Source organism: Oncorhynchus nerka, linkage group LG10 (genome assembly GCF_034236695.1).
Source record: "Oncorhynchus nerka isolate Pitt River linkage group LG10, Oner_Uvic_2.0, whole genome shotgun sequence".
Taxonomy (NCBI): domain Eukaryota; kingdom Metazoa; phylum Chordata; class Actinopteri; order Salmoniformes; family Salmonidae; genus Oncorhynchus; species Oncorhynchus nerka.
Genome location: NC_088405.1, coordinates 24,394,231 through 24,942,637, shown reverse-complemented (window position 1 = coordinate 24,942,637; position 548,407 = coordinate 24,394,231). Strand labels below are relative to the sequence as shown.

At 42.8% G+C, this 548,407-nt stretch overlaps 11 protein-coding genes and 3 long non-coding RNA genes across 33 annotated transcripts; 7 read left to right on the top strand and 7 right to left on the bottom strand.

Moving 5' to 3' along the window:
- Nucleotides 1–68,208: 68,208 nt before the first annotated feature.
- Nucleotides 68,209–184,051, top strand: LOC115135048 (muscarinic acetylcholine receptor M3-like). The gene is made up of 3 exons (XM_029669268.2): nucleotides 68,209–68,441; nucleotides 121,364–121,492; nucleotides 178,557–184,051. The coding sequence occupies exon 3, from the start codon at nucleotides 178,573–178,575 to the stop codon at nucleotides 180,445–180,447; it is 1,875 nt and encodes a 624-aa protein (XP_029525128.1). The 5' UTR covers nucleotides 68,209–68,441; nucleotides 121,364–121,492; nucleotides 178,557–178,572; the 3' UTR covers nucleotides 180,448–184,051.
- Nucleotides 184,052–187,082: 3,031 nt separating this feature from the next.
- Nucleotides 187,083–256,333, top strand: LOC115135047 (formin-2-like). The gene is given in 20 exon segments (XM_029669267.2): nucleotides 187,083–187,174; nucleotides 187,310–188,993; nucleotides 190,652–192,669; nucleotides 195,448–195,620; nucleotides 198,420–198,536; nucleotides 200,093–200,728; nucleotides 200,731–200,882; nucleotides 201,986–202,130; nucleotides 212,957–213,044; nucleotides 219,326–219,387; nucleotides 223,287–223,378; nucleotides 223,474–223,603; nucleotides 223,970–224,116; nucleotides 224,497–224,556; nucleotides 225,088–225,208; nucleotides 226,845–226,937; nucleotides 233,228–233,279; nucleotides 251,502–251,651; nucleotides 254,811–254,892; nucleotides 255,302–256,333. Coding segments are annotated over 18 exon segments (4,314 nt in total). The 5' UTR covers nucleotides 187,083–187,174; nucleotides 187,310–188,993; nucleotides 190,652–190,682; the 3' UTR covers nucleotides 255,329–256,333.
- Nucleotides 256,318–264,666, bottom strand: LOC115135051 (gremlin-2-like). Its single transcript, XM_029669271.2, has 2 exons — nucleotides 264,131–264,666; nucleotides 256,318–257,685 (listed from the first exon to the last, which is right to left on the bottom strand). The coding sequence occupies exon 2, from the start codon at nucleotides 257,682–257,684 to the stop codon at nucleotides 257,130–257,132; it is 555 nt and encodes a 184-aa protein (XP_029525131.1). The 5' UTR covers nucleotide 257,685; nucleotides 264,131–264,666; the 3' UTR covers nucleotides 256,318–257,129.
- On the top strand, nucleotides 258,887–260,143 carry LOC135573694 (uncharacterized). Its single transcript, XM_065023283.1, has 2 exons — nucleotides 258,887–258,897; nucleotides 259,138–260,143. Exons 1-2 carry the CDS (start codon nucleotides 258,887–258,889, stop codon nucleotides 260,141–260,143), a joined length of 1,017 nt encoding a protein of 338 aa, XP_064879355.1.
- A 243-nt stretch (nucleotides 264,667–264,909) lies between the features above and the next one.
- Nucleotides 264,910–315,663, bottom strand: LOC115135050 (regulator of G-protein signaling 7). The gene is made up of 18 exons (XM_029669270.2): nucleotides 315,499–315,663; nucleotides 314,402–314,511; nucleotides 285,921–286,017; nucleotides 281,607–281,657; nucleotides 278,893–278,999; nucleotides 278,155–278,206; nucleotides 277,624–277,688; nucleotides 276,702–276,778; nucleotides 276,384–276,465; nucleotides 274,455–274,529; nucleotides 274,250–274,348; nucleotides 274,014–274,075; nucleotides 273,511–273,621; nucleotides 273,140–273,265; nucleotides 271,793–271,979; nucleotides 271,522–271,611; nucleotides 267,237–267,273; nucleotides 264,910–266,813 (listed from the first exon to the last, which is right to left on the bottom strand). Exons 2-17 carry the CDS (start codon nucleotides 314,471–314,473, stop codon nucleotides 267,253–267,255), a joined length of 1,374 nt encoding a protein of 457 aa, XP_029525130.1. The 5' UTR covers nucleotides 314,474–314,511; nucleotides 315,499–315,663; the 3' UTR covers nucleotides 264,910–266,813; nucleotides 267,237–267,252.
- LOC115135052 (uncharacterized) lies at nucleotides 291,843–293,295 on the top strand. Its single transcript, XR_003864441.2, has 2 exons — nucleotides 291,843–291,925; nucleotides 292,207–293,295. It is a non-coding gene; the product is annotated as an uncharacterized LOC115135052 (long non-coding RNA).
- Nucleotides 297,066–298,483, bottom strand: LOC135573666 (uncharacterized). The gene is made up of 2 exons (XR_010464824.1): nucleotides 298,211–298,483; nucleotides 297,066–298,063 (listed from the first exon to the last, which is right to left on the bottom strand). It is a non-coding gene; the product is annotated as an uncharacterized LOC135573666 (long non-coding RNA).
- A 3,974-nt stretch (nucleotides 315,664–319,637) lies between the features above and the next one.
- Nucleotides 319,638–322,824, top strand: LOC115135046 (ubiquitin-conjugating enzyme E2 D4-like). Its single transcript, XM_029669266.2, has 7 exons — nucleotides 319,638–319,782; nucleotides 320,889–320,952; nucleotides 321,134–321,165; nucleotides 321,521–321,598; nucleotides 321,720–321,825; nucleotides 322,040–322,133; nucleotides 322,399–322,824. The coding sequence occupies exons 1-7, from the start codon at nucleotides 319,759–319,761 to the stop codon at nucleotides 322,442–322,444; spliced, it is 444 nt and encodes a 147-aa protein (XP_029525126.1). The 5' UTR covers nucleotides 319,638–319,758; the 3' UTR covers nucleotides 322,445–322,824.
- A 5,828-nt stretch (nucleotides 322,825–328,652) lies between these two features.
- LOC115135044 (protein bicaudal C homolog 1-like) lies at nucleotides 328,653–407,827 on the top strand. 11 transcript variants are annotated; one of them, XM_065023151.1, is made up of 21 exons: nucleotides 328,653–329,080; nucleotides 358,629–358,675; nucleotides 368,654–368,723; nucleotides 376,132–376,211; nucleotides 382,122–382,283; nucleotides 385,304–385,357; nucleotides 387,814–387,996; nucleotides 391,034–391,285; nucleotides 392,075–392,206; nucleotides 393,318–393,507; nucleotides 394,685–394,834; nucleotides 394,974–395,161; nucleotides 395,280–395,421; nucleotides 396,366–396,537; nucleotides 396,806–397,001; nucleotides 397,125–397,164; nucleotides 397,271–397,425; nucleotides 397,664–397,826; nucleotides 398,924–399,087; nucleotides 403,294–403,393; nucleotides 404,723–407,827. In XM_065023151.1, exons 1-21 carry the CDS (start codon nucleotides 328,888–328,890, stop codon nucleotides 404,848–404,850), a joined length of 2,961 nt encoding a protein of 986 aa, XP_064879223.1. In that variant the 5' UTR covers nucleotides 328,653–328,887; the 3' UTR covers nucleotides 404,851–407,827. The 11 variants fall into 11 exon arrangements, with proteins under 11 accessions (XP_064879223.1, XP_029525125.1, XP_064879221.1 ...); XM_029669265.2 differs by having other exon boundaries at nucleotides 328,654–329,080; nucleotides 382,125–382,283; XM_065023149.1 differs by having other exon boundaries at nucleotides 328,654–329,080; nucleotides 403,294–403,408.
- Nucleotides 407,828–419,417: 11,590 nt separating this feature from the next.
- On the top strand, nucleotides 419,418–440,599 carry LOC115135042 (phytanoyl-CoA hydroxylase-interacting protein-like). Of its 5 annotated transcripts, none has more exons than XR_003864434.2 (6): nucleotides 419,418–419,782; nucleotides 433,737–433,933; nucleotides 435,651–435,825; nucleotides 435,966–436,083; nucleotides 437,706–438,580; nucleotides 438,858–440,599. XR_003864434.2 is itself a non-coding variant. In XM_029669252.2 (6 exons), the coding sequence occupies exons 2-6, from the start codon at nucleotides 430,609–430,611 to the stop codon at nucleotides 438,250–438,252; spliced, it is 1,083 nt and encodes a 360-aa protein (XP_029525112.1). In that variant the 5' UTR covers nucleotides 419,697–419,782; nucleotides 430,528–430,608; the 3' UTR covers nucleotides 438,253–440,599. The 5 variants fall into 5 exon arrangements, 4 of the variants coding, with proteins under 4 accessions (XP_029525111.1, XP_029525112.1, XP_029525113.1 ...); XM_029669252.2 differs by adding an exon at nucleotides 430,528–430,654 and having other exon boundaries at nucleotides 419,697–419,782; nucleotides 437,706–440,599; XM_029669251.2 differs by having other exon boundaries at nucleotides 437,706–440,599.
- LOC115135043 (uncharacterized) lies at nucleotides 428,686–430,590 on the bottom strand. Its single transcript, XR_010464823.1, has 3 exons — nucleotides 430,505–430,590; nucleotides 430,356–430,412; nucleotides 428,686–430,268 (listed from the first exon to the last, which is right to left on the bottom strand). It is a non-coding gene; the product is annotated as an uncharacterized LOC115135043 (long non-coding RNA).
- LOC115135041 (protein FAM13A-like) lies at nucleotides 439,283–512,073 on the bottom strand. 2 transcript variants are annotated; one of them, XM_029669249.2, is made up of 20 exons: nucleotides 511,839–512,073; nucleotides 509,519–509,702; nucleotides 505,039–505,245; nucleotides 503,002–503,182; nucleotides 475,885–476,059; nucleotides 474,782–474,939; nucleotides 455,030–455,587; nucleotides 454,610–454,742; nucleotides 453,590–453,681; nucleotides 450,159–450,210; nucleotides 448,908–449,079; nucleotides 445,547–445,760; nucleotides 445,290–445,431; nucleotides 444,197–444,278; nucleotides 443,766–443,974; nucleotides 441,328–441,411; nucleotides 441,131–441,238; nucleotides 440,852–441,054; nucleotides 440,623–440,724; nucleotides 439,283–440,235 (listed from the first exon to the last, which is right to left on the bottom strand). In XM_029669249.2, the coding sequence occupies exons 1-20, from the start codon at nucleotides 511,866–511,868 to the stop codon at nucleotides 440,112–440,114; spliced, it is 3,210 nt and encodes a 1,069-aa protein (XP_029525109.1). In that variant the 5' UTR covers nucleotides 511,869–512,073; the 3' UTR covers nucleotides 439,283–440,111. The 2 variants fall into 2 exon arrangements, with proteins under 2 accessions (XP_029525109.1, XP_029525110.1); XM_029669250.2 differs by lacking the exons at nucleotides 503,002–503,182; nucleotides 505,039–505,245; nucleotides 511,839–512,073 and having other exon boundaries at nucleotides 509,519–509,597.
- Nucleotides 512,074–513,130: 1,057 nt separating this feature from the next.
- Nucleotides 513,131–523,298, bottom strand: LOC115135040 (monocarboxylate transporter 9-like). 5 transcript variants are annotated; one of them, XM_029669244.2, is made up of 7 exons: nucleotides 522,903–523,298; nucleotides 520,940–521,172; nucleotides 520,526–520,750; nucleotides 518,406–518,549; nucleotides 516,010–516,105; nucleotides 514,761–515,612; nucleotides 513,131–514,473 (listed from the first exon to the last, which is right to left on the bottom strand). In XM_029669244.2, exons 2-7 carry the CDS (start codon nucleotides 521,073–521,075, stop codon nucleotides 514,289–514,291), a joined length of 1,638 nt encoding a protein of 545 aa, XP_029525104.1. In that variant the 5' UTR covers nucleotides 521,076–521,172; nucleotides 522,903–523,298; the 3' UTR covers nucleotides 513,131–514,288. The 5 variants fall into 5 exon arrangements, with proteins under 5 accessions (XP_029525104.1, XP_029525105.1, XP_029525106.1 ...); XM_029669245.2 differs by having other exon boundaries at nucleotides 520,940–520,985; nucleotides 522,903–523,297; XM_029669246.2 differs by lacking the exon at nucleotides 522,903–523,298 and having other exon boundaries at nucleotides 520,940–520,985; nucleotides 521,089–522,892.
- Nucleotides 523,299–531,256: 7,958 nt separating this feature from the next.
- On the bottom strand, nucleotides 531,257–546,455 carry LOC115135039 (coiled-coil domain-containing protein 6-like). Its single transcript, XM_029669242.2, has 9 exons — nucleotides 546,121–546,455; nucleotides 544,916–545,065; nucleotides 543,461–543,589; nucleotides 540,943–541,046; nucleotides 540,550–540,710; nucleotides 538,645–538,801; nucleotides 538,313–538,413; nucleotides 535,645–535,766; nucleotides 531,257–532,225 (listed from the first exon to the last, which is right to left on the bottom strand). Exons 1-9 carry the CDS (start codon nucleotides 546,367–546,369, stop codon nucleotides 532,037–532,039), a joined length of 1,362 nt encoding a protein of 453 aa, XP_029525102.1. The 5' UTR covers nucleotides 546,370–546,455; the 3' UTR covers nucleotides 531,257–532,036.
- Nucleotides 546,456–548,407: the final 1,952 nt, after the last annotated feature.

The window sequence follows — 548,407 nt, the reverse complement described above, 5'->3', positions numbered from 1 at the left end:
CACTGACCATCTCGAATCCCACCGTACCTTCTCCGCTGTGCAATCCGGTTTCCGAGCCGGTCACGGGTGCACCTCAGCCACGCTCAAGGTACTAAACGATATCATAACCGCCATCGATAAAAGACAGTACTGTGCAGCCGTCTTCATCGACCTGGCCAAGACTTTCGACTCTGTCAATCACCACATTCTTATCGGCAGACTCAGGAGCCTCGGTTTTGACTGCCTTGCCTGATTCACCAACTACTTTGCAGACAGAGTTCAGTGCGTCAAATCGGAGGGCATGTTGTCCGGTCCTCTGGCAGTCTCTATGGGGGTACCACAGGGTGAAATTCTCGGGCCGACTCTTTTCTCTGTATATATCAATGATGTTGCTCTTGCTGCGGGCGATTCCCTGATCCACCTCTACGCAGACGACACCATTCTGTATACTTCTGGCCTTTCCTTGGACACTGTGCTATCTAACCTCCAAACGAGCTTCAATGCCATACAACACTCCTTCCGTGGCCTCCAACTGCTCTTAAACGCTAGTAAAACCAAATGCATGCTTTTCAACCGTTCGCTGCCTGCACCCGCACGCCCGACTAGCATCACCACCCTAGATGGTTCCAACCTAGAATATGTGGACATCTATAAGTACCTACGTAGGTGTCTGGCTAGACTGCAAACTCTCTTTCCAGACTCATATCAAACATCTCCAATCCAAAATCAAATCTAGAGTCAGCTTTCTATTTCGCAACAAAGCCTCCTTCACTCACGCCGCCAAACTTACCCTAGTAAAACTGACTGTCCTACCAATCCTCGACTTCGGCGATGTCATCTTCAAAATAGCTTCCAATACTCTACTCAGCAAACTGGATGCAGTTTATCACAGTGCCATCCGTTTTGTTACTAAAGCACCTTATACCACCCACCACTGCAACCTGTATGCTCTAGTCGGCTGGCCCTCGCTACATGTTCGTCGACAGACCCACTGGCTCCGGGTCATCTACAAGTCTATGCTAGGTAAAGCTCCGCCTTATCTCAGTTCACTGGTCACGATGGCAACACCCATCCGTAGCACGCGCTCCAGTAGGTGTATCTCACTGCTCATCCCTAAAGCCAAAACCTCATTTGACCGCCTTTCCTTCCAGTTCTCTGCTGCCTGCGACTGGAACGAATTGCAAAAATCTCTGAAGTTGGAGACTTTTATCTCCCTCAACAACTTTAAACATCTGTTATCTGAGCAGCTAACCGATCGCTGCATCTGTACATAGTCCATCGGTATATAGCCCACCCAATTTACCTACCTCATCCCCATACTGTTTTTATTTTATTTACTTTTCTGCTCTTTTGCACACCAGTATCTCTACCTGCACATGTTCATCTGATCAGTTATCACTCCAGTGTTAATCTACTAAATTGTAATTATTCACTCCTATGGCCTATTTATTGCCTACCTCCTCATGCCTTTTGCACACAATGTATATAGATTCTTATTTTTCTACTATGTTATTGACTTATTTATTGTTTACTCCATGTGTAACTCTGTGTTGTTGTCTGTTCACACTGCTATGCTTTATCTTGGCCAGGTCACAGTTGCAAATGATAACTTGTTCTCAACTAGCCTACCTGGTTAAATAAAGGTGAAATAAAATAAATTAAAATTAAGCTAGTTAGCTTGCACTTGCTAGCTAATTTGTCCTATTTAGCTAGCTTGCTGTTGCTAGCTAATTTGTCCTGGGATATAAACATTGAGTTGTTATTTTACCTGAAATGCACAAGGTCCTCTACTCCGACAATTAATCCACACATAAAACAGCTAACCGAATCGTTTCTAGTCATCTCTCCTCCTTCCAGGCTTTTTCATCTTTGAATTTATATGGTGATCCATTTAAACTTTCATAGTATTACCATGACAACCGGCAAAACAGTTTGTCTTTCAATCACCCACGTGGGTATAACCAATGAGGAGATGGCACATGGGTACCTGCTTCTATAAACCAATGGGGAGATGGGAGAGACAGGACTTGCAGCGCAATCTGCGTCAGAAATAGAAAGGAGTTCTATTTTATCCCTTGGCATTGCAGACGCTCATTGGCGTGCGCGAGCAGTGTGGGTGTAATAATTGAATAACATGGATTTCTACATTTATTTTGCGACGCTCGCACACGGGACGTGTCCGGTCTGGTCAGCATGTTAGGGTCGCTGATATCGCGGATCTTATAAAGTATGGGAATATGTTCACTGTGTGCATAATCATCTTATAAAGCCAATGGTGAAAACCGTGTTCCATCAAAAGTTATAGTTGTTTCTCCCTGTAGAATTGCCAAAATTATGGAACAAAAAAACGGAGGCGCAAGATTTAAAAAATATATATATATATATATATATAAAGTGGTAGCTAACTGAGAAAAAAGCTTCTCAGAAACAACACAATTTGTAGCAAAAGCTTCGTGACAAACATGGGATTCGTTGTAAGTCATCAAACTATAGCCTATATATGTAGGCTATTTTGTTGTTAAATTGTGTGTAAATACAATCATTGGAAAGCAATCGGAAAGCAATATTTATAATCAATTAGAACGAATAGGCCTATAACAAGCAGCTGTAATTCACCTCAAGTATTTTCCTCATTTTATTTGTAACCTACTATTCACCTCTACCCAAATGCGCATGACATATAGGCTAACAACATTGACGTAAAATAGCTATCCATTTTGATAGCTTATAGTATTTTCATATTTTGATGTACGCTTTCATATTCAATGTTAAATACCTGTCCCTTTTCGATATTTCCCACAAAAATCAGCGTACAGTAGTTTTACGAAATCTCAACGGAGCTTCAAGCATAGCCTACACGAGACTTTACAATTCAAAGCTCTTGTCATCCTAATTGTACTTTTTGCGACCCGCAGAACTACAACATCAAATCTCCAATAGTTGATGCGAGGAGGCGGCACTGCTGTCAATAACGAACAGTGATTTGTTGTAGGATGTATTAGGTTACCAAATCCGATTTTGGATATAAGCCTAATGTTAATGATTTGTTCAAGAAATAGCGCACTGGACGACTCAGAAACGAAAAAGTCGTATTTTGCCGGGGAAATGTGTTTTTATACTAGAAGGAAGTGAACTTTCCTCACTGAATTGGCGTTTCCCTCACTATGAACCTGTGCCTAGGTGTACACCCAATACACATAAATACATTGTGGAACGGATACGCAAACATGGTTGTTTGAACCAGTTAAGACAACGATGTGCACATTCCAATGCGACAGTCTGTACGCAATGAATGGGACAGTAGGAAACCGTATTTCTGTAGGCTATTAGAATGACATTTGGAGCGTTGTTCATTACCCCTGCCACTGTCGTGTCTTCCCACGTTGTGACAATACCATTGTAAAAATAGATCTACTGTATAAAATATATGGTAGGCTGACAACATTAAGTTAAAGCAATCATAACCAATAATTGTTGGATGAGCTGCCGCTAGTTTTTAGGCTAATCTACAGTATAGCCTACAATGTGTAATATATTCTCCCATTTAAATGTATACCCTATTAAAGACATGAACGGCTGCATGATTTCAATAGTAACAGTAATTGGCACCGAGAGTGGAGGCTATCGATGTATGCTACATTGCTAATTCAGTGTTTTGGGGAATATCTTACTGTTTACATAATTTAGTAATTTAATGATATAATACACTAGGTCTGCTTCCACAAATTGTTTTTAAAGTATAACTTTTGAATGTATATAAATGTAACCGATGTGAAATGGCTAGCTAGTTAGCGGGGTGCTCGCTAATAGCGTTTAAATTGGTGACATCACTCGCTCTAAGACCTTGAAGTAGTTGTTCCCCTTGCTCTGCAAGGGCCGTGGCTTTTGTGGAACGATGCTTCATGGGTGTCAGGTGTAGATGTGTGCGGAGGGTGCCTGGGTCGAGGAGAGGGACGGGATCTATACTGTTACGTAAACAAAGTGCATATAAATCTAACCATTCAAAACGAATACAATCTGAACCGCATAATATAATATTGCACCATATCAAAGAAAAATACATTACAATTTGCAAAACTGCCGCATCCCACAAATTGAAAGGATGCTATTACACATGTGCATTTAAAGAATACATTTTTTTAATGTATACAAACAAAGTGCATATAAATGTAACAATTCAAAACTAATACAATCTGAACAACATAATAATAGAATATTGCACCATCAAAGAAAAATAAATAACAATGTGCAAAACTGCAGCACCCAACTTAAAACATTAAACAGGTCCCTCTTTTCTCTCTCTTCTTTATTGCCATGTTATAACCAGCAGCACACAGAAATGCTGACCATATTTTGCTTTTATGAGAGATTTTCATTCAGAAATGCAAGCTGCCTCACTTGAGGGGCTGATGCGGTTTCTTTTCTCAGTAATTATTTGTCACGTTTTCGAGAAGACCCTCTCAGAGGGAACGGATGTGGCCACTATGCAGAGTATTCCTGTCATGACTTTAGTAAGACGTGGGTAGACAGAGGCCTTGTTCTTCCAACAGCTCAGAGGATCTGCAGATCTTTGGAGGATCGGACCTCCATTATGGCATCAGCTGAGGGATTCCATCATGCTGCATCCCTAGTTGCTCTCTTGTCAAACAGCAGACGTTTGTGTCTTCTTCCACTTGCCCTGGTTCCTGAGCCAGCTGACTGCTGGGGCTGTCCAACCCTGCTGCTGAGGTTATTCTTTGAAGTGCCTCATCAATTGCTCTGGCATCACTGAAGGCTAACTTCTTAAACCTGGGGTCAAGTGCAGGGGCTTCTGATAGCACGTGATTATATTTCATTCTGTGGAACTTTATGTCCATTGATGAACATAGGGTGTCCAACTCTGTCACATGTCCTGTGGTTAAATTTGCTTCTCTCTGGTGGCTGGCTGTGATTCACTGCAGACCCTTACACAGAGTATCATTTTTTAGGCTGCCACATTGAATTCCACCTGGTAGTGCAGTCTTGTTTAGGCCTCAGATCAGGCATCTCCATCTGGCGTTGTGTAGACTTTAGTTTTTCAGCACCTACAGTGCTCCTGTGGATGTATTCCAACGCTGCTTTCACTTTGTCCACAGTGGGCTTCATCACCTTCAGAGCATCTCTTACAATCAGGTTGATTGTGTGGGCAAGACATGGATGATGGGTCCATTGTAACATTTTTATTGCTTTGGTTATGTTAGCTGCATTGTCGCTTTTCCATCTACTTGCCATTCTCTGGCCACTCCCAACAGTTCCTCTGCCAAGTTCTCTGAGGTATGTCTGTCGCTGAACTCTAAGCAGTCCAGAAGACAGCTAGACATCAAAAAATCTTCAATGAAGTGACATGTAACCGACATGTAAGAAGTGAGGCAAACTGCAGTAGCTTTTTGGACTCTTTCCCGCACTGAAGCCTGTATGCTCTCGTACAGTTGTGGAATAAGTGATTTTGAAAGGGTTTTCCTGCTTGGAATTGTGTACATTGGATTTAGACCAATAATTCCTAAAAACCGCAGTGGCAATAATTTTAGCCAATGCAATATAATTTTGGCCTTGTTTTGCTCCAGACATAGACTTTGGCATAAACTTGTCCATAGAAGACTACATTGATGTGGGTCGCAGAGTAGGCCTACTTGACTGAGTGGATACATCTCCACGTGTGGAGGTGCTGGTTCCACCACTATCACTAGCGGGCCCAGCTAGCTTCACAGTTGGGTGCACAGTTCGCATATGCTGGTGTAGGTTGGGCGTAGAACCGGCTTTATATGAGATTTTGTTTTGGCAAATTCTACACTGTGCTCTAAAATTGTCTGCATTACTAAAATGCATCCAAATGCTACTGTGCTTCTGACTCATTTTCCAGCTGTTGTCCTCGCTCTCCTCGGCTGCTAAGTGTGTGACTGTGAGTGAGTTGGCTCCGCCCTCCCTCACGCATCTTTGGTTCATTGGTTGACACCGCGTGTCTTATTGACAGGAACAACAGTTGAGGCTGTTAGTCTGAGCAGACAGTCAGAACGAATGAGCTTGAGCATTTAGGCCTATATTATTTTATTTATTTTTTCGTTCTTTGAATTAGTTAAATCTTTTGATTATTTATATCTACATTTTTTATATTTTTATAAATAGCTGGCTCCCAATGTTCACCTACAAGAGCCGGCTCTAAGAGCCGACAGGTTCGCGAACAACCCATCACTACCTTGGAATTACCTTGATTTCAGCATAAATTGGTCAGAAAATTTGATCTGTTCTTCATCTAAGTCACAACAATAGACAAACATAGTGTGCTTTAACTAATAACACAGACATTATTGTATTTTTCTTGTCTATATTGAATACATCATGTAAACATTCACAGTGTAGGTTGGAAAAAGTATGTGAACCCCTAAGCTAATGACTTCTCCAAAAGCTAATTGGAGTCAGGAGTCAGCTAACTTGGAGTCCAATCAATGAGACACGATTGGAGATGTTGGTTAGAGTTGCCCTGCGCTATAAAAAAACACTCAAAATGCTATTCACAAGCAACATTGCCTGATGTGAACCATGCCTCAAACAAAAGAGATCTCAGAACACCTAACAATTCTTTGCAGGATGGCCACTCCTAGGGAGTGTAGCAACAGTGCTGAACTTTCTCCATTTATAGACAATTTGTCTTACTGTGGACTGATGAACATCAAGCTTTTAGAGTTACTTTTGTAACCCTTTCCAGCATTATGCAAGTCAACAATTCTTATTAGAATGCTCAATGAGGTTAAGAAGAATCCTAGAGTGTCAGCTAAAGACTTACAGAAATCTCTGGGACATGCTAACATGTCTGTTGACAAGTCTATGATACGTAAAACACTAAACAAGAATGATGTTTATGGGAGGACACCACGGAAGAAGCCACTGCTGTCCAGAAAAAACATTGCTGCACATCTGAAGTTCGCAAAAGAGCACCTGGATGTTCCACAGTGCTACTGGCAAAATATTCTGTGGACAGACGAAACTGCAGTTGAGTTGGTTGGAAGGAACACACAACACTGGAGAAAAAAAGGCACAGCACACCAACATCAAAACCTCATCCCCACTGTAAAGGATGGTGGAGGGAGTATCATGGTTTGGGGCTGCTTAGGGCCTTGACAGCTTGCTATCATCAATGGAAAAATGAATTCCCAAGTTTATCAAGACATTTTGCAGGTGAATGTAAGGCTATGTGTCTGCAAATTGAAGCTCAACAGAATTTTGGTGATGCGGGCCTCCCGAGTGGCGCAGTTGTCTAAGGCACTGCATCGCAGTGCTAGCTGTGCCACTAGAGATTCTGGGTTCGAGCCCAGGCTCTGTCGCAGCCGGCCACGACCGGGAGGCTCATGGGGCGGTGCACAATTGGCCCAGCGTTGTCCGGGTTAGGAAGGGTTTGGCCGGTAGGGATATCCTTGTCTCATTGCACACTAGCGACTCCTGTGGCAGGCCAGGTGCAGTGCACGCTGACACGGTCGCCAGGTGTACAGTGTTTCCTCCGACACATTGGTGTGGCTGGCTTCCGGGTTGGATGGGCATTGTGTCAAGAAGCAGGTGTGGCTTGGTTGGGTTGAGGACGCATGGCTCTCGACCTTTGCCTCTCCCATACAGAGGCAAAGGTGCAGAGATGAGAAAAGACTGTAACTACTAAATAGTTATATATTCCTAACTACAGTGCATTCGGAAAGTATTCAGACCCCTTGACTTTTTACACATGTTACATTACAGCCTTATTCTAAAATAGATTACATTTAAAAAATCTTTATCAATCTACACACAATACCTTATAATGACAAAGCGAAAAAATGTTTTTAGAAATGTTTGCAAATTTATTTAAAAACTAAACAAAAATCAGACACATTGCTATGAGAATCTAATTTGAGTTCAGGTGCATCCTGTTTCAATTGCTCATCCTTGAGATGTTTCGACAACTTGATTGGAATCCACCTGTGGTACATTTAATTGATTGGACATGATTTGGAAAGGCACACACCTGTCTATATTTTTATTTTTTATTTTTTATTTCACCTTTATTTAACCAGGTAGGCTAGTTGAGAACAAGTTCTCATTTGCAACTGCGACCTGGCCAAGATAAAGCATAGCAGTGTGAACAGACAACACAGAGTTACACATGGAGTAAGCAATTAACAAGTCAATAACACAGTAGAAAAAAAAATGGGCAGTCTATATACAATGTGTGCAAAAGGCATGAGGTAGGCGAATAATACAATTTTGCAGATTAACACTGGGGTGATAAATGATCAGATGGTCATGTACAGGTAGAGATATTGGTGTGCAAAAGAGCAGAAAGGTAAATAAATAAATAAAATAAAAAAACAGTATAAAAACAGTATGGGGATGAGGTAGGTGAAAATGGGTGGGCTATTTACCAATAGACTATGTACAGCTGCAGCGATCGGTTAGCTGCTCGGATAGCTGATGTTTGAAGTTGGTGAGGGAGATAAAAGTCTCCAACTTTAGCGATTTTTGCAGTTCATTCCAGTCATAGGCAGCAGAGTACTGGAACGAAAGGCGGCCAAATGAGGTGTTGGCTTTAGGGATGATCAGTGAGATACACCTGCTGGAGCGTGTGCTACGGATGGGTGTTGCCATCGTGACCAGTGAACTGAGATAAGGCGGAGCTTTACCTAGCATGGACTTGTAGATGACCTGGAGCCAGTGGGTCTGGCGACGAATATGTAGCGAGGGCCAGCCGACTAGAGCATACAAGTCGCAGTGGTGGGTGGTATAAGGTGCTTTGGTGACAAAACGGATGGCACTATGATAGACTGCATCCAGTTTGCTGAGTAGAGTGTTGAAGCCATTTTGTAGATGACATCGCCGAAATCGAGGATCGGTAGGATAGTCAGTTTTACTAGGGTAAGCTTGGCGCGTGAGTGAAGGAGGCTTTGTTGCGGAATAGAAAGCCGACTCTTGATTTGATTTTCGATTGGAGATGTTTGATGTGAGTCTGGAAGGAGAGTTTGCAGTCTAGCCAGACACCTAGGTACTTATAGATGTCCACATATTCAAGGTCGGAACCATCCAGGGTGGTGATGCTAGTCGGGCATGCGGGTGCAGGCAGCGATCGGTTGAAAAGCATGCATTTGGTTTTACTCGCGTTTAAGAGCAGTTGGAGGCCACGGAAGGAGTGCTGTATGGCATTGAAGCTCGTTTGGAGGTTAGATAGCACAGTGTCCAATGACGGGCCGAAAGTATATAGAATGGTGTCGTCTGCGAGAGGTGGATCAGGGAATCGCCCGCAGCAAGAGCAACATCATTGATATATACAGAGAAAAGAGTCGGCTCGAGAATTGAACCCTGTGGCACCCCATAGAGACTGCCAGAGGACCGGACAGCATGCCCTCCGATTTGACACACTGAACTCTGTCTGCAAAGTAATTGGTGAACCAGGCAAGGCAGTCATCCGAGAAACCGAGGCTATTGAGTCTGCCGATAAGAATATGGTGATTGACAGAGTCGAAAGCCTTGGCGAGGTCGATGAAGACGGCTGCACAGTACTGTCTTTTATCGATGGCGGTTATGATATTGTTTAGTACCTTGAGCGTGGCTGAGGTGCACCCGTGACCGGCTCGGAAACCAGATTGCACAGCGGAGAAGGTACGGTGGGATTCGAGATGGTCAGTGACCTGTTTGTTGACTTGGCTTTCGAAGACCTTAGATAGGCAGGGCAGGATGGATATAGGTCTATAGCAGTTTGGGTCCAGGGTGTCTCCCCCTTTGAAGAGGGGGATGACTGCGGCAGCTTTCAATCCTTGGGGATCTCAGACGATATGAAAGAGAGGTTGAACAGGCTGGTAATAGGGGTTGCGACAATGGCGGCAGATAGTTTCAGAAATAGAGGGTCCAGATTGTCAAGCCCAGCTGATTTGTACGGGTCTAGGTTTTGCAGCTCTTTCAGAACATCTGCTATCTGGATTTGGGTAAAGGAGAACCTGGAGAGGCTTGGGCGAGGAGCTGCGGGGGGCGGAGCTGTTGGCCGAGGTTGGAGTAGCCAGGCGGAAGGCATGGCCAGCCGTTGAGAAGTGCTTATTGAAGCTTTCGATAATCGTGGATTTATCGGTGGAGACCGTGTTACCTAGCCTCAGTGCAGTGGGCAGCTGGGAGGAGGTACTCTTGTTCTCCATGGACTTCACAGTGTCCCAGAACTTTTTGGAGTTGGAGCTACAGGATGCAAACTTCTGCCTGAAGAAGCTGGCCTTAGCTTTCCTGACTGACTGCGTGTATTGGTTCCTGACTTCCCTGAACAGTTGCATATCACGGGGCTATTCGATGCTATTGCAGTCCGCCACAGGATGTTTTTGTGCTGGTCGAGGGCAGTCAGGTCTGGAGTGAACCAAGGGCTGTATCTGTTCTTGGTTCTGCATTTTTTGAACGGAGCATGCTTATCTAAAATGGTGAGGAAGTTACTTTTAAAGAATGACCAGGCATCCTCAACTGACGGGATGAGGTCAATGTCCTTCCAGGATACCCGGGCCAGGTCGATTAGAAAGGCCTGCTCACAGAAGTGTTTTAGGGAGCGTTTGACAGTGATGAGGGGTGGTCGTTTGACTGCGGCTCCGTGGCGGATACAGGCAATGAGGCAATGATCGCTGAGATCCTGGTTGAAGACAGCGGAGGTGTATTTGGAGGGCCAGTTGGTCAGGATGACGTCTATGAGGGTGCCCTTGTTTACAGAGTTAGGGTTGTACCTGGTGGGTTCCTTGATGATTTGAGTGAGATTGAGGGCATCTAGCTTACATTGTAGGACTGCCGGGGTGTTAAGCATATCCCAGTTTAGGTCACCTAACAGAACAAACTCTGAAGCTAGATGGGGGCGATCAATTCACAAATGGTGTCCAGGGCACAGCTGGGAGCTGAGGGTGGCGGTAGCAGGCGGCAACAGTGAGAGACTTATTTCTGGAGAGGGTAATTTTCAAAATTAGTAGTTCGAACTGTTTGGGTATGGACCTGGAAAGTATGACATTACTTTGCAGGCTATCTCTGCAGTAGACTGCAACTCCGCCCCTTTGGTAGTTCTATCTTGACGGAAGATGTTATAGTTGGGTATGGAAATCTCTGAATTTTTGGTGGCCTTCCTGAGCCAGGATTCAGACACGGCAAGGACATCAGGGTTAGCAGAGTGTGCTAAAGCAGTGAGTAAAACAAACTTAGGGAGGAGGCTTCTGATGTTGACATGCATAAAACCAAGGCTTTTTCGATCACAGAAGTCAACAAATGAGGGTACCTGGGGACATGCAGGGCCTGGGTTTACCTCCACATCACCCGCGGAACAGAGAAGGAGTAGTATGAGGGTGCGGCTAAAGGCTATCAAAACTGGTCGCCTAGAGCGTTGGGGGCAGAGGATAAGAGGAGCAGGTTTCTGGGCATGGTAGAATATATTCAGGGCATAATGCACAGACAGGGGTATGGTGGGGTGCGGGTACAGCGGAGGTAAGCCCAGGCACTGGGTGATGATGAGACAGGTTGTATCTCTGGACATGCTGGTTGTAATGGGTGAGGTCACCGCATGTGTGGGAGGTGGGACAAAGGAGGTAACAGGGGTATGCAGAGTGGGTCTAGGGGCTCCATTGTGAACTAAAACAATTATAACTAACCTGAACAACAGTATACAAGGCATATTGACATCTGAGAGAGACATACAGCGAGGCATACAGTAATCACAGGTGTTGAATTTGGAAAGCTAGCTAAAAACAGTAGGCGAGGCTAATCCGCTAGCACAACAAACAGCAGGTAAAATGGCGTTGACTAGGCAACGGGGCCGACAGGTAAGACAAACAAGCAGAAAGGAGTACCGTGATTAATGGACAGTCCAGCGTGCGTCAGCTATGTAGCCAAGAGATCAGTGTCCAGGGGGCAGCGGTGGATGGGCAGGGGGCTGGCGAGTGTTATCCAGGTTTTTTTTTTTTTTAACTAACAATGACTAACTAGCTTGTAGCTAGCTGGTTAGCGTCTGGAGGTTCTTGAGTGTGTCATAAAAATAAAAATAAGAGTAAAAGTAAAAGCGATTCCGTATCACATTGGGTGAGGCAGGTTTCCGGAAGGTATAAACAAATTAAAAATCAAAAAGAGATAGAAAGTAAATGGGGTCAGAGAGTGATTGGGACGCGGTGGTACAGACGGTTAGCAGGCCTGTGCTAACAAGCTAACAGTTCGTAGGCCCGAGCTAGACAAGGTAGCAGTTAGCGGACCGGAGCTTGACAAGCTAGCCGTTAGCAGGCCGAATTAGCAAGCAGGGAGATAGCGAGGGCTAGAGAGTTAACCTTTGGGGACGTCGCGATGGGGTGAGTCTGTTTATTTATTCCTCTTCATGCGGTGAGCTGGAGATACAGCGATTCAGAAAGCTCGCGGGCCTTGGCCAGCAGATGGATCTTTGGCGATGTCGCAGCGGAGAAGCCTGTTGAAACCCCCTCGGACGATTATGTCGGCGGACCAGTCGTGATGGATCGGCGGGGCTCCGTGTCGGCAGTAGAGGGTCAGTCGAGGTTCAGGCCAATTGGCAAATTAGGTATTTTTGGACCTCTTCGGGTAGTCGGGAGATGGGCTTAGCTCGAGGCTAGCTCCAGGCTAACTGGTGCTTGCTCTGGGACAGAGACGTTAGCCAGGAGTAGCCACTGATTGCAGCTAGCTATTTACGATGATCCGGTATAAAGCTTCAGAGCTTGCGGTAGGAATCCGGAGATGTGGTAGAGAAAAAGCAGTCTGATATGCTTTGGGTAGATGTCGCGCTGGTGTCCTAGTTAGCGTTGAAGACCGCTAGCAGTGGCTAGCTAGTAGCTAGTTAGCGGCTAGCTTCTGATGAGGGTTCCGATTCTAAAGCATAGAAAAAGCAGATCCGTACCACATTGGGTGATGCGGGTTGCAGGAGAGTATATTCAGCCTGTGGTTGGGAAGTGAGATTAAAATATGTACGAAATATATACGGAAAAAAAGAGGAAAAAAACTATATTTACACTATACAGGACGGGACAAGACAAAACACACGTCCGACTGCTACGCCATCTTGGATGAGAACAGGTCCCACAGTTGACAGTGCATGTCAGAGCAAAAGCCATGAGGGTTAAAATAATTTTCGTAGAGCTCCAAGAAAGGATTGTGTCAAGGCACAGATCTGGGGAAGGGTACCAAAACATTTCTGCAGCAATGGAGTTCCCCAAGAACACAGTGGCCTCCATCATTCTTAAGTGGAAGAAGTTTAGAACCACCAAGACTCTTCCTAGAGCTGGCCACCCAGCTAAACTGAGCAATCGGGGGAGAAGGGCCTTGGCCAAGAACCCGCCGAGTTTCTCTGTGGAGATTGTAGAACCTTCCAGAAGGACAATCATCTCTGCAGCACTCCATCAATCAGGCCTTTATGGCAGAGTGACCAGATGGAAGCAACTCCTCAGTAAAAGGCACATGACAGCCCGCTTGGTGTTTGCCAAAATGCACAAAAAGGACTCCCATACCATGAGAAACAAGATTATCTAATGAATGAAACCAATATTGAACTCTTTGGCCTGAATGCCAAGTGTCACATCTGGAGGAAACCTAGCACCATCCCTGCGATGAAGCATGGTGGTGGCAGCATCCTACTGTGGGGATGTTTTTCAGCGGCAGGGACTGGGACACTAGCCAGGATAGAAGGAAAGATGAAGGAAAGATGAACGGAGCAAAGTACAGAGAGATTCTTGATGAAAACCTGCGAAAAGACTGCGATGTAAGTGCACCTTCCAACAGGACAACGACCCTAAGCACACAGCCAAGACAATGCAGGAGTGGCTTCGGGACAAGTCTCTGAATGTCCTTGATTGGCCCAGCCAGAGCCCGGACTTGAACTTGACATCTCTGAAGAGAACTGAAAATAGCTGTGCAGCGACACTCCCCATCCAATCTGACAGAGCTTGAGAGGATCTGCAGAGAAGAATGGGAGAAACTCCCCAAATACAGGTGTGCCAAGCTTGTAGCATCATATACCCAAGAAGACTTGAGGCTGTAATCACTGCCAAAGGAGCTTCAACAAAGTGCTGAATAAAGGGTGATATTTCAGTTTTTTGCAAGCATTTCTAAAAACCTGTTTTTGCTCTGTCATTACGGGGTATTGTGTGTAGATTGATGAGGGACAGAACAATATAATCAATTTTAGAATAAGGCTGTAATGTAACAAATTGTGGAAACAGTCAAGGGGTCTGAATACTTTCCGAATGCACTCTATCTCACTATGTAAACTTCTTCCACTTCCATTAATAGTAATACTTTTAGTCAGTTGAGCAAACACACAACATTTCTTCTGAAACTTCTTTTTCTAGTTAATTTCTACCCTTCGTGTCAGCATGTGTTTGCAGTCGTTGAAGGACATGTCATTTAAGTGTGTTGACTCAAAGGTCAAGAGGTGGCTGTTTGTTGAGCCGTGTCTCATCCACATATCCTTAGACAGAAATGTCAACGAGTGTTTTCTTACTTTCTCAAACTTTCTCTAGTCTGTCAGAATCACTTGAGGTGTGCTTACTGGACTGAAGTGGAGATGTAAGATATAGAGATTCATCCCCTGATGCTCCTGGAGAGGCAGAGGCAGGCTCAATATCATGCATCCACAATGAGGCAAGTTCTCACTGTAGTCAGCCAGGTGTTTCTCTATACACTTGGGAGCTCATCACAGAAGTAGAGGAAGAAATATACAGTACTGTCAGCTAAAATGTGAGCTAGAATTCCAGATAAAAAATAATCTTAGTTGAAATATACCTGTACTTATCTTCCTTGGTTTGATTCCCATAAGGCATTACGTTGTGCTCCATCTGTTGGAAATGTCTAGCAAACTTTATCACAATGATTCAAGCACTCTTGCTGGTTTGTTAACACATTTTTAAATCTTACTTTTCAATTATGGTTTTAGGATACATCAACTACATATGTCAGAATAAAATAACCTTATAATGCATAATTTTCATTTAGGGATGCTTTATGGCAGCAATCGTAGGGTATACAAAGGAATTCAAGAATGTGGCTAAAGAAAAATGGTAAGTCTTTACCATCAAACTAATGTTCAGACATTTTCAGAAAGGTCAGAAACCTTTCACTGCACTACTCGAGGCTTCAAAGAGCCAATCTGGTTTTATTCTAGTACCGGACCCAGCTGGAAACCTTCATCTTTAATAACTGCAGGAAATCAAACATGTCATTTCTTATCAGAAGTTCAAAGACTACAGCATTAATACTTCAATTGCACAAGGAGATGAAAAGATGGAATTCATAGGTACAGTATCAAACATTTCGGAGTAATTAACATTTTGGTGTAGTTACATATTAAGAAGAGACATGCAGGTTTTATGAGGCAGTTTAAATATATACAGTAGCACCAAAATATAAAAGTTGGTGCAGGTTACAATTTGTGCAGAAAGCAAAGTTCAACTTATAATGCACCCTGTCTGCACCTTGACTTCCAATGCACCTTGAAATTATAGGTAATATTGTCTCGCTAAGTTCTTTGTTGCTGTCTCTGGGGAGATTTGGGAACATTTTGCATAGGGAATAGAATAGTTTCATATCAGTGTTGTCAGTGTTTGACACAGTTCACTCTGACATACAGTACCAGTCAAAAGTTTGGACACACCTACTCATTCCAGAGTTTTTCTTTATTTTGACTATTTTCTACATTGTAGAATAGTGAAGACATCAAAGCTATGAAATAACACATATGGAATAATGTAGTAACCAAAAAAGTGTTAATAGGCGTGCCTTGTTAAAAGTTAATTTGTGGAATTTCTTTCCTTCATAATGCGTTTGAGCCAATCAGTTGTGATGCGACAAGGTAGGGGTGGTATACAGAAGATAGCCCTATTTGGTAAAAGACCAAGTCCATATTATTGCAAGAACAGTTCAAAAAAGCTAAGAGAAATGGCATCATTACATTAAGACATGAAGGTCAGTCAATCTGGAAAATCTGAAGAACTTTTAAAGTTTCTTCAAGTGCAGTCACAAAAACCAATAAGCGCTATGATGAAACTAGCTCTCATGAGGACTTTGACTGGTACTGTACAAAATCACAACTTTCTGATATCAGCTCTAATTTTCACTGCAGCAGAGCTAGAGTTTCTTGTAATGCTTCTCAGTAAACATGTATTACCATATGTGAGCAAGGGAGTCAGAGGGCTCCCCACATTAGCATTTAGATTGGAGACCTCCATGCCAAGAGAAAGCCAATTATCAAGGAGGGTTTAGTAGGGAGGAAACAAAGCTAAAATGGCAAAGACCACAGAGGCGAGTTATCACCTCAACCTAGATTATCTATGAACCTCCCCTTCTGATAGAAACCCTATGTCCAACCCCCGCTCTATTCAGGTTGGTGACCACTGTCCCCCCCGTAGAACACCTTTGCCGAAGAGATGCAGAGGGTGGCAGTTGCTGGCATTAATAATTCAAATGTAAATGAGCTCACTCAAAGGTGGGCTGAAACAGTTTGGAAAATAATCTACTTTCCAGCTGCATCTGTGTTTTACATTGTCCCTGTTTTTCATGGAACTCTGTGTTTCTGGTTTATCTTTGGGTCTGATTGCGAGACCAATGAATTATATATGATACCTTAATCAATCTTTTGAAATGTAATATATTGGTTTACACTGAAGGAATAAATGTGAATATTGTACATCTCAATCGTATTGTTATTATTCATTAGTGCATGGAGCTAGACCTGATAGTGTTGTTTATGGATTTTCTTGTGATCCATTCACAAATGTCAGGGTATCCGACAGATGTTACTGCTCAGTTTTTCTGTCTGACAAACATTCGGGGGTGCGTAGAGGGGAAAAGCTGAGGGAGAAAGAGCTGAGGGATTGAATATGTGTTGAGAGAATATAGGGAGGAAAAGATTGTTGGATTTAGTCAAAAAGGTGCAAAGTGCAGTAAATATGAATCACTTCATTTGTCAGTTGCGTTAATTTATAAAATAACTACTTTTGCCAAACAACTCTCAAAATTGACCGGATGGCCTTTATTTCCAAATATAACTTTTCCCAAGAATAACTGTAGTTCAAAACATGATCACTTGTGGTAGAATATAGCCTAGGCTACTAAGCACAAACTGGTAACATACTACAAGGTAAATGTTACGTTATATTATGTTACTAGTTTGTGCTTAGGTTATATGCTACCACAAGTGCTCCCGTTTTGAACACATAGAATGCTATTCTGTTCTTTTGAAATACATTTTCTTAGGTTTCTAATGTTTCTAGAGACCTGACAAATGAAATAATAATGGATTTCTTTGTGATAGATTTAACACTTACTTACTTGAATTGTGGTGTTTTTTGTTTTTTACATAGAGTCTACAGTTACATAAAGTAATACAATGCTATTCAGTTACATAAAGTAATAAATGTATTATTTGAAATATTACCTAATGTTACCTATAACCTTCTTAAACACAACCAAAGTTGTATGAAATGTATTAGATTGTTAGAAGGTTGACGTCAGAATTACAGGTCATTGGCTCAGAACGGCATGGCACGAAGCCCGGCTTTTCTAGTGTTACATTTTGAAGTGACAAAGGCTTTTTATGTTCACCTGCAATATAAAGCACTCTCGTTGCACCAAACATCCAGGCAGCCAATGTACTGTGTGCCTGAGTGGCTCTGGCATTTGCAGACTAGCAGATCCTCAATCACTGTCCAAATATATTGAGATCGGGAGGAGGTCGCAACACAGCAAGAATGCAGTAACTTTGGCCAGACTAATGGCCTGAATGATGAGCAAGACATCTCTACTTCTTTCTTTCTTCCTCTCCCCACTATCTCTCTCTCTCACAATCTCTTTCTCTGTGTCTTTCTGCCTCTCCCTCTGTCTCTCATAAATTTGAATTTTAATCTAAATACAGTCCTCTAGTCCGTGTGAAGGTTTTAGCTCAAACCTACAAACCTAAAATGATAGACCTTTCTGATTGTCCACTCAGTTTGAAAAGCACCTTAATCCCAACACAATTTTACAAAATTAATTTACCAACATAAATTAATTCTCTACACATTTCTCGGAGAAACTGACTGCAGTAAAAATCCCTTCGATGGGCAGTAGATTGCAAAACGATACAGGTATTAAAGTATTAAGGTCCAATCGATAGAGCTATAACAAATATCAGTGGGATAAGCCGAGATCATCAGCCAACCATCAAAGCTTCCTGAGAGTGAGAGAGACAGAATGAGTGACAGGAGAGACCTGGATGTAATGTAATAATATGTCTGCTGCTGCTAGCCTACAGTTAAGCTGTTAGGTCTCTGCTCTCTCCAATTTTGTCACATTTTCCAGTTGAAGCCTTGTGTGTACAGTTGCTTTAGATTTATATAGATTAGCACAGGGAGGCAGAGGTCCTGAGAACTGGTCGAGCCTGATCTGGACTACGTTGTTTCACCAGGCCTGTGAGCATGTGATTAACCTACATCGATACATGGCACCGGTCACTCTAGCCTGCCTGTGCTTGGATCTGCTTGGCTTGGGAGGCCAGGAGGGAGAATGCCTGGGTGAGGATGGAGGTGTGATTTTGACTGGATGAATGGTGACAGCCAATATACTGCATGCTTGTAACTGGCTGTTAGATATTACCTGATTTAACCCAGTGATTGTAAGGAAAGCGGCCGTTCATCACCTTATCTTGTTCCCTCAGGTGAGCCACTGAGACAGTGCACACTCTTAGAAAAAAAGGGTTCCAACAGGGTTCTTCAGATGTCCCCATATGAGAACCATTTTTGGTTCCAGGTAGAACCCTTTGAGGTTCCATATAGAACCCTCTGTAGAAAGGGTCCTCCTATGAGGACAGCAGAAGAACCCTTTACGTTTATTTTATTATTTTCTATGAGTGTAGGCTGGTCTTTTTGGTGCATTTCATGTTTCAAAATCCAGTGAAACTGAGTAGAACAAACTTCGCTGCTTGATTCTGAACAGTTGTACAAAGAGCTCCAGACTCAAACCAACAAACCTAAACCCAGCAGGAGACTCTATACTTCAGCAACTGTATTTTTTGATAAATCCTTTATACTGAAATATGAAATACCAAGCTCTATTGACATAAAAAAAACTGCACATCTTTCAATTCTGCTACCTTTTATCCTGTAGCCATTGGCTCTAAATACCTGATATGCTTGAGAACAGAAAATCAAAGGGTAAACAAGCTTCAATATGTTCCCTCATAAAAGACGGAAATTATGACTGGAATTTGTTTTGCCACTGTCAATGCCATGAAGGCCTCTCAGACCCAAGGGAAGTTCATGCTGGAGGTTATCCTGAATAATCTGATCGGCCATGGATCGGCCGGCCGCTAGCCACAGATACTAATCCTCTACATTCTCCTCAGGTGTCAGAGTTCAGTCAACCTGACAGTATCAGTCAACATGACAGAGTTCAGTCAAAAGGACGTTGTGACATTTGGGATTACTCCTTGGCACTCAGTCTTTGATCTAAAATGTCATTGCCATCCACAGCCTGGCCCTCTATCCACAACCTGGCCCTCTATCCACAACCTGGCCCTCTATCCACAACCTGGCCCTCTATCCACAACCTGGCCCTCTATCCACAACCTGGCCCTCTATCCACAACCTGGCTCTCTATCCACAACCTGGCTCTCTATCCACAGCCTGGCCCTCTATCCACAGCCTGGCCCTCTATCCACAGCCTGGCCCTCTATCCACAGCCTGGCCCTCTATCCACAGCCTGGCCCTCTATCCACAGCCTGGCCCTCTATCCACAGCCTGGCCCTCTATCCACAGCCTGGCCCTCTAGCCACAGCCTGGCCCTCTATCCACAGCCTGGCCTTCTATCCACAGCCTGGCCCTCTATCCACAGCCTGGCCTTCTAACCATTCCCTGCCTATCTGCCTCTCCTTTCATCTCTAGCACTTGGCTCCTGGTTTTTGAATCAGTCCTTTATTGTATTACATTTCAAGCTGACTGTAAAAAGTACCTACAGTTGAAGTCGGACTTTATATACACTTAGGTTGGAGTCATTAAAACTAGTTTTTCAACCACTCCACAAATTTCAAATTTTAACAAACTATAAATTTGGCAAGTCGGTTAGGACATCTACTTTGTGCATGACACAAGTAATTTTTCAAACAATTGTTTACAGACAGATGATTTCACTTATAATTCACTGTTTCACAATTCCAGTGCGTCAGACGTTTACATACACTAAGTTGACTGTGCCAGCTTGGAAAATTTCCGAAAATGGCTAAAGCCATGGCTTTAGAAGCTTCTGATAGGCTAACTTGACATAATTTGAGTCAATTGGAGGTGTACCTGTGGATGTATTTCAAGGCCTACCTTCAAACTCAGTGCCTCTTTGCTTGACATCATGAGAAAATCAAAAGAAATCAGCCAAGACTTCAGAAAATAATTGTAGACCTCCACAAGTCTGGTTCATCCTTGGGAGCAATTTCCAAACGCCTGAAGGTACCACGTTCATCTCCCGCACAGACAGCTGTGTGTTATGTGTTAGGCTAGGAGGTGGTTGTGTTGTACTGACCAGTACCCGGTGTTCGCGGGGTCCGACATGTCAATCAACCTGCTATCTGCCAATCACGGGAATGCCTGGAATGTTCTGATGCCGGGCATCCTGGTGGTTGGCGGAGTGGCGTGGAGGGGGGTTGGGCAGGGGGGTGGAGCATTGGAAGTTAAGACCAGGTTCAGCTTTTGTTCTCTCTCTTACGTCTGGGCTTCACAAGAGAAGGTCACGATTGGCTTGTGGGTTATCTGTCATCTTTTTGGCGTGTGCTACGGCCCAAACAGTAGCCTGTGTAAAGTTGGTTTAATAAACCGTCAATTCGCAAACTCAAGCCTCTGCCTGGACAATTGTTCATTTATGATCTAGTCAGGTCATTACATTGGTGTCAGAAGTAAAAACGTTAATACAAGTTAGCCAGCTAGCTAGCTGACTTATGTGGCTAGCTACCGTAGGTGAGAACGGGATTGAAAATGCTTCGAGGAATCCGAAAGTGAAGGTGGAGGTAGGGGACGATTATGGCCAAGGAGGTGCGTGTGAATGGACGTCGGGGTTCTGTCTGAGGAGATCGCCAGGGCGTCGGAGCGCAGAGGCCGCTTGAGGGAGGACGTTAGAGCGATGGCGGATGAAGCGGGCATGAGTGCTTCGTCGACTGTATTTCGCGCGGATTCTGGTGGGCGGACCGAAGTGGTGACGCGTCGACGCAGGCGTGACGAGGAATCTGGGGCTCAAGATGTAAACAAACATGGCGGCGCCCAGTTCCCGGCTGCGTCCGTATCTGTTAAGACCCAAGTATTCGGTAAGGCTGATTGGGAAGCTTTTCATGCTCAGTTTGAACTGTTAGCTCATTTTAGGGGTGGTCGGATGAAGAAAGGGCACTGCAGTTGGCTTTATGCCTCACGGATGAAGCTCTGGCCTGTTTGATATTGATTAGCCCGAGGACAGGCATGATTATGGTGCTTTAGTGGGAGCACTGAGGAGGCGCTATGGACAGTGTGTACAGCCCGGGCTACTGCGCTCCGAACTGAGTAATAGACGCAGGCAGCCTGGAGAGCCTCTACGGGTGCTAGCTAATGACATTGAGAGCCTCTCTCGCGGGCATATGCTCACATGCCCCCTCCGTGCAGAGCGAGCTAGCACGGGACCAGTTCATACAGGCGCTCTCTCCTACGGAGCTGCGCATACAGACCCAGCTGGCTCATCCTGAGTCATTGCAGACAGCCTTGGAGATGGCTTTGGAGAGGGAGCTGGTGTGGGCTTGGGCTTCAGCTGGGGCTTTGGTGGGGTGCAGGGAGACACACCCTCTGTGCGAGCTGGGGGGCAGAGCAGCCCGGAGCCGGAAAAGCCTGCTTGGGTGGCCGAAATGACAAAACTCATTCGTGCTGTGTCGCTACAGGCGGAACAAAACACACGCCCTGGTCCCAGGGTCTGCTGGGGTTGTGGCCAGCCAGGCCATCTGCGCCGAGATTGCCCCATGTCCCCCAGAGCTCAGGGAAACGGCTCGGGGTCCGCATAGACCGGGTAGTGCGGACCCCTGGCTTTCTATCCCAACCACCATCATCTTCAGGAGGAGCCCACCGGCACAGACGGGGAAGCAAGGCTCCACTTCCCCCAGAAGCAGACTAGGCAAGCGGATGGAGCCTGTTGTTGTGGTGGGCCGGACCTGTGTTGGGGACTTTTGTCATGTCCCTGTCACTGTGGAGGGGGTGCCCTGCTCCGCCCTGGTGGACACTGGGTCCACAGTAACCCTGGTGAGGCCAGATATTGTGCCAGGTTGGACTCAGTGTGAGCCTACAACTGTGCAGCTCCGCACAGTCACAGGTGAGCTGGCACCCATGAAAGGGAAGGGAATAATGACTCTGACAGTAGGGGCAGGACTGTGCGTCATCCTGTGTGGGTGGCGGCTGTGCAGGACCCTTGTATCCTGGGGTTGGACTTTCTTAGGAGCACAGGCTGCCAGTTAGACCTAAATAGGGGCACACTGAGCTTCCAGGGAGGGACGGAAGTCACCATGGCCCCCTAATGTCACATTCACTCAACCCAACAAACCCTTTACTCCAACAGTTAAAGCAGCAGAGACTCATGGCTGCGCCCCCTCCCCCACAGCTGTGTGTGACTTTTCCCCAGTCCCCTGTCACCTACGGCGGTGTGTTACATTCCCCCAGCTACCTCCATGACACAGCCCTCTGTGAGCCCGGGCCGCACCCCCCCAGCCCAGCTACCCCAGATGGGAGAGGAGAGGACACTGTCTGCAGTGAGGGAAATATGGGGGAGGAACTGTGTTGGTCTTGACCCCGAGCAGCAGGAACGGTTGTGGCAGTTGCTGTTTGAATTCAGAGACAGCTTTGCGTTGAGTGAGGAAGAGGTGGGTCAGACTCATCTGGTGCAGCATGAGATCGACACAGGTGATGCTCGACCCATCAAGATGCGTCCCCGCCGTATCCCGCTGGCACGCCAGGAGGCGGCAGATAAGGCTGTGTTGGAGATGCAGCGGGCAGACTTCATTGAGCCCTCAGACAGCCCCTGGGCGGCGCCAGTCGTCATGGTTCCGAAGAAGGGGGGCAAGCTGAGGTTCTGTGCGGACTACAGGCGGCTGAATGAGGTAACCAGGAAGGACTCATACCCCATACCACGTATCGATGAGTCGCTGGACCTGGTTAGGGGGTCCTCCTGGTTCTCCTCACTAGACCTCCGCAGTGGCTACTGGCAGGTGCCCCTCTCCCCAGAGGCCAGAGCCAAAACTGCGTTCTCCACTAACAGAGGACACTGGCAGTTCAAGGTCCTGTGCTTTGGCCTGTGCAACACTCCAGCTACTTTTGAGCGTTTGATGGACAGGGTGCTGGATGGCATCCCCCGACAGCAGTGTCTGGTATACCTCGATGACATCCTGGCCCATGGCAGCTCCTTCCAGTCAGCCCTGGGGCGCTACGGCGTGTGCTGGAGAGGGTGGCTGCCGCAGGTCTGAAGCTCCACCCCGAGAAGTGCCACTTCATGAGAGAGAGGTGTCCTTCTTGGGCCACCGAGTGGGGAAGGAGGGGATCAGCACCATGGAGGACAAGGTAGGGGCTGTCAGAGACTGGCCCACCCCCACCGACCAGCGTCAGCTGAAGAGCTTCCTGGGCCTGGCCTCGTACTACAGGAGGTTTGTACGGGGCTTCTCAAGCGTTGCTGCTCCACTGAACCGCCTGCTGCCGAAGGACAAGGCTTTCACTTGGACAGTGGAGTGTGAGGAGGCGTTCAACACCCTCAAACGTGCACTGATCGAGGCCCCGTGCTCGCCCCCTGACCTCACCTTGCCCTTTATCCTGGACACAGACGCGAGCAATGTGGGCATGGGTGGGGTGCTGGCCCAGGTGGGGCCAGAGGGGGAGAGAGTGGTGGCGTACTTCAGCAAAACATTTGACAAACATGAGCGCCGCTACTGTGTCACCCAGCGGGAGCTCTTGGCTGTTGTGGCTTCCGTCAAACACTTCAAGTACTACCTGGGTGGTCTGCCCTTTACTGTAAGGACTGACCACTCTGCTCTCCAGTGGCTCATGTCTTTCAGAGAGCCAGAGGGGCAGGTGGCACGCTGGTTGGAGGAGCTTCAGCCGTATGACTTCACGGTGGTGCACAGGGCAGGGGCACGCCACTCCAACGCCGACGCCATGTCCCGTCGGCCCTGTACTGCAGACGGCTGCCGCCACTGTGAACGGAGAGAGGGACGGGAGAGAGAGCTGCGGGCAGAGGAGGGTGTCTGTGCCACAGTGTGTCGGGCGGCGGGCCTGTCTGCTGTGAGCTGCAGACTGTCGGCGTGGCTGAATGGCGGCAGCAGCAGGGACGGGACACAGACCTACAGCCAGTGCTACAGTGGGTAGAGGCGCAGGTGAGGCCACCATGGGAAGAGGTGACAGCGCTCTCACTCGCGACCAAGGGTTGTGGTCAAAGTTTGAGAGACTGCGGCTGGCTGATGGCGTGCTACAGCGGGCATGGAAGGAGTCAGCTACGGGAGAGGAGAGGTGGCAGGTGGTGGTCCCAAAAGCATTGCGGGAGGCTGTGCTCCAGAGTACTCATGGGGGGGTGGGGACTGGACACTTTGGGGTCACAAAAACACTGCGCCGTCTCCGTCAGGGCTTCTACTGGGGGCAGCACAAGAGGGATGTGGAGGACTTTTGTCGCCGCTGTGACAACTGCACAGCGAGAAAGGGCCCCCCAGGCCGCTCTCATGCTCAGCTCCAACAGTTCCCAGTGGGGGCTCCCATGGAGAGGGTGGGAGTGGATGTAGTTGGGCCGTTCCCCACCACAGACAAGGAAACCACCCAGGAAACCGCTGGGTGCTCACGGCCATGGACTATTTCACAAAATGGCCCGAGGCCTATGCTCTGCCTGACCAGGAGGCAGAGACCATCGTCGACGCCCTGACAGCGGGGATGTTCAGCAGGTTTGGAGCTGCAGAGTCCATCCACAGCGACCAAGGCAGAAACTTTGAGTCCCGTGTGTTCGCCACCATGTGTGAGAGGCTGGGTATGCAGAAGACCCGCACTACTCCTCTCCATCCTCAAAGTGATGGCCTTGTGGAGCGCTTCAACAAAACGCTTGGACAGCAGCTGGCCATCGTCTCTTCCAAACACCAGCGTGACTGGGACAAGCACCTGCCTATGGTCCTCATGGCATGCCGCTCCGCCGTCCAAGACTCCACCTCCTGCACGCCTGCCCTCCTCATGCTGGGGAGAGATCCGCACCCCTGCGGAGATGGCGTTGGTCGGCCCCTGGATAGCCCTCATGTTCCTCCGGGGCCGGAGTATGCCCGGAGACTCCAGGACCGCCTGGAGACAGCCCACACCTTCGCCAGAGAGCAGCTGGTGAATGCAGGTGTGAGGCAGAAAGGAACTATGACGTGCACACCCGGGAAGGCACTTTGTGGCTGGGGAGCTGGTCTGGGTCTACAGCCCCTAAGGAAAAAGGCAGATGCCCCAAGTTGGACAGTCACTGGGTGGGACCCTGCAGTGTCCTGGAGAGGGTAGGGGAGGTTGTGTACCGGGTGCAGCTTCCTCCCAGGGGGAAAAAGGTGGCACTGCACCGGGACAGGTTAGCCCCATACAGAGGGGCCTCTTCTCCCCAAACCCCAGGAACCCCACAATTCCCCTCTCTGGCAATGACATTCTCCAGGCACCCACCCTCAGGTGCCGCAGAAAAGGCTCCAGACAGCCCACTCCCCCCGTCTCCCCCCGTGTCACCGCGTGGTTCCCCAGAGCCACGGACTGTATTACCCGTTCCCGCTTCCTTGTCCCCCATATCCCTGCCTTCATCCCCTGGTTCCCAGAGGGGCACTCTGCGACCATCACGGCCACGCAGGCAAAGGAGACCTCTGGGTCGCTTCAGAGACTTTGTTTGTTCCCTCGGGGACGAGGGACTTTGTGGTGGGGGGGCTGTGTAGTGACCCGCACAGACAGCTGTGTGTTATGTGTTAGGCTAGGAGGTGGTTGTGTTGTACTGACCAGTACCCGGTGTTCGCGGGGTCCGACATGTCAATCAACCTGCTATCTGCCAATCACGGGAATGCCTGGAATGTTCTGATGCCGGGCATCCTGGTGGTTGGCGGAGTGGCGTGGAGGGGGGTTGGGCAGGGGGGTGGAGCATTGGAAGTTAAGACCAGGTTCAGCTTTTGTTCTCTCTCTTACGTCTGGGCTTCACAAGAGAAGGTCACGATTGGCTTGTGGGTTATCTGTCATCTTTTTGGCGTGTGCTACGGCCCAAACAGTAGCCTGTGTAAAGTTGGTTTAATAAACCGTCAATTCGCAAACTCAAGCCTCTGCCTGGACAATTGTTCATTTATGATCTAGTCAGGTCATTACAATACATAAGTATAAACACCATGGGACCACACAGCCTTCATACCACTCAGGAAGGAGCGGTATGGAGCATTCCCTCCACTATTATTCTGACATTTCACATTCTTAAAATAAAGTGGTGATCCTAACTGACCTAAGACAGGGAACTTTTACTGCGATTAAATGTCAGGAATTGTGAAAAACTGAGTTTAAATGTATTTGGCTAAGGTGTATGTAAACTTCCGACTTCAACTGTATATTGACAAATGCAATTCTTTGAAGGGTACACATCCCATATATTTTGTAACCACCCTCTGGCAGCTACTTGCTTACCTTCAAAAGAAATACTCTAGTTCCTCACATTGAGCACAAAGTCACTGTCACACTTGACTTACATTTTTGGCACAGAGCAACAACTCTTCTTTGCAGAAAGCCTGCAAATGAAATTTACCACCTGATTACATTGACTACGCCTGGCTCATGATTTCCTTTTTGATTATATTTAGTTCATCATTCTACCGGCCGTCTACCAGAGCAATTATGCCTCCATGTTTATTATCCTGGTGTGTTTTCACTGTGATTATCTTGTAATCACTGTTACATCGACAACTATGGGGTCAATACAGAGGAAATTAGACACACCTTAATTTGACCTTTCAGAGAAAATGTATGTGTTTATTTTTTGTTAACTCTAGACACTCCTCCATCCCTCCTTACTTCCTTATCGTTCTTATCCTCACCTCACACAACCTCTCAGGCCATGGTCTGATTACTGCAGTCTGTCAACTTACTAATGGTTGAAATTCCAGCAGTTCTATACCACTGCTGTGTCCTTGAGAATGAAGAAAGCCCACTGTCTGTTTTGTTAGGCATCCCGCTGTAAAGCTGGGTAATGTCATCAATGTACACCATGTATGGTCTGCAGCATGTCTTTTCCAATACTCTTTAGTTTTTCGAAGAAAACAAGCAGGATACATACCACAGAGGTGAGAGAGCAGATAAACATCAAAGTCTATCCCCTCTCAGCTCATCTCATATAATCCTCCAAGGATATAATTTTAGTCTATAGGTTAGAGGTCGCCTGTTTTAAGCCAGGGGTTGGTCCCTACCTCCCACACATCGCTGATATAATCTTTAGAGTCTTTTGCAGTTGGAAGGAGCAACTGGGATCATCCCTAACATTTTTTTATTCATGTTAACGACCTTCTTCTTCAATGACCATGGTCCAATATCCATAACGCCAAACGTCTTTCACTTAACAGCAAAGGAAATGACTACTAGTGAGTTAATGGATGTATTCCTGAAACAGTATGTGTACAAGATATTTGATTAAACGGTTAAATACGTAACATTACAGTGTGATAAAGACTCGCTCTACATGTTTGAAATCATTTGCAGAGATTGACTACACTATAGAAATTGCTGCTAATTACAAGACTGCGATACTCATAATTCTGTGTTTACCAAATGTAATTTATCAATTACAGCAGAAACGATCCAGCAAGCAGTTTTAATCACTTACCATGAGAACAACCTTTAAGTATGATACGCATGTGTTTAGTCAGATTCCCCCGCAAAAACACTGCTGAGCATTACTGTTCCTTTCCCTTTCATCCAACAGTGAGGAGTCTGAAGAGTCCTCTAGCAACAGCTGGATGCAGGTAGGACCAGATAAGGGGAGCAATTGTAACATTCCTTTAGATAAGAATGTGTTTAGTCAGATTAATGTTCGCAAGAAATGAAAACCTGCTGAACATGACTGTACATTCCCTCCAACAGTGAGGAGTCAGAAGAGTCCTCTAGCCACAGTTGGCCTCAGGCAGGGCCAGACAAGGGGAGAGACTGTGAATATCTGATGGTAGGGTTCTGGGACACTGCTCCTGCTGAATTCCCTTGGCTCTAGAGATTAGGGGGTGTTTGGAGGAGCCCACATTTGGTATTCTGGTCACATCTCTGCCCCCATCTAGAAGAGTCTTACCCACCCGCGGATGCTCAAGGGCCAGTATTGCCTGTCACCCCGGTGCAGATCTGTGAGATTCTAGATGAAGGACTAAAGACTGTATCTACCCGTCAAATATCCACTTCATTTCATTAATGCAGCTGCTGGAGTACTCTAGTACTGTATAAAAGGTTGAATAGATGGATAAAGCGGTGGATGGATGGATGGAGTGTTATTAGTAGTGAGTGATGTAGCAGTGGTGACTACAGTAGTAGTGTTAGTACTGACTGCAGTACAGTAGTAGTATTAGTACTGGCTGCAGTACAGTAGTAGCAGTAGTAGTAGTATTAACTGCATTACAGTAGTAGTATTAGTACTGACTGCAGTACAGTAGTAGTAGTAGTAGTATTAACTACATTACAGTAGTAGTATTGGTACTGACTGAAGTACATTAGTAGTATTGGCACTGACTGCAGTACAGTAGTAGTATTCGTACTGACTGCAGTACAGTAGTAGCATTAGTATTGACTACAGTACAGTAGTAGGCTAGTAGTATTTGAAGGACAATGGAAGTATGGTTAAAAAACAATCTTGTTAAAAAACAATAAAAATACACGTTGTTAGGTCCATCATCATTCATCGTTGTGTGTTTTCAGCAGTTGTCCTCGTTCTAGAGCCAGATGCCCTCGTCCAGCTGCAGGAGTATTCTTAAACTTTATTCCAGTTTGGATAGATGGATGGAGGTATTAAATGATAAAAGGAATGAACAAATATATTTTTTATGATGGAATAAAATCTTTTAATGTTTTTACAAACACACATTTATAAATTGTGAGGTGAAGATAATTGTTCACCTAACAGGATTGTCTTTCTTGTGTGGTTTCACCAGTTGTCATCGTTCTGGAGCCAGGTGCCCTCGTCCAGCACATTTTCGTGCTCTCCGGTAATGAACCACCTGGCCTTGTAGCGTTGGTCTGCTCTGTCTTCCCCAAGGTCCCACACCTCCATAAACAGTATATCTTCAGGCTCTTCCAAGCAGTCAGAAGTCAGGCCAAGTTTCTGGAGATCGATAATCAACAGAGTGGGGTTGGAGTCTAGGTACTGGGCCAGGCCGGGGCTGAGGTGATTGGTTTGTGAATTCGGCTGAGGCTGGTATTGCCTATTGAGGCCTGTCAGGTTATTCATAACCCCCAGACAATGGCACACAAAGAATACATTTCATCCCCTTGCTTTCTTCATTGTCAAAAAGAAAAGAAGAATTATTGTTTCCAAAATGTAGAATTGGAACTAACAAACACGTTTGCATGGTAAAGGTCAACATTCCAAGTCAGGTATCCTTTGTGACATCGATATGATGAGAATTAGATGATCACATCAACGTTCTAAAGTAATAATTCTCATAATCTCTCAGTTTCGATTTATTGGTTTATTCGGATCCCCATCCGCTTTTGCAGAGGCAGCAGCTACTTTTCCTGAGGTCCACAAAAACACAAAACATGACAAGTAACAAGACACTGATACACAAAACAGTGACACACATGTAAAATACAACGATATACAAACAAAACAACACAAAAGAGTACAAACATTACAACAAAAATTATGTGTGTGTCTGATATTGTTCCCCTAAAGCTGATACCCCACATCTGATGTGGTGACATAATTGAATAGACATCATGTTATTGCTCTTGTATAACTTTAGAGGAGAGTATACTCTTTAATCTCCCCTCTATCTCTCTCACACACACTATTATAAGTCGTGGGGTGAAGATATTCTGGATTTATACCAGTGGCGATCAGTGCCGTTTCAGATGAGACAGGACGATTTGTTTTTCATGAGCATGGACTTATTTCTATTACAGCATATCAGATGACTGTCATTCATATTCCATTCACCCAGTTAAATGTAACAGCAATAGGTTTAGGGTATTAAATGATACTCACATTTTCCCTATACCCATTATGAGGTTGCTATAACCTAGCCTACTGTATGAATGAAAGTTTACAATGTAGGTGCATGCAGGTTGAGAGACAAATTTGATATGACAGACATGGACAGACATTGACAATCAATACTGCCTTGCACACTCTTGCCTGCATCTAGCTGACAGTGGATGTAATCATTAGTAATCAAGGTTTTCTCTTGGACCAATTCAGGTATGTTTATCCCCGTTTTGTTCCATTTGCTTCCGTTTAAGATACATTTTTCAACAGAATCGGCAGAATGAATACACCCCTGATCATACATAGACAGAGTTCACTCTCATAACAACAGTTGTATTCCTTCTCGCATCTACGTTATGCGCTCTCCTCCACTCACCTCTGCCCTTCACTTGTGGACTTCAATGCACAACACCTCAGCTGTATGTGACCAGGCGAAAAAAACTTTCCAAGCCAAACCGCTACACACAGCCTACATTGTTGTCCACATATTAGCTAAAGTAACGTCATAGTCAGCATAGCTAATGGAACTAACGCATTAGTAAAACCGCTACAATCATGCAGTAGCGTTAGTGTACAGTCAGTAAGCAGTAACACCAGCGGGCCCCGGTGGCAATACATTTGTAAAACAAAAAGCTAACCTTGACTTGGAAGAGTTCCAGTGTTGTGTTGGATAGTCCTAGCCAGCTAGCTAACATAGCATCCCACTCTTTGAGCAGGGTGTTAGGATAAACTAGCTAGCTGCATTTTCTAGCTAAGTAAGTGAAAAAAAAGATGAAATCTCTCTATTTCACTCTTGCTTCTCCTTCATTTAGGAATAAATTAATTTGTTCAACTATTTTCTTTCTGTCACTGAGTCGATCACTCACAACATGCAATGCAGTGCTAGCTAGCTGTAGCTTATGCTTTCAGTAATAGATTCATACTCTGATCCTTTGATTGGGTGGACAACATGTCAGTTCATGCTGCAAGAGCTCTGATAGGTTGGAGGATCTGATCCTTCAACTAAATTGACCTTTGCCCCTTGGCTCCAGCAGTCTACCAGTCTAACAACTCCAGTATCAAATTGGGATGAAGTGTTCCAGGCTCTCTATCAGCTTACCTGAATTCTGTTGGAAGACATTAAAGGAGTGAAGTAGAGGTTTATTTTATGTCTTACCGAGGACATCGTATTGACATGCTGTCTGTTACTTAACTGAGGGAATACCAAAATGAATGCAGAGATTTTGCTGGTTTAATTGTCCCAGTAAATTGGACTTAATTTCTGAGCCACAACTGCATTATTGTGATTGGCACAGTAGAAGATGAGAATTCAAACCCTCTGCTTCTCTAATTGGGTCCCCAACAAAAACCAATTTCGATAGTGTGGTGCACGTCTCACAGATGAAGCCGGCTTATAGGTCTAACACGCCTGTCTGTTTTCTTAATGTTGTATATTTCATGTTAACAAAATACAACACCCTCTGAGTATACCCCAGCTTAGCTGTTTGATTTTGATATCAACACTTGCCAGGAACTTTATAATTGTTTTTTTATTTTTTTATTTCCCTTCAACCAACCTTCCCACTCAAAGCATGTTGAGAAAATGTTCATTTAAACCAAAATACATCATTAGGATCTCACACTGCAACCGCATAGGTGTAAACAACACCACTGAACAGTTTCAGAACAAAGCTCAGAATTCAAAACTAATTATTTTTTATTTAACTAGGCAAGTCAGTTAAGAACAAATTCTTATTTGCAATGACGGCCTACCCCAGCCAAACCCTAACAATGCTGGGCCAATTGTGCGCCGCTCAATGGGACTCCCAATCATGGCCGGGTTGTGATACAGCCTGGAATCAAACCAGGGTCTGTAGTGACGCCTCTAGCACTGAGATGCAGTGCCTTAGACCGCGGCGCCACTCGAGAGCCCTTAACCAATAAGTTAAACTCTGTGACTGATCTGTGATTTTCTAAACCTTATTAGGGTGACTCATAAACAAGTACTCTGAGTGTACAAAACACTAGGAACACCTGCTCTTTCCATGGCAGACTCTGAAGTGATATTAACACAAGTAAGAAAGTGATTGAAGAACAGAGGAAGCTGGAGACACCCTAAGACCATTATCTAAAACCTTATCTGTGTGGGTTCCCAACAAATCTGTATATATGGCTGACCATTTTCTATCAATACTCTGGGATGTCGATGCAAGTTCCTCCTAGCATGGCTTGAGTGGCTAATTGTGTCCTTGTCCAATCAGCAAGCTGACCTGACCTTCCGTACACTCTCCTCTCAGTATGTGGCTAATGAAAAATGTGTGAATATGTGAACATATCTGACAGAAAGGAATGTCCCTCATGATCCAATGTGGTGTGTGGTGTGTGTGTGTGTGTGTGTGTTCATGCATGCTTCCTGTTGGCAGTCTCTGTCCCAGATGTAATTTTCACCTGAGATGGCTGCCAATCTTAGCCCTGTAGTGTTGGCACCACCTTAGCAGAGCACTGTGTGCCAGACCTAATGAAGACACACAGATGTGCTGGTAAACAAATCATCCCCTGGCACAATGGCACTGCCACACACATCTACCACCATTCAGGAAGACAGCCAAGGGACTTAAAAAAGTACACAACTTTGCTCAGAGAGGGGGGGGGGGGGGGGGGGGTCATGAGCAGATGAGCTTCTGCATTTTTCTGCAGTTCTTAAAAAAATATAGATTTAGAGTTAGATAAACTTGGATTTTTCAGCAAGGACATATACAGGATACAACCCAACACAACATAACCTTCACTCCAAATCGAAACTCAAAACCTACAACCTGATTTTGGACAGAATTACAGAATTACCTGGAAGGCTTACAACTACCAAAGATTATTATTCCCAAGCTATACAGCAAATGCTCTGTCAAACAAACAGAGGGGGTGTTACCTATGGGTGGAAACTCAGGATACTAGACAACAAGGACTCTGAGTCAGCTAATATACATCTCTATAAGTCTGGAACAGTATTGGTACAGGGCAACTGCAAACAGTTTCACCTGGACTTTCACCTAATCAAAGAAATAGCTCAGCAGGAGAAGCTCTCCCTTGAGAAAAATACCCCCACCCTGAACGGGTCAGATCAGACCTCTTCATTAGAAGGAAGGAACTTCTGAAATCAGCTCAATGTAATTGAAGAATCCATAGACTCTTAACCACTTCTGGGAAAATTGGAAACCACTAAACAAACAACAACACAAAGAATTAAATCATAACCGCCAACGATAAAAGGCAGCCGTCTTCATCGACCTGGCCAAGGCTTTCGACTCTGTCAATCACCGTATTCTTATCGGCAGACTCAACAGCCTTGGTTTCTCAAATGACTGCCTCGCCTGGTTAACTATCTATTTCTCAGATAGAGTTCAGTGTGTCAAATCAGAGGGCCTGTTGTCCGGACCTCTGGCAGTCTCTATGGGGGTGTCACAGGGTTCAATTTTCGGGCCAACTATTTTCTCTGTATATATCAATGATGTTGTTCTTGCTGCGAGTCATTATTTGATCCACCTCTACGCAGACAACACCATTCTGTATACATCTGGCCCATCTTTGGACACTATTAACAAACCTCCAAATGAGCTTCAATGCAATAAAACACTCCTTCAGTGGCCTCCAACTGCTCTTAAATGCAAGTAAAACTAAATGCATGCTATTCAACCGATCGCTGCCCGTTCCTGCCAACCCGACTAGCATCACTACTCTGGACGGTTCTGACTTAGAAAATGTGGACAACTATAAATACCTAGTTGTCTGGCTAGACTGTAAGCTCTCCTTCCAGACTCACATTAAGCATCTCCAATCCAAAGTTAAATCTAGAATCGGCTTCCTATTTCGCAACAAAGCCTCCTTCACTCATGCTGCCAAATATACCCTTGTAAAACTGACAATCCTACCGATCCTTGACTTCGGCGGTGTCATTTACAAAATAGCCTCCAACACTCTACTCAAACTGGATGCAGTCTATCACAGTGCCATCCGTTTTGTCACCAAAGCCCCATATACTACCCACCACTGGGACCTGTATGCTCTCATTGGCTCGTCCTTGCTACATATTTGTCGCCAAACCCACTGGCTCCAGGTCATCTATAAGTCTTTGCTAGGTAAAGATCTGCCTTATCTCAGCTCACTGGTCACCAAAGCAACACCCACCTGTAGTACGTGCTCCAGCAGGGATGTTTCACTGGTCATCCCCAAAGCCAATACCTACTTTGGCCGCCTTTCCTTCAAGTTCTCTGCTGCCAATGAGTGGAACGAATTGCAAAAATCACTGAAGTTGGAGACTTATAAAGGTGAAATAAATCAAATTAAAATAAATTAATTAAAATCTATCCAAAATGGATAAAAAACTTCTCCAATCTTTTTGGCTCTATAACAAAGAACAAACAGCAAACACATATACATGATACAAATACAAATCTTAGAATCAACTATTAAAGACCCACTGGATTATCCAATTACCTTGCACGAACTACATGACAAAATAAAAACCCTCCAACCCAAAAAGGCCTGTTGATGGTATGCTCAATGAAATTATAAAATATACAGATAACAAATTCCAATTGGCTATACTTAAACTCTTTAACAACATCCTTAGCTCTGGCATATTTCCCAATATTTGGAATCAAGGACTGATCACCCCAATCCAAAAAAGTGGAGACAAATTTGACCCCAATAAATACCGTAGGATATGTGTCAACAGCAACCTTGGGAAAATCCTCTGCATTATCATTAACAGTAGACTTGTACATTTTCTCAGTGAAAAAAATGTACTGAGCAAATGTCAAATTGGCTTTTTACCAAATGATCATACGACAGACCACGCATTCGCCCTGCACACCCTAATTGACAAACAAACAAACCAAAACAAAGGCAAAGTCTTTGACTCAATTTGGCATGAGGGTCTGCTATACAAATTGATGGAAAGTGGTGTTGGGACATTATAAAATCCATGTACACAAACAACAAGTGTGAGGTTCAAATTGGCAAAAAACACACACATTTCTTCTCACAGGGTCGTGGGGTGAGACAGGGATGCAGCTTAAGCCCCACCCTCTTCACCATATATATCAACGAGTTGGCGAGGGCACTAGAACAGTCTGCAGCACCCAGCCTCACCCCACTAGAATCTGAAGTCAAATGTCTACTGTTTGCTGATGATCTGGTACTTCTGTCACCAACCAAGGGCCTACAATAGCACCTAGATCTTCTGCACAGATTATGCCAGACCTGGGCCCTGACAGTAAATCTCACTAAGACCAAAACAAGGGTGTTCCAAAAAAGGTCCAGTTGCCAGGACCAAAAATACAAATTCCATCTAGACACCGTTGCCCTAGAGGGCACAAAAAAACAATACATACCTTGACCTAAACATCAGCGACACAGGTAACTTCTACAAATCTGTGAACAATTCTGAGAGACAAGGCAAGAAGGGCCTTCAATGCCATCAAAAGAAACACAATATTTGACATACCAATTAGGATCTGGCTAAAAATACTTGAATCAGTTATAGAACCCATTGCCCTTTATGGTTGTGAGGTTTGGGGTCCGCTCACTAACCAAGAATTCACAAAATGGGACAAACACCTAATTGAGACTGCATGCAGAATTTTGCAAAAATATCCTCTGTGTACAACATAAAACACCAAATAATGCATGCAGAGCAGAATTAGGCCGATACGCGCAAATGACAAAATCCAGAAAAGAGCTACTAAATTCTACAACCACGTAAAAGGAAGCGATTTCCAAACCTTTCATTTAAAAAAGCCATCACCTACAGAGATTAACCTGGAGAAGAGTCCCCTAAGCAAGCTGGTCCTGGGACTCTGTTCACAAACACAAACACACCCCACAGAGCCCCAGGACAGCAGCACAATTAGACCCAACCAAATCATGAGAAAACAAAAAGATAATTACTAGACACATTGGAAATAATTTACAAAAAGAGCAAACTAGAATGCTATTTGGCCCTAAACAGAGAGTACACAGTGGCAGAATACCTGACCACTGTGACTGACCCAAATTTAAATAAAGCTTTGACTATGTACAGACTCAGTGAGCATAGCCTTGCTATTGAGAAAGGCCGCCGTAGGCATAACTGGCTCTCAAGAGAAGACAGGCTATGTGCACACTGCCCACAAATGAGGTGGAAACTAAGCTGCACTTCCTAACTTCCGGCCAAATGTATGACCATATTAGAGACACCTATTTCCCTCAGATTACACAGACCCACAAAGAATTCGAAAACAAACCCGGTTTTGATAAACTCCCATAACTACTGGGTGAAATACCACAGTGTGCCATCACATCAGCAAGATATGTGACCTGTTGCCACAAGAAAAGGGCAACCAATGAAGAACAAACACCATTGTAAATACAACCCATATTTATGTTTATTTATTTTCCCTTTTGTACTTTAACCAGTTGCACATCGTTACAACACGGTATATATACATAATATGACATTTGAAATGTCTTTATTCTTTTGGAAATTCTGTGAGTGTAATGTTTACTGTTCATTTTTATAGTTTATTTCACTTTTGTATATTATCTACTTGCAATGTTAACATATAGTATGTTTCCCATGCCAATAAAGCGCCTTGAATTGAATTGAAAGAGAGAGAGAGAGACATAGGGTGGTGTTTAAGACTCACTACTCTGAAAATGGATTTTTCCCTACAGCTATCTGTACAAACAGGTAACATATTGGTTTTTCTTAAATCGTTTGGTCAGAGCTCTATTCCACCTGAGGTTTTCCCAAAACCATTGTGGGCTAAAACACAGTATACTAATAACAAACTTGTTTTGAGGAAAGCCCAGCTACTCCCAACATGCGGGAAAATGTTTTGCTGCTGTGTTTTAGGCTGCCACACTGTAACCAATCATCAGATTTGGAATCCCATTTACTTTCTTAATTAAGCTTAGCGAAAGCTTTTTTATTTTCAAATGAGCTTGCCTTCTTTTACTTCATGCATTGTTCAGGCTAACAATTCAATTATTCTTCATTGTGCTTCACAAAGAGCATGACCTCAATAAAAATGTTTCCTCTTCCAAGCTATTAAAACATGTAGGGATTTGACACAGTGGCATTCCCTCTAATGGAGTCCTACTGCATATCTGGGAAGTGAACGCTTTATGGAGAGGGATAAAACCAGGTGGTGAAGCCGCAATGTTTATCCACCTCACCTCAGGTATTGTTCTCATCCAATGTCAAGCCAATGGCAGCTGTATGGCTGTGCTGCGCTTGGTAGTTATCCACTTGAGAAAAGCAAATATTTAAGGTTGAGAAATTAGTTTCACAACGTGTCCCATCTTTTTACAGTGTAGCACTCTGTATTACTGTGCCAACGTCATTCACGCCCGTCTCATTGACTTTGGCCCTGTGGAGTGGAGTGAGTAACAGAATGTTCCCTAAGGAGGTTATCATTGTCACAGAGAGGCTAAATGGTCAAAGGCAGAGAGCCTCTCTCTGTTTCCTACTCCGGTATTAGCCAGCTGTCATCTACTGCAATCACACCATAATCAAGGACTTCTGTTATGCTGCGGTTACGTACATTACTTTTATCTCACAGATTGATGCCCTTGGATATGATCAGGACTCAGGCCATGTTATATGAAAGTAGGCCTACTATAGAAGCATTCATGCAGTGGCGTCATGTATACAGAGAAAACATGAATTTCAACCTTAGCATGAACTGTATAGAGTTAAATTAGATATTTGTATTTTTTATTTTTTATTCACTCCCATTTAAAATGGAACATCAAAGTTGATAGTTGTTTTACTCCAGTTAAGTCCTTTAGGACTATACTTCCATATGTATATACTGTATACTATTTTTGTTTTTCATCTGTTTGTTGTAATTGTAATCTCATTCATAATATTGTATTTTGTACAACTCCTGAGGCTCAACAGAAACGGCAGACACTAAACATGCAGGATCCCACTTAGAGGTAATGCTATCTTATGTGTTATTGCCAGAGGCCTCCTCTGTGTCCATTAAAGATGTTTTATCCAGCATTAAGCTCTGTGCTTGGCTGAAATGATTGTGTGATTTTACCTGCATGGACTAGTGATATAAGTTTAAATACCAGCTCCAGATGTGTATCATATCCTCTAGAAGTATAATGGAGGGTTAGACTGGCTATTGGCAGTTAGCTACTGTGTATCCCCTTCCCTGTTATCATTTCTCTCCCTACAATACACACACACATGCAAGATTGCATCCATGAATGTACGTTTACACACACACGTGCATACACACACACACACACATACACACTTACCAAACACCCCCTTACTTGCCGCTCTTGATTATCCCTCCAATCCCTCAGATCTTTTTGGCCCATATGAAAAGATACTATATTATTCTATGATGTAAATACTATAGTATTCATTGTAGTGTTTTTGCTGACTTTACTGTAGTATACTGTAGTATTTATAGATAACTACAGTATAAATACTGTACAGTTGAAGTCAGAAGTTTACATACACCTTATCCAAATACATTTAAACTCAGTTTTTCACAATTCCTGACATTTAATCCAAGTAAACATTCCCTGTTTTAGGCCAGTTAGGATCAACACTTTATTTTAAGAATGTGAAATATCAGAATAATAGTAGAGGGAATGAATCACATTCCCAGTGATTCAGAAGTTTACATTCACTCAATTAGTATTTGGTAGAATTGCCTTTAAATTGTCTAACTTGGGTCAAACGTTTCGGGTAGCCTTCCACAAGTTTCCTACAATAAGTTGGGTGAATTTTGGCCCATTCCTCCTGACAGAGCTGGTGTAACCGAGTCAGGCTTGTACGCCTCCTTGCTCGAATACGGTTTTTCAGTTCTGCCCACACATTTTCTATAGGATTGTGGTCAGGGCTTTGTCATGGCCACTCCAATACCTTGACTTTGTTGTCCTTAAGCCATTTTGCCACAACTTTGGAAGTATGCTTGGGGTCATTGTCCATTTGAAAGACCCATTTGCGACCAAGCTTTACTTCCTGACTGATGTCTTTAGATGATGCTTCAATATATCAACATAATTTCCCCACCTCATGATGCCATCTATTTTATGAAGTGCACCAATCCCTCCTGCAGCAAATCACCCCCACAACATGATGATGCCACCCCCGTGCTTCACGGTTGGGATGGTGTTCTTCAGCTTGCAAGCATTCCCCTTTTTCCTCCAAACATAATGATGGTCATTATGGCCAAACAATTCTATTTTTGTTTCATCAGACCAGAGGACATTTCTCAAAAAAGTACGATCTTTGTCCCCATGTGCAGTTGCAAACCGTAGTCTGGCTTTTTCATGGCGGTTTTGGAGCAGTGGCATCTTCCTTGCTGAGCGGCCTTTCAGGTTATGTCGAGATACTTTTGAACCTGTTTCCTCCAGCATCTTCACAAGGGCCTTTGCTGTTGTTCTGGGATTGATTTGCACTTCTCACACCAAAGTATGTTCATCTCTAGGAGACAGAACGCGTCTCCTTCCTGAGCGGTATGACGGCTGCGTGGTCCCATGGTGTTTATACTTGCGTACTATTGTTTGTACAGATGAACGTGGTACATTCAGGAGTTTGGAAATTGTTCCCAAGGGTGAACCAGACTTGTGGAGGTCTACAATTATTTTCTGAAGTCTTGGCTGATTTCTTTTGATTTTCCCATGATGTCAATCAAAGAGGCAGTGAGTTTGAAGGTAGGCTTTGAAATACATCCACAGGTACACCTCCAATTGACTCAAATTATGTCAATTAGCCTATCAGAAACTTCTAAAGCCATGACCGTTTTCTGGAATTGTCCAAGATGTTTAAAGGCACAGTCAACTTAGTGTATGTAAACTTCTGACCCACTGGAATTATAAGTGAAATCATCTGTCTGTAAACAATTGTTTGAAAAATTACTTGTGTCATTCACAAAGTAGATGTCCTAACCGACTTACCAAAGCTAAAGTTTGTTAACAAGATATTTGTTGAGTTTTATTGACTCCAACCTAAGTGCATGTAAACTTCCGACTTCAACTTTATACTATAGTAATTCATATGGTGTTTTTGCAGATTGTAGTATACTGTAGTATTTACTGTAGTGTTTTGGCAGACTGTAGTATACAGTAGTGTTTTTGTGGACATTGCTGTAGTATCTACTGTAGTTTTTAATTATATTGGATATAGAAACCTACTGGAGAAATAGTAAAAAAGCTAATGTTCCATAACCTGTAGGTAGGTATGACTGGGGTCTGAATGGATTGTTCAGAGCTTCTGCTTTTTTTTCTATAACCTGTAAGCAAAACAACATACTTTATGGTCTATACTTGGCATGTAGGTTTCTCACCTATGGGTGCCACAAATTGCAATGTGGGGGAGGGGAACGGGCAGGGTATATGCAAAATAAGATACTGTGGTATTTACTACAGTTTTTTTTTAAAGTGTGGTGTTCTTGCGGACTGTAGTGTTTTTGCGGACATTATTATTGTATTTACTACAGTGTTTTTTGTTTACTATAGATTCTACAGTATACTGCAACATTCTGTAGTAAGTACTACACATGATCGAGGGATAGTACAGTGTGTAGTATAGTATTCTACAATAGTTTACTATAGAATTTTACAGTACGTATTCTACAGTAAACTGTAGTATTTTTTATGTGGGAGTATCAACAACATCTGCCCACTCCTCATCTTCCTGTCTGGATGTCCAATTCAGAATTAATCAAGAATCCAAGATTCTGTTCTGGAGACAGAACGGATGAGAATCCATGTCTTTGGCCTTTGAAGGTAAACCATCTTTCAGATACAGCGAAGAAAAATAAATAAGAAATTGTCCTTATTAGGCATACACTTCTATCTAATCTATCTCTGTCTCTCTGTCTCACACACACTTTACCCCTTCTGAACAGTTGTCTTTTGAAGTGCGCCCAATGAAGAGCCTCTGACTTTCTCCCTTGTTTAGTAGCTAATCAGCTGAAGCTGTGTGTATAATCAGGAAGGGGAATAGTCTATGTGAGGGATTCTGGGGTTGGAGAAGGTAGGAGCGAGCCAATGAACATCTGGTGAACAGGTGTTACGGTAAGACACACTGAGTCACATAAGGCAGCGCATTTCAAAAGACGTGTTCAGAAGGGGTAAGGTGTGTGTGAGACAGAGAAACAGAGATAGATCTTCCTGTCTGGATTGGCACCCCCCTCGGGTTCGTTCTGTGGGGGAGATCTTCGTGGGCTATACTCTGCCTTGTCTCAGGGTAGTAAGTTGGTGGTTGAAGATATCCCTCTAGTGGTGTGGGGGCTGTGCTTTGGCAAAGTGGGTGGGGTTATATCCTGCCTGGTTGGCCCTGTCCGGGGGCATAGTCGGAAGGGGCCACAGTGTCTCCCGACCCCTCCTGTCTCAGCCTCCAGTAATTATGCTGCAATAGTTTTTGTCAGAGGGCTAGGGTCTGTCTGTTATATCCGGAGTATGAGTTACACATGGAGTAAAACAAACATACAGTCAATAATACAGTATAAACAAGTCTATATACGATGTGAGCAAATGAGGTGAGATAAGGGAGGTAAAGGCAAAAAAAGGCCATGGTGACAAAGTAAATACAATATAGCAAGTAAAACATTGGAATGGTAGATTTGCAGTGGAAGAATGTGCAAAGTAGAAATAAAAATAATAATAAATAACTAAATAAAATAAATACAGTAGGGAAAGAGGTAGTTGTTTTGGCGGCCAAAGAAAGAATTGGTTTTGGGGGTGACCAAAAATATATACCTGCTGGAGCGCGTGCTACAGGTGGGTGATGCTATGGTGACCAGCGAGCTGAGATAAGGGGGGACTTTACCTAGCAGGGTCTTGTAGATGACATGGAGTCAGTGGGTTTGGCGACGAGTATGAAGCGAGGGCCAGCCAACGAGAGCGTACAGGTCGCAATGGTGGGTAGTATATGGGGCTTTGGTGACAAAACGGATTGCACTGTGGTAGACTGCATCCAATTTGTTGAGTAGGGTATTGGAGGCTATTTTGTAAATGACATCGCCAAAGTCGAGGATTGGTAGGATGGTCAGTTTTACAAGGGTATGTTTGGCAGCATGAGTGAAGGATGCTTTGTTTGCAAAATAGGAAGCCAATTCTAGATTTAACTTTGGATTGGAGATGTTTGATGTGGGTCTGGAAGGAGAGTTTACAGTCTAATCAGACACCTAGGTATTTGTAATTGTCCACGTATTCTAAGTCAAAGCCGGCCAGAGTAGTGATGTTGGACAGGCGGGCAGGTGCAGGCAGCGATCGGTTGAAGAGCATGCATTTAGTTTTACTTGTATTTAAGAGCAATTGGAGGCCACGGAAGGAGAGTTGTATGGCATTGAAGCTTGCCTGGAGGGTTGTTAACACAGTGTCCAAAGAAGGGCCGGAAGTATACAGAATGGTGTCGTCTGCGTAGAGGTGGATCAGAGACTCACCAGCAGCAAGAGCGACATCACTGATATATACAGAGAAGAGAGTCGGTCCAAGAATTGAACCCTGTGGCACCCCCATAAAGACTGCCAGAGGTCCGGACAGCAGACCCTCTGATTTGACACACTGAACTCTATCAGAGAAGTAGTTGGTGAACCAGGCGAGGCAATCATTTGAGAAACCAAGGCTGTCGAGTCTGCCGATGAGGTTGTGGTGAGTCGAAAGCCTTGGCCAGATCAATGAATACGGCTGCACAGTAATGTTTCTTATCGATGGCGGTTAAGATATCGTTTAGGACCTTGAGCGTGGCTGAGGGGCACCCATTACCAGCTCTGAAACCAGATTGCATAGCAGAGAAGGTATGGTGAGATTCGAAATGGTCGGTAATCTGTTTTTTGACTTGGCTTTCGAAGACCCTAGAAAGGCAGGGTAGGATAGATATAGGTCTGTAGCAGTTTGGGTCAATAGTGTCCCTCTTTGAAGAGGGGGATGACCGCAGCTGCTTTCCAATCTTTGGGAATCTCAGACGACACGAAAGAGAGGTTGAACAGGCTAGTAATAGGGTTGGCAACAATTTCGGCAGATCATTTTAGAAAGAAAGGGTCCAGATTGTCTAGCCCGGCTGATTTGTAGTGGTCCAGATTTTGCAGCTCTTTCAGAACATCAGCTGACTGGATTTGGGAGAAGGAGAAAGGGTGAAGGCTTGCGCGAGTTGCTGTGGGGGGTGCAATGCTGTTGACCAGGGTAGGAGTAGCCAGGCGGAAAGCATGGCCAGCCGTTGAAAAATGCCTCTTGAAATTCTCAATTATAGTGGATTTATCAGTGGTGACAGTGTTTCCTATCTTCAGTGCAGTGGGCAGCTGGGAGGAGGTGTTCTTATTCTCCATGGACTTTACAGTGTCCCAGAACTTTTTTGAGTTAGTATTGCAGGAAGCAAATATCTGCTTGAAAAAGCTAGCCTTGGCTTTTCTAACTGCCTGTGTATAATGGTTTCTAGCTTGCCTGAACAGCTGCATATCACGGGGGCTGTTCGATGCTAATGCAGAACGCCATATGATATTTTTGTGTTGGTTAAGGGCAGTCAGGTCTGGGGAGAACCAAGGGCTATATCTGTTCCTGGTTCTAAATTTCTTGAATGGGGCATGCTTATTTAAGATGGTTAGGAAGGCATTTAAAAAATAATAATAATAATAATCTGGCATCGTCTACTGACGGGATGAGATCAATATCCTTCCAGGATACCCCGGCCAGGTCGATTGGAAAGGCCTGCTCGCTGAAGTGTTTCAGTGTAGAGTGGAGGTCCGTTTGACAGTGATGAGTGGAGGTCGTTTGACCGCTGACCATTACGGATGCAGGCAATGAGGCAGTGATCGCTGAGATCTTGGTTGAAGACAGCAGAGGTGTATTTAGAGGGCAAGTTGGTTAGGATGATATCTATGAGGGTGCCCGTGTTTAAGGCTTTGGGGAGGTACCTGGTAGGTTCATTGATAATTTGTGTGAGATTGAGGGCATCAAGCTTAGATTGTAGGATGGCTGGGGTGTTAAGCATGTTCCAGTTTAGGTCGCCTAGCAGCATGAGCTCTGAAGATAGATGGGGGGCAATCAGTTCACATATGGTGTCCAGAGCACAGCTGGGGGCAGAGGGTGGTCTATAGCAGGCGGCAACGGTGAGAGACTTGTTTTTAGAGAGGTGGATTTTTAAAAGTAGAAGTTCAAATTGTTTGGGTACAGACCTGGATAGTAGGACAGAACTCTGCAGGCTATCTTTGCAGTAGATTGCAACACCGCCCCCTTTGGCAGTTCTATCTTGTCTGAAAATGTTGTAGTTTGGGATGACATTTTTTAAATTTTTGGTGGTGTTCCTAAGCCAGGATTCAGACACAGCTAGAACATCCGGGTTGGCAGAGTGTGCTAAAGCAGTGAAATAAACAAACTTAGGGAGAAGGCTTCTAATGTTAACATGCATGAAACCAAGGCTATTACGGTTACAGAAGTCGTCAAAAAAGAGCGCCTGCGGAATAGGAGTGGAGATAGGCACTGCAGGGCCTGGATTCACCTCTACATCGCCAGAGGAACAGAGGAGGAGTAGGATAAGGGTACGGCTAAAAGCAATAAGAATTGGTTGTCTAGAACGTCTGGAACAGAGATTAAAAGGAGGTTTCTGGGGGCAATAAAATAGCTTCAAGGTATAATGTACAGACAAAGGTATGGTAGGATGTGAATACAGTGGAGGTAAACCTAGGTATTGAGTGATGATGAGAGAGATATTGTCTCTAGAAACATCATTGAAACCAGGAGATGTCATCGCATGTGTGGGTGGTGGAACTAATAGGTTGGATATGGTATAGTGAGCAGGACTAGAGGCTCTACAGTGAAATAAGCCAATAAACACTAACCAGAACAGCAATGGACAAGGCATCATGTAGCAACTCTACCACTATGGGTGACAGGTACTAAATCAAAGATGGCGTAGCAGTCGAACGTCTTGTCGTGTCGTGTCCCTTGTACGTATATATCGGTTTAAAAAATTTTGTAACATATTTTTCTTCGCATATCTTTTAAAACATTTTGTTAAACCTCAACTTCTAAATACTCTCCTGCAACCCGCCTCACCCAATGTAGCTATTTTTTCTAAAGTATTTATATCTACTTTGGATCCGGAACCCCTCAACTGAAGCTAGCCAGCTAGCTACCAGCTAGCTACCAGCTATCAGTCAGCAAACCATTGCTAGCGGTCTTCAGCTAACCGGTCATCAGCTAACCTTTAGCTCGGAAAGCTCTCGCCAGTTCGAACAACGCGACTCTAACCAGAGCATAACGGACCTATTATTTTTTATCCCCGGATTCCCACCGGATTCCCACCGCAAACGGAACATTTTCAGCTGGATTCTTCACAACTAGCTATCTAGCTAACCGCAACCCCGGATGATTACTCCTGGCTAGCGTTTCCACCCACTTAGCTTGAAGCTAGCCCGGCCAGAGCTCCTGTGCTACCACCGAAGCATACTCCTGGGCTACATTGTCCGGACCCACGACCGGTCTATCGATGTCACCGCATGAAGAGGAATAAACAGACTCACCCCATCGCGACGTCCCCCAAAGGCTAACTTTCTAGCCCTTGCTATCTCCTTGCTTGCTAATTCGGCCTGCTAACTGCTAGCTTGTTTAGCCCCGGTCCGCTAACTGCTACCTTGTTTAGCCCTGGCCTACTAACTGTTAGCTTGTTAGCACAGGCCTGCTAACCGTCTGAATCGCTGCGTCCCAAACACTCACTGGACCCATATTTACTTTCTATCTCTTTCGATTTTTAATTTGTTTATACCTTCCGGTAACCTGCCTCACCCAATGTGATACGGAATCGCCATTATTTTTAATTTTTAGAACACACTCAAGAACCTCCAGAAGCTAACCAGCTAACTAGCTACAAGCTATTTAGTCATTGTTAGCCACTGCTAGCGGCTTTTACCTTTTGCACAGCCAGACAGTTTTTTTAACCTGGATAACACTCGCCAGTCCAGCTTCCCTGCCCCATCCACCACTGCCCCCCTGGACACTGATCACTTGGCTACATAGCTGATGCATGCTAGACTGTCCATTAATCACGGCACTCCATTCTGCTTGTTTATGTTTTATCTGTCGGCCCCAGCCGCACTCAGGCTCTGTGTGTAGTTAATCCGACCCTCCCTGCCTAGCCAACGCCATTTTACCTGCTGTTGTTGTGCTAGCTGATTAGCCGTTGTTGTCTCACCTACTGTTTTAGCTACTGTTTTAGCTAGCTCTCCCAATTCAACACCTGTGATTACTGTATGTCTCTCTCAAATGTCAATATGCCTTGTATACTGTTGTTCAGGTTAGTTATCATTGTTTTAGTTTACAATGGAGCCCCTAGTTCCACTCTTCATACCCCTGATACCTCCTTTGCCCCACCTCCCACACATGCGGTGACCTCACCCATTACAACCAGCATGTCCAGAGATACAACCTCTCTCATCATCACCCAGTGCCTGGGCTTACCTCCGCTGTACCCGCACCCCACCATACCCCTGTCTGCGCATTATGCCCTGAATATATTCTACCATGCCCAGAAATCTGCTCCTTTCATTCTCTGTCCCCAACGCTCTAGGCGACCAGTTTTGATAGCCTTTAGCCGCACCCTCATACTACTCCTCCTCTGTTCCGCGGGTGATGTGGAGGTAAACCCAGGCCCTGCATGTCCCCAGGCACCCTCATTTGTTGACTTCTGTGATCGAAAAAGCCTTGGTTTCATGCATGTCAACATCAGAAGCCTCCTCCCTAAGTTTGTTTTACTCACTGCTTTAGCACACTCTGCTAACCCTGATGTCCTTGCCGTGTCTGAATCCTGGCTCAGGAAGGCCACCAAAAATTCTGAGATTTCCATACCCAACTATAACATCTTCCGTCAAGATAGAACTGCCAAAGGGGGAGGAGTTGCAGTCTACTGCAGAGATAGCCTGCAAAGTAATGTCATACTTTCCAGGTCCATACCCAAACAGTTCGAACTACTAATCTTGAAAATTACTCTCTCCAGAAATAAGTCTCTCACTGTTGCCGCTGTAATATTTGTGTTGTGGAGAAATGACCAGGCAGGAGACGGGAGTACAGTTAGTTGTCGTTTAGTCAAAAACCCCTCGTGCTCTACAGTTCCCGGCATTCCAGTGCGCATGTGCATTTCCTATTAGGTGTAGTAACGTAACACTGCCGTAATGCATTACTGCTTAGTAACAGCACAGTAACTAATATAAACAGATGTAGATCCCAGATACTACACTCCTCCCCCATAGTGTTTAACTCCCAGAGAACAAGGTAAATATGTTAGGTAACTACTAATGCAATATCTGAACAATGCATTCTTAAACATTTTTCAACTACTGGGTTGAAGCAGACTTTTCAGAGCCCAGCACAAATCCAGGGGATTATTCTGCCCCGAAGATGGAGTTTGTGTCCTAATAACTAACCCAGGTAATGTCCTTTTTCTTCCCTTTTATCTAGGACATATTAAAGTGTTTGTTTTACTGTCCGTTACCTCCTTAACCAGCTCAACTCACAGGTCAAGCCTTTGAGGTGCCCTTCGCTGTCGAATAGGATATCTCCGCTCCTCCTGGGCTTCCTGTGGTGGGCCAGGTTCGGGTGGAAGGTCAGGCTCTGTCTCTCCCGTACGTCCACAGTCAGGAGAATAGTCCTGGGGGTCGTTATTGTTCTTGTTCTCTCGGTATGTCTCTGCTGGGGCGTTGGACCGTAGCAGATGATCCACATGAACGTTGACCTGGCGATGACCAATTTGGACTTGGTAAGTCAAAGGTCCTCTGCGTTGCAAGATCACACCTGAGTTCCACAGGCGCTTGGGGTGTCTTAAATCACGTACCATCACCCTCTCTCCCTCTTTGAATTCTCTGACAGTCTTTGAGTGTCTGTCATGAGCTTTATTCTGCTGTAGCTGGTGCTTTGCCACAGTGCTTGACAAGTCTGGTTTCAACAATGTCAGGCGGGTACGTGGTTGGCGTTTCAGAAACAGTTCAGCTGGTGTACATTCCGTTACTGTGTGTGGGGTGTTACGGTAAGTAAACAGGAACCGGGGAAGCCTTTGGTGGATGGGCACAGACTGAACCTCGAGTCTAGTCCAGGCCTTCTTAAAGGTTTGCACGGCTCTCTCCGCTGCTCCGTTTGATGCCGGATGGTAAGGTGGTGACAGGATGTGCCTTACCCCATTGTTCTTGAGAAACATTTCAAAATCGTTTGACGTGAACGGAGGGCCATTGTCCGATACGAGCTCCTTGACTAGTCCAAAGGATGCAAACAGGTGTCTGAGAAGATTGATGGTCTTCTCAGCTGTGGTCAGTTGAGTAGGGAACACTTCCATCCACTTGGAATGGACATCGACGACAACAAGGAAGTGTTGCTTGTCAATTTCGGCGTAATCCACATGGATGCGTTCCCAAGGTGTAGCAGCCCAGGACCATGGATGAAGAGGTGCAGCAGCAGGCTTGTTGCGAACAGCTTCACAAGGTGAGCAGTGGCCTACATGCTGTTGAATGTCCTGATCCAGTCCAGGCCACCACAGATAACTGCGAGTGAGTGCTTTCATTCGAGTGATCCCTGGATGTCCCTCATGCAGGTCAGATAGCAGTCTCCTCTGGAATTTGTGAGGTACCACCACCCTTGATCCCCACAGAACACACCCTTGATCAGTGGACAACTGGTCTTTCTTGTCGGTGAATGGACGAAGGTTATCGTCATTTATGAAGGTTGGCCAACCGCCTAATGTTAAGTCCAAGACTTTGGAAAGCACTGGGTCTTTCCTTGTTTCCTCTGCTATGTCAGAAGCAGATATGGGCAGTTCATCAATGAGAGAGATCTGGAAGACTGCTCTATCATCTTCACTGTCGGAGTCACTATTGCACGGTAGTCTCGATAGTGCATCGGCATTTGCGTGATCACTGGATCGTCTGTACTCAATCTCGTAGTCGTAGGCTAACAATATCAGAGCCCAACGTTGCATTCGAAGTGCCGCAAGGGTTGGTATAGCTGATTTTGGTCCAAGGATGGCCAACAGAGGCTTGTGATCTGTCAGCAGTTGGAACTTCCTTCCGTAGAGGTATTTGTGAAACTTCTTCACTTCGAATATTATGCTCAGGGCTTCCTTCTCAATTTGAGCATAATTTTTCTCACTTGGTGACAGAGTCCGTGATGCAAATGCATCACAAAAATGACCTCAGCTCTGAGATATTTGTGGGTGCTGGAGCGTTTACGATTGCTTCCACCTTGCTGTTGGTTGGGTGCAGGCCGTGTGCATCAATCTTGTATCCGAGATACTCCACTGAGTCCTGGAGGAACTCACACTTGCTGCGTTTCATTCTCACTCCGTATTTCTCCAGTCTTGACATCACTTTGTCCAGCACTACAAGGTGCTCTCCAATGGTTGGTGCTGACACGAGGATGTCGTCCATGAAGCACACAACATGGTCTATACCGTCCAAGATCTGATCCATTGTTTGTTGGAATATCGCTGGAGCTGTCGAGATTCCATAGGCCAAGCGATTGAATCTGAATAGCCCCTTGTGTGTATTGATGGTCAGATACTGTTCTGACTCCGGATCCAGCTTCAGTAGCTGATAAGCGAATGCCAGGTCCAGTTTACTGAAAACCTTCCCACCAGCTAGAGTGGCAAACAGATCTTCAGCGTTTGGTAGTGGATATTCCTCTGGTAGTATGCAGCGATTTACTGTGACCTTGTAGTCACCGCACATTCTGACGGTCTTGTCTTTCTTTGGGACTACAACAATCGGAGCGGCCCAGTCGCTCCTCGCTACTTTCGTTATTATGTTATTCTTCTGTAGGCGGTCCAGTTCCTTCTCTACTGCTTCCTTAAGAGCATAGGGAACTGGACGTGGTTTGTGAAAGATAGGGTTGGTTCCTTCTTGCACTCTGACTTTTGCTGTGAAGTCTTGCTTCTCCAGCATGTTAGTGAGTGTAGCCTGACTCACTGGTTTGTCATTTCTCAGACTGAAGATTTCTCCCCAGTTCAACTTGATCTTTTGTAGCCAGTTTCTGCCTAGCAAGGCTGATTTTTCTCCTTTAACAATGACAAGCGGTAGCGTTCACTCCTTCCCCTCATACCGGACTGGTACCTGGATCTGCCCTAACACAGGAATAGTGTCACCAGTGTATGAAGAAAGGCGGATGGACGCGGGCTGAAGAGGGCACTCTTTCAGTTTTTCTTTGTAGAGTCTCTCTGGAACCAGGGATACAGACGCTCCGGTGTCCAGCTGCATTTTAACTGGTTTTCCTGCTAACTCCATGTTGAGATAGATTCCATCTTTTAGTTGTTGAGCTGTGTACACTGTGAACAGTTCCACTACTGTTTCAGTTGTACCTTCCTCTTCTTGTGCTGCGTCTGACACTTTGTGCGCTCTTGCCGTGCGTTTCGAGGCTTTACACACTCTCTGCAAATGTCCAACCTTTCCACAATTGTGGCACTTTTCCTTTTGGAATCGACATTCACTGTGCTGATGATTATCTCCCCCACATCTGTAGCAACTTGGCTTAGACCTTTGAGATGTGGGCTGCTTTGTTCTTGTGTAACCTTGAGGACGGGACTGAAAAAAGTGTGACTTTTGTGAGCTTTTTTCACCACGTGCATCACTGACCTTGTGAACACAATTCTGACGTTCTGCCTGTCCCGATAGCTCAATAGTATCCCTGTGGGCAAGCTCGAGTCCAAGTGCTATATCACAGGCTTTCTTAAAGGTCAGGTCCTTCTCTGACAGGAGCCTTCTGTGATATGCTTCACCTGTGAGACCACATACAAACTTGTCTCGGAGAGCATCATCAAGAAATCGTGCAAACTCACATGTACTTGCCAGCCTTTTCAAAGCAAGGATGTAGTCAGCCACGGTTTCCCCTTGACTCTGGTGACGTTGGTAAAATCTGAAACGTTCTGCAATGAGAATTGGCTTAGGCTTGAAATACCTTGAAAGAGTTTCAGTCAGTTCTGCATAGTTCAACTCCACTGCTTTCATTGGTTCAATGAGACCTTTCAGCAATCCATACTCAGTTGGACCCAAAACACTGAGAAATACGTCTGCTTTCTTTCCATCTTTGATTTCATTTGCAGCCAGCCAACGCTCAAAACGCTCCAAATAGGAATCAAAATCCTCTTTTGTAGCCTCAAACTCTGGTACTCGACCAATGGTTGCCATTTTCACAGTTAATTGTTCAGTTTCCTTATATTCCTTAATTTTCTGAATATTCATCTACTTCTTCACTTCAGAAGTTTCTGCAATTACTTCATTCACTGCACTCATTTGTATTAATGTACACACCGTGTTACGTCCCTTCTTCCTTTTTTTCTTCCTTCCTTGACAATATTTCTCCACTGAGATCGCCTAATTTCAATGGGTTCAATGACAGTTTCTTTTATTTAACCACCAGAGGGCAGTGTCGCTATTCTGGACTCCAATAGTCTTGCTACTTGGCAGCTCCTGAATACTGTACTAGCAGTGCTAGCCTACTCTACTGGCGAAAGAAAATAAAAAATAACTGACGAATTACATACTTTTTTTGAGTTTCATTACTCACGCAACATTCTTCCCTTCAAGCAATGTCCGTTTATGTAGTTTAATCACCTCGTCGCCACTGTAATATTTGTGTTGTGGAGAAATGACCAGGCAGGAGACGGGAGTACAGTTAGTTGTCGTTTAGTCAAAAACCCCTCGTGCTCTACAGTTCCCGGCATTCCAGTGCGCATGTGCATTTCCTATTAGGTGTAGTAACGTAACACTGCCGTAATGCATTACTGCTTAGTAACAGCACAGTAACTAATATAAACAGATGTAGATCCCAGATACTACAGCCGCCTGCTACCGACCCCCCTCAGCCCCCAGCTGTGCCCTGGACACCATTTGTGAATTGATTGCCCCCCATCTAGCTTCAGAGTTTGTTCTGTTAGGTGACCTAAACTGGGATATGCTTAACACCCCGGCAGTCCTACAATCTAAGCTAGATGCCCTCAATCTCACACAAATCATCAAGGAACCCACCAGGTACAACCCTAAATCTGTAAACAAGGGCACCCTCATAGACGTCATCCTGACCAACTGGCCCTCCAAATACACCTCTGCTGTCTTCAACCAGGATCTCAGCGATCACTGCCTCATTGCCTGTATCCGCTACGGAGCCGCAGTCAAACGACCACCCCTCATCACTGTCAAACGCTCTCTAAAACACTTCTGTGAGCAGGCCTTTCAAATTGACCTGGCCCGGGTATCCTGGAAGGACATTGACCTCATCCCGTCAGTTGAGGATGCCTGGTCATTCTTTAAAAGTAACTTCCTCACCATTTTAGATAAGCATGCTCCGTTCAAAAAATGCAGAACTAAGAACAGATATAGCCCATGGTTCACTCCAGACCTGACTGCCCTCGACCAGCATAAAAACATCCTGTGGCGGACTGCAATAGCATCGAATATTCCCCGCGATATGCAACTGTTCAGGGAAGTCAGGAACCAATACACGCAGTCAGTCAGGAAAGCTAAGGCCAGCTTCTTCAGGCAGAAGTTTGCATCCTGTAGCTCCAACTCCAAAAAGTTCTGGGACACTGTGAAGTCCATGGAGAACAAGAGCACCTCCTCCCAGCTGCCCACTGCACTGAGGCTAGGTAACACGGTCACCACCGAAAAATCCATGATTATCGAAAACTTCAACAAGCATTTCTCAACGGCTGGCCATGCCTTCCGCCTGGCTACTCCAACCTCGGCCAACAGCTCCGCCCCCCCGCAGCTACTCGCCCAAGCCTCTCCAGGTTCTCCTTTACCCAAATCCAGATAGCAGATGTTCTGAAAGAGCTGCAAAACCTGGACCCGTACAAATCAGCTGGGCTTGACAATCTGGACCCTCTATTTCTAAAACTATCCGCCGCCATTGTCGCAACCCCTATTACCAGCCTGTTCAACCTCTCTCTCATATCGTCTGAGATCCCCAAGGATTGGAAAGCTGCCGCAGTCATCCCCCTCTTCAAAGGGGGAGACACCCTGGACCCAAACTGTTATAGACCTATATCCATCCTGCCCTGCCTATCTAAGGTCTTCGAATGCCAAGTCAACAAACAGGTCACTGACCATCTCGAATCCCACCGTACCTTCTCCGCTGTGCAATCTGGTTTCCGAGCCGGTCACGGGTGCACCTCAGCCACGCTCAAGGTACTAAACGATATCATAACCGCCATCGATAAAAGACAGTACTGTGCAGCCGTCTTCATCGACCTTGCCAAGGCTTTCGACTCGGTCAATCACCATATTCTTATCGGCAGACTCAGTAGCCTCGGTTTTTCGGATGACTGCCTTGCCTGGTTCACCAATTACTTTGCAGACAGAGTTCAGTGTGTCAAATCGGAGGGCATGCTGTCCGGTCCTCTGGAAGTCTCTGTGGGGGTGCCACAGGGTTCAATCCTCGGGCCGACTCTTTTTTCTGTATATATCAATGATGTTGCTCTTGCTGCGGGCGATTCCCTGATCCACCTCTACGCAGATGACACCATTCTATATACTTTCGGCCCGTCCTTGGACAGTGTGCTATCTAACCTCCAAACGAGCTTCAATGCCATACAACACTCCTTCCGTGGCCTCCAACTGCTCTTAAACGCTAGTAAAACCAAATGCATGCTTTTCAACCGTTCGCTGCCTGCACCCGCACGCCTGACCAGCATCACCACCCTGGATGGTTCCAACCTTGAATATGTGGACATCTATAAGTACCTAGGTGTCTGGCTAGACTGTAAACTCTCCTTCCAGACTCATATCAAACATCTCCAATCGAAAATCAAATCAAGAGTCGGCTTTCTATTCCGCAACAAAGCCTCCTTCACTCGCCGCCAAACTTACCCTAGTAAAACTGACTATCCTACCAATCCTCGACTTCGGCGATGTCATCAACAAAATTGCTTCCAACACTCTACTCAGCAAACTGGATGCAGTTTATCACAGTGCCATCCGTTTTGTCACTAAAGCACCTTATACCACCCACCACTGCTACTTGTATGCTCTAGTCGGCTGGCCCTCGCTACATATTCGTCGCCAGACCCACTGGCTCCAGGTCATCTACAAGTCCATGCTAGGTAAAGCTCCGCCTTATCTCAGTTCACTGATCACGATGGCAACACCCATCCGTAGCACGCGCTCCAGCAGGTGTATCTCACTGATCATCCCTAAAGCCAACACCTCATTTGGCCGCCTTTCGTTCCAGTTCTCTGCTGCCTGTGACTGGAACGAATTGCAAAAATTGCTGAAGTTGGAGACTTTTATCTCCCTCACCAACTTCAAACATCTGCTATCTGAGCAGCTAACCGATCGCTGCAGCTGTACATAGTCTAATCGGCAAATAGCCCACCCATTTTCACCTACCTCATCCCCATACTGTTTTTATTTATTTACTTTTCTGCTCTTTTGCACACCAATATCTCTACCTGTACATGACCATCTGATCATTTATCACTCCAGTGTTAATCTGCAACATTTTAATTATTCGCCTACCTCATGCCTTTTGCACACAATGTATATAGACTCCCCTTTTTTTCTACTGTGTTATTGACTTGTTAATTGTTTACTCCATGTGTAACTCTGTGTTGTCTGTTCACACTGCTATGCTTTATCTTGGCCAGGTCGCAGTTGCAAATGATAACTTGTTCTCAACTAGCCTACCTGGTTAAATAAAGGGTGAAATAAAAAAATAAAATAAAAATATTGACATTAAGGAGAGGCATGCTTAGTCGAGTGATCAAAAGGGTCCAGTGAGTAGTGAGGTTGGTTGGGGTCACGGTGATTCAGACAGCTAGCCGGGCCATCGGTAGCAAGCCAGCATAGGATGGAGGTCTGTTTTTAGCCACCTCGTGCGTTTCTGTTGGTAGGATTAGTGGGGTTCCGTGTGGTAGAGGGGATCAATCCAATTCGCAAAAAAAACTATAGATATAGTTATAGAGGCCCCAAAATAAAAAAATAAAAAAATAAAATTCTATTCAGATAGCAGCCGATAAGACAGCTAACGATTAGCGGACCGCAGATGAGCGTTCAGGTAACGTTGCGACGGAGGAGCCAGCCGGATAACTCCCTCGGGTAGATAACGTCGGTAGTCCAGTTGTGAAGGCCCGGTGTGGCTCCGCGTTGGCAGTAAAACGGGTCCGGATAGGTGATTGTAGCCCAGGAGTGACTGATGGAACTCTTCAGCTGGCTAGCTCCGGAATAATTGATGTGTGCTCCGGAATCGACGTAAGCCGATAGTCACACGCATAGCAGCTAGCTAGCTGCGAGATCCAGGTATAAATGTCCAGAGTTAGCGGTTGAAATCCGGGGACATAGAGAGAAAAATAGGTCCGGTATGTTCCGGTACGATTCGCGCCGTACAAAACTGGCGATAGATGTTCGAGCTAAAGGATAGCTGATGACCACAAAGCGTGGTTAGCTGAATACTAACGATTAGCCAGTAAAGAAGCTAACTAGCTTCTCATTAGCTTCTGGTTAGCTTCAGGCTAGCTTCTGGATTAGCTTCTGGCTAGCTTCTATGGAGGATTACAGATTTGAGGTAAATAATACTTTATTTTTTTTAAATATAAATTGGTGAGTGTTTCGAAGATGAGTGTATGGGAAATAAAAAATATATATAAAAATGTATGCGAGGAAAGTTGTAAATATATATATATACGGGACACGACAAGACGAGGACGAGAGAGAGAGAATCATTTAATTCAGTAGTATTATCTTTAGATATGTTCTATACGACTGATGGTGCTAATTAATTAGCTAATTGTATTAGTATAATTAAAATGCTATGTTATTTGTACATTGAGTCAGCGCAGAAACGTTAAGCCATAGGGGGCACAGGGGCACGTGCACCTTCAGATTTGTCCTGTTTAAAAAATTACCCTCCCCAACATTTTTTGGGGGGAGGGTAATACCACTAGCCACCTAACCATTTTCTGAAGTTGTCTTTAGCTGGCGCAGATAGGTTCCCAATCTCCCTACCCAATTTCAGGCTATCAATCAAGTTATATTAGGTTGCTGGCAAGGTTTGTAGACTTTAGAAAAGCAAGCAATTACTACATTTACTGAATAAGACTCACATTCATTTTCATCCTTTACCCAGATTTGAGTGGAAATGCAGAGAAGCATATTTATTTATTTTTATTTTTATAACCATCAGTCAGGAGGATTATAGACATCTCAAGAGGAATGCTGAGATATTCAGAAAAATATTAATATTATTTACATAGAATTAAGCATAATGATTATGGCTCTAGATACTCCCAGTCGATATTCACGTCATAAAAAGGAATTATCCTCGATCACGTCCACAAATTGGGGAAAACAAACATTCTTTCCCATTGACCTCCATTGTAAAAGAGCCAACTTCATTGTCCATTTTTAGTTATACAGAAATTACAACACATGCCGAAAAGCTGCTGTGTTGTTCAATGTACATGTTACCAGGTCAAAATTCCTGACCTACGGTTTGCAATGCTCCCACGTAGGTACATAGAGACTGCGAAAGAGCCCTGTTGCTTCAGGCTATTCGGCGAATGGAAAATTGAAAATTTAGGGGACACGGTGTCCAAGTATGCTACACGTAACTGTGTGTGGAAATTCTTTAATCACAGGTGATACATTTAACTTGTTTACTACAGTCAGTTTGTAACCCCGTTCACTACTTGTAGCTGGATAGTCCATTTGTTTGTGTTGTTGGTCTTGGCCAGCTTAATGTTCTGGTCGGTAACTAGCTAGCACTCACGTGGCTGCTATCACCATCATGAACAGGGGCAAAGCCCTACAATATAATGTTTCCTACGTAGTGAGAACGCTTCGGAGCAGGCAATATTGAAAAGTCATCTTTAGACATGTTGTACTTTTTAAAATAGTTATTTAATGACTAAAATAAGCAGACAACAAGAAACTTGCATTTGAAAAAGGTCACTTTTTTGCTGTGAGGCAATGGGGTAACCTACCGAAGGTAAACACAGGTTGTTAACCCCACAGGTGGGTAAGGCCTTCAACGTTCTATCTAATATTGACTGGGACTATTGCAGGTGTTTGAAAAATGTACAATTCTCCAACTAGTCCCCCTCCAGACCAACCCCCAGTCACACTCATGTACTTTGTGTCCCCTCAGATATTTGGGGTTTATGACGTCCCTGTGGTAAGTGGTTGGTGTTATGACGGTGACCATTACAGCTGGGTTTTAGATGATAAGAGGCAACAGTGTGGAACTGGGCTACAACAGCCTGTTCTGAGAGCTTCATGTTGAGCTCAACATGGCATGGTGGGACACATAATTGAGTACTGCTACTGTTTGTATTATTTTAAAGATGCATTTAGCACTACCAAGCTATAGTTGGAATGAACCTACAGTATTAAATCTTAAATAAATATGTTTTGCTTTGGGCTGTGCTATAGTGTAGGGAGACACTCTGTCCAAGGTTGAGGTTGCTTCCTCCAATTATCCTCATGTTGTTCTTTATTTGTCCACTAACTTGCATTGATGGATTAGGCTTAGGGATTTCATATGACATTCTATGGTCTCACCTTGATTTTCAAAGTGAAAATATGCTTTCAAATGTGCTTTCAAACCATACACAAATGTTTTGCGGCAGCCATTTGAAGGAAGGTAAAGTAATCTGGCCCTCAAACCATCACGGTCACCTAATAATCCCCAGTTTACAATTGGCTCATTCATCCCCCTCCTCTCCCCTGTAACTATTCCCCAGGTCGTTGCTGCAAATGAGAAAGTGTTCTCAGTCAATTTACCTGGTAAAATGACAGATAAATAAAAAATAATCCACTTTCTAATACGATTAAAGGGGAGAGAACGTGACAAAAATAAGTATGATTCAGGTGAACCCACTCGCTCTCTATAGTCATTAAAATATTTCGAATGTTGAAGGGCCATAGGTTTCATAGACTTTCTTGACACTGTGAGTGATGGTGATTGTATCCATGTCCGACATTGTAAGGGTCACATGCTATAGGCTTCCTGAACAAGCTAAGTAGAACTGTGGATTATAATTCCCACTACACCTTTCCAACAAATGAAAATCGTTGAGTCAATTCTTATTGATTTACCAATTTGGCTTCATGTTGATTCCATTATGTCTTATTGTGAGGTTTTGCTCCTTCCACTTTTAAAATCAGTGCATGGTTTACAGCTTGCTGAATGAAAATGTAGGAAATTGATTAGATGTTCACAGATCAATAAGATGTGAATTGTGAATCAAGAAAATGTGCTGAATACCATTTATGACGGATGGGACCACTGAAAAGGGGAACAATGCTCTGTGATTATGCACATGCAGACTAAAGTGTCTGCTAGGATGTGACAAGCAGAATGAGTGGACTGAAAATCATGTCAATTCATACGATTATTCCATCAAGCACCGAACAAAGATCAAACACTATATAGCCTCAACACATGGTTAAAGCTATCATTTTATATTGTGAATGATCAGTCCATGCATAGCTCTGTTTTTTAATTTGAGAGTGTTTCCATTTCTCCAGCTCGGTTCCTCATATTTCTACCAAAACAGTGGCGGGGAGTTCGCTTTGTTATTGTTTCAACAGATAATTCCCCCTTTATAGTTTTTTGTGAGCACAATGTATAATGCACCCATTGAGAAAGTGTGCCTGACAGTCAGTCAGTATTCAGACATGAATCATACCGACTTGTGATCAGTGTTTGAATGGGACTCCCATCCCATAGTAGCGCTCTAATAGTGCCCTAGACTGTATGTCTGGGTGTGTTCCCAGCTCTGCTTCATGTCACACATTATTATTAACCCCCGGGCAGTCCTTTGATAGCTGGGGCTACTGTCCTATAGAAGGCCCTTATAATCAGAGCCCCCATAGAAAACAGAGAGGTCCTGCAGAAAGGGAACTCTCTGAAGCTCACGAAAGCTGCTTGTATGCTAACGGGGATGACATGGAAAAGGATCAGAGAGAGAGAGAGAGAGAGAGAGAGAGAGAGAGAGAGAGAGAGAGAGAGAGAGAGAGAGAGAGGGATGAGAAGTAGAGGGGGAAAACAGTAGTGAGTGAAAGAGAAAGTATGGTAAGTAGAGATGGAGAGGAGGAGAAGTGTCGGAGAGAGACTGAGTCAGTAGGGCACTGTCACTATGATGGAAAGGGAGAGGGCACTGTCGCTATAATGGAAAGCGAGAGGGCACTGTCGCTATGATGGAAAGCGAGAGAGCACTGTCGCTATGATGGAAAGTGAGAGAGCACTGTCGCTATGATGGAAAGCGAGAGAGCACTGTCGCTATGATGGAAAGCGAGAGGGCACTGTCGCTATGATGGAAAGCAGGAGGGCACTGTCGCTATGATGGAAAGCGAGAGGTCACTGTCGCTATGATGGAAAGCGAGAGAGTACTGTCGCTATGATGGAAAGCGAGAGGGCACTGTCGCTATGATGGAAAGCGAGAGGGCACTGTCGCTATGATGGAAAGCGGGAGAGCTCAGACAGAAAGGAGAGGAAAGGATATGTACGGAGAGAGGTTGGAGAGAGAAACAAAGACAGACACAGAGATGGATCAGAGCAGCTTTGGTTTAGTATTCTGGTCCAACAGTGAAATTCAATAACTCATATCTCATATTTACAAATTATGCCAAGGACATACAGCAGCTATCCCTTGCCTATGAAGGAATAATTATTTTTCTAAAAATACATGCCTACCAAATTGGATGCCCTCCACAAAATGAATGCACTGCTCAGCGAGCATTCTGAAAGGGACTTTCATTGTCACAATAAGGTGATGTTATTAATATTTTGTATACCCTGTATACTTTAGAAAGTTAGATACATGCTTTTTCTTTTTAATCTACAGTAACATACAGAGTTTGAGTCAGAAGTTTACATAGACTTAGGTTGGAGTCATTAAAACTCGTTTTTCAACCACTCCACACATTTCTTGTTAACAAACTATAGTTTTGGCAAGTCGGTTAGGACATCTACTTTGTGCATGACACAAGTAATTTTTCCAACAATTGTTTACAGACAGACTATTTCACTTATAATTCATTGTATCACAATTCCAGTGGGTCAGAAGTTTACATACACTAAGTTGACTGTACCTTTAAACAGCTTGGACAATTCCAGAAAATTATGTCATGGCTTATGATAGGCTAATTGACATATATTGAGTCAATTGGAGGTGTACCTGTGGATGTATTTCAAGGCCTACCTTCGAACTCAGTGCCTCTTCACTTGACATCATGGGAAAATCAAAAGAAATCAGCCAAGACCTCAGAAAAGAAATGTGTAGACCTCCACAAGTCTGGTTCATCCTTGGGAGCAATTTACAAATACCTGAAGGTACCACGTTCATCTGTACAAACAATAATACACAAGTATAAACACCATGGGACCACGCAGCTGTCCTACCGCTCAGGAAGGAGACACAAGGAGACAGGGAAATTTTGTCGATATATTGAAGCAGCATCTCAAGACATCAGTCAGGAAGTTAAAGCTTGGTCGCAAATGGGTCTTCCAAATGGACAATGACCCCAAGCATACTTCCAAAGTTGTGGCAAAATTGTTTGAAGACAACAAAGTCAAGGTACTGGAGTGGCCATCACAAAGCCCTGCCCTCAATCCTATAGAAAATGTGTGGGCAGAACTGAAAAAGTATGTGCAAGCAAGGAGGTATACAAACCTTACTCAGTTACACCAGCTCTGTTAAGAGCAATGGGCCAAAATTCACCCAACTTATTGTGGGAAGCTTGTGGAAGGCTACCCAAAACGTTTGACCCAAGTTAAGCAATTTAAAGGCAATGCTACCAAATACTAGTTGAGTGTATGTAAACTTCTGACTCACTGGGAATGTGATGAAAGAAATAAAATCTAAAATAAATCATTCTCTCTACTATTATTCTGACATTTCACATTCTTAAAATAAAGTGGTGATCCTAACTGACCTAAGACAGAGAATTTTTACTAGGATTAAATGTCAGGAATTGTGAAAAACTGAGTTTAAATGTATTTGGCTAAGGTGTATGTAAACTTCCGACTTCAACTATACAGAAGGATGCAACTGGCATACATATTCTCTCTCAGCCACAGACGGAAATATTTAGCGGCACACAACTTTTATGATTGTATACCATAGTAAACTAGGATGACATATGATAGGGATTTGACCTCATAAATATAATATATGCTAATTATGTGATCGTATGCACTGATTGACAATGAACATATACTGCTTTGCTTCACTATACTCTGATGATTCTATGAAGAGTGTGTTCTCGTGCCTAGATGTGAGTAGTGCTGAGCATATTCTCATCACAACCAAAGTTCAAACATGGCTAACATGCTGACCACACCGGTTGCATCGTGTGCTGGAGCATTGCAAAATAAATGTACACATACATGTTATTCAATCATTGCACCCACAGTGCTTGCGTGCGCCAACGAGCGTCTGCATTGCCAGGCGTTAAAATAGATGTCAGTTCTTTTTGTGATGCTGAACGCAGTGCAAGTCCTGCTTCTCCCATCTCCTCATTGGTTTATAGAAGCAGATACCCACGTGCCATCTCCTCATTGGTTGTCCCCACGTGGGTGATTAAAATATATGAACTGAGGTCGGTCAATCGTGGTAATACATCTATGAAAGTTGATGCCAATCGCCATATAAAATCCAAAGAAGACAAAGCCTGGAAGGAGGAGAGATGACTAGAAACGATTCGGTTGGCCGTTTTATGTGTGGATTAATTGTCGGAGTAGAGGACCTTGTGCATTTCAGGTAAAATAACAACTCAACGTTTATATCCCAGGACAAATTAGCTAACAACAGCAAGCTAGCTAAATAGGACACATTAGCTAGCAACTGCAAGCTAGCTAGCTAAATTGCCATACATGTTTAATGCTTTTCGATCTGTCCCCAAATGAATATAATTGGTTCAGAGTTTGTTTTGATATTTCAACCTGATTGTCGTGATCGCGTTTGGTGTGGGGGGACAAAATCTATATGAGCACGATGGCGCATGCGCTCGTACGGTTTGGGTATGGTGTTAGAGGAAATTATGTTTACCATTACAGTGGCAATGCCGTATTACCCTCTATTTTACAGATGAATGAGTATCATGAAAGCCACCAGGATGACACTATAAAAGAGTATTGAAGGAGGGTAAGCTCCTGACCTTTGTTGTGAGGTTACAGACAGTGGGTCATATTTGTGTCCATACAAAAACACAATACTCCACAACCCCGAAAGAAAGCCTGGACTCCGTTGCACAATGACAAGAGTGTGTGGAAGGCCACTGGTCCAACACTTTTACCTCTGACCAAATGACCTGCCGTAGCAATGGTGGGCATGGGTGTAAAATTGGAAAAGTGTGAAATTGAAGGATGATGGGCTCACAACCTAATTTTCAACTCTAGAGTGGGAAGGGGGGATGGTCAATTATCTTTCTTAAGGCAAGGGGAACCTCAATTTAAAGACTAAGTACTTTCTACCATATAATCTGATAGAGAATAACTAATGATTATTATGATAAACCTATTATTTATTACAAATGCAGCTGCAGCAATCGATATCTTTTTTGCATCTTTTTTGGGGTGTAGTTTTTTATAAATTAGTTTAATATTTGTCCCTGTTCTATTGTACTGTAATGACCTGACTAGATCATAAATGAACAATTGTCCAGACAGAGGCTTGAGTTTGCGAATTGACGGTTTATTGAACCAACTTTACACAGGCTACTGTTTGGGCCGTAGCACACGCCAAATAGATGACAGATAACCCACAAGCCAATCGTGACCTTCTCTTGTGAAGCCCAGACGTAAGAGAGAGAGAACAAAGGCTGAACCTGGTCTTAACTTCCAATGCCCAACCCCCCTCCACGCCACTCCGCCAACCACCAGGATGCCCGGCATCAGAACATTCCAGGGATTCCCGTGATTGGCAGATAGCAGGTTGATTGACATGTCGGACCCCGCGAACACCGGGTACTGGTCAGTACAACACAACCACCTCCTAGCCTAGCACATAACACACAGCTGTCTGTGCGGGTCGCTACACAGCCCCCCACCACAAAGTCCCTCGTCCCCGAGGAACAAACAAAGTCTCTGAAGCGACCCGGAGGTCTCCTTTGCCTGCGTGGCCGTGATGGTCGCAGAGTGCCCCTCTGGGAACCAGGGGATGAAGGCAGGGATATGGGGGACAAGGAAGCGGGAACGGGTAATACAGTCCGTGGTTCTGGGGAACCACGCGGTGACACAGGGGGAGACAGGGGAGTGGGCTGTCTGGAGCCTTGTCTGCGGCACCTGAGGGTGGGTGCCTGGAGAATGTCATTGCCAGAGAGGGGAATTGTGGGGGTTCCTGGGGTTTGGGGAAAAGAGGCCCCTCTGTATGGGGCTAACCTGTCCCGGTGCAGTGCCACCTTTCTCCCCCTGGGAGGAAGCTGCACCCGGTACACAACCTCCCCTACCCTCTCCAGGACACTGCAGGGTCCCACCCAGTGACTGTCAAACTTGGGGCATCTGCCTTTTTTCCTTAGGGGGCTGTAGACCCAGACCAGCTCCCCAGCCACAAAGTGCCTTCCCCGGGTGTGCACGTCATAGTTCCTTTTCTGCCTCACACCTGCATTCACCAGCTGCTCTCTGGCGAAGGTGTGGGCTGTCAAGCAGCAACGCTTGAGAAGCCCCGTACAAACCTCCTGTAGTACGAGGCCAGGCCCAGGAAGCTCTTCAGCTGACGCTGGTCGGTGGGGGTGGGCCAGTCTCTGACAGCCCCTACCTTGTCCTCCATGGTGCTGATCCCCTCCTTCCCCACTCGGTGGCCCAAGAAGGACACCTCTCTCCTCATGAAGTGGCACTTCTCGGGGTGGAGCTTCAGACCTGCGGCAGCCACCCTCTCCAGCACACGCCGTAGCGCCCCCAGGGCTGACTGGAAGGAGCTGCCATGGGCCAGGATGTCATCGAGGTATACCAGACACTGCTGTCGGGGGATGCCATCCAGCACCCTGTCCATCAAACGCTCAAAAGTAGCTGGAGCGTTGCACAGGCCAAAGCACAGGACCTTGAACTGCCAGTGTCCTCTGTTAGTGGAGAACGCAGTTTTGGCTCTGGCCTCTGGGGAGAGGGGCACCTGCCAGTAGCCACTGCGGAGGTCTAGTGAGGAGAACCAGGAGGACCCCTAACCAGGTCCAGCGACTCATCGATACGTGGTATGGGGTATGAGTCCTTCCTGGTTACCTCATTCAGCCGCCTGTAGTCCGCACAGAACCTCAGCTTGCCCCCTTCTTCGGAACCATGACGACTGGCGCCGCCCAGGGGCTGTCTGAGGGCTCAATGAAGTCTGCCCGCTGCATCTCCAACACAGCCTTGTCTGCCGCCTCCTGGCGTGCCAGCGGGATACGGCGGGGACGCATCTTGATGGGTCGAGCATCACCTGTGTCGATCTCATGCTGCACCAGAAGAGTCTGACCCACCTCTTCCTCACTCAACGCAAAGCTGTCTCTGAATTCAAACAGCAACTGCCACAACCGTTCCTGCTGCTCAGGGTCAAGACCAACACAGTTCCTCCCCCATATCTCCCTCACTGCAGACAGTGTCCTCTCCTCTCCCATCTGGGGTAGCTGGGCTGGGGGGTGCGGCCCGGGCTCACAGAGGGCTGTGTCATGGAGGTAGCTGGGGAATGTAACACACCGCCGTAGGTGACAGGGGGACTGGGGAAAAGTCACACACAGCTGTGGGGGAGGGGCGCAGCCATGAGTCTCTGCTGCTTTAACTGTTGGAGTAAAGGGTTTGTTGGGTTGAGTGAATGTGACATTAGGGGGGGCCATGGTGACTTCCGTCCCTCCCTGGAAGCTCAGTGTGCCCCTATTTAGGTCTAACTGGCAGCCTGTGCTCCTAAGAAAGTCCAACCCCAGGATACAAGGGTCCTGCACAGCCGCCACCCACACAGGATGACGCACAGTCCTGCCCCCTACTGTCAGAGTCATTATTCCCTTCCCTTTCATAGGTGCCAGCTCACCTGTGACTGTGCGGAGCTGCACAGTTGTAGGCTCACACTGAGTCCAACCTGGCACAGTATCTGGCCTCACCAGGGTTACTGTGGACCCAGTGTCCACCAGGGCGGAGCAGGGCACCCCCTCCACAGTGACAGGGACATGACAAAAGTCCCCAACACAGGTCCGGCCCACCACAACAACAGGCTCCATCCGCTTGCCCTCGTCTGCTTCTGGGGGAAGTGGAGCCTTGCTTCCCGTCTGTGCCGGTGGGCTCCTCCTGAAGATGATGGTGGTTGGGATAGAAAGCCAGGGGTCCGCACTACCCGGTCTATGCGGACCCCGAGCCGTTTCCCTGAGCTCTGGGGGACATGGGGCAATCTCGGCGCAGATGGCCTGGCTGGCCACAACCCCAGCAGACCCTGGGACCAGGGCTTGTGTTTCGTGCCGCCTGTAGCGACACAGCCCGAATGAGTTCTGTCATTTCGGCCACCCAAGCAGGCTTTTCCGGCTCCGGGCTGCTCTGCCCCCAGCTCGCACAGAGGGTGTGTCTCCCTGCACCCCCACCAAAGCCCCAGCTGAAGCCCCAGCCCACACCAGCTCCCTCTCCAAAGCCATCTCCAAGGCTGTCTGCAATGACTCAGGATGAGCCAGCTGGGTCTGTATGCGCAGCTCCGTAGGGGAGAGCGCCTGTATGAACTGGTCCCGTGCTAGCTCGCTCTGCACGGAGGGGGCATGTGAGCATATGCCCGCCGAGAGAGGCTCTCAATGTCATTAGCTAGCACCCGTAGAGGCTCTCCAGGCTGCCTGCGTCTATTCCTCAGTTCGGAGCGCAGTAGCCCGGGCTGTACACACTGTCCATAGCGCCTCCTCAGTGCTCCCACTAGAGCACCATAATCATGCCTGTCCTCGGGGCTAATCAATATCAAACAGGCCAGAGCTTCATCCGTGAGGCATAAAGCCAACTGCAGTGCCCTTTCTTCATCCGACCACCCCTAAAATGAGCTAACAGTTCAAACTGAGCATGAAAAGCTTCCCAATCCGCCTTACCGGAATACTTCGGGGTCTTAACAGATACGGACGCAGCCGGGAACTGGGCGCCGCCATGTTTGTTTACATCCTGAGCCCCAGATTCCTCGTCACGCCGCGTCGACGTCGCCACGCCGGTCCGCCCACCAGAATCCGCGCGAAATACACTCGACGAAGCACTCCTGCCCGCTTCAGCCGCCATCACTCTAACGTCCTCCCTCAAGCGGCCTCTGCGCTCCGACGCCCTGGCGATCTCCTCAGACAGAACCCCGACGTCCATTCACACGCACCTCCTTGGCCATAATCGTCCCCTACCTCCACCTTCACTTTCGGATTCCCTCGAAGCATTTTCAATCCCGTTCTCACCTACGGTAGCTAGCCACATAAGTCAGCTAGCTAGCTGGCTAACTTGTATCAACGTTTTTACTTCTGACACCAATGTAATGACCTGACTAGATCATAAATGAACAATTGTCCAGACAGAGGCTTGAGTTTGCGAATTGACGGTTTATTGAACCAACTTTACACAGGCTACTGTTTGGGCCGTAGCACACGCCAAATAGATGACAGATAACCCACAAGCCAATCGTGACCTTCTCTTGTGAAGCCCAGACGTAAGAGAGAGAGAACAAAGGCTGAACCTGGTCTTAACTTCCAATGCTCAACCCCCCTCCACGCCACTCCGCCAACCACCAGGATGCCCGGCATCAGAACATTCCAGGCATTCCCGTGATTGGCAGATAGCAGGTTGATTGACATGTCGGACCCCGCGAACACCGGGTACTGGTCAGTACAACACAACCACCTCCTAGCCTAGCACATAACACACAGCTGTCTGTGCGGGTCGCTACAGTACTTTCTTTCTTTGTTTTTGTGTTTGTTTCTTTCTGGTATTGCTTTCTTAAATCTCTACAAGCATACCCACAGAATTTACCTAAAATCTAGGGACTATCTGAGCACATGGTGAAGTGCTCACTCCAAAGGGCTCAGACACACCAATAGCGTTTTCTGGCCACTTAGCACCTCTGAAAGTAATTTGTGAACCGAGTGCACACCGATTATCACCAATGTCCGTTTCACCATCATGTTGCTGATTAATGTTGCAGTTTACCATTGTCATATTCTCTGAAATTACAGAAAATGTGATAATTATAATATTTGGAAATTGTTTAGTTGTGTCATTTACTGTTACACACCATACGTCTACAGCGGCTGGTCCCTAAAACACAGCGCGCTGAACTATTGGCAGATGAACGCTAACGTTAGACCGTGTTTGTTGCAATGTGTGCGAGCCTTTAAATATACATCGCTCAATGACCTGAAGAGTCAGCCCACATACAGCACTGCACTGTCTCAACATGTCACACCCGCGCACGCGCACGCGCACGCATGATGATGACGATGATGATGATACGGTGTTTATCATAAATTATATTTAGATTATATAATTTAACCATGGCTATACATTAATTTTGTCTGATTGTCAAAGGAATATAGAAGTTCTGAATTTAAATATGGCGGTGGGGCTGGGCAACAGTCTACGCTGGATAAATAAGTAGGGCGAGAGAGCCCATTCCCCAAGTCTCTGACAGTATTTATAATTGGTTTACACATTCCACTGCGGATTAACATTCACTTCTTGTTTGTGTTTTAATCAATCATTTAAAACATTTGGTTTGGCTTCCTGTCTTGCACATGCTCGTGTCAAACCACACAATCATATCTACTGTAAATAGATCGTTTTATTTCAACGGATTCATGTACTAAACACTAAATTATTAGAAACAAGGTTGTGAGTGCCTTGGACACTGCAGCTTTGTTATTATGTTCACAAAAAAAATACATTTGAAAATATGAATAGGATGGTAATTACAGGATAGTAATTCAACGCACAATACGTGTCATTCCTCGCATAATTTAATCACTGTATCAAATGTTTCATCCACTAGAAATCCTTGCATTCCACACAGAGCTCCTGGAATGATCAATGAATTCTCGATAAAACAACGGTTGTGCCACCTGCTGGCACGTCATTGTCCTCCTGGCCAATCACACTAATGTACCCGGAGAGACACTTCCCGTGCGCTCCTGGAGATTCCACAGCCTTCCGTAATTAGTGCCCGGTCCTTGGCGGGTACGCTGACCCGCGAACAGACTACAGTTAAGCAAGGCGCGAGCGGCAAGGCTGGGCACACTGTCGGAGGGCTTCAACGACTTTGTTTGGACTGACCTATGAAACTGTGGCGAACTGTGGACTGCGTCCTTATGCCAAATATATCGTCCTCGGCTTTATCCGTCAATTAATACCGTTGTTTGAAAGAGGTAAGTACACATGTGTGAGTAATATTACAACGTGTGTTTTGTAAAAATATTTTATTTAATTAGGTTATATACTTTTTTTCTTGGTCACGGTTTCTTGAATTTCTTTCTAGTAACGTTATATGCATAACGTTAGTTGTACGTAGTTTCACCATTATGTTGCTGATTAATGTTGCAGTGTACCATTGTCATATTCTCTGAAATTACAGAAAATGTGATAATTATAATATTTGGAAATTGTTTAGTTGTGTAATTTGCTGTTACACACCTTTTCTATAGTGTCTACATTCGAATATCGCTCTTTTCTAAGTTCGAGGAAGCAAGTGCTAGCGCATATAGCTATAGCTTTTATTTTAATGTGCTGACGTTTACACCCCAGCATCCTCTACTGCAAACTGGCCCCTGAAAATAAATGAAAAAATGTTGCTGCCTCGCTTCATCATTTAATTTCCTTGTATTCGTTCATGATAGTTATGTGCATTGTTAGAGAAATGGAATTGAATTGTGCCCTTACATGGCATGTGGCAGCTTTCATGTATTGTGGTTACTGTTTATTTACAATGTCCAAAAATGGAAAGGCAAAGGAATGTTCCTTTTTTACTTGAGGGTACTTTGACGTAGTGTCAGATAATGTCAAGCTTTATAGCATTGGTAACAAACTATGTAATCTACAGCCACCGCAGTGGTATAACTATCTTATTCAAGCTTTATATAGGTTGTTTAAATATATTTTTACATTATTCCAAGCCAGATGTTTCACTCATATGTTTAGAGGCTTAAATCATATCTGCTTGCCATTATTTGGGAATTGTTGCATGATATACAAACTGTCAGCTATACCTGGAATGTGTTTGAGAAAATATGTATTTACATGCAGAGACTGAGCCAGTTGACTGAATATTAGAGGTACAGGTTTTGTGGTTTGGTATTTGTTACAGTTGCTATACTGTAGGTAAAGTGGCTTTGGCCAATAGATGGAAGGTGCCATGGGAATGTTGCGACAGCCTGAGATGATCATTGTTGACTAGATACAGATTCTACCCCAGATAATGTGATATAACCAAAGATTTTTGGTGTCCATTACTGGCCGTTACAGGAAAGCCCAACATTTTTTGTTCTCGATTTGGCCAAAGTGGTATCTTATAAATGTCCATGTCCAGTTGCAGGTGGTTCGTTTGAATTTAGTCACCCACCTATCTCCATCAATAAGATATAAGATTTAAGATATAAGATTTGAAATAGGCAAGATGGTGGCGTATACATTGTTGGATTACTTCATGGAGCATTTTCAAAAATTCAAATGACCGCCTGCAACTGGACACAGACATATATTTACAAGGTAGTTCTTTTGGGGTGGCAGGTAGCCTAGTGGTTAGAGTGTTGGGCCAGTAACCGAAAGATTGCTGGATTGAATCCCCGAGCTGACAAGGTAAAAATCTGTTGTTCTGCCACTGAACAAGGCAGTTAACCCACTGTTCCCCTGTAGGCCGTCATTGTAAATGAGAATTTGTTCTAAACTGACCTGCCTAGTTAAATAAAGGTTAAATAAATAAGAAAGTATCACAAAATATCTATAGCGGCGGTTTGTATGGGGCTTTCCTGTAACGTCCAGTAATAGACACCAACAATCTTTGGTTATACACTCTAAAAAGAAAAGGTTCCTGGAGTATCCTTTAGGGGTTCTTCAAATTGAAACTGTTGGGGAATCCCTATAGTTCTTCAAAGAACCCTTTAAAAGGGTTGTTCAAAGAACCTTTTGTAATGGATCCTCGAAGAACCTTTTGGGGTTAATTATGGACATACCGTGTTCATAATGTAAAGGCCTATGCGATATTAATTGAAGAGCTAAGGGAGGAGGATGGTAAATGTGATCTACATAACATACCAATACCAATTCACATACCTTTGTATGCCTCCTTGTCTGTATACCTGCAGAGAGACACAAAGGTGAGCAGTTCAATCATCCAATACAGCTAGCCTTCAACATATTCTTATAGCCTACATATTCTTACCTCTATGTTAATTGATTGAATTGTGTCCATTCTATGTTTTAGAAAGTTTTGCATAAATATGAAAAGATAGATGCTATCATCATAAAACAATGTCAATTTAGATCTTACAAGGGACTAACAAACCTTACCTTAAATTGAGGAGATCTTTACATTTTTCAGTTAAGTGCCTTCACCTGCTGTCCTTTCAAATTCAAATCGAAATATTTCAGTTGGGCAGTTAGGTTCCTGCAAGAACCCCCACCAACTAAGGAATTTCCTCGATAAACCCCACCTCCTATGGGGTTCTTGGAAGAACCTTTTGGGTGCCATTTTCAGTGCCAAGAACCCTAAGGTTTTTCAAAGAAATTTGAGGATTTTAGAAGAACCCTTGTTGAACCCCTCATTTTTAGTGTATCACATTATCTGGTTTACAATGTGTAGCTAATTTCCGACATGTTTTCATGGTGTGGTACTGAAGGATATACTGTACAACGGGTGGGTTTAATCCTGGATGCTGATTGGTTAAAACCATGTTCCAGCCAGTGTCTATTCCAGAAGACAGCACCGGCTAAGGCAATGAGGTTGAAATGATTACTTACTGTTCCATCTCATTGCGTAATCCACGGTCTCATCATCCCAACCAGGCAATTTATAAACTTGATCTCCACTGTAAGAAAGCATATAGACATTCTCTTCTTTCTTTTGGTTTTCAACAGCAGAGATTTGTATAAACCTCGCTATCTGTCTCTCCAACATTTGCAACATTGTTTCAATATTGAAATCTCCAGCTGGCCCATAGTAATAAACATGTCGGGAGTTGGGATGAGACAGACAGGCAACTTCTTTCAGCCAGTTGAAATCATGAATCAGCTTCATTTTTATGTATATAGACAAGGAAATGTCAATAGAAATACAGGTCAAACAAAACAAAATGCAGATAGTTTGCTGTTTTTCCAGCAAACTGGGAGGGGGGGGGCTAGTGGTGGCTATTCAGCAGCCTGATGGTCTGGGGGTAGAAGCTATTGGCCAGTCTGAAAGCTTTTGCTATGATGCTTCTATGCTGCCTTTGTCTGAGTGATGGAAGTGGGGAGAACAGGGCGTGGCTCGGGTGGCTGAGGTCCTTGATCTTCTTGGCCGTCCTGCGACACCTGGTGTTTAGGCAGGCAGTGTGCACCCAATGGTGCGTCCGGCTGAGCGTACCACCCTCTGTAGAGCCTTGCGGTCAGCAACCAGGTTGTGTAGAACACTATGAGGGCCCTCGGGGACAAGCAGGATAATGCCCTCGAAGCCCGTGTTTGGAGGATATATTGGCATGTTTTGGTCATTATCACTTAAATAATACACCCTTTGATGGCCTTAGTGGGGCTGGGTAGCCAATTGTTGCTCAGACAAAACTGCATTGCTGTTCTTGCTGTAATGGTGAACTTTTCAGTGCATTATAGTGAAAATATTTCAGTCCTTGACCTACTTCATTGTAACCATACAGGTTCATTGTACTGTATATTGGCACAATTGTTGCATTTATTTGTGTTTTCCTGAGGAAATATGAGGGAGTGTGAAGGTCTCAAACTACTTTCCTTCACAATTGCATTTTTGTTACAACTCCTAAACCACACAGGCGTATCTTGAGGAAAGGTCTCATTCATGTTCCAATTATTTTATGGTACATTGCAGTAGGAAGCTCTGTCTACTTTTAGAGCAGCAGTTATGGGCTTACTGCAGTCAGATGGCCAGACGCATCATCTATTTCACTCATTGAGCTTAATTAGTCTTCATCTTTATGTTAAATCCACTGTAATCCACTTTCCCAGGACTTCAGGACAGAGTGGCTATATTTAGACAGGCCACCACTCATTCCATGCCACTGCTTTTGTTTGTGACATCTCTTTTCAGATAGAAAATCTAAGGGCAATCTTGCTTTGTTGGAAAACTCCTCAGCTATTGGGGATATTGCTTTTGAGCACTTTGATACAATTTCCAGGTAAGGGCAAAAGCATTCTGGGAAATTTAGATTTAATGGTTCAATGGGAATAGAACTCTGCAAAGCGGCGGTTAGGTTGAAATACCTGTGAAGTATTGGAGAAGGTGTTGAAAGTCTCTGCAGATCATTCCTTTATTGTAAACACATGTATCAAGTATGAAGGTAAGATCCAGATGCAGACAACGTCGAATTAACCTCTTTGGGGCCACCTGGCCAACATCCAGGGAAATTGCAGAGCGCGAAATTCAAAATACAAAATACGTAATATTAAACATTAATGAAAATACGAGTGTTATACATCACTTAAAACCTCAACTTCTTGTTCATCCAGCCGCTTTGTCAGATTTCAAAAAGGCTTTACGGCGAAAGCATACCATGCGATTATCTGAGGACAGCACCCCGCATACAAAAGCATTAAAAACATTTTCCAAACAAGCAGAGGCGACACGAAAGTCAGAAAAAGCGATAAAATAAATAATTTACCTTTGAAGATCTTCCTCTGTTTGCAATCCAAAGGGTCCCAGCTACATCACAAATGGTAGTTTTGTTCGATAAGGTCCTTCTTTATATCCCCAAAAGGTCAGTTTAGTTGGCGCGCTTGACTTAGTAATCCACCGGTTTCCCTCATTCAAAATGCATACAAATGAATCCCGAAAGTTACCAATAAACTTTGTACAAACAAGTCAAACAACATTTCTAATCAACCTGAGGTAGACTAATATGTAAATAAAATATGAAATTTAAGACGGAGAATAGTATGTTCATTACTGGAAATAAATAACGAAGTGCGCACCCTCACCGACGCGCGCCACAATACTACAGCCAAAATGGGAGACACCTAGAAAAACTACAAATTCTAGCTAACTTTTCAAAAAAACAAGCCTGAAACTCTATCTAAAGTCTGTTGACATGTACTGGAAGTCCTAGGAACTGCAATCTGGGAGGTATTCCTTTGATATTCCCATAGACAGCCATTATAATGAGTGGTGACCTAAAAAAGAAAATCCCGGATTGATTCTCCTCGGATTTTCGCCTGCTATATCAGTTCTGTTATACTCACAGAAATTCTTTTAACAGTTTTGGAAACTTGTGTTTTCTATCCAATACTACCAACTATATGCATATCCTAGCTTCTGGGCCTGAGCAACAGGCAGTTTACTTTGGGCACCTCAGTCATCCAAACTTCTGAATACTGCCCCCTACCCCGAAGAAGTTAACAATGGTTTAATAATCCAACAGGGGCAGGCAATAGACAGGTCAAGTCAGGCAGAGGTCAGTAAACCAGAGGAGGGGCAATGGTACCGGACGGCAGGCAGGCTCAGTGTCAGGGTAGACAGAATGGCCAGGCAGGCGGGCTCAGAGTCAGGACATGCAAGGGTCAAAACAAGGAGGGTGAGAAAAAGAGAGACTGGGAAAAGCAGGAGCTCAGACACAAAAACACTAGTCGACATGACAAACAAGATAAACTGGCAACAGACAAACTGAGAACACATGTATAAATACACAGGGGATAATGGGGAAGATGGGCGACACCTGGAGGGGGGAGACAATCACAATGACAGGTGAAACAGATCAGGGTGTGACAGTACCCCCCTCCCCTCCTCAAGGGGCGCCACCTGGTGTCCTACCTGGGCGCATACCTGGTTGACCGGGGTGCTGGCGGTGGAAGTCGGCGATGAGGGCTGGGTCCAGGATGTCTCTAGCAGGGATCCAGCACCTCTCCTCCGGGCCATAACCTTCCCCAGTCAACCAGGTACTGGAACCCCCTGCCCCGACTCCACCCGGAGGTGCAGGTTTCGGGTGGAGAGCCATACACTCTGCGTGGAGCAGGGGTCCGGTGGCAATCCGCTTGTCGCCTATACCTGGAAGTGGTCTTCAGAGTGGCCCGGGCTCTCTTCCAGGTACGGCGATAGTGGTGGATGAACATCTGGGCAGAGGGATTGCTGACTTCCTCCTCTTGCTCGGGGGAGAGCGGACGCTGATATCCCAAGGAACACTCGAATGGCGAGAGACCCGTGACAGAGCAAGGAAGGGTGTTGCTGACGCCAGGCAGTAGGGTTGGCGGAGACTAGGCAGTAAAGAGTCGTCTCTAAGTCCTGGTTAGCTCGCTCCGACTGGCCATTGGACTGGGGGTGGAATCCGGAGGACATGCTGGCCGACAACCCATTGAGCAAGCAGAACGCCTACCAGAACCGGGACGAGAACCGGAAGACCTCCTTGGCCGAGGGTACTTTGGGGAGAGGAATGAAGTGGCGGCTTTGAAAAACAGGTCGACCACAGTCAGGATGGCAGTGTTGCCCTCAGACGGGTGGAGACCCGTGACGATATCCAGGGATATATGGGACCAGGGATGTTGAGGGACAGGCAGTGGTTGGAGAAGACCAGCCGGAGTTTGCCGAGGAGTCTTGTTCTGTGCGCAGACAATGCAGGCGGCGACAAATGCGAGAACATCCCGAACCATAGTGGGACACCAAAACAAACGTTTGTCGCACGAAGGCCAGGGTCCGACGAGAGCCCGGTTGACAGGCAAGCCTGGAGGAATGGGCCCACTCCAGGATCACGGAGCGGACAGCATCAGGCACAAACATCCGGTTATCGCCCCCCCCCAGGGTTCGGCTGGGATCGCTGCACCTCTCGGACCTGTTTCCCTATATCCCAGCTGAGTGCCGTCGCCAGGCACGAGGTGGGAAGCATAGTCTCGGGCTCTGGGGTGGTAACCGTGGGGTTATAGCGGCGAGACAGGGCATCCGGCTTGACGTTCTTGGACCCTGGCTGGTAGGAGAGGGAAAGCTGAACCAGGTAAAAAGCAGGGCCCATCTCTCTTGCCTGGAGTTGAGGCGCTTGGCGGTGCGGAGATACTCCAGGTTTTTGTGGTCGGTCCACACAATGAACGGATGTTCCACCCCTTCCTAGCTGGGGCCTCCATATCCTCCAACACCATCTTCACCGCGAGATGCTCCCAATTCCCCACATCGTAGTTCCTCTCAGTGGCGTTGAGGTGGTGGGAATAGAAGGCGCAGGGATGCAGCTTAAGATCCAGGGCAGAACGTTGGGACAGAACACCCACCATTCCAACATTTCCGAAGCATCGGCCTCCACCACGACCTGAGGGGAAGGGTCAGGATGAACCAGGATAGGAGCAGTGGTGAAGCGGTGTTTAAGGTCAGCGGCAGAGGACCACGTGAATGGAACCTTGGTATAGTAGAGGTGAGTGCAGACAGGGGAAGGCAAGGGTCCTGTAACCCCGGATAAAGTGCGATATAAGTTGACTAACCACAGGAAGCATTGCAGCTGCTACCTGGATGTAGGCTGAGGCCAATCCACCACCGCTCTCACCTTCTCGGGATCCATCTGGACACTTCCAGCAGAGATGGTGTAGCCCAGAAAGGGAATGGTAGAACGAAGGAACTGGCACTTTTCCGGCTGGAGAACCTGTCGGACGTGGAGCACTTGTTCTTGGTGGGAGCGGGAGAAGACAAGAATGTCAATGTAGATGAAGACGAACCGGTTCAGCATGTCACAGAAAATATCATTCACCAGAGCTTGGAACATGGCAGGGGTGTCGGTGAGGCCAAAGGGTGTTGATCAGATATTCGTAGTGGCCGCTTGCCGTGTTGAAGGCAGTCTTCCACTTGTCCCCCTCTAGTATCCGCACCAGGTGGTAGGTGTTTCGTAGAAAACAGTGGCCCCCGGGAGCGGCCCGAAGACCGAGGAAATGTGTGGTAGAAGATAACAGTTCTTCACAGTAATGTGATTGAGTCCCCGGTAGTCAATGCATGGCGCAGGGTCTTGTCCTTTTTCTCCACGAAGAAGAAACTTGCACCAGCGGGAGAGGAAGCGGAGCGGATAAATCCTGTTTCTAGGGATTCCGCAATGTAGGTCTTCATAGCCTTGGTCTCTGGTCCTAACAGAGAGTACAGACATCCCCGGGGCGGCGTGGTGCTAGGGAGAAGGTCAATCCTGCAGTCATAGGGGCGGTGCGGCGGAAGGGAAGTGGCCCGGGACTTGCTGAACACCTCCCGGAGGTCCTGGTACTCTGCGGGACTGGCGGAGAGGTTCGGAGCAACTTCCGGACACCCAGGAAGACGTCCCGGGGCAGGTTGCGCCGACTTCAGACAATGGGCGTGGCAGAATGGGTGTGGACCATGATAGCACCCGTAGACCAGTTGAGGAGGGGATTGTGTTGCTGGAGCCAGGAGAATCCCAAGACCACGAGAATCTGGGGGGACTTGATGAGCAGGAATTGAATGGTCTCACTGTGATTCCCTGACACACGCAGGTTGATGGGAGTGGTGATATGGGTGACCCGACCTATAGAGCGTCCAACCAGCACTCTAACATTCATGGGAATGGAGAGGGGCTGAGTGGGGATGTTCAGCTCGGAAGCCAGTGTGGCGTCCAAAAAGCTCTCATCGCCCCCAGAGTCAATGAGGACCCAGAGAGATGTTGACTGGTTTCCCCACAACAGAATGACATGAAAAGGGGTGCGAGTAAGGGAAGCAGAAAAGTTCTCCATATGGCCCACCAGAGTTCTCACTCCTACCGGTGAGCCTGGTCTTTTACCGGGCAAGAGGACACAAAATGACCAAAAGTTCCGCAATACAGACAGCTCCTTGTGTTGATCCTGCGTTGCTGTTCCGCTGGCGAGAGCCCAGGAAACCTTGGGTGCTCTCAGCAACGGGACCATTGGGGACTTCCGGGATGACTCGGGGGCGAGGTGGAATCCCTGGACGCAAAATCGAATTTTCTCTTCATCCGTCGTTCCCACAATCGGCCATCGATGCAGATGGTCAGAGTGATGAGGGAGTCGAGATCAGTGGGTAACTCCCGAGCAGCAAGCTCGTCCTTAACCTCCTCCGAGACGCCGTGCAGACTCACGCACATGGCCGGCTGTTGCTCCCATATAGGAGGGCTGAAGCTCGAAAATTAGGACACACTAAGCTAAAAACGCCTAACAGGTGCTCGGCTCTCCATTAAAGCGTTCCGGGGGAGGTAAATGGGGTTCCCAGGAATGTGGAGTGGCCGGTGGAGCGGCGCTGCTAACCGCAGAGTTACTGAGTGGCGGTGGGGGTACCACTGTGGCAGGCTGCCCCCCAGACAGCAGCATGTCCAACGCCCGGTCATGGCGCTCAGCCCATGTTTGGACCCCCTCCATAAGACATTGAAGCAATTCCTTGTGCCAACCAATGGATGCTCCTTGGGAGGAGATGACATTGCGCAGCTGGCCCAGGTCTGCTGGGTCAGTCATGGCCAGTTCGTACTATCAGGTATGAAGGTAAGACCCAGATGCAGACAACGTCGAATTAACAATGGTTTAATAATCTAAGAGGGGCAGGCAATAGACAGATCAAGGCAGGCAGGGGATCAGTAAACCAGAGGTGGGGCAATGGTACCGGACGACAGGTAGGCTCAGGGTAGGTAGAGGTCAATAATCCAGAGGTGGGGCAAAGGTACAGGTCAACATGCAGGCTCAGGGGAAGGCAGAGTGTTCAGGCAGGCGAGCTCAGAGTCAGGACAGACAAGGGTCAAAACCAGGACGAGAAAAAGAGAGACTGGGAAAAGCAGGAGCTGAGACACAAAAATGCTGGTTGACTTTACAAACAAGACGAACTGGCAACAGACCAACAGAGAACACAGGTATAAATACAAAGGGGATAATGGGGAAGATGGGCGACACCTGGAGGGGGGTGGATACAATCACAATGACAGGTGAAACAGATCAGGGTGTGACAACATGGTTGGTGGTTCATCAACGTAGTAGCAAAATGCTCAAGGATCCACCCATGCAATCGATATGAAAGATCCGGCAGATAGCATAGTATTGTGGCAGGTATCCTAGCAGTTATAGTGTTGGGCCTTTAAGCCTTTAACCGAATGGTCGCTAGTTTGAATCCCAGAGCTGACATGGTGAAACAGCTTTTGATGTTCCCTGAACAAGACATTTAACCCAAATCGTGCCATGGTTGCCGTTGATAATGGCTGACCCTGGCTGTGACCCCACTCTCGGGAGTTGGAATATGCAAAAAATAAATGTAAAATATAATCACCCACCTAAATATTATTCCATGAAAGTCTATAAAAATATCATCTGTTGGCATAGTGGATGAAATCAGTATTAACTGACTGACTAGCAAATATCCCTGTTTTTAAAAAACTGGTCTATGGTATATTGCCTGTTGTAAAACAATGATCAATCTGGTGTACAGTATACCCATTTCTTTACAGAGTCTCAGTAGTGTACTTAGACCCCGAGGGCATGATTGTAGCGAGGCCTTGTGAGGTGACTGGCTGCTGTCTGTGCTGTCTCTGCTCATGCTCTCACAAGGTCTGCTTAGCTTCACAGAAACTGGGAAAATAGACATTGCATCCAGTAGCATGTTGTTCCCCTCCCATATCCCAAACACATTTCAAAATACACAGCCTAGCTACGTCTGCAGCCGATGTATGGGCTGCATTTAAAAAGAGCAATGATTACAATGGAGTCATTAACAACTTCAGACATTAACAACTTCATCATTAACAACTTCAGACAATGAAAGGCCTCCTATAGTCAGGGGCATTCAGTGTAGGCTATAGTTGATTGGACTATTGATTAGTTAATTAAATTGTTTTAGTAGTTGCAAAGTGCTCATAATTCATTGACCTTTACCTCCAGGATGTGACTTGGTGTGAAGTGTACCCTGGGCTTATAGATAAGTGTTTTTATGAGAGCTGTTAAAGGAGCTTATTTTTTGTATTGGCATATTGTACTGTATCTACAGTTGGCTACTTAGAGATCCCTGACCAAAGTCAGATAATGAAAAGTGTTCAATGGGCAGATTTTTGGTCAAATGGGAAAATGCATTATGGTAAGAGAGTGGACATCATCAATCAGGACATTTTATAGCCAATGTTTTCCTTCAGTTGAAATCCCCACATTTCTTTGAGAACAGCACATCCAAAACAGCACATTGGATGTGCTGTTTTAACTGTAATGGAGACACTCCACTGTGCTAGTATTCATATTTCTATATTTATCAAATGTAAGTGTTGAGGACTGGTCCCTTCAGGCAGCTCTTCTGTGCTGATGCCTTTCTCTTTCTCTGATAGTGCGAGTCGAGGGAATGTTGATTCATGGTTAATATACTGTATGGAGCCCTTTTTTGTGCCTGCTCTGTCTCTTCTATGTACATAAATCAATAAGGCCTAGCTGTCCATCATTTTGTGAGGAAGAGAGCAAGAGAGGTGTAGAAGGAAAGAGATAGAAAGGGAGAGAGGGAAAGAGAGAGGGAGTAAAAATAAGTGAGAGAGGGGGAGGGATAAACAGACAGACCTGCTGTACCCTGGCCTTATATGACAGCCTGTTAATCCAAGGCAGCCTCCACTCCAGTCAAGGCGATTCTAGGGCCAGGCAGCTCCACTCCAGGCATGGCGAGTCCAGGGCCAGGCAGCTGTGTGTGGAGGGACAGGGTACAGTGAGAGAATGGAAATTAAAGGGATAGAGTTAGTGGAACAGACAGAGAAGGAGCGCGAGGTGGTGAGAGCTGCAGAGGGACAAAGCAAAAACACTGACAAACTCTCAATTACAGTGATTTGCTACTGTGTTTTCATCAAACAAGCAGCTGACTGTATTAGATGGTTTGTTTATTATTCCGAGCTAATGTACTGGCTCACAATACTGATATGATAAAATATTACTTTCCAAATGAAACTTCAATAGGTTGTTTCTTTTACTTCTTTGTGGCATACTAGTCAGTCATATTGTTTTGGCTTTTTTTACTCCAAACAGTTGTTGCATACAATTCTTTTCTCTGGGTATATTTCCAAGTAGGAATAGCAAAGTTTATTTTCTGAACGTCTCTTCAATATTTCCTTTGTGAGATGTACTGTAGCGTAAGCAACTAATTTGATCAAAATGTGCGGAAGATAAAACGGTGAAAAACCATGTTGTGTGTCAAACCATGGGTTTCCCATTTGGGTTGTCTTTTCTCCTTGATTAAATAAACACCCAGTGTTAATCAGGCTGCCCACACACCCTCGTGTCTCACACAATAGAACCATCTAGAACACACATCTACTGCTTTGTGAGTCATCAGCTTAGAGGGAGTCAAGCTACAAAGGAAACCAGTGACAAATGGAATTCTAAGATAATGAGCTTTAAATTTATTGAATTGTTCCCCACAATGAAATCGGGGCAGGGACTGTGGGTCTGTCTCCGTCTGTTCGTTCGTACGTTAGTCACACGCGATATCTCAGACAATACTGGCCCGATTTTCACAAAACTTGGGTGAATGATGTGTCTTTCCATAGAGATCCGGCATTTTACACTGATTACACTGATTGGTCAAATGGTGGTGCTATAACAAGAGATGAAAATCAAACTTTGAAAGGTCATGCTCCTTACCCCATTTGACCTAAAGTCATGGCATTCGGTACATAGGTCCCTCTTCTCACAAGGAACAAATTTGCCTCAGGGACCCAGAAGGTCCGCCATGATGGATTTACCGCCATTTTGAATTTTGTGAAAACACTTCTGGCACTGAATGACTATGTGGCATTTATGGACAAAGGTCTCAGCGAAATATTTTCCAGACTAGTACCTAAAACAACATGGCCACTATTGACCAATAAATATTCACATGGGTGTGGTCTGGCACATAAATAAATATAAATTAGTCAAGGATATTGGTATTGCAACACAATTTGGTACACATGTTGCAAACACTGTCAAGACTGTCAAGAACATTCATATTGACCAAACAGTGGCACTATAACGGGCACATGTTTATATCTTTTGATCTGTTTGACTGAGTGTGAAACTTGGCACACATGCTGAGGGATGTGAGTCTAGCTAACCCACGCGATATCTCAGAGATAACTGGCACAAATTTGACGAAACTTGGGTGAATGATGCATCTGGCCATAGAAATCCGTCATTTACAAAATGACATTGATTGGCCCAAAGGGTCGCTGTATTATTCGTAGGGGACAACATGTTTACTGTTGTCTTGTATGTTATTTTGAGTAACGTTTAAAAAAAATGAAAATGAACTGTATCTTATAATTCAGAGTTTTCAGTTTATTAGATATTGAATTATTCCACAAGACTACATTAAATGTAAAATCATTAGGTTTTTGTCAAACGAATCCAGGAGAATCTGTAGCAGAGTTTCTTTCAATTAAGCTGTGGCATATTCAATTTGAAACATGTCTCCTGCTTGTTTTCCTTGTTGCCTAGCTGTGTTTGTTTCTCTTCACCTCTCTGGTTCTTTGATGACACAACTCATCAACCACATCTTCAGCATGTCAAACATCATTTCAGACTGCTAGAATGCATACCTGAATTACATTTTCTTCACAAGTTTTCGCATTCAATTTTTAAAAAATTGTCTAGTGAGGTGAAGTGTTTTGTTGATAGACACTGATTCATTTATGCACCTTCTGCACCAGACATGTCCTAATATCTGTCTTGTCATGTTTTTTTGTGGAGGAAGAAAGTAAATGTCCAGAGAAGGAAAGATGCACAATATTGGATTAGTCCACAGAGCATTTGATCATTACTAGGGTTGCAAAGGGAGGGTATATTACTGGAAACTTTCTAAGGTTACCAGTAAACTACCAGAATTTGGGTATCTTTCCGGGATTTTAAGCAATTTATCTCAAGACATCTAGTGCCACTTTTGCGTATTTCAGATTATCACAGGTGTATGTAATTATCTCTGGCCTTCTCTCTGGCCTTGTCACATGCAAAACACATAAAATAGACAAAAAATAGAATGAAAAGGCTGTAAAACATTATCCTAAATATAAACCATTCAACTAAGTGAATACCATTGGTGTTTAATATGCGGTTTTAACCATGAAATATATTTAATTTTAATTTTATACACTTTTATTTATTTTAATATAGCTGTATGTATTTGTTGTTAAACTGGTGGCAGTTGTGAACAAATCAGTAGTTGGATGAGTTGCAGAGGTAACTGAAAATAATGCTTGTTAAATAGATGCTTTTTTCATTAATTAGACTGTTTTCTCTTGAACCGTATTGTCTGTCTATTAGAAACTCATGGATAATATGAATACAGATATAAAAACATGAATACTATGTATGAATCAAACATTTTATACAAGTTATTTAAGTATAAATAAGCAAAATTACGATAGATGGCCGTATATTTTCTGTTAATTACCCAAATTACTGAAGATTCCAGTAACTTTGGTAAATTACCAGTAGCTTTGCAACCCTAATCATTACTATTCCTCTCAAAGGCTGCACAGTTTGTCTTGTCAAAGCCTCCATCGTACCTACCAGTAAGAGATAAGAGATATAGACAGTCTGTAATATGCTCTCACTCCTTATGTCATGACGTCAGTGATATTCAGTTCGGAAAGTTGTAGTTCTAGAAAGATGCGTGAGTTTTCAACTTGGAATTTTGATTTGGATGACTGTTCAAAACGATTTTCCCAGTCAGAGCGAATTTTTTTATTTTTTGAATTCCCATTTGTTTTGAACACTGCAGTTTGTATTGTTCTCCCGTTCTGTTCTCTCTGGGAGCACAAACCAACACCTGTTTAGAAACGTCACCGTGGCTATGAGTGGCTATACATGCATGTCTATCAGTGCTACCAGGAGAGAGAGAGAGAGCCCTCTGGCCAACTCCTGGGAAGCACATTAAACAGGGAGAACTGTACCAACTAGCCTGGGGGCTTGGAGGATACGTTCACTTTTCACAAAGAAACAGCCATAATGGGAGCATTGCACATGAACATATGGAACTAGTTTCCTTCTCGTCATTGTAGCTAGCTATAAAGAAACCACTGGGGTTAAATGTTCTATTGTTAGATAGACAACCTACTATGTAAAGACGGAATGTATGTATCCAGGATATATGATGACACATTGTACAGCAGACGGCCACCTATGATTTCTATGACATTTTACAGCTACAAATCAATAGAACAGGATTAGGAGAATGCAAATGTATTATCCACTTGTATTGGGAGACAAACAGTGGAGCTCAGTCTCTGTGTACATTCCCACGGTTGCCCCTGGTTATTCCAATACAAGCCGGTCGATGAGTGGCCAATGATAAATCAATTGGCTTTCCCTGAATTACTGCAAGATTAGATGTTCTTTTTACAACCCCCATCAGATGTTACAAATGCAAAATTATCCTGATTTGGGAGAATCTATTGGTATCAGTCTGTCTTGTGCATAGGGTTGCAAAGCAGTTATTTTGATAATTAACAGAAAATCTAAGGCAATTTATCATCATTTTGGTAACTCATACTTGAATAACTTAATACAAAAAAAAAATATATATATATAGTATTCATTTTTAAATCTGTGTCCATATTTTCCATGAGTTTCTAGTAGATAGATCATATGGTTCAAGAGAAAATAGCCTAATTAATGAAAAAAGCATCTGCAACTTGTCCAACTATTGACTGTTTTACAACTGCCACCACATTGATGCCAAAACATTGACAACAAATACATAGACATGGTCAAATAAATACAACTGTATAAAATACATATAAAATATATTTCATGCTGAAACCCTCATATTAAACACCAATGGTATTCACTAAATTGATGGTTTATATTTAGGATAATGTTTTACAACTTTGTCATTCTATTTTTTATTAGAACATCATTATTGAATTATTTCTTATATTTTACATGTGATAAGGTCAGAGAGCGGGCCAGGGATAATTACAGACACCTGTGATAATCTGAAAAACCCAAAAGGGCCACGAGATGTCCTGAGATAGATTACATAAAAACCTTGAAAGATACAAAAATTCTGGTATTTACTGGTACATTTTGAAAGTTTCCAGTAATACACCCTTCCTTTGCAACCCTCCTTGTGCACAATCACATTTCCTTTTCATTATTCTTTCACCTCTTGACTGCCAGATCATAAAAACATTTAACACACCTAGGGAATTGTCAGCGCTCCACAAGTGATAGTTATCTGGAGCTCATGGTCATTCCTGGAATGTCGACATTTGACGTGACATGAAAGTGCTCTGATGGAAGTGTGAAGATATTGATTTTGACGTAAACTTTCCATATGGCTAATCTGTTTTAGTTCACAGTATTATCTCTGTCATAGAAAATGGCCTCAAGGCAAAAAGCGTAACATCTTATTCCATAAACAGTGTAATTTAGTGAAACAAATTGTTATTTTCCTTTTAGTGTAACTATATCAAATTGTGAATTTGGGAAATATTGCGATCCTACGATGCTGAAGGAAATTCTGAGCAAAAATTCTGAGCAATAATTAGGATCTGAAGTTGCTGAAGTGGAATCTTTGGATTGGACACAGTCCCTGAACAAGAAGGAATTAAATGGTTTGGCAAGGCTCCAGCCAATGTATTTATGGCAGACATTCACTGGCAGACAGAAGTAAATAGTTTATTGCTTTGATGCTCTCTTGTTTTTAAAAGTAATCATAATCTGAGCTCACTGCATTTCTTTATACAACATGGACACACACTGAATGGAGTAAGTGCAAATTACTATCATTCAGCCAAAACATAGAGCATACACATAAATACCACATTTAATTTGAAGCAACTTTCACCACCCTACATAAAAGCTGACAGTATTAGAATCTACAAAAATATCATTGCTTAATTTCTTGTGTCATAAAGGTAACATAGAAACACAGTTTTGAATATGAACTGTAGCTGACCTACAGTAGTTTGCCATGTAGATCAAGTTAATTGTAAAGAGCTTGTTTACAGCAAGCTTATACTTCAGAGTTTTTGTCAAAAGAACCCAGAAGAATCCGTTGCGGTTTCCCTCGCTTAGTCATTGCTTAGCTTTGTTTGTTTCTCTTCACATCCCCGGTTCTTTGATGACACACCTCATCAACCACATCTTCAGCATGTCAAACATAATTTCAGGCACTGCTAGAATGCATGCCTAAATTACATTTCCTTCAGAAGTTTTCAACTTCAGATGTTGTTTTAGGGTGAAGTGTTTTGTTGATCGACACTAATTAATTTATGCACCTTCTGCACCACACATTCTCATTTCTTGTTCATGTTTTTTTGTGGATGAAGAAAATAAATGTCCCCGGGAGGAAAGATGCACGATATTGGAATTGTCCGTACGACGGCTGCACAGTTTGTCTTGCCAGAGCCTCCACAGTCTATACCATTCAGGGATAGGAGTTATAGACACTGTGATGGTTACTCCTTGTGTCCCTATGTCACCAACCTACATAACAGCTGGCAGTATTAGAATCTACAAAAATATAATTGCTTAATTTCTTATGTCCAATGTTGTTTATAGGATTAGTTTGTCTTCCAAGAACTAGCTCTTGATAATTTGGCCCAGATCTGCATTGCCCTACTGCTCCTCACAGGCTTCATCTTTAGTGCTTCAATGTCTGCCTTCCAGGATGCAATCATCTGGCCTATGTAAGTACTTACAGTACATCAGTCAATCCCTTAACTGCTGCAAAGTGTCAGGGGAGTCGGACGTCTTTGTGACCCTGTTGCTGCTCCTCTGACGTTTATTATTTACTTATAAAGATATCATGATATTATGTGATGTAATTAATAAATAACGAAAGCCTATTTAGAGCTTGAGGGAGCAGCTACGAGTCTGAGTCATTTCCCTGTCTTCTCCGTAAAGACTCATTGAGCCCAGGCAGGTCTGTTTCTAATAACCGAGAACTCCAGCCTTACATCATAATCAGGAGATATCTGGCTTTATTTACATAGTTCCTAATCAAGTGTTGGGACCACCTTTTTTTGGGTGTGTTTCATGGCTTTAGTATTGTTAATGTGAAAAATAAAAGGCCCAGATGCATGTGGTTAGGGTTCAGTCAGGTGTTTAATTGTCTGCTCGCCTCGGATGGAAAATCCTTAACTATTAAATGGTACACTTAATCAGTGCCAAGAAGACAGAACTTACAGTTGGCTTTCAAGAGCCAGCCATTAACCAAATTCCTCGATTAACCCTCGCCTTCACACCTATTGTGTTTGGTCATTTAGCAGATGAAGCCAATCCATTTCCCCGTGTCAAAAAAACATGTAATGAAAAGAGAAATCTTTCACAATGCCCAACACTTGGCAGTGTGTTTCTGGTAGCATTCTGAGTAGTGCATAACCAAAATACTGTCCTCTGAAAAAGAAGTCACTTCAAAATGTTGTTTGTGTCTTGGTACACTGGCCAGGTAGCCGGAATGGGCCTTCTTTTTTGTTTCCTTTGATTAATATACAGTGGCAAGAAAAATTATGTAAACCTTTGGAATTACCTAGATTTCTGCATAAATTGGTCACAACAATAGACAAACGTAGTGTGCTTAAACTAATAACACACACATTATTGTATTTTTCTTGTCTATATTGAATACATACATTAAACATTCACAGTGTAGGTTGGAAAAAGTATGTGAACCCCTAGGCTAATGACTTCTCCAAAAGCTAATTGGAGTCAGGAGTCAGCTAACCTGGAGTCCAATCAATGAGACAAAATTTGAGATGTTGGTTAGAGCTGCCTTGCCCTATAAAAAACACTCACAAAATGTTAGTTTGCTATTCACAAGAATCATTGCCTGATGTGAACCATGCCTCTGTAACGCTTCTCGTTGGTGGAAGGAGAGGAGGACCAAAATGCAGCGTCGTAAGTGTTCGTCATGTTTTTAATAGAACAAACTGAACACTACACAAATTAATAACGAAGAGAAAACGAAACAGTTCTGCCAGGTGAACAGACACTAAACTGAAATTAACCACCCACAAAACACAATGGAAAACAGGCTACCTAAATAGGGTTCTCAATCAGGGACAACGATTGACAGCTGCCTCTGATTGAGAACCATACCAGGCCAAACACAGAAATAGAAAATCATAGACAAACTAACATAGACAACCCACCCAACTCACGCCCTGACCATACTAAAACAAAAGACAAAACAATGGAACTAAGGTCAGAATGTGACAGCCTCGAACAAAATAGATCTCAGAAGTCCTAAGATTAAGAATTGTTGACTTCCATAAAGCTGGAAAGGGTTACAAAAGTATCTCTAAAAACCTTGATGTTCATCAGTCCACGGTAAAACAAATGGTCTATAAATGGAGAAAGTTCAGCACTGTTGATACTCTGCCTAGGAGTGGCCGTCCTGCAAAGATGACTGCAAGAGCACAGCGCAGAATGCTCAATGAGGTTAAGAAGAATCCTAGAGTGTCAGCTAGACTTATAGATATCTCTGGAACATGCTAACATCTCTGTTTGCAAGTCTACAACACGTTAAACACTAAGCAAGAATGGTGTTCATGGGAGGACACCACGGAAGAAGCCACTGCTGTCCAAAAAAAAGATTGCTGCACGTCTGTTTTCAAAAGTGCACCTGGATGTTCTACAGTGCTACTGGCAAAATATTCTGTGGACAGATTAAACTACAGTTAAGTTGTTTGGAAGGAACACAAAACAATATCTGAGGAGAAAAAAAGTTACAGCACACCAACATCAAAACCTCATCCCAACTGTAAAGTATTGTGGAGGGAGCATCATGGTTTAGAGCTACTTTGCTGCCTCAGGGCCCGTTTAGCTTGATATCATCGACAGAAAAAATGAAGTCCCAAGTTTATCAAGACATTTTGTGTAAGAATGTTAGGCAATCTTTCCGCGAATTGAAGCTCAACAGAAGTTGGGTGATGCAACAGGATAACGACCCTAAACACAGAAGTAAATCAACAACAGAATGGCTTCAACAGAAGAAACACCTTCTGGAGTGGCCCAGTCAGAGTCCTGACCTCAAGCCGATTGAGATGCTGTGGCAGGACCTCAAGAGATGAGTTCACACCAGACATCCCAAGAATATTGCTGATCTGAAACAGTTTTGAAAAGAGGAATGGTCCAAAATTCCTCCTGACTATTGTGCAGGTCTGATCCGCAACTACAGAAAACATTTGGTTGAGGTTATTGCTGCTAAAGGAGGGTCAACCAGTTATTTAATCCAAAGGTTCATATACTTTTCCCACCCTGCATTTTGAATGTTTACACGGTGTGTTCATTAAAGACATGAAAACGTATAATTGTTTGTGTGTTATTAGTTTAAGCAAACTGTGTTTTTATGTTGTTGTGACCTAGATGAAGATCAGAGTAAATTTTATGACCAATTTATGCAGAAATCCAGGTATTTCCAAAGGGTTCACATACTTTTTCTTGCCACTGCAGAACAAATATAAACATGGTTTGTATTGATTGCTTTTCTGAAAATAGCCAACTCGTTCATGTATGTTATTGGACCCTGTCATCGTGTTTAAGTGATGGTTAAGTCTTTGTGCTCACACTCAATGAGTCCATCAGTCAGTGGGTGTGACTTGCAAAACGTAAACATGACACAGGCCGTGTCTGAACAGCGGGCTCGGTTGATTGCTGCACCAAACACATCCATCATGAAGACATATGCAAATGATCCTAGCGTACTGGGTCTGACATCGGTACCCTTCCTTTAGCCTGTTCATAAGTCTTGTCAGAACACAAGCTGAATAAAACAAGCAAGCATACACTTCTTTAGACAGTTTTCTTCATCAGCATTAAATGTTATAAATTGTCCCCAAACATGATAATAAGCTTAATCATGAAAGGTTGATTTTCAGTTTACAACCATCATCATCATTATGGCTCTTAAAAAGCCAGAGAACTGTAGCGTAACCTTTCACAGTTCTATCAACTCAAGTGCTAAAGAGCCCTGGTCTAGGTCAATGTAACTTCAATGCAACAAAATGGAAAGTTAATTTAGAGTCGGTCCTGTGACGGCTTAGCAAACAACAGAGATCATATTCATGAGCAATGACCAAACTTAGATTTTTAAGCTCTTGGTAAACTTTAAGTTCCCATTTTTTTCTGCAAAGCAAAGTTTGTTCAATACATTTTGGTGGATTCATACAGTCAACACATTCAATATTTATTTTATTTTATGCACCCTATGGTTATACAAGTAAACGCTTCTTTACACTTTTCCTGCATGCATAGCTGGGGGCTTTTCTAATTTTCGGACTGATGTTATGTCTGGCATGGATGGGACAAAATTAATTTTCCTCCATCACAGGCTCTCTGTTTGCTTACATTGGGCATAATGAACCATTAATTCACTGCTGTCGCCTGCAGACCGCAGTCATTTTGAGAAGAATTAGCTCTTGGAGAGACAGGGCAGATAAAGAAAAACTAAAGAGTCAAGGCATATAAGAGTTTCCATATACCCTGTGCCACAAGACACTGGTCATTTTAGTTAAGATGGGCATTTGTCTTAATGTGGGAGACATACAGTGGGGCAAAAAAGTATTTAGTCAGCCACCAATTGTGCAAGTTCTCCAACTTAAAAATATGAGAGTGGCCTGTAATTTTCATCATAGGTACACTTCAACTATGACAGACAAAATGAGAAAAAAAAATCCTGAAAATCACATTGTAGGATTTTTAATTAATTAATTTGCAAATTATGGTGGAAAATAAGTATTTGGTCACCTACAAACATGCAAGATTTCTGGCTCTCACAGACCTTTAACTTCTTCTTTAAGAGGCTCCTTTGTCCTCCACTCGTTACCTGTATTAATGGCACCTGTTTGAACTTGTTATCAGTATAAAATACACCTGTCCACAACCTCAAACAGTCACACTCCAAACTCCACTATGGCCAAGACCAAAGAGCTGTCAAAGGACACCAGAAACAAAATTGTAGACCTGCACCAGGCTGGGAAGACTGAATCTGCAATAGGTAAGCAGCTTGGTTTGAAGAAATCAACTGTGGGAGCAATTATTAGGAAATGGAAGACATACAAGACCACTGATAATCTCCCTCGATCTGGGGCTCCACGCAAGATCTCACCCCGTGGGGTCAAAATGATCTCAAGAACGGTGAGCAAAAATCCCAGAACCACACGGGGGGACCTAGTGAATGACCTGGAGAGAGCTGGGACCAAAGTAACAAAGCCTACCATGAGTAACACACTACGCCGCCAGGGACTCAAATCCTGCAGTGCTAGATGTGTCCCCCTGCTTAAGCCAGTACATGTCCAGGCCCATCTGAAGTTTGCTAGAGAGCATTTGGATGATCCAGAAGAAGATAGGGAGAATGTCATATGGTCAGATGAAACCAAAATAGAACTTTTTGGTAAAAACTCAACTCGTCGTTTTTGCAGGACAAAGAATGCTGAGTTGCATCCAAAGAACACCATACCTACTGTGAAGCATGGGGGTGGAAACATCATGCTTTGGGGCTGTTTTTCTGCAAAGGGACCAGGACGACTGATCCGTGTAAAGGAAAGAATGAATGGGGCCATGTATCATGAGATTTTGAGTGAAAACCTCCTTCCATCAGCAAGGGCATTGAAGATGAAACGTGGCTGGGTCTTTCAGCATGACAATGATCCCAAACACACCGCCCGGGCAACGAAGGAGTGGCTTCGGAAGAAGCATTTCAAGGTCCTGGACTGGCCTAGCCAGTCTCCAGATCTCAACCCCATAGAAAATCTTTGGAGGGAGTTGAAAGTCCGTGTTGCCCAGCAACAGCCCCAAAACATCACTGCTCTAGAGGAGATCTGCATGGAGGAATGGGCCAAAATACCAGCAACAGTGTGTGAAAACCTTGTGAAGACTTACAGAAAACATTTGACCTCTGTCATTGCCAACAAAGGGTATATAACAAAGTATTGAGATAAACTTTTGTTATTGACCAAATACTTATTTTCCACCATAATTTGCAAATAAATTCATTAAAAATCCTACAATGTGATTCTGTGTTTTTTTTCTCATTTTGTCTGTCATAGTTGAAGTGTACCTATGATGAAAATTACAGGCCTCTCTCATCTTTTTAATTGGGAGAACTTGCACAATTGGTGGCTGACTAAATACTTTTTTGCCCCACTGCATATTCATTTATGCCTGTTTATTCACAGTGTAGTATACTTGCCAGTGATTGTAAGGGGGGCATTATTTGCAGACCCTAACCAGTAGGTCATACACCTTAGTAGTGATTGCCATATTTGGTCTCTTTCTCACTATGTTATACTTTGTTGGTTATACAAGTGGATGAAAGTGAGGGGGCCCATTCCAACCAGCTTGAAAGAGCTTGCCCCTGACCAGAACAACACAATATTAGAGCTAGTCTTAAAGCCCTCTCTCCCTGTAGGGCCCAGTCTGTCTCTGTTCCCTCTGTGAATTCTCTTTATTAAGTCCTCATCACTGCTGACTCTCCCATCTCCAGTGGACAGGGTTCAGCTGTTCTTTCCCTCTCTGTCGACCCATTGAAAACAGCCTGCTTAATTAGTATTAGAAGGGCCTCAACTATCTGTCACATCTGATAGTCAATGCTGTTGGTTTAAGGTGTTAGTTTAAGGATCTGTGAGTATCTATATACTTGCGTGTCACTGAATGTGACATTGAAAAAAATAAGACTTCCAAAGGGTTTTAGTTAGGAGTGTTGTAAAGGAAACATTCTTATCTTTCTCAGTCAGATAAGTTTGAAATGTTTAAATAGATGCCGTTCTTGATTGAAGGCGGTACCACTTGCTGCTAATCCCTTGTACAGTACAGTATATCCTTCTGTACTTTTTTTACTTAGTAAGCGTTTACGTAGCCACTGTTGCCACAGGTCTTCAATAATGTTTTTTAGGATCTAACAGTCTTTGACATATTCTTTGACGAAGACTTTGTAAAGACAACCAACAAAACCTTTAATATTTCTGTTGTCTTTTCATCTTCTCTCAGTTTATACAATTTGTGTTGTTTGATGTTAAATGTCTGGGAGCATAAGAAAGATATTGCATTGGAACATCAACTTTTTGTTCTTGTCAACACTGCATGGCTAAATAAAATACAAATACACTTTTAAAAGCAAAATAAAAAGCCCTAATATGCTGTTCCCATGATATCAGAATATTGACTTTGAATCCTACATGGCAATAATGATATGTGCGAAAGTCTCAGCAGAGATGATTTGAAAACACAAACACTTCCCACTAGTGAATGTGCCTTACTATGGAAAACGTATATGGGAAGGAGTTAACTAATAAGTCCTTCGGATGCCGTGAGAAAATATTGCTTGAGGATGGTTTGGTAGTGAAGTGTTTGTTTTAGTGACACACTATTTAAAGGGCCCCAAATGTCATCCTTAGACTGTCCTCCATGCTGTTTGATTCCTCTCTCAACCTCTGACCTTTTTTCCCCAGTTTTACATTCCACAAGAAAACCTTCACAGCGTCTTACACAGCCTTTAAAGATCTGCAGTAGAAATAGTATGTCTCTGAGTCTTTTGATTGACTCTGCTAAAATACTTAAAGGGCAACTGCACTGCCTGATTTGGCATCATTTTAGATTTGGTTCATTAAGAAAAGCCAGCGGCCATTACTGAATTCAAACATGAGTTGGTTTCGGGGTGTGGTTTGATGTGGGTGTCTCTTGTGTGTGTTCACAGGTGGGAAGAGTTAGTCTAATTATTTAGCCAATTAGCTTCAGCCGGCTGGTGTGCCACCGTAGCAAAATTTGTTTGACTTTGGATAGCCTATCTCTGGGGATAGTTCAAGGCCGTCAATAAATTACACAATGTAAATGGAACAATATTTTAATGTTGCACATCTTTCAGTTGTCTCATTAAATTCCTTCAATATTTGCATATGAATTTCTATTTTTTGGGGGGAGGTTTCTGGTTTTTAAGTCATTGAAATTGGAGCTATTGACCTTTTAAAATATTGTCTCATGTACATTGTGTAATTTACTGATGGTCCCTAACTAGCCCCGTAGGGATATGGAATGTCAAACTAAATTGACCATGGGCATTACGAACGAGTTGTGTGCAGCTGCGCCCCGAATTGATGGTTTCTTTGGTATTGCCAGCTGTGGGCAGGTTTGAAATGAACCCAAACCACAGAAAACAGTTAGGATATCCTTCATTCCGTGATATACCATTTTGTCCTATCATCTCACAAACCTCCGTTTTGGACGAGACTGACTTTATGATCAAAGTTATCCTATTTACACTTGGTGGTCAATTTTTACACTAGCATAAATGTTTCTTGTGGATATACAGTGCATTCAGAAAAGTATTCTGACTCCTTTTTCCACATTTTGTTGTTACAGCCTTATTCTAAAAAAAGAAAATCATTAATCTACACACAGTACCCCATAATAACAAAGCGAAATCAGGTTTTTAGAAATATATATATATAAATGAGGTATTTACGTAAGTATTCAGACCACTTGCTATGAGACTCGAAATTGAGCTCAGGTGCAGCCTGTTTCTATTTATCATCCTTGAGATGTTCCCATCCATTTGATTGGAGTCCACCTGTGGTAAATTCAATTGATTGGACATGATTTGGAAAGGCACACACCTGTCAATATGAGATCCCACTGTTGACAGTGCATGTCAGAACAAAAACCAAGCCACGAGGTTGAAGGAATTGTCAGTAGAGCTCCGAGACAGGATTGTGTCGAGGTATAGAAGGGTACCATTTTTTTTTTTGCAGCATTGAAGGTCCCCAAGAACACAGTGGTCTCCATCATTCTTAGACTCTTCCTAGAGCTGGCTGCCCGTCCAAACTGAGCAATCGGGGGAGAAGGGCCTTGGTCAGGGAAGTGACCAAGAACCCAATGGTCACTCTGACAGAGCTCCAAAGTTCCTCTGTGGAGATGGGAGAGACTTGCAGAAGGACAACAATCTCTGCAGCACTCCACCGATCAGACTTTTATGGTAGAGTGGCCAGACGGAAGCCACTCCTCAGTAAAAGCCACATGACAGGCCGCTTGGAGTTTGCCAAAAGGCACATAAAGACTCTCAGACCATGAGAAACAAGATTCTCTAGCCTAATGAAATCAAAATGCAATTCTTTGGCCTGAATGCCAAGCATCACGTCTGGAGGAAACCTGGCACCATCCCTATGGTGAAGCATGGTGGTGGCAGCATCATGCTGTGGGGATGTTTTTCAGCGGCAGGGACTTGGAGAGTAGTCAGAATCGAAGGAAAGATGAACGGAGCAAAGTTCAGAGAGATCCTTGAAGAAAATCTGCTCTAGATTGCTCAAGACCCAGACTGGGGCAAAGGTTCACCTTCCAACAAGACAATGACCCTAAGCTAACAGCCAAGAGAACGCAGGAGTGGCTTTGGGACAAGTCTCTGAATGTCCTTGAGTGGCTGAGCTAGAGCCGGGACTTGAACCTGATCGAACATCTCTGGAGAGAACTGAAAATAGCTCTGCACCAACACTCCCCATCCACCTGAGAGAGCTTGAAAGGATCTGCAAGGAAGACTGTGAGAAACTCCCCAAATTCTGGTGTGCCAAGCTCATGGTGTCATACCCAAGAAGACTAAAGGCTGTAATTGCTGCCAAATGTGCTTCAACAAAGTACTGAGTAAAGAGTCTGAATACTGATATTTCTGTTTTTATTTTTTATAGATTATTTGTATATTTTCCCCAAAATACGTTTTTTGCTTTCTCATTATGAGGTATTATGTATAGACTGATGAGGGGGGGGAAACTATTTAATACATTTTAGAATAAGGCTGTAACGTAACAAAATGTCAAAAAAGTAAAGGGGTCTGAATACTTTCCGAATGCACTGTACATAGACTATTTTCAATACAGGAAGTTGCATTTTAGGGGTAGTTGGTCTTTAAACTTAATAATAATACGCTTAATTATCTTTGAGAATTTAGAACAGGTTCTGTCTCCGTTGGGTCATGGATATTGGCATGTGGGACATGAATATGACATTTTTAAGAGTTCTATTCAACCCTTGAAATAACTGAAATTGGAGTAGAAATGACCCATGCTCTGATATTCAATATTATTCATTTTATTTGCTGCATGGTGCTGAGATGAAAGGATTGATGTAAAAAAAAAAGCAATATCCCCCTCACCCCTGCCCTCCCCTGCACCCCACCCTATATCACCTCTGCTGTAGCTTCCCCTCAGACAGTCACATATGGATGAGAGAGCATGGATCTCTGCACACACACACACACACACACACACACACACACAGTGATTCAGCTAGGAACTCTGTTGGAATGTTGGGTGCTGTGAAGCAGTGATGATGAACGCCTTGATGACAGTTGGCTCAATGGAGCATGCCGTCAGGATTATTAATTAAGTGTCAAAGGAGCTCGACTGAGCTGTGTTCAATTACCCACCACAGATATCATATTATAAGCTACATCAGTTATCACGTATTACTTTTCATTTTATCCATCCCTTTGTAGGATGTGTTGGTATAAGTGTGAGGTAGTAACTCCAAATACCAGAGCAAAATCAATGGTCTGTCTGGTCTATTTTACTTGAATAATTTTATGCACCCTAGCCAGTGCTTGGATTTCATTGGAGCAAAGAAAGTGTGGTTGTTCAGTCAAAATCTCAAAAGCGTAAATAGTTATTGCTTTTATCTCTTTTTATTGCCACCTTGATCATTCACCTGTATTTCCCTGAGCTCCCGGCTCTCACAACAGGATATAGTCTGTTTCTTTTTAAACTTAGCCTCACAAATGGCTTGTGTAAGATTTTAAAAAAGGCTAAAACGCAACAGTACCTCAAAGCGTCTCGGTCCTGTGCCGTGTCTATATGCCCCCCTCCTTTCATGGTATGATCTAATAATGACCAGTAGGTCAATGTAGCACGGCAAGGTTAATGCGGGCTTCCGGGTTGGAGCGAGCGGTCGCATCTGCACTCGGTCCGCAGGTAGTATTACATTTCATTACATTTCATTATACATTATACATTTCATTATAGTACAACGGTTTGATTTGTCTAATCTTAGCAATTTCTTCTTAGCTAGCTACATAGCCGTCTTTCTATCATAGATAATTGCGTAATTATCGTATTTCGTCGTCCTAACGCAGTCTACACTGCCCTGCAGCTAGCCAGCTAGCTAACGTCCACCGTTAGCTAGTCCACCGTCTACCGATTAGCAACGGTTTGATTTGTCTAATCTTAGCAATTTCTTCTTAGCTAGCTACATAGCCGTCTTTGTATCATAGATAATTGCGTAATTATCGTATTTCGTCGTCCTAACGCAGTCTACACTGCCCTGCAGCTAGCCAGCTAGCTAACGTCCACCGTTAGCTAGTCCACCGTCTACCGATTAGCAGCACAACTATTACACTCAACTGAACGACTTGATTAGTGTAGTGTTAGCTAGCTACATAGTTGTCTTTGCTGTCTTCGTATCCAAGATAATTGTGTAGTTAGAGTGTGTAGTTTTAGAGTGATTATCTTAATTTACCGAGGTTAGCTAGCCAGCTATTTGTCGTCCTTAACGTAGGAGACACTCCTAGCTAGCCAACAGCTAGCCAACGTCTACCGAACAGAACTTCCGCACTCAACAATCCGGTCGCATTTCGCTTCGCTCCACAGGTAGTATCACATTTTTCATTTAATTTCATTACAGTACAACGGCTTGATTTGTTTGATCGTAGCTAGCTACATAGCTAGCTACATAGCCGTCTGTGTATCAAAGATAATTGTGTAGTCTTGAGCGATTTCCTAGGTTAGCTAGCCAGCTATTGTCGTTCTTTTAACGCAACGTAACGTAATCAACACTGCTAGCTAGCCAGCTAGCCCCGAATAGCAGCACAGTAGCACAGTAGGAACTATTACACTCAACGGAACGACTTGATTAGTGTAGTGTCAACAACGCAGACACTGCCAGCTAGCCTACATAGTCAACAACACAGCCTCTGCCAGCTAGCCTACTTCAGCAGTACTGTATCATTTTAATCATTTTAGTCAATAAGATTCTTGCTACGTAAGCTTAACTTTCTGAACACTCGAGACGTGTAGTCCACTTGTCATTCCAATCCCCTTTGCATTAGCGTAGCCTCTTGTGTAGCCGGTCAACTATGTGTCTGTCTATCCCTGTTCTCTCCTCTCTGCACAGACCATACAAACGCTCCACACCGCGTGGTCGCGGCCACCCTAATCTGGTGGTCCCAGCGCGCACGACCCACGTGGAGTTCCAGGTCTCCGGTAGCCTCTGGAACTGCCGATCTGCGGCCAACAAGGCAGAGTTCATCTCAGCCTATGCCTCCCTCCAGTCCCTCGACTTCTTGGCACTGACGGAAACATGGATCACCACAGACAACACTGCTACTCCTACTGCTCTCTCTTCGTCTGCCCACGTGTTCTCGCACACCCGAGAGCTTCTGGTCAGCGGGGTGGTGGCACCGGGATCCTCATCTCTCCCAAGTGGTCATTCTCTCTTTCTCCCCTTACCCATCTGTCTATCGCATCCTTTGAATTCCATGCTGTCACAGTTACCAGCCCTTTCAAGCTTAACATCCTTATCATTTATCGCCCTCCAGGTTCCCTCGGAGAGTTCATCAATGAGCTTGATGCCTTGATAAGCTCCTTTCCTGAGGACGGCTCACCTCTCACAGTTCTGGGCGACTTTAACCTCCCCACGTCTACCTTTGACTCATTCCTCTCTGCCTCCTTCTTTCCACTCCTCTCCTCTTTTGACCTCACCCTCTCACCTTCCCCCCTACTCACAAGGCAGGAAATACGCTCGACCTCATCTTTACTAGATGCTGTTCTTCCACTAACCTCATTGCAACTCCCCTCCAAGTCTCCGACCACTACCTTGTATCCTTTTCCCTCTCGCTCTCATCCAACACCTCCCACACTGCCCCTACTCGGATGGTATCGCGCCGTCCCAACCTTCGCTCTCTCTCCCCCCTACTCTCTCCTCTTCCATCCTATCATCTCTTCCCTCTGCTCAAACCTTCTCCAACCTATCTCCTGATTCTGCCTCCTCAACCCTCCTCTCCTCCCTTTCTGCATCCTTGACTCTCTATGTCCCCTATTCTCCAGGCCGGCTCGGTCCTCCCCTCCCGCTCCGTGGCTCGACGACTCATTGCGAGCTCACAAAACAGGGCTCCGGGCAGCCGAGCGGAAATGGAGGAAAACTCGCCTCCCCTGCGGACCTGACATCCTTTCCTCCCTCCTCTCTACATTTTCCTCTTCTCTCTCTGCTGCTAAAGCCACTTTCTACCACTCTAAATTCCAAGCATCTGCCTCTAACCCTAGGAAGCTCTTTGCAACCTTCTCCTCCCTCCTGAATCCTCCTCCCCCCTCCTCCCTCTCTGCAGATGACTTCGTCAACCATTTTGAAAAGAAGGTCGACGACATCCGATCCTCGTTTGCTAAGTCAAACGACACCGCTGGTTCTGCTCACACTGCCCTACCCTGTGCTCTGACCTCTTTCTCCCCTCTCTCTCCAGATGAAATCTCGCGTCTTGTGACGGCCGGCCGCCCAACAACCTGCCCGCTTGACCCTATCCCCTCCTCTCTTCTCCAGACCATTTCCGGTGACCTTCTCCTTACCTCACCTCGCTCATCAACTCATCCCTGACCGCTGGCTACGTCCCTTCCGTCTTCAAGAGAGCGAGAGTTGCACCCCTTCTGAAAAAACCTACACTCGATCCCTCCGATGTCAACAACTACAGACCAGTATCCCTTCTTTCTTTTCTCTCCAAAACTCTTGAACGTGCCGTCCTTGGCCAGCTCTCCCGCTATCTCTCTCAGAATGACCTTCTTGATCCAAATCAGTCAGGTTTCAAGACTAGTCATTCAACTTAGACTGCTCTTCTCTGTATCACGGAGGCGCTCCGCACTGCTAAAGCTAACTCTCTCTCCTCTGCTCTCATCCTTCTAGACCTATCGGCTGCCTTCGATACTGTGAACCATCAGATCCTCCTCTCCACCCTCTCCGAGTTGGGCATCTCCGGCGCGGCCCATGCTTGGATTGCGTCCTACCAGGTGGCGTGGCGAGAATCTGTCTCCTCACCACGCGCTCTCACCACTGGTGTCCCCCAGGGCTCTGTTCTAGGCCCTCTCCTATTCTCGCTATACACCAAGTCACTTGGCTCTGTCATAACCTCACATGGTCTCTCCTATCATTGCTATGCAGACGACACACAATTAATCTTCTCCTTTCCCCCCTCTGATGACCAGGTGGCGAATTGCATCTCTGCATGTCTGGCAGACATATCAGTGTGGATGACGGATCACCACCTCAAGCTGAACCTCGGCAAGACGGAGTTGCTCTTCCTCCCGGGGAAGGACTGCCCGTTCCATGATCTCGCCATCACGGTTGACAACTCCATCGTGTCCTCCTCCCAGAGCGCTAAGAACCTTGGCGTGATCCTGGACAACACCCTGTTGTTCTCAACTAACATCAAGGCGGTGGCCCGTTCCTGTAGGTTCATGCTCTACAACATCCGCAGAGTACGACCCTGCCTCACACAGGAAGCGGCGCAGGTCCTAATCCAGGCACTTGTCATCTCCCGTCTGGATTACTGCAACTCGCTGTTGGCTGGGCTCCCTGCCTGTGCCATTAAACCCCTACAACTCATCCAGAACGCCGCAGCCCGTCTGGTGTTCAACCTTCCCAAGTTCTCTCACGTCACCCCGCTCCTCCGCTCTCTCCACTGGCTTCCAGTTGAAGCTCGCATCCGCTACAAGACCATGGTGCTTGCCTACGGAGCTGTGAGGGGAACGGCACCTCAGTACCTCCAGGCTCTGATCAGGCCCTACACCCAAACAAGGGCACTGCGTTCATCCACCTCTGGCCTGCTCGCCTCCCTACCACTGAGGAAGTACAGTTCCCGCTCAGCCCAGTCAAAACTGTTCGCTGCTCTGTCCCCCCAATGGTGGAACAAACTCCCTCACGACGCCAGGACAGCGGAGTCAATCACCACCTTCCGGAGACACCTGAAACCCCACCTCTTTAAGGAATACCTAGGATAGGATAAAGTAATCCTTCTCACCCCCCTTAAAAGACTTAGATGCACTATTGTAAAGTGGCTGTTCCACTGGATGTCATAAGGTGAAAGCACCAATTTGTAAGTCGCTCTGGATAAGAGCGTCTGCTAAATGACTTAAATGTAATGTAAATGTAATGAGATACTGTAGACTACATGTTCTGCTTAGTTATTCATGGATACAGTAACACAAAACTTGACACCCAGTGTCATATCACTTTATGACACAGTCATAACTATGTCATAATATAAAAGCCAACACTAAAAGCTGACATAACTTGTCATAACCTCATATAATCATAATATGGTCATAACACTGTCATGACTCATATATTTACACTTGTTGTGGCATATATTGCATTATTTTATGGCTGGTTATGACACCTACAGTGGGGCAAAAAAGTATTTAGTCAGCCACCAATTGTGCACGTTCTCCCACTTAAAAAGATGAGAGAGGCCTGTAATTTTCATCATAGGTACACTATGACAGACAAAATGAGAAAAAAAATCCAGAAAATCACATTGTAGGATTTTTTATGCATTTAATTTACAAATTATGGTGGAAAATAAGTGTTTGGTCAATAACAAAAGTTTATCTCAATACTTATATACCCTTTGTTGGCAATGACAGAGGTCAAACGTTTTCTGTAAGTCTTCACAAATCAAATCAAATCAAATGTATTTATATAGCCCTTTGTACATCAGCTGATATCTCAAAGTGCTGTACAGAAACCCAGCCTAAAACCCCAAACAGCAAGCAATGCAGGTGTAGAAGCACGGTGGCTAGGAAAAACTCCCTAGAAAGGCCAAAACCTAGGAAGAAACCTAGAGAGGAACCAGGCTATGTGGTGTGGCCAGTCCTCTTCTGGCTGTGCCGGGTGGAGATTATAACAGAACAAGGCCAAGATGTTCAAATGTTCATAAAATGACCAGCATGGTCCAATAATAATAAGGCAGAACAGTTGAAACTGGAGCAGCAGCACGGCCAGGTGGACTGGGGACAGCAAGGAGTCATCATGTCAGATAGTCCTGAGGCATGGTCCTAGGGCTCAGGTCCTCCGAGAGAGAGAAAGAAAGAGAGAATTAGAGAGAGCACACTTAAATTCACACAGGACACCGAATAAGACAGGAGAAGTACTCCAGATATAACAAACTGACCCTAGCCCCCCCGACACATAAACTACTGCAGCATAAATACTGGAGGCTGAGACAGGAGGGGTCAGGAGACACTGTGGCCCCATCCGAGGACACCCCCAGACAGGGCCAAACAGGAAGGATATAACCCCACCCACTTTGCCAAAGCACAGCCCCCACACCACTAGAGGGATATTTTCAACCACCAACTTACCATCCTGAGACAAGGCTGAGTATAGATCTCCGCCACGGCACAACCCAAGGGCGCCAACCCAGACAGGATGACCACATCAGTGACTCAACCCACTCAGGTGACGCACCCCTCTCAGGGACGGTATGAGAGAGCCCCAGTAAGCCAGTGACTCAGCCCCTGCAATAGGGTTAGAGGCAGAGAATCCCAGTGGAAAGAGGGGAACCGGCCAGGCAGAGACAGCAAGGGCGGTTCGTTGCTCCAGAGCCTTTCCGTTCACCTTCCCACTCCTGGGCCAGACTACACTCAATCATATGACACACTGAAGAGAGATAGGTAGGAGCAAGCCAATGTAATGCTTTTTAGGTTAGCATTAAAACCTTGAAATCAGCCCTTGCTTTGACAGGAAACCAGTGTAGGGAGGCTAGCACTGGAGTAATATGATCACATTTTTGGGTTCTAGTCAGGATTCTAGCAGCCGTATTTAGCACTAACTGAAGTTTATTTAGGGGTTTATCCGGGTACCCGGAAAGTAGAGCATTGCAGTAGTCTAACCTAGAAGAGACAAAAGCATGGATGAATTTTTCTGCATAATTTTTGGACAGAAAGTTTCTGATTTTTGCAATGTTACGTAGATGGAAAAAAGCTGTCCTTGAAATGGTCTTGATATGTTCTTCAAAAGAGAGATCAGGGTCCAGAGTAACGCCGAGGTCCTTCACAGTTTTATTTGAGACGACTGTACAACCATTAAGATTAATTGTCAGATTCAACAGAAGATCTCTTTGTTTCTTGGGACCTAGAACAAGCATCTCTGTTTTGTCCGAGTTTAAAAGTAGAACGTTTGCAGCCATCCACTTCCTTATGTCTGAAACACATGCTTCTAGCGAGGGCAAATTTGGGGCTTCACCATATTTCATTGAAATGTACAGCTGTGTGTCATCCGCATAGCAGTGAAAGTTAACATTATGTTTTCGAATGACATCCCCAAGAGGTCAAATATATAGTGAAAACAATAGTGGTCCTAAAACGGAACCTTGAGGAACACCGAAATTTACAGTTGATTTGTCAGAGGACAAACCATTCACAGAGACAAACTGATATCTTTCCGACAGATAAGATCTAAACCAGGCCAGAACTTGTCCGTGTAGACCAATTTGGGTTTCCAATCTCTCCAAAAGAATGTGGTGATTGATGGTATCAAAAGCAGCACTAAGGTCTAGGAGCACGAGGACAGATGCAGAGCCTCGATCTGATGCCATTAAAAGGTCATTTACCACCTTCACAAGTGCAGTCTCAGTGCTATGATGGGGTCTAAAACCAGACTGAAGCATTTCGTATACATTGTGTGTCTTCAGAAAGGCAGTGAGTTGCTGCGCAACAGCCTTTTCTAACATTTTTGAGAGGAATGGAAGATTCGATATAGGCCAATAGTTTTTTATATTTTCTGGGTCAAGGTTTGGCTTTTTCAAGAGAGGCTTTTGGATAGAGAGCCGTTTATTATGTTCAACATAGGAGGGCCAAGCACAGGAAGCAGTTCTTTAAGTAGTTTAGTTGGAATAGGGTCCAGTATGCAGCTTGAAGGTTTAGAGGCCATGATTATTTTCATCATTGTGTCAAGAGATATAGTACTAAAACACCTGAGCGTCTCTCTTGATCCTAGGTCCTGGCAGAGTTGTGTACACAAGGTTTTCACACACTGTTGCTGGTATTTTGGCCCATTCCTCCATGCAGATCTCCTCTAGAGCAGTGATGTTTTGGGGCTGTTGCTGGGCAACACAGACTTTCAACTCCCTCCAAAGATTTTCTATGGGGTTGAGATCTGGAGACTGGCTAGGCCACACCAGGACCTTGAAATGCTTCTTCCGAAGCCACTCCTTCATTGCCCGGGCGGTGTGTTTGGGATCATTGTCATGCTGAAAGACCCAGCCACGTTTCATCTTCAATGCTTTTGCTGATGGAAGGAGGTTTTCACTCAAAATCACACGATACATGGCCCCATTCATTCTTTCCTTTACACGGATCAGTCGTCCTGGTCCCTTTGCAGAAAAACAGCCCCAAAGCATGATGTTTCCACCCCCATGCTTCACAGTAGGTATGGTGTTCTTTGGATGCAACTCAGCATTCTTTGTCCTCCAAACACGACGAGTTGAGTTTTTACCAAAAAGTTATATTTTGGTTTCATCTGACCATATGACATTCTCCCAATTTTCTTCTGGATCCTCCAAATGCTCTCTAGTAAACTTCAGGCGGGCCTGGACATGTACTGGCTTAAGCAGGGGGACACGTCTGGCACTGCAGGATTTGAGTCCCTGGCGGCGTAGTGTGTTACTGATGGTAGGCTTTGTTACTTTGGTCCCAGCTCTCTGCAGGTCATTCACTAGGTCCCCCCGTGTGGTTCTGGGATTTTTGCTCACCGTTCTTGTGATCATTTTGACCCCACGGGGTGAGATCTTGCGTGGAACCCCAGATCGAGGGAGATTATCAGTGGTCTTGTATGTCTTCCATTTCCTAATAATTGCTCCCACAGTTGATTTCTTCAAACCAAGCTACTTACCTATTGCAGATTCAGTCTTCCCAGCCTGGTGCAGGTCTGCAATTTTGTTTCTGGTGTCCTTTGACAGCTCTTTGGTCTTGGCCATAGTGGAGTTTGGAGTGTGACTGTTTAAGGTTGTGGACAGGTGTATTTTATACTGATAACAAGTTCAAACAGGTGCCATTAATACAGGTAACGAGTGGAGGACAGAGGAGCCTCTTAAAGAAGAAATTACAGGTCTGTGAAAGCCAGAAATCTTGCTTGTTTGTAGGTGACCAAATACTTATTTTCCACCATAATTTGCAAATAAATTCATTAAAAATCCTACAATGTGATTTGCTGGATTTTTTCTCTCTAATTTTGTCTGTCGTAGTTGAAGTGTACCTATGATGAAAATTACAGGCCTCTCTCATCTTTTTAAGTAGGAGAACTTGCACAATTGGTGGCTGACTAAATACTGTTTTGCCCCACTGTACATAAGAGTGCACAAACATTGTCTGATCTGTTTATTTGGCCTACAAAAATGGGAGACACAAATATAATATGATGTCCATCTAACCTGGAGAAGGAAATTACTGTTGAAATACATAAAAAGTGGCACTGACCCAATGATAAAGACAGTGAATATGCACAATATGGCCGATGTTCTCCACTAGAGCTAATAATACTTTTTGCTGAAGTTGAGAATTTTGATAACTAAAAGACAGATTGGAGTCTTTTCATTGTCTACTCCTTACAGCAATAGCCATTTGTTTTCCAAACTGTTTTTCAGCAATTGTATTTTTAAATATTGCGATATGCCTGGCTGGGTCTCTTAATTTTTAAATTTTTTATTTAACCTTTATTTAACTAGGCAAATCAGTTAAGAACAAATTCTTATTTACAATGACAGCCTACCAAAAGGCAAAAGGCCTCCTGCGGGGATGGGGGCAGGGATTTAAAAAATAAAATAAAAATAAAAAAATAGGACAAAACACTCTGCTTATCACAAGCAGTCGCAACCTAACCATAATCTATTTGGTATTTGCCACGTTTTCTGCCCAAATTGTGGGCCCTTCCGACTGTGGCCAAATCATGCTTTCTGGTGTAGTAGCCTATTTGTAATAATTTGTTTATATTTCTGTATAGACAGGATATCCCTGTTTCGAATGGAACAAATCATAATAAATTGTTTTACATAGGCCCGCCCCAGCCTTTTTCCGCTTCTTCCAGCCAGCCAGCCCTTCCGGGTTAAGAAACACAGCTAGCTAGTTAGCTAACACACAACGAAGTTCCCTAAACATCATCATAGGATGGCCCAAAAAGATCAGCAAGTATGACCAACAAAACCAAAAAAGATATGAATCCTCTTTCATTAAGTCATCCTACAATTTCTATCTAATGTAACATTTACTAATGTAAAGATAAAGAAAGGAGAGGGCATGTAAAAAGTAATTTTTCTCAGCATGATATAAGGCATGAAGCAAACGTAGAGGTGTAGACTCAGTGAAGATCTAAAGTGAAGTTGTCTTTTATCTCTCGCTGTACCCTGGTGCAGGGAAAAATTCCTGTTCAGCCTCAGAGAAGCATGATTCTGGTTCTTATTCTGGATAGCTCAACTCCTGTAAATAGTGAAAGGACATTTGGATGTCTATGGGACTGTTTTCCAATCATAACATTGTAAAACACTCACAGTGGGATATGAGTTTTCCCAACTTGAGACTCTAGGGAGGATGAATGACCTGTCGAACTAGGGTGCCCCTTAATTAAAATGTTATTCACACAGTATGTCATCGCTAAGTTGATATGTTCATTTCAGTTAATGATTTGGAATGAAAAGGTCTACTTGCCAGCCAGTGCATATGTGACATGCCTCGTATATCTGTGGTTGACGGCTGGCTTGGGTCTCTCTGAGCTGTTCTGTTGTCTATCTTCTTCATCCTCTCTGCATCCTACAGTAGGAGAAGTGGAGAGAAGAGAGAGAGAGGGGAAAAAGAGGTACCTGTCATGCTAGGGGTCATGATGTATGCGCTGAAAGGCAAGTGGGCAGGCATCGACCACAGACACCCACACGGGCTTAAGTTAAACCACCTCTGCCACCTCTTGCAGTACATAAGTTTCCATTTACCATTCCATAGACATTAACTTCCTAAACCAGACTATACATGTATAGTCTTGAGTCTCTCTCGCTCTCTCGCACTCTCTATCTCTCAATTCAATTCAATTTAAGGGCTTTATTGGCATGGGAAACATATGTTTAAATTGCCAACTCAAGTGAAATAGATAATAAACAAAAGTGAAGTAAACAATAAAAAATGAACTGTAAACATTACACTTACAAAAGTTCCAAAATAATAAAGACATTTCAAATGTCATATTATGTCAATATACCGCGTTGTAATGATGTGCAAATAGTTAAAGTATAAAAGGGAAAATAAATAAACATAAATATACAGTGGCTTGCGAAAGTATTCACCCCCCTTGGCATTTTTCTTATTTTGTGGGGGTTTGTATAATTTGATTTACACAACATGCCTACCACTTTGAAGATGATAAATATTTTATTTTGTGAAACAAACAAGAAATAAGACAAAAAAACAGAAAACTTGAGCGTGCATAAAAATCCCCTGGGTCGTGGTGTAATCATAACAACATTCAGGAACTCAAGTCCTTTTGTTCACCTGACCTAGAATTCCTTACGATCAAATGCCGACCGCATTACCTACCAAGAGAATTATCTTCGATTATAATCACAGCTGTGTATATCTCCCCCCAAGTAGACACCTTGACGGCCCTGAAAGAACTTCACTGGACTCTATGTAAAACTGGAAACCATACTGTATATCCTGAGGCTGCATTTATTGTAGCTGGGGATTTTAACAAAGCTAATCTGAAAACAAGGCTCCCTAAATTTTATCAGCATATCGAATGCGCGACTCGAGCTGGCAGCATTCTGGATCATTGCTACTCTAACTTCCGCGACGCATACAAAGCCCTCCACCACCCTCCTTTCAGAAAATCTGACCACGACTCCATTTTTTTGCTCCTAGCTTATAGACAGACACTAAAACAGGAAACGCCCGTGCTTAGGTCTTTTCAACGCTGGTCAGACCAATCAGATTCCATGCTTCAAGATTGCTTCGAATCACGTGGACTGGGATATGTTCCGGATAGCCTCAGACAACAACATTGCTGACTCGGTGAGTGAGTTTATTAGCAAGTGCATTGGTGATGTTGTGACTAATAAAACCTTCCCCAACCAGAAACCGTATATTGATGGCAGCATTTTCGCAAAACTGAAAGTGCGAACCACTGCTTTTAATCATGGCAAGGCTACCGGAAACATGACCGAATACAAACAGTGTAGCTATTCCCGCCGCAAGGCAATCAAACAAGCTAAGCGTCAGTAGAGGGACAAAGTAGAGTCGCAATTCAACGGCTCAGACACGAGACGTATGTGGCAGGGTCTACAGTCAATCACGGATTACAAAGAGGAAGCCAGCCCTGTTGCGGACACCGTGTCTTGCTCCCAGACAAATGAAACAACTTCTTTGCTCACTGTGAGGACAATACAGTGCCACTGTTTACACACCCTCCTGTCCAGACCAGTGAGTCACAGCTCTTCTTCACTGTGTAGTCACTAGTCACGTGGGTTGTGCCAGCCAGGCTAATTCTTTACAAACATTCTGCCTATGGACCTTCCTCATTAGAATTCGTATAGTGGTTGAAATTAGGCCTGTCAAACAAATAAAATAATTAATCAAGTTAATGGCATGAGTTCATTGTGATTAATCACAATTTTTGAATTTGCTCACATTTGGCCCTAAATATGAAAAAAATCTCAAAAGCAGTGCATTGAGTTATAGGCATACTATGTTTTGATTGTAAGGGAAAGAAACACAAAATAATCTGTATCAGAATGTTTTTAATGGAATTTTCACCATAAACAACACAACAGTCGTCACTATAAGGGATAGTGTAGGGCATTTATTATTGTAAAGGAATAATTCCTAGTTGTCTTGTTATGGGATGCTATGTCTATCCTCCAATGGTCAGCACTGTCATACTAAGGATCTTGGCTAGGCAGCAACCACATTCAAGTTCTTCATTTTACAGCCCAGTCCTACAGTTCTATATTAAAAGTGTAATGAGAAAAGGTTCCGGTTGGTTTTTGAATTGAAAAATCATATCCCCTGCACTCTGTCTCACTCGGTCTCTTTCTCCATTTTCTGAATTAAAGTAGAGTATTTTGGGACTGCAGGACCCAATATCAAGATTTATACTTAGCTTTCATTCCCTGCCAAGGAGATAATTTGTAATCTATTGACCTGAGCTTAGTGAGGCCAGCCAGATAAACATTAGGAGCGTGTGTAACTTCAGCATTATACTTATGAGTTATTTCCCATTCTTCCCTTGCCTGGCTACCCATCCACATCTCTCCTCAACTGATGTTTATTCTCCACCATGATGCTGGATTTGCCTCATTCCACTACAATTTCTAGAATGCGAACACATTCTAAATGTTCCAATTGGTCCCTGAAACCGATGGGTTGGGCCAGAGCCGGCCTACACATTGACGTTATCAACTTTGATACTCTGATTGTTTGTACTTGTTAAAGATTATCCAATCGCTGATGAATTTGTTTTTGTGCAAACAATGCCTCTCATTTTGAAGTCACACAAACAACTTTTAGTCTTTCAGTTTCAGACCAAATGTATGTAGCGATCGAAAGAGCAGCGGAATGAAGTTCAGAGTGAGTCGTTAGGCATCCTCTTCCTTCAGATGATGTGAAGGTTGAAGTCGTGAAGTCTGATATGATGGTTGCATTTTTATCTCAGTGGCTGGTGACTATTGCTGACTGTCATATCCACCTCCTGGCAGTTTATACCACTATGATACTTGACTTTTATACACTGTCAATTATTCCTTCAGTGTCAGTTTCATACAGGGCAAGGTCAGTAAACACACCTACGAACATGCTTTAAGCCCACTCCACGGTTACTGCCTTAGCCAGAAGGGAGGATTTCACCTTTGGAACACCCAGTAGAATTCAAGTGTAAATGAATCCTCTTTAAAGATTTGGAAATGCAGTTAACATTTGACATCCAATCCATGAAGAACAACACACTGGGCACACACTGGTTGAATCAATGTTGTTTCCTCATCATTTAAATAACATTTTGTTGAACCAAAGTGGAATAGACATTGAATTGATGTCTGTGCCCAGTAGGAAGTTGAAAGTGTAGGAGCTCTACATCGTGCCGTCTAACCAAGCACTTTCAAATCCTTCAGTGCATCAACCAAGCAGTGCTCCTAACTGCATTTTGTATTGTAAATGTTTATGTACAGTGTTAGGCTTTGAGAACATGTATTATATCCCTGTCCATCTGTGGAACCTGCATTTACATTTACATTTACATTTAAGTCATTTAGCAGACGCTCTTATCCAGAGCGACTTACAAATTGGTGCATTCACCTTATGACCTCCAGTGGAACAGTAGTGCATCTAAATCTTTTCAGGGGGAGGGGGGGTGAGAGGGATTACTTTATCCTATCCTAGGTATTCCTTAAAGAGGTGGGGTTTCAGGTGTCTCCGGAAGGTGGTGATTGACTCCGCTGTCCTGGCGTCGTGAGGGAGTTTGTTCCACCATTGGGGGGCCAGAGCAGCGAACAGTTTTGACTGGGCTGAGCGGGAACTGTACTTCCTCAGTGGTAGGGAGGCGAGCAGGCCAGAGGTGGATGAACGCAGTGCCCTTGTTTGGGTGTAGGGCCTGATCAGAGCCTGGAGGTACTGAGGTGCCGTTCCCCTCACAGCTCCGTAGGCAAGCACCATGGTCTTGTAGCGGATGCGAGCTTCAACTGGAAGCCAGTGGAGGGAGCGGAGGAGCGGGTGACGTGAGAGAACTTGGGAAGGTTGAACACCAGACGGGCTGCGGCGTTCTGGATGAGTTGTAGGGGTTTAATGGCACAGGCAGGGAGCCCAGCCAACAGCGAGTTGCAGTAATCCAGACGGGAGATGACAAGTGCCTGGATTAGGACCTGCGCCGCTTCCTGTGTGAGGCAGGGGTACTCTGCGGATGTTGTAGAGCATGAACCTACAGGAACGGGCCACCGCCTTGATGTTAGTTGAGAACGACAGGGTGTTGTCCAGGATCGCGCCAAGGTTCTTAGCGCTCTGGGAGGAGGACACAATGGAGTTGTCAACCGTGATGGCGAGATCATGGAACGGGCAGTCCTTCCCCGGGAGGAAGAGCAGCTCCGTCTTGCCGAGGTTCAGCTTGAGGTGGTGATCCGTCATCCACACGGATATGTCTGCCAGACATGCAGAGATGCGATTCGCCACCTGGTCATCAGAAGGGGGAAAGGAGAAGATTAATTGTGTGTCGTCTGCATAGCAATGATAGGAGAGACCATGTGAGGTTATGACAGAGCCAAGTGACTTGGTGTATAGCGAGAATGGGAGAGGGCCTAGAACAGAGCCCTGGGGGACACCAGTGGTGAGAGCACGTGGTGTGGAGACGGATTCTCGCCACGCCACCTGGTAGGAGCGACCTGTCAGGTAGGACGCAATCCAAGCGTGGGCCGCGCCGGAGATGCCCAACTCGGAGAGGGTGGAGAGGAGGATCTGATGGTTCACAGTATCGAAGGCAGCCGATAGGTCTAGAAGGATGAGAGCACTGCCATCCTTCCTTCAAATAGCCTCCAAGTAATCCCTAAGGATAGGTTCATTTTCTTTTAACATTCAACATTTGGCCCTAAATTGACTGTGACAGTGGAGACAGTGGGTTTGTTTGACCTTCCTCAAGATAAAGAGCTTTAGAAAACAGAATAAAGGTGTATGCCCCAGTTTGGCTAACACTCAAAGTATCTATCTCCTTAGCTCTCTTGGAAGGATTATGTAAAGTAACACTTTCAAGGATTATATTAGATTATTAAAGGTATTCACTCAGATATTAGCATGCTCTCAATTAAGGGGTAAATAGGATTTTGCTAGAGTTCTGATTATTCATGTTGTTTATGAAGTTCATCATGAGGGCATCAGAGAGTAAATTAAGTTTATTAACATGGACTGACAGCAACATCATTTACAGGATTTTCACTACAAATGTTATATTTCAGTAACATCATTCATTTTTATCATTCATGAATATGCCAGGACTCAGTATGTCTCTGTGGCTAAGGAAAGAAGGAGCCTATCTTCCTTGGAAAATTATCCTGACATGTCTCAGGTCAGCTGGAGAACCATTGCACCTGCATTTCAATGGAAGCCCAGTACAATTTCAGCAGAGGGTGGGACTTGACTGACACAGGTTCAAATATCCAACATTGATATTCCCTTCTCAGTTAAAAGCAGTCTAATTAAACTGCATGCCAAACAGTAAGGGTGGCCTGGTCAATATCATAGTGCTTATTTGCTGTCACAAAGCCATTGATAAAAGCTCTCTGATTCTTGCCCACACAATTCAGAGACAGGCTTATGAGTGGATGGCTAGTTTTAAATTCATGTCTGTTGTGTTTATGTTACATTATGAAACATGGCTGTGACTTCAAGACCGCTGGCACCACTTTCTCTGTCATGAGGTTTATATAGTCGCTCCTTGAAGTAAACAGAAGAGGAGACTGATGTGGGATGCTACACATGGCCGAGTGTTGTATATGGGTTTTCCGTATGGCTGTTGTATCCTTATGTGGGGACCATTACTCATGGAATTAACATCTAAGTGATGAAAACATTTACTCATAGGATGTACTGTAGCCTACATTATAACATGTTATTTTCAGAGATGTGACTTAACTCATCTTCCAATTGTCCACCTAACCTCGCGACTTTCCCCACTCCTGATAGAGCAGGGATCGTCAACTAGATTCAGCCGCGGGCTGATTTTTTCTTGAGCGGATCATTTGTAGTCTGCAAATTGACTGCAATAAGCCCAAAACAAAAATAATATTTGACTAAAACAATCATTTCAAACCTTGCTTACGATCACATATACAATATCTCTCTATTATGCTTGGGAATACTTTGGAACAGATTTCCAAAATTAAAATCCCTTGGAGCTGGTTGGCTTGTGGTTTTACAGTCTTTATGTCTTTTAATAATAATAATACAATTGCTTCTGGGCCACCAGTTGGGGAACCCTATTATAGAGTAGAATAGCTTTTGGTCAGTGAGACTGACAGTTATGTAATTTGGATTAGAGAAAGTGATTCAATTCACACAATCATTCAAGGTGAGTGATCAAACATAATTGGATTGTAACTGATTCTAAATTCCCTTACAGGACACAGAAGGGTCTGTGGCATGCTAAGTAGGTCTTATCTGTGCAAACAGATCGGTTTATCCCACTGAGTTCCAGGCAGTCCGTGTCATGACTATAGAGATGACCATGGGTTTCTCTGGAGACAGTGGTCTTCATTCCCCACCATCAGCCACACTCTCATCCCTGACTCACCCCCTCTCACACATTCCCCTATGCGGTAGCACAGCTGGATAGAATATACACCTCAGTACGCCATCACTTCACCATACTGAGGTATTTATTAGACTTTCACTAAGCCCTGACTTACCTTGGTTATTACCTATCAACGAATCAAGTAAGCATCGTTGTAGGTGGTTTAACACATATGTAAAATGTGGGTGTTATCTTGTCTTAAAAGCTTTTAGTTAGGAGATATCCAATACCATGTGTGCCCTTGTTGTTGTCATGACGCAAGGTTTCAGGTTTGAGGCCCTTTTTTATGTTGTCACATTGGACCTCAGACCTCTTAAAGTGGAACAGTCAACGTTTTAACTACTTTGCAGATACGAACAAACAGACAATCATAATATCAGTCAAAAATATCAAATTCTCAGTTTATGCTTCAAAACCAACTTTATAAGAGGTTTTAAAAATAGGTTCTATTTGATGCAAAATTCCATGGTGTGCAGTAAGGCAATAGATGGATGCAGTTCAATGCATGATTCATATAATTTACCAATACATTTCTTGGTAGTCCCAAAAAAATATTGCAGGTTGTAAATCACAGCTGGCCTGGTACATTGTTTGCTTCCTGCATTCAGGATGCACTGTTTCAGTTTCAATGACTCAATACTTTGAACAAAAACGGACAACTGTAACTAAGGCTGGAAATGTCAATACAATCAAATTAGCAAGGGCAATGATCACAAGTCAGTCATAACATGGCTAATAGGCTAGCGCACGTGTCAAATACAAGACCCGCGGGTCGAATAGGACACACAAGCGATTATAAAAGTGTCAGCAGTTGAGTCATCTACTTTATGAAATTGCAGCCTGATGCCCTGGCATCAGTGCATTCAACATCAATTGTGCCACTTTTGTGTGTCCCCTTTACAGCAAGCAGAGGAAGGGAAGTGTACAGACAGACACATGCCACAGTCCTAGCTAGGCTACTAAAATGTTGTAGACTGGCTTTGGTTTTTAAAGCTTGACCATGAATAACCAAAAAACTAAACCTGCAACAAAACGCAAAGGAGAAACATGTAGTCCTATTACAGCAACATCTGAGCAATAGCCTTGCCTGGCTACTTGCTACTCAACTACAAAGGCTGGACAAGTATTATTTAGCTCTTTTCTGTTTTAATATGTTAAAATGCTATATATGTACATACTGTAAGTGGACATTATAAAGGGTCATATTTAAAAAAAAAAAAAAAAAAAATTTTTTTTTAAATGGCACGTTTGGGTAGCAGTTGCATGTAAAAAATAAATAAATATGCTATATCTGGCCCGGCGAATTAATTGTTTTTTCAGTGCACTGATTGAGTTTGACACCCCTGGGCTAGCGTTTCTATTGATGTAACTAGCTATTTATTTAGCAAGCTAAAAACACAGAGCCTAACGTTAGCTAACTAGCTGCTGACCGACTTTTCCCCCTCATATCATTTTTCTTTGGCTACAGCTAGAGATGCTGCAGGTGTCATTTAGCTAGCTAGTAATAAATGTGAATCGCTAACATATCTCTTAGTTGTCAATCAAATGCATCCATCAAATGAGCAGGCAGGCAAGTTCCCATTCAGTTGTCAAAACGTGGTTTGGGACGAGCATGCATTGGCACAATTTGGCAGGCAAACTGCAGAAGGACGATGTGCATAGACAACTGAGGGAGAGAGTGATTACCTTTTTTATGGTTGTTTGATCAATTGGATTGTGAAGTTCCAAAATGTCAGAGGACTCCCGTGGTGTTTGCATATTTGCAGAAAATTCAGGTGAATTTTGTGGAATTTTTCTACTGCATGTTAACACACAGTGCAGTTTAAAGTTAATTATTACAGGCCCATGTGGCAAATGGCTTATTTGCAAATAGGCCTACTGTAGCTCTGATTGGCTATGGTGCACCGGTCTGTGTAGACTCCAGTCCTGGACAGGACAGATGTTTTTATTTGGTTTTATTTACTGCAATGTCTATTAATTGTCCAAATGCACAGCCGTTTCCCACTCTATATTTCTATTGAGTTTTCACAAATGCCTTGCTATACGTCATTCCCAAACATTCTATGAATTGCTGAAAATGTGAAAATTAACATATCTAGGTGCTTGCTTGTACTCGCTTGTATATGAAAATATTTTAATAAGATTGAATGTTGCTAAAATGCTGTCAGTTCCACTTTAAATCACTGTGAGACCATTGTTTGACACTGAAAATGGTAGGTCCCAAAACATGTGGTTCCATACAGTTTTTCTCCCTCCAGGGTAAGATGAAGACAAACAGTCAGTGAAATGGGTTATCAATGTGGTATCAGCCAGTATATGTGCAGAGCAGATTGAAGTTATACCCTAGTTGGGCAAGATAAGACTACTCTTTAAAAAAGGAATGCCTGAGCTTACATAAATACGACCCAGCTTGTGAATTCTCCTCTAGCTGTGTGCTGAGAGAGAGGAATATGGGCTCGCTGAAGCTTAATTAAAACCAAGGTTGTGTCCTGTAGATGTTACGCTCCCCCGAACTGTCAACTGAATTCGACAGGCCGTTTGGCTAGAGCACAGACAGACAGCCACTGTAGCTTATATTTTGAGCAAGGGTAGCTGTGTGTTACATATGTTATGAAAATAATGAATGAAACTAATGAGATAATGTCAAGAGGACTATGGACATGTCCCGTTTAGTTCATTTAATGTTAATGACCAATACTCCCTGAGAACCCTTTCGATGATAATTCTGACCAATTATAAATACTTAAACTTAAATAAGTTATTCTTATAACCTTACTATGACCTTATTATGACGTGAATTCACCCACCCACGCGCACACACACACACACACTCACAGGCACTTACACACAAACACATGCTCACATGGACACACCTCACACACACATGCACACTTAGATTAGCAATGGCCTATTGTGTTAGAAAGTCTCATGTCAGATGATTTCCATTTCTCATTATGGAGGAAAAGTCATCCTATTCATGCTTCACGCATATTAAGAGTCACATTAGCCTTTCTCTTCAGATTAAGGAAGGAAGCTGGGAACATGTTCATTGTCTCATTTTAACTCCATATCCTTTTTATGGCAATCATATGAATGTCTTTGAATACTCAGCCAAAAGCTGCCTATAATTAGCTAAGTGAGGTCACTGATCTTAAAATGAAATACCATGTCTTGTTGGAATGCACTAACTGTAAAAGGACTGTTTTTGGGGAGAATGAGAATTGGTCATACAGTATGCCAATAGACAACCAATTAATGGTTACAAAGTAAGTGGAAAATATTTAGCTACATACAGAATTTGTGTTGATGATGATGGTTGTCAATACAGAAGCTATTCCTTTTTATTATCACTAATATGCAGCAATATTGATCTAGCCCATCGTTCAAGTGCAACATGCGATGAAAGGACCTTCCAATACAATCAGCACAGGAAATTAATTGTTTTACATCTGCTGTAGTACTGTTACTATAATACTGTAGTCAGCTACCTGTATAGAAATCCTATCTGTGCTTCTAATAAGGTCCCATCCAGCTTGTCAATGGCCCATTCTCATTGAGTGTCTCCCTCAACAGACCCTTTCTTTAGCAAAGATGTTTTAGTCTTGGAACTCATTCATGACCAGTGCTATTTTTTTATGGGTTGATAGGGGGTTCATATTTTCTCTTAACTAGAAGACTTATTTAATCAGATGTCATAAATTCTCCTTTGTTTGCATATCAGGCAATGCAGAGCAAGTATCAGTAGGTGTCATTGGATTCAGGCACAGGAATTCGTAATAGGGGGGAGGGGGGAGGGGGGGGGACGAAGCCCTAAGGGGGGACGAAGCCCAAAACAAACACCTATACAAAAACACAGGAATGTAACCCCAACATAATGAGCGAGATAAAATACACGGGACGAGACCTGCAATACACTACACGGTGCGAGATCCGTAATAGAAAATGCACAACAATACACAGGACATGACCCGTAATAACAAGGGCACAATACACGCAGCACGAAAGCCGAAAACACAAAGCACAGGTACTCACAGACCAGCTGACATGGGTACAATAACCAACAAGACAATGGTGAACAGAGGGCACATATATACAATTACTAATCAGGGGAATTGGAATCAGGTGTGTGTAATGAGACAGTTCAGGGATGCCTAGGGTCCGGTGACGTAGACCCCCGGAACTGGTGCACGGGAGTCAGTGACAGTAGGTCTATGAAGAGACTGTTTGTTTGACATATGCAACCCAGTGGGCAATGGAAGCCATTTGAAGTGAGCTTCTCGTGGATCTGTGAAAGGTTCAACGAATTGTGTGAGGGGTAGAAATGTGCGGATTTCTCCGTTCCCTCCGGCCATTGCGTTCAGCAGTTCAATGACGAGACATGTCTCAGCCCCTGGAGCAAAAACTTTGTGCTATACAGGATCACAAGTACAGGACATCAATAAGCTGCTCCCAAACATTTTAAACCAGCATCAGGAAATTGAGTCTATCATAGTTCATGTGGGATTCAATTACATTATGAAGGGCAGCTCAGCACAGCTCAAGATGGATTTTAAAGAACTGATTGGGTCACTGCTTGACACCAACAAACACCCTATAATATCTGTCCCTCTACCCTCCCTAAATCGTGGCATTGAACGTTTCAGCAGACTTTTAGCCCTCCATAACTGGTTACGAGACTACTGCAGGTATAACATTTATTGACAATTTTGCTTCCTTCTGGAGACAAAGCTCGTTTTATAATTACGATGGTATCCACCCAAATCATTTGGGTTCCTGGATCCTTTCACAGCGACAATGATTTATATAATGGCCTTAAGCCCAGCTCAGTTAATCCCTTCCATTGTGTTGATCAGTTGTCATAATGTTTCAGCAAATGTACATTATCCCAGGGGTGTTGGAAGACACAATGTAAGTAACCTCATTTTTGTCCCTCTAAATGCCCTGAATGTCTCTGCTGACCCCACTGCTATTGTATACAGTAATCATGTGCCTATAAACAAGAGTTATACTGTTAGCACTCAGGTGGTGTGTCATAGTAGGAAGTCCACTGTGTGCAGCTCATCCTGCACTAACATAAATAACATCAGCATGTCTACTTCTGCTAAGCTTCCCAGTAAAGCAATGCCAACAATCAAGCATCCCAGAAAAGTGCTAAAAATAGCCCACATTGACATTTGTAGCCTAAGAAACAAGGTTCATGAGTCAATAACTTGCTAGTAACAGATGATATTCATATTCTGACTATCTCTGATACAGTGGTAGCAATACATGGTAATTGTCAGAGATATGTGTATAGGTGGCAGGGAAGTCAGGTGCAGGAGAGTCAAACGGAGTGTAAAATGGAGTCTTTTAATATATGTCCAAGTAACATGCTCCATAACACTAAATAGAAAAATTCATATAAACAAATATGGGTTCGAAGACCCGTCGCGCACCTATACAAACAACACTACACTGACAATAAACAATCTCTGACAAAGACATGAGGAAACAGAGGGTTAAATACACAACAGGTAATGAATGGGATTGAAAACAGGTGTGTGGGAAGACAAGACAAAACCAATGGAAAATGAAAAATGGATCAATGATGGCTAGAAGACCGGTGATGTCGAACGCCGAGCACCGCCCGAACAAGGAGAGGCAACGACTTCGGCAGAAGTCGTGACAGTAATAACATCTACAGAAAATACAGAAATGCCAATGAGGGCGGTGTTGCGGTCTATATTAAAAACCACATTTCTGCAAATGTTATAGAGAATCTCATGTTAAATACTGTTGAAGTAATATGGCTAGGTTCATCTGCCTCACCTAAATCCATTCTTGTGGGAAGCTGCTATAAACCACCAAGTGCTAACAGTCTGTATCTGGATAATATGTGTGAAATGCTTGATAATGTACAGTATGTGATATTAACAGAGAGGTATATTTTCTGTAACCAGTGCCTGCAACCTGGTTCAGGTTATCAGTCAACCTATCAGGGTAGTTACAAACAGCACAGGAATTAAATCATCAACATGTATTGATCACATCTTTCCTAATGTGGCAGAAATTTGCTTTAAAGCAGTATCCAACGCTGGACTTGACAAATTTATAAAATTGCTTATTCCAGTTACTAATAAGCATGCACCCATTAAGAAAATGACTGTAAAAACTGTTAAATTCCATTGGATTGATGAGGAATTGAAAAATTGTATGGTTGAGAGGTATGAGGAAAAAAGGTATAGCAATATGTCTGGCAGCACAATCGATTGGCAAACGTAGATTGAGAAATCATGTGACTAAATCTAATAACTATACTATATACTATACTATGAAACAAAGATAAATTATATATAGAATGATAGTTAAAGGCTTTGGAGCACCTTAAATGACATTTTGGGCACAAAGGCAAACTCAGCTCCATCATTCATTGAATCAGATTGCTCATTTATCACAAAACCCACTGATATTGCCAACTACTTTAATTACTTTTAATTGGCAAGATTTGGCAACAAACGCTGACATTACACATCGAAGTATAACTGACCAAATTATGAAAAACAATCATTGTAACGTAATGTGAGTGTGGAAGAGGTGAAAAAATTATTGTTGTCTGTCAACAATGACAAGCCAACTTGGATGAAAAATTATTGAGGATAGTAGCGTACGATATTGCCACTCCTATTTGCCATATCTTCAATTTAAGCCTACTAGAAAGTGTGTGCCCTCATGCCTTGAGCGAAGCAAAAGTCATTCCGCTACCGAAGAATAGTAAAGCCCCCTTTAGGGGCTCAAATAGCAGAGCCAACTTTTTGAAAAAAATTGTGTTTGACCAGATACAATTCTATTTTACAGTAAACAAATTGACAACAGACTTTCAACACGCTTATAGTGAAGTACATTCAACAAGCACTTACACAAATGACTGATTATTGGCAGAGAGAAATTGATGATAAAAAGATTTTGGGGGCTGTTTTGTTAGACTTCAGTGCGGCTTTTGACATTATCGATCATAGTCTGCTGCTGGAAAAACGTATATGTGTTATACACCCCCTGCTATATTGTGGATAAAGAGTGACCTGTATAACAGAACACAGAGGGTGTTCTTTAATGGAAGCCTCTCCAACATAATCCAGGTAGAATAAGGAATTCCCCAGGGCAGCTGTCTAGGCCCCGTACTTTTTTCAATCTTTACTAACGACATGCTTGAGTAAAGCCAGTGTGTCTATGTATGCAGATGACTCAACACTATACAAGTCAGCTACTACAGCGACTGAAATGACTGCAACACTCAACAAAGAGCTGTAGTTAGTTTCAGAATGGGTGGCAAGGAATAAGTTAGTCCGAAATATTAGTCCTATGCTAAAAGCAGTGTATTTGGGACAAATCATTCACTAAACCCTAAACTTCAACTAACTATTGTAATGAATCATGTGGAAATTATTGCTTGGAGTAACCCTGGATTGTAAACTGTCATGGTCAAAACATATTGATACAACAGTAGCTAAGATGGGGAGAATCCATAATCTATCCATAATATAGCGCTTCTCTGCCTTATCACCATTATCAACAAGGCAAGTCCTACAGGCCCTAGTTTTGTCGCGCCTGGACTACTGTTCAGTTGTGTGGTCAGATGCCACAAAGAGGGACTTAGGAAAATTGCAATTGGCTCAGAACAGGGCAGCACGGTTGGCCCTTGGATGTACTCAGAGAGCTAACATGATTATTTTGCATGTCAATCTCTGCTGTCTCAAAGTGGAGGAGAGATTGACTTCATCACTACAATGTATTTGTGAGAAGTGTTGACATATTGAATGTACCAAGCTGTCTTTTTGAACTACTAGCACACAGCTTGGACAGTCTCTTCACAGTCCCCAAGTCCAGAACAGACTACACATTACTACATAGAGCCATGACTACATGGAACTCTGTTCCACATCGAGTAACTCATGCAAGCAGTAATATTAGATTTAAAAAACGGATCAAAATATAACTTATGGAATAGAGACACAAACCCAGGCACAGACACACAATACATATACACACACGATAACATATGCACTATACACACATTTACACATGGATTTTGTGTTGTAGATATGTGGTAGTAGAGTTATGGCCTGAGGGCACACACTTAATGTGTTGGGAAATCTGTTGTGAATGTATTGTAATGTTTTTAAAATTGTATAACTATCTTAATTTTGCTTCCTTGGCAGCAGCTTATGGGGATCCATAACAAATACAAATACAGATAGGCGTGATGTAATCAGATGAATTGAGTCTTCTGAGAGCTGATTTACGTAGTGACCCAAAGAATGGTGTTAAGTCTACAGTCACTACTGAGCCTGTATCTAAGCTTTAACGGCAAATCAACTCCAGCACATATCTGAAAGGCATCAAAGATGAGTTTGAACTTTTTTGCCTTCTAAAGGTGACGGAGAAACATTTTTCTGTAGGTCCAGTCCTTTTTTAGGGACTTTTATTATTGTATTTCAACACAGTATTCCAAGGTTCTCTGTTCAGTTCATGAGGTGTATTGTTATTGGGTTATTTTTAGCTCAGTGTATCATGGTACCTATAATTTAGGCCGATGTTGAGAATGCAATATCAATACATTCTTAGAAAAAAGGGTTCCTAATGGGTTCTTCGGCTGTCACCATAGGAACCTAAATGGGTTCTACCTGGAACCAAAAAAGGTTATCCTATGGGGACAGCCAAATAACCCTTTTAGGTTCTATATAGCCTCTTTTTTCTATGAGTGTACAGTAGTTTCAACAAGGACTGATCCAAACTTCAATTTCGTCTCTCTCTCTTTCTCTCTCTCTCTCTCTCTCTCTCGCTCTCTCTCTTGCTATCTCTCTTGCTATCTTTCTCCTTTCCTCCCCCTCTCCCTCCCTCCTGTCCCCCCCCCCCTCCTCTCCTCCAGACACCATGACCCAGTCGGAGGATAAGCACTCACAAGTGGACGGCACAGATACTGAAATGGACGTCATAGACGCTGAAATGCACTCCACTGAAAGGTGACTTCCGGCCACTTCACCTTCCCAAACTTTTGGTAAGTAAACTGAATCCTTCACAGGTCTGTGGACGGATAAGAGACACATGCTCCTTCCCCCTGCCTGTCGCTGTCTACTTGCTTTCTCATAAAGACCTTACTGTATATAATGGTAATCGTAGAAAGACTTTATGCTCCAACTGAGGAGAGCTGTCTTCAGCTGAATCAATAATCTTTTTCATGTTTTTGTCGTTGTTTTCTGCCGGCCCACACTCTGAAATGGCAGTCAGCTGACTGGGCCTAAACTTCTCTTGCTTTAAACTTGCAGTATTGATTGGCTGGCCCCAGTAGAATTGTGTTTTCATATGGGTGAGAAACATGCCTGGGAAAAATCTTAATTTCTTAATTAAGAGGCAGTCTCATTGATGGGGCCACCGTTTCATTCCCTTTTTTAGAATGACTAAAAATATACATCATCATCAATTTGAGATTGCTCCATCTGGAGAATAGGCCTTTATGACCTGTTGTGTGTGAGTGTGTCAGACGAAGGGGATACACACCCCTACTGTGTGTCAGACAAGGGGCATGTGGTGCTGGATACTGATCGGTGATCAGATGCATTAATGTGGACTGTTTATTGTTTCTCACACTGGGTCGATGTGGGATTGTGCGTGAATGTGCATGTGTGTTCATGCTTGTGGGTGTGCGTGGGGGGGGGTCTGTAAGTGTGATTGTACTTTTCACTTGCTCCCCTCAAAAATCAATTCATGGAGAATGGAGAGATTCCAGACCATGTGTCAGTCAGATTTGTAATTTTTTAAAATTATTTGACCCCCTTTTTCGTGATATCCAATTGCTGGTAGTTACTGTCTTGTCTCATCGCTACAACTCCCGCATGGACTCGGGAGAGGCGAAGGTCGAGAGCCAAGCGTCCTCCGAAACACAACCCAACCAAGCCGCAATACTTCATAACACAGCACGCATCCAACCCGGAAACCAGCCGCACCAATGTGTCAGAGGACACACCGTACACCTAGCGACCTGGCCAGTGTGCCCGGCCCACCACAGGAGTAGCTAGTGCGCGATGAGACAAGGATATCCCTGCCGGCCAAACCCTCCCTAACCCGGACGATGCTAGGCCAATTGTGTGCCGCTCCATGGGCCTCTCAGTCGCGGCCGGCTGCAACAGAGCCTGGGCTTGAACCCAGAGTCTCTGGTGGCACAGCTGGCACTGCGATGCAGTGCCTTAGACCACTGCGCCACCCGGGAGGCTTAAAGTCAGATTTTTAAGGATTGCGACCTACGTAGAAAGGCTAGTTACGTGACTCATGTTCAACATTGTTCAATCAACTGGTGTCCTTCAAAATAGCCTCCGGATATAGTTTATTTATGATTATGCATAGGCTCAGATTTGTGTAGTTAATACACTGACCTATGGGTTGATATAAGTGCAACCCCCTACCACACAATATCATTCGGACTTGATTGACATTGGCAATATACTCCCAAATATTTTGTGCTTACCTAACCACTCAAATGGTGGCCTAAATTGATGATGGACGTCTGTCAGTTCAATGAAAACAAAAAGAGAAGGGCCATTCAGTTTTGTATGAACACTTTTCCATCCATACTGACAGAGATGAGTTTCAATTGTATTTCAACAGAGGCTTGCAGGGCCAGATTGACTATTTGAGGCAATGTTCTGTACGCTAAACAAGATTGACTTCATGATCGATAGAACAGGCCTTACGTCAGGCCAAAATAATTGTTTCAAGCTCTGCTGGGGTATACATGGGCTCTCCAATCTGCCTGGTTATAAATCCGATAGAACTGTGTCAACATCCGTTTGTGAAACTGAGGTAGCAATATTCACCAAGTGATGTAATTAAACAGTTTTTGTCATTTCATTTTTGTGAATATAATTACTTGTCCAGAATAATGCCTGGAGTCCACTCATTGTTTGGATCTCAGCGGTGACTCCTATTAAAGTAACTGTTTCCATATTTCTATGAAATATGACCTAAAATGAATTGCAATATGAGTGAAATAGTTTTCCTTCCAAAAATAGGTATTTCAAGTATTTTAAAAAGCAGCTTTCCTGTGTTAGAATGGTGTGGGCATTCCCCAACAACAGAATGGTGTGGACATATACTGGTCATTAAAAATATTCATGCATTTTGACCACTAATTGGCCAGCTCAGCCAATGAGCCAACATAACATCATGTTCTATGAGGAAATAGCAAGCATTTTTGAAACGGTCTGTTTGAGATACATGTTTTGGGTGGGGGTTTTGAAGTGTTTTTCTCCAATTTATGCTTTGGCCACAAATACGAGTATAGGACGAGTCAACAACATTATTTGGGTATGAGTTAACGGAATATTAACGTTTAACCGTTAGATTTTCACTGGACAGTTACTAACAGCTCTTGGGGAAAGTTACTTATACAGTAACTCAGCGGCGTTGTATACTGTATGGATATAGTATCTCATGTCAACCCATGTTATATTCTTCATTTTAGTCTGTAGTAACCAGTAGAAACCGGGTCTCATTCCCGATAATAAGGTTGGGGACAAACAGGGGCTGTATGAAAGGTTAATATGAGGACTCAGTGTTGAGATAATTGGAACCGCTGAGACATCATTAAAATGGATCTTGCATATTAGAAATGATGAAGGTTAGGTTAGGTGACTTTGTTTTGATCTGGTTCTGGAAACTGATAAAGCTGTTTTATACCGTCGTTTTTCATACAAACAGAATAAACGAGTCATGATTATTTTATAAATGTTGTGTTCTTTGCTGGGTTGTTGGTCATGGGTCTGTACGTGTGTGCTTTTGGTATTCAGATGCAGTCTTGAACCGCATTCATTTGCAACTCTTAAATATTCACTATGCTGCCTACAGTAGATTTTGGTTCAATGATGTTTTCCAATGTGATTCTTTTTTATACACCAATTAAGTATGCAATGATGAGTGACAGGGCAGATTATTGGGGAACAACAAAGCCACAAGGCTGTAGACATGTCTGTCGATCAGAACACAGATTTTTCTAAACCTATTTTTTAATTATTGTAATGGACTCAGTGTTTTGCTGTGTACTGCATTATGAGTTACTGTTAAAATTGCAGGCATTGATTGTCTGTTTATATCCTAAAAAACATCCCCTCCTCCTCCTCGAAGGAACACTTATTACGATCCTTCCTCGCAGCCCAGGAGGGGTATTTTTTCATGCATGACAAGACTGCAAAAGTACTCACCTCAAGGAATGTTGCCATCCTCTTGGTAAAATCTTAAGGTGGCATTAGTTCTTATGGAGGCACAAATTAAAACTTAGCCATACTGTTGTATTCCAAGCGTTCCTGTCTCTCTTCCCTTCAGGGCATCTATGAACTCTGTCATGATCTATAGATGTATAATTTGAGCCAGTTTGCTATATCAGGAAACATTTTCCTGCAGCAACTAGACATGTGAATTATTATGTGGCCTATAATTAATGGACATTTTTGTAAGGGTTGATACATTTTTCATATGGGAAAATCAAGTCTGAAATTTTAATGTGGAAATGACAAACTTCAGAAAACTTTTTTAACCTCAAATACACTATAATGTTCTAAATGTCCCGCATTGCATGAAAGTTCTCCTGCAACAGGGTGATCAAATGAAGATCCTACATCTGTATATCATGACTGCCATTAATTAAGACCAATGGGTAGAGGATGGCAGAACATGACAATGAGAGATGAAGGGTATAGAGGAGTAAGGGAGCCAGAAGCCCACGGTGTGACTCTACCCTTGATTACTTTTTAATTGGCTACTTGTAAAGGCCCCAGGGCTGTTGTCACCAGACAAAGTAGCTGGCAAGGCAAAGTGATCTGAATTCCATGTCAGTCTTGAGGAGTGGATAAGGGAACTGTCAGGTATACAGAAGTGGGTGAAGACACATTCTGTCAATCCCCTAGTCAGCGGAGCTGCTATGTTCTGAATAACTCAATCTGGGACCTTTTAAAAAGACAGATAGTGGCGCTATCATTTCCCTTCAGTTATTCAGTTCATCTGCCCAATCAAATAGGGATTTCAAAAATACTATTAGCCCTACAGCCATGATTTATTATGTTCCTCACAAATGAAAACTTATCGTCGTACTACAGAGCATTCGGAAAGTACTTAGACCCCTTGACTGTTCCACATTTTGTTAATTAAGTTACAGCCTTATTCTAAAATAAATTAAATTGTTTTTTTTTCTCCCTCATCAATCTACACAAAACACCCTATAATGGCGAAACAAAAACCTTTAAAAAATGTTTTTAGCAAATGTATAAAAAAACGGAAATATCACATTTAAGGATTCTGTTACAGTTTTCTTCCTGGGAAGGAGAGGAGGACCAAAATGCAGCGTGGTTATGGTTGAACATCTTTAATAAAGATGATAACGTGAACAATATACATATACAAAACAAGAAAACATGGACAAACCAAAACAGTCCTAACTGGTACAAAACACAGAGACAGGAAACAATCACCCACGAAATACCCAAAGAATATGGCTGCCTAAATATGGTTCCCAATCAGAGACAACAATAAACACCTGCCTCTGATTGAGAACCACTCTAAGCAACCATAGACTTACCTAGAATACTACACTGAACACAACCCCATCAATCTACAAAACCCCTAGACAAGACAAACACATAATCACCCATGTCACACCCTGGCCTAACCAAAATAATAAAGAAAACACAGAATACTAAGGCCAGGGCGTGACAGATTCAGACCCTTTGCTCTGTATTTTATTGAAAAACCGTTGGCAGCATTTACAGTCTTGAGTCTTCTTGGGTATGACGCTACAAGCTTGGCACACATGTATTTGGAGAGTTTCGCCAATTCCAATTCTTCTCTGCAGATTCTGTCAAGCTCTCTCAGGTTGCATGGGGAGACTAGGCTATTTTCAGGTCTCTCCAGCGATGTTTGATAGGGTTCAAGTCCGTTATTTGGCTGGGCCACTCAAGGACATTCAGAGACTTGTCCCGAAGCCACTCCTGCCTTGTCTTGGCTGTGTGCTTAGGGTAGTTGTCTTGGCTGTGTGCTTAGGGTAGAGGTCCTGAGCGCTCTGGAGCAGGTTTTCATCAAGGATCTCTCTGTACTTAGCTCCGTTCATCTGTCCTTTGATCCTGACTAGTGTCCCAGTCCCTGCTGCTGAAAAACATCCCCACAGCATGATGCTGCCACCACCATGCTTCACTGTAGGGATGATGCCAGGTTTCCTCCAGACGTGACGCTTGGCATTCAGGCTGAAGAGTTCAATCTTGGTTTTATCAGACCAGAGGATCTTGTTTCTCATGGTCTGAGAGTCCTTTAGGTGCCTTTTGGCAAACTCCAAGAGGAGTTGCTTCCGACTAGCCACTCAAATCAAATCAAATTGTATTTGTCACATACACATGGTTAGCAGATGTTAATGCGAGTGTAGCGAAATGCTTGTGCTTCTAGTTCCGACAATGCAGTAATAACCAACAAGTAATCTAACTAACAATTCCAAAACTACTGTCTTATACACAGTGTAAGGGGATAAAGAATATGTACATAAGGATATATGAATGAGTGATGGTACAGGGCAGCATACAGTAGATGGTATCGAGTACAGTATATACATATGAGATGAGTATGTAAACAAAGTAAACAAAGTGGCATAGTTAAAGTGGCTAGTGATACATGTATTACATAAGGATGCAGTCGATGATATAGAGTACAGTATATACGTATGCATATGAGATGAATAATGTAGGGTAAGTAACATTATATAAGGTAGCATTGTTTAAAGTGGCTAGTGATATATTTACATAATTTCCCATCAATTCCCATTATTAAAGTGGCTGGAGTTGAGTCAGTGTCAATGTCAGTGTGTTGGCAGCAGCCACTCAATGTTAGGGATGGCTGTTTAACAGTCTGATGGCCTTGAGATAGAAGCTGTTTTTCAGTCTCTCGGTCCCAGCTTTGATGCACCTGTACTGACCTCACCTTCTGGATGATAGCGGGGTGAACAGGCAGTGGCTCGGGTGGTTGATGTCCTTGATGATCTTTATGGCCTTCCTGTAACATCGGGTGGTGTAGGTGTCCTGGAGGGCAGGTAGTTTGCCCCCGGTGATGCGTTGTGCAGACCTCACTACCCTCTGGAGAGCCTTACGGTTGAGGGCGGAGCAGTTGCCGTACCAGGCGGTGATACAGCCCGCCAGGATGCTCTCGATTGTGCATCTGTAGAAGTTTGTGAGTGCTTTTGGTGACAAGCCGAATTTCTTCAGCCTCCTGAGGTTGAAGAGGCGCTGCTGCGCCTTCTTCACGATGCTGTCTGTGTGAGTGGACCAATTCAGTTTGTCTGTGATGTGTATGCCATGAAGGCCTGATTGGTGGAGGGTTGCAGAGATGGTTGTCCTTCTGGAAGGTTCTCCCACCTCCACAGAGGAACTCTGGAGCTATGTCAGAGTGACCGTCAGGTTCTTGGTCACCTTCTTGACCAAGGCCCTTCTTCCCCTATTGCTCAGTTTGGATGGGCGGCCAGCTGTAGGAAGAGTTTTGGTGGTTCCAAACTTCTTCCATTTAAGAATGAAGGACGTCACTGTGTTCTTGGGGACCTTCAATGCTGCAGGCATTTTTTGGTATCCTTCCCCTGATCTGTTCCTCGACACTATCCTGTCTCAGACCTCTACGGACAATTCCTTAGACCTCATGGCTTGGTTTTTGCTCTGACATGCACTGTCAACTGTGGGACCTTGTATAGACAGGTGTGTGCCTTTCCAATTAATTTCCAATTAATATAATATACCACAGGTGTACTCCAATCAAGTTCTAGAAACATCTTAACGGTTCTCGCCTCGTCTTGTCGTGTCCTGTATATATATATATTTACAACTTTTTTCACATACATTTTATTTTTATTTTCCATCAACTCATCTTCAAAACCCTCTCCTGCAACCCGCCTCACCAATTTATATTTATAAATAAGTATTATTTACCTCAAATCTGCAATCCTCCAAGAAGCTAGCCAGAAGCTAGCCAGAAACTCCAAGAAGCTAGCCAGAAACTAGCCAGAAGCTAGCCAGGAGCTAGCCAGGAGCTAGCCCAGAAGCTAATCAGAAGCTAGTTCAGAAGCTAGTTAGCTTCTTTACTGGCAAATCGTTAGTATTCAGCTAACCACGGTTTGTGGTCATCAGCTATCCTTTAGCTCGAAAATCTATCGCCAGTTTTGTACGGCGCAGCGCGGCTCGGAACGGAACATACCGGACCAATTTTTCACTCCATGTCCCTGGATTTCGACTGCTTTCTGGACATTCATACCCGGATCTCACAGCTAGCTAGCTGCAATCTTTGTGACTATCTGCTTTCGTCGATTCCGGAGCAAACATCAATTACTCCGGAGCTAGCCAGCTCCGTCAATCACTCCTAAGTTCCATCAATCACTCCTGGGCTGCAGTCACCTATCCGGACCCGTTTTACTGCCTACGCGGAGCCCCACCGGGCCTTCACAACTGGACTGCCGACGTTATCTACCCGAAGGAGATCCGGCTGGCTCCTCCGTCGCGACGTTACCTGAACGCCCATCTGCGGCCTGCTAACCGTTAGCTGTCTTACCGGCTGCTCTCAGAATAGACAATCGGACAATTTATTTATTTTTTATTATTATTATTACATTTACATTTAACATTTATGTTTCTTCTTGGGCCTCTATAACTATATCTATTGTTTTTATTTTTTGTTGTTGTGTGATTTGGATTAATCCCCTCTACCACACGGAACCCCACTACTCTACTGACGGAACGCAAGAACAACAGACCTCCATCCTATGCTAGCTTGCTACCGATGGCCTGGCTAGCTGTCTAAATCGCCGTGACCCCCAACCAACCTCTCCACTCACTGGACCCTTTTGATCACTCGACTAAGGATGCCTCTCCTTAATGTCAATATGTCTTGTCCATTGCTGTTCTGGTTAGTGTTTATTGGCTTATTTCACTGTAGAGCCTCTAGTCCTGCTCACTATACCTTATCCAACTTATTAGTTCCACCACCCACACATGCAATGACATCTCCAGGTTTCAATGATGTTTCTAGAGACAATATCTCTCTCTTCATCACTCAATACCTAGGTTTACCTCCACTGTATTCACATCCTACCATACCTTTGTCTGTACATTATACCTTGATGCTATTTTATCGCCCCCAGAAACCTCCTTTTACTCTCTGTTCCAGACGTTCTAGACGACCAATTCTTATTGCTTTTAGCCGCACCCTTATTCTTCTCCTCCTATGTTCCTCTGGCGATGTAGAGGTGAATCCAGGCCCTGCAGTGCCTAGCTCCACTCCTATTCCCCAGGCGCTCTCTTTTGATGACTTCTGTAACCGTAATAGCCTTGGTTTCATGCATGTTAACATTAGAAGCCTCCTCCCTAAGTTTGTTCTATTCACTGCTTTAGCACACTCTGCCAACCCAGATGTTCTAGCTGTGTCTGAATCCTGGCTTAGGAAGACCACCACAAATTCAGAAATGTTAATTCCAAACTACAACATTTTCAGACAAGATAGAACTGCCAAAGGGGGCGGTGTTGCAATCTACTGCAAAGATAGCCTGCAGAGTTCTGTCCTACTATCCAGGTCTGTACCCAAACAATTTGAACTTCTACTTTAAAAAATCCACCTCTCTAAAAACAAGTCTCTCACCGTTGCCGCCTGCTATAGACCACCCTCTGCCCCCAGCTGTGCTCTGGACACCATATGTGAACTGATTGCCCCCCATCTATCTTCAGAGCTCATGCTGCTAGGCGACCTAAACTGGAACATGCTTAACACCCCAGCCATCCTACAATCTAAACTTGATGCCCTCAATCTCACACAAATTATCAATGAACCTACCAGGTACCCCCCCAAAGCCTTAAACATGGGCACCCTCATAGATATCATCCTAACCAACTTCCCCTCTAAATACACCTCTGCTGTCTTCAACCAAGATCTCAGCGATCACTGCCTCATTGCCTGCATCCGTAATGGGTCAGCGGTCAAACGACCTCCACTCATCACTGTAAAACGCTCCCTGAAACACTTCAGCGAGCAGGCCTTTCTAATCGACCTGGCCGGGGTATCCTGGAAGGATATTGATCTCATCCCGTCAGTAGAGGATGCCTGGATATTTTTTTTAAATGCCTTCCTAACCATCTTAAATAAACATGCCCCATTCAAGAAATTTTGAACCAGGAACAGATATAGCCCATGGTTCTCCCCAGACCTGACTGCCCTTAAACAACACAAAAACATCCTATGGCGTTCTGCATTAGCATCGAACAGCCCCCGTGATATGCAGCTGTTCAGGGAAGCTAGAAACCGTTATACACAGGCAGTTAGAAAAGCCAAGGCTAGCTTTTTCAAGCAGAAATTTGCTTCCTGCAACACTAACTCAAAAAAGTTCTGGGACACTGTAAAGTCCATGGAGAATAAGAACACCTCCTCCCAGCTGCCCACTGCACTGAAGATAGGAAACACTGTCACCACTGATAAATCCACCATAATTGAGAATTTCAATAAGCATTTTTCTACGGCTGGCCATGCTTTCCACCTGGCTACTCCTACCCCGGTCAACAGCACTGCACCCCCAACAGCAACTCGCCCAAGCCTTCCCCATTTCTCCTTCTCCCAAATCCATTCAGCTGATGTTCTGAAAGAGCTGAAAAATCTGGACCCCTACAAATCAGCCGGCCTAGACAATCTGGACCCTTTCTTTCTAAAATTATCTGCCGAAATTGTTGCCACCCCTATTACTAGCCTGTTCAACCTCTCTTCCGTGTCGTCTGAGATTCCCAAAGATTGAAAGCAGCTGCGGTCATCCCCCCTCTTCAAAGGGGGGACACTCTTGACCCAAACTGCTACAGACCTATATCTATCCTACCATGCCTTTCTAAGGTCTTCGAAAGCCAAGTCAACAAACAGATTACCGACCATTTCGAATCTCACCATACCTTCTCTGCTATGCAATCTGGTTTCAGAGCTGGTCATGGGTGCACCTCAGCCACGCTCAAGGTCCTACACGATATCTTAACCGCCATCGATAAGAAACATTACTGTGCAGCCGTATTCATTGATCTGGCCAAGGCTTTCGACTCTGTCAATCACCACATCCTCATCGGCAGACTCGACCGCCTTGGTTTCTCAAATGATTGCCTCGCCTGGTTCACCAACTACTTCTCTGATAGAGTTCAGCGTGTCAAATCGGAGGGTCTGCTGTCCGGACCTCTGGCAGTCTCTATGGGGGTGCCACAGGATTCAATTCTTGGACCGACTCTCTTCTCTGTATACATCAATGAGGTCGCTCTTGCTGCTGGTGAGTCTCTGATCTACCTCTACGCAGACGACACCATTCTGTATACTTCCGGCCCTTCTTTGGACACTGTGTTAACAACCCTCCAGGCAAGCTTCAATGCCATACAACTCTCCTTCCGTGGCCTCCAATTGCTCTTAAATACAAGTAAAACTAAATGCATGCTCTTCAACCGATCGCTACCTGCACCTACCCGCCTGTCCAACATCACTACTCTGGACGGCTCTGACTTAGAATACGTGGACAACTACAAATACTTAGGTGTCTGGTTAGACTGTAAACTCTCCTTCCAGACCCATATCAAACATCTCCAATCCAAAGTTAAATCTAGAATTGGCTTCCTATTTCGCAACAAAGCATCCTTCACTCATGCTGCCAAACATACCCTTATAAAACTGACCATCCTACCAATCCTCGACTTTGGCGATGTCATTTACAAAATAGCCTCCAATACCGTACTCAACAAATTGGATGCAGTCTATCACAGTGCAATCCGTTTTGTCACCAAAGCCCCATATACTACCCACCATTGCGACCTGTACGCTCTCGTTGGCTGGCCCTCGCTTCATACTCGTCGCCAAACCCACTGGCTCCATGTCATCTACAAGACCCTGCTAGGTAAAGTCCCCCCTTATCTCAGCTCGCTGGTCACCATAGCATCTCCCACCTGTAGCACACGTTCCAGCAGGTATATCTCTCTAGTCACCCCCAAAACCAATTCTTTCTTTGGCCGCCTCTCCTTCCAGTTCTCTGCTGCCAATGACTGGAACGAATTACAAAAATCTCTGAAACTGGAAACACTTATCTCCCTCACTAGCTTTAAGCACCAACTGTCAGAGCATCTTACAGATTACTGCACCTGTACATAGCCCACCTATAATTTAACCCAAACAACTACCTCTTTCCCAACTGTATTTAATTAATTAATTTATTTTGCTCCTTTGCACCCCATTATTTTTATTTCTACTTTGCACATTCTTCCATTGCAAAACTACAATTCCAGTGTTTTACTTGCTATATTGTATTTACTTTGCCACCATGGCCTTTTTTGCCTTTACCTCCCTTCTCACCTCATTTGCTCACATTGTATATAGACTTGTTTATACTGTATTATTGACTGTATGTTTGTTTTACTCTGTGTCGTTGTATCTGTCGAACTGCTTTGCTTTATCTTGGCCAGGTCGCAATTGTAAATGAGAACTTGTTCTCAACTTGCCTACCTGGTTAAATAAAGGTGAAATTAAAAAAATTAAAAAACGGTGGTCATTGGAAACAGTGTGCACCTGAGCTCAATTTCGAGTCTCGTAGCAAAGGGTCTGAATACTCATCTACACTACCGTTGAAAAGTTTGGGGTCACTTAGAAATGTCCTTGTTTTTGAATGAAAAAAAATCACATTTTTTTGTCCATTAAAATAACATCAAATTGATCAGAAATACATTGTAGACATTGTTAATGTTGTAATTGACTGTTGTAGCTGGAAACAGCTGATTTTTATTGAAATATCTACATAGGCGTACAGAGGCCCATTATCAGCAACCATCACTCACTGTGTTCCAATGGCACGTTGTGTTAGCTAATCGAAGTTTATCATTTTAAAGGCTAATTGATCATTAGAAAACCCTTTTGCAATTATGTTAGCAGAGCTGAAAACGGTTGTGCTGATTAAATGAGCAATTAAACTGGCCTTCTTTAGACTAGTTGAGTATCTAGACACTAATGTACTTGTCGTCTTCCTCAGTTGCGCAGCGGGGCCTCCCACTCCTCTTTCTATTCTGATTAGAGCCAGTTTGCGCTGTTCTGTGAAGGGAGTAGTACTCAGTGTTGAACGAGATCTTCTGTTTCTTGGCAATTTCTCGCATGGAATAGCCTTCATTTCTCAGAACAAGAATAGACTGAAGAGTTACAAGCATCATGAAACCACTGGTGAAAATCAGTTTTTTGGACCTAACTTGTTTAACACTTTTTTCATGTGGTTTCATCTTTCACAGACTCCATGAAATGATGATCTCGTCCTAAATATTTGGTCGAATTATTTGTTTTGTGTGTAGTTATCTAGAAACAAGGGTAGCTCAACTTACCCCTTTGGCTCAACTTACCCCTCTCTCCACCTATTTGTTCTACCCAGTCTTCAGTACAAGATTGAATTTGAACTTTTTTATTTCAGGGCAACTAGGTTTTGTTTCATGTGCTCTATTTCAAGAACGCACAGTTCCCTTCGTGCTTGCGACCGTGTCCAAGTGATCTGTGTCTCTAGAAGTGGATTTTTTGGTGGGTTTCTTTAAATTCATAAATCCCTTTCACCTTCCAGCAAAAGTAGCACCAAGAAATTCCTCATTGTGAAACCACTTCATTACTGTAACGGCTTTCCTCTTCTGAGGAGGAGTAGCAAGGATCGGACCAATACGCAGCGTGGTAAGTGTTCATCCTGGTTTTTAATAAGAATAATGAACACTGAACAAAACAATAAATGACAACTTGAAAAACCGAAACAGTTCCGTGTGGAACAAAACACTGACACGGAAAATAAGCACCCACAACTCAAAAGTGAAACCAGGCTACCTAAGTATGGTTCTCACTCAGGGACAACGATTGACAGCTGCCTCTGATTGAGAACCATACCAGGCCAAACACAGAAATCCCAAATCATAGAAAAAAGAACATAGACAACCCACCCAACTCACACCCTGACTATACTTAAAACAAAGACATAACAAAAGAACTAAGGTCAGAACGTGACAAATACTGAAATATGAAAGCTTTTCTATGATCTCTTTCAGGACTACTCTTCTTAGAATGTTAATATGTAGCCTACATTAACCTTTTCTGACATCACTCTTTTATTGACCAGAACGTTAAAATATGTAATCTTATATTTTCCCAATTTACATGTACGTATGCGTACATTCATGAGGATTATCGTAAAGTCTCCTGTGATCTACTATTCATATTACATGCATTATGCAACTTCAAGGTGACTGATCTGAGACAATACCATGAATGACATGGCAAGGTCATTACCAGAGGATTAACAGACATTACTTTGACGAAAACCCAACCACTGTGGTAGCTTACTAAAAATAGGGTGTATCTATTATCGCGTGTCACAAATGTAGGCCTACTTGCTCGTTGTCTTTTACTTTGAAGAAAATTACAATTGGAACATTGAGAGAAGGCTTCAGTGTCTGTGGCAGGCCATCAATTTACTGTCTCAAAGGAAAACAAAAGAGCTGTCATAGTTCACACACACAATGGAAATCTTGTTTGGCCCTCAACATAAATAACCCCCAGTGTTCTTTAAAGAGTTGTTTGAAAGGGTTGAATCTATTTCAGAAGATTGGCTTCCGATACCATCTTCTCTGTGTCATCTCTTGACTGAGTCATTTTAGGGCGGTCATTTTCTTCATCCCAATAGAGTATCCATGGGAAAACCTGCCAATAAATGCTGGATCTTAAAGTGATGAATGATGATACATTACATGTACAAGCCCATTGACTGTAAAGGGATTTTTATCAAATCAAAAGGGTTTTCTTGAGTGCTATAAACTTTGCAGCGCTTGATTCCGTTAAAGCATGTTTTATTCCAAAAGCCACCCAGACAGACATGCCCAAATACTTTGAAGCACTATGCAAATGTTGAGTCCTAACTCTTTGGTAATTAATACTGTCTGGTTCTGTTGAGTGTTTGGCAGTGTGATTAATACAGGGAACTTCATGTTTCTACTCTTGGCTTCAGATGGACAGCATTCTGGTAAATTGTACATCTCCGCTCCTGACACCGTTCATCTCTTTTGTCATCTCTCTCTCTGTCTGTCTGTCTCTCTCTCTCTCTCTCTCTCTCTCTCTCTCTGTCTCTCTCACTCGCTCTCTCTTTCTCATTCCCTCTCCCTCTCTCTCATTAATTTTGTGTGGTATGTCATTTAGAAGACATAGGTTGCAGCTGGTATGTGTGTGGTATAATTCACTGATATGACGCCTGGCGGTGAGATAAAGATTGTTTGAGGAGAGGACAGAAACAGAACAGGACATTTCTCATCCTGACTACTGAGTCTGTACTGTTCTGTACTCAGCTGAACGGTATGTCTCAGTAATTGCTACAGAGAAAATAATGATAAAGATACTAAAGCAAGACACAGGAAGTTGCACGTTCCGTGGTGAATATGAATGTTATTTTATCCAACTATATCATACTGTAGATACATTTGTAGACTTACTAGACTATCACCAGATAAACTACAAGATTAGAGGAGAGGTTAACATCTGTCATCTATTGCCATCCAACCATCCTATGATGCTAACTGACACAACATTTCTCATTTTGCAGTGTCTCTGTCCAAGTGAATGTTTTTCCATTTGGGGGCTGAAATCTGAAGATCTTGAATTGATGATTCTGGCTTTAATTAGTATAGCCTGTTTTAGTGATCTCAATAATTCTTTACATGTTATGCTAATCTGGGCCAGAACCAGCAATGCTTTGGGATGGACAAATTCACCAGACTCTTTACGATGTGCCTGCAATGTTTTCATTTTGTAAATTCAGTTTTTTTATGGCTAAATGCTCAAATACGAATGACTGGATAGATAAACGTCCACCTGCTAACCTCTGCTTTTGGTTTTGTAAGGTAAAGATATCACTTAAAAATCTGTGGGTAAACTCCCTATATTTTCTATACATGATTTATGCGATAGGTGGGTAAACACCTATCCATTACACCACTAATAGGTGGGAAAACGCCTATCCAATACACCACTGATAGGTGGGTAAACGCCTATCCACTACACCACTGATAGGTGGGTAAACGCCTATCCAATACACCACTGATAGGTGGGTAAACTCCTATCCACTACACCACTGATTGTATCGTTATTGATTTGTTACAGATAGCACCATGTAATGTGTGAAACTATCAGTGTGTCATTCAGGACAAACATGTGGCTACTGTGGGGGGCTGCTTTGGCATCAACTACATGGTCAGTGTAAATTTCGGTATCCTCATCACTATCTACCGTTACCAGTTATGGCAGGAGTCATTTTCTCCCCTAACTTTCTCGATTCGCTTTTGTCTCTGTGAGGGCGACAACGGCAAGTAAAAGTATTGATGACTAAATCTAGACTCTCCACTAGTGGAGGCTGGTGGGAGGAGCTATAGGAGGATGGGCTCATTAAAACATATATATATTTCACCTTTATTTAGCCAGGTAGGCAAGATGAGAACAAGTTCTCATTTACAACTGTGACCTGGCCAAGAATACAGCAAAGCAGTTTTACACATACAACAACACAGAGTTACACATGGAATAAACAAAACATACAGTCAATAATACAGTTGAAGAAAATCTATATACAGTGTGTGCAAAAGAGGTAAGAAAAGGGAGGTAAGGCAATAAATAGGCCATGGTGGCGAAGTAATTACAATATATCAATTAGACACTCGAGTGATTGATGTGCAGAAGATGAATGTGCAAGTAGAGATACAGTAATGGCTGGAATGTTATAAATGGGAGGGAGTCAAACATGTGTTTTCCATATGTTTGATGTGTTTGATACCGTTCCATTAATTCTATTCCAGCCATTACAATGAGCCGTCCTCCTATAGCTGCACCCACCAGCCTACTCTGCTCCCCACTATAGTGCATTCTCGATTAACCCAGAGGTCACAGAGCGGTGTGGATCCTTTGGACAGGTAATTTAACAGTATGCCTCCCCTTTAACAAAGTCATTATCTCCTTTAAGATCCTCTGACCTTGAGGGGTGAAATAGTGAGCACAACTCATGATATAGTGTTTTCCTTACAGTGTATAATTAAAACCATTCAGGGTGCTGAGCACAGAACATGGTGTGATCAACATGCTACATTCTATTCTAGAGGTATTCACAGCAGTTTCTCATGTGTTGTGTTTGGAGATCTATTGCTGCACAGGATCCTGTGTTCCCTGCAAGACAACGCCATTTGTACTGTATCAGCTCGTGCCAATGGCGATTCCCTTCCATCATGTCAATGATGTGTTGATATTGATGCATACTGTTTGTTGAACTCTTTGACAGTATCCTTTCTTTTTTAAACTCTAGCCAAGTTTTGTTTTGGTCAGTCTGTGTTGCTGTTGCTACAGTATATCCATGCATGATACTGTCCATATGTAATGCGGGTTCTCTGATAATCCTGAACTTCAACCTTTAAAGCTCCTGTAGTGTTGCAGACTGGAGCCTCTCAGCTATATTCATGAGGCACAGTGTGTTCAGTCACTGGGGACTGGCTTTCTGGCTTGGCCCTTAAGTGGCAGGGGAGTAAACGGCAGAGGTGTCTGACTCTGCAGACGTTTGGCTCGAACCTCTCAACCTCCTCCCACCCTCTTATCTCTCTGGCGTAGGCAAAGGATATCAAAGGAACTGTATGGTGCCTTAGGCTGTATGTTTATCCCATGCAGAAGGGAATGGGGATAGTTACATAATCGCTACTGCCAGTGAAATAATGTAATGATAGTGCACATTCATTACCTTTGAGGTTATTAGTTCTGGTGTTTTTCTATTCTAATCTAGTGTAGTGTATAGAGTGAAATATCAGTGTGATAATACACACAACTTTGATATAGCGTTTATAAACTCAACAAAAAAAGAAACGTCCTCTCACTGTCAACTGCATTTATTTTCAGCCAACTTAACATGTGTAAATATTTGTATGAACATAACAAGATTCAACAACTGAGACAGAAACTGATGTGCTCAATGGGATTGAGATTTGGGCTCTTCGCTGGCCATAGCAGAACACTGACATTCCTGTCTTGCAGGCAATCACGCACAGAACGAGCAGTATGGCTGGTGGTATTGTCATGCTGGAGGGTCATGTCAGGATGAGCCTGCAGGAAGGGTACCACATGAGGGAGGAGGATGTCTTCCCTGTAACGCACAGCGTTGAGATTGCCTGCAATGACAACAAGCTCAGTCCAATGATGCCTTGACACACCGCCCCAGACCATGACGGACCCTCCACCTCCAAATCGATCCCGCTCCAGAGTACAGGCCTCGGTGTAACTCTCATTCCTTTGACGATAAACGTGAATCCGATCATCACCCCTGGTGAGACAAAAACGCGACTCGTCAGTGAAGACCACTTTTTGCCAGTCCTGTCTGGTCCAGCGACGGTGGGTTTGTGCCCATAAGCGACGTTGTTGTCGGTGATGTCTGGTGAGGACCTGCCTTACAACAGGCCTACAAGCCCTCAGTCCAGCCTCTCTCAGCCTATTGCGGACAGTCTGAGGACTGATGGAGGATTGTGCGTTCCTGGTGTAACTCAGGCAGTTGTTGTTGCCATCCTGTACCTGTCCTGCAGGTGTGATATCTGGATGTACCGATCCTGTGCAGGTGTTGTTACACGTGGTCTGCCACTGCGAGGACGATCAGCTTTCCGTCCTATCTCCCAGTAGCGCTGTCTTAGGCGTCTCACAGTACGGACATTGAAATGTATTGCCCTGGCCAAATCTGCAGTCCTCATGCCTCCTGGGAGCATGCCTAATGCACGTTCACGCAGATGAGCAGGGACCCTAGGCGTTTTTCAGAGTCAGTAGAAAGGCCTCTTTAGTGTCCTAAGTTTTCATATCTGTTACCTTAATTGCCTACCGTCTGTAAGCTGTTAGTGTCTTAACCTGTTGCGACGAGCAATCCTGTATCCGGGAGTGTAATTATAGCCTCAAGCTCATTAGCATAACGCAACGTTAACTATTCATGAAAATCGCAAATGAAATGAAATAAATATATTGGCTCTCAAGCTTAGCCTTTTGTTGACAACACTGTCATCTCAGATTTTAAAAATATGCTTTTCAACCATAGCAAAACAAGCATTTGTGTAAGAGTATTGATAGCTAGCATAGCATTAAGCCTAGCATTCAACATGCAACATTTTCACAAAAACAAGAAAAGCATTCAAATAAAATAATTTACCTTTGAAGAACTTCGGATGTTTTCAATGAGGAGACTCTCAGTTAGATAGCAAATGTTCAGTTTTTCCAAAAAGATTATTTGTGTAGGAGAAATCGCTCCATTTTGTTCATCACGTTTGGCTGAGCAAAACCCCCGAAAATTCAGTCATTAAAACGCAAACTTTTTTCCAAATTAACTCCATAATATCGACAGAAACATGGCAAACGTGGTTTAGAATCAATCCTCAAGGTGTTTTTCACATATCTATTCGATGATAAGTCACTCGTGGCAGTTTAGTTTCTCCTCTCTTCAAAATGGAAACATGCACGCGCCTGGACATTACGCAATAGTTTCGACGGAGGACACCGAGCGGACACCTGGTAAATGTAGTCTCTTATGGTCAATCTTCCAATGATATGCCTACAAATACGTCACAATGCTGCAGACACCTTGGGGAAACGACAGAAAGTGTAGGCCCATTCCTTGCGCATTCACAGCCATATAAGGAGACATTGGAACAAAGCGCCTCCAAAATCTGGGGCATTTCCTGTTTGAAATTTAATCTTGGTTTCGCCTGTAGCATCAGTTCTGTGGCACTCACAGATAATATCTTTGCAGATTTGGAAACGTCAGAGTGTTTTCTTTCCAAAGCCGTCATAGCTTGCATAGTCAAGCATCTTTTCGTGACAAAATATCTTGTTTAAAACGTTTTTCATCCCAAAAATGTAATAGCGCCCCCTAATGCATAACTGGTTAACGACCATTCCACAGGTGCATGTTCATTAATTGTTTATGGTTCATTGAACAAGCATGGGAAACAGTGTTTAAACCCTTTACAATGAAGATCTGTGAAGTTATTTGGATTTTTATGAATTATCTTTGAAAGACAGGGTCATGAAAAGGGGATGTTTCTTTTTTTGCTGAGTTTAGTATTATTTGTTGATGAATGTTTCTGCCTTTGCAGCTGACCATAATTAACTTGCCTGTTTAATATGATATTCATCTTCTTCAACTGTGTTCAAATGCTTAATACGGTCTATTAGAGGGGGAGCTTTGCTCTACAGAAGGCTATTGATTCCATTACTGCGCTCCCCGTACATCAGCTTTGTCCTAATAAAGTTAACGCTCTCAATTATCTCTCTCCGCTGAGGCTTTGTTCTGTCTTGATCTTGTCTCTACTCAATCACCCCGTCAATGAAAATGATGTCCAATTATGTCAGGTAATTACATTCGCTTGTCTTGGGGAGAAATCAAATTATGTTCACTTTTTCCTCCTGCTGTCCATTGCTTATGTTACCTCTGCATGTGTTTATGACATGCCATTGTAAGTATTCTTTCTTACTTTGGCAAGTCTTTTTATGTTTGGCACTTTGTAATACTGCATCTGTGCCCTATCCAAATTCCGCCAACCTTTGTGACCTAATTTAACCTTGAGGAAAGTGCACTCGGATGCATGTTGTTAACCAACATAACAAATCTCATAGCTATGGCGGAGGGAGCTAGGCGAGCAAGGCGTCCTAAGGTCACCTTATCACATTGTTATATCCCAGAGCACCAGACTTCTCTCATTTAGCTCAATTACTGATTACAGTATGGGGAAAGTGATATGGCTGCTCTGCTGTGTGGTCATGCTTTATAAGGAGGTGTGTAGCTCTCTCTCACCATGCACTGATAAGCACAGGGTTTGAATTTCTCTGTTTTGCAACATTGCCAGAAGCAGAATAAATAAACGAACAAATGTAGGTTTTCGCATTTCATTTGGACAAATTCAAGACTGACCACAGTCCATGAGAGCTCATTTGGAGTCTCACTCATTTGTTAGCATGTCAAGAAAAATAAACGCAGAATATCAGTTACTAAAGGCAGAATTTTTGTTTAACCCTTACTGCGTACGCTATGTGTGTAATTGTAATGAAAGTCTTGTGTGCTTTGCAGTTAAATGCTGTTGGAAAATATTTGTCTTTTGAAGTTATATCTCTTGCATTTTTTTTGCTGGAGGTGTGTGTGTGTGTGTGTGTGTGTGTGTGTGTGTGTGTGTGTGTGTGTGTGTGTGTGTGTGTGTGTGTGTGTGTGTGTGTGTGTGTGTGTGTGTGTGTGTGTATGTGTGTGCGTGCGTACATGCGCGTGTGTGTACGTGTATGAGTGTGTGCGTGCAGGAGTACATTGTTGGAGCAGAATATCCAGCCAAGTAAACCAATCTGATTTGAATGAGTCCTAACATTACAGGGTGTTTTCTTGTTCATTTCTCAGCAAATTCAGACTTTGTTGCCTCGTGTTCGTCAGCTAACTATTGGAGTGATTTGTGAGGTGCAATAACACTAACAGCCATTTTCTCTGTGACTTATTGAAGCCAAGAATACGACCCTGTGCTGCAATTCATGACAGTCCATTGATTTGGCTCTTTTTTATTTGGATAAAAAAAGGTATTCAGAAGTATGTTTTATTCCCCATGGGATCCTTTTCAATCCCATTTTTTACTGCACACTTTTTACATTTGTGTCTCTGAGCACTTAGCAAAATGCAAAGACTAGACCCAGCTACATCTCCCAGACCCAGACAGTAGTCAAGACCAGCTCCCCAGTGAAAATACTATTTCTTTAGATATATTCTGCAGACTGATGCCTGTGCCGGCCCTCTTGCTGCAGTCAATGATGTGCTAAACAGGGATTATGTGCATCATCAAACATGGCTCCTATTTTGCATATATTTAACATTTATTTTTATACGAACTACAGACAAAGCTATCTCAATGATAGATAGAAGAGATTATGCAGGCAGACCTGAATATTTATCCATCCTAAGTAATGTCATTGGGACAAAAGATAACCATCCTTTTTACCCTTGAATTTCAGTTCACACAGAGTCAATGAATGCACATATTTAGAAAATGCTACTCAGATTGTTGGGATTATTTCTTATCACATTGGATTTCATGATAGTTGCTAAAATCCCTGTCTTTCAGACATCTTTTATGGTGCATCTATGGCGAGTTGTATTTTTTCTCTTCTCTCCATTACCTTGAGGAATGACAGGGAGTTTAAAAAAGGAAGGATCATTATCACACACCTATCCCTGTCCTTCATCCTCTTTCTCTCTCTCTCTGTGCCCTCTGTCATGGTATGTTTTATAGGGGCAAGAATAACCCCTACACACAGTTGGCAGCCTACCATCAGCATTATGGTGGAGGTATATTTGCTATTGGTCAGCATAAAATCCTGTTGAGTCTAGTGTCCCACTGTATGTCATTGGTCAAGGCTATGGGTGTGTAAAGGCACTCATGTGTATTGGGAATGTGTAATGAGAGTGGTTAGAGATGGTGGTTTGTGACTTATGCAGGTTGGCTATGGGGACAAGGTTACTGTAATGTAAGGAGAGAAATGTATCCCTGGACTTCAAAATAGACCTTGGTCACCTTTTCCTTAGTTATCCTGGGGAAATGCTTTTACTATTGGAATGTGAGACTGTGTATTATTGATATCTAGGCCTATGACATTGAACTGTATCATCCCTGCAAACCACTAATTTGAACTCGTTATTTCTTGAAATATTTTCACATGAAAACAAGATTCCACTTGGAAATGTGTTTCTGTATGAATAATAGAAAATAATTAATAAACTTAATCACACACAACAGCAATTGCTGCTCCGTGCACATAGTAATTACCCCAACCTCCCGTCAATGAAACGACCCCGTGGCTAAAAATAATGTATCTTCTCCACAATTCTAGTATTGGTCTGTTTATTTTTTATCTTCAAAATATTTCCTTCACTAGCTACGTTTCCATCCAATTGGCAACAGACTTTCATGAATACTCTAAAATCTACATAAAAACAGTCTCACTAGAGATGTGTTTCCATCAAATTGACTTGTTGGTGATGAAAGGCTGTGCGTGATGAGGTAGTGCACATGAAATTACCTTTTACAGTTACATTCGTACCAAATAAAAAATACAAGTTAAATGGGTTTCTGTAGCATTTTCAACTCTACTGATGGTTTCCTCACACAAAAAAAGCATTATATAGCGAGTGTGCCCAGTCTGGTATTGGCACATGCGCTCTAGCCAACAGCTCACAGATACAGTGTGGGTATAGCCTACATTGTGAGATTATTATGGACTTTTTTCCCCAATTTCGTGATTATGATATTGTCTCTTTGCTGCAACTCCCCAACAAGCTTGGGAGAGGCAAAGGTCAAGTTATGCGTCCCCCGAAACATGACCCGCCAAGGCGCGCTTCTTAACACCTGCCCACTTAATCCGGAAGCCAGCTGCACCAATGTGTCAGAGGAAACACTGTTCAACTGACGACCGAAGTCAGCTTGCAGGCGCCTGGCCCACCACAAGGATTCGCTAGAGCACGATGAGCCAAGTAAGGCCCTCCCCTAACCGGGACTACGCTGGGCCAATTGTGCACTGCTTTATGGGACTCCCGGTCACAATCCTGTCTCGGAGCTCTACGGACAATTCCCTCGACCTCATAGCTTGGTTTTTGCTCTGACATTCACTATCAACTGTGGGACCTTATATAGACAGGTGTGTGCCTTTCCAACTCATGTCCAATCAATTAAATATACCACAGGTGGACTCCAATCAAGTTGTAGAACCTCTCAAGGATGATCAACGGAAACAGGATGCACCTGAGCTCAATTTCAAGTCTCATAGCAAAGGTCTGAATACTTATGTAAATAAGGTATTTCTGTTTTTGCTTCTTCATTATGGGCAATTGTGTGTAGATTGATCAGGATTGTCTTTTAAATAAGGCTGTAACGTAAACAAAATGGGGGAAAAATTAAGGGTTCTGATTACTTTCCGAAGGCACCGTACTTTGATCTGATTACAGCATTGCATGTTGAAAGGCATGAACACTGTTGTGATGTTAATTAGTTTAATTGCCTAACATTGTACCCATGTTGATCTACAGCACATGGTGGTGTGCTTGTCCCTGTGAAGATACAAAAGGTGATATGAATGACACATTTATCACATTAAATCGATGCATATGAACATAGTCGTTATACACATTAGTCTCCAGCTGACCTAATCAAATGCTCAGCATGAGATAAATCCAATATTCACAGTTGGTCCTCAATCTAATGGTTGGAACAACTTCTGAAATGTTTTTCCTCCAACCAGCCTCAGCCCATGCAGTAAATTATTACTAAATGCAAAATCATGTTGCTGTAAGTGTGAAATTAACATGTTCATTACCATATGCAATATCTAGTACATTACTGTAGCAAATCATGGGGTTAGTCATGGGTAACAGTCTAATCATGCAGGGGCTTTGCACATGCTGAACCCCAATACACTACTGGCTACACCAAAATAGCGTGTTGGTGTTGGTAAAGTTACACAGTGCCAAGTGAAGAGATGTGGCCGCTACACTGATAGTGTTACTGGTTTGCTAATCATAATGAATAAAACAACCCTTTAAGTTAAATACTTACCCAGTATCCCTGCCGCTCTCTCTCCTCTCTCTCTCTCTCTCTCGCTCTCTCTTTCCCGTTGGTATTTGGTATTTTATTAGGATCCCTATTAGCTGTTGCGATAGCAGTGGCTACTCTTCCTGGGGTACGCACACAACATGAAACATGACATAATACAGAACCTTAACAGACAAGAACAGCTCAAGGACAGAACCTCTCTCGCGCGCTCTCTCTCTCTGGGTGAATGAGGAGTCTGAAAAACTCCTGTGTCAGCATCTCTGAAGAAGAAACAACAACGTGCTGTTTTTTTTAACGCCATGCAGGATAGAGCAGAGAGGCAAAGGAAGCGTAGATGCTGTTTGTCAGACTTCCTGGTTTGGAAGCAGACTGATCAAAATGCATAGTTGTTGGGTCCTGTAGCACAGCGGGTAGCCAGGCCTACACCCCATATTAGTTATAGGTGCTGCTTGTACATAATTTGATCCCATATAGTACATGACGTGCTAACAAAGCCATAATACCAGCCTGGGCCAAAAATAGCCAATCATTTGTTTGTTCCCAAACCACACGTGTCACGTGCAATAGGCCTAATCATTAAATTCACGTTGAGGATGTGGAAAGGTGGAGCAGCTGAACAGCCGTAAAATGTGTCCTTAGAAAGCATCTCCAGGTCAGGAATCTGACTTCCCTAGGGTTGCATGGGTAATTTAAGGTCCACAACAGTAAATGTCGAACACGACCGTATTTCAATAGGCGAGGAGAGCGGTGATAAATTGCTTACTGTTGCCTCACCTCCCACAGTTTGAGACATATTTCACCCTTACATGAAACACTATCTGAGGCTCTCATCAACAGCTTAAATCCATGTTCAGTTCACCCTGATTTACTCATGAAACAACATGGAGAAGGGCCATGGTAACCAATAACACAGTAAATCCATTGTTGTTGTTTCCATCTCTGAACATTGTAGAAAATCAGAGGTATTTGGCACTGTGATATCACAGTTTTTTTCCTACATTTGTCATTTGCTGTTTTAGAGATTAGGATGATCTCTTTTGAGAGTATTAGCTACCTTTATAGATTTTCGCTTTAATAAAATGGCTTTCAAAGGTAATATAATTATTTAAGTCTGGTCCCCAGAAATGGTGTGTTGTCTGTTATTTAAATGAGACTATTGAGTCTATTTTATCTACATTCTTTGTAATGGTCTCACATTTCTAGAATATTATGTGTGTTGAAACTGTCACAGAGTCACAATGATAGCCACTGAACTTAGGATCATTCACAATGTTTCAGAGAAACATAGTTTCTCGGAAAACCAGAACAAAAATGATGCGTAATTGCGTCAGATGCTAGATTAAGCTCTCAGACAAGATGTAAAGAGAAAGATACTTATGCGACTTGCAAAGTCTCCACCAGTGTAGGCTCCTCAGAGGAGAAAGGGGAGACGATCCTCCTCAGTGAAAAAAAAAAGTAAAAAAGTGAAACATTTAAAAAGTTATAATTTTTTGAAAAAACTACTAAATATAATGACGTCACTAAATAATTGATTACAACATTATTTTGCAATGAAGGTCGACAGTAGGCTCAACAGCACTCTGTAGGGCAGCACCATTGTGTAGCCGGAAGACAGCTAGTTTCCGTCCTCCTCTGAGTACAGTGACTTCAAAACAAAACCTAGGAGGCTCGTGGTTCTCACCCCCCTCCATAGATTTACACAGTAATTATGGCAACTTCCAGAGGACATCCTCCTACCTATCAGAACTCTTGCAGCATGAACATACATGTCCACCCAATCAAAGGATTAGAGAATGAATCTATACTGTTAAAGTTCATATTAGCAAATCAGTCAATTTAGATAAATTCAATAGGTCCTAATCTATGGATTTCACATGACTGGGCAGGGGCCTGGGAGGGCATAGGCCCACCCACTGGGAGCCAGGACCTACCAATCAGAATGTGTTTTTCCCCACAAAAGGGCTTTATTACTGACAGAAATACTTCTGAGTTCCATCAGTTGCCCGGGTGGCTGGTCTCAGACGATCCTGCAGGTGAAGAAGCCAGATGTGGAGGTCCTAGGTTGGCATGGTTACATGTGGTCTGTGGTTGTGAGGTCGGTTGGACGTACAGCCAAATTCTCTTAAACGATGTTGGAGGTGGCTCATGGTAGAGAAATGAACATTATATTCTCTGGCAACAGCTCTGGAGGACATTCCTGCAGTCAGCATTCCAATTGCACGCTCCCTCAAAACCTGAGACATCTGTGGCATTGTGTTGTGTGACAAAACTGCACATTTTACAGTGGCCTTTAATTGTCCCCAGCGAAAGGTGTAATGATCATGCTGTTTAATCAGCTTCTTGATATGCCACACCAGTCAGGTATATGGATTGTCTTAGCAAAGGATAAATGCTCACTGACAGGGCTGTAATGAAATTTGTGCACAACATTTGAGAGAAATAATATTTTTGTGGTGAGTAGTTGACTCAAAGAGAGAGAAAGACAATAGTTTAACCGTTTTGAACAAATTGTTTTCTTCAAAAATTAAGGAAGAGAGAGAGAGAGAGAGAGAGAGAGAGAGAGAGCCTACTCAAACATCCGGACCTGCCTTGTTGATAGTGCTGTTAAGAAGGTAGAACAGCACTTTATTATGGACATACTTCTCCCCATCTAGCTCCTGTTGTGTCAATATGTTTTGACCATGACAGTTTACAATTCAGGGTTACTCCAAGCAGTTTAGACACCTCAACTTGCTCAATTTCCACATTATTTATTACAAGATTTAGTTGAGGTTCAGGGTTTAGTGAGTGATTTGTCCCAAATGCTATGCTTTTAGTTTTATAAATATTTAGGACTAACTTATTCCTTGCCACCCACTATGAAACTAACTGAAACTCTTTATTAAGTGGTTAGTTGTTAGAGCATTGGGCCAGTAACCGAAAGGCTCGAATCAACGAGCTGATAAGGTCGTTCTGCTCCTGAACAAGGCAGTTTACCCACTGTTCCCCGGTAGGCCGTCATTGTAAATAGGAATTGGTTCTTAACTGACTTGCCTCGTAAAATTAAAAGTGTTGCAGTAGTTTCAGTCGCTGTAGTAGCTGACATGTATTGTGTTGAGTCATCTGCATACACAGACACTGGCTTTACTCAAGTTGTTAGTAAAGATAGAATGTTTCAATGTCTGTCACCTTGATCACTCAAATGTCTCTTGACCTGTGTACACCAACTTTGTAAACGTTCATTCATAGGCTAGGCTGTAGCAACCTCATGATGGTTATATGGTAAATGTTTGTATCATGTAGTAGCCTAAACCTATCAGTGTTACATTGAACTGGGTGAATGGAATATGAATGAGATTCATCCAATATACTGTAATGGAAATAAGGCCATGCTCATAGAAACAAATATTATCCTCCCTCATCTTAAACGCACTGACCACCACCTCCTAAATGGAAACTTTCTGCAAGTTTCAGGAAAGTATATGGGCCAAATGTCCCCTCCCCTTCCAAAATTCAAAAGATTTGAGCACCTGTGAAATTGTGATTTGTCCAAATGATCAATGAAAAGAAAATCTGCATACCAGAGCTAAGTTCCTTGTTAGTCATCACATTCCACAGTCCGTTGACAGATGCTACTACCATGTATGTTATGTACGTATGTCCAGAGAGATTAATAGTGTCACAGTGTCAAGGAGGTGTGACTGCTGCTCGCAATGGTTGTTACTTAGTTATTCTAAGACAGTCACACTGCTTAATCATATGGAAGCCCTGTGCAACCCCAGCATTACTAGAACAGTAGTGTTGCTGTCATTGTTATTGGCATGAATCTTCTGGTAGATTGCTGTAGTAATTACAATTGAAAAGCTTCGGTCCCACTGATGTCACCCTGCATTTATATCCTCTAACCTGCCCCAACAGATTTTCTTTAAATTAGATCTTTATTTTTCTTATTTGTAACTTCTGATAATAATCTGATAATTAATATCATGGTATTAAGAACACACTCTTAGTTTGGCTGGCTATTTTAGTCTTTTGCTTTCTTGCATTATTTGCATAAAAGTCCAAAACAATGAGCTAAATGGATAACTTTTACACAATGTTTGGCTATTATTTACACCGATGAGTGCTGGACTGTGTCCTCTTGTTTTGAGGAATTACAAATAACAGTGATGGTCTACCTAGCCATGTCTATCTATGTCTACTTATGTCTACCTATGTCTATCTATGTCTACTTATGTCTACCTATGTCTACCGATGTCTACCTATGTCTACCTATGTATCATTATGTCTACCTATGTATAATTATGTCTACCTATGTATAATTATGTCTACCTATGTATAATTATGTCTACCGATGTCTACCTATGTCTACCTATGTATAATTATGTCTACCTATGTATAAGTATGTCTACCTATGTCTACCTATGTATAATTATGTCTACCTATGTATAATTATGTCTACCTATGTCTATCTATGTCTACTTATGTCTACCTATGTCTGCTTATGTCTACCTATGTTTACCTATGTCAAATCAAATCAAATTGTATTTGTCACATACACATGGTTAGCAGATGTTAACTTATCATTTATATTGCTCACTGGAGTCATATGTTAGCATCATTTTCGACTGAGGAGGACAGTGCATTCAGTCAGCTGGAACTACCTGTAATGAGATAATTGAGAGAAATGATGGTAAAGCAGAGCAGGATGCCAGGCAGTCACAGCCAATTTAACCAGGATTTAACCAGCACCCAGGCTGCATTCCCTGGGTTTCTCCCCCTCTCTATCCTACACCACTCCCCTACTCTCTATTCTGTACTTTTCATTTCTACACTTTGACTGTGTAGTGTTGTACCCCCTTTACCTCTTATCTCTCTTTTTTTCTAACACTACTCCCCTCAAACTATTGACTCTATTTTCTCTCTCTCTCTCTCTCTCTCTCTCTCTCTCTCTCTCTCTCTCTCTCTCTCTCTCACACACATGCTTTACTTGATATGTGTTTGGACTCATTCCCTATTTCCAACCTCACCTATCGACTTATATAACACAAGTCATGTTCTATCTAGACTTTTTTCTACTGTATGCCTACTGCTAAATTAGTACAATGTTGCCACGTGCCTTCAAATTCCTTTTGAAAAGTCTGTTTGGAGAAAATGGAACTTTGGTCCTCTGGGAGGTTTAGAGAACGCATGACTGAGTGAAAGTGATGATCTGGATTTTGTAACGGTTATATGGCATGAGATTGGTATGCTTCCACATCTTTTCAATGACAGACACTTCTGTTTAACCCATTGAGATTCACAGCACTGACTCATCAATAATGTAGGTCGGCTGTGCATAGGACCATTCTTAGTAGCAGCACAACAAAAGTGCAATGCCAAGCTGTTGAAGATATCTTAGGACATTTCTTCTATGGTTTTGTGTCACAGAAATGTTCCATCCATGTCATCATTTATGTGATGCATGATGATCAACTTTAGCTCCTTAAGTGCAAAGAGGCCTTAAGTATTTAACTGCAGTACAGTATTTCATTTCTCCAAAAACAGTCTTGCTATTCATCACACAAGAAGGTAGAAATGATTTATTATCACTCTAGAAATTACACTACATGATCAAAGGTATATGGACATCTGCTCGTCGAACATCTCATTCCAAAATCATGGGCATTAATATGGAGTTGGGCCCCCCTTTGCTGCTATAACAGCCTGCTATAACCGTGGCCCTTCAGTCCGTTCGGGTTGAGCGACACTGTGTCTCTTACTTAAGTTCTTTAAATGTACACTACCGTTCAAAAGTTTTGGGTCACTTCAAAATGTCCTCTGTTTTTGAAAGAAAAGCAAATGTTTTGTCCATTAAAATAACATCAAATTGATCAGAAATACAGTGTAGACAGTGTTAATGTTGTAAATGACTATTGTAGCTGGAAAAGGCAGATTTTTAATGGAATATATACATAGGCGAACAGTGGCCCATTATCAGCAACCATCACTGTTCCAATGGCACATTGTGTTAGCTAATCCAAGATTATCATTCTAAAAGGCTAATTGATGATCAGAAAATTATTTTGCATTTATGTTAGCACTGCAGAAAACTGTTGTGCTGATTTAAGGAGCAATAATACTGGCCTTCTTTAGACTAGTTGAGTATCTGGAGTATCAGCATTTGTGGGTTCGATTACAGGCTCAAAATGCCCAGAAACAAATAACTTTCTTTTGAAACTCATCAGTCTATTCTTGTTCTGAGAAATTAAGGCTATTCCATGTGAGAAATTTCCAAGAAACTGAAGATCTCGTACAACGCTGTCTACTACTCCCTTCACAGAACAGTGCAAACTGGCCATAACCAGAATAGAACGAGGAGTGGGAGGCCCCGGTGCACAACTGAGCAAGAGGACAAGTACATTAGAGTGTCTAGTTTGAGAAACAGACGCCTCACAAGTCCTCAACTGGCAAATTCACTAAATAGTACCCGCAAAACACCAGTCTAAACGTCATCAGTGAAGATGCGCCTTCTAGGCAGAGTTGCAAAGAAAAAGCCATATCTCAGACTGGCCAATAAAAATAAAAGATTAAGATGGGCAAAAGAACACACTGGACTGAGGAAGATTGGAAAAAAGAGTTATGGGCAGACAAATCTAAGTTTTAGGTGTTCATATCACAAAAGAAGAACATTTGAAAAGATGCTGGAGGAGTGCTTGACGCCATCTGTCAAAAATGGTGGAGGCAATGTGATGGTCTGGGGGTGCTTTGATGGTGGTAAAGTGGGAGATTTGTACAGGGTTAAAGGGATCTTGAAGAAGGAAGGCTATCACTCAATTTTGCAACGCCATGCCATACCCTGTGGACGGTGCTTAATTGGAGCCCATTTCCTCCTACAACAGGACAATGACGCAAAGCATAGCTCCAAACAATGCATTAACTATTTAGGGAAGAAGCAATCAGCTGGTATTCTGTCTATAATGGAGTGGCCAGCACAGTCACCGGATCTCAACCCTATTGCGCTGTTGTGGGAGCAGCTTGACCGTATGGTACGTAAGAAGTGCCCATCAAGCCAATCCAACTTGTGGGAGGTGCTTCAGGAAGCATAGGGTGAAATCTCTTCAGATTACCTCAACAAATTGACAACTAGAATGCTAAAGGTCTGCAAGGCTGTAATTGCTGCAAATGAAGGATTCTTTGACGAAAGAAAAGTTTGAAGGACATAATTATTATTTAAATTAAAAATCATTATTTATAACCTTGTCAACGTCTGGACTATGTTTTCTATTCATTTTGCAACTTAATTTCATGTATGTTTTCATGGAAAACAAGGACATTTCTGAGTGACCCCAAACTTTTGATTGGAAGAGTATATCATTCATTTAAAAGACCAAAAATGGATGTAGCAACTAAGGATTTTACCCACTATGCAAAAACTGGTTGAATCAAATCAAATCTTAATTCAAATCAAATCTAAATGTATTAGTCACATGCGCCGAATACAACAGCCTTACAGTGAAATGCTTGCCTACGAGCCGCTAACCAACAATGCAGTTTAAAAAAATACAGATAAGAATAAGAAATAAAAGTAACAAGTAATTAAAGAGCAGCAGTAAAATAACAATAGCGAGACTATATACAGGGGGTACCGGTACAGAGTCAATGTGCGGGGCCACTGGTTAGTTGAGGTAATATGTACATGTAGGTAGAGTTATTAAAGTGATTATGCATAGATAATAACAACAGAGAGTAGCAGCAGTGTAAGGGGGGGGGGTAATGCAAAAAGTCTGGGTAGCCATTTGTTTAGATGTTCAGGAGTCTTATGGCTTGGGGGTAGAAGCTGTTTAGAAGCCTCTTGGACCTAGACTTAGCGCTCTGGTACCGCTAGCCATGCGGTAGCAGAGATAACAGTCAATGACTAGGGTGGCTGGATTCTTTGACAATTTTTAGGGCCTACCTCTGACACCGCCTGGTATAGAGGTCCTGGATAGCGGGAAGCTTGGCCCCAGTGACGTACTGGGTCGTTTGCACTACCCGCTGTAGTGCCTTGCGGTTGGAGGCCGAGCAGTTGCCATACCAGGCAGTAATGCATCCAGTCAGGATGTTCTCGATGGTGCAGCTATAGAACCTTTTGAGGATTTGTGGACCCATGCCAAATCTTTTCAGTCTCCTGAGGGGGAACAGGTTTTGCCATGCTCTCTTCATGACTGTCTTGGTGAGCTTGGACCTTGATAGTTTGTTGGTGATTATAACAGTCTTCTTCCTCCTCTGACGAGGAGTAGTAGGAAGGATCGGAAGACCAATGCGCAGCGTGGTAAGTGCTCATGGTACTTTTAATAGAACACAGAAAAATACAAAATAACAACGTGAAAAAACAAAAACCGAAACAGTTCCGTGTGGAACACACAGACACAGAAAATAATCACCCACAAATCAAGGGTGAAAACAGGCTGCCTAAGTATGGTTCTCAATTTGGGACAACGATTGACAGCTGCCTCTGATTGAGAACCATACCAGGCCAAACACAGAAATACCAACTCATAGAAAAACAAACATAGACAACCCACCCAACTCACACCCTGACCATACTAAAACAAAGACATAACAAAAGAACTAAGGTCAGAACGTGACAGTGATGTGGACAACAAGGAACTTGAAGCTCTCAACCTGCTCCACTGCAGCCCCGTGGATGATAATGGAGGTGTGCTCTGTCCTCCTTTTCCCATAGCCCACAATCATCTCTTTTGTCTTGATCACATTGAGGGAGAGTTTGTTGTCCTGGCACCACACGGCCAGGTCTCTGACCTCCTCCCTATAGGCTGTCTCGTCGTTGTCGGTAATCAGGACTACAATTGTTGTGTCATCGGCAAACTCAATAATGGTGTTTGAGTCGTGCCTGGCCGTGCAGTCATGAGTGAACAGAGAGTACAGGAGGGGGCTGATCACACCCCTGAGGGTCCCCTAGGTTGAGGATCAGCATGGCAGATGTGTTGTTACCTACCCTTACCACCTGGGGGCGGCCCATCAGGAAGTCCAGGATCCAGTTGCAGGGGGAAGTGTTGAGTCCCAGGGTCCTTAGCTTATTGATGAGCTTTGAGGGCACTATTGTGTTGAACGCTGAGCTGTAGTCAATGAATAGCATTCTCACATAGGTGTTCCCTTCGTCCAGGTGGGAACGGGCAGTGTGGAGTGTAATAGCGATTGCATCATCTGTGGATCTGTTGGGGAGGTATGCAAATTGGAGTGGGTCTAGGGTTACTGGGATAATGGTGTGATGTGAGCCATGACCAGCCTTTCATAGCACTTCATGGCTACAGACGTGAGTGCTACCAGTCAGTAGTAATTTAGGCAGGTTACCTTAGTGTTCTTGGGCACAGGCACTATGGTGGTCTGTTTAAAACATGTTGGTATTACAGACTCGGACAGGGAGAGGTTGAAAATGTCAGTGAAGACACTTGCCAGTTGGTCAGTGCATGCTCGCAGTATATACGTCCTGGCAATCCATCTGGCCCTGCGACCTTGTGAATGTTGACCTGTTTAACCTGTTGCGACGAGCAATCCCGTATCTGGGATCCTATTTATAGCCTCAAGCTCATTACCATAACGCAACGTTAACTATCCATGAAAATCGCAAATGAAATGAAATAAATATATTTGCTCTCAAGCTTAGCCTTTTGTTAATAACACTGTCATCTCAGATTTTCAAAATATGCTTTTCAACCATAGCTAAACAAGCATTTGTGTAAGAGTATTGATAGCCTAGCATAGCATTAAGCATAGCATTCAGCATGCAACATTTTCACAAAAACAAGAAAAGCATTCAAATAAAATCATTTACCTATGAAGAACTTCAGATGTTTTCAATGAGGAGACTCTCAGTTAGATAGCAAATGTTCAGTTTTTCCAAAAATATGATTTGTGTAGGACAAATCGCTCCGTTTTGTTCATCACGTTTGGGGAAAAAAAAAACGAAAATTAAGTCATTACAACGCAAACTTTTTTCCAAATTAACTCCATAATATCGACAGAAACATGGCAAACGTTGTTTAGAATCAATCCTCAAGGTGTTTTTCACATATCTACCGATGATAAATCATTCGTGGCAGTTTGGTTTCTCCTCTGAAGAAAATGGAACGCTCATGGACCTGGAGATTACGCAATAATTTCGACGGAGGACACCGGGCGGACACCTGGTAAATGTAGTCTCTTATGGTCAATCTTCCAATGATATGCCTACAAATACGTCACAATGCTGCAGACACCTTGGGGAAACGACAGAAAGTGCAGGCTCATTCCTGGCGCATTCACAGCCATATAAGGAGACATTGGAACACAGGGCATTCAAAATAATTTCCTGTATGAAATTTCATCTTGGTTTCGCCTGTAGCATTTGTTCTGGGGCACTCACAGATAATATCTTTGCAGTTTTGGAAACGTCAGAGTTTTTTCTTTCCAAAGCTGTCAATTACATGCATAGTCGAGCATCTTTTCGTGACAAAATATCTTGTTTAAAACGGGAACATTTTTTATGCAAAAATTAAAAGAGCGCCCCCTATCTCGAAGAAGTTAAAGGTCTTACTCACATCGGTTACAGAGAGCGTGATCACACAGTCTTCCGAAACAGCTGCTCACATGCATGTTTCAGTGTTATTTGCCTCGAAGCGAGCATAGAAGTAGTTTAGCTCGTCTGGTAGGCTCGTGTAACTGGGCAGCTCTCGGCTGTGCTTCCCTTTGTAGTCTGTAATGGTTTGCAAGCCTCCAACATCCGACGAGTGTCAGAGCCGGTGTACGATTTGATCTTAGTCCTGTATTGACGCTTTGCCTGTTTGATGGTTCGTCGGAGGGCATAGCGGGATTTCTTCTAAGCTTCCGGGTTAGAGTCCCGCTCCTTGAAAGCTATGAAAAATACCTATGAAAACTTTAGGTAGATAGTGTGGTCTACAGCTTATCATGAGATACTCTACCTCAGGCGAGTAATAGCTCGAGACTTCCTTAGATATAGTGCACCAGCTGATATTTACAAAAATACATCGTCCGCCGCAACTTGTCTTAACAGACGCCGCTGAGGTAACCTGCCGGTACAGCATATAACCAACCAGCTGTATGTTAAAAGTGTCGTCGTTCAGCCACGACTCCGTGAAGCATACGATATTACAGTTTTGAATGTCCCATTGGTAGTTTAATCTTCCGTGTGGGTCATCAATTTTATTATCCAAAGATTGCGTGTTTTATAGCAGAATGGAGGGGAGTGGGGGTTTATTCGATCGCTTATGAATTCTCAGAATCCTCTTCATGCAAATCACGGGGATCTGGGCCTCTTCCCGAGAAAGCAGTATATCATTCGCTTCGGGCTCGTCAGACTAGTTAAAGGAAAAAAAGGATTCTGCCAGTCCGTGGTGAGTAATTGCTGTCCTGATATCTAGTTTTTTCATAAGACATGGTAGCGGAAACATTATGTACAAAATAAGTTTAATAACAAGTTACAAACAACGCAAATAAACAATCAAAAAAACACAATCGGTTGGGGACACGTAAAACGTCAGCCTTCTCCTCTGGCTCCATTGTTATATTGTTTCCACGTCATTTCAACAACAAAAAATCTATGTGATGATGAATCAACGTGGAAAACTGAATGAATTTTTGAAAAGTAATCAACATATAGGCATTTCTTCTTTACCTAAATCCAATGACATGGTTACGTGTTTTGTAGATTTCATGTTGAATTCCGGTTAGTTGACAACTCAACCAAATGTATATCAAAGGTAGACGTTGATCTGACGTCTGTGCCCAGTGGCTGTAATGAGGCCTGTGTAATTCAGATCTGCCTCCTGAATGTTAGGAGGAGACACTCTGTCTCATGCAATTTGGCTAATTTAATCTTTTTCCCAGTTGTTATTTTTGGTCTAATGTGGCCTCTTCAGGATATTGCATCATTGTTGTGTCATATGCAGGTAGCTTGGAGGGAACCGAAAGGTTGCTGGATCCAATCCCCAAGTTGACAAGGTAAAAATGTGTTATTCTGCCCCCGAGCAAGGCAATTAACCCACTGTTCCCCGGGTGCCGTGGATGTCGATTAAGGCAGCCTTCCGCACATCTCTGATTCAGAGGGGTTGCGTTAAATGCGGAAGACACATTTCAGTTGAATGCATTCAGTTGTACAATAGACTACGTATCCCCCTTTTCCATATGAAAGCATCATTTTGCTTCTGATCAGTTTAGAGAATCTTTTGACCAGTCATCATGATAATTAAAAAACAGAAGGTCATGCAGAAATGTCCAGATATGTGGGCCTCAGCTAAGTTCAAAGTCCATGTGAAATCTAAGCAAACAGCATGATCACTATTTTTTCACAGACCTCAAAGCAGTCAGAACCTCACAAACGAGAGACATGCGTGGAGGGTGACTTATTGGATTGCAAAGAGAAGAAGTCAATTTCACAATATAATGAGGTAATTTCGAGTGAGCATTGAGAGGGCAGCTATACATTTGATCCAGAATTGAGTAGAATTGAGATCCAACTCCTTCAGGATGTTTATGGTTCAATTTCAGATTGCGTTGGAGCTTTAGATATGAAGCTGGTATGGATTGTTCTGCATTATTTCAACCAAGTGTTCAACCATACTGACTTGTTGATATTGATTGATTTATAAAAGTCATTTTAATGGACTGCCTGGTGGTTGAGTTTCCTCTCCTCTCTTTCTCTCTAGATACTTACATTATTGGAGCATAACATATAAACTTAATGTCACAATATTGCTTCTCTGACAGGGTCGTAATTTGAAATTGATTGCAAGTGAACATAGACAGACTAATGGGTGTTTTAGAATGTCCAAGGCTGAAATAGCATGAATGACAATAAAGGTGAAAGGGTCAATTTTAAGAAAACATGTCAGCTCAGTAAATTGCTTTTATTGCACGTGAAGGACAGTTCACAGGAGGACAGTTAAGTAAGATCAATGAAAGAAAAAATCTATTTTAACTGGTGCTTCATGCTCTCTCTTTTTCTGAAACGATTTTCTGAATGGATAAAAGGACAAATTGCATCTATTATTACAGAGTTATGAGTCTTTGTGAAACCAGGCCAAAATGCCACTCTGGCACTTCACAGTACCATTTGTGAGAAACAAGGAACAATATGTTTTTGAACAAGCCCAAGTAACACAATTACAACACTTGGACCTATTAAAGTGATTATTGACACTGCTGAATGCTTGATGAGTAACATTAGATTGTGTTTGATGATTAATCTAGCGTTAGATTCCAGGTGTACAGTTGTCAGTGACTCAAGAGATTCTCCCTTGGGCTGTTTAAGCCACATTCACCTATTAAAAACAATACAAAGCAAGTAGTGGGGAACCTATAAGTAGGGCCTGACATGGTATTTTTATTTTCAGACAAACTGCATCTCTGCATGTTATCATCTCCTCTGTTAGCCAGGTCCTGGCTGCATGAAGAGTTGACTGTGTACATTTTTCATATAGCTTATGCTGTGATTGGCACAAAATAGTGTGGGGTAACAAAATGATCCCTCAAGTCCCCAAAGCCTGAAGGCTCGTCCATCAAGTAGTGTTCACTGAAGCCCAATCTGTGTGTGCAGTGCTGTGCCAAGCATAGCAAGGGCATTTCACATTACTGTTACCTTGGCCTTAAGATTTACACATGAGACATAACTGTGACCTCACAAGGGGGGAAGACCCCCAACACGGCCAGAACTTCTTGATGATTACAGTTTATGATGCACAAAGGCCATTTAAGCCATTTTGTACTCACGAGTGGTGCAGCAGTCTAAGGCACTGCATCTCAGTGCAAGAGGCGTCACTGTAGTCCATGGTTCAAATCCAGGCTGCATCACATCCGGCCGTGATTGGGAGTCCCGTAGGGCGGCACACAATTGGCCCAGCGTCATCCAGGTTTGGCCGGGGTAGGCCGTCACTGTAAATAAGAATTTGTTCTTAATTGACTTGCCTAGAGGTTAAATTAATAAATAAAAAATTAAAAAGTATAGTAACTTATAGCCCATAGGTGAGCCTGACTCATCAATAGGTATGAGCTGGATGAGGATGATGCTCATTAATTTAAATTAGAATGTATAAGCGGAATGTAATGTTTTGGACTGAGTGAGGGTTGATTTTCCCAGTGGGATTAATTTAATGCTAACTTTCTGTTTTGGGTTGTTTTCCCATGGTGTATATTTATTTTTGCTGCCATTGCAAAAACTCAGCTGATCAGTATGTTGTCTGGCACAGCGAGTGTTGCAGTAAAAATTCAGTGAGTTGATGAGCCGAGATGAAAGTTGTGTTTAATACTGACCATCAAAAAGCAGGATGGAATAGTGCTGTACTCTATGTAATTTTGTTTTAGGATGGAATAATTAATTTGAAAGGTTTTAATTCCTTTCAAATGACTCACTGTAACCCCCAATGATTGCAGTGTACAGTAGCAGGAAGCCAAGTCAAGGGCGTGAGCAACCTTTCGAAAGACATTTTGGCTATATTTTTCCTCATGAGTTTCTTCCCCATCCTATTCTAGTTGTCGCACCTTAGGGTACATTTATAAAGGAAGTTAAGGCTGAATTATTCATTTGCTGCTATGAATAGACAAGAACACTGCCATTGAAAAAGACAGCAGCAAACTATTTTAACTTCCTAAGTGGTCTTCTCGCTATTTCTCTGTCTCACCCTCTCTCACTGTCTTATTCTGTCCCTTGCTCCCTTAGAAACTCTCTCTGTCTCACCCTCTCTCACTGTCTTATTCTGTCCCTTGCTCCCTTAAAATCTCTCTCTGTCTCACCCTCTCTCACTGTCTTATTCTGTCCCTTGCTCCCTTAGAATCTCTCTCTGTCTCACCCTCTCTCACTGTCTTATTCTGTCCCTTGCTCCCTTAGAATCTCTCTCTGTCTCACCCTCTCTCACTGTCTTATTCTGTCCCTTGCTCCCTTAGAATCTCTCTCTGTCTCACCCTCTCTCACTGTCTTATTCTGTCCCTTGCTCCCTTAGAATCTCTCTCTGTCTCACCCTCTCTCACTGTCTTATTCTGTCCCTTGCTCCCTTAGAATCTCTCTCTGTCTCACCCTCTCTCACTGTCTTATTCTGTCCCTTGCTCCCTTAGAATCTCTCTCTGTCTCACCCTCTCTCACTGTCTTATTCTGTCCCTTGCTCCCTTAGAATCTCTCTCTGTCTCACCCTCTCTCACTGTCTTATTCTGTCCCTTGCTCCCTTAGAATCTCTCTCTGTCTCACCCTCTCTCACTGTCTTATTCTGTCCCTTGCTCCCTTAGAATCTCTCTCTGTCTCACCCTCTCTCACTGTCTTATTCTGTCCCTTGCTCCCTTAGAATCTCTCTCTGTCTCACCCTCTCTCACTGTCTTATTCTGTCCCTTGCTCCCTTAGAATCTCTCTCTGTTTCTCTCTTTATAAGTTTCCCCTTTCCTTTGATATTAAACAAAGACACTGAATATAGGTTTCAAACATCTCTGATATTACTGTGGAGACTGATTCGGGTCGCATGCTGTCTGTTAGGGGAAAGAAGGGCTGGCTGTGTAAAGTAGCATTGATTAGATGTGACTGACCAGTGATTAATTTAATCATGCCTCTGATCCAGCTGTAGGTTATGCCCAGTTCAAACTGTCCCCTCACTGTACCACAGCTGTAGGTTATGCCCAGTTCAATATGTCCCCTCTCTGTACCACAGCTGTAGGTCATGCCCAGTTCAAACTGTCCCCTCACTGTACCACAGCTGTAGGTTATGCCCAGTTCAATCTGTCCCCTCTCTGTACCACAGCTGTAGGTTATGCCCAGTTCAATATGTCCCCTCTCTGTACCACAGCTGTAGGTTATGCCCAGTACAATCTGTCCCCTCTCTGTACCACAGCTGTAGGTTATGCCCAGTTCAATATGTCCCCTCACTGTACCACAGCTGTAGGTTATGCCCAGTTCAATCTGTCCCCTCTCTGTACCACAGCTGTAGGTTATGCCCAGTACAATCTGTCCCCTCTCTGTACCACAGCTGTAGGTTATGCCCAGTTCAATCTGTCCCCTCTCTGTACCACAGCTGTAGGTTATGCCCAGTTCAATATGTCCCCTCACTGTACCACAGCTGTAGGTTATGCCCAGTACAATCTGTCCCCTCTCTGTACCACAGCTGTAGGTTATGCCCAGTTCAATATGTCCCCTCTCTGTACCACAGCTGTAGGTCATGCCCAGTACAATCTGTCCCCTCACTGTACCACAACTGTAGGTTATGCCCAGTTCAATATGTCCCCTCACTGTACCACAGCTGTAGGTTATGCCCAGTACAATCTGTCCCCTCTCTGTACCACAGCTGTAGGTTATGCCCAGTTCAATCTGTCCCCTCTCTGTACCACAGCTGTAGGTTATGCCCAGTTCAATCTGTCCCCTCTCTGTACCACAGCTGTAGGTTATGCCCAGTTCAATCTGTCCCCTCTCTGTACCACAGCTGTAGGTTATGCCCAGTTCAATCTGTCCCCTCTCTGTACCACAGTTGTAGGTTATGCCCAGTTCAATCTGTCCCCTCACTGTACCACATTCTTTATTTGTTGTCCATTGGCTCCTCAGTACTCCAATATTATGACTGTCCTCCTTACCTCACTCCTTAAACAACCCGTCAGGACAAGACCGATAAAGAGGGATAGTAGTGTTCTCTCACAGCTTTGTATATACAATGTATCTGGACGTAGCAGGGTTTATCATTTGGGGAGGGTGTTTAGTTTACATTCCCCAACTGCTGTTTCTCTGGGCTTTTTTATAGTACTGAGGACAACCTTGGTGTCACGCTGTCACTTTTCCTGACTGTCTGGCTGTTATAAATATCAGGTTCCATCTGAGGGATGAGCAATGAGTCTGAAAGCTATTAAGTGTAAAGAACATGGAGGGTAAGGTCACCTTCATAAAGCTGGCCTCAGTAGACACACCAGACATGATCTGCCTAGCTAGGAGATATGGTGATAAAACATATGCATTCTTAATTTGACTTGATTTACCCTATGCTGTTGATTTTGAGCAGCTGTTGAAGTGAATTGGGTGATTCTTGATACATTTATGTTGTGCTTTCAGTATTTCAAAAACAGGAGGTGCATATTATGCAGTCCTAGTTATGACCTTGGACATTTTTCATGATCACCTAGCAGATCCTGTGTCCGCAAGAAGTTATGTCTCCTAGCAGTCCAAACGAGAATCATATTTCTCAAGGGGACAAAGATCAAGAATGCTCATGATGCCATGAATCTAAAACAGCTTCTTTTACATAGTCATTTCCATCATTTAGGGTGGTTATTGGACAGCCCTGATAGAATAGGGCAGTTGGGTATGAAACGTGTATGACTGGTAACTTTGAAATGGAATCCACTTGAATGTAACATCTCCTTACATGAGCCATTATGGTGGCCCTTGCGGACCCTTGGAGATGGTGTCTATTAGAGTACATTGTGGGCATTACATAAAAAACACAATGACTGAAGTATTTATGGTTTTATCTCTCCTGGGATTCATTGGGTATTACATCTAGTCCCTCCCAGGAAATGAAAAGAGAAAGACGGAGGAAAAACTCAGAGTAGTAATGTCTGATGTTTGCTCGGTGTTCACTCACTAGTCTCAGCACTGGATTGTTTACCTGACAGATCGATACAGATTGGTGCTTTTTACAGAGGACCCTGGCATGATTGACAGGACCTTTCCGATGAACCTGCCCCTCATCCACGACGGACTTGAGAGGAAACACAGGTTCCTCCCAGTTAGTTCTGGGACAGGTGCAATGGAAGTGCGTCAGATTCTCTCTGAAATGTAAAGGTTGATTTGACATAAGGTGAAGGAACTTTACAACTCAGAACTTCAAAACTCAGAAAGCCTACAGCTATTGTCTAATTTTAATTCCAGAGAAGAGAGGACAAAAACAAGCATCTCACCTGATTTTTTTACTATAATGCTTAAAATTGAAGGGAGATTGTTGTGACAAGTTGACGACCTTGAGGCTTTTCATAAATGTTCCTTTTCTAAACTCAGCGAGATGATGATTGTGATATGCATTGTGGAACTTGCTACCCACACCATTGTCACCATTGGCCTGGTCATATTTCTAGCTAAACAACTCACAGCTAATTAACATTTACCTCATTCAGAGTGGCAGTCACAACAAATCATTGAAATATATCACATAAACTATGCAAACAGGGGAGGGAACATTTATGTACTTTTCTGACAGATCCCGGATGTGGGTTTAAAATAAATTCTAAGTACATAAAACACCTAAGGTCAAGTGAATAGCCATGTCTCTTCTTAGATCAGCTGAGTGTTTCAATGGCCACTGTAAAGGGGTTACTGATTAACTAAATACCTTTAGCTCTGTTTAGAATAATGTAATCTCGCTAGCACTGTCGCCGCTGTGCACACATCAAGAAAAACATATGCTGGCTGCTCATTGATATGTGTCAGTTCCATGGTAATACAGATTTTATTTGTCAAGTGTGTTTCCCGGACTCGCTGGTGATGCTGGATTAAATGTGACTTCTACCTCTGTCCGCCCAGATGTTTAGCTTTAGCACTTTGATGTCAGTTGGGTAAGAAACAGAAGGTACAAGGGCAGTATTCATGAAGGTGAATGGGGACATTATTTGAAAGCACTGATGTCATTTAACCTAGTTATGATAAGGTGCTACATAGAAATTCCAGTATTTTCTAATAATTTAAATGCCCTCAGGTAAAAAGGCATCATTGTTATTTTTTTAAACTGCAATAATTGCTGAATTGTTTGCCCATTTAAACAAATACCTAGACGGATCTTTGAAGTGATCTGCATACTAAAGAGTTCAGGAAGAAAGGAATGATGTTTTCCTGTGTATTTGGTTTCTCTGAGAGGCCACTCGCCCTCGCTTTGTTTGCCACCCCAGCAGTTTGGTCCAAAGCAGGGGAAACTAATTGACTTGTTTTAACTCAGATGTTTGTATGTGCCTTTGGGATAGACCTGAGGAGAGAAGTAGAACTTATTATCAGTGACTTTAGAAATAATTTAAAGAAACAGTGTGTGTGGGTGGTGATGAATTAGAGGAATTATGATAGATAAAGAAAATCCAAAACACATGAAGTGTGCAATTATATATTTATTTTTTTGTCTACAAAATTATCACAATTAAATCTTATGTTTATTGATTGATGTTATTCAAGCAGCAAAGTAGTGTTATTTTCCTAGGTAACCTTATTTTCTCTGAAGATATCCCAAATCACTGGAAGCAATCTGTTGCTTTGGTAATCTGATCAAAGATCCTGGAGGTTGAATCAATTTGCCACAACACCAATTTAACTTTTATCTTGACGATTGTTGTGTTGAAACACTTCTGTCTTTGATTTGGTATGACGAGTTTCATCAAAGCTAAAGTCTAATTATAGGGACTCTGAGTAATTGTCGACCTCATTACCAAAATGTTATTGTTTGTTGCTTATTTTAAGTTGCTGTGTTTATTCCAATTACGACCTCCATGCAAGACTTGATATGCCATCATCATGCTTCGTGTCCTCCTGTTTGTGTGAGAAATTATTCGTCACACTTGATTCACTAACATCTTGGAGCTTTCCACGCCCCTGTTGACATTGGAGCTAGATTAGAAGATATACAAAGGACTGTTGTTGCCCTCAGTACATCATAGTGTTGGTTCTTGGGCGTGTCCAATATCTGTACAAACACTTCACAAAACAAGCATTTGGAATAAATGAACCCAATACAAATACTGTGGAGTAGAGCTCATCTTAAACACTCATATTTCACAGTCTGTGTGTCCACTAGGAGATCATATCAGTGTGGTCATGGATGACGAATTGGTGCAAGGAACTTTCATTCCAGGCGGAGGTCACTCTGGGACATGGGTGGGGAAGCAGAGAATAACCGTATAATGGCTTTGGTCTTCCCGCCAGGGGATTTAGTGTTTCTCCCACACTCTCCAGACACTTATCAGTACATAATGTATGAGACAGAGATAAACACGGAGAAGTAAAAGATAAGTCATAATCAGACTTTTATTTTTATTTTGGGAGGAGGTACCAAATGGCTACTGCTCTCGACTCCTTGGTGCTGCAGGGATTGCCAAACCGCCTGAGCATTTACAGTCTACCATGTTTACCTACTGATCTCGTCATTGAGTAATACACTCACTCTGAAGGCTGTTTAAATAAGTTTAAGGGCCACCTTGATCGGTTGTGACGTCTGAAAACATTGACTCAAGAGGGGCTCTTAAGGAGAAAACGGTGCTGTTGATAAAGAGGGAAGCGGTTTAGGGCAGACTTCCAGAGAACCTTCAACCTGTGCCAGACTGCTGGGGGCATACAAGTCATTTATTTTACTAGGGTTGGAGACCAACTTTTACGCTTTTGGATCAACTACCGTGAAGGGAAAAATACACATTGGGTACAGTATGAGGGGTCTGGCAGGCCACTGGCTATGTGGTTGTGGTGTTGTAGCCTACAGCAATTCTGAAATTGGTATTTAACCCTTAGAAAATTGTCACAGTGGTGAGTGTAACACATATGACACAGTGTTAAATAAATAAAGGGTGTTAAAAAGTTATGACTACAAGCTCAACCTGCGGGCTTCCTGGCTAAACTGTATGTTTTTATAGATGGCTGAGAGCCGCCTCATTTTACATACAGTACCTCTGACCAGACACTACGTTACTATAAGCACCAAGATGAAAATACATAGATTCAACACTTACAGAACATGTCTCTGGGTTCTGGTCTGCTGTGTGGTTCTCCTCACACTATGTGGCTATGTATTAGGCTACTACTCATATTGTATATTAGCAGTACCACTGACCCAGTAGAGATTAAGACTTTTCCCTCTCATCATGGCGCCATGCTGTGACAACAGTCAAGAGGAGTCATTACTCTCCATCCTCGTAATGTCTTCATAGCAGGACCGTACGGTCTCTATTCCACCACTTATACTCCCCGCACGCCAAGGCACCAACAAACTCTTATTGTTCTGTACGCTAGTAATGAGAGTTGCTAAATGGAAAATGAGCTCAGGCCTTGTTTCTGATGCTAACTAACAAGAGACTCTCTACTGGCTATTCCCATATCGCTGCCGGGAACAGTGACAGACAGAACACGCAACACTGTGTCTGGCAGCTCTGGCAGGGTAGCAATCGGTAAGCATGGTTAATCTATCACTCGCCTGTCCCCATTGGCATTCAAGGCCCATTAGCTTGTGAGCACCCAATGAAACATACAGTTGTAAGTGATAAAACAACTTGCTGTGCTGTAGGACTGCTAGGCAATTGGATGTGAATACATTTTAACGCTTTTGTTCGGGTTTCAACTGTAGGTTTGGAGAAAGGCATGAAATAGAATTTTGAAATAAGTCTTTACCCTGGGTGGTAATCTATAAGAAATGTTCTCTCTCACCCACAGACCTTTCTATTTGGCTTCTAATCCTTTGTTTTTAGTGATTTTGTAATGTATAGCCTCTTATGCTGTTTCCTTCAAAGCCTCTTAGCAATCTGTGACTTCTGTGTGAGCTCATGGTGTCACTGCATGCATTCATACTTTATTTGTTTTGAACATTAAATTAAAGAACAGCTACTATAAATAAGATCACACCCATATCAAAACATCTAAAGAGCGCATATTAATATTGTAAGAGGTAAACAAACAAACAAACAAACAAAAGTGAAAGCAGCAGTGTTGACTATGTACTCAAAGTAAGAGAGAAGCAAGTAATTCAAGGACACTAAGCTGTCTCGCTGTGTGATTCACAGTAAAATGCAGGGATCCTGCAAGCCAAGTCTCTGCCAATACAGAGATGACTTTCACCTGTTTTTTTCTACTATGAGGCCTTACTGAGTGTCCAATACATAGTCTGTTACATCTGGACATAATTGTACCTCAGAGTTAGTACTCTTCCCAAGTGGTCCCAAGTGGTTCCTTTGTATACTTGGCATGTGTGAATAGGATTGGAATGCGACAGACCGTCTGGTACACTGCATGCATGCTTGTGTGTGTGCAGGTGGAGGGTATAAACTATTATAAGCTGGGACCTCACGATACGATACTATCACGATACTTAGGGGCCGATGCGATATGTATTGCGATTCTCACAATATGTTTGGAACATCGAATCGCAATAAAGTCACAGTATCGAATCAAAATACATATAGATACATATGATTTTGATTCGATACTGTGATTTTATTGCGTTTCGATGTTCCAAACATATTGCTCACCATATGTCTACTGCAGAGGGACAAGAGAGACCCATGAGAAAATGAGTTTTGATCAGTCATGGAAATAAAAGTGTTGAAACAAATGTGCTCCCTATTTAAAAAGAAGATGGAGAACAAGCTATGAAGGAAAATACTGGAGTTTTGGTGCAGGTACAGCCAACTAGCGCAAAAATAATATTGCGATTTTGTCAAAACGATACAATACGATATAGATTTTTTTCCCCCATCACTACTAGAAGCATACTTTTTGTGTGGCAATGTGACAAAATTGGGGCCATGCTCATTATGAAAAGGTCAACTGAAAATAAGAGATTGATTCATGGGTAGACAGATGTGACCAGCAGGCACCTTTACAGAAGGTAATCATATAGGGCTATATTTGGCTGTTCAGGAGGAAGCAGTGACTGAGATGATACAACAGGATACACCCTGGCCAACTGCAGCCGTGTGTGTGTAGATGACAAAATGTATCTTAGTTACATTTTACGACTTTAAAGGTTAGGTTCACACTTATTTTAAGCATAACCCTGTTATAACAGCTGACATAACTCATCATAACCTGTCATAACATTGTCATAACACTGTTATGACACTTATTTAGACACGTTGTGACATATTGTGATATTTTATTTCCTCGGTATGACACCTACAAAACCCACTTAATCTGGTTTGTCCATTCCGTTGAAGATAGTTTATTAAATACTATACATTTAACCCTAACATAGGCCAAATTATAAAAAATCTTTATCCATTTTTTTGGTCTAAAAAAAGTAACTGGCTTCAGCATGGAAATATTATCCTACACATTGAATTCGCATTTCAAATTGCATTGCATGTCCAAGCCATGGACATTGTCTACCAAATAAGATTAGCCTACCTTTTAGCTGCTGATATGGCCTGTATAGGGAATTTGCCACATACAATAATATTAATAATAATATTTATTCATATTTGGGGGTTGCTTATATTTGTCCTATTTTGTGAATAATTGTAAACGTAAACAAACAGGCAAATATCAGTAACGGATTTAGCTCCACGGCCAACAGAGGAAAGTGGTCAAATAAAAACAATAATCAGTCTTATATAACAACATGGTGTTTCTCAACTAGCTTCCTACGGTCACTGGCGTCTTTATTTTCATGGGAATCGCACATAATGAGTCCAAACTTTTCATCGAATCTGGAGAAAATATATGTAAACAGTTTTGCTGCTCCCAAAGGTGATATATATTGTTTTATAAAACATTGGTGATAGGATACTGATGAATTAGGCTACTGTGCACCTCCTCTGGCAAAATGTATGTCATAACCAACTTCCTTACCGCGAAGGCCAGCTTTTGGCGGGTCTAAAATATCCGAAGACGAGGCTAAACTTCTCTGCTGTTTTGATCCCTTATCTACCACATTGTGGCAGCGTGAAGCGCACCCGTGCACATGCACAGATACTCCATGTGACTGTGTGAGGGAAAAGTGTTGCGTCGCACTCATCTAAATATCTACGTGATGTTTGTTGCAACGTCATCTCGCTGAGTCTACCTTTAGCGTCAGCCTAAAATAGATCCCCATACAGTAAGTCCTAAAAACAACAACTATTGTAGTCCAAAAGCCATCTCTTAACATTCTGTATGAGCCTTACTCCAGCCAAGTTGCCACGGACTACTCCCTCTGGTCAATCGAGCTATGATAGATTAATTCTTTTTGCCAGGACTCTCTCTGTGTCCTCTGCTGTGTTTGAGCGAGGGTGAACAATGGTGCGTGGTAGAGGGAGAGATGGGGGAGAGAGATAAAGTATACAGGAAAGCACTTGTAGACATGGTGTCCATCCCGTCACAGAGAAAAGGGGTGGCTGTCCTAGCCCCTAAAGAGGGATCCGTACCTCTCTTTGCACATAAACACAACAAGGTGTTGTTGAGATGAGTTACACTCTCTGTTCAAGGAGGTGATCACTCGTGAGTTTCTCGAGCAAATTCCAAGCTCATATTTAAAGAAACCTTTCCCTGTGCTAAGGGGTGTTTACATTGGAGGGAGTGTGTTTTTTCCCCTCCTTCGAGTGCCTGTTCAATATGCGACTGGCCACACTGCCTTTTAAGGATGGATCGTGATAGTGTATAGTTGGAATTGAAACGTGTATAGAATCTCACGCTTTATTGTGAGAGGGGTATGACTGTACACTTTGAGATAATATCTTAACAAATGATTATCTTTAGTAATTGATAGTGCACAGAGAGCATTTCAGAAATGAGTTAGAACACGCATCAAGAGGTAGGCTATAATCTAGATAGACCATACTATACTTTACACTCAAAAGGGTTATTCGGTTGTCCCCATAGGAGAACTCTTTTTGGTTCCAGATAGAATCTTTTTGGGTTCCATGTAGAACCCTCTGTGGAATGGGTTTTACATGGAACCCATAACTGTTCAACTTGGAACCAAAAGGTTCTACCTGGAACCATCAAGGGTTCTTCAAAGGGTTTTCTTATAGGGACATAATATTGATTGATATAATTAATAGTTGTTTTTTCCTCCCCTCCATACGTAGATAGCAAGCTTAAAGGGATACTTCGCGATTTGGACAATGAGGGACCTTTATCTTCCCCGAGTCAGATTAACTCGTGGATACAATTTTTGTCTCCGTGTGCAGTTTGAAGGAAGTTGCTAACTAGCACTAGCGCAATTGCTAACTATCGTTAGCGCAATGACTGGAAGTATACGGGTATCGGCTAACATGCTATAGACCCATAGACCTATCAGATACCCATAGACCTATGGCTCGCAAAACTACCTCTAACTTCCTTCATTTTGGATACAGAGACATAAAAATGACATCCATGAGTTCATCTGACTCTGTGGTAGTAGATAAATGATGATCCCTTTAAGGTCTGGTCTAGAAGACTATGTGTGCTGTACTGTCAGAGTGAAGGTCCTAGCCTTGTGTTTGATAGATCCCTGACTGAGCCTGGAGCGGGAGGCTTTGTGGATTCCACCAGACTCTTTAGGGAGGCTGTCAGGAACTGTGAAAATCCCATGATCCTTTGGCAGCTGCTAGAAATGGGACAACATCCTTTTCGTTTTTTCTTCTCATTGAGCTCTAGTCGACTCAAATGTTCCTGTTTATAAGTAATGATTCCAATGTAAGCATTCCAGAGGGAGACATTGTTGTAGTACTTTGAGTCTCTACTAAAGATGCCACAATAAAAAGTCCTTTCCTTACTGCCTATCATAATAAAAGAGCACAAACAAAGTTAGCCAGACTTTATAGTGGACTGTTTCTTGGTATCAAGGACCTGCAAGGGTACAGGTAACTGCCAAAATAATGGGAACATTTAAGTCAATGAGGGATACAAAGTATATTGAAAGCAGGTACTTCCACACAAGTGTGGTTTCTGAGTTATTTAAGCAATTAGCATCCCATGTTTAGGGTCATGTATGAAATGTTGGCACCTATGGCTAGAAGAAGAGATCTCAGTGACTTTGAAAGAGGGGTCTCAAAGGGAGTTTAAAGGGGTGTGTGTGTGTGTGTGTGTGTGTGTGTGTGTGTGTGTGTGTGTGTGTGTGTGTGTGTGTCTCAGTCACCAGATCTCAACCCAACTGAACACTTATGGGAGATTCCGGAGCGGCGCCTAAGACAGCGTTTTCCACCATCGTGAACAAAACATCCAATTATGGAATTTCTCCAGTTACAGACACTTGTAGAATCTATGCCAAGGTGCATTGAAGCTGTTCTGTCTTCTCGTTGTGGCCCAACACCCTATTAAGAAAATTCATGTTGGTGTTTCCTTAAAGACCTGCCCTGATGCTAAACTGGAACTGTAGACTTCTGGATTCTCCTAAAATAAACGTATTCTGCTTGGGTTTATCACAAGAAACAGCACAGATAAAGTCATCCTATCGTATTTTGGGAAAAAGTGTGTTTAGTCTTACGAACTCAAATACCTTTGTATACAGTATGTTTTGAATATATTGTTAATCAGCCAATTTAACAGCTAATCTCAGTGAATGTGTTGACTGTTCCAAGAACGAATCGGCTCACACTTTCTAGACCATCCAGTAATTGGTATTGTATGTGCATATGTGGGCATGGTATAGTCATGGTTGAAATTCAAGGCAATTTCAATCAAGGTTTATTAAATAAACTGCTATGTACTTTAGTGCAATTGTATGTCCGGTTCATGGTTTGAAATGGTGCCATATTTTCTCTCTGCAGCACACTGTAACAGTGTTTCCCTTATATTCATTTAGCAAAAAATATTATGCATTTTTATTATATATATATATATATATATATATATATATATATATGTGTGTGTGTATTTCTGCCAAGATGCGCTTTTAAATGGATAGTCGTTGGCCACTGACTGGAAGTATGGGAACAGCTAGAAAAGGGGCTGCTGTAAATCACCCATGCACGCAGGTGTTATGCATTGGTGGTGCAAGGTGAATCCCCCCCAAAGTGATTTAGTCATTATCATATCTCTTTTATTTTTTTCATATTTCTGCAGGTTTCTTTTACTGTGTTGATGAAATGGTCCAGATTTGTCCATTCGGCCGTCAAGATGGATTCCTGACTTTTGACATACAGTATGGGATTGATGTGTCTCACCATGCAGTGATAAATGCTTCAAAATGTCAAAGAACAGGTCGTGTAAGGACGGGGAAAACGAGTATCGATCACCTATGTCTCCAAAAAGACCTGGAGACAGTTTTTATAAAGCAGCTCGAAGCTAGGCCTATATATTTAAAGGGGCAATCTCCAATTGGTACATCAATTTTGGACTTTTAAATAATACCCATTGATTATTGAAGATTATAAACTTTGTGGTTTGAGCCCTGAATGCTGATTGGTTGACAGCCATGGTATATCAGACCGTATACCACGAATATGACAAAACATTTATTTGAACTGCTCTAATTACATTGGTAACCAGTTTATAATAGCAATAAGGCACCTCTGGGGTTTCTGGTATATGGCCAATATACCATGGCTAAGGGCTGTGTCCAGGCACTCAGCTTTACATCGTGCCTAAGCACAGCCCTTAGCCATAGTATATTGGCCATATACCACACCTCCTTGGGCCTTATTGCTTAAATATAACTTACAAATGCCTCATGAGCTTAGTTCAACTGTTGTTCTCCAACAGAACCCCAAAACATAAGCTTGTTTTACTCCACACTGTATAGCGTCAAGAAATTGTAAAACTATCATTTTGATCTCATGGATGGTCAGATATTGTATCCATAGCTCTGTCTATGAATTTGACAGTGGTTACATTTCTCCAGTCCCATCCCTCAGCTATTCACCAAAAACAGTGGTGGGGTGTGCAGAACTGCATATTGCCCCTTTAATGAGTCAAAAATAGCCATCCTGCTTGAGCACTTCACCACAGCTGAGATATAGCAGAATTCTAACTGACCATGACAGAAAACAAGGTAATTGTTTGCCTCTAGTGCTTGTCTGCCAAATGCTCGATAAAGTACATTTCAGTGGAAAATACTGTATTCTCCTCTCCCCAGCCATTTTGTTGAGTAAAGATTTGTTGTGTGACAGAAAGACGACAGTGTTTCTCATCACTGTTATTGAGTGTCCCTGTGTTGAATCGCACTTAATTCAAATTTTGGAATGTGAGGTCCTGTATCTCTGACCCCATGGGGTAATTCTTTGGTGTGGTGGTTGTCACGTGTCAGGTTAAACTAGGAGTAACCTGGTATTCTGGCATTTTGGCTTATTCCCTCTGGATTTAGAATAGCCACATCCTGTGGGCCTGGTACAGTAGCCCCAGGGAGTCATAATCCTCTCTCTCTCTCTTTCTCTCTCTCTCTCTTTAATGAGAAGTTGACGATGAAAGCACATTTCCTTATGTTCAATCAGTAATCCTTACAGAGATGCATTTTCGCTTTCAGGTATTTTGCCAATTTAAAGATGTTTAGCCCTCATTAGTGACACCTTTATATTCAGTGGAATTTAGTTCATAAAGAATTCTGTGCGTTGTGAAGGCTTTCTTTGTTTTTTTATCATAAAGAGGAGGATCTTGGTGTGTGTGTGAATGAGAGAGTGTGTGACGTGAGTGTGACGTGAGTGTGTGGGTGTAAGAGTGGGGGGCAGGTATGGTTTCTTTTCAAATCTGTTTCAATGTAGGCCCACTGGGCACAAACATCTATTTTACGTTGGTTCAATGTAATTTTTTTGAAATGACATAGAAACAATGTTGATTCAACCAGTGTGAGCCCAGTGGGTGCCTACATTTGTATGTGTGTGTGTGTTTCTGAACATGTTACTCTTCTTTCCCTTGCCACAGATGGCTGAGTGCAGCTTGGGGCACATGGGGTAAAGCAGCAGTGCATTGTGGGGCGGTGGGGGTACTGTCAGGGCACAGGTGTGAGGCATCAAACGAGGTGCTCTAGGGGGATGTGGCTGAGGGTGGCAGGTGTGCCCACTGGTGCCAGGTCAACTCTGGTGTCCCACACCTAGTCTGGCCCAGGGTAGCAGCTGAGGCCAACAAAGCCTTCAACAGAAACATCAGATAAGGTTATATACAGAATTTAACAAACTCAAACTGAGATTTAGAATTGTAATGGGTACCATTTTAGTATGGCATGAAAATAGTTTATATTTAAACATGTGAACTATTTCCATCACTCACCCAGAAAATATAATTGGACCATTTCTTAATGAAATTGCATTCATCAGGTTGTCTGCCTGCCAAAGGAAGAACTCTCCTCAATGGTTTCATATCCAGTGGGCCATCACAGCAGCAGAATCCAATAACTAATTAGCAAACATCCTGGGGAAAACAAACCGCTCTCTGAGCTTTCAGACAGTGAGACGGGGAGATTCAGAGCCAAAGAACTGGGAGTGGGAATGCTCCCTCCATCCGTTTTCCCCTCTTCAAGCCCGTACTTGGTTTGCCCAAGAGATCCAGATGTAGACATTGTTGTGTGAGTGTGAGCACATAATGTGATGGAGTGCAGAGTGCTCTAGCTAGCTTATAACTTCATTCTCACTCGGATTCAGTCCTTGGCGTTGTGTTCTGTGGCGTTGTTAGCCTCTTCTCTGCTCTTCTCCTCTCTCCCCTCCAGCACACTTGTCTCAGCTCACTTTCTTTCCAAAAATGACAGCAGGCAAAACGTTTGTTGTAGTCAACTTTAGTTTGGAGGCTGGAGGCTCCATTTTGCTCTAAATATAGTAAGATGGCGCCGGAGAGAATGGCTGCCGTTTCATGGGCTCTTAACCTACCATGCTATTTTGTTAGTTTTTTTGCATTTTTTAAATCATATTTTGTATATAATGTTGTTGCTACCGTCTCTAATGACCGAAAAGAGCTTCTGGAAATCAGAACAGTGATTTCTCACCTTGAACTGGACGAAGAATTTCTCTTTAATGAGTCGGACGAGAGGGATTTACTCCAGACACCCGAACATGCCCTCATCTCTATCGTTCGCAGGAGAAAGAGATGGAAAAGATATCGTGGAAAGAGATCGAGGTGCCTTGTGAGGATCCGTCGACGAGTGACTAATCTGCCCTTGCCATCCAAACTACTGGCCAACGTACAGTCGCTGGAAAATAAATTGGACGAGCTAAAATTATGTATATCCTACCAACGAAACATTAAAAACTAATATTTTACCGAGTTGTGGCTGAACGACGACATGAATAACATACAGCTGGCGGGTTACACACTGCATCAGCAGGATAGAACAGCAGCCTCTGGTAAGACAAGGGGTGGCGGTCTATGTATATTTGTAAACAACAGCTGGTGCACGATATCTAAGGAAGTCTCAAGGTTTTGCTCGACTGAGGTAGAGTATCTCATGATAAGCTATAACCACACTATCTACCTAGAGAGTTTTCATCTGTATTTTTGCGTACATACCCCCACAGACCGATGCTGGCACTAAGACTACACTAATTAGCTGTATACGGCCATAAGCAAACAGGAAAACGCTCATCCAGAGGCGGCGCTCCTAGTGGCCGGGAACTTTAATGCAGGGAAACTTAAATTTTACATCATCTCTATCAGCATGTTAAATGGGAAAAAAGGGGAAGAAACTAGACCACCTTCACTCCACACACAGAGCTCTCCCTCGCCCTCCATTTGGCAAATCTGTCTATAAATCTATCCTCCTGATTCTTGCTTACAAGCAAAAATTAAAGCAGGAAGCATCAGTGATCAGATGAAGCAGATGCTAAACTGCAGGACTGTTTTGCTAGCACAGACTGGAATATGTTCCGGGATTCTTCTGATGGCATTGAGGAGTATACCACATTAGTCACTGGCTTCATCAATAAGTGCATCAATGACGTTGTCCCCACAGTGACTGTATGTACATACCCCAACCAGAAGCCATGGATTACAGGCAACATGCTCACAGAGCTAAAGGGTAGAGCTGCCGCTTTCAAGAAGCGGGACTCTAACCCGGAAGCTTAGAAGAAATCCCACTATGCCCTCCGACGAACCATCAAACAGGTAAAGCTTCAATACGGGACTAAGATCGAATTGTACTACACCAGCTCGTCAGATGTGGCAGGGCTTGCAAACTATTACAGACTACAAAGGGAAGCACAGCCGAGAGCTGCCCAGTGACACGAGCCTACCAGACGAGCTAATTTACTTCTCTGCTCGCTTCGAGGCAAGTAGCACTGAAACATGCATGAGAGCACCAGCTGTTCCGGAAGACTGTGTGATCACGCTCTCCGCAGCCAATGTGAGTAAGACCTTTAAACAGGTCAACATTCACAAGGCCACAGGGCCAGATGGATTACCAGGACGTGTACTCTAAGCATGCGCTGACCAACTGGCAAGTGTCTTCACTGACATTTTCAACATCTCCCTGTCTGAGTCTAATACCAACATGTTTCAAGCAGACCACCATAGACCATGTGCCCAAGAACACTAAGGTAACCTGCTAAATTACTACTGACCCGTAGCACTCACGTCTGTAGACATGAAGTGCTTTGAAAGGCTTGTCATGGCCCACATCAACACCATTATCCCAGAAACCTTAGACCTACTTCAATTTGCATACCGCCCCAACAGATCCACAGATGATGCAATCTCTATTGCATTCCACACTGCCCTTTCACACCTGGACGAAAGCAACACCTATGTGAGAATGCTATTCATTGACTACAGCTCAGCGTTTAACACCATAGTGCCCTCAAAGCTCATCAATTAACTAAGGACCCTGGGACTCAACATTTCCCACTGCATCTGGATCCTGGACTTCCTGACGGGCCGCCCTCAGGTGGTAAGGGTAGGTAACAACACATCCGCCATGCTGATCCTTAACATGGAGGCCCCTTAGTGGTGTGTGCTCAATCCACTCCTGTACTCCCTGTTCACTCATGACTGCACAGCCAGGCACGACTCCAACACCATCATTAAGTTTGCCGATGACACAACAGTGGTAGGACTGATAACCAACAACGATGAGACAGCCTATAAGGAGAAGGTCAGAGACCTAGCCGTGTGGTGCCAGGACAACAACCTCTCCCTCAACGTGATCAAGACTAAGGATATGATTGTGGACTACAGGAAAGGAGGACCGATCATGCCTCCATTCTCATCGACGAGGCTGTAGAGGAGCAGGTTGAGAGCCTCAAGTTCCTTGGTGTCCACATCACCAACAAACTAACATGGTCCAAGCACACCAAGACAGTCGTGAAGAGGTCAAGACTAAACCTATTCCCCCTCAGGAGAGTGAAAAGATTTGTTTCAAGATTTTATCCTCAGATCCTCAAAAGTTTCTATAGCTGCACCATCGAGAGCATCCTGACTGGTTGCATCACTGCCTGGTATAGCAACTGCTCGGCATCCGACCGCAAGACACTACAAAGGGTAGTGCATACGGCCCAGTACATCACTGGGGCCAAACTTCCTGCCATCCAAGACCTCTATACCAGGCGGTGTCAGAGGAAGACCCTAAAAATGGTCAAAGACTCCAGCCACCCTAGTTATAGACTGTTCTCTCTGCTACCGCACGGCAAGTTGTACCGGAGCTCCAAGTCTAAGCCCAAGAGGCATCTTAACAGCTTCTACCCCCAATCCATAAGACTACTGAACATCTAATCAAATGGCTACCCAGACTACTTGCATTGCCCCCCCCCCCCTCTTTTACCCTGCTGTTACTCTCTGTTATTATCTATACATAAGTCACTTTAATAACTCTACCTACATGTATATATTACCTCAACTACCTCGACTAAATGGTGCCCCTGCACATTGACTCTGTACAGGTACCCCCTGTATATAGCCTTGCTATTGTTATTTTACTGCTGCTCTTTAATTGTTTGTTACTTTATTTCTTTTTTTTTAAGGTATTTTTCTTTAAACTGCATTGTTTGTTAAGGGCTTGTAAGTAAGCATTTACTTACATTTACTTACATTTGTCTACACCTGTTGTGTTCGGTGCATGTGACAAATAAAATTTGAGTTGACTTAAAATTGTTTTGTTTTTTCATTATCCCTGGAAAGGTCAAGTTAGAATCATCTTTTCATATCTCTTGAAATAGAGTTTCAATATTTCCCTCTATAATTCTGTAGTGTTTATCTGTATTATGCGTGCGCGTTGGTGTGTGTATTTGTGTGCACATATTTGTGTTATTCTGGGCAGGGGAGGTACCTCTTCTAACACTCACTGGCCGTGGCTGTCCTTGGGCGAGAGAGCCTGTAATGTTCTGTTCTCTATCCTATCAGTGAGATTAACAGACAGGCCATGAATGGTGGTCGGAAAGGACTGTGATGTATTTTACTGAGACACAGGAGGTGAATTGAAATAAAGGCTACCACCTGTATGCTAAGTCACACCAGCAGTCTGACAGGAGATGTGTCCAAGCCTTGGTGTTGTTTACAGCGTTACTGTAATTGTATTTTTAAAGATGCTCCTTGCAATCAGATTGAGGCTGTGGATGTATCACATGATGGCATGTTGTGCTGCGCTACTGTTCTGGCAATTTGCAAGATCAGAGGACTGTTTTTGTAATGGACACTCCTACAAAAAACTTCACGTGACTTTAATCTTCAAAAGCTAAATTGCTTGTGTAGCGTAACTGGGGAAAAAATTGCAACGGTTAAACACAAAACGTATGACTAGAAATTATTTACAAACAATCTCGTTTGTCTAGAAAACAGCCAGTCCACCTACAGTAAATGTGAAAAACTGTTCTGTTAGCCTCACCTGCTGTATATTGTACTGTTCTCAGTATATTGTAGTAATCTATCTCTCTCTGTGTTCTCCCCAGAATATGCCAGGACTTCATGATGAGCTCCAACAGCACAGACCATGGCCTCTACCTGACCATCAGCTCCCCAGGAATGGGCATCATCTACCCAGACACCAACACTCTCCACAGGGACCCCTGGCCAGAGCTAACCAGCCCGGATGACAAGGACTCCTTCCTCAGTGGCCTCTTCAACCTCACAGGCTCGCTCAATGAGACGGTGACCTCTCTGACCTACGACCCTCTGGGGGGTCACACAGTGTGGCAGGTGGTCCTCATTGTCTTCCTCACTGGCCTCCTGTCCCTGGTCACCATCATTGGCAACATCCTGGTGGTGGTATCCTTCAAGGTCAACCGCCAGCTCAAGACTGTCAACAACTACTTCCTGCTCAGCTTGGCTGTGGCTGACCTCATCATCGGGGTCATCTCCATGAACCTTTACACCACCTACATCATCATGGGCCAGTGGGCCCTGGGCAACTGGGCCTGTGACCTGTGGCTGGCTATTGACTATGTGGCCAGTAACGCATCCGTCATGAACCTGCTGGTCATCAGCTTTGACCGTTACTTCTCCATCACCCGGCCCCTCACCTACCGCGCCAAGCGGACCACACGGCGGGCTGTCCTAATGATTGGCCTGGCCTGGTTCGTGTCCCTGGTCCTTTGGGCCCCAGCCATCCTGTTCTGGCAGTACTTTGTGGGGGAGCGCACAGTGCCCTCTGATAAGTGCTACATCCAGTTCCTCTCAGAGCCTATCATTACATTCTGCACGGCCATGGCTGCCTTCTACCTGCCTGTCACTATTATGAGTGTGCTCTACTGGCGTATCTACAGGGAGACACAGAACCGTGCGCAGGAGCTGGCTGGCCTGCAGGGCTCAGGGAGCCGAGGCAGGGGAGGGGAGAGGGCTCACTTCGTCCACCACCAGGCTGGTAGTGCCAGGAGCTGCAGCAGCTACGAGCTGACCCAGTCCTCCCAGAGAAAGAGCCCTGGCCGGGCGCTGGCTGCACGCTTCCACTGCTGGCCCATGATGCGCTCCTGGAGGCCTGGCAGCACCCGGCCTGGGGAAGGGGACGCTGACCACAGCAGCAGCGACAGCTGGAACAACAACAATGCCAGGCTGTCAGTGGACCACTCAGGCTCGTCTGAGGACGAGGAGGGAAACGGTAGAGGGATGATGCCTCAGGACCACGCCATCTTCTCCATAGTCCTCAACCTGCCGGGGATGAAGGCAGCCGTCAACTCCCACCTCACCTCCTGCGAGGACCTGGACCTAGCCTCAGAAGAGGACCCCCTAAGGGGGGAGGAGGACAGCCGGGATGGCCTCTCTACCACCACCACTACTACCACCCCTGATGGGGCCAACACAGACAACAGCAGCTACCACCAACGCTTCCCCTCCCGGATATCCAAAGTCCAGTCCATGCCTGCCCTCCAGGCCACCAGAGTGGGGCCGCTCTCTGGCTCCTCTGCCACCACCACCAAATCTCCCTCGGCGCCCATCTCCTTCAAAGACGCAGCTCTAGCCAAGAGATTCGCCTCCAGGGCAAGGACGCAGATCACCAAGCGCAAGCGCATGTCTCTGGTGAAGGAGAAGAAGGCGGCACAGACCCTCAGCGCCATCCTGTTTGCCTTCATCATCACATGGACACCCTACAACATCATGGTGCTAGTCAACACCTTCTGTAATGGCTGCATCCCTGAGGCTCTGTGGGCGCTGGGCTACTGGCTGTGCTACGTCAACAGCACCGTCAACCCCATGTGCTACGCTCTGTGCAACAAGACCTTCCGCACCACCTTCAAGATGATACTGCTCTGTCGCTGGGACCAGCGCAAGCGGCGGAGGAAGCAGCAGTTCCAGGAACGGCAGTCCGTAGTGTTCCACAGGAGAATTCCTAAAGACTCAACGTAGCGGGATATAGACCCAGTGGGCATCTGGTGATGATGATGATGATAATGATGTTAATGATGATGAGTCTGGGATCTAACAGGACAGTGGATGGATGAGGCATCCTAAAGGTTCTGTCTGTGGTTTTTAACTGCACAGAGATTCCCAGGGAGGCGGCCATATTGTTGCTGTGTTGTCTGATGTTCTCTGTGGAGCCACGACCTACACAGTGACATATTCCTCTGTTTCTTAAAGAGAGCTCCCGTGGTGATAGCTTCCTCTAGATTTTTCCAGTTCTCAGCATTTCAGAGAAGTGCAGCTGAAAGGACTGACAGTGAAAACCAATAGAACAAGGGCTTAAAATGCAATGAGGGGACAATTCAAAGTGCAATTGATACCTACGGAGATAATATGATATAATATGTGTTATGGATTTGGGGTTTTCCATTTCTTACCATTTTCTTCTCGGTAGAGCTGTATCGTACAGAGCAGTTGGGGTTTTCTAAGTAAACTGTACATCTGTTATATCACATTGAAAGACAAGTCCAAAACATTGTGCGTCAATAGACTGCATCGTATTGATTTTGAGCTCCCTTTTGGCTGAGCTAGATGTTTTTGTTCTTTTTTACTCTGACTTCTGTACATTGCCTTCAACTTGGTTATAGCTTTCTTGTGTCTTATAAAATGAGAGAATTTAAAACAAAACGGTGTCCTATTTGTGACATCCGGTGTTTCAAAGTTGATGGTTATTTTTGTGTAATAAATTGGTCTATAGATTTTCGTCTATAGATTGTGAGCCAGTGTGAAAATATTTCTGAGTACCTCAGTGAGCTGGTATTGTGTTCAATGTGAGTTGTGGTTTACATGCTGGAGACAGTAAGTGCATCAATTTATTCAATTGTTGTTAATGTACGCAAGGTTTTTGAGTAATGGTAATATGATATTTCTAACTTGATACCTAATGATTAATTGTACGCTAAAGAGATTGGTCATTATGAATTGTAATGTTTTGATTATATTTGAAATAATATTTGAAAAGGTTTCTCCATTTCTTCTCACTGGCTGTCCAAATGTAATTCCCTAAGTAAAAGATTGGTCTGTGTTCTCTAGATGAAGTCTCTAGCTCCTAGAGGATTTAGCAGTGCCAGAGCAGCATCTGCTGGATGAATAGAATTCTACACTCTAGTAACTTCCAGCTTACTTCCATCAGGGAAATGCTGTTGTGGGTCCATAAGACAGTGGGAGATTCCGTTTTGGATCAAAGTCTGTCCTCCAGTCCTCCGCCCTCCTCTCCTCGGTGACACGGAAACCGAAAAGTGGTAGGAGAGTTTCAATTCAGAGGATGCTCAGCTGCATCCTTACACGGAAGAGTTTTGAAATCTGCCACACACCCTTTGAAACAGCAGTTGTTTTCTCAGAGTAGAAAAGCACACATTTAATAAAGGATGTGTTACTTATCCTTTCATCTATAAAATGTCTAGTTCAACTCGCTACATGTTTAACACTTATGTTTAACACACTGGTATTTTGGGATTCCACCTCTGTAAACATAATTTGCATGATGATGCATTAGAGAGAGGAGAGTCTCATTTCATTTCATATCAGCGTCATGTTTCCATATTCTCATCTTGCCTCCTCGCCTCAATTCTCTATGAGCTTTTTCTAAAGGAGGTGAGGGGAGGACAGAAGAGAGGAATCTAGGAAATCCAACAGAGATTCTCCCATAGCTGAGAATAGGTAAGAAACTTAAAAGAAAATGGTTAGACTAGTTTAGGCCTGCTACATATGGCATATGGATGGTTAGACAAGCTTAGGGCTGCTACATATGGCATATGGATGGTTAGACCAGCTTAGCCCTGCTACATATGGCATATGGATGGTTAGACCAGCTTAGCCCTGCTACATATGGCATATGGATGGTTAGACCAGCTTAGCCCTGCTACATATGGCATATGGATGGTTAGACCAGCTTAGCCCTGCTACATATGGCATATGGATGGTTAGACTAGCTTAGGCCTGCTACATATGGCATATGGATGGTTAGACCAGCTTAGCCCTGCTACATATGGCATATGGATGGTTAGACTAGCTTAGGCCTGCTACATATGGCATATGGATGGTTAGACCAGCTTAGCCCTGCTACATATGGCATATGGATGGTTAGACCAGCTTAGCCCTGCTACATATGGCATATGGATGGTTAGACTAGTTTAGGCCTGCTACATATGGCATATGGATGGTTAGACTAGCTTAGGCCTGCTACATATGGCATATGGATGTTTAGACCAGCTTAGCCCTGCTACATATGGCATATGGATGGTTAGACCAGCTTAGCCCTGCTACATATGGCATATGGATGGTTAGACCAGCTTAGCCCTGCTACATATGGCATATGGATGGTTAGACTAGCTTAGGCCTGCTACATATGGCATATGGATGGTTAGACCAGCTTAGCTCTGCTACATATGGCATATGGATGGTTAGACTAGCTTAGGCCTGCTACATATGGCATATGGATGGTTAGACCAGCTTAGCCCTGCTACATATGGCATATGGATGGTTAGACCAGCTTAGCCCTGCTACATATGGCATATGGATGGTTAGACCAGCTTAGCCCTGCTACATATGGCATATGGATGGTTAGACCAGCTTAGCCTTGCTACATATGGCATATGGATGGTTAGACCAGCTTAGCCCTGCTACATATGGCATATGGATGGTTAAACCAGCTTAGCCCTGCTACATATGGCATATGGATGGTTAGACCAGCTTAGCCCTGCTACATATGGCATATGGATGGTTAGACTAGCTTAGGCCTGCTACATATGGCATATGGATGGTTAGACCAGCTTAGCCCTGCTACATATGGCATATGGATGGTTAGACCAGCTTAGCCCTGCTACATATGGCATATGGAGCTGAAAAGTGGTGCTCTTTTCATCTTACGTCACAAAGCCAGTGATTTCCATCAAGTTATTTGACCGTGCAAACAGTGTGATTTAAGGTGATTTGTCTACATGTTTTTAATATTACCCAGTGCTAAAACAATGGAATAGCTCCATTTTAAAATGTATTGTCATACTATGTGATGCACCATGCTTCAGGCCTGAACCGGATGAATACCGTTCTAAAAGGAAAATATTAACAACCCGGCTTCTTTTTGTGTATGGATTTTGCTGTTTAAGTGTATGTATTACACTTAGGTTTGTAAATGGATAGTGAAAGCAAATAACATACATGTACCACAGGCATGTTGAGTGATGACTATGTGATATTGAGAAGAATGTCAGAATGCTACCGTGTGGGGTAACACTTTATAATAATGTTCAGACAGGAACATTATTATAAAGTGTTACCCAGTGGGGTATGTAAGCCAGATAAAGATGAAAAATGAGAGAAATTATTCAGTGTCTGAACTGCCAATGGATATTTCTTCTACTTTCAACATGTGATACAGTGTTACTATATTCCTGATACAGTGAGGTGTTTGTTTGGAATGTGAACTACAGTACCTGAAGTAAGATCAAATTAATAGCAAACTATAACTTTTATTGTTTTTTGTTACATTTCAAGTATGCTAATCGTACCCATGTTATAAGTGAATAAACAAAAAATATTTTTATTGACAGATATGGTGTGTATCATATTTACAGCTCAAAAACATTTTCATTTGAATGTTTATGAAATCATTGTATTCCTCCAGTATCTAAGTGAAATTTGCAATCACACAATAATGAAGAAGACGCCAATGCAGTGCAGCACCGTAGGCCTACTGTACAATTTACAGTATAAGGACCACTTTAAACAGATGATGATGGATTTCTTTCGGGAACAAGTATATCTTAATGTCTTAGCAGATTAGTAGGAGCATACCAGTTAATACACTGTAGATTGTCATCAATAGTATCTCCAGTAACAATATGCATCAGCACGTTAGTGGGAGAAGCAGCTAACATATTCACTTTCAGACAGGAACACTTTCCACGTTGTCAAAATGTAACACTTTCCATAGGCCATAGGACTCAACAAACAGTTAGATGTAGTTTAATAAGTATGCATAATGTGTTTTGCTTCTGAACATCCTTGCATTGCATTTTGTTATGTTGAAATTCTTCATTGGTCTTCATGGCAACCATGCATGCTCCTCCGTAGCGCAAATCTTTTGTGAACGCTTCCACCATAATCGTCTGCAGGAGGCTGAGGAAACTGTTGAGGCAGTGAACTCAAAGTGGGCCTCTCTGGGGAAGACCAAGCAGAGGCTGCAGGGAGAGGTGGAGGACCTCATGATTGATGTGCAGAGGGCCAACGCCTAGTCCGCCAACCTGGACAAGAAGCAGAGAAACGTTGATAAGATCTGGCAGAGTGGAAGCAAAATGTTGAGGAGTGCCAAGCTGAGCTGGAAGGAGCTCAGAAGGATTATTGATCTCTCAACACTCAGCTCTTCAAGATGAAGAACTCCTATGAGGAGGATCAGCTGGAGACCCTGAAAAGGGAGAAAGAAAAATAATATGCAACATGAGCAAACTACAACAATACTGTGTATCAACCATGTATGTCTCCTGAAAATCTCCTTATTATAAACCAATGTTGTGTTTGTGTGTGCAGAGGAGATCGCTGACTTGACTGAACAGATCGGAGAGACCCGGCAAGAGCATCCGTGAGCTGGAGAAAGCAAATAAAACTGTGTAGACAGAGAAGTGAGATCCAGACCGCTCTGGAAGAGGCTGAAGTAGAGCCCACTGCTGTTCCATAAGTATAAACACATTACATGTTGAAAATGCTGTATAAACACATTTAAACAACTACTTTGCTTTGTCCATTCAGGGTAAACTAGAGTATGAGGAGTCCAATATCCTGCACCTGGAGCTGAACCACATCAAAAGAGAGGTGGACAGGAAGCTGGCGGAGAAGGACGAGGATATGGAGAAGATAAAGAGTGAGGTGGACAGGAAGCTGGCGGAGAAGGACGAGGATATGGAGAAGATAAAGAGTGAGGTGGACAGGAAGCTGGCGGAGAAGGACGAGGAGATGGAGAAGGTAAAGAGGTGGACAGGAAGCTGGCGGAGAAGGACTAGGAGATGGAGAAGGTAAAGAGGTGGACAGGAAGCTGGCGGAGAAGGACGAGGAGATGGAGAAGATAAAACGAAAGAGCCAGAGGTTGGCAGAGTCCATGCAGAGCATTTTGGACTCTGAGGTCCACAGCAGAAACGACGCCATGAGAGTGAAGAAGAAGATGGAGGGAGACCTGAACAAGATAGATATCCAGCTGAGGCACTCCAACAGGAAGACCACCAAGGCCCAAAAACAGAAATGTCTATTGACAGCTCAAGGTACAAAAGCCATGACATCAGGTTAAAAAAACTGAAAAATAGTGAGGGAATTGTCTTGATCAGTAGCAAATAATGACTTTCTTGACTTAAATAATTTATTATGCGAGTAGCATACAGTGTAAGTCCACAAATTATGGTTTGGCCAGTTGCTCGAGGGTCTTCCTTGAGTGCTGTGAGTTTTCTAGAATGCGCTGTGATCCCTATATGTCGTTGTCCCAGCATGCCACTGAAGACATGAAGGAGCAGGCCGCCATGGTTGACCGCAGGAACTCTCTGATGGTGGCTGAGATTGAGGAGTTGTTCTGGAGCAGACAGAGTGGGCGAGCACAAGCTGGTAGACACCAACAAGCGTGTGGGACCTCGGCACTCCCAGCTAACACTAGTGAAAAGCCATTTCCAGTTCCCATCATTTTATTTTATTTTTTATTTTATCTTTATTTTACTAGGCAAGTCCGTTAAGAACAAATTCTTATTTTCAATGGCGGCCTAGGAACAGTGGGTTAACTGCCTGTTCAGGGGCAGAACGACAGATTTGTACCTTGTCAGCTCGGGGTTTGAACTTGCAACCTTCAGGTTACTAGTCCAACGCTCTAACCACTAGGCTACCCTGCCGCTCCCATCATGTGACTTGTACATTATGTTCTCTTGAGATTATCTTGAGGTTTAACTCATCATTAATAAATGATTATTCCTCCAGTACACCAGACTTCTGAACACCAAGAAGAAGTTGCAGACTGACCTGGTGACAGTGCAAGGTGAGGTGGACGACATCATCCAGGAGGCCAGGAACGTAGAGGAGAAGACCAAGAAGCATATCACTGATGTGAATCCTCATAATGTGGCTTGTATGGTAGTCTACAACCCCAGGCAAACATCTGAGAGGACTCCCTTCTAGAGAATGCAGGTATGATGACACACTATACAATCTGATTGTCCAATTCAGAGTTTTATGTTCAATTGTAGCACATTATATCGAAGAATATAGCATTTCTCTGGCCGGTACAGATACCAAATAATATCTTGGTGATAATGATGGTTATGATGCCAAGTATAAAAGCCAGTATATATAATTTGATTGAGTATTGATTACACCTTCTCAAACATTGTGTCCATGTCCCCTGTGCTACAGGTGGATGATCTTGAGACTGAGGTGGAGACCGAGCAGAGAGGAGGTGTGGATGCTGTCAAGAGAGTCTGCAAGTATGAGCGCAGAGTCAAGGAGCTCACCTATAAGGTAAGAGAAACACCTGCACACACTCGCTCACACACACACTCACACAAACACACACACATGACTTGTGAGCTTTGACTATTATCTCACACAGACTGAGAAAGATAAGAAAATTGTCAGCAGACTGCAGGACCTGGTGGACAAGTTGCAGTTGAAAGTGAAGACCTACAGGAGGCAGGCTAAGGAAGCAGTGAGTCACAGTAGACTTGCAGTCAAATACTCACTGTATAAGGAGAATCATTACATTGTTATTATCTGGTTTTCTCCCTCCTTACCTGTTCTTGTATCCTCTTCCTCTCTCCCTCTCACTTTCTCCCCCTCCAAGGAGGAACCATCCAACTCCCACATGTCTAAGTTCAGGAAGGTGCAGCATAAGCTGGATGAGGCAGAGGAGCGTTGTGACATTACTGAGACCCAGGTCAACAAGCTCATGGCCAAGGGCCGCTATGCCGAACACGAACACATTACAGATCTGCTGTTACACCTAGGCTGCATCGGAAATGGCACCCTATACCCTGTATAGTGCACTCCCTTTGACCAGGACTATAGGGAATGCGGTGCTATTTCAGACGCAGACCCAACACACATGTCCATATATATCCTCATCATCCTCACCACTTGATGGTTCAGTGTATACAGGTCGATATTGACCTAATAACTTTATTGGAGCATAATGACTTAGAGGTCTCTGAGGAACCTATACTTAGAGAATATTGATGCAGTTTCTAATGTTAAAGAATATAAGACAACTCCTACTAAATGTATAAATGAAATTGAAAGCAAAGCTGAGCACAGAGGCTTACAAAGGAGTACCTTATCACATCCATTGTATTATTTCAAGTGTTCATGTGTGGATTATGGATGAAAAGGATGATGTTGATCCCTTCTTTTCTCTTGTCACAGGCAGCTGGAGCTGAATAAACAAGACTATCTCATTTTGTTTGTTTAATAAAAAGAAGATGTTTTTTTATTCAGAGCCAACATTAAACATGTGTGGCCACACTAGTCTCCCTGGTTACACATGACACAGTACTATACCCAGAGCTTGAAACAAATCACACCTCTCAACTAACTGAGTATACTGGAGTTGAACTATTACATTTAGGGTTGTGCAAAACATCCAAAATGATCTGAACAATGAAGATCGCAAATTGTCCATCAATTAGTAATTGTATAATTATAAACAAGAGATCTCATCACTCATGAAAGTGGTCCTCTGTAGTTAGTAGAGCATGCTGCTTGTAATGCCAGAAGAGTGGTTTCGATTCCCAGGACCACCCATGCATGACATGCATGACTGTAAGTCGCTTTGGATAAAAGCAGCTGCTAAATGGCATATATTATTATATTATATATTATATTCTCTGTACAAGTTAAACGTTTTTATTCATTACGTTCCAGAGAGCAAACACTCTGAAATACTTCCCATGTACAGATTAAAAGACTCCAGCTTTCTGACCTCACCTTGCAATTATATGACAAATAAGTACATGTATATTACATGTTTCACCCCCATTAAAACATCAAGAGATATTGGATACAGAGTCATCTAAACTATACTAAAATATTTTACCGGCTGACTGACTGTATGTCCGCTGCATTCCGTTTTTTGGGGGGGGCCCTTTATAATACAATTATATGTATACATTCAGTGCATTGCTGTGGTACGACCACATGGTTTGTATTGGAAAATGTGTTAGGCATTAGCATTAGTGCTAATCATATCATAATGAAATAGTTTTCCTGTCAGCAGGCTGTGTTCCTAGTAACAGCAGGATGTTGTTGTGTGTTGTGAAGGAGGAGCAGAGTGAGGTTGAGTATGACCAGGATCAGGACATGTGATGATAAGTACCACTTCTTCATGTGACCGAGGAAGAGGAGCAGCCCAGTGGAGATTACAAACACTTGATTGTGTTCCACTCAAAACTGGAGAAAAAACACTCAGGAAAGGACTTGCTCTTCTCTCCTGTGGGTGTAGAGTGACTGCTATTATATATATTGAACTGAAGGTATGTATAACTTGTATCTTATTCATGTAAACCGTTTAGCAGATTTTCCTTTTGGCCCAATGTGATAATGTATTTTGTTCTATGTTGGAAGATAAACAGTAGCCTTCCGTCTTTGTGCAGACAGTTGTTAGTGATAAATTGCTTAAACAGTTTACTGGGCAAGTATTTAATTGGTTGGACTATACTGTATCACAGTGTACGGTAGGCCTAATCTAGTCGTTCTGTTCTATTACTACACAGATAATAATTCATATTAATAATCAAGAAAGTAAATCTTAAAGTAGTGAAGTTGCATACATTTAATATGATAATTAAGTTGAAAAGTATTATTCTCAGGAAAACATATATGCATTGCACATCTGAGTTCAAATGCTGATCATTGATAGATGTACCGTGGTGGCCATTTTCTTGCCAAGCATTCTCCAGAAATGATCTACCAATGAGCCACACCCAATGTTCAACTAGTAATCACTGTTTGAATTAGATGTATTGATTACAGTGTCTAAATGATAAGAATCAACAGAATACCCTGGAATAAATATTTAGCTACATGGACCTACTGTACAGTACTGAAGATGTCACTGTGGAAGATGTGTTAGTTCAGGGTCATAGTAATATACTGAATAAAAATATAAATGCAACATGTAACAATATACCCCCCCCCCCCGGTTGGACATTCTGGACATGAGGCCGGTTGGACATTCTGCCAAATTCTCTAAAACAAAGTTTTAGGCTGTTTATGGTCGAGAAATTAACATTTGATTATCTGGCTACAGCTCTGGTAAACATTCCTGCAGTCAGCGACATTCCTGCACGGCCCTCAAAACATGAGAGACATTTGTGGCATTGTGTTGTGTGACAAAACTGCACATTTTAGAGTGGCCTTTTGTCCCCAGCACAAGGTACAGCTGTGTAATGATCATGCTGTTTAATCACTTCTTGATATACCACACCTGTCAGGTGGATGGATTATCTTGGCAAAGGAGAAATACTCACTAACAGGGAAATTTGTGTACAAACTTTGAAGGAAATTAGATTTTTGTGCCTATGGAACATTTCTGGGAAATAAAAATTCAGCTCATGAAACATGGGACCAACACTTTACATGTTGTGTTTATATTTTTGTTCAGTGTACTAAAACACAGACTAAACACACAGCTATTCATAGATATGTAGGCTGTAGAGATTGGAACTGATTACTTGAATCATATTCCCACTGGGACTATAGACATGACGCAAACAACTGCTGACATATGTGTAACAGTACAGGGAATACCCAGGAGAATAAAACATGAGAAAAAACAAGGCAGTGTTAAATACTAGGTTTATAACGGGTAAACACCACAATGGATATGAAATGATTATAATGCTGTTGTAGCACAAACCAGAGAGCTATTATTATATTATATTTTTCCTCCAGATGATGGATTAATGATAATGGCATTAGCAGACACTTTGAAAGCATAGATTAGGGTCTAACTATATTACATGACAAAACGTGATTTGAATAGGAATTTTGCCTGGATTTCTTTTTTCAGTCTTCCCTATAGGCTCCATTGAAAACAAAGTGCTTCTGATCTTACTGTAAAGAATTATGTTTCAATATAAACTGACTGAATGGCTACTGAATACTTCCACTCTCTCTGTTGTTAATTTAGACTGTCCAGCTTGTACCCTCCTGCAGTCAGGATGCAGACCATTCAGACTGTAGAGACCCAGGTACCTTTCCTGAAGGAGAGCTTCTTCACCACAGCGTTTAAAGACAGGAGGAAGAGTAGTGTGACTAACCTGCTCCGCCGACAGCAACAACAACAACATCATACTCACCATCCGCTTCCGCCTTCTCTGGACGGGGAGGAGCCTCGCATTGAGCATGCTCGACTGGGTCGCTCATCCAGCAGCCCGTTATGCAACAAAGCAGAGCGAGCAGATAGGAGCAGGGAGGGGGAGGGAGACAGTGAGTCTGTCAGCCTCCTCTCAGCAGCAGCAGCATCCTCACAGCTGCTCCTGACACCGACGAGCAGGCAGGGATTAGTGCTGAGCTCCCGGAGAACCAGTTCAGCAAACCATGAGAAACAGCCCCAGCAGCATGGCCTGATCGCCAAGGGGGTCCGCCTGTTTAGGAACATGGGGAACCAGGAGGCCAAGCAGAGGAAGGTGGTAGGGGGAGACGCCCCCTGTGATAGGGGAGCCGAGGACAGAGAACCGGAGTGCTCTAATAAAGGCAATAAATCCAAAGGGGGAGATGCCGGCAAGAAGAAATTCAAATCGGAATCCAAAAGCTCTGTGTTTTCCAGTATGCGGCTCAGGAAGAGTCTGTCGAAGGCGAAGGGGTTGTCCAAGGAGGATATCCTGGACAGCAAGGGATCCCAGCTGGAGGAGACTGGTGGGGTCAACAGCAGCCTCTCGGCAGATGAGCTGGGAATGATGTCGGATGGTGAGCCAGAACAAGGCCACTTGACAACATCGGGGCCGGAGGACGAGGGCCAGAGGATTAGTTCAGGATCAGACGGGGACCTCTACAGCTTCCACTCTGCTGCGGCTGATCATGAAGATCTGCTGTCGGACATCCAGCAGGCTATTAGGGAGCAGCATGGGACCTCTGACGGGGTCCTGGATAGGGTCACTGTCCCTTTGGCTGAGGAGGTCACCTCCCCCATCTCTGATGGTGATGTTGAACCCCTAGCCCCTGACCCCACTGACCCACAAGAGGTAGCCTCCACTCAGGGGCCAGACCTGGACAAGGGACAGGTGGATGAGACACCTGTTGTTACTGATACTGTAGGACCAGACCAAAGTGCTGAGCTTGGACAGTCAGAGGCAGAGGGAGGTGTTGCATCTGGAGAGGAGTCAGATTTAGGTTCACCAAGTGACAGTGGCCCCTCCTCGGCTGCCTTCGACACCGAGAGGAGCAGTGGAAGCCCCCTGCCCAAAACCACCAGCACCTACAGCTTCCCAGACACCACCGCCACCACCACATCCTATGAGAGCGCAGAGGAGCCCCAGGACGACCTGGAGAGTCCGGTGGTGACCTCCCAGCTGACTCAGAGCCAGAGCTTTGATGAGGGGGGTAGCACCATCGAGGGGGTCAGGTGCATCAGGTTGGGAACGACCTCAGGGTCACCCAGAAGTGTCAGTAACATGGACCTGACTGTGGAGAGGGAGGAGGGGGACAGGGGGGGAGACTTCCGGTCTATGAGCAGGAGGAAGAGTAGCTATTCTGTCTCTCTGCTGACGGCTGACAGTTCTAAAAGAGCCCTTTCCAGAAGGACGTCCTCCACTACCTCCACTGTCAAGCCCTATCCTCCCATCCACCCTTCCTACGTGAAGACCACCACCAGGCAGTTGACATCCCCCATAGGCTCCCCCAGCCAAAGCCCCCTTATCCCCCGTAGGATGGGGCCAGGCTCTGGGGCAGGGTATGGGGGCCACAAGGCCCAGCTGTGGAGGACCACCAGGCAAAGGTCCTGCAGTATCGCCGGGCCTCTCAGTCATTCTGCAGACTGGACCAAGGATCTGGAAGGCCTCAGAGCTAGGCATGAGGATGCCGCTGACCTCCAGGAGCATGGGGGGTCAGAGAGAGGCATCCCAGGGGCTAGTCTGACCCTAGGCACCAGACTACGCCTCTCAGGTGTCCAGAAAAGCACCACAGGGCCAAATCAAGATGTCTTCTCTGGTAAGTGACTGAGCATATAGGTGCTAAATGAGTTACAGGGTAACATTGGCATAAATGGGGTAAATATGTTGGTTAGATAATAATTTAGGCCTATTATGGCTGGGAATCCATGGAAGGCTGGTTGTAGTAAGCCATCATTTTGGGCTTTGAGCCTTTTTGCCAAACAGGGATTATGTGAGTGTGTAATGATAATGTGTGTCATGTGAGTGTGTAATGATAATTATAATCATGTAAAATTACAATAACCATTGTGTATTTATAAATATAGGACCAATAGATGTGAATGTATTTCTGTAATTATACTGTTATATTGAATTTGAATATCAACCCCTGTAAGAACATACTGTGCTGTACCTTACGGAGCAATATGTTGACATGGATATCCTCCTCAGAATTATTAGACTACAGAAGGCTGAGCTGTTTCAGCTCTCTGCTCCCGCAGCAGTGCTGATTGTGAAAATGATCACTCACCCATGGCAATGCCGTTCTTTGCCCAACTGTCTTGAGAGGGCTACACACCCCCACACTCACACCCCCCCACACACACACACACACACACACACACACACACACACACACACACACACACACACCACACACACACTCACAGAATGTTTGTATTACTTTTTAACGCTGCATTGTTGGGAAAGGGCTCATAAGTAAGCATTTCACGGTAAAGTCTGTGATAAATCAAATGTGATTGAACCTCTTCACATTTGCACAGCTGAACTGTAGCTAGATATTCAGATCATTCCTTGATACAGTGGTAGGTTGCTGTCTTGCCCAGGATTGAGCTGTCAAACTTGATTATCAGTTTATCATTTTATCAACCAGACCATCTTGTTATCCAGTCTGGCCCTCGTTTGCCTCAGCTATTGGAGCACTCAGTCATGTGACATGGATCTGTTTTAGAGAATATCAATAGGGACAGGGGTCACTAGCCTTTACACTGAGGGGATTCTTTGCTGGTGCTGTTGTTGTTTGTGTTCATCTTTGTCACACTTTAAAGGCAACAAAAATACAGTTTCTTTGGATAAGGTTGTTCATCATCATACTGTCTGTGTATCTAAAAGAGGGTTGGCTATTGAACAGACAGCAACGTCGGATTTTAACAAACATTTTGATTTCTTCATGTTCTTTAATCACACTGCTTAGATAAGCCTAAAATAGCTTTGAACTATCCTTGCCTGATCATAATCTAAAAAACATCCATTGCAAGGACAAGAAGAAGTTTTGTATCACAGCGTTGAAAAACACTACTTTGCAGCGTCGTGCAGCGTTGATTTAGATTTCTTTGTTATTAGTCCTAAGTAATTGATATTTGGCGTTATTTGCAGTTGGCTCACGTGTTCTAGCTAATTTAAGTCATAACACGCATATAATAGCATTATAGATGATTAGTTTGACTGTTTTAATTGAATCTCCTGCCAGTAGAACATGGATCAGTAGAGGAGTAGGCCTACGTCTCCCCACCAAAGCTCCTCTGGTCACATTGCCATGACTTGTGACCTCTCTGGATTAGAAATCCAGGCCTTCCCTTGCTCTGTCTAGGCCATCCCTTTCGTAACATACACAGCTGAGCAATGTGGTAGGATTATTCCTCCCCACCTCCTATGACTCAATGACCAGGATGGTTCTGATAAATATCGTTATTTTGATGGTAGCCTAGAGTACTGTTTAAATGCCAGCTGTTAATGTGAAGGTTAAGCCATGGCATTTGCAGAAAGCATCTTCCATCATGTGATTTCTAAGAAGGTGCCCTCTTTTGGCCACCTCAGGACCAATAGATGTTGCACAGAGAAGTTGAAAACACAGTATTTATAAAATAATAGTAGTAACACAATACTGTTTTGCAGTACTACATCTAGCTAACGTATCAATGTATAATGTTTGTTTTTAAAAACTGGGTGGTTCAAGCCCTGAATGCTGATTGGCTGAAAGCTGTGGCATATGAGACCATGTACCACGAGTATGACAAAACATGTATTTTTACTGTTCTACTTGTGTTTGCAACATAAGGGGGTGGGATATATGGCCAATATACCATGGCTAAGGGCTCTTCATAGCCACAACACAGAGCAGAATGCCTGGATACAGCCCATAGCCGTGGTCTATTGGCCATATACAACAAACCCTCAAGATACATTCAGGGCTCGAACCACCCAGTTTATAAAAACAAACATTATACAGTGATACGTTAGCTACTTAGTGATAACTAATATAAGGCATATACACTTTTGCTCCAGCATTTTCTATAATGATGTAGATTAGAAGTTTGAAACTGCTTGCACTTGTAGGTGCCAAATATCGAAACTGTTTTTCACTCATATGAGTCAATTATTGAAGCTGCTTGCACATGTAGATGTAGGTGTTAATTATCTTGTCTGAATCTGTGATCTACCATCTCACTCTCTATCTGTAGATCTTTGAATGTTAAATGTTTCTCTCTTCATTTTACATCTGTGTGTATCTCTATCAATTACAAAAATCCCTCTGCTGTCGCATCAATAGCCTCTGCAGTATCTGTTTCTTCATAACGGTGTGTCTTCCCCAGATCTATTTTATGAATGTCTCTTTCTTTCTTTCTCTCTCTCTCTCTCTTTTTTTCTTTCTTTCTTTCTTTCTTTCTTTCTTTCTTTCTGTCACTGTCTCTGTCTCTGTCTCTATGTCTCTGTTGCTGCCCCCCCCCCCCTCTCTCTCTCTCTCGCTCTCTCTCCCTCTTCCTCTCTGTGTCTCCCTCTCTGTCTCTCTCTCGCTCTCTCTCTTTCTCTTCCTTAGGACACACCTTGTTGGACCGTCTATGTCTGCAGCAGCAGAGGAAGGGAGTGACGGAGGAGGAGGCGGAGAGGTTGTGTTGTCGTATGTTGGGCCTGGGGCTGCTGCAGCCCCTCAGTGACTGTTTCAGAGAGCAGCATGAAGACATTGTCACTCCAGCCACAGTCACCTTTAATGTGAGAACCAACCCTTTACTTACTAACATTGTTTCACTGCTGCCGTTTCAACAAATATCACACTGATCAAAGGCTGATCGCCTGAACTGGCTAGTATCACTCACTGGATGATAGTTTATTATGAACAAATTTATTCAAACAAATGTATTCTGGATTATGTATCAAATATCCACCATCTCCATATCTGGATGTTTTTATATTTGAGCGTTTCCTCATGTTGACAACAGTTCTCATGGTCAGCCTAACCATATGAAACTGATTTCATAAATGTTTAAATCCTTTTCCCAGTAACGCTTCACTCGGACGTAATCTCATGTTTGTGTGGTTATAATTTTCCAAGCAAAGTTCGTTGAGCGCTGTCAGTGCCATTTTTATCACATGCCCCTTGCAGCTGAATCCACTCAGCTGTAAGGTTCTTAGTCTGAGGATTTAAATATAGATTTCACGGCTTAGTAATTTTTCGTAACTAGAAAAAAATTATATTGCGTGTGTACATGCAATCGTGTGTGTGTGTGTGTGTGTGTGGGTGGGGGGGGGGCCTTCCTGTTGCATTATCTCCATAGGGACTGAACATTGTGTTGTGAGGCAATGGGTTGTCATGTTTCCTTTCTTGATGTGCCATGTGATCAGAGCTGCTTTTCTTTTGCTCAGCCATCAAAGCAGATTTGTGTCTGTACAGATGAGCGTTTGTCTCTGGCTGCGCTGTGCACCTCCCCCCTTAGATACACTCACACACATAAACACACTGTCACAAACACTCAGTCATAACATGCACACAAAATCACATATAAATACAGTATGCACACACACACGCATGCCTTACAAACAGTCACTCTGTGACACACATACATCTGCTTGCGTAGACCATCTGCTGACTGCGTTGCATAAGAGCCCCACGTGCCCAGGGCTCAGGCTGCTCTTGAGAAGGCTCACTGTGGCTGGGTTGGTTCGCGCATGTCATCCCCTTTCACTGTCTCTACCTGGGGTTGGACCCGCAACCCTGCATTATTCAGCTTGACCAGAGTCAACCTCTAACCGTGTCTATTGACAACGCTGCTCTCCTCCCTCACCTACTCTCCTCCCTCACCCGCTGTCCTCCCTCACCCTTTTCTCTCTCTCTCACTCAATCTCTTGCCCTGTTTTATTTTCCTCTCTTCCATTTTTGTAATGCTACTCTTTCATATTCACTCTCATTCCTCTCTCTCTCTCTCCCTCTCTCTCTCTCTCTCTCTCTCTCACTCTGTCTCTCTCTTTCATATTCACTCTCATTCCTCTCTCTCTCTCTGTCTCTCTTTCATCTTCACTCTCATTCCCCTCTCTCTCTCTCTCTCTCTCTCTCTCTCTCTCTCTCTCTCTCTCTCTCTCTCTCTCTCTCACTCTGTCTCTCTTTCATCTTCACTCTCATTCCTATCGCTCTCTCACACTCTTTCTCTCTCTTTCAACTCCACTCTCATTCCTATCTCTCTCTCACACTCTTTCAACTCCACTCTCATTCCTGTCTCTCTCTCTTCCTCCATCCCTCTCTTTCTCTGTCCTCACTGTCCTCTCCCCTGTAAAAGTAAAAGTAGACAGCCTTTTTTGATTCCCTGAGATCTAATCACTCACTATAGTGCCACTATAATGAATCAGCATTGTCTCTATGGGGAAAATATTGTTGATGTGATAGAGTAGGGGGCTATGACAGGTTCTGACCATGTTGTTGCCTCTGTCTGTACTGTAGTTGTGATTCTGTCTCCAGTTCAAATGGGAGTTCTGGTTAAGGTTTTGTTCTGGCATTGACTTCACAGAGAAAACAACGCCCCAGGCAAGCTCACAGACTGGAACAGAATGAATATGTGCTACGTAAAGTGTAGACACCCACTCATACACACGCATACAGTACACACAAACACACACACACACACACACACACACACACACACACACACACACACACACACACTCATACACACGCATACAGTACACACACACACACACACTTGACATGCACAGTGTTGGAATGGCTTGATATTCTTACATAGATGGATAGCTATTATGTAGAGGTCTGTAAATTATCCGATTGATTTACAATATATTTAGATTCAGACTAAATTGGGCCCTTAGAATAGCCCAATTGCATGTATTAAATATCATATTACCGTGCCGTGCTGGAACTGCTTGCTGCAATGGAATCATTCACAGCCATTTCCCAGGAAGAAAATGTGCTCAGTTGATAAGTAATAAGCTCTCATGCATTACGCTGAACTAATGGAATATACACGGTAACAAGCTGAGTTTTCATATCTCAAATGAATGAGATTGGCTTTCTTTTAGCTTCTCGCAATGTTCTACATGTTCGACTGTACAATAGGGAGTCTTGTGCTAAGCAAACACTGTACCTTAGATCACTTAGGAAAAGTGGATGTTTTTATTGGTTCGATTAGTACAGTGAAAGCCCTCTCTGTTTAGCCAATGTTGGTTGATGTCCTCTGAATCAACAGAGGGCTTTACATAGGTTGCTTTATTGATTTATTCCTTGGAGTAAAATGTGATTAAATATGAAGGGAGTTCCTGTTTCTCTGTCTGTATGTTAAATAGCTGCCTGCCTTTTTTTGCACTTCCCTGTTTTGGCCTTGATTTGTGTGTATAAGTAAATGCCAAAACAGGGCAGTGCAAAAAATAAAAAATAAACTGAAAATGATGTAGGTCTAATGTCCCAGTTATATTCGCCTGGTTATTATATGGTGTTAATATATCATGTGAATAAAATTCTGTAAAAATACATACTAACATGATCATCGTTTGTTTTCCCTCCCCCAGGAGGACCAGCTGTATACGTGGGCCACCTTCGGCCTGCCTTCCCACCGCTGGGAACCCCATGAAGGCCGTACCCCAGGCCGCATCCAGGACCTGTGGCCCCCTCCACAACCAGCTCAGGTATGTTTTCAGCACTGTGTGTTTTATGTAGTGTACCACACCAAGCAGATGAGATCCAGAGGAGAACATTTATTAAAATAGTGTGACATTGAAAATGTTGCGTCAACTTCAAACGATGACTGTGTGCCTCAGAAGGACAACAGATCTTTGTAATCTTCTGTTTGCTATTACAACTGGAAGTGAATGAATGCCCAGACATGTTTTGTTACAATACTGTCCTCTTGTGGTTATATTTTGTATATTTTGTACAATGACAGCGCATGAGGATATTACTCCTGCTCTTCCAACAGAGGTCAGGCTTGGCTTGAATTCTTACGATAACTTTCATAGGTCATTGTCAGAAGCAGGTTAACTTCATATTCTGTCAAGCTCCTAACCTTGTAATGGTCTCCTGAACGTCACTCAGAAAGACTCGGACTGTAAAGTCAACACGAACTGTAGTATGCATAGACATGGGTGTTGTGATGTGCATCTAACTCTGGGCTCTGCACTCTACACATGGCCTCTTTGAAGATCATGGAGACTTTGATCATCTCGTGGGTCAAGTCTTTGAAGTCTCGCCATCAATGTTCTAACTACCCAGGTGCTGGAAGCCTGGCGTCTAGACATGTGGTCTTCCCTGACCTGACCCTGACCATGACCCTGACCCTCACTTTACCCTGACCTATAACCCTGGAACCAAACACCCTCAGTTGTGGGTGTTTGTTTACCCTTATTCACTCAGGTTGTGGCATCTACTAGGTTTGAAGTCTGAGGAATTGTTCAAAATATTGCTTTTTTGTAAGCATGTATTTTTTAGTAAAATGGGCTTCTTCTATAGAAATAAGTCCTACCACTCGCTAGATAGTAGAAACCAGATTATCTAGTCAACGTTCCTGTCAGTCCTAGACTATGGTGACATCATCAATATGAATGCAGCTGCCACTTCATTAAAGCAGTTAGATGCAGTTTATCATAGCCCACTGTGCTTTATTAAGGGAGACAGTTTTAGCACTCATCACTGCATTATCTAGCAGAAAGTTGGTTGGCCCTCTTTGATGTCACATACTGAAGGTTGATACATCGCTATGTTTTCATTTATTAAGCCCTTTTACAAAAAGTCCCACGGTACCTAACATCTTTTCTAAACTTTAGACATACGAGTTACCACACCCGCTCACTTTGGTCTCTACTGCGTTAGGTAAATCAGCTTTTAGTTTTGTTGTACTTTATTTGTGCAACAGTCTTCAAAATGTTCTTAAATGTGATGTTCTGGTACCTCTAGGGCAATTCAGAAAGTTGATGAATGTGTTCGTTTTTTATGACAGTTTTTTTCTTTCTGCTTGCATGTTGTATTTGGATGTGGGTAATGGTCTCGGTATGACTCCCTGATAAAATAAAGGTATAATAAATAGTCAACTTAAAAAGCACATTCCTTGAAAAGTGTTAATGGCTTGACTGTTTACGTCCATCAAAAAGGGCTTCAAACATGCCTTTATGTAATATTCAAATGTACAACGTTCTGTATTTTATTGCTTCTGCTTGAAAGGTGGTCTGAAATCCTTTTTTCGTGACAGATTTCGTCAAAGTCCGGGAATCTGTCACAAGAGGACAATGGCAGTGATATTCCAGGGCTGGAGAAGACCATTAATGACTTGAGGATAAAGATGGCAGCACTGGAAATCCAGCATGCATCTCTGGAGATGGAGATCAACTCGAAGAAGAGAGGAGATGGGGACAATACTGTGGCCTTAGGGGGTATCAGCCTCGCAGGAAAGAAGAGGATTGAGGTTTCCGTACAGACATCCCCTTTGGAGGAGGCCTTTAGATTTGAAGTGCCTTTCAGGGGAGGGTCAATCCCCTCCTCAGCCTCTCTCCCAGCAATCTCCTCCTCCTCCCTCCACAAACCTGAGTTTGTCTGTACCTGCCAACAGCAGCAGCAGAGTGGTACCCAGCCCCCACCTTCTCCCACCCCAGGTATACCCCCTCCTCCTCCTCCCCTTCCTCCTCTACCTCAGCTCTCTGGAGGGCCCCCACCACCACCACCCCCTCTCCCTGGTGGGGCTGGTCCTCCTCCTCCACCCCCTCTTCCTCCTTTACCAGGTATGGGCGGATCCTGTCCCCCACCTCCACCCCCTCCCCTGCCAGGCTTTGGACCTCCACCTCCCCCCACCAGGTATTGGCCCCCTCCTCCGCCCCCACCCCCGGCGGTGGACCTCCACCTCCCCCAGGATTTGGCCCTCCTCCCCCTCCCGGTGGATTCATGGCCCCCATGGCCCAGGAGGCTGGCCCTCAGAAGGCACCCATTGAGCCCCCCAAGCCCATGAAGCCTCTCTACTGGACCAGGATCCAGCTGCATGCTAAAAAGTAATTACTAGTCCACTTTAGTCCAATGACTGTTCGTACATATACAGTATGTTTATCCAAAGCTTCCTGTTTAACTACAGTATATGAGATATCCATAAACATAACGCATGAAAGACAACGTATGCAAAAGATAGAGATAGATCATTGACATTCATGGAGGCTATAGAATGGGTTTTCTGAAGATTAAGATCAGCCTTGTAAACCAATGCTACACAGATGGTAACCCAGTCTAAAATCTGAGAAAGATGTGGGGAAAGAGTTTGGTGAGATGTTGTTTGAGTTGAAACAGATGTTGAGATGTGCTTTGCAGTGTTGGGGAAGCTTCTCTGAAATCATAGTTTCCCAAACTACCAACACTGGAAGAAGTTAAGCTACACTAAAGCTACCTTAAGAAAAATATAGTTCCCTGAACTAAAACTAACTCGAAGTAGCTTGGATGTCCAAAAAAAATTGTCATATCTAAATCTGAAATGTCATAGACTACAAATTGCAAAAGCAGATCACACTGGGGTCAGGTGTTAACAGAATGTGTCATTTAGCCTATTAAACACAAAAACTATGTTTCAACTGTGATTTACGCAGGTCTGGTGCCGAAAAACAAAGGAAATTCTTCCCTACTTCACAAATATTTTCTTTTCTTTTTGCAATAAAAGTAGTGTGTAAAACTGAAAACACTACCTAGATTTGAATTTAGTTCAACTACCACCAAGCTACTGCAAAATGAAGATACATTTCTAGTTAAACTACATGTATGTTCACTTCTCCCTAACATTGGCGGTTTGGTACTGATGCACTTGGTCAGACTCCACACACGTAAATGTGTCTTATAATAGCCTTCAAATTGTACTGTGAAGTATAAATAAGTCCATCTTATGATAATCAGTGGGCATGATACATAGTGGTGTTTTTATTTATAGTTATTGGAAATGTAATGTACTGTACAGTTGTCTGAAGAGGTGCTATAGTGCTGGTCTTCCTGCTTTCTGTGGCTCGGTAAAGAATAACATGCCATACATTTTCAGTTGTAGGTTTGAGGTATACATCACCAGGATAAAGATGAAATGAAAGCGATGTAATGCAGATCTTTCTCTCTTCTACCTGAGGGATGCGAGTGGTTCTCTGGTTTGGGAGAAGATCGAGGAACCGTCAGTGGATTTTGATGAGTTTGTCAACTTGTTTTCCAAAAGTGCTGTGAAGGAGAAAAAAAAGCCAATATCAGACACCATCACCAAGTCCAAGGCCAAACAGGTACTGTACATTGTATGAGCTTGTGTCTGCCTGTCTGCCCTTGACTCTCTTTGGTGCCATCCCTGTCTCTTCCTCCCCTTGACGCTCTTTGGTCCCATCTCTTTCTCTTCCTGCCCTTGACGCTCTTTGGTGCCATCCCTGTCTCTTCCTCCCCTTGACGCTCTTTGGTCCCATCTCTTTCTCTTCCTGCCCTTGACGCTCTTTGGTCCCATCTCTCTCTCTTCCTCCCTGTGACGCTCTTTGGTCCCATCTCTGTCTCTTCCTGCCCTTGACGCTCTTTGTTCCCATCTCTTTCTCTTCCTGTCCTTGACTCTCTTTGGTTCCATCTCTCTCTCTCTTCCTCCCCGTGATGCTCTTTGGTCCCATCTCTTTCTCTTCCTGTCCTTGACTCTCTTTGGTTCCATCTCTCTCTCTTCCTCCCCGTGACACTCTTTGGTCCCATCTCTTTCTCTTCCTGCCCTTGACGCTCTTTGGTCCCATCTTTTTCTCTTCCTCCCCGTGACGCTCTTTGGTCCCATCTCTTTCTCTTCCTGCCCTTGACGCTCTTTGGTCCCATCTCTTTCTCTTCCTCCCCGTGACGCTCTTTGGTCCCATCTCTTTCTCTTCCTGCCCTTGACGCTCTTTGGTCCCATCTCTTTCTCTTCCCCCCCGTGACACTCTTTGGTCCCATCTCTTTCTCTTCCTGCCCTTGACGCTCTTTGGTCCCATCTCTTTCTCTTCCTCCCCGTGACGCTCTTTGGTCCCATCTCTTTCTCTTCCTGCCCTTGACTCTCTTTGGTTCCATCTCTGTCTCTTCCTCCCGTGACGCTCTTTGGTCCCATCTCTTTCTCTTCCTGCCCTTGACGCTCTTTGGTCCCATCTCTTTCTTTTCCTCCCCGTGATGCTCTTTGGTCCCATCTCTTTCTCTTCCTGTCCTTGACTCTCTTTGGTTCCATCTCTCTCTCTTCCTCCCCGTGACGCTCTTTGGTCCCATCTCTTTCTCTTCCTGCCCTTGACGCTCTTTGGTCCCATCTCTTTCTCTTCCTGCCCTTGACTCTCTTTGGTTCCATCTCTTTCTCTTCCTGCCCTTGACGCTCTTTGGTCCCATCTCTTTCTCTTCCTGACCTTGACGCTCTTTGGTCCCATCTCTTTCTCTTCCTGCCCTTGACTCTCTTTGGTTCCATCTCTGTCTCTTCCTGCACTTCTCTCCGTCACATTAATCCCCTGACTGTAAATGACATGAGGAAGTGATGTAGCCAGAGACTGATTATGTGGTGTGAGGTCTGGCTGCCCCAGGATTCCAGGCCCAGCGAAACTCGGAGCCAGTGTGTGGCGTGTGGTTCGCAAACCCACACTGATGACTGGGAGACACTGTGGCAGCCTCGTCTGTCCTGTGATTCCTCCCCTGAGACCGCTGCTCTGTGGCTCAGATCCAATAGTCTAGCATAGCTTCCCTTTCAAACTTTGTACTGTACTTTTCTGTCACAGCCACTGATCTGATGGATTTAAGTGCCATGGTGGAGAACTAGCTAGCCAAGCACTTCCACTCTAAGTGGTCACAGGGGAAATTAGGATAAAAAATAGGGTTTAGTAGAGTATTGGGACAGAGCCTTTCGTGTGCTCTTCCCTCTTGTGTGAGAGGGACTTCCTCTGTGTATTCAGTACAGACAGACTTGATGATTGATGAAGAGCAGAAAGCTAGGCTGAGTCACTTTTTATACTCACTCTCAGTCAGACCTCATTATGTCTGGATTCAATCAACCTACCGACCATACAACATTCATTCATCACTTGGATATGAAGAATACCTTTTTTAAAGTAATAATGGAATAGCGTTTACAAAGCATTTTTTATGCGTTATGTCGAAAGTGTTAGATATTTGGATATACCTTGTTATCATCTTTCTTCCCTCTCACACCTTCTGTCTTTGTTATGACTGGATTTGTGTCTTCATATCAGAGTGGACTGGCTACTTCACACTGTACTAGCCCACTTTGTTATATTCAATGTTAAATGGGAAACTGTAGAGAAAGAATACTGTACTCGGGCCTTTAGTTTTAGTCACATTAACAGACGTCTGCGTTTCTCTTCTGCCTCTGAGTACTTTTTCCACATCAACAAATGTTGTTTTGTGTTAATTTATTCTCTTTTATGGTCTAATGAAGAACAAATTTTCCCTCAGGGTTTATTTCTGGCATGTGATGCAGGGCTTTGTGGGTTTCGTAGAAATATGTGTAGGCCAACATTGAAAACACAGTATTACTGGAATGATTGACTCATGACAGGGAGGAGACAAATAAAACATCAAACGGTGATTGACGGGAATTAAAGATCTTTTAAAACCTAGGATTCAATTTCTGCACATGGTTTGTATGTAATATTTTCATTGAAACCATGTTCCCATCAGGAAAACGTTTTTGAATGGATAATGAACTGTACATTAATAAACAGGTTATGATAAACTAGTTATGATATACTGCAGGAGAATAGTTATTCTGTAGACCCTGTCAAAAGGATATCAAATGTGGTAGAATGATCTTCAAAAAGGATATCCAATGTGGTAGAATGATCATCACTATGAACACATCAGACAATATTATACTGCAGTGTAATACCACCATTATGCACCTGCAATAGGAGCTTGGCCAACTGATATATTACTACTTTTATCATTGAAAATGACATTCTATGACATCTACAGTGTGTTGGAGGCAGGAGGGCAGTGATGTAACTGTGTCCATGTTCTATGTTGTGGTTTGTGTGATCTGGAGCACATGAACTTGGTCTGTTTGAGTCTGGGGTTTACTAGCTACCCTCCCCACACCACTTTATTACCCAGAAGCCACTTTGCTTTCTCAGTCTGACTGTGGTCACCTGGAGTGGCTACTCCACAGGAGGTTGGTGGCACCTTAATTGGGGAGGACAGGCTTGTGGTAATGACTGGAGCAGAATCAGTGGAATGGTATCAAATACATCAAACACATGGTTTGATGCCATTCCATTTTCTCCGTTCTGGCCATAATTATGAGCCGTCTTCCCTTCAGCAGCCTCCACTGGTCGACTCTACTGTGAACCGTACATGATACATTCCATGGTTTCACCAAGGCTGTTGGCTGTTGGTTTATCCATATACAGTGGCTTGCGAAAGTATTCACCCCCCTTGGCATATTTCCTATTTTGTTGCCTTACAACCTGGAATTAAAATAGATTTTTGGGGGGTTTGTATTATTTGATTTACACAACATGCCTACCACTTTGAAGATGCAAAATATGTTTTATTGTGAAACAAACAAGAAACAAGATTTAAAAAACAGAAAACTTGAGCGTGCATAACTATTCACCTTCCAAAGTCAATACTTTGTAGAGACACATTTTGCAGCAATTACAGCTGCAAGTCTCTTGGTGTATGTCTCTATAAGCTTGGCACATCTTGCCAAGGATTTGGGATTTTTGGGCAATTCTTCAAGGCAAAACTGCTCCAGCTCCTTCAAGTTGGATGGGTTCCGCTGGTGTACAGCAATCTTTAAGTCATACCACAGATTCTCAATGTGGAGTGTTCAGCTTAAAGTGGTCCTATGGACAGATACTCCAATCTCCGCTTTGCAGCTTATCTTTTGTCTCTTTGTTGCCCATCTGATTAATGCCCCCCTTGCCTGGTCCGTGAGTTTTGGTGGGCGGCCCTCTCTTGGCAGGTTTGTTGTGGTGCCATATTCTTTCCATTTTTAATAATGGATTTAATGGGTGCTCCATGGGATATTTTTTTATCACCCAACCCTGAGCTGTATTTCTCCACAACTTTGTCCCTGACCTGTTTGGAGAGCTCCTCGGTCTTCATGCTGCCGCTTGCTTGGTGGTGCCCCTTGCTTAGTGGTGTTGCAGACTCTGGGGTCTTTCAGAACAGGTGTATATACAGTGGGGCAAAAAAGTGTTTAGTCAGCCACCAATTGTGCATGTTCTCCCACTTAAAAAGATGAGAGAGGCCTGTAATTTTCATCATAGGTGCACTTAAACTATGACAGACAAAATGAGAGAAAAAAAATCCAGAAAATCACCGTTTTTACCAAAAAGTTCTATTTTGGTTTCATCTGACCATATGACATTCTCCCAATCTTCTTCTGGATCATCCAAATGCTCTCTAGAAAACTTCATACGGGCCTGGACATGTACTGACTTAAGCAGGGGGACACGTCTGGCACTGCAGGATTTGAGTCCCTGGCGGCGTAGTGTGTTACCTATGGTAGGCTTTGTTACTTTGGTCCCAGCTCTCTGCAGGTCATTCACTAGGTCCCCCCGTATGGTTCTGGGATTTTTGCTCACCGTTCTTGTGATCATTTTGACCCCACGGGGTGAGATCTTGCGTGGAGCCCCAGATCGAGGGAGATTATCAGTGGTCTTGTATGTCTTCCATTTCCTAATAATTGCTCTCACAGTTGATTTCTTCAAACCAAGCTGCTTACCTCTAGACAGGTATTGTACTTACGCTACCTTTGAAAAGTTTGGGGTCACTTAGAAATGTCCTTCTTTTTTAAAGTAAAGCTCATTTTTTTGTCCATTAAAATAACATCAAATTGATCAGAAATACAGTGTAGACATTGTTAACGTTGTAAATGACTATTGTAGCTGGAAACGGCTGATTTTTTATGGAATATCTACAGTGGGGCAAAAAAGTATTTAGTCAGTCACCAATTGTGCAAGTTCTCCCACTTAAAAAGATGAGAGAGGCCTGTTATTTTCATCATAGGTACACTTCAACTATGACAGACAAAATGAGAAAAAAAATCCAGAAAATCACATTGTAGGATTTTTAATGAATTTATTTGCAGATTATGGTGGAAAATAAGTATTTGGTCTCCTACAAACAAGCAAGATTTCTTTTTTGCCCCACTCTATACTGAGATCATGTGACACTTAGATTGCACACAGGTGGACTTTATTTAATTAATTATGTGACTTCTGAAGGTAATTGGTTGCACCAGATCTTATTTAGGGGCTTCATAACAAAGGGGGTGAATACATATGCACTCACCACTATTCCGGAGTTTAAAAAAAAAAAAAAAAAAAATTGAAACAAGTTCTTTTTTTTATTTCACTTCACCAATTTGGATTATTTTGTGTATGTCCATTACATGAAATCCAAATAAAAATCCATTTAAATTACAGGTTGTAATGCAACGAAATAAGAAAAACGGGGGTGAATACTTTTGCAAGGCACTGTATTTCAACTTGATCAGCAGTTGTAAATGTAGGTATGATTTACTTGGCACAATATAGTGGCATATAGTAAAAGATATTGATGATGATGGATATTTCTTGTACAGATGTGGGATCTTAATTTGATGGCCTTGTTGCAGGAGAACTTTCTTGCAATGCAGAAAATGTGAAACCTGTAGTCTATTTGAGGTTTAAAAAGGCTTCTGAATTTGTCATTTACACTTTGAAATTTCAGACTTGATACCAACCCCTAGAAAAATGTCCATTAATTATAATCCACATAATAATTAAAATGTCCTGTTGCTGCATGATTATTTTCCTGCTTTAGCAAACTTAATCAAATTAAGATTTTTCATCTGTCCAAGAACCGATATTTAGAGACTCCACAATCTAAAGCAGGTAATTTAAAACCTCTAGTGACTCCCCATCACGGATCCGGGAGCGTAATCATCGACTGACAATAATTAGCATAACGCAACGGACATGAATATTAGTAGAAAATGTTCCTATTCATGAAAATCACAAGTGAAATATACTGAGACACAGCTTAGCCTTTTGTTAATCATCCTGTCATCTCAGATTTTCAAAATATGCTTTACAGCCAAAGCTAGACAAGCATTTGTGTAAGTTTATCGATAGCCTAGCATAGCATTTTGTCCAGCTAGCAGCAGGTAACTTGGTCACGGAAATCAGAAAAGCAATCAAATTAAATCGTTTACCTTTGATGAGCTTCGGATGTTTTCACTCACGAGACGCCCAGTTAGATAGCCAATGTTCATTTTTTTCCAAAAATATTATTTTTGTAGGCGAAATAGCTCCGTTTGTCCTTCACGTTTGGCTGAGAAATAGACCGGAAATTACGGTCACGAAAACACAGAAAAATATTCCAAATTAGCTTCATAATATCGACAGAAACATGGCAAACGTTGTTTATAATCAATCTTCAAGGTGTTTTTCAAATATCTATTCAATAATATATCCACTGGGACAATTGGTTTTTCAGTAGGACCGATTGGAAAAATGGCTACCTCTGTATTTTACGCGAGAGTCACTCTGAGAGCCATCAGGTGACCACTTACACAATGTAGCCGCTTACGGGTATTCTTCAACATAAATGCGTAAAACTACGTCACAATGCTGTAGACACCTTGGGGAATACGTAGAAATCTGGTTGATAGCCCATTCACTGCTCAATAGGGACGCATTGGAACGCAAAGCTTTCATAACACAAAGCATTTCCGGATTGGATTTTTCCCAGGCTTTCGCCTGCAATATCAGTTCTGTTATACTCACAGACAATATTTTTACAGTTTTGGAAACTTTAGAGGGTTTTCTATCCTAAGCTGTCAATTATATGCATATTCTAGCATCTTGTCCTAACAAAATATCCCGTTTACTTTGGGTACGTTATTTTTCCAAAAATGAAAATAGTGCCCCCTAGTCACAACAGGTTTTAAAGGCCCAGTGCAGTCAAAAATGGGATTTCCTGTGTTATATGAAAATATATTTCCATAACAGCCTAGTGTGAAATTTAGAAATGGGTGATAATGCCCTTTTATTGTAAAAGCTATTTGAAAAGACTGCCTGAATAAGAAAGAGAGGTCCAAACCTCTCTGCCGATTACAGCTAGTTTTGCGTTTTTCCCTCCCCACTCAGACCACTCACAGACAGTCCCAGCAAAATTCTTCCTTGAGAAATTGCTCTTTGTTAAGAAGCTATTTTTGTTCGTTTTTGACCATTTTAATTGAAAACAATCACAGTAAGGTACATTGGGTAAGACTTTAATTGGATAGTCCATCTATAGATGCTCTACAGACTCTGTACAGACTATCAGTAATATTTAAACTAACTATCTACTAACCCTAGCCCTAGCCCTAACCTTAACCCTTATCCTAACCCTAACCTTAACCCTTACCCTAACCCTTATTCTAACCCTAACTGTAACCTTAGCATGCAGTTGCTTTAAAAAGATAAATAGTTGTTGATAGTATGACCATCTTTAGAGCATCTACAGACCAACTTTCTGGATTATCCAAATAAAGTGTGACCCTTACTTATTACCCAGAAATGATTTGATATTGACATAAAAACATCTTTAATATACAGTACCAGTCAAAGGTTTGGACACACCTACAGTACTCATTCAAGGGTTTTTCTTTATTTTTACTATTTTCTACAATGTAGAATAATTGTGAATACATCAAAACTATGAAATAATACACATGGATTCATGTAGTAACCAAAAAAGGATTAAACAAATACAAACTAGATTTGAGATTTGAGATTCTTCCAAGTAGCCATCCTTTGCCTTGATGACAGCTTCGCGCATTCTTGGCATTCTCTCAACCAGCTTCATGGAGTGCATTTCAAGTAACAGGTGTGCCTTCTTAAAAGTTAATTTGTGGAATGTATTTCCTTCTTAATGTGTTTGAGCCAATCAGTTGTGTGGTGAAAAGGTAGGGGTGGTATACAGAAGACAGCCCTATTTGGTAAATGACAAAGTCCATATTATGGCAAGAACAGCTCAAATAAGCAAAGAGAAACAACAGTCCATCATTACTTTAAAAACAGGAAGATCAGTCAATCTAGAAACTTTCAAGAACTTTGAAACTGCACTTTCTTCAAGTGCAGTCGCAAAAACCATCAAGCGCTATGATGAAACTAGCTCTTATGAGGACCGCCACAACAAAGGAAGTCCCAGAGTTACCTCTGCTGCAGAGGATAAATTAATTAGAGTTACCAGCCTCAGAAATTGCAACCTAAATAAATGCTTCACAGAGTTCAATTAACAGACACATCTCAACATCAACTGTTCAGAGGAGACTGTGTGAATCAGGCCTTCATGGTCCAATTGCTGCAAGAAACCACTACTAAAGGACATCAATAATAAGAAGAGACTTGCTTGTGCCAAGAAACATGAGCAATGGACATTAGACCGGTGGAAATCTGGTCCGATGAGTCCAAATATGAGATTTTTGGTTCCAAACAAGAACCAGAGTACGTGAATGGATGATCTGCTCATGTGTGGTTCCCACCATGAAGCTTGGAGGAGGAGGTGTGATGGCGTGGGGGTGCTTTGCTGGTGACACTGTCTGTGATTCATTTCGAGTTCAAGGCACACTTAATTCTTGATACTACCCATCCCGCATGCGGGAGCGTAATCATAGCCTCAAACTAATTAGCATAACGCAGCGGACATAAATCTTCCTAGAAAATGTTCCTATTCATGAAAATCACAAATGAAATATATTGAGACACAGCTTAGCCTTTTGTTAATCACACTGTCATCTCAGATTTTCAAAATATGCTTTACAGCCAACGCTAGACAAGCATTTGTGTAAGTTTATCATGGCATTATACTATCCTAGGCTCTGCTACCAGCAGGCAACATTTTCACGAAAATAAGAAAAGCAATCAAATTAAATCATTTACCTCTGAAGAACTTTGGATGTTTTCCCTCAGGAGACACCCAGTTAGATAGCAAATGTTCCTTTTTTCCCCAAAAAATATTTTTGTAGGCGAAATAGCTCCGTTTGTTCTTCACGTTTGGCTGAGAAATCGACCGGAAAATGCAGTTACTACAACTCCGAGCTTTTTTCCAAATTAGCTTCATAATATCGACAGAAACATGGCAAACGTTGTTTAGAATCAATCCTCAAGGTGTTTTTCACATATCTATTCGATAAAATATCCACCGGGACAATTGGTTTCTCATAAGAAGCGATTGGAAAAATGGCTACTTGTGTACTTTACGCAAGATTTTCTGCGGGAGCCATCATGTGACCACTTGCTAAATGTGGTCCCTTACGGCTATTCTTCAACATAAATGTGTAAAAAGACGTCACAATGCTGTAGACACCTTGGGGAATACGTAGAAAGCGTAAGCTCATTCGTAGCTCATTCACAGCCATATAAGGAGTCATTGGCATGCAGGGCTTTAAAAAAAATGGGGCACTTCCTGGTTGGATTTTTATCTGGGTTTCGCCTGTAATGTCAGTTCTGTTGCACTCACAGACAATATCTGTTTTTTTTCTATCCAAAGCTGTCAATTATATGCATAGTCGAGCATCTTGTCGTGACAAAATATCCCGTTTATTAAAACGGGAACGTTTTTTATCCAAAAATGAAAATACTGCCCCCTAGTTATAAAAGGTTAACCAGCATGGCCACCACAGCATTCTGCAGCAATACACCATCACATCTGGTTTGCGCTTAGTGGGACTATCATTTGTTTTTCAGCAATTCAATGACCCAATACACCTCCAGGCTGTGTAAGGGCTATTTGACCAAGAAGGAGAGGGATGGAGTGTTGCATCAGATGACCTGGCTTCCACAATCACCCGACCTCAACCCAATTGAGATGGTTTGGGATGAGTTGGACCACGGATTGAGGGAAGAGCAGAAAACAACTGCTCAGCATATGTGGGAACTCCTTCAAGACTGTTGGAAAAGCATTCCAGGTGAAGCTGGTTGAGAGAATGCCAAGAGTGTGCAAAGTCTCCACTTTTATTCTACAATGTAGAAAATAGTCCAAATAAAGAAAAACCCTTGAATGAGTAGGTATGTCCTAACCTTTGACTGGTACTGTATTTGTGATGTGCCAATCTATTCTCACATTGTTGTTGTGACATTTTACTTTTAAATAGTGAAGTCTCGCCATTGATACGCACAGGCCTTTAATGCATTTTGTGGTTTGTGAAAAACTTCATTTGATAAACAAACAATTACAGAGAAAAGAGCACAGTGGGCGTACACTATTGTACACTTAGTGGGCCTTCCCTACTGATCTCCATATGAACTCTATTATCACTGTAACGGGTTGAAGTGATAAGTCGAGATCTAAGATCTATGCATTCTGGATCCTCCCATTGAAAATATGATGGATGTGGAGAACTGAACTAGAAGGGGAAATGTTCAATCACTTTAATCCGGTTTATTATTTGCATAATGTTTGTGGGTGAATTGGCAACAGTGCTCTTCCCATAAAAGGAAATGATAACGGGACATTGAGCCTCAGTTCTGGCCTGTTTTGGACTTATTTTATATAGAGCCACAACTACAGGGAACTCTCTTCCACCTCAACTCAAGCTAGCAGTAAAATCAGATAAAAAAAACACACAGATAAAACAGTACCTCACGGAACATCACGGACTGTGAAGAGACACACTCTAACACACACACACACATACTACACACACCCACACATTGTAATATTGTACATTTTATATTGTAAATGTGTCATATCTGAGCATTGTTACTTTTAATGGATCTTGATGTATTGTTGTATTTATGATGTAATCTGTTGTTTTACTATGATGTATTAATGTATTTCTGTTTGGACCCCAGGAAGAGTAATAAATACTAAATACTAAATTCAAAAGTTCTCTGTTCTCTGTTCTCTCTCTCTCTCTCTCCCCCTCTCTCCCTCTCGCTCTCCCTCTCGCTCTCGCTCTCTCACTCTCGCTCTCTCCCTCTCGCTCTCTCGCTCTCTCTCTCGCTCCTTCGCTCTCTCTCCCTCTCACTCTCTCGCTCTCTCTCTCGCTCCTTCGCTCTCTCTCCCTCTCGCTCTCTCGCTCTCTCTCTCGCTCCTTCGCTCTCTCTCCCTCTCGCTCTCTCGCTCTCTTTCTCTCTCTCAGGTGGTGAAGCTTTTGAACACCAAGCGATCTCAGAATGTGGGGATCCTCATGTCCAGCATCCACTTGGACATGAAGGACATTCAGAATGGTGAGTGGTGATGTTCCACCTCAACACAGCATAATGATGTTATTGCAACCGGCTACGCCCGCTCTGTAGTTACCTAAATTCAAGTTTGTTCGGACAAAGCATTGAACTCGCTAGACTTCTGATGGATCTAGTCATAATTCACATGTGTTATTGCCTCAAGTGAGATGCCTCATTATTGAGTTATCACTAGACTTTCAAGTAGAAAGGATGTGGTATTCTGTTTCTCTCTGTGTGTTTCCACCTTTCATTTGGTTTACTATATTCTATTTTATCCCACTTTCTCTCGTTCTCTAATCTATTGTCAGTCTGTGTCCTAGTCTAAATTGCCTTTTTAAAGGGGAACTACTCCAGACTTAACTGAGAATGGAATCTCCTCCTGTTATAGTCCTCTGATTGCCTCGCCATTCATCCCTCATCCGTGTGTCTAAACACGCCTTATAAGATGTACGCTGGGGAGGGTCTGTCTATCCTATAAGTTCTCTTCATAGGCTTATCTCAACGGGAGGAGGTGGGCCATACTCATCAGTCGCCAGTGTTAGGACTTTCTTTCAGCATACAGCATTAGTGTTGATTAGAGGGTACAGTATATCATGAGGTGATGAGATAGGGAAAGAGAAATACAGTGCTTCACATGTTCAGAATGATCTGGGAACCATCCACGTAATGTTAATCATAGTTTTGATGTTCTTTTTTATGACTGTGGCATTGTTTTATAGAGAGTCATGATAGCTCACCATTGGTGGTTATTTAAGCAATAAGGCACGATTGGGTGTGGTATATGGCCAATATACCACGGCTAAGGGCTGTTCTTATCCCTGACGCATCGCGAAGTGCCTGGACACAGCCCTTAGCCGTGGTATATAGGCCATATACCACAAACCCCCAGGTGCCTTATTGCTATTATAAACCAGTTACCAACATAATTAGAGCAGTAAAAACAAATATTTTGTTATACCTGTGGTATACGATCTGATATACAACGGCTGTCAGCCAATCAGCATTCAGGGCTCGAACCACCCAGTTTAGAATTAGTCTTCTATTTGGCTGACACTTCCATAAGACACCTCCGTGCGATGTGGGCTTCCTGTAGGCTTTTAGAGGGCTAGTCATCGTGCTAGGTGCCAGGGTTGGAACCTGGCTCATTGCGGTATGGAGGATGCTGGAAGTTGCTGCTGGGTTTGGTCATGGATGGGAGAGATGATACAGGCTTTTCCTCTCTGTCAGATACTCAACCCTGTTTGAGTCAGTAACTTAAACCAAATGAGTGAGAGTGAGAGAGCAGGCAGAGAGAGGGAGAGCAGGCAGAGAGAGGGAGAGCAGGCAGAGGAAGGGAGAGGCTGGCCCTGTGGTGACTGTGGAGGGAAAGAGAGTGTGAAAGGGTTTAGGGTGAAAGCTAAATAAAGAGAGAGAGAGAGAGAAACTGGCAGACAGAGGGTAGGGTGTGAGAGAGATCGAAATGGAGTATGTGATGGAGTCACTTGGGGATTGAAGAAGAGATAGAGGGATTCATATTATAGAAGAAGAAAGCTGTTTGAGGATTGTTCATTTTCTCTCACAGCAATTTTCCATTGACAGACATGGGATAACAAAATAAAATAAAGATCTGACAGTTTTGCTTGTTTGGCCAGACTGACCACAGTACAGAAACACCAAAAGGCCTTTACAGAGCAATTTCCAAATCCCCAATGATTTCCTACAGATCAAGGCCAGCAATATGAATGATTGGAAGAAGATCACAACTGGGTTTACTTGTTTTCAGATCCCCATTAGCTATTGCAAAGGCAGCAGCTATTCTTCCTGGGATCCACAAAAACACAAAACATGACAAGTAATGAAACACGGGCCTCCCGAGTGGCGCAGTGTTCTAAGACACTGCATGGCAGTGCTAGAGGCGTCACTACAAACCCTGGTTCGATCCCAGGCTGTGTCGCAGCCGGCCTCGACCGGGAGACCCATGAGGCGGCGCACAATTGGCCCAGCGTCATCCGGGTTAGGGGAGGTTTTGGCCGACTTGTCCCATCGCACTCTTGCGACTCCTTGTGGCGGGCGCATGCATGCTGACTTCGGTCGCCAGCTGTACGGTGTTTCCTCTGACACATTGGTGCAGCTGGCTTCTGGGTTAAGCGAGCAGTGTGTCAAGAAGCAGTGCGGCTTGGCGGGTCGTGTTTCGGAGGACGCATGGCTCTCGACCTTCGCCTTTCATATTGGTGTTGCAGCGATGGGACAAGATCGCAACTACCAATTGGATCTCATGAAAAAGGGGTAAAAAGTACAACAACAATAACAAAATTACAAAACACTAGTTCACTGATAGACAGGTCGGCAAAAATACCAATTGTTTACACATAGATTTATGTGTTAGGTCAGTGGTGAATAGTAACTACAAAGGTTTTCATAGAACACTCATTCAACTGATTTATCTACACTTATATTCCAGGTAGGGTTACATTCGGCTTCTATTAAAAAGGAGATTGTGTGCAAAAGTTTCAGCTAGGAATGCATGTGTCATGCAAGTTCATTAACCTTTCGTAATCAGACGTACTGCAGGAAAGCCTGAATATGTCATGTTTATTTTATCCTGTTTCTTTTTAGATGAGCTTTGTGACAGTACTTCAACATAGATCAGATGATATACGTATGTGGTCTCTCTGTGCTCAATGCATACCTCAACACGTCAGGTTAAACAAGCTAGACCCCCAGGCTCTGTTTATCTTTAACATTTACTTTCAAAGGATTACACTCACAGGTGCGAGGTCCTTGCGTTGAGACAAAAAGGTGACATCATACACTGAAATTCAAACACAGCGCTTTTTACCTTGACAGATTTTTCAAGAACCCACATTTATGTTTTAGTTTATGACTTCCAGTGTTAAAGGGGAGGGATGACAACTTGGATACTCAGTTCCAGTAGTACCTGTGGTGTGAGAAAGCAGTCTGTACTGCAGTGTGTGAGATGTGCCACCAGCTCATCAGATGGCCAGCAAGAACAGCCCTTGTACCAACAACCTAGAAACCAAGTGTAATGTAGATTATTTATGTTTTCACCTTTATTTAACCAGGTAAGCTAGTTGAGAACACCTTTATTTAACCAGGTAAGCTAGTTGAGAACACCTTTATTTAACCAGGTAAGCTAGTTGAGAACAAGTTCTCATTTGCAACTGCGACCTGGCCAAGATAAAGCATAGCAATTCGACACATACAACAACACAGAGTTAAACATGGAATAAACAAACATACAGTCAATAATACTGTAGAACAAAAGAAAACAAAAAGTCTATATACAGTGAGTGCAAATGAGGTAAGATAAGGGAGTTAAGGCAATAAATAGACCATGGTGGCGAAGTAATTACAATATAGCAATTAAACACTGGAATGGTAGATGTGCAGAAGATGAATGTGCATGTAGAGATACTGGGGTGCAAAGGAGCAAGATAAATAAATAAATACAGTATGGGGATGAGGTAGGTAGATAGATGGGATGTTTACAGATGGGCTATGTCCAGGTGCAGTGATCTGTGAGCTGCTCTGACAGCTGGTTCTTAAAGCTAGTGAGGGAGATATGAGTGACCAGCTTCAGAGATTTTTGCAGTTCGTTCCAGTCATGGGCAGCAGAGAACTGGAAGGAAAGACGACAAAAGGAGGAATTGGCTTTGGGGGTGACCAGTGAGAAATACCTGCTGGAGCGTGTGCTACGAGTGGGTGCTGCTATAGTGACCAGTGAGCTGAGATAAGGCTGGGCTTTACCTAGCAGAGACTTGTAGATAACCTGTAGCCAGTGGGTTTGGCGACGAGTATGAAGCGAGGGCCAATCAACGAGAGCGTACAGGTCGCAATGGTGGGTAGTGTATGGGGCTTTGGTGACAAAACGGATGGCACTGTGATAGACTGCATCCAGTTTGTTGAGTAGAGTGTTGGAGGTTATTTTATAGATGACATCACCAAAGTCGAGGATCGGTAGGATGGTCAGTTTTACGAGGGTATGTTTGGCAGCATGAGTGAAGGATGCTTTGTTGCGATATAGGAAGATGATTCTAGATTTAATTTTGGATTGGAGATGCTTAATGTGAGTCTGGAAGGAGAGTTTACAGTCTAACCAGACACCTAGGTATTTGTAGTTGTCAGAGCCGTCCAGAGTAGTGATGCTGGATGGGCGAGCAGATGCGGGCAGTGATCGGTTGAATAGCATGCATTTCGTTTTATTTGCGTTTAAGAGCAATTGGAGGCCACGGAAGGAGAGTTGTATCGCATTGAAGGTCGTCTGGAGGTTAGTTAACACAGTGTCCAAAGATGGGCCAGAAGTATACAGAACGGTGTCGTCTGTGTAGAGGTGTATCAGAGAATCACCAGCAGCAAGAGCAACATCATTGATGTATACAGAGAAGAGAGTCAGCCCAAGGATTGAACCCTGTGGCACCCCCATAGAGACTGCCAGAGGTCTGGACAACAGGCCCTCCGATTTGACACACTGAACTCTGTCTGAGAAGTAGTTGGTAAACAAGGCGAGGCAATCATTTGAGAAACCAAGCCTGTCGATAAGAATGTGGTTTGACAGAGTCAAAAGCCTTGGCCAGGTTGTAGAATACGGCTGCACAGTAATGTCTCTTATCAATGGCGGTTATGATGTCGTTTAGAACCTTAAGCGTGGCTGAGGTGCACCCATGACCAGCTCTGAAACCAGATTGCATAGCGGAGAAGATACGGTGGGATTCAAAATGGTCGGTAATCTGTTTGTTGACTTGGCTTTCGAAGACCTTAGAAAGACAGTGTAGGATAGATATAGGTCTAGAGTGGGTCTAGAGTTTGGGTCTAGAGTGTCACCCCCTTTGAAGAGGGGGATGACCGCGGCAGCTTTCTAATCTTTGGGAATCTCAGATGATACGAAAGAGAGGTTAAACAGGCTTGGAATAGGGGTTGCAACAATTTCGGCGGATCATTTTAGAAAGAGAGGGTCCAGATTGTCTAGCCCAGCTGATTTGTAGGGGTCCAGATTTTGCAGCTCTTTCAGAACATCAGCTATCTGGATTTGGGTGAAGGAGAAATGGTGGGGGCTTTGGCGGATTGCTGTGGAGGGTGCCGGGCAGTTGACCGGGGTAGGGGTAGCCAGGTGAAAAGCATGGCCAGCCATAGAGAAATGCTTATTGAAATTCTCAATTATAGTGGATTTATCGGTGGTGACAGTGTTTCCTAGCCTCAGTGCAGTGGGCAGCTGGGAGGAGGTGCTCTTATTCTCCATGGACTTTACAGTGTCCCAGAACTTTTTTGAGTTAGTACTACAGGATGCAAATTTCTGTTTGAAAAAGCTAGCCTTAGCTTTCCTAACTGCCTGTGTATATCTGTTCCTAACTTCCCAGAAAAGTTGCATATCACGGGGGCTATTCGATGCTAATGCAGAACGCCACAGGATGTTTTTGTGCTGGACAAGGGCAGAAAGGTCTGGAGTGAACCAAGGACTATATCTATTCCTAGTTCTACATTTTTTGAATGGGGCGTGCTTATTTAAGATGGTGAGGAAGGCACTTTAAAGAATAGCCAGGCATCATCTACTGACGGGATGAGGTCAATGTCATTCCAGGATATCCCGGCCAGGTCGATTAGAAAGGCCTGCTCGCAGAAGTGTTTTAGGGAGCGTTTGACAGTGATGAGGGGTGATCGTTTGGTCGCAGGGACATTATGGATACAGGCAATGAGGCAGTGATCGCTGAGATATCGATTGAAAACAGCAGAGGTGTATTTGGAGGGTGAGTTAGTTAGGATGACATCTATGAGGGTGCCCGTGTTTACGGATTTGGAGTTGTACCTGGTAGGTTCATTGATAATTTGTGTGAGATTGAGGGCATCAAGCTTGAATTGTAGGATAGCCGGGGTGTTAAGCATGTCCCAGTTTAGGTCACCTAGTAGCACGAGCTCAGAAGATAGATGGTATTTTGTACTGTAGATTATGCATGTATTGAAGTCCCTGTGCGCTTACCAGCAACAGGCCAAAATATGTTTCTCATATTTCTCATGGATCAAATTAATTTAGTAGGGAAATGGGACTGTAATCAGTCTAGATATCTTGACATTAGTTATCTTTTAGTCCGAAATTAATGATAACTCAGTCGGGGGGCTAAATGTACTGTATGAGTGTATTGGCAGATCTGCCAAGGCTGAACACATGCTGTTGTTGTTCTTGTCATGACTGGTTAAGATTTCTTTGTAAGATGGGACCAAAATCTTTTATCAAATAGGAACTCGGCAGATATTATCATTAAATGCTACAAATTCTTTTCCTTCCTTTCAAGCCATTCTGAACATGGACAACACTGTGGTGGACCTTGAGACCTTGCAATCCCTGTATGACAATGTAAGTTGTTTGAAATATATTAATGATTATACACTACGCTTTTTCATTGGTAAACGTTTGATGACACAAACTGTCACTGAAGGAAAAAACAAACATGTTTTGGGCAGTGTTTCTCAACCTCCGGTCCGTGGACCTGTAGCGGTCCTGAGGATTTTGCTGGCTGCTGGTCCCTGAGCTGGTTAACTGACACTAATTTAGTCAGCACTACAGTGAAAAAACATAACTTGCCGGTCCCTGACAGAGGAGGGACAATGGCTTGCCGGTCCCTGACAGAGGAGGGACAATGGCTTGCCGGTCCCTCACAGAGGAGGGACAATGGCTTGCCGGTCCCTGACAGAGGAGGGACCATGGCTTGCCGGTCCCTGACAGAGGAGGGACAATGGCTTGCCGGTCCCTGACAGAGGAGGGACCATGGCTTGCCTGTCCCTGGTATCAAAAATGTTGAGAAACACAGGGCATGTGGAATATGAAAGGTTAATCAATGGACAGGCAAACGTGTCTACATTACCACAAGTCATGTAAGATTCACCAACTCACACAAGTTCCATGTAGAGGTTGTTGAACAACAATATCATCTAGATTTGAAGCTTTTAGACTCCAAATGTAGTGGTTTACAACGAAACCATCGTTGTTTAAGTTTCATGTCATATAGTTACAGAAAGCTACAGTACTAATGTAGTCAAGCCACAGTATTAGCAACTAGTTGTAAATCAGTCAACGGTTATTCATTTTGTTTTATTTTGACTACTAAACAAAAACTACAATTCCCATCAATTATGTGCACCTTCCTTGGAACATGTGGGAAGGCAGGCTTTTCATAAACAGTCTTTGAATCTTTAGTCATTACCTAAGTCTTTATAGTGTTTCCAGAATAGTTGAATGATTTTGCTGTGGATGTCAGTTCCACAGCGTCTGCTCTGAACATGCCTCTGTATCTGGAGTTCATGTTCCATCTGGTCCACTTGAAAGGCCAACTAAAGGAAATGTGTTTTAAATACCAAAACAAACATGGAAGCCACAATCCCTATTGGTATGTGTGGTGTTTGGCCACAGAGTCAGCCCTGTGTACTGTATGTATGCTGGAAGGGGATAGACTTTTCTCTAGGAAACATCTATTGTCATTTAAAGAAGTTGGCTCCTCTCTTGTAAGACATGCATTATCATATAATCATACATATTATCTCTATTGGATTTTAATGTATTTCTCTACACTGGTATAATAGGCACTGTTTTATTAAAGTACAATGGGATAATGTAATAAAGTGTGTTGTTATTTAATTACAATAGCCACATCATTAGCACTGCAAGACTGTAACCGGCCAGTGGATGGCTCATAATAATGGCCGGAACGGAGCCAATGGAATGGCATCAAACACATGGAAACCATGTATTTGATGTATTTGATACCGTTCCACTGATTACCACGAGCTCGTCCTCCCCAATTAAAGTTCCCCTAACCTCCTGTGGTTTAACCTGTCTATTTTAGCTGAACATTTGGATCGTTATGTCAACAAAGAGAGAAGCATGAAAAGGAACATGTTTTTTCAATTTCAACCTTGATACAGGTTTAAGATACTATGACATTCCTGAGAAGCTTTTGGCTGGGCAACACAAGAGGCCCGTCCTTTGACTTCTAGAGCCACATTAATAATATTGAAAATGACTGTGGCTTAAGACATGGTGTAGTTTTGAGGAAATGTGTCATAACCCATAAGAGTCTAAGTTCTGTCTAAACCGGAGTTGGGGGGGAAGTACTACTAAGCTATATGGAATTGTTTTAACAAGGTCATACCAAGGATCATTTTCCTATTTCATTTAGAATTTTAAGACCACTTGAAGAATCCAAAAAATATATTCAAAAATGATTTGATGAACATTGTTAATTGGCCTTACTGCTATTAGCCCATACAAACGCATTTAATAACAGATTCACTACATGGAACAACAGACATAACTCTCAGGTATAGGATAGACACTTCAGAACAAACTTTCTTTAGATTTGTTTTGGGGGGGGCTAAGTAAGATCAGGAAACATTTATAAATATTTAACCCCTTATTTTTGTCACTAAACGGTCTCCATATATACTTCCATACATTTTTTCAACTGGTACCTTTACACAGACTGATCTTATTAGTGTGTAGCCCAAACTGTTCAGATGCTACAGACAGAAGTTGACAGATCAACTGTACCGATTTCAGACGAGTCCCAAGACGCTTGTGTGGGTTGGAGAACACCATTGTGTTCTTGAGAGTCTCATCTTTCCATAGAGGGGTCTTAATAGTTTGTAAGCCAAACCGTTCGGTAGCTACAAACGATTCTGTGAGAAGAGCGATTTTCGGGATGTCTCATGGTCATTCAAACACCGCCCTAGCTCTGTCACCTCTCACCGCAGATGCGGAAGTGTTACATCGGCAGATGTGGTGGATTGAGACTGCAATATCTGTAGCTTAAACTGGCAGATTTTATGGGTATTTTTTAATTACGCTAATTAGATTTCCGCGGGGGCGTGGACATCGACCTTAATAACAGAGGGTCTGCTCAACCCAGGAGTCAAATTGAGGAGCCAAATTGTTTCTCTTTTGTATTGCAACTCCATCCTGTCTCCCAGTCTCCAACCCCTAACCACAGTTGGCAGTGTAGCCACCCTGACTTCGGAATAAGGGGTTCTAATGGTTACACCCTCACAGTTCTAGAACACACTCACAAACACAGAGCCTTGGAGAAGGTCACTCCTCACTTCACAGTAAGACGTGGAGTCACCCTGTCTGTGGGCTCTGAAAATATAACCACTACTGCTCTCACAACACAATCCCACAGGAAGGAAGAGGTCACTGTGAGGTACCCCTCCCCACAAATATCAGGAGTCATAATCATCTGACAGGGAACCCCTCCCAACACCACATTACTGTGCACGTGATAAGCATCAGCATGACAAACCCCAACACTTGCGCTCATGACATCTACTCAGAGGCTGAGACTGCCGGGGTTGAGGAACATTATAACAACACTGTCACCTTGTATGAAAAACACAGGATTGGTGACAGTGACATGGGTCAATACGATAATAGCACCTCAGGCTAGGTTCTCGGTCATCAGGAAACAATCTTGACTTGAAGTTTAATGCCATACATGGGAGGTTTAGAAAAACACAGTTGACCAGAAATAAAGGATTGGTCACACAGCAGTTGCCTTTCTCTGGAATGTTGCATGCAACTTTCTCTCATACTATCACAGCCAAAGAGAAATGTACCAATTCATAGATCTGACCATCATATCGTCTTGTCCACAAATTACTCCTCACGTTGGTACACCCAGAAGTTAAAAAAGGACCTGTTTCATGTTAAATGTATTTACACTTTAAAACATATCGTTAACCAGAACCAGAGCTTACCCTGGCAGACCCAAGGCAGAGTGTGTTGAATACTAATTTGCCCTGTGTTTGATCTGCTGCTGCTGAGTTATTCCTGGGCCAGACTGGAGTCAACGTCAGCTCCCCTAACCTGCTTCCTCAGACAAGCCTGAAGTCATGAGAGACTTAAAGAGTTTACATTTCTCTGTGTCGGCCGTTTTATGGTTTTGCCATTTTGCATCAGGCCTGTCAACCTCTATTGTCTTCTTGCTTTTGTTAAATGATATGCCATCTCTGGCCTGGTTTATTTTTATTCGATCACCTTGTACTAAACTGTGGTTTTGTGTCGGAGAATGTGAAAATATCTCATAAATCGAAACCATACTATAGTGTTCATAAAGTATCTACAAAGGGTGTATTTGACCACATTCAGTTCCCTTCTATGTGCAAGAACAGGGTATGTGTGCATGTACGGTATATCTCAAGCACAAGGTACACTTTTGTGTTTCACTTACAGTTACCAAATATCACTCTCTTTACCTATTTCAGAGAGCCCAGCAAGATGAGATGGAGAAGATTGAGAAGCACATCAAGTCATCCAAAGATAAAGACGACGCAAAGCCATTGGACAAGCCTGAACAGTGAGAGCAAATGTAGGCCAAGAAAATCACCATTTCAAAATGATGTCTGCCTTTTATCCCTATCATCTTGTTCTTGTACTTTCCTCTTCCCTAAGGTTTCTCTTCCAGCTGTCCCAAATCCCCAATTTCTCAGGAAGGGTGTTTTGTATCCTCTTTCAATCAACCTTTGATGAATGTATCTCCTCCATCCTCCGGAAAGTTGAAATCCTTCAGAGAGTGTGTACGGTGAGTCTCCTCTACATTCTGTCTGAAAACAGCCTGTGGTGTTAGCGGACAATGTAATGTACAGCCATGCATGGAGAGTGTTCAGTACATAAGGAATGGAAGCCAGAATCTCTGGCGAGGGATAATATACAGTATGCCTCCTAGATACCAGATGCACTGAACTGAACTATCTCTTGCTCTTCTTCAGTTTGTCTATTTCCCCTCCTCGATCTTCTGTTTCTCTATCCTCTTTTCTTTGTTCTTCTTCTTGTCACTTTGCTTCCCACTTCTCTACCTCTCTCTTATATATTTCCCTTTCTCCTTCTCGTCCCTTCTCCACCCCTTCCTCAACTCCTTGTCTCTATCTTTCCCCATGCTGCGTATCAGACTCTGCAGAGAGGTCAGTGTGTGATGCAGGTGCTAGGTCTTGTCTTAGCTTTTGGGAACTTCATGAACGGAGGGAACCGATCGCGCGGGCAGGCTGATGGCTTCACTCTGGACATCCTGCCCAAACTCAAGGACGTCAAGAGCAGTGTGAGTGTATGTTAAGCTCTGACCGTAACTGCATTATTACGGTGCTTAGGGAATGTCTTTGTCCCCAAATGAGTGAGTGACTGACTGCTTGTTAGATGTTTGGTGTACCGCCAGTGCTGTCTTGTAAGAACATAGTGGTCAGTGTTTTCAGTATTGGAATCGCAGAGAGGTGCCCATAAAGAATATAAGACAAGTTACCAGCGTTAAGTTATGACACTCTCCCCAGCAGAGGTTTCCTTGTGTTTGATGCATTGCTTCTAAGTCCTCTTTAGATGTTTTCTCCATACAAATTAGAACATTCTGCTCTAAAATGATTAGATTAATGACAAAAAGGATTTACAGTTTATTTATTTGGATCTTTTCAACTGTCTCTCTTTCAGGATAACTCTCAGAGTCTTTTGTCATTCATCGTTGCTTACTATCTGAGGCACTTTGATGAGGTATGTTCTAGTTCCTGTTTATTTGAATCACTTTCTGATTTACTCTGATTTGCTGGGATATCTTTCCAGAGCCCTTTTCATCTTCCCTCTCGCCAGAGGATAGCGTGGCTTATTTTTTTAATCAAATTATTTATTTTCCTTTCCTTTTCTCAGTTCAACTCGACCTGTAGCACGTTAGCTGGCACAGGATCCAAAGGGGGCCTATTGTAAATAATTAGGTTAGCCAGATGAGATGAACTCAGGCGAGAGTATGTTGCCAAAATCAACCTACACGACACTGTTCTGGGCTCCTAATGGCTCCCTGGTAACACTGATTGACAGGATAAACGTATTCTTTGATTACAATGGCTCCTCTCTAGCTGACAACTATAACCACTACCACCATTGCAACCTTATCTTACTGGGAATGTTTGGACTACTGATAAGAATGGTCGAGACATCCAGCCCAATGTTAACTGAGATGTATGCTGGAGAGGGTTGTTCTGGTCTTTGATGATGATTGACTTTGACTGTGTGTCTGTATGTTGTCAGGACGCAGGTAGAGAGACCTGTGTCTACCCTCTCCCTGAACCCCAGGATCTCTTCCAGGCCTCTCAGATGAAGTTTGAGGACTTTCAGAGAGATCTACGCAAGCTAAGGAAAGACCTCAAAGGTGAGACTGGATCCCACAAATATATTATCTCCATTTGGAGCTCCACTGACAAACCTTGGACTGTATATCACCAACACCAGGTAGTAAACCTGAGTCAATGTTGATTATGACAGGTGTCACATCATGTTTATGACCCATTGTGTAGGATTTATGAAAGTATAACTCAGGTGAAATGCATCCCTGTATCTCTATCATGGGAAATTCTTCCAAGTGTGCCCAGCCATAGTGATGTTTTGATCACAGAACAGGGCCAACAGATAGCATCTGTTTGTCGTACAGACCACCAAACCAGATGGAGAGTCAGGAGCAGACTCCTGTAGAATCACAACACAGAGAGCCAAACAAGCCAGGTTCAAGGGGCTTCTCCTACCTGTGTGCCCCAGCTCAGGCCCCTTAGAGTGGGTCAAGGACCTGGAGTGGCCGCCTTATTTATGCTACCCCCTGCATACTCACATTACAAACCATAAGATCTGAAGGTCCCATAATTAAAACCTTCAAAACTATCAGTGTACTGGGTGGGTAGCAATACTGTTTGACAGTCATCCAGTTGAGCAAGAACAGAATATAGTCTGTGTATCCTTTTCATAATAGTTCAACCTAAATACTAGGTCACTTCGCATAAAATACAAGTCCAGGTAGCACTTACAAAAATGTTTTAGAGGTTTGCAGGGAATTACTGACTAAGGCTGAAGTCTGTCAAGTCTTTTCCCAACAAAAAGCCCTGATGAAGTGTGGAAATCAGATTACACACTTAAAGCCAAGCTCATTGGTTGAAAACAAAATCCCTGTGCGACCGAATGAATGACTGAATGGGGAAATACTTATTATATTCATTAGTCAGTCCTGACTCATTCAACACTTACAGCACATTATAGGGGTCTACAGGTGGGGAAACATTAACGCTAACAGAGTGCATCTATTTTATATGTGTCAATCAAGAATAATCACCCAAATCTCCTCTCTTCTCTTTCATGTTTTATGTATCTTACTGTTAAACCAAGGCTCCTATTGTTTTTACTGCACTGCAATCAATCTTGTGAAGCTTCCGATTATCAGGTTTCCAAGGTCCACTGGGAGACTGACTCACGTCCTCATTCCCAATGGCAGAGTACCATGATGGTGTACATAAATGCTTCATCACATACTGTAGGTTCTCTTTACTTTAGAGGGAACAGCTGAGTGTTGCAACAGATGTGGGCTTCGATGACAGTTGCCTGGGGATTAGGTTAATTAGTAGGCATCCCACAGCAGTGGGCTTGGATGGCCCTCAGGACAACAGCTAGCTCCACAGAGGGGGCCATATGGTCAACCAATTAACTCTGAGAACTCTGGCAGGCAAGTTTTGGATTCATCATGGGCGCTGATGGACCGTGACTCTGGGGTGCGCCAAGGGACGTTTAAGGAGTCTGCAGGTTCCATGGGTATCACTCATTGTTTGGAGAAAAGTATTAGGGTGAATGGGAATGCATCATTACTGGTTAGTTTGCCTTTGCCCAATCCACATCAGTTATACACATTATGTACAGTAATTAGCCCCAATTACACAAACAGGTAGAGTGTAATACTGCAATGTCAAAAATAGTCTTTACAAGCTGTCTCGTTCTTTTTCTTCCTTCTTTGTCCTCCTCCACTCCAGCATGCTCGGCCGAGACAGAGAAGGTCTGTCAGGTCTCTTCTGAAGAGCACCTGCAACCCTTTAAAGAGAAGATGGAGGGGTTTCTGAGCCAAGGTGAGTTTGCGAACACAGAGTACAGACAGGCAAGAAGTGAAGGTGCCCCAGTTGTAGTTACTTCACAAATGACTCAACCATCACTGAGGCCATTTTGGGTTGTGGCTGAGACAAATAGACCATTGATCAATGACAAAGGAAGCCATTTTGGTTCTTCAAGTAGTGAGAGTCAAGCTTCGAGACGGATCATTGATACCCCTTATCCTTGGTGCAACTAAAGTGTAGCTGCCCCAAAGATGAAGGCGAATGCCTCAGATATTTCACTGGGTTATGTTCAGTGTCAGAATACCTGACATGAGGAAGCCATCTTGGATCTGTGTTAGAGAATAGAGTGTAGAGATGGGCAGTTGATCATCATGCTAACCTTTGGTTAGACTGCACTGCATCTGTCCTGCCAAGACTGATGTCTCAGTTGCTCCTCTGGTTAATATACAGTGTTTGGAAGAAAGATGTGCAGAGATCATCATTCTACCTTCTCAGACCTGCACCTTGTGACTATTTGCACTGACTCTCTGCACATCAAACCCTTACACACAAGCACACAAGCACATGCGCACACACACATACACATACACACACAAGCACATAGACATAGACATATACACACACACACTTACACACAGACACACACACAAGCACACACACACACACAGACACACACAAGCACACGCACGCACGCACACACACACACACACACACACACACACACACATACACACACAAGCACATAGACATAGACATATACACACACACACTCACACACATACAAGCACACACACAGACACACACAAGCACATGCACGCACACACAGACACACACACGCACACACAGACACACACACACACACACAGACACACAAACACACACACACGCACACACAGTCAATGCTGCTGTTCTATTATATACTATTTATTCAACTGAACGACCAAGTCACTTCCCACTTTATATTGTAAATACAGTCATAATTGACATAGCACACTCATAATCTTTGCTGTATATTGTATACTGTATACATGTATATTGTATACATATCAGGCTATTGCAATGCAATTACCTTCTTATAACTTATTTTATTATTGTACTGCAATGTTGAGGGAGCTAGCATTTCACTGCACATTTTATACCTGATATAAACTGTGTACGTGACAAATACAGTTTGATTAGATTTTTATTTGAATCAACGCAGTTTCCATGGAGACCTTTGCTTACACCAGACTGCATTGAATAACTCAAGGCTATTGTTTCAGCTTTGTGCCTGTTGTGATGAGCTGCAGCAGCACCTGTTAGCTGAGCCTTTGACCTCTGTCTGAAAGACATTTCAAGAGCAGACGTACTTCCAGGCCAAACATGAACACATAATGTGGGCTATAGGCAGGATTGGACCCTGACAGGTTAGATAGTGTAACTGTAATAGCAATCTGGTTTGTCCTTGTCTTCCTCCTGTTCATTCTTCACCTCTTTTCTTTCTCGTTTTACTTTATGGCCTCTGGAAGAGCCTCCTCTCTCAACCTCACTCGTTTACTCTCTCGTTCTCTCCATTCCTCCCTCTGTCATATCAGGAAATCAAATAAACACTTGGAGGAAGCTGTTTACCCTGGGAACAGTTAAAACAGGGATAATGAATTAGCAGTGGAACGAGCACTGATGATGAATCCACCTAGCGCCTTCCCTTTGTGATCGACCATGTTTGTTTTCATTTGACCACAGTGTGTTTGTTTATCACCCTCCCTCCCAGACCCTTTCAACAACCTCCTGTAAAAGAGTACCTTCACCCCTGCATCTCAGTCCTTTTAACTTACTTAACACTGAGGTAAAGCGTAGAAAAATCTGTTTAAAAGAATGGAACTATGCTCATCATAACAGAGAAAATTAGGTTTGGTTTTCATGTCTATTAAAACATGTAGGATATCATTCTAGGCAGTTTTACATAGCAGGCTATTTCTAGCTAACTGTTCCCATTCTTCTTGTAATTCTGAGCTCACTGGCCCCTTCTCAAGTGATGTTGTATTCAAATGAGAGTTGGTAATCTATAACACATGCTCTTCTGCTATGTTGCTCACTGTCCTTGAGTCCAACTTTAAAGGAAGCCTGGATGAAAGCGTCTCTCTGAAATAAATATTGGGTTTTCCCTTTGATGCAAATGACGAGGTTGTCCTCAGAGAGAGGAATGTTCGGTGTAACACTGACATGTGACTTGGAAGGCTCCAGACTAAATTCGCTGGTTGCCTCCACTGTGGCAAAAAAAAAGCAACAACAGCAATGTCTTATTTGTGTTATTTCTATAATTTCAGACCCTGGAGTTAAACAGTTTCTGGCTCCACAGTTTCCACCACTCTTGTTTATTTTCTGACCATGAAACTAACCACAGAATAACAGTGAAAGGGGACTCGTAGGAACGGCACTGTTTGGTCTAGCTCGATTTTCCCCGCTTGTTTCACAGATTCTCATGCATGCGATGCCTTTGATGGAGTCTCTGTGCCTCCGAACAGAACATTGGCCATGTGATTATCTGTTTCTGATGGAAATATTAAGATTACTAATATTGTCTGCGTGCTCTCTTTAGGGGACTGATTACTGCCTTGGTTACAAGGGTTGCCTACTCATACCATGTCAGATAAGATTTATTCGGTGTTGTCCAGAATCTATTTTTAAACCTCTAGACAGGTACTTACGCTACCGTTTAAAAGTTTGGGGTCACTTAGAAATGTCCTTCTTTTTGAAAGTAAAGCTCATTTTTAAGTCCATTAAAATAACATCAAATTGATCAGAAATACAGTGTAGACATTGTGTTAACGTTGTAAATGACTATTGTAGCTGGAAACGGCTGATTTTTAATGGAATATCTACATAGGCGTACAGAGGCCCACTATCAGCAACTATCACTCCTGTGTTCCAATTGCATGTTGTGTTAGCTAATCCAAGTTTATAATTTTAAAAGGCTAATTGATCATCAGAAAACCCTTTTGAAATTATGTTAGCACAGCTGAAAACTGTTTTTCTGATTAAAGAAACAATTAAACTGGCCTTCTTTACACTAGTTGAGTATCTGGAGCATATTTGTGGGTTCGATTACAGGCTCAAAATGTCCAGAAACAAATAACTTTCTTCTGAAACTCGTCAGTCTATTCTTGTTCTGTGAAATGAAAGCTATTCCATGCGAGAAATTGCCAAGAAACTGAAGATCTCGTTCAACGCTGTGTACTACTCCCTTCTCGGAACAGCACAAACTGGCTCTAACCAGAATAGAAAGAGGAGTGGGAGGCCCCGGTGCACAACTGAGCAAGAGGACAAGTAGATTCGAGAGTCTAGTTTGAGAAACAGATGCCTCACAAGTAGTCAACTGGCAGCTTCATTAAGCAGTACCCGCAAAACACCAGTCTCAACGTCAACAGTGAAGAGGTGACTCCGGGATGCTGGCCTTCTAGGCTGAGTTGCAAAGAAAAAGCCACATCTCAGACTGGCCAATAAAAATAAAAGATTAAGATGGGCAAAAGAACACAGACATTGGACAGAGGAAGGACATTTCTAAGTGACCCCAAACTTTTGAACGGTAGTGTACATATGTATAGAAGGCCTGTATTAACTCACCACATACAGTCCATGTTGTATGACATTTTGGATGGATTTAAAATGGATTCCATACTTCTTTGCTGATTGTTATTCTGTTGCATTGATCTGATGACGTCCATCCTGTTCAGATTTCTGATTGGTTATTGATGAGCAATAGGAAGCAGATGTAGAAGAGAGGATCAGTATTAGAATGATTTAGTACAGGGAGCCGTGGACAAAAGTGATCGTCCCATTGGACATGTCAAGGTTTCTTAGATGTCGCTCTGGCTTCAATTACACGCAGTGATTTGATGTTCCCTCGATAAAGACAGGCCGAAGATCCATGCCAAGAAAGATTCCTACCCGTCTACTTTAGTGGATGTCTTGGAAGGCTATGAAGAGGCTATAGGTTTTAGGTTGCTATGGATTTGGAAGCTGCCCTTGAAGGCTACTAACAACATGTCGTATATGGTATCTATCTACCATATAGGATTGTGTGTGAAAGCAATATAGCTGGAGAAACACGCAGATGAGATTGGCTAGGTTTGAACCTGGGTCGCATGCATGCCACAAGACTGTTGTCAGTCCAAGAGCAAGCGTGGTTCACCAAACCAACTAAGGTACCTTTCACCTTCGCTTTGACATCCTCGTCTGCATACTACAAGACTGTGTTAGCCCACTCAGCTAAAACGTTGGCCTATAGGCATTTTCTCAGAGAGCTAATGCAAGTCAGGTCTCAGACAAAGACTGGTTCACCAGAACACCTTGGTTACAGTATCACAGACTTCCTCAATATCTCAATGAAAATGAACTGCACTGTACATAAAAAAAATTTTATAAGATGTTGATTCGTTGTACATTTGTAAGGCAACCAGCTGCGATAGAATTGTGAGTTTGCTTAACACCATTTTTTTTGCAAACTCACTATCCTATTGCAGCTGGTTGCCTTACAATTGTACGTCGAATCAACATCTTTGTTTATACAGGGTGGAAGAGAGAATTAGAGAGAGAATTATGAAAAAATCCTCCTAAGGCTAAGGATATCTTCTAGAATTCCTCTGAGTTTGAGGATATTTCACAATAATTCCCTGAACTCATTAATACTAAATGTACACAAAGAACACTTGCCTTGAAAACCATGGTGTTCATTTGTCAGTGGTGCCACCGCAGTCAGTTCAACACTCAATTACATGAACTAACCCTGAAAATGACAGCAAGTGTTATTAATGTTGATGTGTGAAATCCTGTGTAAACTGTCTATACAGGGGAAACCCAGTCATTCTGCCTATATGAGAAATTGTATAAGCTACACTAGAATGGACAAAAGTATGTGGACATCGAACATCTCTTTCCAAAATCATGGGCATTAATATGGAGTTGCTATAACTGCTATAACAACCTCCACTCTTCTGGGAAGGATTTCCACTAGATGCTTGAACATTGCTTCCATTCAGCCACAACAGCATTAGTGAGGTCGGGCACTGAAGTTGGGAAATTAGGCCTGGCTCGCAGTTGGTGTTCCAATTCATCCCAAAGGTGTTCGATGGGGTTGAGGTCAGAGCTCTGTGCAGGCCAGTCAAGTTCTTCTACACCGACAAAACATTTATGTACGGACCTCCCTTCGTGCACGGGGGCATTGTCATGCTGAAACAGGAAAGGGCTTATCCCAAACTGTTGCAACAAAGTTGGAAGCACAGAATCGTCTAGAAAGTCATTGTATGCTGTAGCGTTAAGATTTCCCTTCACTGGAACTAAGCATACAAACAGGCCCAGACCATTATTCCTCCTCCACCAAACTTTACAGTTGGTACTATGCATTGGGGTAGGTAGCGTTCTCCTGGCATCCGCCAAACTCAGATTCATCCATCGGACTGCCAGATGGTGAAGCGTAATTTATCACTCCAGAGAACTGCTTCCACTGCTCCAGAGTCCAATGGCGGCGAGCGTTACACCACTCCAGCCGACGCTTTGCATTGCTCATGGTGATCTTGTGTGTGGCTGCTTTGCTATGGAAACCCATGAAGCTTCCAATGAACGGTTCTTGTGGTGATGTTGCTTCCAGAGGCAGTTTAGAACTCTGTAGTGAGTGTTGCACCTGAGGACAGACGATGTTTATGCACTACATGGTTCAGCATTTGGCAATTCCGTTCTGTGAGCTTGTGTGGCCTACCACTTCGCGGCTGAGACGTTGTTGATCCTAGACGTTTCAACTTTACAATAACAGCACTTACAGTTCACCAGCGGCTCTAGAAGGGCAGAAATTTGACAAACTGACTTGTTGGAAAGGTGGCATCCTATGACGTTGCCACGTTGAAAGTCACTGAGCTCACTCACTAGCTCTTCAGTACAGGTCATTCTACTGCCAATGTTTGTCTATGGAGATTGCATGGCTGTGTGCTCAATTGTATACACCTGTCAGCAATGAGTGTGACTGAAATAGCAGAATCCACTAATTTGAATCCAGAATCCACTAATTTGTCCACATACTTTTGTAGCGTATTTATCAATACTAATAATTGAACCTTGTTTATGGCTTATGTGTAACCGGCCACATTGTTATCATCATCGCATTGTATCTTCATGTTGTCCATAGTAACTGAACTGGTAACTACAGTAGCTCATGGGATGGAGTGCCACATGTTTCTATAATGATCCATTACTGCTGAACTTTGCCTACTGTATGATGTTGTACTGTTGAGTGGCTTATTATGCCTATATTCTGACTATTTTTTCTCTCACAGCAAAAACTGATCTGAAGGCACAAGAAACACAACTAGAGAACACTCATAAGATGTAAGAATACACCTGATTATATTTTTTCAGCTGTTAGAGCTTCAGTATGATAACATTGTGACAATGATCATTTTGTAAGTACAGCTTACAAAATTATCAGCTAAGTTCACTCTTTACTGTCCTTCATCAATGTTTAGATCCCCAGGCTACATGGAACATGTACCTCTACCTATAGATGGCCTTTACTGCGGCTCCTGTGATAGACTGAAGACATCCAGTGTCTGGGTTGTTTATCCAAGCAGAGACAGAGTAGACAGCGTTGGCTCCAGGCTTCTGTTAACACTAGGCAGGAATGTGTTCCCTCCAAACTCCCGGGTATTGATCAAGCACAAAACCAGGGCATTTGTCACTTTCATGTGTGCTCTCTCTTCCACCTATTTATCTTTCTCTCCTGTTTGTCTCTCTCTTTCTCCCTTTCTTTATGTGTTTGTCTCTCTCTCACTCTTTCTTTAAGTGTTTGTCTCTCTCTCTCTCCCTTTATGTGTTTGTCTCTCTCTCCCTTTCTTTAAGTGTTTGTCTCTCTCTCTCCCTTTATGTGTTTGTCTCTCTCTCTCCCTTTCTTTGTGTGTCTTTCTCTCCCTTTATGTGTTTGTCTCTCTCTCCCTTTATGTGTTTGTCTCTCTCTCCCCCTTTCTTTATGTGTTTACCTCTCTCTCTCGCTTTCTTTATGTGTTTGTCTCTCTCTCTCCCTTTCTTTATGTGTTTGTCTCTCTCTCTCTCCCTTTGTGTTTGTCTCTCTCTCTCCCTTTGTGTTTGTCTCTCTCTCTCCCTTTCTTTATGTGTTTGTCTCTCTCTCTCCCTTTCTTTAAGTGTTTGTCTCTCTCTCTCTCCCTTTCTTTAAGTGTTTGTCTCTCTCTCCCTTTATGTGTTTGTCTCTCTCTCCCTTTCTTTGTGTTTGTCTCTCTCTCTCCCTTTCTTTATGTGTGTGTCTCTCTCTCCCTTTCTTTATGTGTTTGTCTCTCTCTCCCTCCCTTTATGTGTTTGTCTCTCTCTCTCCCTTTATGTGTTTGTCTCTCTCTCCCTTTCTTTGTGTTTGTCTCTCTCTCTCCCTTTCTTTGTGTTTGTCTCTCTCTCTCCCTTTGTGTGTTCGTCTCTCTCTCTCTCTCCCTTTGTGTTTGTCTCTCTCTCCCTTTCTTTGTGTTTGTCTCTCTCTCTCCCTTTCTTTGTGTTTGTCTCTCTCTCTCCCTTTATGTGTTTGTCTCTCTCTCTCCCTTTCTTTGTGTTTGTCTCTCTCTCCCTTTCTTTGTGTTTGTCTCTCTCTCTCTCCCTTTCTTTGTGTTTGTCTCTCTCTCTCCCTTTATGTGTCTGTCTCTCTCTCCCTTTATGTGTTTGTCTCTCTCTCTCTCCCTTTATGTGTTTGTCTCTCTCTCTCCCTTTGTGTTTGTCTCTCTCTCCCTTTCTTTGTGTTTGTCTCTCTCTCCCTTTCTTTGTGTTTGTCTCTCTCTCTCCCTTTATGTGTTTGTCTCTCTCTCTCCCTTTCTTTATGTATTTGTCTCTCTCTCTCCCCCTTTCTCTCTCTCTCTCTCTCTCTCTCTCTCTCCCTTTATGTGTTTGTCTCTCTCTCTCCCTTTCTTTGTGTTTGTCTCTCTCTCCCTTTATGTGTTTGTCTCTCTCTCCCTTTATGTGTTTGTCTCTCTCTCTCTCCCTTTCTTTATGTGTTTGTCTGTCTCTCTCTCCCTTTATGTGTTTGTCTCTCTCTCTCTCCCTTTCTTTATGTGTTTGTCTGTCTCTCTCTCCCTTTATGTGTTTGTCTCTCTCTCTCCCTTTCTTTGTGTTTGTCTCTCTCCCCCTTTCTTTGTGTGTTTGTCTCTCTCTCTCCCTTTCTTTGTGTTTGTCTCTCTCTCTCCCTTTGTGTGTTTGTCTCTCTCTCTCCCTTTGTGTTTGTCTCTCTCTCCCTTTCTTTATGTGTTTGTCTCTCTCCCTTTCTTTGTGTTTGTCTCTCTCTCTCCCTTTATGTGTTTGTCTCTCTCTCTCCCTTTCTTTATGTGTTTGTCTCTCTCTCTCCCTTTCTTTATGTGTTTGTCTATCTCTCTCTCCCTTTATGTGTTTGTCTCTCTCTCTCCCTTTCTTTATGTGTTTGTCTCTCTCTCCCTTTCTTTAAGTGTTTGTCTCTCTCTCTCCCTTTATGTGTTTGTCTCTCTCTCTCTCCCTTTCTTTGTGTTTGTCTCTCTCTCCCTTTATGTGTTTGTCTCTCTCTCCCTTTATGTGTTTCTCTCTCTCCCTTTCTTTGTATTTGTCTCTCTCTCTCCCTTTGTGTTTGTCTCTCTCTCTCCCTTTCTTTATGTGTTTGTCTCTCTCTCTCTCCCTTTGTGTTTGTCTCTCTCTCCCTTTCTTTATGTGTTTGTCTCTCTCTCTCCCTTTGTGTTTGTCTCTCTCTCTCCCTTTCTCTATGTGTTTGTCTCTCTCTCTCTCCCTTTATGTGTTTGTCTCTCTCTCTCCCTTTCTTTATGTATTTGTCTCTCTCTCTCCCCCTTTCTTTGTGTTTGTCTCTCTCTCTCTCTCACTTTGTGTTTGTCTCTCTCTCTCCCTTTCTTTATGTTTGTCTCTCTCTCCCTTTATGTGTTTGTCTCTCTCTCTCTCCCTTTCTTTATGTGTTTGTCTGTCTCTCTCTCCCTTTATGTGTTTGTCTCTCTCTCTCTCCCTTTCTTTATGTGTTTGTCTGTCTCTCTCTCCCTTTATGTGTTTGTCTCTCTCTCTCCCTTTCTTTGTGTTTGTCTCTCTCCCCCTTTCTTTGTGTGTTTGTCTCTCTCTCTCCCTTTCTTTGTGTTTGTCTCTCTCTCCCTTTATGTGTTTGTCTCTCTCTCCCTTTATGTGTTTGTCTCTCTCTCTCTCCCTTTCTTTATGTGTTTGTCTGTCTCTCTCTCCCTTTATGTGTTTGTCTCTCTCTCTCTCCCTTTCTTTATGTGTTTGTCTGTCTCTCTCTCCTTTATGTGTTTGTCTCTCTCTCTCCCTTTCTTTGTGTTTGTCTCTCTCCCCTTTCTTTGTGTGTTTGTCTCTCTCTCTCCCTTTCTTTGTGTTTGTCTCTCTCTCTCCCTTTGTGTGTTTGTCTCTCTCTCTCCCTTTGTGTTTGTCTCTCTCTCCCTTTCTTTATGTGTTTGTCTCTCTCCCTTTCTTTGTGTTTGTCTCTCTCTCTCCCTTTATGTGTTTGTCTCTCTCTCTCCCTTTCTTTATGTGTTTGTCTCTCTCTCTCCCTTTCTTTATGTGTTTGTCTATCTCTCTCTCCCTTTATGTGTTTGTCTCTCTCTCTCCCTTTCTTTATGTGTTTGTCTCTCTCTCCCTTTCTTTAAGTGTTTGTCTCTCTCTCTCCCTTTATGTGTTTGTCTCTCTCTCTCCTTTCTTTGTGTTTGTCTCTCTCTCCTTTATGTGTTTGTCTCTCTCTCCCTTTATGTGTTTCTCTCTCTCCCTTTCTTTGTATTTGTCTCTCTCTCTCCCTTTGTGTTTGTCTCTCTCTCTCCCTTTCTTTATGTGTTTGTCTCTCTCTCTCTCCCTTTGTGTTTGTCTCTCTCTCCCTTTCTTTATGTGTTTGTCTCTCTCTCCCTTTGTGTTTGTCTCTCTCTCTCCCTTTCTCTATGTGTTTGTCTCTCTCTCTCCCTTTATGTGTTTGTCTCTCTCTCTCCCTTTCTTTATGTATTTGTCTCTCTCTCTCCCCTTTCTTTGTGTTTGTCTCTCTCTCTCTCTCACTTTGTGTTTGTCTCTCTCTCTCCCTTTCTTTATGTTTGTCTCTCTCCTTTATGTGTTTGTCTCTCTCTCTCCCTTTCTTTATGTGTTTGTCTGTCTCTCTCTCCCTTTATGTGTTTGTCTCTCTCTCTCCCTTTCTTTATGTGTTTGTCTGTCTCTCTCTCCCTTTATGTGTTTGTCTCTCTCTCTCCCTTTCTTTGTGTTTGTCTCTCTCCCCCTTTCTTTGTGTGTTTGTCTCTCTCTCTCCCTTTCTTTGTGTTTGTCTCTCTCTCTCCCTTTGTGTTTGTCTCTCTCTCCCTTTGTGTTTGTCTCTCTCCCTTTCTTTGTGTTTGTCTCTCTCTCTCCCTTTAAGTGTTTGTCTCTCTCTCTCCTTTTATGTGTTTGTCTCTCTCTCTCCCTTTCTTTATGTGTTTGTCTCTCTCTCTCCCTTTCTTTATGTGTTTGTCTCTCTCTCTCCCTTTATGTGTTTGTCTCTCTCTCTCCCTTTGTGTTTGTCTCTCTCTCCCTTTCTTTGTGTTTGTCTCTCTCTCCCTTTCTTTGTGTTTGTCTCTCTCTCTCCCTTTATGTGTTTGTCTCTCTCTCCCTTTATGTGTTTGTCTCTCTCTCTCCCTTTCTTTATGTATTTGTCTCTCTCTCTCCCCCTTTCTTTGTGTTTGTCTCTCTCTCTCTCTCCCTTTATGTGTTTGTCTCTCTCTCTCCCTTTCTTTATGTGTTTGTCTCTCTCTCTCCCTTACTTCATGGGTTTCTCTCTCTCTCTCTCTCTCTCTCTCTCTCTCTCTCTCCCTTTATGTGTTTGTCTCTCTCTCTCCCTTTCTTTGTGTTTGTCTCTCTCTCCCTTTATGTGTTTGTCTCTCTCTCCCTTTATGTGTTTGTCTCTCTCTCTCTCCCTTTCTTTATGTGTTTGTCTGTCTCTCTCTCCCTTTATGTGTTTGTCTCTCTCTCTCTCCCTTTCTTTATGTGTTTGTCTGTCTCTCTCTCCCTTTATGTGTTTGTCTCTCTCTCCCTTTCTTTGTGTTTGTCTCTCTCCCCCTTTCTTTGTGTTTGTCTCTCTCTCTCCCTTTGTGTGTTTGTCTCTCTCTCTCTCCCTTTGTGTTTGTCTCTCTCTCCCTTTCTTTATGTGTTTGTCTCTCTCCCTTTCTTTGTGTTTGTCTCTCTCTCTCCCTTTATGTGTTTGTCTCTCTCTCTCCTTTTATGTGTTTGTCTCTCTCTCTCCCTTTCTTTATGTGTTTGTCTCTCTCTCTCCCTTTCTTTATGTGTTTGTCTATCTCTCTCTCCCTTTATGTGTTTGTCTCTCTCTCTCCCTTTCTTTATGTGTTTGTCTCTCTCTCCCTTTCTTTAAGTGTTTGTCTCTCTCTCTCCCTTTATGTGTTTGTCTCTCTCTCTCTCCCTTTCTTTGTGTTTGTCTCTCTCTCCCTTTATGTGTTTGTCTCTCTCTCCCTTTATGTGTTTCTCTCTCTCTCCCTTTCTTTGTATTTGTCTCTCTCTCTCCCTTTGTGTTTGTCTCTCTCTCTCCCTTTCTTTATGTGTTTGTCTCTCTCTCTCTCCCTTTGTGTTTGTCTCTCTCTCTCCCTTTGTGTTTGTCTCTCTCTCTCCCTTTCTCTATGTGTTTGTCTCTCTCTCTCTCCCTTTATGTGTTTGTCTCTCTCTCTCCCTTTCTTTATGTATTTGTCTCTCTCTCTCCCCCTTTCTTTGTGTTTGTCTCTCTCTCTCTCTCACTTTGTGTTTGTCTCTCTCTCTCCCTTTCTTCATGTTTGTCTCTCTCCCTTTATGTGTTTGTCTCTCTCTCTCTCCCTTTCTTTATGTGTTTGTCTGTCTCTCTCTCCCTTTATGTGTTTGTCTCTCTCTCTCTCCCTTTCTTTATGTGTTTGTCTGTCTCTCTCTCCCTTTATGTGTTTGTCTCTCTCTCTCCCTTTCTTTGTGTTTGTCTCTCTCCCCCTTTCTTTGTGTGTTTGTCTCTCTCTCTCCCTTTCTTTGTGTTTGTCTCTCTCTCTCCCTTTGTGTGTTTGTCTCTCTCTCTCTCCCTTTGTGTTTGTCTCTCTCTCCCTTTGTGTTTGTCTCTCTCCCTTTCTTTGTGTTTGTCTCTCTCTCTCCCTTTATGTGTTTGTCTCTCTCTCTCCTTTTATGTGTTTGTCTCTCTCTCTCCCTTTCTTTATGTGTTTGTCTATCTCTCTCTCCCTTTATGTGTTTGTCTCTCTCTCTCCCTTTCTTTATGTGTTTGTCTCTCTCTCTCCCTTTCTTTAAGTGTTTGTCTCTCTCTCTCCCTTTATGTGTTTGTCTCTCTCTCTCTCCCTTTCTTTGTGTTTGTCTCTCTCTCCCTTTATGTGTTTGTCTCTCTCTCCCTTTATGTGTTTCTCTCTCTCTCCCTTTCTTTGTATTTGTCTCTCTCTCTCCCTTTGTGTTTGTCTCTCTCTCTCCCTTTCTTTATGTGTTTGTCTCTCTCTCTCTCCCTTTGTGTTTGTCTCTCTCTCCCTTTCTTTATGTGTTTGTCTCTCTCTCTCCCTTTGTGTTTGTCTCTCTCTCTCCCTTTCTTTATGTATTTGTCTCTCTCTCTCCCCCTTTCTTTGTGTTTGTCTCTCTCTCTCTCTCCCTTTATGTGTTTGTCTCTCTCTCTCCCTTTCTTTATGTGTTTGTCTCTCTCTCCCTTTATGTGTTTGTCTCTCTCTCCCTTTATGTGTTTGTCTCTCTCTCTCTCCCTTTCTTTATGTGTTTGTCTGTCTCTCTCTCCCTTTATGTGTTTGTCTCTCTCTCTCCCTTTCTTTATGTATTTGTCTCTCTCTCTCCCCCTTTCTTTGTGTTTGTCTCTCTCTCTCTCTCTCCCTTTATGTGTTTGTCTCTCTCTCTCCCTTTCTTTATGTGTTTGTCTCTCTCTCCCTTTATGTGTTTGTCTCTCTCTCCCTTTATGTGTTTGTCTCTCTCTCTCCCTTTCTTTGTGTTTGTCTCTCTCCCCCTTTCTTTGTGTGTTTGTCTCTCTCTCTCCCTTTCTTTGTGTTTGTCTCTCTCTCTCCCTTTGTGTGTTTGTCTCTCTCTCTCTCCCTTTGTGTTTGTCTCTCTCTCCCTTTCTTTATGTGTTTGTCTCTCTCCCTTTCTTTGTGTTTGTCTCTCTCTCTCCCTTTATGTGTTTGTCTCTCTCCTTTTATGTGTTTGTCTCTCTCTCTCCCTTTCTTTATGTGTTTGTCTCTCTCTCTCCTTTCTTTATGTGTTTGTCTATCTCTCTCTCCCTTTATGTGTTTGTCTCTCTCTCTCCCTTTCTTTATGTGTTTGTCTCTCTCTCTCCCTTTCTTTAAGTGTTTGTCTCTCTCTCTCCCTTTATCTGTTTGTCTCTCTCTCTCTCCCTTTCTTTGTGTTTGTCTCTCTCTCCTTTATGTGTTTGTCTCTCTCTCCCTTTATGTGTTTCTCTCTCTCTCCCTTTCTTTGTGTTTGTCTCTCTCTCCCTTTGTGTTTGTCTCTCTCTCTCCCTTTCTTTATGTGTTTGTCTCTCTCTCTCCCTTTGTGTTTGTCTCTCTCTCCCTTTCTTTATGTGTTTGTCTCTCTCTCTCCCTTTCTTTATGTGTTTGTCTCTCTCTCTCCCTTTCTTTAAGTGTTTGTCTCTCTCTCTCCCTTCATGTGTTTGTCTCTCTCTCTCCCTTTCTTTTAGTGTTTGTCTCTCTCTCTCTCCCTTTATGTGTTTGTCTCTCTCTCTCCCTTTCTTTGTGTTTGTCTCTCTCTCTCCCTTTATGTGTTTGTCTCTATCTCTCCCTTTCTTTATGTGTTTGTCTCTCTCTCTCCCTTTCTTTGTGTGTGTCTCTCTCTCTCTCCCTTTGTGTGTGTCTCTCTCTCTCTCCCTTTGTGTTTGTCTCTCTCTTTCTTTGTGTTTGTCTCTCTCTCTCCCTTTCTTTATGTGTTTGTCTCTCTCTCTCCCTTTCTTTATGTGTTTGTCTCTCCCCCTTTCTTTATGTGTTTGTCTCTCTCTCTCCCTTTCTTTGTGTTTGTCTCTCTCTCTCCCTTTATGTGTGTGTCTCTCTCTCTCCCTTTCTTTATGTGTGTGTCTCTCTCTCTCCCTTTATGTGTTTGTCTCTCTCTCTCCCTTTCTTTATGTGTTTGTCTCTCTCTCTCTCCCTTTATGTGTTTGTCTCTCTCTCCCTTTATGTGTTTGTCTCTCTCTCTCCCTTTCTTTGTGTTTGTCTCTCTCTCTCCCTTTCTTTGTGTTTGTCTCTCTCTCTCCCTGTCTTTGTGTTTGTCTCTCTCTCTCCCTTTATGTGTTTGTCTCTCTCTCTCTCCCTTTGTGTTTGTCTCTCTCTCCCTTTCTTTATGTGTTTGTCTCTCTCTCCCTTTCTTTATGTGTTTGTCTCTCTCTCTCTCCCTTTCTTTGTGTTTGTCTCTCTCTCTCCCTTTATGTGTTTGTCTCTATCTCTCCCTTTCTTTATGTGTTTGTCTCTCTCTCTCCCTTTCTTTGTGTGTGTCTCTCTCTCTCTCCCTTTATGTGTGTCTCTCTCTCTCTCCCTTTATGTGTTTGTCTCTCTCTCCCTTTATGTGTTTCTCTCTCTCTCCCTTTCTTTGTATTTGTCTCTCTCTCTCCCTTTGTGTTTGTCTCTCTCTCTCCCTTTCTTTATGTGTTTGTCTCTCTCTCTCTCCCTTTGTGTTTGTCTCTCTCTCCCTTTCTTTATGTGTTTGTCTCTCTCTCTCCCTTTGTGTTTGTCTCTCTCTCTCCCTTTCTTTATGTATTTGTCTCTCTCTCTCCCCCTTTCTTTGTGTTTGTCTCTCTCTCTCTCTCCCTTTATGTGTTTGTCTCTCTCTCTCCCTTTCTTTATGTGTTTGTCTCTCTCTCCCTTTATGTGTTTGTCTCTCTCTCCCTTTATGTGTTTGTCTCTCTCTCTCTCCCTTTCTTTATGTGTTTGTCTGTCTCTCTCTCCCTTTATGTGTTTGTCTCTCTCTCTCCCTTTCTTTATGGGTTTGTCTGTCTCTCTCTCCCTTTATGTGTTTGTCTCTCTCTCTCCCTTTCTTTGTGTTTGTCTCTCTCCCCCTTTCTTTGTGTGTTTGTCTCTCTCTCTCCCTTTCTTTGTGTTTGTCTCTCTCTCTCCCTTTGTGTGTTTGTCTCTCTCTCTCTCCTTTGTGTTTGTCTCTCTCTCCCTTTCTTTATGTGTTTGTCTCTCTCCTTTCTTTGTGTTTGTCTCTCTCTCTCCTTTATGTGTTTGTCTCTCTCCTTTTATGTGTTTGTCTCTCTCTCTCCCTTTCTTTATGTGTTTGTCTCTCTCTCTCCCTTTCTTTATGTGTTTGTCTATCTCTCTCTCCTTTATGTGTTTGTCTCTCTCTCTCCCTTTCTTTATGTGTTTGTCTCTCTCTCTCCCTTTCTTTAAGTGTTTGTCTCTCTCTCCCTTTATCTGTTTGTCTCTCTCTCTCTCCCTTTCTTTGTGTTTGTCTCTCTCTCCCTTTATGTGTTTGTCTCTCTCTCCTTTATGTGTTTCTCTCTCTCTCCTTTCTTTGTGTTTGTCTCTCTCTCTCCTTTGTGTTTGTCTCTCTCTCTCCTTTCTTTATGTGTTTGTCTCTCTTCTCCTTTGTGTTTGTCTCTCTCTCCCTTTCTTTATGTGTTTGTCTCTCTCTCTCCCCTTCTTTATGTGTTTGTCTCTCTCTCTCCCTTTCTTTAAGTGTTTGTCTCTCACTCTCCCTTTCTTTTAGTGTTTGTCTCTCTCTCCCTTTATGTGTTTGTCTCTCTCTCTCCCTTTCTTTGTGTTTGTCTCTCTCTCTCCCTTTATGTGTTTGTCTCTATCTCTCCCTTTCTTTGTGTGTGTCTCTCTCTCTCCCTTTGTGTGTGTCTCTCTCTCTCTCCCTTTGTTTTTCTCTCTCCCTTTCTTTGTGTTTGTCTCTCTCTCTCCCTTTCTTTATGTGTTTGTCTCTCTCTCTCCCTTTCTTTATGTGTTTGTCTCTCCCCCTTTCTTTATGTGTTTGTCTCTCTCTCTCCCTTTCTTTGTGTTTGTCTCTCTCTCCCTTTATGTGTGTGTCTCTCTCTCTCCCTTTCTTTATGTGTGTGTCTCTCTCTCTCCCTTTATGTGTTTGTCTCTCTCTCTCCCTTTCTTTATGTGTTTGTCTCTCTCTCTCTCCCTTTATGTGTTTGTCTCTCTCTCCCTTTATGTGTTTGTCTCTCTCTCTCTCCCTTTCTTTGTGTTTGTCTCTCTCTCTCCCTTTCTTTGTGTTTGTCTCTCTCTCTCCCTTTCTTTGTGTTTGTCTCTCTCTCTCCCTTTATGTGTTTGTCTCTATCTCTCCCTTTCTTTATGTGTTTGTCTCTCTCTCTCCCTTTCTTTGTGTGTGTCTCTCTCTCTCTCCCTTTGTGTGTGTCTCTCTCTCTCTCCCTTTATGTGTTTGTCTCTCTCTCTCCCTTTCTTTATGTGTTTGTCTCTCTCTCTCCCTTTATGTGTTTGTCTCTCTCTCCCTTTATGTGTTTGTCTCTCTCTCTCCCTTTCTTTGTGTTTGTCTGTCTCTCTCCCTTTCTTTGTGTTTGTCTCTCTCTCTCCCTTTCTTTGTGTTTGTCTCTCTCTCTCCCTTTATGTGTTTGTCTCTCTCTCTCTCCCTTTGTGTTTGTCTCTCTCTCCCTTTCTTTATGTGTTTGTCTCTCTCTCCCTTTCTTTATGTGTTTGTCTCTCTCTCTCTCCCTTTATGTGTTTGTCTCTCTCTCTCCCTTTCTTTGTGTTTGTCTCTCTCTCTCCCTTTCTTTGTGTTTGTCTCCCTCTCTCCCTTTGTGTTTGTCTCTCTCTCTCCCTTTCTCTATGTGTTTGTCTCTCTCTCTCTCCCTTTGTGTTTGTCTCTCTCCCTTTCTTTATGTGTTTGTCTCTCTCTCTCCCTTTCTTTATGTGTTTCTCTCTCTCTCCCTTTCTTTGTGTTTGTCTCTCTATCTCTCCCTTTCTTTTAGTGTTTGTCTCTCTCTCTCTCCCTTTGTGTTTGTCTCTCTCTCTCCCTTTCTTTATGTGTTTGTCTCTCTCCCTTTCTTCATGTGTGTGTCTCTCTCTCTCCCTTTCTTTATGTGTTTGTCTCTCTCTCTCCCTTTCTTTGTGTTTGTCTCTCTCTCTCCCTTTGTGTTTGTCTCTCTCTCTCCCTTTCTTTATGTGTTTGTCTCTCTCTCTCCCTTTGTGTTTGTCTCTCTCTCCCTTTCTTTATGTGTTTGTCTCTCTCTCTCCCTTTCTTTATGTGTTTGTCTCTCTCTCTCCCTTTCTTTAAGTGTTTGTCTCTCTCTCTCCCTTCATGTGTTTGTCTCTCTCTCTCCCTTTCTTTTAGTGTTTGTCTCTCTCTCTCTCCCTTTATGTGTTTGTCTCTCTCTCTCCCTTTCTTTGTGTTTGTCTCTATCTCTCCCTTTCTTTATGTGTTTGTCTCTATCTCTCCCTTTCTTTATGTGTTTGTCTCTCTCTCTCCCTTTCTTTGTGTGTGTCTCTCTCTCTCCCTTTGTGTGTGTCTCTCTCTCTCTCCCTTTGTGTTTGTCTCTCCCTTTCTTTGTGTTTGTCTCTCTCTCTCCCTTTCTTTATGTGTTTGTCTCTCTCTCTCCCTTTGTGTGTGTCTCTCTCTCTCCCTTTCTTTATGTGTGTGTCTCTCTCTCTCTCCCTTTGTGTTTGTCTCTCTCTCTCCCTTTCTTTATGTGTTTGTCTCTCTCTCTCTCCCTTTATGTGTTTGTCTCTCTCTCCCTTTATGTGTTTGTCTCTCTCTCTCCCTTTCTTTGTGTTTGTCTCTCTCTCTCCCTTTCTTTGTGTTTGTCTCTCTCTCTCCCTTTATGTGTTTGTCTCTCTCTCTCTCCCTTTGTGTTTGTCTCTCTCTCCCTTTCTTTATGTGTTTGTCTCTCTCTCCCTTTCTTTATGTGTTTGTCTCTCTCTCTCTCCCTTTCTTTGTGTTTGTCTCTCTCTCTCCCTTTATGTGTTTGTCTCTATCTCTCCCTTTCTTTATGTGTTTGTCTCTCTCTCTCCCTTTCTTTGTGTGTGTCTCTCTCTCTCCCTTTGTGTGTCTCTCTCTCTCTCCCTTTATGTGTTTGTCTCTCTCTCGCCCTTTCTTTATGTGTTTGTCTCTCTCTCTCCCTTTATGTGTTTGTCTCTCTCTCCCTTTATGTGTTTGTCTCTCTCTCCCTTTATGTGTTTGTCTCTCTCTCCCTTTATGTGTTTGTCTCTCTCTCCCTTTATGTGTTTGTCTCTCTCTCTCCCTTTCTTTATGTGTTTGTCTGTCTCTCTCTCCCTTTATGTGTTTGTCTCTCTCTCTCCCTTTCTTTATGGGTTTGTCTGTCTCTCTCTCCTTTATGTGTTTGTCTCTCTCTCTCCCTTTCTTTGTGTTTGTCTCTCTCCCCCTTTCTTTGTGTGTTTGTCTCTCTCTCTCCCTTTCTTTGTGTTTGTCTCTCTCTCTCCCTTTGTGTGTTTGTCTCTCTCTCTCCCTTTGTGTTTGTCTCTCTCTCCCTTTCTTTATGTGTTTGTCTCTCTCCCTTTCTTTGTGTTTGTCTCTCTCTCCCTTTATGTGTTTGTCTCTCTCCTTTTATGTGTTTGTCTCTCTCTCTCCCTTTCTTTATGTGTTTGTCTCTCTCTCTCCCTTTCTTTATGTGTTTGTCTATCTCTCTCTCCCTTTATGTGTTTGTCTCTCTCTCTCCCTTTCTTTATGTGTTTGTCTCTCTCTCTCCCTTTCTTTAAGTGTTTGTCTCTCTCTCTCCCTTTATCTGTTTGTCTCTCTCTCTCTCCCTTTCTTTGTGTTTGTCTCTCTCTCCCTTTATGTGTTTGTCTCTCTCTCCCTTTATGTGTTTCTCTCTCTCTCCCTTTCTTTGTGTTTGTCTCTCTCTCTCCCTTTGTGTTTGTCTCTCTCTCTCCCTTTCTTTATGTGTTTGTCTCTCTTCTCCCTTTGTGTTTGTCTCTCTCTCCCTTTCTTTATGTGTTTGTCTCTCTCTCTCCCCTTCTTTATGTGTTTGTCTCTCTCTCTCCCTTTCTTTAAGTGTTTGTCTCTCACTCTCCCTTTCTTTTAGTGTTTGTCTCTCTCTCTCTCCCTTTATGTGTTTGTCTCTCTCTCTCCCTTTCTTTGTGTTTGTCTCTCTCTCTCCCTTTATGTGTTTGTCTCTATCTCTCCCTTTCTTTGTGTGTGTCTCTCTCTCTCCCTTTGTGTGTGTCTCTCTCTCTCTCCCTTTGTGTTTGTCTCTCCCTTTCTTTGTGTTTGTCTCTCTCTCTCCCTTTCTTTATGTGTTTGTCTCTCTCTCTCCCTTTCTTTATGTGTTTGTCTCTCCCCCTTTCTTTATGTGTTTGTCTCTCTCTCTCCCTTTCTTTGTGTTTGTCTCTCTCTCTCCCTTTATGTGTGTGTCTCTCTCTCTCCCTTTCTTTATGTGTGTGTCTCTCTCTCTCCCTTTATGTGTTTGTCTCTCTCTCTCCCTTTCTTTATGTGTTTGTCTCTCTCTCTCTCCCTTTATGTGTTTGTCTCTCTCTCCCTTTATGTGTTTGTCTCTCTCTCTCCCTTTCTTTGTGTTTGTCTCTCTCTCTCCTTTCTTTGTGTTTGTCTCTCTCTCCCTTTATTTGTGTTTGTCTCTCTCTCTCCCTTTATGTGTTTGTCTCTATCTCTCCCTTTCTTTATGTGTTTGTCTCTCTCTCCCTTTCTTTGTGTGTGTCTCTCTCTCTCTCCCTTTGTGTGTGTCTCTCTCTCTCCCTTTATGTGTTTGTCTCTCTCTCTCCCTTTCTTTATGTGTTTGTCTCTCTCTCCCTTTATGTGTTTGTCTCTCTCTCCCTTTATGTGTTTGTCTCTCTCTCTCCCTTTCTTTGTGTTTGTCTCTCTCTCTCCCTTTCTTTGTGTTTGTCTCTCTCTCTCCCTTTATGTGTTTGTCTCTCTCTCTCTCCCTTTGTGTTTGTCTCTCTCTCCCTTTCTTTATGTGTTTGTCTCTCTCTCCCTTTCTTTATGTGTTTGTCTCTCTCTCTCTCCCTTTCTTTGTGTTTGTCTCTCTCTCTCCCTTTATGTGTTTGTCTCTATCTCTCCCTTTCTTTATGTGTTTGTCTCTCTCTCTCCCTTTCTTTGTGTGTGTCTCTCTCTCTCTCCCTTTGTGTGTGTCTCTCTCTCTCTCCCTTTATGTGTTTGTCTCTCTCTCGCCCTTTCTTTATGTGTTTGTCTCTCTCTCTCCCTTTATGTGTTTGTCTCTCTCTCCCTTTATGTGTTTGTCTCTCTCTCCCTTTATGTGTTTGTCTCTCTCTCCCTTTATGTGTTTGTCTCTCTCTCTCTCCCTTTCTTTATGTGTTTGTCTGTCTCTCTCTCCCTTTATGTGTTTGTCTCTCTCTCTCTCCCTTTCTTTATGGGTTTGTCTGTCTCTCTCTCCCTTTATGTGTTTGTCTCTCTCTCTCCCTTTCTTTGTGTTTGTCTCTCTCCCCCTTTCTTTGTGTGTTTGTCTCTCTCTCTCCCTTTCTTTGTGTTTGTCTCTCTCTCTCCCTTTGTGTGTTTGTCTCTCTCTCTCTCCCTTTGTGTTTGTCTCTCTCTCCCTTTCTTTATGTGTTTGTCTCTCTCCCTTTCTTTGTGTTTGTCTCTCTCTCTCCCTTTATGTGTTTGTCTCTCTCCTTTTATGTGTTTGTCTCTCTCTCTCCCTTTCTTTATGTGTTTGTCTCTCTCTCTCCCTTTCTTTATGTGTTTGTCTATCTCTCTCTCCCTTTATGTGTTTGTCTCTCTCTCTCCCTTTCTTTATGTGTTTGTCTCTCTCTCTCCCTTTCTTTAAGTGTTTGTCTCTCTCTCTCCCTTTATCTGTTTGTCTCTCTCTCTCTCCCTTTCTTTGTGTTTGTCTCTCTCTCCCTTTATGTGTTTGTCTCTCTCTCCCTTTATGTGTTTCTCTCTCTCTCCCTTTCTTTGTGTTTGTCTCTCTCTCTCCTTTGTGTTTGTCTCTCTCTCTCCCTTTCTTTATGTGTTTGTCTCTCTTCTCCCTTTGTGTTTGTCTCTCTCTCTCCCTTTCTTTATGTGTTTGTCTCTCTCTCTCCCTTCTTTATGTGTTTGTCTCTCTCTCTCCCTTTCTTTAAGTGTTTGTCTCTCACTCTCCCTTTCTTTTAGTGTTTGTCTCTCTCTCTCTCCCTTTATGTGTTTGTCTCTCTCTCTCCCTTTCTTTGTGTTTGTCTCTCTCTCCCTTTATGTGTTTGTCTCTATCTCTCCCTTTCTTTGTGTGTGTCTCTCTCTCTCCCTTTGTGTGTGTCTCTCTCTCCCTTTGTGTTTGTCTCTCCCTTTCTTTGTGTTTGTCTCTCTCTCTCCCTTTCTTTATGTGTTTGTCTCTCTCTCTCCCTTTCTTTATGTGTTTGTCTCTCCCCCTTTCTTTATGTGTTTGTCTCTCTCTCTCCCTTTCTTTGTGTTTGTCTCTCTCTCTCCCTTTATGTGTGTGTCTCTCTCTCCCTTTCTTTATGTGTGTGTCTCTCTCTCTCCCTTTATGTGTTTGTCTCTCTCTCTCCCTTTCTTTATGTGTTTGTCTCTCTCTCTCTCCCTTTATGTGTTTGTCTCTCTCTCCTTTATGTGTTTGTCTCTCTCTCTCTCCCTTTCTTTGTGTTTGTCTCTCTCTCTCCCTTTCTTTGTGTTTGTCTCTCTCTCTCCCTTTCTTTGTGTTTGTCTCTCTCTCTCCCTTTATGTGTTTGTCTCTATCTCTCCCTTTCTTTATGTGTTTGTCTCTCTCTCTCCCTTTCTTTGTGTGTGTCTCTCTCTCTCTCCCTTTGTGTGTGTCTCTCTCTCTCCCTTTCTTTATGTGTTTGTCTCTCTCTCTCCCTTTCTTTGTGTTTGTCTCTCTCTCTCCCTTTGTGTTTGTCTCTCTCTCTCCCTTTCTTTATGTGTTTGTCTCTCTCTCTCCCTTTGTGTTTGTCTCTCTCTCCCTTTCTTTATGTGTTTGTCTCTCTCTCTCCCTTTCTTTATGTGTTTGTCTCTCTCTCTCCCTTTCTTTAAGTGTTTGTCTCTCTCTCTCCCTTCATGTGTTTGTCTCTCTCTCTCCCTTTCTTTTAGTGTTTGTCTCTCTCTCTCTCCCTTTATGTGTTTGTCTCTCTCTCTCCCTTTCTTTGTGTTTGTCTCTATCTCTCCCTTTCTTTATGTGTTTGTCTCTATCTCTCCCTTTCTTTATGTGTTTGTCTCTCTCTCTCCCTTTCTTTGTGTGTGTCTCTCTCTCTCCCTTTGTGTGTGTCTCTCTCTCTCTCCCTTTGTGTTTGTCTCTCCCTTTCTTTGTGTTTGTCTCTCTCTCTCCCTTTCTTTATGTGTTTGTCTCTCTCTCTCCCTTTATGTGTGTGTCTCTCTCTCTCCCTTTCTTTATGTGTGTGTCTCTCTCTCTCTCCCTTTGTGTTTGTCTCTCTCTCTCCCTTTCTTTATGTGTTTGTCTCTCTCTCTCTCCCTTTATGTGTTTGTCTCTCTCTCCCTTTATGTGTTTGTCTCTCTCTCTCCCTTTCTTTGTGTTTGTCTCTCTCTCTCCCTTTCTTTGTGTTTGTCTCTCTCTCTCCCTTTATGTGTTTGTCTCTCTCTCTCTCCCTTTGTGTTTGTCTCTCTCTCCCTTTCTTTATGTGTTTGTCTCTCTCTCCCTTTCTTTATGTGTTTGTCTCTCTCTCTCTCCCTTTCTTTGTGTTTGTCTCTCTCTCTCCCTTTATGTGTTTGTCTCTATCTCTCCCTTTCTTTATGTGTTTGTCTCTCTCTCTCCCTTTCTTTGTGTGTGTCTCTCTCTCTCTCCCTTTGTGTGTGTCTCTCTCTCTCTCCCTTTATGTGTTTGTCTCTCTCTCGCCCTTTCTTTATGTGTTTGTCTCTCTCTCTCCCTTTATGTGTTTGTCTCTCTCTCCCTTTATGTGTTTGTCTCTCTCTCTCCCTTTCTTTGTGTTTGTCTCTCTCTCTCCCTTTCTTTGTGTTTGTCTCTCTCTCTCCCTTTCTTTGTGTTTGTCTCTCTCTCTCCCTTTATGTGTTTGTCTCTCTCTCTCTCCCTTTGTGTTTGTCTCTCTCTCCCTTTCTTTATGTGTTTGTCTCTCTCTCCCTTTCTTTGTGTTTGTCTCTCTCTCTCTCCCTTTATGTGTTTGTCTCTCTCTCTCCCTTTCTTTATGTGTTTGTCTCTCTCTCTCCCTTTCTTTGTGTTTGTCTCCCTCTCTCCCTTTGTGTTTGTCTCTCTCTCTCCCTTTCTCTATGTGTTTGTCTCTCTCTCTCTCCCTTTGTGTTTGTCTCTCTCTCCCTTTCTTTATGTGTTGTCTCTCTCTCTCCCTTTCTTTATGTGTTTCTCTCTCTCTCTCCCTTTGTGTTTGTCTCTCTCTCTCCCTTTCTTTATGTGTTTGTCTCTCTCCCTTTCTTCATGTGTGTGTCTCTCTCTCTCCCTTTCTTTATGTGTTTGTCTCTCTCTCTCCCTTTCTTTGTGTTTGTCTCTCTCTCTCCCTTTCTTTGTGTTTGTCTCTCTCTCTCCCTTTATGTGTTTGTCTCTCTCTCTCCCTTTCTTTGTGTTTGTCTCTCTCTCCCTTCTTTGTGTTTGTCTCTCTCTCTCCCTTTCTTTGTGTTTGTCTCTCTCTCTCTCCCTTTCTTTATGTGTTCTCTCTCTCTCTCTCCCTTTCTTTACGTGTTGTCTCTCTCCCTTTCTTCATGTGTGTGTCTCTCTCTCTCCCTTTCTTTATGTGTTTGTCTCTCTCTCTCTCCCTTTCTTTATGTGTTTGTCTCTCTCTCTCCCTTTGTGTTTGTCTCTCTCTCTTCCTTTCTTTGTGTTTGTCTCTCTCCCCCTTTCTTTGTGTTTGTCTCTCTCTCTCCCTTTCTTTGTGTTTGTCTCTCTCTCTCTCCCTTTATGTGTTTGTCTCTCTCTCCCTTTCTTTGTGTTTGTCTCTCTCTCTCCCTTTCTTTGTGTTTGTCGCTCTCTCTCCCTTTGTGTGTTTGTCTCTCTCTCTCTCCCTTTGTGTTTGTCTCTCTCTCCCTTTCTTTATATGTGTTTGTCTCTCTCTCTCCCTTTCTTTATGTTTGTCTCTCTCTCTCCCTTTGTGTTTGTCTCTCTCCTTTTATGTGTTTGTCTCTCTCTCCCTTTCTTTGTGTTTGTCTCTCTCTCTCCCTTTCTTTGTGTTTGTCTCTCTCTCTCCCTTTCTTTGTGTTTGTCTCTCTCTCTCTCCCTGTATGTGTCTGTCTCTCTCTCTCTCTCCCTTTATGTGTTTGTCTCTCTCTCCCTTTGTGTTTGTCTCTGTCTCCCTTTCTTTGTGTTTGTCTCTCTCTCCCTTTCTTTGTGTTTGTCTCTCTCCCTTTATGTGTTTGTCTCTGTCTCCCTTTCTTTATGTGTTTGTCTCTCTCTCTCCCTTTCTTTATGTGTTTGTCTCTCTCTCTCCCTTTCTTTGGAATGTTATGTGTAGAGGGATAATATCACTTTATGTTATTGAGTTAGGAAATAATGTGATTGTGCCAGCTAATACATTCTAGTATTTCTTTGTGTTCTGAAATGCCCAGTCACCTTTACTTAGCATACTTCCATATCAAGTGTTTTTCTGAAATGCTCTTATTTTTTCAAGATTAACTTTCACATTTCACATATTTATTATAAGCCTACAGGTTTCACAATAACTTAGTGTTTCTGTAATCTACTATTGTAATTTGTGTATTTTGGGTTTGATGTAATGTTTTTGTTCTCTCTATCCTCAGTTTTTTGGAGCTGAGCATGTTCTTTTCAGTCAAGGCCAAGGCGGGCGAGAAGGAAGTCTCTCCCAACACGCTGTTTTCTGTGTGGCATGAGTTCTCCACTGATTTCAAAGATCTTTGGAAGAAGGAAAACAAACTGAGGTTACAGGAACGGTAAGGATTGGTGCAAGCGGTGTTTTGCAGTTCTTTTATGTGTGTTGAGTCCATCCTATTCAATGAATGCCACTCTTTGCTGGGTCTTACTTTGGGGAGGGTTGTACAATATATGTTCTGAACTTCTACAGACCTACCACAGGTCGACTGTACGGTACATGTCAAATCTACATGTCTACTTTTACTACTATAGTGCCTTCAGAAAGTATTCAGAGCTTTGACGTTTTCCACATTTTATTACGTTACAGCCTTATTCTAAAATGGATTAGAGAAAAAGAGCAATCTACACACAATACACCATAATGACAAAGCAAAAACTGGCTTTTAGAAATGTTTGCACATTTATTAAAATATATATATATATTTACCCTTTGCTATTAGACTCGAAATTGAGCTCAGGTGCATCCTGTTTCCATTGAGATGTTTCTACAACTTGATGGGAGTCCACCTGTGGTAAATTCAATTGATTGGACATGATTTGGAAAGAGACCGACCTGTCTATATAAGGTCCCACAGTTGACAGTGCATGTCAGAGCAAAAACCAAGCCATGAGGTCAATGGAATTGTCCATAGAGCGCCGAGACAGGATTGTGTATTTGTATTGTATTTATTATGGATGCTACAAGCTTAGCACACCTGTATTTCAGGAGTTTCTCCCATTATTCTCTGCAGATTCTCTCAAGTTCTGTCAGGTTGGATGGGGGCATGTCTGCAACATTGAAGGTCACCAAGAACACAGCGGCCTCCATCATTCTTAAATGTAAGACGTTTGGAACCACCAAGGCTCTTCCTAGAGCTGGCCACCCGGTCAAACTCATAAATCGAGGAGAAGGGCTTTGGTCAGGGAGATGATCAAGAACCCAATGGTCACTCTGACAGAGCTCTAGAGTTCCTCTTTGGAGATGGGAGAACCTTCCCGAAGGACAACCATCTCTGCAGCACTCCACCAATCAGGCCTTTATGGTAGAGTGGCCAGATGGAAGCCACTCCTCAGTAAAAGGCACATAACAGCCCGCTTGGAGAATGCCAAAAGGCACCTAAAGACTCTCAGACCATGAGATGACAAGATTCTCTGGTTTGATGAAACCAAGATTGAACTCTTTGGCCTGAATGCCAAGCGTCACATCTCGAGGAAACCTGGCACCATCCCTACAGTGAAGCATGGTGGTAGCAGCATCATGCTGTTGGGATGTTTTTCAGCGGCAGGGACAGGGAGACTAGTCAAGATCGAGGGAAATATACAGAGAGATCCTTGATGAAAACCTGCTCCAAAGTGCTCAGGACATCAGACTGGGCGAAGGTTCACATTCCAAAAGGACAACGACCCCAAGCACACAGACAAGACAATTCAGGAGTGACTTCTCGACAAGTTTCTGAATGTCCTTGAGTGGCCCAACCAGAGCATAGGCTTGAACCCGATCGAACATCTGAGGAAAAACCTGACAATAGCTGTGAAGCAACGCTCCCCGTCCAACCTGACAGAGCTTGAGAGGATCTGCAGAGAATAATGGGAGAACTCCTAGTGGTTAGAGCGTTGGACTAGTAACCGGAAGGTTGCGAGTTCAAACCCCCGAGCTGACAAGGTACAAATCTGTCGTTCTGCCCCTGAACAGGCAGTTAACCCAATGTTCCCAGGCCGTCATTGAAAATAAGAATGTGTTCTTAACTGACTTGCCTGGTTAAATAAAGGTTAAATTTTTTTTTTTTTTTTTAAACTCCCCAAATACAGGTGTGCCAAGCTTGTAGCATCATACCCAAGAAGAATCGATTCTATAATCGCTGCCAAAGGTGCTTCAACAATGTACTGAGTAAAGGGTCTGAAAACTTATAACTTATGCCATATTTCAGTTTTTCACTTTTAATAAATTAGCAAACATTTCTAAAAACCTATTTTTGCTTTGACATTATGGGGTATTGTGTGTAGATTAATGACAAAAAACGATTTCATCAATTTTAGAAAAGGTCTGAATACTTTTCCCGAAGGCACTGTATATCTCCCTGGAACACAAGGAACCTACTGTTTCACATTCACCTTCAAGCACACCAAGCACATTACCTTGACAAGCCATGTGAAGCCATCTGTTGGCTTAATGTGAGAATAAAGCACCTTGACTGAGGTCAAATGTCGTGCACCTTGAGCTCTTCGACTCCCCTTGAAACAATAGAGAATGCTGTGTGTTGTAACAACCAAGGATGCTGAAGCAACCGAACACCATTAATCCCAGAATGCAGTACATGTTTTATGTAATAATCTCGTAGAAGGGAAATGTATCAGACAAACCTACATTTTGATTCATATAGATATACTCATATTTCTATTGAACCTACCATGTGAGGTAAATATCAAGCAGAAAGTCAGGATTTGCCATAGATGAGTGTTGAATCTTCAGTGTTGAAATGAATGATCCCCAAACATGAGTTTTCAATAGCATGCATCACATGTTCACTATTAGATCCTATCAGAGTCATTCAAATTCATAGACAAGATAAGAAAGAGAAGAGTTGAAACGACCCAGATCGGTTTCATAACCCCAATAATGAAAAGAACACATGAGCGATTCTGTTAGCTTCCAGTGGTTTGATGGTTTTGGAGATAACATTTGAAAAGTCAACAAATGCTAATTATTTCGTTCTGCTGGATGTAGATTACATTGTGATATGTACTTGTAAAAATAAAAAGTAATGTCTTGTGTTTTGTTAATTTGCGGGAAATGATTAAAACAAAGTTGTAATCATTACCTATTTGGCCTACCACCATCTAGACAATTGGGAAATGTAGAGCCCCCCCGCCCAACCTGACTTACTACAAAGGCATACCAAATTTGGACAAACACGCACACATGTGAATGTACTGGTCTAGAATGTTTTTTTTACCGTGTGCAGTGTTGAGAGTCAGGCCACTGAATGGTTTAAACCTGTCTCTATCATCACAGTGGATCAGAAATGGGCTTCTTAAAACATTGGAACTGGTCACCCATAACTTTCTCCTGTATAAACAGCAGAGACCCAAACCTTGCCTGGAAAACCTCACTGCTGAGTTGCCTGACCTTTTACTACTGCAAACATACCTTATCTCCATTTCTAGGAGAAGGTACATTTCAAATGCAAGCGTGTGTGTATATTACAAATGCATGGCTGAAACTAGTGGTGTCTTTTCAGACTGAAAACGGCAGAGGAGGTTTTCAAACAAGCCAGAGAGAAGGTCTCGTACAGCGTCAAACCCAAACAGTCCTCTGGAATAGTGAGTTTTCTTTAAGTCTCTTTTTCCTTCTTCCTAAACCATTTTCTCCTAACCGCTTTCTGTATATCATCTGTCGCTTTATTCCCCATAAAATACAGATGTAGGAACTTAATTTTACCTTTACTGTCACAGAAAATAATCATGCAGCAATAGGATTTTAATGAATAGTCGATTTATGTAAATCACGAAGCTCATCTGCATGGAAAATTCTCAACAACAAAGGAGTGATCAAATTAAGATCCTACAACTGTATTTTCCCCCTTCTCACTCCTAGTTTTTAAAATCTCTGTAGAAATTCCCCCTCCACCCCCGTTACCACTTTATTTTAGTGTCAAAATGCGGGGGTGAATTCATTTATGTGCCCCATTGTAATGTCTGAAACTCACTTCCATCTGTTTTTATTCCACAGAAAGCCAAACTCGGTCAGAAGATCTGAGCCAATGGACTGGAGAAGTCTTACCCAGGAAAAGTTTGCACAAGTGATATGTCTTTTTAGCTATTGTATTTTAAAATATGTTATGTTCTTTTCTTTTTTTAATAGTTTATTTCTGTCATCCAACTGGTTATACATGTAAGTATGCCCAACATACTTGTTGGAAAGTTTGATATAAACCCTGTACCATGCTTTGGCACTATCTGTCAATGAGAGATTTCTCCCAAGTCCAAAGTAAGTATTGTAGAATTAATTAAACAGTTAATTATTTTGTGGCAGATGCCATTTTAATGAGAAATGCATCGTTTTACAGTGCGACACACATGTTCTGGTATCCAGCCTATCCCCTGTAGCATTTGATAGAAGACACCAGTTAAGACAATCATGTTTCAATAAGCCATTTCTATCCATCCCTGCACTGCCTTCCAGTATAAGAAGGAGAACAAGAGTGAGCTTGTGTATATATATTTGCTTACCAGACAGCAAGTCAAGTGCCTTTATAGCACACTGAGCTAGTTAATGACAAATGAGCCAATTCAATTAATCTACATTACAACCTGTATGGATACCAGACCTGCTTAGTGAAAACTTACATTGTGACAATAATCAGTTTATCATACACTGTAGTTTCATAGAAGGATGATACGTGATGTACAGTTGTAGTTTATGCAATAAATCATGAACTTAACCATGACTTGAGTTTAGCTGCTAAGGTATTTAGTACCAAGGTATTTAGTAGGTCATGAGGATTTCACATCATCCTCTATTGTTTTTTATTATGGAACCATAGCTACATATTGAAATAATATTACAACTTAAAAAAATAACCTTATCCACATTACATGTAAAATGATATGCAATCTGTATGTGACATATCCTGTATGATTTGTATGTTTGAATTGTTTTCCTGTTCTATGTTCTGTATGAGCCTTGTAGAGCTGTTGGTGACTGTGTCCCCATTTGCGATAACGCCTTTGTTCCTGATAAAATACTATTTATTGAAATGAATCATCCTGAAAGTCTTTATCTGAATAGTTGTTGCACCTATTCTTCTCAAACATCATTAGTCAACTATATCCTTTATTGCCACAACATTTGCATTCAGACCACACAGATGTTTCACATGAAATAGATTTTATATATATTTATAGCTACTTATCCTTTGACATATACATATATATTTATAGTACAACAGTTATACATAAAATAGTAATATAATTTCTTTACTGGCTAGCTTGATATTTGTGTAAATTATTTCACAGATGGCTCTTAAATCCACAGGCAGATACTTAGACAGACTAGGTTATTTTTTCTCAGTCTGAAGCCCTATTGCCTGGACAGTTCCCCCAGGTAAGCCCAGTCCACAGCATGCCATAGGCAGCTTAAGAGCTCCACTTTCAGTCTAGAACTTGGTGCTGTGCTTATGATTTTATATGTTCCAAATGTCCAAGGACCCAGTTGTTTAATATGACTGACTGTGTTGAACTGAAACATGTCTGTGCTTCAGTTGGTGTTGTGCAATGCATCCATTTATGTCTGCAATTTGTAGTTTTTACCATAGCTGTCCATATAGTCAAAGGGCTAATAGATGGGCCACTCTGTACTACCAGTACCTGTAGGGTTCATTTTGTGTGATCAGTAGACCTGTGTACAAAGTGATAATGCAGCATAGTCCAATATAGGGGAGAGGTACTACTAGCTTGTCCCCTGTCATGTCTACGGTATTCATGTTCATGTTAACGTTCACTTTCACAGTCACATTAGTGTCCATGGTGACTGTCATGGTCTGGTTCCAAAGAATTCTTCACAGTTTTCCATTACCACTCACATCCACCGACATACAGCGACACTGTTTGACACGCTGCACCTTGCGATGGCGGAAGGCTGGTTGCAGCCCTGGACAGTCCAGCTGCACAGTGAGTTGGGTGATGCGGTGCGGCCTGCAGAAGGAACAGGACTGGAAGGGCTCTTGGGCCTTGTTGTGGTTCTTCCGGCCGGACCCCAGGCCTCGATTTGAGCTAGGGCTCATGTGGCGGGGGATGTAAAAGGAGTTACACTGGCCATAGCAGAAGCGGTTGACCACCGTACGACTCCGACAGCCCTCCTCGCTCACTGTCTGGCGGAGGGGTTGTGTCTTGCACCAGTCACGTCGGAGGTACCGGCGCTCCGTGACCACCAGGGCCTCCCGACTTGACGTAAGGACTTCGGGTTTCCGCGGCAGCAGGCGCTGACGCTCCGACAGGTTGCCTTTGGTCTTGAAAAGTGAGGGGATGGAGCCCTGGGGGCGGGGCTTCCTGGTGTCTGTGGCAATGCAGAGCACCCCAGCCAGTAGGACCGGGAGAGTGATTCTCCAAAACATGCTGGGGAAAATTAGACAGAAAGGTTAGTTTCAGTGCTACAAAACTAAGATTGAGCCTTGTACATAAACAGTGACTATACTGTGACTAGAATGTATTGGTTTAAGCGAGGTTGAGTCTACTGGGTATGTCTCAATCTACTGGGTATGTCTCAATCCTGAAGTTATTCCAGTGTAACAGCATTCCGTCTGTGTGTGTATGCTTTGGTGTTTAGCCTATGTATGTGTGTGAATGTTCACATGTCACATTGAACTTCCCCCTCCTCTTCACTCTGCCCTTTAAGGCATCATTGAGTTAATCAATCGATCATCTTGTCAACGTCTGTGTCAATACTTATATTTGCTTTCTTCTCAGCTACAGAACTCTTCCAAAAATAAACATGTCTTGCCATCAAAGGAAACCCTTAAACACCCATAACGAGAAAAGGAAGTTGATTTTATTGGTCTCGTCGGCGGGTAAAATAATTAGGGCTTTGCTTACTCTAGTCATGAACTATGCCGCAGATATGTAAACATGCATTAGCAGGCCCATCTGAATGTTATTAGGGGAGGAGAAGAGTACCCTGTGGGTCTCCATTCCCACTCTGTGACCAGGCCCTAAGCCCTATGAGCACTATAAACTGCTCTGTCTGTGTCTCTCTCCACACAGATGTGAGACCGAGATGAAACTCTCCATAAACACACATAAATACATGCCTAAACGCTCACACACACATACAATTCACAATGTAATCCAAAAATAAAGTTATTTAGAATTTGTCTTTCTGATTTTTACTGGAAAAAGGAAGTATGATTTAAGTTGAATACCTTTGTTGGGAAAGAAAATGACTGGTATGTATCTGTATTAATGCCAGTACAATTTGTCAGTCACTCAAAAATCTTTGCAACAGATGTTGTTCTTGAATTGCATATACAGTATAAAGTAAGAATTCTGAATGCGGACCAAAAGCCCTCCAAAGCCATTGGCTGCTCCAATTCCCTGAAAGACGTCTTTGCTGTGCAAATTGTGCATCCCTTCTCCATTTCCTGGACGTGGGACAACACAATTGGACGTGGGACAATGACTTTATCATGATCTACTTTGGGTTTCTGCCTCTGTTTAGTTTCTGCTCTTGACCCTGGGTCATGGCGCTCTGCCCTGTTAACCTCTCTGTCTCAATGAAACTGTCCCAATGTTCACAGTAATCTATTGGGCAGCTGTGTCTATGACCAGAAGGTAATGAAGTATAGAACAGCCGAGCCAGGAACCATGAGGATGGTGGAGAGCTAGGTACTGGTATACCCAGGAACCATGAGGATGGTGGAGGGCTAGGTACTGGTATACCCAGGAACCATGAGGATGGTGGAGAGCTAGGTACTGGTATACCCAGGAACCATGAGGATGGTGGAGAGCTAGGTACTGGTATACCGAGGAACCATGAGGATTGTGGAGAGCTAGGTACTGGTATATACCCAGGAACCATGAGGATGGTGGAGGGCTAGGTACTGGTATACCCAGGAACCATGAGGATGGTGGAGAGCTAGGTATTAGTATACCCAGGAACCATGAGGATGGTGGAGAGCTAGGTACTGGTATACCCAGAAACCATGAGGATGGTGGAGAGCTAGGTACTGGTATACCCAGGAACCATGAGGATGGTGGAGAGCTAGGTACTGGTATACCCAGGAACCATGAGGATGGTGGAGGGCTAGGTACTGGTATACCCAGGAACCATGAGGATGGTGGAGAGCTAGGTACTGGTATACCCAGGACCCATGGGGATGGTGGAGGGCTAGGTACTGGTATACCCAGGAACCATGAGGATGGTGGAGGGCTAGGTACTGGTATACCCAGGAACCATGAGGATGGTGGAGGGCTAGGTACTGGTATACCCAGGAACCATGAGGATGGTGGAGGGCTAGGTACTGGTATACCCAGGAACCATGAGGATGGTGGAGAGCTAGGTACTGGTATACCCAGAAACCATGAGGATGGTGGAGAGCTAGGTACTGGTATACCCAAGAACCATGAGGATGGTGGAGGGCTAGGTACTGGTATACCCAGGAACCATGAGGATGGTGGAGGGCTAGGTACTGGTATACCCAGGAACCATGAGGATGGTGGAGGGCTAGGTACTGGTATACCCAGGAACCATGGGGATGGTGGAGGGCTAGGTACTGGTATACCCAGGAACCATGAGGATGGTGGAGGGCTAGGTACTGGTATACCCAGGAACCATGAGGATGGTGGAGGGCTAGGTACTGGTATACCCAGGAACCATGGGGATGGTGGAGGGCTAGGTACTGGTATACCCAGGAACCATGAGGATTGTGGAGGGCTAGGTACTGGTATACCCAGGAACCATGAGGATGGTGGAGGGCTAGGTACTGGTATACCCAGGAACCATCAGGATGGTGGAGAGCTAGGTACTAGTATACCCAGGAACCATGGGGATGGTGGAGGGTTTAGAGAAGAGGACTGAATGGATGGTGGATGATGGTGGTCATGAGAAGGACAAGGGGGAGTTAAACGTCACCTCTTCAGTGTCTTCCAGAGCAACTGATGTGTGATAAGAATGTTTACATAATTCATGCATTGATGTCAGTAGGAGATTTCTGTGAAAGTTCAAGTTACGCACGACTAAGTCTGGCTCAACTCTATCATAAGGACACATCTCTTACACACACACACACACACTTGACCACACGGGGTCAAATGTAATGATGATGTTTCCTTCTGTCCCCACTGCATCTCAATGTCATGACCCTCCTCCATCATTCAATGATCTACTCACCAGTTAAACAAATGCTTTTGTCCCTAAAAACATCCAGTGACTACTGATCAGAATGGATGCACTCAATCCAACACAGTGGGCTTCCTGCAAAGTTTTTCCTCTTCATTAGTTAAGACGACTAGCCCAGGTCTGGTGAGTTTAAAGGCCCTAGGGTTTGGAGGGATATCCTGACTGTGTACACAGCAGATGACAGATATGTTATACAGTCAGTGCTTCAGTCCTTCTCCACTTCCAAACTTTGCCTAAGTATGATACAGACGACCCTGCCAGCTATCGTCATCAATCTCACAGCAAGACAAATTGCGGTTTGGAGGTTGGGTGGGGAAGTGGGGGGATAATGATAGTGTACAGAGAGACTGTTGGAAAACAAAACAAACTCTTTAGCCCTGACTTTACTGCTTGCAGCCCCCCTCATCCACCCCCCTGACTCTCTCTCTCACCAATCATCATGGAGTCTGAGCCGGAGGGAGACTGTGGTTTTTGTATTATCGGTGAGACAGAGCTGAACTGGACCATGCTATCTGTCCACTTACAGGGCCACTGCATGTTATATCACAACCACAAATACCAGGCTCTATACGCTTGAATGAACCGTCTCAGACCTCAGGTCTACAAATAATGGACTCCAAAAACAGAACTGGGATAGCCATCTCCCAGAGTAAGAATTGCCAATGGCAACTTGAGCTTTACTGACCGCAGTGGGCGGCTACACTTGGATGAACTTTCCGTCTGCACCAAAGTACCAGCGCCTCTATCGTAGCAGATCAACCATTTTAGGTCAAGGGTTCTTCAATAATGCAATCTGCTAATTATTCAGTCAATAAGCTCAAAGCAGTACCTTCCACATAGGCCCTGAGATAAAGTGTTAGCAATGACAAGAACAGGATAACTGACGTCAATTATTGTATTCAATTCAACAGGCCAAAGCTCACACACAGAAAACAAAACTCTGTGTTTTTACATGAAGGCAATTACATTGGACTTCATTATCTCCATGTGTGGCTTGCATTTCCCCAAACTGGCCTCTTCTGGCTCATTAACTGTGAAAATGTGCATTTTGAGGAGCTTGGGTTGAATGTGTTCAATGCCAACATGCCCCTGAGCTGTTTGGACAGCCATTTGTCACCACAATCCATTTTCATAATTACTGCCAGCTGAGAGATGCTCTACTGGTCTCCAAGTCTCCAGCAGTTAGGAGAGGCACTTTGCTCTCCATCCCCCTCGGTATTATTAGTAGAGATATTTACCCCGCACTTAACAGTAGACACACAGAGTGAGAGCAACACATTGTAGAGAATGACCAGGCAGGGAAGTAAACCCGGCTTGCTGGCCTGAAAGACTAACTCCCTACACATCGCACCAATAGGGTTAACTCACATGGTGGGAATTGTAACATGGCTCATATAGGACCCGATTCTAATTAAGGAAATTACGCCTTTCTTACGCACGCCTTTCCTACCCACTTCTCACCAGCTGGTATTACCTTATGAAGTTGAGTAACGGGTTTTGCAGGCGTTGTTCCCTTGCGCGCAAATGTAATTCAACGGCTGAAAACACTCCCAAGTGCTTGCCAACACATTTTCTCTAGGAGTTTTCATTCAATAGGGTTTTCATTACATTTATCGTAATCCATTCCTTTAAATACTGTGTATGTTTAATTAGGTACACAGCATTTCTGCCACCTCTGGTATCTTGGCCCTCCCAACCCTACGGGAGGGCAGCTTCTGCTCAGCCCAGTCCAAGCTCTTCTCTGTCCTGGTACCTCAATGGTGGAAATAGCTTCCCGGTTAAACTAGGACAGCAGAGTCCATGCCCATCTTCCGAAAGCACCTGACCCCCCAATAGGGGTTGAACAATAATCCTATAAATCTACCCTAATCCTCACTAATCATGGAACTGTATATCAACCGTCCAGTCGTTGTGAACTGTGCGTCAGGCTCCAGGTTGAACCTGCTACAGTAGGTGTGTTCTGAGTTCCATAATGATTCAAACAGGCTACATGTTCCAAATTACTGCATAACGTCATCCTAACAGTATGCACTAATAGCGACCCTCAGGAACAACTTGGACATGACAGAGAAAGGTCAACGGAATGGAAGGATGCAAAATGTAAACTACAAATTGAAGAAAACGAACACTAAAGTGACAGCTATAAATGTATGTGGGTATTACTGATGTTGGCTCCCGATAATGGCTAATATTTAATATGATACAAATTGTATAATAAAAATGAGAAATTCAAAAAATCAACTCGGCAGATTCAGGTCTAAAAGAAACATACAGCTTGGGTGTACTCATACTCATTTAGCTCTTAACAATAGCTCTTAAACACTTATAAATTCCATTGCAACGAGAATGTTGTTATTTCAATCGCAAATTAAATGCTTTTTCCACTTGGAACTGTCAGGTTCGCCTGACGTTATTCATGGTTTCCTTTGCTTGTAAAGGCGGTGGAATTATGAAGGAATGAAATATAAATATGGTTAATCTGTAGACACACCTTCATGTCTTAGATTTCCACCCTGAACGAATAGCAGGTGAATAGCATGCTAAATGCATTGTTCCAATATTACAAACATACAGTGTTCGGAAATTTAAATCTAATATTAATTAACAAAAAGCTCTTTGGATTAAACTGGAAATAATAGAGTGGGGAAGGGTTTATATCAAAGGGTTTATATTAGGACAAAGATGTGTCCTGCCTAAATCCTCTTTGGAATCAGAGCTATCAGTCCAAGGTGGAGCCGTCACCGGAGCGGGGAATCGGATCAGAAGCCAAGCTCACTACTCACACAACGCTTACACACGCAAACTCTCACCCACACATGTAATTCATCTGTCTCTCACATATTCACAAGTCCCGTTAATACCTGCTTCTAACTTGCATAATTACTCCTGATATTTTCCACGTTCTGATTGTGCCCACATTATTAGACAGGTGTAGACAATCAAAAGACACATCGTGATCTGATTGTGATCAGATCATCCTGTCCACCTCCAGAGGTAGTCAGACATGCATGGTGTCTGGATATCTTACTTATCTTAAGTGTAGACAGATCTGGACAGAGACACCATTTCAATCATTATTATTCCACTCTCTGAAAGCATTGACAGGTGGCACTATTGACTGACTACATCAATATATATCTTACAATAAATAAATACATATTATTTTGAAAGATTATCTGTGAAATGTGCTTAAAAGAAGGGACCAGGAAATCTGGTCACAATGCAGACACGTTGGACGGATAACACACATTTTAATACCATGTGTAGACACATTTCTGGAAACGTGGGCACAATCAGAATTTAGACAAGATCAGGACAAATGACCCATGTTAGCACCAGGTATAAACAAGGCTACAGTCTCTCTTACACACTGATGGATTTACACTGTGACTAAAAGTTACATTCTTACATTAATGCTATAGCTTCTCCCACACCTACACAAGCCAAATCATTTATCACTAATAGTCTTTCATTCATTAGCCAAATCAACAATCACCCACACACCCATTAACTCACTGAAAGCACTCACTTCCATAAACATTCAGGAAAATTCTTCTTCTTCCTGTGATTGAATCTCACCCTCTATATCTGTTGCTCTCCAGCCTGAATAACTGATCAGCCACCAAGACTACTGTATGAACAGAAGGAGGAAGACAGTGACTGTACCTCTTGCCACAGTGTCCCAGGACAGTGGGGTGATCCTGTCTCAGTTAGGGGTAGCTGTCCACCCTTACTGGTCCTGTAGAGGGAATCCTGGTGTTGGTTTCCATTGGAACAGCAGGGGTACCCGAGGTGGACTTTCAGCTGAGTGTCCCAAGGTCTGTGGTCCTGTTTCCACTGAGTCTGTATCTTTGAGTTTATTAATAATCCATATTTATCTCAAAATATGTATATATCTTTTTCTCCTCTCTTTGTAATCTGTCTTTCTATGCCATTGGGTTTCTGTGTCTCAGTATTCTAGTTCGGTGTCTCTGTGTTTCCAGCTGGGTTTGGAGTCGCACTTCTGCTTCCCCCTAGACATAGATGGGGGCTTTCTATTGGCTCTGACCACAACATGAATCAAACCAAGCCTCACCTCTCTCCCATACCCTCTCTGTTTCTCTGCATACTTATCCTCCCTCCTGTTTCCACAAACATACTCACTGCTGACTCTCCACTCTTGGAATCCCCTGTCAGTCTTGCTCATTCCCTCTTCCCTTCTTCACTCTATCAATCCCTCTAGTACTCTGAAACCCCAAATCCATCTTGCTCTCCCACTATCGCCCCCTTCACGCAATTTCCTCCCTCACTTTCCCTGTCTCTCCTTCACTTTCATACTAATATCTCTCTCTCACTCTCTTTCCACCTATCCACCTTTCTTCTCCCTTGGCCATGAGGTGGGTTCAATGATTAAGTGTTCCAGTACCACTGAAAGCCTTCAACACACACCACCAAAGAAACAAAGACCGGTTCAAGGAAACTTTTATCTGACACATCCATCTCAGCTCTCTCTGAGACTCTCATAAGACCACAACACATTGTTCCTTTTTCCCAAACATGGGTGTGTGAAATCACATAATCCATAAATCATTCTTACTCCTGCCTACTCACATGTCAACAGAACCCTTTGAAATTGCCATTCCCATTATTTTGGTTTAGGTATAAAGAAGAAAGACAATGATGTACTGGGAACTGGAACTGAGACAAAAAACACTGGCTGTCATTCACCGTCAAAGATCTGAAACATCCGCAAAAAAACCTTCACTGTCTAAACAATTACTATCTGATCCTACCAGTAGAGAATAGCAGGAAACTATAGCAGCTGAATTCAAGCCTCAGTCTTTGTCCATACTATGACTAATATCTTAAGTCATGGTTTCTCATGGCTTTAATATACTGACTGACCTGAACTGACAAGGTTATGTTTTGTAAAACTCTGTTAGTGATATTAGCCATTAAGCCTTAGGGCTCAATTCACTTCGTAGGGCAGAACACCCACGCTCTGGTGCGATATAGTGCGACATAGGCAATGTTCCTGCCTTTCGCGGAAATTGCATTCACGGTAAATGCTGCATATGTCGGCTCAATCGGAAATGACCTTTCAATTTCAATCGCGCTATAAAGCAGATCTTCAGCGCTACTGATTGAATCGAGCCCACAGGGCTCTAGAAATGTAAAGGTCATTTCTGATTGAGCAGACATACGCATTGTTTACAGTGAATGCAGTCTCCGCTAAAGCGGGAAAATTGCCTTTGAATGTCCATCACACTAACGCTGAACTTCCTCGATACGGATTGAATAGAGCCCTTACTTTTTGTGGTAGCATATTTTGTACAGTATAATAAAATGTCTAAATTGCTAACAAATAACACATTTGAACAAAATCAACAAACAAACATTCTTTTTTTTGCAAATGTACAACTTATTCCCTTAAATTATAGTCAAATAAGCGAAGACCAGTTCTAATCTAACGGATACCCAAAACTACTGTATGTTATGCTCTGTTAAATCTACCACCATCTAGTGGCAACACCTAAACTGCAGATGACAGTCTGTGCCCTTAGCAGACAGATCAGTGAGAATAATCATAACAATGACTCCAGATCAGTATGTTCATCTACTCCTTGTTAGTCATTACAAAATGTATTGATTCATTACCAGGACAGTGAAAACAGATAAAGGGACAACTTGAATACATTTTTAAGTGTCTTTAAATATGGTATAAAAATAAATGCAGAGGAGAGAGTAACAAAGAAGTGCGTTCTACAGAAGACAACAGACAGCAGCTTGAATGAGACTTTACACATGTAATGAAAACTGTGCCAATTACTGTAGTGCAATAAAAGCAATGCAAAATAAACATAATCATTTATATATATGCATACTGCACAACACTTCCCTTAGCGTGACAAAAGTAGGTGTGATTACAGATCGTGAACTGTATAGTAATAATGTTTTTTATTAGATTTTACTGTTAAGCTGTCGTTTCTTCATTTTTTACATTTCTGACATCATTAGCTCAGCTGGAGAGGAACACGCGTGTCCATCAGATATGGTGGAAGTAACTGGACACTGACTTTCTGGAAAGGCATTATCCGGTCTCAATGTCTGTCCTAAAATGCCTACCTGCCCCAAAATGAATGTCCTCACCAATAGTAGATATAGATCAAGTAAAATAAATAACAAGCCTTCTCCTTGGACATGCAACATCTGATGTACTGCCCTGCTCATCGTCTGAGTGGAAAGCAGACGGCGATGATGTAGAAATGACGTAGAAATGACGTAGAAATGGTCCTCTATATTGCAGAGTGGCTGTATTTTAGCATGATGGCACAAGGTTGGTCAGCCTCTTTGATGTAAGGGATTTCCCCTGGGAGAAGAAGAGGGATGGAGAAAGAAAAAGAAGGAGAATAAGATCAATTGTCTACTGTAATCTAAGATCCACTCTAATATCCTCCTGTAATCTAGCGTGTGGAAATGTCTGTGCAGAGTGAGAGTTCTACCTGGTCGGAATATGAAAGTGTGTAATGTCTGGATTATACTGACATCCTATGGGCATCAAGTGTACAACATGATTTTGCATCATACTGTGTTATACCGTATGTCAGACATGCTGTAGGTTCCTTCATCTGAGTAAAGTTCATTCATTGAATACAGTTTACATCAAGAGCTGTCAAAAGAGCTGTCTCCATGCAAAAATGTGAGGGAGAACACAGAGAGGATGAAAGTCAGTGAGATGAGCAACCACATGCAATTTACTGTAACACTCTGCACTGAGTTTTGGAATTATTACCTGGATGTAAAATCCTTCAAAACAAGTTCTTACTTTTCTGTGGGGACAAGGAGAGAACACAGAATGAGGTAGGACATTCTGGCAGGTTGGTTTCAGGGACCAAAATGTGAGACATGCAGGAGAGGTCACATGCCTCTGTCCTCTAACAGCTCAGCTGACTCCTCTAAAGGCTGGATTAAATATGCATTGCAGAAGCATCACAAAAGATCCACGTTATAGCTTGACAAAAATTTAAAGGCAATGTTCCCACGTTCGCGGAGACTGTGTTCACAGTAAACGCTGCATACAGCTGAAGTCGGAAGTTAACATACACTTAGGTTGTCATTAAAACTCGTTTTTCAACCACTCCACAAATTTCTTGTTAACAAACTATAGTTTTGGCAAGTCGGTTAGGACATCTACTTTGTACATGACACAAGTAATTTTCCCAACAATTATTTACATATTATTTCACGTATAATTCACTGTATCACAATTCCAGAGGGTCAGAAGTTTACATACACTAAGTTGACAATGCCTTTAAACAGCTTGGACAATTCCAAAAAATGATGTCAAGGCTTTAGAAGCTTATGATAGGCTAATTGACATCATTTGAGTCTATTGGAGACCTGTACCTATGGATGTATTTCAAGGCCTACCTTCAAACTCAGTGCCTCTTTGCTTGACATCATGGAAAATCAAAATAAATCAGCCAAGACCTCGGACAAAATACATTGCAGACCTCCACAAGTCTGGTTTATCCTTGGGAGCAATTTACAAATGCCTGAAGGTACCACATTCATCTGTACAGACAATAGTACGCAAGTATGAACACCATGAGCCCACGCAGTCGTCATACCGCCCAGGAAGGAGACGCCTTCTGTCTCCTAGAGATGAGCGTACTTTGGTGCGAAAAGTGCAAATCAATCCCCGAACAACAACAAAGGACCTTGTGAAGACGCTGAGGAAACAGGTACAAAAGTATCTTTATTCAGAGTAAAACGAGTCCTATATTGAGATAACATGAAAGGCCGCTCAGCAAGGAAGAAGCCATTGCTCCAAAACCGCTATAAAAAAGCCAAAGCCAGGTTTGCAACTGCACATTGGGAGAAATATCGTACTTTTTGGATAAATGTCCTCTGGTCTGATGAAACAAAATAGAACTGTTTGGCCATAATGACCATCGTTATGTTTGGAGAAAAAAGGGGGAGGGTTGCAAGCCGAGGAACACTATCCCAACCGTGAAGCACGGGGGTGGTAGCATCATGTTGTGGGGGTGCATTGCTGCAGGAGGGACTGGTGCACTTCACAAAATAGATGGCATCATGAGGGTGGGGAATTATGTGAATATATTGAAGCAACATCTCAAGACCTCAGTCAGGAAGTTAAAGCTTGGTCGCAAATAGGTCTTCCAAATGGACAATGACCCCAAGCATACTTCCAAAGTTGTGGCAAAATGGCTTAAGGACAACAAAGTCAAGGTATTGGAGTGGCCATCACAAAGCCCTGACCTCAATCCTATAGAAAATGTGTGGGCAGAACTGAAAAAGCGTGTGCGAGCAAGGAGGCCTACAAACCTGACTCAGTTACACCAGTTCTGTCAGGAGAAATGGGTCAAAATTCACCCAACTTATTGTGGGAAGCTTGGAAGGCTACCCGAAACGTTTGACTCAAGTTAAACCATTTAAAGGTAATGCTACCAAATACTAATTGAGTCGATGTAAACTTCTGACCCACTGGGAATGTGATGAACGAAATAAAAGCTGAAATAAATCATTCTCTCTACTACTATTATTCTGACATTTCACATTCTTAAAATCAAGTGGTGAGCCTAACTGACCTAAAACAGGGAATTTGTACAAGGATTAAATGTCAGGAATTGTGAAAAACAGAGTTTAAATGTATTTGGCTGAGGTGTATGTAAACTTCAGACTTCAACTGTATGTGGGCTCAAGGAAATTACCTACATTTTACCGCGGATCTTCTGCTATACGGATTAAATCCAGCCTTAAATTTCAGAGGAGTTAACAAATGCAACATTGTGTATCAAACTACACAAAAACATGATTTCACAAGAATAATAAACCAATATGTATAGGTTATATCCAGATATACTTATGCTCCTATTGCATCTAAGTCTTGAAATGGAATGATGAATGTCTAACTACCATTGATGAATAAATATGTTTTTTATTAATTAGCATCTGATTAATCAGTTAATCATGAAATATACAGTGCCGTTCATGAAGTATTCACACCCATTGACTTTTTCCACATTTTGTTGTGCTACAGCATTTGGCAAGCCTAAATAAATTCTGGAGTAAAAATGTCATTAACAAGTCACATAATAAGTTGCATTGACTCACTCTGTGTGCAGTAATAGTGTTTAACATGATTTTTGAATGACTACCTCATCTCTGTTCCCTACACATACAATTATCTGTAAGCTCCCTCAGTCGAGCAGTGAAATTCAAACACAGATTCAACCACAAAGACCAGGGAGGTTTTTCAATGCCTTTCGGAAAAGGGCACCTATTGGTAGATAGGTAAAACAAATAAAAAAAGCAGACATTGAATATCCCTTTGAGCAGGGTGAAGTTATTAATGGTGTCTCAAGACACCCAGTCACTGCAAAGATACAGGCGTCCTTCCTAACTCAGTTGCCGGAGAGAAAGGAAACTACTCAGGGATTTCACCAATGGTGACTTTAAAACAGTTACAGAGTTTAATGGCTGCGATAGGAGAAAACTGAGGATGGATCAGCAACATTGTAGTTATCTACAATACTTACCTAATTGACAGAACAGAATAAAAATATTCCAAAACATGCATTCTGTTTGCAACAATTCAAGGAGTATGAATACTTTCTGAAGACACTGTATAGGCTAATTTCTCAAATGAAACACAATAATTCCTTTAACAAAACTCTTAGAAAAGCTTACTTGGTGCTATAACTGCAACATACAAGTCAAAAGGGAAGGAAAGGAGAGGCACAGTACATGTTGACAAGGCCCTGAAAAAGATGGTCATGAAACACCACCATGCCCTTGTCCAGGGGAAGTGACGGAGGGAAGGAGAGAGTGATAAAGCAGTGGATACGCTTTATCTGAACAGGCCCGTTGGTCAACCAGAAAAATCCATGTCCTCTTACCACATTTCGAGTGAATTTCTCAAATGAAGTTCTGCGGTCCTGAATGCCTCCATACTTAACAACAAAAAAAAGACGAAAAAGAAAGGGAAAGCCAGAAAAGGACAGAGCTGAAACCAAAAAGTGAAGTAATGGGAAACAAACTGAACTGTGAGGAGAGGCCCTTTGAAGAATAATAGCAAAGATAAGGATATGCTGATGTGATTATGATGAGAATTATACAGTGATATGTGACATAACACAAAACATAAGCCAAATCATAGAAAATCATGAATGAACTATCATTTTAATTATAAACTGGGTGGTTTGATCCCTGAATGCTGATTGGCTGACAGCCCTGGTATATCAGACAGTATACCACGGGTAAGACAAAACATTTACTTTAACTGCTCTAATTACGTTGGTAACCAGTTTATAATGGCAATAAGGCACCCCGAGGGTTTGTGGTATATGGCCAATATACCACGGCAAAGGAGTGTATCCAGGCACTCCGCTTTGTGTCGTGCATAAGAACAGCCCTTAGCCGTGGTATAATGGACATATACCACACCCCCTCAGGCTTTATTGCTTAATTACCCCATTATCACAACCATCGTTACAGGTCAGACACCTTATGAGGCATTTTCTTTGCATGTGAAAATGCTGCTACAATAGTTATTCCTTCACTGCTGGAGGCACCAATGTCATTGTTGGACGGCACCTCAGTACCTCCAGGCTCTGATCAGGCCCTACACCCAAACAAGGGCACTGCGTTCATCCACCTCTGGCCTGCTCGCCTCCCTACCACTGAGGAAGTACAGTTCCCGCTCAGCCCAGTCAAAACTGTTCGCTGCTCTGGCCCCCCAATGGTGGAACAAACTCCCTCACGACGCCAGGACAGCGGAGTCAATCACCACCTTCCGGAGACACCTGAAACCCCACCTCTTTAAGGAATACCTAGGATAGGATAAAGTAATCCCTCTCACCCCCCCTCCCCCTGAAAAGATTTAGATGCACTACTGTTCCACTGGAGGTCATAAGGTGAATGCACCAATTTGTAAGTCGCTCTGGATAAGAGCGTCTGCTAAATGACTTAAATGTTAATTGTTCCATGTCCTAGGCAGGGCAGGTCAGAGAACAGCAGTGTACACAGCCATGTTTATTCTTTGAAGACCTTACCTTTTTCTTGGCCTGTAGCAGCTCCTGATAGGCACTGGAACGGATGAAGCGGCTGTAGGAGTCACTCTTCATCAGCTTGAAGATGTGATCCTGTCAACCACAAGGAAATGGTTCAACCACAGTGATGGTCATGTTGTAACTGTCTGTGGAGATAAATGTACTCAACGGTACAGTAGCTTATCCAGCTGATATCCCAAACACACGACAGGCATAAGTCAGTAACCTGCCTATAATTACCCTACAGTTCACTAGCATATTACTACAGTGTTACCTGTGCGTCCTCAAAGGCATAGCGTCCAGGGTCCTTGACGTTCTGGGTGGTCTTGTCATAGCTCTTTGAGTCAACATTGATGGCACTGGGAGCTCCAGAGGCCAGGAACTCCTGCCAGATCTCCTGAACCCGGGTCGGGACCTCCCGGATGGGCCTCTTCTTTACCTCCTGGACCGCTAGCCAGAACCTGCAAGACACAACATGGGGGCAGGGAATAACACAGTTGTATTTGGCATCATCATCATCATCATGATGAGGCCGGTGACACTTTGCTTCTTGAAAGTCCAATATCTTGAAAACTTGACTGCTGACATTGTCACGCCCTGATCTGTTTCACCTGTTCTGTGATTGTCTCCACCCCCTCCAGGTGTTGCCTATTTTCCCCAGTGTATTTATCCCTGTGTTTCCTGTCTCTCTGTGCCAGTTCATCTTGTATGTTTAGTCAAGTCAACCAGTGTGTTTTTCCCCGTACTCCTTTTCTATTCTCTTTTGCCAGTCTTCCAGGTTTTGACCACTGCCTGACTCTGGACTACTTTCCCACCTGCCTGATCCGCCTGCCTGCCCTGACCTTGAATCTGCCTGCCCTTCGGTACCTATTGGACTCTGAACTGGTTTTGACCGTTTGCCTGTACACAACCATTCTCTTGCCTACCCCTTTTTGGATTAATAAGCATTGTAAGACTCCAACCGTCTGCCTCCTGTGTCTGCATCTGGGTCTCGCCTTGTGCCTTGATAGACATGCAAAACATTTTGGGACTGTATCAACAGTGGACTAATTACAAAATAACAAAATATAATTTTGAGTGGATTTTCCCTTTAACTATAAACATGATCACTTGAACCCTTCTATTTTTGTCTTTCTCTATCACTATTTAGGCTAATATAGGACAAGCAACATATTGTACATTTGAATGCTTGTGCATGTCTTGTCCAGGATAAGCCGTTTTCCCACCATGGTTTCTTATGGAATTTCTGGATATGTACTGCACAGATTTTGTCTGAAAATATTTGTCTGAAATATAAATTCAGTGCTCAGTTATGTCCTCTAATGGTGATAACATCACATCTAATTTTAGGGTAATTAATGTGACCAATTAGGTGTTAAATTCCACCTCTGACTTTGTTAGATAATAACAACACTCACTTAGTTACATTACCAGATTGACCTGAAGATTAGCTCTGGGCAAAACAGTTCAGACGAGTACCAGACGAGGAAGTACAGGAAGCGTGAATGAAGTGCAAGGATAGGTTGTGTGGGAGAGAAAAGAAGTGAGAGCGTGCATAGTGGGGTGTATGTGCGTTAAATGTGTGTGCGTGTGTGTGTGGTGTGTGTACTGTATCCCCTACCTCAGGTTCTCTGAGCTGAACTCAGACTCCAGGAACTTGAGGAACTGCTCCCTCCCCACCTGATCCTTGAGAACCTCGTTGATGCCGAACGCCCACCTCTTCACCCTCTGCTGACCTGGCTCCTTACTAGGGAGAGACACACACAGTCAGACATCACAGTGTACAGAGGGAAAACCTCAGTGAACAGTTAACAGTACACAGTCCACACTACACAGCTACCAATACTTTGATTACTACCTGACATCCCTCAAGAGATGGTCTGATCCAGAGCAACTCACAAATCATTTACTGGTATCACTTACTACTTGTACCAGTGTAAATCAACACAGAATAACCACAGAGATTTAATAATAAACTTGAAAAAGACACACCTAGCCTCCAGCTCCCATACTGTGGTGTCATCTGAGATCCAGGGGTTGGAGGGGTCGGTCGACGTGATGAAGGGGTCATATTCCACATACTGCTCTGTATAGGCCAACAAACTGGGAAGAAAGACACCTTACTCTTCAGTTCAGGCAGGTAGAGTCTACAGAAAATGTGACAATGTATTGTGCGCCCTGGGGAACTCAGGATATGACTAACATCAATGCTACACAGTATTTGACCTTGAAGATAGCAGGAAGTGATGCAGTATCTTTGCTTTAACACAATAGTGTGTAACCCAGGCAGCTGAGAATGGGAATCTCTGTTTAGTGTTACATAACAGCACAAGAAATGACAATTAGGCTTAGTGCTGATGATACACAGCAGGTATTGTTTGGGCTAAACACTTTTCAAGGTTGTCTAAGCTCTTAATTACTGGCTACATTAAGTTTTAGAGAGTTCATGAAGGGATTAATGGGGGGAGAATGAAGAGACGGAGAACTTCGCTCACCTCTCAGCCACTTTGGACATTTTCAGTCGATGTCTGTCTAATTGCCCTCCCCAATAATTGATCTGGAACAACATGGGGAAAAAATATTTTGTGAATTTCCGGAAACTGGTCGAACTGACAAGACAGTAACAGTGTTGCCATCTTAAATGTACATTTGGAAAGAACAGTTCCCTTCCAAACATACATTGTGCAATGCAAGAGAAACTACCCTGGAAGTCCAGCAGCTTCTACATTACCTGGTCCTGTAGCTGCTCCTCTGTCGCTGGCTTGGCCTCTGGGGCAGGGGTGTGGGTGGGGCTGTGGGTTCGCACATCATTCTGAGGCCCATATACTGACTGAGACAGAGAGACAATCAGAACCCACCCAAAATCAAATATTTTAAAATAACAGTGTTTCAGTTGACCTGTTATTCAGAATTAATGGATTTATAGAAAAAGTCACCTTTCTTGTCTTTTGGGGATTTTTCATTCTGGAGGACTTCTTTATGTCGACTTCTGTTGTGTTTACACATCCGGGCTGGAGAGCAACAGAAATTAACAGAAGAAAAACAAGCCCTTCAGGGAGCATTCTCTGCTTCTTCCTATTGATTCACTAGCAGCTCAGGTAGGACTGTTTAGGGAACCCAGAAAAACAGCTTCTTCTATTGCACTTTGCGACACGCTCAGTCAAACATGATCTAGTAAAATATTAATGTAAAACATATTGTCTGTACGTCCTGCATGATCAAACAAGGGGCACAATTAAGGTATCCTCCAGGACCACGGTGGCTAATTGGTTTGACGAGGCTGCTGTGAAATCAGAAAGGAACCTGATTATAATGTTCCAAGCATGCATGAATTGATCCTGTTATTTTCCAATTAAGCTCATGGAGCTGGATTTTTCCAGGGAAGCGGCTCCATTCCCTAGTGGAAGATATTACTAAGAAGGAAGTGTGTCTGAATGGATGATGAGGTCATAAAGACCACTGGAGAGCTGCAGGTGAATACATCATTTTTTTAGGAATTGACAGTACCTCAATAATAACATTTTGATATTATGGCAGGCAAAGAGGAAAGACAAAAAGCTCTGCCTTTACCAGGCAAAAAAAATTCCGATCATCAAACCCCTCACATTATTCATATTAAACATTATTCACATTGAATAGAGAAATAAATTACTTTGTAGACTGAAGAAAGCACAGGTTGTTATTTAACATTTACAAAAAACATCTAATTTAAAAAAAATCCATTACATGTATTTTCAATTTCTAAGATAAGATCAATGTAGGTTTTTGACAATGTATATTTCTAAGCATGGTATGCATGACAATACACAACAATATCCACAAACAGAAATACTAAGTTAGGGGCTCGATTCAATCCGTATTGCGGAAGTTCAGCGCTATAGCGCGATTGAAATTTAAAGGCAATGTTCTGCGTTCGCGGAGACTGCAATCGCGGTAAATGCTACATATGTCCACTCAATCGGAAATTAACTTAACTGCAACGCAATAGCGCGATTGAAATGTTAAGTGATACAGATTGAATCAATCCCTTACATGCTGACCACACCGCTCACGTCGCGTCAGCGAGCGTCTGCATGGCCAGGCGCTAAAATAGAAACTGGTTCTATTTGTGACGATCAACGCGCTGCAATTCCGGCCTCTCCCATCTCCTCATTGTTTTTTAGGAGCATATACCCACGTGGGTGATTGAAAGTTTAACTGAGGTCCGCACTGAAGTCGGTTGTAGTAATGCACCATAAAATTGGTTGCCAACCGTCATATAAAGTCCAAAGAAGAAAAAGAAGCCTGAAGGAAGGAGGAGAGATGATGAGAAATTAATTTGGTTTACTGTTTTATCTGTGGATTAATTGTCAGAGTAGTGGACCTTGTGCATTTCAGGTAAAATAACAACCCAATGTTTATACACCAGGACAAATGAGCTAGCAACGGCAAGCTAGCTAGCTAAATTGCCATAAATGTTTCATGCTTTTTGACATGTCCCCAAATTATTATAATTGGTTTAGAGTTTGTTTTGATGTCCTGATCGCTTCTGGTGTGGGTGAACAAACAAAAGAGTGAGGATCATCGGCACAATCCATAATGGCACGAAAGCCAAAATACACAGCACAGGTACTCACATGCACCAACGGACATTGTAACAATAATCGACAGCCCAATGGAAACCAAAGGGCACACTTATACAAGTACTAATCAGCGGGAACAGGGGACAGGTGTGCCTAATGAAAGTTCCGGTTTGGACAGCATGTTAGGCTCCAGTTAGCTGTATTCTCCAGTGGAAAATTTGGCCAAACCTTGTAGCTAGGTTTTATGTTATGGAGATAGTGTAACTCTTGTAGCATTACATTTTAAAAGCTCAATAAACTCACCACTGGTCTGTGCACATCCCAAAACGCTCTTTCTTGACTATCGAGAATTTTCCTCTCAATCTTATCTCTTTTCTTGTCAACTCTGAGGACAAAGGATACACAGTACAAGCAATTACTTTTTAGGTCTTTTCACAAAACCATATGTAATATTCATGTTTTTTCTTTGACACTTCCCCTGCCTAAAATGTGGTGTTGTTAGGAAACTGCTGAGAAATGGTAGTTAAGAGATGATGGCACATCCGTTATAATGAGTAGGAGTGTGGTGATCAACTTAACACTCATCAACACATAGTAGATTTGTTTCATTTGGAAACTTACTTTGCTTGTGCTTCTGCTTGCATAAATATGAACTCCCATTTTCTGGCAAATGCTCTCTGTAGCCTCGCTAAGCTCTCCTGAAACAACAAGGACCATAAAAAATCCAAATAGTAAATCTAGCCAAATAATGATTTGTCTTATCTCATGACATGATATAATAACACAATAATAGCAACAGAAAAAAGGTTTTCACTTTGAAGATACAGGCTGATATCAGTGTTAAGGATGCTAGTGCTAACATAATAAAGATATGAAGATACAGGCTGATATCAGTGTTAAGGATGCTAGTGCTAACATACTAAAAGATATGAAGATACAGGCTGATATCAGTGTTAAGGATGCTAGTGCTAACATACTAAAGATATGAAGATACAGGCTGATATCAGTGTTAAGGATGCTAGTGCTAACCTACTAAAGATATGAAGATACAGGCTGATATCAGTGTTAAGGATGCTAGTGCTAACATACTAAAGATATGAAGATACAGGCTGATATCAGTGTTAAGGATGCTAGTGCTAACATACTAAAGATATGAAGATACAGGCTGATATCAGTGTTAAGGATGCTAGTGCTAACATACTAATGATATGAAGATACATGCTGATATCAATGCTAAGGATGCTAGTGCTAACATATTTACTTGCCTACTTAAATAAAAGTTAAATAAAAAAATACAAAATATTGATATCAGCCTGTATCTTCATCTCTTTAGTATGTTAGCACTAGCATCCTTAACATTGATATCAGCCTGTATCTTCAACTCTTTAGTATGTTAGCACTAGCATCCTTAACACTAAACTAGGCAAGTTACAGATGCTAGTGCTAACATACTAAAGAGATGAAGATACAGGCTGATATCAGTGTTAAGGATGCTAGTGCTAACACACTACAGAGACAATGACAATGAAGAGAGAAGACCTACCGCCTCGTAATCTGCCAGCTCCAGACGAGCTTTGTTTTGCATTGTTCTTTTGCAGAGGTAAACGGCTGGGGCACAGAACACAGAGGAAGAACAAATCAATCAGAAAACAGAGAAAACTACTGTTGACCAGATGCTGTTTTACAGATAACATTTTTACTTTGCCAAACCCCTTCTGCATCAGCTGCAGTCTAGGCCACAACATTGATGTCATTCCATAACCAGAGTACCATGTGGCATGTAAAATGGTCTTAACAACATCCATCGCTGCTTTGAGGATGCAAACGGCTATCTATATGGCTAGAGGGGTTGTAGCAACTTACATACAAATACATATATTCACACATTGAAATGAACAAACCACCATTGATGGTTCTGTTTTCTTCTGCAAAGCCATTTGGGCCACAATGTACTGCATGTCAGATGCTACACAAATAAAATCCATTTTGATATTATCATGTTGATGGTTACATTCAATGCTCTGTACAGCCTTCCATTGTGTAAAACTATTCACTACTGCTAAGACACACTTACCATAGTCTGTATTCTCTGGTTCCCAGCAGTTTGACGGCCAGAAGTAGGGGGTCTGGGAACAACGATTGTGAGGAGGAAATAGTGAGGGACAAGGCAGCTAAAGAACTGAGACACCTTGATCTAAGAACTGATCTAAGAACTGAGACACCTGGATCTAATAACTGATCTAAGAACTGAGACACCTGGGTCTAATTGATCTAAGAACTGAGACACCTTGATCTAATAACTGATCTAAGAACTGAGACACCTTGATCTAAGAACTGATCTAAGAACTGAGACACCTTGATCTAAGAACTGATATGAGAACTGAGACACCTTGAGCTAACAACTGATCAAATAACAGAGACACCTGGATTTAATAACTGATCTAAGAACTGAGACACCTGGATCTAATTGATCTAAGAACTGAGACACCTTAATCTAATAACTGATCTAAGAACTGAGACACCTGGATCTAAGAAAAGAGACACCTTGATCTAAAAACAGAGACACCTGACTAAAATCCCTGTTATTTCTCTAGAGCGAGGCACTTTAATTTCCTCAGTAAAACATCCAGCAATATAACTGGATTAGTTGTAAAATATAAAGCCCATAAGTCCCTGTGGATAAGCGCTCAATAAAGACATATGAATCCTAGTCCTCCATGTATGGTCTGATATGGATTGGATCAGATACGGTAGACAGTAGGAGTACATTATAGTACACATAAGAGCTATGCAGCCTATGAATTCACTGTACCTGAAACCTGTAGAAAGTGCCATCGTCTTTCAGTGTGAGTACATGGTCTGATATGGGGAAGAAGTAGCCGTGGGCAGCCATCAGGGTCCCCAGGTGAAGGGCCTCCACTGGACAACACAAATAAAATCCTATAATTTTCCACCACAACACCCCTAATATTCCCACTGTCCCCTTTGACACACCTCACTTCCCCCCTTCACCGGGGTATGGTAAATGAGGTCAGTATAGAACCGATGGGGATGTTTACCTCATATGCTAAACCCTTGTCACCTCTCCTAATGTAAAATTAAACCCATTCTATTTTTATCACTATTTCTCTGTATCTAGAATGTATGTAAGACCCAGCTATGCATCAATAAATTATCACTCATTCATGTTTAAAGACATGTTTACTGATAAATGTGAGTGCCCTTCAAGTGTATTTGCGTCTTTGCATGTGGATTTGTGTGTGTTTATGCATTTTGTGCTTGTGTGAGATTGTTAGTCTGCATGTTAGATGCAATGTTTTGAAGCGAAACAGCAACATACTGTAGAGATATAGCAATTACAGAAAGAGCCAGATAGCTTCCCTTCAGAAGACTACACACAGATTGCATATATTCAAGCATTCTGAGAGTGGATTTGCACATTCATCTAAATGAATGTCTGGTTAGAGCTTCACACACTGTGGATATCAAACAGGATTAAAGACAAATCTACTCACCCACCCAAAATAACTTAAGTCTACTCAATGTTTATATTTCTTTACTTTTAACAACTTTCTGGATTGTTAGCACATAGCCCTAAATCATGCATTTATTACCACAAATTGTGGTATACCCAGAAGTATACAGCTGCTCCGTAGGATGAAACAGGAAAATAAAAAATATTATTTCTTAACCTGGAATAGAAATTAGTGTCTGGCTTGGGAAGAGTATCCTCAAATTGTTATTCCCTACTTAAAGTACAGCTGTCTGACTTTATGACCCCGACTCTACTCGTATGCCCTGTAATAGTCTTTAAAATGGCTGAGCCATTCAAATGTACACTTCCTCCTAAATACCCTGCAGACTGGAGATCATAATTCATTTGAGGTCATTTCTGTACTAGTATGTGGCTATGGGTGTATTGGTACCGTCCATTTGTGTTCTATAACATTTGTAACCAAATGTAAACTTTCCTCACAGGACCATTGCGGCCTCCAACAAGATTCTCTCAGGCTGAAACTGTGTTTCAGTGCAATTTCCTGCTCTTGTGAGACCTTGTCAGTGACGACACAGTAAAGTGCGATTCCTCAATCAAACCCCTTGAAGTCAAGCAATCAAAAGGTTTCACTCAGAGCTCTACCCTTTTCAGTCTGAACCTGTTTCCTGCTGAGGTATGGGAGCAGGTATTTCACCCTGGCTCCAGTCCTTTTGAGAGTTCTCCAGTGCTCCAGAGTCCATGCGTGGTTTATGAAGTACTATTGAGTCAGCTTTGTGTTAGAAAGTGATAAATGTGTCACTAATGCGGGGGAATCGACCCATCCATACCAACACATGCAACAGAATGTACACACACACGAGCTCTCCTCTAAATCAGTGATAGGGGTTATGCCTATTGCCTCCCTTTGTCCGCCATTGAAAAGCTTCCCTCTGAGTGACCTGACCTAAAGTGGCAGCATCTACTAGGTTACAGTATATACATGTCTTAAAAATCTATTGCTTTAGAAAAGCCTGCTACTGTACACTGAGGTTTTAGAGAAACAAAGTTCTCCACTATGTTACAATGATTCTAATTAGCCATTGACATGTTAAATTGATACAACATAAAAGGAACTTCTCCAGAATAAGGGTGGAATCGAGACCTTGGGACTATAATGTTTTTGTCAAAAATGTGTTAGTCACATATAATTGATCTTTAGATGGTTCTTCATATGTCTATGAAGTACATTTTAAGTGATTTTATTTTTAACTTGGTGCTATTAGGTTCTATCTATCTGCGATCCAATCACAAGCCTGAACAAATATAGAGGGACCAATCAGAACACGTCTTTGCCATCTCCCTCTAAGTATGGTGTAGGCTAGCCTAGCCAGAAATAACGGCACTTAAGCAAAAAAAACAACACTGTCAGAAATCTTCAATTTGAGGACTTTAATGGGTTATGAGAGAAGAATTCACTACAGAACAATTCTGAGATCTGGGATGTGAAAACTTTGATTTTCAGTATCTCAGGACTATGATTTGCACATATAGAACCTTATAGTCCCAAGGTTTTTGATATGTCACATAGACTACCTTTCAAAAGTTTGGGATCACTTAGAAATGTTTAATTGTTTCTTTAATCAGCACAACAGTTTAAGCTGTGCTAACATAATTTCAAAAGGGTTTTCTAATGATCAATTAGCCTTTTAAAACGATAAACTTGGATTAGCTAACACAACGTGCCATTGGAACACAGGAGTGATGGTTGCTGATAATGGGCCTCTGTACTCTTATGTAGATATTCTATTAATAAATCTGCCATTTCCAGCTACAATAGTCATTTACAACATTAACAATGTCTACACTGTATTTCTGATCAATTTGATGTTATTTTAATGGACAAAAAAAAAGTGCTTTTCTTTCAAAAACAAGGACATTTCTAAGTGACCCCAAACGTTTGAACGGTAGTTTAACTGTGAATGATTCACTGTTTCACATATCTAGTGTCACATAATAGGAGACATAATAGGACACTAATAAGCATGCATTACCTTGATCTTCAATATTCAGGTTTTTGATCATCCACTGTACAATGTCAGAACCTGGAATGGAAAACCACACACATAAATACACCCAAAGCATACTGTATACAGCACCTAGATTGCTATATCTATTTGTGGACTTATATATCAATGATATGTACCCACTAATTCTTGAAGAATATAACGTATAAATGCCTCATAAGCTTAGTTCAACTGTCATACCCCATCACAACCCAAAATATAAGCTTGTTTTGCTCCATTGTTTGTAAACAATGTTATTTTAAATAAACATTGCATACTCTCACAACATAGTTAAAACTATAATTTGGATAGTATTGACGGACAGTCCTTGCATCCAAAGCTGTATCTATGGATTTAAGAGTGGTTACATTTCTCCAGCCCCCTCCCTAATTTGTTTGCAAAACATTGGTGTTGTAACGGTCTTCTTCCTCCTCTGACGAGGAGTAGTAGGAAGGATCGGAGGACCAATGCACAGCGTGGTAAGTGCTCATGATACTTTTAATAGACCACAGAAAAATACAAAATAACAATGTGAAATAACAAAAACCGAAACAGTTCCGTGTGGAACACACAGACACAGAAAATAATCACCCACAAATCAAGGGTGAAAACAAGTATGTATTCAATCGGGACAACGATTGACAGCTGCCTCTGATTGAGAACCATACCAGGCCAAACACAGAAATACCAACTCATAGAAAAACAAACATAGACAACCCACCCAACTCACGCCCTGACCATACTAAAACAAAGACAAAACAAAAGAACTAAGGTCAGAACGTGACAGGTGTTATGTTTGTTTTTGTTATTGTTTGAACTGCAGATTGCCCCTTTAATACACCAGAGTCGGCCCATTAATTACATGCAAATTCCTAGCATGTGGGTGGGTAATTGGCAGTCCAACACACTATGCTTTTATTACCATTAGAAACCACCTACCTCTGTTCTCATTCATACAAATTACACCCCTGATAGTGGCTGGAACAGTCATGGCAGAACCTGTCTAACTAATGCTAAGGACAACATGGCTAGTACATATCAGAGCCATATATTTAGAATGGATTTAAAGCCATCATTAGTGCACGTAAATAAAAATGATCTTACAAGTAAATCTTAACAGCCCACAATATTGAGTGCAACATCTGGCCTCAAGCCATCTTCACACCCCAGCTCAACCACTGGTTTTCACATGGCTTAGATAGAAAAGTTATTATCACTGTGTCTCTCTCTCCATCTCTCCTCTCTAGGTGTGGTGTAAGAGATGGACAGAATGTATTAAGTGAAGAAAAGGGATCAGCGGGGTCACCAAGAGATGGAGTGACTCTCCACACCTGTCTCTTTCTTCCCCTGTCTCTGAGATGAGCTCCTGAGGACTCGACACGTCTTACCACAACTTCAGAAAAATAGGTGGATTAAAAACTGTGGATAAACTAACGCAAAGCAGAACAATAATGATCAAACGCTTAAATACATCTTCGGAATGTCTGATCCTTTTCTTGGTGTTGTACATGGATTGCATTTCTTAGACCCACTTTTGCACAACTTGAAATACAATTGTCATCAATGAATACAAAATTCCCTGTAAAGTGTTTGTTCAAAGAATATCAACACGTTGTTTTCATCAGAAGAGAAAATATTGTGACCTATGTTGGTCTTGTAGTCTTAGCTGCTGCCACTAGACCACATATAATGCTGCAGCATGGGTTTGAATCCGGCCCACTACTATTTCAGCAATCCTCTTATTATTTAAAAAAAATATAGGTCCAGTATCTTTTCTACATACTTTATATTTGCTTTTGTGTTGTTTATGTTTACAAGTGTGTATAGGTACATTTTTTGTGTTGTAATGCACAAATCATTTAACCCTGCCGCGACCCACAGTTTGGGAAGCACTGTTTGAATTAACGCTGTGTTTCTGCTTGCTGATGGAAAGTCAAAGAACCTATGAGTAGACCAGCCTATGTATTGAATACACGAACATGTGTTGTGATGAGAATTGGATCCTGTACACTGTGCTTACTTTCCATTTTCTTTTTTGAACATGAATGATATTTGGTTTGATGTGTATGAAATTGTTGGGTGAATTATGCATAAAAGGAGAGTATTTGGCCATAATTCTGCATGTGATCATTGATCAATAAAATGTATTGATCAACTGGGATTTATTTTAAGACAGGGTTACTTTCTGTTTTGTCAGGTTAGACTCAAGAGAAATGTTTGTGTTAATCTTTTTTTCATCAAAAGAGCATCTGTTGTGTTCATTTGATGAATGTGTTTATCAAATGCATTTACTGTTTTGCAAAAGGCCACAAAGTTCGGTGTCTTGAGTCCACTGTTTTGAAAATTGATAGCATTTACAGAAAACTGTAAGATAACAGCCAATTATCATTAGCATATCCAGATAAGATTGATCATGGATTACCATCATTAATACACCCAGTAAAATTCACACCTTCAGCAATTACTCACTTTCTAGGAGGTTAAAATGGTGAGATGTGTGAGGTAATCCGCTACAAGGCTATTCTGAAAATAGTGTAATATTATGACAGCATGTATGCCTTCGGGAAAGTATTTAGACACATTAACTTTTACCACATTTTGTTATGTTACAGCCTTATTCTAAAATGGATTAAATAGTTTTTTTTAAATCCTCGTCAATATACACACAATAACCCATAACGACTGAACAAAAACAGTTTTTTATACATTTTTGCAAATAAATTTTTTTAAATCATAAAAGAAATATCACATTTACATAAATATTCAGACCCTTTACTCAGTACTTTGTTGAAGCACCTTTGGCAGCGATTACAGCATTGAGTTTTCTTGGTGCTACAAGCTTGGCACACCTGTATTTGGTGAGTTTTTCCCATTCTTCTCTGCAGATCCTCTCAAGCTCTGTCAGGTTGGATGGGGAATGTCACTGCGCAGCTATTTTCAGGTCTCTCCAGAAATGTTCAATCTGGTTCATGTCCAGGCTCTGGCTGGACCAAAGACATTCAGAGACTTTTCCTGAAGTCATTCCTGCGATGTCTTGGCTGTGTGCTTAGGGTCGTTATTCTGTTGGAAGGTGAACCTTGGCCCTAGTCTGAGGTCCTGAGTGCTCTGGAGCAGGTTTTCATAAAGGATGTCTCTGTACTTTGCTTTGTTCATCTTTACATTGATCCTGACTAGTCTCCCAGTCCCTGCCGCTGAAAAACATCCCCACAGTATGATGCTGCCACCACCATGCTTCACTGTAGGGATGGTGCCAGGTTTCCTCCAGAGGTGACGCTTGGCATTCAGGCCAAAGGGTTCAATCTTGGTGTTATCAGTCAGAGAATCTTGTTTCTCATGGTCTGAGACACTTTAGGGGCCTTTTGGCAAACTCCAAGCGGGCTGGCATTTGTATGTATGTATGTATGTATGTATGTATGTATGTATGTATGTATGTATGTATGTATGTATGTATGTATGTATGTATGTATGTATGTATGTATGTATGTATGTATGTATGTATGCATGCATGTATGTATGTATGTATGTATGCATGTATGTATGAAAATACCCTAAATAAAAGGTGACATTCTGTATTGTCGCTTCATACAAACATTTTATCTTACATTCCGAACGCTTGAGTGTAGAGTTGTATTTAAAATATGTAGCTTCACTGTCTAAATAAATATGGAGGGGAGTGTATACGTGACTCAATTAACAAACTATTGTACTGCAGCTACTACTAAATAGGGGGCATTTCATTTTAACTGAATGCTGAGCAGCACTGAATAAGACTGAACAAAACAGTTCCTCCATTCATCCTGTGGCTGTGCTGTTCATTTAGTTTTTCTATGGACTTCATCTTGGCTCCAGAGTACTTTACTGTTCCAGGATCACCACTCACATTACATCAACTGTTCTGCTTGTATACGTATTCTAGGGAAGGTCACTAGTGACTTCCTGAATAATGGCAACTCATATCTGTTGTTTGCTATCCTGCAAAAGGAATACGCATGCTCCACTTTTGCATAAGGTATTAAAGAGAACAAGACACATTTACAAGGCTATCTAGCCTTCAAGTTTCCATTGTGTTCAGTTTTGAGTGTCATTTCTCAACTCTAGGTTCTCTTTTCAGAACTCTGCACAGCTCCCTGCAACATTATGATTCATTTTGGTATTCTGTTTCATCTCTGGTTTAGGTGTATGGGTTTCACAACCACGGACAGCTCTCCCAAGTTAGTCAGAAGCCAGAAGACTTTATTAGCTGGCATTACCATTTCACTGTTTACAATATATTACAACACAAGCTTTAGGTAAGTTGTTTACCTGAAAAAACACTTGGAATCTTGGATAAAAAACTTTTCACAGTGCGGATAGGAATTCCATTCTTCTCATCCTGCATGCGGGCTATTACGTCCTCCATCTGGAAGAAAAGAGAGAAGACATAATGTTAGAAATGATCAGTGGAAATACAGTCAGGAGACTGGGGAAAGTGGCCGGAAAAGGCTGCTGTTGTGAATGGCCTCTGTGACACAGCTCTGCCTCTGTGACCCACTGGGCACAGACGGCAATTCAAGGTCTATTCCACGTTGGTTAAACGTCCCTTCGTTGAAATGACATGGAAACAGCGTTGATTCAACCAGACACTTCTCATATCAATGTCAGTTTATGTTACTGGATTAGTGATCATTTAGTTTATCAACCCTAATAGCAAAGTGTCTGCCTAATATTTCCCCATCCTATGCGTCTTAAAAAAACTGGACAAAACAAGATGTCACAAAAAAGACATCAGAGAAATATAAAAGGACATTGTGATGACTGAATCACACCTTCAAGCTAAAACCTAAAAGAAATGTGACATGACAACCTGGATAAAAACAGACCTGCCACAGAAAGGCAGATCTGCATCGCAACTCTCCAGGATTGGAGCATTGCTATGGCTCAGCTGCCCTGGCGGAAGGCCCTAATTCCAGAAACAGACAGGACAGAGTGAAGTGATGCGTGGCCCGGATCCGTCAGCCTTCACGGATGGATGCCAAAAGATATCCCAAAGTAGCCCTCTGGCATAAATAAATACAATGTAACAATGTGACACACACACACATATACACACACGTAAACACACACACACACAGACACAATGCAATGCCTGCTGTTCTATTTCTACTCTATAGACTTCAATGTACTTCCCATATACTGTATCATATAGGATAACTAATTGGTAACCATTAGGGTTTGTTGGTTAGTGTTGATTACAAAAGCTAATTTTCAACCCTCGTTGATTGCATTTGGTTAATTTGACTGGCTGCCCTGTGCCTCGTCGACTTTCCCCATCAGTCTGTACAGTATCTTGACAACTACACTCCGTAAATATTTTCTTCTGGCAGCTGTCCTCTGGAAGGGATTTTCATAAACTGTATCTATGAAAGGAATCGCAGGACCACATTGTCTGATGCAACATTTGAGGGATATTTATTACAAATACATGGCCCTCAGACTGAAAATAACAAACACAATAAGAAGGCCTCCTTGCAGAGACACCTTCACTCATGTTCTCCCAGGCCCAGAACCCAGGAGACCTGCAAGCCCCACTCCATAGCACTCTACTATAAACCATTCCCACTGGTCACAGGTACAGCTCGTCACCTGTGAAGAGGGAGGAGAGAGAGGGAACAAAGACAGAACAAATGATAGCACAACATAATAACATTACATCTCCTATTCATTCACATACTTAGGAATAATGGATCAAGGTGTAATGATGAAAGTATGCATATATGTCACAACCTGATCTGTTTCACCTGTCTTTGTGATTGCTTCCACCCCCCTCCAGGTGTTGCCCATCTTCCCCATTATTCCCTGTGTATTTATACATGTGTTCTCTGTTTGTCTGTTGCCAGGTCGTCTTGTTTGTGACGTCAACCAGCGTTTTTGTATTCAGCGCCTGCTTTTCCCGTCTCTCTTTTCTCGTCCTCCTGGTTTTTGACCCCTGCCTCTCCCGACCCTGTACCCGCCCGCCTGACCACTCTGCCTGCCCCTGACCATGAGCCTGCCTGCCGTCCTGTACCTTTGCCCCACCTCTGGATTACTGACCTCTGCCTGACCTGACCCTGAGCCTACCTGCCTTCCTGTACCTTTGCCCCACCTCTGGATTACTGACCTCTGCCTGACCTGACCCTGAGCCTACCTGCCTTCCTGTACCTTTGCCCCTGTTGCTGTAATAAACATTGTTACTTCGATACGGTCTGCACCTGGGTCTTACCTTGATTCCTGATACAAAAAACTGTCAATTTATGAAATATGGATTATGATACTGATTTATCTACTGACCAATAGAATAAAGGGTAAACACATAACAATAAATATTCATACCTCCACTCTGTCATATTCAGCCCCCCTTCTAGATATAGATGGCAGGCACCCCCTGAAGGCCTCCCTTCACAGCAACATTACCATAATGTTATTCTTACAGTGGACATTTGCAAAAATGCTGTGGCTGAGTAGCTGAGACTGCCATGTTAGTCTCAGTTACCATTACCTAAGCACTGGATCTTTGTACAATAGTCTAAAATAGAGGTACTTACTGAGAAATGGTGTTCAATCTTCAGATACGTCCAATGGCAGTCAGTGCAGTTTAAGATGAGGGAGGACGGCCTTATTTCTATTACAGCATATTGGATGGCTTTCATTCATATTCCATTCACCCAGTTCAATGTAACAGCGATTTTCTACCGGACAAATGTATACCCGTTTTGTTCCATTTGCTTCCGTTTAAGATACATTTTTCAACAGAATCGGCAGAATGAATACACCCCTGATCACGCATAAACACAGTTCACAGTTTCATAACAGCCACGTTGTATTCCTTCTCGCATCTACATTATGCGCTCTCCTCCACTCACCTCTTCCCTTCACTTGTGGACTTCAATGCACAACACCTCAGCTGTATGTGACCAGGCGAAAAAAACTTTCCAAGCCAAACCGCTACACACAGCCTACATTGTTGTCCACATATTAGCTAAAGTAACGTCATAGTCAGCATAGCTAATGGAACTAACGCATTAGTAAAACCGCTACAATCATGCAGTAGCGTTAGTGTACAGTCAGTAAGCAGTAACACCAGCGGGCCCCGGTGGCAATAAATTAGTAATACCAAAAGCTTTCCTTGACTTGAAAGAGTTCCAGTGTTGTGTTGGATAGTCCTAGCCAGCTAGCTAACATAGCATCCCCTCTGTTTGAGCAGGGTGTTACAGTAGGATAAACTAGCTATCTGCACTTTTTAAATGTTTTACCGCCTCCACTGAAGGCGATTATTTCATTTGAAGTCACAATGGACTGTTTTGTTGTCCTAAGTATTTGATGACAATAACACATAATTGCAATTGCTGGACACAGTAGCACAGCAACCTAGGATGTACCAATGTCTCAACTGAAATAGAATATGGAACAGAGTAGAGCAGACACCTCTGTAATCAAGAATAGTAAATACAACTGCATCAAATATAGATATGTAAACACACAAGTCCTTATTAAAATCAATTCACCAGGGCAACCAAGACATGCACGTCACAACTCTTTTGAGAAAATGGAGAATCTTACAAAAAGTGCTTGCCTTATTTCAAGTTCCCTGAAGCCAAAACCTATTGAGTAATTGGCTTGTAATGGACTGAAAGAACACAGGTATAGAGTATAAAGAGTATGGGGTAACAGAGATGCCTATCTAACGTGTATGTCCTCCCTCCTCAACGGGTGCAACTGCTGCCAGACAGACAGAGGATCGAACGCTTTGCTGAACAGCTCTCATCAGATCATTCTGAGCAAGTCTCTAACAAAGCACTGTCACTATGACAACAGAGATCCTTAGGTAAAAGACAGCTGCTACCAGTATTCACAATGCCAATAGATTATCCATACAGTAGCTAAATGACAGCAGGCACATTGAGAAACATCCTGACACCTTTTTAGAACTTAGTTACATGATTCACTGAGCTAATCGGCAGGATAACAGAGTGATGATCGATACTTCACACAATCTCTCCCTCCCACTGAATTTTTTTTTCTGAGTACATATCATGAAAAAGAGTGTTTCTCTCTTGTACTGAATGCCTAGAACTACACCTTGCTGCCTTTCTACAGCGAATTGCCTGTTTTCTGAACACAAGTATGTAAATATGGAATGACTAACAAAAGCTCCAAATATAATAAAGGCTACCACTTTGCTATTCCAACCACAGATGTGGAATCTTAATTTGATCACTCATTTGTTGCTTAGAAATGCAAACTTGTTGTATTTGAGTTTTAAAAAGTTTGTCATTTCCACTTTGACATTTCAGACTTGATTTGCCCTAATGAAAAATGTATTCATCCACTACACAAAAATTCCCCTTAATTATAATCCACATAATAATTTACATTTCCTGTTGTTACAGTATCATTTTCCTGTTGTAGCAAACTGGCTCATATGAAGATCCTACATCTGTAGTGCATAATGTGTCTCAGAATTGTCAAGGAGCGCCAATGAGCATTTGAGACAAAAGAACAAACATTCACTTTTTAATGAAGCACTAAACTTTTTACTCTGCTTCATACATCTACTCACTTGAACTGCTCGCTACCAGGAAAAGAGAGAGAAAGGAAAGAGTGAGTTTCTTTTACAGCATCACCAGCATGGAAGTGGGACAATCATCCATCACAGAGGAGAATAATGGAGGAGCTTTTCATTTCCTTACAGTGGGCCTGCTGCTCCTGTAGGGCTTTACAGAAGCTTCATGAATTGCCCATTTAACGACAATGGCCTATTGTGGCAGGTTTGTGTTATCTTGTAAACATTTACGTTTTATACTGCAGCACCATGATTGCAGATTTTGAATGAAAGCTGTGCATTTAGTGTATTATGGGGCTTTAAGAACTGCTTATCCTGAGGGGAATGGAATTATCCAGCTAGTGTTATCTGAGGAGGACACAAGTGTAGATTTTTACACGGTTATAGTTACCCTACACACTTCTATCACAGTGTTCTAGAAAGGCAACACTGTTGCATGTCACACATACAGCACAATAAATACACCACACATTATGGAGCATACAGGCAGATTTAATGCAGATTTGAGTGAGAATTGGTCATGGACACTTCCTCTTCCCGTTCCATTTTTAAATCATCCACTACACAGAGAATTGCTCACAGTCCTCGGGCATGATTTGTGGCATTTTGAGTGAAAACACAGTTATGTCGACAAGCAAATAAGAAACACAGTGTTGAACAGTGTGATGCGTTTGCATAATATGGACTCATTCCAAAAACACAATGTTCTCCTCATGCCTTAGGCAAAAACAGAATATAGGCTTGTTTGAGATCCTCATTCAAATGTACATGCCATATATGAACAGATCTAGAGAATAGAGTCAAATGTGAATAGATCAATTCTCTGACTCGGTGGCTTTATCAGCTAAATCCATCCATGCCCTTGTTAATGAAAAAAATGTACATTCAACCTCATATAGTGTAAATTATATGGAGAAATATATTATTAATTTAATAGCCAATGTTATAAAGGTGTGCTGAACTAAGATATTAAAATGGTCTTTATTCATAAGATATCTTTCTAGATTCAATCCCCCACATTTTAGTAACCATTTTCACCTCATTTCAACAGGATAATTAACTTGGAAACATATCAGGCTTAAAACTCATCCTTCTTGCAGAGAACCGTCAAACATAGTGATATGAGCTTACTGTTTGAGAGAGAGGCATCATCAAAAAACACAAATGATAAATTATTGAAAAATAGAAAACCAATCAACTACTTTGATCATCATATTTGCATACCCTGCATGTGTCACAATAATATTCTGTATGTCTATCAATCGACCGATGAGCTTCATTCAGCATATTCCATAATGCCACTCAGTGTCCAACTTTTCCAAATATGAAGTAAATAGAAATATATGACATGTTATAATGTCCCAATGCTATAACGGACATCTTCAGATTTAATATCAATTACATTTACACATGAAGCTGTCATCATAAAATATTCGCTCTGCATTGCCATAGCCTACTGTTTCATCATCTAAACTGGGTATTCTGAGTGAAGTATCTGGTTACACAGATATTGATATTGCTCTGCCTCTGCAACTAATAAAGATAGAAAAGCAATGATGCCAAGTGCCAAAAATACACTACTGCCTCTCCAAGAAACCCTCCCCTCCCACCCCCAATCCCCCTCCCCCATAAACTGGCACAGTGTAATATTAACACATGGCAGACAGACATTGAAATGGCCAGTACCTTCAGGTCAGGAGGGAGAAGTTATTGACCTCCTAGAGACAAGGTTAGTGCAAGAATGACGTGAATTTTAAGTACCACTCTCCGTCTATGTCTCTTTGTTACTAAGGCAACATCGGAAGACGTAGTACTGCAACGACATCACAGTTTGCCCGTCGTTAACAGGAGACAGAGAGGGAGTGGGAGGATACTTAGGTCCTGTGAAGGAGAGCCCCTGTACCGGGAAAACTGGGAGGAGAAGGGAGTTTGGTTTTGTAACTGGAACTGTAAATACAGTCATACACATGACTGGCAGTATTTGGTTCTCTCTCTTCCTCCCTTTTGTAGGTACTAGTAAACCTGGAGCACAGTCATGCTGAAGAGGCTGCATTCTGGCTCACAGCAGGACGGGGCTAAAGAACATGAAGAGCAGATGCCTGAGTACAAATGGTGCCCGGATAAGAGACGCTTAGCCATGCAAATGAGAGGCTCACTTCCAGAGGCTTCTGTTTTGTCACACCAATTCAGGGAACTATCCATTTGTAGAAGAGTTATGCCACAACAAACATGAGGAAGAACAAGCAACATTCGCCCACATCAGTAAACGATATCATTATCATAACGTCATTGTCATTGTATTTTCCCTTTGAAGACACTGTAATGGACCATAAAATGAATAGTACATTCTAACCCAGTGGGCACAACAATTCATCTAACCCAGTGGACACAGCAATTCAACTCTTCTTTTCTTCTTTTGTCTCCTTTTGTAACTCTCCCTCATTCGACACAGCGTTTCCCCTCTGGCCCCTAAAAAGTGCCATTTGAATTGACAACATGAACTTACACAACATCCTGAAGTGGACAGACAATGAGTGAAAGAGCGACATGTCTTGAACGTTCTACCCCAGTTCACAGTTAATAATATACAGGTGTGATTTCTAAGAGGGTTTTGACGATAGCGTTCTCACTCTGTATTCAATTTAGATTGTGTTCCAGATGGTTGCCGACGGAGACACCAACGTTCCTATTCTGCTTCGAATAATTATTTTCAGCTCAGATGCTCATACATACCCCACAAGCCATGCCACCATGGGTTTCTTCACAGTCCCCAAGTCTAGAACAGACTCTAGGAATTGCACAGTACTACATAGAGCCATGACTACATGGAACTCAAGCTAGCAGTAAAATCTGATTTTGCACACGCACACATTGTAATGTTGTTGTATTGTAGTATTATCCATTTTATATCGTACGTTTGTAATAAGAGAGCAATAATATAATGAAGTAGTGTATGATGTATTGTTTTATTGATGATGTGGGCTGTTGTGTTTTTGTTGTGATATAATTGTTTTAATCCTGTTTGTACCCCAGGAAGAGTGCCTTGACAGCAGCTAATAGGGATCCTAATAAATACAAATAAAAAAATATACCAAGGCCTATACTATTCTACAGTCAATCACCCATCCCTTTGAATTTTCAAACCAGTGAATTTTCATCAAAGGCAAGCGTTTGGAACATGCTGCCCCCATTTATCCTACGTGTGAGCTTTCAGGGAGGGGAGAGAGAAGAGAGAGAGAGAGAGAGAGAGAGAGAGAGAGAGAGAGAGAGAGAGGGAGAGAGAGAAGAGAGAGAGAGAGAGAGAGAGAGAGAGAGAGAGAGAGAGAGAGAGAGAGAGAGAGAGAGAGAGAGAGAGAGAAAAAGAGAGAGAGCAAGAGAGAGAAAAAGAGAGGATTGTGACTCCCTGGGGCTACTGTACCAGGCTCACAGGATGTGGTTGATCGAAGCTGGAGTCCAGAGGGAATAAGCCAAATGTCAGGATACCTACAGGGGATTGTTGAATTCTCTCTCCCCCTCACCCCTCCCCAGGGAGAATCCTGCCATTCCCTATCCCTGTATTGGAAGCTGAGCTGTGAATCGTGGATGTGAGGTAGGCCTGCTGCCTGGAAAAACGGCAGCATTTATCCTCGTTTGACATTTTGTCTGATTAACAGGCGAGATATTCCTGGCAGGAGTTTTATGCCAGGTCGCTTTCTCATTTCTTTGCTGGTTTCTCCCCCCTCCCCCACCACCATTATAATACACCTCCCTGTATTTCTGCCTGTGTGAATGGAAAGATCTCAGATAGACATGAAAACATGAAATGACCCCGGGATTCGACAGAACATCGCACAGGGATGCACAAATACAATACAACATTCAAAGTGGGTGAATATTTCCTTTAAACGGCACTTCATTGAATATAACAGGCTTATTGGTGCATAATTTGAAGAGTTCATTTCCAAAACGCTACATCCACCAATTTGTCACATTTGTGTTTTTTCACCAGAAATGATTTCTCACCTTCATGTGTGTGTGTGTAGAATATTACTGTTTTCAGATTTTTTTATTCAACTATTTTAGTTCTGTATTAAAATGTATTTTTTTGCTGAACTATATTTCCAAAGATTTTTTTCATTATTTGTCATTTTTATTTATTATTTTTACTTTTTTTTGTATATATATATATATATATATATATTTTTTTAAATTATACCCCTTTTTCTCTCCAATTTCGCGGTATCCTCAATTTGCTGATCCTCAACACTGGGGCCCTACAAGGATGCATTCTCAGCCCTCTCATGTACTCCCTGTTCACCCACGACTGCATGGCCATGCACGCTTCCAACTCAATCATCAAGTTTGCAGACGACACTACAGTGGTAGGCTTGATTACCAACAACGACGAGACAGCCTACAGGGAGGAGGTGAGGGCCCTCGGAGTGTGGTGGAAAATAACCTCTCACTTAATGTCAGCAAAACAAAGGAGATAATTGTGTACTTCAGGAAACAGCAGAGGGAACACCCCCCTATCCACATCGACGGGACAGTAGTGGAGAAGGTGGAAAGTTCTAAGTTCCTCAGCGTACACATCAAGGGCAAACTGAAATGGTTCACCCACACAGACAGCGTGGGGAAGAAGGTCCTCAAAAACCTCTACAGATGCAAAATCAAGAGTATCCTGTCGGGCTGTATCACCGCGTGGTATGGCAACTGCACCGCCCTCAACTGCAAGGCTCTCTAGAGGGTAGTGCGGTCTGCACAACACATCATCGGGGGCAAAGTACCTGCCCTCCAGGACACCTACAGCACCCGATGCCACAGGAAGGCCAAAAAGATCATCAAGGACAACAACCAACCGAGCCACTGCCTGTTCACCACGCTATCATCCAGAAAGCGAGGTCAGTACAGGTGCATCAAAGCTGGGACCGAGAGACTGAAAAACAGCTTCTATCTCAAGGCCATCATACTGTTATACAGCCATCACTAACATAGAGAGGCTGCTGCCAATATACAGACTCAAATCACTGGCCACTTTAATAAATGGATTAAATAATGGTATCACTAGTCACTATAAATAATGCCACTTTAATAATGTTTACATATCCTACATTACTCATCTCATATGTATATACTGTATTTTAAACCATCTATTGCATCTTGACTATGCCGCACGGCCATCGAGCATCCATATACAGTATTTATATGTACATATTCTTATTCCATCCCCTTACATTGTTAGTCGTTGTGAATTTTTAGACTACTTGTTAGATAATACTGCATTGCTGGACTGGAAGCACAAGCATTTCGCTACACTCGCATTAACATCTGCGTATGTGTATGTGACCAATAAACATGTATTTGCTTTGATTTGATGCAACTCCCATATGGACTCCGGAGAGGCGAAGGTCGAGAGCCGTGCGTCCACTGAAACTCAATCCAGCACTGCTTCTTGACACAACACCCACTTAACCCGGAAGCTAGCTGCACCAATGTGTCGGAGGAAGCACCATAAACCTGGCGATAGAGCCAGCGTGCAATGCACCCGGCCCGCCACAAGAGTCGCTAGTGTGCGATTGGACAGGAACGTTCCTGCCGGCCAAAACCTCCACTAACCCGGACAGTGCTGTGCCAATTGTACGTCGCCCCATGGGTCTCCCGGTCGCTGCCGGCTGCGACAGAGTCTGGACTTGAACCTGGTTCACTAGTGGCACAGCTAGCACTGCGATGCAGTGCCTTAGACCACTGCACCACTCGGGAGGCATATTTCCATTGTTTAGCTGGAATGAAATGTTCGTATCCGGTATATTTGACTGTGATATGTGGTTGTCTGTCCTAGCTATCTTAAGATCAATGCACTAATTGTAAATTACTAAAATGTCAAATGTAAATGTTTTACATACAGTACAGATCTCATATTACTCTATTGATTCATTTAAAAAAAATGTTTTTAAATATTAATGTCACAAATGTATCATTTGAACAGTTCTTTATGAAAAATGTAGTTATTTAGTTATTTAGATATATAGCGTTTTGCAAACAATTATCATTATTTGTCTCTCTGAAATGAAACCATCAAGTGATAGATTTCAAACAAATACATGTCTATAACTGAACCACCCGATGCCATTGTTAGATACTGAAAAAAACATACCAGTCTCTTTCAGAAGTTCTTTAAACAATAAAAGCTCAATTACCAACATTTCTGAAAATGGATATATAGCGTTTTGGAAATAAACTCTTAATTTCTACTTAAAATATCAAAGGGATGCAAAAGGCCCTCATTTGGTGGAACGACCCTGATACTGCTGTTTCAGTTACTCTCCCAATAATCCATTTTGATGTTTCTAATGCTGGCTTTGCAGCCATTGATCCATTGTAACTGTTTCTATTGCTAAGTCTGCCTTTACAGCCACTGTTTATACCGGTATGTCCAATGCTGTCTCTGTTGTATCTGTATGTTGTTCTTTCTGTTTCTATTCCTTTGCTGTCTCTAAGGTGTCTGTTGATGGGTCTATGGTTTCTAATGTTCAGTCTAGGGTCTCTGTTGTTGTTTCTGCTGTTTGGACGGCTGTCTCTCTGGCTGATAGTGGGATAGAGATCCTGGGGCAAGGCCTCTCTCTCTCGCTGTGTCTCTCAGTGGGCGGACGGTGGGCGAAATGACTAAGCCAAGGTTGGTCGTGTGCTGGAACAAATTCCACTGAGAGCGTATAACGCTGCCCACCTACTGTGGTTTCATCACTCAAACAGCCTGCTGAAAATTAATAAATAAAGTAAAAAATAAAAGATGCATAATCGTTTTCTGCAGTGTCTAACTGAGCTGGCTGAGCTGCACTGATGACAATTCAGCCACAGGAGATACTGATGAGAAAGAAACCAGAGAATATAACTACATGACATGACCATGTTTATGAGGGTATTCACAAAACAAATACAAACAGTTAACCCTGGCCTGTAAATGTATTTTCTACTTATTGATACTACTGTATGCGTTCATCTCTCTTGTATTCTATGAGAGCGCAATCTATTCATCAAATCCAGTTTTATAATGATGTGATGTAGCAGCACGGGGCATTACGTCCATATACACCAACCACGGTGCATCCTGGGGGTTAGCATCTGCTGATTAGCTATGACACAGCGGGGGGAGTTCATCAAACTTTAACCCAGTTTAAAGATTCAGAGATGGATGCATTTTAACAGTTACTGATCATGTGAAACAAGGAAATGTACCACAGCAGTAAGTTTTAATAAGTATGGCTCCACCCAAATTGGGGCAAGTACTGTATGTAACTACAATCTAAATAGTCAGGGTTCACATCTAGAGCTTGGGACTATAAGGTTCTATCTGCAAAAAGATGATTCTGAGATAATTGGCTTTAACGTTCTGAATCCTCGTTGGTTTGAATGGTGTCAGCAATTTTTATCTTGTATTCTTTTGAACTTAACAACATGAATTGGGGTATATCGGTAGAGAACATTGAACAGAACAAGGCTAGGTCAAAAACTCCTTTTTGACATGAATGCAGATAGAACCTTATAGTCCAAAGTTCTCAACATGTGAAGAGTCTCATCTGTGGACAAAAAAAGACAAGGAAGGAGAAGGAGGGAGGTTGTGGAGGAAAACACAGATGCATTGGGAGTGGAGGGAGAGGGGGGATGGCTTCTATTTTTAGGTCCTGATAACATGAGAGAGAGAGAGAGCGAGAGAGAGAGAGAGAGAGAGAGAGAGAGAGAGAGAGAGAGAGAGAGAGAGAAGAGCATCTCTAGCCCAGCCAAGCCCCTCCTTTGCACGTGCAACAGACGCTCGGGAACGCTCTGTCTCCCAAATACCAATGAGTTGGAAGCAGCTGGATCCTAACGGGCATTCCAGGCCACATCCCTGTCTCTGGAGCAGAGAGGGACTGAGAGTCAGATGGGACAGACACACAGCCAATAACCATAGACTGACAGGCAAAATAATGCTAAAATTGTATGGAGATCATAAGCGTTTTGATACACACTATTGATACATCTATACTGAACATTCACATACTTGCTAGAGGGCTTGTGATGGTCTGTTGATGCAGGTTGCATCAATAACATCCTTCCAGTTATTCATTCGACACACTCATGAAAGGACAAAGGAGAAGCAAGATAGCTGAAAGAATCCAAATCAATCTACAAATGCTGTATCTTAATTAAGATCCTCAAATTAAGATCCTACATTTGTATAGTAAGGCACAAAAAAATAGCTTACCATCTCCTAATGCACTGCTTAAGAATTAACCTTGTTTTTACTCTGCAAGGTTTGCATGCTTCCATCAGCTCCCGCTGGCACTGTACTGAGAGGATAATACATGATCTACCGGTTATCTCTGGCACAGGGGGAAATAGAGATGTAGGATCTTAATTTGAGCCAGTTTGATAATAATTCTGCACCAACAGGAAATGTGAATTATGTGGATTATAATTAATTAACATTTTTGTAGAGGTTGATACATTTTTCATAAGGGAAAATCAAGCCTTTTTAAAACTCAAATACACGTTGATGTTTAGAAAGTTCTCCTGGAACAGGGTGATCAAATTAAGATCCTACATCTGTATAGGCTTTGTTAAGTCTGGGGCATCTGTAGAGGCTTAACAAGACGATGGAGAAGCCTGTTAGCCACGTCCAACAGGAGGACACAAAGTCGACCTGAGACACACAGGAAGCCCAGACAGAGGATTGTACATCTGATTTATATGGCATTGTACAAGGCAGCTCGGTAAGACGCGGCCCCTTGTCTCAAACTGAAGGATTGCTGACAGGGTTCTGTCTTTCTCTTCTCCTCTATCTTGGAGAACTGTTTAATTGGTTGTTCATCAGCTTGGTTACAGCTTGGTTGTTATTTTTAAGTGTTTATGTGGGAAACTGGGAAATCATTGCATGCACTTCTGGGCGCAGGCAAGCACACACACACACATACACACATACTGTACACACACACACAAACCCTGACACATTCCTCACACCCTCAGTTAGCCAGAGATCTGTTGAACACCCTGTTGAAGTGTTGGAGATAATAGCGTTTGACTGAGTGCTGGTTGTCATGGGAATGCAACCATCAGTAATCCCAGTGGAGAGTGGGGAAGAGTGAAAAAGCACAACTTTTCCAGACACTGGTATTGTCCACAGGAATGTCACTTTCCAATTAGTAGATAACCAAAGCAGGGAGACTGAAACACTCTGTGAGAAAAATAATGACAAGAAGAATGACTTGCGTTTTCCTATGGCGGGTACGTCTTGAAAACATCCTGGAGCATTTCTGCAACTGTTTAACCATCCTGAATGTAGTCTCTTTCATAGCTTCAGGAGAATTTCTAGGGATTTGGACAGAGTTGCACACTACCAATTAATTTAACTAGGGAGGCTTTAATTAATTGCACCATGTTAAATTAATGAAAGTAAGAAAAGTAATTTTGATACCAATTATAAGGGTTCATTTTTAACAGAGCTGGAAGATGAATTTATCAAATGAATACATAGACTGGAGAATGAAAATCCCAATATAAGTACAAGTTTATCAAAGTAGTTGGCTTTTGTAGTAGTAGTAAAGTAGTTGGCTTTTGTAATACTAGTATTGTCATCATTATTAATATCAAAATCATGGTACATGTACGGACAGAAAAACACGCAAATACTATTACAGCAAGACGTTCTATGGGTGAACAGAGACAACGCAGAGGCACAGAGAGCCAAGATGGAGACTGGTGAGGTGAGCTCGGGCTATGGCTGCCAAGCTGAACTAATGGCATGAAGCAGTGAGCTGGGTTGCAGGTGGAGACAACTCGATGAGCTGTGACCGCTGGTCTATGACTAATGTGACTCCATATTGAGGTCACAAATAAGCACTGAAATATGTAGGGTAATTAGTAATGTAATTGTCATAGGCATGATGCAATACAGTATTTATTTTAATTTGACTGTTAGTTATTACAAACCTTGTTTGGTTGGAGGACTGACTTATTCCAAAAATACATCATCATAGAACAGAATCAAGACAATCCCCTCGAATAACAGAGAGTTTTGATGTGACTGCAACATAACATGCTTATTTAGAGTGTTCCTACCAAAAAAGCTGTGAATCATGGGTGAATCAACATTTCATATGGGAGGAAAAATAATTATGCTACGCAGCACCTCAATACGTTCTCTCTCTCGTTCTCTCTTTCGCTCTCTTTCTCTGTCTCGCTCCCTATTTGTCTCTCTCTCTCTCTCTGGACTTCAAAGGAGAGAGAGAGAGGGATGGTTTGCTGGTAGGACTCCATACTGGGTTTGGGGGGGTAGAGAGAGAGTGAAAGAGAGAGTGGAAGAGAGAGAGTAGAGAGAGAGAGAGAGAGAGAGAGAGAGAGAGAGAGAGGGAGAGAGAAAGGAGAGAAAGGAGAGAGAAGACGTGAGGTGGTAGCAAACAGAGGAGAGCGAGTGAAATAAATAAAAGGAAGAACATTGCGAGAGAGAAGAAGCAGGATGGACACACCGACACATCTGAGATCTAAGGGGAAAGCAGAGAGACACAGTTAAGCCAATCCGTCAGTTTTTCTCCCTGCAGTCGTTAAGAGCTGACCATCTCTGAGCTCATTAAGCTCATCAGTGGTGTGGCCAGACCCTGCTAATCTGCCATTAGATGGAGAGTTGTAATTAAATGAATCAGACAGACAGACAGACAAGGCCTACGAGACCCTGAGTCAGCTATCCCTTTAATACCTAGACGTCCTCAGCCCCTTGTATAATAAAGAAGAAAATACAGTGTAGTATGATTATAGTGCTAGCCAACAACGGTTAGGCTTTTCACAGGAGAGAGAGGAGAGATGGCCAAATGTGTGGACACTCCCACTGCCATACCATGCCAGCAAGGGAAGTAATCTAGATGTACAGGCCATTCTGTATTTGGTGCGTCAGTAATATGCAACAGTCTGCCAAGGAATAATGATACATATTTTACCAATACTTTCATAATCTACTGATAGTGGTCTGTAATGTCCTACTTTTGGAGTAACATTTGGCATAGACTATAAAGACAAACTCAAGCTGTTCCATTTTCATAGACAGCAAGAGATATAATTTCTAGGATTGATGTCATACAGACATAGCATCTTCATTAGAGCCAGTTTGCCACAGCATAAAAATAATCCTCCAGCAACAGAATATGTGAACTATTATGTGGATTATAATTAATGGACATTTTTGTAGGGGTTGATACATTTTTCATAAGGGAAAATCAAGTCTGAAATTTCAAAGTGGAAATTACAAAAACTTAAGAAGCCTTTTTAAACCTTAAATACACTTTGATGTTTAGAAAGTTCTCCAGCAACGGGTTGATCAAATAAGATCCGAATAAGATCTTACATCTGTATAGGCTTTGTAAAGTCTGGGGCCTCTGTAGAAGCTTAACAAGAGGATGGAGACGCCTGTCAGACACGTCCAACAGGAAGACACAGAGTCGACCTAAGACACACAGGAAGGCCAGACATTGCAGGAAAGTTCTCTTGCAACAGGGTGATCAAATTAAGATCTTACATCTGTATGAGTCCTAGCCTTATATGCAATAGTGGAAAAACACCAAGACAGAAATGCCTACGCAATCCAGCAATCCAACATCAAAATCACTATTTCCTTGTGAAATATATTTTCAGCCCTTTTGAACTAGAGGTTGTATGTTTTCATATACACCCACATGAAAACATACCACAGTTTACTATAAAATACTACTACAAAAGCCAACTACTTTGATAAACTAAAATACTACTTACTTAATAATTCATACTGTTGAATACTATACTAGACTCTGTAGTATACCTCAATCATGTGTAGTACTTACTATAGAATGGTGTAATATACTGTAAAATACTATAATAAATACTACAGTATACTAAAAACCGCAAAAACACTACAGTATACAGTAGATCATATATTGTGTTCCCTACAGGTTATAGAAAAGAGCAGAAGCTCTGACATATCCGTTCAAACCTCAGTCCTATCTACCTACAGGTTATAGAAAATGTGCTCTTTTAGTATTTTGTCCAGTAGGCTTCCTCAAGGCCAAAGCCTCCACTGCTATGTCAAAGATAATAAAACAAAAACGCTGTAATAAATACTACAGTGATGTCCGCAAAAACACTACAGTAATTACTATAGTACAGTTGAAGATGGGAGTTTACATACACCTTAACCAAATACATTTAAACTCAGTTTTTCACAATTCCTGACATTTAATCCTAGTAAACATTCTCTGTCTTAGGTCAGTTAGGATCACCACTTTATTTTAAGAATGTGAAATGTCAGAATAATAGTTGAGAGAATTATTTATTTCAGCTTTTATTTCCCAGTGCATCAAAAGTTTACATACACTCAATTAGTATTTGGTAGCATTGCCTTTAAATTGTTTAACTTCGGTCAAATGTTTTGGATAGCCTTTCACAAGCCTCCCACAATAAGTTGGGTGCATTTTGGCCCATTCCTCCTGAAAGACCTGGTGTAACTGAGTCAGGTTTGTAGGCCTCCTTGCTTGCAAATGCTTTTTCAGTTCTGCCCACAAATGTTCTATGGGATTCAGGTCAGGGCTTTGTGATGGCCACTCCAATATCTTGACTTTGTTGTCCTTAAGCCATTTTGCCACAACTTTGGAAGTATGCTTGGGGTCATTGTCCATTTGGAAGACCCATCTGCGACCAAGCTTTAACTTCCTGACTGATGTCTTGAGATGTTGCTTCAATATATCCACATAATTTTCCACCCTCATGATGCCATCTATTCTGTGAAGTGCACCACTCCCTCCTGCAGCAATGCACCCCCACAACATGATGCTACCACCCCCAAGCTTCACGGTTGGGATGATGTTCTTTGGCTTGCAAGCCTCCCCTTTTCCTCCAAACATAACGATGGTCATTATGGCCAAACAGTTAAATTTTTGTTTCATCAGACCAGAGGACATTTCTCCAAAAAGTACGATCTTTGTCCCCATGCGCAGTTGCAAAGCTGGCTTTGGCTTTTTTATGGCGGATTTGGAGCAGTGGCTTCTTCTTTGCTGAGCGGCCTTTCAGGTTATGTCGATATAGGACTCATTTAACTGTGGATATAGATACTTTTGTACCTGTTTCCTCCAGCACCTTCACAAGGTCCTTTGCTGTTGTTCTGGGATTGATTTGCACTTTTCGCACCAAAGTACGTTCATCTCTAGGAGACAGAATGCATCTTCATCCTCAGCTGTATGGCTGTGTGGTCCTATGGTGTTTATACTTGCGTACTATTGGTTTTACCGATGAACGTGGTACCTTCAGGTGTTTGGAAATTGCTCCCAAGGATGAACCAGACTTGTGGAGGTCTACAAAAGTGGAGTTCTTCACTGATTTCTTTTGATTTTCATATGATGTCAAGCAAAGAGTCACTGAGATTGAAGGTAGGCATTGAAATACATCCACAGGTACACCTCCAATTGACTCAAATGATGTCAATTAGCCTATCAGAAGCTTCTAAAGCCATGACATAATTTTCCAAGCTGTTTAAAGGCACAGTCCACTTAGTGTATGTAAACTTGTGATACTGTGAATTAAGTGAAATAATCTGTCTGTAAATAATTGTTGGAAAAATGACTTGTGTCATGCACAAAGTAGATGTCCTAACTGACTTGCCAAAACTATAGTTTGTTAATAAGAAATGTATGGAGTGGTTGAAAAACGAGTTTTAATGACTCCAACCTAAGAGTATGTAAACTTCCGATTTCAACTGTATATACTAGTTTTTTACCACAGTATTTATACTATAGTAAACTATAAATAATACAGTATAGTACAGTCATGTCCGCAACACTACAGTTAATAGTACAGTATTCACTGAAGTGTTTATGCAGACTTTAGTCCGCAAAAACAGTACATTGATTACTACAGTTAAGTCCACAAAAACAATACAGTGAATACTATAGTATTTAACCATAGTATACTATAGCATTTTTTCATGTGGGCAGTAGTCATTTCCGCTGGCCTACATAGCACACAAAGAGCTTCACACAAAGATTCCTCGGATCTGCCAATTAATGAGCCTCTCACTGAATGAATTTGAATGCTGCTTGGGGGAGCTTGGCACTTCACAGCTCTTCACTCCGTTTCATATGATGTACAATTGCAAGGGTCTGAATAGACCTGATATCCAGCTGATGATTCACTGTAATATCTGTAGACAAGATTTGTTTTACACAGCTGTGTTACCATGGCAGAGGCAAAACTATAGGCTTGTTCCTACATAATGCCCTGCGTGTTCACCACAGTATGCTCTCATCAATCAACAAATCAATAATCAATAGTGCAATTCATTCACACATGCTGTATATGGTTTGTAAGCACAATAATATAAATGAGACCAATATTAAGTAAGAATAACAATAACGGAATCATACAATAACATTTGCTCAGCTGTGTGTTTAATGGTCATACACGTACTCTAGAGAGTGGAGAGAAGAACTCACCATTCCACTCACTGGCTGCCAAGACATGAAAAACAAAGGCCTGAACTGCCATACACACAACACAAGATCAGGCCGCTTGAAAAACCTTTTCTGCAGATTCGAGCTTCTGGCTAAAGAGACTGAAAAATGCAAATCAAAAGAAACACAGTCACTCACACCCTCAAACAGGCTCTCACACCCTCAAACAGTCACACCCTCAGTCACTCACACCCTCAAACAGTCATTCACACTGTCAAACAATCACTCACACCCTCAAACAGTCACTGACACCCTCACACCCTCAAACAGCTATTCACACCCTCAAACAGGCTCTCACACCCTCAAACAGTCACACCCTCAGTCACTCACACCCTCAAACAGTCATTCACACTGTCAAACAATCACTCACACCCTCAAACAGTCACTGACACCCTCACACCCTCAAACAGCTATTCACACCCTCAAACAGGCTCTCACACCCTCAAACAGTCACACCCTCAGTCACTCACACCCCCAAACAGTCATTCACACCGTCAAACAGTCACTCACACCCTCAAAGAGACACTCACACAGCTGAAGCAGACCTTGGGAACCATTTGAGAGAGACAATTTAACAAATATTGAGACGTAAATACACAAAGTTTTAAAACCTGGTAACTAAAGATCCAGCCATTATATAGAGCTATAAAAGCTTACCTAAAATCCTGGCATGGACGGGCTTATAAAGTGATTAAGTGGGTACTCAAATAATTGACATACAGGTTAAAATAATGGATATGCATGACCAATAATATCAAAGGTGTTTCAAATGTTATGAAAGAGCCCCAACCTTTCATCTGTTGTTCATCCTTTCCAAAGCCATTTTGGTGACAGGCACCCGTTGTATTCAATGAAAGCACTGTGATGTTTCAGATCAATCCAAGCATCTATAAGCATCTAGAGTAGACACATGCACGCCCGCACGCACGCACGCACACACGCACACACACGCACACACACACACACACACACACACACACACACACACACACACACACACACACACAAACACACAAACACACACACACACACACACACACCTACTGGAGGAGGATGTTGTTCTATCCTCTGTGTGACTATGAGCGCCTCACCGGGGCTGCTTTTGTCCCACATACAGAACGCAGCAGAGCATTATTCATCATAGCACATGACCAAACTCAGAGAACCACACTCACAACCGCGATATTGACAGATGCTTTATACTGTATGTGACTGGAAAGAGTACATTACAGGGAGTAGGCAATGATTTGGTTGTGCCTGAAAACACCACGAATTGAAGTATGTGCATCGTAAAGGAGATGCTGCATACTGTATCTTCTATTCGTATTTGATCGTTTGCTTTAACCCAGTGAAATGCTCTAACTTAAGTGTCAGCCATGAGTGTTGTGAATAAATCAGGTAATCACAGCGCATGCTATTAATATGCTTGGAGGAAAACCGGCACACAGCTCCACAGTAATCAGGTCAACAACTCTACACCTCTTCCATCCATTTTCATTAGAAGTAAACGACAAGAGCTGAGAGAGGATATGGAGTGTTATTCCCAATGGAGTCCCTGTAAAACCTCCATCCACTATCAGCAGTAAAACTCTCCCTGGCCAGATTACAGAAAGTGTATATTTATTGGATGCCTTAAAATAGTGAGCAGAGACCAATATCTCATGAAAATCTTTACAGGAAATTAATTTGATGACCTACAATTGATTTTGAAAAAGGGACTTCAAACAACTTAGAAATGGCATGACTGTGATAACATTGTGCAAGAAATTGATTACCTAATGAATAAAGAAAATTGTTCTGCGAAGGTTCTGTTACAGGCAGCGGTGGAAAAGTACTAAATTGTAATACTTGAGTAAAAGTAAAGATACCTTAATATAAAATGACTCAAGTAAAAGTGAAAGTAACCCAGAAAAATACTACTTGAGTAAAAGTCCAAAAGTACCCGATTTTAAATGTACTTAAGTACAGTGGTGGAAAAAGTATTACATTGTCATACTTGGGTAAAAGTACAAAGTAAAAGTAAATTCTATACATCAAATTCCTTATATTTAGCAAACCAGATGGCACAATTTTCTTTTTTATTACTTTTTTGACAGCTAGGGGCATCTCTAACACATAATTCACCTTGTTAGTCAGTATGTGTTACACCTGTGCTGGTTGCCGTCTCATTAGTGGGAAGGTGTTTAACCTGTACTGGCCAAGGTGCTATTTAAGAGTGGCTGGCCCAGTGCTCCAGTTGTCTTTTTTTTTTAAGTAAAAAAAAACACACAAAAAAACCAAACATTTTTTCTCCCCAATTTCGTGGTATCCAATTGTTGTAGTAGCTACTATCTTGTCTCATCGCTACAACTCCCGTACGGGCTCGGGAGAGACGAAGGTTGAAAGTTACGCGTCCTCCGATACACAACCCAACCAGCCGTACTGCTTCTTAACACAGCGCGCATCCAACCCGGAAGCCAGCCGCACCAATGTGTCGGAGGGTACACCGTGCACCTGGCAACCTTGGTTAGCGCGCACTGCGCCCGGGCCGCCACAGGAGTCGCTGGTGCGCGATGAGACAAGGACATCCCTACCGACCAAGCCCTCCCTAACCTGGACGACGCTAGGCCAATTGTGCGTCGCCCCACGGACCTCCCGGTCGCGGCCGGTTACGACCTTTTTGGTTTATTTATTGTCTTTAGGTTTGGTGTGGGTTTATCTTTTGTTTGCCTCTTAGTGGGCAAATTTAGTGGGTGCTCATGGTGGGTGTATTTTAGGTCCCAGCTGTTGTTGCTATGCAGCTTTCAGTGGACACCCCCATGAGTGTCTTTCAGAACCCCTCCTAAAAACCTGCCTGTTTTGTTTTGGTTGTTGTCAGTGACTCTTTGTTAGTTCCCCTTTCTGTTTGAGCAACAATTTCTAGTTTCCTTGCTGGGGAATGTAACAGTTCCCAGAACATTGTTCTCATAACACAAACTGTCCAGTCGGGGTGATGATTATAGAATGTTTGTATGAAACGTTTGTCTAATGTTGCAAGAACGGTTCTAGAACACATTTAATCTGTTCTTTATAGGTTCCCAGAATGTTTCATTAGGTTGTGGGAAGAGTCTGGTGGGAACAATGTGGGGACATCACAAAATATATGTTCCATAAACGCCAAAACTGTACAGTTGTGCAGATTATTATCAAATGTTTATTTTAGGGTGCAAAAAACACTCAACTGATGTTACAAGAATGTTCCCAGAACACATTTTGTTTGTTTTTTAAAGGTTCTCAGAATGTTTCGTTAGGTTGTGGGAACAGTCTGGTGCTTACATTGTAGGGACTACAGGAGGCTGCTGAGGGGAGGACAGCTCATAATAAAGGCCGGAACGGCAACCACATGGACACCATGACAAAAGCTGTGGCCTTGTTATTTTTTATTTTTTTTGTCAAATATGGTCACAGAACAGTTATTAAAATGTTCCCATCCTCTTCATATGCTGTATACTTGTAACACTGTATTTTATGATTTTCTTTCTTAATCACATGTGGGGTATGCAAGTTTAAAACTCACATGTGCAGATTGTCAACGTATGAAGTGTCAACATATGAAGTGTAAAAAATATGGATGTGCTGGCATAATTAAATTCTGTTCAAATGTCCTATGAATAAAATGAAAATGCCATGTGTCTCTATATCACCTACAATACAGTCCTCAAATGCAAATTGCCATGAAATCTGGAGAGAAACAAAACAGGGCTGTATTCCAATCTGATTTCTTATGCTTTAATTTGCATGCTGAGAATGTTGTGGTAAGATTAGGTCAAACTTAAATCTAACATTTTCTAAATGTTCTTGAAATGTTCTCAGGACCTCCATATCAAGGTAAGCTGTATATTGTGTGAACATCAATGGAATATGAAACGTAAAACAAATATGCTATGAAGATCATAAAAAAAATACTTATTTCGTTCTTACAACATTAAGGGAATGTATGTGCAACCTAACTTAAACGTTGTGTGAATGTCATCACAACTGAGCATATTTTGTGTTTTGTAATGTACCCACACTGTTCCCACAACCTTCCCACAACCTAACATGTTCTGAGAACTCAGAAAGGCTGCTTTGTCAACATTCTTGTAACATCAAAAGAATATAAAACAAACATTATCTGAATGTCAGCACAACTGGACAGTTTTTGCATTTTGGGAACTTGTCCTGTCCCCACAATGTTACCACAACCTTTTGAAATATTCTGGGAACCATTAAAGAACAGGCTAAATGTTTTCTGTGAGTGTTTTTGTAACATCAGGCAAATGTTTTTGCACACTAAAAGAAACATTGTAGAATAATTCACACAACTGGACAGTTATGGTGTTTTGGGAACATATCTGTTGTGATGTCTCCACAATCTTCCCATCAGACTGTTCCCATAACCTAGTGAAGCATTCTGGGAACCATTAAAGAACAGATTAAATGTGTTATAGGAACGTTCTTGCAACATCAGGCAAATGTTTTACACAAATATACAAACTTTTGGAGAAGGTTCTGTGGTGGTTGTTACAGAGGTTGTGCACAACATTTTAGTGAACGTCAGGAGTACATTCAAAGGATGATCATCTGAAACATTTTTGATAAATAGATTTGATTAAAAACATTCTCTGAATGTTTTTGGTATGATATCATCCTACTGTTATACTGAACAAAAATATAAATGCAACATGCAACAATTTCTAAGATTTTACTGAGTTACTGTTCATATAGGGAAATCAGTCAATTTAAATAAATAAATAATAAATTCACAAATACCTTTTAAAAAAAGTAGGGGTGTGGATCAGAAAACCAGTCAGTATCTGGTGTGACCACCATTTGCCTCTTGCAGCGGGACACATCTCCTTCACATAGAGTTGATCAGGCTGTTGATAGTGTCCTGTGGAATGTTGACCCACTCTTCTTCAATGGCTGTGCAAAATTGCTGGATATTAGCGGGAACTGGAACACGCTGTCTCACATGTCGCCCCAGAGCAACCCGAACATGATCAATGGGTGACATGTCTGGTGAGTATGCAGGCCAACTAGGACATTTTCATCTTCCAGTGTAATAGCGAACACCCCGCTGGTAGGCATCTGATTGCCGTCATTTTCGTGCGATTCTACATGTAGAATCGTTTTGCACTCGGATTACAAATTACGGACTTCACTGTGTTCAGAGGTGCAAAGTCAGGGGTTCCTAAACATTTTTGTCCCGCAACCCCATTTTAATATAAATTATTTTTCACGACCCCACCATGTAAAAAAGGTTATGTGATCAACGGCCAATGTTTACTTTTTAAATTTGGGCTTTGACAGTCTATTACAAATAAGTCTGACAGTATTTTTTACAGTATGAAGACAGTATGGTTTGAAGTGACTGAAATTCATCAGAAAGGTATTGGGAAGTTCAGAAGATTATCAGGCAATAATGTTGTATGACCTTCTTTATAGAAGTGTCAGGTTGTGCGCTACTGGTAAGAGGTTAGGTGCAGGAGAGCGGAGAGTTGTGATCAGGCGCACAATTTAATTGGCAGAAGTAACAACAGACGGACGCAACTGCGTCAAAAACCTCCAGCCAAAATGGCAAAAGTGCAAAGCGCGACAACAGTCAAAATAATGCAGAAGTTAAACAATTAAACACACTCGGGTTCAACACGGTACCTGGGGAAAAACCAGCCTGGCGCGTAATACGAAACATGTAACAATCAATTCCACACAAAGACATGGGGGAAACAGAGGGAACATATAAGTAGTGTGATTAGGGAATGTAAACCAGGTGTGCGTGGAAACAAGACAAAACAAATGGAACATTGACAAGCGGAGCGGCGATGGCTAGTAGACCGGTGACGTCGACCGCCGAACGCCACCTGAACAAGGAGAGGAGCCGACTTCGGCAGAAGTCGTGACAAGAAAGACTGATTTAGTGCCTGCTCTTGTCCACTCGGTTCTAACGGCTTGTTGGCAAACTAGACGGGAAAAGTATGTTCATACGTGTTCCTGAGGATCTTTCAGTGAAGGGGTCATAATATTTTGTAGCTTAAAACACTCAAAAGATAGAGCCACATTTGTAGGAAGAAGACAGAAACCGCTCTGTTTATTACAACCATATCTAGCAGCTACTGGAGGTTACTGACGTAACCCCGGTTCTATGAACCAAGCTCAAATTTCTCTTGCTGCCCCATTTTCAAATCAGGCGACCCCTAGTTTGGGAAACCATGTGCTAAGTACTCTCGGCCAACTAACGCTACCAGTGTGTCTGTGCCATTAGGCCGCTTAGAAAAGTGTCTGCATTGACCATCTTGTTCAGAAGTGTAAGTGGGTCATCCAGCAGTTCAGCGGCCACATGCAGTCAAGAAGTGACCGAATGGAAGAGTAGATGAGATCAGGGAAGATCACAGTCATAGAACAGCTGAGAAATAGATCTGGTAATACATTATGAATGATATCTCAGCCATGTGAAAGGAGGTTGCTTAGAAATGTATTTTACATGCACTGGTGCTAATTTATTTCCATTACCAGAACAATGTTTTACCCTGACAAAAATAAAAGTTCAAGAGATCAATAGCGGAAGGAAGGAAGCAACATCATATCTGTAATTGAGTTGCCAAAAAGAACACAAATCAATAGGTCCGGGAGTCTTTGTTACTGTTTCTCCAAACCGCTTCCTTTATTTAATCGAATAAGTAACACAATTCCCCTCCCAACCAAATTAGGTATAACAAATCCGTTCAAATATACCCACCCAACCCTCTCACTCTTAGTGTTTGCCCGTTTTCAAATAGTCAAACTTTGAATGTCTTTCTCTTCCAGTGGAGTAGGAGGCTGCAGTATAAGGAGGACATTAAGTACTGTACCTTTGTTTTTCACATGTAGCTACAGCATGAAAGGAGAAACTTCCACCAAATCTCTCTAAAAGGACTGTAAATATAGCACAACATCCCACAGCTATGAAAGACAATACATGGAATAGTTTCCCCACATTCTTCTTGCTTTGTAATAGAAAACAAGAGCTGTTGCAGAGGAAATGTGAAAATCCACTGATGGGTGAAGGAAATGAAATGAAGAAGAAACCCCGATAGAGAACAGACCACAAGGGTCTGTGATGGGAAAATGATCACTTTATTGATGGATTTGACAACGTGAGACAGAGCCTTTCCTGCTCTGATTATGTGGTAACATACAAACAGCTCGCACATGTGATTGAATTCACAGACCCAGAGGTTTGTGACTGTTAGGCAGTCTCTAAGGATCAGCTTCAAGTTGTAATGATACGTGTACCGGAGAGTTGATTGAAATAGTAGGGAACCATGTTTCCTCTGAGTCCTCACACAAAATCTGTCATATGTTTACCTACAGAATTCCTTAGAATTCAATTGAGCCCATCTCTGTCATTTTTACACCTAATTTTGTTTCCAACTGCCTACAAACACTCTGAAAGCATCTACCTATGGAGAGTACCTGGTAGTAGAAGTAAATTCTTACAGTTCCCTAAAAACACTGATATTTCATTTGACCAAGGACAAAGAGCTACAGTGCACCATAATATGTTTCACATTGAATTGAGACCTCATTTTTCACATTTAACCTCAGCATTGAATGTACAGAGCAATGTAAGTAATCTGACCTCTCTGCTAAAAAGATGTGTCAGAGAATAATGTAGAAAAACAAAACCCCAGCTACTGCCTCTTCACTTATGTTCTGCCATTAACCTGGCAAATAATATTAACAGAAAACAATAAACACAAGTCATTTTTACTGTGCAATTAGTAAGTTGGCTTTTGGTCCATTGCAAATAACATCAACAACATGCATGACAGTCTTTCTTGGTTGAGGGTTGACAAGAGATTAACTGCTACTCTTCAAGTTTTTATGAGAAATATTAATGTGATGAGAATGACAAATTGTCTGCATAATCAAATAACATTCAGCTCAGACACCCACACATACCCCACAAGACATGCCACCAGGGGTCATTTCAAAGTCCCTAAGTCCAAAACTAATTAATGGCACTGCACAGTATTATACAGAGCCATGATCCCTTCCATTTCTAATTATTCACGCAAACAGCAACATTTTTAAAACAGGATTAAACAACATCACATGGAACAGCGGGAACTGTGAGGGGACACACACAAACACACACACAAACACACACACAAACAGACACACTCTAACACATATTTTGTTGTTGTTGTATTGTTTGTATATGGTTGTATTGTAAATGTGTGTGACTGTCCTTGTCTATCAGTGTGTCAGTGTTTTATTACTTGTCATGTTTTGTGTTTTTTTGTGAATCGCAAGAAGAGTAGCTGCTACTTCAGCAAAAGCCCATGGGGAGCCAAATAAACAAATACATACTCTCTTCCATATAAAACAAAACAAATAAACAAATACATACTCTCTTCCATATAAAACAAAACAAATAAACAAATAAATACTCTATTCCATATAAAACAAAACAAATAAACAAATAAATACTCTATTCCATACAAAACAAAAACAAATAAACAAATACATACTCTCTTCCATATAAAACAAAACAAATAAACAAATAAATACTCTATTCCATATAAAACAAAACAAATAAACAAATACATACTCTCTTCCATATAAAACAAAACAAATAAACAAATACATACTCTCTTCCATATAAAACAAAACAAAATAAACAAATACATACTCTCTTCCATATAAAACAAAACAAATAAACAAATAAATACTCTATTCCATACAAAACAAAAACAAATAAACAAATACATACTCTCTTCCATATAAAACAAAACAAATAAACAAATAAATACTCTATTCCATATAAAACAAAACAAATAAACAAATACATACTCTCTTCCATATAAAACAAAACAAATAAACAAATACATACTCTATTCCATATAAAACAAAACAAAATAAACAAATAAATACTCTATTCCATACAAAACAAAGCAAATAAACAAATACATACTCTCTTCCATATAAAACAAAACAAAATAGTGAGCTGAATCCAAATCCCCACTAGCCATATACTCTGCAGCTATGAAAAATGTGAAATCATGCTAAATCACATGCACATGCACATTCACTGAGTAAAATACACAGAAAAAAGTTAATCTCATTGTTCTGCCTACTTTTCATTATATTTTTTCAAGCTATTTTGAAGCATGAGGTAAGAATATATTAATAAGATATCCCTACAGATCATCAATACATTTCTCTTTCTCAGTGGGGAGTTGCACTGATGGACTAGATAGATTTCACAGCTAAATCTAAAGAAATACTGCATTGACAACATAATAGACATTCTAATGCATTTTCCTTCCTTTTGCTCCAAAATGTGTAACTCAACTGGTTAAAATGGCTGAATGTCATACATACACAACCAGAGCCTCTGGAACAAACCAGACCATGTAACCTGAGTGTGTTTGCATGCAAGTACAAGTGTCTATATGCATGTTTGCATTTATGTACAGTCATGTGCATCAGTGCACATGGTGACACCCCCGTCATACACTCATTTCGATGCCACATACCTGTAACTAGCTGTCGCTACAAAACCAAATCAAGGACATGGATTTCAGTAGAGTCAAAGCCTTCTAGTTGTACATGTGTGTCCTTTAGCATTGGGTTTGTATCAGCCTACACGGTGTCTTATCGCTACTGAAGTGCAGCACACAAAAAAAGTGCACTGAGGTTGAATGGGTTTTCACCCAGTTTGAACACTGTTCTGCACACCTTACCTTTCTGTATACAATCATGTTGGGTGATTCATCGGCTACTCCATTGCTCCCCACACTGTTGGTCTGTGCCATGATCCAGTAGGGTGAACAGCCTCAGTAATGCTCAGGTGCTGAAGCAGAGAGATAGGACAGGGGAGAACATTATGGCGTGGAAACATTAAAGAGGAATCCTACAGGAACAAAATGTCCCTTACCTTTAAGCTACATACAAAATAGAAGAATCCTTTGAGTGCATACAAATTACCTATTAGATGTCAGGGAGTCTATTTCCAATCATAGGCTAACATGGTAGAAATGTTAATATCATCAACTAATTGATGCATTAACTAAATGTTTTGGCTGGTTAATTTCAGTACAAATAGCAGTAATTACAGTGATGTGATCATCATTATTATAATCATCACCATCATTCTCCTCCTCCTCCTCATCATTTCATATTTTACCATTATATACATTCCTTCACTATTCGACCCGATTAACATATGCATAATATCGAGATTTAATGAAAGCTTACACAAAGGCCTTATTGATTTCTGCCTTGCTATCGTGCTTATTGACATTGGAGAATTCAATATCTCCTGAGATGCGAAAAGGCAGCACGGTGGCAAGAAAACGTGCAGGCAAGCTCTAAATCAAAAACAGTGGATGTAGGGGACTTAACGAAATAGGCTCGGGTTGTTTCTCAAAGGGAAAGTAAAGAACAATGTGTCAAATACATTTAATTTAGTACCATTGAAATACAAAACGTGAATACAAAGTATACAAAATACCCTTTCATTACAAACGGTGAGAAATGATCGAGGGCAATTTTGTGTGCATCCGAGGTTCCGTATCTAATCTTCGCCCCAAACGACACCCACCGCATCCTTTCAAGGATTATTCCAAAATACATAGCATATGTAAATATCATAGTCTTCCCTTAGCTCCCATCATCACATAGCTAATAGTCAATGAAGTGTCTCCATCAAGCCAAGACTCCTATAATTTCAGTACCATGGACAGCTACAGCAAAAAGCCCGCTCCCTTGATCACTTGTCTCGATCTATCGTGAATAAAAGGAAAATATGTAAATAAGCAATCGTTCTTTGATGATTTACCTGAAAAAACGCACAGCCTGCGAATATCCTGTTTCTTTGCAGAACTGGTGTGCAGTGCGTGTGATAGGTTAGGCTATGTCAACTGGCAGACATAGGAATTCGAAGATAATTCATTGGCAATTGTTAGAGACAGGCATTCGATGCAGACTTGGTTGTTACCGCTTCCCTCTTCTCCAAAATGATGCTGAAAGCACGGGCGCGCGGCACCCACAGAATAACGTGAACGTGCATCGATCCATGACCAATCACGTGCAAGGAATCCAAACCCCTATCTGGCACATTTACAGGGGACCGTCAGATTGAAATAGCACTGTGTTGTTGTTATAAAACAGTAATGGTGGTCACACATTTCTTTAAACACATTTTGGTGAGCTAAGCAGAGAAACAGGCATACTACTGAGGATGATAATGATGATAATGATGATGATGAATTGGGAATACACATTTGGTCAATTACATGTAATGGTGTAATGAGTACCCACCAAAACCTATAAATAAATGTATCTGTGTATTCTTTATGTATTGCTTATATTTCTGTTACACACTGTGACATTTTGCATATTCAATAGTCATTATAATTTGTCTTTTTTAGCCTACCTTGCTAGAATGTTAATCATATTGACATAGCCCAGAGATATCTGATTAGCATTTAGGCCATTAATTGGATGGCCAATGTCATAAAGCTAATAATGATATTCTCATCTGTAGCCTACAAAACATCTTCCTTCACTTCATTATGCATGCACAGTATGCATATCTTTCAGGTTTAGGTGACACTGTGTCGAAACTCTTGTTTGTCTTCAAGTCCTGTTTGCTGCTGTGGTAAAATAATGCATTATACTCAGTCTTGAATATCCAGAAATGATTAACAACTTCATTTGATGCAGCATCGTTGGCTGGGTGGCACACTACTGTCAGAGCGCAAAGGATTTGCAAAGAAATGAGCTTCAAGACTCATGTGTCACTCTCATCCCAACCCAAATCCGGTTCTTCCATCTCACTTTCGTATTTCTCCTCAACCTCACCTTACATCGAATCAGTTTTAATATTTGAACACATTTTTTCAAAGGCTGAACATTTATGCTCATCATTTATTTTGAAAAAACAGAAGTATCTTATACGCTGTTTTTTTTGTGGCACCGACTCTTGGTCCCTGAAGACTCTCAATCCATATGATACATTCGTTGGCGTGTATAAATCCACTACTACTTTTCAATAGAAATGTTTATGGTACATGTCCTCTCAGGATAGCAAGTTACTATAAATGTTCATTTTAATACATGCAGTTAACACAGAATACCTAGACCTGGCAATCTACCACCAACAGTTTGTCTACAATCATATCAAGGGGCTTCTCCTTTCATCAAGCAGAATAGTTTTCTATAACCCTTTCTCCCTCTCCCATAATTCCATATCTATTTGAGGTGCCTGTACTCAGTTCCGGTGAGCTCCTGTCCAAGTCAAGCACTGCCTCTATGTAGTATTGACTGGATGTCACTGGGGATCTCCCTATATTGAACGCCTTATCAGTAGAATTCACTAGAAAGTCAGGCCGGGTCAACCAAGGGCCCCTTAGGTCCCTTCTAAGAACTGGAGCCCATCCCGTGAGAAAACCCTGCAAGTATAATATGTGTCATATGCCCTGCCTTCTTCTTCCCCACGTGTCAATGTAACAGACATCACGCTGCTTGCTTAGCAAGTACCACATCCTCCTGACGAGGCTCACACCGAGGCTCGAACCCAGGACCTCTGCCTTGCTAGCACATGTGAACGCCCTCACAAAGCGTCTTACCAGTCGGCGACATCAAAAAGTTAGCTATTTGGTGGCACTTCAGAATGAGGAGTGAGTTTTACACATCCACATGTGCTACACCAAGACCTAGGTTCAGTAGGTTACTTTATAAATGTAACAAGTTACAGTTCCTGTCCAAAATTGTAATCCGTAAAGTAACATTTGGATTACCCAAACTCAGTAACATAATCTGATTACTTTCAGTTAGTTTTGGATTACCTTCTCCTTATTAATATTGATGTACCCGTACTTCAATCTATGTAACATAATAACATTTGCCAGTCTGAGATAGAGATTTCATTTTTTTTGCATGGGCTGCATCTCAATCCAGCGCATCCACCTATGCGGCCTTCCCTATCTGCAGTGGAAAGTTGCAGAGCTACAGCACTGTTTGTCAGACCAGGAGACACCTGAAAATTGGTCTTCTCAGGAAAACGTCCGTAAATAACATGGCACTCTATAGAAAGATGAGACTCTCACGAACACGATGGTCTTCTCTATTTTGATTCATGACTTCCATAAGCCCCACGGGACTCGTCTGAAGTCCGTTTGAGCTACAAACGAATATGTGTCACGGGACTTGTCTGAAGGTACTGGTTTAAAAACATTATGGACATATGGAGGTAGTTTTGTGCCAACAAAAAAAGGGGTTAAATATGTGTAAAAAATATATATACATATATATATCTATAATATATATATATATATATAATTCCTGAGCTTTCTTATATTTCCTAGATATAGGACAAACACTTCAAAACCTTGTTTCTTATGAGTTATACTTTTTTTGTATTTTTTTGCAATTTATAATTGTGTTATTAAGTGCATTTCTGTGGGCTATAGTAGTAAAGGTCAAATTCAATAATTTATCAAATCATTTTCTTATATGTATTTTTTCTATACCTAAAGGGGTCTTAAAATTACAAATCAAATAGTTAAATGATCCATAGTATGACCATCTTAAACAATTCCATATGTCAGTTTAGACGCCCCCCACCCCTTATGCACTTCTGTACTTTTATTTAAGATGTCTATGTTTTTTAGAGGATGATCCACAGTTCAGTAGTCACGCAGTCAAGAACATTAGAGCCATCTGGTGGTTCAAGACAGAACACTGCCCAAACTAGTGCAACGATATCAGAATTACTGCTAGACAACAACCCGACATAGTTTTGGAATACTAAACATGCCTTATTTGATTGATGCTTACAAATGCAGAGATCTAATGTAGTAGGCTAGCTCAGTTAGGAAAAATCTATGAGAATATCATTGTATCTAGTTGTGTGGAAAAGCATCACCCCAATAGGTTGATGGTGCATAAATAAACATGATTGGCTATTTGGTATTCAATATTAGCATTGTTCACGTCATGTCCAAATCATCCGAAAGTATTTCAAATTGATTGTGAAGCAAAAGTCAACAAAGTCACTTGTAGATGATTTGAACAAAACGTTAGCATTTGGAAACAGTTCCAGCGAAACTAAACTAAAGCATAGATTGCTGTCATACCACAGAACAATGAGACAGATATTTCACTGAATGTATAAATGTGAAGCGTCCGCTTGGCTTTTCAACTCACTACGAAATATGGTAGTGAGAGGAAGACCAGTGGCAGACAGTGGGAGAAGATGGAACCAAATGGATTTTGGCCGACATTCTGCAAATTTTCTCATTGATGAAACCTTTTATCTCAAAACAGTTTTCTCTTCCCAAAACTATAATCTGTTACGAACAGTGGATTAAGTTTTGTAGACTTTACCCTTTGTTCAAATTTCCAATTGAGTTGTTTAAAAGGCGTGGAAAGGCAAATTGAGTTATTGCACAAGCACACATTACACAGTAGGCTAATTTATTCTCATTTGAAATGACAGGCTGTGGTCTATCTTGGTTTAGTTATAAAAATATTTGGTCATGCCTTGTCCATAGACTGGTTACAGGGTAAGGAAACCAATGTCATTTTGGTAGCTATCCCTTTAATTTATGTTACGTGCATCTGTCCACGAGAGATTAGCAATGTGCCACAGATAAACCATTTATTATCGTAATCTTTGAGTGTACTGCCACTTTAACAGGCCGATGTTCAACGTAAAAACTCAAATCCCCAGAATGCACAGTAGTTTGAGTCCTCGCCAAAAGGGTCATGGTTAGAAGGGATACAGATTTTATCAAATTAACGTCAAAAGTAAACATTTGGGGGATTTTAGCTAACCAATTTCGTAACCTTGATGTAATTATCATAACCGCATATGTTAATTCCCCAAACCTGCTGCGTAACATGGTCTCCTAACCTGTTACGAAAAGTCCAATCTGACAAAAGCCGTATCCTCTCTAGTCAAAACCAACAAAAAGCGGAAACAAAAGAAATCGCAAATTTCTAGAAACAAATTTTGGTGAGCTGGGCAGAGATACAGGCATACAACTGACAGCTTTCACTGTTAACACCATACACCTAACTCAGGAGGGCTGACATGGCTTTGAAAAGAATACAGAAGGTGAGTGTGTCCATTAATTGTATAATGTCGTCATGTTCATAAACGGTTGGTCGATGTCCTGTCACAAAATTCCACGATAGCATACTATAGCTAGCTAGCTCATTTTAGCTTTGGACGTTAGCTTTGTCACAAAATTCCACGATAGCATACTATAGCTAGCTCATTTTAGCTTTGGACGTTAGCTGCGTAGCTATGTAACGTTCGCTAGCTACCTATCTAGCTAAACCTTTGGCTACTTTGTCAACAATGGTTTAACTTGTCCGTTATTCCGCACCAACGAAATACAACCCTTTCATCGCAGCAATAATGACAATAAAACGTTAGCTAACTGTTAATGTTTTACCTTGTCAGGCTGGCAAATCAAAGCTTGCTAATATTAGTAACGTTAATTACACATGTTGGCTATTGGCCTACCAGCATAATCATCAGTCAATCAATAACGTTAGCTAACTAAGTTAACTAGTTATCGGTGTAACGTTAGCTAGGTAAGTGAATTGTATCAACGCCATAACTAGCTAGTTACAGTAGCTAGTTAGATACTCGTAAATTAGCTAACCAACTGGTCTGTTAGCTACTCGAACTTGTAAGTTAGTTATGTTGATGTTCTGGTTATTCCTGTCTGTCAATGAATAAAAACGCTTCTGGAATCCTCATCACCACGAGTGGGCTATTGTAGCGATCTTTACTTGTTTTACTTTCAGTGTATATTTCAACAGAACATTAACGTTAATGCGCCTTTATATAATTCATGAAATTCAGCAGTAACTAAATTATGGATATATGGGGGTCAATTCCTAGTTATATATGTAGCTAGCTACGTACCTTGTTGTTTACTTATTTAACCAGGAACAAAACATTGAGACACTGCGTCTCTTTTGCAAGGGAGATCTGGCCAGGAAAGCAGCAGCTGTCAAACATTACACCATGTAAAACATACAGCACAACATGTCACCTAGCTAGCTACTTGAATTCGTATAAAGCCATATAGACCACAAGACTGACTTGTCAAAGCAGCTAACAACATTGTTGGGTAGACAATGCACTATATGTATGGCATTTTCCCCCTGTGCATAATTCATTGTGCTACATTTAATTTTATTTTACAGGAGCTACATGACTTGCAAAGGGACCCTCCTGCTCAATGCTCAGCTGGACCAGTTGGAGAGGACTGTATGTTTCACTACAGCTTTTGTGGCCACCTTAATTAATGCAGAAATACAATTTGATGCATATGGAAATGAAGGGGTATTGACCTCAGTCGATTAATTCCTTTTGGTGCCATTTTGTATTTTATTATTGTCAATAATTATATGATTTGATGTGATCTAATGTCTCTTCTTTTTTTTTACAGTGTTTCATTGGCAAGCCACAATCATGGGACCTGTAAGCCCTTTTCTAAATTCTCATTGTTTCTAAATCTTTAGTAGACAACAGTGTGTCAATATTGTGTTGATTTCTGATGGAAGCTATTTATTCTGCTTTGGTCCCATTGTTATAAGCTCAACCTTCTTGCACCAAAGGAACATGTGTTAGTCTCCTTGTCTTACTATATAGCCTACTATAACGGAGTTGCTTGGATGTGTGTCACCTCCAGTAAACCCCCATCACACTTCTGTTACTGTAAACAATGACAAGTAAAGGGAGGCTGTCTGTGGGCTTTAACATTCTATGGAGTATTGGGTGTCACTTTACGGTTCACAGCACTGTTTTAACAAGGAACCTTTCACCCCTCTTTTAGACTGACAGCCCATATCAGGGAGGAGTGTTCTTCCTCACCATCCACTTCCCAACAGACTATCCCTTCAAACCACCAAAGGTTAGAAATACCTCTTCAGCTCCTGTTACACAATATTCCCCTAGGTGTCGAGTACCCTAAACCACATGCAGTATGTATGCCTGACTTTCTTTCTTTTTCTCAATGTATTTTCTTTCCATAGGTAGCCTTCACAACAAAAATCTATCACCCAAACATAAACAGTAATGGTAGCATCTGTCTGGACATCCTGAGGTCACAGTGGTCCCCAGCACTTACAGTTTCAAAAGGTAAGACAAACTGGCTTACATGTGTGGTTTGTAAACCAACTTGTTTTTCTGTGTCTTTTGTACCCTCTTGAAAGTTAGTTGAAAAATGCATCTCAAATGTTTGTCTGATTTGTTCTCCAACTGTTAAGCTTGACAATATTGATCATGACTATTATTGCTGGTGTAATTGAGAAATAAACTCATCCTGGTTATCCCTGCCTTTTTGTTCTTCCAGTGTTATTGTCCATATGCTCTTTGCTATGTGACCCAAACCCAGATGACCCCCTAGTCCCAGACATAGCACACATCTACAAGCAGGACAAAGAAAAGTACGTTTACACGCTCTCTCACACACATGCACACCATTCTTCTTTTAGCAGGAAAAATATATGAACATGACATTCCTTTCATGTGTACTGCATGTAGTCAATTATAGAATAAACATCTCTTCTGAAAGTACACACTACTCCAAGATACTGTATCTACTGTATAATGATATGGCTGCTTAAAACAGACTGGCTGAATGTAAGATTTGGCTGTAAATGGCTCAAAGTCTTTGTTAAACCTGGTTTACATTTTATTTTGTTTTTACAGGTACAACAGATTAGCAAGAGATTGGACTCAAAAGTATGCAATGTAAAGGACTGAAGTTTGAGACAACGGAAGAGGTTTAAGCAAATTAACTTCATGGACACTTCTGAAAACAGTACTGTTGCCACCCCTCATCCACACTGGTTCAAGAAGAAGTGTTGTATATGGGAAGCACTTTCTATCCCCAAACTAACTGCTTTTATGCTATGAAGTCATTATTTTCCTTTTGTTTGACGTTCCCAATGTTATATAACTTATTATCGAGTTATTTCTGAGATGACCCATACAAAAAACAGACCAATTATGACTCCACCCCCTCCATCTTATAGTTTTTTTCTCCTTTTAGAGATTTTTATTGTGTAGTATAAAGCTATACTGAATCTATTTTTATTATTTTGCATTAAAAAGTTTTTTAAAAAAATAAAAAAATATCCTGTCTTTATTGTTATTCTAGGGAGACCTATTTATTTTAGATCTGCACAAGTGCCTGGAGGTTTGGGCTAGGATTTCTTTTGATTAGGGCAGTAGAATTCAGAAATTCTTCCCATGTCATTCTGTATTTCACCACTAGATGACAGCATTTACCTCTTCTCACCTACTACACAGGAGCACGGCTCAGTTGAATGCAAATTCGAATTAGGGCTATAATCTGGCAGGTTACACATGGATTACACAGTTACCTTGTTTTTCCCAAATCTATAACTCCACAGTTAATAGCATTTTTTAAAATATATATAAATTTCAGCTACTATCAGGTTTAATTATGACAGTGCGTTCTGACTTTTCAGATGGGATGTCTAGATGGAATAGAGCTTTTGTCAAATTGACATCAAAAGCAGATTTTTTTGGGGGGGGGGTTGGTATTTTGGCTAAATGTAATCCTTTTCCTTACCAAAGTAATTCTCCACACCTGCTACGTGAAGTAACTTTCTACATTAATTATCCTGCTAAAATTCAATTTTGACCGAAGCTGTATCCATCTAGACAACCACTAGTCCTACGTAAGGATGAAAGTTGACCCTATGAACTTCAACATCTGAATTAAAGCCTAATAAGAGATGCATAATATTTGTTCAGTCTCCTTGTATGTATGCTGTGGAATAGCGCTGTAGGCCTACATATAAATGAGATGAAGCATATTGTCTAAATGTTTCAATTTCAGAGACAACTCAACTGTCTAAACTGAAATTCTCCATTTTTATCTGTGTATCAACTCTTACAGAAGTGGTTCTTGTGGGGTGGTGTTGGGCCATTGTGTAGTTCTGTTACTGTATTGTTTCTTCAGGATGTGAATTGCTTCCTCAATGTTTCTTAGAACTCAAATGCTTCCTCTGGCCATTCTCTTACAGTACGGTTAATTTACTGTATCTCATCGGTGACATGGAATTGAGTCATACATAAAATACACATAGTAATGAACTTAAGTAAATGTATTAAACCTAGTCAAATTAATCAAATAAACCTACCTACAGTGCATTTGGAGAGTATTCAGACCCCTTCACTTTTTACACATTCTGTTACATTACAGCCTAATTCTAAAATTGATTAAATTATTTATTTTCTTCAATCTACACCCAATACCCCATAATGACAAATTGAATACAGGCTTATAGAAATGTTTGCAAATGTATTAAAAATAAAAGAACGATACCTTATTTACGTAAGTATTCACACCCTTTGCTATGAGACTTGAAATTGATCTCGGGAGCATCCTGTTTCCATTGATCATCCTTGAGATTTTTCTACAACGTGATTGGAGTCCACCTGTGTTAAATTCAACTGATTGGACATGATTTGGAACGGCACGCACCTGTCTATAAGGTTCCACAGTTGACAGTGCATGTCAGAGCAAAAACCAAGCCATGAAGGAATTGTCCGTAGAGCTCCGAGACAGGAGTGTGCCGAGGTACATCAATGGGGAAGGGTACCAAAAAATGTAAGGTTCCCAAGAACACGGTGGCTTCCATCATTCTTAAATGGAAGAAGGTTGGAACCACCAAAACTCTCCCTAGAGCTGGCTGCCTGGCCAAAATGAGCAATCGGGAGAAGGGCCTTGGTCAGGGAGGTGACCAAGAACCCAATGGTCACTCTGACAGAGCTCCAGAGTTCCTCTGTGGAGACTGGGAGAACCTTCCAGAAGGACAACCATCTCTGCAGCACTCCACCAATCAGGCCTTTAAGGGAGAGTGGCCAGACCCGAAGGCACTCCTCTGTATAAGGCACTTGACAGCCCACTTGGAGTTTGCCAAAAGGCACCTAAAGGACTCAAACCAGGAGAAACAAGATTCTCTGGTCTGATGAAACCAAGATTGAACTCTAGCCTGAATGCCAAGTGTTACGTCTGGAGGAAACCTGGCACCATCCCTACAGTGAATCGTGGTGGTAGTGGCAACAGCATGCTGTGGGGATGTTTTACAGACTAGTCAGTATCGAGGGAAAGTTGAAAGGAGCAAAGTACATTGCGATCCTTGATGAAAACCTGCTCCAGAGCACTCAGGTCCTCAGACTGGGGTGAAGGTTCACCTTCCAACAGGACAATGACCCTAAACACACAGCCAAGACAATGCAGGATGGATGACGGATCACCACCTCAAGCTGAACCTCGGCAAGACGGAGCTGCTCTTCCTCCCGGGGAAGGACTGCCCGTTCCATGATCTCGCCATCACGGTTGACAACTCCACTGTGTCCTCCTCCCAGAGCGCTAAGAACCTTGGCGTGATCCTGGACAACACCCTGTCGTTCTCAACTAACATCAAGGCGGTGGCCCGTTCCTGTAGGTTCATGCTCTACAACATCCGCAGAGTACGACCCTGCCTCACACAGGAAGCGGTGCAGGTCCTAATCCAGGCACTTGTCATCTCCCGTCTGGATTACTGCAACTCGCTGTTGGCTGGGCTCCCTGCCTGTGCCATTAAACCCCTACAACTCATCCAGAACGCCGCAGCCCGTCTGGTGTTCAACCTTCCCAAGTTCTCTCACGTCACCCCGCTCCTCCGCTCTCTCCACTGGCTTCCAGTTGATGCTCGCATCCGCTACAAGACCATGGTGCTTGCCTACGGAGCTGTGAGGGGAACGGCACCTCAGTACCTCCAGGCTCTGATCAGGCCCTACACCCAAACAAGGGCACTGCGTTCATCCACCTCTGGCCTGCTCGCCTCCCTACCACTGAGGAAGTACAGTTCCCGCTCAGCCCAGTCAAAACTGTTCGCTGCTCTGGCCCCCCAATGGTGGAACAAACTCCCTCACGACGCCAGGACAGCGGAGTCAATCACCACCTTCCGGAGACACCTGAAACCCCACCTCTTTAAGGAATACCTAGGATAGGATAAAGTAATCCTTCTCACCCCCCTTAAAAGATTTAGATGCACTATTGTGAAGTGGCTGCTCCACTGGATGTCATAAGGTGAATGCACCAATTTGTAAGTCGCTCTGGATAAGAGCGTCTGCTAAATGACTTAAATGTAAATGTAATGTAAATGCAGGAGTGGCTTCGGGACAAGTCTGAAAAATTGTCAAAGACTCCAGCCACCCTAATCGTAGACTGTTTTCTCTGCTACTGCATGTCAAGCGGTACTGGAGCACCAAGTCTAGGTCCAAAAGGATTCTTAACAGCTTCTAACCCCAAACCATAAGACTCCTGCAAAGCTAATTAAAGGGCTACCCAGAGTCCTCTTTTAAACTGCTGCTACTCTCTGTTTATTTTCTATGCATGGTCTCTTTAACTCTACCTACATGTACATATTACCTCAATTACCTCGACTAACTAGTGCCGCCGCACATTGACTCTGTACTGGTTCCCACTTTATATAGCCTCGCTAATGCTATTTTGCTGCTGCTGTTTAATTATTTGTTACTTTTATTTTCTATTTAATTTTCCTTAACACATTTTTCTTACCTACTTAAAACATTGTTGGTTAAGGCCTTGTAAGTATGCATTTCACTGGCACATGGGACAAATACAATTTGATTTGATTTGAATGTCCTTGAGTGGCCGAGCCAGAGCCTGGACCGATCAAACATCTCTGGAGAGACCTGAAAATAGCTGTGCAGCGACGTTCCCCAGCCAACCTGATAAAGCTTGAGAAGATCTGCAGAGAAGAATGGGAGAAACTCCCCAAATACAGGTGTGCAAAGCTTGTAGCATCATACCCAAGAAGAATCGAGGCTGTAATTGCTGCCAAAGGTGCTTCAACTAAATACTGAGTAAAGGGTCAGTACCAGTCAAAAGTTTGGACACACCTACTCATTCAAGGGTTTTTCTTTATTTTTACTAATTTCTACAATGTAGGATAATCGTGAATACATCAAAACTATGAAATAACACATATGGAATCATGTAGTAACCAAAAAAGTGTTAAACAAATCAAAATATATATTATATTTGAGATTCTTCAAAGTAGCCACCTTTTGCCTTGACAGCGTTGCAAACTTGGCATTCTCTCAACCAGCTTCGTGAGGTAGTCACCTGGAATGCCTTTCAATTAACAGGTGTGCCTTCTTAAAAGTTACATTGTGGAATTTCTTTCCTTCTTAATGCATTTGAGCCAATCAGTTGTGTTGTGACAAGGTAGGGTGGTATACAGAATATAGCCCTATTTGGTAAAAGACCAAGCCCATATTATGACAAGAACAGCTCAAATAAGCAAAGAGAAATGACAGTCCATCATTGCTTTAAGACATGAAGGTCAGTCAATACAGAAAATGTCAAGAACTTTGAACGTTTCTTCAAATGCAATTGCAAAAACCATCAAGTGCTATGATGAAATTGGCTCTCATGAGGACTGCCAGAGGAATGGAAGACCCAGCGTTACCTCTGCTGCAGAGGATACATTCATTAGAGTTACCAGCCTCAGAAATTGCAGCCCAAATCAATGCTTCACAGAGTTCAAGTAACAGACACATCTCAACATCAACTATTCAGAGGAGACTGTGTGAATCAGGCCCTCATGGTCGAATTGCTGCAAAGAAACCACGACAACAAGAAGAGACTAGCTTGGGCCAAGAAACACGAGCAATGGACATTAGACCGGTTGAAATTTGTCCTTTGGTCAGGAGTCCAAATTGGAGATTTTTGGTTCCAACCACCATGTCTTTGTGAGACGAGGTGTTGGTGAACAGACTATCTCCGCATGTGTATTTCCCACCGTAAAGCATGGAGGAGGGGGTGTTATGGCGTGGGGGTGCTTTTCTGGTGACACTGTCTGTGATTTATTTAGAATTCAAGGCACACTTAACCAGCATGGCTACCACAGCATTCTGCAGCGATATGCCATCCCATCTGGCTTGGGCTTAGTGGGACTATCATTTGTTTTTCAACAGGACAATGACCCAACACACCTCTAGGCTGTGTAAAAGCTATTTTACCAAGAAGGATAATGATGGAGTGCTGCATGAGGTGGCCTGACCTCTACAATCCCCCGACCTCAACCCAATTGAGATGTTTTGGGATGAGTCGGACCGCAGAGTGAAGGAAAAGCAGCCGGCATATGTGGGCATTCTCTCAACCAGCATTTTCGGGAACTCCTTCAAGACTGTTGGAAAAGCATTCCAGGTGAGGCTGGTTGAGAGAATGCCAAGAGTGTCCAAAGCTGTCATCAAGGCTATTTGAAGAATCTCAAATCTCAAATATATTTTGATTTGTTTAAAACTTTTTGGGTTACTACATGATTCCATATGTGTTATTTCATAGTTGTGATGTCTTCACTTTTATTCTCCAATGTAGAAAATAGTAAAAAGAAAAGAAAAACCCCTGAATGAGTAGGTGTTCTAAACCTTTTGACCAGTAGTGTATGTAAATGTGACATGACCGTTTTCAATTTTTAATAAATGTGGAAAAAATTCTAAACCCATTTTTCCTTTGTGATTATGGGGTATTGTGTGTAGATTGATGAGCGAAAAAAACTATTTGTTGGTGTGACCCTGGATACCCATGAATTTAAAAAACAAGAAAATTGTGCCGTTTGGTTAATATAAGAAATATTAAGTATATTTAAAACCAAATACTTTAGACTTTTACGCAAGTAGTATTTTACTCGTTGATTTTTACTTGAGTAATTTCCTATCAGGGAACATTACCTTTACTCAAGTATGACAATTGGGTACTTTTGCCACCACTGCCTATGCTTTTCATACATGATAGTCAATAGTGATTATCTGAAAAGGGTTAATTTGGACAAATGATGGGAAGGAATGCAATAAACTACATTTGGGAGGAGTCCCACGTCTTCGAGTTGTGCCTGACACGTGAAACTTTTACTTGTGCTCTAGACTCAGAAAATAAACTGTAGATCAGCCTATTTTTAGAGCGGTACTCTATGAGGACATCAGAGGGGGCTCGAGGAAATGGTCGAGGAATAAGTCACTGCGCAACAATGAGTCTGAACACAATCTCGAAGTGATAAATGTAGGGAAGTAGCTTTTACAATCCACAACTTGGTAGTTTACAATTAGTTCGAAACGCAGTGGCCACTGGAAACGTTTCTGCGCAGCGCAATGGCTGCCCAGTGCGACTCTTTGAGCGGATACTTGCAACAGTCCGACCAGGGCTCGAACAGCGAGCGCAGTACCGACTCCCCGGTCGCCGGCTCCGAGGATGACTTGAGCGGACCCCATGCCTTACCAGACCCGGAGTGGACGGAGGAGAGATTTCGAGTGGACCGCAAGAAACTGGAAATCATGTTATTAGGTAGGCCTAAAGAAAAAACACAGGCATATGGTGCTCTGTGTTGCTACATTTTAAAACTTTGACTACATTTTAAAACATTCCTTTGTTATGGAAATGGGAACTATGCCAACTGTATGCTTCCAAAAACACATTTTCCCACTAAATATGGTATTTGCAGTTTTTTTTCCATTAACATTATTTGTCTGTATTTCGTGTCTGCCTTGTCCGGGAATGTGTAGGCCTGATGTTACTTTGTCGCTCGTTTACTTGTTTTTGATGTCTTCGGAGACTGTCCGGTTGCAAGAATTTTGGCCATAATTTGAAACATTTCTTTGTAGTTTCTTTTGATCACCGAAAGCAAATGACACATTGTGGTTCCCTCTGCTCGGTTGGTATTGAGATGTAATCAATGGCATGTGTTTTTCTAGAATGGGCATAGTCTTCTATAGAAAGTTGCCTCAATATTACATTAATGAAAACAAACGGTAGACACGGTACAATTGTTTATGCAACACTAGTCATTCAATTCTGACTGAAGTCTCGGTCACCTCACCTGCATCTATAATGTTTGTGCCATGGTCAGCAGTTGAGAAGCATGAACACGACTCGACCAATAGGAGTCGCTATGAGCACGTGTTATGGTCATCGCTGAAGTTTTACGTTCTGATACTTCAATAGCTGAAAACACTTCTATCGATGAAACCAAACCAACCTGAAAATATTTCCTGGTCATTGGTAACCTATAACGATGCAAAAGCCCACGTTGTTTATGGTTATTTAACCTAATTAAAAGTGTTTAAGAATACTATTTTTTCAATATCTCATGTAGTCTGTATGTGCAGTACTGTACAAACCTATAGTCAATGATCTGTCTGAGATACAAAGCGTATTTGCACCCACTGTTTTCCAGATGGTGATAAAGTTGTATTCCCATTTGTAGCTACTCCAGCACAATCTCTGTCACCGTCATGTCTGTGAACAGTTAAACGACTGACATAAGTCCCTTGGAATGTAAAGGGTGAGATTCTCATCAGTTATTGCAAAACGCATCTTGTAGAAGAAGAAACCAGCGTTATGTAACTGAAGACTCTATCAATCCCACGGGAAGACTGTGAGTTGCCATCAGCTGGAGAAACAGCCCAACAAGGCCATACAGGGAACATTAACAACAGGAGATAATGAACCCAATGAAAACAACCCATGGAAGCTGAGATATCATGCAAAACAATGGGTTTCCTATTCAGCTTGACACAAGACAACCCGTGTCTTTGTCTCTCGTGACGCTTCTTTCTCATCCTGTTGGATATCTACTCAGTGGGCTACAGATTGATCTACTCTCCCTTGAGAATCTTTCCTTTCATGACAGTACTCTTTTGATTATAATAAGTTGACCTCCGATGAATGTTGTTCCGAACTTCTCCTCTGTGTATGCCCAGGATAATCCAGATCTGTGTGGGTGGACATTATTATAAAAATGCCTGTTTAATTGGAGCACATTTATCAAACCTGCTCTGTAGTTCTGTGTTTTGAAGTTGAAGAAAAAACTGTTATAGGTTTTCTGTCTGTCTTTCTCTCTCTTTCACCCACACTTCCAGCTCCTCATGGCTGTGGCCCCGTTGCTGCTGTGCTACTCTACAGTCCTTAAAGCTCCATGTCATCCCTTCCTTTTCCAGGAAAACAACTTAACCAGAGGCTGTCCCTAAACTGAAGTCTTCTGCACATACTGTGTGTGTGTGCCTGCGCGTGTGTGGCATTGACCATCTCTTTAACATGTTGTTTTCTAGTAGTTTCTATGATCATGGCAGGATTTCTCCATGTTAACATTCAGCCAGTGGCATGAAGTGAATATTACTATTTGTTTCGTCTGTGGTCAGTCGTTGGCCTTTCTCAATTGGGTAAAAGTCTGTTCTCTCCTTGAGTCCTCCGTGACCCGGTAAACCTATAAGTGGTGGCCATGAAGGAGAGTGTCAATTCGTTAATAGAGGAACAGAGGAGTTTGCTCCTCTCCCTCCATTGCCTCTTCCGGGGGAAGATGCTCAGGTGTATCCTACCATGGAAGCGTTTGGAAACAACTTGTTTTCTCAGATGAGAAATGCATGCACACATTTAATAAAAGGGTACGTTTATCATTTTATCTATAAAATGTCTGGCTCAACTAGATCAAAATTCTATACCACTTTACACAGGTACTTGGAGATTGCAGTTCTTTAAACGTCATTAGCCTAATGACATTCTAGTGGAGAAGGATAGTCCAATTTCATACAAGTGCATTTATTTCCACATTTCCTTTCCTCGCCTCCTCGATTTACCTTTTACCTTTTTCAAAAGGATGTGAGGAGAGGAGGGAGTATATGTCATGCGGAATTAAGGAAATCCAATTGAGATTCAATTTAATTGAACCCTTATTTCACCAGGTAGGTTGCCTGAGAATACATTCTCATTTATAGCAATGACTTGGCGAGTAGTTACAAGGGAGCGGAGGGGGGATGAATAAGCCAATTGGAAGATTCTCCCAGTGGTTCAGAGTGAGTGATCGTGCAACCTCAACCATGAAACAGCATTAGACTTTAAAAAAAAAAAAAACTTTCTCTATTCTGGAAGAGTTGAAGGACGTACTCTATCCCATAGGGCTTGCAGAATTTTTTTTTAAACATTCCGTCTTCATCAGTAGTAAGAGCATCCTTGGGTGGTTGTTTTTTTAATGCATAATTAACCAATATACTGTATATTTAACTCCAAGCCTGTTTAGGATGCTTTGATTGGTCATTGCGTGTTACCGTCAGCGCTGTAAAATCTGTTTTCATTGGAGGAGAGGGCTTTGTTGATGTGGGACTCGGTGTCCTGAAGTGGACACAGCCCAGAGTTTGGCCTATAGTTAAATCATTGTGTGGGAACTTCAGTATATTTTCACTCCAGGTTTTATCAGCTGTGACGGTATCTCTGGCCTCCAATGCTTGGAAACTTGTGTAACCTGCATTATGCAAAAGGGAAAGGTCCTGCATAAAGCCTGGCTAATGTTAAAAGGTGCTTCAAGTATCATTTCCTCCCATCTCAACTTCCACTATTGAGGAGAAGTTTTGGAAGACTTAATTTAGAGTGAAAAAACACCTGTTAGGAATGTGTGTAAGCTTTTATTTAGTGAAGTAATGAGTCCTATCTGAATAGCCAAATGTAGGCCTCCTCTTGGCTTGCATTGCAGTGTGACTTCTTTCCAAGCCTCCCTATAAAATCCATTAAGCCAGTATCCGGATGGTGTTGAAATATACAGTATGACAGATGAGCATCTCTTTCCCACGCACAGTTGAAGTCGGAAGTTTACATACACTTAGGTTGGAGTCATTAAAACTCGTTTTTCAACCACTCCACAAATTTCTTGTTAACAAACTATAGTTTTGGCAAGTCGGTTAGGACATTACTTTGTGCATGACACAAGTCATTTTCCAACAATTGTTTACAGACAGAATATTTCACTTATAATTCACAGTATCACCATTCTAGTGGGTCAGAAGTTTACATGCACTAAGTTGACTGTGCCTTTAAACAGCTTGGAAAATAACAGAAAATGATGGCATGGCTTTAGAAGCTTCTGATAGGCTAATTGACATAATTTGAGTCAATTGGAGGTGTACCTGTGGATGTATTTCAAGGCCTACCTTCAATCTCAGTGTCTCTTCACTTGACATCATGGGAAAATCAAAAGAAATCAGCCAAGACCTCAGAATTATTTTTGTAGACCTCCACAAGTCTGTTTCATCCTTGGGAGCAATTCCCAACGCCTGAAGGTACCACGTTCAAGTATAAACACCATGGGACCACGCAGCCATCATACCGCTCAGGAAGGAGATGTGTTCTGTCTCCTAGAGATGAATGTAATTTTCTGCGAAAAGTGCAAATCAATCCCAGAACAACAGCAAAGGACCTTGTGAAGATGCTGGAGGAAACAGGTACAAAAGTATCTGTATCCACAGTAAAACAAGTCCTATATCGACATAACCTGAAAGGCCGCTCAGCAAGGAAGAAGCCACTGCTCCAAAACCGCCATAAAAAAAGCCAGGCTACGGTTTGCAACTGCCCATGGGGACAAAGATTGTACTTTTTGGAGAAATGTCATCTGGTCTAATGAAACAAAAATAGAACTGTTTGGCCATAATGACCATCGCTATGTTTGGAGGAAAAAGGGGGAGGCTTGCAAGCTTTGCTGCAGGAGGGACTGGTGCACTTCACAGAATAGATGGCATCATGAGGGTGGAAAATGATGTGGATTTTTTTTAAGCAACATCTCAAGACAATTGAAGTTAAAGCTTGGTCGCAAATGGGTCTTCCAAATGGACAATGGTCCCAAGTACACTTCCAAAGTTGTGGCAAAATGGCTTAAGGACAACAAAGTCAAGGTATTGGAGTGGCCATCACAAAGCCCTGACCTCAATCCTATAGAAAATGTGTGGGCAGAACTGAAAAAGCATTTGCGAGCAAGTAGGCCTACAAACCTGACACAGTTACACCAGCTCTGTCAGGGGGAATGGGCCAAAAGTCACCCAACTTATTGTGGGAAGCTTGTGGAAGGCAACCCAAAACGTTTGACCCAATTAAACCATTTAAAGGCAATTCTACCAAATACTAATTGAGTGTATGTAAACTTCTGACCCACTGAGAATGTGATGAAAAAAATGAAAGCTGAAATAAATAATTCCCTTTACTATTATTCTGACATTTCACATTCTTAAAATAAAGTAGTGATTCTAACTGACCTATGACAGGGAATGTTTACTAGGGTTAAATGTCAGGAATTGTGAAAACTGAGTTTAAATGTATCTGGCTAAGGTGTACTGTATGTAAACTTCCGACTTCAACTGTATGTCAATATTCGCCAACACTCACACAGATCTGTTCTATCGGTCAAAGGTCTGTTTTTACTATCAGACACATGATCTCCTATGACGTGTACAGTAAGTGGGGCTGAGGATACAATGGCTTTTACAGTGTCCTCTGTTTTGTCTGTTTCCCCTGCCGTTTGTTTTTGAGGCTTTGAGCTGAAGAACGTGTGTAAGATTTGAAGTTGGAGGAGAAAAGGGTTGTTGTCTGAGAGAAACACAGTGGGTACATTAGACACGTCATGATGACTCCACCGTACATCACCACATTAGAAGGTTATATCCACTAACACTCACTTTGTTTAGCACAGTTCCTTTCTGGAGCAATATGGAAATAATGAGCTGAATAGAAATGGTAATACAAGCCCCCCCCCCCCCCCCCCCCCCCCCGTGCATTGCCTCCGTTGCAGATTATCACAAGTTGTTTTGGTGCCCTACTTCTAAATGAAATGACATGGTCAAATTGAAATGTCTTGAATTGGCAGTCAATGGATAACCCGTTTTAAGTCAGTTAATGATTTTAAGCCTGTAAATGTTTGCAAAAATCTCTCAGTAACTGTCTGCATACCTCAAGTTCTTGTGTGTTGTTGGTGCAGGAGGAAAACTTGAATGAAGTGTAAACTTCTTTATGGTCCTCTGGTCACATAAACTACCAATCTCATTAAAATGATATTTTTTATTAACTAAAGTGTGGGAAAACATTTCCTCTTAGTCATATATTCCAAATCAAATGTGTGTGAATATGTCCATGTATGTGTAGTTTCCATAGTTACAAGCAAGATAAACATGTGTATTTGGCATGTGTTTTGGAGACTCTCAACTGGCCTTTGTTTATTGGGGTTACCTTTTTCCTAACAACATTTTATTGTTAATTTGAAGTTAAGTGAAATCTTTGTATAGACTTCTGGTGGCCTACAGTATACAGACTATATGTTAGCTGACTAACTACACCCCCCCCCCCCCCCGGTATTAAATTAATAATTTTCTAAACCTCTACCTGACAATTATTGGGTATCTTGGCCTTGAGGTGTAAAAGCGCTCTTCGAAAACAAATGGTAAACGTGCAGATTTGCTGCTACCTTGTAGCCTACAGGTTTACTTCAGTATTCTCATGCATCCTAAACAAACGGCATTTGTTAACCGTACAATGTCACCAAGTAGGCTATGCCTTGCAACATTATACACTCTGTCCCCCAGTAGGGATGGAACTGAGTACATTGAAGGCAATGTAAAACTGATCCTGGATGGAAAGAAGCACAAACTGGGTCGAAAAGCAGAAAAAGGGTCTTCTCTCTGCGGCACGTCCACATTCTGTCCTGAAATAGTGTATGGGTATAGGGCCCCATCCTCGTCTTCCTCCTGGGTGCTGAGTAAGAGCTTCAGACAGGAAGTGAGTGTTGTGTGGGGGAATGTGCTGCAGCCACCACTCTCTACTGTAGGAGAACACAGGACTGTTTCAACCTCCAGAACCACATACTGTTAGACCTTGAAAGGGTTCATATCCACAGTCCATAGTCATACTATTAAACTAATGGGCTGTTTTAAGTGGTGTTTACTGAGGACATTACAGGGACTCATCATGGGGGAGCTCAAAGTATGTCAAGTATGTGGTGTAAACCTGAATAAACTTCGGTATAATGTTACTCAAATGTTTTTTTCAATTGGAGCTTTAACATCACTCTATACTCTGCTCCTCAACATCATGGCAAGCAGACATTATGCCAAAACAGTATGTGATAAAGTGTTTGTGCCTTTTGTATACTGTAGCTCTCCTCTCTGTATCCTCTAGCTCTCCTCTCTGTATACTGTAGCTCCCCTCTCTGTATACTGTAGCTCTCCTCTCTGTATCCTCTAGCTCTCCTCTCTGTATACTGTAGCTCCCCTCTCTGTATACTGTAGCTCTCCTCTCTGTATCCTCTAGCTCTCCTCTCTGTATACTGTAGCTCCCCTCTCTGTATCCTCTAGCTCTCCTCTCTGTATACTGTAGCTCCCCTCTCTGTATACTGTAGCTCTCCTCTCTGTATGCTCTAGCTCCCCTCTCTGTATACTGTAGCTCTCCTCTCTGTATCCTCTAGCTCTCCTCTCTGTATACTGTAGCTCCCCTCTCTGTATGCTCTAGCTCTCCTCTCTGTATGCTCTAGCTCTCCTCTCTGTATGCTCTAGCTCTCCTCTCTGTATACTGTAGCTCCCCTCTCTGTATACTGTAGCTCCCCTCTCTGTATACTGTAGCTCTCCTCTCTGTATACTGTAGCTCTCCTCTCTGTATACTGTAGCTCTCCTCTCTGTATCGTCTAGCTCTCCTCTCTGTATACTGTAGCTCCCCTCTCTGTATCCTCTAGCTCTCCTCTCTGTATACTGTAGCTCCCCTCTCTGTATACTGTAGCTCTCCTCTCTGTATGCTCTAGCTCCCCTCTCTGTATACTGTAGCTCTCCTCTCTGTATCCTCTAGCTCTCCTCTCTGTATGCTCTAGCTCCCCTCTCTGTATACTGTAGCTCGCCTCTCTGTATCCTCTAGCTCTCCTCTCTGTATACTGTAGCTCCCCTCTCTGTATCCTCTAGCTCCCCTCTCTGTATACTGTAGCTCTCCTCTCTGTATACTGTAGCTCCCCTCTCTGTATACTGTAGCTCCCCTCTCTGTATACTGTAGCTCCCCTCTCTGTATACTGTAGCTCCCCTCTCTGTATCCTCTAGCTCTCCTCTCTGTATACTGTAGCTCCCCTCTCTGTATCCTCTAGCTCTCCTCTCTGTATACTGTAGCTCCCCTCTCTGTATACTGTAGCTCTCCTCTCTGTATCCTCTAGCTCTCCTCTCTGTATACTGTAGCTCCCCTCTCTGTATCCTCTAGCTCTCCTCTCTGTATACTGTAGCTCCCCTCTCTGTATACTGTAGCTCTCCTCTCTGTATGCTCTAGCTCCCCTCTCTGTATACTGTAGCTCTCCTCTCTGTATCCTCTAGCTCTCCTCTCTGTATACTGTAGCTCCCCTCTCTGTATGCTCGAGCTCCCCTCTCTGTATACTGTAGCTCTCCTCTCTGTATCATCTAGCTCTCCTCTCTGTATACTGTAGCTCCCCTCTCTGTATACTGTAGCTCCCCTCTCTGTATACTGTAGCTCCCCTCTCTGTATACTGTAGCTCCCCTCTCTGTATACTGTAGATCCCCTCTCTGCATACTGTAGCTCCCCTCTCTGCATACTGTAGCTCCCCTCTCTGCATACTGTAGCTCCCCTCTCTGTATACTGTAGCTCCCCTCTCTTCCAACCTTTTCTGAAACATCCTGATACAATTTAACAATTCTATTGAACTTTGCTTACACATTGAATTCCTTTATCCCAAGCATGATGAAGTGTTCAGGAGCTCTAATATAATTGAGGTCTTTTCTTGTGGAAAAACCTGCATGTCATTACTCGAAAATAAAACCTGGAATCATGTTTCAACGGTCCGACTCGAGCTCTCTGACCCATTTCTCTGCTTCTGAAACTGTGAAATTAATATATATTTTTTTAAATAATATTTTTTTACTTCACCTAGAGCTCTTTTTCTTCTGCACCTTTAAAGTGCAGATTTACATTCTGGCTGGTTTGCGGCTGCTATAATTGTACTTTTTTTGAACTACCACTCTCTCCCCTTTTGAGTGCTGTGTTTATCTTAAAAGGACCTCGCTTCGTGGTTAGTTGTTCTTTCACTTCATTCAACATTTAGTACAATCTGCTTTTTCTCCACATGCCCTGATTGGAGAGAGTGCTCTTGGTTGGTGGACCTGGTTCTGGCTGTTGCTAGAATATTCTTCAATGGGATCAAGGAAAAAGGAAAGAATGGGAACAGAAACATCATGTTTAGTTTGATGGAGAGGGCTGGACGGTGGTCATTTCAAAAAGGCCCTAATTGAGTTACTTTGTTGATTTGGCTGTGTCTGTGTGGACTGTGGATGCCATTCGTCAAAATCATCAAGGAATGAATTCCCACACATTCAGATAACAAACATAAAACAAGTGTAGATGAAAGCTGGTTATTTATGTGAGTGAATTTGGTATATGAATTCTACTGTCGGCTATTAGCTGTGTTTAGGGTACTATGTCTCTGTCTTTTTTAGTGAAACCGACTTCTCCAGCCCCTCTGGAGTAGGTTCTTATGCTACATACCAGGTACAAGGGGAATACTTTGGTTGTGAAATGTTTCTGGCAAGTTTGCAACAACTCACCCCCAATTCACCAATGGGGGAGATGGGTAGACGCCCGCAATGTGATAAAGCATCATTCCTGCACCTCATTCTAATGCCTCTACTTAGCAATTAAACCAACAGACTGGCTCAGTGGTTGTAAATTAGTTTGTCTGGGTCTCCTATTTGTTTGTTATTTGACTTGTATTTTTAGTTAGAAAAAGGACCAATTTGTTAAGTGTGTTTTATACTTAACTGTTTATGTGGTATGTCTTAAACTGTCTAGTGTTTTATGGATTGTGAGTTGTGTAAGCTTTCTGTATCATATTTTATTTTCTAGGGCCGTATCCACAAATCATCTCAAGAGTAGGAGTGCTGTTCTAGGATCAGTTTTGCCTTTTAGATCATAATGAGTAAGATGGTATGGACAGATCCTAGATTAGCATTCCTACCCTGAGGCGCTTTGTGAATACGGGCCCAGTACTGGCAGTCTGTCAACTCCACTGCAACATTACACATCTGGGAGTTTGTTTATTCATTTATTATTTCACAGTTGCCTGGCAACTGCACATGCCTTCTTCTCCTGTGAAATCATTCGGAGACGACAGCAGCCTGTGTTCTGGACAGGAACACAAGAATAAGGGTTGTTTGAGCTGTTGCCTTTCTTACAAAGTGCATAAGTGATTACGAATTTAAGAGGTCCCACAAAAGCAGACGAAATAACAAATATGGAGGGCTTAAAAGAAATTGGCATGGCCATGGATGTAATGGTTTTTCTCTGAGTCTCTCCAACATTTGGCCAGCAGCAGTGACCGGAGGTTGTTGACAACTTGTTTGGCTGTAGCTACTACTTCCTGGGTCCTTCCGTCCTTGCTGATTTAGATACGATTGTGTGGATAGTGCGGGAGTCGAGAGCTACTCAGGAACTGAAGTTTAGTGAATGGATGCTAACCTGTGTGATGGTTTGCCAGAGGACCACATAGAGGAAGACTCAATAGTGCTCTGTCCGTATCTGTTTTCTCAAGTGCTGCCAGCAACTTGTCTGTTGAAAGGTGATATACTGGATGGAAACATCACAGCTTTCATCCTGCTCATTTAGAGTTGATTTATTTAAACAGGCTTGTCAATGAAAAATAATGTTTTTGGCAGAAATCGTTAGTGTTAAACACATCCTTCTGTTTATCGTCTAAACATTCCAGTGGTCCTCTCTTATAGAGCTAGATCAATCTTAATGCCGCCCACTGTCATACCATTTCTCAGAGAGATTGATGGGGATGGCAAGATTCAAGAGGCGTAGTATTGCGTGCAGCACAGTTCTAAATGGTGAATGATTTCACCAAACTTGTCTTAAGCAATAACTCAAGTGGTGCGTGCGCGGTTTGGGCATGCATGCAGATGGTGTGTGTGTGTTTTTTAAAGACTCCCCTGTGTGTACTGTCATTTCCATGTTGAATCAGCTGAGAGGTGCTGACGCTCATAGTGTTCTGCTTGAGAGCATCTGGTGGGTGGAGAAACATGGTAAGAACATCCTGCTCTCGCTATATTCCACTCCATTCTATCTGGGAGTGGTAGTAGTTCATTCAGACTTGTCCTAAGGGGCTATTTCACACAGCTGGTCTAAGGACTTAAAGCCAGCTAACTTTCACAAGTACATGCAAGAGTGTTTGGACAGACATTTTGGAAACCTGAAATTTGGACAGCGGTTCAAAACAAAAACAATTTGGCTACAGCTTTAGGCAGTTCCACCTCGGTCTTTATATGCTGACAGTGATTTCCTTGTCTCTGTGATATATTGTCTGTTGGTAATTTAACCACCATAAGCATTTATCTTGTATTAATTTACAACGGTCCTTCTCTTTTCTCGTTTTAAACCAGTGATTACTGGTTACCGTTTTAAACCAGTGATTACTGGTCAGAGTATATTTTCCTGTTTGTGTCAGAGCAAAGATAGTTTTGTGTTTTGCTTTAGTTCTAATGTCCATAAACATACTGTGAGTACCAAAGCCTTGCTCTAGAGTCTACACCCCAATGTCCTAAGAGCTCTGTGCTTAAGTCACTCTGTTACTGCTGCCCCACCAGGATTTGTCTCGCCAGGCATTGTGATTTAGAGATTTAGATGGTGCCTTTGGGTTTTCCTCACTTTTCATGCTCCAAAAAACTCCAACCATCATCCTCAGATTTGTTTGCGCTTTTTTTGTACATAATAAGGTTCTAGACATCAGAAGAGCAATTACTCACCTCGAACTGGACAAGGATTTTTTTTCTTTAATGAGTCGTACGCGAAGGATATACTGCTCATCCCGGACCAGGCCCAAATCTTGGTCATTCGCATGCAGAGGAGACGCCGTTGCAGAGGTCGTAGAGCCAGATGCCTGGCAAGACTGTCGCTGAGTGGATAATTGGCCGTTACCCTCCGTTCTGCAGTGTGATCTCTAATATTAAGGAAGTCTTGAGGTTTTGCCCACCTGAGTTAGAATACTTCATCATAAGTTGTAGACCACACTATCTAACGAGAGAGTTTTCATCTATATTCTTCGTAGCTGTCTATTTATCACAGGAAGTGGTCCGATGAAGCGTATGCTAAGCTATAGAACTTTTTCGCTAGCACAGACTGGAATATGTTCCGGGATTCATCCAATGGCATTGAGGAGTATACCACATTGGCTTTATTAATAAGTGCATCGATGACGTCATACTCACAGTGACTGTACGCACAGTACATATCCCAACCACTAGCCATGAATTGCAGACAACATCCGCGATGAGCTAAAGGCTAAAGCTTCCGCTTTCAAGGAGCAGGACACTATTCCGGACGCCTATAAGAAATCCCACTACATCCTCGGACAAACCATTAAACAGGCAAAGAAATCAATACGGGACTAAGATTGAATCCTACTATATTGGCTCTGACTCTCATCCGTATTGGCAGGGCTTGCAAACTATCACTGATTACAAAGGGAAACCAAGCCGTGAGCTGCCCAGTGACTTAAGCCAACCAGACAAGCGAAATGCCTTCTATGCTCACTTCGAGACAAGCAACACTGAACTATGCAGGAGAGCACCAGCTGTTCTGGACGACTGTGTGATAACTTTCTCCATAGTCGATATGAGTAAGACCTTTAACTTCTTTAACATTCACAAGGCCGCAGGGCCAAACGGATTACCAGGACAGGTACTCAGAGCATGCTCTAACCAGTTGGCAAGTGACTTCACTGACATTTTCAACCTCTCCCTGACCCAGTCTGCAATACCTACATGTTTCAATCAGACCACCATAGTCCCTGTGCCCAAGAATGCCAAGGTAACCTGCCTAAATGACTACTACCCCATAGCACTCACATCTGTTGCCATGAAATCCTTGGAAAGGCTGGTCATGGCTCACATCAACACCATCATCCCAGAAACCCTGGACCCATTCCAATTTGCATACCACCCCAACAGATCTACAGATGACACAATCTCTATTGCAGTCCACACTGCCTTTTCCCACCTGGACAAAAGGAACACCTACATAAGAATGCTGTTCATTGACTACAGCTCAACGTTCAACACCATAGCTTAGTGATGAGCTTGGAGGGCACTAAGGACCCTGGGACTGAACACCTCCCTCTGCAACTGGATCCTGGACTTCCTGACGGGCCGCTCCCAGGTGGTGAGGGTAGGCAACAGCACATCCACCACGCTGACCCTCAACAGAGGCGCCCCTCTGGGTTGCGTGCTCAGTTCCCTCCTGTACTCCCTGTTCACCCACTACTGCGTGGCCATGCACGACTCCAACACCATCATTAAGTTTGCAGAGAACATGACTGTGGTAGGCCGATGGACGATGAGACAGCCTACAGGGAGGAGGTCAGACACCTGGCAGTGAGGTGCCAGGACATCAAACTCTCCCTCAATGTGAGCAAGACAAAGGAGCTGATCGTGGACTATAGGAAAAGGAGGGCCAAACTGGCCCCCATTAACGTTGATGTGGCTGAAGTGGAGCGGGTTGAGAATTTCAAGGTCCTTGGTGTCCACATCACTAACGAACTATCATGGTCCAAACATACCAAGACAGTTGTGAAGAGGGCACGACAGCAGCTTTTCCCCCTCAGGAGACTGAAACGATTTGGCAAGGGTCCCCAGATCCTCAAAATTCTACAGCTGCACCATTAAGAGGATCCTGATTGGTTGCATCACCGCCTGGTATGGCAACTGCTCGGCATCTGACCGTATGGCGCTACAGAGGATAATTTGTTTTTGATTTCATCGTATGTCGAATGAGGCCATCATTCTACAGCTCCAACACTATTTACTTGTTTTGGAGGGTAAGAGGAATGTAATCATCTCTCGCTCTGTACACATAATCAAATCACATTTTATTGATCACATACACATGGTTAGCAGATGTTATTGCGAATGTAGCGAAATGCTTATGCTTCTAGATCCGACAGTGCAGCAGTATCTAACAGGTATAGAATAGATAGTACAGTATATACAAATGAGATAAGTAATGTGAGATATGAAAACATTCTTAAAGTGGCATTATTAAAGTGACAGGTGTTCCATTTATTGAAGTGGCCAATGATATCAAGTCTCTAGGTAGGCAGCCGCCTCTCTGTGCCACAATCTCATGGCCTTGAGATAGAAGCTGTTTTTCAATCTCTCATTCCCAGCTTTGATGCACCTGTACTGACCTCGCCTTCTGGATGGAGGTGGGGTGAACAGGCAGTGGCTCGCGTGGTTATTGTCCTTGATGATCTTTTTTGCCTTCCTGTGACATCGGGTGTTGTAGGTGTCCTGGAGGGCAGGTAGTTTGCCCCTGGTGATGCCTTGTATAGACCACCCTCTGGAGAGCCCTGCAGTTGTGGGCGGTGCAGTTGCCGTACCAGGCGGTGATACAGCCAACAGGATGCTCTCGATTCTGCACCTGTAAAAGTTAGAGGGTTTTCGGTGACAAGACTAATTTTTGCAGCCTCCTGAGTTTGAAGAGGCGCAGTTGCACCTTCTTCACCACACTGTCCGTGTGCGTGGACCATTTCAGTTTGTCTTTGATAGGTACACCAAGGAACTTAAAACTTTCCACCTTCTCCACTGCTGTTCCGTCGATGTGGATAGGGGGGTGCTCCCTTTGCTGTTTCCTCAAGTCCACGATCATCTCTTTTGTTTTGCTGACATTGGGTGAGACGTTTTTTTCCTGACACCACACTCCGAGGGCCCTCACCTCCTCCCTGTAGGCTGTCTCGTCGTTGTTGGTAATCAAGCCTACCACAGTTGCGTCATCTGCAAACTTGATGATTGTGTTCGAGGCGTGCATGGGCTACGCAGTCGTGGGTGAACAGGAAGTACAGGAGAGGGTTGAGAACACATCCTTGTGGGGCCCCAGTGTTGAGGATCAGCGGAGTGGAGATGTTGCTTCCTACCTTCACCACCTGGGGGTGGCTCGTCAGGAAGACCAGGACCCAGTTGCACAGGGCAGGGTCAAGACTAGAGGTCGACCGATTATGATTTTTCAATGCCGATACCGATTAATCGGCTGATTTTTATTTTATTTATTTGTAATAATGACAATTACAACAATACTGAATGAACACTTATTTTAACTTAATATAATGCATCAATAAAAATCTATTTATCCTCAAATAAATAATGAAACATGTTCAATTTGGTTTAAATAATGCAAAAACAAAGTGTTGGAGAAGTAAAAGTGCAATATGTGCCATGTAAAAAAGCTAACGTTTGAGTTCCTTGCTCAGAACATGAGAACATATTAAAGTTGGTGGTTCCTTTTAACATGAGACTTCAATATTCCAAGGTAAGAGGTTTTAGCTTGTAGTTAATATAGTATTTATAGGACTATTTCTCTCTATACCATTTGTATTTCATATACCTTTGACTATTGGATGTTCTTATAGGCACTATAAGAAGTTTAACAGTGTAACAGTATAGCTTCCATCCCTCTCGTCGCCCCTATCTGGGCTCGAACCAGGAACACATCGACAACAGCCACACTTGAAGCAGCGTTACCCATCGCTCCACAAAAGCCGCAGCCCTTGCAGAGCAAGGGGACTAACTACTCCAAGTCTCAGAGCGAGTGACGTTTGAAACGCTATTAGCACACACCCAACTATCTAGCTAGCCATTTCACATCGGTTACACCAGCCATTAGGCTGATAGGCTTGAAGTCATAAACAGCTCTGTGCTTGCGAAGAGCTGCTGGCAAAACGCACAAAAGTGCTGTTTGAATGAATGTTTACGAGCCTGCTGCTGCCTACCATCGCTCAGTCAGACTGCTCTATCAAATCATAGACTTAGTTATAACATAATAACACACAGAAATACGAGCCTTTGGTCATTAATATGGTCGAATCCGGAAACTATCATTTCGAAAACAAAACTTTTATTATTTCAGTGAAATACGGAACCGTTAGGGATGCCACCCGTTTGGTATTTTATCTAAGTCTAAATATTCTTGTTACATTGCACAACCTTCAATGTTATGTCATATGTCATACGTAAAATTCTGGCAAATTAGTTCGCAATGAGCCAGGCTGCCCAAACTGTTGCATATACCCTGACTCTGCAATGAACGCAAGAGAAATTACACAATTTCACCTGGTTAATATTGCCTGCTAACCTGGATTTTTTTTAGCTAAATATGCAGATTTAAAAATATATACTTCTGTGTATTGATTTTAAGAAAGGCATTGGTGTTTATGGTTAGGTACAGTCGTCCAACGATTGTGCTTTTTTTGCAAATGCACTTTTGTTAAATCATCCCCCAGCATTGCATTGATATGCAACACAGGACACGCTAGATAAACGAGTAATATCAACAACCATGTGTAGTTATAACTAGTGATTATGATTGATTGATTGCTTTTTATAAGTTTAATGCTAGCTAGCAACTTACCTTGGCTTCTACTGCATTCACGTAACAGGCAGGCTCCTCGTGGAGTGCAATGAGAGGCAGGTGGGTAGAGCGTTGGACTAGTTAACTGTACGGTCTTGTGTGTGAGCTGTTGACTTGCGACTCCACTTTGTCTCTATACTGATACTTTGCTTGTTTGATTTCCTTATGGAGAGAATAACTACACTGTTTGTATTCGGCCATATTCCCAGTTGCCTTGCCATGATTAAATGCGGTGGTACGTGATTTGCTGCCATCGCTCCACGGTTTCTGGTCAGGGAAGGTTTTAATAGTCACAGTGGGTACAACATCTCTTATACACTTCTTTCTTTATGAACTCGCTCACCGAGTCAACATATACGTCAATGTTGTTCTCTTAGGCTACCCGGAACATATCCCAGTCCACGTGATCGAAGCAATCTTGAAGCGTGGAATCCGATTGGTCAGACCTGTATGCATCATGGAAGTTAGAGTAGCAATGGTCAAGCTTGTTACTTCCTCGTGTACTGCAATCAATATGCTGATAGAATTTAGGTAGCCTTGTTCTTAAATTAGCTTTGTTAAAATCCCCAGCTACAATAAATGCATCCTCAGGATATATGGTTTTCAGTTTGCATGAAGTCCAGTGAAGTTCCTTGATGGCCGTCTTGGTATCCGCTTGTGGGGGGGATATACGCGGCTGTGACAATAACCAAGGAGAGTTCTCTTGGGAGATAATACGGTCGGCATTTGATTGTGGGAAATTCTAGGTCAAGTGAACAAAAGGACTTGAGTTCCTGTATGTTGTTACAATTACACCATGAGTCGTTAATCATGAAACATAAATCCCCGCCCTTCTTCTTACCGGAGAGATGTTTATTCCTATTGGCGCGATGCACTAAAAATCCCATTGGCTGTACTGACTCCCGACAGCATGTCCCAAGCTAGCCATGTTTCCGTGAAACGGAGTATGTTATAATCCCAGATATCTCTTTGGAATGCAACCCTTGCCCTGATTTTGTAGACTTTGTTAACTAGGGACTGGACATTAGCGAGTAATATATTTGGAAGCGATGGGTGTTGTGCGCGCATCCGAAGCTTCACTAGAAGACCGCTCCGGCACCCTCTCGTCCGGCGACGTTGTTTTGGGTCGGCTTCTGGAATCAGTTCAAATTCCCTGGGAGATGCAGACAACAGATCCGCTTTGGAAAATTATTCCTGGTCGTAGTGCTGGTTGTGCTGTTAGGTTGACGTCTCTCTGATATCCGATAGTTCTTCCCGGCTGTATGTAATAACACTTAAGGTTTTCTGGGCTATCAATGTAAGAAATAATACATCAAAAAACTAAATAATGCACAGTTTCCTAAGGACTAGAAGCGAAGCTGCCATCTCTATCGGCGCCATCTTGTCTCGTACCAGGCTAAATGCATCTGTCCAGGCTGCATCCTCCAAACTGCTTCCATGAGCTGTTTTATAGTGACAGGATGGATGCCTTGGTTAAGATTAGGTGAAGTGTATATAGTATCTAAGTTTTGAACTGATGGGTGTGTGGGTTTGATTCATTAGATCCTATTTGATGGTTTTTGGGAAATGGCAACATAGATTACTACTCAGAAATTGACTTCATATTTTGTTCCATATTTCACAAACACCCCAGACATATTGTTTGCAACATCCCGTTTGTTCTCCGAGGTCTCAATGTTGAAACCCATAGATTCCTCCTCCTTTCTTGCCTGCTGCAGTACATAGTGGTGCCAATGTCAATATGAAACTCATGAGATGTTCTGTTATTATGTAACGCGCTGGCATATAATGATAAAATATTACTTTATGCTGTCACAAGTATGCCATAACAGATTGGCATATCCAAGGTCGTCAAGACGGCTAACGCCAATCTAAAGCAACTGATTTAGGCAGCTCTGACATGTAAGACTCAGCTGAAGTACTGATGTTCTCCACCCCCATAACAAACCCCAGAGGTTCGCGGGGCGCCCACCCTTCACTCCCCTGGTTCTCCCACGGCATGTCTTCATGCCATGCATCTGCTGACAGGATGTTTTTCACTCCTTGCATAGCCCTCATGTCCTCTTCTACAGATGTTTGCTAAAGCAGGAAAATCATCCTGCAGCAACAGGGAATGGGGATTATAATTAATGGAAATTTTTGTTGGGGAAAATCAAGTCTGAAATGATAAACTTCAGAAGCCTTTTTAAACCGCAAATATACTACATGTTTTACATTTCCTGCATTGCAGAAAAGTTATTCTGTGACAGGGTGGTCAAATTAAAAAAAGATTAAGATCCTACATCTGTACACCACTGTCTCCACTCATACTGGGGCGGCAGGTTAGCCTAGTGGTTAGAATGTTGGGCCAGTAACCGAAAGATTGCTATATCGAATCCTCAAACTGAAAAATTTTAAATCTGTTTTTCTGCCCCTTAACAAGGCAGTTAACCCACTGTTCCTAGACCAGTTAACCCACTGTTCCTAGACCAGTTAACCCACTGTTCCTAGGCTGTCATTGTAAATAAGAATTTATTCTTAACTGACTTGCCTAGTTAAATAAAAAATAAATAAATACTCCACCAAGAGATTCATTTCAGTTCCTCTAGCTGGAAATGCTATTTTGCATTCCATATACAGTACATGTGTTAATGTTATTATTAGGAAAACACTTTGGTTTGTATTCATCCACTGAGAATGAGCTGATGAAGTGCAACACATACCCACTTGTATGATTGGTAGGCCTTTTATGTCAAAGCATCTTCATCTGTTCATCTTTGCCTGCCAGCATCTTCAGAAAACAGTTGCTGCACACTGTTTAGCAGTTTTGCATCGTTTCAAATCAAATGTTATTGGTCACATGCAGATGTTATTGTGGGTGTAGCGAAATGCTTGTGTTCATAGCTCCAACAGTGCAGTAGTATCTAACAATACACACAAAACTAAAAGTAAAACAATGGAATTAAGAAATGTATAAATATTAGGATGAGCAATGTCAGTGGCATTGACTAAAATACAGTATAATAGAATACAGTATATACATATGAGATGAGTAAAGCAGTATGTAAACATTATTAAAGTGACTAGTGTTCCATTATTAAAGTGGCCAGTGATTCCATGTCTATGTATATAGGGCAGCGGCCTCTATAAAGTACAGGGTTGAGTCACCGGGTGGTGATGGCTATTTAACAGTCTAATGGCCTTGAGATTGAAGCTATTTTTCAGTCTCTCTCCCAGCTTTGACGCACCTGTACTCACCTCGCCTTTTGGATGATAGTGGGGTGAACAGGCCGTGGCTCGGGTGGTTGATCATCTTTTTGGCTTTCCTGTGACATCGGGTGCTGTAGGTGTCCTGGAGGGCAGGCAGTGTACCCCCGGTGATGCTTTGGGCAGACCGCACCACCCTCTGGAGAGCCCTGTGGTTGCGGGCGGTGCAGTTGCCGTACCAGGCAGTGATAGTCAATTGTGCATCTGTTTGTGAGGGTCTCAGGGGCCAAGCCAAATTTCTTCAGACTCCTGAGGTTGAAGAGGCGCTGTTGTGCGTTCTTCACCACACTGTCTGTGTGGGAGGACCATTTCAGATTATCAGTGATGTGTACGCAGAGGAACTTGAAGATTTCTACCTTCTCCACTGTGGTCCCGTAATTGTGGATAGGGGCAGTCTCCCTCTGCTGTTTCCTGAAGTCCACAATCAGCTCCTTAGTTTTGTTTGACGTTAGGTTATTTTCCTGGCACCACTCCACCATGGCCCTCACCTCCTCCCTATAGGCTGTCTAGTCATTGTTGCTAATCAGGCCTGCTACTGTTTTATCGTCTGTAAACTTGATGATAATATAGTTACTGTCACTGAGATAGTGGCTTTCCTTCTACCAGGGCCTGGGTTTTGACCCCTGTTGTAAATTCTGATTGTACCACTTGAATAAAAAATAAAATGTTGTAGACATTGAGATTTGATTAACAAAATGTCTCATTGAGAACATGACAGAACAGTGTTTTTGTATGCTTTATTTCTTTCTCGTTTCTGTATGTCATGAAGAGCTGTAGGTTAAATCTCAAAGTGCTAGGCTGAAGTACACCTGCTGCTGTGCATGTCTCCATTGTCCCATAACAACCTACAGAGCTAAGACAATGTTAGTATTTTGGTGAAGTGTATATTGTTTTGACAGTATAGAAATCAACCAACTGAAAGTTATCATTCGGTACTGTATGTTACCCACCCACTACCAGAGGCTTAATCTTTCCCAAAGTCACACATGCTAGCCCAGTATCATCCAATCTCCTCGTGTGGCCCAACTAGGTTGTTTCATCCACCTCATCCCTTGGGCTTCCAATAGAAATACTCCCGCCTCTCAACAGTTTGATTCACCACATTCCTCATCCACAATGAACAGTAACTCCCACAGGGCGTCCTGATTCCTGACCCCTGGCCCCAACCTGCTTCTACTTCTGTGGAAACATCAAACATCATTAACCTTTTGGTATTCTCTTTTTAAATTATGTTCCCTGTATAAGTAATCTAATTTGTTTTCCAATTTCAGACTAGTCTGGGACTGTGAGTGTAGAAATAGTATTTCATGTGAAATTTATGGGTCACATTCTTCTGAGTGAAGCATGCTCTCTTGTGAAACATTTACAGACGTGTTTGCGGGGGAGTAAGTACAAGGATGTGTGAAACTTACTTTCTGTAGGCATTACTCCATTGCCAAGGGCCAGTTAGTCTGGACATTAAAAACACCACCAGTTGGGGTCATTTGTTCCTTATCTAATGCTTACATTTGTGCTTACACAGGACATGTTATGTTGAGAAAGGAAAGCAAAATCCATTTTTCCCTTCAAATCATGTCAAGACACTAGTATTGCATTTTACCACACATTATGCAACTCATGGTGATCCTGACTGGAGAATGAAGGAAGTGCCTTTGCACATGTTTGCATATTAAGGTTTAAGTCTAATGAAACTGTGGCTAGGTTGTAGGGAACCAACCCGGATCAATCTCAGGATCATTATATATTGATATTCTGTCATGTTGTCAACCCCTCCACAACATTAACTACATGTGTTGATATCAAGAAAGCAAAAGTACTTTCATTTCAATAGCAAATCATGGTGACATACTATATGACATTGTCCTGCAGTCTTTTTCCAAAGAACACATACTGCGTGTTTCCATGGACCAATTCTAGCCAGTTAATCATTCTGAATGTTGACCTTTTCAGTAATTTTTCTATAGATAATGCATTGCTCTCCAGGGGTAATACTAAACAGAACATTGGGCTAGGTTAAGGGCAATTCCACGTTAACAGAGTGACACTGAGACTCCGATGTTTCACTTCAAAATGTATGTCAAACAAAAACCAATGATTGCAAAGTTAAACAAACCATACAACTCTATGCGCAAATGACAGTTTCCACTGAAACGTTACAAAAACACAAGGCAACAGAATGATGGTTTGTGCTGTTTGTTCCGTTATTCTCCTACCAAACTTTGCATTTGTACTGAGCTTTACTCTACTTGACTATACTTTACTGTACTCTACTGTGATGTATTTTGATCTCAACTTGTGAAACATGGCCGTAGACTGATTGGTTCAGATTTGGTCGGGACTAACCAAATTTGGTCTTGTTTAGTGGTGGAACTCATTAAAATAATAGCCAGTGTGTATAATAATACCCAAATATGTACTACATATTTCTACCTTTTGTGTACCTATTCAGGATGCATCACGATGATGGATTCATATCCATAATTATGCATTTCTGTGTAGTACAGATTAGGGACCAATGATGAAATTCCGTTACCGCAATTCTGTTACTGGGTGTAAATCCACTTCACCTACTATAGTTCAGTAACCAAAATAGATTTTTGACATGACACCTTAGTTGAGTTCCCATTCTTTCTGCAGACATATTTGAATCTTAATTTGGAGCAGATATACTATACAACAGTATTCGGACACTTCTTCAAATTAGTAGATTCGGCTATTTCAGCCACACCCGTTGCTGACGTGTATAAAATCGAGCACACAGCCATGCAATCTCCATGGGGTAACATTGGCAGTGGAATGGCCTTACTAAAGAGCTTAGTGACTTTCAACGTGGCACAAAAACTGTTTGTCAGGAGCTTCATGAAAAGTGTTTCCATAGCTGAGCAGCAGTGGTGGGAAAAGTACCCAATTGTCACGCTCGAGTGAAAGTAAAGATACCTAGAAAATGACAAGGGAAAGTCACCCAGTAAAATACTTCTTGAGTAAAAGTATTTGGTTTGAAATGTATTTGCTAAAATATACTCATTTATCAATAATAAAATATTCCTTATATTATGCAAACCGAACCACACCATTTTCTTGTTTCGTTTTTTACGGATAGCCAGGGGCACACTCCAACATTCAGACAACATAATTTACCAACAAAGCATGTGTGTTTAGTGAGTCCACCAGATCAGAGGCAGTAGGGATGACCAGGAATGTTCTCTTGAAGTGTGTGAATTGTACCATTTTCTTGTCCTACTAAGCATTCAAAATGTGACAAGTACATTTTGGGTGTCAAGGAAAATGTATAGAGTAAAAAGTAAATCATTTGTCAAATATAAATAGTGTGGCCTTCCGTGTGGCTCAGCGGTCTAAGGCACTACGTCAGTGTTGAGGCGTCACTACAGATTAGGGTTTGATCCCAGGCTGTGTCACAGCCGGCTATGACCGGGAGTCCCATTTGGCTTAGCGTCGTCTGGGTTAGGGGAGGGTGTGGCCGGGGGGCTTTCCTTGGCTCATCATGCTCTAGCGACTCCTTGTGGCAGGCCGGGTGCCTGCAAGCTGACTACAGTCGTCAATTGAACGGTGTTTCCTCCGACACATTGGTGCGGCTTGCTTCCAGGTTAAGCGAGCAGGTGTTAACCAGCCAAGCCGCGCTGCTTTTTATGTTTCGAAGGGCGCATGACTTGACCTTCGCCTTTCCTGAGCCTGTTGGGAGTTGGAGCGATGAGACAAAATCGTAACTACCAATTGGATATCAAAAAGGGGGTAAAATTACAAACAAAACAAAAAAGTGTAATAGATATATACTGCTCAGAAAAATAAAGAGAACACTAAAATAACACATCCTAGATCTGAATGAATGAAATATTCTTATTAAATACTTTTTTCTTTACATAGTTGAATGTGCTGACAACAAAATCACACAAAAATGATCAATGGAAATCAAATTGATCAACCCATGGAGGTCTGGATTTGGAGTGACACTCAAAATTAAAGTGGAAAACGACACTACAGGCTGATCCAACTTTGATGTAATGTCCTTAAAACAAGTCAAAATGAGGCTCAGTAGTGTGTGTGGCCTCCACGTGCCTGTATGACCTCCCTACAACGCCTGGGCATGCTCCTGGTGAGGTGGAGGATGGTCTTCTGAGGGATCTCCTCCCAGATCTGGACTAAAGCATCCACCAACTCCTGGACAGTCTGTGGTGCAACAGTCTTGGTGGATGGAGCGAGACATGATTGTCCCAGATGTGCTCAATTGGAGTCAGGTCTGGGAACGGGCGGGCCAGTCCATAGCATCAATGCCTTCCTCTTGCAGGAACTGCTGACACACTCCAGCCACATGAGGTCTAGCATTGTCTTGCATTAGGAGGAACCCAGGCCCAACCACACCAGCATATGGTCTCAGGGGTCTGAGAATCTCATCTCAGTACCTAATGGCAGTCAGGCTACCTCTGGCGAGCACATGGAGGGCTGTGCGGCCCCCCCCAAAGAAATGCCACCCCACACCATGACTGACCCACCGCCCAACCGGTCATGCTGACCCACCCCCCAACCGGTCTCCACAGCGTCTCCAGACTCTGTCACGTGCTCAGTGTGAACTTGCTTTCATCTGTGAAGAGCACAGGGCGCCAGTGGCGAATTTGCCAATCTTGGTGTTCTCTGGCACAGGGTTGGGCTGTAAGCACAACCCCCACCTGTGGATGTCGGGGCCCTCATACCACCCTCATGGAGCCTGTTTCTGACCGTTTGAGCAGACACATGCACATTTGTGGCCAGCTGGAGGTCAATTTGCAGGGCTCTGGCAGTGCTCCTCCTGCTCCTCCTTGCACAAAGGCGGAGGTAGCGGTCCTGCTGCTGGGTTGTTGCCCTCCTACGGCCTCCTCCACGTCTCCTGATGTACTGGCCTGTCTCCTGGTAACGCCTCCATGCTCTGGACACTACGCTGACAGACACAGCAGACCTTTTTGCCACAGCTCGCATTGATGTGCCATCCATTGCGTCAGATAACAACATTGATGAATACGCTGATTCGGTGTGCGAGTTCATTAGAACGTGCGTTGAAGATGTCATTCCCATAGCAACGATTAAAACATTCCCTAACCAGAAACCGTGGATTGATGGCAGCATTCGCGTGAAACTGAAAGCGCGAACCACTGCTTTTAATCAGGGCAAGGTGACTGGTAACATGACCGAATACAAACAGTGCAGCTATTCCCTCCGCAAGGCTATCAAACAAGCTAAGCGTCAGTATAGAGACAAAGTAGAATCTCAATTCAACGGCTCAGACACAAGAGGTATGTGGCAGGGTCTACAGTCAATCACGGACTACAAGAAGAAAACCAGCCCAGTCACGGACCAGGATGTCTTGCTCCCAGGCAGACTAAATAACTTTTTTGCCCGCTTTGAGGACAATACAGTGCCACTGACACGGCCTGCAACGAAAACATGCGGACTCTCCTTCACTGCAGCCCAGGTGAGTAAAACATTTAAACGTGTTAACCCTCGCAAGGCTGAAGGCCCAGACGGCATCCCCCGCCGCGCCCTCAGAGCATGCGCAGACCAGCTGGCCGGTGTGTTTACGGACATATTCAATCAATCCCTATACCAGTCTGCTGTTCCCACATGCTTCAAGAGGGCCACCATTGTTCCTGTTCCCAAGAAAGCTAAGGTAACTGAGCTAAACGACTACCGCCCCGTAGCACTCACTTCCGTCATCATGAAGTGCTTTGAGAGACTAGTCAAGGACCATATCACCTCCACCCTACCTGACACCCTAGACCCACTCCAATTTGCTTACCGCCCAAATAGGTCCACAGACGATGCAATCTCAACCACACTGCACACTGCCCTAACCCATCTGGACAAGAGGAATACCTATGTGAGAATGCTGTTCATCGACTACAGCTCGACATTCAACACCATAGTACCCTCCAAGCTCGTCATCAAGCTCGAGACCTTGGGTCTCGACCCCGCCCTGTGCAACTGGGTACTGGACTTCCTGACGGGCCGCCCCCAGGTGGTGAGGGTAGGCAACAACATCTCCACCCCGCTGATCCTCAACACGGGGGCCCCACAAGGGTGCGTTCTGAGCCCTCTCCTGTACTCCCTGTTCACCCACGACTGCGTGGCCACGCACGCCTCCAACTCAATCATCAAGTTTGCAGACGACACAACAGTGGTAGGCTTGATTACCAACAACGACGAGACGGCCTACAGGGAGGAGGTGAGGGCCCTCGGAGTGTGGTGTCAGGAAAATAACCTCACACTCAACGTCAACAAAACTAAGGAGATGATTGTGGACTTCAGGAAACAGCAGAGGGAACACCCCCCTATGCACATCGATGGAACAGTAGTGGAGAGGGTAGTAAGTTTTAAGTTCCTCGGCATACACATCACAGACAAACTGAATTGGTCCACTCACACAGACAGCATCGTGAAGAAGGCGCAGCAGCGCCTCTTCAACCTCAGGAGGCTGAAGAAATGTGGCTTGTCACCAAAAGCACTCACAAACTTCTACAGATGCACAATCGAGAGCATCCTGGCGGGCTGTATCACCGCCTGGTACGGTAACTGCTCCGCCCACAACCGTAAGGCTCTCCAGAGGGTAGTGAGGTCTGCACAACGCATCACCGGGGGCAAACTACCTGCCCTCCAGGACACCTACACCACCCGATGTTACAGGAAGGCCATAAAGATCATCAAGGACAACAACCACCCGAGCCACTGCCTGTTCACCCCGCTATCATCCAGAAGGCGAGGTCAGTACAGGTGCATCAAAGCTGGGACCGAGAGACTGAAAAACAGCTTCTATCTCAAGGCCATCAGACTGTTAAACAGCCACCACTAACATTGAGTGGCTGCTGCCAACACACTGGCACTGACTCAACTCCAGCCACTTTAATAATGGGAATTGATGGGAAATTATGTAAAATATATCACTAGCCACTTTAAACAATGCTACCTAATATAATGTTACATACCCTACATTATTCATCTCATATGCATACATATATACTGTACTCTATATCATCTACTGCATCCTTATGTAATACATGTATCACTAGCCACTTTAACTATGCCACTTTGTTTACATACTCATCTCATATGTATATACCGTACTCGATACCATCTACTGTATCTTGCCTATGCTGTTCTGTACCATCACTCATTCATATATCTTTATGTACATATTCTTTATCCCCTTACACTGTGTATAAGACAGTAGTTTTGGAATTGTTAGTTAGATTACTTGTTGGTTATTACTGCATTGTCGGAACTAGAAGCACAAGCATTTCGCTACACTCGCATTAACATCTGCTAACCATGTGTATGTGACAAATAAAAATTGATTTGATTTGGATGAGCTGCACAACCTGAGCCACTTGTGTGGGTTGTAGACTCCGTCTCATGCTACCACTAGAGTGAAAGCACCACCAGCATTCAAAAGTGACCAAAACATCAGCCAGGAAGCATAGGAACTGAGAAGTGGTCTGTGGTTCCCACCTGCAGAACCACTCCTTTATTGGGGGTGTCTTGCTAATTGCCTATAATTTCCACCTGTTGTCTATTCCATTTGCACAACAGCATGTGAAATGTATTGTCAATCAGTGTTGCTTCCTAAGTGGACAGTTTGATTTCACAGAAGTGTGATTGATTTGGAGTTACATTGTGTTGTTTAAGTGTTCCCTTTATTTTTTTGAGCAGTATATATATATACACACACTGTGGGGAGAACAAGTATTTGATACACTGCTGATTTTGCAGGTTTTCCTACTTACAAAGCATGTAGAGGTCTGTCATTTTTATCATAGGTACACTTCAACTGTGAGACACGGAATCTAAAACAAAAATTCAGAAAATCACATTGTATGATATTTAAGTAATTCATTTGCATTTTATTGCGTGACATAAGTATTTGATCACCTATCAACCTGTAAGAATTCCGGCTCTCACAGACCTATTCGTTTTTCTTTAAGAAGCCCTCCTGTTCTCCACTAGTTACCTGTATAAAAGACACCTGTCCACACACTCAATCAAACAGACTCCAACCTCTCCACAATGGCCAAGACCAGAGAGCTGTGTAAGGACATCAGGGATAAAATTGTAGACCTAAACAAGGCTGGGATGGGATACAGGACAATAGGCAAGCAGCTTGGTGAGAAGGCAACAACTGTTGGCGCAATTATTAGAAAATGGAAGAAGTTCAGGATGACGGTCAATCAACCTCTGTATGGGGATCCATGCAAGATCTCACCTCGTGGGGCATCAATGATCATGAGGAAGGTGAAGGATCAGCCCAGAACTATACGACAGGACCTGGTCAATGACCTGAAGAGAACTGGGACCACAGTCTCAAAGAAAACCATTAGTAACACACTACGCCGTCATGGATTAAAATCCTGCAGCGCACGCAAGGTCCCCCTGCTCAAGCCAGCGCATGTCCAGGCCTGTCTGAAGTTTGCCAATGACCATCTGGATGATCCAGAGGAGGAATGGGAGAAGGTCATGTGGTCTGATGAGTCAAAAATAGAGCTTTTTGGTCTAAACTCCACTCGCTGTGTTTGGAGGAAGAAGAAGGATGAGTGCAACCCCAAGAACACCATCCCAAACGTGAAGCATGGAGGTGGAAACATCATTCTTTGGGGATGCTTTTCTGCAAAGGGGACAGGACGACTGCACCGTATTGAGGGGAGGATGGATGGGGCCATGTATCGTAATCTTGGCCAACAACCTCCTTCCCTCAGTAAGAGCTTTGAAGATGGGTCGTGGCTGGGTCTTCCAGCATGACAACGACCCAAAACACACAGCTAGGGCAACTAAGGAGTGGCTCCGTAAGAAGCATCTCAAGGTCCTGGAGTGGCCTAGCCAGTCTCCAGACCTGAACCCAACAGAAAATCTTTGGAGGGAGCTGAAAGTCCGTATTGCCCAGCGACAGCCCCGAAACCTGAAGGATCTGGAGAAAGTCTGTATGGAGGAGTGGGCCAAAATCCCTGCTGCAGTGTGTGCAAACCTGGTCAAGAACTACAGGAAACATATGATCTCTGTAATTGCAAACAAAGGTTTCTGTACCAAATATTAAGTTCTGCTTTTCTGATGTATCAAATACTTATGTCATGCAATAAAATGCAAATGAATTACTTAAAAATCATACAATGTGATTTTCTGGATTTTGTTGAAGTGTACCTATGATAAAATTACAGACCTCTACATGCTTTGTAAGTAGGAAACACTGCCGATTTTGCAGGTTATCAAATACTTGTTCTACCCACTGTACATACATACTGTTGAAGTCGGAAGTTTACATACACCTTAGCCAAATACTCAGTTTTCACAATTCCTGACATTTAATCCTAGTAAAAATTCCCTGTTTTAGGTCAGTTAGGATCACCACTTTATTTTAAGAATTTTATTTGTAAAAAAAAGAGGGAGATTTTACCAAAATTCTGTTACCAGATTTTGCATATGCACTGTTCTTCCAGTAAATGTGTTTTGTAAAATGTTCAGTGGGAATTGTTAAAAGTAGTCCTTGTGCATAGAATTGTATGGTTTGTTTAACTTTGCAATCATTGGTTTGCTTGACAAAGATTTTGAAGTGAAAAATCAGTCTGTGTCACTCTTTTACTGTGGAATTACCCTTAACCATAACATCATTCTTGTCATTACACCAAGGCCAATATGTATCACTGTACACCAGTGCTGTGGTGCTCCTGACCCAGTTTCTCTGAAAATGTGGTAAATCTACCCAGAAAATAGAGAAACGCATCATTACCAGCTTTGCATCAACTGCCTTAAATGACGGATGAACATATGAATGCACTCAGGAGAATAACTATGTATTTTACATCAACAGAAAAGCCACAGGCCAGACAAATGGATGTGTAGATGTATCTGTATCATAAACAAAGTATTGTATTCACTGTGGTTAGGAAACTGTTCCGTGCCATATTTTACAGAGGTCTTGAGTATTTTTTTTCATTGCAAGTATTTAAAATAATAGTTGTTGTACTCAGGGATATCCCTACAAAAGCGTGTGCTCTGCCAGATATGTCAGTAATTTCTCTTGTAGCTAACATTTCTAATGCCACCCTTATGATACCACAGACATTGTCTGTCAAATTGTGTGAATATCCCAAAAAGATGGATCTCCCAACATGGTTGTATAGCACTGAGACCTTTTATACAAAGTTCAGCAATTTGTTAGAAGGAAGCTGTATCTAATTTTAAGGTTTATCAAGAATGAATTTGACTTCTTTCTAAATCCAAAAATGAGATACTTTGGGGGATTTAGTCCTGTTATCCACACATTCTCAGGACATTAGTTAACCCGAGCGTGATTTGGCTCTGTGAATGTTATACATTACTGTATATTTAACAGTTGGTGGTTTCATGAATTGTTCCTTTTTCCTCTCCTCTACAGCGGCAACTGAGGGAAGAGTCAATGGTGGCGAGGACTTCTTTCAGAAGGTAAGTCTCGAGTCTGTATTATTGTGTTTGGATGTCCAGAGGAGAACACTCAGGTGGTGAAATTAGAGAAAGTGTCAGGTGTTCCCCTAATAGGGTCCTGATAACAGAACAAAGACTTTCAGATAAGTTAGTATTACTTTTTGTTGAAACTATTGTACCTGATATTATTGTGGACATTGCACTAGTCAGGCATGTGTTTGACAGGCTGAGGCTGCACATTCGATAGACCAAAAATGGACCACTCTCCACAATTAGGGAATGTACAGACCGAGACGGATGCAATACGCATTCATACACTATACACATTCATCTGTTTTGTTGTCATACTTTGTTAGCATTAAATATTTTCCTATTTTTCTAAGACTCAGTTTAGTTTGTACTAGTCTGCTCTATGCTATTGCATAGGAACCTAAGTAATTGCCTGAAAGAAAATGGAAAAGTGTTTGAATGCACTGCTCCTGTCTAAAGTGCTGTTTACTGAAGTGTTTGAACTTCCTCCACATAGTTAATTCAAGTCCATTAACATACTAAGTTGGCATTCTTTGTCTGGTTTTGAGGCAAGTTTATTTAAATGTCAAAGCAGGAAGCAATTTAACTGTCCCTACAGCCATTTCAAAACAAAGAATACAAACCATGCGTCATCCCATAATTTTTTTTACCATAAATTCTAGACATGTTTTGTCTCTGTAAATATGAAGCTCATTCAATTAAACTTATCTGACATAAATGTAGGTGGTGCCTTGGCTTGCCAATCATGCTTTTCCAAAGCCACGGCCCTGTCTTCACAGTTCACATGCAATCCTCCCTACGCCAACTCTCCATTCCAATGGATGCCTGTCAGAAGTTAAAAGACTAGTAACACAGACAGTGATGTTTTTATTGAAGAATTTCCATTCAAATGGGTCTAATTTTCCTCCGATAGCATGACAACCACAGAGACCCAATTAATGTCAGTAAAATAAACATTGTAGAGATCTGGAACGCTTTATTTGAAAGAAAATGTATGAGGTTTGTGTGGACTACCTTGAAGTTGATGAAAATGTAAAGTGTAACTTGACCCTTTCCTTCCTCAAACACACCCATGCACCACACACAAATTGATGAAGTTCCTCATATGTCACACACAATGATTTTCTCTCACCCCTCCACTACACTCACACACACACACACATTGTCTTTTGAGGAAAGCAGTTTGCAAAGAAAAAAACTAAACACTTGCAGGGATTTGCCTGTGGTAGATCACCCTCTTACTCACTGTCTGTTCGTCTTCCGTTCAGTCCAGGCCAGCTCTCAGACCCCCCCCCCCCTCCCTCTCTACCTCATGCTGGGTCCAAGCATTGTTTCCCACTCAGATCACTGTATTAAATCATTTGTCGTGTATTGTTATATGGATCTTTGGTGTATTTGACTGATGGACAACATGCTTTATGTGTAGGCTATTATATAATCTCTAATTGACAGATTATGTGTGTAAAACAGGAATTGACAGACTGTGAGAATTTTACTTCCTGGTAAACAAGATTAGCTATAATAAAATGTGGAACTGCATTTAAGAAATATATTTATTTTACCAGGTAAATTGACTGAGAACACATTCTCATTTACAGAAATGACCAGGGGAATAGTTACATGGTAGAGGGGGATAAATGAGCCAAACTGGGGATGATTAGGGGGCCATGACTCTGAGGGCCAGATTAGATATTTAGCCAGGACACCGGGGGTTAACACCCCTACTCTTACGATAAGTGCCATGGGATCTTTACTGACCACTGATTTCCCTATCTGAAAGACGGGTGACATTTTAACTCAAAGACCATGGACCATTGAACAGTTCAACAGGCTATTAGGCCATCTAATTTCGGACCGTGAAGAGTTGGAATGGTAGACTATGGACCACAGAACTTTAGTGGAGGCTTTTGTCAAATGTCTTTCAGTGCTGAGCCAGTCCCTCCCTCCTTATCCCTCGCCTGTGGTTCTGTAAACAACGCCAGCTTGATATACGAGCACTGATTCACTGTGATCTGAGGCCAGGAGGATTCTACTTCATTTGTTTAGGAGTACAACGCAGTCCTGTAGTTTTGTGCTGCTAAGCTAGTGTGAAAGGAAATGGAGGGATAGAGTGAGGAAGAAATTGGAGAAAAGGTGAAAATGAGTCATCACATTGCAGTGAAGCAATCAGTGATGTCTTTGTGAGGTGCAGCAATCCGATAGCCATCTAAATTGGTTCGTTCCTCTGTAGATACCTAGTCACTTTTTATGTTGTAACAAGTGAAAAGAGTACTGAAATATCCTACTCCACTAGAAGTACTGTTACTGTTGGAGCACAAGCATTTCGCTACACCTGCAATTTTTTAATTATTTTTTAAAATTTTACCAAGCAAGTCAGTTAAGAACACATTCTTATTTTCAATGACGGCCTGGGAACAGTGGGTTAACTGCCTGTTCAGGGGCAGAATGACAGATTTGTACCTTGTCAGCACGGGGGTTTGAACTCGCAACCTTCCGGTTACTAGTCCAACGCTCTAACCACTAGGCTACGCTGCCGCCCCCAATAACATCTGCTAAATATGTGACCAATAAAATGTTATCTGATTTGTTACTTTAATTAAATTTTACTCAAGCAAACTACTAGTATAAAAAAAAAACTACTCAAGTAAAAGTACAAAGTAGCTCATTTAAAAAGTACTCAGAGTAAAGGTAATTTTGTAACTTTTAAAATAAAAACATTGACCTTTATAGCTAATTTTGCTAAGGTTACCTGAACGTTGTTACACATGATATTTTCCATGCAATACATTGAAAAAGTAAGATAAAAGTAATGTACCAGTATGAACTAAGTTCATTTTATTGTTTGAGTTGCAGCAAGGTACATCTGTGTAGAAAATAACTGGATTTGTCAATACTATTCATATTTGAAAATAAATCATGTATTGATGAAATATAAGCATATATAAGTACATATACAAAAAAACACCCATTTATGCTCTTCACTCATTCACTTCCCCATTCACTCACTCACCCATACAAAGGCCAAATGGGGAGTGCTGGGACACACTGGACATACCTAAAGGATTTGATGTCAAATCAGCTCTGAAGGTAATATAACAGAACATCATGGAAATAGAAATGTTTGAGAAAACCCCCCTGGAGTAGAGAAGGGGCTATCGATGTTGGGCTATAGATATTGTATTAGATTGATTGATTAACTATATATAGGCTACATACAGAGTACATTTAGGTGATGTAGTGTTCCTTGAGCAAAAGCACAGGTGTTATGTTCTAACACCGTCACGTTTCTCTGAACTTGCTGTTCAGTTTTATCAGGGCCTGATTTTGTGAATCGAGTTTATCCGGGCTCGCTTTGCAATAAAGAGCAGTCCCAACACAGCTAAAAAGACACTCACAAGCGTCAGAGGCAGGCAGGCCTGTGTTCAGTTTGAGGTACAGCTTCTTTATGTATGGAAAGGAATGAAGCATGTTCATCTTGTCTGACACACATGCAAGGTACCCATCCAGCTCCCCTGTACCTTGTGACCTTCTCGGCACCTTCTTCATCAGATGAATGCTGCCTCTGTTGCTCTGTCTCAACCTCTGTCATTGTGTCAAGATGATGCTTCAGATAGACCAAATCTGTATAGTGTCAAATACACAGAATATTTCAACAAATTATGCTTCATGTGGCAACTTAGTTAATCATATCACTGACATTATAATAGACCAAACAGACTTTCCATTGTTATTATTCCCAGTTCCTGTGACTAGAGTGACCTTTGTCAGTTGTTCTCAGACCTAAAAAGTTGTCTAATGTTGAGATGAGTCCATGTCTAGCTGTACCTACTGTGTACACTCACAGTTAGACTTACTGAGTCTCTGGCTTTTAGATGAACGGTATTCTAATTTACACAGACAAAATAGCTACAGTACATAGCAAAAAATCCTAGGATTCTCTAAATACTGAATGTCATGACCAAGCAAGCCAACGTTAACTAGCTAGCTCGCTACGTCACTTATGGATGTTAGACTAATGTTGTTAGTTAGCCCAGATAACTTACATGGCTAGCTAGCCACCACCACACATAGTCATATCGACGTGCTAGCCATAATGGCTATCATCATCAGGTGGTGGTTAGCCATGTAAGCTACCTTAACTGCAAGGATAGTTTGCTAATGTTAGCATGCTAGACAACTAGGCTAACAGTAACGTATTGCAGCGACCCTGATTTATAAGAGCTTTTGTGGCAGAGTAGTTGGCGCGCTGGGTTTGGTGCCAGAAGGTTGAGGGTTCGAGCTGCACTCCATGCCTGTTTCAGTGCTATATATTGGTGTCGGAAGTGATCGGACCTCACATCCACGACAGAGCGTGTGCTTGACCGGTGAGCGCGCTCCTGCAAGACTGTCCTGTGAGGTCTAGCATGGAGGTAGTAGTGTAGCGAGCGCACACTTGAGCATGCTTTTGTGGAACCGTCGCTGGCTCGCTGGGCTTCGGGACTGAAGGTTGAGGGGTCGAGCCGCACTCCCTGCCTGTTTCATTAGAGCTGTGGTTCCAAAACTTTTTATAGTTCCATACCCCTTCAAACACTCAACCTCCAGCTGCGTACCCCCCTCTAGCACAGGGTCAGCGCACTCTCAAATGTTTTTTTGTTTGTTGCCATTGTGAGCCTGCCACACACACTATACGATCCATTTATTAAACCTAAAAATTAGTGTGAGTTTTTGTCACAACCTGGCTCGTGGGAAGTGACGAAGAGTTCTTATAGGACCAGGGCACTAATAATATAATAATAATCAATCCTCTTTATATAACCATCTTACATATAAAACCTTATTTGTTAATCGAAAATTGTGAGTAACTCACCATAGGTTAATGAGAAGGGGGTGCTTGAAAGGATGCACATCACTCTGCAATGCCATTTCACACCGGTTACACAGGTACGTGGTTGCAAAGGGCATCAGTGTCTTAACAGTGCGATTTGCCAAGGCAGGATACTCTGAGCGCAGCCCAATCCAGAAATCTGGCGGTGGCTTCTGATTAAATTAAAACGTTTCCTCCCTTTCACGATATGTCTCAAACTAAACTAAGTTCTTTCTGACTTTTTGAAAATCTTTCGACCCATCATCGTTCAGTTTGTATGCACAGCTTGATTTGATTGACCCTGTATTGGCACAATGTGTGAAATTTTGGATTTGATTGGGCAATGATTAAACAATGGGGGTTTTTCTGGCTCCAAAGGACTAGCAATCTTTCCATGCCCTCATAATCATCTATTATGGATAGCCTTCAAAATTGTACTCTGTAACGGATGATTTTAAAAAGGTAGCGAAATACAATGCTCCATTCAAAACTCAAGTAAAAGTTAGATGACTTACTTTGAAAAATACTTAAAGTACAAACACTCTGAAACTCAATGACTCTAACGAGAGTATTTGTATAATCTCTGGTTTGAAACAGTGGAAGATATTGTGCAGTAGCTTTTAGTTTTGGATTATTTTTTAAACTATGCACATATTAGTTGAGTGCCTTATTAAGGTAAATGTCTTCTCCCCAAAAATAATGGAGCTTGTGAGAGTTAGCACATGGATTGTTGGCACACGTTCAATTCATCCGATCAGTCTCATTGGATGAAAACCGTGGATGGATCACTAACTAAGATCCTCTGCTCTCAGCTTCTGTTGAAACAGGAGAACTATCTCTCAATTCCCGCCCACATCGCTTTACCTTCCTAAACCCTCTCTGTCTCTCTCTAACACACACATACACACACACACACACACACACACACACACACAATCTGAATCCACAGCTGCACCAATGCGATACAGGAAGAAAGTCCACTCCATTCATGTTGATCGCCATCGTGCCACACACACACACACACTTGTATAAACTCACGTGCACCGAGCACATGTGGCTGTTTTTATGACATTGCCATAATGACATCCTGTTCGATTTGGGTTACAGTATGTAACTGCACCTCCTGCAAGATCCAATCATCATAACTTGTTATGAAACTGATCATAACGCTAGACGTATGCATTATTTGAAAAGGGTGTGGTAGTAGAAAGACTAAAGAGTGGAACATTAAATGTATAGTTAACCTAATTTGTGCAAATATCTGACCCATTTGAAAGGTATTTGCTGGCGCCTTCATAAAAATAAACGCCATCCACCCTTAAAATGGTGTGTGGTCTGTCTGAAATCACTCCCATCTGTATGGCCTTGCCAAGAACAGCAACTATGAAGAGGAAGAAAGTTCCTGAACAAGACCCTATAGAGAGAAATAAATTGAATGGGCCATAAAGTTTGGACTTTGGAAACTATATAATTGCATATACCTCTATAAACACAAGGGTGTCTGGTTCATCACAATTTCAATAATTTGACATCACTTTCATAGGGTTCTGCACTGCTTTGTAAATAGCTGGCTTTCCGAACATGCCAGGCCTTTACTCTGAGGCATACATTTCCTGATTAGACGCAACAACGGGCAGTCGTCATCTCATAACTATTGTGTTGCCTTGCATGTTGCTATGTGACATTATACAATTCCTGTATCCATTTTATCATGTTATATCACACAGTATCTGATCATAGCCCATTCCCTGGCCATTCCTGGATTGTGTGTAGTTTTGCCAATGTCAATATTTTGGTAGAAATGCATTACATATGTACTGGTGTAGCTGAAGAACTTAAAAGTGCCACATGGAGTAAAAAGACGAGTTGGGTTTCTTCACCGGGACAATCATTTTGTGGAATTAAGATGAATACCTCGGTGACAAAAAGCAGAAACCCCATTTATTGGCTCATGAGACTGATACAATTGGGGAGGGAAAGGTCCAAATGGGGGAGGGGATCAGAGCCAAAATTCCTGAAGAACAAAATGTTCTAGAGATGTGTTTTAGTTATACAGTTGAGTGGGAGCACGTGTTTATGGAAGAAAAGTATATGGGGGGTTCATAATGTACAATGTACGATAAGATGCTAACTTGTGTATCATGATGAAGACGATGTGGGAGAGAAACTGAGATAAATCTCTGATGCAAATCTTGGATTCGGATATCCCTGGGGCTAGATTTTCCAGTGTAAAATGGTACAACTGAGTCCACGATTATTAGAGGTCAACTGTATACCATGTCGTCCTCATAGTTGGAAGCAAAACGTTGTTTCCACAAAGTCCTAGCATGTTAGAATCTGGTAAATTAGTATCTGTCCAATTCAGAAAACAAACTGCTCTATTCTGTTCGTTAGGAAGGAAATACATCCAAAATGATGTTTATTTTCCCTTCACCCAAAAGACTACCTTCCTGGATCTCTATTTTATTGGTATTATCCTGTAAAATGGTTAGAAGTGCCACAGCCAAGAGCTTTCATGAGAACTCCAGCTTGGCAGGGGCTTTTCCTGCTATTAGATGAAGATAATACCCAAGACCAGTAACATGAGCCAAGGTCTTTAGTGAGAAAGGGAAAAATGCAACTCAACAAGACACATTTGTTATACTGTAGGAATGTGATATATATGGTGGAAGCCTTTTTTTGGCTGCCAATACTGTAGTGGATTTGTTTTTATTGGTTTCAATGAAGAAGGCAGAGACGTAACAACCAGGTTAAATTGAGACTTTTCTTAAAAAATAGTAGGTGTTTTTTCTTCCAAAACATAAGTTTGTAGCGTTTGTATTGTGAATAGGCTCCACAATCAGTGATGCTACATAGAAGAACTATGTGGATGCATCAGTCCATCTGTGATTTGTTAACACTGGAAATGAATAACTAAGCCCAACTCTTACCAGATATTGAGTTGTATTTTGTATAGGCTACTTTTTCACAGGTACAATACATCTTACCTTTGCAATTGAATTGACTAGATCATTTGAAATGGTTGAAATTCAATATTGTTATGCATGTTTACATGGGGCCCTGCAATAACTAGGACCAATATTTTATGTCAATCTTATTGCAAGCTCAAAGTAAGATTGTGAGGCATGTAATTACCCCATTATTATGTTGCCATTCTTTATGCTCCACTTCACTTTCCATATTTGTGTGATTATAGTATGTTTGAGAAACTCAGTGAGGCTTGAAGGGCCGTCTGCTCAACCATCAGTGGTCTTTAACAGTGTGGAATACCGGAGTGAAAATGCACACGTTCAACTAGCACTGCCCTACTGGTGTTTGAGACTGGTGCTGGAAAATCAGTCAGTTTGGAGGGTGTTTGGAGGATACCATGCAGGCCCACTTCCCAAACATATGGAGGAATTTGGACATTTCCCCTATGAATACTGTGCTGCATGAAGATAGGAAATTGTAGAATGAAGGCCGTTCTTTAGTATTCTTCTTAGAAATGCAGTTCAATACATAAATAGGGACCATAGATCCAGCAACGTGGCAGTTACTCTAATGAGGAAGTACTGTACAATCCTGACCATAGACAGGGACATTTACAGTAAGCATGTTGTCCCTCTCTGCATGGGTTTCCATGTGAGGTCCTTGCATAACCACTGAAGCCCAGGAAAAACATGGATCAGCTTCATACTGCATGAGGGAGCAGTCATACGGCGCTCACGTGTCCAAGCCAGTCTCAGTTCATTCCTTCTCCATCCAAAAACACGAGCCCCCGGTACGCGTTAAAGCAAACAATCACGACAGGACCTTTTGTAAAAACAAGGAAATTGAGGACAAGGACAGATCTCTGTGTTTTGGAGATGAATGGTTTTGAGAAATATTCATTTCTAATGTGAACCACCAGTCAGCAGGTCTCCATAAGGCGATGCAGATGGTTCGTGTTTCTCAGGGCTTAACTGTGTGATCCCCAGTCAATGTTCAGGAAGTTAGGCGAAGGTGAGCGGCCTCATGAGCGTGTGGATGAGGAGTGTAGTACCTCAGAATAGCATACTCTGTCCTCTCGGACTTTGCTCTTTCTTTTTTTGGGGTTCTTTTTTGTTTCACATTCATGCAAATGCTCCTGGTTACAATGGGTAGGCTAGTCAACAGGCTCTCACAGAATGCAGCTGACACGTTTCACGTTTTCCTAAACCAACAACACCCAGTCCACTTCAGAAAATATGTAGATGTCAGCTTTTTTCGTCACTTAGTACCGCCGGAAAGCATTTGTTTCAGTAAGTTTTTATATCAAAAGGCACGTTTTTGCTTGATCGTACCATTTCTCCACCGTTCTGGTTCATTTCTCCAGTTTCCTTTTTTGAGTTTGACTTTCGCGCACGTTCTCTCCTTCAGAGTGCAAGGCCTTTTTAGAAAATTGTTGATGGTAGACCTCTCTTCGTAGGTGCTCTCCAAAGTCAGCATGGCAAGAGGTTAGAGGAGGTATAAGGCAATGAGGCATTGTCCCAAGTTTAGACAAGCTTCAAGCCACATTCAATCAGCCATTAAAACAGCAGAATTGTGAATGTTTCTGGCCAACGCTGACTAGAACGTGGCCCTCATTTAATACTGTTTATTTGAAGTGAGGCTGGATCTCTAATGTTTAAAATAATCTCTCTTAACCCTGAAGTAGAATCTTGCATAATTTGACCCCCCCCACACACACACACACACACACACACACACACACACGCACACACATGCGCAAAGCACAAGAGTTGAAGCAGTTGAAGCACCCCCTTCGTCCAATCCTGATGCGTCCAAATAACCAGTGAAGAAAACCCCCCCAAATGTAATGATGCTGGTTATCTCATGCATCGCATTCAGTCCCTGCAGATTCTTCAGTCTACACGCAAAATCTGCCCACACGAGATTGTTTAAAATGGCACCTGTGTTAAGATGTGTGTGTGTATATAGCAATGTGTACCATGCAGTTATCATCTGTCATGTAAAATTGGTCATCTAAACAGACTACAGTATAGGCACTCAAGAAGAATTATGGCGCAATTATCGGTTTGCTGATCTCCATTTCTGTACTTTTGAACTAAGATACGTAATAACACTTTCTTTTTCCTTTTATTAAATATGACCAATATCTATTTCAGGTCATGGATGAAACCAAAACACAGATAGCGTGGCCTTCCAAACTGAAGATCGGCGCCAAGTCCAAAAAAGGTGAATGTTTGTTTGTTTTGATTCTACAGATACAGATCAGCTGTAATTATATCAAAATGAACATCCCTCCTGTTTACTGCCCTACAATTCACTCCACTGTTGCTTTTTCATATCCGGGTGTAAGTCTTTAGGTTTGTTTGACATATGCTGATTATGTCTATACAGGAAGAGTATAAATCAGTTTATTTGCAAGGACAACATATGCTTGCTTGTTTTCCCTCTGAAATCAAGAAAAAGGTCACGGCAGTTTATTCATATTTTGACCACTTACTCTTCTCTCTGGTCAGTCATTTCAGACTTTACACCAATTTGTAAGTTTGTTTGAGGGCCCTTGAGTTAGAAGTTATGTGCATGTAATGGCTGAGTTGTTCCACTGCTCTGTTGTTCCACTGCTCTGTTGTTCCACTGCTCTGTTGTTCCACTGCTCTGTTGTTCCACTGTCCACTGCTCTGTTGTTCCACTGTCCACTGCTCTGTTGTTTCACTGCTTTGTTGTTCCACTGTCCACTGCTCTGTTGTTTCACTGCTCTGTTGTTTCACTGTCCACTGCTCTGTTGTTCCACTGTCCACTGCTTTGTTGTTCCACTGCTCTGTTGTTCCACTGCTCTGTTGTTCCACTGCTCTGTTGTTCCACTGCTCTGTTGTTCCACTGCTCTGTTGTTCCACTGCTCTGTTGTTCCACTGCTCTGTTGTTCCACTGTCCACTGCTCTGTTGTTCCACTGCTCTGTTGTTCCACTGCTCTGTTGTTCCACTGCTCTGTTGTTTCACTGCTCTGTTGTTTCACTGCTCTGTTGTTTCACTGCTCTGTTGTTTCACTGCTCTGTTGTTTCACTGCTCTGTTGTTTCACTGCTCTGTTGTTCCACTGCTCTGTTGTTCCACTGCTCTGTTGTTCCACTGCTCTGTTGTTCCACTGTCCACTGCTCTGTTGTTCCACTGTCCACTGCTCTGTTGTTCCACTGTCCACTGCTCTGTTGTTCCACTGTCCACTGCTCTGTTGTTCCACTGTCCACTGCTCTGTTGTTCCACTGTCCACTGCTTTGTTGTTTCACTGCTCTGTTGTTTCACTGCTCTGTTGTTTCACTGCTCTGTTGTTTCACTGCTCTGTTGTTCCACTGCTCTGTTGTTCCACTGTCCACTGCTCTGTTGTTTCACTGCTCTGTTCCACTTTCCACTGCTCTGTTGTTTCACTGCTCTGTTCCACTGTCCACTGCTCTGTTGTTCCACTGCTCTGTTGTTTCACTGTCCACTGCTCTGTTGTTCCACTGCTCTGTTGTTCCACTGTCCACTGCTCTGTTGTTTCACTGCTCTGTTGTTTCACTGCTCTGTTGTTTCACTGTCCACTGCTCTGTTGTTCCACTGCTCTGTTGTTTCACTGTCCACTGCTCTGTTGTTCCACTGCTCTGTTGTTTCACTGTCCACTGCTCTGTTGTTTCACTGCTCTGTTGTTTCACTGCTCTGTTGTTTCACTGCTCTGTTGTTTCACTGCTCTGTTGTTTCACTGCTCTGTTGTTTCACTGCTCTGTTGTTTCACTGTCCACTGCTCTGTTGTTTCACTGCTCTGTTGTTTCACTGCTCTGTTGTTCCACTGTCCACTGCTCTGTTGTTCCACTGCTCTGTTGTTCCACTGCTCTGTTGTTCCACTGCTCTGTTGTTCCACTGCTCTGTTGTTCCACTGCACTGTTGTTTCACTGCTCTATTGTTCCACTGTCCACTGCTCTATTGTTCCACTGTCCACTGCTCTGTTGTTCCACTGCTCTGTTGTTTCACTGCTCTGTTGTTTCACTGCTCTGTTGTTCCACTGCTCTGTTGTTTCACTGCTCTATTGTTTCACTGCTCTATTGTTCCACTGTCCACTGCTCTGTTGTTTCACTGCTCTGTTGTTTCACTGCTCTATTGTTCCACTGTCCACTGCTCTGTTGTTCCACTGCACTGTTGTTTCACTGCTCTGTTGTTTCACTGCTCTATTGTTCCACTGTCCACTGCTCTGTTGTTCCACTGCTCTGTTGTTCCACTGCTCTGTTGTTCCACTGCACTGTTGCCAATAAAACACTACAGCTATTTAAAGCTTGTCTGGGGGAAGGTTGGTTTTGACCTGCCCTCTTTGTTGTCCTCAAGGGAATGCCAGTGTGTCTTCATGCCAAATGTAAAATTCCAAAACTTGATGTAACTTCCTGGAAACTTTTTTAACAGCTCTTCTACCCCCAGTTGATTTAGAGTGTGCCCCACCCATACTCCCAAGTTCATTCACAAATCTAATTTCCATTGAGAGACCAGTTTGTCCATTTAATTTCCGCCCTATGATTTGTTGGGTGTCAGCCTTTTAGTATTACGTAAACCAAGAAGAGGCATGAACAATTTCCACTAATGTCTTCCAGTTATCTCATGAGTGCATGCACTGCATTTTTGTGCCTTTTGGAAGAAAAACATGTATTTGTGATCATATGTGCTTCACAACCAGAGGGGAGAGAGTACTTCTTGGTACTATAATCAACCCTGTAATCTACCCAGAATGACTGGATAGCCTACACTTGTGAGTTTGATCTGAGGTTAGCCATCAACACAACTACTAGAGACAAAATGTTGGATCCCCATTCCATTCTGCTTCTCCACTCTCTTATGTCTTGGATATTTGGAACATTAAACTACCATTTACATCACCAGCTGTCTATGAAAGTCAATCATTTACAAATTGGGGGTTGCTAAAACTCAAACTATTTGTCTCACTTTATGTAATCATGATGTGTCGCCATTGTCTCTGAAAAGCGACTCTTGTAGTATTTTACTCTGCCCTCGTAATGCCTGTGAGTCATGAGCAAATGTGAGAGTTGTTTGCAAGGCCTCCATGCAGGTCCCCTCAGCCTCTCCATCAAAGTGTCAGGCCTTAACACCTCCAGCACCACTACCACCTGCACCAGTGTGATAAGACCAGAGTCCGGCCCCTAGAACAGCCCGTCATCAATATACCGTCAGGTGATTCATAGCAGAACAGTATCTCTGAGATGCAGGCAGGCTCATATTACACTTTACCAGAACATGTCACCATGAGAATAAATGGCTAATGTCCTTACGCATTTATATGTATGACCAGTGGGAAATGCTCTGACTATCCATCTTAGGATATGTTTTGAATTGACAGCATTTTATTGTTTAACTGTTTGTTTGGTTTTCACATTATTTTATACTTGGTTGTTTCCCATTTGACCGATACACTTTCTGTTAAGAATATGCAATATAGTAACCTATCAGTTAATTAAATACATCCTTGCATGACAATGGAAGACTTCATTCATGGGTAGGCTTTTTTGAACACCATTTTGGTCTTTATCACTACTCCCGACACATAGCCACAGATTGGTGACTTACACCTTTAATAAGTTTGTCAATATAAAAGAACGGTAGAGCATATCAACAGAGCCTACTGTAGAAGGTCAGATCGAGCCTCGTGGTCAAGGAAAATATTTCATTTGGACTACTCATTATGAAGTTGGGCAGTTAAACGTCACCCAACATCAGTGTTGGGTTAGTAGTGAACTACATGTAGTAGTTTCCTCTCCTTATGTTGAAGTGGCCTATGGCCGTGCTCGCACGTAAAGTTTTTAGGAAAACATATTTGTGTCCTGCTTCTTCAGTTCTGACAGTGATCACAGGCCACATGTAATCAAAGTTAGAAATGTATGTAGGGCTTTATTCTATTCCAATCAACATTGGAGAGGTTAGACATACAGTGCCTTCGGAAAGTATTCAGACCTCTTGACTTTTTCCACATTTTGTTATTTTAAAGCCTTATTTTAAAATGGATTAAATAAATCCTCAGCAATCTACACAAAATACCCCATAATGACGAAGCGAAAATAGTTTTTTAAATTTGTTGTAATATTTTTGCAAATGTATACTTACTTACATAAGTATTCAGACCCTTTGCTATGAGACTTGTAATTGAGCTCAGGTGCATATTGTTTCCATTAATCATCCTTGATGTTTCTACAACTTGATTGGAGTCCACCTGTGGTAAATTGAATTGATTGGACATGATATGGAAAGGCACAAACCTGTCTAGATAAGATCCCACAGTTGACAGTGCATGTCAGAGCAAAAACCAAGCCAGTGAGGTCGATGGAATTGTCCGTAGAGCTCCGAGACAGGATTATGTCGAGGCACAGAACTGGGGAAGGGTGCCAAAAATATTATGCAGCATTGATGGTCCCCAAAAACACAGTGGCCTTCATCATTCTTAAATGGAAGAAGTTTGGAAACGCCAAGGCTCTTCCCAGAGCTGACCGCCCTGCCAAACTGAGAAATCGGGGGAGAAGGGCCTTGGTCAGGGAGTTGACCAGAGCTCCGGAGTTCCTCTGTGGAGATGGGCGAACATTCCAAAATGACAACCATCTCGGCAACACTCCACCAATCAGGTCTTTATGGTAGAGCGGCCAGACGGAAGTCACTCGTCAGTAAAAGGCACATACCAGCCTGCTTGGAGTTTGCCAAAAGTCACCTAAAGACTCTCAGACCATGAGAAACAAGATTCTCTGGTCTGTTGAAACCAAGATTGAATTCTTTGGCCTGAATGCCAAGCGTCACGTCTGGAGGAAACCAGGCACCATCCCTACGGTGAAGCATGGTGGTGACAGCATCATGCTGTGGGGATGTTTTTCAGCGGCAGGGACTGGGAGACTAGTCAGGATCGAGGGAAAGATGAACGGAGCAAAGTACAGAGAGATCCTTGATGAAAACTTGCTCCAGAGCGCTCAGGACCTCAGACTGCGGTGAAGGTTCACCTTCCAACAGTACAATGACCCTAAGCACACGGCCAAGACAACGCAGGAGTGGCTTCGGGACTCTTTAGGTCCTTGAGTGGTCCAGCCAGAGCTCGGACTTGAAGCCGATCGAACATCTCTGGAGAGACCTGAAAATAGCTGTGCAGCAACGCTCCCCATCCAACCTGACAGAGGTTGAGAGGATCTGCAGAGAAGAATGGGAGAAACTCCCCAAATACAGGTGTGCCAAGCTTGTAGCATCATACCCAAGAAGACTTGATGTTGTAATCGCTGCCAAAGGTGCTTCAACAAAGTACTGAGTAAAGAGTCTGAATACATATGTAAATGTAATATTTCAGTTTTATGTGTAAAAAAAAATGTGCAAGAATTTCTCAACCTCTTTGCTTTGTCATTATGGGTATTGTGTGTAGATTGAGGGGGAAAAAACAATTGTAATACATTTTAGAATAAGGCTGTAACGTAGCAAAATGTGTAAAAATTCAAGGGGTCTGAATACTTTCCGAAGTCACTGTATTTATCTGTTGTGCAAGTAGTCCAAGTTCATGGCATTCGGTCAAGGCAGGCACTCTTTACACGCTGGAATCATTTGGAAAATGTTTTGCTTTTCGGGAAATCGGGACAGCAGCAAGACCAATAACCTGAACTCGACTTCCAACTTTTTATGTTTGTTCAGCCGCCATTCTTTCACCAATCTTTCTTCGTCTTTCAGTCATTTTGCAGATGTTTTTAAAGAGGTACCTAGATCCAAATGTACTTTAATTCTGAGCGTTTGTGTGATACTTCAGGGTGTAAGCCCATGCTGGAAAAAAGTATTTGCCAGTAAGCAGAGGGGTCAAATTGTTAATTTTTTTGTCAAGTGTCAACTACCAAGACTTTTCTTTTTAGCTGTATTGCCATATTTTTGCTTTTCTAGGTGTTTTGTGTGCCAAATTAACACTTAAGGTGTTCCACAGTCAATCATATGAGTACACACCGCTCACTTAAAAAATGTGTGGGTGTTCCAACGTCACACATAGCAAAACTCATTTTGCCCCACTAATGAGTACCAGATGTGCAGGTTAGGCCAGTGGAAGGCCAATACGCCCTCTGCTGGTGAGATTCCACCAGAGGAAGTAGATGTGGACTTCAGTCTCTTGTCACAGCTGTGTGTTTGGAATGTTTCCTTGAACCAAAGCTGTGTCAGTCACCTCTAATACTGCTGTGTTTTTCCTTTGTTTTTCTGTCTGACTGCGCCCACTCCTATCTTGATGTAACCCAATGTGGACTTGATGCATTTGGGTTGTTTTTGTTTCGTTTTTTTGTCTCACAGCATTTTTCTTTTCACTCTTCTGTGATCTTGCTTCAGCGTTGAGGCCACGGAGGTCCCATGTCGCACTGACGAGATCCACACGGCCTTCCACTGCTCCCACAATCCCTCCCCAGGCCCATTTAAAAAATGGAACACTGAGGCTCCTAAACACTTCCCTGCAGCAGCATTCCAGAGCCTAGCCAACCCAGATCTCTCCTCAGTAGGGCCCAGGGCCAGTTCATGTGCTTTCCTCTTAGTTTTTGTTTTGTGACTCTATGGAGAGTTTCTGTTTGGTTGTGTAATTGGAGCTTTGATGTGGTGTTCAGCCTATACAGCACAGGACACAATAACGGACTGTTCTGTTTATTTGAATGATGGTTTCATTAATAGTTTACATTTGGATGAACTCTTCTGTTCTACATTATACGGTTTTACCTGCATTTCCCTGCTCATTACCTCTAAAATCTCTAAACCCAACCAATGTCAATGGGTTTTATAAAGTGTCTGTAAACAAACTCTGAATATAAATATTTTCTTCTGTAGGAGTATACAAAGTAAATCGGAGCTATTTGGGTTGAGTGTGTGGGGAGGGGGGTTCCTGGAAGGCGCTTAACTGACATCCTGCCCCTCCGTACAGTCAAGAAAGGGGGGCTCCTAGGAGCTGGCTCGCTGCATGCCCAGATGGACTCTACAGCCATAAGCATTAGCAGCACTGTGTATTTATGTTGTGAATTGCTGTACAAGAGCTGAGAGGGTCTCTACAAGTGCAGTTTACTCAAATAATTGACATATTTGCCCAGATAATGCATTATGATGTGCAGATATTTTACATTTTCTCTGCAGTTTTTGAACTGAACAGTTGTGATGTAGTAGACACATGTGTAGCCGTTTAGGTAGTATTTAGTTTAGCTTGACTCAAAGGACACAACCTTGGTGTTTGACAACTGGAGGAGGATTTAATTTATTTAACCAGACAGACAGAGGAACAGTGTTACACCTTTGGCACTGATCGACTGGATGAGGTTTGTAGGAAGGAAGTGAAACACACGGGACTGCCTTTATCTCTGGGCTAATTTAAGGGGTCATTATTCTGTCTTTGTATCCAGTACTGTCTGACTGATAGTAATACAACATTGCTGTGTAAGAGCCTATAATGAAAGTCATCACATCTGAAAGGAGCATTTACGGTAGTGCTTTATCTGATGTCACAACGGATCCCATCAACTCATAGGCTTGGGAAAAGGTGTTCAAATAGTCTCTTCTTGAGATCTTGATCTCTCCACCATTTTCTCTTTGTCTCTTTTTGTTCTCTCTCTGAACCTCTCTCTCTCTCCCTCTCTCCAGATCCGCACATTAAGGTTTGTGGAAAGAGAGACAACGTGAGGGAAGCCAAAGACCGAATCATGTCAGTCCTCGACACAAAGGTATGTATGAATGATGGAAAGGTTTTTGTTTTGTTGTCATGGCAACACGAACACTGACCTCCCTAAATTATCAACTAGAGGATGGTAGACACAGATGGATCCAATAAGTGTCTTATTTCATGCTCTAGAAAGCCTTGGTTTGCTTCCTCTTCAATTTGAGAATCTCAGACTTGTAATATGACTTGCCACCAAGGTGGCCAGTGCTTAATTTCCTGAGTGTGTAATGGCTTAGCATGGTGCAAGTCTTGTCTCTATGGCAACAAACATCCTCATCCCAAAATGGGCACACCATAGCACCCCCTGTGGGCGAGTTTTATCATAACACGCCAAAGTATTTTCTCTGCACACGGTAGAGGGCTTCACAAATCGCGTATGGGTCAGATCTGATAGTCACGGTTATGTGTAACTATAACTGACTTGTCCTGAAGGAGGGGAGGGAGGGAGGGAGAATATTCTAAGTGGAGTTAATATTTGTAACTGTAGGATGAGAGAGCGTATGCACTGCATCTTCAATTAGCCTAGCTAGCTAACGTTAGCTTCACTAGCTTCTGGTTTGATGCAGTCGACCGATAATACGTAATCATATTTGATGATAAATAACCTAGCCATGGCAGTTATTCGTCTACTATAGCGCGAGTCAGCTTGGTTGGTTGCGGTCTCTCCCTCTCTGCTCCGTGTCACTCGCTTACAGTACAGCCCCTCCCCGCCAGCTAGAGCTGGGTGGTGGGTACTCTCTTCGTTCGCTGGACTTGATCCTGCTAACTGTTCCAAATGTCCCAACTGAATTTGGAAAAGGGGCTTTTATGTACTCTGCGTCATCGTCTTGGAACACCTTACAAAATTATTTTAAACTGGAAGAACTTGTCCCAATTGGTGTTTTTAAATCACTGATGAAGGATTTTGAGCCTGATTCCCTGACCTGTCAATGTTTTCAATTTGCTGTTTTCTACTCTTGTGAATTCAATGGTTTTTACTAGATTACTTGTAGTTTTTCATGTTGTCTGTCTGTAATTTTTTTGTAATGACTTGGTGCTGCCTATCTTGGCCAGGGCGCTGTTGAAAAAGAGATTTTAATCTCAATGAGCCCTTCCTGGTTAAATAAAGGTTAAATAAAAATAAAATAAGAGTGGCACCTCTCCCTCCCTCCTCTCACTCTGTATCAGCTCTGGTTAATAAAGTAGCTTAAATGACTTTTCTGCTGCTTCCTTCACTTGGATCGGACTCTGTCTGGATCCAACCAGGTCTTTACGGAATGGGCCTACTTGTCCTTGGGTCTGTTCGGAACGGGTCTCTATATTTTTTAAATAAATGTATGCATATAGGGTCCGGGTGAGAGAGCCCCAGGTCCGTTTCGGAACAGGTCCAACTTTTAGGACCCGTGAAGACCTCTAGCACATTTTACATTTACATTACATTTAAGTCATTTAGCAGACGCTCTTATCCAGAGCGACTTACAAATTGGTGCTTTCACCTTATGACATCCAGTGGAACAGCCACTTTACAATAGTGCATCTAGGTCTTTTAAGGGGGGGGTGAGAAGGATTACTTTATCCTATCCTAGGTATTCCTTAAAGAGGTGGGGTTTCAGGTGTCTCCGGAAGGTGGTGATTGACTCCGCTGTCCTGGCGTCGTGAGGGAGTTTGTTCCACCATTGGGGGGCCAGAGCAGCGAACAGTTTTGACTGGGCTGAGCGGGAACTGTACTTCCTCAGTGGTAGGGAGGCGAGCAGGCCAGAGGTGGATGAACGCAGTGCCCTTGTTTGGGTGTAGGGCCTGATCAGAGCCTGGAGGTACTGAGGTGCCGTTCCCCTCACAGCTCCGTAGGCAAGCACCATGGTCTTGTAGCGGATGCGAGCTTCAACTGGAAGCCAGTGGAGAGAGCGGAGGAGCGGGGAGACATGAGAGAACTTGGGAAGGTTGAACACCAGACGGGCTGCGGCGTTCTGGATGAGTTGTAGGGGTTTAATGGCACAGGCAGGGAGCCCAGCCAACAGCGAGTTGCAGTAATCCAGACGGGAGATGACAAGTGCCTGGATTAGGACCTGCGCCGCTTCCTGTGTGAGGCAGGGTCGTACTCTGCGGATGTTGTAGAGCATGAACCTACAGGAACGGGCCACCGCCTTGATGTTATTTGAGAACGACAGGGTGTTGTCCAGGATCACGCCAAGGTTCTTAGCGCTCTGGGACGAGGACACAATGGAGTTGTCAACCGTGATGGCGAGATCATGGAACGGGCAGTCCTTCCCCGGGAGGAAGAGCAGCTCCGTCTTGCCGAGGTTCAGCTTGAGGTGATGATCCGTCATCCACACTGATATGTCTGCCAGACATGCAGAGATGCGATTCGCCACCTGGTCGTCAGAAGGGGGAAAGGAGAAGATTAATTGTGTGTCGTCTGCATAGCAATGATAGGAGAGACCATGTGAGGTTATGACAGAGCCAAGTGACTTGGTGTATAGCGAGAATAGGAGAGGGCCTAGAACAGAGCCCTGGGGGACACCAGTGGTGAGAGCACGTGGTGAGGAGACGGATTCTCGCCACGCCACCTGGTAGGAGCGACCTGTCAGGTAGGACGCAACCAAGCGTGGGCCGCGCCGGAGATGCCCAACTCGGAGAGGGTGGAGAGGAGGATCTGATGGTTCACAGTATCGAAGGCAGCCGATAGGTCTAGAAGGATGAGAGCAGAGGAGAGAGAGTTAGCTTTAGCAGTGCGGAGCGCTCCGTGATACAGAGAAGAGCAGTCTCAGTTGAATGACTAGTCTTGAAACCTGACTGATTTGGATCAAGAAGGTCATTCTGAGAGATAGCGGGAGAGCTGGCCAAGGACAGCACGTTCAAGAGTTTTGGAGAGAAAAGAAAGAAGGGATACTGGTCTGTAGTTGTTGACATCGGAGGGATCGAGTGTAGGTTTTTTCAGAAGGGGTGCAACTCTCGCTCTCTTGAAGACGGGAGGGACGTAGCCAGCGGTCAGGGATGAGTTGATGAGCGAGGTGAGGTAAGGGAGAAGGTCACCGGAGATGGTCTGGAGAAGAGAGGAGGGGATAGGGTCAAGCGGGCAGGTTGTTGGGCGGCCGGCCGTCACAAGACGCGAGATGTCATCTGAGAGAGAGGGGAGAAAGAGGTCAGAGCACAGGGTAGGGCAGTGTGAGCAGAACCAGCGGTGTCGTTTGACTTAGCAAACGAGGATCGGATGTCGTCGACCTTCTTTTCAAAATGGTTGACGAAGTCATCTGCAGAGAGGGAGGAGGGGAGGGGGAGGAGGATTCAAGAGGGAGGAGAAGGTGGCAAAGAGCTTCCTAGGGTTAGAGGCAGATGCTTGGAATTTAGAGTGGTAGAAAGTGGCTTTAGCAGCAGAGACAGAGGAGGAAAATGTAGAGAGGAGGGAGTGAAAGGATGCCAGGTCCGCAGGGAGGCGAGTTTTCCTCCATTTCCGCTCGGCTGCCCGGAGCCCTGTTCTGTGAGCTCGCAATGAGTCGCCGAGCCACGGAGCGGGAGGGGAGGACCGAGCCGGCCTGGAGGATAGGGGACATAGAGAGTCAAAGGATGCAGAAAGGGAGGAGAGGAGGGTTGAGGAGGCAGAATCAGGAGATAGGTTGGAGAAGGTTTGAGCAGAGGGAAGAGATGATAGGATGGAAGAGGAGAGAGTAGCGGGGGAGAGAGAGCGAAGGTTGGGACGGCGCGATACCATCCGAGTAGGGGCAGTGTGGGAAGTGTTGGATGAGAGCGAGAGGGAAAAGGATACAAGGTAGTGGTCGGAGACTTGGAGGGGAGTTGCAATGGGGTTAGTGGAGGAACAGCATCTAGTAAAGATGAGGTCGAGCGTATTGCCTGCCTTGTGAGTAGGGGGAAGGTGAGAGGGTGAGGTCAAAAGAGGAGAGGAGTGGAAAGAAGGAGGCAGAGAGGAATGAGTCAAAGGTAGACGTGGGGAGGTTAAAGTCGCCCAGAACTGTGAGAGGTGAGCCGTCCTCAGGAAAGGAGCTTATCAAGGCATCAAGCTCATTGATGAACTCTCCGAGGGAACCTGGAGGGCGATAAATGATAAGGATGTTAAGCTTGAAAGGGCTGGTAACTGTGACAGCATGGAATTCAAAGGAGGCGATAGACAGATGGGTAAGGGGAGAAAGAGAGAATGACCACTTGGGAGAGATGAGGATCCCGGTGCCACCACCCCGCTGACCAGAAGCTCTCGGGGTGTGCGAGAGCACGTGGGCGGACGAAGAGAGAGCAGTAGGAGTAGCGGTGTTGTCTGTGGTGATCCATGTTTCCGTCAGAGCCAAGAAGTCGAGGGACTGGAGGGAGGCATAGGCTGAGATGAACTCTGCCTTGTTGGCTGCAGATCGGCAGTTCCAGAGGCTACCGGAGACCTGGAACTCCACGTGGGTCGTGCGCGCTGGGACCACCAGATTAGGTGGCCGCGGCCATGCGGTGTGGAGCGTTTGTATGGTCTGTGCAGAGAGGAGAGAACAGGGATAGACAGACACATAGTTGACAGGCTAGAGAAGAGGCTACGCTAATGCAGAGGAGATTGGAATGACAAGTGGACTACACGTCTCGAATGTTCAGAAAGTTAAGCTTACGTAGCAAGAATCTAATTGACTAAAATGATTAAAATGATACAGTACTGCTGGGGTAGGCTAGCTGCGTTGTTGACACTACCCTAATCAAGTCGTACCGTTGAGTGTGAAGATTTCTACAATGCTGCTTTTCGGGAGCTAGCTGGCTAGCTAGCAGTGTTGGTTACGTTACGTTGCGTTAGGAGAACGACAATAGCTGGCTAGCTAACCTAGAAAATCGCTCTAGACTACACAATTATCTTTGAAACAAAGACGGCTATGTAGCTAGCTATGTAGCTAGCTACGATCAAACAAATCACACCGTTGGGACTGTAATGAAATGAAATGAAAATGTGATACTACCTGTGGAGCGAAGCGGAATGCGACCGGAATGCGAAAGTTCTATTCAGTAGACGTTGGCTGGCTATTGGCTAGCTAGGAGTGTCTCCTACGTTAAGGACGACAAAATAGCTGGCTAGCTAACCTCGGTGAATTAAGATAATCACTCTAAGACTACACACTCTAAACTACACAATTATCTTGGATACGCACATGGTCACCACATGATTGGCTACATATTGCACCCCAATGAGTTGAATATGAAACAACTATGATTAGCTGGCATTAATATCAATGGATTTGTCAAGTGAAACTTTTTTTAAACAACATTTGTAAACAACATACTTTTAGGCTTATCTGCTTTAGATCCATGTAATTGGATGTGATTGGTTATATTCCTCACGCCTCTAAGTGGAGCATTGGGGACTGGTATTAGCTTCTCGTGGTGGACCCATCTGCCTGGCAGTGGTGTTGTACCAGAGCCGTGGGTGTGGGTGGAAGAGATGCATCATATTTGTCTTCAAAGTCATTCTACTATTAGACTGATAGTCTAGTTTTGTTCTGGCCCGTTTGTTTATTAGCCGAGGAGCATTCAAGCTATGTCAATATATTTCTAATTTTTTATTTAACCTTTATTTAACTAGGCAAGTCAGTTAAGAACAAATTCTTAATTACAATTATGGCCTACACCTGTCAAACCTGGACGACGCTGGGCCAATTGTGCGCGGCCCTATGGAACTCCCAATCACGTCCGGTTGTGATACAGCCTGGATTCGAACCAGTGTGTCTGTAGTGATGCCTCAAGCACTGAGATTCATTGCCTTAGACCACCGTGCCACTCGGGAGCCCCAATATTTAAGCTGTGTCAATATTCACAATATTGTCATGGTTTACAGTCATATGTTGGTATAGAATTGAATATTTACGCATGTTAGATTTCTATCATATCATTCACTAATAAGTGAACATTGTCTGGCAGGCCATGCTTAAGAAGAGTGTCTCCGCCTCCTTCCTTTCCCCAGCAGAGTAACAGGGTAACCCTTAAGATGGACGTGTCCCACACAGAGCACTCCCACGTCATCGGCAAGGGAGGCAACAACATCAAGAAGGTGATGGAGGACACGGGCTGCCACATCCACTTCCCAGACTCCAACCGCAACAACCAGGCGGAGAAGAGCAACCAGGTACAGAGAGCGATACCACCGTATATATACAATTAACAATGTATACTGGATCTGATAGACTGAATACCAGTTAATGTGCTGTGCCATCACCAACCACATTTGTGTGGGACTGTCATGGCTTCTCTGTTTGCACAGGCTGTATTTACTTTTTTTAACCACATGGAACTGGTATACAGTTGAAGTCAGAAGTTTACATACACTTCGGTTGGAGTCATTAAAACTTGTTTTTCAACCACTCCACAAATTTCTTGTTCACAAACTATAGTTTTGGCAAGTCGGTTAGGACATCTACTTTGTGCATGACACAAGTCATTTTCCAACAATTGTTTACAGACAGAATATTTCACTTAGAGTTCACAGTATCACCATTCCAGTGGGTCAGAAGTTTACATGCACTAAGTTGACTGTATCTTTTAAACAGCTTGGAAAATTCCAGAAAATAATGTCATGGCTTTAGAAGCTTCTGATTGACATAATTTGAGTCAATTGGAGGTGTACCTGGGGATGTATTTCAAGGCCTACCTTCAAATGCTGTGCCTCTTTGCTTGACATCATGGGAAATCAAAAGAAATCAGCCAAGAACTCAGAAAATAATTGTAGACCTCCACAAGTCTGGTTCATCCTTGGGAGCAATTTCCAAATACCTGAAGGTACCACGTTCATCTGTACAAACAATAGTACACAAGTATAAACACCATGGGACCAAGCAGCCGTCATACCGCTCAGGAAGGAGACGTGTTCTGTTTTTGAGTATGTCTCATTTGCTAGTTGCTAGAGTGGCATTCAGTGGCCATGTTGCAGAGAGCCGTTGAAATTTGCTGTTTTAATTGGCTGCACCATAGGAAGCGAGTGTGTTGGGGCTGGATTGAATAGACGAGCCGTAGGAACCAGCTGTAATTACGATTTACATACACCTCTGGAGGAGGCAAGCTGCCAATTTATTTTTGTTGTTGTATGATTATAATTTTTTAACAATACAAAACATACAAATGACAGCATACAAACGCTCACAAAGATCAACAAAATCACACTTGCCCAGACCCACCACCTCACGCCCTCAGCGCCCGCATTGCCTCAAACTACACCATTTTGTTTCTCTCCGTCGCTCAAGCACTTTCAACATTTAGATAATAGCGCATTTGACCTTTCCATTTTGTTAACGATGGAGGATTGGTTGATTTCCAGTTAAGCAAACGTTTTTTCAAGATGATTTTCGAGAAAAGTATTTTCCAACCCATTGGGTATCTCATTGGCCCCTCATATACCATGTCTTTAAAAATATGCAGACAGACGGATTCAAAGTATATTGACATTGTAATACTTCTGACAGCCAACTTTCGAACTCCGCCCATAACTTTTGGACTTTCTAACATTCCCAGAAGGTATGGATTATTGAATCATTGTTAGTTTTACACTTAAGAGGTGACTCTGCCGTTGTGCTGTAGAAATTGTGAATTTTTACAGTAGTTTATACTGGATTAAGCATACATTTTTGTTAACTGTAATTTGGTTAGATATGTTACAACATTCCCTCCATCTTGTAACAACATCAGCTCTTTTTAAGTCTATGTTCCAATAGTTTGTTTTCTAACAGATTGTCAGTTGGATAGGCTCTCTGCAAGGTTTTGTATATCTTACCTATCATATGAATATCCTTTTCTGACTCAAATAGGATACCCTCAAGATTGATTGGATACACAAAAGATTTCGAAATAAATGTTGTGATATTAAACTTTTATGTTACAATGTATTTGAAAATATCTACATTGGTCAGTCAAAAACTGCTTTTTAATAAATGTATTTCCTGTTACCAAGTCATTTCCGGTTTCTATGCCTTTAGTTTTCCATGTGGACCAATTTATCAGCGAATTCTGAAAAGCTATCCAAGGATTGAGGTTGTTAATGTTCTTAGCTTTATCATTTGAAGATAGACGTGAAAAGATTCAGCATGTGCATCTTCAATATGTACCCCATTATTCTTCTTTAGTGCATTTAACAATATGTCACAAGTTAAAGCTCTGGGTGGCGAGTTGATACAATTCTAAGTCTGGAAGGTTAAAACCACCCATTGGTATTACTGAGAATAAGTCTGAAAACGTTGGTTTATTCTACCTGTAAGATTTATGGGAAGATTATTCCATCTAATTAGATCTGCTTTAATATTGTTAAGGAATGGGATAAAGTTACCTTTTATATATTGTTGTTGTCACTCATTAAGTATCTTATGTGTTTAATATTCTTTGTGGTTCACTTAAAGTATTGCTGTAGATCGAGTTATTCTCATTTCTTTCCTATGGGCATTTCTTTTTTTTCTCTTTTTTTGTTACCAGCTAGTCTTAAAGACTGGGGCTTAATTTGTTCAGAAGTGCTGATTAAATTTAGTCCGGAGTGATGGCTCTGTCGGCCAAAGCCTGGTTTGTGCCGTTATGGTAAGTTACCGATGAAGGGCTTGAAAAGGGAGAGAGGAGGAGAGAGATTACCGAACCGCTGGCAGGATATCTAATAAAGACTTTTATCTCTTTTATTTTATTTATGTCATAATTATTTTAATCACAGGCCCACAGTCAGGATGTAAAGTGATGAAAGGCAATGGCTGGTTCTGGGTTCTTAAAGATGGTAAGAGTCTACAAACCACCCTCCTCTTTATGGGGTTATTCTGATCGGGTTGTGATGAAAAACAACCTTTTTTTGGGGGGTTTATACAGCTAGCCAGCACTTGTACTTGACACCCCCCCACCCCTCCCACCTTCTAGCTCTGAGTCTACTGACATCTACATTACTGAGGAAAAAATTACTTTCAATGCCTGTGATATGTGGTTGTCCCACCTAGCTATCTTAAGATGAATGGACTAACTGTAAGTCACTGGATAAGAGCGTCTGCAAAATGTAAAGGAAATGAGAATGACTGGACTAAATGGACATTTTGCCAAAGGTTCTCTTTTCACGGCTTTAGATTCCAGTTTTGATGTAACGGTAATAGCTAAACTATAACAATGACTTCTGTCTGTCCATCTGAACAGGTGTCCATTGCAGGCCAGCCAGGAGGGGTAGAGGCAGCTCGATCCAAAATCAGAGTAAGTTGGATGTCATTTCTATCGAGGTCTCTCTGAGGTCTGAGCTATAGAACTCTGAACAGGCTGTTATTGTAAGCCTGTGTCACTACAGTCATCATTTAGTTGTCTTTTAACTACATGTGTTAGCTGTGGAGCCTGTGAACTCTGTGGTAATGCTCTGGCCGTAAACCATGTGGAACAGGGTACAGAGCAACCGGTTCAAGCCCAGCACACAGTGCGTCTGGCTTGGTAGAGCTCCTGATCCATCTCAGAGGAAGGAGGGCCATTCCACTCGTGTGAGCCTCTGCGGTCCAGACCTTCCTCTATTTTCTCTCCCATCACAATTCTTTGCACGCACGTGCTCCCTCTCTGAGTGGACCAAGACAAATAAGCTGAGTGCGAGAGAGTGCACGAAAGAGTGTGTTTTCACAGACAACAGGGCGCAACCCAGTTCATGCACTTCCTTGATAAAAAAGTTAACAAATGGAATTTGGAAGTAGCATTTGAGGGTACGGTTGTTGTAGGAAGGGGTTTATAAAATAAGCTGTAATAGCCACATGATCTGTTCTACACTCCAAAGAACACGCAGCCAGCGGATGAGTGGGGAGGATCAAAGAGCACTTTCCTCTGACATCCTGCCTGCTTCTGTCAGTCCAAGCAGGACTCCTCGGCTCCCGAAGCCAAACACCTAGCAACCACACTCTACCAGTCCACCTAATCACTTAGCACCCCTCGCCCCAAACAGCAGCCCAGCTACTACCCAAACCTGTACCCTGTCCTTACTCATGCCACTCAGTACAACTATTCACACCTGTACCCTTTGGCATATTCTTTTCATACTGCCCAACCATATGACAACACCTGTACAGCCAACCCACATACGGTATTAACACCTACCCAGCTACCATTAACCCAAACATCCAACAACCCTCCACCCCTTCACGCAAATAAAATCCCTACTCTGCTTCGTACTGATGTTGGCTGCCATAAAAAAATGTAGGAAAATAAATTAATCGTCGCCACTTCGATATACACTATCCTCTAGCAGCAGGGTTTAGAGACGACCTTTCATAGTTTGTTTGTTCCGGAGCAGCCTCTGCTGTTTTGGTTAACAGTACATGATCCTGGGTGGCCTCATCTGTCTCTGCCTGGGACCAAAACAATGATTGAATGGATTGGATGAGTTTTCCCTTCCCTGTAGTGCAGATGTGGAACATCCCTTGTTTGTCCCGGAACGTTGGTCTTCTGGCTGTTTTAAAGGGAAGGCTCAGATTGAGTTGTACCCTTAAACTTGATTGTGTATAATGAACGCTTTTGTCTGTATTTAGTCTTTGTGTCGTCGTTATACAGTCTTTAAACAATGTCTTCCTTTCTGTCCTTTTGTCTGCTTGACTCATTCTCACCTCCAGATTGAATACATATTAAGCTTAAAGTTGCCTGGAAGACCTGTTTTAAAAAGTTTATGGTAGTTCTATCTAAGCTGTTGTTCATTCAGAGCGCCTGGTTGGGCCGTTCTGTTTGTCCACTCTGTGTTTCCATACTCATTGGCTCTGACTTTACAGTGGAACTCCTGCAACATGATATAAAACTAGGCCCAGAAACATATGGGATTAATCATGGGTGTATTTCTTTGGTCGGAGTAATTCATGCTGTTTGTCCTTCTCTGGCAGTCTAAGCTATGGCGCACTGCCCAAGACTGAGTGTTTGGATAAGTCTGCGTGTGTGTGTGTGTGTGTGTGTGTGTGTGTGTGTGTGTGTGTGTGTGTGCATACATGAGTAGACTTATGTGTATGTATGAACTTGTCAGCAAATTCTCCTGGCCTCCATCTAGGCTGTTTGAATGACTGCTGTGATTTGAGTGATGGAGTCCACTTTTAGTCTCTGTTCTCTGTGATGGCTTGACTTGATTTATTATTTAGTGACTTTACCTTAACATTCACAGTCTGAGTATGAACAGACTGTCTAGGAGCAGACATGATCTGCTACTACAGTGTTGTACTGTATGTTTAATCAGCTCCCAATGGAAGTCTGCTGTAGCATGTGTGTGATGAAGGGCCTAACGCCTCCGGTCCCTACTGAGTACTGGCACAGTTGAACCCATTGTGATAGACAGCAGTCAGTGGTTTTATTGAGTTAAAACATTTCTATGCCATGTTTGGCCACTCCCGGCTGAAGTGGGACATGTAATGTCTGTGTAGATGTGTACATGCCAACCCTGTCCTACCTGAGCATTCCAAACTAGTACTTTTTGGTGCCAGGGAAAATGTATGGGAGTAAAAAGTGCATCTTTTCTTTAGGAATGTAGTGAGGTAAAAGTTGTCCAAAATATAAATAGTAAATTACAGATCCCTCCAAAAAACAACATAAGCAGTATTTTTACTTATTTACTTTACACCACTGACTGCATGTATTTTCCTCTCTCTCGCCCTTCCCTCACACACTCTTTCTCTTGGTCTATTAATCTTTATCATTCTCAGGAGCTGCTCCCTCTGGTTCTGTCGTTTGAGCTGCCAGCCATCGTGCAGCCTGACCCAGGCTCCCCCACAGTGCAGCACATCTCCCAGACATACAACCTCACTGTCTCCTTCAAGCCCCCCACACGTCTCTATGGGACCACCGGAGTGGTCCGCGGCTCCCAGAACAACTCTAGTGCCGTCAAGGTGAGGCCCAGCAACACCCCTCACATCTACCCACCAACATACCACAGTACTTAGTGAACAGCAGGGGTTGGGGCCTAGTGGTTCGAGAAGTGGACTGCTGTGACCAGAGGGTTGCTTGGTCAGCTCCCTAGTGGGAATTACAGTACTGTTGCCTTTAAAACTAAGCACTGTTCTCTAGCCCATGAGCAAGTAAATGTCTAATATAAGTTGTCTGGAGCTCCCTCTTCCTCTCCCCTTCTCCCCTGGGTCTCAGAGCTGTGGCTGGTGCTCTGGAGCCTTTCTCACCACTCAACCCAACACCCCCACCACCCACCTAACACTGACCCACCCGCACTCTAGCCATCAGTACAACCCAGCCTAGGGGAGTTAGTGGACGGGGTCAGTTTAACTTGGGATGCTGGCCAGATTGGGGCTGGGGTTTTGGGGGGGGGAGTATGTATGCTATGTAGTGAGAGACCTTGCTCTGTAAAAGGGGTCTGCCAAAGCCACTGTAGATTACTGTGCTGGCCTCAGGCTGGAGTTCCATCGGAAGGCCTTCTAATTCATCCAATGATTGTTTGCGGAGGCCTAGAATCAGACCATTCTGTTGGCTGCCAGGTGGCATTGGAAAACAGTGGTTTACTGTGGTGTAAACTATGGTTGAAATGTTGTTGGTTCACTAGCTGAGAGTGAACACTCTTTTCATTGGTTTTTCTTCCTGCACTTTTGCCATATTTGGATGTGCAAAATGAATCTCCTTTTTACTGTGTTTTCCCTTGCCCCAGTCGGTAACTTTAGTTGAGAGTGCTGTCCACACAGTCGCTGACCTTTCTAGCTCCTTTGAACAGAGTGCCTGGACATTTAAAAATATATAGTTCACCTTTATTTAACCAGGTAAGCTGGTTGAGAACAAGTTCTCATTTACAACTGCGACCTGGCCAAGATAAGGCAAAGCAGTGCGACACAAACAACAACACAGAGTTACACATGGAATAAACAGGCGTACAGTCAATAACACAATAGGAAAAAAAGAAAGTATATACAGTATGTGCAAATGGCGTGAGGATGTAAGGCAATAAATAGGCCATAGTAGCGAAGTAATTACAATTTTGCAAATTAACACTGGAGTGATAGATGAGCAGATGGTGATGTGCAAGTAGAAATACTGGCAAAAGAGCAGAAAAGTAAATAAAAACAATATGGGGATGAGGTAGGTAGATTGGGTGGGCTATTTACAGATGGGCTATATACAGCTGCAGCAATCGGTTAACTACTCAGATAGCTGATATTTAAAGTTAGTGAGGGAAATATAAGTCTCCAGCTTCAGAGATTTTTGCAATTTGTTCCAGTCATTGGCAGCAGAGAACTGTAAGGAAAGGTGGCCAAAGAGGTGTTGGCTTTGGGAAGACCAGTGAGATATACCTGCTGGAGCGCATGCTACGGGTGTGTGTTATCATGACCAGTGAAATGAGATAAGGTGAAGCTTTACCTAGCATAGACTTATAGATGACCTGGAGCCAGTGGGTCTGGCGACGAATATGTACCGAGGGCCAGCCGACTAGAGCATACAGGTCACAGTGGTGGGTGGTATAAGGGGCTTTGGTGACAAAACGGATGGCACTGTGATAGACTGCATCCAGTTTGCTGAGTAGAGCATTGGAAGCTATTTTGTAAATGACATCGCCGAAGTCGAGGATCGGTAGGATAGTCTGTTTTACGAGGGTATGTTTGGCGGCGTGGGTGAAGGAGGCTTTGTTGCGAAATAGGAAGCCGATTCTAGATTTAATTTTGGATTGGACATGTTTAATATGAGTCTGGAAGGAGAGTTTACAGTCTAGCCAGACACCTAGGAGGTATTTGGAGTTTAAGAGCAGTTGGAGGCCACTGAGGGAGAGTTGTATGGCATTGAAGCTTGTTTGGAGGTTAGTTAACACAGTGTACAAAGAAGGGCCAGATGTATACAGAATGGTGTCGTCTGCGTAGAGGTGGATCATGGAATCACCCGCAGCAAGAGCGACATCGTTGATGTATACAGGGAAAAGAGTCGGCCTGAGAATTGAACCCTGTGATACCCCCATAGAGACTGCCAGAGATCCGGACAACAGGCCCTCCGATTTGACACACTGAACTCTGTCTGAGAAGTAGTTGGTGAACCAGGCGAGGCAGTCATTTGAGAAACCAAGGCTGTTGAGTCTGCCAATAAGAATGTGGTGATTGACAGAGTGAAAGCCTTGGCCAGATCAGCTGCACAGTACTGTCTTTTATCGATGGCGGTTATGATATCGTTTAGTACCTTGAGCGTGGCTGAGGTGCACCCGTGATCAGCTCGAAAACCGGATTGCACAGCTGAGAAGGTACGGTGGGATTCTAAATGGTCAGTGATCTGTTTATTAACTTGGCTTTCGAATACTTTAGAAAGGCAGGGCAGGATGGATATAGATCTATAACAGTTTGGGTCTAGTGCCACCCTCTTTGAAGAGGGGGATGACCGCGGCAGCTTTTCAATCTTTAGGGATCTCGGACTATACGAAGAGAGGTTGAACAGACTGGTAATAGGGGTTGCAACAATGGCGGCGGATACTTTTAGAGAGGGTCCAGATTGTCTAGCTCAGCTGATTTGTACAGGTCCAGGTTTTGCAGCTCTTTCAGAACATCTGCTATCTGGATTTGGGTGTAGGAGAAGCTGGGGAGGCTTGGGCAAGTAGCTGCAGGGGGTGCGGAGCTGTTGGCCGGGGTTGGGGTAGCCAGGAGGAAAGCATAGCCAGCCGTAGAGAAATGCTTATTGAAATTCTCGATTATCGTGGATTTATCGATTGTGACAGTGTTTTCTAGCCTCAGTGCAGTGGGCTGCTGGGAGGAGGTGCTCTTATTCTCCATGGACTTTAGTGTCCCAAAACATTTTGGAGTTAGAGCGACAGGATGCAAATTTCTGTTTGAAAAATCTAGCCTTTGCTATTGTCTGCACACTGTAAGAAAATACTAATCTAAATATTGCTAGATTCTGCAGATTGACTGATTGTATTGATATATTTATTGATTGATTTTCATCTCATCCCAGAGAGGCACTGCCATATTGCTGGAGCACCTGGCGGGCAGCCTGGCCAGTGCCATCTCAGTCAGTACCCACCTGGACATCGCCCCCCAGCACCACCTCTTCATGATGGGCCGCAACGGCAGCAACATCAAGCACATCACCCAGAGGACAGGAGCCCAGATCCACTTCCCCGACCCCAACAGCCCCCAGAAGAAATCTACTGTTTACATCCAGGGAATCATCGAGTCTGTCTGCGTGGCGCGCCAGTACCTCATGGTATGTGTCCATGCTTGGTTTGTATAGATTAAGTAATTGCCTTGTTTCTGTTGGAGAATGACCCTGCATATGGATTTCTGTTGAATAAGAGTTTTATTGTGTTCTGACCCTGACCAAGACACTTTCAGCTTTGTGGGTGTCTTGGTCAAATGTTTTTCATTTAATTGTCTTTGGGTAAAAACATTTGCTGAGCAAGATGTCAAAGACATTACATTTAAAGATTTTGGCATCCTGCTTAATGTAACATTAATCATAATATAAGGCAGCTATGCTAGTGTTGATGTCCTTTGTCTGTGGAAGTTTTGCCCAAAGACTCTTTAAAAATGCAGAAGTCCTTTTGTAAACATAACTTTTTTTGTCTGGACATGGGGTCACACAAGAAGAGGCCCCTCTGGTCTGCCTTGGGAGAACCGAGTCATTTGACGAGGAGATGAGCCTCCCCCACAGAGAGCCATGTTTAGACCATCAGACTGTAAATTACAGCTCCGGCCCCGGCCTGTCACCACCAGCTTGGCCCAACTAGTTTAATTACACACAATGGGAAGGCCTCTCTATCGCTCAGATGAATATAACGTAGGAATGAGGTTGTGGTGGGATCATGCAAAACAGGCTTTTTTGGTCAATTGTTTTGGAATTTCTCAAGTAGTGGTTTTTAAACTGAGCCTTCTCTCTTAATTGAAATGTCTGGTCAGAAAAAAATGTCCCTGTTGTATTCTATGAGTGTTAGTTCTGTAACAAGGGTCTGTTTCATGGAACGTGATGATGATGATGATGATGTGTGTTCCACAGGGCTGTCTACCGCTGGTGCTGATGTTTGACATTAAAGAGGACATCGAGGTGGAGCCCCAGTATATCACCGCTCTGATGGAGCAGCTGGATGTCTTCATCAGCATCAAGCCCAAACCAAAGCAGCCCAGCAAGGTACCACACTAAAACGTGGACATCTAGTATGTTACACAGTGGCCTTAACACAAATCCAGGGAGCTACTTTACCAGGGTAATGCTACAGCTAAGATCCAAGGTTTTTCTCCTGCCCCTGACTATAGTGCTGGAAAAAATCGATAGTTACACAGAGCGATATTATTTTTGGACAATATATTGATATTTGACTCTAAGACTCCGGTATTTTTCATCTTATAGCTTGTTCTCATCTTCTTTTTAAATAGTGAGCCAACATGTTTTCAGCACTTTTATTTCCCTGACTGGTCAAAACTCATTTTCTCATGGCTCTCATCTCTCTCCAGCAGACATATGGTGAGCAATATGTTTGGAACAACAAATCACCGTAACGAATCACAATACATATCCTATCGGCACCTAAGTATTGTGATAATATCGTATCGTGAGGTCCTTGGCAATTCCCAGCCCTACCTAACTACAAAGCACCTTGCGTCATAAATCCAAACAATATAGTAGGCAGATCAAATTTGCTGGGCCCCAGCCTAACCACCTTCGCCAGGTGCCCTTTCCTCAGTGTGCCCGGCATGATGCCCAAACCCAGACAGGCCAGTGGGAAACGGTGGTGTGGTGCCAGTGTAAACGCAGCCCTACCCAGACCTCTCTTCTTTAACGAGGTGACACTACTAATCCAAATGGCCTTCCAAACACCGCTTTGCTTCTGGCTATTTGGCTACTCCATAAAGGAGGGTGTGGAGACAGAACTCCACACCCTGGACTCGATTTGGCAGGACCAACTTTGGCAAGTTTAGGGCCACAGAAATTATTTGTGTGCATGTTCATTCTTTATTCCTCACTGTTTTCTAAGCACTCTTAATGGTAATGCTGGAACTGGAGAAAGTTGAATATCCTGTCCCTTAAGCTTTCTCACGCGTGAATTAAAATGAACCACTTTATAAAAAATTATGTTTTGACATTTTACTAATCCCTTTTTGATTCCACTGTTCATTCCATTAAAGAAACAATTAATTACGTTGCTGAAGTGCATTTCATGCTGACAACAACCTGCCATTTCGTTTTCTCTTTTTTGCTTCGTCTCTCCGTCTCTCTCTTTCTTCCACTCTCTCTTTCCCAGTCTGTGATCGTAAAGAGTGTGGAGCGGAATGCAGTGAACATGTACGAGGCCCGGAAGTTTCTGCTGGGTCTGGAGAGCAACGGAGTTTCATCCGCCCTGTCCTCCTCAACCATCGGCCCCTCCCCCACTCTCATCTGTCCCGTCGGCCTGGACATCCTGGCCTCAGCTGGCCTGGGGCTGAGCAGTCTGGGTAATGGAGTTCTCTTTACATCCGCCTCTTACACCCTTATGAGAGTTCTTTAAGAAAATGAACCAGGTCAACCCAAGGCCCTTTCCCACACACGTTTATAGATCAGGGATTGAAAAAGAGGCTTGAGTGTAATATGTAATCCAACTTTATTGTTATCTTGTGAAAGGAAACAAAATGACAATAATAAATAAGAGACAAACAGAATGAATCAGGAGTTCTGTATCATGAGATAAACTGTTGTGTGTAGGAGGTTTATGTCTGGAAACTGACCACATTGACAGTGTGAATGATTGTCCTGCTTAAGCTATCTCTTCCTGGGGTGTACAGTATGAACCCAAAGGCCCATGGGTAAGATATGGGCCTCCACAGCTCGGCCTGTAGTTAATTACTACATCCCTCTCCATCAGATTACAGCTCAGCCTGCCAGAGAAATCCAAGCCTTATTTCTGGAGTCAAATGAGCCGTTTGTCAAACCCACAAACCTGTTTCAGTCTGCTTTGATATGTTTGGGTTGAAAGTAGCATAGTTTAGCATTAAGTTATTGACTGTGTTGAGTTATATTTGTCAAAGGCCCAGTTCTCTCAAATGTCTCTCTCTTATTTCAATCCTGACCACTGATATGAAAGGATTTGATGAGTGATGGTGGTAGTGTGTAATAATATCTATTACTGGTGTGGGAAGAAATGAATTGTAGAGTGATACTGTAATGAGACACAGTCTTATACTGTGTATTTCTCTCCTCCAGGCCTCCTGGGGCCATCAGCGACACAGTCTTATACTGTGTATTTCTCTCCTCCAGGCCTCCTGGGGCCATCAGAGACACAGTCTTATACTGTGTATTTCTCTCCTCCAGGCCTCCTGGGGCCATCAGAGACACAGTCTTATACTGTGTATTTCTCTCCTCCAGGCCTCCTGGGGCCATCAGAGACACAGTCTTATACTGTGTATTTCTCTCCTCCAGGCCTCCTGGGGCCATCAGAGACACAGTCTTATACTGTGTATTTCTCTCCTCCAGGCCTCCTGGGGCCATCAGAGACACAGTCTTATACTGTGTATTTCTCTCATCCAGGCCTCCTGGGGCCATCAGAGACACAGTCTTATACTGTGTATTTCTCTCCTCCAGGCCTCCTGGGGCCATCAGAGACACAGTCTTATACTGTGTATTTCTCTCCTCCAGGCCTCCTGGGGCCATCAGCGCCCCATTCTCTCAGTAGCTCCCCGGCTCCAAACTCTGTCCTCAACAGTCTGAACTCTTCCATGAGCCCCCTGCAGAACCCCCCGTCTCCCTCCCCCTCACTGTGGCCCAGCTCTCTCACCAGCACACAAGGTAAGTTACAGTTGGTTGGTGCACAATCGCTCACGATCTCACACATTGGGGTCTCACCTTGATCACAAATAGCTAGAAGGGATTGATATGATGAAAGTGTTACGATAACACCAAGGAATTTCCTCCCTCATGTGTCCAGGCTTCTCGTCTCAGTTGATGATGCACCCTGTAGCCCAGGCCACTCTGAGCAGTATCCTGCTCTCTGGGGTCAAGGGGTACACCCAGAACACTCCCTCCCCTCCCCCCGGCCTCGCCCCGATCGACAAGCAGACCAACGGAGTCCCTGACTGCTCCAAAGGCCCCTGTACCATGAATGGACATGTAAAGGTGGCGGATTTTTATAGACGCATATTCACTAACTGTTACATTGAATGTTACATTGAATACCTTGCCTATAGTGAGTATTCTTTATAGGGCTACAGTGTGTGTGTGTGTGTGTGTGCAGCACCCTGGCTCAGTCTATGGAAGGATGTCCAGTGCATCTCTGGCAGACACAGTTCTGAACCCCAACCAGTGTGACTCAGTTCAGGAGGCCAGCGTACACAACCAGTCAGAACCTCGCTCCAGCAAGTCCAACCAAGACGAAGGTAACACGTATACACCGCACCTACAGACAACAAGGAAATGTGTAACTCTTGTAGCTATACTTTAAAAAGGTTTATAATACTCAAAAGACAGCCTTGGTATTTGGCCTTATTACCTGTAAGTGAATTTTTACCACAATATATTTGTCTTGTTCTTATACGTAGATCAATATGTGGTCCAGTCCCTATTCTCAAACAACTTTTCTAAGGTTGCAGCAGGGTGACATTGATGGCTGGTATTCCAGTGGTTGAGGTCCCTAATTTCCTGCGTCTCTAACATGTGTGGTTTGAGTGTAGCCTAGCTCTCACGCTCCTCACATTCCCGTGTTGTTGGAACTGGAGCTCAGTGGGCTCCCCAGCCTCCGCCTCCAGCCTGGCTGGTCACAGTAGTAACTGTTTCCTCTCCCTGACCTCCTCCTGTGTTCTCCATCCTGTTCCAACTGGCTCTGCTCCCCATAACCATCAAGCCCAGGGAGAAACAACCGAATAAAAGCATATCGAGGAGGCCTACACTCTCACACACACAGATCCTATTCTGCAAGCCGGTTTACTGCCTGGAAGAGTGGGAAAATAAGAGAAAAGCTCCTTCATTAGACTGCTTCTGTTTTTTATTAACACCGGGGCCAACTGTACGTTTTAGCAGCTACATTTAGTCACGCTCAAGCCATCATGCAGCGTGACTTACAGGTGCAAACAATGTACTGAAATGTATACATGACAGACGATGGAAAGCTGAGCAACAAGGCACTCGAGAAAGAAAAGGTTGCTTTGGAAGAACAAAAACTTGGTTGTCAAGCACAGGGATGATACAATAATGTAAAGAGTATAATAGCACATACAGTCAGATATATAGCCTATTGACTAACTTCATTAACTCACGAAGGAAGGAATATAATATCCCACGTTACTGTTTCTTCACATATGCTCTTTTACTTTCTCTCTGCCAGGCTCTGACACCTTTGTGGAAGTGGGCATGCCCAGAAGCCCATCTCACTCAGCCAATGGGAACGAGCTAAAACAGATGCTGGCTTCCTGTAAGACGTCAGGGAAACGGCATGCGGTGGAGCTCCTCCAGGGGACCAAGAACTCCCATCTCCAGTATGTCTGTCCAGAGCTACAGTAAGACTATAGAAGTCCTCATTCTTTCATTCCTATGCCTAAAGGGTACGACAATACGACTGTAACTCATTCCGGTTCATACATTCATAGAATAGAAAATGAAAGAACTTTGTGACAACTGCTGATATACAAAGGGCTTTATAAAATATGTTTGTTTGGTTGGTAAGAAAATAATAGTAAATAGACTGTCCTGTATGTCTTGTCTGTGCTGAAAGCTTCTCTGTTGTGACGGGGTTTGTACCTTGCTGTTTTTCTAATATGATCGTAGCTCTCTGTTGTCCCGCCCCCACAGCTCAGACTGCCTCCTGTCAGACCCAGAGTCGAGTGCTTCAGACGGCCCTGTGACGGATAAGAGGGCGCCGGGCAGTGAGCGGGCAGCAGAGAGGGCAGCAGAGAGGGCAGCACAGCAGAACGAAAGGGACAGGATCCGCTTGGCACCACATTCCTCCTTTGCCAACATGCAGGTACAACTAGAGGTATTCCAACTCCACTTCTCTCTCTCACATACACGCGCTCACACATCAGCGGATGGCTCAAGTGAATATGACGGGTAGAAAAACTGACACTGACCTTCCTCTCCGTTTCAGGCGCTTGAATATGAACAGAAAAAGCTGTTAGCAACCAAAGGTAAGTGTCAATCTTTCGGGCAGTTCCTGTCTAGTCTCAAGGGATACCGTGTTAATTTTTTTCAGACCTTTCTGGTAACAGAGGTTTTATCTGTGTCTGTGTCCAGCTATGTTGAAGAAGCCTGTTGTGACTGAGGTACGGACCCCAACTAACACGTGGAGTGGTCTGGGTTTTTCCAAGTCCATGCCAGCGGAGACCATCAAGGAGCTGCGCAGGGCCAACCACGTTTCTTACAAACCCACAATGAGTACCACCTACGAGGTAAACTCTGACTATGAGGTAAACACAAATGGAGCACTCAACTGTTGAAGAGAATGTGTTTTTACTAACATACATGATATAAAAGTGAAGACTAATATGAAACATCATAATGAATACACATAAAAAAAGATACATCTGTAAAGCAAAAAAGTTAACTGAATTGAACCATTACTGAGAGCTTATAACTGCAGCCCATGTATCTATCAGTAGGATCTGATATCCCCCTTCTCTCCCCCAGGGCTCCCCCCTGTCCCTGTCCCGCTCCGGCAGCAGAGAGGGCGTGGGCAACGGCAGTGATTCTGACAACTGGAGGGACAGGAACGGGGTTGGGAACGGTCTTGTCAACCACGCCGAATTCCCAGCGTCTGTTAGCAGTCCCAAGAGGAAGCAGAACAAATCTGGTGAGCTACCCAGCAGATATTTGTCTGAACTTTTTTTTTGTTGATGAAATCAAAAGGAGAAGAAAGAGAAAGGGAAGAAAATCAACACACCCACTCAGTCAACTCTCTCAAAAGTGTTGATGAGAAAGTTATGATGATGACGTAAGAAAGAAAGGGAACAAAGTCTAACCTTGAACAGCAGATGCTGTGTGAAGATTGCCTTGTTCATTAAAATGTGTATAAGTGTGTGGGAGTAGATGTGTTTAAGTGTTCCTTCCTCCTACACACCTGCACTTAGCAAAGTTGAAGAGACCAGATACGTCTGTTCATTTCCAACTCATGTTCTTACCCTTGTATCAAATGATTTGTTATCATCAAAGCCAATCATTACTGGTAATGCTGTAGAGAAGCACACATTTATTCTACAGTATCTTGGCTTGTATTGCACACATTAAAGATTATCAAATGGCATACTTTTGCTTTAATAGATACAAATGTCTCAGTCACAACAACGTTTCAGCAGCAAGATGCGGAAGGGTTTATTTTATGTTGAATTAATCTTTTTTTTTACAATGATAACTGTCTGAAAATCTTCTTTAATATTGACTGTCTGGGGCTCCTGAGTGGGGTAGTGGTCTAAGGCACTGCATCGCAGTTGCTAGCTGTGCCACTAGAGAACCTTGTTCGAGTCCAGGCTCTGTCGCAGACAGCCTCGACCAGGAGACCCATTGGCCCAGCGTCATCCAGGTTAGGGGAGGGTTTGGCCGGCAGGTATGTCCTGGTCCCATCGTGCTCTAGCGACTCCTGTTGCGGGTTGGGTGCATGCATGCTGACACGGTTGCCAGGTGTATGGTGTTTCCTCTGACACATTGGTGTTAACCTGGATGTGGGCATTGTGTGAAGAAACAGTGCGGCTTGGTTGGGTTGTGTTTCGGAGGACGCATGGCTCTCGACCTCTCGCCTCTCCCGAGTCCGTACGGGAGTTGCAGCGATGAGACAAGACTGTAACTATTGGATACCACGAAAAGGGGGTAAAAGTTTTATTTATTTATTTAGTTTTATTTATTTTAAACGTCATTGACTTCTCTCATCTTCCTGTGAATGCTTCTGACTGACAGCTGCAGAGCACTATCTGAGCAGCAGTAACTACATGGACTGTATCTCCTCGGTCACCGGGAGCAATGGCTGCAGTCTCCAGTCCTCTCTCAAAGGGTCGGACCTGCCGGAGCTGTTCAGCAAGCTGGGCCTGGGGAAATACACTGACGTGTTCCAACAACAGGAGGTACTGGCCTATAGCCGCCGTAGCAAAAAATTATAATAAATAAAATGCTTTTCGTGAACTAACATTAAGATATACATACACTTATTTGAAACATCATATTCAAATATAAAATAGATTTTGAAAGTTGTTTAATAGCATAAGCATGTATAGAAATGTTGTAGCCCACGAAGCCCAGAGTGGTCGAGCTGCCTAGGCTAGAAATGGTGTAGCCTCAATGCGTTTATAAAATAATTATTGTATAGTGCGCTTTGGGTGACCTTTATACGTGTATTTCGTTAACTAACGTTATAACCTCATTCTAATTAAAACCTTTAACTGATAAGTTACATAATAGCAATTATGTGGATAAAGTGCTAGACATGTTTGTTCACCAAATCTACTTCATCAAACAACGGTTAGAAGTCTGATACGATCAGCGCTGTTACTGTTGACGGTGAAGTAGGCTATTTTCAAGTTTTCACACTGGTAGGAAATTGGACTGATTTGATTTGACATAGCCATTGGTGGAAAAAATGCCCAACTGTCATACTTGTAAAAGTATAGATACCTTAATAGAAAATGGCTCAAGTAAAAGAGAAAGTCACCCAGTAAAGTAGTACTTGAGTAAAAGTATTTGGTTTTAAATATACTTAAGTATCAAAAGTAAATGTAATTGCTAAAACGTATGTAAGTATTAAAAGTACATTCCTTATATTAAGCGAACCACACGGTACCATTTAAAAAAAAATATATACAGATAACCAGGGGCACACTAACACTGACATAATTTACAAACAAAGCATTTATGTTTAGTGAGTTACCAGATCAGAGGCAGTAGGGATGACCAGGGATGTTCTCTTGATAAGTGTGTGAATTGGACCATTTTCTGTCCTGCTAAGCATTCAAAATGTAATGAGTGATTTTGGGTGTCATGAAAAATGTATGGGTGTCAGTAAAAAGTACATACACTGCTCAAAAAAATAAAGGGAACACTTAAACAACACAATGTAACTCCAAGTCAATCACACTTCTGTGAAATCAAACTGTCCACTTAGGAAGCAACATTGATTGACAATACATTTCACATGCTGTTGTGCAAATGGAATAGACAACAGGTGGAAATTATAGGCAATTAGCAAGACACCCCCAATAAAGGAGTGGTTCTGCAGGTGGTGACCACAGACCACTTCTCAGTTCCTATGCTTCCTGGCTGATGTTTTGGTCACTTTTGAATGCTGGCGGTGCTTTCACTCTAGTGGTAGCATGAGACGGAGTCTACAACCCACACAAGTGGCTCAGGTAGTGCAGCTCATCCAAGATGGCACATCAATGCGAGCTGTAGCAAGAAGGTTTGCTGTGTCTGTCAGCGTAGTGTCCAGAGCATGGAGGCGCTACCAGGAGACAGGCCAGTACATCAGAAGACGTGGAGGAGGACGTAGGAGGGCAACATCCCAGCAGCAGGACCGCTACCTCCGCCTTTGTGCAAGGAGGAGCACTGCCAGAGCCCTGCAAAATGACCTCCAGCAGGCCAAAAATGTGCATGTGTCTGCTCAAACGGTCAGAAACAGACTCCATGAGGGTGGTATGAGGGCCCGACGTCCACAGCTGGGAGTTGTGCTTACAGCCCAACACCGTGCAGGACGTTTGGCATTTGCCAGAGAACACCAAGATTGGCAAATTCGCCACTGGCACCCTGTGCTCTTCACAGATGAAAGCAGGTTCACACTGAGCACATGTGACAGAGTCTGGAGACGCCGTGGAGAACTTTCTGTTGCCTGCAACATCCTCCAGCATGACCGGTTTGGCGGTGGGTCAGTCATGGTGTGGGGTGGCATTTCTTTGGGGGGCCGCACAGCCCTCCATGTGCTCGCCAGAGGTAGCCTGACTGCCATTAGGTACCGAGATGTGATCCTCAGACCCCTTGTGAGACCATATGCTGGTGCGGTTGGCCCTGGGTTCCTCCTAATGCAATACAATGCTAGACCTCATGTGGCTGGAGTGTGTCAGCAGTTCCTGCAAGAGGAAGGCATTGATGCTATGGACTGGCCCGCCCGTTCCCCAGACCTGAATCCAATTGAGCACATCTGGGACATCATGTCTCGTTCCATCCACCAACGCCACGTTGTACGACAGACTGTCCAGGAGTTGGCGGATGCTTTAGTCCAGGTCTGGGAGGAGATCCCTCAGGAGATCATCCACCACCTCATCAGGAGCATGCCCAGGCGTTGTAGGGAGGTCATACAGGCACGTGGAGGCCACACACACTACTGAGCCTCATTTTGACTTGTTTTAAGGACATTACATCAAAGTTGGATCAGCCTGTAGTGTGGTTTTCCACTTTAATTTTGAGTGTGACTACAAATCCAGACCTCAATTGGGTTGATGATAAATTTGATTTCCATTGATCATTTTTGTGTGATTTTGTTGTCAGCACATTCAACTATGTAAAGAAAAAAGTATTTAAGAATATTTCATTCATTCAAATCTAGGATGTGTTATTTTAGTGTTCCCTTTATTTTTTTGAGCAGTGTATATTTTGGGGGGGAATGTAGTAAAGTAAAAGTTGTCAAAAATATAAATAGTCAAATACAGATACCCAAGAAAACTACTAAGTAGTACTTTACACCACTGCATATAGGTTAAATTGTATATAATTGTTGTTGTTGTTGTTGAGAAGTAGCATAATGGTCATTAATGACTTGTCATTTAGTTAATTGTATGTCCCACTTAGAATGAACCATAACTGAATCCTTCACAAATCCTTTATAATACCTAGTCTATTTAAGCAATAAGGCCCGTAATTAGAGCAGTACAAATAAGTGTTTTGTCATACCCGTGGTATACAGTTTGATATACCACCGCTGTCAGCCAATCAGCATTCAGGGCTCGAAAATGCTGATTGGCTGACAGCCATGGTAAATCAGACTGAACACCACGGGTATGACAAAACATTTATTTTTACTGCTCTAATTACATTGGTAACCAGTTTATATTAGCAATAAGGCTCCTCAGGGGTTTGTGGTATTTGGTCAATATACCACGGCTAAGGCTGTAACCATGCCCTCCGTGATGCATCATGCCTAAGAACAGCCCTTGGCTGGGGTATATTGGCCATATACCACACCCCTTCGTGCCTTATTGCTTAACAGGTGGGTCTAATCCTGAATGCTGATTGGTTAAAACTGCAACTTTAAATAAAAAAATACTAGCTGTGACTTTGCTGATAGTTACTGTATTGAGGAAACATGTACTTACTATGACTGTGATGTTGTTGACCCACCTAGCTATTTTAAGATTAACGCACTAACTGTGAGTCACTGTGGATAAGAGCGTCTGCTAAATGACTAAAATGTGAATGTAAAATGCAGCATGGGTTAACCACATTAACACAGGAGCAGGAGCCTTCATCCATCCCTGCTTGGCTGACTACAGTATAGCAGAGATATGCTACCCTAAGCCTTGGCTAGAATTTATGGATGGATCCGTCCTTTTTATGGTGCTATTCAATGTTTTAGCTGCCTATTGCAGCTAGGCTAAGCTTTTTTGCTGCCTATTGCAGCTAGGCTAAGCTTTTTTGCTGCCTATTGCAGCTAGGCTAAGCTTTTTAGCTGCCTATTGCAGCTAGGCTAAGCTTTTTTGCTGCCTATTGCAGCTAGGCTAAGCTTTTTTGCTGCCTATTGCAGCTAGGCTAAGCTTTTTTGCTGCCTATTGCAGCTAGGCTAAGCTTTTTTTGCTGCCTATTGCAGCTAGGCTAAGCTTTTTCGCTGCCTGTTGGAGCTAGGCTAAGCTTTTTTTCTGCCTATTGCAGCTAGGCTAAGCTTTTTAGCTGCCTGTTGCAGCTAGGCTAAGCTTTTTAGCAACATATTATGCAGTGGACTTCATGGGCTAGTGACTAGACTTATATTTATATACAACTAATAGCTTTATTGATATTAGAGCACATGGAAAATATTTGATAAGGGATGGGCATTAGTTATTTTATGTTGCAATGGGGGATTTTATTGTAAAAAAATATATATATTTATTATAGTGTATAGCAGGGATCATCAATTCGATTTCTTCTTGAGTGGATGATTTTCTGGTGTTTTTAGTATTATTTTTGCTCAGAAAACTTGGGTGGGCCAAATAAAATCCCAAATGTTTCTAATACCGCCAGTTGGGGAACCCTGGTGTATAGTGTGAAGTGGCATAATAAAGATATTGACTGTGAACATGCACTCTTTTCAGATCGATCTCCAGACCTTCCTCACTCTGACAGACCAGGACCTGAAAGAGCTGGGTATCACCACATTTGGAGCACGCAGGAAAATGCTGCTTGCCATCTCAGGTGTGAATGACTATGGTAATGTACAAACGTGTGTGTGTATGTGTGTATGAGCGTGTGTGTGTGTGTGAACCCAGTTCCAATGACGTGTGCGATCAAGCTGGTCCTGCTGGGCTGTATGTGGTGATAATAGCTCCTGTCAGAAGTGTCAAGGAGGGGGTGTCGGGCCGTGCCAGAACCTCTCCTGATGGCGGCAGTGTGAAATTGACTTCTATTTTCATTAGGCCTCTATTGTCTGGCTCTGCCACTTGCCTGAGTGGCAGCCAGTCTGACAGCCAGCGAGCTTATGGGCTGTGGTACAACTATAGCCAGGCCCCATAGCTGAACATTCATTGCAATCAATCTCTACTGCCATCCATTGGTTTCAGTAGTCAGTGGTGCAAATCGTGTTTTTCTTTTTGGCTGACAGAGAGGAGCTCAAATCCTCCCATACTGTTCCAAGGCAACGAAAGCCCCAGATGTTTGTTGTGACATGAACTAATCCTTGTTTATAAATGCTGAACTACAGGAGTAATCATTTTCCTCCACCAGAAGTGAACATGATTCAATGAAGTGGCATTTTGAATATATGAATATTTATGTATTCCTGTAGAATAGGACTTAGAACATGTTTTGTACCATCGCAGGTATGATCATTTCATGGTTTTGTATTAGAGAGAAGGGATCATATCTATATCAAAGTTTGCTGCTCATTTTTGTAGTGTGTCTTACTGATGCAGTAGGGGGTCAAGTTGAGGTTGGTAGAGGGAGGTAGTCTGTCTTACTGATGCAGTAGGGGGTCACAGTGAGGTTTGGAGATGGAGGTGGTCTGTCTTAATGATGCAGTTGGGGTCACATTGAATTTGGGAGGTGGTCTGTGTTCTGTTTTGAGAAGTGCTTAAGGCGAGAGTTGGTTCCACTGCTGCACTCCGTTGCCAAGCTCAGATCAATTCTAATCTCTGCTGAAGAAGTCAGTGAGCTCCAAAACAGGAACACACTCCCTTCTCTCCTCACTTAAAGATGCTGAACCATTTTATTGACACATTTTTTAATAATTGTGTTCAGTAGATGGGTGATCTGCCTGGCAAACCAATGGGTCACAAAGAGAGGTTTTGTTGACGTTCAAAGAGAGGTTTTGTTGACGTTCAAAGAGAGGTTTTGTTGACGTTCAAAGAGAGGTTTTGTTGACGTTCAAAGAGAGGTCTTGTTGACGTTCAAAGATGTACTTTCCCTCCAATTTTGTTTACAGTTTGAATTGACTTGTCGGACTCTTGATGAATAAACATAGTATGTTATTGAACATATCTGAAACAATTGCAATTATACAGTATTATGTTCTTTTGTCTTTTCCAGAACTGAACAAGAACCGAAGGAAGCTGTTTGAGCCTCCTATCAGGTCCTCCTTCCTGGAAGGGGGCGCCAGCGGGCGTCTGTCTCGTCAGTTCCACGCTGACATGGCCAGTGTCAGTGGCCGGTGGTAGAACTCCACTCCCCCAGAACCTAACACGACAGAGACCCAGCCTTCAGTGCCTCTCTCTGGGCTTCTGTAGCCCAGTCTCCAGCCTCTCTGGGTCTCAGTGGTCCACCTTCCATCTTATGCTTAACAATGACTGTTAAACTCTTTTTTGGGGGGGACAAAAAGCCATAGTTTAACCAGAAGTGCCAAAAAAAGAGATCTCAATGGTATAGAAAGTCCAGTGTTCACTCCACATAGTGCTAAAATGTTTTTGTGGAGTATCTACACATGAAGGGTATTTGACTAGTTATGAAGGACAGGTACTGTCTAATAGTTGTCATTTTTTGTTGAAGGGAACAGGCCAAATGATTAGTACGAAATAATTACATTGATACCGTCTGCATTCGTAGTATGCTGTTGTATCAATGACATGCACTTTAACAATACTAGAATTTTGCCTGTGAAAGCCTGATTCCTCATATTGGAATACCTATGCATTTTGTATTAACTCAAAGCACAGATGTATTTGTACCAAGCCAAATGTAAGCACTTAGTGAGATGGGGGAATGAAGTTAAAGTTCAAAGGTAAAAGTGCCCAAGTGACATCATCAACTAAACACAGAACCTAGAGAAATGACCTTTGACCCCTCAGTGTTTTGATTGATGGACATTCCACGAAGGTCAGTGTTGTATCCACCAGCAGTTGGGCAGCAGTCTGTCAAGGTCATATGTATTTAGACAATTATGATTTTGTATTTGCATTATGATTTTTTTATTTTTTTGAATCTTCATTTTTGGGGGGAGGTTTTATTGATAATCAGTGTACATGTATTTTTTTTGTATTTTCATTATTTTATACAGTCATGAATAAGTTCCTATGGTTTGTCATTTGAATATTATTAGTCTCTTTGATAATTACTTTTGCCCCATAATCTGTGGAGCGGTCAGGCTGTGCCATGAGACAGCAGCAGATAGAGAGTCAGTCTGCAATCTGTCAGAAGTGATTCTGTTTGTTGGCCTCCTATGGTTTTCTTAGTCCTTGTCATTATGTCTCCTGTTAACCTTTCGGTGGTCTCTACTCTATGTTGAATCCCACTGTGTTCCTCTATTGATTCAGGAGACCAGTCACTATTCCCAGACGGGGTGCTTTTATCTTTCCATTCACTTGGACTGCCTTTAGAGCTGCGAACAGAGCAAGAACCTACTACAATGTAGAATGCCTCCACACTACTACAGTATAGAATGCCTTTACTTCTCTCTCTACAGTAAATTGCTCAGCAGGGAATCATTTATATTAGAATATTGCCATTTTTCAGAACAGGACTGACACTACTGCTCACCTAGGGGGGGGGGGGGGGGGTACACCACACCACACCGTCGGTGGAAACTCAACTTTGTTTCATATGACAGCCCCTAGCCTAGACACGTTTCTCGACATTTACCAAGATTGTGTCCTCATGGAAGAGTCTAAAGTCTTCATAACATTTATTCTAGATTAAATGAACTATAGTGGAAATATACAATTGTCAGTATCGGTTGTGAAATCAGATATCCGGGAATCTTGTAAAGCTATATTTGATGAAGTAACAGGATTATGTGTGCAGTGGTGCTGCTTATCAAAGGATGGGCTCACTCTGAGCGCTGTGTTATGTTTGGGTTCATATAATGGCACAGTATACTCATACCTTTTTGTTAATGTTGGCTGACTCTGGAATGTGTATTTGCTATAACTGCTTCCGATTGAACCCCCCAGATTAAGCCTGGATGTTGAGTCTTTTTGCATTCTATCATATACAGAGTGTTCGTGTGAAGTACTCACCATCTTCATGTGCAGACCGTTTGTTGGTAGATGGTACAGCATTTGACTGACAATGCAGTGACCTGTATGTAGAGCCCAAGGTGTGAGTCTAGAGGCCACTCAATCTTCAAACTAGATTCTAGGTTCAGAGTGTTGAAGTAGATGGGAGAGAACATTTCAAAGCAACTTGCATGTCAAAATTGTTCTTAAATGTTGTTTCCGCACAGCAGCAACATCACTCTTAGCATCAACCGTTCTGTAATCACGCACAGAGAGAAGTCATTTGTTTTTCGTTTTGCATGCTTTCTCTCTTGGCCCTCTGTTGTATCATGTGTTTACACTATACCACTTTCCTAACTGATTTGAGCCATTCTCAATGTCGTTGTTGTATTAATATAACATATTCTGACACGGTTGTCATTTCCGACCAGTAGTGTAGTGGTTCATTTTCTTAGACATTTTAAAAAGAGACAGGATATAAAAAGGGATTTGTTACTCCACAAAGAAATATGGGGTTTGTTTAACCCTTTATAATGGTACTATATTGAAGCTGTTCAGCATTGATTTATGTCAGTGCAGTTATGTCGACCCATGTACCTACAGTGCAGACGACAGTGTTTGTTTTCGCCTCTGTAAAGCCTCTGGTCATTTGTCTGTTTGGAGGGCAATAGAGATTGTTTTCTGTCAAGTGAATGTTAAAGTGAGAATTATTGATGCCTTTTAATCTAGTTTAATGAAGGGAGTCATTTGCAATCAGTTTACCGCCGACCTCCTTTCCCCACACCTTTTACAGAACCGTTATTTCATGTTTGTGTTTAGTCCTTGTTATTCCTAAAGGGATACATTTGAAGGGGTCTACTTTGTACTGCGATAGATCAAATGGGTCAACATTTCTAATGAATGTAAACCACTAAGGAATTGATGTATGTATTGCTTTGCGTTTCTATCCTGTGCAGCCATGCTTGTTTTTTAGCAGTATATCTCCAGTTTCCTGTGAGAGAGAGGTACAGTTCCAAAAATATTCAAGAATTTAAGGAGTGATATTGCCTTTTGCCATAGCTATTTTCCTTTTGTTGATAGGATTGTTGAGCAGGACATTGTTTTAGCTCTGTTGTTAAAATCTGTAAATATAGTACAGATAAAAAGTGTTTGAGGAGTTATCAAATGTTATTACAAAGGAAATAAATGTATGCAGTAAAATGTTTCCTTTTGTTTTTGTTCATAGCACATACATTTTGACTGTTATAGTGAAGAGTGATATTCAATGTGTGAAGACAGTGAATTTGATACAATACTATGGTAACCATAGCTGAGTAAAGCCTGTGTGAGGCCCACTCTCATAATCTGGAATATAATCCAACTCTTGGTATGTCCGATTTGGTGATAAAAACGGACATGTCCACTAATCCCGAGGCAGGATCTATCTAATCCCAGAGAGTGAATCGACAGAGCACTAGGAAACACTAACCCATACCAACCATCCTGCCTGTATCACCACCGTACTAAATAAGGAATGTATTGTCTCTCCAATGTAACGCTCCGCCCCCTTCTCTCTCTTTCCCTCTTCCCTCAGAATCACTGTAGAGAGGAGGGAGAGGGAGTAGCAGCAGCTGGCAAATGTAATCCATTCCCATGTAATTAAGTGGCCCTAGGGTCAATGGTGGGTGCGCTGTTCTACTCTCTACTGAATGCATCACCCTTCCAGTCAGGTCACAGCTACATTCTCAGCTGTATTGTGTTTTGGCTATATACCTACCCTTTACCACTTTGACAATCTATTGTATCACTCTTTCTTTCTTGCTCCAACTGATGTGTGATGAGCTCTCTGGAGCAAAATAGCTGCCATGGCATTACCCAGGTGGGTGCTACACATTAGTGGTGGATGCAGGGAGTTTCTGCTGCATGTAATGTAAAGCCCTTTGGGCACCTGGTGGAAAAAAACACTATGTAAATCCCATCTGTTATTGACTGAATATTTAGATGTGTTTATCTCCTCCAGGGGGCACTACAGTAACAAAACTCCTCTACAAGGCCTACAGGTGTATTGAGCTAAATTACAGAAAAACATTTATTTGAATCATTCAGCTTTACTTAGTGGCTATTATTAGAACATGCTCCTTGAATTTATTAGGCTTTTACAGAAAATTGCTTCTAAGAGGAAATAGTGGCTCAACCTTTTATTGGTGTGAGCATTTCAAATTCTTGGATGTAGTCCTATTTATGGTACATCTCATTTAGCTTAGTCTATTGAATTATTTCATTTTAATTTGAGGCTGTAAAACAGTCTGAGGCACATTCATTGCCCTCCACTTTCCCCATAGCAGATGTATGCGCTCTGTGATGTAGAAATCATTCATCCAAAGCAAATGGACCTTCTCCATTCACAGCAGAAACAGCTGGCCTCATTGAAATGTTTTCTGAACAAGCATAGCGCGTAGACTATGATTCCCCTCGTTATCTCATGAAGCATCATTATCCCCTGCTGGGGAGAGAAAGCTGAACAATATATCACTGCCTTTCATGTAAATCTATATGTAAAGTTAATGTCCAATGGTTGTTCTGTGAGGATGTGTAAGGAGGAAGACATTTCTCCTGGAAATGTCATTAACATGAGAAAACAGTTCTCTGTCCTGGAAACAGTGCTGCCATTTAAACATCAATGAAGATGGTGTGATGGCATCTAAAAATAAGAGAAAAAAAGATGCCATCCAAAAATACTTTCTCCCTCGCAAAATGTCACTGAGGATGGTTACAGACAGAAGGCTTTCCAGACAGTGTTGTCACCTCACCTCTTGTCACCTTTAGTAGTTTCACTATCAGAATGTCTGACTGTTGTAGAAATGCTCTGCATGATCTATGCATGATCTATGCAACATCTATGAGGATGTTTTTTTAGAACAGTAATATGTTATTTTGGGCAGCTGCCACATGAATGAAATGTAATATCTAATCCTAACTCTGAAGACATTGTTGTACTAAAAGTCTCTCACACTCTCTTCAGGTAATTGCCTTGCTGCAGGCAGAACAATAACATTTTCTTTGTGTGAAAATGTCCATTTGAAATGCTGCTCCAAAGAGAAGCTGCTTCTGCTAGTCCTACATTAGCATCACAGAAGAAACCATGAAGACTTAAAGCTCTTTTAATTACAATCTAACTATGCGTTCAATGAATCCCCTGGCTCTTACTATTTAAAGAACAGCAGCATACCCACACCAGACCACTACTCTGAAAGACAGAAAGGAGATGGGTATTTGGGTGGTGTTAATTTCAAGTACAATGTAATCTGTATACTAGGCTATGCAGTGCATTTAGATACTATAGTTACAGTACTCCTTTTCCTTTGATGTAATTCCCAGAATTCTTAGAGCAGATAATCAGATTTGGCCATGAAATTGTTTAGTCAGAAGATCCCAAACACACTTGGCTTCACAGAGCTCTGAACACTGTTAAATCACTGTATGTTGTGCAACAGTGCTCTTTGATTCTGTCCTCATCAGCTCTGGCTCACAAAGTCGCCCTTTCAGCGTCTATGCCAGTGTTTCCCTGGACAAGCACACCTGATTTAACTTGTCAACTAATCATCAAGCCCTCAATGAGTTGACTCAGGTGAGTTTGTCCAGGGCTACAACATTTGTGCATTGGGGGGTACTGGTGGACTGGAGTTGGGTAACATTTGTCTAAGACAAGGTCACGTTTATTTAGTCTACATTTAATTTCAACCAAGACCATCCCCATGATTCATAGTCATGTTTGAAATGCTGTCATTTCAATTTACTCCCACATTCAATCCTAGGTAGGGAATGACTCATACCCTCTGTCATGACTGTCCTGATCAGGTCAGGTTACAGGAGACCACAACCCTACAGATTATCTCTCAACCACAACAGAGGATGAGAGATCTAGGGGTCTGAAGATGTGGGGGGGGTTTATGACCCCTCACGCCCCTGGTAAATCTCAGGCCACAGACAAATTCCTTTGTCCTGTTACTATGGAGAACCAACCTCAGAACATTAAACATGAAATAAAGGGACTTTGGAACAATGGTTTCCGTCAGCCACAATGGTGGTCATGACGATAGATGGAATATGAAAATGTCGTTTTTGTTTTGTTATTAAAGGTTAATAGATGACGTTATTACAAAAACATTAATGTGAAGAGTTTTCCTAGTAGATGTTTGATGTTTATACATTGTACGTTGTATGGAAAATATCCAAATCAAAGAGAATGTTTTGGGGAAGATGAAATGTTAAGCTAGTTGTCTAAAATTGGATTTGAATAAAATCTAGACCTTGCCTCATTAACTTGGTACGCCCAGAGAACTGCCCTACAGGCGGTTACGCCCACTTCTGACCCAAGGGTATAAAATCTGTGAGTATAAAATTTACAGGAGGACTACGTGACCCCAGCTGCAGCAAGGTCTAAAACGTCAACGAACCCAGAAAGCAATGCAAGTTTGAGGACAAAGAAATCCTTTTCTACCCAAGCTACGGATGAGTAGCTGTGTCTAAGCGGGTGAATTCAAGTCGAACCACCTAGCCTCCATCTCCCATCGAATCGTGGTATCTAAAGGGTTACATTCCTATGCTCTGAGCTACAGAGCTCTCTGTCCTCAGAAGACCCCTTCCAGAGCAAAGGGTGAGGGAACAGACTCCTAAGCCAAAAAGGACACTGACATCGGGAGGACTCTCAGAGAGGTGCGCCGGAGTAGTGCGTCATCGAACAGCTGAAGGCCTACGCAGAGAATCCTCAGAGATCATCCCCACGTAATTACATCATTATATTCTGACCCATAAGAGCGGCAGTTTGGGGCAAGGCTAGGGTTAGAATAGCATAGCTGACAAATTCACCCAAATGTATGTTTCTCTTGTGTACTTTCTTTTTTCTCTCTCTATTGAAATCCCCATCGTGGGTAACAACACGCCATAGTGTGTTGGCCCGTTATACTAGGTTCTAATCAATAGCCTATAATGTGTTTTGTCTATGTGTATCTTTTATCATCATTTTAGTTTTTAGTGAATAAATATTCAACTAAGATTGGTGTGGTACGAATTCATTGGTGAGACCCGGGTCCGTGCAGATTCACAGGCTATACGAAGTTCAGAACAAGATTGGTAGAGGCAACTGGTTAATTAGCGGCTGTTGTAAAATAGATATTCCGATACTCTTGAGTTAATTTGGGAAATAGAAACTCAATAAAAACTAGTTTTCCCATGGTGCCCCAGGTTAATGAGTTAATAATTGTTTGATTCACTTAATCACGCAATTAGAAACTTTTAATCATTCGATGAACAACAGTCGTCACATTAACTAATACAACGTCACGACAACTCATTGTGATAAAAGCATTTATTCGCAGGGAATCTTCCTTGCATCTATCTTTCTCTGCTTATTTATAGCTGCTTATTACTAGATGTCCACTTATAACTTGGATGGAATGACCACTGTCAACTCACTTTGTGCATGGCCATTAATCCAACAGTACAGACTGAGCTCACTGCAAATCGATGACAAGCTCCATTTCACTCACACATTACCACCATTTGGACGGACTGTGTTGGTAAACCGTTAGGCCCTGTCACAACACAGCACAATATGACTGTGACCCAATTGCATGTCCGGTGTTCACCCCCAGGGGAGGCAGTTAAGTGTTACACCCTTAGAGTACGGTTGCTGGGCTCCTGCCAGTCTCCACAGTGTGTGAAAGGACCAGATTAGCTCTCTGGTCCAGATGAGACCAAGATGTGATGGGAACTAAAGCAGTCCATAGAAACATACATGTTTAGATACACATACCAACACCCCAATCCCTCTTTAAACCAACCATGTCAGGCTGCCTAAAGCCAACACACATAGCCTTCAATCTCTAGCATATATTTTTTACTATTTTTATTTAACCTTTATTTGACTAGGCAAGTCAGTTAAGAACAAATTCTTATTTACAATGACAGCCTAGGAACAGTGGGTTAACAGAACAACAGATTTGTACCTAGGCAACTCAGGGATTCGATCTATCAACCTTTCGGTTACTGGCCCAACGCTCTAACCACTAGGCTACCTGCCGCCACACTATGGCTTGGTGAGTCTCCTTTTTTCCCTTGTGTTTCTCTCCTCTCTGTCACCATGGTCTCAAGTGGGCTCTGATCTATGTGCCACGGAGTGAGCAATATGACAATATGACACACAAACACACGGGCTGTGTTACGCAAGCGTGCATTTAGTAAGAGCCTCTGCAATGAGAAGAAAGGGAGAGGGGATGGACGGACTGGTGTGGCCACAGATCAGTGTGGAAGGCTCAGCGGAATCCCCTCCCGCGTAAGGCTCTGATGCTAACATAGGATGACTCCCCCTAGGGGTTAGCATGGGAAGGGGGCTGCAGGGAGGGCTGCAGAATCACTCATCCTCATCTCCCTCCTCTCTAGAAGCAGATGAGTGTGTGAGCGAGAGAATCATGTTAGTTAACTTAGGTAGTAGAGGCTATAATGGCTGTTTGGCTGTAGATTACTTAACTGTTAGTTAATTACATAGAATTGTTATGTAAACAGACAAATCCGAAACAGATGCTGTCTTAATCTGTTTTCTCTGTTAATTAAAGCACTGCAATTAAACAACATGGGGTCATTACCAATTGTCTCACAAATACTGGCCTGACACTGTGGACAAACACACAGAAACTACTTGTCTAGACCACACTCAAGAGGCTAGTGTAGTAGGACTCCAATTGATATGATGTGCCAATTTACACATGTCATAACACACACTGTATGTATTTGGTTATATTTGGTTATATTTGAATTAATAGCTTGGTTTGAGAGTAGTATTGCCCAAATTTTCTCATACAAATAGCTGTAGAGAGAGCAATAAAACCTTCAATTTTAATGAGATATATTTTTGGCCAGGGCCGGCGTTATGGGCGGGCGTTAGGGGGCCTGGCCCAACCTACCGTTCCTCCTTGCCAGTCCAAATAATATATTTGACCGAGACGCGCACCAACAGAAAGACGCATCAATGTCAGTTAAAGCATCCGAGCGAGAGAAACAGCACGTGGCAATAGGTCTAGCTCTGTTATTCCCAGACTGGGGTATGCGTAATGCTGTCGGGGGTACGCCAAATAAAATTAAATAAATAATATTCTTCACATTTATAAAACAGTCCATTGATATTTTCCAACTGGGCTATACATTTACGTTAGGTTTTTTTCATGCCTGAGTAGTCCCGTTTCACTGTCAAAAATCAAATTAAACCATCTAGTGTTCAGCAAAATAACAACATGATGTCAAATACAGGTATCCTGGTCAAATAATTAACATCCAATCACATTAACCGTTACTCTCTTGCGGGAATTCGACTAACTATGTAGCCAAACATAGCTGCTGCTCATGTTGGTATCTGTCCTGATGGTGCAAAAACCATGACAGGGAGACATAGTGGATTGGTAACGTGTACACAGCTGTTTTTTCTCACCTGAATGATCTGAATCTAGGGTTACAGAGACTCTCTGAATTTAGGATTACAGGGACTCTCTGAATCTAGGATTACAGGGACTCTCCGTAACTATATTCAATGTGCGGGACAAAATTGAGGCTATGATTAAGAAGTTGGAGCTCTTCTCTGTCTGTGTTAATCAATCAAATGTAAATAAATAATCATAATAAATAAAGCACTTCTTACATGAGCTGATGTCACAAAGTGCTGTACAGGAACCCACCCTAAAACCCCAAACAGCAAGCAATGCAGGTGTAGAAGCACGTTAACAAGAACAACACACAGGTCTTTCCATCATTGTATGATTTTTTGTGTGCAAACGAACTCAAGCTTACGGACAATGTCAAATGTGATATAGCGAAGCACCTGAGTGAGTTGGGTGCGCAATTACGCAGGTACTTTCCCAAAACGGATGACACAAACAACTGGATTCTTATCCCTTTCATGTCCTGCCTCCAGTCCACTTATGATATCTGAACAAGAGATTCTCATCGAAATTTGAACAATTTTTCTGTGAAAATTGAATTTAATCAGAAGCCACTGACAGATTTCTGGATAGGGCTGTGCTCAGAGTGTCCTGCCTTGGAAAATCGAGCTGTTAAGACAGAGATGCCCTTTGCAACCACATACCTATGTGAGAGTGGATTCTCGACCCTCACTAGCATGAAAACTAAATACAGGCACAGACAGTCGGTGGAAAATGATTTAAGACTGAGACAGCCTTACGGTTGTGGGCGGAGCAGTTGCCGTACCAGGCGGTGATACAGCCCGACAGGATGCTCTCGATTGTGCATCTGTAGAAGTTTAATATTAGGAAATCAGTCAATTGAAAATGCCATAGGCCCACCCACTTGGGAGCCAGGCCCACCCACTGGGGAGCCTGGCCCACCCACTGGGGAGCCTGGCCCACCCACTGGGGAGCCTGGCCAAGTCAATCAGAATGAGTTTTTAACTCCTCAGTTTCATCAGCTGTCCGGGTGGCTGGTCTCAGACAATCCCGCAGGTGAATTAGCCGGATGTGGAGGTCCTGGGCTGATGTGGTTACACGTGGTCTGCGGTTGTGAGGTCAGTTGGACATATTGCCAAATTCTCTAAAATGACATTTGAGAAATGAACATTACATTCTCTGACAACAGCTCTGGTGGACATTCCTACAGTCAGCATGCCAATTGCAGGCTCCCTCAAAACTTGAGACGTCTGTGGCAACGGTTGTGTGACAAAACTGCACATTTTAGAGTGGCCTTTTATTGTCCCCAGCACAAGGTAAACCTGTGTAATGATCGGCTTCTTCATATGCCACACTTGTTAGGTGGATGGATTATCTTGGCAAAGCAGAAATGCTCACTAACAGGTATGTAAACAAACTTGTACACAACATTTGAAAACTAAGTTTTTGTGAGTATGGAACATTTCTGGGATATTTTATTTCAGCTGATGAAACATAGGACCAACTCTTTACATTTATATTTTTGTTCAGTATATTTGACTTAGTTGAGGATGGAAGTTATAGGCCTTCTGCGGCATTGGCCTATAGGCTATCCATGAGTTCTATGCTCTAATTTATTTAGCCGCTAATGGATCATAGCGTAGCAATGTGTCCATATGGCAGAGGCTAGTGTCCTTGCCATAGTTTAATTTGACATTTTAGACTGTATAATTTTACTTCAGATTTTATGATTAACCATGTGACAATGATTTTGAGAAACAAAGTTATTATTGAAATAAAACTGTTCCACAAATTTGCATATAAAAATAATCATAAATGGCACGCAGATCGGTATAAATGGTAGGATAACTTGTGTCGTGTCTTTGGCTATGCCGGATTAAGTGATATGACATGCTATTCTATAAAATAATGTCTCTGTAATTAATATTACCTGATTGAGCTAATCATGTAAATGTAATTAACTAGAGAGTCGGGGCACCACAAAATAATATTTATAGAGCTGTTATCTTCCGAATAAACTCTTAAAGACCTAGTAATATTTTACATCAATAGCAGTCAATATTAATCGTCACCTTAATTCAGTCTCATCTGAAAATGGTAAATTCTTGGTTATCTTCACGAACCCTGGCTAACAAGTTGAATCAGCAATACAAAATTGGGTTTAATTATTTATTTACTAAATACCTAACTAATCACACAGAATTACACATACACATAATTAATCATAACTTGATTACAAATTACGTCATCAATGAAAACGTCCCTAGCGGAAGGAACAGATATGACAGCTTGTTACACAAAAGAAAAGGGGCTGGGTTTGAGTGAAAGAGCGGGAAGACTGAGGAACAAAGGGCGACACTGTGTTATTGTAAATACAGTATCTTATGCATTCTAAATTACCGCCCATTTGGAAAAGGAAAATGCAATAAATATTTACTCTGAGCTGCGCTTCGGTAGGTTGGTGGTAGATGGAGGGCCGTGTTGCCAAGCCGAGTCCTTTGTCCTTTGAAGAATGTCTCTCGTGGTCAATTGGATACGTTGTAGTAACGTCGTTGTGTGATAGATGGGATACGCTGTCTGTTCCTTCCTAACCTGCGTTTGCAGCTGCTGTTGCTAACTCAATGGCTAGGAGGTATCACTTCTGTAGTGAATAAGAGTTCAAAGTTCATACCATTCGCAACCAAAGCTCACGCTGATGTTGGCTTCGTTCTGTAGTTATTATCTGAATCATTCTGACATCGGACCGTCGTCCTCACATCCTTGGAACAGGAGGTTATATTGTCGTCAAGGCTTTATATAGGAAGGGAGAGGAGGGCGTGTTTGAAAAGTTGTATAGCCCATGTCCCTTCACAGGGGCGGGCCACTGATTGAGCAGAGCCCTACACTTATAAAAACCCAATTCTCACATTTTAGAAGCTAAAATCACATTTCATCCCATCACAAATAATTTCATATTCAAACATTTAAATTGAACAACAATTCCATGTGAATCCGATAACTCTGATGTGTAGACTTTCCACTGTAGAGTTTATGTCATCTTATCATTGATGAGAATGTCTCAGATGACAACCGAACTGACATCATATTCATTAAGTACCACAGCATATGTTCAATTGGTCGGATTACCAGAATATAGTTCATTTCCCCCCACCTTCTGATGTTCCCAGAATCTCTATGTTAACCAAGCTGTTTGTAAATGTAACATCAGTAGGGTAGAGAGAGGAAAAAGGGGGGAAGAGGTATTTATGAGTGTCATAAACCTACCCCCAGGCCAACGTCATGACACTTGTAAGCTTCCCCAAACTTCAAACTCACGAGCTGCTTATGGTCTTTACCAATACACCCATTTAAAAAATGGCGCGCAACACATAGGAGGTCCCGTGAAAAAAACGGACCCGCCTATGGAAATCAAATGCACTCCAACTGATTGATTCTAGCGCTGGGTCGGTTTTAAGACAGTTAATCTCGCTACTAAAAAGGGAGGACTGGCCTTACTGAATCAGAGTGCGGTATACCGTTAGAATCTCATCAGAGTGTGCTGCATTTGTACTGCCATGGTGATTATGGGCTTATGGATGTTTAATTCGCCTGCCCATAACCCCAAAAAGTAATCCTCCTCAAAATGAATGCACATTAATATGCAGGCAAACTATTTGTCAGAAACACATTGATAATAGACATGGTTACCTACATTATGAACAGTTATATATCCTCAGTTGACATTGAATCTGCTGCAAGAATTGGCATGCGACGTTGTTTTGTGTTTCCACACGGTGTGGGTTTACAAGCACACGCGCATCCTTGTGTGCATGCCTGCGTGTATCTGTTGGTGGGGTTTAGGGCTTCCCTATTTCCAAGTGTATAAATTACATATACGCTGCAGTTACTTCCTCTGCCTTCTCAGCAGAGTGACTCAGTAGTCCTATCAGTATCGGAGCAGACGAAGACAGAGCAGCACGGGCCTGCTGAAAAGATACCACACATCTTTGTCCAAATACCCCATGACGCTCAAGCCAACCGTGAAATGCAAAGTGTCACCGCGCTCTAATGTCGCGTGAAGCGCAGAGTATCCTTTCAGAATGGAGATTGCTCGACAGAAAACACCTATGTCTGCCGATCATCATACATAGGGCCTCCAGTTTTTCTATTGGAATTAACTATTAACATAATGTTAAATTTTAATAATTTGTTCATTTATGATCTAGTCAGGTCATTACAATATTGCCAATAGCATATTTTGTTTTGCTTCACCACTGTCCTTGACCCTCATGTTTTGAAGGCTACTATATCATGCCGTGTTCATAACAACTGGCAACTCGGAGATCAGTGCGTTCAAGACACCTAGGAACTCGAAAAAAACTAACTCCGACTGTGAAAAATCGTTTTGACGAACACCCAACTCAGAATTCCAAGTTCGAGTTCCAAGTTGTTTTGAACGCGCCATTTCACGAGCTCCGACTTTCCGACCTGAAAATAATGATCATGATTTGACCTCCTATTTTTCCGAGTTCACAGTTGTATTAAAAGCACCATCAGTAGCAGCGCTTGACGTTGTGACCTGGAGCGACCGTGTCATTATAGCCAGCTCAGTGGGCGTTGCTGTCACTGTGGCCCACTGATAGACTGGGGAGAGATACTGCCACACACACACACACACACACACACACACACACACACACACACACACACACACACACACACACACACACACACACACACACACACACACACACACACACACACACACACACACACAGAGAGAGAGAGGGAGTGACCACTGTTAGGTCATTATTAATCATCGCAAGGCAATTACATGGATCAATACATTTATAATTTGTAGTCTTCATAAATGTAGAATGACGCCATCTGTTTGCCTGTAAATCCCGCCTGTGTCACGTTAGACTCAAGAAAGGGCCCGTGGCTAAAGGATTGTGGCAGAGATGGGCCACGGCTGTTTAAAATACATTATTCTTCTTGTCATGATAGGTGAGGGGTCGTTACCGCTTCATTAACGCATGGGCCACTTGCACCTGCGCTCCTGTGGAGAGCGCGAGTCGCGGAGAGAGCTCCAAATAAGGATATATATATATATATATGGACCACCTCGTTTGGCTGACGTTATCAGAAACGGAACGCAAAATAAAGAATGTGTATAGAGATTTAAATTGAGTTTTAAACCGTAGGGGGTGGAAGGTGTAATCTGGTTACATAAAAGCCCTTAGAAATTGCTCCCTCGTCCCTAATCCGCTATTTATGTTCCACTGTCCTGCGGCTGAATAGGCGAAACACTTGTGGCTTTCATTGAAAATAGCGCGCGCGTGGAACCTGTTAATTGGAAAAAAATATATAGCCAAACATTAAAAGGATTGGCATATCTTCGTAGTATTTATTCCTATCACGTTGCAGAGTCAAATCGGCAGTGTGCTATGCGCTCGTGACGATTTGCTGACGCGCTTTTAGCCCCCCTCCCCCGAAGAGTGAAGCTGCGAGAGAGCAAAGAGGCTGGGAACCGGTCACTCTCTCTCTCTCTTTCTTCACCGAATGTGAAGGAAGGCAAGTCCTGCGGCAAAAATCAGCGAAATTCCACCGATTCCAGGATAGACATCCCAGCTCTGTTGCAGAAATGGAGGTTCCAAACTTGGGACACAACCTAACTAGCCCGATGAGTCCGTGTGAGGGCATGATCAAGAACCTCAGCTTGGATGCGATACAGTTATGCGAGCGAGAGGGTAAGCGCAAAATAAATGTAGTTTAGGCGTTGTAATTCCAATGATCACCCCCATCCCTTTCCACAAATTTCATTCTGTGTGCATTAGAAGATTCCCTGACATCAGATAATGAAAGATGATAGCCACCTATAGTAGTGCCACAATGTCTATATAGGTGTCCAAGAAGTGCATAACGCTTCTGTTTGGCCCTTATTTTATGATGAAAATGTAACAATATGGGCATGTTTACAGTTTATCTGGATTGGATGGAGACCGGTGCGCTGCTGCATCAGCGGCATAGTCGAGGGCGTCAATGCACATATTTTTCTTCACATAACCTACCCTATCTATGGAGCTTATGCGTTTAGGTTTTCACAACGAAACGAAATGGTCATATCAGAAAAATGCTAGGAAAGCAATTTGGCGCAACGGTGAGGTTTCACCATTTCAGAACCATGGACGTGGACAGCATTCGGCAAAGCGCTTTTACACAGGTTCCAATGGGTAGAGACTAAGATAAGGATATTCTTGCCTGGAACAGCTCTGAACAAAGCTTAAAATTACAAATATATAGTCTATATTGAAGTAGCCTACAGTTAGAGCTGTTTTCATTTCAGAAACCACATCCACAAGCCCAATACAAGGATAGCTTTGAATTGCATTATTTAACAGGCTCTGACTAAGAAAAGCTACATGATTTGATGATTCAGCTGGTTGAGAAGACAACTATTTACATATGCTACAGAGGCATCGCTTTACAATGGCTCAAACACTATGGTCTGATCATTAAAAGGCTTTGTTGAAGTTCACATTTCGATACCAGGCCTATTAATTGTAGCTTAATATGACAATTTTATGTGAACATTTCAATACTGGATGTCAAATGCATGATGTAGCCTAGGACTTACGCCTACTGGGCTTATATGTTACCAGGATGGATTTTTATTTTTGCAACATTGAGATCATTTGGAGAAATACATGCAGATGGAGGCCAGCTGTTGCTAGGCCTAGCCTAGGCTATGTTTCTCTAAGTGTAGGCCTATATCCTACCATGGCTGATTTGAATGGAAAAAATAGCAAGTCATGATCACTGGAAGACTGGGCTCAAAGATGGCTGCACCCATAGAAAGGAGTGTGCAGACAGAGATGGAGCATCCACACCCTTCACTCTAATTCCTTAGATCATTTTACAACAGAGTGAGAAGGAACATGGTCAGATCCATTTGTTCCATAATATGCTAGATGACACATACTCAATGCATTCATTGCATTACAAGACAATAATAACAAGACAACTATAAGGTATGGCCTAGTCACAGAAATACTAAAGATGTGTTTTTAGAAAGATGCTGGTAGTGAGCATCTTAAACTGAGCTTTTGATTTGTACATAGGGGGGTGTTGTCTAGGGCCTGTGTAGTCAATGGTGGTCTTCACAAGACCACACAAGCAGGACAGTTAGACCCTGCCAGCATCCTTTGGACTGGTTCATTATCTCATCTGCTGCTTAGTGGGATGCAGTTGATATCCTCTTATACAACTCTGGCCTGATTTAAAAGCTGTAATTTTAGTAATGGTAAACGCTGGACTTTCTGGGGGACGTAGTTGTTGGTGCCAGCTCTGTTCTTTGTACTTGTATTGGCCCCTCTGCAGCAAACAAGCACTCTCCTATTTGTCAGGCAATACTGGGTAAATAGTGGCTAAGTGTCCTTGAGCTGCCCATTGTTTATAGTACAAAAGCACAACAATCTCTGTCATTACTTTACAGATCCTGAGGGGAAATGACAGGGTTATAATCAGGCGTCTGCATCCGTTACACAACATTGTCATTTTAGTATGAAGCTCTTTTCCCAAGACAGACTCATTCTTCACTGGCTTTGATGATGCTTGATATAGCCTACATCAGCATCATGGGTTTGTGTTTTTCAACACTCCTATTTCCATGTAGATTTCAATATCTCTGATCCAGGGTCATTGCTAATAGGGCCAATGCCATGATAACAATAAAACCATACCTACTAGACAGACCATATAAACATGAAAGCAGTTTAAACCATGGTTTTAGAATAAATCAGGTGTAGGACAGGATGATCTCCTGAAAAAGCATTCTCATTAACACCACAGACAGCTTTGAGGTCTTATACCTCAACATCACATGTAGTTTATTCTGCTTTGACAGACTAAAGCTTGAAGCAAGTTGTTTTGATGGGTTAGTATCATTTTAAATCTTCATGGTTGTGTTTTCCTGTCATTTCCTTAGGCTTATTCAAATGTAGGGACTGTGCCCAACCTTTACGAACGGTTTGCTGTCTAAAAATACAATACATTCAGTTCTCTTGGAAATGTTCCCCAATGTATTTATAAAACATTACATTTCATATTTATTTTAGTGCTGCAAACCTGTCAAATTATCCAGTATATGATCAAGATTTAATCGTCAACACAAACGTGAGGAATCCCAAATATATATATATACTATTTTTATATACCCCTTCAAGTTAGTGGATTCTGCTATTCTGCTATTTCAGCCACACCCATTGCTGACAGGTGAATAAGATCGAGCACACAGCCATACAATCTCCATAGACAAACATTGGCAGTAGAATGGCCTTACTGAAGAGCTCAGTGGCCTTCAACGTAGTACCATCATAGGATGCCACCTGGCCAACATGTCAGTTAATCACATTTCTGCCCATGCTAGAGCTGCCTCTGGCAACTGTAAGTGCTGTTATGGTGAAGTGGAAACGTCTAGGAGCAACAACGGCTTAGCCGCGAAGTGTTAGGCCACACAAGCTCACAGAACGGGATGGCAGAGTGCTGAGGTGCGTAGTGTGTAAAAATCTTCTGTCCTCAGTTGCAACACTCGCTAACGAGTTCCAAACTTCCTCTGGAGGCAACGTCATGTCAAGAACTGTTCATCGGGAGCTTCATGAAATGGGTTTCCATGGCCGAGCAGCCGCACACAAGCCTAAGATCATCATGCGCAATGCCAAGCGTCGGCTGGAGTGGTGTAAAACTCACCGCCATTGGACTCTGGAGCAGTGGAAACACGTTCTTTGGAGTGATGAATCACGCTTCACTATCTGGCAGTCAAACTTAGGAATATGGGTTTGGCAAATGCCAGGAGAACGCTACCTGCCCAAATGCATAGTGCCAACTGTAAAGTTTGGTGGAGGAGGAATAATGGTCTGGGGCTGTTTTTCATGGTTTGGGCTAGGCCCCTTAGCTCCAGTGAAGGGAAATCTTAACGCTACAGCATACAATGATATTCTAGATGATTCTGTGCTTCCACTTTGTGGCAACAGTTTCGGGAAGGTCCTTTCCTGTTTCAGCATGACAATGCCTCTGTGCACAAAGCGAGGTCAATACAGAAATGGTTTGTCGAGATCGTTGTGGAAGAACTTGACTGACCTGCACAGAGCCCTGACCTCAACCCCATCGAACACCTTTGGGATGAATAGGAACGCAGACTGTGAGCCAGGCCTAATCACCCAACATCAGTGCCCGACCTCACTAACGCTCTTGTGGCTGAATGGAAGCAAGTCCCTGCAGCAATGTTCCAACATCTAATGGAAAGCCTTCCCAGATGAGTGGAGGCTGTTATAGCAGAAAAGGGGGGAGGGGGGGGGACCAACTCCATGATTTTGGAATGAGATGTTCAACGAGCAGGCGTCCACATACTTTTGGCAATGTAGTGTATGTGAGAAGGCACACGTAACTGAGCCTTTCCCCTCTGTCTCAAGAGGAGCTCTGAGAACTGCATAGAGAAATAAAATAACTGGAACTGACATCACCATCAGAAGGAGCCGTTATATATTGTTAAAGAGCCAAACATCCATTTTGAATGCTGTATAAGAAATTCAGGCCCACTTGTCTACTAAATCAAATGTGTGCCAACCAGGTCTAATCTCAATATAAATGTATTCCGTCTATGTCCAGTGGTCACCAATTCAGTAAGTTACCATGATGGATGGGTGACATTAATTTAACCAAGTAGCTGTGTCTGTTCTCTAAGAGACCTCCCAACTGCCATCCCCCCATTCCAGCTGTGACACCATCATAGCTAGCCTCACTGTCAGACACTGGCTGTGTATGTGTGAGTTGAGCCTACCATCTGTCTTTCAGCAGCACCAACTAAATGAAATGAACAGTAGCCAGAAGACCCCTCCCCAAGAGCCCAATATTACCAAACATTATCTCAGGCCTGATGCCATTTGTTTTTCTAAAATATACTAACAACACTAAACAAGAGGCTTAGACTCAAATCTCCTAAAAGCCAGTGGAAACCATGGAGAAACCTTTAAGAGAGAAATCCAGGAACTGAAAGGGGAAATGGAGTCATACTCTTGATACCATACCAGTGGTGTTTACAAATCAGAATAAAGATTTGTTATGATTTATTGTCCTGGCACTCTGACAACTCATCTGAGTAAGCAGGCATGAGAGCACATATTTTGTGTGGACAGTTGCCCCATGACGTGTCTGGCAGTAGCCTTGTTTACACATTGCACTAAAATGTGGGTTTCGTGATCTGCTCAATCCGAACAAAGTTAGTCAATGTTAAAATGTGTCTCTTATCCGTCCACTGTGTCCACATTGTGGCCAGATTTCCTGGTGCCGTCCTGTATGCAAATTATTTGACTGATATTCTTTCAGAATAATATTAATGTAATATGTATTTATTTTATGGCATTTTATTGATGCCATAAGTCAATGGTGCTACCTGTCAATTATTGTAGAGGCCGGTATAATGATAATTTAAATGGTTTGACTATCAAGATCTGTTTACACTTGATTGATATCCAGATACAATCGGTGCCTGACTACCTCCGGAGGTACATAATGTGTATTTTAATCATCCACACCTGTATCAAAATGTGGGCACAATCAGAATGTGCACAAGATCAGGACAAAGAAAGCATGTTAGCACTAGGTGTAAATGGGGCTTATTACACTGCTGCTGCTCTCCACCTCATCCAGACCAGACACTGCACTTCCAGCTCTCTGGGGATTTAACCCTTTGCTGTGAACAGATTGTGTAACCTAGTTGGGGGGACAAAATTATGTTGGAATTGAAATGGTTATTTAGGTAAAAGGGTCTTGATAAAAATTATAAATGACGTATATCAACAATGCTATGTAAACAGTTCCATAAAATATAGATTTTTACGCCAAAGTATTCTGTTGAGGGATTTAACATAATTTCCTCTCACTCTGGTTAAACATGCTAATTCTATGCAAATTAAACACAATGACTCACCTCTTCATCCTCCCCTAAGAGGCCTTTTGGATTTAATGAATTTGCTAGAACAGCTGGGTATATTTAGAGCTGAATTATTATATATATTTTTAAATTTAGTCATTCACTCCGCATTCTTACTCATTGTTTTCTGTTTTTGTTTCTATTTAATTGTTTTCTTTGTTGCTCAATTATCCTGTGATTTGATTGGAGTAATGCGTTACACACAGTATCTGTATGGAGCCATATGAACAGAACTTTGTGTTTCGCTTCTAGTAGGATGTTATCGCTTTCACTGTCAGCCTGTGCTATCTTGCCAGTGTATTTTGAATGTCTTGCACTGAATCGTACGTGGTGTTTATAGGGTTGTGTTGGAGTCTTTCAGCGTGAGAATGAACCAAAAATAAATGGTCTGTCTAGACATTACCTCCGGATTTCCAACCACCTATAATGCTTCGACTTTGACTTCATAGCAGTGGATGCTGCTGAGGGGAGGACGGCTCATAATAATGGCTGGAATGGAGCGAATGGAATAGCTTCAAACAGATGGCAACCACGTGTTTGATGTATTTGATACTGTGAGGGAAGTGTTGTTGTCTGAAGAAATAGCATTGAATTGTACACAGCATCTCCTCTCATTCTATCTTGGTTTGTGTAGGTGACTGTGACATCCTTCTCAGACCAATTGTCAGGACGCCCAGAACACTGTTCTGGGAACCAAAATGAGTATCTCAGTTTCAAGGCCCCAGTTGAGAGATGAGGCCTCGTCAGTCACTTGCAGGAACCAACATTAATAATGAATAATGTAAATCATGCTTATATGACTTGTTTGTGTAGCAGTAATAAAGGACTGAGAGGGAACGTCCTTGTCAGAGTTTTCATCAAGCTAGGATTGAGTTTGTGAACATCTCCAGCCGTGATAATAAAGATGGATTCATTTACATTGAGTTTGAGTCCTTAGTGGTGAATTTCCATGACAATACCATTCCACCTATTCCGCACCAGCCATTACCACGAGCCCAGCCTCCCCAATTAAGGTGCCACCAACCTCCTGTGATTTATAGCCTATGGGTCATGTCGACACTCAGGAAAACTCCTCGCCCAAATCACAAGACAAGCCATGTATATACAGTGGGGAGAACAAGTATTTGATACACTGCCGATTTTGCAGGTTTTCCCACTTACAAAGCATGTAGAGGTCTGTAATTTTTTTATCATAGGTACACTTCAACTGTGAGAGACGGAATATAAAACAAAAATCACTATGATTTTTAAGTAATTAATTTGCATTTTATTGCATGACATAATTATTTGATACATCAGAAAAGCAGAACTTAATATTTGGTACAGAAACCTTTGTTTGCAATTACAGAGATCATACGTTTCATGTAGTTCTTGACCAGGTTTGCACACACTGCAGCAGGGATTTTGGCCCACTCCTCCATACAGACCTTCTCCAGATCCTTCAGGTTTCGGGGCTGTCACTGGGCAATACGGACTTTCAGCTCCCTCCAAAGATTTTCTATTGGGTTCAGGTCTGGAGACTGGCTAGGCCACTCCAGGACCTTGAAATGCTTCTTACGGAGCCACTCCTTAGTTGCCCTGGCTGTGTGTTTCTGGTCGTTGTCATGCTGGAAGACCCAGCCACGACCCATCTTCAATGCTCTTACTGAGGGAAGGAGGTTGTTGGCCAAGATCTCACGATACATGGCCCCATCCATCCTCCCCTCAATACGGTGCAGTCGTCCTGTCCCCTTTGCAGAAAAGCATCCCCAAAGAATGATGTTCCCACCTCCATGCTTCACGGTTGGGATGGTGTTCTTGGGGTTGTACTCATCCTTCTTCTTCCTCCAAACACAGCGAGTGGAGTTTAGACCAAAAAGCTCTATTTCTGTCTCATCAGACCACATGACCTTCTCCCATTCCTCCCTGGATCATCCAGATGGTCATTGGCAAACTTCAGACAGGCCTGGACATGCGCTGGCTTGAGCAGGGGGACCTTGCGTGCACTGCAGGATTTGAATCCATGAAGGCGGAGTGTGTTACTAATGGTTTTCTTTGAGACTATGGTCCCAGCTCTCTTCAGGTCATTGACCAGGTCCTGTCGTGTAGTTCTGGGCTGATCCCTCACCTTCCTCATGATCATTGATGCACCACGAGGTAAGATCTTGCATGGAGCCCCAGACCGAGGGTGATTGACCGTCATCTTGAACTTCTTCCATTTTCTAAAAATTGCGCCAACAGTTGTTGCCTTCTCACAAAGCTTCTTGCCTATTGTCCTGTAGTCCATCCCAGCCTTGTGCAGGTCTACAATTTTATCCCTGATGTCCTTATACCCTCTCTGGTCTTGGCCATTGTGGAGAGGTTGGAGTCTGTTTGATTGAGTGTGAGGACAGGTGTCTTTTATACAGGTAACGAGTTCAAACATGTGCAGTTAATACAGGTAATGAGTGGAGAACAGGAGGGCTGTGAGAGCCAGAATTCTTACTGGTTGGTAGGTGAATACTTGTTCTCCCCACTGTATGTTAAGTAGGTTGGTATTGATTGTTGATTTTGTTTAACTTCACCATAATCGCTCAAATTAAAGGGCAGTACTCAATTAGTTTCATTTGACAAGCTTAAAGTAAAGGACACATTTTCAGCAAACTGTGATTCTTGGCCATGCTTCCTGGCCTTCCATGGAACTGATGAGATTGTGAGCCATGGATTCAATGAATTAAATGCAACCTGCTATACCAATGTTCATGTATTTATTTACAAACCTCTGTCTTATTTACAGAACAGACAGATTGTATTCTGAAAGCTACTGCATAAAGACGGCAATGCGGATTTCATTGAGACCTGCATCATGCCAATGTTTCTATTTCAAAATGTGGCAAAGTGATAAACACCCTGCTGCACCTGTGGGATTGTGTGAATAAGCTTGCAATCTGCTGGTGACATAACTGTGAGCTGTGTCTTCACAGACCAGACAGCTGGCTGGCTTAGAGCCTTCAGTATGACAAGACTCATTTATAATCCTCTGAAATGATGGACCAATATATTGCATGCCATTTCAGAAATGGAAATAATGTATACACTATGTCGCTCCTTGTCTCCCCACCAGGCATAATTCTCTTTTCCACTGCTTCCTTTCTCTTGGGTTTGATGAGCTATTGAGCTGTCTGAGTTATGCTGCATTGGTAAATGCCTTTTTAATGACCCAACACTGAACATCATTATGCTCACTATGTGAGCTCACCATTAGTCTGGCAGTCAGGGCTAGTTTGGGAAATTCCAGACCTAGGGTGTATGCTGGAACATTATTACATTGTGGGAGGCAACCTGTCCATCTGAGAGGCTACGTCACAGCCTCCATTACCTAATAGGCATATTGATTCCAATGACCTCCAAGCCTGTCGAACGGAACAGGCCTTAAATACAAATTGTCTGTGACCATTGCTTGATGTTAATTATGGGAGCCAGCTAGTTCTAGGCCTCAGGCTAGGATCACCATCACACTAGGTTAGCTTGGGAGAACACCTATAATTCTGAACTACAGCAGTCCTGCCTGACGCAGATACAGTACCACAAGGCCTGGGCCAAACAGGCCGACAGCTCCATCAACGCAAGACAAGCGTTCTATCATTCATACAGTATAGTAAAATGATAACAAAATAATGAATGTTGAATCAATTAGGTAATGCTCGACTATGTTTTATTAGAACATTAAAGGGTAGGTAGGATGAGTTTTTACTCACCAAAGTAACAGCGTAGTGTGGTCAGACTTAGTTACTTAGTTGTAGTCACGGTGTGGTTACCTACAGTGGGGAGAACAAGTATTTGATACACTGCCGATTTTGCAGGTTTTCCCACTTACAAAGCATGTAGAGGTATGTAATTTTTATCATAAGTACACTTCAACTGTGAGAGATGGAATCTAAAACAAAAATCCAGAAAATCACATTGTATGATTTTTAAGTAATTCATTTGGATTTTATTGCATGACATAAGTATTTGATCACCTACCAACCAGTAAGAATTCCGGCTCTCACAGACCTGTTAGTTTTTCTTTAAGATTCCCTCATGTTCTCCACTCATTACCTGTATTAACTGCACCTGTTTGAACTCGTTACCTGTATAAAAGACACCTGTCCACACACTCGATCAAACAGACGCCATCCTCTACACAATGGCTAAGACCAGACAGCTGTGTAAGGACATCAGGGATAACGTTGTAGACCTGCACAAGGCTGGGCTACAGGCCATTAGGCAAGCAGCTTGGTGAGAAAGCAACAACTGTTGGTGCAATTATTAGAAAATGGAAGAAGTTCAAGATGACGGTCAATCACCCTCGGTCTGGGGCTCCATGCAAGATCTTACCTCGTGGTGCATCAATGATCATGAGGAAGGTGAGGGATCAGCCCAGAACTACACGGCAGGACCTGATTAATGACCTGAAGAGAGCTGGGACCACAGTCTTAAAGAAAACCATTAGTAACACACTACGCCTTCATGGATTAAAATCCTGCAGCGCACACAAGGTCCCCCTGCTCAAGCCAGCACATGTCCAGGCCCATCTGAAGTTTGCCAATGACCATCTGGATGATCCAGAGGATGATCCAGCCAGGGCAAGTAAAGAGTGGCTCCGCAAGAAGCATCTCAAGGTCCTGGAGTGGCCTAGCCAGTCTCCAGACCTGAACCCAATAGAACATCTTTAGAGGGAGCTGAAAGTCCGTATTGCCCAGCGACAGCCTGAAACCTGAAGGATCTGGAGAAGGTCTGTATGGAGGAGTGGGCCAAAATCCCTGCTGCAGTGTGTGCAAACCTGGTCAAGAATTACAGAAAACGTATGATCTCTAATTGCGAACAGGTTTCTGTACCAAATATTAAGTTCTGCTTTTCTGATGTATCAAATACTTATGTCATGCAATAAAATGCAAATGAATTACTTAAAAATCATGTGATTTTTCAGGATTTTTGTTTTAGATTCTGTCTCTCACAGTTGTTTTATACCTATGATAATTACAGACCTACATGCTTTGTAAGTAGGAAAATCGGCAGCGTATCAAATACTTGTTCTCCCCACTGTATAACCACACTGTATAATAGTTATGTTTTGGGATTTAGAAATATTTATTCACTTCTTTATATATATATACACATCAATTCAAACATAATTGAGCAAACTTTTTCAGATGAATAGTGAACACAGTTCTTCACAGTAGTGGAACTTTGTGGGATCAGCAGAACCAAGGGATGGTTGCACCTGCCGCTCTCTTCCTCTGATTCTGTTGGGTTAAATGCGGAAGACTCATTTCAGTTGTACAACTGACTAGGTATCCCCTTTCTGCCATTGGAAGAAGAGCACTACCCACCACTGTTGCTCCACCTTCATTCTATGGATGGATGTTGTTTTTCACTTTCAATCAAACCTGAAATGTAGAAAAATTCAGATACTAAGCAACAGGAAACGACAGGAAATTAGAAATTACTGTTGTGTATTATTTGACAGATGTGCTCTCACCATGATTTATCCTCTCTCTTCAGGAGGCTGATGACCCACAGCAGCAGGGAGGCAGGGTCTTGGGTATCCAACAGCGCCAAGTAGTGTGACTGGTGGCCAGTGGCATGAGGAGGCGACAGGAAATACATACTGCCCCTGATCAGACAGAGAGTGAGAGACACAGGGAAGATGGGAATTATACGAGTAATGCCCCTACCTGATGTATAGACAGAGTATGCTGCTGATCACAATACAAACATACACAAAACGTATTTTATATAGACCTACATGTACATTTTCTTAACTACTTTAGCTAGCTAGCTATGGATTAGGTGCCCCAACCACAGATCGCAGCAGCTGTTCCCTCGCTGCCCCAAAGTCAATCAGCCAAATGTATTTCATAAAGCCCTTTTACATCAGTGGTTGTCACAACGTGCTTTACAGATACCCAGCCTAAAAGTATGCTGGAACTGTGTATCAATGTCTTTAAAAAGTAGTCTCATACAGTCGACTTTGGAGGTCCAGCTCTGTCTTTACCTTCTTTGATTTGAGTCATTTGTTTTGTTAGCTCAATTTATTTCATGCCACAACCTTGCTAGCTGCGGGGTAAATTACTGCACTTCTGACAAACGTAAATAGCACATTTGTTACTTTAACTATTTTTAGTATGCCTACCCGTGCACTGCTTTGATCGCACATGGCTAGCTAACAAGCTCGACCTTGCTACATTTTTACATATAGAGGTAAAACGAAAGTTTATAGTCCGTTAGTGTGACCCTGCAAACTAGCTAGCTACGTGTAAATGCTGCTGGGTAGTTATTTCGTATGTTTACTTAACTTCCTTACATCCGGACTGGAGCAGATAGCTGGCTAGCTAGCTGCCCAACTTGGCTTGGCCTGCCGCCTGCATTGCTTCATTGGTTTGTGTGGAAACAGGTAAAATAGGATTGAAGATTAGATTATTGTTCTTGCATTCTAGCTAGCTAGCTGACTGTCATGGCTTGGAGGACAAATGTTCATACGAAATCCATCACATTTCCATGTTGGGGGATGGGCATATCCTGCAAATTGTTCCAAGTATAACGTTAGGCCTATACCTAGCTGTACATTTTCATTTGAATTAAACCAATGGACTCACCTTTACATTGACTGGGATTATGATATTCTAGGCCGAGTGGGATTACATGGGTTGAATTGTGTTTACATTTCTAGAGGCTGTTTATGAGTGACGTTCTGTTGGACTGTATAGTGTAGTCACAGAACGGTTAGTTACCAGTAGCTTTGGTGTGGTGAATCTAGGTCCAGGACTGAGCAGACTGCAGCCCCACAGGAGGGCTTTTTGGAGAGGAAGGCAGAAGGAGCTGGTGCTGCTGCTGAGTCAAACACGGTCTGTCTGTTAGACCTTCTCTGTGCAAAGAGGTCTTTAATCTCATCATCACCTGACCCTCTCCTCCTGCTTCCATTTATCCCTCTTTCTCAGGGGAGAGGGCCAGACAAAGTAAAGAACCTCCACAGACTGGGAAGATGGATCACATCAAAAGGATCATGCATTTAGGCCTATTTGTCAGGAGGATATAGCCTACGTAATTCAATGGTTGACTAGTTGGTACCCATTTAGTTTAGTAAATGTACAATAATCCAACATTGCTCAGCAAGTAACTACCTACTGGTAGCAGCTTCTTTAGAAACAAAGGTATAATATTTTACAGAGCTGTGTGTGTCCCTTTAGTTGGACATAATTTTCCACACCTTTTGAGTAATTTAGCACAGCATTATCACAGTTTAGTCATAGTAGGCCAAGACCTAATTCTGTGTGATTAGATCGCCATAGGCTAACGAAAGCAGTTTGTAATGCTGTTATGTGGGCAAACATTGACAGCATTAGCCAGGCTTACATTTGACATTTTAGTCATTTAGCAGACACCCTTATTCAGAGTGACTTACAGTTAGTGCATTCATCTTAAGATATCTATGGGAGACAACCGTTATCACAGTCGTAGTACCATGCCAGTGTCAGTGTAATTCCTCTAGTATGCCTATTTGCAGGTTAATGAGGTGGGATTAGTGTAAACAGCTGAATAGCTAAATCAGCATTCTGGCACAGTGGCTTGGGCTGTGTGGGATGGGTGCTAAACAGCTATCCAAAATCTGGTTGGGTTTTACTCTGTGCTTTGCTGTTGGCCAACACTTAATTATCTCAAACCATTATTCAGTGTTTGCAGATATCCTAGCGGTTATAGAAGTTTGTTTAGCACAGAGCAAAAGACCTGTTTTGAAAAATGCCCCTTGACAGAAACCCATTTTTGTATGCCTAGTTTAATAACCTCAGTATGAATGATATGGTTTATATGTTTTTAAAAACTCCATATAAACCAATTTGTGGAGTTACTCAATTATCACTTCGCCTCAAAACTCATGGTCTGAGATAGGCGTTCCATGGTCTGCTTCTTTTCCCATTGATAATTGATGCATTACCCCAGAATTCCACATTCTTGCTCCTGTATTTAGTTCCTGTATTCAGAGCTTGCACAGAAAACAAATAGGTGCCATGCCTTGAGTAGGTGTTTTAGTGTGTAGTGGATTCTCATGGCCATGTTACAAAGCTTTTATTCACTTTTGGTGTATAAGGCTATTTGTATTCCTGTGCGTCTTTGTGTGTGTGTTATGACATTTTCATTAACACGTAGACATTCTGTAGCACCAAAAGGTGTCTAAACATGCATTTAGTGAGGAAATTGTGAATTTGTCCTTGCTACACACACCTGTTCAAAATAGGGAGTATTGGACTAGATACAGAGGAAAATGGTCTGACAAACCCTGAACAAAAGGCTTATCAGAGCAATCTTCTATCTACTTTCATTTTCTTTGTGTGTGACAAAAGAAAAATGTCCTCCATGAAAGAGAAAAGCGAGGCTTTATTAAGAGATCCATCTGTGTTGGGTTGAGTCACTATAATCATCAGCGTTTGAAATATTTAATACCGTATGTGCTTGTAATCTGAGGGGATTGCAGTGTTGCCATGACAACAGATACATGGTGGAGCTCCCGCTCTTCGGTAAATGCTCCACAGAGCACAGAGGCAGCTGAGTGGTGGAAGTGTTCCCTGTAGGGGTTTGTAGGCCCCCTCTTATGTATTAGTTGTCTCAAATAAAATAAAACGTCAGTAGTTCTCTAAATTGTAAAATATCATTGAGACATTTCTCATCTCCTTAAGCATTAAAGCCCAACCAATCCCTTTGTCCCTGTGCCACAGGCAATAAATCACAGGACAGCGGCATCGTAGAGATGGAGGAGCTTCCTGTCCCTCAGAACATCAAGATCAGCAACATCACATGTGACTCCTTCAAGATTTGCTGGGACATGGAGCCCCGAGTCAAGGAACGTATCACTCACTACTTCATCGACCTCAACAAGAAAGAGAACAAGAACTCCAACAAGTTCAAACACAAGGTAAACTATTAACACGCACACAACAACAACTAGGCTATTTCAAAGGAAGAACACACAGTTTATAATACAATCAAATGTATTTTATAAAGCCCTTTTCACATCAGCAGTGGGCACAAAGTTATTAAGATAACCAGCCTAAACCCCCAAAGAGCAAGCAATGCAGAAGAACAGATGCTAGAAAAAACTCCCTAGAGCCTGAAGTTGTCTATAAAATAATTTCTACATGATAAGGCCAGTTGTTTAGTTTGAGCTATAACACAAACCAGTATGTAGCCACATTGTAACCTTTATACCCCAAACAAGTAGTGTAACAGGCGTAAATTATCTTAAATAATTCATCACCCCCCACCACACTATTTTTTTGCTTAACTAACAATCGCACTTTACTTTTTTCCAGCTTGTTTTCTCTGACTTTGCTGATAGCTCCTTTTAAAGTGGGAAAATGTACTTGCTATTTTAAGATGAATGTACTAAGTCGCTTTGGATAAGAGCATCTGCTAAATTACTCAAATCGAAATGTAAGCAAAGGGTAGATAACCTTTTACCAGAGCTCAGAAGCAGAACTGACACTCCCACACTCTAACACTAGGGAACCTTTTGTATTCTAACAGATTAAGCCCTGAGCATGAATGATATCACACAGCGCTAGCAGAGACTAATTGCACAAATATGGCTGCTTTTTCAGCCTTTAATCTAATGCATCTAATGTAAAAATTTTGCAGATCTATTTCATCAGTCTCCCATTCACATTCTGGGTGGAGTGAACATAAAAGCCCCCCCCCCAAAGGAAGTGGTTTTCTTCCCATTCTCTGTGTGAATATACATAGATAGAATGCATTTATTTTCATTACAGCACGCAGGGCTAATGTTGTGCATTAATGTACTGCTGTTGTCGCTACACAAGGCTGGTGTAATATTGCAGGGCGGGCCCAATCTATGTCCTGCTAATGCATATAGACAGGAAGTACTAGGCTCCATGGCATACATTAAATCAATATTGAGGAAATGGGGGAAGGGGAACGCCACAGGAGTCTATACATGTCGTTCATGCAGCTTAAAGGTCCAATTCAGCCGTTTTTTTTCTCAATATCAAATAATTTCTCGGTAACAATGAAGTACCTTATTGTGATGGTTTTCAATTAAAATTGTCAAAAATAAACAAAAATAGCTTCATAGCAAAGAGCAATTTCTCAAGCAAGAATTGTTCTGGGACTGTCTGGGCGTGGTCTGACTGAGGAGGGGAAAACTGAAAACTAGCTGTTATTGGCAGATAGGTTTGGAACTCTTTCTTATTCGTCTATTAACTAATTTACCACCTGGTGATGTCACCAGACAGGCCAAAACTTTATCTCACAAAAACAGGCAGACATTTCAGGTGGTCTTTTCAAACAGCTCTTACAGTAAAAGGGTAATATCATAATTTTCACAGTATTATTCCAACCTAATAGTGTGGAAATATATATAAAACATAGAAAATTCATGTTTTTGACTGCACTGGGCCTTTAACACTAAGCATTGTATTTATGTTGATTTAGTGTTTTGGTCTGTGCGTGGCATTAAAATATACTGTATCAATAGTGAGGAGGCCACTACTGATATGTTGATTTTGCAGCTGAACGGTGAATAATGTGTTTATTCTGAGTTTGTGTTTTGTATGTAGAGTTGTAAACTTTGTGTATGTTGAGTTTAAGCTCTGTCTGCCGGTGTCCCTGTCCAGGATGTCCCCACCAAACTGGTGGCGAAGGCAGTGCCTCTGCCCATGACGGTGAGGGGTCACTGGTTCCTCAGCCCGCGTACGGAGTACACCGTGGCCGTCCAGACTGCCTCCAAACAGAGTGACGGAGACTACGCCGTGTCAGAGTGGAGCGAGATCATCGACTTCACCACCGCCGGTAAGGCAGGGGGCAGAAGAGGGACAGGGGAAACAAAGCATTTATTTTTTGGCCTATCCCTTAAACCTTCTATCTTTATTTGATATAGGCCTACATGCTGTATTCTCTCATTAATGGCTAATCCTAACCCCTGTTTCCAGATTATTCCACTGTGCATCTAACCCAGCTGCTGGAAAAGGCTGAGGTCATCGCAGGCAGGATGCTGCGCTTCTCTGTGTTCTACAGGAATCAAAACAAAGAGTACTTTGACCAGGCCAGGTACGTACGAACGTCTGCACAGCTGCCCTAACAGCCAGCACAGTTTTATTCTGACGTCATGATTCAGTATGTAAAAACGGGTTCATACGGGGAAATCACGTAATATAGAGATACATGACCCTTTGCTGTACCTCCTTCCCTTGTAACTGAAAATGTCATAAGCTTTTCGCAAAGCTCAAAGGCAGTGGTCCAGATGGTATGGCTTAATGCTTTAAAAAAATATATATACTCAGATAGTATAGGCTGTGCATGTGTAGGTCTAGTTCTGTATTGGGGGAGTTAGTCTAAGCTCAACAGAAAGGTATTATTGCAAAAAACTGCCTCCAATCCACAAAAAAACTCTGCTTACATTGCATCATTCAAAAAGTTAAGTATCTGGGTTAGCAGATTATATTTGGGTAAAACAGCCATTCCGGATATTTGTTTACCTATAGGATTTTCTGCATTTGGAACTAGAAGTGTACCATGGTCAGGAAACCTCTGAATTACTATTTTATATAACAGCAGCTTGCACAAGCTAGTTAGAATTTTTTTGGTTCCCATTTGTGCATATGTTTGCTGGAACAAATGACCTCCCCAATGACTGCATGCGTTGGACCAAAGTCTCAAAGCGTAGCAGCTTTAATTGCTGCCTTTTAAAGTATATTCTGATGAAAGAGGAAGCTGAGTGTGTATCAAGCACCTGACTGGAAAGCAAGATGGAAAAGGGGGAAAGAGAGAGGAACAGAGTGTGAGAGAGGAGAGAGACAGAGAGAAGTCTGGTGTATTTTTAGTTGTTTGCTGATGTGTTAACCGATTATGTATTTTTTTCTAAGAGCACTTTCTGTTCTTTAGTTTTATCTTCTCTTATTTTCATTTCTCTGTGGTGTAGCATGGTGAAAAACTACACAGAAACGGCTTCATCTCGTGGAGAATACACCCAAGGACAGTAAAATGAGGCCTTTCCTATGATGACCCGAATGGGACCTTAATAATTAGATAGTTACCATGACAAAGAGACAATTATGGTTATAATGGCAACCTTTAAAGTGTTACCAATGTAATTACGCCAATAATTGAAGCCTTTGGAGCTCAGATTTGCATCATAGGATATCTGACTGCCAATTTAAACCTCACAAGGTGCTTTCAAGTTTCTGCTATTCATTTGTTGGCATCCAGAGATCTTGCCGAATACAATCTATCTGTCAGTTTTTTTAGTCTGAGTTCTGTCTAGGGGCAAAGAAATGTCTGTTTGCCAGTGAGAACTGAGGAGCAAATCATTTTTATAGTAGATTAACTAGATGAAATTGATTAGATCAAATCAAATTTATTTATATAGCCCTTCGTACATCAGCTGATATCTCAAAGTGCTGTACAGAAACCCAGCCTAAAACCCCAAACAGCAAGCAATGCAGGTGTAGAAGCACGGTGGCTAGGAAAAACTCCCTAGATCAGTCTTTTTACTCATTGTTTCTGAAATGCATCCTTTCTGAATAGGTTGTTTGCGTTGTCAAGAGACGCATTGACAAGCTTTCAGTAGGATTCAGCTGCTACCCAAATCCCTGGTTGTATCAATGATACATTTATTGTAATAACCTATAGTATAGTGATTACTCAGACAGTTGTCCATGTCTCCTCTCCAGGGAGGTCCATGGGAACCACATGCTGCCAGCTGTGAAGGACAACAGTGGAAGTCATGGCTCACCTATCAGCGGGAAGCTGAAGGGCCTCTACTTCAGCTGCAACACAGAGTTCAACACAGGCAAGCCCCCCCAGGACTCCCCCTACGGCCGCACACGCTTTGAGATCCAGGCTGAGACCCTGTTCAACCCCAAGACTAACCTCTACTTCGGGGACTTCTACTGCATGTACACGGCCTACCACTACGTCATCCTAGTGCTGGCCCCACAGGGCTCGCCCGGCGATGACTTCTGTAAGGCAAAGCTGCAAGCACTCGACATCACCAACAACCACTTCCTGACTTGCACGGTGGACGAGGAGGCGGGCGACGGGGCACTGGTTTTCCGGCACGCCCAGGATGTGATCCTGGAGGTGATCTACACAGAGCCCGTAGACCTGGTGCTGGGCACGGTGGCAGAGATCAGCGGGCACCAGCTCATGAGCCTTTCTACTGTCAATGCCAAGAAGGACCCCAGCTGCAAGACCTGCAACATCAGCGTGGGACGCTAGTGGGAGACTGGACTGCACCTGTGCTACACACACGCAACCCCAACCTATATCCTCAAAGGACCACCCTCCCAAAAGAAGAACATTGCAGGAGAGGGACCCAGACTGTGAAAGACATTTAACAACAGGGTAGGGTGCTAGAATTCCCAGTCCATATACGCACACACACATCATCCATTTTCCTTTTCAACCTCATAGGAACCGCCCTCCCAAAAGTGTGGCATTCTGTTCATCCCTCCCGCCGTCCCCATCAGAAGAGAAACCATGCAAAAGAGGGAGGAGCCCCAACTGAAAGATCTACAGCTGAAGTGTGGGATCCTAACAAGCCTTGGTCAGCATCATCCAAACCGCTAGCCAAAACTGACTGATCCTAACAAGCCTTGGTCAGCATCATCCAAACCGCTAGCTAACACTGACTGATCCTAACAAGCCTTGGTCAGCATCATCCAAACCGCTAGCTAACACTGACCGATCCCTTTAAATGTTCTAACCAAACATTGTTCCGTGCATGTATTCACACAGCTTTTATCATTGATTTTCTCTTCTGTTGTTTTTCAAACGTCTCCTTCTCCCGTTGACCTCTTCAAATGTTCTGTTGTTCACTTCAGTCCAGGTAGACAGATGGTTGTGTTCCTGGTTTCCCATCTCTCCTGGAAGGCGTTCGAATGGTTCAGATCCGACAGATCTAAGTTACTCCTCCCTCTATCGGCAGAGACTGGTACTAATTTAGAGCTGCAGTGTCATCATCTTTATGCCAAAGGTAACACAAAAGGACAACTTGCTGTAGAATAACAATACTAATGCAACAGCCACTAAAAGCATATTAACTCGGAGATCAAGTTCAACTACTTGGTAACCATTAAGAGCATGATGCAGTATGTACAGCATGACTTTGAAAACTGAGTCTGTCAGTTCCTCTACCATAGCTACCCTTCTGCAATGTTATGTGGCGGTGACGTCTCACTCTACCATAGCTACCCTTCTGCAATGTTACGTTTGATTTATTCTAGTTATAAAGAACCCATAAACTGTGTTTAGTAAAGTAATGTGAAAAAATATTTATTTTTTACTGATATATACACATATAAACCAGAAGTGCACAATGTCAAGAGCTCTGATTCTAGTAAACAATTGCATTTTTGGATGAAAAACACAAAAAGGAGAAAACACAGATTTGAGTAACTTGCACTATGCCAATATTCACAAGTTATTTTTTTTCCAAGGTAATGTATAACTTGAATTGCCACAATTCATCATATCAACTATGAACTATTACATATCATAGTACATTGTGGGACTAAAAACGGATTGACATGCACAAACATTCTACAGGATTGTCGGATTGTGTATTCGGATGACATATCCCCCTTGCCAAGATTGCACTTTTCAAAGAGCAGCATTTTAACATAGTAGACCACGTTACGTACCTGTTATATCGACATTAGTTTGGCAAGAACAAAATGCAAGTAACAATAAAGTGCCATAAAATAGCTTAGAATAGCATAAAATAACATTTATCTAACATCAACCGTGATATATATTTGTTCTCTTTTTTCCTTAAAATGAAAGTGTTACACTCACTACATCAGTTGCAGAAAAAAGTATAATTTGTCATGAATAACAAAGGACTTGTTAAGGGACTAAAAATAGCTGGATGTGGCCCAGCAATTCTTGCATCATCTTGCCAAGTGAGAGTCAGTCAACATTAAAGTCATTTAAAGTGCATCACCATGTAAGCATCGCATGAAACATGACCAGAAGTACCGGTATCTCACTTTGAAATTTGTTCTGGAAAAAAAATGATCCAATAAAGTGAGCCAAAAAAAACTGTTTCAAAATAAAAGTCCCACTGTGAAGGAGGCTCAAACAGTCTTCGGAGTATCCCGTTTACTGAGCAGGACTTCCAGCAAACGGAGTTTAGCTTTTAAGTTCTTGTACTCGCAGTACTCCTCTGCCATGGGCCCATGGTCCTCTTTCTGGGCAGCCCTTTAAAGACGAGGAAGAGAAAAATACTAACTTAACATTTCAGATAAGCTGCAGCTTTCATTACTGGTATAGTCCCTGTGTTGCCTTATTCAGATAACTTTGTACAGTAAGTATTGTAATCGGAACATTTTATTTTACTTTCAAAAACCGCTACATGTACAAAATATGTGTATAGTTCAGAGCAGTTGTTTCTATCTCTCAAGTACTTCTTTGTGTCGTATTAACGTCAGTAAATGTGCATCACGCTGTTGTGATTCTGCTGAATTCTTCTGGTGGATGTTTTATTTTATTTTTCACAAGGCGTTGTTGAACTATGAAAACCAAATGTTCCAGTTTATTAAAAGAAAATGAAAGGAAAAGCAAACAGTGAAGTGTAACGAGTCTTACCGGCCGGTCTGTGTGTAGAAGTGGGCCTCAAAGGCTCGGAGAGCTGAACGGAGTCTCTTCTTCTCAGCTCGCGTCACCCTCAGCTGCTCCAGTAACTCTGACCTACAGTACAGTAGAAGTGGTCAGGGAGAGGACTGAATACATACAGCAAGGCCTCAACACTTCACTTGCCCAATCCCAAATCAACCTCTATACACTGGCGAGAGAAGTTACACCTGGGAGAGAATACCTTGATGCCTCGTGCAGTGTTGCCGTGGTGACACTGGGCGGCTGTAGACCTTTGATCTCCTCCAGAGGTGACACCAGGGGCATATTGGCCACTTCACTATGCGGCAGACGCAGTGACTCATCTGAAGACACACAACGCAGCGCTGTATGAGATAGCCAGGTGTTGTCCTTCACACACTCTTCATCAGAACCCTCCTCTTCCTCCTATAGGGAAACAGAGCACAGAGGCTGAGAGACTGTAGTTACTGTGTGTGTGTGTGTGTGTGTGAGACAGACTCACTATGGTGGTGATGACAGGGATGGTGGTGGGTGAACACAGGAGCTGCTGTTTGACCTGGCGGTAGCGATCATAGAGAGGCTTCATCAGAGTCTTCTCCTGTCTGGTGCTCTGAAAACACACACATACATGGTTAAAAAAAATGTAATTGAGAAGCTACACAAAATAGGACATTTACAAGGAACACTGGGCAGTCTTACCGGTCGCCCATACAGGCTCTCAAAGTAGAGCAGACACTTCTGCAGGGTGACCTTCTCCACAGCCATCTGAGCTGGAGTCATCTCCTGCAAGAACACAGCAGTGGTAATACAGTCAGACACCAGGCCAGAACCAAACTAATACACGACACCACAATTACACTGACAGAATAACACCCTCCGGTGGGTGGCGTGCACACCACCCACAGCTTCCAAGTATATTACTAGCTAATGTCCAGTATGTTACAATCCAGAGATAACAAGGTAGACAAAATTAAGGCAAGGGTTGCTTTCCAGAGAGACATCAGGGATTGTAACATACTCTGTTTCACGGAAACATGACTCTCTCGGGATATGCTGTCGGAGTCGGTACAGCCACCGGGATTCTTTTTGCGTCGCGCCGACATAAATAAACATCTCTCCGGTAAGAAGAAGGGTGGGCGTATATGTTTCATGCCTAACGCTCGTGGTGTAATTGTAACAACATACAGGAACTCATGTGGCCAACAACCTCCTTCCCTCAGTAAGAGCATTGAAGATGGGTCGTGGCTGGGTCTTCCAGCATGACAACGACCCGAAACACACAGCCAGGGCAACTAAGGAATGGCTCCGTAAGAAGCATCTCATGGTCCTGGAGTGTCCTAGCCAGTCTCCAGACCTGAACCCAATAGAAAATCTTTGGAGGAAGCTGAAAGTCCGTATTGCCCAGCGACAGCCCCGAAACCTGAAGGATCTGGAGAAGGTCTGTATGGAGGAGTGGGCCAAAATCCCTGCTGCAGTGTGTGCGCAAACCTGGTCAAGAACTACAGGAAACGTATGATCTCTGTAATTGTAAACAAAGGTTTCTGTACCAAATATTAAAATGCTAATTAATTCCATAAAAATCATACAATGTGATTTTCTGGATTTTTGTTTTGTTTTTGTCTCTCACAGTTGAAGTGTACCTATGACAAAAATTACAGACCTCTACATGCTTTGTAAGTAGGAAAACCTGCAAAATCATTTTATCAGCATATTGATTGTACTCTTAACTTCTGCGATGCATACAAAGCCCTCCCTCGCCCTTCCTTTCGGCAAATCTGACCACGACTCCATTTTGCTCCTACCTTCCTATGGGCAGAAACTCAAACAGGACGTACCTGTGATGAGGACTATTCAAAGCTGGTCTGACCAATCGGAATCCACGCTTCAAGATTGATTACGGGGACTGGGACATGTTCCGTGTAGCCTCAGAGAATAATATCGATTTATATACGCTGATTCGGTGAGTGAGTTTATAAGGAAGTGCATAGGAGATGTTGTACCCACTGTGACTATTAAAACCTACCCTAAGCAGAAACCGTGGCTAGATGGCGGCATTCGTGCAAAACTGAAAGCGTGAACCACCGCATTTAACCATGGAAAGGTAACTGGGAATATGGCCGAATACAAACAGTTTAGTTATTCCCTCTGCAAGGCAATCAAACAAGCAAAATGTCAGTATAGAGACAAAGTGGAGTCGCATCGGCTCAGACACGAGATGTATGTCGCAGGGTCTACAGACAATTACGAACTGCATGTCTTGCTTCCAGACAAACTAAACATGCAACAGCGCCTCTTCAACCTCAGGAGGCTGAAGAAATGTTGCTTGTCACCTCAAACCCTCACAAACTTTTACAGATGCACAATTGAGAGCATCCTGTCAAGCTGTATCACCGCCTGGTACGGCAAATGCACCGCCCACAATCGCAGGGCTCTCCAGAAGGTGGTGCTGTCTGCACAACGCATCACCGGGGGGCAAACTACCTGCCCTCCAGGACACCTACAGCACAGGAAGGCCAAAAAGATGATCAAGGACAACAACCAACCGAGCCACTGCCTATTCACCCAGCTACCATCCAGAAGGCGAGGTCAGTACAGGTGCATCAAAGCTGGGACCGAGAGACTGAAAAATGGCTTCTATCTCAAGGCCATCAGACTGTTAAACAGCCATCACTAACACAGAAAGGCTGCTGCTTACAAACAGACTTGAAATCATTGGCCACTTTAATAAATGGATCACTAGTCACTTTAATAATGCCACTTTAATAATGTTTACATATCTTGCATTACTCATCTCATATGTATATACTGTATTCTATACCATCTATTGCATCTTGCCTATCCTGCTCGGTCATTGCTAATCCATATTTTTATATTCTTATTCCATTCCTTTACTTAGATTTGTGTGTATTAGGCAGTTGTTGTGGAATTGTTAGATTACTTGTTAGATATTGCTACACTGTCGGAACTAGAAGCACAAGCATTTCGCTACACTCACAATAACATCTGCTAACCATGTGTATGTGACCAATAACATTTGATTTGAGCTAATCAAGAGTAGCCTAATTTTTGTTAGAGAATAGGTCCTTTCACAGCCTATATGCACATTTCCATCGTATTACCACTATGTGGGGTTTTACCTTGATGTTATCAGGCAGTTCCTCCTCCTCTCGTTTCTCCATCAGTCTCTTCATCAGGCTATCAATGGTCTCCTCCAGTGAGGGTTTGTTGTTACTGTTGTGGTAGTGTTCCATCGGGCCCTTGGGTTCACTTGTGGACCTGCATGTCCCTGTGTTTCCCCCTTTGTGCTGCTCTCTGAGCCCCTCTGCATACTGTTTCAGCTTCAGCTCTACACAGGTTCCATTTGATAATATACAACAGCCATACAAATATCAATATAGATTCAGAATACATGTCCTTCCTCCACAAAGAAAAAAACATCAAAATGACATAAATAACGAATATAAACAACATTCTACAGCCACCAAGTGGTGTGTCTTGGTGTTACATTCAGCATCTATTCACACAGGGGTTTCTAAACACATCTGATTGCACCTCGTCAAGGACTCACCTTTGAGCTGCTTTCGAGACTTGGTGAGGTCCCGCATCAGTCTAGACACCTCAGGATGGGCAGTCCTATCATTGTGTGCTGGCTGTCACAGAAAAACAACACACACCTCATGAATATATTACACATAGAAAAAAGTATTTTCATCATACTGTATCTGGCAAACTATATCCTATCGTTATTATCAGTCCATAAACACTAGGTGGAGCCACACTAAATATATGCGCTATACTGGATGAAGTACAGCCCTGGAAAAGACAGAAGTGTAATGGTTGTAAACGTCCAGTAGGTGAAGTCTTGTCCTTGAATCGGTCTACAGTTTTTCTCATTTGTGTACAAGCAATTTTGGGATCTGCTTTGAAACGTATCTATAGCAGAACAGCAATAATCAAATGCTTGAATACATTTACAGAACTTCTGATAATTGTCTTGCCTTAGTACCTGATTGGCATATCTTAGAACACCTTTCACAAAACTTTAAATGTCATCAGTGGGGGGAAAAAGCCATTTTAAGTGTTCACAGAATATAACGCATTGTTTTCATCAGAAGAGAAATGTGTGTAATTGTGTTCACTGTCTCCGCAAACAATATGCTTGTTTTTTTTTATCAGGAATAATATTTGATTTGATGTGTATGACATTTCTTGGTGAAATATGCATAAAAGGAGAGTAATTCCCCATAATTCTGCACCTTTGTAGCTGAACTTTTTGAAAATCTACAACATTTTCACAAAAAATGCTGGATTTCATCTTCCAAAGGCTCTGTGCAGCTGGTATTGGGCTGACTTTGCGCTTTAGGAAAGGAAACTGAAGGTAAGTCTGCTTCTCAGCCCCAGACAGCTGAGACAGACAGAGAGATAGAAAAAGAGCGTGATTTGAACAGTCTAAACTGGCCTGGCATAGAGGGAGAGGAGATATGACTGTCTGTGGCTTTGATTCTCTCACTAAGCAGAAGAAAATACATTCCTTTGTCTTTATGAGACAGTCTTCACTAAAACCATCATCAGTCAAACCATGGATTCATTCAGAAACTAAAAGGTTGGGCTCTGGGCTATAATGGGGTTGTAAATCATGTTTCACGGTTTCACTGTCTCACCCTGTACTGTCTCTCTTGCTCAAAGTGCTCCTCGAAGCGTCTGATCCTCTTCCTCACGTTCTGGATGTGTCTGTTGAGCGTCGTGACCGATGGGGCCTTGTTAGCACCCTCTGCTGGTTCAGTCCTCACTGTGTAGTGAGCCCTGAGGAGGGAGGGAGAGCGAGAATGGTAAATTACCATTATCCATTACATACCGTACCACCTCACAAACACAAAAACTGAACACAAACACACAACACTTGGACACAGTCTCATACATCCTAATGTGTTGTGAGCAGGGTGGGGAGGGGGCCGTTTCAGGGTCCGTGTTGAAGCGATGGCCCAAGCTGAGGTTGTGGCTGCGGGGGGACGGTACGGGACAGTCACCCACTGCAAGACGCTGAAGGAGAGGACTGGAACTAGGAGTCATCAGACACTCACTGCTACTGCCCTCAGAGAGAGACACGGAGGGCCTCTGGACCGGACTAGCTTCTGACAGAGGGCAGAGGGAGGAGAGAAAGAGACAACAGTGGTCAAAGTACATAAATTAAATGAAGACCAACAGGTTTGAAATTATAGAAAAGCTAGCAATGTAATTGTGCACCTGTCCTATTTACCCTCTGGATGGCAGACATACATACATAATCCATGTCTCAAGGCTTAAAAATCCTTCTTGAACCTGTCTCCTCCCCTTTATCTACACTGATTGAAGTGGATTTAACAATTTACATCAATAAGGGATCATAGTTTTCACCTGGACTCACCTGGTCAGTCTATGTCAAAAACAACTGACTTCACTTCAGTCCTTCACTTTGGTCCTTTGTAGCTCAGTTGGTAGAGCATGGTGTTCACAACACAAGGGTAGTGGTTTTGATTCCTGGGAATACCATATGTAAAATGTATACACGCATGACTGTAAGTCACATTGGATAAAAGTGTCTGCTAAATGGCATATTTTATATTATACACTGAGTGTACAAAACATTAGGAATTGCTCTTTCCATGACATAGACTGACCAGGTGAATCGAGGTGAAAGATATGATCCCTTATTGATGTCACTTGTTAAATCCACTTCAATCAGTGTAGAAGGGGAGGAGACAGGTTAAAGAAGGATTCTTAAGCCTTAAGACAATTGAAACATGGAGAGTGTATGTGTGCCATTCAGAGAGTGAATGGGCAAGACAAAAGATTTAAGTGCCTTTGAACGGGGCATGGTAGTAGGTGCCAGGCGCACCGGTTTGAGCATGTCAAGAACTGCAACGCTGTTGGGTTTTTCACGCTCAACAGTTTTCTGTGTATATCAAGAATAGTCCACCACCCAAAGGACATCCAGCCAACTTGACACAACTGTGGGAAGCATTGGAGTCAACATGGTCCAGCAAGTGCCTCCCGGGTGGCGCAGTGGTCTAAGGCGCTGCATCGCAGTGCTAGCTGTGCCACCAGAGACTCTGGGTTTGAGCCCAGGCTCTGTCGCAGCCGGCCACGACCGGGAGGCCCATGGGGCGGCGCACAATTGGCCTAGCGTCGTCCGTGTTAGGGAGGGTTTGGCAGGCAGGGATATCCTTGTCTCATCGCGCACTAGCGACTCCTGTGGCGGGCCGGGCGCAGTGCACACTGACCAGGTCACTAGGTGTACGGTGTTTCCTCCGACACATTGGTGCGGCTGGCTTCCGGGTTGGATGCGCGCTGTGTTAAGAAGCAGTGCGGCTTGGTTGGGTTGTGTTTCGGAGGACGCATGGCTCTCGACCTTCGCCTCTTCCGAGTCCGTATGGGAGTTGCAGCGATGAGACAAGACAATAACTACTAACAATTGGATACCATGAAATTGGGGAAAAAAAGGGTGTAAAAGTAAATAAATAAATTAAAAATATAAAAAACATGGTCCAGCATTCCTGTGTAATGCTTTCGACACCTTGTAGAGTCCATGCCCTGATGAATTGAGGGCAGAGGGGGGCTGCAATGTTTGGTATACTCAGTGTATATTACTTCATATCCAGAATATATTCAAAATATATCCGCCCGTATACACAAAGCGTCTCAGAGTAGGAGTGCTGATCTAGGATCAGCCACCCCCCCCTATTCATCTTGATAAAAACAAAAACTGATCATAGAAGAGCACTCCTTCACTCTTTGTGAATATGGGCCAATGCTCCAACTGTATCCTGGTGCATCGTGACTCTACTAGCAAGCATGAGATACACCCACCCAAAGCGAATACTGAGAGAGCTTATATCATCCATAAGACTGATACTATACTAACCATAAGACTGATATCATCCATAAGACTGATATCATCCATAAGACTGGTATTCACCATAACACTGATATCATCCATTAGACTGATACCAACCATAAGACTGATACTAACCATAACATTGATATCATCCATAAGACTGATACTAACCATAAGACTGATATCATCCATAAGACCAATACTAACCATGAGACTGATACTAACCATAAGACTGATATCATCCATAAGACTGATACTAACCATGAGACTGATATCATCCATAAGACCAATACTAACCATGAGACTGATACTAACCATAAGGCTGATATCATCCATAAGACTGATACTAACCTTAAGACAGATATCACCCATAAGACCAATACTAACCATGAGACTGATACTAACCATAAGACTGATATCATCCATAAGACCAATACTAACCATGAGACTGATACTAACCATAAGACTGATATCATCCATAAGACTGATACTAACCATGAGACTGATATCATCCATAAGACCAATACTAACCATGAGACTGATACTAACCATAAGGCTGATATCATCCATAAGACTGATACTAACCTTAAGACAGATATCATCCATAAGACCAATACTAACCATGAGACTGATACTAACCATAAGACTGAAATCATCCATAAGACTGACACTAACCATAAGACTGATATCATCCATAAGACTGATACTAACCATAAGACTGATATCATCCATAAGACTGATATCATCCATAAGACTGATACTAACCATAACACTGATATCATCCATAAGACCAATACTAACCATGAGACTGATACTAACCATAAGACTGATACCATCCATAAGACTGACACTAACCATAAGACTGATATCATCCATTAGACCGATACTAACCATAAGACTGATATCATCCATAAAACTGATACTAACCATTAGACCATAAGACTGATATCATCCATAAGACTGATACTAAACATAAGACTGATACGAACCATAAGACTGATACCATCCATAAGACTGATACTAAACATAAGACTGATACTAAACATAAGACTGATACTAACCATGAGACTGATACTAACCATAATACTGATATCATCCATAAGACTGATACTATTCATAAGACTGATATCATCCATAAGACTGATACTAACCATAAGACTGATATCATCCATAAGACTGATACTAACCATAACACCGATATCATCCATAAGACTGATACTAACCATAAGACTGATACTAACCATAAGACAAACGAAGACAGATGAAGAGACGCGATTGATTCACTGAAACAAGCACTATATATATCATAGTGTACAAGATATCACACAGTGCAAGAATAACAAATATGCTCACAAGGAGATGAGGGTTTATAAAAATATGGAGAGAGAAGGTGCTGTTCTCCTACCTGTCAGTGAGGTACTGATGATGTCCTGTTCCTGTTTTGGGAGGGAGTGGAGAGATGGGGTTAGGTTCTGGTGGTCCTTGGTACAAGGGGGGTGATCCAGGTCCTCCTGAGGGGTTCCGGGTGGCGAGGGGCACAGCTCAGCCTCCAGAGCTTGCTGCTTGAGGGAGGGGCTCTGGAAACAGAAGCAGAACATGTCTTCAGAATGAGGGTTCTGGGGGAGGGTGCTGACTCTCTGTCTGGGGTGGGTGGAGAGGTTGGAGAAGGTGGTTGGAGAAAGCCTGATGCTGGCCCTGGGCTTGTCCTGAGGGGAAGCGATCCTGTGTTGTGTCCGTGTGCCCCACACTTCAGTTATCAAAGTGTAAGACGTGACGTTAGCGGTCACGTAATGGGGCTCGTCTCAGTTCAGCTCTCTCCTTGGCTTCATCAGACCTGGGTCCACATGTGATCCCAGTTGTTAGATCCCTGTGTGTGCGACAGCGTTCTCCGGTTCCTCAGAACGGTGAGATCCCTTCGGGCGTAGTATCACTGTGTGTTCTCCTTATCACTCCTCTATTCCCTGATTCAGTAGAATCCATATATGTGTTTTCCCAGTCTGTCTGCTTTCCCAGTGATCCTTCTACTGCTCCAGCTCTCCTCCACATGGATTATTCATAGCGCCAGGGAAACGTCAGGAAAACCACGCGTGTGGAAATATGATGTGGGGGGGCGTCTCCGTGGTAACATTGTGAGGCTGAGCATTCTAACTGGAGAGCAGAGGCTGACGTTGTTAGCTCAGTGTGAGCAGCAGTACTAGGATAAAATGTCTTTATATGCATAAATATGGGCTAGGGTGGGGGAAAGAGTGGTTCATTTTGTTTCGTTTGACATCATGATTTGGTGATGTTCTAGAACCTCCCGCTCGCCGTGTGCGTCAGAGAGGAGAAAGATGAGAGGGAGGGGGCTGTTACTCACACACATACACACACTAACCAGTATGGACACACACTAGCCTTTAGCCAATGCAAAAGTATTCCACTTCAGAAAATATATACTGTAGTATGAATTAAAAAGACACATATCTTTAATTAACTCATTATCTAATATGAGAACTGAAGTGAACCATTATATTCTGAGCTGTTCAAAAATACCCATACATCATGTTTTTGTCATTGTATTTGTCACTCTTCTCATTCTAAATTATAGGATGTAGCTTGATATAGTGTCTCATGTCATAAATGAAATACTATCTTGACTTTCAGAGGATATAGTTACCTTTTCAGAGTCAGACAGGTTTATTCCATCGGCCATCTGTATTCGGGTCATGCTGAAAATTAAACATTTTACGTTGAAAGAAATCAACTGCAAAGCTATCACAGTAAATAAATAAAACTGTTATATGATTCCATTTGTTACAGGTCAGAATGGGCATATTAAAATAATATTTAATGTGATATCATAATATCTGACTATCATAAGCGGTTTTGACGAAGGATGCGTTTACACAGGCAACCAATTAGGATTTTTTTTTTTTCAGTTTTGAAAAAGATCTGTTGTGAAAAGATCTGATGTGATTGGTCAAAAGAACAATTAGTGGAAAAAAGATCAGAATTGGGCTGCCTTTACAAATGCAGCCTAAGAGCCCTGGGTGATAAAAAATATAATGCTTTTCAATTAATGGTGATGGCTACAATTATCATAAGTTAAATCAATGAAGAATCTAGTTCCATACAATAACAATTAGTTAAATCAATTAAGAATTTAGCTGCATTTAGCAGCAGTACATTACAGGCAGTGCTGTGCCACCCTGAACGGGGTACTGGGTAAGTGTATGTTCCGCGTGACTAGATATGACTGTAGTTATTTGGACTGGAATCATATCCGAGTCATGACTGTAGGCACTGCTGTGTTCTGTTAACCTACTTCTGCAGCACTGAGTTCAGCTAGTGGAGAGAATCTGATCTGCAGGACACCAATGCTGAATTCAAAACAACATACAGAGAAAAAGGCATTGCCACAGATTTGTCTGGCTGGTCCAAATTTAGAACTCCTGTTTCTACACAACTATGTCTGACCTAGCTACAATTGTTGTAGCCTTGTCACAAGTTTTTATTGGTTATTGCTTTTGAAGCGCTTTGAGATTTATTTTGTAATGAAAAGCGCTAAGGAAGTCAAATACATTATTATATGTCCTTATATTCTTAACATCAGTTAATACCTATTTAGTGAAGTGGGCTAAGAATATATTAAGAATGAGGGATAATGCTTCAGAAACTGAATACATTATTTACGATTGTCTTGTAGAATTGTTTTATTATCCCTTTTCTGTGGCGCTGTAATGATGACAATCAGGCTAGTTCGTTTCTAGGTCCATTATTTGGAATCTTGGTCCTACGTTCGCTGTACCTACAATGACATCATACAGGTTTCCCTTATGCATGTCAGTGGATGTAAATCTGGAAAAAAGAGTGTACAACTTATTGAGCTCTGTGTCGATTTCGACAGTCCAGGTGTAAAGATCATGGGTTTTTGTGGACTCTTCAGGAGCCAAGATCAGTACCTGCCATTCAGTACCTTCCACTGGACTAGCTACTACATCATGGCAGACTACATCATGGCAGAGGTTTTCAGATGAAAAATTGTTCCAATCCAAATTAAAGATGCTACATTTGGGTTGGGTCAGAAGAGCAGTAGATGGATCAGTACAGTTTTCCCCTCTCCTCTAGCAAGCAGAGATACCACCGCTCTGTTGCTGCTGACCTTCCTCAAATGGTTCTTAATCATCTGTTTGTTTTCAACATGAAAGTGAAAAAGTAGATCGGGTTAAGGGTTCTTTCATAGCACACCAGCATTGAAAGTTGATTGTTCTGTTGCGATAATTATATTATACCATATGAGTCATTATAGTCAATCATTAGAAAGACTGGTCTTGATTTGATGGGAATGTTGGGATAGGCTTGGTGATGCCTGGGAATCAGCCAGTAAATCAATGCTAGCAGCCAGCAGTGAGAGAACACGTGCCTTGTTCCCTAAATCATTACCAAAATAACTTACTCCTACTTCCTGTACTGTATTGGCCACTCCCTCAGCCCTTGCATGTGATTGATATTACCATGAAAGTAATATATCTGTTGACACAAATAAAAGTGTATCTTCCCTAAAAGCCTTGTACAGTGGGGCAAAAAAATATTTAGTCAGCCACCAATTGTGCAAGTTCTCCCACTTAAAAAGATGAGAGAGGCCTGTAATTTTCATCATAGGTACACTTCAACTATGACAGACAAAATTAGAAAAAAAAACAGAAAATCACATTGTAGGATTTTTAATGAATTTATTTGCAAATTATGGTGGAAAATAAGTATTTGGTCACCTACAAACAAGCAAGATTTCTGGCTCTCACAGACCTGTAACTTCTTCTTTAAGAGGCTCCTCTGTCCTCCACTCGTTACCTGTATTAATGGCACCTGTTTGAAGTTGTTATCAGTATAAAAGACACCTGTCCACAACCTCAAACAGTCACACTCCAAACTCCACTATGGCCAAGACCAAAGAGCTGTCAAAGGACAAAATTGTAGACCTGCACCAGGCTGGGAAGACAGAATCTGCAATAGGTAAGCAGCTTGGTTTGAAGAAATCAACTGTGGGAGCAATTATTAGGAAATGGAAGACATACAAGACCACTGATAATCTCCCTCGATCTGGGGCTCCACGCAAGATCAAAAATCCCAGAACCACACGGGGGGACCTAGTGAATGACCTGCAGAGAGCTGGGACCAAAGTAACAAATCCTACCATCAGTAACACACTACGCCGCCAGGGACTCAAATCCTGCAGTGCCAGACGTGCCCCCCTGCTTAAGCCAGTACATGTCCAGGCCCGTCTGAAGTTTGCTAGAGAGCATTTGGATGATCCAGAAGAAGATTGGGAGAATGTCATATGGTCAGATGAAACCAAAATATTACTTTTTGGTAAAAACTCAACTCGTCGTGTTGCATCCAAAGAACACCATACCTACAGTGAAGCATGGGGGTGGAAACATCATGCTTTGGGGCTGTTTTTCTGCAAAGGGACCAGGACAACTGATCCGTGTAAAGGAAAGAATGAATAGGGGCCATGTATTGTGAGATTTTGAGTGAAAACCTCCTTCCATCAGCAAGGGCATTGAAGATGAAACGTGGCTGGGTCTTTCAGCATGACAATGATCCCAAACACACCGCCCGGGCAACAAAGGAGTGGCTTCGTAAGAAACATTTCAAGGTCCTGGAGTGGCCTAGCCACTCTCTAGATCTCAACCCCATAGAAAATCTTTGGAGGGAGTTGAAAGTCTGTGTTGCCCAGCAACAGCCCCAAAACATCACTGCTCTAGAGGAGATCTGCATGGAGGAATGGGCCAAAATACCAGAAACAGTGTGTGAAAACCTTGTGAAGACTTACAGAAAACGTTTGACCTCTGTCATTGCCAACAAAGGGTATATAACAAAGTATTGAGATAAACTTTTTTATTGACCAAATACGTATTTTCCACCATCATTTGCAAATAAATTCATTAAAAATCCTACAATGTGATTTTCTGGATTTTTTTCTCTCATTTTGTCTGTCATAGTTGAAGTATACCTATGATGAAAATTACAGGCCTCTCTCATCTTTTTAAGTGGGAGAACTTGCACAATTGGTGGCTGACTAAATACTTTTTTGCCCCACTGTACCTGTTTTTGTGCTGGTCTTGGTTCTGGATGTCCTGAGCCTGCCAGCTCACTGCCACACACCTGACGCGCTCAGAGCTGGAGGGGTCATGATCCTAAAACCCAATACGGACAATGTCTTTATCAATAGACTGTACACACAGACTCATTAAATGAAACATACCATTATGTACTCTGAGAATATTGGCATAAATTATTGCTGCAATTTACCCATTCTGACAAATTCATATTTCACCAAACATATCTCAGCGAATGTGCACTTTTGCTCATTAGCTAGTTATTTCTTTCTATAGACTGCTTAATAGGGAGCCGTGTTGCACGTCATAATAACACTGTTGATTAGAAATAGCTCTGGATGTGTGACGTTAACATCTAGTCTATCACTGAATAATATAGAGTGGTAAATACATGTATACACTTAAAGTGTGTTGAGCTGAGGGTGAATCACCAATCATTTGTTTTCAAATCAAATCAAAGTTCATTTGTCACGTGTGCCGAATACAACAGGTGTAGGCCTTACAGTTAAATGCTTACTTACAGGCTCTAACCAATAGTGCAAAAAAGGTATTAGGTGAACAATAGGTAAGTAAAGAAATAAAACAACAGTAAAAAGACAGGCTGTATACAGTAGCGAGGCTACATACAGACACTGGTTGGTCGGCCCAATTGAGGTAGTATGTACATGAATGTATAGTTAAAGTGACTATGCATATATGATAAACAGAGAGTAGCAGCAGCATAAAAAGAGGGGTTCGGGGGGGGGCACACAATGCAAATAGTCAAGGTAGCCATTTGATTACCTGTTCAGGGGTCTTCTGGCTTGGGAGTAAAAACTGTTGAGAAGCCTTTTTGTCCTAGACTTGGTACCGCTTGCCATGCCTTTTGCATTGTTATTGAGGAAAGAGAGAGCAAGAGAGAGAGAGGGAGAGTGAGAGAGATTGAAAGAGAGAGCGAGTGTGTGGGGGGAGATTGAAAGAGAGAGAGAAAGAGAGTAGGGGAAGAGAGAGGGAGCTCTATACACACCTGGTAATAGTCTTCTTTACTGTCCATGAGTCCACAGATGGCTAAAGGGGTTGTGCCCCTCTCCTTCTCTTCTTCCTCTTCCTCCTTTATGCTGGAGGAGGTAGCTGGGTCTTCCTCCTGTTGTGACCTTGTCCTGCTCAGGAAGAAATATCCAAGCTGAAGTGCATTCCTCAATACCTTTACCATAATGAGACTTGAGCAGGCAGGATAAGGTGGATCACCTTGATCTTCTCAGTAAGGACATCACAATGAAGCATTAATACATTAATAAACTGCATGTAAAGTAAGTGAACAGATGCAGGGGTCATATGGGGGAGGGTAACTAAGTGACATCATCTTCAACCCCCCCGGGGACTCTGGGACAGAGAGGGGAAAGCTCAGGAGGTATGAAGGATGGGCCACAGCACCACAGAGACCCACCTTCCCCTGAGACATCCAGGATTCTCCTCCTCATGTTGGCTAGGCTCCCCAGCTGGTCCAAGATCCTCCTCCTCCTGTTGGCTAAGCTCCCCAGCTGGTCCAGGATTCTCCTCCTCCTGTTGGCTAAGTTCCACAGCTGGTCCAAGATCCTCCTCCTCCTGTTGGCTAAGCTCCCCAGCTGGTCCAGGATTCTCCTCCTTCTGTTGGCTAAGTTCCACAGCTGGTCCAGGATTCTCCTCCTCCTGTTGGCTAGGCTCCTCAGCTGGTCCAGGATCCTCCTCCTCCTGTTGGCTAGGCTCCCCAGCTGGTCCTGGATCCTCCTCCTCCTGTTGGTTAGGCTCCTCAGCTGGTCCAGGATCCTCCTCCTCCTGTTGGCTAGGCTCCCCAGCTGGTCCAGGATTCTCCTCCTCCTGTTGGCTGGGCTCCCCAGCTGGTCCAGGATAAGTGGAGCAGGTGAGAACACAGCCAGGTTCTCCATCCACAACATCCTCCAACAGGTCTGGGATCAGGTGCTGTGTGTGGGTGGTGAGGTGCAAGCCAATGTCCAAAGTCTCAGGACTACACAGAGGGGATCATACAAGTGCAATGTTAAAGGTACGAGTGACATTTGTGTTTAGCTGGAGGACATAATGCTTATTATTGTCCCCTTGTCCTCCAATAATAGCCCAAAATAATATACATTGTGCAAATTTGAGTAACAAGTTCAAGAATGGACAACAATATTCTGAAGATCCACTTGAATTAGGCTAAATTAAGCATACACCAAAGCCTTTGTAAAGATTGACTTTCACAAAATCAAGAACTGTCTTCCTACTTCTGGGTGAGAACACATTTAGTTTTTACTCCTTTCAGACCTCCAATTATCATAATCTCCCTGCTCTCAGCGAAACAAAACACAACTGATCTCCCAAGGTAGATATGTGTTGCCAGTAGTCTGAGAACGTAAACAAAGTGGTCTAACGCTTATGCACAGAGTTAGTAGCAGCAACTAGCATCGTGTCCAAGCCGTCTCACGCTACAGAACACGAGATAGGCTCCTGCCCCTATGGGCCATTCTGGTTCGGACAAGGCTTAGGGGAGATCGGGGTTGGTTGTCACAGTGCTAATTACTCTATATCTAAATGGTGCTCTGTAATTCATTTTAAGGTTAAAATGTGTGAATTATTTTAAATAACTCATCCACCTGGTCAATTCACATCAGCATGAAAAAACATTGAGGTGAGGAGAATTTCTGTTTTCATAGGTATAAAATGAATAATAATAATAATCTTTGTAAATAATTGCTATTAGGGAGTATCCATGAGTTCCTAGGTCAGTGTTTTATTCACTGCTTGAGCACACTCTGCCATCCCGGATGTCCTAGCTGTGTCTGAATCCTGGCTTAGGAAGGCCACCAAAAATCCAGAAATTTCCATCCTAACTTTAACATTTTCCGACAAGATAGAACTGCCAAAAGGGGGCGGAGTTGCAATCTACTGCAGAGATAGCCTGCAGAGTTCTGTCATACTATCAATGTCTGTGCCCAAACAATTTGAGCTTCTACTTAAAAATCCATCTTTCCAGAAACAAGTCTCTCACCGTTGCCGCTTGTTATAGACCACCTTCAGCCGTCAGCTGTGCCCTGGACACCATATGTGAATCGATTGCCCCCCATCTATCTTCAGAACTCGTACTGTTAGGTGACCTAAACTGGGACATGCTTAACACCCGGCCATCCTACAATCTAAACTAGATGCCCTCAATCTCACAAATTATCAATGAATCTACCAGGTACAACCCCAAATCCGTAACCATGGGCACCCTCATAGATATCATCCTGATCAACCTGCACTCTAAATACAGCTTTGCTGTCTTCAACCAGGATCTCAGCAATCACTGCCTCATTGCCTGTGTCCGTAATGGGTCTGCGGTCAAACGACCACCCCTCATCACTGTCAAACGCTCCCTAAAACACTTCAGCGAGCAGACCTTTCTAATCGACCTGGCCCGGATATCTTGGAAGGATATTGACCTCATTCCGTCAGTAGAGGATGCCTGATTATTCTTTAAAAGTGCTTTCCTCACCATCTTAAATAAGCATGCCCCATTCCAAAAATGTTGAACCAGGAACAGATATATCCCTCGGTTCACTCCAGACCTGTCTGCCCTTGACCAGCACAAAAGCTTCCTGTGGCGTACTGCATTAGCATCGAATAGCCCCCAAGATATGCAACTTTTCAGGGAAGTTAGGAACCAATATACACAGGCAGTTAGGAAAGCAAAGGCTAGCTTTTTCAAACATAAATTTGCATCCTGTAGCACAAACTCCAAAAAGTTCTGGGACACTGTAAAGTCCATGGAGAAGAGCACCTCCTCCCAGCTGCCCACTGCACTGAGGCTAGGAAACACTGTCACCACCGATAAATCCACGATAATTGAGAATTTCAATAAGCATTTTTCTACAGCTGGCCATGCTTTCCACCTGGCTACCCCTACCCCGTTCAACAGCTCTGCACTCTCCACAGCAACTTGCCCAAGCCTCCCCCAAATCCAGATAGCTGATGTTCTGAAAGAGCTGCAAAATCTGGCCCCTTTTCCATCTGTTTCCATCCATTTGACCTGAAATCAACAGCCATTGCTTATTCCTATTTTTTTAAGATAGAAAACAGTTGAAAAATGCCTTAGTATGCCTTAGTAAATAAAATAAAATATATAGTCTTGACTCTTAGCTCATTTGACACCAAATGAACTATGTTCGTGCTCATTGGGCCTTTTACATGGAAATACCCTTGTCACAATCCAACCCATTGTAACCATATTGTTCAGGGACACTGCCACTGCTAGGATACAACAAATCCCAAGGTCCTTTGTGCTTCTGCTATAAAAAGCTCCCATCATTTCCTCTTTTTCTGTCACACACCCACACAGACAAATTTACTCAAAATGTCATGTTATTATCAAGGCATAAAATGCAGAATTTTGTTAGGAATATGGTTAAATCAAAGAAAGGCTATTTCTAAGACTGTATACTATATTGTTAATTTCCTATTACAACAGGAAGAAGCTACTAGCAAACACTGACAACCAACCCCACGATGGGTCTGGTTGCCACAAGTGGACCGAGTGTGTTTGATGGCTTATAACGCCATGTAGGGTTGGGCAGTATACCGTATTTTATGATTTACCGGTATTGATGCAGGGACCGGTTTGGGTTTTTACTTTACCTTCTATACCGGTATTTGAATGTTTGGTTTGTTAAATATGATACGCCTTGTGTAATGGCAAATGTTATAGTTTACTTCGCTACTTGAGTCATCTCTCTCCGCGATTTGTCTCTGTGCCACTTTCCACACAGACCTAGCCACGCTCCCTTTCACTCAAGGAGCGCACTTGATGATCCTCAACCACGAGACACTTGCGTTCAGTCTGCGTGGTCAATGCAGCACATGCAACAATGTTGATGACAACAATGCGGTTTTCAATTTGCTTCTTAATATATATCCACTGGTGTTCTATGTTAGTTTGTGTTTCTTAAATCAGCAAATAGCTAGTTTGTCTTTTCTTAGCAAGTTACCATACATCTTGTGAGACGCTAATTGTTAGCCGCTAATGCTAAAAGCTAGCTAGCTAATACATGTACTGAGTAAGAACAAACGTAGCTAGCTAATCCAGCCTCATCAGTGATGGTGTAGATATAAATCAGCATGTTGTTTGTGCAACAGCATCTTCTAAATCAAAGAGGAATATGCAAAGCAAGAATATGTTAGCTACATGAAGTAGCTAAGAGAAAACATGCAATGTAGCCAAAGCCTTTGGGGGTCCCCTAAGGAAACACCTATCAACACTAGATCCTACCCTGTCAAAATAACTCCTCCCTGGCATTTTAATTCGTTGTCATCTCAAACAACACTGTGTTCAAAGTGTCCACTATTATATTAAAACTATATAATTTGAATAGTCATATTTCCATGATTCCAACAGTTTTGCTCTAATTCGCAAGTCAAATCGCAATTGCAACGTTTGGTTAAAAATTAATCCTAGATTATTTGGCCATATCCTGCAGCCCTACGTGGCAGTGTGGAAATGATCTCAATTTAACAATGGTGTAAAGTACTTAAGTAAAAAATAATTTCAAGTAATACTTTAAAAATTTTTTTATCTGTACTTTACTATTTTTGACAACTTTTACTTCACTACATTCCTAAAGAAAATACTGTACTTTTTACTCCATACATTTTCCCTGACACCTAAAAGTACTCATTACATTTTGAATGCTTAGCAGGACAGGAAAATGGTCCAATTCACACACTTGCCAAGAGAACATCCCTGGTCATCTACTGCCTCTGATCTGGAGGACTCACTAAACACAAATACTTTGTTTGTAAATTATGTCTGAGTGTTGGAGTGTGCTTCTGGTCAACCGTAAATAATATAAAAACAATAATCATTTATACTTTTACTTTCGATGCAAAAGTATATTTAAAACCAAATACTTTTAGACTTTTACTCAAGTAGTATTTCACTTTCACTTTAGTCATTTTCTATTAACATATCTTTACTTTTACTCAAGTATGGCAATTGGGTATTTTTTCCACCACTACAATTGAGTGCAGGAAAAGCAGAAATGATAAAAGTGCTGAAATTTGTTTTGGTTGAAGTTGAATTGAACAGTATAAAACAATCAGAATGGAGAAAGACTCACTGAAATCACTTAGAATGTTAACTCAGCAAAAAAAGAAACATCCTTTCACTGTCAACTGCATTTATTTTCAGCAAACTTAACATTTGTAAATATTTATATGAACATAACAAGATTCAACTACTGAGACATAAACTGAACAAGTTCCACAGACATGTGACTAACATAAATTGAATAATGTGTCCCTGAACAAAGGGGGGGTCAAAATCAAAAGTAACAGCCAGTATCTGGTGTGGCCACCAGCTGCATTAAGTACTGCAGTGCATCTCCTCCTCATGGACTGCACCAGATTGACCAGTTCTTGCTGTGAGATGTTACCCCTCTCTTCCACCATGGCACCTACAAGTTCCCGGACATTTCTGAGGGAATGGCCCTAGCCCTCACCCTCCGATTCAACACGTCCCAGACGTGCGCAATGGGATAGAGATCCGGGCTCTTCGCTGGCCATGGCAGAATACTGACATTCTGTCTTGGAAATCACACACAGAATGAGCAGTATGGCTGGTGGCATTGTCATGCTGGAGGATCATGTCAGGATGAGCCTGCAGGAAGGGTACCCCATGAGGGAGGAGGATGTCTTCCTGGGAACACACAGCATTGAGATTGCCTGCAATGACAACAAGCTCAGTCCGATGATGCTGTGACACACCGCCCCAGACCATGACGGACTCTCCACCTCCAAATCGATCCCGCTCCAGAGTACAGGCCTCGGTGTAACACTCATTCCTTCGACGATAAACTTGAATCTGACCATCACCCCTGGTGAGACAAAGCCGCGACTCGTCAGTGAAGAGCACTTTTTGCCAGTCCTGTCAGGTCCAGCGACGGTGGGTTTGTGCCCATAGGTGACGTTGTTGCCGTTGACCTGCCTTACAACAGGCCTACAAGCCCTCAGTCCAGCCTCTCTCAGCCTATTGCGGACAGTCTGAGCAATGATGAAGGGATTATGCGTTCCTGGTGTAACTCGGGCAGTTGTTGTTGCCATCCTATTCCTGTCCCGCAGGCGTGATGTTCGGATGTACCGATCCTGTGCAGGTGTTGTTACACGTGGTCTGCCACTGCGAGGACAATCAGCTGTCCGTCCTGTCTCCCTGTAACGCTGTCTTAGGCATATCACAGTACGGACATTGCAATTTATTGCCCTGGGCACATCTGCAGTCCTCATGCCTCCTCATGCAGATGAGCAGGGACCCTGGGCATCTTTCTATTGGTGTTTATCAGAGTCAGTAGAAAGGCCTCTTTAGTGTCCTAAGTTTTCATAACTGTGATCTTAATTGCCTATCGTCTGTAAGCTGTTAGTGTCTTAACAACTGTTCCACAGGTGCATGTTCATAAATTGTTTATGGTTAATTGAACAAGCATGGGAAACAGTGTTTAAACCCTTTACAATGAAGATCTGTGAAGTTATATGGATTTTTAGGAATTATCTTTGAAAGACAGGGTCCTGAACAAGGGACGTTTCTTTTTTTGCTGAGTTTATGTGTTGCCACCCTAGGATCACTCACTACTTATTTAGCAAATGTAGAACTTTTATAATTCAAAAACTAAAAATACCGTCATGCTGTCCAATTTTTTAAATACCATGATATAATATTTTGGCCATATCGCCCAGCCCTAACACCATGTTGGAATAAGATGTGAGAATAAAAAAAATGTCCCTATTTCAAACCAATACCTTGGTCTTTCTATTAATACTGAAAAAAGCCTGGTAAGATATACTGGTGCTGAGAAGTAAAAAGTGTGACAACCAACCCAGGTCTAGCCTACTTATTTTATTTAGCAGCAGCAACTTCACACTGAGTTCACTTCATTCAACTCAACTGAGTAGCAAAACATACAGTACCAGTCAAAAGTTTGGACACACCTTGTAACGGGTGTTGTCGGAAGGATGAGACCAAGGCGCAGCGTTCTTTGAGTTCCACATAATTTATTAACAAAGTGAAACTTTAGAAAAGACTAAACAATAAAGAATACACCGACTGAACCGCTTCGTTGTGCAAACTATCTGCACACAAATAAAAGAACAAGATCCCACACAGAAGGAGAGAAAAGGGCTGCCTAAGTATGACACCCAATCAGAGACAATGATAGACAGCTGCCTCTGAATGGGAACCACACTCGGCCAGAAACAAAGAAATAAAGAACATAGAATGCCCACCCAAATCACACCTTGACCAAACCAAAATAGAGACATAAAAAGGCTCTCTAAGGTCAGGGCGTGACACACCTACTAATATATATTTTAGATTCTTCAAAGTAGCCACCCTTTGCCTTGATGAGAGCTTTGCACACTCTTGGCATTCTCTCAACCAGCTTCATGAGGTAGGCACCTGAAATGCATTTCAATGAACAGGTGTGACTTGTTAAAAGTGGAATTTCTTTCCTGTGTTTCAGCCAATCGGTTGTGTTGTGACAAGGTAGGGATGGTATACAGAAGATGGCCCTATTTGGTAAAAGACCAAGTCCATATTATGGCAAAAACAGCTAAAATAAGCAAAGAGAAACAACAGTCCATCATTACTTTAAGACATGAAGATCAGTCAATCCGGAGCATTTCAAGAACTTGAACGTTTCTTCAAGTGCAATCGCAAAAACCATCAAGCCCTGTGATGAAACTGGCTCTCATGAGGACCGCACCAGGAAAGAAAGACTCAGAGTTACCTCTGCTGCAGAGGATAAATTAATTAGAATTAACTGCACCTCAGATTGTAGCCCAAGTACATGCTTTATACAGTTCAAGAATTGAATTGAATTTCTGCAAAGAAACCATTACTAAAGGACACCAATAATAAGAAGAGACCTGCTTGGGCCAAGAAACATGAGTAGTGGACATTAGACCAGTGGAAATCTGTCCTTTGGTCTGATGAGTCCAAATGTGAGATTTTTGGGCCCAACCGCCGTGTCTTTGTGAGACGCAGAGTAGGTGAACAGATGATCTCCGCGTGTGTGGTTCCCACCGTGAAGCATGGAGGATATGGTGTAATGGTGTGGGGGTACTTTGCCAGTGACACTGTCTGTGATTTATTTAGAATTCAAGGCACACTTAACCAGAATGGTTACCACAGCATTCTGCAGCGATATGCCATCCCATCTGATTTGCACTTAGTGGGACTATCATTTGTTATCAACAGGACAATGACCCAAAACACACCTCCAGGCTGTGTAAGGGCTATATGACCAAGAACGAGAATGCTGGTGCTGCATCAGATGACCTGACCCAATTGAGATGGTTTGTGCTGAGTTGAACCGCAGAGTGAAGGAAAAGCAGCCAACAAGTGCTCAGCATATGTGGGAACTCCTTCAAGACTGCTGGAAAAGCATTCCTCATGAAGCTGGTTGAGAGAATGCCAAAAGTGTAAAAAAGCTGTCATCAAGGCAAAGGGTGGCTACTTTGAAGAATATAAAATATATATTTGGATTTGTTTAACACTTTTTTGGTTACTAAATGATTCCATATGTGTTATTTCATAGTTTTAATGTCTTCACTATTATTCTACAATGTAGAAAAAAGTAAAAATAAAGAAAAACCCTTGAATGAGTAGGTGTGTCCAAACTTTTGACTGATACTGTATGCATTGCAGAAATGCTACTAGAATGTCTTGAAAGCATCCTACAAAATTTTTCAAGAACAGTCATCTAGCCTAATCTAAAAATAGGACAGTAATTACACAAACAATTACATTTTTAGGAATGCAGTGTAACATTGCAATTTTTAAACATGCAACCAAACAAGTTTTATTCACTGTAAATATTCAGTCTTTACTCGCAAAGCACTGTAGCTCAATTACTTTTTCCTGGGATGCTGAAGCAGAAAACACAGGAGAATATTTAGGACACTCAACCAATTCCAACCAACTAACTAACCAACTAGCCGAGTACATCTGATGTACTGCCCCCTCAACCCAGTCACACATAAACACACAGCGTGCATGCGCACACACTAAGGATGGCCCACTCGCCTCAGTGCACAATTAGCAATTGGTAATGCTGCTCAGGGTAAACCATTATAAGCTGTGAAACCCAGGTGGAAGTAGGTCAGAGGCTGTCAAAGAGAGAGAGAGAAAGCAACGCCTCTTACCCAGACCCTCAGTCAGAATCCCTGCTGAGTACTACCCTCAATGCAATGTAACAAGGGACAGAAGGGATTTCATAATATAGAGTCTGTGTAGAGGGATTCTCCTAAAGACTACATACTGAAAAGCCAAAGAGATCCACATATCTAGACACAACATCATTATGCAAATGACTAGGATACAGCTCTATAACAAATATCATCCCTTAATATAAAGTATCTCATGATGATATCTTATCTATTTACAAAGCCCCTCTCACTAGTGTAATGAGAGGCATCTGTAAAATCCTTGGTGATATCAACTTGACTGTTTCCGACTCTCCTTTGCCAATAGGTAAGACACACACACAAGCACAAACACCAGCTCTGAGTCATTCCTGCTAGTTCCAGACGGTGTTGTCTGACTTTAAATTGTCCTTTGACAACCTGATCCCCAACCAGCCCAGAGAGCGTGGCTGGTGGCAGTGGTCTGGGAGCCTGGGTAGCTACCCACACCGACCATGCCCACATACCACCACACACCAAACACACAAACCAACACACATACCACACACACGCACAAGGAGGGTGAACTCTTTGTGTTACCCTACCATGTGTCAAGTGAGCATCTAGGTCAGGGGTCGGCAATTAGGCAGCCTGCGAGTGATTTTTGGGGGGGATTTTATCACCAGGAATTCAGTAAAAAATATGTGTAATTTAGGAAATCTGTTCCCAAGCACTTCTGTGAATAAAAAAATAGACGTGATCATGTCTCAATGTAATCAAGGTATACAATTATTGTTATTTTCAAACACAACCTCTTTTTGTGCTTAGTTGTGGTCAATTTTCAGTGTATAAATTATTATAATTATGTTCCGGCCCTCCAACCATCCACTCTGACAAAAATCGGCTCGCGGCTGAATCTATTTACATACCCCTCCTCTCGGCTATCTGGCAAAGGATTGAGGCCACTGCTGACACTGGGAGTTCTAGTATGGTCCAGTTACCCTCTGATACACATGATTTCCCAAACACACACAACTTCAACCTGACCTTATTTAGGGCTGTGGCGGTCACAAAATTTTGTCAGCCGGTGATTGTCAAGCAAATAACTGTTGATCTCACGGTAATTGACCGTTAATTAACATATACACATTTAGCATATCCTGGCTTCCACACATAGCCTACAAGCCACTGATGAAGACCTTTGTAACATCTACATTTTGAAAAGTTGAATAAATCCATGTAATATAACCTACAACTTCACAATAAATCCCTAATTTATTTTAGACAGGTCTAAAGAAACAGGATTATAAGAAAATGTAATCTATTTCAGAATAACAGAATAGCATAGTCTGAGTTGTCCTTATTTTAGGTCCTGATCTGGCTATGCCATATGGCTGTGGGCTACACTAGTTCATTTAGCAGACGAGATTTGGTTAGAATTACGTGGCATTATTTTATAGATTGAAGAATACAATTCAACAAGGCTGAATAAAATAGAAAGGATATTTTCTCCAAATGATTTGAGGGAGTGCACACATGCAGCTATTCTGTTTGGAGCGGTTAACAAAGAAATAGGTACTCCTATATGCTTAATTTAGAGTTATTGATGTAACTTTAGTTGTTCTACAAACGTTGGGCTTTATGTTTTGATTTTTAATACATTATAAGGCTGCATGATGAGACTCTAATGATGATTTGAAAAAAGTAGCTTGAAAGGCATGAGCTCTGCTTTGTTTTTTGAGCAGGCTGAACACACTTCATCAGTCTCTCTTTCACAATTTGACAAGCTATTGATAATGCCTCAAATTTCCCGGCGGCATCCCCTTTGTGTGGCCGTAATGCATCCTAAAAAAATCCATGCCGTTGTTCCCTTCTCCCTGAGTGCTGCCAGCTCCGGAGCACCTCTCACTCACTTGGCTCTTCATCACGTGATCGGGTCTTTCTCACAGGCTACAAGTCCTTATCCAATTCCGAGGTGCATATTGAAGATATTGGAAGAACTATCCACATTAATTTTTCGTCAGCCAAAAAGATGAGAAGCCCTAACGAACAGCAAAAGCACTAGCCTATGTCAATCCATCCATAGTACAAAAGTTTACATGTTCTATTCTGTGCCATAGATAAATATTCCAAACATAGTCTGGGACAGTTAAATACAACCACTAGCATCAAAAAAAAAAGTTTTACCCAATGAGGCTGACACAACAGATCAAAATGTTTAGCTTAAAATGTGATAAACTATTAGGCTATTTCTTCACATTATAAGCGTAGCAATGCGCACACGGCAGAAGGCTATAAGCGCAAATGTTCCATTAGCGGGAAAACACCATTATCAAAAGTGACCGCAAATGCAATTATGCATGTAATGCTTTTATTATAAAGGCGCATTTTTATGGTGAAAATGATCTTCCCCAAACTTGAAACTCACGCGTTGCTTAGAGCCAGTTAGGCACTACACCCCGTGTTAAGCGGATGAATGTGCATCATTATTTTAAATGTTTATTCTGTGACATACAATTGCGATCCAATTACGATCTTGTCTCATCGCTGCAACTCCCCCAACGGGCTCGAGAAAAGTGAAGGTCGAGTCATGTGTCCTGCCAAACCGCGCTCCTTAACACCCACCCGCTTAACATGGAAGACAGACGCACCAATGTGTCGGAGGAAACATTGTTTAACTAACTACTGAAGTCAGCCTGCAGGCACCCGGCCCACCACAAGTAGTCGCTAGAGTGGGATGAGCCAAGTAAAGCCCCCCAGCCAAACCCTCCCCTAACCCGGATGACACTGGGCCAATTGTGCGCCGCCCTATGGGACTCCTGGTCACGGCCGGTTGTGATACAGCCTGGAATCCAACCAGGTCTGTAGTGTCACCTCTAGCATTGAGATGCAGTGCCTTAGACCGCTGCGGCACTCGGGACCCCATCACTAAGGAATTATTATGGTCCACACACCAACACAGTCGTGAAGAAGGCACAACAATGCCTCTTCCCCCTCAGAAGGCTGAAAATGGCATGGGCCCTCAGCATCTCAAAAAGTTCTACAGCTGCACCATTGAGACTATCTTTACTGGCTGCATCACCACTTGGTATGGTAACTGCTTGGCATCCGACTGCAAGGCGCTACAGAGGGTAGCGCATTCGGCCCAGTACATTACTAGGGGCCAAGCTCTCTGCCATCCAGGACCTCTATATCAGGTGGTGTCAGAGGAAGGCCCTAAAAATTGTTGAAGACTCCATCCACCCAAGTTAAAGACTGTTCTCTCCGCTACTGCTGTGTGCTTAAGGTTGTTGTCCTGTTGGAAGGCGAACCTTCGCCCCAGTCTGAGGTCCTGAGTGCTCTGGAGCAGGTTTTCATCAATGGATCTCTCTGTACAATGCTCAGTTCATCTTTCCCTCGATCCTGACTAGTCTCACAGTCCCTGCCGCTGAAAAACATCCCCAAAGCATGATGCTGCCACCACCATCCTTCACCGTAGGGATGGTTCCAGGTTTCCTGGCATTCAGGCCAAAGAGTTCAACCTTGGTTTCATCAGACCAGAGAATCATGTTTCTCATGGTCTGAGAGTACTTAAGGTGCTTTTTGGTAAACTCCAAGCGGGCTGTCATGTGCCTTTTACAGAGGAGTGGCCTCCGTCTGGCCACTCTACCAAAAAGGCCTGATTGGTGGAGTGCTGCAGAGGTGGTTGTCCTTCTGGAAGGTTCTCCCATCTCCACAGAGGAACTCTGGAGCTCTGTCCGAGTGACCATCGGGTTGTTGGGAACCTTCAGTGCTGCAGAAATTTTTAGGTACCCTTCCCCAGATTTGTGCCTCGTCACAATCCTATCGCGGAGCTCAACAGACAATTCCTTCGACCTTGTGGCTTGGTTTTTGCTCTGACATACACTGTCAACTGTGGGACCTTAAATAGATCAATCAATTGAGTTTCATAGCAAAGTTTCTGAATAATTATGTAAATAAGGTATTTCTGTTTGTGTTTTTGCAAAAACAATCTAAAAACCTGTTTTCGATTTGTCATTATGGGGTATTGTGTGTAGATTGATGAGGAAAATGTTTTATTTGATCCATTTTAGAATAAGGCTGTAACGTAACAAAATGTGGAAAAAGTAAGGGGTCTGAATACTTTCAGAGAGAAAAACTTGAGTAATCAAGGTGACAGACAGTGACACATTCAATACCGCCTTGCACACTCTTGCCTGCATCTAGATGATCTAGGGTGTAATCATTTGTCCAAACAGTTGCAAATGAAAGTGCCTCTTGGACAAATTCAGGTATGTTTATCCCCGTTTTTGTTCTGTTTTCTTCCGTTTAAGAAAAGTTTTTCAATAGAATTAGCTGAATGATCAGGGGTGAAGAGAAGACAATCAAACTTGACTATCTAGAGGAAGTAAAAGTCGTAACAAACACAGTTCACTTTCAAAGCAGCCACATACAAACAGCATGATCACTTTGCTCGTTGTACAATTCCTTCTCGCATCTACGCGCTATTCTCCTCTCACCATTTCCCTTTGCTTGTGAACTTCAGTGCACAACACAACAGCTGTGACCAGGCAAAAAAAACTTTCCAAGCCAAACCTTCATACCATAACCGCTAACCGCAACACACAACCTACATCATTGTCACCATGTTAGCTAACATAGCTACTAGATTCTAATGCATTAGTAAACCCGCTACAATCATGCAGTACAGTGTACAGCAAGCAGTTTAGCAGTTACACTGGCAGGCCCCAGTGGCAACAAATTAATAAAACCAAAAGCTTACCTTGACTTGGAAGAGTTCCAGTGTTGGATGTCCAGACCTAGCTAGCTAACATAGCATCCCTCTCTGTTCGAGCCGGGTGTTTGAGTAGGCTCAACTAGCTAGCTGCATCCACAACCTCAGTAACGTTACATAAAAGTGAAAAAATTAAACACAATCTCTCTCTGTCTCTCATTTTTCAGTAAATTAATTTGTTAAAAACTGTTCAACTATTGTGAGAATGGCTTGCCAAGAACATTTTCCAAAATTACTAATTTGAGGTAAAAAGGAGTTGGAGCACTCAACAAAAAAAGGTAAAGATTGATTCCTTTATGCTCACTGTAATCCATTGTACAGGATGCAAACAGGTGACTGACATTTCAACATCAAGCTGACGTCTTCCTCAGAGAAGACGTCAGCTCTCTCTTTGAGTCAACTACTCACCACATTTTATGCACTGCAGTGCTAGCTAGCTGTAGCCTATGCTTTCAGTACTAGATTAATTCTCTCCTCCTTTGATTGGTTGGATAACATGTAAATTCATGCTGCAAGAGCTCTGATAGGTTGGAGGACATCCTCCAGAAGTTGTCATGCTACCCCAGAGTGTGCTGTTGAGGCTACTGTAGATCTTCATTGCAAAACAGTGTGTTTTAATCAATTATTTGGTGATGTGAATATATTTAGTATAGTTTTATCTACAGTAAAAAATTATAGCTTTTTTATTGTTTCACTACTTAGATTTTTATGTACAGTACCTCAATTACCTAGTACCCCTGCATATAGCCAGGTTATCATTACTCATTGTGTATTTATTCTTCGTGTTATTATTTTTCTATTATTTCTGTTTTTCTCTCTCTGCATTGTTGGGAATAACCCGTAAGTGAGCATTTCACTGTTATTCTACACCTGTAGTTATGAAGAATGTGACAAATACATTTGATTTGATTTAAGGAATATATCAAATATCCTTGATGACTGGGAATAAACAAAATATATGAATAGTACTTTTCAAAACAGAACTGTGAGACTAACATGATTTCAGTAAATACTTTCAGACATTGGCACAAGTTGAGAGGTGAACCATCCGTGAACCTTCGCTGGTGTAGTACATTGAATTGTACATACCGGTTGTCTAAATAAAGCTTTCTTTGATTTACAACAGGAATAATAGAGCATTACAAGGAGCTATGTGAAGAGTAAAGCTTCCATCAGATCGTATCATTATAAGACCTCAGTGAGAGGGCACTGAACCGTGGTCCTTCTCTGTATCCATTCACAATGTATGTCAACAAGAGAGTTGGAGTGAGAGAGAGAGACGGGTGGGGAGTGAAAGAGAGAGAGAGAGAGAGAGAGAGAGAGAGAGAGTGGGTGAGTGAGAGAGCAAGATAGAGAGGGGAGAGAGCGAAGGAGTGAGAGAGAGCGAGACAGGGGGATTGAGAGAGTTAGAGAGAGGAGAGTTAGAGAGAGAGAGAGAGAGAGAGAGAGGGGGGAGTGAGAGAGAGAGGGAGTGTGAGAGAGAAACTGAAAGACTACCTCAGTTTCTCTCTCAAACATGCAGAAACACACAGCAAGGTCTCACTCTCTTTCCTACTAGCTCTTACACCGCTCTCACACACATGCTCTGGTGTAGTACATTGAATTGTACATACCGGTTGTCTAAATAAAGCTTTCTTTGATTTACAACAGGAATAATAGAGCATTACAAGGAGCTATGTGAAGAGTAAAGCTTCCATCAGATCGTATCATTATAAGACCTCAGTGAGAGGGCACTGAACCGTGGTCCTTCTCTGTATCCATTCACAATGTATGTCAACAAGAGAGTTGGAGTGAGAGAGAGAGACGGGTGGGGAGAGAGAGAGAGGGGGAGAGAGAGAGAGAGAGAGAGAGAGAGAGAGAGAGAGAGGGTGGGTGGGTGAGTGAGAGAGCAAGATAGAGAGGGGAGAGAGCGAAGGAGTGAGAGAGAGCGAGACAGGGGGATTGAGAGAGTTAGAGAGAGGAGAGTTAGAGAGAGAGAGAGAGAGAGAGGGGGGAGTGAGATAGAGAGGGAGTGTGAGAGAGAAACTGAAAGACTACCTCAGTTTCTCTCTCAAACATGCAGAAACACACAGCAAGGTCTCACTCTCTTTCCTACTAGCTCTTACACCGCTCTCACACACATGCTCTGGTGTAGTACATTGAATTGTACATACCGGTTGTCTAAATAAAGCTTTCTTTGATTTACAACAGGAATAATAGAGCATTACAAGGAGCTATGTGAAGAGTAAAGCTTCCATCAGATCGTATCATTATAAGACCTCAGTGAGAGGGCACTGAACCGTGGTCCTTCTCTGTATCCATTCACAATGTATGTCAACAAGAGAGTTGGAGTGAGAGAGAGAGACGGGTGGGGAGAGAGAGAGAGAGAGAGAGAGAGAGAGAGAGAGGGTGGGTGGGTGAGTGAGAGAGCAAGATAGAGAGGGGAGAGAGCGAAGGAGTGAGAGAGAGCGAGACAGGGGGATTGAGAGAGTTAGAGAGAGGAGAGTTAGAGAGAGAGAGAGAGAGAGAGGGGGGAGTGAGATAGAGAGGGAGTGTGAGAGAGAAACTGAAAGACTACCTCAGTTTCTCTCTCAAACATGCAGAAACACACAGCAAGGTCTCACTCTCTTTCCTACTAGCTCTTACACCGCTCTCACACACATGCACAAAAAATCGCTCATAGCTAATAATAACCTAGGAGTCACATGCAGAGCCATGGGGAAAGAAATGAAAAATATAGTCAATGAACCTTTCTCACTGCATCCAAAATACTTTGCACCCACATCCAAGTCTCCAAAATAGATGTTTCCACTTGCTAAGGGGCAAGGCCTCTTCAGTTCGGTGAGGAAACCTTACTTTTGAACAGATGGCTGTATTATGTAGATTTTTCTTAGGAACTAATTAGTAATTTTCCACTTTTCTACACTTTCCAATAGTGAGGCAGAGACTATTTTTATTAACGTAGGAGGAAAGAAGTTGTTGCTCAACCAACGTGAGTAGAGGTGCAACTTACAAATGTGTAGACATCTTTGGACAGGAAAAGGCTCATCGCTCACTCACCCAATAAAAATTCCTACTTTTATTAGACAAGTTTAAAAGAATCTGAAGGTCATTGAAGCCCGAAACGTCCTGGTGAGCGAGCGTTACGCCTTTTGCTGTCCTATTAATGTAGGAGGGGAATTCCGAAACTACAGTCTGCTACAGATGCCAATAGGTCCATTATCTTTCTCACTGGATGTATTGAGAAAGGTTCATTGACTATATATTTTATTTATTTCTCCATGGCTCTGCATGTGTCCTCCACCTGTAAGTGTGAACACGTTTTCAGCTACTTGTCATCTCTCCTGTGTGGCGAAGAGGTCTTTCGAAGAAACCAGGGTTAACCAGGACAAATGTCAAATGAATGTGTTGCGGCAGAAGCATGTTTCACTAAAACTGAAGCCAATGATAACGGTAATCCGGTAAAGACATCATATTTCAATGTATCTAATCCAAAGAGGAACAGTATAATTAAGATAGACTATAGGCAGTTCCTTCCCACTGGGCACACCATGCCATTTCAACATGGAAGTTTGGGTAATATTTTCTTGACATGTTGACGTTAATGAGATTTCCACCTTTTTTCACCAACTCAAAAAGACAACAAGAGGAAGTTTGTTGAATTCCCAATGTGTTATCACTATGCTTTCAACCATCTAAAAGCACAACCAAATTCCAATGGAAAAACATATGGAAAGGCGATCCATCATGCCGGAAAAGGCATTGTTCGTCACCAAACTGTTCCTGGATGGTTGGGATAAGTTGCTCTCGGAGGATGTGTTGGTACCATTCTTTATTCATGGCTGTGTTCTTAGGAAAGATTGTGAGTGAGGGACATGAATGGCCTCAGGATGCTTTACTATTGGCACGACACAGGACACGTGACAGAGTGATGACGCATGACAGAGTGATCTCCAGCCTTGTCCTCATCAACACTCACACCTGTGTTAACGAGAGAATCACTGACATGATGTCAGCTGGTCCTTTTGTGGCAGGGCTGAAATGCAATAGAAATGTTTTTGGGGGATTCAGTTCATTTGCATGGCAAAGAGGGACTTCGCAATTCATTGCAATTCATCTGATCACTCTTCATAACATTCTGGAGTATATGCAAATTGTCATCATACAAACTGAGGCAGCAGATTTTGTGAAAATGTATAGTTGTGTCATTCTCAAAACTTTTGGCCACGACTGTAACCTTTGCAGCTAAGAAGAAACCACTCAGTTCTGCCTCCAGAACAAGACTCATGATAATAAATGTCAACCCGGGTCCCATACAGTAGTGCAGCATGGTATGTGGATCTACTTACAGTTTTGGAACTGCACAAAGTCAGGGCTCTATAGTGCAACCATTTTTTGTATTTTACCCCCTTTTTCAATCTTGTCTCATCACTGCAACTCCCCAACGGGCTCGGGAGGCGAAGGTCGAATCATACATCCTCCGAAACATGACCCGCCTAACCGCACTTCTTAGCACCCACCCACTTAACCCGGAAGGCAGCTGCACCAATGTGTCGGAGGAAACACTGTTCAACTGGTGACCGAGGTCAGCCTGCAGGCGCCCGGCCTGCCACAAGGAATCAGTAGAGCAAGATCAGCCAAGTAAAGCCCATCCAGCCAAACCCTCCCCTAACCCAGACGATGCTAGGCCAATTGTGCACCACCCTATGGGACTCCAGATCACAGCCGGTTTGAACCCAGGTCCGTAGTGACACTCCTAGCACTGCAATGCAGTGCCTTAGACCACGGCGTCACTCAGGAGGCCCCCAATATGACCATTTTATATGTGCCTAAATATATATTTGTGAGACGTGGAATTTTTATTTAGTACCACCCGTGCACCCAGAAAAATTAGGATTCTAGCTTTATTACCTAAAATATTTTTGTGTGTCTACATTTTTCCCTTTGGGCGCACACGTGCTCCTTGTAAAAAAAGGTCAGTGTAGAGCCCTGGTGTGTCAGTTGAGGGTTTTCTAACACTTCCTGTGACCAATGTCAGAGCAAATCAACTGACACCATACAAATGTTTCCCTGAGCCAGAGTGCTGATCAGACATCATAACATGCTTGGTGACAACATTCAGGGAACCAAAGCCTAACATCCACAGGCACACACAGGAGTGGCCTCGGTTTCTGCAGACACTGCACTAATAAAGTTATCAAAACAATCATAAAATTATATAATGTACATAACTGAAGTCCTCAAATGGAATCATAAATTATTATTTGTATTATTATTTATATATATATATTTTTACTCTATCGTTGGGAACGGCTCGTAAGCAAGCATTTCACAGTATAGTCTACACCTGTTATATTCGGCGCATGTGACAAATACAATTTGATTTGATTTCACTTCTAGAACTCAGCTGATTCTAGTAATGTATGGTGTGGCTGTTGAACAAATTGAGGACAATAAATTACTTGGCATTACCTTGATTGTAAACTGTCACGGTCAAAAATGTATATATTCAATGGTTGTAAAGACAGGGAGAGGTCTGTCCATAATAAAGAGATGCTCAAATGAACAGAAAACCTGGTTTCAAAAACAGATAAAGAAACACCTCACAGCACAACGCCTCTCCCCTATTAGACCTAGATAGTTTGTGTGTATGTATTGATATGTAGGCTACATGTGCCTTTTAATTTAGTTCTGTCTTTGAGCTGTTTTTGTCTATTAATATTCTGTATTATGTCATGTTTCGTGTTTTGTGTGGACACCAGGAAGAGTAGCTGAAGCTTTTGCAATACCAATTACCAAAGTTCATAAAAGGATTATAAAAATATATAAATGCTTCGTAGTGTGCATTGAGGTAAGGTCAAAGTTCAGAAATGCTTGTTTACAGTTATTGCTAATAACAATGTTTTACATTCAGCTGACAAGTGACAAGTACATGATGTAAGCAGAGTTATATAGCAAATGATATGTTCTAAGAGGTGTGACACAGCTTATAAAAAGATGTGTGACTGAATTATCCAGAACAATGAACAGAGAATGTGGCATGATTGTTCCATATATTACTGCATAAATGCACATACCTGGCATGGCCATTTAGAAAGGAATGTTGTACATCCCGGGTACACTGTATGCTTACCTTGTGTAGACATTCTCAACATAAAACCACTTTTGTTCTTGCTCTACACTTTCATATTATTCCATCTCTCAAATGGCTCTCATATGGGCTCTTTCAGAGACGTCCAGGTGATACTATGCAGGGGACTGTACCTGTTCAGGTTAGATGGCGTCCATGCCTTTCTGGGTGTGTTGGTAGTAAGACTTCCTGTCTCTGATGTGGTGCTGTCTCCGTCAAACCTTCCCACACTGTTACTCTCCTCTGACCGAGAGGTGCTGGGAGGACCCCCCAGTCTCTCCTGCAGCCGGGACTATAATGACACATTACTCCCTGAAATGTCCTCTTACCGTACATGATACAGCACTATACGATGCTTGATTACTATGTAAACATACTATTGGAGATGTTTGGTTTGTTCTGTATAAGCACCAATGGCATGTGACTTACATGGGGAATTTCCAACCAATACTTACCCCACACCAGTGTTTATGTTAATGTCAGCTCTAATGGTTTTGTTTCCATCAGGAGTGTGACACTAAAGACTTGGGGCGAGCAGAATAAACAACCTCTGCATTATCAAGACAGTTGCTTTTTTACCTTTATTTAACTAGGTAAGTCAGTTAAGAACAAATTTTTATTTTCAATGACAGCCTAGGAACAGTGGGTTAACTGCCTCGTTCAGGGGTAGAACGACAGATTTTTACCTTGTCAGCTCAGGGATATGATCTTGCAACCTTTCGGTTACTAGTCCAATACTCTAACCACTAGCCTACCTGCCACCCCTTTGTGAGTTGCTTAGTCATTGTTATGTAAATGCCAGCTGAAAAGTACCAGTGGCCTGGCCTTGGCCCTAAGTCAGAGCAGGTCCACTGAGGCCATGGCCCTGTGAGACACTGGAGCTGGGCCGTGGAGGTGGAAACACAAAAGGTTGAGCCTTTATGGTAAAACAAAGGGGTAAGTTTCAGGTGGAAATATGCCATAATACTGTATGATATTATCTATTGTTGCAAAGTAAACAGAGTTCACTGGTGTGGGATGATGCATAATGAAACCCATCACCTGTCTTCACAGGGGTCAGGGGAAGCAGGATATCCTGTCATTTCTTAAAGGTAACAGCATTTGAAGGTTTAAGGTCAGAGTCAGGGCTATTGTTAATTTAGTGAAAACATTATGAACCTCTGTAAGCCGATCCTCAGACGCCAAGGAGAGATAGTACAAATCACTGTGGAGAAAGGAATTCATTATCATGACTCACCTCAAAATGGGACAGGGCTGCGAGGGGTGGGGGTGGTGATGGGGTGTCCTGGCTAGGAGGCGGGTGTGGAAGGTCCGGGGGACAGATAAAGACAACAGATTGATGTCTCAGGAGGTGGAGCAACAGGGCATTACACACACTCTGCTCTTCCAGCATCCTAGGCCCTGATGGAACACTGTACAGAGAGAGGGAGACCAAACGTTGAGTAAAATGCTGTGCTTATCAGAGGAAATGAAGACTCAGCGATTGTATGCCATTTACAACTATTTCATTCACACCATTACTGTAAAATGAGATTTGCATCTCCATGCAATTCAATGTCAAGAGTAAAAACCAGAGCCGGCCATATTTGGTTGGGGGCCCCCCCACCTCACAGGGAAAACATTTGATTGGCCACCCTCTTGACAGTGGAGATTTAAAAAAATATATGTTTTAAAGTACATTTCTTGCAATTCTACTCATTTTACCATGGGGAATAGAGAAAATGTTGCAGCTTTAGAGCACAGTTTCTGCAATTCTACACTTTTTGACATGGTGCAGAGAGACATTTTTTTTCTCATGCAATTCTACCAATTTTGCAGTGTGGTAGAGGGAAATGTGTGCAGTTTTAAAGCTAATATCCTGTAATTCTACACATTTGCAAGGATGTATGCCATGTTAATGATATCTGAGTGAGAGTGACTAAAAAAATCAATGGGACCCCCTGCATGCCCGGCTGGTATTCTGCCATGATTACTACACAGAACAAAAATATAAACGCAACATGTAAAGTGTTGGTCCCATGTTTCATGAGCTGAAAGATCCCAGAAATGTTCCATATGCACAAAAACAGAATTTCTCTCAAATTTTGTGGCGTTGGGGTTATGGAATAGGCAGGCATAAGCTACGGACAACGAGCACAACTGCATTTTATCGATGGCCATTTTAATGCAGAGACACCGTGATGAGATCCCGAGGCCCATTGTTGTGCCATTCATCTGCTGCCATCACCTCATGTTTCAGCATGATAATGCATGGCCCCATGTGGCAAGGATCTGTTTTCAATTCCTGGAAGCTGAAAATGTCCCAGTTCTTCCATGGCCTGAAAACTCATCAGACATGTCATCCATTGAGCATGTTTGGGATGCTCTGCATCAATGTGTACGACAGCATGTTCCAGTTCCCGCCAATATCAAGCAACTTTGTACAGCCATTGAAGAGAAGTGGGACAACATTCCACAGGCCACAATCAACAGCCTGATCAACTCTATACGAAGGAGTTGTGTTGCGCTGCATGAGGCACCAGATACTAACTGGTTTTCTGACATACTCCCCTACCTTTAAAAAAAAAGGTATCTGTGACCATGGCTAATTGAGTGACTGTCAGTGACTGACATAACAAGATAAAACTGGTGATGCGCAACACATTTTCGAAATTGCACCTTGTGTATTCTACTATTCTAACTCTCACCAGTAAATGGGGGCCACTTATGTGGCTTATGCCTGGAGCCGGCCCTGCTGAAAACTTTATAACTGGAAACAACACATAGGTAAGCGTCATGTGAATCTACTTAATGGTTCCCCCTAGTGAAATTCAACATGTAGTGCAGTTTGCCATGGAAGGTAAAATAGTGTTGAGTACTTGTTGGGTAACACTAAGTGGAAAATTAAAATCAACACAGTTCAGGCTAAGAAATTCTAAAAGCAATGTGGATTATCTTGTAAAGCCAAATATCTTTTAACAAGGATTGCTGAACACTTGACCCGGTTCCAAAGTTTTCACCGTGAGCTTTCAATTCCAAAAAACAAATCCTTTCAACAGCCTCCACTTGTCCTACATTTCAGAGATATGATTAGCTCATCCAACCTTTCCAGAAGGAAGGAACTTGAATGCCGGGCAGGAACATTCCAGCAGCATAACACCCTGCATTCCACTGCTGGCTTGCCTCTGAAGCTAAGCAGGGTCAGTCCTGGTCAGTCCTTGGATGGGAGAACAGATGTTGCTGGAAAGTGGTGTTAGAAGGCCAGTATGGAGCTCTCTTCCCTCTAGTCTGAAGATAAATGCCCAAGGGCAGTGGTGGAGACATAATCTAATTCCTAACTCTCCAGTGGATGTGTAGTGAGTGTTCTAGTGCAAATTGGTTGCTATGCGTAACCCAAGTGGGTGCTACACATTGCTGTTGTATGAGGTAAACTTCCCCATACTATTAAAGTGCCTAGAACAGTGCTTTCAGAAAGTATTCATACCCCTTGATTTATTCCATGTTGTGTTACAACCTGAATTCAAAAGGGATTAAATATATTTTTTTCTACACACAAAAACCCATAATGACAAAGGGAAAACATGTTTCTAGATTTTTTTTGAAAATGTATAGAAAATTAAATAGAGAAATATCTCATTATATAAGAATGCAATACCTTGTAGAAGCACTTTTGGCATTGGTTACAAATGTGAGTCTCTAAGAGCTTTGCACACCTGGATTGTACAATATTTGCACATTATTATTAAAAAAATTATTCAAGCTTTGTCAAATTGGTTGTTGATCATTGCTAGACAACAATTTGTCAGGTCTTGCCATAGATTTTCAAGTAGATTTAAGTCAAAACAGTAACTCGGCCACTCAGGAATATTCAGGGTCTTCTTGGTAAGCAACTGCAGTGTAGATTTGTCCTTGTGTTTTAGGTTATTGTCCTGCTGAAAGGTGAATTAATCTCCCAGTGTCTGGTGGCAAACAGACTGCACCAGGTTTTCCTCTAGGATTTTGCCATTCCGTTTACTTTTTATCCGGAAAAAATGGGGAGTGGTACTCAGTAATGTGTTGTAATGGATTTGCCCCCTAACAAAATGTAGTTTCTTTGCAGTATTACTTTAGGTGCATGTTTTAGAATATTTTTATTCTGTACAAGCTTCCTTCTTTTCACTCTGTCAATTAGGTTAGTATTGTGTAGTAATTACAATGATGTATATCCATCCTCAGTTTTCTCCTATGACAGCCAATAAACTCTGTAACTTTTTTAAAGTCACCAATGGCCTCATGGTGAAATCCTTAAGCAGTTTCCTTCCTCTCCAGCAACTGAGTTAGGAAGGACGCCTGTATCTTTGCAGTGACTGGGTGTATTGATACTCCATCCAAAGTGTAATTAATAACTTCACCATGCTCAAAGGGACCTTAAATTTATTTTTTATTTTTTACCCATCTACCAATAGGTGCCCTTCTTCGCGAGGCATTGGAAAACCTCCCTGGTCTTTGTGGTTGAATCTGTGTTCGAAATTCATTGCTCGACTGAGGGACCTTACAGATAATTGTATGTGTAGGGTACAGAGATGAGGTAGTCATTCCAAAATCATGTTAAACACTTATTGTGTCCATGCAACTTATTATGTGACTTGTTAAGCAAATGTGTACTCCTGAACTTCTTTAGGCTTGCCATAACAAAGGGGTTGAATATTTGTTGACTCAAGACATTTCAGTTTTTCCTTGCTCATTTGTCAAATTTAGAAATAGTGTATAAACTAGTGACAAAAAATTCCAATTTTATCTATTTTAAATCCAGGCTTTAACAAAACAAAATGTGGAAAAAGTCAAGGGCTGTGAATACTTTCTGAAGGCACTGTATATACAGTAAGTCCAATCAATCAATTTACCTGGAAACATTCTCTTTTTACGTCTTTTTGTTTTTCTTAGAATGTTTTTGCTGTTACCACCTATCTTTTTGGGGGAGCTCAGGTCCAGCAGAACCATAGGGGAGAGTAGGCTTTGTTGAGCCAAAGGGTTAGTTGAGCCACCACTTGTTTCTAGGAAACCATCCACAAAATGAATCATGTGATCAAAGATTTAGGAAGAGGTCATCATTTCAGGGTGTCTGTGAAGGAAGAAACCACATGGAAAGAGTGGTAAGCAAGGTAGGTCCAAAAAACAGATTTTCAAAGTCAAATTAATTTATTGTTATAGGTTTCATGATGCTTGTATCTAAACCAAAGTAAATTGTTTTAAGATTGTTTTATACATCAGTTGGGGTCTCTATAGGATACAATATGAGGTTCTAAACCTAGCATGAAAGTGCATCCTTGCAGCTGTGTGGGCTAATATAGTCAAAATATCTGCATTAGAGTAAGTTGAGCCAATGGCCTATACAAATGATGATGACATTTTGTTGGTTTTATGCCTAGTATTTTTGCAATGTGTCATACATATGAACTCAAGTGCATTTTTAATGTTACAGAGCAGACATCATCATGCCCCGTGTATACAAACGTAAAACAAGCAGGGGCCTAGCCTTCCTTGAGGTTCTTGAGAGAGCAGCCAAGGAAGTGAGAGAAGAAGCCCATTGGAGCAGCAGCAAGGATGAATAAATACTGAATGACACTGATACATTGACAAAAAGAAAACCAACATGTACCTGTGTGAAAGAGAGGCTATGACAGAGTAGCAGAGGAACACAAGGTCTTATCTGAAGACATGGAGTCTGAGCTTGCTAAACATTAAACAATTTCAAGGACCAGATTCATGGGCTTAGTAGCCTCAAATGCAGAGAACTTTCCGACAAATTAGCACATCAAAGCAACATCCCCGTCCCTGACAACTGGTCAAGAAAGGCAAGGGTAAGTGATATTGAACAGAGAGATCTATATCTGAATGTAGGCAAACATTTAAGAGATACAAGATACCACATAAGCAAGATAACACATTCCATTAATTAAACATTAACCTACAAGCACCATCACAGGACACCATCCCCCACTTACCCCAAGGCGGCTCAACTTATCCTGCCCCTATGCTCAACTTACCTCATACCCGGGTAAATTGTTCCAAGAGACCACTTTTTTTGGACAAGCTATGTTTTCTAAACCTTTATGTTTACATGAATTCTGATTATCTCAACATCTTGAAATATATCCAGATGTCTATGTTAGAAGAATACTATACTTCCCTTGACGTAGTGATGCTGAATGTAAAAAAAATAGCTAAAAACTTACCCCACTCTCCCTAGTGTATGGCACAACTTTAGAGTAAACGGAGGGAAGAGAATGTGAAACATTGGGATGTGTCATGACTGTCCTGATCAGGTCAGGTTACAGGAGACCACAACCCTACAGATTATCTCTCAACCACAACAGAGGAGGAGAGATCTGTGGGTCTGAAGACGTGTTTTTTTTTATTGCCCCCACACCCCTTGTAAATCTCAGGCCACAGACAAATTCTTTTGTCCTGTCACTATCGATGACATATGAGACACCAATAAGACATACAGTGCCTTGCGAAAGTATTCGGCCCCCTTGAACTTTGCGACCTTTTGCCACATTTCAGGCTTCAAACATAAAGATATAAAACTGTATTTTTTTGTGAAGAATCAACACCAAGTGGGACACAATCATGAAGTGGAACGACATTTATTGGATATTTCAAACTTTTTTAACAAATCAAAAACTGAAAAATTGGGCGTGCAAAATTATTCAGCCCCCTTTAGCGCCACATTTTGCTGCGATTACAGCTGTAAGTCGCTTGGGGTATGTCTCTATCAGTTTTGCACATCGAGAGACTGAAATTTGCAAAACAGCTCGAGCTCAGTGAGGTTGGATGGAGAGCATTTGTGAACAGCAGTTTTCAGTTCTTTCCACAGATTCTCGATTGGATTCAGGTCTGGACTTTGACTTGGCCATTCTAACACCTGGATATGTTTATTTTTGAACCATTCCATTGTAGATTTTGCTTTATGTTTTGGATCATTGTCTTGTTGGAAGACAAATCTCCGTCCCAGTCTCAGGTCTTTTGCAGACTCCATCAGGTTTTCTTCCAGAATGGTCCTGTATTTGGCTCCATCCATCTTCCCATCAATTTTAACCATCTTCCCTGTCCCTGCTGAAGAAAAGCAGGCCCAAACCATGATGCTGCCAGCACCATGTTTGACAGTGGGGATGGTGTTCAATTTTGGTTTCATCTGACCAGAGCACCTTCTTCCACATGTTTGGTGTGTCTCCCAGGTGGCTTGTGGCAAACTTTAAACAACACTTTTTCTTTTCTTTTTCTCCTCCAAATATTTTTATTAAACACACACAAGAATGGTGTACATGACAGGTATACCATTCTTATCTAAACATAAAAGAGCATACAGGAACAACAAGACCCAGAGTTCTGGGTGCAGAACAAATAATACAAAACACGGACATGTAGAAAGAAAGAGGGAAGATGTCCCCCCTATCCTCCCCCCCATCCCCTATCCCCCCCCCCCCCCCCAACTGCTCGGGTGGCAGGGCCAGCACACGCTGCCCAAAGGTAGATTAAAATATTACAATTGAGAGTGCGTTAATAAGTACAAATTCACAGCGCCGACTCGTCCAAGTAGGAGAGGAAAGGCTGCCAGATTTGATCAAATGTTGATCATTTATTGTTCAGAATATATCTAATTCTTTCTAAGTGTACAGTGTTTGCCAATTCACTGAGCCATAATTTGGTAGAGGGCGCTTCCCTCCTTTTCCAAAACAACAAGATTAGTTTTTATGCCGAGATGAGACCATACGAGATTAGTTGTTTTTGGGGGTTGGTTAATCCGTTTAGGGACTCAGATACTCCCAGGATTATCAGAAGCGGGTCTGGATCTATTGAAGTCTCCAAAACTTCAGAGAGGATCCTAAAAATTCCACACCAATAACCATGCAAGCTAGAGCATAGGGCAAAGCCTGACATTTATCACATGTAGGGGATGTGACAGGAAATATCCTATGCAGTTTAGTTTTGGAATAGTGTAATCTGTGTAATACCTTGAATTGTATGAGACGATGTCTGGAATTAATGGAGCATGTGTGGATATACTCCAAGCTCTCTTCCCAGTCTGCCACCAAGATGTCAGTCCCTAGTTCTTCCTCCCATTTTGCCTTGATGGCATCAGTAGAAGGTGTGCTAACAGATTGAAAAGCATCATATAGACGCGATATCAGTTTATCTGAGGTGGGGCATATTTTTATGCATCCGTCAAACATGGAAGGTTTAGCATCCCCAAATGTTGGGAGGTGTTTTCTAACGTAGTCTCTAATTTGTAGGTATCTGAAAAAATTACTTCTGGGAAGATTATAAGTTTCCCTCAGCAACTCAAAGGAAGCAAAGGTCCCTTCTATGTATAAATCCCCTATGGTACTTATCCCCAACTCTCCCCATCGCTCAAAGGTGTTATCAAGGTTAGAAGGGGCAAAGGAGGGATTCCTGGCGACAGGGAGCATGAATGACATTGGTCTAAGCTCAAAGTGGACTTTAATTTGCTTCCAGATTCGGACTGTGCTATGTATAATAGGATTGTTACAATAAAGTGACATCTCCAGATTGACAGGCGACAAAATCACAGCGCCAATAGAGAAGGGGTGACACTCCTCACGCTCCATACTAAGCCAGCTGGATGCTGGGAGTACGTCATCCAACAGAAACGTAACAATGCGGAGGTTAGCGGCCCAGTAATAAAATATAACATTTGGGAGAGACAATCCTCCTTCCATCTTGGATTTACAGAGGTGTTTTTTACCTATCCTGTGTGTTTTATAATCCCAGATGAAAGGATTGATTATTGAGTCCAGTTGTTTATGAAAGGATTTAGGTATGAATACTGGGATGTTCTGATATAGGTAGAGCAGTTGTGGGAGGAAGACCATTTTAATGGCATTAATTCTTCCGAGCAGAGAAATTGGGAGAGTTCTCCAAAATAGTATGTTTGCTTTGAGTTTTTGTATCAGAGAGGGGAAATTCTCTTTAAATAGTAAGGAGTATTGTTTGGTAACTACAATTCCTAGGTAGGTAAATTTTTCTGAAGATAACTTAAATGGGAGATGTTCTAGCCAGGAGGTATTTTGCGACCGTATGGGCATTAATTCACTCTTGTTCCAATTTATTCTGTATCCCGAGAAGGTACCAAACAAATTGATCACGTCAAGAATAGCTGGGATACTAGCCTGGGGTTCTGTTACATAGAGGAGGATGTAATCTGCGTATAGGGAGATCTTATTTAGAGTATCTTTAGTATTATAGCCGTGTATTGCTGCATGAGATCTAATCGTCTGAGCGAGCGGTTCGATAATTAGGGCGAAGAGCATAGGCGACAGCGCACAACCCTGCCTTGTCCACCTGTTGAGGTTAAATCGGGGCGACAATGATTGGTTAGTGAGTATTCTGGCACAGGGGTTCCTATATAAAAGCTGGATCCAATTTATGAACCTATCTCCAATATAAAATTTCTGTAGGACCTTGAATAGATAGGGCCACTCAACTTGGTCAAAGGCCTTTTCGGCGTCAAGAGATATGACGGCAAGGTCCACGTTGGGTAACCTCTGAGAATACATAATATTGAAGAGGCGCCTGAGATTGAAGAATGAGTTTCTGTTAGGGATAAAGCCGGTCTGATCCGAATGGACCAATTTGCCAATTAAAGTGCTAAGCCTGTTAGCCAGAGTTTTTGCTAAAATCTTTTGGTCTGTATTAAGGAGAGATATTGGTCTGTATGACCCTACCTCTTCTGGATCTTTACCCTTCTTATGTATAACTGTAATGAACGCTTCGTCCAAAGTAGAAGGGAGAGCTCCATCCTCATTGGCCTGAATCAACATTTTGTGCAGATAGGGGGAGAGCATGTTGCTGAATGTTTTATAGAATTCACCAGGGTATCCATCTGGGCCCGGGGTCTTGCCACTCTTTAGAGATTTAATTGTTTCTCGAATTTTATCAAGAGATATTTCCTTATTCAGGAAGTTAGAATCTTCCTGGTTCAGGGCAGGAAGATTACAGTCCTCCAAAAATGTTTGCATAATTAAGGGGTTAGGATCCGCTTTAGATGTATATAGAGTCTCATAAAACTGCCGGAATCTGTCATTGATGTCTTTGGGGGAAGAGAGTAATTCCCCAGATGCAGATTTAACCCTGTGAATCATTCGGTCACTCACATTTTTTCGAAGTTGTCTGGCGAGTAATTTGTGTGGTTTGTCACCAAACTCAAAATATTTTTGCTTGGCATAGAGAAAAGATTTAGCAACTTTAGCTGAGAGAATCTGATTATATTCAAATTTTAAAGAGGTAATTTTTTTATGTTTCTCCATAGATGGGTGGCTAGCATTCTCCCTATCCAGTAAGTGAATTTGTCCCTCTAGTTCTTCCAGTTTTCCTCTGTTTTGCCTACTCCTGGCAGTGTTTCCACAATAATGCTGGGGAGGTCTCTGTGTTGTCGTTGGTATCAAAGAAAAATTTAATTTGGTCTTTAAGATATTCACAGAATGTTGGTTCTGTGAGGAGCTGAGGATTCAACCTCCAGACCCTCTCGTTTGGTACAATGTCACCCAATCTCAGGGAGAAGGTGAGTGGACTGTGGTCCGAGATTATAATATCATGATACCTCACATTACAGGTATAGGGGAGTAGTCTAGCATCCAACAAAAAGTAGTCAATTCGAGTGTAAACCTTGTGAACATGAGAGTAAAAGGAGTATTCCCTACCCGTAGGGTTAGCGATCCTCCATATATCAAATAAGTTTGAATTTTTTATGTAGGTATTCAAGAATTCGATTGAATAGGAGGTAGGGGTTCGCCGGGTAGAGGATCTATCCAAATATTGGTCTAGCACACAGTTAAGGTCCCCTCCAATGACCAGGTTAGTATGATAGATATCTGGAATCAGGGCAAGGACTCTTTTGAAAAAAGAGGAGTTGTCAATGTTTGGCCCATAGATATTTAGTAGAGTTACTGAGGTAGAGTGGATTTCTCCTATTGCGATCACATACCGACCCTCTTTATCCGCAATAGTGGTTTTATGTAGAAAGGGAATTCCTTTCCGTACCAGAATCGCTGTGCCTCTCGTTTTGGCAGAGAACTTAGAGTGATACACTTGCCCCACCCACCTACACTTAAGTCTGCTATGAGAGTTATTCTTCAGATGGGTTTCTTGCACAAATATAATATCAGACGAGAGTACTTTCAAGTGGGCTAGGACCTTGCCCCTCTTAATTGGTTCGTTTAAACCCTTGACATTCCAGGAAGTGAATGTAAGCCCCGCCCTCCTCTCGTTTGTAGTTCCTATGGTGGCCTGCATACCATGTAACTTGATAAAAAGGTAAGAAAGCGCACCAAACCATCACGATCAGCATATGTAGCACCTACACCCAAGCAGTATCCAACCCACCCCCCCCCTGCAAGCACCTTTACTTCCCACCCTGTTCCCCTAATTTCCCCAACACTTACCCCCCCATCAACCCACATTTAACAGGCATGTACAAACAGGAGAGAAAAAAAAGGAAAAATAAAAATAATAAACACATTGTCTGGCCGATGCCAAAAAAGCACGGAGCAACCTCGAACAAGAGGTAAAACAAAAATAAAATCCCAACTATACGTTCACCTCTCACTATCCTAGAACTTCTACTAACATATGAACTGAGGAGGCTCCCGCGAGTTAAGTGTTCAGTTAGCATCTAATAAACCTAAACCGAATAAGTTGCAACTTAAACATATTGCACATTTAAGCGTCATCCTGGATCAATCCCAGAGATAAGCAAGATATAGCCTCAAGATTATATTGCTAAGCACTGCCGGTCAAAAAATAAACCATCCGCAACCGACATAGTCAGCCGTACCTTTACATACTGTGGGTCAGGAGATCGGAACAAGGATTTGTTAAATTAAACGTTCCCCCCTAAAAAAAATATGTTTAATAAAAAATAAATACAAATATATACCTTATATATATATATATATATATACATATACACATACATACACACACACACACACACATATATATATACATACACACACATACACATACCTATATATACATATATATACATATATATACATACACACACACATATACATACATATACATGTATGTATACATACCCACACAAAAAAATCAGATATAAAAATATATATTTAAAGAATATGTATATACATCCATATGCACACATACACATACAAACATTCATACCCCAGAATAACAATCTACACGGATTTAAAATATACACATACATAATACTAAAATGCTAAGAGAAAATAGTAATAAAGTACAAATAGTAATTATATGTACGCACACCTACACATACATAAGCACTACAGAGGGCTGGTGGGACTCTAGTCGGGAGAGAGGCCCACGGCCAGACAAAGGCAGAACGGCACAAAACATAAACTTGCTAACCAGGTGTCTGCCCCCTCCCAACCATCACCCCCAGTCCCCTGCAAGCAATAAATAAATGGTATGGTAGTAAGAGTAATGTAAGGATTGTAAAATAAATAACGAAACAAAACAAAAGTGGGGGAATATAAGTATATCCGTCCGAAGGTGTCAGTGATCAAACCTGGAAGTAAAAAATATGCATCGCTGAGCACAGCCGGGATGAAAGTGAATTTACCGTTAAATGAGAGCTCTGACCGCCATCCATTGGGCTGCTCAGCGTCTTACATGCTCGGTAGCCCTTGTTGAGCCCGTTTAATACGTTTTCACCCAATATGGTATAGTATGGATTCGAGTCCATGAGCAGACCCTAACACGCAATAACAAGGCACTCTAACCTGTACGGGGGATTGGTGTATATCCCCGGATAAACTTCTCTGCGTCCAAAACCGAGGAGAGCCAAATCTTCTCACCGGAAGGCGGGGTAATTCTTAGTCTTGCAGGGAAGAGTAAGGCTGGGCGAAGATGGAGTTTGTAGAGTTTGGTCATGACATCTCTGTAGTCGGCGCGATGCTTTGCCACATCGGGCGCATAATCCTCATAGACACGGAATGGATGCCCTTTATGTGACAGGTTGCCCCTCATTCGAGCTTCACGCAGGATAAGATCCTTGGTCTTGAAACTGTGACAACAGATTATTACTGGGCGAGGACGTTGGCCCGGTCCAGGCACTGGGACAAGGGAGCGATGTGCGCGGTCCAGCTGGGGATCCGAATCCAAAACATCCGATCCCATTGCATCCTTCACTAGCTTGGCGAAGAAGTCGGTAGGGCGAGAGCCCGCCTCTATCCCCTCTGCCAGACCAACAACGCGAAGGTTATTACGTCTGGATCGGCCCTCCAGGTCCACCACTTTCACAGAAAGCCTCTGCACAGTATCCTGCAATGACGTGCATAGCTTCTCTAACTCGTCGATCCTACCAGCGTTGAATTCAGAAGCTTTCTCAAGGTCCACAATACTCTGGCCATGCGAAGCGACCGTTCGAATGATGCTCTCGATTTTGGTGTCCAGTTCAGCAATAGTGGCCTTAAGATCCTCAGCTATAGCAACACGTAGCTCCCCCAAAGTTCTGTGAGTGTCACGTTGTTGCATGTGCCTCCCGCCATGTCTGTCTCGTTGTTTAGTGGGGAGTAGGCCTCCGCTGTGGATTTATTGTCCTTTGGTCGCTTATTACTCTGCATTTTCATATAAAAAGTTACAATCTTGTATTAGAAAGAAACGTTTGTTGTAAAAAGTGCCATAAAGTAGGTTAAATTAGATTATTTCGCAAAAAAGTTGCAGGAGCCTCTCACGCACAGCCGTTCACTCCAACATGCTAGCTCCGCCCCCTAAACAACACTTTTTATGGATATCTTTAAGAAATGGCTTTCTTCTTGCCACTCTTCCATAAAGGCCAGATTTGTGCAATATACGACTGATTGTTGTCCTATGGACAGAGTCTCCCACCTCAGCTGTAGATCTCTGCAGTTCATCCAGAGTGATCATGGGCCTCTTGGCTGCATCTCTGATCAGTCTTCTCCTTGTATGAGCTGAAAGTTTAGAGGGACGGCCAGGTCTTGGTAGATTTGCAGTGGTCTGATACTCCTTCCATTTCAATATTATCGCTTGCACAGTGCTCCTTGGGATGTTTAAAGCTTGGGAAATCTTTTTGTATCCAAATCCGGGTTTAAACTTCTTCACAACAGTATCTCGGACCTGCCTGGTGTGTTCCTTGTTCTTCATGATGCTCTCTGCGCTTTTAACGGACCTCTGAGACTATCACAGTGCAGGTGCATTTATACGGAGACTTGATTACACACAGGTGGATTGTATTTATCATCATTAGTCATTTAGGTCAACATTGGATCATTCAGAGATCCTCACTGAACTTCTGGAGAGAGTTTGCTGCACTGAAAGTAAAGTGGCTGAATAATTTTGCACGCCCAATTTTTCAGTTTTTGATTTGTTAAAAAGTTTGAAATATCCAATAAATGTCGTTCCACTTCATGATTGTGTCCCACTTGTTGTTGATTCTTCACAAAAAAATACAGTTTTATATCTTTATGTTTGAAGCCTGAAATGTGGCAAAAGGTCGCAAAGTTCAAGGGGGCCGAATACTTTCGCAAGGCACTGTAGTTCAACTTTTCAATGTTAACTTAGAGCTAGCAACTCTTTCAGGTGAATTAAAGTTAAAATTCCCAAATACCCTATACAGGTTAGATTTATCATTAAAATCGATTTAATCAATTAAATCTTCTTGGCAAGTTCAGTAATAACCAAATCACATTACTGACCCAGTCTTGATGATTCATTGATGTTTACAAACTGAGTTAAATTGTGTTTGCAGCCTCCAACTCAAAAACCCAAACATTACGTCAATTGAAATAACTGATAATCATAACAATGAGCAATCCATCAAATGGGTTTCCACCCATTTCCCCTCCAATCAGTGGACCTTCACCCATGGAAAGATTGATCGCTGACCTCAGCAACGATGCAAATCCTAACTATACCAAGGGGCTGGAAATGTTAGATTTCGATGCCATAAGCGAGAAAAACGCAGACATTGCGACAGATGATCGCCTTGACAAAATCGTCAAAAATGTACGCCTCTTTGACCCCGTTCCGGGAAAGCCAAACGACACTGAGACATTCTTAGCAGACATAGAGGACGCCTTGGATGGCTACCCAAATGCTACGAATGCAGACAGGCTCTACCTTTTGAAGCGAACGTCCAACAGACACGTGACATGGTTCATCCGTCTACAAGAGCAACACGTGCAAAAGGACTGAATAGAATTCAGTGGTTCTGCGACTCGCAAACACGATAGCTCGTTGGCTAACAATAGCAGACAAGCTCGAAATGAACATCCACAAGCCTACTATCACCGGCTTCGTTCAGCTTACTTTGGCATGTTCACTGAAACCGGAATGGAAGATCTATTGCCATTTAAACAACTGTTCCTGTCAAACATGTCTCCCAACTTCATTAACTACTTGGGCCCTACTGCTCACATTGGGTTGCCAATCTCTACGCTCCGACAACTTGCAAGCACCGCTTTTGAAGCAAGCTGGGCTAAGAGCCCGGACCCCTCGAATTTCGAGCTTAGGCGTAAACGATCACTCGAATTAGAAGGTGCTGCATCGGGGACATGTGGGGTAAAAGATGACGATCAAAGGGGGTGGCTACCACGTAACCACCACCCCGACAACCACCGCCGTAACAATAGCTACGAGGAACGTCCCCAATCTAACAGGTCCCGTAGAGATCAACCTAGCCGAAATGCCCCTGCGCCTAACTCTCACAAAGGGTCAGGACCTAAGGATAACAGGGGCAACAAAGTGTTCAATGATCTAGAAGCTCTGATAAGAGATGTACTACATCGTAAGAAATCTGACATGGATGACAAGGATAAGTCAGCATGACTAGACGTAAAATCATTGGAAACCAAGTCCGCCGAAATTCATCAAATTCGAGAGGACGCAAACATTTCCATTACCCCCGCCCCCACTCAAATCCCTGTCCCGGAACCGCTCGCTCTAGACACAAGCCCGCAGGTTTTGTCTACAGACTTGGATACGAATGTGGAGATGCACATGATGAGCAGCTTTGCAACAGATGATTCCTCTCCCATTCCAATAGAGGACCCACTGGGTCACGTAGGTAACTTATCTGTCTTGAAAATCGACACAGATTTACAACCCGCTCCGTTCTCACAACCCACTCCATTTTGTTGGGGATATGACGAGAAAAACCAACTCGAACACGCCATACCTTAGAACAGTCCTGGAGGACTGTTTGACCTGTCACGCTCTGATAGATTTGGGTTCAACAATTTCCCTCATATCTGAAACCTTGCTGGATGAACTAAAAAGGGCAGTGGACTCTGTAAAACGTTGGTTGAAAACAGAACATTGCGATACGAATCTTTGAGGTTTCACTCAAGCTACCTCGCCCCTAACCAAACATCTCCTACTTAACCTCAACTTCGAATGCATGTCACTGATCCACCCCGTGTAAGTGACTAGCATCGAAATTGAACGGATGCTGATTGGGATCGATTTGAATGACCGTTTGGTACCACTAATGGATTGGAAAACCAATCAAATCTGGTCACAAATACCTATGCCATCTTCGTTGACTTCACCACACTCTTCCAAGGCTACCTGCCATACATTGTGCAACGACGTGGGTTCAACGTCAGCATCTGATGCAAAACCGGTGAACTTCTCCATGGGCCCGCCATTGGTGGCAAACGACAAGGTGAGTTCAACTCAGAACTTAACTGAACATGAGGTTTTCCAGTGTGGCTTGGGTGACTCACCAGCCGACACTTACCGCCCTCCTTTGATAGGGGCATGTGCCTAAACGGTACTATGGTTGAGGATGCCAGACTGGCAACCTGGTCAGGAAAATCCGCAATCAGTTTGGAAATGTTCAACGAACTTTCGAAAACAGCTAACTGCCATCCCCTTGTGCCGAAAACGTTAAGATTTCCACTGGGAACGACTCCCCAGACGACGCTCACCGCAATAGGGGTGTGTGCGCTATCGATCCGCATTGGAACCAAGGAAGTATCTCACTACCTACTGGTTGTAGCGGACCTCCCACATACAGTCTATGTGGGAGCGGACATTTTAGTAAGATTGGGTGTGAAACTCGATACCATACACCAAGTTCTTTGGTCTTTGGCGCAGCCAAACCAACATGACCCGGTGCGAATGGCATTCGGGCAGACTATTCCTGAAGCTTGCAAGGTGATAACTGAGTCCGCTATGTTGATTCCGGCAAGAACCACAGAGGTTTCTGTAAGACTGAACCTGGTGCCCGGATACCGGATGGAAGGCACCACTGCGTTCTTCCAACCCTCTCCGCAACTATTCGACTAGGGGCTAACTATCAATGGCAACCCGCTGTTGGAACTAACCGCTAGATCCACTTACCTCCTGGTACAAAATCTGACTCAAGCGGATATTTCAATTTCTCGGCACACTCAGCTAGGAACATTGATCGATTACTCCTTCCATGATTTTGAACTGGTTGTTCCCGTGATTGGGCCTCTTCCGTCCTCCCTTGACCTAGATGGAGAGGGAGGCACGCTGTTTACTTGTCAGTCAAAAGCAATCACACTAACTCCCGTATTGCCACTCGACGACACATCTACGTTCAGGCTGGATGTCGATTCTGACAGCAACCTGTTAATATACTCCATTGTCACGGGGGATGATATCGCGTCTCCTCCTGCATGCGAAGTACATACTTGTGAGGTAACAACCGATGACTCTCCCAAAGGTGACATGCAATCACCACCCGATGAAGATCTGTACAATGTCACCGAACCATATCCTGGTTTCCATTGTCAATGACACTGAACACCATCAGTTGAGAGAATTGTTCAACAAACACAGTGAGATCTGGTCAACAGACTCACTGGATTGCGGGGTTACGGGTATCCATGTGGTGCGTATTCCTACACCACCTGGAGCAACTCCTACGTTTGTTAGACAATACAAAATGCTAAATGGATAATCAGGGAATGCTCCCGCTCCCGTGTGGCCCGTTCTAAAACCAACGGGTGAATGTCGTCTTACTGTTGACTATAGAGAACTCAAACTGGTTCCGTTGTCTCGTTGGCCAATGGCACAGCTAGACCAAGAGTTGCCAAAGGTGGCAAACGCCAAGTACTTCTCCACCGTCGACGTGGCTAATGGTTTTTGGACCATGACAGTCGACCCTCGTGACCAACACAAGTTGGCTTTCTCTTTCTCAAACAAGCTCTTCACGTTCAATTGTTGCCCATTCGGGTATGCGAACTCCCCCTCAGAGTTCAACATCTTCCTGCACAAGGCAATGCCAGACGCAGCCTCTAGGGGGACGATAATCTACATAGACGACATTCTCATGAGAAGTGAGACTTGGTCACATCACCTCGCGTTCCTAGGAAACTATGCAGTTTTTTGTTTTTTTACGTGTTATTTCTTACATTAGTACCCCAGGTCATCTTAGGTTTCATTACATACAGTCGAGAAGAACTACTGAATATAAGATCAGCGTCAACTCACCATCAGTACGACCAAGAATATGTTTTCCGCGACGCGGATCCTGTGTTCTGCCTTACAAACAGGACAACGGAATGGATCGCATGCAGCGACCCAAGAAAACGACTCCGAAAAAGAGGGAAACGTAGCGGTCTTCTGGTCAGACTCCGGACAAGGGCACATCGCACACCACTCCCCAGCATTCTTCTTGCCAATGTCCAGTCTCTTGACAACAAGGTTGATGAAATCCGAGCAAGGGTAGCATTCCAGAGGGACATCAGAGACTGCAACGTTCTCTGCTTCACGGAAACATGGCTTACTGGGAAGACGCTATCCGATGTGGTGCAGCCAACGGGTTTCTCCACGCATCGCGCCGACAGAAACAAACATCTTTCTGGTAAGAAGAGTGGCGGGGGCGTATGCCTCATGACTAACGAGACATGGTGTGATGAAGGAAACATACAGGAACTCAAATCCTTCTGTTCACCTGATTTAGAATTCCTCACAATCAAATGTAGACCGCATTATCTTCCAAGAGAATTCTCTTCGATTATAATCACAGCCGTATATATCCCCCCCAAGCAGACACATCGATGGCTCTGAACGAACTTTATTTAACTCTTTGCAAACTGGAAACCATTTATCCGGAGGCTGCATTCATTGTAGCTGGGGATTTTAACAAAGCTAATCTGAAAACAAGACTCCCTAAATTTTATCAGCATATCGATTGCGCAACCAGGGGTGGTAAAACCTTGGATCATTGTTACTCTAACTTCCGCGACGCATATAAGGACCTGCCCCGCCCCCCTTTCGGAAAAGCTGACCACGACTCCATTTTGTTGATCCCTGCCTACAGGCAGAAACTTAAACAAGAGGCTCCCACGCTGAGGTCTGTCCAACGCTGGTCAGACCAAGCTGACTCCACACTCCAAGACTGCTTCCATCACGTGGACTGGGACATGTTTCGTATTGCGTCAGATAAAAATATTGACGAATACGCTGATTCGGTGTGCGAGTTCATTAGAACGTGCGTTGAAGACTGAAACTGAAAGCGCGAACCACTGCTTTTAATCAGGGCAAAGTGTCTGGCAACATGACCGAATACAAACAGTGCAGCTATTCCCTCCGCAAGGCTATTAAACAAGCTAAGCGTCAGTACAGAGACAAAGTAGAATCTCAATTCAACGGCTCAGACACAAGAGGCATGTGGCAGGGTCTACAGTCAATCACGGACTACAAGAAGAAACCCAGCCCAGTCACGGACCAGGATGTCTTGCTCCCAGGCAGACTAAATAACCTTTTTGCCCGCTTTGAGGACAATACAGTGCCACTGACACGGCCTGCAACGAAAACATGCGGTCTCTCCTTCACTGCAGCCGAGGTGAGTAAGACATTTAAACGTGTTAACCCTCGCAAGGCTGCAGGCCCAGACGGCATCCCCAGCCGCGCCCTCAGGGCATGCGCAGACCAGCTGGCCGGTGTGTTTACGGACATATTCAATCAATCCCTATACCAGTCTGCTGTTCCCACATGCTTCAAGAGGGCCACCATTGTTCCTGTTCCCAAGAAAGCTAAGGTAACTGAGCTAAACGACTACCGCCCCGTAGCACTCACTTACGTCATCATGAAGTGCTTTGAGAGACTAGTCAAGGACCATATCACCTCCACCCTACCTGACACCCTAGACCCACTCCAATTTGCTTACCGCCCAAATAGGTCCACAGACGATGCAATCTCAACCACACTGCACACTGGCCTAACCCACCTGGATAAGAGGAATACCTATGTGAGAATGCTGTTCATCGACTACAGCTCGGCATTCAACACCATAGTACCCTCCAAGCTCGTCATCAAGCTCGAGACCCTGGGTCTCGACCCCGCCCTGTGCAACTGGGTACTGGACTTCCTGACGGGCCGCCCCCCAGGTGGTGAGGGTAGGCAACAACATCTCCTCCCCGCTGATCCTCAACACGGGGGCCCCACAAGGGTGCGTTCTGAGCCCTCTCCTGTACTCCCTGTTCACCCACGACTGCGTGGCCACGCACGCCTCCAACTCAATCATCAAGTTTGCGGACGACACAACAGTGGTAGGCTTGATTACCAACAACGACGAGACGGCCTACAGGGAGGAGGTGAGGGCCCTCGGAGTGTGGTGTCAGGAAAATAACCTCACACTCAACGTCAACAAAACTAAGGAGATGATTGTGGACTTCAGGAAACAGCAGAGGGAACACCCCCCTATCCACATCGATGGAACAGTAGTGGAGAGGGTAGCAAGTTTTAAGTTCCTCGGCATACACATCACAGACAAACTGAATTGGTCCACTCACACTGACAGCGTCAGCAACCTCAGGAGGCTGAAGAAATTCGGCTTGTCACCAAAAGCACTCACAAACTTCTACAGATGCACAATCGAGAGCATCCTGGCGGGCTGTATCACCGCCTGGTACGGCAACTGCTCCGCCCTCAACCGTAAGGCTCTCCAGAGGGTAGTGAGGTCTGCACAACGCATCACCAGGGGCAAACTACCTGCCCTCCAGGACACCTACACCACCCGATGTTACAGGAAGGCCATAAAGATCATCAAGGACATCAACCACCCGAACCACTGCCTGTTCACCCCGCTATCATCCAGAAGGCGAGGTCAGTACAGGTGCATCAAAGCTGGGACCGAGAGACTGAAAAACAGCTTCTATCTCAAGGCCATCAGACTGTTAAACAGCCACCACTAACATTTACATTTAAGTCATTTAGCAGACGCTCTTATCCAGAGCGACTTACAAATTGGTGCATTCACCTTATGACATCCAGTGGAGCAGCCACTTTACAATAGTGCATCTAAATCTTTTAGGGGGGGTGAGAAGGATTACTTTATCCTATCCTAGGTATTCCTTAAAGAGGTGGGGTTTCAGGTGTCTCCGGAAGGTGGTGATTGACTCCGCTGTCCTGGCGTCGTGAGGGAGTTTGTTCCACCATTGGGGGGCCAGAGCAGCGAACAGTTTTGACTGGGCTGAGCGGGAACTGTACTTCCTCAGTGGTAGGGAGGCGAGCAGGCCAGAGGTGGATGAACGCAGTGCCCTTGTTTGGGTGTAGGGCCTGATCAGAGCCTGGAGGTACTGAGGTGCCGTTCCCCTCACAGCTCCGTAGGCAAGCACCATGGTCTTGTAGCGGATGCGAGCTTCAACTGGAAGCCAGTGGAGAGAGCGGAGGAGCGGGGTGACGTGAGAGAACTTGGGAAGGTTGAACACCAGACGGGCTGCGGCGTTCTGGATGAGTTGTAGGGGTTTAATGGCACAGGCAGGAGCCCAGCCAACAGCGAGTTGCAGTAATCCAGACGGGAGATGACAAGTGCCTGGATTAGGACCTGCGCCGCTTCCTGTGTGAGGCAGGGTCGTACTCTGCGGATGTTGTAGAGCATGAACCTACAGGAACGGGCCACCGCCTTGATGTTAGTTGAGAACGACAGGGTGTTGTCCAGGATCACGCCAAGGTTCTTAGCGCTCTGGGAGGAGGACACAGTGGAGTTGTCAACCGTGATGGCGAGATCATGGAACGGGCAGTCCTTCCCGGGAGGAAGAGCAGCTCCGTCTTGCCGAGGTTCAGCTTGAGGTGGTGATCCGTCATCCACACTGATATGTCTGCCAGACATGCAGAGATGCGATTCGCCACCTGGTCATCAGAAGGGGGAAAGGAGAAGATTAATTGTGTGTCGTCTGCATAGCAATGATAGGAGAGACCATGTGAGGTTATGACAGAGCCAAGTGACTTGGTGTATAGCGAGAATAGGAGAGGGCCTAGAACAGAGCCCTGGGGGACACCAGTGGTGAGAGCACGTGGTGAGGAGACAGATTCTCGCCACGCCACCTGGTAGGAGCGACCTGTCAGGTAGGACGCAATCCAAGCGTGGGCCGCGCCGGAGATGCCCAACTCGGAGAGGGTGGAGAGGAGGATCTGATGGTTCACAGTATCGAAGGCAGCCGATAGGTCTAGAAGGATGAGAGCAGAGGAGAGAGAGTTAGCTTTAGCAGTGCGGAGCGCCTCCGTGATACAGAGAAGAGCAGTCTCAGTTGAATGACTAGTCTTGAAACCTGACTGATTTGGATCAAGAAGGTCATTCTGAGAGAGATAGCGGGAGAGCTGGCCAAGGACGGCACGTTCAAGAGTTTTGGAGAGAAAAGAAAGAAGGGATACTGTTTTGTAGTTGTTGACATCGGAGGGATCGAGTGTAGGTTTTTTCAGAAGGGGTGCAACTCTCGCTCTCTTGAAGACGGAAGGGACGTAGCCAGCGGTCAGGGATGAGTTGATGAGCGAGGTGAGGTAAGGGAGAAGGTCTCCGGAAATGGTCTGGAGAAGAGAGGAGGGGATAGGGTCAAGCGGGCAGGTTGTTGGGCGGCCGGCCGTCACAAGACGCGAGATTTCATCTGGAGAGAGAGGGGAGAAAGAGGTCAGAGCACAGGGTAGGGCAGTGTGAGCAGAACCAGCGGTGTCGTTTGACTTAGCAAACGAGGATCGGATGTCGTCGACCTTCTTTTCAAAATGGTTGACGAAGTCATCTGCAGAGGGAGGAGGGGGGATTCAGGAGGGAGGAGAAGGTGGCAAAGAGCTTCCTAGGGTTAGAGGCAGATGCTTGGAATTTAGAGTGGTAGAAAGTGGCTTTAGCAGCAGCGACAGAAGAGGAAAATGTAGAGAGGAGGGAGTGAAAGGATGCCAGGTCCGCAGGGAGGCGAGTTTTCCTCCATTTCCGCTCGGCTGCCCGGAGCCCTGTTCTGTGAGCTCGCAATGAGTCGTCGAGCCACGGAGCGGGAGGGGAGGACCGAGCCGGCCTGGAGGATAGGGAACATAGAGAGTCAAAGGATGCAGAAAGGGAGGAGAGGAGGGTTGAGGAGGCAGAATCAGGAGATAGGTTGGAGAAGGTTTGAGCAGAGGGAAGAGATGATAGGATGGAAGAGGAGAGAGTAGCGGGGGAGAGAGAGCGAAGGTTGGGACGGCGCGATACCATCCGAGTAGGGGCAGTGTGGGAAGTGTTGGATGAGAGCGAGAGGGAAAAGGATACAAGGTAGTGGTCGGAGACTTGGAGGGGAGTTGCAATGAGGTTAGTGGAAGAACAGCATCTAGTAAAGATGAGGTCGAGCGTATTTCCTGCCTTGTGAGTAGGGGGAAGGTGAGAGGGAGAGGTCAAAAGAGGAGAGGAGTGGAAAGAAGGAGGCAGAGAGGAATGAGTCAAAGGTAGACGTGGGGAGGTTAAAGTCGCCCAGAACTGTGAGAGGTGAGCCGTCCTCAGGAAAGGAGCTTATCAAGGCATCAAGCTCATTGATGAACTCTCCGAGGGAACCTGGAGGGCGATAAATGATAAGGATGTTAAGCTTGAAAGGGCTGGTAACTGTGACAGCATGGAATTCAAAGGAGGCGATAGACAGATGGGTAAGGGGAGAAAGAGAGAATGACCACTTGGGAGAGATGAGGATCCCGGTGCCACCACCCCGCTGACCAGAAGCTCTCGGGGTGTGCGAGAACACGTGGGCGGACGAAGAGAGAGCAGTAGGAGTAGCAGTGTTATCTGTGGTGATCCATGTTTCCGTCAGTGCCAAGAAGTCGAGGGACTGGAGGGAGGCATAGGCTGAGATGAACTCTGCCTTGTTGGCCGCAGATCGGCAGTTCCAGAGGCTACCGGAGACCTGGAACTCCACGTGGCTCGTGCGCGCTGGGACCACCAGATTAGGGTGGCCGCGGCCACGCGGTGTGGAGCGTTTGTATGGTCTGTGCAGAGAGGAGAGAACAGGGATAGACAGACACATAGTTGACAGGCTACAGAAGAGGCTACGCTAATGCAAAGGAGATTGGAATGACAAGTGGACTACACGTCTCGAATGTTCAGAAAGTTGAGCTTACGTAGCAAGAATCTTATTGACTAAAATGATTAAAAATGATACAGTACTGCTGAAGTAGGCTAGCTGGCAGTGGCTGCGTTGTTGACTTTGTAGGCTAGCTGGCAGTGGCTGCGTTGTTGATTCGGGGGCTAGCTGGCTAGCTAGCAGTGTTGATTACGTTACGTTGCGTTAAAAGAACGCAGCCACTCAACTAACATTGAGTGGCTGCTGCCAACACACACACTGTCATTGACACTGACCCAACTCCAGCCACTTTAATAATGGGAATTGATGGGAAATGATGTAAATATATCACTAGCCACTTTAAACAATGCTACCTTATATAATGTTACTTACCCTACATTATTCATCTCATATGCATACGTATATACTTTACTCTACATCATCGACTGCATCCTTATGTAATACATGTATCACTAGCCACTTTAACTATGCCACTTTGTTTACTTTGTCTACATACTCATCTCATATGTATATACTGTACTCGATACCATCTACTGTATGCTGCTCTGTACCATCACTCATTCATATATCCTTATGTACATATTCTTTATCCCCTTACACTGTGTATAAGACAGTAGTTTTGGAATTGTTAGTTAGATTACTTGTTGGTTATCACTGCATTGTCGGAACTAGAAGCACAAGCATTTCGCTACACTCGCATTAACATCTGCTAACCATGTGTATGTGACAAATAAAATTTGATTTGATTTGATCTAGCCTTGCCTCATTAAGTTGGTACGCCCAGAGAATTGCCCTAAAGGTGGTTACGCCCACTTCTGACCCAAGGGTATAAAACCTGTGAGTATAGAATTTACGAGAAGACTACGTGACCCCAGCTGCAGCAGGGTCTGAAAAGTCAAACAACCCAGAACGCAACGCAAGTTTGAGGACAAAGAAATCCTTTTCTACCCAAGCTACGGATGAGTAGCTGTGTCTAAGCGGGTGAATTCAAGTCGAACCACCTAGCCTCCATCTCCCATCGAATCGTGGTTTCTAAAAGGTTTCATTCCTATGCTGTGAGCTCTGAGCTACAGAGCTGTCTGTCCTCAGAAGACCCCTTCCAGAGAAAGGGGTGAGGTAACAGACTTCTAAGCCACAAAGGACACGGATACCGGGAGGACGAGCAACGATTTGCGCAGGTCCACCCAGAGAATCCCCGGAGATCACCTCCCACGTAATTACATCATTATATATTCTGACCCATGAGGGCGGCAGTTTGAGGCAAGGCTAGGGTTAGAATAGCATAGCTGACAAATTCACTCAAATGTATATTTCTCTTGTATACTTTTTCTCTCTCTTCTGAAATTCCCATTGTGGGTAACACGCGGCATAGTGTGTTGGCCCGTTATACTAAATTCTAATCAATAGCCTATAATGTGTTTTGTCTGTGTATCTTTTATCATCATTTTAGTTTTTAGTAAATAAATATTCAATTAAGATTGGTGTGGTACGAATTCATTAGTGGGACCCGGGTCCGTGCAGATTCAAGGGCTATATACGACGATCAGATTATGAGACTGATAGAGGCAACTGGTTAATTAGCGGCTGTTGTAAAATCAATATTCTGATATTCTTTGAGTTAATTTGGGAAATAGAAACTCAATAAAAAATAGTTTTCCCATGGTGCCCCAGGTTAATGAGTAAATAATTGCTTGATTCAGTTAATCATGTAATTAGAAACGTATAATAATTCGATGAGCAACAGTTGCCACATTAACTAATACAACGTCACGACAGGTGTATAGAGTTTGTTTGTGCGGAACCGAAGCAGGTACACGTCATGACTATAATGTCATGCCAGTTACATAACAGATGTATAAGCAACAAGAGACGCATGTTGTGTGAGCGCAAAGGGGGTGGTACCAGCCCTTTTGAAAGGGCCAGATTACAGCGTGACAGTTAAAGAGGAGGTAAGCCAAGAACATGAGCTACAAGCACATGTGCCAAGTATGGGGGACAAGAGGGTTTTTAAACCCTGAGTGTGTGACTGGAAAATGTGAAAGTATGGGGGTGAAGCGGTGGGATGCTAAATGGGAATACCCTTGTGACAGCTGCTGCTGCTTTTCTTTCTATCTTTCTCCTTCTCTCTCTCTTTTCTGCCTTTTCTTACCAGTCTTGCCCTGGCGGGCTGAAAGCGCAGGACATCCGGACCGGGATACTCCTCCTATCTCCTCCCTACTTCAATATGTTGTCATTTTCTCTTGCATCCCAAAATGTACAACAAACTCTGCAGGCCAGACACTTCACTCTTATTTCCAGTACTCAGACAGATGTAGGAGAGGAGAGGAGTGAGAGGAGAGTGGGGGGGATAGGGGGTGCTGACTGCCATAACAGTTGCAGCCAAATACTGTATATTGGCACCATTGCACTTGTCTTAAACAATTCTGTTTCTTCTAAAATAATTGGAAATTGAACACGTTGTTATTGGATTATCAACATTGCAGAACCTATTTTTTTTTCGGGGGGGTGGGGGGGGCTTAAGTTTACTATGTTAATGAAGAAAATTCGAACAAATGGCAATGACAAAATTATTGCCAACCTGGAGCTAATAATTAGTTAAACAGCCTTTGGCAATGATAAAAAATAAATAAATAAAAAATTAGCTTGCTGCACCTTTCTACTGGCAGTCTTCTTAAATTCTTCAATGTTGTGTGGTGCCTTCCACCAACTACTGTTTCCAGATTTTGTCATAGTTTTTTGATGGGATCTGGACTCATCACTCTGTTATTGAACCTCTCCTATGTTTGATTGTAGGGAGGGTGTTATTTTGATTGAATGTTTAATTTGGTAATCTGGAAACATATCACTGATCTGTACTGCCAAAAATAGCTAATTTTGTTTAATTGGTCCACAGAACATTTCCCCAGGATTTAATGCTTGTTTAGGTGGGTTTTTGCAAAGTTCAATAGGGCTTCTTGTGTCTCAGTAGTGGGGTTGTCCTATGTTTACCAATGACCAAATTAAGCATTCAAAGAAAAGAACAATCAAACATGGGGGAGGTTTGATAATGCTGTGGGGTTGCTTTGCTCCGTCTGGCACTGGGGGCCTTGAATGTGCAAGACATCATAAAATTACGGTAGCAGGTGTTTTGGAGTGCAGTTTTCAACTCAGTGTCCAAAAACTGGGTCTCTGTTGAAGGTTGTTAGTCTTTCAGCAGGACAACAACCCAAACACACAGAAAACGTACCCAGGAATGGTACAAGAATAAACACTGGACTGTTCTGGAGTGGCCAGCGATGAGTCCAGACTTGAATACCATCACAAACCTATGGCAAGATCTGAAAACAGCAGTTGGTCGAAGGCACCACTCAAACATTGAAGAATTTGAGCAGTTTGCAGCTGAAGAGTGGGACAAATTGCCATTAGAAAGATGCAGCAAACGGATAGCTACAATAAACTTTTTTTTACAGTTATCTTTGTTAAAAGAGTATTCGCTCAGGGACCAATATTTTTGTCCATGAGATTATTTACAGAGCTCTGTAAACTGGTTAACTACAGCTGTACAAGAACTTCTGTCGGCCACTGCTTGTCCTGCTCTATTGCCCCACTCCACACCCATTTCCTCAATTGTGTCAACTCCCCTCCACCCTTTCCAGCTCCTAATTGTGCAACTGTTCTGATATGTCTTAATTTCTTGTTATTATTTTACTATTGGATTAGGTGTGTATTGTAATTGTAGTGCTAGATATTGTTGCATTGTTGGCACTAGAACCATAAGCATTTTGCTGCACCTGCAATAAACATTTGCAAAACTGTGTAAGCACAATAAACTTTGATTTAATCTGTGAGGATTGGAACTGCAAGTCATGTTTAATTGTTATAAACTAATGTTAACCTGAACTAGGCCTACAGTTGTGTAGGTTACTAACCAATTGAATACAGTGGAATAATGTTTTAGTCTCTTTTTTTAAGACAACTAGCAATTATGACTGATCATTTCCCCCTTGTAATGTTTGCCTAAATTCTATGCCCTGAAAATGTCTCTGGTGTGATCTGTGATGAGATGAATAGGGTTGCTATTGGCAATGACTCACTGGAATATACAGGGTCCAAAGACTGTGGCCAGGTTCTCCACGGGCATGTGATTTGATTGGCTGTGAGAGGCCACCCTTGACAGGAAGTGGAGGAGGTAAGACAGGATGCTGTGGTTGTCGACAGGTAGGCTGCTGAGTTTCTCTTTCAGAGCCGCGTTCAACTCTGCCTCATTCTTACATTCTAGAGAAAATAAAATAAAATCTTGACATGAACATTAGCAACACTTCATATCAAAATTCAATACCTTTTCATCGATGGGGCTGTAGTGGAGCAGGTTGAGAGCTTCAAGTTCCTTGGCGTCCACATCAACAACAAACTAACATGGTCCAAGCACACCAAGACAGTTGTGAAGAGGGCATGACAAAACCTATTCCCCCTCAGGAGACTGAAAAGATTTGGCATGGGTCCTCAGATCCTCAAAATATTTTACAGCTGCACCATCGAGAGCATCCTGACGGGTTGCATAACTGCCTGGTATGGCAACTGCTCGGCCTCCGACCGCAAGGCACTACAGAGGGTAGTGCGTACGGCCCAGTACATCACCGGGCCCAAGCTTCCTGCCATCCAGGACCTCTATACCAGGCGGTGTCAGAGGAAGGCACTAAAAATCATCAAAGACTCCAGCCACCCTAGTCATAGACTGTTCTCTCTGCTACCGCACGGAAAGCGGTACCAGAGCGCCAAGTCTAGGTCCAAGAGGCTTCTAAACAGCTTCTAGTTATTATCTATGCATAGCCACTTTAACAACCCTACCTGCATGTACATAATTATCTCAATTACCTCAACACCGGCGCCCCCGCACATTGACACACTGACTCTGTAATTATTTGTTTTTCTTATCTTACTTTTTCCTTAATTTTAAATTTTTTATGTTCTTAAAACTGCATTGTTGGTTAAGGGCTTGTAAGTAAGCATTACACTGTTCTATTCGGCACATGTGACAAATGCAATTTGATTTGATTTGATAGCACCAACATCAATAGCATCATTCTGTAGAAAATCTAGGCTTAATCTTTGGAAATACCAATTTACTTATTTTCAGAGTAGTGTTTGAACCGCACGTAAACAAGTGGTGCACTTTGGTGAGATCTTTTACCCACATCATAAAGCAAAATTTGCAGAGAACGGTGGGAAGCATGTTTGTGGGGACTAAAAGTCAGACTGTGATGGGGAAAATCACAGATTGTTAATCTATGTGTGTCCTGGTCTCACTACTTATGTCAGCTACAGGTTAGCAGAAACACACATATCATATGGAAACTGTGACCTGGATTTAACATACAGTATATGGCATACGGGTGATAAAATCTGTGCATGATAAATGTCACCTTGTCCGAAATTTACACAATTATCAAAAGGTCACGCCAGGGTAAGCCTACACGAAACACAGCCCTTATTTTAAGTGTTTCTAAAATCCCCTATGGGAAAAATTAGTGGTGGAAAAAACGATTGGAACCATTTCCCTGTTTGACCGCTAGGTTTTATGGGTATTATGACACCCCTACTCTGGGGCTCTATTTGCTTCCATGCTTTTAAAAAGTGAGCTTGTCCGAGATGTCGGACTCGACAACAGTTACTATCCATAGAGGAGTGGTTTTTGGAGGGTTTTGGGATAAATCCTGAAAATAAGGTATGTGGTAAACATAGGTTTAGGAGATCTTATACATTTTGTTTTATGAGATCATTTTCATCAGCTAACATCACTTTTTGTGAATTTTGAAGCATTTATGTAATCAAAACAAGCACATAGAGCACAAAAAGGCTTCATAATTCATAAAGTTTATGTTAACTGTCTGATCGTATCTCAGAGAACAAAACGTATAAAAGGTTGTGTTAACCTTATTTTCAGTGTTTATCCCAAAACCCCATTCTTTGCCCATTCAATTCATCCATATGAATGGCTGAAAGAACCAGAAGTAGAAAATGCTAACACATTTTCATTTTTTAGGACTACAAGCTGGCGAGCTCTATTGGATCGCTGCGATTGGTAGCCCCAAATTCTGGGGCGAGCCCTAGCGAAGGGTCAATCGCCATACCTGTGAGGCTGAGAACCAGGTCCTTGCGCTGAGGCTCTGGTATGATGGGGCTGGGCAGCTCCCTGAAGAAGAGCTTCAGCAGGGAGGCCACAATTGAGACATCCTCCTCCACCAGATCCATTCTCTCTCCCCTGTCCCACATCAGCCTCAGCTGCCTGGTCCTTACCACAGAGCCAGACAGACGGAACAGACCCCTCTGCTGCACACCTGGAGTAAGGGCAGGGGATGGACTGTGAACAAAGTAATGTGTGTGTGTGTGTGTGTGTGTGTGTGTGTGTGTGTGTGTGTGTGTGTGTGTGTGTGTGTGTGTGTGTGTGTGCCTTATTACTTCCGGGTTGGAGCGAGTGGTCGCATCCGCACTTCGGTCTGCAGGTAGTATAACTTTTCATTACATTTCATTACATTTCATTATAGTACAACGGTTTGATTTGTCTAATCTTAGCAATTTCTTCTTAGCTAGCTACATAGCCGTCTTTGTATCAAAGATAATTGCGTAATTATCGTATTTCGTCGTCCTAACGTAGTCTACACTACACTGCTATCTGCCCAGCAGCTAGCCAGCTAGCCAGCTAGCAAACGTCCACCGTCTATCGAATAGCAGCACTGTAAAAACTATTACACTCAACTGAACGACTTGATTAGTGTAGTGTTAGCTAGCTACATAGTTGTCTTTGCTGTCTTCGTATCCAAGATAATTGTGTAGTTTAGAGTGTGTAGTCTTAGAGTGATTATCTTAATTTACCGAGGTTAGCTAGCCAGCTATTTGTCGTCCTTAACGTAGGAGACACTGCTAGCTAGCCAACAGCTAGCCAACGTCTACCGAATAGAACTTCCTCACTCAACAACCCGGTCGCATTCCGCTTCGCTCCACAGGTAGTATCACATTTTCATTTCATTTCATTACAGTACAACGGTTTGATTTGTTTGATCGTAGCTAGCTACATAGCTAGCTACATAGCCGTCTTTGTATCAAAGATAATTGTGTAGTCTAGAGCGATTTTCTAGGTTAGCTAGCCAGCTATTGTCGTTCTTTTAACGCAACGTAACGTAATCAACACTGCTAGCTAGCCAGCTAGCCCCCGAATAGCAGCACTGTAGAAACTATCACACTCAACGGAACGACTTGATTAGTGTAGTGTCAACAACGCAGCCACTGCCAGCTAGCCTACAAAGTCAACAACGCAGCCACTGCCAGCTAGCCTACTTCAGCAGTACTGTATCATTTTAATCATTTTAGTCAATAAGATTCTTGCTACGTAAGCTTAACTTTCTGAACATTCGAGACGTGTAGTCCACTTGTCATTCCAATCTCCTTTGCATTAGCGTAGCCTCTTCTGTAGCCTGTCAACTATGTGTCTGTCTATCCCTGTTCTCTCCTCTCTGCACAGACCATACAAAACGCTCCACACCGCGTGGCCGCGGCCACCCTAATCTGGTGGTCCCAGCGCGCACGACCCACGTGGAGTTCCAGGTCTCCGGTAGCTTCTGGAACTGCCGATCTGCGGCCAACAAGGCAGAGTTCATCTCAGCATATGCCTCCCTCCAGTCCCTCGACTTCTTGGCACTGACGGAAACATGGATCACCACAGATAACACTGCTACTCCTACTGCTCTCTCTTCGTCCGCCCACGTGTTCTCGCACACCCCGAGAGCTTCTGGTCAGCGGGGTGGTGGCACGGGATCCTCATCTCTCCCAAGTGGTCATTCTCTCTTTCTCCCTTACCCATCTGTCTATCGCCTCCTTTGAATTCCATGCTGTCACAGTTACCAGCCCTTTCAAGCTTAACATCCTTATCATTTATCGCCCTCCAGGTTCCTCGGAGAGTTCATCAATGAGCTTGATGCCTTGATAAGCTCCTTTCCTGAGGACGGCTCACCTCTCACAGTTCTGGGCGACTTTAACCTCCCCACGTCTACCTTTGACTCATTCCTCTCTGCCTCCTTCTTTCCACTCCTCTCCTCTTTTGACCTCACCCTCTCACCTTCCCCCTACTCACAAGGCAGGCAATACGCTTGACCTCATCTTTACTAGATGCTGTTCTTCCACTAACCTCATTGCAACTCCCCTCCAAGTCTCCGACCACTACCTTGTATCCTTTTCCCTCTCGCTCTCATCCAACACTTCCCACACTGCCCCTACTCGGATGGTATCGCGCCGTCCCAACCTTCGCTCTCTCTCCCCCGCTACTCTCTCCTCTTCCATCCTATCATCTCTTCCCTCTGCTCAAACCTTCTCCAACCTATCTCCTGATTCTGCCTCCTCAACCCTCCTCTCCTCCCTTTCTGCATCCTTTGACTCTCTATGTCCCCTATCCTCCAGGCCGGCTCGGTCCTCCCCTCCCGCTCCGTGGCTCGACGACTCATTGCGAGCTCACAGAACAGGGCTCCGGGCAGCCGAGCGGAAATGGAGGAAAACTCGCCTCCCCTGCGGACCTGGCATCCTTTCACTCCCTCCTCTCTACATTTTCCTCTTCTGTCTCTGCTGCTAAAGCCACTTTCTACCACTCTAAATTCCAAGCATCTGCCTCTAACCCTAGGAAGCTCTTTGCCACCTTCTCCTCCCTCCTGAATCCTCCTCCCCTTCCCCCCCTCCTCCCTCTCTGCAGATGACTTCGTCAACCATTTTGAAAAGAAGGTCGACGACATCCGATCCTCGTTTGCTAAGTCAAACGACACCGCTGGTTCTGCTCACACTGCCCTACCCTGTGCTCTGACCTCTTTCTCCCCCTCTCTCTCCAGATGAAATCTCGCGTCTTGTGACGGCCGGCCGCCCAACAACCTGCCCACTTGACCCTATCCCCTCCTCTCTTCTCCAGACCATTTCCGGAGACCTTCTCCCTTACCTCACCTCGCTCATCAACTCATCCCTGACCGCTGGCTACGTCCCTTCCGTCTTCAAGAGAGCGAGAGTTGCACCCCTTCTGAAAAAACCTACACTCGATCCCTCCGATGTCAACAACTACAGACCAGTATCCCTTCTTTCTTTTCTCTCCAAAACTCTTGAACGTGCCGTCCTTGGCCAGCTCTCCCGCTATCTCTCTCAGAATGACCTTCTTGATCCAAATCAGTCAGGTTTCAAGACTAGTCATTCAACTGAGACTGCTCTTCTCTGTATCACGGAGGCGCTCCGCACTGCTAAAGCTAACTCTCTCTCCTCTGCTCTCATCCTTCTAGACCTATCGGCTGCCTTCGATACTGTGAACCATCAGATCCTCCTCTCCACCCTCTCCGAGTTGGGCATCTCCGGCGCGGCCCACGCTTGGATTGCGTCCTACCTGACAGGTCGCTCCTACCAGGTGGCGTGGCGAGAATCTGTCTCCTCACCACGCGCTCTCACCACTGGCGTCCCCAGGGCTCTGTTCTAGGCCCTCTCCTATTCTCGCTATACACCAAGTCACTTGGCTCTGTCATAACCTCACATGGTCTCTCCTATCATTGCTATGCAGACGACACACAATTAATCTTCTCCTTTCCCCCTTCTGATGACCAGGTGGCGAATCGCATCTCTGCATGTCTGGCAGACATATCAGTGTGGATGACGGATCACCACCTCAAGCTGAACCTCGGCAAGACGGAGCTGCTCTTCCTCCCGGGAAGGACTGCCCGTTCCATGATCTCACCATCACGGTTGACAACTCCATTGTGTCCTCCTCCCAGAGCGCTAAGAACCTTGGCGTGATCCTGGACAACACCCTGTCGTTCTCAACTAACATCAAGGCGGTGGCCCGTTCCTGTAGGTTCATGCTCTACAACATCCGCAGAGTACGACCCTGCCTCACACAGGAAGCGGCGCAGGTCCTAATCCAGGCACTTGTCATCTCCCGTCTGGATTACTGCAACTCGCTGTTGGCTGGGCTCCCTGCCTGTGCCATTAAACCCCTACAACTCATCCAGAACGCCGCAGCCCGTCTGGTGTTCAACCTTCCCAAGTTCTCTCACGTCACCCCGCTCCTCCGCTCTCTCCACTGGCTTCCAGTTGAAGCTCGCATCCGTTACAAGACCATGGTGCTTGCCTACGGAGCTGTGAGGGGAACGGCACCTCAGTACCTCCAGGCTCTGATCAGGCCCTACACCCAAACAAGGGCACTGCGTTCATCCACCTCTGGCCTGCTCGCCTCCCTACCACTGAGGAAGTACAGTTCCCGCTCAGCCCAGTCAAAACTGTTCGCTGCTCTGGCCCCCCAATGGTGGAACAAACTCCCTCACGACGCCAGGACAGCGGAGTCAATCACCACCTTCCGGAGACACCTGAAACCCCACCTCTTTAAGGAATACCTAGGATAGGATAAAGTAATCCTTCTCACCCCCCTTAAAAGATTTAGATGCACTATTGTAAAGTGGCTGATCCACTGGATGTCATAAGGTGAACGCACCAATTTGTAAGTCGCTCTGGATAAGAGCGTCTGCTAAATGACTTAAATGTAAATGTAAATGTAATGTAAATGTGTGTGTGTGTGTGTGTGTCAGTGTGATGCCTTACCATTTCTGTCCAGGAAATCCACCATGTGTCGCAGCATGTGGGGCACTCCACAAACAAGCTGTCCATCTTCCCTCAGCCTCTCAAGGGTTACCCCAAAGACAGGACTGGTGTCAGGGCCTGGAACAGTCGGCTCAGGGCTGATCTTCGCATTGTGCTTCCGAATTCTCACAGCAGATGAGTCGCTCTGCATAGAAAAGACACCAAAACTTTAAGCTGTAGGCATTTTTGTCCTTCTTATCATTATTTCCTAAGGCTTAGGATAAGAGGCAACTGGATGGAGTCGTCAACACAGTATAAGAGTCAGGTATCCCACAGGCCTATCCACAATTGTAACTCCTCATTTTTAATTTTGGGTAAATCCATTTGAATTCAATCACTTTTTGACATAAACCCTACCATACCATGAGACATCCATGTCTTCCTCACTGGAAAAGATAAAAGGTTGAGATTTATATAATTTAAAATCTTACAAACAGGGTTGTCAAACTATTTGTATAATTTCTTGAATTAAAAAAATTATAAATCAAATTCAGATAAAAATGTTAACCTTAAATGTTGATTACTTGAAAACGCGTAAACTCAGATGTTTTTTTTCTTCTTCATATTTCCATATGTTGTAGCTTAGACTCTATTCTAGATCATCTGAGGTTTTTGTTTTGTGCAATGCAATCGTTGAAACACAACATGCTCTTGAATACAGGGTGGGTGTCAAGTTTTGGCTGACACATTTACTCAAATGGGAATAAAATAAAAATGTCTACTTTCAAATGGTACCACAAAGATGGTTGGAGATCCAATGGTGGACCAGTTAAATTGTATGGGTCTGAAGGGATAGGTCCATTCTATGAATTTGATTTCTGTGATTGAAATGACACCCACCCTGTATTCAAGAGCATGTTGTGTCAACCAATGTCGGGCACAACACGAAAACCTCATATGATGTAAAGTAGGGTCTAAGTTACAACATATGCGAATCAAATCAAATCAATTTTTATTTGTCACATACACATGGTTAGCAGATGTTAATGCGAGTGTAGCGAAATGCTTGTGCTTCTAGTTCCGACAATGCAGTGATAACCAACAAGTAATCTAACTAACAATTCCAAAACTACTGTCTTATACACAGTGTAAGGGGATAAAGAATATGTACATAAGGATATATGAATGAGTGATGGTACAGAGCAGCATACAGTAGATGGTATCGAGTACAGTATATACATATGAGATGAGTATGTAGACAAAGTAAACATGAAAGTTTACCCGTTTTTAGATAATGGATGTTAAAGATGCACTATGCAGAAATCGCTCCGCCATTTCCTGGTTGCAAAAATTCTAATAGTTTGCCTATTTCAGTTTATGTGACAAAACAAGCAAGTATAGTGTAGATAATCATTGTACCATTCTAAACCGCTGAGAAATATATTTTCAATAACCAAAAATATTGCATATTCAGCTGTTTGAAGTTGTTGTACAAAACCAAAAGTAGAAGATGCAAAAACAAAACGTAAGAACGGGAAGCATACAAACAGCGCACATAAAACAGATCAAACGCTTCTTAGACTTGATTTCAACGAGAATGACATATCTAGAACTGAAATGTCTATGTAAATTTGATCGGGTAGCCCCAAAAGTGACATATTGCAGCTTTATGGTTAAAAAAGTCATACTTTTATTTAAAAATTATAATAATTGAATAAATGATGAAATAGTTTGACAACCTTGTTCGTAAACTTTTAAATGATTTCAAACTCAACTGTTTATATTTTCCAGCGAGGAAGACATGGATGTCTCATGGTATGTTTGTATGTAAAATGGTTCAACTTTGAGCACCTTTATCTCCTGAATGTTTGGCATTCAGGCCCAAAAATTCCCTTTCTGACCACTTTTTGTTCCGTAGGCAAACGTGTATGGAAAGTTTTATTTAAATCAAAAGGGATGCTGTCAAAAAGTGATTGAATTAAAAATGGTTTTACCCTTTATTCAAGCCATTGAAAGCCATGCTAAAGTGTAATCTCTCTGGGTTACTGCTTAACTTGCCCTTAATTAACATTAAGCCTACACAATTAGGACTTTTAGTGAGGATTTACACAATTAAGAGACAAATTGAGGAACAAAGTGTCTGCTCAAATGGGAAAATTGTCTGACGTTACGTAACGTTGAATGTATTTCCTGTAAACGTTAGCTGACTGAGAATTCCCAATTTGGCTGTTCAGTTCAGACAATTCAGTTTTCACTTGCCTGTCTTTTATTCACTAACAAGCTATATCCAATACTGAATTGCACTGTAGGACTTGTAAAATAAGAAATTACTCAAACTTACACAGAGAGATATCGAGGCGCTTGCTCCCATCTCAAGTCGATTTTATTAATTGGAATGTTCTTCCTCCGGATATCTATCGGAAAGTTTGATATTTGAGGCAAATAAAAAAAAATCCATCGCCCACACACGTGTGTATATTTACAGATATGAAGAACTATACCTAGCTTTACACTGACAGCAAAATAAGAAATATTTTACTGTAGGCCTTGGCTAGTATTCTCTGTTTACATGTTTGTGTCATGTGACAAGTATTGTAACTATGGAGATTCCGCAGAGGGTGCATTCAATTTCCCGCCCCAGTCAGAATGCGGGTAATTTCCTCAGAACTGTAATATGGAGGTGGCATTATAGGCGGCCTGCATGTGCATACTACCTGTGTTTTTTTTTTTTGCTACCATGTGGCCAAATATACAATGAGAAAAAAATATTAATGCAATATGTAAAGTGTTAGTCCCATGTTTCATGAGCTGAAATGAAAGATTCCAGAAAATGTCCATACACACAAAAAGCTTATTTCTCTTACATTTTGTGCACAAATGTATTCACATCCCGATTAGTGAGCATTTTTCCTTTGCCAAGATAATCCACCTGACAAGTGTAGCATATGAAGAAGCTGATTAAACAGCATGATCATTACACTGGTTCACCTTGTGCTGGGGAAATTAAAGGCCACTAAAATGTGCAGTGTTGTCACAGCTGTCTCAAGTTAAGGGAGGCCTGCATACTCACAGTCATGTCACCCATTGAGCATGTTTGGGATGCTCTCGATCGAAGTGTACAACAGCGTTTCAGTTCCTGCCAATATCCAGCAAATTCGCACAGCCATTGAAAAGGTGTGGGACAACATTCCACAATCAACAGCCTGATCAACTCTATGCGAAGTAGATGTCGTGCCGCATGAGGCAAATGGTGGTCACACCAGATACTGGCTGGTTTTTTGATCCACTCCCCTACCTTTTTTTTGTATGAATGTGACCAACAGATGCATATCTGTATTCCCAGTCATGTAGATTAGGGACTAATGAATTTATTTCAATTGACTGATTTCCTTATATGAAATGGAACTCAGTAAAATCTTTAAAATTGTTGCATTTATATATTTTTTCAGTTCCACTGAGATGATGCAAAGTTTTTTAGTGGGAGGATGGTGTACTGCCAAATGACTGAATTATGTCAAACTTTCCAAGTAGTGCTCCCTCGTCAAAATGTTCACTACATGTGCTGAAGTCAAGAGAGGTCTTCAGTGAATCATATTTTATGTTAGTCAGACAGCATTTAAAACCAATCCAGAATCACAATATTGAATTTCATTTTATTGGCACTTTTGTTGAAAATAACAAAATAGAAGAGAAATATTGCAAACATAAATCTGTAACACTGACATTAAAAAAATTATAAGAAAGTGGTCCAACATCATATAAAAAGTGACAGCTCTACTGTTTCTAGCCTTTTTGGATCACAGATATTTTGTATTTTATACCCTGTAAATACTTCTACAAAGACGCTTGACTGAGAATAAAACAATATTATATAGTGTGGTACAGTTTACATACAAAAATCAGATGTTCAAGTGACTAACAAAGCAGGAATCACAATCATTCAATTATTTAAAAATATAAAATCATAACTACAAAATATAGTGCTGTTAAAAAACAAAAAACAAAGACAGAAAAAACAGATTTGAACCAATCTGCTGAACAAATGCAGGAAACCGGTCATGCCACACAGAACCAGCATGCATTAGAGGAACTGGGCTTTATTCCAGTACAGTCTCTGGTATTTGCACAGCATATTCTTCAGCAAGTTCTTAGTCAGGTCAAGACAAAATGAGGTGTTCAGTACCTCCCGAACTCAAACAAACACGTTTGGACAGTACAAGCAAAATACAGCACAATGCCAATGAATTTAAAATCAAGATCCATCTATCCTTTAAAAGCAATGCTTGTATTCATCAGGCATAACATGTTGACAGGCATCCACCATCCTGGTGCTTTGGTAAGATAGAAACAAACAGTTTGTTCGGCTAGAATTAAAAAGAGTACATTCCCTTGTTTTTTCCCCAATCCCTGTATTTTTCCCTAGAGGAAATACCTGGTCAATTCTCACAGGCAAAGTACACAAGTATATTCCATTTGAGCCCAGTGAAGATCCGGAAATGTAAAAAAACAGCATTCATTTGTTTAAAAAACATTTAGTTGAATAGGCCTCTTAAAATGAGACCGTAATTACAATGTTCAACATAGGGATCTTTCAAAATTCTGTAGTATAATGCAAGAAGTCTTAAAAACACTAAAGATGTATAGAAAAGGCCAAATCTTCTTCAATACTCTTCTCAGGTATGTGAAATCCGGCACTAGGAATACTTCTCAACAACCTCTTGAAGGGTATAACATTTATCAGCAAAGATTCCTGGGAACACTGTAGAGCAAGGTTGATGTGAAAGTTGGTGTTCAGGCTACAGAGGCAACTTTGTCACAGTTGCTGGTGTACTGAATGTCGAACCTGTCGATATCAGCCTTCTTTTTGTCCCACCGGGGCAGAGCACATAGAAAGAGTGTGACCCCACCCAGGAGCACAGAGCATCCACTGAAGTAAAAGGCCAGGTCATAGGACTGGGTCCAGTCAAAAAAACACCCTTGAACAGGAAAAGTGAAAAAAAGAAAAGGAAATTGAATTAGAAACAAAATATCTCGACAAAGCATGAGTCAGCTAAAGACTCGCTAAAGGCAAACATCTTGAGTTCAACATTCTCACTCACACATTAAGATGACAATCTGTAAAATGTTTTGACATATAGCAGAGTGAATCTCTGTAAAAGCATGAATATGAACCTGTACCATCTCTAAACTAAAAACTAAATCAGGACCACACACACTCCGCAATGATGTTGACCAAAGGTGTCAGAAGTGGGATCTTTCTTACCAACAACAGGGGGCCCGAGCACGATCCCGAATCCACCGAAGAACATGAGGATCCCATGGGCTTGGGTCAGTTTGTCCAGCCCCACGATCTTGGTGGTGATGTATGATGTTAGGGACCAGTTCCCAGAGAAGAAGCCCACCACAGCTGAGAGGATCTGCAGGCCTACATAGCTCTTGGAGATAGGGATGAGGAGAAGGGCTGCCCCAGTCCCCAGCAGGGTGAAGGCATACAGGAACAGACTGTTGATCCACCTCACGTCTGCTAGTATGCCCAGGGTCAGCTTGCCCATGCCGGCAGTGACTGCTACAATGGAAACCAGGGGGATGATGCTGACCTCGTCGATGAGGCCCTCACTCATGGCCACGTCCTCCATGAAGAGGACTGGAGGGAAGGCTCCCAGGCTAAACAGGAAGATGGCGATGCAGAGGGCCATGAAGATTCTGTCGTGCAGGAAATCAGCTGTGGAGTGCATGTACTTTGAGTAGGCCTGACGCTTCTCCTTGATAATTTTCACAATGGCTGAACCTGCCACGAAGCCCCCTTTTTTGCTAGTTGTAGTGATGGTGATGTCTTTGGCGTCAATGATGATCAGGAGATCCTTGACCGTCAAGGTGCCTGGTGTAGTCTTGAAGTCGTCAGCAGGCGGGTTCTCAAAGAGCTGCTCCTCTGTGCGCTCCAGAGCAGCCTTTTGTTTGAGGTAATAGGCAGGCATGTTCAGAGGCCTCATGAAGCCGGCACAGGCCATGAGGTTGAGGGCCAAGGCCCCGATGATCAGCAGGCAGCCATCCAGATCAAAGAGAAGAATCAGTTCATTCTGAGCTGTGGCATAGAGGAACCCTCCCACACTTGTGCCTAAATGAAAGAAAGGAATGATTTAGTGTTGGCATTCCAGAATAATCCATTAGAAATAAATTTATATTAATTCAATAAAAGCTTTGCTTAGTGGCACATCTTTGCCTAAAGCTACCCTCCCTGTTCTCCATTGATACTGCTGGATATTCCCTAAGGCAATTTCACGTCAGATGTGAATGTGTTTTCCTCAAAGGGACAAAAACAGAATGCCCCAGAACAGCGTTGTATTACCAGTGTTCTCCTTGTCACCAGTCCACTTCCCTAACCACAAGGCTGCACTGTTTTTAGACTAGAATGTTTACCTTGGCATTCCAAGACTTCCATCTTCTGAAACAAGAAAGAACTGAGCATGGAGACTTGGTGTGAACCCAGTAAGCGCAGAGGGGGGCTGAGGTACCTGTGGTGACTATGCCGAGGGCGAGGCCACGTCTCTTGTCAAAGTACTGACAGGTGATGGTCAATGTGGCAGCATAGACAAGACCGCAGCCAAGACCTGCGGACAACAAAAACAGCAGAGGTAATTTTATTAGCACATTGTAGAGGAGCATTTAGATACAGTACCTTAACCACAATGAAGAATATATTTAATGTTCTGAACAAAGCCTTGCACAGTAAACTGTGTACCTTAAAATGTAAAACTCTGATGTTGAAAATCTGTTGCTCTCTGATAATGTTACATATTATTCACAACACAAAGAATTTTTGTCTAGTGTAAAATCACCTCAAGAGACTCTGGTAATTTGATCCACAAAGGATGATGAGGGTGCGGGGTGGGGACTGAGCCTTATGGTCTGAAAATAGACGCCATTCTTCAAATATGCATGGCCTCGCTCTCAGGTCAATGCCACAGGCAGTGTTGACAGTGGCAGTCTATTGGGCTCTATCCCATCAGCATGGAACAGTTGTCACTGGGTGTTAGATAAGGGGCTGTAATGGGGCCGTCAAACTATTTGGGGTGCACCAGAGGCATCAGGCAATCTGACTCTGCCTTGTTTTATATCTCTGAATACATCCTACATATACCCTCATTCAACACCAGAGGAGGCTGGTGGGAGGAACAATAGTAGGGCAGGCTCATTGTAATGGCTGGAATGGGATTAATGGAACAGTAGCAAACAAATCAAACATAGTTCCATGTATGCCATTCCAGACATTACAATGAGCCCGTCCTCCCCCACCAGCCCCCTCTGTTCTACACATACCTTCAGTGCATGTGTGCTTGAGCATAGGCATGAACATATTCACTTACAGCTCCAACTTATTTCTTCTTTATGTGTAAATTCTTATCTTTGAGGAAGTTGTCTTATCTATCAGTGAAAGACTGGTTATTGTGTAATATTTATATGTAATGGTGAGTTAAAAACAGTTCACTCCTATGGAACACAGTTTGGGTCTTTGCGTGTCAAAAAACATACATGTCAAATAACACTATTTGACATGTCAAATAACACAGTTCTACTGTAGAATGTTGTGCTGGACCGCAACTTCTGGGGTAGCTAGCTAGCTTTAGCTTGGTACCTAGCTAGCATCAATACAACCAGCCTGAAAATAATGAGCAGTAGAAACTGCAGTCATTTGTCATTATTCTTAGCAATGATTTAGGAATCCTTGTGAGTATTAGCTAGGTAGCCACTTGTTGTTCGCCTATTGAAATTGAACTTCAGTTCATGAAAAGAAATAGCTAGCCAGCTACTAAACCCTGTTGCCCAAAGCTAAAGTTATAAGCAGCCAGCTAGCTTCATGAGGCTCGACCGGACAGAGTTGTGAAGCTAGCCACAATAAGGATTAGGCACAATAGTGGAATTTGCCTTCACAATAAAAAATATCATGCCATATTTAGACTAGATCATGGTAAACAAGGTTGGAATGTGAAGCAATGAAATGGGGTATCAGTCTACTCAGTGACACCCACAGAACACAACTGTTTAGAGTTTATGTAATTATTAGCATTGTAGCTCTTATCACGGGACTGTGAATGTGTGAAATCACCTCCAGTCAGCCTATTGTGTGTATTGACATTCATATTGCACTGTACAGCTTTACCTAAGGATTGGGGAACAATGAAACGGGGTATCAGTCTAGTCAATACCCAAGATATTTTTTCACAACGTCCTCCTTAGAGTTATCATACACCAAAACATCCACACAGTATTGTTTTTCCTCTGGAATAGTGTTCAATACACATAGGTTGACAATAAATGTGGCGCAATTCACAGTTGTTTCAGTCCCACAATAAGAGCTACGACGCTAATGTTCTCTGGGTGTCACTGAGTAGACTGACACCCCATGTCATTGATCCACAATCCATAGTTAAGGCTGTAAAATGAAATAAGTATGCCCCCAATGCAATTCTAAAGTCTAGTACATCATTGTGATTTCAACAGATTTTTGTCAACTTAACAAATTATTGTCTTTTGTTGATTTTATATAACATTCCAACCTTGTTTAGCATGATCTATTCAATTATGGCAAAATTCTTCTATTTGTAGTCATCTGAGTCACTGTCGATGACATACTTTTATTTTGAAGGCAAACCACTTGTGGCTAATTCTTATTGTGGCTTGCTTCACAACCCAACCCGGTCTGGTTGAGCCTCATGAAGCTAGCTGGCTGCTTATAACTTTATGCTTTGGGCAACAGGGTTTAGTAGCTGGCTAGCTATTTATTTTCATGAACTGAAGTTCAATTTTAATAGGCAAACAACAAGTGCCTACCTAGCTATATCTAATAGTGGGCCATACAAACCGCAGATCTGCTTCAGCAGTAAAAGATCACCATAAGGTTCTCACTTACCGACGACGATCCCGTAAGAGAAGATGAGGAACTGGACGTTAGGAGCGAAGGCACTGAGCATCAGGCCCCCTGCCACCATGACCCCACTGAAGATGGTCACAGGGCGCGCCCCAAAGTTATCCACACAGGCACTGCAGACCGGACCTGGGGAAGAACACAGGACAGAGAGGAGGTGTGAATTAATTGTGTGTGTGTGTGTGGAAGAGTTGAGTGTATGTTGCTGAATAAGCGCAGAGACTTAGGGAGGAGGAAAAATGTGATGACACAAACAAAGACATAAGATGGAATTAATATGGTGCTTTCAGGATCCATGTGGTGTAAGCAAGATGAAGTTCCTAAACAATAATAAAATAACCAAAAGGAAAGTGATGCCAGTAAAGGTGAACTGTACATGTGGCAGGAAAACATGATGTACTGTATCAACACTAACCTTGTGACATGGTCCCCTTTTCTGCCCTGATATTATTTTGACCTTATAATTGTCACTTTTGTATGGTTCACTATTTACGACAGTGTTCATCTGTGCTCTTTAGCCTCTGCCATAGGTGTGTGGTTGGCTAGGTTTGTGACTCCACTTGTTCTCCTCACATTTCCCCTGAAGCCTAAATGCAGCACTAGCTAGTTATTAGACACCTGAGCAGAGGTTACGGGTCAGGGAAAAGGACAGTATTTGATGCTCATTCATCATCCTCACAGCATAACAAATTTAAAAGCACACAGAGTTACAGAAATATATATATTTATGGCAAATGGGACCACTTCTATCCTGATTGATGGACCTTTTAGGGGGGACAGTAAAAAGGTCTGGCTGTGTATTTCAAACAAGGGAAATAGAGGTCTGGTTAGGACAAATTGGATCCTTCAGTGGACAGAAGCGAGGACTTGGGCCAAGCTTTGGAAGATGTTATCATCTGCTGCCAATTTATTAAAGACTGCTATGTTTCCCTAGCATCATGCCAAGTCGAATACAGCCCAATCCGAGTAGCTTCCAAAGCTATACACTGCACTGTTTGTATAGGTCCTTGTGTCTTATGCACATTCAAATTGACAACTTGATTCAGCAGAGTCAAACTATTTGTTGTGCGGAGACATATTGAATTCCTAGTCAAACCACTGAAAACCCGAGGGTGTCCTATTGAACCCTCTCTCCCCCTCCTTTCCATTTCACCACCAATTAAAACAGCCCATGGTTTAAGGCTGCATAGCTCAGCTGTCAAGCACCACACGTGTACTGGGAGCCATCAGTATAGTCATGACTTTTACCTGACCTCTTTGAAAAAGTGACAACATGAAGGGAGGCTTAGCCTGGCGGTGAACCAAGACCATAATATCCCATCTCTGATCCTGTTTTGCCAAAATAATTCAAACCAACTTGAATCAGTGAATCTCTCCCTCCCTCTCCCCTAAGTGCTCCTCCTGCAGGTATGACCGTGCTGACTTGTAGATGATGAAATCAATAAGCACAACTTAGTGTTAAGAGCACCACAAAGTGCATCCATATTGCACGGTTCCCTTCATCTACTTAGGACAAGTCAGACAAAGTCAGCACTGCACTTTCACATCTGTTGATATGTCCCAGGCAAAATATGTATTTTCCCTTCTCTGACCTCCAAACAAGATTAATTGGCAAGATAACTGGTCTGTGACTTTACCTATAATACTACCATTGTTGTATGTGTTTATAGTCAGTTAACTACCAGGAGAGTTGTTTATTGCCTTCAGTTGCTTTTTAATTATACAACAGATGTCAGACATGCATACCATGTGAGACTAATTTCAAGACAATGTAGCTGCAACTGTAAAGTGCATTGATAAGTCAATTCAGGTCTAACTACTGACATGATGTTTAGCATATCAATTCAAAGCCACGCCAAGCAAATCAACATGGAAAGCTTGAAGAGATGTTCTGATGCCGAGTTGAATACATGCTACAATAAAAAATAAATAAAAATAAACTAACTAAAACACCATATCTATAAACTCATACAACGATGGTGGCATTATGGGTAAAGTCACAGAACAGTGAGCTCTGAAGGTATTCCCTGTCTTTGGATGAGAGCATTAGCCTATACCCATACAGTGTCTAAATAAATAAACAAAGGTGTTTGAAGAATACTTACTGGCTATGAGTCCCACTCCAGAGACCAGGGAGCCAACCCAGGCTGTCATGCCTTTCCCCTCCTGGAAGGCGTGAAGCCACTCCGGGTACAGGACGCCCACGGACTGGGGGGAGCCGTAGGCCAGGAACTGGGCCACGAAGCAGGCCACAACAATGACCCATCCCCAACCTCCATCCAGCACATTCTTTGAGCTCTGAAGACTCATGCTGTCAACAGGGAGGGTTCCTGGGGAAAAAAGGGAAAAAAAGGAAAAAGTGTTAAAAGCACAGGTGGAATGGACAAGCAATGAAACATTGCAATTTACCAAATGCATGAGACTACAGACAAAATAAATCACAAGCAAGTTTGGAGACAAATGATAAATGTCCTAAGCTACTTTCTAAAGTCGTAGATAAATGCCAAATAAACACTCACGTCTTGATGTTGATGCTGCTCTTGTCTGGTCTACCAGGCAGGTCATCTGTTTAAAACAGAATGCAACCTTCTCATCCTGCTCTGACCATGTTGTGCCATCACAAAGACCACACCTTGAAGGCGGGGAGTTTGGCATCTGGACTGCCTACCTTCTACTTGAACCTGCCTTTTGTCCATCTCCCCTCAGTTCTGGCACGAAACACTGAACTTTTAGAGGCCCACGCTTTCCAGTGCTAACAATAATAAGAAATAAAATCACCATTCATATGAGCACTACTGCAGCATCCTCTCTTCTACCTATTAGTTTTTAAAAGCAAAAGTTGTGCATCTATCAATTTGCGGGTAGGCTAAACACCATTATATTGAGGAACACCGTGCCATCTACACATAGACTATATACACAAATGTATGTGGACACCCCTTCAAATTAGTTGATTTGGCTATTTCAGCCACGCCTGTTGCTTACAGGTGTATAAAATCGAGTACACAGCCATGCAATCACCAAACATTGGAAGTAGAATGGCCTTACTGAAGAGCTCAGTGGCTTTCAACGTGGCACCATCATAGGATGCCACCTTTCCAACAAGTGAGTTCGTCAAATTTCTACCCTGCTAGAGCTGTCCCGGTCAACTGTAAGTGCTGTTATGGTGAAGTGGAAACGTCTAGAAGTAACAATGACTCAGTCGCGAAGTGGTAGGCCCCACACAAGCTCACAGAAGGGACAGCCTAGTGCTGAAGTGAATAGCACATAAAGAATTGTCTGTCCTTGGTTGCAACACTCACTACCAAGTTCCAAACAGCCTCTGGATGCAACTGTAACGGATGTGAAACGGCTAGCTAGTTAGCGGTGGTGGGCGCTAAATAGCATTTCAATCGGTGACGTCACTTGCTCTGAGACCTTGAAGTAGTGGTTCAAGGGCTGCGGCTTTTGTGGAGCGATGGGTAACGATGCTTTGAGGGTGACTGTTGACGTGTGCAGAGCGTCCCTGGTTCGCGCCCAGGTCGGGGCGAGGGGACGGACGTAAAGTCTATACTGTTTACACAACATCAGCAACACAACTGTTCGGGAGCTTCTTGAAATGGGATTCCCAAGCAGCCAAGCAGCTGCACACAAGCCTAAGATCACCATGTGGTGTAAAGCTCACCATCTGGCAGTCTGACCGACGAATCTGGCTTTTGGCGGATGCCAGGAGAACACCACAAGCCCCAATGCATAGTGCCAACTGTAAAGTTTGGTGGAGGAGGAAAAATGGTCTGGGGCTGTTTTTCATGGTTCGGGCTAGGCCCCTTAGTTCCAATGAAGGGAAATCTTAACTGACAGCATACAATGACATGCTAGACAATTATGTGCCTCCAACTTTGTGGCAAAGTTTGGGGAAGGCCCTTTCCTGTTTCAGCATGACAATGCCCGAGTGCACAATGAGGTGCACACATAATGCATACAGAAATGGTTTATTGAGATCAGTGTGGAAGAACTTGACTGCACAGAGCCCTGACCTCAACTCAATCGAACACCTTTGGGATGAATTGGAATGCCGACTGCGAGCCAGGCATAATCGCCCAACATCAGTGCCCGACCTCTAATGCTCTTGTGGCTGAATGGAAGCAAGTCCTCACAGCAATTTTCCAACATTTAGTGAAATGCCTTCCCAGAAGAGTGGAGGCTGTTATTACAGCAAAGCGGGGACAAAGTCAATTTTAATGCCCATGATTTTGGAATGAGACGTTCGATGATCAGGTGTCCATATATACACATGTAGTGTAGCTACCTATTTTTCTTTATGAAACAATATGGGTTTTATCAGCATCTGCAACAAAGGAACTACACTGATATTCGTCACCCATTACACATAGCCAACAAAATATATAACGCTGTATATAGCCACAGGCCTGCTATGCTATAATGTTGTGATATAGTAGCCTATTGTTATTTTATTAACAAGAGGAAATACATGCGACTTACCTTAACATCAACAACAGCCACATGCACAACAACAGGCAACTGCAGGATAAGTGCGCGTTCGCCTACAGGGAGTTGCCATGAAGGATGGTCTCCCTATAATAACTATTTGTATAGAATCTAAATATATATATTTTTTAATTAACAGACATCACATGCAGATGCCGAGCTTCCGCAAGGCTATATCTGAGATGTGAGCAGACCCGGGTGCCAGAAGCTCTACGCGCATAGTATCCGTTTTATACGGTTTATTTGCCGGAGAACAAACCGGTTTAAAGCTGTTTTTGCTGGTCGGGGTTTATACGCCCGCTACCTACGTTGAGGAACTCTGCTGACTCTTCATCATGCGCGACTGTGTGAAGCTATAAAGAACAATGCGCACTGCTCCCCACTGCCACATAGTACACACAACTGAGAAGCCCTATCAATTCATGAAAAAACTGGCCATAGGTGGGGTGGGAACCATGTAAACTTTTCTTCGACTGCATACAAAGACTCGACTTGCCAATCAATTCCAAAATTTAGAATTAGTAATTGGCCTACCTGATGATCAGATAGCACTTCAAAAGTATTTAAAGTCAAATCAGATTGAATGTGCGTTTCAAATTGTCTACTGTAAAATCACCGTCTTTGAATTTGTAATAACTAAATTGAGTAATTATTTGTTATCGTAATGAAAAATAGCTGTTTCTTTTCTCTTTACATGTAATTCACATTAAGACCACACGATTTCACCAAATTATTTTCCAAACACTTTCCCTGGCTGCCTCTTCTCTTACTATCCATAAAAAAAAAAAGTTTAACATATTTTCCAATGAATTTAGATCTATAATTGTTTTTTAAATATACAAGTACGAAAGCCTAAAGATAAATAATGCAGAGAGAAATTCAGATCATTTTCGAGAAAAGTAGTAATATGTTGGATGAGTGTGTTGGGGACAAAACTGGCCCCTGGGGCCCCATTATGGTTATGAATGTGTTTCTACCTGTCATTTAAAATTACTAGTCCAGTTAGCGCTAGTTTATGCTAACTTGCTAGTTAGCAACTTCACTAGCAGTAAATGCTAGCCAGCTAGCTAGTTACCATAAACTGCTAGGAGTGATGGATGAACAATAACAAAAAAAAGTGTAAACTGTAGTCATTTATTTCCCTTTCTAGTTTATTCGCCTAAACATGACATTCATCCACATACCAATTTTTTTTCCAAACGTTGCTTTTTTGTGACAGCAATTAAACATTGTTCTTAGTAGGGGCTAGTTACCCCCTAGTACTCAATTAGGCTGCTTAATCTAGCCTGGCTCACACCCGGGAGGCGTGTAAACTCAACCATGTAAACTCCTCCCACTGGGGTAACCCGGGCCAGATAATCAAATCCCCTCATTAGCAACGTACATGCCCCGCCCACCTCAGGATTCCCCTGGTCACTTAGGGTCGTAGCCAGGGTTGCCATTTTTCTAGTTTTCCTGTAATTTGGCTACTTACAAAATGATGTCGCGGGTGAAAATGTGTTGATTGCGGGCTGTTGTTTTTTTGGCTGCTTAGTTCTAAGTTGCACCGCGACTGCCAAGGCATTGTTCTTAAAAAATACAAATCTATTTCCCTGTGACCTGCTGTCAGTGGTGTAGTGGTGACTGGAGAAGTAGGTATACTCCAAATTTGCCCCCAAAATTCGAATGGCCCACCCTGCAAAGGAAGGGCGCCCTGTGTAAAAGATTACATGAGAAACAGTGACATACACCCTTAATGACCTAAAATTATGAATCCCATACTGGTCTTTCACTGTCAGGCCAACCCAAGCTGCAAGTGGGCTACTATTGAAACAGATAAATGAGACTGTCAACTGAGTTTGAAATTCACAGGTTTCAGATTTTCCCATATTTTGGGGATTTTATTTTTTAACAGAAAAACAACTAAATCATATGTTCTAAGTCCATGACAATGCTCAAACCACATCAGGAGACCACTTTTGAGGTCTGGGAAAAATCAAAGAGATTTTTGAGTGTAGTTACCCTTTAATTCAAGTGTGCAGGTACGTAGCACTGTTATTTGGTTAGCTGTGTGTCTGTTGCACATGAGATGGAGTAGGCAAAGGAGATGGACACTGGATTAAAGCAAATAATCATGGTATCATTCTGACAGGTAGGCATAGGCTTTGTAGCTATTTAACATTTAGTAAGAATGTTTTGGGGAAAGCCTTTCCATCTACCTATCATTAGCATGAATATATTTTTCCTATTCCTTAATTGTTTGACACCTGGAGATTTTATTCAATATTATTTCACATTTGGCTATAGGCTTCTTTATAAACGTGGACGCAATTATTTTTATAAAGATTTACTCATATGTGTTCTCCTGTTCTATTGGTTTTCTTTCATTGTCTAGCTGCCAAAGGCATTATCCTAGTCATATTAGCAACCCATGATAATCAAATCCAATTTGATTTGTCAGGTGTGCCGAACACAACCTGTGAAGACCTTACCGGGAAATGCTTACTTACAAGACCTTAACCAGCAATGCAGTTTTAAGAAAATAGTGTTATGAAAATATTTACTAAATAAACTAAAGTAAAAAATAAATAATGAAGTAGCACAATAAAATAACAAAAATTACGTTATATACATGGGGTTCCGGTACCGAGTCAGTGTGCAGGGGTACAGGTTAGTCGAGGTCATTTGTACATGTAGGTAGGGGTAAAGTGACTATGCAAAGATAATAAACAAGTGGTAACCAGTTTATAATAGCAATAAGTCCCCTCTAGGGTTTGTGCTATATGGCCAATATATCATGGCTAATGGCTGTATCCAGGCACACTGCGTTGCGTCGTACATAAGAACAGCCCTTAGCCATATATTATATATTGGCCATATACCATACACCCTCGTGCATTATTGCTTAATCATAGCAGTCAAACAAGTTAAATCGACATCCATTGATGGAAAATTATCTGGCGAATTTAATAAAGACAAATGATCTTTCCTTTGCGACGTATTCAAATTCCTTTATTACGTCATGTCATAGCTAACAATAATATATTTGTTTTAATGAAAAACAAATGTAGCTTCTAATGTTGTTTCAAGTTAAGTCAATATTCCTTTGCATATGACCTGGTGTTACCATGACAACCACCCCAAAAATTAAAGGAACAGTGACAGGAAATGAGCATTGCATCTATCTGCTACTTTAGAAGCTACATCAGTGTGAATGTGCAAATCTGATATGGGTAACAAGTAAAACTGAGTGTGGACTGTGGACAACCAGAAAAACAGATTGGATATAGAAAGAAAATCAGTTTGGGGTTCTTAGGGTGGCTATGTAAACACAGCCTTAGATTGACAGGCAGTGCACTTCAAAATTGACCCACAGGTAACTTGAAATGCTTGAGGGTGTCTAGAAAGGAATGTTGGCAATTAGCAACACACAACATATTCAAGCAAGTTTTCAAGACATTAAACCTAATAGTGCTATACTGAGTCAGCAAAATCCTGGTTCAACATAATGAGGGTAATTTAGTGATAATGCCTCAAGTTACACCCATAACCAATAATGTGATTTATTCCTTATGCACACGTTTGATAATCACAAATCAGCCAGATCTGTCATTGGTTTTGCAAAAAGTTAGTTTCCAGCAACTATGTTACATTTGATTGATGATAAGGACTTTCAATTGTGTCCTTCAAGAGTCAATTCTTTCCTCAGCTCAACACAAATTGAATGCACAGTATTGCAACAATTGTACCACACAGGCCAGTAGAAGGCATACAGCTCCATTCTGGGTTATAGTCCCGACTCTTGAGGGATTTGGGAAGAGTGGAGATATAGGCACGTTTTTTTACACTGTAGAACCTAATGTTCCAAAGGAACAAGTTCCCGCCCAGGTTTTTTACATGGTAGAACCTAATGTTCCAAAGGAACTTTGATGCAGTTTCCCACAGTCAAACTCAGAGGGCTTTTAGGGGACGACATAGAATTCGTAATCCCCTTCTCCTCGAAAAGAGAGGGAAGTACTGAGAGTGGAGTACAGTTAATTGCATTTTTCTCTGGCATTAGCATATAACATGTTACTTCTGACCAGGTGACTTAATAAACTATATTAAAGAAAGTTCAATAAAACTTTAAAATACATTATTATTATTTTAATTTTATATTCAGCAATGATAAAATCAAATCATGTTACACTCAATATTGATCTCTGACTAGCCTGCAGTGCATTCGGAAAGTATTCAGACCCCTTCAGTTTTTCCACATTTTGTTACGTTACAGCGTTATTCTAAAATTAATTAAATAAATAAAAATCCTCATCAATCTACACACAATACCCCATAATGACAAAGCGAAAACAGGTTTTTAGATTTTTTTGCAAATGTATTAAAAATAAATTAAAATACCTTATTTAAATAAGTATTCAGATCCTTTGCTACGAGACTCGAAATTGAGCTCATGTCTCCTTGAGATGTTTCTACATCTTGATTGGAGTCCACCTTTGGTAAATTCAATTGATTGGACATAATTTGGAAAGACACACACCTGTCTATATAAGGTCCCACAGTTGACAGTGCATGTCAGAACAAAAACCAAGCCATGAGGTCAAAGGAATTACCCTTAGAGCTCCTAGAAAGAATTGTGTCGAGGCACAGATCTGGGGAAGGATACCAAAACATTTCTGCAGCATTGAAGGTCCCCAAGAACACAGTGAACTCCATCACTCTTAAATGGAAGAAGTTTGTAGCCACGAAGACTCTTCCTAGAGCTGGCCGCCCGGGCCAAACTGAGCAATCGGGGGAGAAGGTCCCTGGTTAGGGAGGTGACCAAGAACCCGATGGTCACTCTGACAGAGCTCCAGAGTTCCTCTGTGGAGTTGGGAGAACCTTCCAGAAGGACAACCATTTCAGCAGCACTCTACCAATCAGGCCAGACAGAAGCCACTCCTCAGTAAAAGACACACGACAGCCTGCTTGGAGTTTTCCAAAAGGCACCTAAAGGACTCTCAGATCTTGAGAAACAAGATTCTCTGGTCTGATGAAACCAAGATTGAACTATTTGGCCTCAATGCCAAGCGCCACGTCTGGAGGAAACCTGGCACCATCACTGCAATGAAGCATGGTGGTGGCAGAATCATGCTGTGGGGATGTTTTTCAGAGGCAGGGACTGGGAGACTAGTCAGGATCGAGAGAAAGATGAATGGAGCAAAGTACAGAGAGATCCTTGATGAAAACCTGCTCCAGGGTGCTCAGGACCTCAGACTGGGGTGAAGGTTCACCTTCCAACAGGACAACAACCCTAAGCACACAGCCAAGACAACACAGGAGTGGCTTTGGGACAAGTCTCTGAATGTCATTGAGTGGCCCAGCCAGAGCATGGACTTGAACCCAATCGAACATCTCTGGAGGGACCTGAAAATGGCTGTGCAGCAATGCTTCCCATCCAACCTGACAGAGCTTGAGAGGATCTGCAGAGAAGAATGGGAGAAACTCTCCAAATACAGGTGTGGCAAGCTTGTAGCGTCATACCCAAGAAGACTCTAGGCTGTTATCGCTGGCAAAGGTGCTTCAACAAAGTACTGAGTAAAGGGTCTGAATACTTATGTAAATGTGATATTTCCATTTTTTTGCTTTGTCATTATGGGGTATGGGGGAAAAAACAATTTAATACATTTTAGAATAAGGCTGTAACGTAACAAAATGTGGAAAAAGTCAAGCGGTCTGAATACTTTCTGAATGCACTGTATGGAGAAATAATGACGCTTACACAACCAATATCATACAGACGCAGCCTGGGTACCAGTCGGTTTAGATATTCCCCACCTTGTTCTCTGTGTCATATGCATGTTTGGCAGATGACACAGAGTACAAGGAGTGGAATGTTATCAGAAATTGACTGGTAGCCAGGCTAATACAAACGCATATACTATAACACCAAAACCAACCAAATCAAGTCCTTACATATGGGCCATATTTAAGGACTTGATTTGTGTCATTTTGATATTACAGTATGTTCTCGACATGAGGTACCAATGTTAGTTTGGTCTGAAAACCAGTCCAAACCAGCTATGGAGATCTCCATTATGCTGCTGATATGACCCTCCAAAGGTCAAGGGGGAGTGGTGATTGACACTTCAGCAAATGTAGGCCTCTTATAACTTTAGTTGGAAAACATACTTACACACTTTTCCCAGCAGTTCTGGGAAGATGACCAAGACTGACACCTTTAGAGAGGCTAAATGTTATCCCTTTCTCGCAGCAGCATCTGTCCACATTCACACTAATGTAGACCTCAAGAGCAGCAACCAGCTGTTCAGTTCCATGAAACCCATCATGGTGAGCGGGTCTGTTGTTGAAAAAACAGAAATTCCCGCAGGGTGAATAAACGCCAGTGTATGCTCTGCCACCAGGTTCCGAGAGCCCGGATTAAAGGGCATGAAGCTCTCACAGTATGGCTCCTTTCAGAGTCCAATCTGGATTCCTGCTTGGATTAGTTTGAGTTACTTAGCTCTGCATGATTAAAAAATTACATGCAGAGGTGTCTATCATATAACATGTATAAAAAAAATTAAAAAAATACAATTTAAAGTTTAAAAAGCTCTTTCAACATGGCTATCGCATACATTGTTTTAATGTTTTTTTTTTGGTCCAAATGTGTGAATGTGAATCAGTCATCTCCTGCCACCCGACCTGAGGCCGAAATCTGTAGGATCAAGTTCCTGCCCAGTCCTTGGGGTTATTGCAATCATATTTAATCTCCCTGGAGAGTGGAGTCATGAAAAGCTGCTTTCCTCACTGGCTAGAACCAGTCCAAACCAGGCAGACTTGACGTTTGGGTGTGGGTGCATAGCCAGGGGGAGAGAGGCGAGCTATTGAGAGAGCTGCTTGAAATGAAATATTTTTGAAGCTAGATGAACATCTAGTTTAGGGTGCTAAGGGGCAACAGGAGAAAGCTGGGCTATTTATCTAGTATCACACACACACAGCGGCTCAAATGTAGAGGGGATTACTCAACAGTCTGAGTGGTTCTGGTATTGGGAATAACATAGTTCCTCGCCAGAGTGGGATAGCGTTTGACTGAAGCCAGTTGACGATTGAATTGCCCATTGTCCTCTGCTTTTGCTGTGCCACCAAGAAAACACTTGAATGTTGGAAGTGAGGGTCTGTTTTCAGGACTCAAAGGCTGAGACATTCAGGACATTACACATAATTCTCCTCAAATTAACACTGACACAGACAGCACATTCACACCTTTGGAAATATAATTTCCAGTCAATTACTTTATTAGTGCCAGAGGTTCATTTTACGTAATAGAAGTTCACCTCAGGGTTATGCCTAAAACAAGAGGGACTGAAATAAATTTTACAGAACAGTGCATACTTCAGATAAGCCACAGTTATCTAAAATCTGTCAGAATACACTGCGTGTAGAAAACATTAGTTACACCTGCTCTTTCCATGACATATACTGACCAGGTGAAAGATATGATCCCTTATGGATGATACTTTTTAAATCCACTTCAATCAGTGTAGACAAAGGGAAGGAGACAGGTTAAAGAAGGATTTTTAAGTCTTAGAGACTATTGAGACATGGATTGTGTATGTGCGCCATTCAGAGGGTGAAAGGGGAAGACAAAATATTTGTGCCTTTGAAAGGGCTATGGTAGTAGGTGCCAGGGGCACCGGTATGTGTCAAGAACTGCAAAGCTGCTGGGTTTTCCACACAACAATTTCCCATGTGTATCAAGGATGGTTCACCATCCAAGGGACATCTAGTCAACTTTATACAATTGTGAGCAAAAGGGAGGCGTGAGAAGGAAACAGCAAGATAAATTGTGTTAATAGGGCGTTGGACAACCACGAGCAGAACAGCGTCAATGGGTCTGGAACTCTACTGGAGGGATGCGACACCATTCTTCCAAAAGAAATCCCATTGTTTGGCATTTTGTTGATGGTGGTAGAAAACACTGTCTCAGATGCCGCTCCAGAATCTCCCATAAGTGTTCAATTGGGTTGAGACCTGGTGACTGAGACTGCCATGGCATATAGTTCAGTTTTCATTCTCATCAAACCATTTAGTGACCACTCATGCCCTGTGGGTGGATGCATTGTCATCCTATGGGGGCATAGCCATGGTAGTCAAAATGATGGCCTACCCAGCATTTTTATACATGACAGGACGTTAATTGCTTAATTCAATTCAGGAAACCAAACCTATGCGGAAGCACCTTCTTTCAATATACTTTGTATTCCTAATTTACTCAAGCACTTCCATTATTTTGGCAGTTACCTGTATACACTTTCACACAACAACCTCCAGTAAAACATGAACAGTCAAGAGATGCCACATATTGTGCAAAACAAACAATCAAATCAGAATAAATCTTCAAGAGCTTTTAATCATACATAGAAATGTAGTTCAACAGTACCATTCATTTAGAATGTTATAGCAGTATACTTAGTGTAAAGAGCATTATGTTGTTTTCTAACGAGGAATATCCACAGAGATGATAGAAGCTTCTAGAACTACATGAGAACGAGAGAGACAGAAAGCGAGTACATGACTACATACATTGTAACACCTCAGACTACATTTTAACACCTCAAATAGGCAACATTTATCTGTGGTTTATGTACCAGTGTCAATCTTCCTTGTTGTAGTTCTTTTTTTGACGAGCAGTGTGGCATTAAAATTCTTTCAGGGGAAAAAAAACAAAAACATATTTGCGCTAGCTCCCGCTGATCATCTGGGATACAATACATCTGACTTAAGCGATTCTTACTGGGATGCAACTGCTCAAGTTGCTTTTAAACAAGGGGGGGGCGCACATTAATGCAGTTGAAATGTTGTGGTATTGTAGACATGGAAGGGATCCAACACACCCTGCCCACAAACACCACTACAGACGTTACCATACGTGTTGGTTGTCAGCGCCACAATAACAATTCCAATCGGGGACAGTTCTAAGCAAAAAACAAATGTACAAGACAAGGTGAATAGATATGGGCCTACAAATCCCAGAAGCGCTGTTAAAGTCAATCAATTCCTCATAGAACGTCCTGTGTTGCTTCAGGTCTTCTGCCAGCTCATAGAAACTTGCTCTGTGGGGTTTCAACTCCCAGGTTGTCGAAGTAGCGTAGCATGAAATAGCACACATTTTAAGGCTGGGAGGGGGGATGCGCTGCATGCTGCGACATAGCTGCCGGAGAGGACATGGACTGGACCATCGGCTGGGTCGGCGGGGGGAGTGGGTGCAGAGGCTGCGCCCCTGAGTGTGTATTAGGGGAGGGCGGTGGTGTCGGACGTTTGAACTTGTCGGGGCTGTTGCTTCTTCTCGGGGAGGGCCTCTGTTTTGAAGAAAAGAGGGAAGACAGATGGATGAGAAACATTCTCAGTTAAGTCAATTCTCTTTCAAAATATCCCCTTCTCAAAAGCTTGTACCAAAAAACTTAAATAAAAACGCAGTCTCAAATAGCCACCTATCCCTTTTAAAAGCTGGGCAACGGAACCCATATCAAACATCAAAACCTGTTTAAAATATACGCTGGGTCTAAATGAATTGTCAACGAAGTCACCATGAATTACCATGACACGTATACGAGGTTCAATGATTGATTTGTTACATTAAATAATTTAGTAATGACTCAAAAAACATCTGTTTTTAAAATCGCCAGTAAGAAACTGCTGGAGAATTGCTAGCTAACTTGTAAGGACAAAAAGAGTTAACTTCAGGAATACAGACCCCCAGTGGCTAAAGTAAGAATTGCTGAAAATGTACAGTCAAGAGAATAAGGGAAAGGGGGATACTTAGTCAGCTGTACAACTGAAATGTGTCTTCCGCATTTAACCCAACCCCTCAATCTAATAATTATTCTGTCAAGGGAAAGTTTTCTATTTAATTTAAAATACAAACGCATACTAAGACAAAATAAACGTGACAGTGTATCAACTGATACATAAAAAATAAAAATAAATCCTTCACGTGTTATTAAAATGCTAGACGTGAATGCTGGAATTAAACAATTAACTATGCAAATGAGCAAAAGCTGTGTGTTAAGGAAATAGCAGCCAGTCTCTAATAAGCGCCTGTTGTGTTCAGTGATTTAAAGCAAATAAACTCCCGGGCTATTAATTGAAGATTTACAGTATTTGAAATCGAACACCATCAAATACTTTTCCTGTAAACAGTAACCCTCTTGTGTGAGCATTGGCGAGTCAAACAAATTCAAAGTGCTGGCGAATAGCTGGTGAACAGACTCTGGCTTTGATGAGTGTCCGGGTTGCTGGCCTGAAGCTCCCAGTCACCACCACTTAGTGCTAATGAGCTCTAGGGTCTTCGTAATGACGGCTGCCACCCAGAAACACACTTCAGAGGCACACGCTGACATAGTGCTCCATGGATGAGTACTCAGTGTTACCATGGAAACACTCAGGGAAAAAATAAGAGCGCTTGTTCCTTTCCCTATGGGAGATCGCAAGGAAACCGAAAACGAATTTCAGTTGGAGAAAATAAATCTTCAGTTCAGAGTAATCTCTCTGAGCCCTGACTGAGCTGAAACCAGTTTCAACCTCAGGGTGTTCCTGGTACCTAATGAGGAGGGTAAACTCCTGTGTCTCCTTCCAGCAGCCAGTCAGACACATGGAAATAACGTTGGTTAACCTGTCTCCATAACCACAGGGAATGGCTTCACTCTACAGAGACAATGTTGACATTGAGCCAGGAGGAGTCAGCAGCAGAAAGTCACTGATGTAATCACAAGATGTTCTACTCAGTCTCCTACTCAGAACGTTTGTATATTTTAGTGTCCATTTGCAATGAATTATCCATATAGCTCTAGACTGCTCCCAGGTCTGTCTGTGCAGCAATGGAACAAATGACATAGTGACCTGCATAGGGAAGGGAAGTGCGAGGGAACAGAACATCCTAAAGCCTGTGGTAATGAGAGAGATGGAACAGCAGACACACACAGGTCCTTCTGGCACTGGGAGAGGACCTGCAGAGTTTAACACAGGCACTGGAAGGACACTTAAAAGACAGGCAGGGAGGTCCCACAAGATTGTTACCAATGGTATGGGAAAAGGTCATCTTTGGGCATATAGGCTATGGAACTGAAATATACTACACTGAACAGAAATATAAAAACGCAACATGCAAAGTGTTGGTCCCATTTTTCATGAGCTGAAATAAAATAGTAGAAATGTTCCATACTCACAAAAAGCTTGTCTTACATTTTGTGCACAAATGTGTTTACATCCTGATTAGTGAGCATTTTTTTCCTTTTATCAATATAATCCATCCACCTGACAGACAGGTGTGTCATATCAAGAAGCTGATTAAAACAGCATGATCATTACACAGGTGCACCTTGTGCTGGGGACAATAAAAGGCCACTCTAAAATGTGCAGTTTCATCACACAACACAATGCCTCAAATTGAGGGCGCGTGCAATTGGCATGCTGACTACAGGAACGTCCACCAGAGCTGTTGCCAGAGAACATAATGTTAATTTCTCTACCATAAGCCACCTCCATACTTTCAGAGAATTTGGCGGTACTTCCAACCGGGCTCACAACCGCAGACCACTTTTATGGCGTTGTGTGGACGAGCAGTTTGCTAAACTGTGGGGTTATGGTATGGGCAGGCGTATGCTGCGAACACAATTTAATTTTATCGATACCATGAGATCCTGAGGCCCAGTGTTTAAAGGTATCTGTGACCAACAGATGTATATCTATATTCCCTGTCATGTGAAATCCATAGATTAGGGCTTAATTTATTTATTTAAATTGACCGATTTCCTTATATTAACTGTAAATCAATGTAATTGTTGCAATTATATTTTTGTTTAGTATAGATCAAGAGCATTCTACTACCTTATCAATGGACTTGAGTGTCTACATTGTCCACCATAGGTGTATTAAATAGGTTTGACAATACAAGCACAACGATGCTAGTTGGGCAAAATTCTATATGCAGATCGATTAGACCGGATTTGATTCAAATAGTCATGTGGAATACCATACAGGCTTGTTATGTCAAATGACTGACACAAGAGCAAACAAATGACAATGTGATCCAGATGAGATAAACACAACAAAGATTAATGGGCCACATACTCCAAGCCCTCCTCCATGTTGTTGGTAGGAGATCAACTAACGCTACATCTCAGCACGGATCAATGTATCTATGATATCCACAGTCGGGGTATTTTGGGTTAGTGCCATTGAGCCATTTTAGAGGACAACTGGTATTCATCCATCTACACTTCAACCCCATTTATTTTCTTGGCAGTGTCATGGCAAATCCATGAGAAATAATCTGATACTGAAGATGAATGTATCCCGAGGCACCAAATAACCAGCAGTACTGCTCACAGTCCTGATCAACACCCTAGCCAAACACTAGGTCTATTCACTACAGAACACCCTAACCGATCTGCTACACTAGACGCGTAACTTGCCAACCTAAGGCATAAGCGTACAATTACAATCTGGTTCCATTTTCAGGAAGTCAACGAGCATCTCACAACCGAGAACAATAGGATAAAGTGGTTCACCCTCTGCTTGCGCTGCCCATAAGTAACGCTTACATTTAAAACAAAAACATGTTTAGCTCCTGCTTTAGCAATGCCCCAGTGTTGTGCCTGTTAGCAGTTAGATTAACATCTCACAAGACACTTAAATAGCACTATTAAGTGCACTGTTAATGAAACCAAACTGGTTCAGATGTCCATTGCTGGTCTTGATAGGTGCGGAGCAGACTTACCGCTACGGCGTGGGAGGCACTTCCATGGACGTGCAGGGCGGGGGCGTTGAAGTGAGCAATGGCAGCTCTGGACAGGGTGGCCGGGGGAGTGAAACCAACTGTGTGACTGCCGTACGACAGACCTAGAGGAGAGAAAACGTTATTGAGTTTGCAATGTGTTTTACAGGGCATTCGGAAAGTATTCAGACCCCTTGACTTTTTCCACATTTTGTTAAGTTACAGCCTTAGCTACACATGATTTCCTTCAACTCCATCTGATAACATAAACCACAGTTGCTTAGGTGTGATGAATACGGAGCCTGTGTGTTGCAGGTAGGGCTGGGCGATATATTGTGAATACCGGTATGGATGTTTAAAATACCATCTACAACAATGTTTTGATATACAGTCCTAAATTAAATGAAAAGTTATACAAATTGGACTACTTCACTATCAGTTGTCCCAGTTTGGTTTAGTAGACAACCACCAGAAAAAGAAAAAAAATGCAAATAAAATCACTTGTTTCCATTCTAGGGTCAAGCACTAATCATAAAACATATTTAGAACTTGTATTATTCAGAAATATAAAATAGCATAAACATGTAAAAATATTTTGACATGATATTTTGGCTATATCACCCAGCCCTAGTTGCAGGATCACTCAAAGGAACTTGCTGCTGGCAAAGGATGTCACCGAAACAGACTAATGTCTCCTTCAATTGGTATTAACTTTGGAAACTGTCAGGGAAAACAATGTGGTTAGGGATATACAGTGCATTCGGAAAGTATTCAAACCCCTAGACTTTTTTCACATTTTAAGTTACAGCCTTATTCTAAAATGGATTAAATCATTTAAAAAAACTCAATCTACACACAATACCCCATAATGACAAAGCAAAAAATAGATAGTTTTAAATAAATTATAAAAAAATGTGAAACTGAAATATCACATTTACATAAGTATTCAGACCATTTACTCAGTACTTTGTTGAAGCACCTTTGGCAGCGATTACAGCTTTGAGTCTTCTTGGGTATGATACAGGTGTGCCAAGCTCGTAGCACCTGGGGAGTTTCTCCCATTCGTCTCTGCAGATCCTATTAAGCTCTATCAGGTTGGATGGGGAGCTTCGCTACACAGCTATTTTCAGGTCTCTCCAGAGATGTTCGATTGGGTTCAAGTCCAGGCTCTGGCTGGGCCACTCAAGGACATTCAGAGACTTGTCCCGAAGCCACTCCTGCATTGTGTGCTTAGGGTGGTTGTCCTGTTGAAAGGCGAACCTTCACCCCAGTCTGGAGCAGGTTTTCAACAAGGATCCATCTGTACTTTGCTCCGTTCATCTTTCCCTCGATCGTGACTAATCCCCCAGTCCCTGCCTCTGAAAAACATCCCCACAGCATGATGCTGCCACCACCATGCTTCAGGATGGGGATGGTGCCAGGTTTCCTCAAGACGTAACACTTGGCATTCAGGCCAAAGGGTTCGATCTTGGTTTCATCAGACCAGAAAATTGTGTTTCACATGTTCCGAGAGTCCTTTAGGTGCCTTTTGGCAAACTCAAAGCAGGCTGTCATGTGCCTTTTACGGATGAGTGGCTTCTGTCTGGCCACTCTACCAAAAAGGCCTGATTGGTAGAGTGCTGCATATATGGTTGTCCTTCTGGAAGTTTATCCTATCTGTCAGAGTAACCATCGGGTTCTTGCCCCCCCCGAATGCTCAGTTTGGACAGGCAGCCAGCTCTAGGAAGAGTTTTGGTGGTTCCAAACATCTTCCATTTAAGACTGAAGGAGGCCACTGTGTTCTTGGGGACCTTCAATGCTGCAGGACATTTTTAGTACCCTTTCCCAGATCTGTTCCTTGACACAATCTTGTCTCGGCGCTCGGACAATTCCTTCAACCTCATTGCTTGGTTTTTGTTCTGACATGCTGTCAACTGTGGGACCTTATATAGACAGGTGTGTGCCTTTCCAAATAATTTCCAATCAATTGAAGTTACCACAGGTGGACTCCAATCAAGTTGAAGAAGCGTCTCAAGGATGATCAATGGAAACAGGATGCACCTGAACTCAATTTCGAGTCTCATAGCAAATAGCCTGAATACCTATCTAAATAAGTTCAGAATACATTTGTAAAAAATTCTACAAACTTGTTTTCACTTTGTCATTATGGGGTATTGTGTATAGATTGATGATAATAATTTAATTTGACTAAATTTTTTGGCCATTTTGGAATTAGGCTGTAACCTAACAAAATGTGGAAAAAGTGAAGGGGTCTGAATACTTTCCAGAAGCATTTAATTTCAGGGGATAAGTCATGCGCTGCCTGAATCTGTTTACAATTGAATTTAAGAATAGATTTAATATTTTGATAGACCTGTTGACCCGACGTTCAAAACAAGCAGAGACCTTGCAACCGAGACAGGACTTGTACCAAGGGGACCTTAAATTCACCCAATTATCAGTAAGGATCTATCAACCTGTAACAGAGCGTTCCAGAGACACAGCTAGATACAATGTTACTTAATAATTAACGGAATACATCTATTCATATTACAATACAATATACAAAGGTGCTCTTTTTTTATGTGGACCTTTTCCTTCATCCAGTGGCATAATAGATACTCGTAAAACAGAGTTTAGTGGTTATGAGGTGTTGGACATGGGCCATGGACTTCCTGTAACTATACCCTACCAGGTGATATGGGTCGGCTGGAGCTGGGGGAAGGAGTGTATGGGATGGGACTGGACACTGTCCGTGCTCGCAGGCCTTGTGCTGACATCTCATTGAAGTACCTGAAGGGTAAAAAGACCATAGTTTAGACAATGAACTTCTGTCTCTAAATATCACTCCCATATCCCTGAGCAATGATTTGCTGTCTGAAACAAAGGAAGTGAGAGTGTGGGGTGGGGTTGCTTATTGGATGGTTGGTTATGCATGGCTGACAGTGGAGCAAAGACTAAACATTGGTTGGAGATGGTGAAGTTGGACCAGAGGGTTTTTGTGGGTTGTCGTTTCATGTCTACCTCTCGTCGTCCATCTCCAGACTGGACTCGCTCTCAGACAGCTGTCTACACAGGGCTTCGCGGCGCTCCATCTCTCTCTGCAGCTTCCTCTGCAGACGGATGTTCTCCTCACGCATGTGCCGCTCCTCCTCAATGTACTGGGCCCGCTTCTCTGTGTCTGGGAGGGGACGGACAAATAAAGTTTCATCAACACCATTACACAACAACGAGTCATTACACAACAATGTATTTTTCTGAGAGAGCAAAGATGCAACAGTATTTTCCAAAAGTGCTCGTCTATGCTCTTTATTGCTGTAGTACAGCAGCTATTGCACCTAAATATAATAGGTCAAGTCTGGTCTCTAATAACAGAGGTTTCTGGTATTGAAGTCCATGATTTCATCAGCTTGTTAGTATTTTGGTCCAAGAGCTTTAGACAGAATAGATTGATATGACAGCTCCCTCTGGTGGCCAAATATTTAAACAGAGCATCCATCTGCTGAACTCGTCTCCCTAGGCCAGTGTTCCCCAACAGCACACATTTGTTGTGGTTGCCTGATGATTAGTTGACAAGTTGAATCAGGTGTGCTTGCCTAGGGCTAAAACAAAATGTGTACTGTTGAGGATACACAAGGACTGGAGTTGGGAAAACACTGCCCTAAGCCAGGGGTATGCAAATAGTTTCAGCCACAGGCCGATATTTGTCAGAGCGAATGGTCGGGGTGCCAGAACACAATTATAATAATCTGTACATGGAAACTTTACCACAACTAAGCCCAAAAATAGATTGTATTTCATACATTGATTACATTGCGACAAGATCACTCGCTGGCCAGTTTTGGCCTGTTGCTGACCCCTGTCCTAAGCCAACAGGTTGCCTCCCACAATGTAAACAATGTTCCATGCCGTTGGCCTAGGTCTAGGATTTCCGAGACTCTGGCTGAACTGGACCGGTCAACTACTAAAATAGAGTTAGGTTTCACTGAGAAAGTTAAGGATATTTGAGAAGAAATGACAGATCTGCGCAGAGATAATATTGGGGGATTGAAAAAGAGCTTGATTATGGTCTACTTGGAACCTGCCGGTGGAAATGTGAGTGCGTGTTCGGTCTGAGGGTGAAACTGTGTGTCCACATTGGTTTGAGTGATAATATTACCATTGTTCCCAAATTGAACATGAACCTGTAAAGAGGAGCACTCTACCGTGACCCACTACCACTGTTGTTCTAAGATCACATGGTAAAGCAACTCCACCGCCAACTCCATCACTAAGACGCGGGCAGTACAGGAGCATCATGTCAAACCGGAAGACTGGCCAATAGTTTCTACCATCAGGCTGCTGAATAGTCACCAGTAGCTGCTCCAACCGCTACTCCCCTTATGGACATGTTCCCCCCACCCAACAGACTTTTACTCTGCCCCCACCCCAACGACATTCATCACCAGTTCAGTTGTTAATAATGTTTTATTTCACTTAGTCCCCCCACCCCCTCAATGGTCATGCTGCTCCCCTACGGTCATTCCCCCCACCCCCTCAAGTCTACTCTGCCTCCATCCCAATGGATATATATTTATTCATCATGGTTACAGTTATGTATATAGTGCTATTTCTATTGTTGTTTTTTTATGACCATTTTCATTATTTTATTTAACTTAGACCTGCATGTTGGCACTTAAGATTTTTACTGTACCCTGCAATCACACCTGCAACCATGTCCATGTGACTATTAAACACTCCGAATCTGAACAGAACACATTAGTTAAAATAACTGACAGTAAATCTACAGCAAAGCCATATGAAAGCCTCCTTGAGCACCAACATTTTTCCGAATTGTGGCAAAGACTACTGCATCTAGTTTTATGGGTTCTACATAACCAGGTCACGTCATGGTAAATTCACTGTTGACCATTGGCCTTTGAAACTCACGTTGCAGCTCGGTGGTACGGAGGCTCTTCTTCAGCCTCTCCACTTCGTCCTTCAGGAAGCGGATATGCCGCATCATGTTCTCCGGAGAGTCAATCTCCATGGAAACATCCCTGGGGGAGGGAGGAGCAGACACAGGCTGGTCCAACTTCTCCTGGAGGATTCTGTCAAAGACAAGTGAGCTCCAATGAATCAACACAGGGAAAAGTCAACCTTTTACCATTGTATAGGTTATTCCTACAGTCCTAATAAAAGAGAATCAATAGAGAGCATACAAGAGTGTGAAGGTTCATTTAGTTTACTTTCAACCATTCCCAGACTCCAGCACCTAGGTTTTTCTAGATCTAAACATACTACTCCTAAAGAATATATGGTTGCTACAGAACAAAATCCTACCTTTTCTCTGCCTCCAATTTGTCCATGCGCTTCCACAGTCTATTGACAAGAGCCTCTTGTTCTTGCTCTAATGTGTTTTCGAGGTCAATCTTCTCACGCCTTAGCTGGAAACAAAGGGAATACAGCAAAGAGATATTCAGCTTGAAAACATCTTACCTTCCACAAAGAAATACACACCCACACACAGAATTCTACACTCCATGATAATGCACATGCCCTTAAGTGGGAGTGCCGACATTATGTCCTCAGGAGAGACTCAGCTGCACCAAGACAATGGCTGTCTCTGAAATCTGTCTTGCCTACCACTTACTAAAACTGTATACTAATGGTACTACATACTATTTAGAACGTACTGATAAGTAAAATTGAATACAGTAAGCAAAAAATATTAACATACTAAGCTCATCCACACTGAGAACATGTCATCTAATGTGCAATTACGTTGATTCACACCATTTGTTCATCTTGGTACAGCGCGTCACCATATCTGATTAACAACTGTTGTTAAATACAGCGAAAAAAAATCATAATCTACTATACTGAACAAAAATATAAACGCAACACGTAAAGTGTTGGTCCCATATTTCATGAGCTGAGATAATATGTTCCATGGGCAAACATTTGATCTCTCTCAAATGTTGTGAGCATTTCTTCTTTGCCAGGATAATCCACCCACTTGACAGGTTTGCCATATCAAGAAGCAGATTAAACAGCATGATCATTACACAGGTACACCTTGTACTGGGGACAATAAAAGGCCACAGATGCCTCAAGCTGAGGGAGCGTGCAACTTGCATGCTGGCTGCAGGAATGTCCACCAGAGCTGTTGCCAGAATTTAATGTTAATTTCTCTACCAAAAGCCAACGCTTAACTTTATTTTAGAGAATTTAGCAGTATGTCCACAACGCAGACTGTGCAATTGTAACTACGCCAGCACAGGACCGCCACATCCGGCTTCTTCACCTGCAGAATCATCGGAGACCAGCCACCCAGACAGCTGATGAAACTGAGGAGTATTTCTGTCTGTAATAAAGCCCTTTTGTGAGGAAAACGTATTCTGATTGCCCGGCCTGGCTCCCCAGTGGGTGGGCCCAGCTCCCAAGGCCTACCCTTGGCTGTGCCCCTGCCAGCCACGTGAAATCAATAGATTATGGCCAAATACATTTATTTCAACTGACTGATTTCTTTATCTGAAATGTAACTTTGTGGAATTTGTGAAATTGTTGCACATTGGGTTTATATTTTTGTTTAGTATAGTTTCAACATTATTGGTCTATTTACATTTCTTTGAAGTTCTCTCTCAAAGATCTGACCCCTTTTCCCCTTAAAGTTTCACCTAAAATGTCAAACCCAAACCTGTAGCTCAGGACCTGAAGCAAGGATATGCATATTCTTGATACCATTTGAAAGGAAACACTGAAGTTTGTGGAAATGTGAAATTAATGTAGGAGAATAACACATACTGTTCAAAATGTTGCATCAAGTCTGCCCAAATGTGCCGAAAGGATACATTTTCAAGTACACAACTATATAGAACATATATAGAGAAGACAGCAGGGGTTAGAGACACAGCAGGGATTCAAGCTGTAGAACACAGTTCTTACATTTGAGTATAGATATTGATTGTATCAAACAAAACTATGGTACATTTTTATCTCTGGGACACTAAGGATGACAAATAAAAGCAAGATTAGTGAATGTAAGTATAGTATTTACCTTCAGAGGTGAATGTATCAAACCAGTTGCCATGATAAAAGTTTTGTTGTTCTGCACTCTCAAACAATATCATGGGGGGGGGGGGGGGGTGACGACGACCGAACCTGAGGTTAACTTAGCTAGATAGCTAGCTACCTACTAAATTAGCGAACCAAATGCACAACTGCAGAGCATTTAGCACATTTTAGACAGTTAACTTAATAGTGATAAGGCGTCTAGCTGGCAAACATTTAGTTGTGAATTCCATACTGTAACTAGATCACGTGAGTGACTGGGTCTCGTAGTTTTGTGCTGGCTAAACAAACACCACCTCACCACCTGTAAGTTTCAAAATTATGTGATGGGTGAAATGAAGAACGCGATGTTCTTTATCTCCTAATGTATTGCACAAGTTAATTAAAGGTATTTACTTAAAAAGTAGTAACAAATATTCACATTTAGCTTCTTCCAAAATCAAGCTCTGCTTGATTTGCGTGTTTAATATTTGTTTTGTGCGTACAGAAAACTGTAGCAATTTTGAGTTACTTGTGTAACTTTGAGCTGGGATGTCTGTCCTGAAATAGTTTAGGTCAGAGACTATAACATTCAGTTCATGTACTTGTTACCATTGCTAACCTTTGGATTACGAGGGCTCAGTTGGGTTTGAAAATTGCACCCCTTGTGTTCAGTGCCAGTATTGGCACAAGGTCGGTATGAAGGTATGACAATCTGGATACCGCCCAAGCCGACTATTTAGAATGCAAGTATGGGTATTCAGACACTGTCAATGTCATTTCACATAGTGTCATTGTGTCACTGTACCTGCTCCAAGGTGAGCTGCTTTGATATAGTGTCATTCTCCATTTTTTTTATCTTCTTCATGAGTTTGTTGACCTGGAACTCCTGCTCCTGCTCCAAGTGCTGTTCCAACTCAGCCTTCTCATGTTGTAACTGTGGGAGCAGAAATCAATGTGACTAATAGAAACTAATGAAAAGATTTGCATTAAAGCACTGTGGTTAGATGTTGATAGATCTTTTTTATAGAGAGGGTAATAGGTTGGTGCTGCTTGTCTCAAATTATGGAGATCTGGAGAAGAATGTGTTGTGAAATGGCGGCGGTGCAGCTAGATATTGCCAAAAGCAACCAAAGTAACCACATTTGGCCATCTACCAATAAAAAGGGTGTGGCTCATAGCTTGTTAAAAATTAGACAATTGTGACTAATACCTAGCACTGACTAATCATCAGATCAAAATAAAACATAGGACAATTGAGAAAGAGGGGGTTGAGCCATTTTAGTTGCATGCTAGAGTTCATTTTGACAGTCTAACCTCACGTTCCTCTGTTCTCGGGGCACAGACGGTTATAGAAACACCACAACAGACTGGAGTTGTGCAGGCAACATTCTCAGAGATGATCAACAGCTTCAGGCCACATCAAGTGTTAACATTCTCTTAAATTAGCCTAAAGACGCTCTGGTATTTAACTGCTATGCATACCAGCTTACTGACAAGAGCTAAGAGTTTTGTTTGAAGATAAACATAATTTATGAAGCCTCACAACAGTTTAGAAATGGGCAGCCCCACAGAGACCTGTGTCTGAAGGTGGATACAGGACATCTAGGGTATAGGTGGCCCACTCCTTATAGTAGTAGTAGTAGCCTAAACCACTGAAAATACTAATACTATTAACCATTTACTGTTGAAGCCTGGGGTGTGGTGGAACAGGGTTTCCAGTACAAATTCCCATTAGCATTGTTCTAGCCTGGTGCCTTAGAATACATTTTACAAGAAAAAGTATGTCAGACATGTCTCCATGTTTACAGAAGTGGCTCCTTACCACAGACATGACTACGACAACTACCATTTTATAGCGACACTTTGGGGGGGAGGGGGCAAAGGAGCGTCTGTCGACACTAAAGAATTAGGAGCAGAAGTAGGTCTGTTTCATGTTAGGGAACAGGACCAATAACAATAGCCGCCAGACTGTTTGACCTTTAACAAGGGTCTGGTAAAACACATGAGTGGTCCAGTGAGATTCATTCTTCTTCTCACATCAAACCATTAGTCAGTACTACAAAAGGTCAACAGCTCATATTTGCCACAGGGCCACATGTGGGTCAGTTGCAAGAGAGACCAAATAACCTAAAATACTTAAGGCAAGAACCATTACTGCTGTTATGCGCTCCACCCCAAACACAAATCCTTCCATTTTCACTCTGCGACAAATACTTGGCATAAGTGCCTCAGAGCCAGTTCTCTTTTGGCTGTCACTTACTTGCATGAGTTTTCTTGACAGTTCATTTGTGAGAAATTCCTCCTCTTTCTCATAGTTGACAGCGAGGGTCTCCTTCTCCTTCTGCAGGGCCTGGATCTTCTTGAACAGGGTGTTGCTGATGAACTCCTCCTCCTGCTCAGCCCTGGCTTGCTGCAGTCACAGAGAAAGGTAACATTTACAGAAAAGAAGAGTGCAGCATTCACAGCAAGATTGCTCACAGAATAAAACATGCCTTAATTGTGTTAAGAGATTTTTGGAATGGGTAAGAATGGCACCATATGAAGTTATTTGTCATTGCCAATCTAATGTCAACCTTTACCACACTGCTAGGCAGAGCTCACAGCTGTCTGTGCTAAAATATGGTATTCCTATTGTTAAAGACTTTTAATTGACTGCAGGAATAACACGGTGCAGGTTTGCTGCATTGAAGGTCTGTGTCAGCTGGAGAGGAAGCAGTTAGTCAGTCCCCCCAATGACTCAAGCAGTAGCCCATTGCAGTAACTGAAGGAGTGAGGAACGAGCTATTTTTTGTTTTACTGTCAATAGTCATAGCGACGAAATAAGAGACAGAAAATGGGGTGGTGGGGGGCGCAAAACAGGGGAACAAGGAGAAAAATCAAAACCATGCTAGTCATACCGATGCATTGGACAGACAGAGTAGGTGTTGTTGAACTAAGCTACGTAGCTACTGTATGTCATGATTTATTATAAATTCAACAGTTGTGTCAAATAAAAAAAAAAAAATAAAAAAGGGTTAGCTGTAAAGTTAAGCACAAAAACGGAAACGCCAAGTCTCAGCAAAGGATTCAGTGAATAAAAAAATGAAGAAATTGTTAACTAACGTTTGATACAAACGTCAACTTCTTGGTCACCACTAACTGTTCAAATGGATCGATTGGTGTTAGCAAATTAACCTGGCATTGGCGAACTAGCTAGCAACACCAAAACATAATGGGCTAGCTAACATTTAGGTTAGTTAGTTAACCATCTAGCTACGCTAGCTCGCTAAGCTAACTAATGCTAACTTCTTAACATGGCTAGCTACGTCCGTTGCCTTTATTTCGCTACCAGTTAGTTAACATTAGTTTGTTAACCTAGTTGCAATTTCGTACGTTTAACGTACATGTCTAGATGCATTTTTTAATGTAGCTAATGTCAGCTAGCTAGCTAGGCTAATCAACAAAAAAACAAAACAAGTTACTCACAATGGTGACGCTAGCTTTACGCAGGTCCCTATTCTCCTCCTGTAGCGCCTTGCACTTGAGTTTGAACGTCTCTAGCTCAATTTTAAGAACTTTGTTCTCTTGTTGTAGTGAGGCTAGTCTGTTCGTTAACTCCTCTAATCGAAACTGTGAAATGACTACTCCCGGCTTGCTAGAATTTGAGGCTGACATCAGGGTAACCGAGCTACTCCCTGCTCCGTCGGTGTCGCTCTCGCTTGCACTGTCCGCCATGGCTGTGTGCGACAGTGTGGAGGAGACGGGAGCTGCAGTGTTTGTAGTGCATCAGCCTACGAACATTCGGTGTGGTGTGACCAAAGACTGAACATGGAGCAAGATGTTTTACCGGATGTATAAATCTGAAGCATCCGTATGGTATTTCCACTCCCCACCAAATATGGCGAGGAGATGAAGCCCAGTAGCTGGCAGTGAGCGAGATGGAACTGGATTTTCTCATCGAACAAAAGCCCGATTTCAATACAGTTTCTGTTCGAAAAACGAAAATATGTTACGAACAGAGTACGCTACGTTTTGTAGACGTGATCCATTGACAATTTTTTTTAAATTGCAAGGAGTGCAAGGGCGAATTTAGTTACTGCACACGCGCACTTCAAATAGAAAGTCGTTCCTCTAACGGAAATATGCAAATACATGCTAGAACGCACCAATAGGATTTCGCTAATTTGCTCGTCCTTGGCTCTGCCCACATACTTGTTTGTGCTATGCGTAATTTGCTCCCATTGAAAACGACACGGATTAACTATCTGGTTAGTTATGTCTTTGGTGTGACCTTGCTCTGGGTTTCAACCAAACGCGTGTTAAAATAGCGTCACCATGTGGAGATAGCTCTGTGGGAAAAAAACGCGCTTGTTTGAAATGGAAAAGCGTTGTGGTAGATATTGATAAAGAAGAACATCAAGACAAAGCAGCTGCCTTTTACAGGTGGGATTGCAAGCGCTTCATCTCGAGGGGTTCATGTTGATTGTAACAGCTGGTTAAATTGCATCCCTTGACAAGGCAAGAAGAAGATGTATGTCAGGAGAAGTGCAGTATTATCATGAGAAGAGTTATACTTCGAGGAGGAATGGAGGGGAGAAGAGGCATAGGGTCTAAGAGAGAGGGGCAGAGGGTGAGCTTGAATCGGTTAAAAAATGGCTGAAAATAAGGAGATGGTTTGTTAAAGAAGAATGGTAGAAAGTGTAAGCAGAGTGAGTTGAAGACAGGATAAATTAAAGTGAATGCGGGAAAGGTATCGGAGGTGGTAGGTAGTGGGGAAGTTCTTGGAGCCCGAGGCTTGCACCGAGGGTCGGGATAAACATGAGTTTGTGACCGGAGGGGGGAGTTTTTGGAAAAAGTCGACCCTTGCCTTTTGGCTGATCCATTTGCGGTTTCAGGGTGGGTGAAAACAGAGGTGGGTGCTGTGGAATCGGCGAGGGTAACGAGAAGTGATCTTGTGATAATTGTAATTATGATAATGTGATATAATTGTCAGAGGGAGCAGGCGCTCAGTGTTAAACTAATGGGGGCAAGAAATTTGAATTGTTTTGCTCTCAAGAAAAGGGCGCCATTGAGAGGAGTGATTGCTGGGGTAGGGGTAAATGTGAAAGCAGACCAACTGAAGGGGAAGATTCACGGTGGTTTTGATACACGTCGTTTGGTGTGACGCGGACGGGGTGGCGTGAGTGGTGAAACAAGTCATTGTCACTTCTTTTGAGTTTTGATGTTGAGTCTTTCCCCGACAAAGTGATGTTAAGATATACAGTTGAAGTCGGAAGTTTACATACATCTTAGCCAAATGCATTTAAACTCAGTTTTTCACAATTCCTGACATTTAATCCTAGTAAAAATTCCCTGTCTTAAGTTAGGATCACCACTTTATTTTAAGAACGTGAAATGTCAGAATAATAGTAGAGAGAGTGATTTATTTTGGCTTTAATTTCTTTCATCACATTCCCAGTGGGTCAGAAGTTTACATACACTCAAATAGTATTTGGTAGCGTTGCCTTTAAATTGTTTAACTTGAGTCAAACGTTTTGGGTAGCCTTCCACAAGCTTCCCACAATAATTTGGGTGAATTTTGGCCCATTCCTCCTGACAGAGCTGGTGTAACGGAGTCAGGTTTGTAGGCCTCCTTGCTCGCACACGTTTTTTAAATTCTGCCAAATTTTCTATAGGATTGAGGTCAGGGCTTTGTGATGGCCACTCCAATATCTTGACTTTGTTGTCCTAAAGCCATTTTGCCACAACTTTGGAAGTATGCTTGGGGTCATTG

Bases quoted from the DNA above. Each gene is read 5' to 3' on its own strand.
- LOC115135050 (XM_029669270.2), bottom strand. From the start codon at position 314,473: ATGGCACAGACCAACAGTGTGGGGAGCAATGGAGTAGCCGATGAATCA. The intron at 279,000-281,606 runs GTAATGCATGCT...TGTGTTGTCCAG, and splicing joins CCTGAATATTGAAGATCAAG to TGGAGGCCCTTCACCTGGGG. The intron at 274,530-276,383 runs GTGAGTTTATTG...GTTGCTCTCCAG, and splicing joins GGGATGTGCACAGACCAGTG to CCCGGATGTGTAAACACAAC.
- LOC115135048 (XM_029669268.2), top strand. From the start codon at position 178,573: ATGATGAGCTCCAACAGCACAGACCATGGCCTCTACCTGACCATCAGC.
- LOC115135042 (XM_029669251.2), top strand. From the start codon at position 419,677: ATGGAGGTTCCAAACTTGGGACACAACCTAACTAGCCCGATGAGTCCG. The intron at 433,934-435,650 runs GTAAACTATTAA...GTCCCTGTCCAG, and splicing joins CCAACAAGTTCAAACACAAG to GATGTCCCCACCAAACTGGT. The intron at 436,084-437,705 runs GTACGTACGAAC...TCTCCTCTCCAG, and splicing joins GAGTACTTTGACCAGGCCAG to GGAGGTCCATGGGAACCACA.
- LOC115135041 (XM_029669249.2), bottom strand. From the start codon at position 511,868: ATGGGAGCAAGCGCCTCGATATCTCTCTGT. The intron at 509,703-511,838 runs GTAAGTTTGAGT...TTTTCTATGCAG, and splicing joins GCGCCTCGATATCTCTCTGT to AGCGACTCATCTGCTGTGAG. The intron at 503,183-505,038 runs GTATGGCGATTG...TATTTTCTCTAG, and splicing joins CCTGGTTCTCAGCCTCACAG to AATGTAAGAATGAGGCAGAG.
- LOC115135039 (XM_029669242.2), bottom strand. From the start codon at position 546,369: ATGGCGGACAGTGCAAGCGAGAGCGACACCGACGGAGCAGGGAGTAGC. The intron at 541,047-543,460 runs GTACAGTGACAC...CTTTGTTTCCAG, and splicing joins AGCAGCTCACCTTGGAGCAG to CTAAGGCGTGAGAAGATTGA. The intron at 538,414-538,644 runs GTAGACATGAAA...TTTACCCTTCAG, and splicing joins CTGGAGATGGACGACGAGAG to GTACTTCAATGAGATGTCAG.
- LOC115135044 (XM_029669263.2), top strand. From the start codon at position 328,888: ATGGCTGCCCAGTGCGACTCTTTGAGCGGATACTTGCAACAGTCCGAC. The intron at 397,014-397,124 runs GTATTCCAACTC...TCTCCGTTTCAG, and splicing joins ACATGCAGGTACAACTAGAG to GCGCTTGAATATGAACAGAA. The intron at 397,165-397,270 runs GTAAGTGTCAAT...GTCTGTGTCCAG, and splicing joins AAAGCTGTTAGCAACCAAAG to CTATGTTGAAGAAGCCTGTT.
- LOC115135051 (XM_029669271.2), bottom strand. From the start codon at position 257,684: ATGTTTTGGAGAATCACTCTCCCGGTCCTACTGGCTGGGGTGCTCTGC.
- LOC115135040 (XM_029669244.2), bottom strand. From the start codon at position 521,075: ATGCCAAACTCCCCGCCTTCAAGGTGTGGTCTTTGTGATGGCACAACA. The intron at 516,106-518,405 runs GTAAGTGAGAAC...TGTTGTCCGCAG, and splicing joins CTCTTACGGGATCGTCGTCG to GTCTTGGCTGCGGTCTTGTC. The intron at 515,613-516,009 runs GTACCTCAGCCC...TCTTTCATTTAG, and splicing joins CCTCGGCATAGTCACCACAG to GCACAAGTGTGGGAGGGTTC.
- LOC115135046 (XM_029669266.2), top strand. From the start codon at position 319,759: ATGGCTTTGAAAAGAATACAGAAG. The intron at 321,599-321,719 runs GTTAGAAATACC...TTCTTTCCATAG, and splicing joins ATCCCTTCAAACCACCAAAG to GTAGCCTTCACAACAAAAAT. The intron at 321,826-322,039 runs GTAAGACAAACT...TTGTTCTTCCAG, and splicing joins AGCACTTACAGTTTCAAAAG to TGTTATTGTCCATATGCTCT.